Genomic DNA, 572,526 nt, shown 5'->3' on the forward strand with positions numbered 1-572,526 from the left:
CTTGTGCTTCAGTACAAAGAAGCATCATGTTTATTTTAATGTTTCATTAGAAGGCATTAGAAAGAGCCTTTTCCTTTTGTGTGCTAATTGTCTGCTACAGCATAACATTTTAACTATTGTGGTTTTTACTATTATGATTTTCACTATATTATTATTATTCCCTTACCAACCCAAATGTTTGGAAGGACAAAGTTAATCCTCTTCGTATGGGTTTGGAAGTTCACTTGGTCAGGGGGGTTATGGGATCAGAATATCCTGCCTGGATGTAACCTGGGGATACATGGAAGTCTCCAAAGGTTTTGCAGATCAGCAGCTGATGCTGTAACTGGATAATTGGTCAGGAGGTGTTCCAAGCCACATAAAAAGAAAGCTTGGGAAAACAGCCACAGGGGAACTCCTACAGACTTTGATTTGGCACTGAAAGCTTTTGGCCATCATGAGAGCGATCTTGGCATTGACATGTAAAAACTCTAGGCTGGGGTTGAGCTGTCCTGAGGGGTTTGGTTTCTGCAGCTCCAGGAGGAAGCAGGAGCTGCTGGAAGATGTTCACAGTCCCAGCACTCTTAACTTGCACCTGCAGTGAGATAAGGACAAGATGGAAATTCTCAAGCAGGTGAACAAATTGAGAATTATTGAAATAGTTGCAGCTGAGCCTTGTGCCCTTAACTAGATCTAAATATTGAAAACATGTCCTTTGGAGATACCTGAGCTGACCTGTGCCAGAGTTGAGTGGCTGTGCCAAGCTAGCAGAGGTGTTTCCCATTCAGGTGGTCTCAGGAAAGCAACGCCACATGGTGATTTCTGGTCCTGCTTCAGCCACCTGCTTCATCAGAAGGAAGAGGAAAAGGGTAATTTGTAGCCAGACATTTTTGTGGTCTTCTTTTGTACTCCCTTCTGTATTTTCTTTAGGTATTTCCTCAGGAAAGCCAAGAGGCTCTGTCCTTATATATGTTGATTTAATATATAGGTGAATATTTCCATATATTTTTCCCCCAGTTACTGACCAGTTGAAACACCTCTTTTTGAGGTAGATATCCAGGAGACAAAGTGATTCCCAGCAAAGTTGTTTCCCTGATGTGTTTTCTTGGGATCTGTTCCCTATTCTGAGGTGAGCTAGCTTTGATTTTGCTGCAGTTGGATTAGTTTTAGATAAATTTGTCTGTAATATCTTGATATTACAGACAAATATATACAGATATCCTCTTGATATCTTGGAGGATGGCTTGCATGACATCCAGATGTCACAGTAATAACAGTGAGTTTGATAAGTTTCATTTTATATCTACAAGTGAAACTAAAATAGGAGCTGCAACTTTACTTTGTGTTACTTCACGCAGCTTCACAGCTTCAAAATTACTTTGAAAATAAAATGTTACTTAGTTTTTTTCTGAAATTCGAAATCAAAATTATCCATAGTTAGTGTGAATATTCTAAAATGTTCAAAGGAATAAATAAAAGTTATATGTTACAAGTATATATTTCAGCAGAAACCCCTTTCTGGTTTCATAGATTTAATTTGCATCAGGAGCAAAGGGACCATAGAGAGCTAAAATCTTAGAGTCTTGTTCTATTAAGTGATTTCTATCAAGTTTCCTTTTCTTTCCCCATAGTTTTGAGATTTAATTCCACCCCTGCCCACATCAGCCGAGTGAGACCAAAAGTTTGGGTAAACATTTAATATAAAAACCACTTATTTTTATCTAGAGAAACTTCTTGTATGCTCTGTCTCTAATAAATTTTCCTTCTGAGTGAGGGAATTTGGTTTTAGCTAAACTGGCTGTGGGCTTTGTTGGTTTTTTTGTATGAAAAATAACTTTTGGGTTGTTTGTGGTTTTCCATTTGTTTGTTTCCTGATTCTAGGGCAACGCTTGCATCTTTATTGATTTTGGCCTTGGAGCACTTGAATTTAGGGAGCTTACAAGACCCTTTATACATTCAAATTTCTCTTCCATTTCTCATTTAACCAGAACTCCTGGATGGACCAGAGTTTAGCACAGCAAAAAGCAAGAGAAGTTTAGTAATCAGAGGAGGGGTATCTTTGGGTTATAAAATGTCACTCAGAAGTCTACAGAGGTTGTTGGCTTTTCTGTGAGATAGTCTATTTTTTTAATAATGAAATCTTGGATCATTTACTTCACTGTTAGAAACTGTCCTTTTCCAATTAAAAAAATCAGTATATCACTTTGACCAATACAAATTCTTATTTACTTTCTCAGGCTCTATGTACTGGGAAGAGTCTTTATGATATATGTTTTTAAAATGACAAATAGAGCTTTAGTTTTGGCAGATACCCATCACATTTTAAACTTCTGGCAATCATGATGATAAAGAAGTTTGCATCTCTGTTAACACTACTATTGTTGCTGTTGTATCCTGGTTGTTTGTTTCTTTTTTTAAGAAATATTTAGATTTTACATGGGCAGAACTAGACCTGAGAGTCAATTTTGTGTGTTACTGCTATTCCTCAGGCAAATACATTCTTCCTTTTCTACCTGTGTATTCATCTGAAGGCTGGGTGCAAGAAAACTGAATCTTACACAAATGTCTCTGAAGGCTTCTAATTGTTTTATGATTATATTAATACCCACTCAATTAGTTTTAGTGCATGAATGAAGGGCTGAGGAAGGTCTCTAAACTGTAACACCTTGCAGCTGACATGAGCTGTCAGTATTGATGCACTCCAAAAAGAAGTTTATTGAATGCCAAAATTTCATGCTTCACTGTTATTAGAAGAAAACTAGACTTCTAATTTTTCTAAAATTCTTGAAATTGAACTTTGCAGCTGTTTGCAAACTGGATCCCATTTATGAGGCTGTTAGGCCAGTTGTCTTTGTCACATCATTTTCTTCTTGCTCTTACTGACATGAATAAGTAGGTTTAAGTTGTGCTGAGTCAAAAATCAGTTTTAAATCAAGCCATCGAGGTTGAATAAATAACAATAAACTACAGAGGGGCGACCAAAGATGAGTCAGATACGATGTGATGAGTCATTGAGTGTAGAACACATTTGTTAGAATTGTACAGAAATGTCAGGGTTTTAAGCAGAACTTCATGTGCAAGAACATTGGGAGTTATCAGAATTAAGAGTTTGTTTGGCTATTTCTAAATTTTTAATAAGTGCATGTAAACACTGTGAACATTAAGAAGGATCACTGTGCCTTTCTTTGGAAATGGCTTTGAAAGAAAAGTCTTCCTCAAAGTATTTTCAGCTACATTTGCACTAAACCTGTTGCCATTTTTTGGTGTTGCTGTTTTGGCACCTCTGCACTAACACCAGCCTCTCCTGGAGCTGGGAGCATCCAGAACAGCAACTCCTAGGGTGTATTTGGATTTTTTTAAATAGGGAAGAGTGAAATTCTTTAGGAAGAATAGGGATTAAAGAATAGAATTCAATTTAGATTTAGATTGTTCTCTTTGGGGAAAGAATAAAATCCACTTTATATTCTAATTGTGCAATTAGTTTTCAAATAAGAAACAAAGAAATTCGGGCTGCTGGCAGTCAGACCAGGTGTCATACATGTCCCTTTTTCTTGAAAGTTCAGGGTTCATCACTGGCCAGACATGAATCTTACAAATCATCTACTTTTTAAAGTTATTGGCTGGAAAATGTGCTCATGTGAGAAGGTGTGATTAAATATAGCCCATGCCCTGGGGCAATCAAGAGTACTCCTGGATGAAGGGAAAATCAAACTAATGGTGAACAAGTCCCTAGCAATTTCCTGGTACGTTGCTTAAAAACAGACATGATTTTATTTCCTTTCTGAATGTCAGGATAATTGCACATTTCTGGAAGGTCTGATCCTAATAATGGAGAGTTAAATATGAGTTCAGATCAGAATTTGAAAGAAACCATAGTTCAGTGTAAGAGGCTGCAAGCTTTAATTTGGCATCTTATAGGAAAAGTATGGGAACACGAATCCAGCTATTCCTAAGATTCATTATTGTGTCCTTCAGGATTGGTATTAGACCAAGGGGCTCTTTCTGAGCTTGATTAAATTATGTCATCTATTAATTCTGTTAAGAGTAACCAAAAAAGTGTATTATTCCTTCTAGATTTTCAGAGGGATATGTAGTTTAAAATATCAAATACGTAAATATCATCACAATTAAAACCATTTCAATACAGGTAAATATAATTTTAAACCCTTGGTTTACAAATGCTTTTCCACTAAGAAATGGTGACCACAATAACCACACAATCTGAGTCTCCAGAACCTACATAAAACATAGAGGACACTTCATTTTAACTTGGAAGATGATTTTTAAAAGAAAAATCCTATAAAAGCTAAGTGTTTGGCAGAGGCAGAATGTTCTTTGTGACTCACCTGGTCTTTATCAGAACAACCTTGACACTGCCTGACCATGGCAGTGATATTTCTGTGAATTACCTGGCTGCCTTTTCTCTGTTCCCAGGAAAAAACATCTCAAAGGTAGTTTAAGAAACCAATATTATCCAACTTGTCATGTAAATTGAGTGGATTCTGAATATCTGGGAGTATTTTTGGTATGGAGGGCTAATCTATCACTGGTCTACTCAACTGAATTGTTGAGTAGATTACTCAACAACTGCTACTCACTTTTCAAGTAATTATATTTTCCATGGCGTTTTTTTGCTCTGTAGTGGTGGACAGTTTTCCCCTACTTTTCTGATGATCATAGAGACTAATTTGCATTTTTTCACTGTGTGTGAGTTAATATTTCCAAACTAAACATTGAAAATAAATATCCATTGCTTTTCCCTGGCAGAACAGCCTTCCACCCCTAAAAATATTTTTTCACATATATTGTATTTTCAGCCTCGTCAATCCTTGTTCTCAAAGATGTTTTATACTTTTGGAGGCTGCTGTTTGTCTCAAACTCTTTGAGTGCTTTGGTCATTCAACTTTTTCTTAACCATTGTCTTTTAGTAAACTGGTTCCATGCTTCATTCTCCTTGCTGTTAGAAAGTTTCAATTTTGTGTCAACACTCAATTGTCTTTCCTAGCATTTCTTGCCCTGTTACAAAAAGAAAAAATAGTGCTTTTTTTTCCTGGTTATTTTTAAAATATTTTTGGAGGCTGCAGTTTGTCTCAAAATATCTCATATTCAAGTGCTTTGGTCACTTAACCTTTCCGTAACCATTGTCTTTTAGTAAACTGATGTCACATTTCACACTCCTTACTGTTAGAAAATTTTAATATTGTGTCAACACTTACCTGTCCTTCCTGGCAATTTAAGTTCATTATTGTTTGCCCTGTTACAAAAAGGAAAAAATACTACCTTTGCTTTTTCTTGTTTGTTTTTTTCTTTAATGTTACATTTTTATATTTTTGGAGGCTGCAGTTCATCTCCAAATCTCTCGTCTTCGAGTGCTTTGGTCCCTTAACCTTTCCTAGGGTCCATCCCCAGGGTGGTGGCAGTGAAAGGCTCTTCCAGCACTGTTTCTCTGTGTCTCTCATGCTGCTGGCTCGCAGGTGCACAGAAACCCTGGCAGGAAAGATTCAAGGCTGAATGGATGTGACGTGCTGACGTCAATGAGCCAGGCTTCAAAACAGCTTTATAACCTGGAGAAAACACAGCAAGCCTATAAAAGCTGTGGGAGGAAAACCTCTCGGTGCTGCAATAATCCTTCCTCAAACACAGGCACCCCCAGCAGCCCTGCTCAGCCTCCAGCTATTCATCACACCTTCAGCCTTGGCTCTGCCCTCAAGGAAGCAGACAAAATAACTCAAAGCTCTTATTTCCTGGCTGGAAACCCTTTGGATGTGTTTTCTTGTGCTCCTCTGGGGCAGTGACAGGCTCATTCTCTCTGTCAGACAAATGAGCACACAGCCCAGTTTCTGCCTTCTTTTGGATGTCCTCTGGTGTCTTTATGTCCACCCCAATCTGGTGTGACTGAGAATTTGTCACCATCTTGCACGAGGCACCTAGCTGAGACCTGGAAACCAAAGCTGTTGAGGAAGGGTGTTGCAGACCTCTTATCTTACCTCTGTTTTTCCTTGGACTGTGCTGTTTTACACTCATTTTAAACCTGCATCCCTGGTGCCTGTCAATAAATGGTCTGGGTTTCCCCCACACCTGGCCACAAATCCTCCTTTGTGTGGGCTGTATTGTCTGTGAGGTGAACAAGATCATTGGACCAATCCATCTGAAATTGGGTATTCAGCAACAAAACCAACAGCAAATTTCTGTAGAACCTCTGCTTTGTGGTGTGTACCAGCACCATTGGAGGAATAAAGAATAAATTGGGGCTGGCAGCTGCTTAAGCAGAGCAGCTTAAGTCTAGGCTTAACTGAGATTACTGACCAGCCTTGGAGGAATCTGACCATTTCTTATCTCAGCCAGATCATTAAACCTCAGCTTTTAGGCTTCTCCCCCACCACTGTATGTGAACGGTGCTCTCAGTGCCACCATACCCCCATTTCATTAGCCAGGTTGTCACTTTGTGCTGCCCATCCCAGCACACCTGTATCACTGGTAGTGCTGTTCCAAATGTGTTTCTCCTCACACCTCTGTGTCCCTAAAACTTGGTTTTATGGGTTGTTTCTTCCTGGCTTGTCCATGTCTTTGGAGCTCATAACTGAGTCAGGTCTTCAACATGAGCTACACACGGTCAGGAGCAACAGAAACAGCAGCTTGAGAAGGGGACAATTCCACACCAGCCTGGGTGCCTTGCACAGGGTTTGAAGTTCAGGCACAGAGGTTCATGACCTGTTGAATTTGGGTGTAACTGAGGGACCCTTCACAGGAGATGAGACCAAGCCAGCAGCTGAGGTCACACGAATTTTCAGCACAGCACCCTGCTCTCAAGATGCTGGTTCCTTTTTTGCATCCTTATTTCTGCACCTGTGTGTTCTGGACCCTATGGGATGACCTTCCCTGGGCCAGGGAATTCTATGGATGTTCCTGTGCTCCCTATCTAACACAATTACTGTACAATAGCACATTACCTTTTTCATCCCTACTTTCCAAATTGTTACATTTCCCTAATCTCCTTCTGCTTGTACTGGTAACAAAACAGAACAGCTCTCAATTTTTCTTATCAAAGTCCTTTTCCCATAAAACCTTATGTTGAAATATTCAACAGCCTTAGGAAAACATGTGACTTCCCCTCCTCAATTACTGCCAAAATTTGGCTTCTCTATTTAAAATGAGACTTTTAGGCCATTTTGGGGTTTATCTATAATAAGCCCACAGATGAGGTTCCTCCTTGACCCTGCAGCTGATTGTGAAACTGTCACAAGGAGAGAGTTATGCACTTCAAGAAGGCATAAATCCTGGAGTTAATCATAATCAAAGTGCAGAAGTTAGACAGGAATCAGTTAAAGGCACAAAACCAATCTAACAGCCATTGCAGCTGCCCTTTGTGCAAATCCATCATTTGGAAAAAGATAAGCATCCAAGGAAAAACAAATGCCTCTTGCTCGAATGCACACAATTTCCAGTGGAGAGGTGGTTGCCTTGAAATCCCAGCTCTAATTTAATTTGCTTTATTCAAAACATTAATTAGAGGTGGGAGTAGAGGAGGGAAGGGTTGTTTAGAATTTTGACGGGGGTTCTGTTGGGCTTTTCTGGTATGTCTTTAGCTTGGACTTTCTTTGGGGGTATTTTGAGGTTTGTGATTTTTTTTTTGCTTACAAAGTTTTCTGTCTTGCCTGACCCAACAGAGATGATCACAAGAGAAGGTTTTCCGATCCTCTAAAAATTCAACTAGATATTGGACTGCATGATCACAGAACTGGGCTCAGAGGTGATGTGCAAAATTCAAACCTGAGTTATCATTTGTCAGCTGAAATTCTAACTGTTAAACCTTCTTGACTCAGATAATTGAGTCATTTATAGGAATTTCTGTCAGAAGATTTCCTGTGGATGTTACTTAAGAGCAAGTGTAGTATGGCTTTAGACAAACAAAACTGCAGGAAACAAGTCTTGGCACAAAAATTATTTGCTGCTTGATTGAAGTGGAGGCAGCTAAAGGGGTGGGAATCCAGTTTCACAGGGAGATAAAACCCATTACCTTTATGTATTTATTTTATGTTAGGGTTTAGTGGGTTTTGGTTGGTTAATTGGGATGGGGCTTTGGGAGGTTTGGGGGTTTTTTTCTGGTGAGGTTTATTTGGCTTGGTTTTCTAATTGTGGAGAGGGACAAAAAGAGTCTGGAAGAAGAACAAGAGATCAAGAATAAAGGCTTCAACCTGTCTGCCTTATCCAGGGTGAAATCAGCTGTACTTTTGTCTTCTCTGGCATATTTTTAAAAGGTATTTTTGAAGTAGTTCAATTTGATGTAGTGCAGTGTTGCCTGGAGAGGAGGGTTGGGATCCAGTGTCCAAGGAAAATGAGCATTCCATGGAAATTTGGGTGTGGGAGCATTTCCCAGCGGGGCCCTGTGGGTGTTAGCTGCTCACACAGGATGAAAGGTCTGCAGTAGGAGATAGAGAGCAGCCCCCAGTAAGACTGATGGTCACCTCATCCTCATGGTGCACTGCATCAAAGCAATTCCTGTGAATACATCGACTTTTGTCCAGGAAAAGGGGAAACTAAAACTTGTTCGTGTTATGGAAGTGCCTGAAGCACTGAATTTCTCTGCTATTATTTTTCTTCTCTGTGCCTCTCGTCCTGTCTCTGTGTTTTATTTAATTTGCTTTGACTGGAAGTTCCATATTTCTTGATGCAACTTTGTGCCTGGTACTGTTCCATGAAAAGTTTTGCTCTTCATACTTCAAGAGTTTGTGACAAAAGAAATAATTTTGTTAGAAACCCCCTGGCCAAACTGTAATTGGCACACTGCATCCCAGAGCTCTTCTGTACAAGACAAGAGAATGCATATTGCTGTGCTGTGCTCCTGATGGTCTTCAACTCTAATTAAAGATGCTTTGCCATCTGTGAAACAGCTCCAGCAAGAAATGTGAAAGCAACTCCAATTGTATTAAAATCACTTCTAGCCTAAATGGTTCCTTAATGCTGGCTCTTTTGTCTAATTTGGGAATAAAATCCTCTGTGCAAAGAGTTTTGGGCTGTGGCCCTTTCTGAAATGTCTGGATTAGGGTTCTGTGCTGTTCAGGAAGTCAGATTAGGTGACCACAGTGCTGCCTTCTGGCCATAGGTCCAGGTAAAGGTTTCTCATTTACCCTTTCCCTTTTCTCCTACCACATTCAAAGTGTGAAATCCAGGTATGACACTGTGCAAGGGCTCTGTCTGGAACGTATTTGTCATCCTCCTTTTTTTTTTAATATATTTTTCAGCTACCACTTCTCAGAAACTCTCTGGAATAACAAGATGTGTAGTGGAGGTTTACTCTCCAGGAGAGTACACTCACTGAGGTGCTACAGTTGTGTTTTATTTTGATTTGTGTTTGTTTATTTTTTTTATCTTAAACCCAAAATCCAACAAAACAAACAAGAAATCTCAAAACAGCTATGGTCCCCAAAACCTTGAATTTGCCTTGCCCAGGTTTGCCAGAAAGGTTTCCTTCCACCTTTGGCTCGCACTGACAATGATCTTATTTTCTGGCTGTACAATACATTGCAGGCAGAACTGAACAAGTAGATTAAAAAATTTGAAAGCACTTGTGACATCAAGGGATAGTTTAAATCACCAAGACAATTGAATAATATTTTCTGCAGAAGATAACATTGCAAAATGATTAAATCCATAGGCCGTTTTAACTGCCTTATGTCCTCTGCTTCAAAATATTGAGGTCAAAGTACCCAAGGCCTCTGCTGCTCAAAATTTCACTTTGAATTTGCTGTCTGGGGATATCAGGTCTCCCCTGGAAGCAGGACACAGAAAACCTTCAGTGTGAACCAAAGCTAAAACATGGAGTGCTTACAGACCTTTTTCTGTAGAGGCTGATCCAGAGCACTTGGTGCAAAGGGATGGGTGATAACCCCATGGTTATTTATGAGAAATGCTATTTTGTTTTATTTCAGAGATTGTTAGTCCTAATGGTTATTTAACTTGCTGGATTAGCAGATATCAGTTTCTCTGGATTGAAGGCACCTGAGACAGTAGTTCATGTTCAGACTCAGGTGTTTATTATTTCTTATCAGTAAAACAGTCTCACTGCTGTGAGTTCAGCAGCTTTTCATTAGAAGGCACAGAATGGCCAACAATCTCTTGGTACCAGGTCTTTTAAACTAAACTATCCAGTTAAGAACTGACACCTGGATTATTTTCCCTTTTAACCCAATAACTGATCCCAAAGAGCCTGCAATGAGGGCTTTTCTGCCCAATTACAAACTGCCACCTAAACCCATGAAGTAGAAGGAAGAAGGTAAAGAACAACTTGCCTCCACCCTAAACCTTCCTCTTGCTTCATATTTGTTTCCATATTCTAAGACCCCAAACTCTAAGTTTTCCACTGTGTGATATTACACACTTCTAACCAGCTACACACCCATAATCCCTGTGCTATCAACTAATTTTGGAAGCCTTCCCCACAGCTTCAGGTCAAATGCAGTGTTCTCTTGTGGGTCTGTGCCTTTCAGCACAGAAAGTTCAAGATTCTCACTATCCAGGATTCCAACAAGCAGATTTCTGAGCACCATTAATCCACTACCTCAAAAGTTCCCTCTTGTCCCTGAGAAAAACCAATCCAACACACATGAGAGCTGGGCAGGGGCAAGGTCAGAGCCAGAGAGACAGTGGAGAAGGCAAAAAGAGGTGGCTATTGCAGGTAGGACCAACCCATTTGGAAATATTTCAGCAGGGCTTGTGTCCCTGCTCTTTACTTGGCTGGAAATAAACCAAAAAAACCCAAAAAAGAGATGGTCACCAGAGTCACACCTAAGGCAAATCAGCACACATTGTGCTGATTTGAGCACTTGTAAATCTGGGTTTGGGTGGCATTTTGTAACTGGGCAGAAAAGTCTGCATTGCAGCTCTTTGGGATCAGTTATTGGGTTAAAAGGGAAAATAATCCTGTTAGCGTTCAAAAACACATAATCACAGAGCGATTATGTGCGGTGCTTTTTATTAAGAGCTCTGGGAATCGAGGTATATTCAACCCAAATCTGACTCCGACCATACATCCGAAATGATCATGTTTTATACTCTATCGTTACATAACTTTCATGTTAATTATTAAACTTATATTGTTCTATTGTATACATAAATTTAGCTCCTCTCTGAATTTCCACCATAGTTTCTCACTATTCTTCTTATGGTTATATAATAATTACATTTAATTACCAAACAATCATCACATCTAACAATTATATAATTTATCATGTTGCTTGCGCAGGTGCAGTTGATCTGGGAAAGCACAAAGCCTAACATTTTAGATTCTATCTTTAACTTTTTCCAGGGTTCCACTATCAATCCAGGTGTCAGTTCTTAACTGGATAGTTTAGTCTTAAAAGACCTTGTACCAAGAGATTGTTGGCCATTTTGTGCCTTCTAATGAAAAAAGAATTTGCTTTATGCAAATTTTTTCTGTGCCAACAAGCAAGCCATGCACCTCCCCTGTTTGTCACTTCCCTGTCCATAGCATGGAGATAAAACCCTCCCCAATATCTCTGCATGGACTTAAATTAGAGTGGCAGGTTCTGTTCTGAGACAATTTCTTTTTCCCCAAGTTTTCCTGCTGACATAATAGATACCAGATAGTCCTGGAGAGGGAGAAAAAGATTGTCTTTTAGAAAGTAAATGTAATTAGAAAAGTCTGTAGAGGAAATGATCTGATGGGTTTTTCCTTTCTTTGATTCCTCTTGATTCTCCGAAAATTATTTCTTTCTGAAGCAGTTGTTAACTGGCATAGTGTTATTGTCTTACAGAAGGCTCACCAGACTTTATTTGTTATTTATGTTGCTATGACTCTGGAGATAACATCACACCTTGCGTTACTTTGACTTGGAAAGAGATGCATTAGAGAGTTCCATTCTGTTCTTTGCAGAATAAAATAAAGTATCCTCACTGGAAAATCAAAACCTTTAGCACCTTCATACTAGGCTCAGCAAGCCAAAATATCAACACATACTGTGCAACAAAATTCCAGGAGGTGATTTTGGTTGGTTCCTGTAGGAATAAGTCCACAAAAACACCCTAAAGGGTGTCAGGGGCTGCATTTTCTTTGCCATTTAAGTGACTTTTCTAAAAACACTGAATATTCAGCATATTTAACCATATATACACCCAGCTGCTTGTCTGTGCAATGAAAAATTAGTGTTTTGATAAGTGATAGAAGAGCCATCTATATATTTCAAATCCAAATGACAAAACAATTTGGCATATTTTCCTAGCAGGATCACATGGTATTAGAAATGTTTTATGGAGGAAACATTTTAAGCTATAAAATATTCTGTTTGTTTTTTTCTGCTTACTGAGATAACAGCAGAATGTTTTGTCTGCATAACCAGTCCTTATTAGCTGCTGGAGATGTAATATTGATTCCAACTTCTTGGAACTTCAGCTCAAAAGAGAGATAATTTATCTTTGGATAGGAAGTTTCCAAGAAAGGAAAGGGGGTTTATTAGTTTTCTTCTTTTTAATTTTTTTGGGGTTGTTTGTGCTTAGAATGTACTTTAAATTAGTATAGTATACAATAGATAGTGTGTTACTTTGGATTTATTTCCATGCATATGTTTAAACCTCTTATTTAAGCTGTTGGTGCTATTAACCACCAATTAGTTGCATACAACTAATTGTCTTTATTATGGTAAGACCTCAATGCCATTTATGATTTTGTTTCACTAGATGCTATATAAACAGGCCAAGGCAATCCATGAAAACCACAGTTTCAGTATCCCACAGAACAATAAATTTTATTAAAGAAGCAGATCAACATTACATAGGGACAGCAGATTTTTTTTATTTGGTTCATTTAATTTGATTTGGTTTATTTAATTTGTTTAAATATTAAGTAAGTGGTGCTCAGTAAAAAATGGAAGGGGATTATTTGATTAGGAGAACAAACAACGGGAGAGATGAGAAGGGAAGCACTGGAGTGAATTCAGAAGGGATAAGAGAAAGGGAAATAAGGCAAGCAGGTACTCTGAGGGCTAAAGGGAAGTGTCAAAAAGAAAGTCGGGAGGAAATATATGGAATGAAAACTAGTAAAATTCCTGAACGCATCATAACACCAGATATTACCAGTAGGTATTGGACTGAGGGATTTTTTTATGCCATGTGAGGGATGAGACCAGCATAAAGTGACCTTGACATCAGAAATCCAGGAAGGAACTTAAATTCACTCCTCTTCCTCATGGCAGCTGAGGTCCTTGATACCTGCAGTTTTCCCTAGCAAGGGAAGCTGTGCTCATCTGAGAGCAGATCTGTTTTCTGTCACACCTCACACCTCAGTGGTCACTTTCCCTGCCTCTTTAATCAAAACACTGGCCATAGCTACATGAAAATTAGATGTGTCCTTTGGCGTTGACAGTGGTTCCACTATAGCTGGTGAATATTTGGAAAAATGAGTTGTTTCCCTGTCCTGCTTTTAGAGAGGAAATCTCACTCTGGAGTCTGCTCTTTCACATTGTTTCTAAATGGAGTTGAACCTGTGCCATCTGCCAGCCTTCCAGATTACTTGGGAACTTCCATGTTGCTATTTGCATAAATTGATGCATAATTTAGGTTTCATGCTCACCTTGAGGCATTTCTTCACTGATTCCAATGAGGACATAAGTTATCTCTTGCTGTAGTGGCTGCACCATCATTATTCTTTTAGAGCAAAAACCTAAATGAAAAACAGTTAATTATATTTCCTGTCATAAACCTGTAATCTGGAGCCAGCACCTTAAAATGCAAGAACACGCCATTAAAAACTGCCCACAAACATGAAAGAACTGTTTTAATTTGTTGCCAAAACCAGTTTATCAGATTAAGATGGCTGACTGGCTTTCCTAATGTTTGTGCTGCAAACTTTTTCTGGTCTGTGGTTTGCTGTGCAGGATGCCTTTGTGTCACTGGTTTAAGAGCCTGACCTTTAGTTTTAAGAAATAATTTTTTGTTGTTATTATTAAGACAGCCCAAGGAAAGCAGAGCTTTGTTTTTACTCCGCTACCTTTAATGTGAAAACTCCAGTTTTTTTAGAATTCCTGGAGCAGAATTATAGAGTCTGCCCTCAGCTCCAGGTGAGGGTGTGGAGCAATGCCAAGCACTGACACAGGATGGGGGGCCACGGATTGAGGCCAGCCCTTGGGGAGAGGAATTTGGGGTGTTGGCTGATGGGAAACCCAGCAGGAGGCAGCAATGTGCACTGGCAGCCCAGAAAGCCGACATGGCCTGGGCTGCAGCCAGAGCAGCCTGACCACAGGGTCCAGGGAGGGGATTCTGCCCCGCCTGCAGGGCTGCATCCAGCTCTGGGGTCCCTGCCCAGGGAGGGGATGGAGCTGCTGCAGCCAGCCCAGAGGATGAGGGATGGAGCAGGTCTGCTGTGAGGAAAGGCTGAGGGAATTGAGGTTGTTCAGCCTGGAGAATGGAGGACTTTGGGGAAACCCCAATGGGGCCTACAACAGAGATGGAGAGGGACTTTCTGTAAGGGCACAAGTGACAAGACAAGGGGGAATGGCTTCAAACCGACAGAGAAGGTTTAGATTGGATATGAGGGAAAAAATTATTTATTGTGAGGGTGATAATGCCCTGGCACAGGTTTCCCAGAGAAGCTGTGTCTTCCTTATCCCTGACAGTGGAATGCCAGGTTGGATGGGCCTTGGATCAACCTGGGATAGTGGAAGTAGTGGAAGGTGTCCCTGCCCATGGCAGGGGGTTGGAACTTTAATGTCCTTTGAAACCCAAACCATTCTGTGATTCTACGGCTTCTTCCCCAGAGATCTGGCATCTCCAGTGATTGTTTAGCTACTCCTACAATGTAGTAAAAATGAACTTTTGTTTGCAGAGGGCTCTGAGATGATGAGATAAAAGATTCTGAATAAGTACAATTATTAGCTAGTGTTTACCAAGGTTTTATGATTATTACATTGTCTGTGTAAACAATATTTACCTTAGAGTTGATACAGGGTGAGCTCTGGGCATCCCACGCTACCTTTTTGCACTTCCACTGAATCTCACCTAGCAACATTTGAAATCTTTGTCTTCAGTTTGCTGCAGCTCAGTCCAAAACTCTGAAATGAGGTGACTTTGTTGATAAAACATTGTTTACTTAAATCTTGGAAACAGTCAGGAAAGAACCACTTGATTTCAACAGCTTCTTTTACAAGCGTGTCTTGGCAAGAAGTAGTCATTTATTTAACCATCAACACAAAATTAACAAGTGAAGGTACTCTGAAAAATTCCTTTAGGTTCTCTAAAGAAACACGTATTTAAAAAGAAATATTTAAGTTTGATGTATCCATGTACTCTGTAATACACACTAAAGAAATCAATTTCTGCCTCAAATCAGCAATTCTAAGGTTTCTGAAGAGTTTTTACTGGTATTTATTTCCTCATTGCTGTTGTTATGTGACCCCAGGACAGTGGTCAGGTTATAATTACTTTGCTTGAGGATTTTTATTTGTACTTCTTAGTGTTCCAATTGTCATTGTGGATGCAACTCATGTACTTCATAGTTTAAAGGACTTATTTAAGGCAATAAATCTCAGCAGGTAACAGAGGTGCACTTTCAGTGACATGAATATTGTGATCACATGTGCACATTGACCTCTCTGTTCCAGCTCACACTCTAAGTTGTTGTTCACTGTATTTATTTAAGATTTATGTAGTAGTTTTGATGGCAATAAGAATTCAGAATACCTTTCTGGTCCTTGTCAGAATGGACGCTCAGAAATTTCTGCTTCAATGTCTGTAAGTTCATTTGAGCTTCTCTATAAACTACATAAGCTGGTTTTTTACCTCATTACTTTAAGGAGAAAAAAGAGTTCTGTTTTAACTCAGCTGCACAAAGGTGAGAGAGAAAAAAAATATAAAAAGGAAAATAAAAAGGGTGATTTAAAAGCTTATAGAGTCAAAGAGAATTTGTTAGCTTTCAATATTTCACGGTACTTACCATGAAGGTCAGCATTTGTCTTCCTCTTTGTTTGAAACCTGTCCAATTTCCATTCAGATGCAGCTGCTTCAAATGCCTTTTGTTCTTATACAGGTTTGAGCAACTCCAGAATATTGTAGAGGAGAAGGGAGGGGATGAGAGGAACATCCTGACAAACCTGAAGGCCTTGTCATAGCTTGTCACAAAGCAAAAGGTGTGATGCCTTGTCAAGGCTGACCTAGAACAGAGAATAGAGTTACAGAATAAAGCAGGGATTTATTCAAAGCATCTCCTCCATGGATGCACCTTGGGCAGCACCAGAGCCCAGCCAGGGCTGCACCCAAGATGAACCAAAATGGCCCCAAAATGCACGGCCGGGCACGGGGTCTGTCCCTGGGATCAGCTCTGCTCCATTTGCCCCTTGCAGTTCATTGTCCCATTCCAGCTTTAGCCCAGGCAGTCCCACCCTGCTTGTTTTTCTCTCTCCAGCCCACGGGGTTTGTGCTCCTGGGCTGAGATTTGGGTCATTTGTCCTTGGTGCCCAGCTGGAGCAGGAATTGTTTTGTCTCCCTGCTCTGTGCTCAGAGCTCACCATCCCCTCATGTGAAGCCCAGACCCACACACTAAAGCAGCACAGAATCTGAAAATACAAAAGCTAAACCTGAGGCATCAGGTGTATTCCTGTGAAGGCCATCCCAAGGATGGGCAGAGCAGCATTTTCACTGGCTAGCACTGCCCAGAAGAGCTGTAAATAGAAACATTTCTCTCCCTGGTGCCAGCCAGGTGCTGGATTTGTGACCATGGCATTTGCAGATCAGCTCTGCTCAAGCAGCCCCTGTGCCAAACCATAGGCAAAAAGAGCAAGCAAGCAAGATCTCAGCACAGGGGAAGGAGAAAATGGGATGATGAATTCAGCACAGGCACAGAGTATTTGTGGCTGAAGTAAATATTTCTCCTGGGTCAGATCACTTTCTATATTCTCTGATAAATGAACTGGCATCAATGGACATATTACAAAGGCTTTATGCTTTGGTTTTACTTTATCCAGACATACAGACCGAGGAAAGATGTGTATTTTTCACTCAACCCAAGATCTATTAATCACAGCTTTGTCTGTGTAAGCTCTGAGAATCCGGGTCTAAAACACTAATAATTCCAAAAAAAGGTGTTTTCCCTTTACCACTTAAAATCTGCAATTCAATGCTCTGTCCAGGAGAAGAAAACTTCAGCAGATAACACCCAGAGCAAAGAATGCACAGCACTGGACATAGGCAGCTGACTTTGCAGCCCATCTATCCTGTCTTTTATCCCACATGCTTTTACACTTCTGTCAGACACCTTCCCTAAGCTTCCCCATTTAGTGCCATCAGTGGCCACTCTGCCCATGCTCCTTCTGCTTTTCAGCTCTGACAGCCTTCCCACGTGACAGTGCACAGCCACCAAGTGGTGTTTGGGATTTGGGAAGGGACTAGGAAGCAGCTCTGCATCCTCTTGGAAGGAATTGCCCTGGGAAGGCTCTGCCTGCCAAGGCTTGAGTTCTGCACACGAGCTGCTCCTCGTTCTTGGCCCAGGGCACACACGACATTCTGCAGCTCTCTGAGTGGCCAAGGCCCAAATGCTGCTTTGTAAAGAGTGTGTTTACTTTATATGAACATAAGACATTTGAAAAAAGTTTATTTTAATCAATAAGTTCAAGGTTAGCTGGATATTTTAGGGGATACAAGAATGGCTTACTTTATCCTACCTTTAAATGTTAAGGTTAGTTAGTTAGTAAAGCAAGGGCAGTGCAGAAATTAATGGAGTGTATATATAAAATGGGAATGGTGTCAGAGCCAATTTTCTTAAGCATTGTGAGTACTGCTGACGTAAAACAAAATAATATTTTTCATTCTTATGAGTGCCTGTGAACTTGTTGGAAAGTCAGAGATGAAGTTTAGGGTATTTTTGGGGGGTATGTACAAAGAATAGGTGCAGATTGTAATTTTCATGTCCATAAATCACCACAATACTCTTGACCCGGTGAAGTTTATTGAATCTAGTGCTATCTTTCATGTAAAATACCATGCCTGTAGTCTACAGCTTTTAAGGATCTATTTTTTTCCTCCACTGTATATTGTAGAATTCTATCATTTCCTAATATGGTGTTTGAGAGATGTTTTAAAAATAAATCATATTGACATTTGGATTTAATTATAAATTTCAAAGATAGGAACACATAGTTTATACAATATTTCAGCACAATGTTCATCTGAGCAGTACACTATGAAAACTTTTTATTAAATTTACTTTATTCTAGGAGCCCAAACACTTAGGTTTTTGGGAATTTGTATATTGATATGGAGAGAGATCAAAACAGTTGTCAGCTGAAGTCAAGAGCTGGCTCTTCTGTGCAGAAATAAACCTGTGGGATCCTCATAAGTTACTTAAGCCATGGAGTGAATGCAAATTAGCTTTTTTCCACCATGTATTAGATTTTGTGAAAGGAGAACTACAGACAGTAGTTGTAACAATGCTGGACTTGAAGCCAAAAGCACAGAGGCTGGATTAGCAGTAATTAGCTATAGTTAATTAGTATATTGGCTGTGTTTCCTTCCCTGTATCTGGTATTCCAAAGCCAAGTCTGCAGGGCCAAATCCAGCCTGAGGCTCCCCAGCTCCAGCCTGGTGTGGACCCTCTGGAGGGAGCCCGGTAAGGGTTTGGATGGTTTGGATCTGAAGGTGCTGATGGAGCAGCTGAGAGCTGGATTCTCCTGACGGGATAATGAAGAGAAGAGGAATCCAGGCTCTTTTCAGGGCTATGTGATGGAAGGGTAGAAGTAGCGAGCCCAATAATGCGAGAACATTGAAAGCTCCAATTTGACATAAGAAGAAACTTTTTGGGGATGGTTAGACACTACGACAGGGACCTGTAGAGGTTACAAACTCTCCATTCCTGGCAATAGACATAACTTGACAGAACAAGGGCCTGAGGACTCTGCTGCAGGAATCTTGGAGCAGCAGGTTGGATTAGGTGGCCTCCAGGCATCCCTTTGCAGCTGCATGATTTTCCGCTTTCCAGCAAGCAATGAAAGAAAAATGAAAAGCAACAATTAACACTCAGATCATTAAGAGTTTACAAATACCAATTAGTGGGTGACATTCTATGACTTTTAACAGCCATGAATTTCTGGTTTTGCACTGAAGAGCGTGTCTCTCAAAAAGTGAGTGCTGTGGTGAGCTGGTGCTTGTCCAGGGTATCCTACAAATATTGTACAATTCCTGAAGCTCAAAACTCTTAATTCATGAAGTATATTTTTCTCACCAGCCATCAGTTAAAACATTTTGTAGCTATTTCTCCCACCTTCTCAAGCTCCTTTATACTTCAACTTTTTTCATCTCTTCACACACTGGCACTCCCTGTTTACAATGTTGCACACTCTGAGCACGCTTCTTTATGCAAAAGATTGCAATAGATTCAATAAAATTTTTCTTTAAGTCTACCAAAATGATCTATAAGACCCTTGTGTCAGATGTCCCAAAATACACTGATGTATGGGAATCCTCCAAAACTATGGTCTCCAGGGCAGCTTTAATGACTTCCTGGATGTAATCCAATGTCTTGCAGGACTCTGAAGGATATTTTGTCTTCCTAATGTTACTGCTTCAACTGTTCAGAACCTAAAATACAGATGAATAAAAATATCCAAAAGAGAGAAGAAATATGGGAATGGTGAAATAGCATACTCCATCACCATTTGCTTGGAAGAAGCTGATGAGACTGAGGAAGTCAGAGATTGCTTGAGGCATTGAGTCAGGCAGCTGGACGGGGGATGTGGGACAGCTGGAAGTGCAGGTCATAATCCAGCATATGTGGAGAAAATCCAATTTTTCTATTAGCTAGTGAAATTAATCAGGATAACTGGTTTCTTTTTAGGGCTGTTTATGTTTTCCTTTAATAACTTTTGTAATGATCACACTCCTTCAAAACACAAAAAAGTAGTAGAAACACCAGCCAAGGCACCAATAAAATTCTTTCTTTCTGTTCTTTATCTTGCAATCCTTTGAAAAATCTTAACCCAGTTGAAGCCTTCTTTAATACAAAATTTTCAGAAGAACAAACAATAGCTGGGTATGTGGTGTGATGGTTTCCATTCAGTGTGATCTTCATTTTTTTCTGTTTGCTGGAAAGACAGATCAGTACAGGACAAGAGTGAAAATGAAACAAAAGAGCTGAAACCACTGTTAATATGAATATAGAGGTTGAAGGGGCAGAGCAGACTGAGTGTGCTTTGGGGGCTCTTCCAGGAAGGATGACAAATGGATACTCCTCACCCTGGCCAGCTCTTCCAAAAATTCACTATAGAATTTGGATGGGAAAGCAGGGCAAAGTTTATTTTAACTTTGGGTAGAAAAAAGAGCATGAGTTCAGCTGCCAAAGCGGTGTTCTCAGGTCATACTTGGTGTGCAGGCATTTGCAAGGTTTAGCTGCCTCCTATCTCCCTGGTCCTTGGGCAGGAATACATTGCACTGCCAAGAGCCACTCGAAAATCCATTAAACATGAGTAAAGCTGTCAAGCCCATTTCTTCCGCCTCTGTCGGTTCCGTAAGAAGGAAGAAAAACACATTTGTTTTTAAAATACTCCCTTGCTTCCTTTGTTGCTAAGATGTTTTTGCTGTAGCTGAGCAGCTCTGCTGCTGTTACAGTCCTGTGTGTTTCAGTTCCTGGAGTGGAAAACCCTGAACAGAATAATCAGGACAAAAGCTTGTAAGCCAGGTTTCAGACCCCAAAGTATTGTTTAAAGGACTTTGCATCTGCTCCATCTGGAAAACTGCAATAACTGAAGCCTTCCTTCCACTCTCCTTTTCTTTTTCTTTTCTCCTTTTCTTTTTTTCTCCTTTTCTTTTTTTCTCCTTTTCTTTTTTTCTCCTTTTCTTTTTTTCTCCTTTTCTTTTTTTCTCCTTTTCTTTTTTTCTCCTTTTCTTTTTTTCTCCTTTTCTTTTTTTCTCCTTTTCTTTTTTTCTCCTTTTCTTTTTTTCTCCTTTTCTTTTTTTCTCCTTTTTTTTCTTCCTCCTTTTTTCTTCCTCCTCTTTCCTCCTTTCTTCTAAGTTTTTCTTCTCTCTTTTTTTTTTTTTTATTTTTTTGTTGCTGTTGTTGTTTTATTTTTTTTTCTTTTTTTTCCTTTTTTCTATTTTTACTGGTTTCCTACACCCACACTTCTTGATGTAATTCCCATGTTTAGGAATGCAAGATTCTGTTGAAGCTGCACCCTCTTCTCTCTCAAAGCACACCCACTCTTCTCCCTGATGCAGCACATACAAACTGATTTTGCACTGCTGGGATTTTGCAAGCACAAAAGAGGTGTGAGAGTAGCAGAGTTGGGACCAGGATCTTCTCCAGAGCTTCCCTAGGACAGATATTCAGTCATGGCTTCTAAAACTGTGAATTTCTGCAATTCATGGAGTGCTGAGTCAACTAACGTGGCTGGTAATAACCCCAGCAGGAGCAGATTTCAATTTCTGCAGGGTTTTTGCTCCTCCATATCAGAGCAGTTACATTTCTGTATTATAGGAAACTCTCTTTTCCTTAAGACACTACTTTTTCAGAAACAGGCAAGGAGTTTTTCCCCCTCATGAAGTTGTTTGCAGCTCTGCATTGCCAGGCCTTTGATTTGCATGGAATATCTGTTGCATGTAAATTACAGAGCAGCTGCTCGAATTCCCACTGGTTTGTTTCTCTTCACATCTCGTCAAGGACAGAGGAAACACAAAATTCATTGTTAATCTAATTAAATTAATTCAATTCTAAACAGTCTAATTAAATACTTATTAGTCAAATAACAATGCTGCTAATACTTCTGGTTGCAATTATATGCAGTTAATGTACAAACAAACTCTGGTATTTATCCTTTCCTTGCATGCTATCTTTACCCTTTCACTGCCCCTCTGGGTCCAAGGCTTAAAAGTTTCATTTTGGCAAAGGTGCAGGGCTTGGCAAGTGATGAGCATCCCAAGCCCTTCACCAGGAGGAAGTTGTTTTTTATTTTTTTCCAGTTTTCATATGTGGCCATTTTAATGTTTGGCAACGTTCTGTATAGCTTGTTTTTGACTTCATTGATCTGCAGGTTTCACATTGCATTCAAATTTACCATATCTGTTCTATATGGATTGAGTACTTGTTCTTTTTTTAACCCCTAAAATAACATTTGCCCAGTCCTTTGACTGTGGCAGAGTGGTTTATAGCCCTGGAATCACCCTGGTTCCTATTGCTGGTTCTTGTCACACTTTCTTGCTGTAACTGATTCAAGATCATTTTAGCCAAAGCCCAGAGCCTTTTTCTCTGTATTTCCACCTGGGAAGACTCATGCTCTGAGGGGAGACCCTTTCATTTTAGTATAATATTGTGTATTATACTAAATGTATATAATATTTAATATAATAATCATGGCCACGCATTTCAGTGTAATATTCTGTGTGTTTGGCATGCCTGCAGGGAGAGGTGAAGGTAAAGGAGATGCCCAGGTGGCATCTGTGAAGTGATACCTCATTCCTCTGAGTAATACCTCACTTCTCCCTTCTGCATGGAGATGTGAAAGTAAGGCATCCTTTATTTTTTATCTTTTTTCCCCACTTTTACTTTTTCTGTGATGCTGCTGTTCATAGAATCTGTGTTGCTCCAAAAGCTATGAAGTGCTGTCTGACAGGACAGTGGACTTCAAAGGGGATTCTTCTGGACTCCTCAGGGCTTGCAAAGGAAATATTTGGGACAGATTGTAAGTTTGGGATAGCCAGAGGAGCTACCAAAATTACCACTACATTTGGAAGTAAGCTTCTTCAGTAAAAACCTTTTTAACAAAGGCACCTGCTTATGTTTATATACCTTTCAATGTTACAGGTCCTTCACTAGGACACTACGTCCTTTCTGAAAAAATTTTTTATTGTGATTATTATGATTCATTTTTATTTATGAACACAGTCAAAAGGATATGTTGTATCATGAGAGAGGTGGAAATCACCCTTCTTTTACTTAGCTTGACTCTTATACCCTCCACATTCAGGCAGGATCCAATCCACAAACCTGGCAGTGATATTTAAGTGCTGTTATGTTGGGCCAGCCCAGCCCAAGCACTTGTGCCTTGCAATTAGAAAAGTGCATTTTTACCCTGTTTCTACCTGATTTCTTTTTAATGTTTTAAATTTAGGCTTCTAAGCTATATGCTGTCATAATGACTGCAGCCTGGAAAGTAGCAGCATTTCACCTGGTTTCTTCCAGGAGCTGGAAAACTCATGCAGCTTTCTTAGTCCACTGTGTTTTTGGAGAACTTTGAAATGAGAATTGTCTAAGAATTCCTCCAAAAATGATTCTTTTTATGAAATATATTTATCAGGGGCCTGGAAATGTCTTCTCTTGAGGAATAAGTCAAGCAGCTGAGAGGGAATTTTGTGAAGTGAAGAAGTGAAGAACAGATACCTGTCTGTAAATTTGGTGCCATGACTCAATAGAAAAAGATGGACCTGCTGAGGGATTTCAGGGTAAAAAAGTAATTTATAGGATTGAATTAATAACATATTTCATGTTTTGATACTAAGGCAGCTAGACAAAGGATGGAAAATTTGGAAAATGGTGTGCATGTTCAAATCAGTCCTACTTATCTTTTATTAGCAGTGTGAGACTGGCATGTGACAAGTTATGAGTTATTAGAGGGCACTGAAAGACCTTTAAAATGGTAACTTCAAACAGTCTCTTTTCTCTTTGGTTATCAGCTCATTTAGGTGTTTTATAAATAGCAAAGATAGATTGTCAGATACTTTCAATAGAAAAGAGCAGGGGCAGCACAGGGAAGTAATAAGTTATATGAGATACCAATCATATTTCCATCAACAGAAAATGAGTCATGATTCATAAAAGCCTCCTTTATACTAGAATACATTGTTTAGAATTTTGTTTAAAAATTAAACAGAATGTTAAGCATTTCAGCAGCTTTAACTTGCTGGCTTGATTTCTGATGAACATTTTATAAATAAAACATATATTTCAAAGCTTGAATTCTCCTCAGAAGGAGCCCATGGGCAGTTTTGCTGGGATATTGTTTTTCAGTGCAGTCATATTAATTTGCCACCTGAACAAGGCTTTTGCAAGCAAAGCAATGAGTAAGAAGTGTGCTTTGAGCTGGCAAGTCAGAATAAGGCACCTTGTGAAAACAAACATGCAAAAGACAAAGCTCTCTGTAAAATGCAAAGCTAAATTGATGCCAAGATTGCTGTTCTGAATAGCAGTGTAGAGCAGCACAGTGAGATTTCAGTCAATTCACCACCTGTGAGTAATCCTCTAAATAAAGGTGTAAATTTCACAGTAAATCCTTCTGCAGGCTTTCTAAGCCCTGAGCATTAACGGGAAAACAGACAGTGCACAATTCAGTGCGCTCTGTGGGGAAGAAGGAAGGTTAGAAGGTAATCCCTCTGCCACTTTCTTGTCACACAGGCTACTTGCACTTATCTGCATAGAAGAACCAGTTTCTTTTCTGCTGAATTTACCTCCAGAATCCTGAGTGCATCACAGGCACTGAGGGCAGGCCTTTGTCACTGTCACATTTTCTGAAAAATCCCCTTGCCCAGGATTCTTCTCCTGGGAAGCTGAAAAGCCACAATATTATCTCATTTACATCTCCTGTGTTTTTCTGCTTTGGAATGTGGTTGGAGATTGTTTATCCAACAGGTGAATTGTTTTTACTTATTGGTCAACTATGGCCCAGCTGTGTTGAGGCTCTGGAGAGAGTGGTGATTTTTTCATTTGTATCTTTTAGCCTTGTGTCTGTATCCTTTATCTCTTCTTTAGTATAGTTTAGTATAGCATTTTCTATATAATATAATATCATAAAATAATAAATTAGCCTTCTAAGAACATGGAGTCATATTCTCAATTCCCTGCTCCACCTAGGGAACCCCAAAAATACCACAGGCCTTAACCCAGACACTGGAGAAAAGCAAAGTCCTGTCTGGAAAAGCCTTCCATCCCTCTATTACTAAATTCTTCTGTCAGGGGTGGAGGCTCACAGTGCTTTAGGAGCAGCAGAGCCAGGCTGGAGCCAAGAGAGGCAGAAGGTGGGCACATCATGCAGGGATTGCTGACAGACTGCTTCAGTGCAGTGACAAAAGAGCACACCCCAGCGACATTTCTCTATTTGACACATGTATGGATATATGAGAATATTATTAGCAGGGTGCCCTGTGGCAGGAAGGAATGATGGATCTGACTCCATGTTCTCAGAAGGCTAATTTATTATTCTATGATATTATGTTATATTGAACAATGCTATACTAAACTATACTAAATAATACAGAAAGGATACTTACAGAAGTCTAAAAAGATAATAATGAAAACTTGTGACTCTTTCCAGAGTCCTGACACAGCTTGGCCTTGACTGGCCAGTAAGTCAAAATAATTCACATGAAACCAATGAAACACTCTCCAACCACATTCCAAAGGAGCAAACACAGGAGAAGCAAATCAGATCATTATTGTTTTCCTTTTTCTCTGAGGCTTCTTGACTTCCCAGGAGGAAAATTCTGGGTGAAGGAATTTTTCCAGAAAATATAACTGTGACATATGAGTGCTTCAACATTTGCTTTTTACAGTTTGATTTAGCCAGAACAAAGCATAAAGCCGATGTCTCCCAGCTTTAGTAATGGCTCTATGTGGCCACATTTCTCTTCAAAGAGAAAAGCAAGGCACAACTTTCCAAGGATATTTTCTGGGAATCGCAGCGAGGAACCTCAGAGAAATAAAAAACAACTCTTGTCTCAATTGCTGCTCCTCTTGTTGTGCACAAGTGGAATACATTGTAGAAGATTGTTTACCTGAAGAGAATTAGTAATTAGATTCTGGTGTGAGTGTTTTGATTCAGTGACCAATTGAATGCATGTGTGTGTGTCAGGACTGTCGGCTCACAGTCACGAGGTTCTGTTCAGTGGAGTGCTTGTGCAAATTCAGTGTAATGTAGTGTAATATAGTTACAAAAGTTATAGTTATAATTACAAAAAAGTAATTAATTAGCCTTTGGATATCAAGAGAGTCCTCCTTGTCACTCCTCCCCTCGTTTGGGGTCACTTGTTTCTGATATCTGTGCCCATAGCAGGCTCTCCCTGGCCAGGTGGCTCCTTCTGCTCACCTCAGCTCTCATCCCTGCTCACGTGCCAGTGCTCAGGCTCACCCAGACAAATGTCTGCATGCTGGTAATGAGCATGAGCTTCCCCCTGAAGGCAGGCCAAGCCCTGAGTGCCAGGGTAAGCCTTTGAGGGAGCCCCAACTGTGCCAGGGAACGTGCCAGGAGCAGGGAGGTGGGGATGACTGTGGCCCAGCTCTCAGCCTGTGGCCTGGCCTTATTCTGTTTACTGGAATAGACAGAGCACACAGCCAAGGAGGTCAGGAAGAGAGCACAGCACTGAATGTTTTCAGCACACTGGGGACATTTGCCCTGCTGGCCTTGGCAATGGTTTCTCATGCACCACTTCTGTGCATATGCTCCTTCCCTTCCCTGCCTTGCCTTCCCCTCCTTCCCCTGCCTGCTTCCACCTTTTCATGGGATGTCGGACGGTGCAGCAAAGAGCCTGCAATTATATTTCATCTTTATTGGGTCCTGTAATGATCCAAATAATTGCTTGAGTTTTAATCTGCTTTATGGAGGCTTAACACTTCTGGTCACACTTGGAGAGGAGGACTAAGGCTCTACCACCCTTAAAAAAAAAACAACACATATTCCCAGGAATGTCCAGGACTGCAAAAGGCTGCTTGCTGCCCTGCCAAGGAGCCTGCAATAGGGTCTGTACTGCTGTGAACTTCTGCAGAAATCACAGCATTAGATTTTGGGGTTGGTTTGGTTCCAAGGGAATACAGAGCTCTAACCCAGGCCACCCTGTGCTGCACACCACTGACTTTCCCACCCGTGCTCCCTCTGGGGTGCAAACACAAGTTGTGGGCAAAAGGAACCTTGTAAAGGGCAGTAAATATTATCCCAAATAATAATACTAGCAGTGAGTAGTTTCTCCAGTTAATGTGGCAGCAGTGTGAGTAGTTACATCATCAGAGAAAAGGCAGTGGTAGAAAGGATGAGTCCACTATATGGATGATTAAGGTGAATTCTCTCTGGTTTATATAGGTGAGTTAACAAAGTGAATAAAAAATGCTCCCTCAGTGATCTATGAGTTCATGCCCTGCTGCCTTCCAGCAAGGCAAGAGCTCCTCAGTGCCTGAAGGATTTTTTTTTTTAAATACAGTACAGGCTGTGTAATCACTGAAGTGTTTGAAAACTTCCCCAACACTAATTTTATCTGTTTGTAATGGTGGAAACCTGGTGGAGCAGTGAGAATTGCTTTCAGGGTTTCCTGAGAAAAACCTTAACAGCTGAGAATGCAGCTTGATTTGGGCCAGCAATCCTCTGGGCACAGAGTGGTTAAACCATGAGCATCAATTAGAGGAACTTCAATTAGTGAAGGGTGTGCATGTTTGAAGCTTATTTCACTTCTTTTCACAGCTTACAGAAAGATTAACTAAAAAAGGAGTGATCTTCTTAAGAGAATGTAATGCTGACTTGTCTATAAAAAAACTCCAGTAAAAACTCGAGGCCAGGGATCTGAAAAGGCAGAAAACATCCCCAAAACCATGGATATAAAACTGTGCAAGAGGGAGGAGGAGTGCAGCTCCAGACTCCAGCACAGGAGAGCTGACTCTGCTTTTACAGTGAGATCAAGGACAAATTGTCTACTGGCTTTGAATCAAACACTGGCTCAAAACTAAGATAATGGGAAAATTTCCTTTTTATTTGACTTTATTTTTTTAAAGTGGTTTTTATCTTGCTCATTTAAAAAGTCTGTGCCTCTGTTCTAAGAAGGGTTTTTTTCCAGGATCAGAGATATCTTGCATTCCTCAAGTGCAATTCACTCCCTATAAAACTCTCTGTGTTCCATATCAACCATAATGTTTCCAGATTGTAAACCTGACAGGTTTAACAGATTTATTCTTGTTTTCTATTAATGTGAGGCTAAGACTGTGAAGTTAACATTTAGCATGCTGTGGAGACTGAGCAGCTCTTTCTGTGTCCATGATTTTGTTCCTTGATGGAACTAAACTGGCAAAATAAACCAGGTAAAGCAATTCTTTCCTGAAGTGACTGAGGTCTAAACAGATGTGATTTTGACAATCAATGCAAGAAATAAAGATAGAAAATATAAAATATATTAATATTTATTAAATTTGGGGGTGTTGTGGTTTTTTTTTTTTTTTTTTTTTTTAAGTGGCATGTAACAAACTTTAGTGCTGACTGGGGACAAATTAAATCCTTTTCCTTTGCCTGATGAGAAGCTCTGGTTGTACCTATTTAGACATTAGCTAAACTTCCCTTGAACAACAAAGGGAGTATTTTGTTTGCATGTTTAATTTCTGCTTAGTAATCAAGCCTGTTTTAAGTATTTACAGGAAGCTGTGTTTTGATTCTCAGCAGATAAACAAGCTGGGCTTTTATATAAAGCTTATGTCCATAAAGCAAACAAAACATCTGATTCACTGTTCCAGTGTGGGAAAAATATAACTTACTATGAAAAAAATCACACTAAGGGATTGATTTATTTATTTATCTATTTTATTTAAATCGTAGACTCATATAATAAATTGGATTAGGAGGGACCTCAAAGATCAGCTGGTTCCAACACCCCTGTGGTAGGCAGGGAGACCAGGATGCTCAACAAACATGCAAATGAACCTATAATTAGAAATAAATTTTCTATAACACAAAAAAATGAACACTGAAAATCTCCCAAAAGTGATTCTTCGTCTCCTTCTTTTCCACCAGCTGGGAGAAAACAAAACAAAACAAAAAAAAAAAGAGAGGAGAATATTCAGGCAACTGCACCCTTGTATTAGGGCAGGTTCTGGTTTACCTGTATTGAACAGTTCATTGTCCTTTCAGTTTCTGCTGTGCTTTTCTCATTTACATAGATTTCAGTAGTTTTACTACTTTTGTAGCTAACTTATGGGTTATTCATCATAATTATTAGCTTTCATGGGGTCTCTGCCCTCAGTTTAATGCATATACTAAAATTGGTTTACTGCAATTTCTAAGCGTCCATGAGAATTAGACAATTTTTAAGTAGCAGCACCAGTGTTTTGTTGATTAATAAATGTCATTTTTGGTTTGAATGGCACCTGGAAGTAACTCTGCACTAAGAAACTGCTCTTGCTATCTGCATTTTGTATCAGCTGAAAAGCTGACACAAGATTCATCTCACTTCCAGGAGTTATTATAAACACATCCTTTGTGGAAGAGATTGAAATATTTTGAATTAACATGTGAAATATTAAGTGGAGAAATATTAACAAGTTAGTAGATGATTCTTTACTCTTACAGATGTATGAAATATGAAGTACATATGTGAAGATGCTAAAAAAAAAAAATTTTAGTTTTGTGTGCAACATTAGAGCAGAGCCACAGGGAAAGAACTTTATTTCATCTTTTTCTCTCATATAAACTGGCAGCACTTTTAAAACAGCTCTTTCACGTCAGCTCTGTACATAATTGTTCTGTTTTGGCTGGCAAGTATTATTTGCTGAAATACCACTTCTTATCTTCCATCTCTTTGCTGGCTCTTGTCCACTTTTCAGCTACTCCTCTGCATCTTCTGACTCGCTGGCTTCTTTGAGAGATGATTTATAGGGCTGCAGATTGTCTTGTATGCTGCCTGCTTTGGGGATTTTGTGTTTTGCTTGTTTGGGGTTTTTTTAAGTGGATGTCCCACTGTTGTTTTAGAAAGGAGCATTCAGACTTCTTGGGAGTAACTGTGAAGGTGGCTTGCAGTGTGTTATAACTATATGAAGGAATAACATTATTTAGTTCATAGACATAATTCTTAAGACATTAATAAAGATTTTCTTTTTATGTGACAGAAAACTTTCCATGCTTACGTTTCAAACTCAAGCCCTTGCTGTTTTCATTGCTGCCATTCTGTAATTGTTCAATGACTCTAAGAACAAGAAATATTTCCTACTTTCTTTTGCAGGAAATGATACAGAACACTGTCTCCATGAGGACAGTAAGGGATTGTAGTAATTTTTCTTCTTTATTTTAAAAAAGCTGGTTTTAATAACAACCTGGAATTACCCATGTATAGTCCATCAAGGCTTTTATGATCTTCAAAACAGGGAATGCTTTTTGTTCCAGTGACTTTTGTGAAGTCACATACCAGAGTGATGAGCATAAGAAACCCTAGAGAGACAGGAAGTCAGATGTCCTATAAGGCTAAATTCTTTTCTTCTCTGGGCTGACTTTTTCTGTAGCATACCACGATGTGGCATCAGCTCCAACTCTCACTTTTAAGAGGAAGCAGAAATTTGTAGCATTTACATTCTCTAGAAAAATCACTTTGTTTAAGATTTTTCTCTTAGGAAGCTGAGAAGTTTCAGAGTAAAGGAAAACAATTCTTATTTTATTTGCTTCTCTTCTGTTTTACTCATGTGAAATGTGTTTGGAGATTGTTTACCCACAAGTAATTGTCTGATTGGATTCTGGTGTGAGTTGTTTTAACTCTGGCCAATCAGGGCCAAGCTGTGTCAAGACTCTGGAAAGAGTCACAAGTTTTCATTATTATCTTTTTAGCATTCTGTAAGTATCCTTTCTGTATTCTTTAGTATAGTGAGTATAGTAGTCTTTAATATACTATAGTATCATAAAGTCAAATGCATCATTCCTACCTTCGCTGGGGCATTCCCTACAAATACAACAGAAATTATTATCATTTCAGGCTGTATAATTTTAGTCCCTTGTTCTAATTTCAGGTTTTACATGTGTTGTTAAGCTCAACAAGGCAATTTCTGTTGTGAGACCTAAGTACAACTTGATCAGGGAGCATTAGGAAACATGATGATGGTTATTTGGTTAGCCACCAATTTCCTTTCTCATGCTCTCAGTCTCAGATCACTGAGCTTTCATCTGGCATTCTCAGACATGCTCACTAATTGTCCTGCAGCAGACAAGTGAAGAGCACGTTTTACAAGTCATGTGTGGGACATACTAACTAATGTCAACTCATATGTTGCCAGGATACAGATCTTATTTGTGTTTAGGATTATTTAATTAACTTCTTAATTGTAAAGAACAGAGAATTGAAGCATGCAGTCTAAAGTCCAGTCAATGCAGAAACTCAATAGACTGCAATGAATTTTGGCTCACACACCCATTGCTCTGGTCATCAACTATATCGTGGTTGTAACATAAGAGATGAGAATTAAAAGGAGCTTGGATGCAGTTGGAGGAGGCTGAGTGGAGGGGGAGGATGTTGTTAGGAATACCAGAATAATGGAAATGCATTTGTAGAGAATTGTTCAACATGTGTCATGCAGATTAAAGCAATGTTGAACAGCTGCTCAAGTGAATGTTGTCAGTCTTCCCAAACGGGCTAAGCACGAAGGGTCTTTGGAAAAACTAAATGTGGTAATGGGATCTCCAAAACCTTTTTATGGATTTTTGGGATGCAAGTTGCAGGAAATATTAAATGTTTGATACGCTCAATGCTCAGTGATCTCTCAAGAGACAGAAGGAGGTACAGAAGTTGGAAAGGTAATGTCTGAAAGTGAGTCATGGCTCCCTCTCTGTAAACCTGTACAAACACATAGTGTGGAAGGGCAGCTGATGTTTGAGTTCATGGAGGAAGGTGGCTGGGGCTGAGGCCTCTGCAACCCAAAGATGTTGATCCAGAAAGAGCCCCTCTCTCATTTGCCGTCAACTTCCATCCAAGAGGAGAAATGGAAATGAAAAAATACAACAGAATTGTCAGATTTAAGGGAAAGTAACTGAAACCTGAGTGCATAATCAAGCTGCATTAGGCTGCTTGTGCAACATAAGATGGGGCTGTCAGTTGTTCTTCAAACTCATTTAGAGGTACAGAAAGTCCACAAAACCTTAAATGTGTTCTGTCTGCTCTAATGTCCTCTCATGCAACTTTAGACTAGCTGGAAATAACCATAATCGTGTATCCTTTACTCTAGCTGTGTTTGCCAGACCAGGTTTGTGGTGAAATGAGATGCTTTAATGCAAAAAAATCTAATTTTGGCATTGCCTTAAGTAAGAAGAAAGGATCAAAATACAAAAAGTCATTGAGTAAATGAACAGTGAACCGATGACCCAGTTCAAGTATGTGGTGGAAGACCATTTTAATAGAGGTGAAAGAATCTGAAAAAAGACTTTTCCCACACAGCAATGTGGAAATAGTGGTCCAAGCATCTATATACACATATTTGTAGGCTGAACACCACTCCAGAATTGTGATCTCACACTGAATCCCTTCTGAACTGTCATGAAAGGGAGGCTCAGGTGCTCTGCAGTGATGATGTGGTGGATTTGATTCACAGACTAACAGACCTAAGGTGCTTCGTGCACCAGAGCTCAGGCAAAAAATCCTCAGGATGTTTATTGAGTGTTATTTACCAGCCTTGGTTTATAACATTATTAAATCCATTTAATTCATGGGATTTTTTTGAGATTATGTGCTTTGGAAATAGGAAGGTATTTCAAGAAGATTTCTTTTACTTCAGTACAATCTGTCCCTAACTCAGCCTTTACAGATTTTTATGTGGTAGTTACCTTACAGCCCATTAGTTCTTCAGAAAAGCTGATCCAGGTTTTGTAATCTTCTTTTTTTTCCCCAGATGATTTTTAACAAGCCAGAAATTTCTCTAAAATCTCCTTCTTGACTCATTATTTCCTAGCAATTCTAAGATGATTCTTTGTTTTCTCTTCCAAGATTCTGGAATGCCATAATATTTCTCATTCAGTTTTTGAGGTAGAGTTGCCTGGTTGTCGTGTAAAAGTTTCAGTGTCCAGTTCCAAAAATTCATAATAACTTTATTTAATATTTTAGCACACCAGTGTTTCACCTAAAACAATCTATCCAGTGTTTTTGTAACAGTGATGGTATGGAGATTTTAGGGAAGTAAGGTGTGTGAGGATATATTGCCTCCCTTTCTACAATTGGCTTCTCTTAAAAGAAAAAGAAAAGAAAAGAATATTTCTTCATACAGTGCTGCCTTGTGCAGCTATCCCCCAGTAACTGGAAGAATATATTTTTAATAAAATGTTTTAGAAGAGCGCCAAGTCATTCCTGAAAGCCGGCTCCTGTCTGAAGCTCTCTTTTCACCTGTTTGTTGCCCTTCTGAACTCTTTGGGATATTGAATAACTTCTGTTTTGTTTAATTCTCTGTGAGTGGTGCCTAACATACTGTAAGTGTTAACATCGGGACACAGGAATGAACCTGAAGCACAGCATGTCCAAGACACACATTTTAATTTAATCACACGTCCCTAAAAACTTTTCTCTCACCCACTGCTTCAAGCAATTATGGCCATCTCTGGTCTGTAACACACATCTCACTGTAAATCCTTAAGTCTGCAGGCATTGGACTCAGTGTCTTAGATTAAATCAGGAAAACTGGCCTTGTTCACTATCAAATAAAACACAAAGTCCCGAATCCAAGATGTTTTACCATGTTATTTTGCCAGTAAAATAAAAGTGCAGTTTTTTCTCATGGATCAACACCAGGGGAGAGGTGTTAATCTTTGCTGTAAAGGTCATTTACAATATGGAAATGCTGCACACGAATAGGTTTCAGCTTCTTTTTCCCTGGGCTTTGGCTATGAAACTCCAAATTATAAGATATTGAAAAGAACTCTGCAACTTTAAAAAATCCTCAGAGAAATGCACTGTCTTAAAACCAAACCCAATACAAAATGTTCTGCCTCTCACAATCTCTTCTTTACAAAAAAAAAAAAAAAAAAAAAATCCTCTGGAAAAATCAAAAAGAAAATACTTTACCCATTTCAGGCTACAAACTCCACAACCCTCTTGCATTTTATTTTGGTTAGCAGCTTGGACTGCCTTACTGCGTAACTAACCTGAACAAATATTGTGCCTTAGATCATTTCAAGGGAGCAAATTCCAAAACAAGCAAAGAAACAATAGACAACAATTTTTTTTTTTCACAAGGAAAAGAAGTAGGTAATTAATTATCCACCTAAGGAGGAGAGCTAATCATTTATGCAAGTTTTTTTGTTTAACCATAGTACAATTTATATCAATTTTTAAGTCGGGAAGGATAAAATAAACCATACACAGTAGTTTTGAGCTACCTTTAGCCCTACTGTGCTGTGCACACAGTGTAATAATATCCTTACCAAAACAAGGAGTGGTTTATGCAGCCCCATGCTGCATGGGAACCCTGCAAATACAGGAATTTCACATAATGTACAAGTGTCACGCTTTCTAGAGGGTATTACATACTTTTTGCTACTTTTGCTACCAGGAACAAAGCTTTGTGGTCAGTGAAAATATTAATCTATAGCCCTGGTGCTGGTGTTGAGCAATATTGAATTTTAGAAGGCTGCTTGGAGTCCAGACCCTCTCCTATCTGTGCAAAGCCAGGAGGAGGGAGGGTGACGGCAGCACTTCCAGCCTGGGGATTCTCTCTGATTCCTCCTGAGGCTCCCCAGACATAACCACAGCAAATACCTCTGGGTTTCATACCTCCTTTGAGAGGGAAGGGAAATAAAAGGTCCTGTGGCAACCCAAAATCTGATTAACTTTGGCTGTGGTGGGCAGCTTCCCTGGTAGCTCTGAGGCACAGCTCCTCCTCTGAAGGGGAAGGGAAAGGTGTCTTCCCTGGATACGCTGTCTGCATCCACTGCAGCTTTTTCCCAGCCTGGGACTGGATATGCCTACGTGTTTCTTGTGTGTGGTGGCTGTTTTTAGGAGTTTTTTTGTCACTTTTTACATTTTTGAGAGCTTTTCTGGGAAGCTCGAGTGTTTTTTGAGGGGATAAAAGAACTCTGTGAGGATAAATCGGAAGGTTTGCTAATCAGACTTGGTGACTGGCAAAGAACACATTCAGGACTTGGTAACTCTCTTGGTGTCATTTTTGAGCATGTACTGTCTGTGGCTAAGAAATGAGAGCAGTGCTCTTTGTTAATCTGTCATATTGTCCCTTAAACATCTAACTAGAAACCAGAGGTTTACAAGGACAAGGTATGGTCATCTCTAAGGGAATATACCTAAGAAACCAATGGCCTGAGGAGCAGGATTGGATTCACTTTTTGGGGGGTTCAAGCTTCATGCACCCCAGCAATGCCTCAGGTTTAGCTTTTCTATTTTTCACATTCTGTGCTGCTTTAGTGTGCAGTTCTGAGCTTCATATTAGGGGATGGTGAGCTCTGTGCACAGAGCAGGGAGACAAAACAATTCCTGCTCTAGCAGGAGAGGGATTTAGAAATCCTCTTCATTCCATGAACAGCAGGGTGGCACAAATGTCTGAAAATCCTGTGACTTGTTCAGCTTTCTTGCAATGGATCTCAATGCCTCATTTTGGGCTTCCTATTCCTGCTGATGTTGCCTCCATTTCTCACCTGGATACCTTCATTATTTTTACTGAGCAGCTGTTTCTTTTTATCCTTCACTTGACTATTTTGACTGATAGTTAAATGAAAGCAGCTCTGCTGCTGCAGCTGAAGAACAGACCACTGCTGTTCCCAAGGGAATGTTCTCTTCCCATGAGTGCAACAAGATGCTTCTGAGTAAAACCTCCAGATAAGTGATGCCTTTTTAATTTGACACAACTTTACATCATGCTCTCCTAACACCTTGCATCATGCCACTCTTCTGTCTTCCTCTTCCTCACTCCAATGATCTGCCTCCTGTGAATTTTTGTCATTTACAGTATTCCTTATCCTGACAGTAGGAATGAGATCTCACGGAGCAGGAACATGGCAGACAGATCTTTGAGTGTCAAAGTGTTGTTTTTATTTTCTTTTTTTTTTCCTGGTGGTTTTTCCTTTAGATGTCTGTTTCTAGCACTACACAAGGACAAACTTGCTCCAAGGCACTCACTCAAACTCTGCTGTGTTTCCTAATGCTTCAGTCTTTGACTTTGCATCCTTAACATTTTGTAACGTCAATTCTAATAACTATTGATAACTAACTAACTAGTTCTAATAACTATTGGTAACTAATATCAATTTATGTATTCAAACAATAAGAAATAGAAGATGTTTTCAAAACGAAAGGTGGGTTTGGAGTAGTTTTTAAAGGTGGGTGAATAGTTTCCATGTGTGCACTTGCTGGAACACATGTTGTTCTTTTCTTCCTGTAAATTCACACAGATCTCAGCCTGATGATCTGTTATTCCATTTAATGCCTTTATCCCTTCCATATGCCAGAATGGTCTGATTACTGTAAATATGGACACCTGTTCCAAATTATTTCTAATGGCCTTAATTAGGCCTATTTCAAACTTTAATTATTATTTTGCAGCCTTTCTTTAGAATCAGATTCTGGATACACATTTTTCAGAAGTTGCAGGGATTGCAAACAAAGTTCCATGCACTCACAACTGCTGTGGCAGCTGTAAACAATATGCACTACTCCCATAACATTCTTCAAATTGCAATAAATTTGTTTCTCTGCCTGCCTTAGTGATTCAAGTGCTTGAAGTTAAAATTTTAAAGCAACCACCTCTTCTTAAATTATAGGTATAAATTGGTTTAATAACTACCTTCTTAAAGGTCAAAGAGTGCAGCCAAAACCAGCAAATCTGTTCACTAAAGGGAAGCATGTACACATCAATATAAACTGTTAAAACACATTATTAGCTATTCTCTTAAGTAGTTAGTTGGGGGTTTTTTAGTTCCTTTAAAAACACCAGGCAGAAAAATCATCCAGTCTACTTTTCACAGGTAGTCATGTTCAAGACAGGGGGAACATCTTCAAAAAGCTGTGAAATCCATAAATGCTGGCAGAAAAGAGGATTATTTTAGCATTGGTCATTCATTTAGTCAGCCTGACCTCGCTGTTGAGCACAGCTTCCTTCTCAGAGCTAAGAGCAAATTTGGAATGGAAATCATGGAGATGTTGCTCTGCTTATCCCTTCAGCTGAAAGGAAAGCTGTAAAGTATTGAATTATTGCCTCTCCTGTCATGGATCTGCTGCTCCCTGCCCAGCAATCGCTGCACAGACTGTGGAAACTCAACTTTCAACCCCTCAAATGCTGGAGAGCTGCTGTGCCAGGAAGGGACAGGACAACACCAGCAGGCCTTTATGGTCTTTCCATCCCTCTTTATGTTCTTCTGGTTCCCTGTGTCCATCCCTGCTGGTGAGGGAGAAAAGGAGGCTGGGATCACAGCACAGCCCTTACCTCAGGCATCAGGAATGTGCCTTTCCAAGTTCAGCCAAGTATGAGCTACCAAGACACGACACCCTTTTAAACTGACAACCTTAGGCCAGCAGCACCTTATTCCACAGCAGTGCTCAACAAATACAGACCTGCTCCTTCTTGAAAAAAATAATCAATACCTCAGAGCTACTGAGGCTTTGTCACAGTGATAGAGCCAACAGTATTTTCATCTGTACCCCTTGTTAAACCCCCATAATTGTATTAAATGTTTCTTCTTGTTTACACTAGTCCATAACCTTCTTCAGCTATGTGACAGAGCTCTTAAGCTCACTGACCAGGAGGAATTCTTGGGAGTGAAGATGACCATGGGGTCATCATGGGTGACCATGGCAACCTTCATGTGCTGAAGGTCCCTAATTTATTACTTCCTCTTGATCATCACTGTTTAGCACTCAAAAATAGGTTGCAGATATTTCCAATCCAAATGACTACTTGGTAAGCAAGTTATTCTACTGGACTTGAGTTCATTTCACTTGCCAAATTCTGAAAGTAACCTTGAAACCAAGAATTTTTTTTTTTTTTCTTTTTAGGATGTGGAATTGCAGTAACTTTTCAAAACATTGCAGAAAAGTTACTACTGAGAAATCTGCTTGAGAGTTAAAACACCCTGTGGTTATATACATTTGGTGTAAGACATGGCCAGCATCAGCTTGGGGGCAGCAGTAATCACTGGTGGAGTACTGAGTGTGGTTGTATTTTTGCTAGTTTTGCTTAGTCTTCTGGGTCTTAATACCTTCAAAATGAATACGTGGTGCTTTCCAATAAAGAGCAGTTTCCCTGTAGCATTTGCTACATTTTGCATATATTTAGTCTTATTTGAGACAAGGTGGACAAGTTAAAGAGCCTTTTGTTCAGAGCATATGGTGATTTAAGCCTCTGCATTCCAGGACTTGTGCATCTTCTTTACTATTCCTTACCTACCATACTATTCCTTCCTTACCTTCCTATTACTAAAGGCACAGTGTCCTTTAGTTTATAAATTAAGAGTACCTTTCCATTTTTATCTGATATCTGTCACTTTGGTTTTTTGAGCTTTAAAGAATATATGCTACACATAGGATTTTTATAACCATGGTATTTTTAACCTTAGATCACAGAGAATTCTTAAAAGCAAATATTTCCTCTGTGCCTTACAGCTAAAAAATGCCTAAAAATGCCAGTAAACTATTCCATCTTTAAGGTTTTACCCAATGCTGACAGCAATTACAGTGTTGCTGTCAGGTTTGTGCCAGGACTTGGAGCGCTCAGACAAATTTCAGCTCTGCTGTCACTGGAGATATCTAATTTCAGATTTTGCTGCTGTTGTTGTTTCACTGAGGGTGACACAGCTGACCAGGTTATGTTTTTCGTGGTAATTTGACTAAATAAAAACGAGATCAAAGCCTTTTGCTGCCTTCTGGAGATGCTGGTAAATCGGAGCAGGAGCAGGGAGTGGAACAGATGGGAGCTCTCACTCGCCTGGCAGGTGAGTGGTTCCTCCGCAGGTGGAATCCTGCCAGCTCAGCTCTGTGGCACTGCAGCACAATGGAGTGTAAAGGGCAGGGTGTGGATCCCTGCCAGCCTGCCTTCCTGGGAAAACAATGAGGAGGAATAACCTGCTTGTGCTCCAGAAAATAAAGTGATCTGCTACAGAGGGAAGGATGTCAGAAAAAAATATCTGAAGGTGTCAGAGCCACTGAGAAACAATGTGATGCACTGTTTCTACTAAGATTTTCACTGAGAGATATTTGACTATGCTGTGTCGAATTATTATCTTGCTAAATGGATATTTTTTTCCAGATAATAATGTTTCACAGAAAATCCATCCTGTTTGGTGAAGAAGTAAGGTTTCTTGTAAATACATTGGTTTTATGGAGAGTATTTTCATTTTAAGTTCTCTCTGGTTTTATTTTAAATTTTATGGAGTAACAACAAATCTCTGTGTGGGTTTGTTTCCCACAAGTCTTGTTACAAAAGTGATTAAACACAGGGGCACTGCAGTTCAGTTCCCACCTGTTAAAGTTTAATCTTTAGCCACTTAGTTGTTCTGTGACATGCTTTGGACTACTAATGCTGTAAAGCCACATGGCATCTCTTAAAATTAATTTGTAACAAGCTAATAGAATACATCTGAAACACCAGGTAGAAGCTGTTAATGTGACTAATTACTGCCTGGGGCTCAGCTCAGTTGAAGGCTTGGAGAGCTTGTGGTTAGACCTTGCTGGTTTGCAGGATGCTCCTGGGAACTGAGAATTTCAGATAAGACTGCTTTCTATGGCATTTCTTTTTAGAAAACCAAAATAAAAACTCAATAAATCTATTAACAACTTGTGATGCAAAAGATCAGTGGGGGTCCAAAATCCAAAGAAAGGAATTCCAGTTCAGAACCAAGCTGCTAGATCAGGATCCATTACAAAGGGCCCTGAATAGGTATTCAAAGTGAATTCCAGTGAACATTATGGTAGTAGTTATTGGATTCTGATAATCAGAATCTTAGAATAATTCATTTTAAAAAATCATGTAAACTATGATGGCACCTTTAGCAGCAGCAAAAATATTGTGTACAAGGTATTGGACAGTATTAACTGCAGTGAGCTGATGTGTGCTGAACTGAATGCTTAGAGATGCTATGAGATGTTTACCATTTAAAAATGTACGTCTTTTTCTTGTGCTGAAAATTCTATTTAATTTGGGGCTTGAGAAGATAATTTAGTGTTCTGTTTCTAAAGCCTGGAGTTACTGGGATGGGAGTTCTGCCTTCCAGAGTGCTCCAAATGAAAGCAAGTTAGTTTTTTTCCCTATCCTTCTCCTATTTAGAAGGATATAACATGGAAGCTTATTTCAATGGGACTGTATTGATATTTTCTCCCAGAGTATCAAGTCTGGGAACTGCATGACATGGTGGAGCTCCTGCATGGCACTGATGCCAACATGGATCAGATACCATGTCTAGGCAGCTGGAATGTTTGCTTTAGTTGCATTTCCAAAACTTGGTCCAGAATAACTACAAACGTACAGACAAATGTGCCAAATCTACAGGAGACTGGAAGAACAGCCTGGCAGCCTGACTGCTTTTGCAGCAGGGTTATTTTGTGGCTTTTTTTTTTTCTTTTTTGGTTGGTTGCTCTTTAATAAATTTTGTTCTGTGAACTTCTCCAGCAAGATAATCCTACTATCAAAATCACAGCATTTGAGTATTTTTGAATTTACCAAGAGCCTGGTACCCAAAGAGGCACCACTGGGAGTTGTTTGTTTGATGGTCCCTGCAGCAGGGTGAACAGATTCTTTTAAAGATGTGCCCAAATATTCAAACTCCCCTGGGAATGAAAGAGCACACATTGCTGGGGACAAATATAGAAGTTCTTATCAGAAGTCTGAATCACACTCTGGCCCCTAAGGAGTAGAGAAACACTGATGGTCTGACTCCAAGAGAGATTTTTTGGGTAAGGGCTGTGCTCAGATGGGTTCTCTGTAGCTGGAGGTTTCTTCTAGACAGAATTGAGAGGTGCTGCTGCCTAACACCAGGAAACTGGACAGGAAGGTTGTTCAGTGGGATGTATTTTGTTTGTTTTCTTTTGTTTGTTTTCTGCAGTAAAGCTTGATTACTCAACTGCACTCCATCTTGTGCAGTTATTAGACATAAACAGAGATGTGAAAACCAAGGCACAAGAGCACAATATGTGAAAGGACACAGTCTAAAATTCAGACAAAAAAGGAACAGTGATAAATGCACCCCAAGATGCCAGTGCAGAGCTGTACTTTCTGGAGAATACAGAACAAAAGAAAAGTTCTGCAGTGAGTCTTGTACAGCAGCCAGCCAGGACAGCTGTGCAGGCATTGCCAGTTATCATCCACAGGACAGAAAATTATTATTGCTGCTAAACAGCTTAAATAAACTGAAAGCAAGGTGACAACAGTGCCATGGAATAGCCCGTGCAGTAATTCTGATACACTGCACCACTTTGATGAGCCTGGTGCACACTGAGCAGCCCAAAGCAAACACAGATAATTATTGCACCGTAAAAGCATTCAGCACGAGGGATGGCTGCTGATTCCAGCTGAGCTGCACATTCAGGACACCCTCAGCATCCTGGTGGCACCAGGAGAACTGCTGATGTCTGAGCAGGACATTGCTGGATAAGAAACCACATCATATGTGACCTAGAAACAACAATGTTTTTCCACCCAGCCTTGGAAAACAGAAAAGCAGAACTCTAAAGGCAAAGGATAGCAGCCAGTGCTTCCAGGAGAATGAGGAATATTAAAATTGACTTTTTTATGCTTCGGCTCAGCTTGAGAAAGGATCTTGCTGTGCTCTTTTTGCTGTTTTATGGGGATTTTTGAGTTTTGGTTTGTGGTTGGGGTTTTTTTGAAGACACACCCCAAGACTGTTATTAGTGGAAATACAGGGCTCAGTTTCTAAGAGAAGCAGAGACCCTGCTAAACACTCAATAAACTGGAGTCTTGTGCTGTTGTCTGCTGCCACACTTTGCTATTTGCAGAGTCATGGCAAAATGTTGAGAAATACAAATTATATTACTGACAGATGGAATTGTTTCTGTTTAAGGACAGATGCTTTTTATACAGCTTTTATTTAAAACTATGGATTTTTTGAATGCTTGTTTATGGAAATTTAGAACAGCAAATTACCACTTTCCTCATTAACATGTGTTTTTCTCAGTAAAATCTATTTTTCAAGAACTTCATGCATTTATGCAACATTCCATGTAACTAAATTAATTACATAGCCAGCTTTTTTATGATATTCAAATACCATTTGGGGAAAAGAAACACTTCCTGAATTAACTCCAAAGATCCTTGGACATACTTTTCTTACAGATGCATGAGTCTCCCCATCCCTTCTAATAAAAAGGACATCACAGCAACATTCTTAATGAAAAATTTTTAATTTTTAATGCAAATTTTTAAATTTTTTGTAGTTTCTGTAATAGGACAGAAGCAAGGTGTGAAGGAAACTCACTCCACCATTGAGATATGAGCAGTGGGATGATAAATAAAATAACAGTATAGATTTACCATAGTTGTTGTCTGGGCTTCATCTCCCCAAACACTCTCTGTGCCAAGATGCAGGTGTCTGTGCCTTGGAGCTTGGTCTCCAGCACCTGAATGGAATTCTGGTGGCTGTCAGCTCTTAGTGCCACAGCAGAAGGCAGCCAAAAGCAAATGCCAGGTTTGAAGGTGCTGTGCTGCATCAGAAAAGAAAATTGAGCAAAGGAAAATTTTCAGATAAACTGAAAAAAAAAATTAAAGAAGTTTCCTTTTGGTTTTCCTGAAAATTTATTTTTACAAATTGCTTTCATTGCAGAGAAGTGTTCAGTTTTGGGCATACAACACTTTGTCTCTATGGGGCTACTCAGGAAAGCATTTCTGTCAGGCTCTTAAAATGCTATTTATCTCAAAAATGTAATTGTGTCTCTGGTGCATGACAAGTCCAGCAACACGGCTTAGGGAGCACAGTTATTTGTTACCATCCCTGCAGCAGAAGAAAGATGCTTTTAGGAATTTTAGTCTACATGAACTTTACACAGGAGAAGCCCAAGATCAGACTGAAAAACTGCTGGCAAATTTCATTAGAAGGGGAAGGTGGCTAGGTGTTTTCTTTCTTGATTTTGTATGATAAATGTGGGCTTCTGTTGCTGGCTTTAAAAAAAAAAGTTTTAGATATATAAGCCACAAGCTTTGCCTGGCTAAGCTGAATTTCAGTGAAATCAGCCACCTCTGCTTTCCAGGGAAAAAAAAACCCAACCCAATTCCACTCCCTAGATCTAACCCAATCAAGGGCTAATATTAAATTTAACTTCCCACCACGAGGCAAGCAAAAATCAACACAGCTGTGCCGTGAAAAACACCTCAGTTGTGAAGCCCAAATTCACCTCTGTGTGGACAGTAACTCATCTCCCTGTGACTGTCAAAGGTTCCAGCAGAACACGTGGCTGAAGCCCAGTTTTAAGATGCATCATCAGGGTAATTTGTATTATGTCTGTAATGTCTACCAGAACACAAATATATAAAATATAAAGCATGCATACAGAAGACAAAACCCACAGATAATTAGTTCAGCCTGAAAGCTAAACATTTGCAGAGATATATGGTAAGGCCAGCAATTTCAGACTACAGTAAATGAAAACTGGATTTATATGTTTAGAATTGCCATCTCTCATGCAAGGTGTAAGTGTAAGGAGCAGGTACAGGAGCTGATGCAGCCTCAGCAGTTAATTGGTAAAGATAAAAAGCCACAGGTGAGATGGAAGGGAATTATTGTAATTGCCAGAGGGAAAGGTGAGATAGGCGATAGTGATGATTTAATGTTTTCTGGGGGGGGAGTGGGTTTGCTTTCTCTTTCCCCCTTGCCCTTCCAACTCTCTACTGCCTCATTGTTTTTAGGAAGATGGAAGAAGACACTGAATTTTTAAAAATAAATGTTGACCAACAAGCTTAGTACAAGACAGAGGAAGGTGGCCTTATCTGCACAGTGGCCCTTTGGCCCTGATCCAGGCTCTGGCTCCACAGGTGAGCACCCTCTGCTAACAGCAGAAACATGGAAACCTGATCTTTCCATCAGCTGCCATTACTTTCTCCTTTCAGGAAAATAAGCTTTTCTCCTTGGGAACAGCTGCTGCTCATGAAGCTTTTGCAGGATGCAGACCGTGAAATCTGGGGCCATTTTGTGCCAGTATTTCCCTGTTGTTCCAGCTCAGGAGCAAGTTACAATTGAGTTCCTTGCACTGCTTGGACCAGGTAGTCTGTGAGCAGCCCAGGTGCCATACAGATGGTGAGTTTGATCTTTTAATGTGATCTTTTATAACCCTGATGGTATTTTTAGAGCTGTTGTCTTACCTCTGATCTCAAGAGGATGTTATTTTATCTCTTCTTTAAGAGATAAACTGCAAAGTCAGTGTGAAGTGCTTTCATTCTTGTGCCTTGTAAGAGAGATTGCAGAGAACAGTTTTCAAGAAGACTTTAGCTCTTATTCCTTGTGCATAATATACTCAGGCTCTTTATGGAGGATACATTTTATTTTATTTTATTTTGCATTTACGCATTGGGACAGCTCTAAGGCCATTAGAATGTTTTTAATTCCAGAGTGATTGATTGAGGTATTTTTCCATCTATGTTGAATACTGTGTCTTTTGTCTAAGAATCTGACTGATGTAGCCCTTTCTGCTTGGGAATATTAAATATACTTGGAAGCAGATAGGTTGTTATTAGCTGAAGTTTTTTCTCACCATTGCCATTATATTTGCTAACTCTGAGGTTTTCAGCAAAGCCTGTGATGTTGGTCTTGCTCTTAGATAATTTGATAATTGACTGATCTTTTCATACAAGTTTTATTTACAAATGCCAAAGTTGAAATATCTTAAATTTGAGAGGTCCTATGAGTATCTATGGACTTTGGAAAATTGCTTCTGGTCTCATGGACTTGTTTTCACTTGAGATATCATCAGCATATTTGAGGGGGATATTTTCTGCTGTCTGTCTAGAGGAATATCAAATGTGCTTAGAGCACAGAATAAATACTTGCAAGTCTTCTATTGAACATGAATAAAAGAAAGAAATAAGTGTAAATTAAAATGTGCAAAACAAATTATTCTCCTCAGTGCAACTGGGTGCATACTTAACATTGCTATGGAGCAATCTCTTCCTCATTATGGAGAATATTCAATATATACAACACAAAATCTAGAAGCAGTGAATTTAGTGATATAGGAGGAGAGATCTCATGAGTAGCCTTTTCTTTGCAAAGAACAGCCCTATGTCACTTTTGACAGTCTTTGTGTTATACAGAACAAATTGGAAAAATCTGTGTGGAAGAAAGTGTCTTTGAAGTACACAGCTCCAGTTTACTCTTTTATTTCTTTTTGTTTGCAAGCTCAAAAATAAAATTCTAAATCATGCCATAATTTCCTTTTCTGTTATATGGAAAAAAGAGGATTAAAGGTTATGAACTTTTTTGCTGTTAATTAAAGGAAGCAGACAGATATGGTCTGAGGCAGAATCCCCAGAAGTTCTGAGCTGACATATGTGTCTGTTTACGAGCTTGCAGTTGGTCTCCACCTAAGAAAGGGGATGGCAAAGAACCCTAAAATCAACCATCACCCCCAGGCTTTGTAGACGATGGATCAGGCTCTGACCTACACAGAACTGTGAATATAAAGCCTTGTAAATATAAAAGCCTGCAACTGGATCTAGGAAAAAAGTTGTATACAAAGTCAATTGTCAGCTTTGATCATGGGGTAGAGGCTAAATGCTTTTTCTTCATCTCTTACATAATTGCACTTTCAGAAAGCTCACTGTGTCTTGGATGTGAGCAGGGCCTATTTTACTCTGCAGCTGGAGTGGAATCATTTCAGGAGTCTCTCTGGTCTGGTTTTTGGTTTAGCTCAAAAGGACACAGACTCAACCCAGTGGCATTTCTCTGTGTGTCTGCAACACAGCAACTTCTGAACATCACACCCAAATGCTTCTGAAACTTTAGGGCAAGTGTTAGGTTTTGATAGCCAAGACGTCGGTTTCACAGAAAAGTAATAAAAGAAAATGGGAGACGAGGAGCTGCTTGTTTCTCTCAAATGCAGCCACAGTTGGAGTGGTTTTGGATCAGAGGCCTGGATATGGTTCCTGTAGAGCAGGGTAGAAATGACACTTTCTCCTCACAGCTGCTCAGGATGGTGTTATTCTGATGGACTGCCTCCTCCAAAAGTGTTGGTGTTAGGAAATGCAAGGGCAAATGAGAGATGTGAGAAAGGGTGGAGGAGTATTTTGTGTAGTGAGAATATCCTATAAAGAAAGACAGCAGCTCAAACATCAGCAGGGACAGGAGCAGCAAACAGGAGCCTCTGTTACTGGGGAAGGTGGGCTCCAAAAAATGACAATTTTTCTGGCCCCTGTGGACCAGAAAAAAGTGGAGATTGAGCTGCCAGGAAAGAAGGAACACTGGGACAAAAACCTACAGGATCCTGCTGTGCCAGAGACCAGGAGGTGCTGCTGGGGGGTGGGAGAGGCCAAGAGAATGGGGAGAAATTTTGCATGTTAATTGGGAGAGTGGAAGAGACAGAGATGTGGAACACAGAGCACCTCTGGGGAGGTTTATAATAAAAGTTGGTTTGGACAGATGGGGAGTGTGGAGGAGAGGTTTGGGAGGAAGGCAAGAAACCTCTCTGGCATGCTGCAAGCTCAGCCTACAGAAGCTGCAGAGTGTGTGACCCTCTTGTTAACTTCATTTCACAATGTTCCCTGCATGCTTTGTGCGGCTTCCAAGTAATGCATGACATCAGAAATCTTAATGAAAACCACCTGCTCGGTACATTTTATGTTCAACTCTGTTAAACTTTCCTAGTTCAAAATATCCAGTGCTATCTGGAGCAGGAGGACAATTACTTTTCTCTAAATTTGCTGAGCTTTGTTAAATGAGTTCTTTCCTTAAGGATTAAAAATGTGAATTTATATGCTTTTGGAAAATCACCTTTCAGCTGTTCAACTTTGTAGGCTGATAAAAACAGCTGTCAAAATTAATTTCTGACCCTCCTCTTGAACCTAGTCTGCTTCTATCCATGTTCATGGCCTGTGTTTCAGGAATGATGAGGAGCTGACTGCTGTGTACCAGGGAAGTGTGGGGTCTAAGTGGCTCTAGGTCTAGTGAGAGCTTTGCTCAACACACCCCAGGAAAGCTCTTTAAGCTTCAGGCTGCCTGGACTCTTTCAAGTCAGACAAGAAGCAATGTTTATACATCCCTCAGCACAAGGGAAGAGCTGGTGTGGGCCAGAGGTAATTAATATCAGCAGTTAAACTGGCTGTTCATTAAAAAAATAAAAGTATCATTAGAAATAATTGCTTAGCTTTCCACTTTTGTGATCCAAAAATTCTCAGGCTGCGGTGTTCCTGTCTGCTAAATATTAGATCACTATCTCGCAAGACAAAACAAAACAACCATTCTTCTCTGGGCTACTTTGCAAAGTTTATTCCAGACTTTGTTTAGCTGTGATAGAGGTTCCCAACAGTCTGAATAATAAAAAATAGGTGTAGTGGGCTGTCTCTTTTTGAGGAGTCTGAGCTTCCATCCCAGAGTCCCAGCCAGAACTCAGCTCCTTCCTGTGCCTGCCCTGCACTCCAGTTCATCCCTCATTGGTGGCACTGCAGAACACTTCCTTGGAGGTGCATTTCTTGTTGTCAGTGAACTTAGCCATTTGCAGGGGGTTTTGAACCTCTTTTTGCTTTATAAAAAAAAAAAAAAAAAAAAAAAAAAAAAAGCCAGGCACAAGGGCAGCTTCTGAAAACTTATTTTAGGACAAGGAAGGGGGTCATGACCCTGAGGCTCTGCTGTTTAAATCAGCAGAACTTCTCTGGAGTGTACGTAGGATTTAGGAAAGGGCACAGGCTGTGCTGCTTGTGTCACAAATTTTCCAGAGTGCTTTTTCTGAGCAAGCCAGAAAAAGATTTGCCTGAAGGGACACATGAATATGGGGCGCATGAATGACTTTTTAACACAAAAGTTCTGGGGTTTCTAGGGGACAAAAGGACCAACATGTGGGCACCATAAGGGGCTGGAGGACGGAAGGTGGCACAAGGTTGGCTTCTGTGCACCCTCAGTGGGATGTGCAGGGTTGGGGGGAAATTGGAAGATCTTCTGAGACCACTTGAGATCTGCTGCCAGAGCTCAGTCTCAGGCACTGAAATCCCTGTGCCAAGCTGGAAATGTGGGACTCAGCCTGGAAATAAGATGTGCATGAGGACAAGTCTCCCTCCTATGGTTTCTTTTGAATTGCCTGGAGACAGGAGTGGTCTTCTCTCCGATTAAGCATTTCTCATTCAAATATTTTGGAAAGAAATGGAGTCAATTCATCTTTAATTGCACTAAACAGTTCACAATCAATAATACTCTCCTTTGCTGCCTTTGTGCAAATGTTCAAGTCTTTGACTCTCTTGAGGATGGGCTGTGAGGGTATTGCTAGATCTAGTGAAAAAAAAAGATTGTAAATAAATCTCTACACATAAAAGCCCCAGGCCTCTCTGGGCACATACTTTTAAATCTATTTATTCACCTTTTCCCCTCTGTTTTCATATTTAGATAGGGATAGCTGTGGTGTAAAGCAGAGCTATATATTTTTGTCTGTTAGGACATGAGAAAGGGCACAGTGCTCTCTGTTTCAGCAGCTGTTCTGAGGCCAGTGTGCTAACTGTATTTATTTATTAGTGGGTTGTTTTGGTTAGACTATTTTTTCCCCTGGTGCATGTGCTGCTGCAATTGGTGCACATGCTTTCCTTTCCTTACATCATCAAAGAAACTGGCTCATTTCATGAATTGCTTGCTTTTGGCCTCTGAATTGTCCAGGTAAAGATCTTTCTCCTATGTGTTTCTTCCACATCATCTAGCTCTGAATGCATTCTCTTGGCATGTGAAATAGCAGGAATATATGTCATGTGTTTTCTGAGGACACCAGCCATAACCCTCAGAAATCATTTGTTCTTCTCTAAGCCACAAGCCATTGAAGAAATTAAATCTGGATGAATGATGAAAATATATTGCAGTTAGAGAACAACTGTCGATTCTTTTTGACAGCAACTGTGGTTTTTAATGCTTCCTTAATTTTCACTTCCACATATCTGAAGTTGTGATTAATCCAGCGAAATATTCAAAATTGCCCCACTAAATCTCACTTTGCTAAACAGGATTTATCTTAAAGCCTCATAAAGCACTCTGACAATCAGATCCAAAGTTTCCTTTGTGATGCAGATAAGCATCACATACGTAATCTTCACGTCTCCAGTTTCCAGGAGTTCTGGAGGAAGAATTTTCATCCACTGAAAAAGAGCATCTTTCTCTGCAGGGGCTTATTCATACCAAGAACAACTGTATTTTTTCCAAACAATAACAAAAATGTGTTTCTTCCTGTGGATTAAGAAAAATCTCGAGATGAAGACCAGCTTCCCTGCTCCCTTCCTGTTCAAATTGTGAAATTGGCCTGAAAAACTGGGTTTTTTCTTTCCTTTTTCTGAGCCGTTCTGATGCTCTGTGGTGTAACGGGCTTTCCTTAAAAAACAGAAGCTGTGAAATGCTGGTTCTCTGCATTCCAGCTGTTCAGGAATACAGATAAAACAAACGTCATGAATATCACAATAAATCCTGAAAGCTGCAAAAACAACGGGAGGGGGAAGAGCGATCAGAAGCTGTGCAGCAATGCACAGATGGAGAAAATACCCTGGGGGCTCCTGCAGCTTTTGGTGACTTTTCCTTCGGCGCTTTTGTCCTGTGACAGCTCCTGGCACTGGGTGGAGGGAGCAGGGAGAAGGAAATTCACCCTGCAACCACAGCGCATTCCCTGCCTCACCCTCCTTTTGGGTCCCCAGAGGTAAAACTGGGGAGAAAAGCACCAATTAGTGTATGTGAATATCTACCAGATTAAAATGATGAGATTATGCTAATTTTTCAAGAATGGGCATAACAGGTCCTAAAATTCCTCGTGAATCTTGTAGCCATGTCTTTGTTGTGGCTTTAAGTTTGGCACAGCAAGAGATCTTCCACTTGCCATGGGTTTTTAGGGACCTCAGTCACTGGGGCTCTGCTTCCCCTGTATTTGTTCATAACAGGTTTGTTGCATAAACACTTTTATTTTTAAAAAGCATGAGCATCCAAAGAAACATTTCAGGGACAATAGGATCTGAGGTTGTAAATACATTCTTGTGAACTTACTAAGATGAAGAGAATTTTAGTTTGAGAAGAGGAAAATCTTGTGATCAGGCAACTGCTGTCACAATAATAACAAAAGAAAACAGAAAATCACTGTCAGTTTGATTGTTTTGGGAGTCTTTGTCCTGCCCAATGGTGCCTCTTTATCACAACCTTTTTTCAGTACAGGGTGCAACCTAACTAAAATATAGAAGCATCATAACTGAGGAAAGATTGTGTAAATTGTTATTTACTGTACTATTTAAAGGACTACAAAAAAATTAATTTAGTAATTCAGCAATTGAACTAAGTGCAAGAACTTCCAGCTGTTATCAAAATGGCTGTTTCATGAGAGATCACAAATACCAGCATTGTTTGTGTAACTTAGTTCCTATCAACCTAAAAGATGCATTAAAATTGTGATGAGGTTTTAGTAACTCGAGGTTGTTGCTATTACTAATTAACCCTGCAAGCAGCACCAAAGATCACTGCACCCCTGCCATCCTTGGGCTGAATTTTGACTGAAATGGTTTTTTTGGCAAGTCATCACACCAGAGACAGGTTTTGGTATGCAGGGATTTCATCTTGCCCTCACCCTTGTCATTCTTTGGTGCGGGCAAGCACACCACACTGAAAAACAACATTGAAAGCTGGAAGTTATTTTAATTCAGTGAGAGACACTGATGGAGAGGAAGCAAATGGAAATAAGGCCCAGAGAACTATAGAGATCTATTCTTACTATTCATGTCCATGCCATTGAAGCTGATTTTCCTTAGATGCTGAATTACATCTTCAGGCAGAATATTTGAACTCTGTTTCGCTGACATCAGCCTTGTCCCACTGCCCTGACATAGGAAAGCTCAGGGTTTGGCTCACTGTTATATCCCAGCCCCCAGTTTAACAGAGGCTTTTCCTCTCCTAAAATTTCCTTTACCTAAAGTTTACAATTTACTTGTTGGTGTGAAGATGCTTTGGAAAGAAGGGCTTCTGACAGACCTGGGTCTGCTGCCCAATTCGTTCTCTTTTTAAGGGAGCTTTGCAAATTTTAATTAGAGTATTTCTACAAAATCCTTGAAGTATTGTTTCATGCATTTTCTTACTTTTCAAGAGGAAGGACTAGCTGTGGCTCAACCACAAAACCAAAGGTATTTGTTTAAAAAACATATTATAGGTTTTCTGCAATGCATATCCACGTTCAATGAGTATGCAATGTGTTTTCTAGGCTGTTTGCAAGGTTGGTGATGTGTGATGGAAGCTCAAGCTGTAAATGAAATTCATTGCTGAGAGAATAGGTGACAAGGCAGTGTAAGATTTAATTCCCATTGCATGAATCACTTCATTTGCACATGTCTCTTTGCACTTGATTGGACATACTGATATTTGAAATGCATTACAAATTTAATCAAAAGCATTAAGTAAGACACACAACATTGAAATTACATCCAGGAAAACATCTGGGACTAGGGAGGGGGAATTATTCTTGCATAAAAACTAAAGATTCTATACTTTCATAAACTAATTGAATAAACAAAGGCATATTCAAGCTCCTCAGGAGATTATGTAGAAGGTCAACTACTGGCATTTCCCAGACTGCAAATCCATGCATTGATCTGAATAGAGTTTTGTATTTAAATAACTCCTGGGGTGACTCCATTGGACTTTTTCCTCTGCAGTCTGTTAACAGTGCTGAAATGAGCTCAAGAGGACTCTTCCCATGTGCAAAGTCGTTCAGAGTTGAGTTATCAACTTTGGGGGGCTGAAGGTTCAGTCCTGCAAAGTTCATTCACACAGATAAATCCACTTTACCCTTTGAAGAACTCCAGCCCAGAAAGGAAAAAGGCCTTGAGGTGAGGTTGATAATGAAGTGATTGTTTTACTGTCCAGATAAAATCCCCTGAAGGTATCTGAAGCTATGTTCTTTAACTTCCTGCACAGCACACAGTCTTCCTCATGTTTATAAAATATATTCTCTCCTCTTGAAACCAAACACCAAAACACTTCTTCTTCCTCTCCAGATTTGCTCCATATGGAAAACATCACAAACTAGGACAAAAGCAACAAAGATGAGAAGATAGAAAAGATGAAAATTCTGTTTAGGTGACTAGATAATTTCAAATATTTCAGAAAGGGCCCTCACTGCCACCCACTCTATGTTACAGTTACTTCTCTACTGGTTGTTTTTCCCCACAATTTTAAATAGCGACTGAAGAGATTAAAATTAATCAGACAAGCAAAGTGAATATACATAACTTTCTTACTGTGTGTGGAATCTGCACAGTTAAATTTATGTGTTAGGATACCATTAGAACAAAAATTGTAAGGCGAAAACATCAAAAATCTCATCTTTGACATTGTTTAATGAAATCCCAGGTGTGCAGTTGAAAGAAATAATTTGACAAGTTTATATGAAAGAAAGGTGATGAGTTTACCTGCAGCAGACCTGATAAGAATTTTCATTCATTCCTTATGGAGCAGGTTATCACACTGTAAGAGAGTTATATAAAACTTAAATATTCCTGAGTAACTTCTTCAAATCTAAAATAAAAACCAAGATTTTTATTTAGTTGTCTAAATAAAGACAACTTTATTGTTGTCTTTATTTAGACAACTAAATAAAAAGATGTCTGCCAACCAATTTGTCTTAAATTCTTATGCTAGAGACCTTTTCTTGATCTTTCCCTCTCTTTTCTCAGCTGAGGTGTCACTATTGAAGTCTAAATAAGGAGGCAAATACCAGGTATTGAGCTGTTCTAGATCATTAGTTTCTTGTCCCATGGGCTCATACTGTCTGAAATCTAGGATGGAGAAAAATTGTAATTTACAGAATAGTAATTCTATGGGTTATTTTTTTCATTAATATAATTCACATAGCAGAAAGGCATTGGCTTTGTGGAAGACCTGCACAGCAATAGGAGAATAGTTCTATTTATCAATATTGTTTTGAGCACAAATACAAAATAGTCCCATATCAACTACTGTGAAGGAAATTAACACTCTCCCACTCAAAACAAAGATATGTTTTGAAACAGGTCAGTCCTTCATTTGCTTTGATGGAGCAATATTCAAATATTTTGCATTCAGCTCTGATGATACACAAAGTATAACTTTAAAAGTTGTTTATTATTTTAGCTTGATTTGTTTTCCACAGAAAAGCAAACAGAAAAAAAAAATCCCAGGCTGAATTTTCATCAGATGTGAAGTTTCCCATCTGTTTTGGTCTTTAATTTTTAAAATTTGAACATGAATGAGAGATTTCTATCAGTATCTGAATAAAATGCCTAAAATCTGAATAGGATTTGAAGAACTTACAGAAAATTTCTGTTGTTCTGATCTGATACGACTGAGGGATGACATTTTGCTTGTCTTCCTCTTACATTGAGATAAAAAACATTGAAAGCTCTATTGTCTATAAATAAAGCTGGAAGGAAATTGGCCTGAACGAATAAATTGAACAGATGCATCACCTTCCATTATGCAGACAAAACAAATAGCTGTGTTTTGTGAAAAAAAACTAGCCAATTACCAGCTACACGATGCAAAAATGTATCTTGGATAAATGGGCAAGTTCCTAGCACCTGTGGGAAGCTTGGTGGCTGCAAATCTGATTCTTTCTCTGGTTATGTGCTGACCTCCTGCTCTTTTGGTACTGAATAACTTGGGTTATAATTGTCTTCCAAATCCTGAGGTATTTATTTAAATTTACTCTCTAACAATCTTATTAAAATGGGAACTGTAAAAAAAGCTGCTGTTTTCATTGTGCAAACACAGTGAATATCATCAGTCCCATTGTCAGATTCAGTGATTCTAAAGGTTTGAAAACACTAAAATGACCTAAGAGTGTCACCTTTTTTTTTATTTAAACAGATGGGGGGTGGAGGGAGGCAAATAACAGCAAGAATTTCACTGACTTTGTGCTTAAGGATGACCAAATAATTTTGGCTGAAAATGTCCAAACACATTCAGCCTGAGGCATAGCTTGAGCCTGGAGAATTTGAGTCTTGGTGGTTTCAGTTTTTATGAGTTTCCTGGACTTCAAACAAGACCATATAAATTGGAGGTATTATGCAATCCTAATAATAGGTTATGTTACCAATTTGCTCACAACAAACCAGTCAGCATACCTGAAATTCCTAGGTGTGCTATGGTTATTAAAAATTAGTATTCTGTGACTTGCTGCTGGACTCCCAGCATGAATTTATTGGGAAGAAAAAAAAAAGGTAAATTTTGCTCTTTAAACTTGATTTTCTTCAATTTTTTTCCAAACCTTAATGGATCATATATTGCAAAAAGAGTTTTAGTTCTACTTAGCTTCTTATTCCATCCCTATGAGTGATTGCTTTATTTCAAGTGATGGTTTCTGTAAGCTTTAAATAAAATCATAGATTCTTGAAATTGCTTGGGATGGGAAGGCACCTTAAAGACCATCTCACTCCAGCTCTCCTGACATGGACAGGGACATTTTCTCTGTCCCAGGCTGCTCAGAGCCCCATCCAGCCTGGCCTTGAACACTCCCAAGGATTAGCAGAGATGAAACCAATGAACAGAGACTGTTTTTCACCCAGGTGAGATGACATTGTTCTGGCTGTATGAAAGCTGTGGGGAAACGGCCCAGGTACCTACCGTGAATAATTCAGGGCTCTAATCTATAGAATTTACTATCTACAGGCACCAGTCTCTAGTACCTGTTTTTATTCTGAGGATGCAGATGGAATTCCCCAAAAAATCAGCCACTGATGATGAAGTTTTTCTTCTGAAAAAAATATCTGAATTCGCCAAAAGAGGCCTCGGGCCCAGAGAACTGGAAAACTGAAATAGTGGCTGCCCCAGCAGTAGCAGGGCCTGGGTTTGGATGGATGCTCTTGCATGTAGCTCAGAATGGTCCTGAGTTGGTCTCATGGGCTGGCACTGAGGTGCCAAATGAGTGCTCACTGTTCTTTATATCAGGGGTGCGTTTGTCCTACAGCTCCATTAAGTATAGTTTACCTGGGTTAAAAGGGCAGTGAAAGAAGTTTATTGGATTTTTAGCTATTTGAGCAGATGAATTCAAGCTCAGATTCTCCCACAGGCTTGGGATTCTACTGAGAGCTCATTTTAAATGACAGATTTCACTGCTGTAAATATGGGTAACCAACCCAGGCTAAGCATCCACAAAGAAAGTTTTTCCTTCAGCAAAGACAGATATGAGACACATCCTTGTACAGTATGAAGTCTTGGAAAGCTTTTCTTCTGGAGAATTGATGAAGTAGCCATGACTCAGAGGCTACTCAGGAAAATATGGTTTTAGCCCTGAGCACTGTGTGCTCAGCTGCTGTACTTGGCTTTCTTGTTTTCCACTATTCCCATGGGCTATCACAATTTTTCTTTTTTCCTTCATCTTCTGTTCAGTAGGGATATTCTGGGTCTTTTCTTGAACTTAGCTGCTGTAAGAACAGTGTTCAAAGCAACTTTAGGAAATTTTTATATGACCCTTTTTCAATAAATCAATAATGTTAACATGCTACACTTTCTAAATTCATTTTCAGTACTCTTATTTTTCCAAAGAGTAAAATTCAGTGAGAAATCTCTAAATGTCAGGAGATGTGAAATAATTTCCAGGTTCTGCTGCTGCTCTGCTATGAGCCACTGAGGCAGGTGTCTGCTGTCACAGCTCTCACTGTGGATAACAGCTGTGCTCAAATACCTGGAAATCTAGATGAGAAGTATCACGGTCAGGATAAAATGTGGCATAACAAGAACGTGCTGCAGTATTTTATAAACAAATCTGAAATGTTCGAAAGGTAGTGCTTGTAGTACTGGGAATATGTTTTTGCTACATACTTACTCTGGATTTTTTTTTTTTTTTTTTTTAATAGACCTTATTTTGCTCTGAGTTTTGCTGACATCTTCCCCGTGTTTCAGGACAGTTGAGGCAGGTCTCACTTTTTATATTCACAGCCTGTTTATGAATCAAAATAAAGAAATGAATCTAGTGTCACAAAGCCCCAGCACTTATATCAGAGGTTGATGACACTCTCAACCAATATTCACTAACATTTTGTAAATCACTTCCCCCTAGCTGATGACACGTTTCAGGGATTAAAAGTTAATACAAGGTGTAGAATTCCATTTCCAGTCTTGCAATTCCTCCTATAGTAATAATAAACTGATTATTCTTTTAATTTTAAGCTTCTTGGCCTATTTCTGAGTGGTGCTGGATACCCACTGCTTCCAAGGAAATCAGAGTTGTGCATTCCCTCTCTGCACTAAATGTCTGGGGCACCAAGCTTTGTGTGCCAGCTGTGTATTAACTAAAAATTACAACAGCAAGTATGATGAGCTGGTTTACACATTTTATTTTATTCTGCAAATTTATTGCAAAACTTGATCTCCAAATTACCAACAAAAATGAGATTTTATAGTAATGCATAGCAAACTATTGTCATGCAAGACACTGGTTTACCAAGAGTGACTAGAATTTCACTTCCAAAGGCTTGACTTTATCCCTTCCAAAACTGGTGTTTGAATAGCAAAGTTTTTAACTTTGGAGTTGAACTTTCCCTTAGAAGGCAGCAGACCTGGCTTCCACATGTGTCATGCATACCCATTTTACTTTGTTTAAATCTGGTCTAAGTTTGGGGAATTTTTTAGAAGCAGATAAAGATCAATCAAGTTCTGCACAGATTTAGTTTTCATTGCTCAGGCAAATTCTCTACTGAGACTTACTGCTGTGGGAGTTGTAGAAAACCACAAGAACAGTCAACTGAATTCATTACTATATTTCTTTGTAGGTAGTACTGATGTATATGATAATTAAAACTTTAATAGCCACATTAGAAGGGAAAATATTTTTCAGTTTGTACATAGAAATCATCTTCCTTTCATGTGTAGTTTGAAAGTTTAGCTAAAATAATGAAAAATCAATTCTGTGAGGGGAAATAAGATTATCCATTCCAATAAGAGCTGGAGGAAAGGTTCTGCACTGAAGAGTCACGTGTTATTTGATGACAGAACATTTTTAAGGTTTTGGGTTTGGGTTTGGGTTTTTTTAGCAATCTTCAAAGATCCTTGATAATTTTCCTGTAATTTAATCAATTTCTGCACAGAGAGCGAGTGTCAGAGTCTGAAAGGCAGAACTGCTGGGAATTTGGGTAAGCAAGGCACAGGTGAGGGACTCTGGACCTGCTGAGTCTTTAAGCAGAAAAATATATACAAACTGGACTTGTAGAGAAACAGCAAAAAGATTAGTAAAATTATAACCTCTGGTGCCTTGTGCCATTTAGAATTAATCTTACTGAACAACCTGGTGCCCTTTCAGTTGAACTAGAGCCCTGGCCAAATTTCAAATCTGTGTCCTACCTTACAGGTTTGTTTAAGCCTATAACCAGAGACTAAAGCTGTGACTCACCTGTAACTTTTAGCACATCCCACTGTGGCTCCTTTGTGTTAACAGAGGGAGATCCTGGCCCTGCACCTTGGCTGTGTTCTTTTGTGGAGGTGCTCTGAAAATCTTGTTGAGTTGGAAAGGCCAGGAATTCTCACTTTTTTCCAAGTCTGGCCAAATTACTTTCCAGGGTGGAGAACAGAGTATATTTTATTGTAGCAAGGAGAGGTAGTATTGCCTGGATTAATACCTTTGCTTCCTGTATAGAGTAAATTCAGCAGAGCTGCAGTGCAGACTCCTGATGGTTCATATCCAGGAAGGAGCCTCCCTCTAGCTGAGTCCCTGGGAGCTGCACTGACCTTTGTCTGCTGAAGACAGCTATTTGCACATCTGACATGCCTTTAAAACGCCAATCAACACATTCTTTTGTAGCTTTTTAATGCTCTCAGAAGTCCATAGGGAATGAATGAACCTATTTGTAATTCTGGCTGGGCTTGATCTCATTCAGCTGAAGGAGCATAACCTGCAGTTCTCGTGGTTTCCATAAATTCACACCATCCGTTTTGCAGTCAAAACCAGATGATGCCCCTTGGAATGATGCTTGCTTGGAGTGTTGGTTGCACTGTGTCAGCTTGTGGGCTGCTCTTCCACTCTTCCATGCACTGCACTGGTGGGATCACAGCCCTGGCACCGTGATGCTGCATGCCTCTGTGCACGGAGGCTTTGCTCCTCTCACTGTGATGCTTTCATGGGTTCCACAGTTGTGGGAGAAGCCCAGGTTCAGTCTCCACAGCATCTGCTGGGCAGTGAGAGCCCAGATTAGGATGTGCAGGAGCTCAGGGGTGGCATTTGCACTCTGGTGTTTTGTCAGGGCACACATTTGCAGCAGAACAGGGAAATCTCCTGCCCTGGGCTCACACGCTGAATCAAGGCTGCCTATTGAACTTTCACTGAATATTAACTTGTACTGCACTTGGCAAACACACTTAGCAAAAGGTGATCATGGCAGCCCCAGCTATTGATTGTGAGATGGATGTGCTGCAGTTCCCAGTGCCAGTTCTGCCTGAGGGCTGTGCCAGCTGGGTGCCCTGATCCCTTCTCAGCGTCATGGTGATGAGGGCTTGTGGATTGTTCTTTGTCTGATGTCAGCTGGTTCCATTTGCCTTTGGAGATAAAGCCATCTTTTCCTGCTCTGGTGGTAATTGTTAGCAACTTGCTATTGAATCTGGTTTATGTTGTGCTTTTTTTTTCTTTTTTTGGTTTTGTTTGAACTATTCTACAATGCTGATTAGATTAAAGGTCAAGTTTGGCATTCTCTCTCCATAAACTCTAGAGTAAGCCTTTCTGATATCAAAGGGATTGTTTGGGTGTAGCTAGTGGGAGAATTGGCTCCTGTACTCTTGCTCAAGAGAAGTCAAAAGGTTGAAGTCCAGCTAAAGATTCATGTTATCATCAGAAATGCAAATAAAGGAGTCACGAGGCTGGATGAAGGATGATGGGTCAGCATCTTGGGCACTCCCAGATGATGGCATGTGGAAATCCCTAAGGGAGCCTTCAGGCACTGGATCTAGGGCTCTCAGAAATTCCTTAATTCAGGGCACTTTCTGCAGTGAATGGGACCACAGCAGAGTAAAATTTTATTGACATATTTCTTGTCCTTCAGGCTGGAGAGGGCAGGTGAGACATCCTGTGCTTGTACCCAAATTTTCCATGCAAATTGTGCACTCTTTTCCTCTGAAGTCATTCCTTTGACTGCAGTCCACTAATTTACATTTTAGCATCACTGAGCATCCAGTGTCCCATTTCATGGCATTGCTTTGTTGAAGAGTATTAACTCTGCAATATCAGAGATGCAATTAATTAATTAATTAGACCTTACCTACATAATGCAATAACAGTAGGCATCACATATTCCCTGACTATTCTTCTCCTCAAAGACTGCATTTTTTGAAGTTTGCAGAGGTTTATTTTTGAATGACAGGGCACTTCAGGGTTCTAATTTGCATTTCTCTGCTTTGCTGTGATCAGGACTTTGAGGAGCAGGGAAGCAACCTTTGAGAGCTGGTTCACTTGCACACCTGGCAATAAAAGGCTGTGTGTCAGAAAGCATTACGGACCTGATAAGAGCCTGTGACTTGAGCTGTATGAAAAAAGTGAAATGAACTCACGCTCCTGCTGATCATGATGTGCAAGGTCAGGACAAACTACTGAAATATTGGATTGCAAATACGCTCCTGGCAGTAAAAGTCCCGACTCAGTACAGCTTGGTCATTACAGGGAAGCACAGAGCTGCGCAGTAAAACCAGCACCGTGCTTGAAATTAGTTCCTGAGAAAGGGTTATAAATCTGAAGGAAGTTTAAAAGGGATTTTTTTCCTAATATTTTTCCTTAGTGTTCTGTAGTTCTCATTCCTGTGCCTTTTTGATTGTGCACTTCACCTCAGGAATGGTCAGGGCTGAGGAAGGGAGTCCAGCTGAAGCCCAAAAGATCAATGAAAGGGATGGAGAGGCAATTCCCTTTTCTTTTTTGTGTGTGTTGGTGTCTTTTTTCCATACGAGTGGTGAATGTGAAAGCAATAAAGAGGGAGGAGATAAAATCTGGGGTTTGAGAGAAAGAGCTACTTCCTATAAGACATTAAACCCATTAATGTGTTGTCAGTGAAACTGCTGGAAGCAAAGAATGGAGCAGAAGTAAGTTGGGGGTTTTTTTGGTGAAGCTGCAGGACAGTGGACTTAAAATTGGAAAAAGAAAATAAAAGCAAGCCAGGGGTTAGGTTATATCCTGTCCATAAATTTCATGTGTTCTTATAGCCATTTTTAAATGCTTTTAATTCCAGTAAAACAATGGTCCAAAGGACTGAAGACTTTTCCACATAAGTGGAAACTTCACTGAAGTTAGGAGAGCTTTGGTATGAATTCTTCCTGAATGACTAATCATATTTGATCATTTCATTAGACTCCAAGAGGAAGCAAAAATGGTGAGTCTGTTTGTTCTCTCATCTACAAAAGATGGTGCCCTTATCGTGTTTCAGTGGACAGCTTAAAACTGATTTATGCTCTCAGTTATCTGAATGAAAGGCACTGGCATTGCTGGTGTTCCTCTAGTTCCTGGATGCTTGCTGCTTTCCTACTGGCTGCCAAAAATGGAAAACTTGATTAGCAGTGACTGTGCAGATAGCTGAAGAAATTACAATTTAAAAAAAGAGAGTGACAGGTCTAGCCAGGCTTGGGACACAGAGCAGCAGAGCTCCCTTGACTTAGGACTCAAATGGCCCAGGAATTTGTTCATTATTTACCCCACAATGCTATGTGTCAAAAGAACATTTAAAAAGGAAATAAAGCAGAGAAAAATGAAATAAATTTAATTCCCAACCCTCTTTAGGCACCGCTGCAGCAGTCCTTGTGCACTAATGTTAATTAGCTGGAGGCACTTCACCTCTCCCATTTGCTCTTAAAGAATGAGAATTTGAGTTGGCTTTGCTGAAAGATGGACTCTCAGCTCCAGGAAGGAGGCCTGGTGTTCTCCCAGCCCAAAGGTTAAGGCTCTAATCCATCCCCTGGAGCTAAAAAGGTGCTGCTGAACCTTTCCCACTCCTTACAGAATATAATTGTTAGGATATTTTGAAATGAGTAAAGGTTACGGTTAAAGGCTTCCATTCACACATCTTCCCCATTGGCTTAGCTGCTGCCATTGTTCTGATTTTGAGATCACAAAGATTCTGTAAAATCATCTTATTTGTCATGACACTACTGCTATTCACAGCTTGGGGAAACACCATCCTCTTCCTCCTCCTCCTCCTCTTCGGCATGGTTATAGCAGTTACTGAACTTGAACTCTGTCAATCCTTCATCAAAATCCATCCAGGGTGCTAAAAGTGCCTCAGCTACCAGCAAAGGGCAAACATTGCATGAATATGTGTATACATATATATATGTTATTATATGTATTTATATTCTATTGCATGAATATATCTGTTGGGGTTTCCTCTCTGTTATATCACAGCAGAAAGGATACAAAGAAAGTTCTTGATTTGCTTAACTGAATCAAAATCAAGTGTGGGTTGGCCATGTTCATTTTAGGTCTCCATTATCATGATGTGCCTGGCCTTTTCATTTAGCTAAATTGCTCTGTGGTTTGAGTGGTGAGGAAAGAGCCCTGATGTGTTTGTACCATCCAGCTTTTCAACACCATCCTCTACATTTCTCATAAGAGCAGACTTGGAAAGAAAAACCCCTTGTTGCCACGTGCACAGATTTTAGGCAATTTTTTCCAAGAGCAGGAGCTGAAGTTTTTTGTCTTCTTGAAGAACTAATTGCAGCTTCAAAGTATAGTTTTATCAAATATTTAATGTAACCCTATAGTTGTCTATACAAGAAGCTAGAACTATGTATTTTAAGTCAAAATTGTGCTAAGCTGAGCCAAAATATGTCCACAACTTGCAGCTCTAAACCTTCTTGTCTCAAGGCTATCTTCAAGCAGAATCCATAAAGTTCAATCCTATAATTTTTACTGATTATGTAGCTCATGGATTTTCCAGCCTGATCATTACTGAATTCAGTGTGCCCATCAAGCTCCTATGGCTCATTTCTTACACAGGTAACATTGGCAGAATTTTAATTAGCTGGACTGAGCCATTAAGGACATGTTCTATCCTGTGGAGCAAAGCTCGTGAGCTGGCCCTGTGAGTCAGGCAGTCATTGGTGTGTGTGGGATTGCAAACCCATCTTTGAGCCCAAACCCCTGTGCCTGGGAAGGACAGTGAAATCCACAGTAAGGCTGCAAAGGAGCATCCAAGCTCCTGAGTCCTGACCTGCTCGTTGGCAAGGCAGCAGCAGGAGATAAAAATCTACCAGGCAGATCAATTTATAGCTCAGCTGTCCCCAAATTCCCCAGCTTTGTGCATCAAACCCAAAATCACACTCTGGCAAAAGACTCGCTCCTAACCAGCCAAAACTTTTGTTGCACTTCTTCCACGCACCCATCCTGCCTTTTGATGGATTTGTTAGAAGATGGAGTGTAATTCTAAACACAAAAAGAGGGCTAAAGTTTTGGAAAATAGGTTGGGTTCTACTCAACAATTCTGACAAATCAAAATCAGACCTTAATTTCTCTTGGATTTTAGTAGGGGGCTTTGCTAGTTAGGGAATACACTGACACAGAAACAGCCATGAGTCTCTGTATAAAATTGCCTTTTAGGCATAATTCACCACTGGCATTTTAAAGATGTGTTTTAAACACTCTGAGGTTTAGTCAAAATAATGGAAAACATGAATATATGAGTCCTTATTGGTCCAAGAACAAGAAATTTCAATCTAAGACAGTACAGATAACATGATATCTTTTATTGAAACAAGAATATTAATCTAATCTTTATATAGTAATACATCCAGAAGCAGAACTTCTGGGCCTCTGAGCTTGAACTTTATAAAATATTCTTGTTCCAATAAGAAGTATCATGTTATCTACCTTGTCTACTTAAATGCATGTTTTAAATGATGGATTAGTGGCTATTTTGGGTGCATTTTTACTCTGTTATTATCTTGAGTCTCACTTAACTTAGGCAACCCATTTCAAAGCTATAAACCTATACTCTTTATATGCCAAACTCAAATATGATCTCTTTTTTTATCTATGCTTCAGTCACACTTTGAAATAGTTTACACATTCCCAGAGTGCTGTATTGATGTACTCTTGATTCGGTTTTATTATATTTTATTTCATTTTTGTCAGCAAGAGAAAATAATTTCAAGAATAGAGGACAGCTTTTAGTGAATTTTATGCAGAAAGACAGGGAAAAATAACTCAGAGCTCCCATAAAATGATTATTTCTGGGAATGTGATATCTGTGGAGACACCACAATCATTTCAGTGTAGAGGAAAGATTGTGTTAGCAATCACTGCCTCTATCAAACACTGCATGATTGATGACATTTGTGGATCCTTTGATTGCAGTCTTTCGATTGTTTGATCAAATCTTTTGATTTTTGAGACTAGGAGTAAGTGTGGCAGAAGGGAATCCTTGGCAGGCCCCCTGATACTTTTACATGGTGTGTTCCCAGGGATCATTGAAGGGCTCTTAGATGCTTAGATGCAGTTCCTGACCTTTTATCCCCACTGAAATAGGAGTGTTGCCTACTGCATAGAAATGTATGAAAACAATCAGATTTCTCCCTGAAAATCTAGCTGAGAAATGTTAGATGTACAGGCCAACACTTAACTTTGCCATTTGACAGGGGAATGAAAAGTTAGAGAACTTTTCCACCTGCACCATTTTGGCTTCAGAGGGAGTTTGAAGAAAGGATGCAAACCCATCCCTGTTGCACTGACAAGGAAATCCTGAGCAGAGCCACCTCTGTAGCTTTTCCCAAGATTCCACCAGGGGAGGATTTGGGAACTGCCTCCCTCAGAGCTGGGGCTGTCCCAGAGATGTGCAGAGCAGAGCATCTCCCCTGCCAAGCCTGACCACTTTGTGGGCTGTGGCAGCTGGCTCTGGGCCTGCTGGGAAAATGAAGTTTGCAATGAGATTTCATCACTTCATGGCCACAAAAGGCATAAAAACCCTGCTGGGGGAACGGCAGAAGGATGCAGGATTTCACTGGGGCCTTTATAAGGTGCTTTGGTTTTTTCATCAGATGGTTTTTGGGTGCTTCAGAAATCTGACATCTCCTCTGGAAAATACTGATAGGGTTTAAGAGCTAGTTTCCTGATAAATAAATTAAAAATTGCAACATCTGGGTACATACTGTGTTGTCTAGGCTACTAGTCAACATATGGCTATATAGTCAACATAGGCTACTATGTGTGGTTGGACAAAGCCAATATGCAGATAGATTTCCTCCCTTTACCCACTTTTTTTCCAAATTTCAGTTAAAATAGTAGCCCACCCTCTGGAAGCACAACTTCTCCAAGAGCCTTGTATGTCTGGAGAGCTCAGCACAGTGCACCCCTTTGCTTTTTGAAAATGGATTCCTGAAGTATTTCTTTTTTTTTAAGGTTTAAAAGGTTTTAAAAATGCTTGAATAGCAAGAGATGTGTACATGTATAACAGTATTTTCTGAAGAAAAATTTCATCTTTAACACCTTCAGGAGATGCTTTGATTTGTGATATATCACAGAGTAAGCTCTGTAGGTTATCTGCACATATCCTGTGCAGGAGCCACTGCTAGCAAACAAAGAACAACTGAAACTGTCAGGAGTACAGGAAGCCAGCAGCAAGGATGAAACCATAGGAAAAAAATTAGGAACAATCCTAAAAAATTAGGAACAATCCCCATAGATGTGTTAAACACTGTGTGAGAGCTTGAGGTGGGGCTAGGAAAAACCCAAAATGAATCAGATGAAGGGATGTCAGTGATCAGCTACAGCATCCCATGTTCAAATGCTCCTGGTGGAGGAATGGGATTTTAGCAGCTGAGCAAGGAGCCAAGGCTGGGAGGTGTAAGGAAAAACAGCATCTGCCACAGAATTGCTGCTTTTGTGGTTTCCATCCATGCTGCTCACTTTGGGCTTCAGATGAGGAACCTTTTGGGGCCATCTGCAGCTGGACTTTTGTTTGGCAGCCTGTGTCACATCCTCTGTGGTACTGGGGAAGGGAGTCTGTAAAATAAGCCACTTCCACCTACATTTATCCTGGCTCCTTTCAGTTATCCGTTCCTAGATAAATTCTCCCAAACCTGGTGCCAAAACTGTAAGGTGCTGGTCGGTTTTTGTAAGGCTGCCTGAATGACTCACCTCATTTCTCAGATTACTGATAAAACAGGGGGGAAATTAAAAAAAATCTATTAGGATCAAAAGCTTTTGGCAAGCTGAACTGTCCTTTTGTAGGCACAATTACTTCTGGCCGAGGTGGGTCTGCGAAACATGAGGCTGAACTCATGCTGAGGTGTCTTGGGTTGGAGTAGAGGGATTCAGGTTGAAGAACAAAGTCCTGTCTGTAGAAATGAATGAAAAACCTGGCCTCAGGCTCTCCATTTCTGACTGCTTCAGATAGAGATGAGAAAAGACAAGGAATTTTCTTTCACACCACAACCAGGAAAGATCATTTAAATTCAGCAGGTTGCCTTTAAAATAATTTCAGGAAAAGCACTCTCTGGGCAAAAAATTTGTGTTAATTTTGCACACATGTCCTATCAGATTCAACAGAAAGGTTTTGCCTGCTCAGAAGGTGCAGCTCAGACATGATCTGCATCAGAACAGCAAGAGCTGAATGCTCTCCTGGGCAGGAGGGGAAGAAGAACCCAAGGGAGGACCATGAGGTGAGGTGGTGTCAAGGAGGAAAGTGGATGTGCTCAACTGGAAGGAATGGCAAAAGGCCTGTCTGGCCCAGCTGGAGGGTCATTTAGGGCCATTTTTCGGGGCCTTTTGAAAGAAAAGACCATGGCTGAGAGACGTTAAAATCTATTTGGAGGGTGTGTTTAAAAACAAGGTTGTTTTTGGAACCAAAGCTGAACTTTAGGAATCTAGAATTAAAGAAACAGAGGTGGAGTGTAGGGAGAAGTTGGAGAAATGTTCAGCCCTTGTCCTGCGGCCAGGCTGATTTTGTCAACACCTTGTTTTCAACACAACTACCAGTAATTTGAGTAATTTATGCAGTTTGCTCTTGATATGTGCATACTTTGGAAGAGAAAAGCATTTCTGGTGGTTCAACTATTTGGCCCTAACCATTTGGCTATTAATTTTTTTTTCTGTATTAGTTACAAATCTCTCCTTAAAATTTAAGTACAAAACCCAATAGAGATCATAGTAAGCATTGCACTGTGTCATCAGCTCTTATAGCACCAAAACCCCCAGTGAAACAGAGGCAGTAAAGAAAGGGAACAGCATAATAATTTTGATCTGTGCTTCTTGTTTTTATGACTGACCAGCAGGACCACAAGAAAATCCTTTAACTTTTTTTGCTGCAGTGACAAGACAATTTTAATACTTCTACTGAATTTCATTTGGCTTACTAAGTTTCCATAAAGTGCTTTGATCAGTTTGTTTAAATACAAGGCATGACTGAAGCAAGGCCTGCTTTTGATTCTGTATTTTCTGCTGCTGAGATGAATGCTGATAGAACAAAAAAAAGAGGGATACAGGAGAAACCTGGAAAAATATTTTGCACATTCTCTGTATGCTTTCTCTTCCTTATTTTTCCCCAAGGAAATGAAAGTGTAATGGCAAAAAGTAGGATATTTAGCCAGTTTTTTACAGAGGAGAAAAGCAAAATTGCTGACTGAAAAGTAGGACAATTCTACCAAAAGTAGGGCAGCTTACTGCACGTTAAGTACCTTTGGATTATGTGCATTGTATCACGCCTGCTTTGCACACACAATTAGTTCAAAGTGGGGCTCCCCACATGAGTTCACAGAGGAAGATTTATCTCAGCAGATAAAGCTGCAGCAGCACACATCAAACGGGGTCACAACACACCCGCCAAGAAAATAATCTGGAGAGCAGCTACAACTGCCTGAGCTCATGTGGAAAGGGAAAATGTCACTGGTGCTTAGGCTTGAGATCAAATCAGATGGGAAAAGTGATGCTGGAGCAGGTCACAGAGACTGAAATTCTAAAATTTGTGCTTGGAATGACTGCACAACCTGTGAAGTTTTGCTGCCTTTAAGGATGAGATCTTTTCAATGTCGGCAAAGGGTGCAAGAGTCAACACAATGGAGAGTTTTTTAAATGGATTTTTTTCATAAAGGGTTAATGGATAAATGACTTGTGGGGGTTCAGGTGGCACTTGGAGGGCAGTCCTTCCAGGCACCCTTGTCCAGAGCAATAGATCTGCAGTAAATCACATGTGGGCTGATATTTTACATTCCATAAGGCAGGGTGTGGCAGCCCTTGGGCTGTGTCCTCTCAAAGTACAGGTCCAGGTAAAACACTCCTGGCTAGACCTAGGAAGGAGCCCTGCTTCAGAGAACAACCTGGAGCTTTGAGTTTGGCTTCTCACAGTGCGCATGGAGGGCTAGCAGGGCACCCTGAGGCTTGAAGCAGAAGTAGAAACCCAGCATGATCTGAAGTCTGATTTCCTGACACAACTCCTCAAACATTTTATCCTGTTCCACTTGAAAATTGGCTTACACAGAAATATCTGTGATTTCATTCATCTGAAACACGATCTGACAGTGCAGAAGGTATGTGGGAGAGTGGAGGTGAGGGCATATTAGGATGCAGAAATGTAGTATAACTGCAGTGCACTACTCCTTTCTTTCAAAATAAATAGGTATATTTGCAAGCAGGGCCTGCTTGGCCTGTCTGTCTGAACCAGTGACCTTCCAGTTTTATTTGTGTACAGTCAAAATGATGCTTCTATTAGCAAGAAGGAGGGGCCAGTGCTCCTTTACAAGGTTATCTGCAGATGTAATTTTAAAAGTGAAATTTCCCTCCATCTATGTCAGAAAGAAATGTCAGCACCCAAGGCACAGAAAGCATTTTTTCCCTTTTTTCCCATAATTCCTTCTGCAAGTGAAAAATTATCACTATGCTATTTTTAAAATTACGTTGTTCTAACCCTTATCCTGTTACTTTAGAGTTGATTTCTATTCACAGTACCTCACTTGTGCTGTAAGTAACTTCCACTTCTTGTGATTTTGCAAACATGAATGCATTCATTATGTCTTGATTAGGTGCTGGAAGGTCCAGCCACAACTATTTAGCAAGGCAGAATAAACAATTCCATTTCTGTATCTGCGCAACTTCATCAGTGCTAAGTAGTTTTACAAATGCATTGAAATCATCTCTGATTTGAGTCAAGGTTACATAAATTAAAGCTTATTTAAGAATAAGAACTGTTCTTTCTGGCCAGCCCAAACCTCCCAATCCGCAATGATACAAACTGTCATACATACAATATTTCTTCTGCTGAGCAAGATATAAATTATTGCTGATCATATTCCCCTCTGAGTGATTCTTGCCCAACTAAATTTACTGCACTGAGCAGAGATTCAGTTTTAAGGGAGGTTAATGGTGTGAGGAAATTCAAGAGCCATGGACCACAGCCCTGGTGAAGATTTGGACTATAGTTATTAAAAACCATCACTTCAGCAATCCCAGTTTCTGTTTAGAGTCTTCTAACCAAACAGTTAAGCCATGTTTTCACTGATTGTGATTTCCATGGCTGGAGCTGTGTCCCCTAACTGAGAACTTACTGAGGCACTGAAGGGGCACAATCATTTCTCTGTAAGCTCTGGCAATCTTTTTTTTTTCAGAGGTGCTCCCCACTCTTTCACAGAATCACAGAAATTCTAGGTTGGAAGAGACCTTTAAGATCATTGAGTCCAACCCATGTTCTAACACCTCAACTAGATCATGGCACCAAGTGCCACATCCAGTCTTTTTTTAAACTCTTTGAGGGATGGTGACTCTACCACCTCCCTGGGTAGATGATTCCAGTATTTGACCACTCTTTCTGTAAAATGCTTCCTCCTTAATTCTAGCCTGTATCTCCCTTGGCGCAGCTTGAGACTGTGTCCTCTTGTTCTGTCTGTTGTCGCCCTGAGAAAGAGGCCGACCCCCAGCTCAGCACAGCCACCCTTCAGGAAGTTGTAGAGAGTGATAAGGTCACCCCTGAGTCTCCTTTTCTCCAGGCTGAACAACCCCAGCTCCCTCAGTCGCTCTTCATACGGCTTGTGTTCCAAGCCCCTCACCAGCCTCGTTGCCCTCCTCTGGACATGCTCAAGCAGCTCAATGTCCCTCCTAAAGTGAGGCGCCCAGAACTGGACGCAATACTCCAGGTGAGGCCTCACCAGTGCCGAGTACAGGGGAAGAATGACCTCTCTGCTCCTGCTGGCCACTCCATTTCTGATACTGGCCAGGATGCCATTGGCCCTCTTGGCTACCTGGGCACACTGCTGGCTCATGTTCAGCCGACTGTCAACCAGCACCCCCAGGTCCCTTTCCTCCTGAACACTGTCCAGCCACACCGTCCCCAGCTTATATCGGTGCAGGGGTTATTGTGGCCAAAGTGCAGGACTCGGCACTTGGACTTATTGAACTTCATCCCATTAGATTCATGAGTGTCCATTAACCTTGTACTGCTGTCCATCCATGTTTTTGGTCTTAAAGGGATTCATTTTCTCAGTTGATAGGAGAGGTTTGTATATTTACATATTTGGAGGTGTCCAAGGGCAGGCTGGATGGGGTTCTGGGCAACCTGGTCTGGTGGAAGGTGGCCCTGGCCATGGCAGGGGACCGGAACTCAATGAACCCTTTAACCCAGACCATCCTATGATTATGATCCTATTGGTAATGGTTCTTACTGATCTTACTGGTTATGGTTGATTATGGATCTTATTTCTAAGAAAAAAAACCACTGCCAAACATGAAAATTTCAAACAGGTGCAAGGATGCTTTGCTTTTTCTCAGCATAAGGCAGAGCTTCCTAGTGAGGAAAGATCATTATACAGAATAAAAGTGGGATCTGTTGACAGGAACTGTAGTTTGAGTGCTATCAAACATACCTTTATTCCCTTTTCCTCCCAGTCTCTTTGCTTTCACGTTACTGCTGTTCAGGATTTCACTTTCAAATAAATATTTGGCACTTGCAACCAAAAAGACAAACAAATACGCAGAGAAAAATTTGCCTGAGTAAGCGAGCACTCCTATTCAAAATTCTGTGGCTAGATGAACGGATAAGTGACAACAGTGATGAATAAATAGTGCCGGGGCCTGCCAAAACCCAGCATTAGAAAGTACAAACAAAGCAGCACAGAAAACAGATGGATTCATTTTAAGTTTTATCCTTTTTCAGTCAAGAGATGCTAATGAGGCCACTTCACTTTGCACCGTGACCCTGGCACGGCATGTGCCAGCACCAGTGAGGGGATGGACTGGAGCAGCTGCCTTCCCCAGTGCCAAGTCATTATTGCCAAAACTACAGAAAAACCCAGATCTTCCTGCTGAATAATGGTGAAGAGAGCAAGCACCATCCCAGCCACGTCACTCCAGGTATTTGTGAATGTCTGTGCTGGATTCATCACAGGAAGCAGAAAAGGGGGGATTTTCTTGCTGGGGCTGGTGGGGAGAGGAGGGAGGTTGGTGCTGAGATGAACTGAAATCTGGTGAGGTTTTTACGGGCATGGGCTGTGAAACCTCATGAGCTGCTCCATCAAATCAGCCTGGTTTGCTCTGAGGGTGGCCAGGGCTCGGTGGGTATCGGAGGCAGGTGCAGCCTGCTCGGCTACTGGCACCAGTGCCATATGGCAACTCCTTCCTGAGGAAATCAGCCTTTGCTCCTCCTGCAGCCCGAGGAACAAAGCCTGCTGTGAAAAATGGAACTTTCAGGGGTTTCAGTTTCAAATTGGTTAAAACAAATTTTGAATATAACGAAGTTATGCTTGAAATAAAACTCCGAATTTGAAAATTATGTCTGTTTGGCAAGCTCTGGTGCACATACCCAAAATATAATATGTCTGGACAAAAAGCCAAGAAAAAGCATGTCTTTGTCTGCACATGTGGATTTGGATACTGTTTCTAGAAGGAAATTATAAGAGAAATAACATCTCCCAATGACAATTGCCTATTCTTAAAGTTCTCAGGGGAAATTTCTAGCAGCAAGTCTCAATTTTCCTGTGGTTTCATCCCCCCCAGAGCCTGCTGCTCTTCTGCAGATTATCCTCCCTGTGCTGCACCTCCTTTTCTCTATCTCCTTCTTCCTTGTGCCTTTGACATTGTTGACATTTTCCTTTTAGGAGAGTTGTTCCCCTGTTTTTCCCCAGAGCTTTTTCCTTGCATCATTGGCAGTTCAAACATATTTATTTCTATTTAAAAAAACCATTACACAGAACTGATGTATCCAACCTGTGCTGCTAACAGATGAAATGGCTTTTGCTAGAACTACCTAAAGTCACTTTTCACACATATTTTCCTTCCAGGCATTGTGAAAAGTACTTCTGGTCTTTGGTCCTGTTCTGGCGAGCTCACATGGGACCCAGGTGTAATTACAGCTTCTCAGCCAGCACTGGTGTGGGATCTGTGCTGGGACACCTGCGAGCTGGAATGTGTCTCACAGGTTGGAAAAAGTGTTTTATAGCTACATGAAAGGTAAAGGGAATATAGAGCTGTAAGATTATTTTAAAGAGAAGCCAGGAAAAACTATGGCTGTGACTTCTCAGCAAGCAGGGAATTTAATTCATAAAACAAATGTGTTTGAAAACAAAAGCTGTGATGCTCCCTGCTTTCTCATTCATTTTTCAGGTCATATAACTCAGCTTTGCTACACTCAGTTATCCAAAAGGGCTTTCATAAAGTAAGGTGTTCATGTGTATACACACACTTTGAGGTATAATTTCCCTGCAGTAACTTTGTATTCCTGCATGAAGCTAAATGAAGAATTGACCCTATTTCTGACTGCACAAGAGCAGGAGGCCTAATGGCTCTGCTGTGCTTAGATATATTTGCTGAAAGGAGTTTAATAACATAATAATGTTGCTGCCTTCCGCTGTCATTTCTTAGGATATCTGTCATCTGGTTGATTGGAAAAAATTCCCAAAAGAGTTCTGGCATTCTAGTCCATTTCCTAATCCAATAGTTTCATTACTTATGCAATTTTCCTTGTCCTGTGGGGGAAGGACATGTATATTATTGTTCATTCCATGCAGATTTGGAAATCAAAATCACATCATAGTCCCATTTCCCATCCTCCCCTGTCCTTGGTTCCCTTTTATCTGGAAACTTGGAGGATGCCATCATGCTTGTGCTCTCTTACCAAGGAAATCGTGTTATCAGTATGGAGGGGTTTGATAGTTGGCTTGTAAGTAAAGCTGAGTTAATAGAAGAAATAACAATCGATGATTTTTCAGTGAATTTATAGCAAGGAAGAAAAGGCAGTTAGCATGGAAACAGATTAGAAAAGAGATATGAAAATTTTTGTAAGTTAGACTATGTGCATAAGTAGATACACTATACTTATAGATACTTTATTAAATTTTTGTAAAACTTTTGTCAATTATATTGGCATTAATTATTTTGTACTAATGAATATAATAAGTTATTGTGATGCAGCTAATGACTTAAGATCACCCTTTTTAAGAGTATAGAAACTGGAGAACATGCAGAATAAAAATTTTTTCTTCTTAGACCTTGATCACATGTCTGTCTCGTCCAACCTAACAGAGACATATCAAATAAATCAATTTTTTTTGATGAACAGTGGAGGCTTTAGGAGATGGCAGAAGAGCCATGCACCACGTTCACCACCCCAGCTGCTGAGTTTCCCTGATTGCTGTTATAATTTTTTTGCACTAATCAGCCACAAGATGATAATAGCCATGTAAGGCAAGCAATTACTAGGTTTCCTGGGATAGTCCAACCACAGGGACTATTCCTAATTTAAAGGAGCTGTAACTGCCAGTGTACATGTATGTATTTTTCTTAAACATTTCTAACTATAGTTATGAAGTGAAAGAGTAAATTGTATTCCCTCTTGTTCTCCTGCAGGGACTGTGCCTAAGCCTGGAATTACTGACATCTGTGTATCATTTCAGTGGTAAATTACAGCTGGGACATGCTAACCCCAAAGTGTGAGTAAGAGCTGCTCCTAAATGATTGGAAACTTCTTGGCAATTTGCTGTTGAGTTATAATAATTAGCTTAGTCTTCATTCTCTTTTGATAGCTGTGTAAAATTTGTGCTATTTCCTTAGCAGCAGAGTTGATTGTTTAATCAGCAAGAAGAATGGTTTTTCTGCTGAAGATTAGATCTCAACTAAGCCTCATTTTGTGTTAATTGTCTCATTGACAACTTCCTCTCCTTCTCCCCTTCCCCCATATAAGCAGAGGAGTGATGGAAACCTGGAATTAATATTTTCATGGAGATGATGTAATTTCCTGAGTTGCTCCAAAATAATCTGAATTTCAAAACTCTTTTACCTACTGATTTGAGGAAAAGTATAATAAATAATACAAACATATTAATGGCCAAAACATATTATCTCATTTTAGATAGCTTGTGCACAGTTCTCTAATAATGTATTTGTGCTTGTATAACAAGAGGCTAAGCACAAAAAATACAATGGTGAAACTCGAAATTTGTGCTATTTATCTCTGTTGCCAGTAAATAAGATTAGAGTAAGTGTTTACACATCTCTTTAAATCTACTGTCCTTGAAACCAATTAACATATTAATGAATAATGAGTTTTTCATTTGTGAGATTGTGGGCAAATGGTAAAGAGGTTAGAAATCAACTTTCTTTCTCAAAATTAATAAGTTGCAGCCCTTGTATCCATGTCATAACTATCGAAGGGAAAGTAAAATTAAAGCTTTTTTAGTCAAGGGCTGAAAATTTAAGTAGCATTCTAAGATTCACATGCTACTGGGAATTTGGCCTTTGACTGCCATATTTTGTATTGTTCGTGTAGCAGTAATTATGGGATAGCTCAGTTCACCATAGAAAACACATGTTTTAATAATTCTATGCTGCTTAATAGGAGCAAGATGAAATAAATGGGCCATGGGGCAGATGAATGAGACTTTTAATGCCTTTGTTAAGACTATCAATTGCTTAATTGAGAAACCATAATCAAATTCAGAAAAACTCTTCCAAATCATCATGCTCTTTGGAGATGCCTGAATTCTGGTAGTTTGGAAAGCTTCTGAAACTTCTCAACAAATGTTATTTTGTAAGTGTGAAGTAGAATTTGAGGTATACCAGAAGAAACAGAAATGAGAAGCTATTTTTAGGAGATGACTCTTGCTGTATATTGTATGTATAAAATATTTATAATTTTATATATGCAAGCACAGCGCTTAGGGACATGGTTGACTGGTGGATTTGGTGGTTTAAGGTTTGTGGTTGGACTTGATGATCTTAAGGGACTTTTGCAATCTAAAACATTCCGATTCTCTAAAATAAATGTTGCTGAAATTTAGATATATTTCCAAAATGCTGGGAATTTATACAGATTCCAGTGGTTTAAGATTATATTATATGCAGGTCAAAAACATTGTTTCTTCTTGTGCTACTTATTCCATTGAGTATTTATGTTCTACTTTACTCATCTTTAAGTGGTTTTCAATAAGTTATACTGCAAGTGTCAGCTTCAAATAGTCTTTGACTCCTAACTGACAAATCTCTACCCTTTTGAGAGTACAGAAGAAATAATGTTCTAAAAATGGCAAGTATCATTATTATTTCATTAGTTATGCAAATTTGTTTCACAGTTCTTCTTTGCCTTTGTTCAGTTTTTTTCTTGAATGGGTTTTTTTTCCCTTATGCTTCCAAATATTTGTTTGGAAGCTAATAATAATAATAATCTCATAATAATAACAACAATAACAACAATAATGATGTAACACTCTTCAGCATATGTGTCAGTTTAAGGACACTAATGTTGTTGACTCTGTCCAGAAAAATCAACTTTACATGTGCCTAATTCTCGTATTAATTAAGTATTTTCTTATTCCATAAATTTTCTTATTCTTGAAATGCTTTATTTTCATACTAATTATTTTCTTATTCTGTAAATTTTCTAATTCTGTAAATGCTTAATTCTCATATTAATTAAGTACTTTCTTATTCTGTACATGCCTGTCTGGAAGAGAGAAAATTTAAGTTAATTCAGTAGGTCTGAGAACACTGATGGAGTCTTAATTTTAGCATTGGTTTCTAGCTACATTATAATTGTAATTGTACAATTGTAGGTATTTTATCTTTTTAAAACACACCAGAAATAACTCTAATACATTTCTAGCACTAGTAATTATTCTGTGTTTACGTGCTTTTAATTTCAACATTTGCTCACTCTCTGGGAATAATCACGAGCACCAGAACTGTACAAGATTTCTACAATTAGGAGTTCCCTCCCTTCTACATCATGAATTTAAATATTAATGGAAACAGTTTCAAAATCAGTTCCTGGGTGTTTGTAGGAAGATCCCCAGTGACATATGGAGCTGGTATGAATGATGGGCAGAGGAAAAGAGTTTAGTTAAAGGTCTTTGAGGACTTCCCAGAAATTAAATTTTCATAGTGAGCATTGAACTTGGATTTCCCCTTATAGAAAACACTGAAATTAAAATGCATAGAAATTGAAATGGAGTTTGATAGATTAGCACAAGAGTTCTGTTCTAATTTAGAAGAAAACAAAAATCAAATGTCTTTGTCTTCTTGAAGCAGCAATAAAATTCTAAATTTATTATTTTCCTCAAATACTCAGAAACTGTGATGAAAGTTTCACTAATCATGAAGTCAAATGGCACCAGTTGTGAACAGAAGCCTAAATAATGTGAAAGATTTGGAATAACCAAACCTGATCACAAATCATACATTTATTAGCTCATTCATCCTAAAAAACCCTGGGTTTAAAATCAAAAATATGGATGATGCAAACCATCAATGTGATTTATTTTGTTTTGTGGAAGTCTTGTAGTCCTTGCTGCTCCATTTCCAATGAGGGAAATGGTTTACTCTTACTGAAATTGTGGCTGGAAAGAGTTTCCATCCATAATCTCTCAATGCAAATACATATACACACATTTCTACATGTCTGTGTTTATACACACATCTATCTATCCATCTACAGGTATGTAAATATTTTTATTTTAATCCCTCAAGCATGCAGTTCAGTCAGCCTGCCCATGCACTGAAACGCTGTATTTGCAAGGCAGGGAACTAAATATTGAGAGAATATGTTCAAAATTGAATGGCCTATATAAGTTTTGTTTTATGCTAAGCTGGATGTGAAAAAATATCTCTTTCATATAAAATACCAAGAGGCAAAAGAGCAACGGTGGCAATGTAACTGAACAGCTTGTTTTATTTCAAATACCCTGGAGCAATATCTTTTTTTCCCCACTTCTACCCATCTTTTCATTCTCCAAACTGATTCTAAAAATAAGTAGTGTTAGTGTTCAAAGTGTTGTTGTGGGCAAGATCATTTTTATTATTGCATTAACATGAATTTTTATGTGTGTATTTTTTGTCAGTTATCAAATGTGAAAAAAAATGTTATGATATTCTAGTTAAGTGGGAATATATTTCAATTTTTCATGATCAGTGAATGGGAACAGCTGATACTATAAACAGATCATGTATTATTTCCTTTTGTGTCAAACATTTTCAGAATCATAACTCTTATCTTAATTTGGGGGGGAAAAAAATTAGACACTGGATGCAAATTCCTTCACTTTTTAAAATAAATTAAGATTCATAAGTAGAGTGATTTAAAAGCCTGTTGGGCATGTATGCTCCAAATATTGTGCTTAGAAACCTTTTCTTCATGGAAAGTGCAGGACAATAGGTGGGTTTGATCAACCACAATTATCTAAAGAGAGATTTTACTTTATATCTTCAGATGATTTATCTTAGAATATTCCTTTGCAGTGACAGCCCAAGAGCAGAAATGCATATGCAAGCAGTAACTGTACCTGTGACCACAAATGTAGGATGCAGCAAAATCTCATTTTCCCTTTGTGCTCCTGCAGTCTGGCATAATAAGGAAACTCAGAAATATTTCATGGTGTTCTGTGATGTAAGAACTATTTTTGTATCCTGAATGGATTTTAATGGCTTTGGAAGAAAAGTGTTCCTTGTCTATCTCCTGTGTACACAAAAATTCTGAATGTTACCACACTGAGATAGGAATCCTGAATATTTAATGAGGATGTGCTACTGACAACTCAAAAATAAGCAAAAGAGGCTGCACAGGATTATTTTACACAGGACTATTTTACCATCTTTGTCCATCCTGTTCAGTATTTCAACCTTGCTCTCTAAACTTTTTAAAATGGCCTTTCATATTTTAAAGTGGGCTGGACATGACTCTAGTGATGTTGGCACTGAACTCATAGCTGGGTCTTTCATGGGATTTTTTATTATTTTGTTTTGGGTTTTTGTTTTTTTGGGGTATTTTTAATCTTGAAAGTCAAGTTTCACTCTGAAAGTAAATTCCATTCTGGTGCTTAATAAGGGTGAGTTCTTCCACCATTTAAGACAGAATTTGTTGGTGTTTTTTCAGTTTGGTTGATGGTTGTTGTTTTGGTTGGTTGGGTTTGTGTTTATTGGGGTTTTTTTGTTGTTTTTGGTGGGAAGGGGGTTTGGATGTTTAGGCTTTGTTGGTTTTTTTTCTTTTGATTTGGTAATGATACTTCCATATTTTCTGAAGTTAGTGCTGCTTTGTAGCCTGGATCTCTATCTGTTCATTTTTATTTTCACACAGTTTCCTTTATTTTTTTTTCTTCATTTTAAAGACAATAAAGATCCCAGATACCATCAAAGCTGTTACAGGTCTCCAGGAATATCTCCATTTCAGTCTCAGATGTGATATCTAAGCACTAACTGGGAACCTCTGTTCTCATCAGTATATACCATCAGGTGAATTTTTTTTTTTCTTTTGGGGGAAATTTGTTTTTTTCCCTTCCTTTTTTCACTTCCTGGGTCTTCAAAACAATTCCTGCTCCAGCTGGGCACCAAGGACAAATGACCCAAATCTCAGCCCAGGAGCACAAACCCCGTGGGCTGGAGAGAGAAAAACAAGCAGGGTGGGACTGCCTGGGCTAAAGCTGGAATGGGACAATGAACTGCAAGGTGCAAATGGAGCAGAACTGATCCCAGGGACAGAGCCCGTGCCCGGCCGTGCATTTTGGGGCCGTTTTGGTTCATCTTGGGTGCAGCCCTGGCTGGGCTCTGGTGCTGCCCAAGGTGCTGCCATGGAGGAGATCCTTTGAATAAATCCCTGCTTTGTTCTTAAATTCTGTCTATTCTCTGTTCTAGGTCAGCCTTCCCAAGGTATCCAAAGGGGCTGAGCTGGTCCCTACATTGCTGCCTGTCTGCTCTCCCCCAGCTGGTGGAGGATTGACTGGAGATCAGCTCAGGATCAAGGTACCCTTGGATTCTCTCCCTTGGCATGCCAGCAGCGGATGCATGCTGTCCTTCCATGCCACGGGCTGTTCCAAGCTGCAGGAGCACCCCTTGGTGCCCAGCCCTGCGTGGGACTGTGTGTGACAGCAGCTGGGCACAGGGACATGCTGTGTCTGTCTTTGGTGACTGTTCCAAATCTGGGTCCAACAATATTTGCTCGGGCACGGAGAAAGTCTGGGAATTTGATCTTGGCATGTGCCTGCAGCCAAAAATACAGTGCAGCAAGTGGGCATGGCTGAAATTCACCCCTGTTATCCCAAATGTCACTCTGAAGGTTCTCAGAGACTTTCAGGCTCCCAGTAGACTCAGTTGTGCCAGTGGTGTCTGAGTGTAATGAGCTGGACCTGTCAGGTGCAAGTCCCAGCCAGCACATCAATTCACTAGCTTTACAGATGTGATTCTTTAAAAGATCTTTGTAATATAGATTTTTGTGATTTAGACTTGGAGTTACCACCCTCTGCAGTACCTGTCTCACAGTTTGTGTCCCATTAAACATACCTGTGAGCATGCTTAGGAGTGAAATTAAATTGCTATTTAATGAAATAATTTATTTGTTACTGGAGGGACACTTTATTGTCACTCACGAAAACCTATTCACAAATAGGAAACAATCTCTGATTTCTCAGTGCTTTAGAAGTCCCCTCAGTTTTCCTGTAAGATAATGTAACAAAGGCATCCACAGTGTGGGTGTAAACTGACATTTTGTTTGTTCAAGGAACAAATTGCACCTAGGCTGGCCCTCAATCCACAGTTCTCTCCTCAAAGTTTTCCTTTGTACATTGAAATGACAGCAGATGCCAAATTCAGCTTTTTAAACCATACCTAGAGTGAATAGCTAATAGCTTCCTGACTCACCACTGCTGCATGCTTTGAGCTTTGCAGGTAACTTCATTTTTGAGATTGAAATGCCTATTTTTATTTTATTTATTTTTGAATCAATGGTGTTTAGATCAGTATCTGCTGCCTATGAAACTTGTTTGGGTTAAGATTTCATGACGAATTTGAAATGCCCCAGATTCATTTAAGAGGTTGTCTTAAAATACCTTTGATAGACTTGAGCCATTTATGATTTCAGAGCCAGCTGCTGACTACAGAGTAAAATCAAAACCACCTCACAATTCACAGTTTTGTTTGGCTTAAGGTTTAAACCCAGTTCACAGAAAGGAAGGGCTGAACTCTCCACCCCAAGATTTGTTCATCTCTTTTGCAGCTGTAAAATACTGGAGTGCAATTATTATTAGCAACCTAAATGAAAATGTTGCTTTTCTCCTATACAGGGCCCTGTTTTAACTAATAAGTCCTTCTGTAATTATTGTGGGGGTGCTGTATTGCTAAAATATTCAAATATGAATTACAAGGAGTTCTCTGGGAGGAATAAGGAATCATGCTACCGTCATAAAGAGATCACAGTTTAAAACAACTAAATGCAGATAGATGGAAAAAGGAGAACTAAAATGTTTGGGATTTGTTCCTTTGTCTGCCCAGATACTCTTTGTTTTATCAGTCTTTGTGGAGCAACTTCAGAGTTGCTTCACATTCCCAAAGAGCAACTTAAATCTCATTCAATGTACACTTGTGAAAAGCAGACTTCGTTTCAAAAAAATTTATTCTTTTACTCAAAATGCAGCCTCAGTTGTTGTTGACTTTTTTCTTATTAATTAAGAGAGAAACCATTATTTTTACATGATGTATAGATTTTCAGTCTCTAAAAAGGTACACTGCATGTAGGTTCACTTAGCCAGCAATGAACTGAAATGTGGCTGGAGCCCCTGCTCATGTCCTAAAACCAAGAAAAAATTATACAGGATTTGAAAAGGATTATTAAGAGAATAAAACCCCACAAACATTACTGTTAGGATGAGATATTGCTAATTAGAAGAGTTGCAAGTAAATTTTCAAAAATATTGTGGAAGAGTCAAAGGAAGTCAAACATTTTTGAAACAAGTCTAGCTCATGATCTCTTGATTCTGGGATCTTTTCACACAGCACTGAGTACATTTAGAAGCTTCCAAAATTAATGGGGATTTTTTAATAATGCAACAGACTAAATCCTAAACTGGGGCCTGTCATTTCTCATTTTTTTTTAGTTACACAATGAAATCTGTAGGCTGCAAAAGAAGATCATGCAGTGCCCTCGATGCAGACATCTCTCCTGCTGGCTGGGTAAGTATGGGGTAAATATGGGATGGCTGCTGCCTGCCTGCCTCTGTGGGTGTCACTTGTGTCCCTCCAGAAATATTGGGTGTCATTTGTGCCCCTCCAGAAAGACTGGATGTCATTTGTGCCCCTCCAGAAAGATGAGGTGTCACTTGTGCCCCTCTGAGATGCTACAGAGTCACAGGTACATCCCAACTCCCACATTTGGTCACCACATGAGAACAACTAATTTGCTGCACAGAGGCACCAGGGAGGAGATAAAACTTCTAATTAATTGCTCAGATGTTTTTTCAGAAATGGAGAGTCACCCAAATCCTGAGCTCTTAAGAACCAGCTACCAGTGAGGTAAAATGCCAGGCTCTGGTGTTTGCCACAGAAACAAAGGGCAAACTAAGCAGTGTCACTTATCTGTGTCCTATCAAGAACTTCACAGAGGTGATGAATTTAAAATAAAGAAAGATATCTAAATAATTTTCAGATTTTTAAGTAAGGCCAGACTGTCCCCTAAATTTATTTTAGAAATGATTATTCAGGCAGTGCCAGTTAACAAAGCCTGATCCTGAAAGGACTTCAATCCATAGTGGTTATTTGTTGTCCACTTACTTCACACAAACCTTCTCTTAATCAATCATTCAGGTTTTTCTGGTCCTTAATCCTTACTGGTCCTTAATGAAATGCTCTTCACTGGCTTTTGCCAACTTCCTGAAATTGAAGAAAACAACGGCAAAGGTCTCTCAAATAAACCTTAGTAGTTACTAACAACAGTGGTAGATACCCCCGTTATTAAATTGGCTGCAATAAGCCTATAAACAATGCAAATGGGGTGTTTAGGGGGTTATTTCTCTTTTTGAGCTCTCATCTGCCCTTCTGTGCATTGCAGCCTTGCTGAAGGATCTGCAGTTCAGCTGTTGGTGAGAGCAGCTGCCCTCAGTGAATTGTTCCTCCATTTCTCCTTCCTCCAAAAGAGTCCTCCAAAGTGGCTCATCAGCTTCCTCCTCAAGGAGTGAAAGGATCTGGGTAAAGGCACAAGGACATCAGCGTGTCAGGCCATCCACAAAACCTTCCTTCAAATGTCTGGGAGCAAAGGGATGCCTGGGCAGGGACGTGGTGCCATGGAGAGCCCAGACACAGCTGCAGCCCTGGGAATCCTCCAGTCCAAACTGAAGGGGCTCCCCAGTGGGACAGAAGGGATGGATGGTTCCATGCCACAGGACTTCCACTGCCATTGCCTGGGGACCAGCAGGGACCAGAAAATAAAGAGGCCCTCGTTTTCCACATCGGTGGAAAAGGAGTGAAAAGAAGTGAGCTCTGACAGGGCACAAACCAACCAGGCAGGAACAGTCCCTGTGCCTGTCACTGCTGTGTCAGTCAGGAACTTTGTTTAATTCTGAGGATTCATTATTTAAATCTTAAAATGCCTCCCTGAAACTCAGAAGAAATATTCCTGCTTTCAATAATACATTTGCAATAATGCTGTCCTCCCTCCTTCAGACCTCTTTGAAATCAAGCACTGCAGTCAGTGACATGTTGACAGTTTTGTATGAATTAATGAAAAAGAAGTTGGAAGTGGTTGACCAAGATTTATTCATTATTATTCTTAAACTGATCATATATCCATGTTGCTCTTCTGAAAAGAAAATTAAGAGAAGAAGGAACTGAAAAAATGATTTAGAATTTATTCTGTACCTCAATCTACAAGATACAATTTTAAGTATGAAGGCTTCTGGTTTGAGGTGGAAATTCTTGCTCTAAATAGTATTTGCTGGTATTAATTATTAATTTATTGGTATAAATTGCTTTCCAGGTATTGCTTAACATGCTGAGATGATGTGAAAATGGATATTTCCAATATTGGGAAAACCTAAGTCCAAAGATGGTCACTCAATAGATAAAGGCTAACTATTATTTAATCCCTTTTGTTTAAAAAGAAAATTATTAATCATCTTGGCAACAAAACCCTAAGACACAAAACATTAACATTCCTGCTGAATATTTTATTACATACCCTTTATGATAAAAATCTAAATGCAAAATCTTCGTGATCCAAGCACAGAAGTGACACATAATCTTCCTGAAGCACTCTGGAACGTGTTGAGTTGGAAATACGAGTCTTCTGAGCCTCATGCTCCATTAGCATGCCCTCCTGTTTCACAACCCTGCTTCCTTCAGCACCTCAGCCTTCCCCAGACATTCTGTGCAATTTGCCTCTGCCCGTCTGCGGCAACAGCCCCAGGCAAGGAGAGGGCGAGGAGCTGCCAGCACTGGCCAGCCAAGGGCTTGCATGGCCATGCCAGCTCAAACACAAGCACTTCCTCTTGCTGCTTTCCTGCTCCTGAGGCCAGCCAACCAGAGATGGAATTTCTGCATTCCTGGAACACCTGGTGTAGGCTCTCAATGCTCACAATTATCCTCCCAGCCCTCTGCAGGTGCAGGGCAGGTTCTCTGAGAACACAGCTCTACAGTGGATAGGTTCACCTATAAATCTCGGTGAAACACATGCCACAGGATTTAAAATTTGTTTTTATTTTTATAGTTTTTGCTGAGAAAGCAATAGCAGTTGGAATAATGTTACATTATAAGGTTGTGAAGCCTCGGGCAAAATCTCCAGCTCTTAGTAAATGCAGGGCTTTCTATTGCAATGAAAACCTTCATGTCAGCATCTTAAGCTGCTGGATCACTTATGCCTTTACAATCTACACCACCCAGTCAATTTTTACCCCTTCTCTCAACACAGGCTTTCACTTCTCAGGCATTTGTCTTCACCCACTATAGGACACAAAAGAAAATGATGCGGACACTAAACCTTCTAAGGTAACAAGAAGAAAGTTTAATTTCTGACTTCAATATTTAGATTTTCAAAAGTGACAGTGGATTGGAGGATGGCAGTGCCACCTCTCCAATGGCACTGGACAAACCAGCAGTCTATCAGAATTTTCCACCTCCAGAAAGGAATGCAAAACAGTATTTACATAAAACTGTGAGAAAGTTTGTTAAAGAATGTAAACATCAGAAGGCTTAGAAGAACAGGGTAATCAGACAGACTACCAGCCGACCCCTTGCTGTTCTCATGTGGCAGGGCAGCTCCAGGAGCCCCTTCCCCTGTGTGCCCTGGCTGCCAGCTGCTGCTGTGGGGCACGCTGGCTGTCAGACAGGCTCTGAGCTGTGGGAGCCATGGGCTGCTCCTCCTTTGGCTCTGCACGCCTTGCTGCACAGATGGTGAGCACGGCACGCGCCGCCCGCTTGTCTTTCTGCGCCTCTCTCCATATGGTTCTTGTGCTGGACCTGCAAACAAATTGCAGCTCTTAGTGGGCCTAGGAAATTAATTTCATTAAGCTCAGCGAAGCTGCTGTTAAAATTCCTCGTGTTCTTGCACTGGTGTGAATGGCTGTGTGAGTCAGGTCAGATTGAGATGGGGATTTGCAGCTCCCTTGATTTTACTGGAGTCAAACCCACCTGTGCTATGCCTAAAGCTTACTCTGCGGTGTGTCTGTAAGCCACTTTAGCATACAGGTGAGTTCCTCATTTCCCCAAGAAAATCATCTCATGACAGGTGTGAAATCATGCAGCATTAATATCTGTACATGCATATTTCATAATATCTGTAAATATTCACTGCATAATATCTGTTAATGTATATTCCATAATATCTGTACATGTACATTTCATAACATCTGTAAATGTTCACTGCATAATATCTTTACATGTACATTTCATAGTATCTGTACATGTATATTCCGTATCTGTACATGTATATTCCATAATATTCCATGTAGATTCCGTAACATGTACATTTCATAACATCTGTACATGTATATTCTATAATATCTGTACATGTTCACTGCATAATATCTGTAGAAGTTCTGATACTTCACAGATCACAAAGTCTTGGAAATGGACAATGGCACTTGCTGCTTTTGGTGGTGGGTAGGGGAGACAGTATTAAAGCAATCTGACATGAAAATGGATGAATGATTTATATTTTGATGATCGATTTGGTTGTATTCTCTTTGTGCTTAAAAGGAACTGATTAAAAAGTCAAGATTTCAGCGTCTAGGATGACATCTCAAAGGGAGCCTGTAAAGGTTCACCAGTCTAACTTTCATTGTAAGACTTAGCTCTCCCTGAGTCTCAGTGTCAAAGGCCAGAGTAATTTCACAGATTTTTTTGATATATTTGTTTCCCAGTTAGCCACTTGGGACCAAATCCCCAAGAAGGAGCTGCAACATGAGGGGATTTCTGTATTGTGGGGTGGAGCACGGCTGTCCAGGCCCTTGAAGATGCTATAACACTGATTTAGGGCCCAGCTGCATGGCTAAAATGCAGCCCAAGATGGAAATGAAATTTCCATCTTGGGCTGGTGAAATTCATCAAGAGCCACCAGCAGCCCCTGCTGAGAGCTTCTGCTGCCCAGCACATGGGGCAAGAATGTATATTGTGGCTCCTAGCCATGTGAAGGTCTGGGTGTACAGCTCATAGAGCTGTGGAATCTGGCAAATACAAAAAGTAGGGATATTCATGATGGAGACACCTGTCCCTGCTCCAGTGGTTACTTTATGTATTTTAAATATTTTTTTAAATCTTATTTTCAACATTTACACTATAAATCTTCTGTAAACCAGCCTCTGGAACAGGGGCTGAGATCCAGGTGTCTCTGCCCCTCACTGAATGTTCCTACCACAAGGCTGTGGTGCCACACTCACTGCTTCTCCCTTTCTACCACAGATATTTTTTATTTATTTATACAAAGTGAAACAGATTCACCATCAAGGCTGGCAAGATGAACAAAATATTCCATGGGCAGGAGTTTAAAGCCCAGTGGAAGAATGAGAGGAATTTGCTACCCAGCCCTCCACCCTTGGTGAGTGGTGATTTTGGGAAGCTGCCCCATGTGCTCACCACATGCCTCTGGGGTTTTTTTCTCGGGTGACACAGGTGGAGGAACTGTGCTTGAGAATCCTTCCAGGCATGACTTAGACACGGAAAATTCAGCTCTGCTGACACTGCAAGACTCCTGGACGAGCCCAGAAGTGAAACTCTAGCACCTGGTTTAACACAAGAAGCCAGAGCACTGTAGAGGTAGCTGAAGAATTTTTGGATGCAGGCACATTAAGGTAAACAATCTTTGAAAATCCCACTAAATACTTATTTGCATCTCTAGACACTTATCTAACTACAATAATTTGATTCCAGATCAATTAAGAACTTGTGTTTCTTGAATATTAAGACTTTGCATTACATTTTTTTCACTCTAAAAGAAACGTCCTAACATGGCTCAGAGGGGGATTTTCATTAATAAGTTATTAGTGAGCCTGTACTTTTGATTGAGTGCATTACATGTCAAGTGAGAATTGTTTCAATGAAATTAATTTTTTTTTTGGCTCATCAGTAGAACAGGTATTCATCCTTAGCCTCCCTTTACTCTGAGAGATTTGGTAATTTTCCTTGGAAGACACTAGTTAAAATTCATTTTCAGCCTGCATTTCTGTTTCTCAGCTGTTTAAGCAGAACTCATTTTTCTAGTCTTACTAGGAAAAGATGCTTTGAAAATATCTGTCCCATTTCTTAGGAAAAAAGTTGCACACTTTTATACATACTTATAAATCACAAAATCGGAAAGCATAAAACTGAGTGTGCTTACAGAACTACTCAAAAATGAGAGTAATTTGCAGACATTTTTTGATACTGTTAGCTCTGGAACACAAGATAAAATGGAACTGACACCAAAGACAGTATTCAGGTTAGTAAATATCTTGATTTTTGTGTTGTCTCCCAAAACTGTAACAAAACAGGTTATATGAAAGAGCATTGAAATTCCTGTTAGAGGAACTTGTGACTTCCTTGTATTTCTACAGAATATTTCTAAGAATTAGGAAAAAAAACCCCAAAAGAACAAAACCATCAGATAAAAAAAAGAGACTGAGAGAGTATTTGGTGTTTAGGGATCAATGAGCTCGATAGTCTAGTCAAATGGAAACTTAAGAGAAATAGGGGCCCATCGTACAAAAATTTATGTATTCACTCAAATTTGTTGAGTGAGAAGTTTTTTAAGTGAATATTAAAAAAAAAGGAATAGTGGAATAGTTAAACTTAACTCAGTGATCAGAAAACTAAACACCATTTGAAGCACAAAATAACCAGAGGCTCCTGTGCAGATTTGAACCAGCCAGTGTACTTGTAATTATTACTTTTAAAAGAAGGTGAATATTTGCTTTCAAAACCCGTACTTCAGGTGGCTTCAAAATATAACATACAGAATGTTTAAAAGTAATTTTTTTCCTGAACCTAAATTTATGAGATAAATTTATGGCATAATTATTTAATGGTAGCAAAAATAAACAAACCAAATTTTGGGATGGTCATTGAAGTATTATGAAAGTTGGCATCTTTAAAAAAAAATAGCAAACAGAGTGCTTGTAATCATGTTGCTATAGGACATTTCTTTCAAAATATCAGGTCACTGCTAAAAGTTTGTTTCACAACTCAAAGCACAGGTTTTTCCACTGATCAGGATTCACTATTGCAGCAAAAACCTCTGCATAATGTGAATTCTCAGTTGCAATAAAATGGAATCACTCTTTGAAAATGAGATTCCCTCATTGGGCATCATAAAAAAATTGTCCATTCACATGTATTTTACAAGAGCCTGGAGTGACAGAACAAGGAGAAATGGCTTCAAACTGACAGAGAGCAGGTTTAGATTGGACATTAGGAAAAAATTCTTTACTATGAGGGTGGTGAGGCCGTGGCACAGGATGCCCAGAGCAGCTGTGGCTGCCCCATCCATGGAAATTTTCCAGGCCAGGCTGGATGGGGCTCTGAACAACCTGGAGTAATGCAAGGTGTCCCTGCCTGTGGCAGGGGGTTGGAAGGAGACGACCTTTAGGATCCCTTCCAACCCAAACCATTCCACAATTTCATTATTCTACTGACAAAAGATACATAGGCAAAAAAAATATATCTAAAAGTTACAAAAGATAACCTTTAAAAGGCTCCCGTCACACTCTTTCCTCTCCAGAATCAGAATTTTACTCTTTAGCATGATCATTCATGTAAGCTAAAAGTAATCCACTGCATTCTCAGCAATCCTTACTTTGAAATATAAAGTTTGTACTTTCTTTAAGTGCCTCCAGTGGAAGTGTAACAAACTCAGAGAGACTGAAAACTCACTTCTGTGCTTGGAAAAAAATCTGAATCAGCCTATTCTTTACAGTGCATGAGGATTCTAAATTGTTTTCCTAATACAATAATTGGAATTCTTTCTATGCACACCACAATGAAAGGCAATGGAAATTTTCATAAATTAATAAATTTGATTTGTCATCAAGTGGATGTTCTCCACAATATAAGACTTAATTTTTTTCATTACATACCTCAGTAATGTATTTTACATTCCCCTTATGAAGAAAACCCTGAAATGGTGAATTAAATGAGACACATGCAGAGTGGGTGTTGTGAGTATGCCTGCACTCAACTCCAAAACAATATTATTTACTTCTCTGTTGAAAATGGTATAAAAACAATCTAATTCACATGGTAAACATGTTTTAATGCCACATTCTCTATTAAAATCATTGAATCAGCAAGATAATTCACACATTACTTTTTTTACTACATATTACTCTGGATGCTTAATTAATTAAATGAAAAATCTGTCATTTTCAAAACTTTCAATTGAATTTCATGTGATAGTCTGTGAAATGCTACTGAAGTCAGAAATGCTCATATTTGGAAATAAGCATATTTTTAAGTGCTCCAGTAAACAGATAAATCTGTCATGTAATGTACTGGTCATTACCTAAACTACTGAGGATTTTAATGACTTAGAAATGTTGTAAAATAATTTGATATCCTAACACAGAAAACTAGCATTAATGTCCAGAACATTACCACCATGTGTAGGTTTTAATCACAGTACATTTCACAAATTAGGAAAATTTAACTTTACTCAGTCAATTAATATTCAGTAGCATTATAAAAATTCATATAGACTTATTCACATGTAAAGTCATAAGAAGTTGAGGAAAGTTTAATGACAAGGAATGAGAGAAAAAAATTAACAAAAAATGTAAGAATAATTACCATAAGTGTAGACCAAGAGTGGCAAAGTTGATAATGTATGAACAGGACTGTGCCTATTTTTCCTTTCCCCACCCCATGGCATTCTTCAGTAGGACATGGTGCAGAATTTACTTCACTTTCACTATTGCTCCTTTACCCCCAGAACAGCATCTCACTTCAGCTCAATCCCAGCCCTTCTGCAGGATTTGGGACTTTTGTTGTGTTGCACCTCTATTTTTGGGGGCACAGAGTGTGTAACCGGTTATGGGAAGTGGCTATACATGTTTCTGGTGGTTTCCCAGAGCAGCTGAGGCCCTGTGACCACAAAGCAGCAGCAGCATGAGAAGAGACTGCAGGGGAGGTGTGGGGAAACCAAACAAAAAACAAGTGCTGGTTGTCTGATCTGATAGCTGTGCTAGATCTCACATTTCCACTTTGAGATCTCTCCTCCTCAGTGGTCAGGAAAATCATTGTTTCTCCCTATGGATGGAGAAATGTGTTTTGTGTGGATGCCTGAAGTCCCCTGAGAGGATTAGGTAAAGTACTGTTACTAATGACATGTCAAATTCACTTCATCTTCTTCACCAGTGACTAAAGATGAAGTGATTCTGAGATAGATGATTATGTCCAAAAATTCTTTACACCTCCTTCTCTTCACTATTCATTTCCTTCTCTTTGTTGTCCAGAGCAAACTGCTTTTTTTTTTTTTTTTTTCTTCAGTTAAAGTCAGTTCACCTTTATTTTCTAAGAGACCTTTCTGTGACATAACCCATGAAACTTCCTGGGTTTGTCTCCTTTGCAGTCTCCACGAAGTCTCCACCATCACTATGGAAGATTGTGCTGCAAATAGAAAGTAGAAAGGGTAATTTCTGGTTTTCACTGGAGTGTGAACTGCTGCAGTTTCTCTGGTGAATGACTGAGACAGTGACCTCATCCTATGGAATGGTTCCCATTTTCTTTGGGTTGTTATAGGCACCTTTTCATCAAAAGGAGGCTGAGTCTGCAAGAGCCAAAAAGATGCAGCACCAGGACTCCAGGAAAGTCTTGAGCTCTTGATTATTTGCAGGGGTAGAGAATAAGAGAAATCTCCAGAATTTCTCTTCTCTAGAGAAGGAAGACAGAATTTTTAGGTGACTACATGCTCAACATACTGTTTAAGGAGTAGCTGTCAGCTGTAGACAGCCTAATCCAGTGGAATCAATCATGAATGAAATAACCCAAATACATACACTCCTGCCTTTCCTCTTCTTTCTGTGTGTCCCTGCACAGGAAATCTCCTCAATGGTCATTATTTCTCATCTTCTGTGCAATTCATGTTCTCTTTGGCTCATCACCCACCATGCCTTCCCACCTGGCAGTGATTTTGATGGAGACTCTAAAATTAAATTGCTGCTGGTTTTTTATGAAAGATCTTCACAACTTAGGTGCCTGAAACACCCTTAGATAATAGATGAATAACTGATAATTACACTGTTTCATTCAGAAACATGCAGAATTAGTATTTTTATCAAATCCCACGTGGCAGAGGCCACAGCAAAGTTCATCTTCCCATGTACTGATCAATACATGAGAATTTGTGCCTTGACTTTCATCATGCTACCTAATGCAGGATGTGAGAATGGATATACCAGGAAAAAGGACTCTTAATTTGACTTTCTTGTGTCAGCTTCAGTGCAGAAAGTGGCAGATGCCTTGGGGAGGTCTGGTCTGTTTCATGTGAGACTGGAAAGAACCTAAAATGTGTCCAGCCAAAAAAAAAAAAAAAAAATCTGCTGCTTTTAATATAAACAGAATAATTAATGTTTTAGCTTAAGGAATTAAAAGAATATAGTCAATTATCTGCTTTGATCTATGTATTATAATTCTAAATGGGGTGGCAGTAAAAACATTAAGGTAGGGGGTGTTTATTCCTCTAGTCCTTCTTGTTTTCATTATTTTCTTTAAAGTGTCAGTATTTCTGGTATCAGGAGGTATAAGTGTAAAGTATTAGGTCAAAGGTCTGATCTATCTGATTTGCAATTGCTGTATGTGTGCTATCCAGTGTTGCAATATCCATTTATTTGCATTTTGATCTGATGAATCTAGACTTAGAAACACCTGGAAGATGCATATTTTTATTTTTAAAAAATAGTAGAAAAGAGTAATGTAATTACTGGGAGGTTGATGTTTAGGGTAGATGGAACCAGCTATGTTTTTCTAGATGTGCATGGCAACCTGCTGATTGCTGTCTCACCAGAATAAACTCCAAACCTTTCCAGCTGTTCTTAATCTGGCCCCTTAACCTTTAAAAAAACCAGAGGCTTTCCATTCCTCAGAGCCAAACTTTGCTAACAATATCTAGGTTGTTTTTAAACCAAGCTTCAAACATAAAAATGACTAATAAATCCATATTCCATAATAGTTAGGCTGGAAAACTATTATTTTAAGACAGACTCAGTTTTTATGACCCATTTCTAATAAAAATCCCAAGTATGCTTCACTAATGCTACCATTTCAGACACCCAGATCCCGGATGATAGGCATGCTACCCAGATAGATGCACCAATAAATAAGTAAAGGCTATAAATCTGTCTCAAATTAGTGATTTGTAGATGTGCAAGGGGGGAAGGAGGGCTGGGAAATTCTGTTTTCTAATGCGTTCGTTTCCTGACTCTTAATGCTCTGTCACTTCACAGCTGGTGATTGTATTTTTCTACGCTTTGTATTAAGTGCTAAATACATTACTCCAGGCACTTCGGGGTTTTGCACAGACTTTGTCCGCACCTGATTCCACTCGTGTGAAGGCTAGTTTTGGGCAGCCCAGGGGCAGGGCCAGATTGCCCTGAGAGCAGAGAGCGAGGCAGGTTTTGAGGAAGGAAACAGCGGCTTTTGGATGGAGCTACAGCTGGAAACCCAGAAAGCTTCGGAGCCCGCTGGCTTCGGGATTCCAGCTCGGGCTTCCTATTAAAACAACAACACAACCCGTAATAATCACTCGTAAACATCCATCTTCCTGACTCTTTTACGGCCTCGTAATTGCCCCGACCCTGACAGGCGGATTTATGCCCTGGCTGCCAGCGGCCGGTGCCGGGGAGCTCCGCCGGGGCAGGGCCGGGCTGCCCTTCCCCAGGAGCCGCTCCGGCGGCTTTGGGAGCGGCAAAGCCCCCGGTTTTCCCCTCAGCCTCCTTGGTTATCGCCTCCAGCAGCCCGCTCCGCTGCTGGGCTTTGAGAGGGTCCCGCTCGCTCGGCGCAGGTTCGCTCCGGGGCTCTGGGCAGCCTCCCTCCTCTCTCCCTCCTCCGGGGGCAGCGCTTTTCCCGTGTCAGGCTCAAGCACTATCCCCGCAGTGCTCAGGAGGAAAATCCTCTCCTTGTCGCTCGTCTTTTTCTCCTCCCTAGCAGGCTTACGTTCAAGTTTCTCCCGCAGGTCTCTTTCTCGCCCTCCCGGCAGGACTTCGCAACTTCTGCCGCGGTTCCGCTGGCCTTTTATTTGCTTTTTTTTTTAAGCCCTGGACTTTATTACTTTTTTTTTTCTCCCTGTCATTTCTCATACCCCGCAATCCACAACGACCTGGAGGCTCCTTCCCCTTTCCCGCGGGGCACGGGCCGGACCCTCGGGCGGGCAGCGCTGTTCCGCCCCCGCCGGGAGCGGCTGCAAGGCAAAGGATGGCCTAGAAATTAAGCAGCACTTCCGAGGTGGTACATCTGCCTCTCCCCCCAGACCATTTCCTTACACCGCTTACGATCTCTCCGTGTCTTTCCCAGTCCTGTACTTTCAAAAAGACATTTTAATTTACCGCCCCGAGCCCGCGGAGAGGCGCGGCGCCCCCCGGCCCCCCGTGCCTCGGAGAGGGCGGGCGGGGGGCGCTCCGCAGGAAATGCTGGCGCTGCCGCGGCGGGGAGCGCCCCCGGCCCGCCGCCCCCCGGCCACCGAGCGCTGACCGCGGGGTCCCTCCCGGACCCTGCCCGGCTGCGAACAACCGCGGGGTGCGCAGGGGAGCCCACCGAGCCCATGGAGGAGCGGAGCCCGGCGGCAGCGGCGGAGCGAGGGGCGCCCGCCCGGATCGTGCCGCCGCCGCGGCAGCCCCGGCGCCGCCGGAAACTTTGCTCGGCGCTGAGCGGCGGCTCCCTCTCGGCGCTGCCGGCCCCGGCGGTGAGGCTGGCGCGGGGGGAGCGGCGCTGGGGCCGGGTGCCGCCCGGCGCGGTGCCCCTGTGCCCGGCCGGCGCCTCCTCGGGCGCGGGGCGCTGCCCGGTGCGGGGCGGCGTGCGGCCGCGGGCGGCGGCGCTGCTGCAGCTGCTGCTGCTGCTGGCCGCCTGCTGCGGGGGGGAAGCGGTGGCGCAGACGGCGCTGGCGGCGGGGGAGGAGGAGGAGGAGGATCACTTGCTCTCCCTCGCCGCCACGGGGGTGGTGCTGAGCTGCCTGGCCGCCGTGACATGGCTGGTGCTGAAGCTGAGGCAGGGCGTCCTCATGCTCGCCGTGACTAGCGCGGCCAAGACCACGTCCCTCGTCGCCTTGGAGAGGGTTCCGGCGTCCTGGCGGCCCTACCTGGCCTACCTGCTGGGACTGCTGGGCATCCTTCTGGCCGGCTACGCCGACCGGCTCTGGCCCCCGCGGCGGGCCGCCCCGCTGGCCGAGCCTCCCGCCGCCCCCCCGGCCGCGGACGAAGCCCCGGTGCTCAGGCGGCGGCGGCGGTCCAGCTCCATGATCTCCCCCGAGATGTCGGGCGGCGGCGGCAACAAGACCCACCGGAGGACCTCGCTGCCCTGCATCCCCCGGGAGCAGGTAGGGCTGCGGGGAGACGGATTCCAAACTTTGCCGGGGGTCCCGGCGGCGGCAGAGGAGCCGCTCCTGGCCGGGGAGGCCGCGCACGGTGCCGGCTTTGCCCGGCTCGGCGCGGAGAGCCCCGGGACGCCTCGGGACGGGGCCGGGGCAAGCCGGGCTGAAGCCGGGCTCTCCGGACCAGGCAGAGGGCTCGGGGTGTGCTTTGCCCTTACAGCTGTGGCCGGCGCCGGCTTTTGCTAAAGCTGGCAGAGGGAGGGCTGGGGTGGACGGTGCCTGCTGGGCTCCCGGAGCCGGTGAGAACCTTCCCCGAACGCAGCCCTCGGGTTCCCCAGCATCACTTAGGAACCCCGCTGTTTCAAAGCTGTAGTTTCCTAGAAAAGTACCTCAGCCTTTTAAAACTTGCTTTAAGCTCGAAAGGGGTGTGTGCGTGTGTGAGCCGAGCAGCTCGGCTGTCCGCGGTGGGAGAAGTCCCTTATCGGGGCGGTAGCCCAGGCTCGTCTTTGCACTTTGCTTCCCCAGCGCTGTTCCCGTGCTGTAATCAATAGCTCCGGCTCTGCCCTGGCTGTGGGAACCGGTGCGAGGCACACGCGATTTATCTCAACTTTGTTTCCTCTGCGAGGCTGTGATTGGAATGGCTGAGTGAGAACTTTATTACCAGAGATGCGTTCGTTTCAATGCACACCTCAAAAAAGCTGGAGGAAGAAGCAATCAGGCACCGGTATCTTTACTGCACAGGTGTGTAGAGAGCCCTGACACGGACACAAAGTGGGCTTGGTTCTGCGCTTGAAGGGTTTTTCGGTTGTTTTGAGATTTAAGATTGCCCCACAAAAATATCACACTTGACACTTGGGTGTCTTGAAAGTCAGCGCAACTCCTGCTGAGCAGTGGAAAGGGAAACCTGGGGGGGAAATAAGTATCAAACTGTGTTAAGTTTTCTTTTTCAACTAGTGTTGAAAAGGATTCTGTGCGCTGTGATCAAGTGAAGCGTGTTGTCATACACCTAAGGTTTTCTTTCAGGTAGCTTGCTGGATAAGCAGCAAAGTATTTTCCAAGTAATGGCTATATCTAACTATATGGTGTGGGTGGCTGGTTTGTTTCTGGAAATCGTTTGATTACATCCCTTTGTGGTTGGTATTGACATTTCTTAGAAGAGGGCCTGACAACCTTACATACTTGAGACTTGTTTTACAACAAACGTACTTATTTATTTAACAGTTTTGTTTAGGTAAAGTAAATATTTACCACAGACAAATACAGTGTGAAAAAGTAGAAAACTGACCGAGTTCTGACTTTAGCAGGAACTGAGAGGCAATGGTGTAAGAGTAATTTGTAAGTACAATAAGGCACAAAATTAAAACTGTTTATGCTTACTTGGAGAAGTTAGGCATTTCTGGTGGTTTCTTCCATCATTTGTAAGGTCTTAAACATGTTTTCCACTTGCTTTCACACTTCCAATAAATGCAGCCTTTTAGTTAACATCTCTAAATGTAGTCATTTGGAGACAGGACTCAGTGACCTTGGTCCTTGTCTTCTCTCATGGAGGAGCTTCAAATCTCCTGCATGTACCGGAAGGTTGGACTGGTGATGGATATAACAAGGTAGACTCGTTTTCCCTCCCTGCTGGTGCATTGCCTGGGGACAGTGCCCCGAGCAATTCCCACCTCCAGGCTGTGGAGCTGGCCTGGAGTTATCTGCAACTGTTCCGTTCACCCGCTGCAGGATTTTGGCAAATTTCTCTTCCCTTTGTTCTCACTCACTGTTAATCAATAGTGAGATCTGGTATTGCTTGTGTCTCTGTGTGATTAGAAATGGATGAGAACTTTGGAGTTTGGGGAGACTTTCTGCGTTTATTTTTTTTTAAGCACCATGTGGCTGTGTGTATGTGAACTTCTCTCCCTAAAAACTGTTCTCTTAAATAAATGCTAGTGTGAGTGAAAAATGGAAAAGTTGAAACAAAGCTCTGTAAGGACCTTGAAGAAATGATGGGAGAGTGGGACTCTCTTATAGCAAACACAGTTTATGTTTATAGCAAAAATCAACTCCCTGTAGACTTAAAGAAATATAGGTAAATGTTTTGCTTTAGGACAGTTTTTAAATATAACATGTTAAAAATAGACATGAGGGCTTTGAAAGAAAACCAGGCCTTCTCTTGCCCCCCTGTTTTTAAAAAACATCCTCTGAATGTTTCTGGTCTTGTTTGTACATCTGCGAGCTGCCAATAGTTTTCATCAGGAAATAGATCCACTTTATTGCTTTGAAACACGTACTTGAATTTAGTGAGTAACATTAAGCAAAGTTTTAGGGATCTTTCCCATCAACTCCCGTGTAACCTTTCCTATTGCTGAGCACTTAATTTTGTTTTTCTAGAATTCAATTCCCTTCATATCCGACTCTTTCTGTTAATACGAGATTCTATGAAAGTTGGAATTTCTGATTTTTTCTTATTTAGTTACACATCTCAATTTTAAACTGAATTCTTCTTCCCTAGAATTTGAAGGTGAATCTATGTGGCATTGTAAAGGACAGTACCAGGAACTGCAAACTGACAACATGGATATTGTGTTAACACACCTTATGTTAGCATCTTATCACTTCCAAAAATAATTTGAAAAGAAAAACTTTCATTAAAAATGCCACCATCCAGAGTTCAAATGGTACCATGATGCAACCTTATCTTGTTGTTGCTAGAAGTGCTCTTTCCCATTTTCAGTTCTGTGCTTTTTGTGGTTGCTTTTTGTATATGATCTTTCTCTTTCCCAACTTTGGCCAAGTCTTTGGATTACAAGCTTCCAGCCTGGTGTGAGTGTGGCTCTCATTGAGGAGTGTGTGCCTGATCTTGCTCCCAGCTGAGTCTTGTCTGCCTGTGATTTCATCAAGGCTGCTCCTTGAGGGCTCACTCAGCCAGATTTGAAAGAGGATGCAGAGCAAAATTGTGAATGGATGGATAAGACAGGGAGTGAGTGAATGAAGAAATGCCTTTTTTTTTCTTTTTTTTTTTTCAGTAAATCCAAAAGCACCACCAAGAAGATGGCTTTTGGAGTTTTTTCCCCAGGTTTTTGCAAACATTTTTATCTCCTCCTGAAAGTGCAGAGAGGAGGTTTGTGGGGATAGTGAGGGGAGCAGAAATGTGTTCTGTGTGTTGTTTTTTCCCATTAAAATATTATAATGCCCATGTGCTCTGAGGCTTGTGCCTCTGATGATGTGTTAATCTCAACGTGCAGCAGTCCAAGGGGATGATTTTGCCTTGGTGGGTAGAATGCTGCACAGGAGATTGTAGCTGGGCAAATCTAAACCATGCTGAACACTCCTGATTTTGCTTTCAAGCTTTGCTTGTTTGTTTTGTTTAGGGAAGCTTTCGGCTACCTTGGATTTATTACAAGTATGTGTTATTTGCAGCTGCTGCAAATAGTTTGATTTGCTTTTGCGGGATTTATTTTTTTAACTTAGTCAGGAGACGGTAGGGGTACAGCACACAGTCTGAAGGATTTTCTGGTTCCCCAACTAGAGGGTGACACAGCCCTGTGTGAGAGATGGTGCTGAGTCCTGGTGGAGGAGCTTCTCCCATGTCCCCAGCTGCCAGGCCAGCTGCTCCATGTACAAACTCCTGCCCATGCGCTCTTCCTCCAAAGGCAGACAGGTTTTCTGCCCATTTTCCTTATGTATTTCTCTTTTGCTTTTATTTCTGTTTTCTTTATGTATTTCTATTCTGGGCAGCAGGAGAAGAAGAAAGCTGTTTGCGTTCCCGAGGGACATCTGAGGGTCTATCGTTTATTTTCTGTTGCTTTGAGACTTGTTTTATTCTGCTGCATCTTTCCCATCCCTTTTCTCATTATTTTTTCAGGCTGGTAACTTGGTGCCAGCCTCGTCTACCTTCCTTCAGCGGCAGCAGTAGGTTTTTTTCTCAATTGACTGTTTTTCATGGGGTTCTGGGTGGTAACCCTGCCTGTTCCCAGCCCTAGCCTGGGAAAGTTGTGTGCAGGACTGTCGTTATCACTGCCTGTCTGTGGAGTTGAGAAGACAATCCTGTAACAGTTCACATGGCCAAAGATATCTCTGCAGTGATAAGATCTAAGAAACAGTGGAGAAAAAGAAATACATTTGTCAGTTTTCCTTTTTTGTTTCCAAGGGAAAAATTAAAGCTTTATCTCTTCTCGTTGTTTGATAGTGACAGCTTTGGTAGTGCCAGGAATATGTTGCTTCTTCCCCTTTGCTGGTTCTTCCTCATTTTACCTTAAAAAGTAGAGAAATATTCCCTTAAATTAAAACCAATTTTTATTAATACAGATCCTGTGCTCTGGCTTGAAAATGGGAGCGATCGGGGTGCAACATAGAGAAATTTAAAAATTTAGAGGGGACTGGCAGATTGAATTTAGCTACTGAACTTTGTGTCTATTAGACATGTGAGGTTTTATATACCATGTACCTCCTCCTAATAGGGTTTATTGAGCTGTAATTAGTCCGATAAGATTTAATGGCATTGCCATTTAGGTCACTAAAAACTAAGGAATACTGAGGAATTATGTCATCTGGTGACTTGCTGAAACACAACCATGTAAAATATTAAAGAAAGGCTCCAGGAAAAATCACCCAGGGATTCCAGACGTAATGCTTTATTTTCTTTTGCATGGCTTCATTTACGCAAACCTGCTCCACTTGGTTTTTTTCATTTCTCTCTCAGCCTCACAAAAATGTTAAAACCGCTGCTGAAACTCTCAGCAAGGGCTTAGAATCTATTTTTGTCAATTGGTTAAATCAAGAAATGTATATTATGGTATATTGGCTAAAAAGTAAAGTACACTAGTGACTTTCTGCTCTTTCTGCCTGAAGTGTGAAAATGCAAGGCTGGGGAACTGAAAGAAATCCTGTGTACTCTGGGTTGTCATGTTAATTAAATAAACAGCCAGAACAGTGACCCTGTGTATGAAATGTGTTTTGAGAAGCTTGTTGGGGGTTGGAGGGGAAAAACAGTGACACATGATGTTTTGGACGTTAACTGTGACATTTGTATGAATTTCTCCTAATCTGCTGTTAGCGTTCTTGCATTCCTACACTTTTTTGTGGGAGACTGAGTGTTGCAAACAGAAGGAATAGTGCTTGGGCTATTTTCTTTAAAAAGTAATATAAAGAAATAACCTCAGCCTGGAAGTGAAAAGGTTTGCTGGGTTTGGTGGTGCAAACCACAGGGCTTGGAATGGGGTGAACTGACTGCCTCCTGAACTATTTGAGAATGAAAGGAACACTGCTGCAAGTAAAGCTTTGAGGCAGTTGCTGTGATTTACCCAGGCAATCTGATGGAAGATGTACAGCTTGTAGCATATCCCTTCGCAGATAAGGAAAGAAATGTACAGATTCAGATAACAAAGTGGAAGCTGTGTTTTATTTTGTGCAGGGATTTTACATTTTTTTTTCCTCTGGTTGCTTTTGAAGAAGTTTTTTATCAATTACCAAGCACTTTCCTGAAAGTCTCTTCTGTGTTAGTCAGGGTGTCACACCTCTCACTTGGACTATGTAGTTTTTCAGGTTTCAGGAGGAAGGTGGTGGGGTTGGTTTTCTTTTTTTATGTTTTTACCTTGGGTTTTTTTTTCAGTTGGTTGTCTGGTTTTTTTTGTTTGTGTGTGTGTTTGTGGGGTTTTGTTGCTTTTTGTTTGTTCATGGAGTTTTTTGTGTTCAAGTTGTCTCGCTCTAAGTCCTGCAGCAAGCTTTGCTTTGCTTTAAGCCCTGCTCCAAGTGGTAGCATCAATTCTTTATATTGTGAGTAATAAAAAAAATATCATGAAACGCAACATCTGTTTGGGTTTTAAGTTGTGAGTGGAATATCAGCTCTTTTCCTTCCGAGCTGCTTTTGGAGATTCGCTGGGGCTGGGGGGAGAGGATGTGCTCTACCCCTTTGTCAAGCTCTGGCTTCTTTAATTAATTAATTTATTTATTTATTTATAATGAAGGGTTTGAGCCGCTTTTCTTCTCCCTGCGTGTGTGCCTGTCACTGTCGCGAGTCCCTCGTGGCGCCGGTGATGATGGATGATGGTGGTGCTGATGGTGTGATGATGGTGGTGCTGGCGATGAAGGCGGCTCCGGTCGCTCCCGCGGCGGGCGGGCGGTGCCGGCGCTGGCGGGCGCGGCCCCCTAGAGGGCACGAGAGCCAAGCCGGGCACGGAGCATCATCCGCAAAATCTGTCCGTGGTCCTTAACTCAGGATCTACCCCGCCGCTGCCGCTCCAGCGGTGGCACAGCCCGGTGCAGACCGTCCTGACTCTGTGTAGCATTTATAAATGGAACTGGAAATGCCGCCTGAAAAGCAGGATGTCCCCCTGTCCTCTGCCCTGCCGAGGCCACAGCTGTCCCATTCTGGGCTCCTCAGAGCAAGAAGGACAAGGAACTGCTGGGGAAGGTTCAGCACATGGCTATGGGGATGATGAGGGGACTGCAGCATCTCTCCTGGGAGGAAAGGCTGGCAAAGCTGGGCCTGTTTAGCCTGGAGAAAAGATGATTGAGAGGGATCTTATCAGTGCATCCAGATGTCTGAAGGGTGAGTGACAAGAGCCCAGTGCCAGAGTAGGGGGCACAAACTGAAACACAGCCAGCTCCACCGGAACGTGAGCCAAAAGCACTGAGCACTGCAACAGGCTGCCCAGAGAGGCTGGGGAACCTCCTCTGGGGAGATTCAAACCTGCCTGGCCACCACCTGTGTCTCCTGCTCTGGGTGAGCCTGCCTGAGCCGAAGGGTTGGACTAGAAGATCTCCAGAGTGCCTTCCAAGCCCAGCCTGTCTGTGATTCTGTGTGATGTGCTGATGGGACAGATGGTCCTTCACTGCTGTTGAACATGGATGGATGGACAGATGGATGGATGTTTTCATAGTGCCACCTCAAGGGCTGCTGAGCAGAAGGGAAAATATGGGGCACAGGGAAGATACTGGTAGTTATAAGAGTTTGGTCAGTGAAATGGCATTGTTTGTTATTGAACCTGTCAAGAAAAGGATTTTGTGTCAGCTGGCCACTGGAAATGTGCTGGTCACTGAAAAGGTTTTGTGTGTGGGAGGTTTTAAAATGAAATTGGGTTAGTGAAGGCATGGTATGGACTGGTGTATCAAGTTTTGGTCAGACATACAGAACCATTAGGATCCACAGATAGCCCAAACTTCTGAGCCTCATGTAAGAAGGGACTGAAATTGTACATAAAACCAGATCTGACTGAGGGGTATTGATGGGGTTTGCCTAAAAATGAAAGAAATCTGGAAAACCAACCAAAACAAACCCATCTCCAGACCTCAAACTCCCCCCAAACCTCCAAACAAATTCCCCCCAAACCTTTTCTTTTTAAGCTGCTATGAAGAAGTCTGATTGTGTGAGATAGAAATAGACACTGATCATGAAAAACACGTGCATGCCACAAGGTATGAACAAAGCTCTTCCAGCTTAGACATTTGTATTTATTAGTTATTGAAATGTGTGAAGTGAAGTTTCTGATGCCAGACAGTTTGAGGATTAGAAAAACTGTTTTTTTTTAAATCTGATACTAGTTAGGAAGAAAGTTCCCATTTGCTCACTCTCTGCTTTAGTGACTGTACTGCTTTATCTGGACCTATCACTGCACAACTCTCTGTACTTTTACTGCAATTAACTACTGAAAAAAATTAGGGAGAAGATATTTATGAGCATCAATACAGTTAAAGGCTCTCCTCCTGCCCCTGCAGAAGGCTGGAAAATTACAAAACCTCCACATATCAGAAATAGCTCAGAGCATAGCTGAGGCCTCCTTGGCCAACACCCCCAATCCACCAGTAAAATATGTGGGGTTAAAGTGGTTTATATTACTTTTGTATTTTGTAGGTTGCTGGAGTTGGCTTTGTTTGGTACTAAGATTTATGCTTTGGTTTGAATTTTAAAGTAAAATAAAATTACATTCTGCGTCATTTTGTTGTTTTTTGTTTTTTTTTTAATGAGATTTTTTGTCTGCCTAACTCTGTAGGAGTGGTGCTTTTCAAATATTCTCATGATGCTCTTTCTGATGGCTGCTGAAGTCCTGAGGCACTCCCTGCTGACACTTTAAAAAAAGCAACTCTTCCTCTCAGACTGGTTGGTTCTCTTAGAAATATCTCAGCTTCATTAAAAGCTGTGGGAAATATAAATATGATGATGCCTGCTGGAAAACTATTGCTGTGTTTTGAGGATCAAGTCACTGAGGGTTGCTGGGTTTATTTTTTGTTTTAAAAAAGCTTCTTGTTCCTGGTTGTCTTTGAATAAATCATAATACTGTAGGGGATCAGTTATAACTGAACTTCAGAACTGAACATTACTTATTCTGAGCAGCATCCTTCTGACTGATTTCTCAGTAAATTTGTCCATAAGCACAGCTGTGAAATGAATTCCAGACAGGGAAAGAATGGAGTATTTGAGTGGTGAAGGTTAATTGTTTTTTGAACTATTGCACTCCCAGCAGGTTGATGATACCTTGCTGGCATCTCTGTGTGCTGGAGCTGCTGCCAGGCACCAACAATAACCTAAATTGCTCCTCACCCTGGACTACAGATATTTTGAGTCTCTTCCACTTTTACTGTATGGTTTTAAATAATTCCATGCATGTTTGTGTTCAGTGCCGTAAAGGAGAGGCAGACCATTCATCTGTTTTGTTACTGATGTTAGATGAATATACTGATTCTTGGCAAATACATACACCCCAAATTTACCTTGAAATGTGGCTGAGGGCTGTGCATGGGCTGAAAAGCCACATCCAAGCAAGTTTTACTCTACTTTGTGGGCAGAAATCTAGATATGCTCTCCCAAGCTTTTTGTTGCCTGCAGAGTAAAACTTGTGAAACCTTGTCTGTGCTGGAGTATTGACTCTCAGTTGAGATGACAGCTGTGGAAAGGTGCAGAGCTGTGTGTGAAAGTGGAGATTAAAAAGGGCTGCACAGCCTTATGTACTGTCTACCCTTGCCTCTGTGAATGCAGTTTCAAGTGCTTTTGAGAGAATTTTTTTCCCTTTTTTTTTCTTTCCTCTCTTTCCCTTCCTGGCTTCTCTTCCCCCCTTTTCTTTTTTTCTTATTGATGTGTGTTTGAGCTCACCAGCAGACAGATCTAACTGGGATTTCCATTTTGCTGCTTCATTTCCTCTACAAACCCACCCCCCAATGCAGCTACCACTATTTCTGTATTGGAAATGCTGAAGTCCTTCCCCCAAAACTCACCTTTGAAAGGCAAAACCTGTTGGATGCTGCACTGAATTCTCTGGTGCATCTCTTCAGCTGTACTGCTGGTGCTAACTATAGGTTCGTCTTGGCAAAGTCTGATCACTGTATTATGTGTTGATAAGGACCTTCAACGTGTTTGGGTGCATCTGTAATTGCAAGATAACTTGGAAAATATCTTTCATGTGGCTGGAGTTTTAGTTGGAATTTGTTACAGGAACGCTTGTGCTGAGCTGCAGCCTGCCTCTTACTCTTGTGAAGCAATGGATACCTTCACCTTCTCACTCAGTGATATTTTAAAATTCATGTTGAACAAACGAAGGTTTGTTAAAAACACTATTTTTCTAAAATTCTTTTTGTAAAGGTTAGTAATCACCTCCTCCTGTCTCTGCTGTTTTCAGCCCTTCCAGGGTAACCGGGTGATCCTTTCAGTTCAGTCCTTAGTGCAGAAGGAGCTGTGTTCACATCCTAAAATCCAATGAGAGCTTCTTAATTTATTTTTTTTAACAGCTAACGATTCCTTTTCTTATTTTAAAGAAAGAAATTCAAAGCTAACATTTGTTGTGCTGCTGAAAATGTCACCTGACACCTTGTAGCGTGTTTTTATAGATGTGTGCACACACATATAAACATCTATGTAAATGTTCATATATGTATGTATGTATATACACAAATTAGTATTGTGCAGTTGAGAGGGATGGAATTCTTTGCTTGACTCTGACAGCACAGTCAGCAAGCCTGAGTTACATATGACAGGGTTCTTTCTGGGTATTAAATCATATTTCCTGGTATTTCCACAGGCAGGCTTGTTTATTAATATGCAAGCTTTAGCAACTATTGTTTGACTTTTAACTCTATTCTTTAAATATTTCTTCTTCTTTCTTGAAGTGCAAACGTATGCCAAGTTGTGCAATTATTTGTAAACACTTGAGTAGTGATTTTAATCAACAGATTACCACTTATATCTTACAAATGATACATTCCAGCGTTAAATTTGGAGACTGGTGCCACAAGTCTGTTCTAGAGGTGAAAGCCATAAAGATGCTTTCCAGGTGTCCCTGGGCTGCCTTGCTGCTGGCTTCAGCTGTGATGTGGAGCACAGGGCTGGCTGGGCAGGAGGAGCTGGGCAGGTCCCAGTGCAGCCTGAACTGGAGCCACTCCTGGGGGCTCAAAGAAGGGGCTGTTTGTACAGAAATATTAAGAGAATGAGCAGCATTACAACATTACTTGTCTGAGGTCAGCAAGCAGAGGAGAGAGTTTGGATGTCCTGAATCACAACCTGCTTTCTGCACTAACTCCTAAAATTATTTGTGTAGCTATCCCAAGTTTGTGTATTTGTTCCCTTGTTTAAACTGAATTTCATAAGTGTTTATTAAAGATAAATTTTGTAGGTCTGGTGTGAAGCTAAAATGAGACTACAGCTTTCTTTAAGTGTAGGCACAGGGTCAGTGGTGATTGGGGTGGGGCTGTGCCCCATCATCCCCAGCTGGCCCCAGCTGTGCCCACAGGTGAGCAGCACTGACAGTAACAGCCATGCAGGGCACAGAGGGCACACAGGGGCAGGGCATCAAAGGCTGGGCTGGGGGACAGGGAGGGCAGATGCTGCAGCCTGCTGGAGTGAAAAGGTGCTGCTCTGTATGAGCAGATGCCTGAAGCCTTCTGAAGAGGTAAGGTGTTATTTTGTTTGGGTTCAAGCTTTCTGAAACTCTGTGCTGACACTCTGTGTATTATGGGTATTTCAGCTGTGACAATTGTTCAGTTTGGAGCTCTGGCTGGTGAGAAGTATGATAAGACCAGTTGGAAAAAATAGGTGACTTGCATTTTTACAGCTGAGCACAATGAGCTTTACCTGGTAAAACTCTTGTTAGGTGTAGTGGATATGTTGTTGCTGCTATGTAGCAGTTCTCTGGGAAGATGTGGACTAGTTTATATTTGTTGTTTATTAAAGCAGTTCCCTGAAAGTCACTGCATTTTTGTTGAGCTGAAATGTTTCAAGTTAATTCATATGCCATTACTGAGGGTTTGTTTTTTTTAAAACCAGCTTAATGTGTCTGTAAGTGCCATTCTTAAATGCAGCCCTAATTGTCTACTGATTACAAAAAACTGCAAATGAGTAAACATTTTCTATTAAAGGATTTAATGCTGTGCTTCATGCAAGGGGTGGAACTGTGAGGATGATTTGGAAGCTAAAAGAGGGTTAAGGGTAGAAAAGGAACCTGAACCTTTCCAGCAGGCTTCTGCTGAGAGTTGCAGAGCATTCATCTTTCCTGTGGCTCGTGGAGAAGCAAAGAACCTTTAGGAGCAGGCAGGTGTATCCATAGGTGTGTGCAATCTCATCATTCTAGGCAGATGGGCTCTGGTTGTGCCTCATTACAGAGACCACAGTAAGAAATCTGCTCAGTGACAAGAGAAATCTTGTCTGTGCTTTGTTGGGACTGCAAACTGACTCGTGGGCCATGGAGTCCAGGATGCTGACTCCTGCTGAGCCCGCTGTGTTTGTGTCGAGCAGGGTCATAGAGGAGCACGGGGTAACAGTGCAACAATTAGCTGGACTGGGGTGCCAGCACTCAGTCACATATTCCAGCTTCAGTTCCTCTCAGGGATCCAGGCCTTGGATCCATGGTCCTTTCCTCTTCGCCAGCTCAGAGGAAATCTGAGGAACCAGGGCTTAACTGAAATTGAAGACATCTAAACCTGGCTTTCTGGATGCATCTGCTGTGGTGAGGCAGAGAGATGGCAAACACAAATGTTTCTTGGAGAGCTCCTGAGCATTTTTAAGTGAAGCAGTAAAGACAGATTGTCTATCCCCTTCCTCACAAAGCTATCCAATCTTTATTTCAGCTTTCTCTTCTGCTGTGAATGGTGTATAAATCTAATCCTGAAATGTGTGATGTTCCTATTCAGGGCTGATGCATAATATGAATTTGTGATAATAGTGACTGAGGCAGAGTTTCAGTGTGTTAATTTCAACGTTTTAGCTTCCCTCATCCTTGGATCTAGAATGATCTTTTCCTTTTGTATTATGCATAGATGAAAAAGAAGATCCTTAAGATGAACTTTAAGACTTCCTGGCTGTCACTTGAGCAGACTTTTTGAAAACTCAAAATTTAAAATTCTGGGTATTTATCATATTGTCATGCCTAGACATGGTGTCATGTTTAGACCTTCAGGTTTTATTTTTCTTTTGGAAACTGCAACTTATCTGTGTTGAAAAAATGGTAAAATTCTTCCAGCTGCAATAATATGTGCTTATTTCATGTTCAGATCTGCTTTATATATTGTCTCTTCTCAAATGAAAGTGGTAATGTGATGCTGAGAAAAACATTGATTTTTAAGCTGAAGTCACTGTATTGCAAAATTGACTGATATGCACTGAAAGAAACCCGGCCCAAAAAATCCTCAGATGTGATGAAACAGCTTCCTTTGCTGTCATTCAGTGCACTCATGAGAACTTGGCCTGGGGGCTCTGGCTCTTTTGTTCAGTTAAGGTTTTTAGAACTGAGATGAAAGTAAAAATCAGGTTGTCTTAATCATTTATAATAGCAGGTTAAGGAGATGAGAACTTTAGGGAGAAACTTGATAGCCCAGGGAGTATCTTTCCTGTGATCTTAATGCATTGCTATCTAAACCAGTGAGTCAGTGCTTGTAAGCATAATTATGTCATACACTATCTTTTGGATGCTTGGATCTGCAGTCACAGATGGTTTTAATGAAATTTTAGCTATCTAGCTTCTTAGCTGTATGCAGGTTTGTTTTCTTTTTCCATGTGTTTATTTAATAAAAAGCAAACTTAAAGGTCATGCTCTTGATGGCTACATGATTTGAGTTAACAGCTTCCTCAGTACCACTCTTCTGAATGGTCAAAAAGTTTTTTTGATCTAGGAATACTTACATCAATGAACTGATTTTTCCTGCCTCATTCCCTATCTTCTAGTCCTGCAAATCTGGTCCCCCTTTCCTCTCTCATGAAAGACAGGCCAAACAACACAAGGGTGGGCTTTGGGCACTTGATTCTGCTTCTACATGTTAGGAAAAGTGAATTAGATTTGTTTGATGCTTGTCTGTGAGTGACCACCCAAGAATGACTGCAGTTTTGTCTGGTGAGATGATTTTTTTTTTCTTAGCTTATCTTTCTTCTTTCCCTTCAGCCATCATCTGGTGATGTTGTTGTTGTTTCTTTGCTTTTGCTTTTGATTGTTCTGGAGTAGGGGGAGATAGATGTGTGTGTTGAAGCAGAGATGCACCCATGGGTGTCAGTCTGTGAAGATGCTACCTCAGATTTTAAGGGATGATAGAGTTACCTGGCTCTAAATGCAAAAGCTTGAATGCAAAAACTCACCGATGCCTTGGAGGAAATTTCCATACATCAAAGGCAGGTTTGCTCTGGTCACAGTATGTGAGATGAGCAAGGGAAGGCAGTTTCAGATGGGCACAGGGCAAATTTCCCACTAGTGTGTGAAGTCTGCCCTAAGAATGTGTACCAACTGCAGGAAGATGCTCACTGCTTTTTCATTTGTTAATCAAGAAATGCATTGAGGTGATTACTGCTGTTGTCTCACCTCTCCCCTCTCAGTTCTAATGCTGGATCGATGAATTGTTTAATCCTTTGCCCCTCCATAGGCTTGTGGTGGCCTTTCACATTCTGGGCCATGGCTGGTGTGGCTCGGGTGACATCACAAACATTTGTGTTGGCAGTCCTTCCTCCTGGAGGGCTCTGGAGTCTGACAGTGGTGAGGATGACTAAGTAGAGACAGATTTATGTGGAAATCTTATTAATACCCATAAAAGAGAGAATGGAGGCATAAGAAATTTGGCTCCAAAAAAAACCCAAAAAATGCTCTGTTCTTAGAAACATTTGGCATAGCTCCATCATGCCTTTTGTGGGAACTGGTTCTTTGTCTGGCCTAATCTAGACTACTTTTTTTCTTTTTTTTTTTTTTTTTTCAGAAGATTGCTAAAGACTTCCACTTTTCCCAAACTTTCTCACAGTAGAAAAAAATTAATTTTCACTTTAGTAATGCAAAAATCAGTTAATTATTTCAAAGATAATGAAACACAGATGTGTCCTCTTGTTCCTCAGCAAAGATTTAATGGTAGCCTTGCTGTGAGATCTTTCACTGCTTCCAAATGTCCATAGATATTACATGGTGCTTATAATCAAAGTGGTTTACTAAGAAGGGGAAATAATTTTCTCTTAGTGTGTGAGGGCTGGAAAGGAGCTGTATCAGAGATGTGAAATCATAATTCAGTTTCTTTTATAACATGTTTGATACCAGCCTTGGGAGAGGAGTTTTTGATGCTCAGTGTGTGCTAAGGCTCAAGCTTTTCTCTGTGCAGCTGCAGTAAGATTTTCTGCCTAGAAAACCCATCTTCCTTTATGGCATAATCCATAGTACACAGAAATCTTTTATAAATAAAACTATCTTTATGTGCTTGGTGCATGTGGGTAGAGTTTTTTGTCCTGGAAATAATTTGCAATATATTGTTCCTGTTGAATCTGTAACTGAAAAAAGTTCTGGTTTGCTTTAGCTATTACTGTGATGACCTAGGCCTTTGGTTCATTTGGATATTGTGTTTTAGATCTTTAACTGATCCATGCACATGTCTTGTACTTTTTCCATGTGTATGTTATTTTTCCCAGCAAGCATGATATTCCAAGCTCACTCCTGATGTGACCACACACTGCTTTGAAATAGGAAGCAATAAATTAGCCTTTAGGGCTGCAAGATAAGAGCCAGACCTTATTTTTTATTTGTTTACCTCTGCTTCTTGGATGTGTGCAGTTTTTAGGCCTGCTGTTAGCACTGCTACTGAAATTGTTACCATTTCAGAAGATCAAAGCAGCAACAAAACAAAGAAGAAAATAGGAAAAAATTCTTATCTGGATGAGAAGATATAAATTATATCTCCTTATGTTTGCCAGGATAAAAATCTTCACCATGAGCTGTTGCTTAGAACCTGGAGAGACAGCTCACCTCTGCTTTTCTGAGGTTGTCCCTGATCTGGAGGCAGTGGAAAGCACTCTGCATAGAGGGCATTGATATCCTGCACGTGGCTCGTTGGCCAGGAAAGGAAATTGCTATCTTGCATTTGAATCCCATGGCTGTGCCCTTGTGATGATAGCAGTGTGCTCCTCAGGTTCCTGAGATGGAATAGTTCTTTTTGTTAAGTCTTGGTAAGATTTCAGAGCTTCCATCCTCACCAGTGCTCTACTTCTGCTCCCGTTTTTGTCATTTGTGGGAGCAGTAATGCTGCAAGAAAATGTTTCCTCAGGCCAGTAGGTTTATCATTAAGTGGTTTTGTCAGATGCTTCCACACACAGCTGCCAGCATTGAAGTCTTTTATTACTTTGGTGTTTGAATATTAAGTGGCAAATCAGTGTCCCCTCTGCTAATCTTGCTTAGCATTTGTATTGGTCTTCTTACTTTCAGGACACTGTGCAGACTACTGGCTTGGCCCTTCTGAGGTGTGTCATGTATTCAATTTGTGCTGAGCTGGATGGGCAGCAAGGGCATTTGGCATCTCCCAGGAATGAATATGCTGACAGATTAATCCTGTGTTGACTTTTATTTTAAATAGCATTGTGGGAGAGCCACAGAAATCACTGTTATTCCTTGCTTGGGTCAGAGATGTGTACTGAAATTGTTAGCCCTGACTTGCTGTCTTCGGAGTTAGGCTTGTCCTAGATCTCTGTGGGATTCTTGGAAGCTGAGAGGGAGGAAAGTGAGAGCTCTTTGTGTTGGGTGTAATAAATCTTGTTGGCCTTTCTTGAGGTAAATGAAATACTCAATCAGGAGAGGTGAATTAGCTCCATGTTCTTCTGTCCCATCTTCTTCCTCACTTCAGCTGTGTGATTTACCTGAGACCAGCTGGCTTGGGCTGGTGCAAAATCCATGGGCCAGTTCTGTTTGGATAAAATTCCTTTTGAATTCCTGAGTGTGGTTCTCAGTGTTCCCTTGTTTGCCATCACATCCAGTCTTGGCTGGATGAAGCCTGGAAGTCCAGAGTTCCCCTGGAATTCTTCTGGTACTTTACAGCTCCTCCCTGGTTTTTATATGCAAACAGCATTCTTTAAGAGGGCTAGAGGGCGGAAATGGCTATGAATAAATCTCATATATTTTCTGATATGTCAGAAGATACGAGAAAAGAATAGGGTGCTCCATGTCTGCTGGTAGCTGATTTCTTTTCATCCTGTTTATTTTGTAGAGGAAAAAAGCCTGGATATTGGGGAAAACTTCTGTGAATAGTAGTAGTGAAGTTCCGCAACAAGCTATGTGGGGGAATTTCATCTGTGTACATAGGAGGTTCTTTCAGAATAGCATTTTAGATATTTTTCTGAGTGGGTCTAGATACCTGCATTTTCTTAGAGGAGCTCATAGTTGTTGCTGCCAATTTTTCCTATTTATTTTGTCGAGGGGAAAAAAGTTTGGTTGGATATTGAGGAAAACTTTTCTCTGAATAGTAATGGTGAAGTTCTGCAACAAGCTATGTAGGGCAATTTAATCTCTGTACATGGAAGGTTGTTTCAGAATAGCGTTTTAGATATTTTTCCAAGTGGGTCTAGATGAATTTCTCTTCTTAGAGAAAACCATAGGTTTTCTGCCATCTTTTCCTATTTATTTTGTAGAGGAAAAAAGCTTGGCTAGGTGTTTTATGAATACTAGTTGTGAAGTTCTGCAACAAGCTATGTAGGGCAATTTCATCCCTGTACATGGAGGTGGAGGGTTCTTTCAGAATAGTGTTTTACGTATTTTTCCAAGTGGGTGTAGGTACTTTTTCTTAGAGAAAGCCATAGATGTTTCTGCCAATTTTTCCTGCATCTGCCTGTGGGTTGTGCCCCCAGCTGCTGGCCAGATTCATCTGCAGTGCCAATTGTTCTGTTTGGTGCAGACCCAGCCAGTAAGCCCCGTTTATGTTCCAGTCAGTGCCTAAAGTGGAGTGTTAATCCCACTCCAGAGCCCAGGTGCCTGCCCTTAGAGGGGATTACTCAAGATCAGATCACATTTCTTGTGTCTCTTGCACTGTTGCCCTTCTCTGATTCAGGAGGTGCTGTGTTATTTAGTTTGTATTACCAAGTCATGATTGGTGGCACACTCTTTTTTTTCCTCCCCTCTTTTCTTCCCTGTAAATGATAATGTTCAAGTTCCAGGTAGGCTCCTAATTGCTCTTCATTTTGGCCTGGCTCCAAAGCCGATTTATCAAGTCCACTTGTTAACTTAATGCTTTTATGGCTGCCAAGAGAGTGCTACATGGCCTAAGTGAGATGGAGTGGCTGGGATTTGTTAGACTTTGTGTGCAGGGAGGTTTCCTAGCAGCCAGATAAGGGACAGCTGTGTGAAGGGCACAGCAGCACCGTGTCACCCTTGCTCATGTGAGGGAGCAGCACTGGGCTTGTGAGAGAGCTCCTGTAGGAGGAAAAGCTTTGGGATGGGTGTGTGAAGGGTACAGCATGTTCTGTGCCTTATTGCCCTGTCAGAACCCAGGACATTGCTCTGGCTGCCCTGGGTGGTTTGAGACCCTGGCAGGGGGCTCAGAGACCTTGGCACGGGGTCACAGACACCTGTGCCTTTGATTTTAGCCCATGGAAACAATTACCAACTTTGTGTGAAGATTTACAAGCTACAAAAGTTTGAATAGAATGATAGTGAATTTGTCACAGGGTGAAAAAGTAGAATTTTGGGGATTTAGAATGGGGGTTCAAGAGGCAAGATGGAAGAATCTGGGCATGTCCTGTCCTACTTCTTGTTCTTCATCTTTTGCTGTGATGGTGGCACTTTTGGATTGGTTCAGAGCAGAGACAGACTGTCTGACATAGGTGATAGGTGTTGCAAATTATTGTAAATAAAGTACATGTAGTTCTTAGTATAAAAAGCCAACACCACCCCAAGAGCAGAGACTGTGCCACAACCCAACCTGCTGGACCAATCTCAGCAGGTCAGAAAGACAAATGTATTAAATAAGAGAAAATTAAAAAAAAAACAAAAACAAAACAAAACACAAAGAAAAAACCTTGAACACCAGAGCTGAGGAATCCCGACTTCTTCCAGCATGGGGCTAGGAAAAAAGACCTTTTAACACCTCAGGAGCCATTCCAACAACTCAGAACCTGAGCTATGCCCTGCTGCCCAGCTGAGTAGTTCTCATCTGCTTGGGTTTTAATGCTTCCTGTCACTCCATGTTGGTTTGTTGTTGGTTTATGTATTTATTTGTAATTGTCATTTCACTCTGAACTAACTGGATTGCTGTTAAAAATCTCAGCATGGCAGCTGTAAAGTTGCCTAATCAACTGCAAGGAGATAATCTTTCCCAGGGGAGACCTTTGAATGCCCTGACTGTCAGCAGGAATAGGTCAGGTGCCTCCAGGTAACTTTGTGGGAAGGAAGCCTTGTTTTCAAAACTGTATCTACCCTGCTTTGTTAAGGACTAAGGAACTGGTTAGTGGGACCTGTCATAAAAGTCCTCTTTTATGGTTGTGCTAAATCCTCTTAAAGAAAGCAAACAACTTTCTCATTAATGCTGCTCTGCTCAGCATAGAAATAAAGCAGCTGTTGTGACTGTCAGAGGCTTTAAGAAAGACTTGGAATTGGAAAGAATTCCCACTTGATCAGTTGATGAAACTCAGTGGGCAATGGCAGTGCATTCTTATCTCCATTTTCTCCTTGGAGTCTGAGAAATATATTGAATTTGTGCCTGAGAACTTGTTCAGAGTTACATTTTAAGGGGGTGACACCTGGGGGAGATAAGCTGCAACAAGAACTGAGATTTTCATAGTTTTCCTGTAAGTCAAATGATTAAAAATATGTGAGGTTTGGTGTATCAAACTTGAAGAATAAATCCCTTCCTTCCTATGCTGGATTCCAACATTCAGCAGTGGAAATATTGAAGAATGTTAGTTGGAACTGATGCTGACCATATTGGTGGCCTAAAATACTTGGTTAAAACTACTTCCAGAGCCTTTTATAGCTTTGAAGTTGCAGAACTGAATAGCTCTGAATTATACTAAAGCTTCTTCAGATGTCTTACCTTCCTTCTCTTGAACTGGGGAAGCAGAAAGTAAAAAAAAAAAGACCAGAATCAAACAAAAAATGCTTTTTTGTTCTGGCATTTTGACTCGTGAGCCTGCAGTGGGTGCACGGGCATTGCTTGAGTTTCCTCATCACCTCTGTGTTTCTGCAAGCATGGGGCTTTGTGTAGGACATCCCTGGGATCCTGGGCTCATTTCAGAAGCAGAACAATGTTACATAGGGAATTTGATTGCAAACCAGAAGTGTTTATGTATAGAATAAATATAAGTGCTTTTAATTGATGTGTGGGTAGATGCAGGCCTATTAATAGATGGAAATAAGGAGAGGGAAAAGAGGAAATAAAGCACCACAACTGTGATTTATCAAGATTGACGTGAAAGCAAATATTATTTTAGTACTCAGAGGAAATTCTTTGTAAAGCATGTACAAGAAAGGTATTTTAACCCACCTCAACGATTTCCTGCCCAGCTACATCCAAAGAAAATCAGACTTTTTCCTCTGCCTCCCACAAAGGGTCACTTTAAAATCATTGTTTCTCCCCTCCTTCATTTCTCTTGATGTTGGGCTTTCTGTTTGCTTCAGATTTTTGGGTTTTTTTCTCTTGTCAAATTCTTCTTTAAGGGATTTTTTTACCTGGCATGTAAAACTGTCTAAAAAGTGCAGCTGTGGGGTGGGGAAGGGATTTATTTTTGTGTTTAACTGGGAGGTGTGCTGAAGCTGAAGGGAATTGATGTTACCTCAATGTAAGGCTGGGAAAACTTGGTATTCCTGCCTGGTGTGCTCCATTTAGTGGAGGAGGAGGAGGTGCCCCTCCGTGTGGTTTGGTCACAGAATCACAGAATGGTTTGGATTGGAAGGGACCCTAAAGATCATCCAGTTCCCATCCCATTACCATGGGCAAGGACACCTTCCACTATCCCAGTTTGTTCAGAGCCCCATCCAAGCTGGCCTGGAACCCTTCCAGGGATGGGGAATCTGCAGCCTCTATAGGGAACCTGTTCAGTGCCTCACCAACAATTTTTGGGAGGAGTCACAGCTTTGTGCAGCTGCTCAAAGGAGGCAGAAGGAATTGCCTTGCCCTGTCTGCATCAGAACTGTTTCCAGCTCTCAAACCTCTGAAATCCTAACAATGTCTTGGCAGCAAAATGGTCAAGTACCATGAGTAACCAGAGGCTTGGAGATAAGTGGTTTGGGTGAAAGAACTTGGAAAATGCTTGGTGAACCCATGGCTTGAATTTGTCTCTTAAAATGTTGCAGGTTCATCTTGCCAAACTTCATCTGCCTGAGGGCAGCACTTCACTTAACACTGCAAGTCCTTAAACCTCTCTAGCATTCAATTCTTTTTGTCTTTGTTTTCAAAAAGGATTTTTTTGAATTCTGTTCAATACCATTCCTGCTTCAGTTGCCTGTCAAAAATGCAGCCAAAACCCTTTTTGAGGTGGAAATTAAAATAAGAGATAAAAAAAGGAAAATGCTACTTAATTGGATACTCTACTTTCTCCTACCCAGAGAAGTTTCCCATTTCTCATTGGCAAAAAGACTTTGAATGCTTTGTGCTCATAAGTCTTCCCTCTCGATGTGTATCTCAAACCACAAACACACCATTTATCTGCAGGGAATTATATTAATAATATGAAGAGTGACTAGAAATAAAAACAAATCTGGTTAACATCATCCATGACCTGACTTGATTAAAAATAATTTCCCCCTTGAAAAACTATTCCAAATGCTGTTTCTGAATGAAAGTTTAGGTAATAACAGTGGCTGATAATACAGGACAGAAAAGGATTTGCAAGAAGCATAACCTTGAGCTCCCTTCTAGCCTGTACTGAGCACATAGATTGGAAAAGAATGATAGATGAGGACTAAATAAAGGATTTCTGGCTGTGGCTTTTCTTGTGTGATCTTAATACTTAATGATGAGATTTATGTTTTCAAACATAGCTTTATCTTCTAAATATATTGTAGAAGGCTAAATTGTGGAGGGAAGGGGATAAAGTGTTTCTGCAGTGTTGAAATGCAGCTTCAGCATTTCAGGAGTCAGAGGTTTCTGCAGGAGCTTGTGCTCGAGGGGCATTTTCTGCTGTGTCACAGGTGATCTGATCTGCTGGGGAGCCCAAGGCATTTCTTTGAGTCCTTCCCAGGTAATTGAAAGCACATTTCAAAGGCAGGGTGCTGCTGGGCCCCTGGTTTGATATCCAGCTGTTTATGCAGTTACATGCCAAGTACTGCTGCATCACTTTGCACCCCACCATCCACCCTAGAAGATGCTGAGTACACTGCTTCAAGAAACAGCAGAGGGATTTCAGGGTGTATTTTTCCCTGAAAGATTGAACAAGTTGTCTTTGTCTGCTGTAGATATAAAGCCCTAAAATGCCCCCCTGCTTGTGTTTCTCTGCCTCTCTCAGTGTTATCCTGCTGCCACTCTGTCCCTTTGCTGCATGAAGGAAAGGCTTGTGGGGTTGCTCAAGGCAGAGGTGCTGCAGTTGTGCCTGGGGCTGTTACAGAACAGCCTAAATTGCCATTTCCAGAGCTGTGTGGCTCAGCTGGTGCCATTCCCAAAGGATTTAGCAGCTTGGTGTGTGGGTGCTCTGCTCCTCTGGTGTGGGTGGAAGCAGGAATCTCTGCACAAGCAGTGACTGTGACTGCAGAGGTAACACCTAGTTCAGTCACCTCAGTTAACTTCGAAGCACATGGTAAATAAACGTCAAGAAATTATTGGATTTTACTCAAAACATTGCATACAAAGAAGTGTTTTATATTCCAGATGTTTTTAATTGCCTCTATATTTATAAAAGTGACATTTAATCAAAGTATTTCTGAATTGATTTTTGACCAAAACTGAAATTTATTTGGAATGTTTGTACTGGGGAAAGCACTAGTACAACTTTATTCTGCTTGCTATAAATTATTTATTTCAAGAAATTTTTATAAGCATATTACTAGGCTTTTACAGAGTTGAAATGTAGGAAAAGGAAGAGGAATAAAGTAGCAATGGAAGGAGATCAACAAAAGAGTTGAAATTGATAAAGAAAGCTAGTTTGTATCCTGAATTCATCTATGTTGCTCAAAGAACAAGTGATTTGTAGTTCATGTTTATAGGAACTTTGACATTATTTATTTAATGCAGTTTCTTTGAGATGCAAAAATCAAGCAGCTTCTTTTTTTTTTCCCTGCTGGGAGATAGCAAGAGAATCATTAATTGCCATCAGAGATGGATTACTACTGGTCTTTCTGCCTTGTATTTTTTGAGCAGGAGTAGGGATTGTGTCTGCCAGAAAAACAAATCAGCATCATCATCTGTGTTCTTCTCAGGGTGGCAGGTTTCTGGGAACTCAGATACCCTGGGTGGTTTTATCACAAAGCTGTGATGGGCTCAGGCTCCTTGTTCTGTTTGTTTCATCTCTTTGTGCAGTTGAAGTAAGATGCTGGTACATGTATTGTTTCTTTGAACAAAGCCAACTCTTAACTTTTCTTCTTGATTTTGTAACTTGGATGTTCTGTGGTATGTATGTGTGCTTGGAAGCTCTTACTTAAAAATGAACACTTTGTTAAAGATCACCACATATGTGGATTCTGTTAGCAGGGAGTGTTGCTGTGTAGGACAGTGATGTGGATGGGTTTTACTGTGAAGGGTTTTACAATTTGGCCAAAATTCTGTGGGAATAAAGAAAATCCATCTCTTTGTCTCAAAACTTACTCTTGTAATGATTGTATATGTGATTTAAATCCTCCATAATTAAAGATTATTCCTGTGCTATTGCTGTTTGACAGTCCCAAATGGCAGAACCCATAAATCATTGTTTGTGCAGCCACTCCAAATGGCAGAACAGCTACAGGCATTCACTGCCCAGCTTTTGCAGGTCATTGATCCTGCAGCTTTGTGTTTTGCTGTACTTTGTTTCTCCTGGGTTGGAATACCTGTGTATAGGACACGTGTTGCTTCTTGACCTGCTCTGTGATAAGGAGCAGTAAATCTGTGTGAAGGCAGTAAATCTGTACATTGTCTTTGAGCACGTGGCTGTTGTTTTTTTGCTTGGTCTTGCCATGGCAACTTTTAATACTGCCTAAACTGGGAGGGGAAAGAGCTGTTTACACCTAACTTGTTGGTGTGGAGGCCTTGGCTGGTTTCTGCAGCACCGCTCTGCCTGACAGCTGTGCACTGCACTGTGCTTATTCTCTGTTTCTCTTGTGCAGACCAGCCCATGTGAGCACCTCCAAAAGCAGAGGATTTGCCCAAATTTGAATGGGTCCAGCAGTCTTGTTAAGCAAGGGGTTGTGTGTTGTTGTATTGGTAGAGAACTCCGGGTAAAGGGGATTAGACCTCATTCCCAGTTTGTTCCAGTGCTGTACAGCACTGCTTTTATATTCATCACCATGGGTTTGCCACTTTGCCCATCTCAGTTGCTGGCACTCCCCAATGGGGTTGGCAGAGCCATGTGGGTAGCCTGGCTCTTCTGGCATTCAGACCTCATGATGTGATAGTGTGCTGGGGTGCCTGGGTTAGGGTGGCACATCACTCACTGACTGCTTTCAGCTGAGTGTTTCATGTCATTAGTGTGACTTGTCGCACCAGTTTCTTATTTGTGGGTTTGCAGGACAAAAGAAAATGTGACTTGACTGTTTAATCTCTTTGTGCAGTTGAAATGGTCACAAGCCTAAGGATGCTCTGGCAGGGTTATATTGGATCCTTGGGTGGCAGATACAGCAGCCCCAGAGTTTTCACTTTTCGTTCTTTCCTTCTCCCTCCCGTTTGGAAGAAGTTTTTCAGTAGAAATACATAAAGCATGGGGTGTTTGTTTTGGGGTTTTTTTCTATGAAAACTGTGACTTTGCTTGGTTTGCCAGTGTTTGTCCCTTCCTTACCACTCGCCTTCATCACCCTCTCTCTCAAAGACAAATGCAGAAGTTTCTTTGAAACAGATGAAACTGAAAAACAGACCAAAAAAAAAAAACCTTTCAGCAAGGATTTTCTGTGAACTTGAACTAAGCAGTAACTCTCTTTTTGTGCCTTCCAGAAGGCTTGTTGTTGTGTTGTTTCATGCCTGGGATGGCTGAGCGTGAGGTCTGTGGAGCTGCTGTGAAAGGGCTGTGCGTGATAAGAGCGGGAGGCACAGTGTCATAATTAATGCTGTCAGAAAGTGTTTTTTTAAATGTGACTAGTGCTGTATTTCCAGCATATTGTATTCATTTTCCTTTTATTGTGGTCTGACAGTACACCCTGAGCTCAAACCAATTTCTTAATCCTGAAAAGGCTCTCAAGTCAAGTCTGGCTGTGGGAGTTTAGGCCTGAAGGGGTTTAGGGCTGCTTCACAGCTGGAAAAAGTTACTTTTTCCATTAAAACAGGAATTAACTGGCTTTAAGGGATGTATGATCTTTTTTATCTTAAGAAAACTCTTCAGTAATAAGAAGAGCTTAGATTGTGATGGTCTGCTAATCAAAATGAAGATGTTCTGGTTTATGGTGTTTCCATAGCATTTGGGTGTAATGAAATATTCTCAGTGTTAACAGAAACAGGATGAATTTTCCTTAATGAATGTCATGGAAAAAAGTTCAGAATTAACTGCATATGTGAAGACTTTTGAATCCTGTAGTGAGTTTTATTGATTAATTGCATGTTTTAAATTTGATTGCAATTGCAAATTGCTTGAAGGTATCATGAGCACAGGATTTCCTGTCTACAAATTTTTGGGAGGAATGTGTATGTTGGCAATCAAATAACCCTGTAACCTTTAGGGTTGTTTTTCCTTATAAAGTTTGTTGTGTGTAACTCCAGCAGCATCTTTCCAGCTGTAAACAAGTTCAGGTAACAAACACATCAAGCTGGAAACACTTCTGATTTTATAAATACCTATAAACGTGATGTGTGGACATGTATTTTATACTTTGCTAGTAATAATATGTAATTGTTTTGGTGTGCATCCAGACACAGGGCCCTTTCACACTGGTATGCTTTGATATTTGTGTTCTCTCTTTTCTTCTTGCTTGAGCTTCATTGCATGTTACATGATAAATGCAGCCTCCAGGGGAGCTGCAGGTTGGACATCAGGAGGAATTTCTTGATGGAAAGGGTTGGCAAGCATTGAAATGGGCTGTCCAGGGAAGTGATGGAGTCACCATCCCTGGAGGTGTTCAGGAAATGACAGTGTGACATTCAGGGCCACAGAGTGTTCAGTCGTAGGTTGGACTCCATAAGCTTGGAGGTCTGGTCCAGCCTAAATGATTCTGTGGTTCTGTGATTAATTGTATTGGGACAAGGACATTGATATGCAGAACAGACTGAGGTTGGAACCTTTGTACGAGCTGTTTTATCACGAGGGGGTGGATTTGTCTGGTGAGAAGCATGAAATGGTGACCACAGAGCATCTGCTTGGGCATCCCCAAGTTGAACCACTAGCCTGTTATCCCTGGGGGAATTTTCTTTGACTGTGAAGAACCCACAGGTGTTTGAAAGAAATGACCGGGAATCAAATTTTTCCATTTCTGTTACCTCCTCAAGGAAAGCTTTTAGAGCCTTACCCTAAAGTGTTCAGTAGCATGGCTTTTGAAGGAGGTTTTGATGGTTTGTCTGTTTTTCAAGCTGGCAGATTTTTATTCTGTAACCATAAGACACTAGTATGTACATGTGCTTGGATGGAAGGATTATTATTTTTTCATCTTTCTAGCCACCTATATATAAATGCAGACTTGAGTTTTTGGGTTTGTGAACATTTTGATATCCAAACTCTGTTTGTAGCTAAAGGAAAAATAGAATCTTTTTAGTACTTGAAAATTGAGATGCATACATGAATTTGAAAACACAAGTACTACATGTTCTTTTTTGTCATGTTCCTGCTGTTATTTTGATTAATGTGATAGAGGTTTTCAGTAGAATGCTGTAAATGTTTATTTCCAGTCCCAACATCATAGTGTGAGGCTCTCATTCTCTACACCTGCAAGACCGTTCTTGGGACAGATAGAAATGCTGTTGAAAATAGAAATTTCATTTCTTGGTGTGCTGAAAGGTAACTTGGTTGCAGCTGCTGGACTTGCATGTGTCGAACCATGCAAGTCCAGCACTTGGGAAGACAGCAGGATGTGAACACCAGTCACCCTTACCATGCCTCTAAGTTACCTTGCAGTAAGTTATGTTCAGGATTGCAGTTCAGCAGGACTCTGTGCTCACTGATGCTTTTTCAGGCAGCTTTAATGTACATTTTCGTGATGAAGGTATGAGTTTCTGAGGGTTAGTGTTGCCGTTGACACCCTGATGGTCTCTCCCAGATGGAAACTGTTGTGTGCTCCTTTTCTCCTTGAGGAGATGGGCAGGGGACGTTTTTATGTGCCACCAAGCGTGTCCCTGAGGCCCTAGGAGCTAAGGTCACTCCTGGAACTTTGACTTGGGTGTTGCAGTTGGTATTTCAGCTGAGAATGGAGCCTGTACCTATTGCTGTTGTGCTCCTGAGGCAGAGATTGAAAGCATGCAAGTGGAAGAACAAATTTCCAAGCAAATCTGGAAGTATTGGGTGGTTACAGGAACTCTGTGAGCCAGAGAGGGAAGAAAATGTACCCTAGCACTAGAGGAAAGTTCTGAAAGAACCCAGATTGTACGTCCAAACAGTGGTGGCTGTGGTGTTTCTGAGTTCTCAGACTGAGCCCCTGTGCTAGTTTTTGCTGCCATGTAGAGTTAATTCTCTTCTGAGTAGCTGGTGTGATTTGTGTTTGGGATTTGTGCTGGAAGCACTGTTGATAACACAGGGATGCTTTAGTTGTTGCTAAGCAGGATTTACACAAGGCCTTTTCTCCTCACCCCACCCCAGCAGCGAGGAGGATGAGGGTGCACAAGGAGCTGGGAGGGGACAGAGCCAGGACAGACCTGAGCCCAGCTGACCAAAGGGGTGTCCCAGACCATATGGATCATGCTTAGCTTGGAGGAAGGAGTGGGATGTTTGCAGTGATGGTGTTTGTCTTCCCAAGACACCATTGTGTGTGTTGGAGCCCTGCTCTCCTGGGAGTGTTGAACACCTGCCTGTCACTGCATGTGGGGAATGAACTCCTTGTTTTGTTTTGTGTTTGTATGTGTATTGTTTGCCTTGCCTCTTCAAATGTCATTGTCTCAACCCACGAGTTTTCTCACTTTTCTGATTCTCTTGCCCATCTCAGCAGGGGACAGTGAGTGAGTAGCTCTGTGGGGCTGACTAGGCTTAAACCAAATCAGTCCTTTTGAGCACCAAAACTATCCCAGCACAGCCCCTGAGCGGGTTTTCCCAAGGAAAGAGTGGCAAAAGCTCCTTGGAGCCAACCTGCATTGCTGACTTTCCTGGTGGGTGCTTCTCTCCCACACTTTTTTCTCCCTTCCGTGATCTGCTGTCACAATTTTCTTACATGTAGAACAGCTCTTGGTCAGAGTCAGGCCTGCTGTAGTGCTGCTCCTTTGGTGCCAGCAGTGTTGCAGGACTCTAAGATTGGTTCTGTATTTCCCCTGTTGCTCAGCACACTTCAGATACCCTCCATCGTGCTCACCCAAGTGAGTGAGCTATGAAAGGTCCTGCTCTCTCTAGCTGGTGAATGCACTTTGGTGCTTTGTCCAAATGGAAAGAATAGGGAAATAGAAATGAAACTCTTTATACATCTGTCATCATTTTCTTCTCTCCTTTGTAAAGGAAAGACAGAGATTGTGCTGTTTGGTTGTCTAAATTACTTGCTTGAGTTTTATGCTGCTGCCACTACCACTGTTTAGAATACCAGCACTCTTGGCTTTGTGTTAACCCCCTTCATGGAGTTTACACATATTTCTGTTCAGCAAATGTCCTGGCTGTGTGTTTTTGCTGCCTTTGCCAAATTACTGTTTTCAGAACAGTTTCCCACACACGTACAGTAGCTGACCAAATGTGAATAGCTATGTTAGGCATAAAATAGGGTTTGTAAAATGCAAAGTTGTAGGTAAATGTCTTTCTGTTTTCACTTTTCTTTTATTCTCTGACCTGTAAATTCTGACTTGTCATGTGCTCAAAAAGCAAGATGACACTGAGGTATTGAAATAGTAGTGGTAGATAAAATGTAATAGCAAAGAAAACGTGCAATTTTCCAGCTATGTTCCTGCTAATACAGGCTGCTTTATTTTTCACTGTATTATGTGTTTCACTACAAGACACTAATTTTATGTGTAGTACACTACAGTGGAAGATTTCATTAGCTGTCATAATTCTTCCTAGCTTAAAAGCATTCTGATCTCAGCTGTTAACAGAGAGAGATGGTGTGGATATTACTCAGAGTAGCTGATGTTCTTTGTGCTTGTGAGCTTGCACACAAGAATAATGCTGGATAAACACTGGCCCTTTCCTAAAACATGTTTCTCCATGCAGATTTGCTCAATGTTGTGTCTTCTAGGAAATATGAGCATTTATATTTTGTTACTTTCTGGGCTCAGAAAGGACATTCCTCTTTTGCTGACTACACTTTCAGCTCTTCATTATCCAGGATTCTCTAATGCTTGGTAATCTGTATTAATGAATTTCTGGGAAAGGGAATTATCAGATATCTTTGTGAACCTGTGGTTGCAGTGCTGGAGGTGCCAGCTCTGTAGCAGGCTGTGGTAGCGATAAAAAAAGAGTTGAAATATTTCAAGTTTGGTTAAAAAAAAGTTTACAGATGCAGGGATGTTGCTTTAACTCTTAAAAACTTGCAAATGCATTAAATAAGAAATTCAGGTAGAAATAGATCTCCTTAATACATGAGTATGGCCAGAGTCAGCCACAATGACATTAGTGCCAGCTGATCAAAGGAAGGGGTTTGGTATTTAGTAGGACAGGAGTGTGGGCATACTGACTCATAAAGAGTTTATTATTCTGGGTGTTGCTAAGCATTAAGTTCTAGAGAATGTATGTGTGACTAGCATTTGATTTGGGGAAGATTTGCTAAGTCAACCAGAAAGAAGTAAAGCAAATTTATAATCTCACATGTCTTTAAATAAGGCTTCAAGTGATGACAAAAATAGGATGGATGCTATTGCAAGGAGAATTGGTGACTGTCCTTTTAGATGCATAGTTTCCATAAAAGTTGGTGTTCTTATTGGCCAGACTTGTTCCAGGACCTGCCCTTGAAGAATTGAAATTTTAAATGAGCTTGCTTGCAGGAAGGAATCAATGAGTGCTCCTCCAGGAATGCTCCAGACTTGCAGTTTCTCTTCACACCTGCCTCTCCAAGCAGCAGTGCACACTGGCTGACTTCCAAGTCAGCTGTGCTTTTTTTTTTTTTCCTCCTTAGAGTAGCAGTTTCAGGTATCAAGGAATGCTATGGGACTGAAAAGAGAAAGCTCTGGCATTTCCCACACTTCTCCATCTGGTTTCCTTGCCAGTGGCTGTCGCGTGAGAGGTTGATACTGCTACACCCAGTCCTGCTCAGTTGTGCTGGTGCTGGATGTATTCCAGCTTGTTGAAGGAAATATTATTCTTTTTATCCCTTCCCTGAGGGCAAAAGTCCTTCCATGGTCCATTTAATTACTGCAGGTTATTGTGATTGAAATTTCCACTATAACAGCGTGTGCCAGGGACTGTGGTGTGGTTTGTTCTGAAGCCTGACCCTACACTTGCTGATTCTGCTGGCATGTTTGGTTGGTCAGGAAGTAATTTCCCCCTCATTTTCCCCCTTCCACTTTTACCAGCATAATTCTGTCAACAGAAGCCCAGGTGCAGCTATGCTTATTCCAAGCATGAAAGTCCTCTTGGTGCTGTTGCTAATCCTCCTGCAGAGTCTTGTGCCAAAGTAAGCTGTGTCTTGGCTAGGTGATGGCATTTACTGGTATGGCAAAAGGAAGCCATCAGATCCTGCCCAAGGCCCCAGAGCAGGCACCCAGCTCTTTCCCAGTGTGTGAATAAGATGACTGCAGAGCGTGCTCCTGTCGCCATATTTTCTGAAAAATCCCTTTGCCAGGATTTTTCTCCTGAGAAGCTGAGAAGCCTAAGAAGAAAAGAAAAACAATTATTATCTGCTGCTGTGGAAGGCAACAGGTGCATCTTTGATTGGTCTGTGTTGGTTGTTTTTAATTAATGGCCAGTCACAGTCCGGCTATCTTGTGACTGACTCTGGTCAGTCACAAGATTTTATTATCGTTCCATTACTTTCTTTGCTAGCTTTCTGATGAAATCCTTTCTTCTTTTAATACAGTTATATAATTTTCTTTTAATATAATATATATAATAAAATAATAAATCAGCCTTCTGAAACATGGAGTCAAGATTCTAATCTCTTCCCTAGTCCTGGGACCCCTGCAAACACCACCACGTGCTCCAGCCTGAGTTTGTTGCTGGAGCCATACCTTGATCAGCCATTCCCAGCTGGCCAAGGTGACCTGGGACAGCTACAGAACCCCCAGAGCTGATCTAGCCAAGGTTGTGGTGGGCACATCGCAGCTTCTAAAGCTCAGTGTGCATCTCCCTGTCCCTGAGCAGGTTGGGAGCAGGAGGCAGCTGCTGAGGAGGCTGTAGAGGAGAGGTTTGTCCCAGGGAGCTGTGCCTGCTGCAGGGTTGACAGGACGGGGTGGCTCTGCTGGGCTGGCACTGTCGTGGGCTCACGGCTGTTATCGGTTCCTGAGCGAGCGAGTCACGTCTAGACAGGGCTGGAACAATAGACCGTAAATCACGCTGGGAGCTTGCCAGCCTTGCTCAGGAAACCTGGGGCTCTGTGCAAGGCAAATGTCCCCCAGCTAAATCACAACAAAGCTGTGTTCCCCAGGGCCTTTCGGTGCCCACGGAATCACTGCTTGGAAGGAGGTTGAATGTTTTTATGTTTGCATCAAGTAAATGACTTCTTACTGAATGTTGGGAGTTTGCATTTTGCAAGCGTGGGTTTGTAAAGGAGAGGGATGCATTGAGGGCTCCAGCACCTTCATTTTGTATTGCAATACTGGCATCCCTCCATTCTTCAGTGCAGTGCCAATAATTTCCAGACAGAGGTCAGGTCTGTGGCAGGTAGCTGTGCATTACCATTCATTACTCTTACTCTCACATGCAATACAGGTCACAGGGCTCTTTCCCCCTCTCCTTAATCTAAAATCCAAACCCGAGCTGGTTATTATTGCCCAGCGTTTTGGAAAGAGAATTCACTTTTCTAGCGCTTGTGTATAACTTTCAGCCTTGTTAGTAATAAATAAGAAACAATCTGAAGTTGTGTAAACTGTAATTTATCTTTTTTCGTGTTGTTAGTTTGTTTTTAATTTAAAAACCTATTTAATTTCAAACCTCATTATTGCAGGCCTTAGAAGTATCTTGTGGGCTAAAGAGAAGAAAACTTTTACGTAGCTGTTTTTTTAGTTAATAAAGCAATCTGTGTTTGGGTGATATCCTAAATAATTTTATAATTAGCACAAAGCTCCAGTGTTTTTCTGTTGGAGTTGAAAATATGACTTATGTAGTTCACCTCTGCTGGAAAAATGACAAAGCTCTTCAGGCTCTTCTGTTCTGATTTATCCTTCTTTCACACATCCCTAAAAGGTTTTGAAATCTGATAAGGATTCGGGCCTTCTTTGTAGCAGTAAACAATTGCAAATAATAGAGCTGTGTGTACTTGTGTGGACTCTTTTTTTTACTCTTCTCAACTCTCTTTGATCTCATTGTGGCTTTTGGTAAGAGAAGCATCAGTGCTGTGTGCCCTGGACCCCACGCCATCCCCATGGATTTCTGGGGACCAGCACAGGAGAGGGGAGGAAGGCCATCCCAGCCATCTCTCTCCCAGCACAGCTCTTTGTTACCTCTTTGTGATGTATTTATTTTACCTGCTTTTTCTTGTTATCTCTTTGTGATGTATTTATTTTGTCTGCTTTTCTGCTGGTCTCTTTGTAAAAATCTATAGCTTTGAGGAGGATGAGTCTCTTCCAAAGTGTATAAGGTTTAGAGGAGGTGTAGGACCCTGCTGTCCCTTTGATGGGAATCTTAGCTGGAATTTTCAGATTTCTTGTAATTCTGTTATAAATCCTCCAAACAAGTCTCCTCTCCCTACAGACAATTTCTTTTCTTTCTGCTGTACCATTATTCAGTCCATTCAGCTGCTCCAATGCTGCCATAGGATTCCCTTATTCCCCCTTCCTTTTTGGGATCCCTGTGCCGCACATAATGTTCCTGTGGGAGTAACCTTACGAAAAAGATGATATCTCACCTTTAGTCTGCTGTGTGGCAAGTGTTGATTAAGACATCAAGCTCTAGTTACTTTTATATTTGTACATCTGCTTGCTAAAGTGCAGTTCTCTGTGTGTATTCAATTTTTTCCCAGTTTTTCTGGAAATAAATTATAAATGACATTCCAAGTAAAAATATCTACACTTTTGTAATTTTTCCCCTCATCTCTATGCCAAGTGTATCTTGGCTCTACCCAGAGACCTGATTAAAAATATTAAAACACACTTACCAGTGTGCAGTGGCTACATTTATAGCATCTGACTTGAATGTTTGTTTCATAGTCTGGGTTGTAACAATCTGATTCTCAGACTGCGATTGACGTCAATTTAATAGGAAAATTCAAATGAACCTCTATTAGATTTTCACTATTAAGTTAACAATAAAAACTTTCTACAGATGCCTTACGCAGACAAGGCTGCTAACAGAAATATTACATTAATAAAAATCAGACTTCCAGAAACAGAGAATAACTAAAAAAAACCAACAATTTTGTTTTTCATCTTCTAGCTCACAGAAATATTTGCTTTTTAATTGCACTAGCGGTTTAGATGTTAAGAATTGGGAGAAGACAGCTTTTGGCCATTCGTGGTCGTGTTGCAAATCTCTTGGCTTTTACAGAGCTGGAGAGCCCTTCCAAAAGTGTGTGTTCGACCAGTTTCATTGCTCTCAAATTCATCTTTCCCCCCTGAGGTTCTGTGGCACACCAGCTTTGCCGGCTCTTTCTAACCTGCTCAGTCCAGCTGCTCACAAGGTGCTGATAGAACCAGAAAAACTCTGGGGACACCAGAGTGGGTCCGGACCACATCTCCCAGGGTTTGCGACCTCTGCCGCGGCTTGCCCCACCCGGGGCTGTTGGTAGTTCCTGCCTTGAGGGCTGTGCAGTGCATGGCAGCTGATGATGGAGTGAGGAAATAATGCTGTTGTTCATCTACAGTGGACGTTCTCTGGCAGAGACCAGGCTGTGCTTAAATTTGCCTTGCTGATAATGAAGGGCATGGGGGACCTGTGGCACAACCAGGTGGCTGGACACTCCCAGACACAGCAGGAGCCAGGGACTCAACAGGAAGATCCCAGGCCTAACTGTGAGTGGATAAAAGCCCAGCAGTTCCTTTGTTAGGATTCCCTCTCCAAGACACCACCTTGAGCTGTTTCTCTGCTACTGAGCCATGAATAAACTGCTTTAAGGATCCAGAGGTCTGAGACTCTGCTATAGGAAACCTGTTCTGCCTGTGTGGAGGTGCAAAAGGGGCTTTCATCCCAGCTCAGGGGTGTGAGGGTGATTCCAGGGTGGCTCCTGGATTTCTGGTCAAGGAGTATTCCCTAACAACCGAGTAGTGCCATGCTGGCACCAGCTGTTTCCATGGTAGGCTTGTATCTTCTCCATCCTACAACCAAACATGAGCCCAGCCTGTCCTGCCTGTGGAACTGAGGCTCTGTGTGCACCAGTGTATTTCCTTTTTAGTTTCATCTTGTCTCTGCCAGCTGAAATAACAAGGCTTTTGAGACACAGCCCCATTGTGCTCCCATGGTTTAAGGTTTGTGTTACTTTAGCAGTGTTTAGTAGGTATGCTGCACAAATGGGCACAAAGAGTTGCATTATGGGTTTTGTCACGAGCTTTCAGTGTGTTCTATGGACAAATGAAGGGTGCTTTCTATTTGCCCTCCCTCTGTCCCCCTGTGATTTTGTGAGGTGTGTTTTGAATGAATGTAGACTTACTTAAACACAGGTTTTTTTTTTACTTGTCTGCCACTGAGATGACAGTGTTCCATTGAAATGTTTGACAGCCTGAAGTAGCTGACAATTATTTCACATGTGCAGTGTTTATCTCCTGGTGCTCGGTGTGACAGCTCAGAAGTGACACCGACATTGGGTGTGTGAATCTCTCTGTTCCTCCCATCAGCTGTCCTGGTGGCCTGCAACTTTTTAAAAACACTCTGTGGCTTTTCCATCCCAACAGGGGCCCTCTGTTCTAAGTCACGCCAGGTAACTCTGTGTTTCCTCACCCTTCTCCATCCCCTGGCAGGACGGTGTCCAAAAGTGCAGCAGGAAATGGGGACCAGGGAGTTATATATCAGTAAAAATTGAAACTACTGTTCTTAATTTCGGCCACTTCAGTCTGCTGGGGATCTTGTGAAAGGTCATACATATTTCTCAGAGTAGTTGAAAGGACCAACAGCATCTGTTAATGTGACTTGGGGTAAATACAGCACGGGGCTTTGAAGAGCCCTGCCAGAGTAGCTGTGTGCTCTTGTTTGTTTGCATTTTGTTTGCAGATTCCCATGAAGAGAATCCCAAGCCGTGAAGAGCAGTGTCCTAACCTAAAACACCTTGGGACTTGGAAGAGTTTTAAAGCTTTACAAATGTATAATCATCTGTGCCTAATCTTCTGATGATTTCTTTAGGTAGTCACATGGTCAAACTCTAATTTGTGCTCTGTTCATGTAGGAATGACTTAGAAAAACTAGCTTTTTTCTCAGGCAGGCAATATATGTGTTGCACGGAACCTCAAATATAAACTGGGCACACAATTACTGGGGAGGCTCTGGAATGCTTACTAGGAAAATGATAAATATTGTATTTGCTGTAAAAGACACAAATATCAAAAGACAGATAGTCAGTTTGATGGCAGGTGGGAAAAGCTGCTTTTTGTTTGTTATATTATGCTTTGAAAAAATCCCTAAGACTCAAAGCCTTTTCTCCTGTTTACTGCTTTCAGTGAAATGCAGACTGATCTGTTTCCAAGTGGGTTTGGCTTTCTGATTTCCATGGTTCAGCACAGTTTGCATTACAAACTCAAAGGCAGCTGTAATACATTCAGTATCTCTGTTTCCTCTTACAAAGTTAATTCTTTGAATTTTTGGCAAATTGACTGTTCATTTGTCAGTGTCACCTTAATCTGCAAAACAGATAGTGAGCAGCTCAGTCTACTTTTTCTCTTCTTTGTTTAAAGAAGTAGACAAAATAAAATAAAATTTGCTGAGATCTGATTTTCTAGAATACAGATGTTGTTTTCTTAGTCTATAAGGTTACATTTCTACAGTAAAAGGAATTTATGAAGTCTGTAGGCATTGCCATGGTGAGATTTTCCTTTATACTGATATTTAGGTAAAGTGCAAAATGCAGGGTCTCTTATTAGTGAGCCAGATGCCTATTTCAGATGTGGCTGTGGATTTAACTTACTGTGCTTGGCTTAACAGGCCTCTTCTAGATCTGAATTATTCCAACTAGAAAAAAAAATATTCTTAAGAAATCCTGCAGCTATTTGGTCTGAAAATTCCCTTCTGTCCTATTAGCAGCTGAGATTTATTTTTCTGTTTAACTAGCTGGATCTTTTGTTCATGAGAATTGGCATCCTGCAGTGGCATGGTGTGTGTCCAGCAGTGAATTGTGATGTCGGGGCAGAGACAGCAGTGCGATTTATTATCAGACTGGCCAACTGGTGAGCTTTGTGAAGCTCAGGCAGCCCACACAGGTTCAGGGATGGGTGACCTTGGGCTTCCCTCTCCTCCTGCAGAAGTGAAACTTGGGGTAGAGCCAGGCTGGGGAGGTCTGGCATGGTCCAAAGCATGTGTGGCCTCGTGGCTCTGTCTGGATCTGGCCACAGGCCTGCATGGGTGGCTCTGGTCAAGCCCAGATGATACCATAGGTGTTTTTTACCAGCAAATGATTTTAATAGTGGCATTTTTCTTCTGCAATATGGGGAATAATAGAGCTACGACTTCTTAATGTTATTTGCAGTGTCAACGCGGTATTTCTCTTCTCCTAATCCAGCCAGCTGACTGCAGTGCTGCTTCAGTTTGGGGCAAAAATCTGGGTTGTGGCTGTGAGAATTGGTTCATCCTCCCCACTGGGATGGCTGGTGCTGATGCCTGAGCCCCCTCGGAGCTGTGGGTAAGGCTGCTGCTGGCAGCGTGCCTGGGCAGAGGTGACCTGTGGCTCTGCAGAAATGGGTGCCCCTTTGCTCTCAACCCCCTGACAGTGCTGGGACTTGTTTTGCCTAAGCAGGGAGCCGGAGCGATGCCAGCTCTGTTGTCAAAACCAGCTGGGTGTGAGGTGATGCTACATGAAAGCTTCTGAAGAGCAAAATGCACTCAGACTATTTCAGGTAATCAGCAGCTCTGTTATCCTAGGTAATCACAGTAAAACAACACCTACCATCACAGAGGTTGTTCTGCTTTTTTTTAATTCCATGTTTTCCAGAACAGTAGCATGCCTGCAGTAATTCCTAGGTGGTCTCTGTGTGTGTGGTGATGTCAGCAGCTTGGGGAATTAGCTTTGCTGAAGTTTACATCTGCTGACTCATCTGTTTAAAGAAGTTGATTCGTAATTTTCAGAGGGTAATAATTTTTCTCCCCTCATGCAACAGCTGAGAAGAAAGAGATGGTTATGAGGTTTAGCAGGGGCTACCACAGTACAGGGTTTCCTTGCAGCCTTTTAACTCACTGCATATTTTAATGGCTGCAATATACAGAAAGCCTCAGTTTCATGGTTCTTCTTGGACCTTGTCCAGCTTCTGCTGTGAAAGTACAATTCAGCAGAAGCCCTTTTAGAATATGTACTTATTTTTAGTATCTCAGAGTTTGGCATGTGGTATCCTGGATCTTCAGAAGAGTCCTAGCAGTGGTGCCTTGGCACTAATGAATGTTTGATATCTCTGTTTAGGGTTTTTTCCACTGTTTGTTGTTTTTTTTTTTTTTTTTTTTTTTTTTTTTTCATTGGGTTAAAAGTTAAAGCCCCCTCTGCTTTCCTGCTCTTAAAATCCAGTTTTGCTGCTCTTCTCTCCCTCCCCTCAACACCCCTTTGGGAGCAAGAAGGAATGGTGTCTCTGGCAAGGAAACAGGTAAGGTTTGGTTGGTAAGTGGAACTGATTTAATTAAATCTCCTTTTCAGCCTCATAATGGAGTCATTCAAGAAGGCAGAGGAGTAGGAATGTGGCTTCTGAGTCTTTTTTTTCCTCTCCTTTCTCTTTCCTTTTTCCATCCCTGCAGTCAGTGAAAGAAAAACGGCTTTCTACACAAAATACTCCTTTTTCTGATAATTTAAAAAATAGGCTATGTTAAATCTAGTTTTTATTAGCACATCTTTGCATTCCTGAAAACACTAGAGCAGTTTTGATGAATGTATAGTATTTGCTGTAGACACATGCCAGTATAAGAGTGAGAATTCCAGATCTGTCTAACACCACCTGAAACCTCACAAACATTGAGCAATACAAACATAATGCCATAGAAGTCTGTTTTCCATCCTAATTAGCTCATGGTCTTGTATGATTAGTTTTACTCTGCCAGCTCACTTTGGTTTTCTTATCTTGACAATTGATGTCAATACTAGCATTGCTCAGAAAAATTGGACTTGGAATTTTGTCGAAATGTTTTTTTGTTTTTGGAGCCAAAGTATTTTGCAAGACTCATCAGTTTTGCTGGCTTTTTTCTGGGGAAAACGTTAGAGAGCTCTGAAGAAAGAGAGAGAGAGTGTGTGTGCACGTGAGTGTGCACATGCATGGTAGGCTGTTTAGGGACTGGCTTCAGATGTGCAAGACTTGGTTCAGCTTCCTGGTCTGCATGGTATAGAGCAATGCAGGATGGAAAACTACTCTCTGACCTTTGAATTGGGTGGAGTGAAAATTCAATCAGTGCTTTCTTACTGCTGGGAGATTGCTCTGACTAATGGTTTGCTTGCTTGAACTGGAAAGCAGGAATTTTTGATTTTCAGACTGGAGTTGTCACCCCAGGATCAGCTGGAAATGTTGGGCAGAGTCCTGGTCTTTCAACAGAAGGGATGATTTGTGTGAATAAATCTGAAGGAACCAACAGTGGAGCAGGATGGTTGTTTATGGTATTTCTGCAGTGCCAAAGAACATCTGTGTGCCCTGAGACATGGGTACGCTGAGCTGGCTTCCTTACTAGAAGCAACAGTTTTCTACAGCTGAGCAAAACAAACCCTGGCTGACTCCCTGGCTGTATTCTGGATATTTGAGCTAGCTCTGCGCTGCAGTGCTGTGAGTTGAGAAGAGCTTTCCCTGAGTCCTGTAAAATTGTGCATTTAGCTGCCTGGTGGTGTATGCCCACCTCCAGAGGAGGAAGATGAATCCAGGTGTCTCTTGCTGTCAGACTTGTTGGAAAACACACTTCCCTCTTAGTTTGCTGCTGTTGTGGGTATTTATTGTGGCCCTGAGAAGGCAGAGAACTGCACTGCCTGTGTGTGGGAAATGGATTTGTAGGGAGTTCTTAGGGTTTGATAGAAGGTTTATATAGTTATGTGTTTGCATGTAAATTCTGAGATAAGAGATGTCAATTTAGAAATGTTATGGAAGAGGACAGATATCGTTGAAAGAGAAGTGGAGTTAGGAAAAAAGTTTTAAAGGATGGTTTTGTAAATAAGATTAGGTACTTTGGAGAAATAGAATTATAAAAGATGTATTGTAATAAGATTTATGAGGGGTAGTTTTAAATTTTTGGTTTTAAGGTATTTATAATATAGTGTGGTAAAAAATTGGTAGGATAAGAAATGTTTATAGTATTTTGTAGTTAAGAAGCAGTTGGGTTTTGATTGCAGTAGTGTGAACTATAATATTTGTATTGAGTTTTTTTTATGAGATTGAAAATGGAATGCAATTTTTTTATGACTCCATTTCTCTTTCAACAATATCTATCCTATTCCATAACGTTTCTAAGTCAACATTTCTTATCTCAAAATTTACATACGAATACCTACTACATAAACCTTACGTCAAACCCTGAAAACTCTCTACAAATCCATTTCCCACCCCTATGGACTGCTCTGAGTTCCATGGGCTCTCTGAGTTAATGCACTTTAAACAGCCCTATGGATGTGCTGTGGCTCTGCTCCATCAGCCTGCTCTGCTTCATCCCTTTCCTACAGACCAACTTTGCTGAGAGTTTTAAACTTCCTGTGCTGCAAGGCAAAGACCCACAAGAAAATACTATATTTAACCTAAAACTGTAGGGAAAACCTCAAAAGTTAATCAATAATGCTAAACTTACGAATGTATAGTTTAAATAAAAATATGTAATATCACAAATTAAAAACGTAGAGTTGAAAGTTTTAAAAAATAATATATAAAACTAAAATAGTAGATTTAAAACAGTAACTAATCCTCTTTCTTCATAAGTTATTTTATTTCATAATTAAACAAAATTCCACATTGTGAACTTTAAATAATTAGTTATTAAGTTAAAAATAATTTAAGTGTCATTTCTTAATTAGATAGTTGAACCTTAACTTGATAAAGAAAAAAACTTGATAAAGAAAAATAGTTAACCATTTTATACCCTGTTAGTAAAATACTACAAAACGCTCTACTTATAAAACTGTAACATATATAAAAAAATAAATAGCTATATCCAAACACAAACTGTCATCCCAAGTACATTCAATCCCAACCTCAGTACAAAAGAAAAACCAAATGCCAACACAGGGCATCTCTTAATGCTATTATAATTGTTACTTAACTTCTTGCCTTCCCATCCCCGTGCAGGAATGGGCACAGACTCCACGCACGCGGATGAGGAGGGCAGAGCAGAACAGCTTGTTCTCTGTTCCTGAGCAAGGGCAATGATTTACTCAGTGTCTGCACCTCCTAATAGGCTGTTCCCTTATCCACAGAGTGCTTCAAAGAGGCAGAATTACTCGTGTTTAGGTGGGTGTCTAGCACAGTGTCAGAACCCAGGGCATTCCTCTGCTGCCCTGGAGGGCTCCAGACCCTGGCAGGGGCTCAGAGACCTTGGCACAGAGTCACAGACACCTGTGCCTCTGATTTTAGCCCATGGAAACAATTACCCACTTTGTGTGAGGAGTTACAAGCCACAAAAGTTTGAATAGAGTGATAGTTAATTTGCCACAGGGTGAAAAAGTAGAGTTTTGGGGGTTTTAGAATGGGTGTTCAAGAAGCCAAATGAAGGAATCTGGGTGTGTCCTGTCCTTCTTCTTGTCCTCCATCTTCTGCTGTGATGGTGGCACTTCTGGATTGGTTTAGAGTAGAGACAGCCTGTCTAATATAAGTGATAGCTATTGGAAAATTATTGTAAATAAAGTACACATAATTTTTAGTATAAAAAAATAACACCACCCTGAAGGCAGTCAGTATACCTCAACCTGACCTGCTGGACAGACCTCTGCAAGTCCAAAAAGAATGTATTAGATGAGAGAAAATAAACAACCTTGAAAACCAAAACGGAAGACTCTTGACTACTTCTTCAGTCATGAGGCTGAAAAACAAGACTCTTTAATACCTGGGGAGCCTTTTCAGCAACACAAAACCCAAAAGCACGGTAGGCTGAATGTTGGCTTTGTAAGAATTTTAATTCCAAGTGTAATCATCTCTGTGCAGGTCCTCTGGCAGCATCAGGTTGTTTGTTTGTTTGAAATTGTTGTAGATCAGTGATGTCTTCGAAATCTTTACTTCCTGAGCACTGTCAAGTCAGTGCATATTCCCTGAGTGTTCCTGTTCCCATACTGTGCAATCCAGGGCTTTTCTTTCCTTGGGGAAATGGCCCTGACTCTGTAACCAGTGCCTCTATAATTGCTGTAGAACAGCTGTGCTCAACACGGCAAGGACTTTGTTTGCTTCCACATTATTTATTCATGTATTCTTTTTCTTTTTCCAGCCCCTTGCCCCCAAGTAATGGTGCTTTCTTTTTGTTCTTTTAAATTTTTTCTTGAGACTCCTTTGATGGAGAATTCAGCCTTTCCTACAAAACACCACATTCAGGGGTTTTATGACTCATTTGTAGCTGGAATACCTACTGGGGCAGTACAACAGGCTTGGATGCAATAAAATGAATCACCATGACAAGTTCTACGTAAGAGCTGTTTGGTAAATGTACTGATACAAGAGAATGCCAAATGAAACAATTCCTTGCTTTCTTCCTTTGGCCCGAGCAGTTATTGCCCTGAAAATGAAAGAAATCGATTGTTAATTCCTTAGACATGTTAAAAAGATTGAGGCTGCATCAGGACTAGGTGCTGCTTGCGTTGTGCTGGGCTGTTGCAATCCATGTGGAAAAGGCTGAGCTTGATCAGTGGCTTTACCAAGGTCTACACTGACAATAAATTTTTTGGGAAGTGTTCTTGTGGGTGAAATGAACAGGATATTTTTAATAACTTCTCATTGGTGAATTTGTGCTGGTAGGACACAGGGCTTCATTTCGTTTTAGATGTCTTTTCCAGCTGTGGTCAGTAGCATTTGATACTGCAGAGGAGGGAGAGGAAACCTCGCAGCAGATTGGAAAATGGGTGGAATTTTACTTGAAGCAGCTCTGAGAACTGAGTAGCTCCTCCTGAGCCAGCCAGGCTTTCTGGGCTTGCAGCATAGCAGTGAAATGGCAGTGCACCTCTCTGCCCTCTCCTCCAATGCTTAACCCCTTTAGCTGCACAGTGGTCTGAGTGAATTTTGGTCAATGTCTCCATCACTATTACATAGCTGTAGTTTGCTTTACTCTGCGAGAATTATTTTCTAATTAACTCTATGTAATCTGTGTTTCAGTAGTGGGAGTTTAACTGAAAACTTAATTTGGCCAAGCAGTGCTTATGCATAGCTTAATACAATAATACATACACACACATGTGCTCTCTTCCTTGCACTTCATTCTGTCTCTCATCTTCATCACCAATGATCCTGTGTTGTTTACTGGGTTTCAGATCTGTAACTTGAGAGCCCTGAAGCTGGAAACTGCTTAGAAAAAAATATTTTTCTTTTTCTCCATGAAAACATAAAAGCATTAGAGCAGGACATCGTGTATCTCAACTTCTTTCATAACATCTATGAAGAAAATGAGTTCTGAGAACTACTTTACTCTTCTTGTGGAGGGGATACAGGTGGTCTGGTTCTGTTTGTGGTCATCTGGTGCTACCACCAAACACATTTGTGTCACAGAGCTGCTCCCCTGCTTCTGCAAAACCAAATAAACCATGTGAACCAGGTGATGAGACTGAAAGCATAGTCTGAAAATAGTTTGAAATCACCATTAAAAAGTAATGGAGCAATTTTTAAGGCACTGTTGGGTGTTTTTTCCCTTGACATTCATGGTGTTGGTATTGCAGATAAAGTATTCTAGTGAATTCCCCGAGAAATGCGCATGGAGAATCAAGTAAATTCTCTGCTTGTCCAGGCCTTCATTTATTGTTGGTATTGATTAGGTGATAGGTACAAACCTGATTGACAGACTGTGGCCTGGTTCCTTTGTTCTGAGGCTGCATAAATGTTTTGTTACCTTTTTATATTTTATCTAAGAAGTCTTGTATAAAACCTTTCTCTTCCCTCTCATCTCCTGCACTGTGGTCTAAACTAACCCTTGAAATAATTTTACATCTTATATGCATGGAAGAGGAATGACTTTGGACTCATGAAATATGATCACCTTCAGTAAAGCTACAGGAAGAATGGGTCCTCTAATCTGTCACTTTATTGAGGAGTAATTATATTCTGAAAAAAAGTTATTTGAGAGAAAGTGCTGCAGAATAAAAACTCAAAGGAGTAAGCAGTTAGGAAACTAAAAGATTCATAAGCTTTTTTTAAAAGATGGAAAGTATTTTTTTTCTCCTTTCCTGGTTTCTGAGCCTTTAATAAACCTGCAAGTCATGGTTTTAAGCTTTTTCTTTTTATTTATTTTTATTTCTCCACAAGCATGAGAACTTGAGTTATCTTTTAAAATAAACAAAACAAAAATCCTGCAACTGAGATATTTGGATTCTCACGGAGTCTTACAGTTCCAGCAGCTGGAGCTTTAGGAAAAAATATGAAGCTTGTAATAATAGTCACTCCACCCAAATGGGTTAAAGTTTGGACTTCCATGGGATTGCACATTTCAATTAAATGCAAGCTGCAGTAATGGGAGCGAGGTCCTGAGCTGAATTCCCATTGCACATGTTTATTTACATGGACAAAAATTCAGCTGAGGGAGTGCAAAGGAGGTGGGCAGAATTAGGATGTGTGATTTTGAGGAAATTCATTCTTTGGTTGCTCTTCCTTTCTTCTTAGTGGCTCTGCTTTTAGATCGGTGTTGTACCTCTGATTCATCCCGTTGCCTTTCCTTGCTTTTAGAAATAGAGAATTTCAGAAGTTCCTTAGCTGCTAAACCTCAAGGATCTTTTCTTTCTATGTGTGTTCTCCTTCTGCAAATCAAAGATGTTTCTTATGGTCTTCAGGGAGTGGCGTAGGACATGGTGCCCAAAGGGTCTGCAGAGGTGATGTGGTCAGGGTGCAGAAGGAAACAGGAGAATATTTTCTTGCTGCAGTGGTTCAGGTTCCCTTGTTTGTCTTCTGAGGCAGGTGTTTTGTGTGTCTCTCTGGGTTTTTGGTCTGTGTCAGGAACAGCTGGGGAGCTGGTTCCGAGATATCTTCTGATGAGCACACTTGTGAAAACAAAGCTCCCCTTCAGTCCGTAACTCACAGCTCCTCACTGTCCCACCTCAGTGTCACCAGGCACTTCAGAAGGTGGCTCATCTCTCTTGAACATATTTTGGAGTAGGAACAGCTATCAATGGCACAACACACTTTTCAGTGAGGAGATTAAGTTTTTAGGCCTGTGATAGCTTGAGCAACAATTTGGCTAACTGTAGAAAAGCAGGACAAAGCTGGTCCCAAGCACAGTGTAGCATCTCTGCCTCTTTTGCTGCAGTGAGGAAGTGCTGTGCTTCAAGCTCTCAGTTCTTCAGTCCTTAATGAGTGACAGGTGGAGCTACTTTCTGTCACAGAGGCACAGATCAATGTCTCAGAGAAACTCATGAAGGCTGACACAAACTCTGGGGTTGATGGAGATTGGATCTGTGGCACGAACTGAGTTGGAATTGTGTGATGGAGTTGGTACATTTAATGTGCTCTGACATGGAGGTGTTTGAGCAGATACCAGTAACTTTGCAGTCTTTTGTTTGCCTTCACTTGGAAATTCAGTAGAATTTGTGTACTTGAAGTGAGTTCCTTCCTTTTGCTGATATGTAGGTGTTCTTCCTAACGTTTGAAGAAGCATCATGCTTGCAATGAATACAACAGATATTAAAAAATCAGGCCCAGCCAAGAACAGCTTCATGTTTCCAATGTAGATGTCATTGCTGTGGGCAGATAGGGTCATTTGCAAGAGTCCTTCTATCCAAGCCCTCCTGGTAGTTTGGGAGTTTTATGACTTCCATTTTTTTCTTTGCCATCTACCTTTTTGCTGCTGCATGTGACAGATGCCTCATAAGTCTTTCCATTCCCTTGAGACAGACTATCTGCATAGTTAGTGAAAGATAATCTTGTGCATAAAGCTGCTTTTCCTTGTGGGAAAAGAATTTTCTATTTGGTTTGTTGTTTTGATTGCATTATTTTTGGTTTCTTGGGTTTTTTTTTCATAAGTGTTTCCTTAGCGTGGAAAATGACAAGTTTGTAGTGTTTTGTAGTTCAGAATTTGTCCATGTTAAACCTTTTAAAAGGGATGTCCCAGCTGATGATTTTTGTACTTTTTAATTAAAAGAATGAAAAAAGTCTATATGTTGATATCCATGAATATTACATGGCTGAACTTGCTGTGGATTTGCTACAAATCCCAGCAGGTGTCAGAGCTGTAGATTAATCCAAGGGGATGCTGATGAGCACAACTTGTTAACCCTCTTTGGTGCTCTGGATTTGTGACTTAAAATACTCAGAAATGCCGCAAATACCCCTTAGCTGTGCTCTTGAAGCTGGCTCTGCTGCTCTGCCTGTGCTCCTGGCCTTTCCACTTCCCCTCTTTCCACGATCTTCCAGGAATAGCACATTTTATATGATGCCAAATTTATAAATTCCTCAGACCACTTGGTCTGGGAGGAATGCATTAATGGTGTGGCTGAGTTTTAATCTGGGATGTTTTTAATTTTCAGACCACATTAATTTATTTTGATCTGAAAATTACAAGATTCACTTCAGTTCTTCATTTTATTGCTTCTTTTAATACTTCTTATTTGCTCTTTTTTTTTTTCTTAAACAATTAGGTCTTTCGAGTGTGCAGTCACACCTTCTTTTTCTGTCTTTGATAACTGATGAAGAAGCTGTGTGTTTGAGTAGACTCTGAATCCTCTTGAGATGGTAAGATCAGTGTGTGTATTCTGGTTGGTTTGTGTTGCATAAGACTTTTGTGCCAGCAGCTGTTTATTAAGCATCCAGCTAGGGCTAATCTCCAGATTGTTAGCAGCTATTCAGAAATGTTGTGTTCAGTTCTAGGGCTTTTACTGTTTTATGGCCCCCTACTCACTGGAAAATAAGGTAGACTCCAAGCTGAGGGAATGATGGAGCACCCTGAGGTATTTTTGTTTTTCTTTGACATAAAGTCTGGTTTTGGAAATTTGCCACAGACACTTGTTATCACTGCTGTATCAACTTCTAGTGTTGAGCAAGTGACTGAAATTGCTGTTTTCAGCCCTAGCTGCTTACCCAGCCTCAAACTGAATGGGAGATAACAATTGTCTGAGTGCCTCTCCCGAGTTCCCAGGAAAGAATTTCCATTTCTGGATAAGATTTTGGTCACACTGGAGTTCTTCTTCCTCCTCTTACGGAGTTGTCGTCTGCGTTAACTCATTTCATACAAATATATTTGGGATTTAATTATTTAATTATTGGGTTTTAATTATGGTTTCTTCCCAGTAGCTGTCTTTTCTTCCCACCTGCTGTAACAGGGAAATCTGTAACTCTGACAAAGCCTCTCTGGCAATGCCCTAGCCACTCATTACCTGGAATTAGGAGAGTCTTCTTAAAGTAGCTGTAAGTTAAGCAACTCTACAGAAAGGGCTGTGAATAAATATTTGCTTCCTGCTGGATTTTTGTGCTGCCATAGTTTTATCACATGTGTAGTTGAAGGGGTCTTTCCCCCCCTCCCTCTAACTCTTTCAATAGGCCGTTTTCCAGCTCTTGATATAGCCTCAACTCTGTTTAAATTATTTCTTAGAAAGAAGATCTCTTGCTGTGTTTAGCCCTCACAGACTCCTGTCTGGTTGTTGATGTAGAGGCTGCCTGCTGGGTGCCAGTCCAGGCTTTCCTTTGGCTGGTGGAGGGACACAAGCCCTGCTTTGTTCAGCCCTTTTCCAAACCTCCCCACCAATATGGTGGGCAGATGGCAGAAACACGAGCCCTGTGTAAGAGAAACCTCTGTGCTTGCTGGGAGGAGCTGCAGGGATGGAGAGCCTGTGGCCTGAGGACAAAACTCAGATTATTTTCCTCTCTAATCACATATCCTGTTTTTGTAATGGTTCTGGTGGCGAGGCCACTATAATAGGTGAGCAGAACAATGCTGCCCGTGCTTTTGTCGTGCAGAAATTGCCTGTTTACAATACATGGAAGATTTAGTGCAGCACACTGTGACCTTGCATGTTGGGCAATTATTTCAGTGCCTCCATGGCGCCTGGTAAATGCATTTCTGTGCCGCTTGAGTCCTGTGCATGGGCTCATTCCTTCAGTCTGCATCAGATGACAACACAAAGCGAGAAACACACCACTGGCAGTGGGGCAGGACAGCCAGTGCGTGTGGAAAAGCTCTTCAGCCTCATGCTCATCTCAGTTACAGTTGTCCATCTGCCAGTTTGTACCTTTGGGAGGTGGGGGCGGTTTCCATGTCATTTCTCTCCCTGGAGGAGTCTTAGATGCTTGTCATTGTATATTGATTTTGTATATGAATACATAAACATTGCAGCAGTGGTGGTAAGAAGGGAAATGCAAGTTACAGTCCTCTTTTTCAGAGATTTCAGGCCAATCCCTCACTTTAGGAGGCTGGGAGCATATGTGTCTCAAGAATTGGCTCTAGCAAAGACTGAATTCCTTGAGTGCTTGCTGGAGAACTCATGAAAATTAGCATCACTTAACTGACAGTGTTAAAGCAATACCAGTCTTAAAGTTTGCATGCTAGAAAAAAAAGCCAGTCAGGTTTTGTGTGGCAGGGCTGCATTATGACCTCTCTTGGGACAGGCTGCTGCCCTTCTAAACTGAGAAATGGCAGTAGAGGGGTTCCTTTCTCCTAAGACCTCAGAATTCTGTTGCCTGAGTCACAGTCTGCTATCCTAGGGCAAATTCCTTGCCATCGAGCAGTAGGATGATTTGGGTGACACTTTACTGATACGTGTTGTACAGTTGTTTGGACTGTGTGATTCTTTTCTCCTGACTCTTCCTTGTGTTTAGGCATCTAGATATGAAAGGTGAAACTGGATCAAGGCTACAGGACAAACAAATCCTAAGTCAATTACTGTCTCTGTTGTACCACCGTCTTTATTATTTTTTTCTCCTTAACTATGTTAAATAAGGGTGAAATCAAACAGGGAAAGATGCTGTTGTAATTTATTATCTTCCTTAAGCATGTAATAGTCTTATCTCACTCTTCTCATGCTCAGGAAAAAAGAAAACAGAGCAGAAAGGGTTGAGTCAAGTCAGCAAAATTATTTTACCTCTCGCATTGTGTGTGCTCCTTTGTGGAACTTCATGCTGTATTACAGCAATTTACACTGTGGCAGAAAGTGTTCAGAAGCTCTGTTTTGAGTAAATGTTTAACTTTTGATAAATGCTGTATTGTTCTGGCCAAACAGCAGTACAAACATGTCACCATTTGGTGCCTTTCCAGCGTGCACACCTCGTTCCTCTGTGATGCTTTCGTTAAACTTGAACGAAATCAGGGTACATTAGGTACTCATCTGAAGGGCACAGATTTCAGCCAGCACTCCTCAGAGCCAGGTCCATCCTTGGTGGAAGATTTCAGTGCCCATGGAGGAAAGAATTTGTCCTGTTACACATCTCTTCTTGTTGCTTGTACTGGAGAATGAGTCCATTTTTCCTGAGACCATCTCTTTGTGTGGGATGAGTAGAGATACCATCATATTGTTTTCTCTTCTGTCCAGAGGGGACCAGAAGCTGGATTATCTGGGTGATGCTGCTCACTGAAATACAGCTCTGGTAGGCAAAGGCTGAGGTGAGCTGTGTAGAATTGGGAGCATCCCTGAAGGTGTGGGTAAGAGCTGTGCTCGAGTAGATCAGCAGAACTGAGTTGCATTTGAGATGGGGTAAGCCATGATGCTTCAGAGACCATAAAACAGAGCTACTATTTCAGGAAAGAGAGAATGTTTGGTCTAGCCAGTGGTTGCCTCTAAAAATACTTCAAATATCATTTGAGTCAAAAACAGGGCAGACTATATGCATATTTACCCAAAGGAGAAAATTAACCACCAGGCATCTTGCCTTTCAGAACATTTCACTGTAGGTGAAAAACATTGTTATTCTCTATGTCTGTCAAAATATCCCATGACAGAACTTGATTGGAATAAGCAACTGTGAGCCCAAAAGTACATCCAGACCTGGAAGTAAATGTGTGAGGGTAGCTCTGATACAGAGGTTTCTACTGTCTTCTTTACCCTTTTGCTGTCAGGCTGTTGCTTCCTATTTTCTGGAAGGAGATTGAGGAACAAAGCATGTTCATGAGCAGAAGCCATAGTAACTGCCTAGAGCAAACAGCTTGATTCTGAGGCACCAAAATGAGTGTTCATGAAAAAGGACAGGTCTGTGCTTTAAGCCAGAGCTGTTTGGTATGATCAAGCAATGCCCTTGAATATGGAAAAAACTGTATTCCTGACTGAGCACCCTGCACTCATGGCAAAATTGAGCTCTCCTGAAAAGAGGGATGGGATGTGCTGAGAACATGACAGTAAAGATCAGAGTTTTCACCATATTCACCCAGTACAAGCAAGTAATGTAGGGAAAATAATTATGGAATTCCCAGCAAAAGCAAATCTTAGTGACTTAGAGATTTTTCTTGTTCTTCAAGCTGGTGAAACAGTGCTTCAAGGTGATTGGTTTTTTTCAAGGTAGTAAGTGTGGTTTTTGTGAAATGACAAATTTCATCAGGACCAAAATAGTTTTTAAACAAAACTGCAAAGTTGTCTAGACGAGTTTTACCTTTTGGTCAAGAAGTTAAAGCAAGCACAACCTTTACCAGCTTGTGTTTTCCTGGGAATTTGGTGGTGAATAGCCCACGTTAGTAATCCAAACCTTACACTTCTGCAGCAGTGTAAATACCACTAGAACAGGGCACTCTTTTAAGTTGGGACGTTTTTATTTTAGGCTTTTCTTCCTCATGAAAGCAGGGCTGTGTAAGCATCAGTAACATGCATATGATTACAGTAAAATGAGAAATTTCTCATGCTCCTTGCTGTTCTTGAATCAGCTGCTGCAGGTTGGATGGGGGAGTGGATTTATCCAGCTGTTGCATCACCAGCATGTGGCTACTGCAGGTGAAAGTTTTAGATGCACAGTCTGAAAGCATTCTGCATCTGAATTTGTGTAAGGATTTGCTAAGGTATTGAGGTACAGGAAGCTTTCTTTCTAATGTAATTAATCATTACATTGTTTAGGAATTCTAATTTATGGTTTTCTCTTTCTTAGTATGTTGTGTTCCTTCTACACTTCATATTTGCACCACCCACCTTGATATCCTTACTCCTTTTTCTGAAATATTAATGTATAAGCACATTATCCAATACAGAACTGCTCTTTTCTTTAGAAGCAAAAGATTGGCAGCAGATGATGATGCTTCTCAGTATAAAGTTGTCCTAATGCTCTACAGAGTAAACAAAATATATCTCAAAATAGTTTCTGGGACCATCTGGTAACTTGGACAGTATGAAAGGAGATGATCATCTTGATGAAAACTTCAGAACTAGAGGGATTATATACCTGCAAGAAAGTGTTTCAGTAGAAAAAAGGTATTATATGCTGAAGCTGCACATAATAAACTTGTGTATTTTCTAGTCTATATCAGTATAGGCCTGGCCATAGTCATTGTTTTCCTGGCCAGGGCTGGATCAGAGTGACCAGCTTCCACTGCTTGGGAATTCCCAGCAGGTCAAGCTGCTCATTTCCATGCTCAGTTAATGAAAGCCACTCCTTGTTTTGTTGTGGGAGTGTACCTATGGATGTGTAAAAAGGAAGTGTGTGCGTGTGAAAGAGTTAGGGCTCAAATCTGGGGAAAGACATCCTCAGGAACCTGGGATGTACTGCCACACCTGCTGGTCTGCCTCTCTCACTGCAAATGCCAGATGTGGCTCTTAGATCTTGTATTTATTAACAAAAAGCTACCTGCACCTAAAAAAACAACCCAGACACCAGACCCTCCCCTCTGCAGTAACCCACCTCAGCAAGGCAAATAAAGTGCCTGGGCCCATCTGTCCTCTCCAAGGAGAACTGGGACAAGCAGTGATGGATTCGCTTCCTTAACAGACTTACGGGAAACACTCAGGTGATGTACCTGGGGTAGGAGCCTATTCCTGATACTTACCTTTATTCTTCTTAAAAGTACTGATGTTTCTAATTTTTTACCCTATTTCACTGTCTGAAAGTTGCATACTGCTCTAGTATGCAAGCTGGGAAACGTGTTTTTGGGGAAGCGGGACTGGGCCTTTAATAATTTTTCTAGCTGAAAGAGCAACAGTGAAACTGCAGCTTGGCCTCACATACGTGGTTTCTGCAATTAAGGGCTGCAGCTGCTCTACTTTTTTTGTCTCTGTGACGCAAATCAAAGCGCAGCAATGGTATTGCCTGAGGGAAGAGAGAAAGCTACTTGCTCGCTTCCCCATGCTGATAACTAAGCAGTGATGACAAGAAACTGGGGCAAAGGAAAGTTCAAAAGCAGAATCTGAATATTATAAATGACTGGAGAAACACAGGTGCCTCTTCCTTAGCACAAAGGGGAAAGAGAACTGTGAGAATGTCAGAAGAAATTACCAGCTCCCCAAGGGAATAGATGTCGGGCTGTAAAATTTCTGTGGCTCAAAGGGATTCTGACATGTGAGGAAGCTGGGGTCTGTGTCCTATTAAACATGTTACAGTCAGGCCCATTTTAAATGGGATTAATTTTCACCTGGGGACTTCAACCTACAGGAACCTTTATTGTCTCACCTTCTCATATGAGTCTCCTCTCACATGTGTTTTGATGTCTACCTGAATGGTGAGATCTGATTCACTATCCTCCTTTCATCACAGGAAATTGCAAGGGAACAGAAATATTAAGAGAATGAGCAGCATTATTTGTCTGAGGTCATGCAGCAAGCAGAGGGAGAGAGTTTGGATGTCCTGATGTCTTGAGTCACAATCTGCTTTCTGCACTAACTTCTAACATTATTTGTGTAGCCATTCCAAGTTTGTGTATTTGTTCCCTTGTTGTGGTCTAAACTGAATTTCATAAGCGTTCATGAAAGATAATTTTTGCAGGTTTGGTGTGAAACTTAAATGAGACTACAGCTTCCTTTAGGTGTGGGCACAGAGTCAGTGGTGATTGCGGTGGGGCTGTACCCAATCATCCCCAGTTGGCTCCAGCTGTGCCCACAGGTGAGCAGCATTGAAGGGAAGGAGCCATGGAGTGCCCAGGGGCACTGCCCAGCCCCAGAGGGCACCGAGGGCACACAGGGGCAGGGCATCAGCAGCAGGGCACAAGAGGCTGGGCTGAGGGACGGGGAGGGCAGATGCTGCAGCCTGCTGAAGAGGTATGGTGTTACTCTGTTTAGGTTGAAGCTTTCTAATATTGTATGGTGACATTCTGTGTGCCATTGCCATCTCAACTGTGTCATGTGCTGTGACATTTAGGCATCAGCTAGACAGTGAATGCGGAGTTCTACCAGGTGAGCTGGAGAAGTCCTTTCTGCTGGGTGTTGCTGTCTTTGTGCCCCAGCCCTTGCAGGGCTTAAGGCATCCAAGGCTCTGCTTTCATTGTCTACAACTTGGCCATTTTGGGGGAGCTTGTGAGGAGGACACAGAATGGCCTCTGCAGTACTGTATCCCCTCCAAACTTTGAAATTCATTATTTGAAATAAGACACACAAAAAAGCAGACTTAATTTTCCACAGAGGTAGAACAATATTTTTCTCTATCATCTGCACAGTAAGCATTCAACCCATATCCATAATCTTAGGCACAAAATAAAGAATCAAATATTGCATCTGGAGCTTAAAATGAGCTATATTATGGAAACTATTGGCCATGTTAAACTGCTACTACAGCTTGGACTTGTTGCCTGTGAGTCAAGTCTGGAGTATTTTCTTCTGGTGGTACTTGCACCAGTAAACCTCACATGCTACCATGGAAAATAAATCCACATCTATTGCAAGGCTGGGATTTAAGACTTCTCTTTTTTTCCCCTTCTTTTCTTTTTTTTTTTTTTTACCTCCAGCTCTATTTTTTCAGCCAAGGCAGAAATAAATTTCAGGACTGAATAATTATCATCAAGCTAACTAGTTTACAGCACTTGACTTAAAATAAGGAAATAGTTTAGAAATATATTTATATGTTTGCTACTAGCAATTTTATTGGTAATAAAGAGGCTTGTTGACTTCTTTGCTGGAAAATGGATTTATTATCTTGGGTTTTTTGGCTGGAAGCTAAGGAAGTGCAAGTGCTTTACAATGATACCTTTTAAGCAGGACCCACAAAAGTACTCAGGAGCTTTTCAGTCACCTGGACATTATTGGGTAGCCCACAAATGACCTACCCACACTGGTAGTTATTCTGCAGTCCTAAAGCATTTTAAGTTTTTACCTGTAGGACCGCTTCTCTGTAAATGCAATTTCCTCAGGCTGATACTCTGGTGCAGTTCCTCATTTTGTTAGGTGTTGGCTTAATGTATAATATAATCCAATCATATTTTCTTGGGTGTTGTCTTTTAATGCAATTTTTATTTAAAATTACATTTTATCTAATGTCATTTTTGGGGTAATAAGGGAACATTCCTTTCCATTTGACGCAGTTGTGACCATAATGGCAAGTGAAGTTAAGATTGGAGTTCTGCCTTTTTTAGGACTCATTTGCTTCATGAGGAGAATGTAGAGCTTCAAAATCTGGTGTATACTGAATATTTATTAATGATGTTTGGTAATTTTTGTTTCCCATCATTCTGCTGTCTTCAGATTAGTAAGGAAATGAATGCTCACTTACTTTATTATGTCAAATCAATATTAATATTGATCTAATAGTAATAAACTAATAACTCCTGCTGTAAAATGCTTTAATATGAACTTCAAGAGGAATATTAAAATTTATTAGTCTTTCCTTAAAGCTGATTGATATGCTGGGGGGTTTCATAGAAATAAAAATTCTAGATGGGGATGCATGCAGTGCTAGCCTGATTTCAATAAATTTTAAACTTTTTTCCTGCTGTTTATAGTTATAATAATTGGGTGTTAAAGACTTTCAACAGAGTCTGATGCTGACTCTCTTTCTTTATTACTTCCTGCTTCTAATCACCCTTGAACTGCATTCATCTCTGCCACAGACATATTATTTAGCACAAAATTCCTTGTCACTATTTGTAGAATTTACCAAGGCTTTGGTGCCGCTTCGTCAGCAAACAAACTCTTCGTGGTTGTCTTTTTTTGTGCTTGGCCTTGTGAAGTGTGACTGGATGTGCGTTTCTGGAAGGACACATGTGCTTTCCATTGCTCCATGGAGAAAAGGTTGTCCCTGTGTCAGCTGCAGCTCCAGGGTGTGATGGCCACGTGCAGCTTTAGACTTCAGCTCTGTACAAATACTGGGCTGCTGTTGGAATGTACCACTTGTCTTGAGTGACATCTCTTTTATTTAAAAAAACCCTTTTTGAGGTGGTAACTCTACTTATTTTTCAAAGATAAGACCCTGTCTTCTAAGTAATTTGAAATTCTACTCCAGACAGTAGAATTTTTCTACTGAAAAATTTTCTGTTTTCTGATCCATGAATGAGGCCATGAACAGAGCAGGATTTGTCCACTGATTGTGAATATGCTTGAATTACCTGCAGACTGTAACACTGTAATCTGGTCCCCTGGGTCGCTCCCTGGACAAGGTGAGGTCAGATTTGTAGAAGAAATATTCCCATGCTTGCAGTTCAGACTTGCTTTCAACAAATATAAAGACATATGGGATTCTAAATAAATTCCAGTGGCCTATCAGAGGAAAACATTCCTTATCTTCTCTCTCCTCCTCTGAAAGAATGACACATGTCAATAGGAAGTACAATAAAATTGTTCCTGTAACTTCCAAGGAAAAGGAAGAGCCCTCTTCTGACTCTGAACATCACTGAAATCTGTCCTGATCAGACTGTTCTATACAGGGATGTGGGCAGGTATTGCTTTATGGTGTGGCAATCAGGCAGCGCTATTAAAAACTGCTGCTCCTAAGATGCCATCCTCTGGTAGAGAGGACACCAGCTGGAAGGGAAATTGTTGTAGAAGCTGTCACTGCAGCCTTAAACTTACCTGGGACATGTTTTCATCACAGAGCTGTGGCTGTGCTTGCTGCAGTGGGGATTTGGGACAGTCTTTAGGACTTGCAGCAAAAGCAATTGTTCTGGTTCTGGCTGTGATGTCCTCAGTTTGGATATTCAAGCAGTTGCAGTGGCCAGCACAAATGAATACTTGTGTTCTTGTATCTTAGGTAGGATTTTCCTGAATCGGGCATTTCAATACTCGCCAGCTCTTCAGGTTCAGTTTAAGAACAGCAGGGAGAATTTAAATGCTAAAATGCCCTATTTTCTAAATCTAAATCTGTTTCTGTATGTTTTCAAAATAACTTTTCTTTTTCTCTGTTCTTATGTAAACTTCAGCTAAACTTGTTTTTTAAATTACTTTCAATATTTGGCATTTAACTTCCAGATTTTTTTGTTTGTTTGCTTTTCCGTTTTGGATAAACTCATGGGCGAGAACTTAGAATTCCCCTCCATTCTTTTTACCTACTATTAAAATACTATTACAGAAGTAACTAGCATTATCTTTTAGTCCCATATTTGCTATTTTACACTTAAAACAGCATTCTTGGCCCTTCAGCCTCCCTAACAAAATGGCTTGGTGGACTGGTTATGGAATAATTTATGAATTTTTACCTGCCTGTGGGAGACTGGGGCTTGGGGTAGCTGGAAAGAAACAGGCAAGATTCCTAACTACTCCATTCTTTTTAAATTATTAATATATTGCATCTTGCATAAGCACTGAGCATGGGAGGAAAGATGTTTCAACTGGAATGTTTTTTGGTTTTTTTTTGTTCCTAGTGACAGCTCTTTATTGGCCTAAGGGGATTTAAAAAATCCTGTTATTCTATTCTATATTGGTATTAACCTAGTTCTGTTTTGTCCTTACAAACTAGTATCAAAAATACCCAGCTGTGTTCAGAAAGTAGATCTTGGGAACCCTTCTTTGGTTGCTTTGCACAGCCTTTAGAGGGCCAGGGCCATTGGCTCTGGAAATGCAGGCACACCTTGTCTTGGTAAGAGAGATTTTTTGGGTTTAGGGACAATGCTTAATGCATCTTTTAAGCAGTTTTTCAGCTGGACATGTGTCAGTCACACTAGTATTTGTACACAACTGAAAGGAAATGGGGCTTGTTAAGCTATAGATTAAGGTAAAGAAGAAATACAAGATTCTGGTTTCCTTCAGTACAGCAGCAAAAATATTAATCTCTGACTTACAGGTCTCTATTAAACACAAAAATAAGTGAAGTAGTAGATTTATTAAGCTCAAAATAAGAGTTAAAAGGAACAATAGTGATGCCATGTGTTTCTCCTCCCAGCCCCCCCAAATGTGTTGATTTTAAATGCATCCATAGAGCAATATAGCTTGTTTGCAGTTCCTCATAATTACCAAATGAGCTCTGCAGAGGAGCAGACAAGGTAATCAGACAGTCAATTATTTACTGGTTCTTCTGCCTGCATTTGCATCTATTTTCATTTCCATTATTACAAGGAGTTTGAGAGGATTTGCAAAGCACGGAGGCAAAATGAGAGGTAAGAATTTCATTTGGCTCGTGTTTTTCATTGCCTCCAAAGAAGTTGTTTTTGATGTTTGCTCCCAGATGTGCATTTGAGCGTGGGGACAGAGAGAGGCAGGCAGGATGAATTTCTTTTGCTGGTTTCCACCTAACTCAGCGCCCAGCGCGGAAAAAGCTTTGGAGTGCCCTGGCAGTTTTACTGACTGACTGTCCCTTTTGTAGTGACACGCCAGCCCCTGTGACATGAAGGCTACCAGGAGTGAGTGAGCACACATGGCTTTTGTGAGACGGTGATAAATTGGTGGACAGTTGGGCTGTGATGGCTTCAGAGGTTACGTGTTCCCCGTCAGCGCCCCGGGGCCGCTCATGTTCTGTGTCAGTGGGGTGCATCTGAATGCCATATGTCACAAAGACTAATGTCCTCACTCTTCCCCCTTCTAATGGGCAAGGCAGACACCACACACTTGGAAATTTCCGTGCCTGCCTCCCAGATAAACACTAACAGGGCCAGCTAATTGTGTATGTTGTTAAAACACCAGAGCTGCTCAATTGAAAGGTGGACCCTGGCAATTAATGACAGCCATTAAGGGACTGAACAGAACCAATTAAAAAAAAAAAGGCATTTTTTTCCTGACAGAAGGTTTGGTGGTAAAAAATTAAGTGGGCTCTTGTCCAGACCAATTGCTGCTTCACTGTTAGAGAGAAGTTAGGACCAGGTTGGAGTGTCAAAGTTTAAGAGTACCAGATGATAGTTTAGACACTTGTTTGCAGAGGGGACAGCAAGAACACACATGAGAGTATGAAATCTCCCTCTTAACTGGGACTGGGAAACTGAATTCTTAAAAATGTATCATCATAATAATGTATAAAATTAACTCCTGCGAAGAGGTCAGATTGCAGTGTATATACTTAAAAAATAAGGGATGTAAAATGTTAATGAATAAGCAAAGTGTTCTGGAACAAAGCTCTAGGGTGAGCACGTGTGGTTGTATGTGCAGGGTGGAGTTTGTTACAGGGGTACACTCCAGATTAGGTGAGTTTTGGAATTCATTAATCTCTAAACTGACAATAAATTTAAGTGCTTCTGCCTACATTTTTACAGTCTTTACTTCCATTCTTGTCTAGCACAATAGATTTAATGGAGTTTGAGGTAAACAGAGCTGTTCCATATGTTATTCCAAGTGCTGAATGTTCTGGGAATGTCTCTGGCTAATGGTTGGAGGAGCAGCAGTATAAATCACAAGAAAATGGCAGCCATGCAAAGAATGAAACATATGGATTATGGATGCAGAGTGAGGAAAAAACCATCCTGCAGGAACTGCTAAGGTCATGGCTCTGTTCTTTCATGTTCTTAGAAGCACCAAAATTGCACTGTGGCATAGACAAGATGGTCATCCAGTGATGCTCACCCTTCCATTCACATGTGTTGCTAAATAAAAAGGGGGTGTGAAGGTTTCTGGAGCAGAGAATGCCTGGGATTCATTCTTTAACCAGAGAGGCTGAAAGCTGGGCAGGCAGGGCATTCACCTGGGAAATGGAAAGAGCAGAAACCAGCTGAAGAAAGAAGTGATCATTTCCAAACTGGGTCAAATGTCCAAAAGCTCATAATACATTCTCTTATGTATTTGTTTGTCTATGCCAACCCATTTAGGCTTTTTAGGGCATATTTGACAGGTAGGAGAGGGGTTCCCATGTTCACTACCTGTGTCTGATGAATACTTAAGCAAAGGATCACAAAGAGGTAGTAGGAAGGGCCAAAAATGCCCATATATTAGAGAAACTGGACTTAAACCTCTAAAGAATCTGAAAGATTAGAACACTGTTATAAATGCACATTTTTTTGTAGAAATTTGCATTTTTGTAACAACGTTTTCCTTTGCGTGTGAACTTGCTGCTTAGTGAACTTCATCTTCAGAGCATCCCAAATATAATCAGATATCTGAGTTCACTTCTTTTGCTGCTTCTTAGAAATCTGACCTTCAGATTTTATCTTTGTTTTTTTCCTTAAAGAAAATATTGTGATTTATAGTAGCTGATTCATTTCAAAGCATCTTTGTTCAAAGAAATTTCTTCAGACTTCAGGTGATGTGGAGCTTCATCCTCCCACCACAGCTGGTTAAAACAAAGGGAGAGGTTAAATGGCTTGGTCAGGGTTCTGCAGTGAATCAGTTCTGCAGTGAATCAGCTGCAGTTTGGAATGGGACAGAGGGGAATTTTAATGGTTTTAACCATGAGGCCACTGGTGGTGAGTTGTGGAATGGGACACTGGTATCAAAAGTGTGTCCCTGATAGCTTTGTTTTGGTTTATTTTTATTTTTTCCTCTCTGCCAGTATCAATGAGGGCTTTTGCATCCCTAGACTGGTACTCCTTAGTCCCCAGATCAGTTTTAGGGACCTGAAGGAGTTTGTGGGGCACAGGCAGCTCTGAGCCCATGGCTTCCCCTGAGGAGAAGAGAGGCAGAGGACGGTGTGATGTGCCAAAGCTGATTGCAGAGCTGGAGAACAAACCCCTCATCCTCCATGGCTGGTGAGAAACCAAGTTTTTACATTGTGTAGTGAATTTGTGTGTTGATGAAGTCAGAGGCTGATACTGAAGGTGATATAAAGCGCACTCCTTGGCTCTTCTAGGGATTGTGTAGCTTACTTACAAACCTTCAGGCTTAAACTGGGAAAAAAAGGTGTAGAGAGCCCTGAATTCTACTCCTGCAGTTATTCTCAACACTTTGTACCAGAACACACTTCAGGTTGAAAATACTTTTGTCTGAAAGATACCTTGCCTGATTTTAATTAGGGTTTTTTGAGGGGGAGAGTTGGTTTTGTGTCCTTGATTCAGTCTAATCCTGCTTCCTGCAATAAATGGCTTTCCATGTAATGGGTGCACCGGGTACTGCAAGGCACACATCTGCTAAAGGATGCCTTTGAAAGTCAGGCTAATTTATTGGATAAGTGGCAGATTTCTGATTGCAATCTCTTTTCAATACAGGGGATCACTTAAGTAAGACAATAATCCTCTCTATTTTTTTTCCAAGCCTTAGGTTTGGGGTTTTTTTTCCGTCTGTGTTTTAATCATCTTACTTCTAATTTTTCCTTCTCTCTAGGCATGCTTTGGTTTCTCTTTCTTCATAAACAGTCACTGCAGATGATTACAGGGACTTTTGTTGTAGTAGAGCTTGTATATGACACTGACACTGCTGTGAACTCAGAAACTACACTACATGAAATTGCAGGATTATGTAGACTACTCTGGCTTCAAAACAAGTACCATCTCTGCTGGATTCTAAACTCCACATAAAAATGGCAGTTTTGGAAATAGCTGTCAGAGAATTGCTTAGCTGATATTTTCAGTACTTGCTACAGAGGTAAGAGAGGAGTCTCCTGCTCTCCCTGGGTGTTGTGCCTGCATTTCTGTGTTGAGTGTGTGCATAAGGGCACAGAGACCAAGTATGACACAGAGCCAGTATGACATTATTGTAGTCTCTAATAAATGTCAAATGTTAAACCCTCCCTCTTTTTTTTTTCTTGAATAAACAATATTCAAACTGCTTTAATAACTTTAAGGCTAAACCTGTGCCACATTTTTTCAGAATTTAGGATTGGAAATTGGATTTATTTTCTTCTTTAGTAATTTTATAATCCTCTGTGTGTTGTTGTTAAGCTAAAACATGCTTGTATTTAACAGGTGTGTATTTAGCCTGTTTCACTTCACAAACCAGTCATAAACTTTATCAAAATAATCTTTTTGGTGCCTGGGAGTTGTATTAGAAGGCTTGGCTGGTACAGCTGGAGTGTCAGATCCAGAAAAGTTCTTTCTTAACGTTTTTTCAAGCCTTATTTTCAAAGCAGGTAGGTATGAGGAGTTCAACTTTGGGGATAAGCAAACTGAGAGGGGAAATAAGTTCTATTTGAGTATATATAAATGTAGGTGCTCAAAATGGAAGCTGAGTCTTGTAATTCCCTACAGTGCTGTGACCACTGTGTCAAAGAGCCTTCATACATAAATTTTTCTATATTTTTCATATATGCATAAAGTAAGTAAAATGCTTCCTCTGAAAATTTCTTTAACCAGGCAAAACTATGGGTGTGTAGAAATAGGAGTAACAGTAAAGTGAACTGAAGACTTCCCACCTTTACTTTTGCAAATCTAGAGTAGCCTTTGGGATGTGCTTTTTGCCCTGATGCAGTGCGTGGTCTGCCAGTGATGCAGCAGAATTTCAGAAATGACTGGAGGAGACACCTCTGAGGATACCTCTTCACTCTTGCTGGTGCTCACCTAAATTACCTGAGGGAAATTATTTTTGTATGAGACATGAGTGTACAGTTGGGTTAAACCAATCTTTTTCTGGCTTACCGAAAGAGCTCAGGATGGAGAAAGTCTGGAGACTTTTTGTAAGCCTTTCTTTCTGTTGTCTCATGATCTGTTTTTAAAAGCAGAACTAATTAAAATAACTAGAATAATATTAGAATAAATAGTAGATCAGGTGTTTTCTCGTTCCAGGTCATTTTAAGAAGAACAAATTGAAAGCTCTGTAGCGTTCTTTGTACTTTCTTACGAGTTATTTTGAAGTTTTTTTCCATTGTACTTCTATTTTTTTTCCCTTTTTCCATAATAAACTTTGAACTTAGAAGTGTGTGTGAATTGGAAGTAGCAGAGTTAGCAATCCTCTTTTCTGGCTGTCTAAAATAGTGCAAGGCACTGAGTCACTTCTTGCCACTAATAAGTTGCGTCACTTTGCCAGGATCAGAATGTTCCAGTCTCCAAGCAAATAGTTTGAAAAGTGAAAAACCAGTTGTTGCCATATATGTGTGTGTGTGTTCATACACAGGCACACACTCCGTCTCTCTCCAGCATCTCTGCTTATCCTAAGGTGGTGATGGATCCTTCTGTGTGTGGGGCAGTGAATTAATAATCACCACTTCTTTCCACTTCATCACAGACTTCGGTTTCAGCAAGGGAGGAGATAAAAAATACTCTTATGCCCATAGCATTTTAAAGCTGAGGCTTATAAGGTTTATGAATGAGGGAAAACGTGGAGATTCCATGGGGGCAAAAAGAAAAAAAGGTGGAGAGAATGCTAATCTTGTCAGATGAACTTCTTGTAGTGGTTTTATTTTGCACGTCTGATTTGTTATATTCAGTTGTGAAGCGATTTCTGTCCTATATGTGAGCGCTGTTGCAATGCCCTAAGGTAAATTCCACAAAAAGCCAGGTGTGTTCCTGCTCCTGGTTGTCTGCAGATGTTTGCTATGCTGAGTGTTTGATGTGTTGATTTGAAAACTGTATCAAACAGGAATGAAAAGCACAATCTTTATGCTGATTATTTTGTGTCCATTTATCGTCATGGTTTGCTAGCAAACCCAGTCCAAACCCAATCCATCAGGATTTCATCAGGATAGGTCAATTTTAATGTCTTAACGCTTCATTGGTAGAAAATTATAGGCACAGAGTCAGTGGTGGTTGGGGTGGGGCTGTGCCCAATCATCCCCAGTTGGCTCCAGCTGTGCACACAGGTGAGCAGCATTGAAGGGAACGAGCCATGGAGTTCCCAGGGCACTGCCCAATTCCAGAGGGCACAGGGGGCACACATGGGCACTGCAGCAGCAGTGGGGCTGGGCTGAAGACACTTGAAGCCTTCTGAAGAGGTCTGGTGTTACTGTGTGTGAGTTGAAGCTTTCTGAAATTGTATGGGGATATTCTGTGTATTGTGGCTGTCTCAACTGTGACATGTGCTGGGACAGAAAATTCAGGTGAGAAAAACTGACTAAAGGAAAAACCACTGGAGATGTGTGTGTGCAGGGACCCTTGGCTGAAGGGGCTAGGCAAAGCCCTGGAGATTGCCTGGAGGTAGCTCTGGTTTATTCTGAATAATCATGCTAAACCCCTGGCAGGGGACTGTAGGTGCCAGCACCCTGAATCCCTTCAGAAAGGGATCCCAAGTTTTTTGGATGTCATTGCACTGAAGAGCCCAGCACTTCAGTGGCTGGCTGGGGTGCTGAGATAATTGCTCAAAGGAAATGGAGGACTTGCTGTACATTTGCTGTTTCAAATAATCTCACCAACTGATGGGTTATGATTATTAATGAATAGCAGGAGAGTCTCCAATACCTGTTATCATTATGATAATGCTGAGAGTCTGAATGCTGGGAAATCAAAGGAATGACAGGTTGCAGAGAATATTGATGCCTTTGGAGGAAGCTGAGAGCAGAGGCTGACATTGGTGAGGTGACTTAAAGCCATGTACTGTGGAGATCATTTTAGCCTTTGTGCTGACAAGTTTTGTGGCTGCTGTTAGTTTTGCCTTGTACTTATAGAAGCTCTTTTGAAAATATTTAAGCACAAAAAGGCATCTGACTTGTGTAACATCATCATTGAAGGGTGTCTGGTGACCTGCTCCTTTAAGAAAACAGTCTAAATACTGGATTTCAAGGGAAGGTGTTAATCAATACAGACATCTAGTATGAAGGGGAGAAGAATCTTTTTCCTTCCCCCATAACATCCCATAAGATAAAACCAGCAAACAATGAGTTTAAAACCCCTTCAGTTTAGATAGAGACTGACTGTATGGTGAAGTTCTATGGCCACAGAGGCAGCGGGAAAGAAGCGATTCTTTTATTTCCACATCCTTGCTCTCTTGCCATAGCCTCTATGGTGTTTGTCTAACACTCACATAAGCTGCACCAAGCTCATAAAGAACAATCCCCCCATTTTTTTTCCAGCCCAGCATGGACTACCAGCACCTATAAACTGTGCATGGAAAAGTAATTTAATGGTACATTTCTTCACTGTGATGTCTTGAACAGCTGAGCTGCCTGGATCAGCAACAATTTGCAGTGCTTTTGTGGATCAAGGTAAGAGCTCCAGAGGGAACGTGGCCTCTGAGGTGCAGGTCTAGCACAGCTATTTTGGGTCATTAGAGGTCACACATGCCTGGTATCTTCCAGCAGAGCCTCCTCCTGCCACCAGAGGAGCTTGAAAATGTTTGTTCTGTGCCAGCATGGCTTGTCTTTATTTACCATTGAAAGGTTTTACAAGACACTTACATAGAGCATCAATGCCAAAGGATTTGGAGGAGGACAAGTCAGTTTGTCATAGCTAAAGTTGTTGAAGCCCCAAAGACTTGACAGATGGGTTCAGGTTAGATATAATGTATATTTTGTGTGGTTGTTTGATCAGGCATGTTTGCCCACTGCCTTAACTGGAAAAAATTGTATGGAAAATTTTAAAACACAATAAGTTTTATACGTAAGAAATACAGCTCCACTCTTTCAGCCAAATATGTCATGAGTTATTGTGACAGCTGCCTGAATGAGCCATGTCATCCCCAAGTTAGAAAAGGAAAGAAAGAAATCTTTATGTAGAGTGTATATACCTGTTAATATAAAACTGTTTATACCTGTTAATATCAAACATTGTTTTCACTTGTCTTGTGAGTTTTTGTTTTGTTTGTGGTTTGGTTTGCTATGTTTTTTTCTTTTTCCCTGGTATGTTTCTCAAGCTTTTCCTAGACTATCCTCACTGAAAACTTTACTTTAAAATGCAGACAGATATTTGCCCATCGTTACCTTTCAGCAGGCATCAAAACTTGTAGGGGAAAATATGAAATACCAGAAGATTTGTGTTAGGTCACAGCTCATCATAATTTCAGTGGTTCCATGTGGAAATAAAGAACCCAAACCATGCTTTGCATTACCTAATAAAATAGAAATGTGTAGTAGTTATCTTTAGCTATTTAAATTATGTGAAAATAGATAAAACTATGCATAATTTGTGTGCATCATGGTGTCTTGCTTGTGATTTTTGGTCATGGGTGTCTTTATATGGCAGAAAGCATTCAATTTATGGTGGCAGATCACAAACTATTTTTTTTAGCTGAGTTTCTTCCGGTCACACAAATTCAATTTTTTGTTTTTGTTCCTTGTATAAATATGTGTTTTGCCTTGGCCACTTAAGACTTTGAGCCTGCTAGATACAAATTTTTCACAGGATACAGAAAGGTGAAAGGAACTGATTTCCTGATGCCAAAAAAAAAAGATGGATGGGTGAAGGAAAGAGAAAGGGACTCAGTTCCCTCAATTTCACAGCTGAAGGGAAGAGACTTAGATGACTTCATCCTGAATTTCACAGGGAAAAATCTGTATGGACTGGGCATGTAGGTGTACTGTGGTCATGGAGTCAGGCTTGGCTTTCCACTGGCACAAGGACAGCAGACAGGGCTCCCTGGGGAAGCCGTCTCCTAACACCAAGGAGAGCTGCTTGAGCAGGCTGAAATGTTGTGGTGAGGGGAAGGCAGGGCCTGCTTCTGCAGCAGAACAACCCTGGAAAAGGTGCAGTTGTGCAGAATCCCTTGTGGCTGCTGCTGAGCTCGCAGGAAGTACTCGCAGTGTTATCATTATCATGGATATACACTCTTGACCCAAAAAATATTTGTTTTCAGAGAGTACGCTTGCAGTGTCTTTGTGGCAAAGTGCAGGAAGTTTTTCATTGTACAGCTGGTTTAAATTGAAACTTTTGAGTGTAATGGGACAGATCTCCATCTCATCCCATCCCCCAATGAAAGTTTTTATGCGAGAGCACATTTTCCATGACTCCCTTATTGTTTGAACATCAGGATATTGCATAAGCCTCTCTGGGGGAAAATGGAGTATGCAGAAGCAGAGGATGACCTGTGCCCACCCACAAGGGCTGCTAAATGCAGCTTCACATGTAGTGTCAATAATGAAGAACATCAGAAGGAAAACAGCGTGTGGGCATTTGAATGTTTTAATTAGTCAGTGTTTGAATATTCACATCCAGGTTCTCACGCTGCTTCTGCAATCTGCAGGATGTGGGTGGATCTCCTAACCTCTGTGTTCCTCTCTCCCCTGATTTGGAATAGAGCTCTCCTTTTCCCTCATGGTAAAGTGAAATGGACAGGAGAGAAGAAGATAAGGAAGTGCAATGCAGGGTTTGGGGTTTTGTTGGTTTTGTTTGGTTTTTTAAAGTTTCTTTGCCGATAGAATTTTACATGCAGTCTTTTAAGAAAAATGTAAATGAACAGGCTAGCTTGTGCAAGTTACAGAGTTTACTCTGGAAAAGTAGCTTGGGTGCCAGTATTGTGTGACAGGCTTCATCTAGACAAGGAAAGATTAATGCCTGGTAAATTTATGTAACTGCTACTGAAGAGGAGCATTCCTGTCAAATAATCTGGAGTTTTGAGCATTGCACAAATTGAGGAAATCCACGTCAGTGTTGTGGTTGAAGTTAGTGGCCCAGCTCATTTCAGTGTCAAGTACCTTATGTCAAAGTACCTTAAAGTCAAGAACCAAGGGTTCTTCTGAATCCAGGATTCCATTTGTGAAGTCTTTTACAGACTGTGCTTTATTTCTCTTTGCTACCTGGAACACCACCTCCCTGGGCTGAATGAAACAGTGCTTGAAGAGCCTGTAGTGGTGCTGGAAGAGAGCGGGACAGGAGAGCAGGTTCTGGCTTCTGATCTCTGTATGGCCAGACCAGTGGAGAAGGTAAATAAAAATGCTCTTTGCCTGTAGATGTGCACTGAGTCCCTCAGAGTGGAAATGAGCAATTAGTGTCTGTTTGCAACATTATCTTATCAAATCTGTTGGAGACTGCCAATTGACAAATTGAGGGAAGATTGTCTCTTCCTCTTTTTGAAAGGTATCTCCTCTTAGGAGAATGTCTGACTGTGAGGCAGAAAGAGAAGTAGCCCTGATGGGTACTATAAATCATTTACTTGAGATAAAATTTTGATAAGCATTATAGAGAAATGACCTCAGTGCTTTATTTCAGTTAATGTGAGCTGTCACTCTGTGTTTATTGCCCCTCTAGTTAAAGTTTATGGAAGTTCCTCAAAGGGATGCCCTTGAATCTGGGACTTAATGACTTCTCCCTCTACTGGAATTAGAGCTTCTAATTGGAGCAGCTTGGATTAATGTCACTTTTTTGCATGAGTAATCATATACAGCCTTCATGTATCAGAACTCAAATCTACAGAACTACAGTGTTAAAAGCCAAGAAACTCTAGGCCAGTGACACATCTTAGAGCTGGGAGAGGAATTTGAAAATTGTGACAATAAATGTTCTGAAGTTATTAGGAGAAGGTTTTTCACCCAGAGGATGGTCAGGTACTAAACAGGCTCCCCAGGGAGGTGGTCACAGCCCCAAGCCTGACAGAGCTCCAGAAGCATTTGGGCAACTCTCTCAGACACATGGTGGGATTCTTGGGATGTCCTGGGCAGGAGCTGGACTGCAGAGATCCTTAGTGGTCCCTTCCGACTTAGAATGTTCTGTGATTTCATATAAATGAATGCACCTATTAAAAAAAAAAAAATTTTTAGGGTCTGTGGGTTTCAAGCTTTGTTCCTGCATGTCACTTACGGGTATAACTAATGGATTTGGTCTGATTTGCTTTAGTTTTTCCTCCAAGCGTAAGGGAAGATCGTGATGTAGTTCTCATATGGCCACTGATGGGTATTTTCAAGAGAGAACTTCAGCTATTGTAAAACTTATTTAGACTTGCAAGCACTGAAAGTTGAAATAATTAAGAAATGTTCAGCTTGATCTCAGATGGAATTTCAGGACCAAAAAGATTCAGACCTGAGTTTCATTGGTGGTTGTTCAAAGAAGGAGAACATATAAATGTGACTGGTTTGCATTCATTCCATACAGAATAGAAGGTGCCTCGTTTCAAATGGCAGCAGGTCAGGAAATGGAGGGTTTTAAATCAAATTGCATCCTGCTTTATTCAAACTGCAAGGTTCTTAAAACGTGAGGGAAACATAAAAAATCTGAAACAAATTATTTTACTTTATGAAAAAAATAATTTTACATTTATGAAGTAAATTATTTTACATTACAAAACCACCACCAAAGAAGTGTGAACACTGGCATTTCTGTCCTTGGGCACTGTTTGAATTTTTGAAGGTGTAGAGCCCATGGCAGTGTCTGTGAAGGTCATAGAGAAGTGCATGTGTGCTGTGTTTCTGGAGATCACAGTGTTCAGCTGGCACAGTTCCATTTCCAGTGCTCTAATGAGGCTGCTTGGAATACTGTAGTTCAGACCTTGCTTGCTTTTATTCTGAATTTTGTTAAAATTGGCAGTACAAAAAAAAATTGTAACAGGTTCTCCTTATGTTTCTGCAGAGATATTTAAGTTTTGTGTGAAAGAGGGGCTCAAAAAATTGCTAACTTAACTTTCCATATTTCCCTCATGTTGTTTTTTCTTTTCTTTTTTTTTTTTTTTTTTAATGTGGCTGCTTTGATGGCAAGCTTTATGGGGCACACCAAGTCTTTATCTCTGCCAAGCACATGGTGTACACCTTGTACACTAGTGAGAATCATTAACTTGCATATATTGTAAAACAGGTTATCTTCAACACAAACAGGTGAGCAGTCAGAGGGATGGAAACACTGCAGAAGAGTGTGTTAAGTAGGTGGTTGATAATGCTTTTTTATCAACATGGCTGAGTAAAACACTGGATACTTTGGCCTTAAACCAGATGAGCTCTTAAGAGCTCTTAACTGTGCTGAAGTGTTGAGCCCAGCAGTAAAAAGGGAAGGCCTGCAGTGATTCCAGTGAGGTTTGTTTGCTGGCGGGCATGTGAGCACCTGCCAGCATGGATTTGGGGAATGTGGCCCCTCCTGGGAAGAGCCCATGGAGGGGAAATTGCAAGCCCCACCTCAGCTCTTGGCTCCTTTTACCCTTCTGATGTTGGCCTGTTTTGCATATCCCAAAAGGACTTCTTGCTTTGTTTTCATGTTCTTTTCACTTGAATTAATCAGTCCTGGAAGTGGTAAAACAGTTTGGTTCTTGCAGACAGGGGACACATTTCTGGTTGTGCTCCTGTGGAATTCCACAAATGGTGAAGTGGAGCCAGATATTTTCTAGCATGTCCTTCTGGTAGGTCAGGGGATCTTCCTATGTGCTCAATTTGTGCCACAGTTACTCATTCCCAGATGCTTTCTTAAAAGCATTCCTGTAATTTGTGACCTCATGTGTGCCTGTATCAGCCATCTCAGATTAAAAACACGAGAGGTTGAGCATTCAGACTCTGCCACTTATGCTTCCTTGAAAAATAAATTATTTTGCCATAATGGGTTTAGTTGGCTTGTTGAAAAAAACCCAAACCAAACAACTTAGATTTTCACAGTGACTTGTCTGTTTGTTTGTTATGACAGCATATGATTTATAATACTGTGCATGTAAACTAAGAAAAGTCAAATATGGAGTTTCTTATTCTAGAAATTATTGGACTGAGAAGTATGCAGAGCATTGGAAATTTAATGGGAGACAAAGACACGAATACAGTAGGCTACAGCAAAAAACCTCCTTCCTGTTTTCATAATTTTATTATTTGTTCAGTAATGGAAACATGATGTGGGTAAGTTTCCCAGAAAATCTCCAATTTCCTCACAGACTTACTGTGAGGTAACTCAGAGACTTGTCAAAATCTGACCTATTTTCACGCTGCTGTTTACATGTAGTCCTAAGCTGCTTCTCACTAAAAGAAGTTGTTTGCCTTTGAGACCTGATGAATTGGAAAAAAAAATATATAAAATAGTAAAGTTGGACTTGCTAACTTTGTTGCTTGAGTAAAGTAAACCTGTCATGAACAGCACAATGCCTGGTTTGGTTTTGTGTGCATATAAACCAGATATAAGAAACAATTAAACTTTGTTACCCCTTTTTCAATAAAGGACTCTAGCCAACCCAAGAATGGAATGATGTAAAAGAAGGAAAAATTCCTTAGTGTGGGGTAGTTCTTCATGGCTTGGTGGCAGTAATTAGTAATATGGAAGGAAAGTACAAAGTGTCCTAACTCTAAAGCTGCAGTTTTGTAAGAGGAGACACTCAGTGAAAAGGGGGAGACAAGACCAAACCACTCAGTGAACAATTGGTGATTTATCCAGGCTTTCTCCTCAGTAACCATTTGGTATTTTTCCACAGCCACGAGCTGGCACTCTGAGGTCTGACTGTCCCAAACACTTTCCAGCAAGCTGAGCACAGCACATGGTTGGGTGCCGGGCTGGCAGCCCCCAGCTGAGGTTCTGCAGGCACACAATAGCTTCCACTGAAAAATACAGACAAATCAGAGGTGAGGAAATCGATGGAGAACAGATTCTGGTGCTCTTGGAAGCTTATGAGGTTGGGTGTTTAATCCTCTGTGTTCCTTCATTTGATTGTAAGGGTTGATATTGGTTATGTTAATGAGTACAGGATTAGAGTCAGCTGCTGTAAGATTGGTCTGGTGTTTGTTACAACTGAATACTGGGGAGTTGGACAAGATGTTCTCCTGAGTTCCCTTCCTGTGGTTCTGTGAGCTGTATCTGAAGCTGCAGAACCTTTGCAAGCATTCAGGCAGTCTGTTGATGGCTGCTAAAAAGGGTGAATAATGCTGTTTACTGGCATTTTCATTGTGGTGAGGCACTAGAAAGTCATGTCCCTTCTCTACTCTGTGAGTGTTACTCCTTTGTGACTGGCCATGTTTCAGCAGGTTACTGGTGGATCCTTCTTCCCAGAGCTTAGACCTGCTCACTGCTTATGTCAGCTTCATCCTGCCAAGAGAACCTGCTGAGAGGACGGGGGGATGTCTTGCAGGTGAAACTTCCTCCCAAAAACCATGGCAGCTTCTCATTTTGCAGATCAGAAATCCTCTAGGAAAGGCAGGCTGAGGGTGCATCTTCCAGAGCCTGCTGTGGGTCCCTGCGGAACACAGAGGAGGAAATGGAAGCAGACAAGGTTCTGCTTGTTTTGATGACAGCTGAAATGGCCATCAAAGGTTTTGTTTTTTCCATGACTAAAATACGGACAAGGGCTGTCAAATAAACATGTGATGTGAGGGAGTCTGTGAGCTACAGCTGTTGGATCCAGAGGTTCAAAAAGGCAGAATTGGTAATTGATTTTGTGTTTTATCTTTTTTTTTCTTTTTTTTTTTTTTTTCTTTATTTGTTCCTTTTTTTCTTTTTTTTTTCTTTTGTTTTTTCTTTTATTTCATTTTTTCCCCTTTATTTTTGCCTTTTTTTTTCTTTTTTAATATTTTTTTTCCTTTTTTCTTTCCTTTTTCTTCTGTTTTTGGGGAGATTTTCTTTTTTTCTCTCTTCCCCTCTTCCCTTCTTCCTTTCTTCCCTTCCTTTTTTTTTTCTTTTTCATTTTTTTCTTTATTTCCAAGACAGTGCTGAAATAGCTCCCTTAGCTCTCTGTATGTAGGTTAAATGTGTTTGAGTGGGTCCCTGAGCTCTCCTGTGCTTGCCAGTGATTTTTCTGACTATTAGGAAAATGGGAGAGGCAATTCACTCGGATTTTTACTTGTGTGAATTAAGGTTTGAATGAAGAGCAGGGATAAGAGAGAGATGCTGGTTATGGTGACAGTTACTTCTTACAAATGGACTCCTGTGATGCATTCTTGTAATAAATATCCTCTGCTCAGTGTTGATGCTGTTTGATGATCAGACAACACAAGGGGAATATAACGGGAAAAACACCTGAGAGGTTACAGCAGGATGTATGGACACTAAAACTGCCCTACATTGTGATTTCCTGGGAAGGATGGGTCATCCTTTCCTTCTTGCACTTTGTCTCATCTGAATTGAAATGAAATCACAGGTGTGGAATCTGCATTGTGTTCTGCAGACTTAATTCCATAAACTGCTGGGGTGGTGGTTTGGTCTGACACCTCTGTTTGGTCTGACTTTCCCCTGGCACTGTGCAGCCACAGGAAAGGAAAGAAAATAGGTGTTTCTTGAAGAAAAGCTGTAGAAAACCCACTGCATTTCTAAGTATCTTGTGAAATCGCTGGAAACAGTTGAGCACAATTTTAAAAGGGGTTTGTTAGCCTACTTATAAACCACAGATTTGAAATATTTTTGCTTCGTGTCAGACAACTGGAGATGTGGCAAACTAAATAAATACACAAGAGAGCAAATTGGCCAAGACTGAGATTTGATCATTATAAATCTGATTATTTTTTCTTTTTACCACAAGGATGTTAGTCTTTGTGTCTGGGTGCTGGATTTTTTTGGTCTTTTGTTTTTTTTTTTTTTTTAATCTGTTCACGTAAATAAAAATTCCTGCAGTACATGAAGTGTTTCATCTTTTTACTGGGCTCATTTTTCCTCTGCCTATAGATATAAATAGAATAATGACGTCTCACTCTCTGGGCTTGGTGCATCATTCATACAGCACATCTCCTTTCTAGGTCACAAAGCTTTCCCACATACACTTTTTTATTAAACGTTGTGGTTGTGCTCAAGAACACAGGATTTTTTTGCATCTGAAAGCAGTGCTTCATTGAAGGATGGCAGCGGAGTAGAAAATAATGAAAATATATCATTGATTCAGAATTGTAAGATATCCTGATTTCAGTAAAAATATGCTTACTCTTAGGAGTGAGTCACAGACCATGGTGAGTTTGAGGGGGCTGTTCAATTTTATTTGTCCTGTGGTTGTTCTTGGGAAGTTTTATGAAAGGGTGTGGTAGATATTACACAAGACCAATGAGTTTATGGTAAAGTAGTCTTCAAAGTGAATTTTCATGAGGAAATCATGATATTAGCTTTTATTTTATGCACTCAGAACACAAATATGCTCATATGACTGCAGTGTAGCTGATGGGAATTTTTGGTATCCCCCTGAGAAGGCTGATGGGTACCTTACAGTTGTGTCCTGGTGGTAGGTAAAGCAGAGATGCCTCTGAGTAGGGTGGGTGCGCTGTTTGTCTCTTAAGCCTTCAGTATAAAGCACAGTGATGCAAAAGTATATGATGCAAGAAAAAAAAAAGCTGGAAATTTTACTCGATCATGTCACCCACATCTTTAAGGAAGGCAAACAGGACCTGGTTTTACCCAGTTAGTCCAGGCAGTTCTGCTGAACACAGATTGAATGCTGCTGATACTTCAAAAGCCTCAGTTTTGCATGACAAGTGTTGTTTTGAGTAATGTGGTGCCACTTTAGTACATGATCTAGACAGTGTTTTCATCACAGAAGAGTTTCCTGTGCCACGGTATACTTGAAAAGTGATTTATAACTTGGTAAGGACTTGTAGCCTTGTAATCTCTTTAAAAAAATTGCCTCTCACTTTCCCAAAGACATTTTTAGCTATCAGCATTTTAGTAGTTGATTTTTTTTTTTTTTTGCCACCACCCCCATGCTAGCTGCAGAGTAAAGTAATTTAATTGTGGTTTCTAAACAGATGTACTTGGAAGAAAACCTGTCCAGAAATAACACATCAAAAGACAATTACCATTTTGTTATATATTTATTATGTAGCATCCTCTTTCTTTTCTTGCCCCTTGCTTGTCAGCTGAAAAGTTCTCCAGGGTTTTTTTTTTTTTTAGAGGTGTTCCATTTTGGGCAACAAGCAGAGACAGAAAAATTGTGTGTGTGTGTGTTGTTTCCTTTTTTAGCAGGAAATCAATGGGAATATACATTACCCTAACTAAGGTCCTGACACACAAACATGACAGTGATGTACAACACTGAAATGTACACACACTGAAATTTCCATGGGTTTTTTTACCCTCTTAGGATCTGGAGGGAAAAAAACCCCATCCTTTGTGTTACCATGGTCACTGTTTATAGTGACAGCATTTGCCAAAAGTTATCACACTGCATTTCCTTTAGCTTGGTGCTGCAAAGCCCTCTGCCTTTTAGCTTCTGCTAAGGGTTTTGCTCCAGAGGAGATCAGCTGCAAAGGATTTGGTTTGTATTTTTTTTTCTAATAGCTATGAAAATCAATAGCAGAGCTTCCCTGTCTCAGTGGTGCAGGATCCCAATCTGAGCACACACTTTATCCTTAAGAGGAAACCATTGTGGTAATTTGCTGGCAAATGCTTGAAGGCAATCAGCAAAGCACTCCTGTGATTTCTGCTAACCCAAAGGAAACCACAAGCCAGTCTGTCTTGGGTAGTTCCTGTGATTTTTCTCATACCAACAGCTGATGCCTTTTTTGTCCTTTTCCTGTGATGCTCCAGCTACTTCACTTGAACAGCCTCATGCCTGCAGACCAAGCATTCATGCTGGCTTATGTGAGAAACCAGTTCCTGCAGAGACATTTTGCTGTGTTGGAAACTTATCTGATCCTTGGCTTTCCATCTCCCTCACTAAACATGCAGGTCAAATTAGTTCCTTTTTTTTACTGTCCTTGACTTGAAGACTGGTGGCATTTCCAGAAATTCTGAAGCTGCAGTTTGAATATTTTTTTATCTTATCACTGTGGTTTTTAGTATTAGTTCTTTCAGCAATACATAAGCTATTTACTACCAGGTTTCTTAGGCTTTGCCTTACAGTGTTACGATGCTGCCCATCCAAATATATGACCAATGTAGATGTCTGGACCTTACTGCCTAATATAAAATATTTTCCAGATGGCTTTGAAGGACTGGGCAATTTTCACATTAAGGGGTGATCTGGATGCATTTTGGAGAGTTTGCATGTGCAGGCAATTCTGGCAGTGGTGAAAGATGAGCCATGCATTTTGTTGATGGGGCTGCACTGTGCCAGCTGGAGTTGGAGCACCTGGGAGATTCAGCCACTCCTGTGGAACTAAAAAAAAGCCCCTGCCTTGTAGAAATGATTGCTGATGTTTTCTTTTTCCTCTTGAGTGCCAGCACCAAGGGTACCCATGTTCAGCAGGGAGACTTATTTTAATTCTCAAGCTTTGCATGTGCCTCTCTGTGTCTGGAAAGACCCTTGTTGCCAGGAATGCACATGGGGCGTGGACCTCACTTTTTGTGCTTTTTGTGTACACTGGAAGCATGGATTATTTAACTGTTTTCATTCACCTGTGCTGATTTTGAAGGCAAGCAAAATGCCATCATCTTCCTCCTTTGGAAGTGCTATGGCTGTCCATTTTCTTTTCTCTCCCAGAAGAAGGATTTTTCTGCCTACAAACTGGATTTCACAGTCATAAAATCAATTTTCCAGACATTCCAGTATAGTCTTTGTTAATGTTTTGAGTGCACCAACAAAATAATGCAGTTTGGAGAGCATCTTAAACAGAGATGCACCTTAATTCATCTAGGTATTACTTTGTCCTTGTTGTAATACAAGCAAGCCAGTTTTTCTTGTAAACAGGAATTTATTCATTACTCAGTCAAGTTCAAATTCTTTTTTCCAGCTAGTGGAGAAGCTGCATGGCTTCTCTTTATTTTGGAGGGTGAAAATAAATTTGAAGGCTGCATGGATTAAAGTGCTGCAGTCAGGGGAAGTGGAATTGCCTTGGAAGCAGATACTGCATTTATGCAGAATTGTGGTACAACTGTGAAGGTTTTTTTGTAATGAGAGAGAGACAGGTATATTTCTTTCCTGAATGAAGGCAACTTGATTCCTTATTCCCATAGTTATTTGTGGTGGTCAGACAAAATACCCAGGAACCTGAGTTTCTGAAAATGCAATATTCAAGGTGCTTAGCTGGCTGTGGTTTCATGGTTACTTTATCTTGTTAAGTACAGGTGGCTGTTGACAGAGTAATAGTGCTTTCTAACCATTTTTATCCATTTTATACCAGCAGTGCTATGAAATCAGTTGCAGAGTAAGCTGTCAGGAGCTGACCCTGCTGAAAATGGGGGTTTGTGGTTTTTTTTTTTTATTTGGTTGGGGTTTTTGGTTATCCCTTGATTATTCTAGTTTTTGCCACGAGCCTGGAATTGGATTTATATACTCACACAACAGCAAGTGTGTTCCTGGGCCATGGTTTATCACTGCAGGATGCCATCAAAGCCTTTAGTGACCACTGACTTTCCCTGTGGCCCTTGTGTCTGAGGCTTGCCTCTTGCTCTTGCTGTAATGCCTAGAAGCTGAGGAGACCCTGAAATCCTTTCAAGGAGGAAAGGATGAATCCTTTCATCGAGGTCATCATAGATTCTTCGTGGCTCTACAAACCTCTAAATAGGAGGTTTAGCACCTGCAGGTTTCATGTTTGGACCTCAGGAGGTCCCATTTTTATTTCATCCCATTATTTTTGATTTTTCTTCCATTGGCTTAAGTCCCTTGTTTATAAACAAATGTAAAATCCTTTATCCCATAGGTATAATTGCCTTCCTGTTGTAGTAACATTACATAAAGGCTTAAGTTTAGAGTTTCATGCTTACTGCTTTTTCCCCATTATGCTCAGAGGGATTCTTTTAATTTTTCATGAACCAGAAATTTCAGGCTATTAAAGGTAAAAATACTGCTCCATGGAGTGTTTGAAATCAAAGTAGCAGCATGAGATCAGGACCATGAACAGCAAGGAAAGGCATGGTTAGAACCACTGGTCTAACTTGTTGATTAATCAAGTCGGGTATTTTAATTTTTTTTTCCCCATTTGCCTTGTATACACCCCTTGTAATCATGCTATTGATAAGGATTCACAAAAACTCCGTCTTGGGCTTCTAGAGATTATGGAAAGCCAAGAGAGCCCCTTACAAAGTGCATGGGGCAGTGTGAGTTAAACAGTGGGATCTGAGATGGGGTTTTGTCTCCCTGCTGACTGTCCCAAGTAGAGCAGTTGGGCACTGATGAATTCAAGGCTAATTTGCCCTGTCACGACTCAGTTGCTGCCCTGGAACTTGGCTGACTCCTCCTGGTTTCAGGCAGCCTTTGACAAAGGACTGGTTTTTATTTGTGGCTTTATGCTGATTCTGACTAGGGCACTCTGTATTGCTGTGCGGTTCTAGCAATCAAATTTCAATTTGTTCTGTTGGCAAATGCGTCAGGCACAAGAGAAATTTTATGTATGTGTGAGCAGAAATGTGTTGTTTTTCTTTATTTCTTAAACCCTTGGCATGATTTTTCTGTATCTCCAAAGCTGAGTGTTTCCCATATATGTATATGTTGATTGAGTTCATCTTTTTGGTTGCCATAAATTATATTTCTGTGTGTCCTGCACCACTTAGCAACGACAAACACTGTTTTCTTGTGGTTTAAGCTCCCTTTGTTCTTAAAAGAGAGGTTATAAAACCCATTTACAAACCCTGAGGTAGAGAAGGATGATTATGAAAGAAAACATGGAATTTTAGCGGTCAATGAGACGGTCTGTATGTCTGTTAGGAAAGGATTGCAGCATATAATATGTATTCTTCTCCTGTGATTTCCACATTCCTGCCAGAAAAAATGGCATCTTCTGTGATGTTGTTTGGTCTTAAGTAAAAAAATGTGTATCTTTACTGCCTTTTAATACATAAAGGAATGAATCCTGTTGGTCTTAATGGCTGGGACCCCTTGACATCCCAAATTTGTAAGGACTATTACACTCGTGTGCAACACATTGCTCTGCTAGGTCAGGAACTGTTTGCAGTAAGGAGGCATTGTAAAAACATTTGTGGAATGTGGATCTTTTATTTGAGGATCAATTAGGGTCAGTATTTTTACATCTGTTTTTGCAGATTTTTTCAAGCCATATTTTGCAGGATTGGAGGAAGATTGTGAAATGGCTTAGAGAAAATATGCTCAAAGTAAACATCACAACACACTTGGGTTACCCCCATTAATAGAAATATTTAACAGATTGAGGAGACCTCAGCATCATGTAGCAGCAATGATATGTTACATTCCAAGATCCCAAGGCATGTCACAGTCATTAATTAACTGGAAACAATAACTTCCTTTGATGACAAGTAGTGTTTCCTCCCGATGAGGCACAGAGGATTAGATGCCTATCTCAAAGCAAAAACATACTGCTCTTGAAAAACACTTTTATGAGTGCTTATTCTTTTCCATTTTCACTCACTTTCGTGTAAGGGTGTATATCACGTCACCTCATTGTGTGTTTAATTGCTTAATTGCATCCTACTCTTCCTCTGCTTTGATGCTAGTGGAGGGGTAAATCACTTTGCTCAGAGGGCAGACAAATCCTCTGCTGGTGTCAGTGAAAATTCAGTATAATGTTATTTTAACAAAAAGCAAAAGCAGGCACTCTTGTAAGGAGTGAATTTTCATGGAAAATGCAACTTTTCTCCTGGAAGATCAGTGACAAAGTTCTTTTTTAATATATATGTATATTCATTAGCCTGTAATAGCTTTTAGCCTAAAGGAAGGATGTGAGCTCAAGTGGAAGAAGATAATGAAGTAAAAAGTAAAATAAAAAGATAGTGAAATAAAAAACCCTAGCGGATGCAAGTTTTGTTGGGAAGAGAAAGATGATGCTCCTTTCTCCCAGCACACTGGGAGATGCTGTCTTTTGTCCCATGTGACCCCAGGTCTCGTTCTTCTTCCTTTACAACTGAAAGTTTAACTAAACAGAGGAAATGTTGTATATCAGATGTAGCTCTCAGCACAGCACAGGCTGGTCTCACAGGCAGGAAGGAGCCAGCTCTGAGCAGCAAGAGGGAAACCCACTGCAGCTCCCCATTCCCTCCTCTCTGCACAGCACAGATGGTTCTCGTGATTTGCTTGTTTTAATAGGCCTTCATGGGCTGCACAAGGAATGTTCCAGCTGAGGAAAGCCAGTGTAGTAACACCATGAATCAGTGTGCCAGACTGATCTGCTCGCTTCCCAGGAAAAAAAAATAAAATGCAAAAATGCGATCAGCGCGTCGCTCTGGTTCGGGCTGGATAAAACAACGGCTGCGCCAGGGGCTGATAGAGTTTGGAGGCCTCTTTAAATGGCCTGCTTGAACATTTGTTTTCTCAAATGATGTCCAAATACTCCCTGTGAGCTCCCAGTCCCACCCTTCTGTCCAGTGCTGAGCCCTGTGCTGTTATGCAATGCAGCCTTTGCAAACTGCACGCTGTACTGAGCAGACACCAACCTGGCTGTCACAGGGCCAGGGTGGGCTTGTTTTCCTCTCCTTGTAGTTGTTTGTAAACAAATCACTCTCTTTTGCATGTTAACCTCAGTTTACAGACTCAGAAAAAACCTGTGCAGTGTCCATGTGTGTTCTGTTTGTGGCTGAGGTCTGTTCCCCATCCTGAAATTTTATGCAGTCCTATAATTTAATGCAAGGAGTTTGGGTCCTTATTCTTGATTCCCAAATTTTAAACATAAACTTGGATTATCTTCATGGGTCACCAGTCTCTGTTATCCAGATAATTCTGTAAATTTTTGGGCTCCTTTTTATCCTCTTCTTTGGATGTACACAGACACCTGGTTCTACTGCATTTTGATGCTTTTGAAGTATTCACTGTGAAATTTGTGTAGAGCTGTGGGTTTTATATTGGTCTGTATATAGTGAACGTTTTCCTATACATTTTTGATTGATCAGTGAAGTATTTAGAATCTGTTTTGGAATAAAGCCTCAGTTATTTCTGTGCCTAATGATAAGGTAAAGACAGCTCTAAGGCATGAATTTCCTAAAGGATGTCTGCACTGGTTTCAAGTGCAATTGTTATGCTGATGTGGGAGAGCAGACATATATCTGAGAAACAAAGTGTTCCAGAATGGTTTTGTGATTTAATAGAGCAGTTTTGGAAAAGTGTATTTGCTGCTTTGAAAGGTGAAAGAATTATGCTATCAAATAATGAAAGGAAGAACCTGTCTATCCTATCCTGGTTTCTTGCTGAAATAAATTTCTGAAGTATGTTCTTAGTTTCTTCTACAGTGGAAAATTCTTCTTTATGAAGAACAGATCACTTAGAAGGTTATGTGAAAAAAATATTTTATGACTAGACTTGTGACATTTCCTTATTCAGTCATTTAAAAGCATTGCTCCACTTTTGCATGACTGCAATCTTGATGTAACCTCTTTTCACCTTCAGCTCTCTGCTCATGCTTCAGAATGCCTTTAATTTGGTTTTCCATAACATGGAGAAATATTTGGTTTAAGATGCACTCACCTACACTTGTATTTGGTAATGCCTTGCTGGTTGACTCAGTTTGACTTGAGACTACAGGTGTTGTGACCAAGGATGTGTTTTTCCTTTGGTGCTCTCTGGAGATAAATCTTTTCTCTTGAAACAAATCAATAGGAACAACATCAGCTGTAATAAAGCTGTTTGATGGCCCATCTGAGCCTTGCCTTTTGCACTGATGTGTAATTCTAGCACTGGATGGGGAGCAGTGACAGATGCTGAGCAAACAAACCAGTGTGACTGCTCTTGCTACAAAAGCCTGGTGGTGTGTGTTCAAAGGCGCTGGGAAATTTGTGGTTGTGCAGATCTGTGTCAGGGACACCCCTGCAGCTCAGTCTGGTCTCCAGCTTCCTGCCAAAAGCAGTGCACATTGATTGCTGTGCTCTTAACCCTTTCTTTTCAGCAGTTGTGGGTAATTCTGGATACATCTTTGAAATGCCTACTACTCAAGGCTTTGCTTCCTTAGCAGCAGATTTCAAAAAAAAAAAAAAAAACAACCCCAAACAAGTAAACAACAACCCCCAAAACTAAACAAAAACAAACCAAAAAACAAGCAAAACCACCAATTTTTACTAGTCATTTATCTATTCAGCTAAATGCTAGAAACATTGAATTATAGAGGAAGTAACAAAGTAGGTTAGAGAATCTCCATGCAACTTACTTTCCAGAATGTTTTTCCCCATGTATCCTAACTTAAAGGGGGAAAATGACTCGAAGGCTGGCTTGGCCTCAGGAGCAAAAGTGCATCTTGCACTGCTGACAGTTGCTCATAAATTGCTGTATACATGGTCATTTGATCTCTGTCTGCTTGGCTTAATTAAAACACTGGAATGTTTGCTCAGTAGATAAGAACATTTCTGAGAGTTATTTCAATTAGCAAGTACTCTGCTTACTGTCATTTCCCCTGCCCTCCTCCCCTCTCCTCACAGCATGTAGCAATAAGTGATATATGACTAAAGAATAAGAACAGTTAAGTCACAGGTGGTCGAACGTAAAGCCTTTAAGTGAATGCTAAACTTCTTTGCTGTTCATGTTAAAAGTGGTGTGGGGGTGTTTCTTTTGGGTTTCTCTTCGTTTTTTAAAAAGCTCCACTTCTCTGTCCTTTGTCTGAAACTTTGGGTCTTGACACGAGCGAGACATTTTTTGTAGAGGAAAATTAACGTGGAGTTGTAGATTGTCTAAAAAACATGTTTAAATGTAGTGTTAGCAATTGGAATAGGATGAATAACATTAAAATGTTCCATCTAGTATTTGGATTGTTGTTGCTACCATTTGCTTTCCAGAGTGTATTTTAATTTGATTTTTTTTTCCATTTCCTTTGTTTGAAATATTCAGCGAGTGTTTGTATTTTTCAATTTCTTAGATTTTACTGCTGCAACTGTGGAATTTATTTTGGCCTTTTAGATATGAATGACTTGATATTTTCCCTGTCCCTGTAAGGCATCCCATTGCTCAACCTTTGTGAAGCAAAACATCTTTTAATGTGTCCTGATCACCACCAAGGGTAATGGGAAAAGACTGCTATATCACTTTCTTTCATTTTGTGAGTTCTTTCAAAAATTTCATTTGAAAGAAAAAAAATACAGGTTGGAAAGGCTTCCTACGTGCAATAAGGGACCTTTTGTCTCAAGAGGTTAACAGGTTTATGGAAATGTCTGCTGCTTACAAAATGTGCAGAGCCCAGGCACCAAATATTTAAGGTTTCTGCCATATTTTCCATACCTGGTGGCTTGGAGTAAACCAAAGGCTACAGTTAATTCATTGATGCGAGTTTTGTAAATTCAAACCTAATTTGTAAAAATCTACTGCTCTTACCAAGGTTGCCTGTCTGAAGTATTTCATAATTAGACATTTTCTGGAAGGCAGGTTTTTATTAACCTGTAATGCTGTGTAGTGGAAAGCACATTGACAGCAGGGAAATACAGATCTTTTCCTGTAGCCAGAGGTGGGGGAAGGTTAATCAGAATTTTCCATTATTTTTCCGTTTGTTATGTTCAAGATCAGTACATGCACAGGGTCTGATATCTCATCTGGGCTCCTCAGTCTTTGCTGAGTTGTCTGTATGTCCCTCACCTTTACACCTTGTTCTGCCCCACTGTCAGATCACAAATGCATTGTTTCATGCATTTCAGTGCATTATTTCATGCTCTCCAGGGTTGTTATCTCCCCTTGGAGGGCTCGTTGCTCACCATTGCCCATGTGATGCTCAATAATTGATCTGCATTTAGTCAGGGAGCGGCAGATGTGGGTGGCAGAGGTATCAGGTGACAGTCCCATCATTTGGGAATGGGGATGAGGAGCAGGATGGTTTTGTAGCCAGGATGGCTGCTCAAGCAGCAAAAGTCACTTGCATTCAGTACACAGAAGAGTTTTCTGATATTTAAGTGGTGTGTTTATCCAGTGAAAGTTTCTGAGGGCCTTTTCTGGAAGAGAAAAGGGCCAAGCAGGATGACAAGCAGTGAGCAGTGCGGATTAGTGCAGTTAATTTGAGCTGGCTCATTGCTCAGCTTTTCCTCATCCTGAAAGTTGCATTTACTCCTGCTTTTATCCTGCTGTGTTTCCTGTTCCATCATCACGTATGTGGATGACACCACCTTGTTTCCAATGGCTCTATTTTCAAAGTTTTTCTCTTTTTTTTTGGTTTGAATTGTGTTTCAGCACTGCTGGGCTGTGTGATGCCATTCCTGCAGTGGAGAGGAGGAGGAGGGAGGAGGAAGGCTGTGCAGGTGTAGAAGCACAGGGAGGTGACTCCAGCCCCAAGAGCTGCAGAGGAGCTGGCTCAGGCAGCACTGAGGTTATGCAGAGGGCTGAGGAGGCAGCCAGCTTGAGAGGAGTGCAAGTCTGCAGTGGGGGAATAGAGAGAGAGCAGATCCACAAAGCATCTTGGATGAAGTCCACAGGGAGCTTTACAAACCAAGAGAGAGCTTCCTTATGCTGGGTCAGGTTTCTTTCCACGCAGATGTTGTGTTAGCTCTTGCATTGTCATTATGTTGGACCTCTTCAGTGTGACTAATGTTGCACAAATTTCAGATCTTTTTGTCTCCATGAATATTCAAATGCAAGGAATAAGCCTTGAAAAGTTTTCTCTATTGCTTGTCCTTCTCCTACCCTGAAGTGAAATAACTTTCCCTACTGGATTTTAAAAGATTAAGTGGGGAGTGAGTGTGCTTTCATGTGCAAATCAAAATTCACTGACGTGCTTTGCATTTCTAAGTCTAGAACTGTAAAAAAATCAAGGCTTTTGTTTTTTATATAATAATGAAAGTGGTTTCTGAACTTCGTTGCTGTTTTCTGTGATTTCTGCTTTAACTCTTCAATGAGTTAAAGGGCTGGGAAGAGACTGTGGACATGACTGTGTAAACTTTATGATAGTGCCTCATAACGCCAGCTGTGTGAAAAAACCCCAGTGTTTCTGCTGCCTGTGTTTCCCTGTCATTCCCTTTCTCCTAGCAACAGCCAATTTGGGCAGTGGCTTTTGATGCTCCACATTTGACAATGTGCATCCAGTGCCATGGCTCAGTGTAACTAGCCCGAGTTGCAGGAACATGCTGATTTCTGTGAGGAATTAAACCAAAGCCTGGAGGAGTGGGCCCAGCCCTTCCAGAGGAGCAAGGATCTGTCAGCAGAGCTGTAGCCCATGTGCAATTCCTACAAATCTGTGAGTGGGAAATGCCAGTGCTTATTAGGCCATGCATTAAATATCATTGAACAGATGTGCAGAGAGCCTTTCATTCATAGTGCTGCTAGCAATGAATGGAGTATTATGCTCCCATTCTACATTTTTAAGTCAAGTGTAAAGATATGTTTGAAAAGGAGAAAGAGTGTTAAGTGCACCCTGCTGCCATTCATGTTCAAAGACAGTGGTTTTTTTCCTCCAGCATCTAAAATTAATTACACTGGGAATAAGGATTTAACAATTCAGTCTCAAGTTGTACAGAATATGAAAATACACAGTGAGTATTGTTTGTTTGTTTTTGATAAAATATATCTTTGTCTCTCATCAGACAGAATTTTTCAGGAAGAGCAGTTCTTGAGCTGTAGCCTTAGCATTTCCCAAAGGTTGTGTTATCTTTGCTCTCAGGGGTCCTTCAATATATGTGTGTTTTAACAGTATTGCTTTTAAATGGCTTAGAAGACTGCAAGGAAAAGCAGGTGTTGTGCTATTTTCCTGAATCCCCTTCAGAAACCCTTCACTGCTCTCCTCCACTTCCTTTCCCTCTCAGTTCTCTCCTTGTTTTACACCAATGTGAATTACCTTCAGGGGTTTTCTGTCACTCTCTCTGATCACAGAAAAGTCTTGGCCGTCTGACTTAACCTTATCCTCGTGCTCAGTCAGCTCACCTTGAATGAAAGGATTGCACTTGAGATTCCTGTTAAAGGTCACACTGTTAAAGGAGGACTCTGATTTTCTCATGGGTGCGCTGACAAAAGGTTTGTGCATCTCAGATCTCAACCTGTTTGTACCTTTGTTGACATTATAACATTAAAATGTACAGGTAAATTTATCACGTTACATGTGAGCTTCTTGGCCCCTCTCAACGATAGTGGTCCAGGTTTTACAAGGAAAAAAGATGTTTAGGATTTGTTAGATTTTGAGGGGTTTTTTGTATTTTTTTTTTTTTTAAGAAAGAGAAAAAAGTGGTTGGAAAGGAATAAGATACAGCCTTCTTGAGAACTACATTCAAATTTTAGGGCTTAGGAAGAGACCTTCCAGAGACTGAGGAGATGTGGTAATATCTGCTTGTCTGGAGCTCCTGGAGCATCCCCTTAGACATCTGATAGCAGCTGGGCAAGGGACCCTGAAGTGAAACAGCAATGAACTGTTCAGGGACTTGCCCATGCCAGAAGTGTGGCTTCCAGAAAGTCCAACCATGGAGAAAATTAGCATTTAAAGACATTCCCTTTTTTGGTTTAATTTATCATTAATTTACAAAGATTGGTGTAAAGTGCTTGCATTTTGGACACCAGTGGAAAGGAAAAAATACATTAAGAGAAAAGAGTAAATTTGAGGTGCCTTCATTCATCTGCCACCATCTTATTCCTGTCTAGGTTTCATATTATGCCTCCTCCTCTTGGACTTAAGTGTGTTTTGTAAAGGAGAGTGATAAATCAACAGCAGGTAACCTAGAAAGCACTTATGGGGGCTTGCATTTTATTCCTTTTAATTTGGTTTAATTTGGTTGAATTGCACACTCTGTTTTCATCTAAGTCACAAAGATTTTTTATATCCCTTTCTAAATCATTGTGGTTGTGCTTATTCTTGTTGTCTCTTTGAAAAAAGCATAAGAAATATGAAGTTACGAAGTTGGCTGTGCTTTGGGTGGAGTTGGACCAGATAAACTCCCAAGGTCCCTTTCAACCACAGTTACTGTATGCTTATAAAATATTTTAATTAAAGATTCATGTGGGGTTTTTTTGAGCTTCCCTCTCTGCAGTTTGACTGTGCAGCACTTTTGATAGAAGTAATTTTGGAACTGAAGATAAACTGTCTTTTCATGTTCCCCTGAGTTTTGTCTGTTGACATCAGCAGCTGTGTGAGCATCATCTGGGAGTGAAGTCTTTAAGGCTTCAGTGGCATCTGAAGCTGACTTGTGCAAAGAAAAGTATGGTTAGTGGAGTGCCATGTTCCTTCTGTCACCCTATCACAAATATTTAAGGAAATGAAGAGGACTAACATGATTTGAATATTTTAAAGCAAAGAATTAAAGATAACAATAGGATGAACTCTAGAAATACCAAATGAGCTAGGTAAAGAATTTCTCAGACCTGATTTCAAAACAGAATTTGTCACTTTTGCTGAAATGTTAAATTATGTTTCACTTTTAAAAGATTCATAGAGATATATGCTAGCCAAAAATGACATAAAGCTTTATTTTGAGAAGAACCTGCTCTTGGGGTTACTTTGAAATGTTGCTGTTTCTTGGCCTGAGACAATTCCTGCTCTCCCCACTTCCCTTCTTCATTTTTACTGAACCACAAAGCCAGAGAATTTCATTACTCATTTAACTCAGCTTTCAAGCTCTCAGCATGCTTATGTTAACCATACAATTGGGCATTTCAGAATGCTGACCAGATTAATTGATCACTTCAAATATTATCCTGTTTCAGCTGCAATTTACATCAAACTTATCACTCTGAAATGATGTACTGTTTCCTGAGAGCATGTTTCGTTGGAGACTGAGAGAAAGTACACTTGATTGGGAAGGAAAGAGGGAGTCACAGGGGCAGGAGAATGGGCTAATGAAAAACCATCTGCATCATCCTGCCTTCAGGACCCAGTCATCTTAAAAATCCTAGGTCTGGAAAGGACATATGGTGTGATCTGTTCCAATTCTTCCCTGTCATGGTCAAGCGTGTTATGCATTCCTCTTCACAACCCAAACAAGTTTCTAATTCCTGACTTACTTAAAAAGCAGGGAGCTCTGCTAGCATTACAATGCTTTTAGTCTTTGTTTGGAACTGGATTACTCTTAGCTCAAATAAGAATTTGTATTATTTGTATGCTGCTCCTAATCTTTTCATCTGTCTCTGGTTGATCCTTTGGTGGGAGGTACTCATCAGGCTGTGTGTCAAATTCCACTAATTTGTCCTATGCCAACAGAAATTGCTATGGCTTTGTCTGTTTCTTATTATTTCAGAGTAATGGCTTTTTTTTTATTTTTTAAGGTCTGTTTTATGTTCATTCTGTTGCAAATTCAATGGAAAGAATGTCTCAGGGCAAAGGGAATGCATGTCAAGTAGCAGCAATAATGGAGAACAGGGTCTCACATAGTGACACTGGTGGTCTTAAACGTGACTAACAGCTTCTTGCTTGTATTTTAATAAACCCATTGCAGAGTCAGCCCTGCTGTAAAGTGGCACCAAAAAAGGCAGCTGGGGCTGGGATGGTGTCCTTGGGATGGATCAATGGGCTGGGGCAGGTTTGAGTCCATGTCTCTCCCCAGACAGGGACGGTGCTCAGCCACTTGCGCCAGCCTCCACCAAGTGCCCAGAGTGCCAAAGCCTTGAAGGCTCAATTTAAACAACAGTGAATGTAACAAAGAGAGCTTGAAAATCTTCCCTAAGAGTGTTCAAAGGGCTCATGGACTGGTCCAAATGTGCTATTGATTCAATGTTATTGGAACTGGGAATTTTAAACCACCAGGATGTTGCTACCCCTGCTTGTAAAGCGTGTGTTAGATAAAGTGGGAAGATAAGGGTCCACAGCCTTTTTACATTACTAGGGATGACTGATCCCAGTTCTACCTGTGCGGAGCTGGGGTGTAGAAAAGTTCTTTTTAAAATGTGGGGTTTCCTTAGATTACCTTGTCCTGGAGCTGTTAGAGAAGACAAAAAATTTCCTACATAGGCCAGTGACAGTAATGGTTTGTGTCTGTTCACTGATTCAGAGTAAGATGAAGTTGAATGCACGATACATTTTACTGTTTACTTCTTCACTGCTTTGTTTTGCCTGGGTGTAGGTTCTTCTTTTGAAGAATGAAGTCAGATAACCAGTTATTGCTGAATATACATGCTGCTCATCTCTCCTATCTCTGTTCTCAGCACTTCACTTGAGAATTGTGGGGTTTGCATTGGGGAAATGGAGTTAATTTAAATAGCCAAGATAGCAAATGAATTTGAAGTGGATCTGTGTGTGTTTCAAAGAGGCCGGAGGAGTAGCCATGACAATCTAAGGATGCCAAAGGACTTCTGTGGACTAGAGACAGCCCAGTTTGTATGGTTGCCTGGGGTTTTTATTCAACACTTGCACTGCCTCAGATCATCCTACCTAAAACATGTGGGTTCAGCTCCTTCCTCTGTACCTGGAGCACTGTGGACGTAGTTTGCTTCTCAAAGTGGAGAGTTATGTCTGTTGGAAAAGCAGTTTAGAAACCTCTCCTGGTACCTTCTGGTATGAAGATACTTTAAAATGTAACTAGTTCTTACATTTGCCTGTCTGAATTATTGCCTTAGGTTTTCAAAAAGAAGGGAAAGAAAAATTAAACCCATTTCTAAGGGCTGTGGTTTGAATGAGGGGAATATTTGAACAGAACTCAATAATGTGAGCCTTACCTTTGGAGCAACACCTTCTTCTGTCAGTTCAGAACAGGAAAATATTGAACCATTATTCTCTGTGCTGTCTGTGCAGTTCATATGTAGCTCAAACCAAGTTGCTCCTTTCAACCTTGAGTCCAGAAAGGGTATGACCTCAAGTCTGTGTGTGTATTCTGTATAAATATGGGTGAATCTTTTAAAGCTGGCTGCTGCTGCTCTGCTGTGGAAATGTCCATTTTATAAAGGAGTGATGTGTGCCTGCATACATGAGAGCAGAGCTGACCTCACAGCTGGCATTGAGCCCTGATTTTGGTCACCTGTGCTCCCCTCCCCTCTTTATCTTCTCCCTTCCAGGACTTCACTAAGTGGTGCTTTTAGGTTCCCCTGCTCTGGGACTACTTGATCACCTAATTTTTGCAGACTTACAGAGAATTTATTTCTGTGTGTTCCTGGGTGAGCACTGAGGCATTTTTTGTCCTAGCCTTTGTTGCTTAGAGGTGTTTGGGGCAGGATTGTTAAGAAAGAAGAAGATTGTTTTTACTAATATTCACTAGAACCATAATAATTTCTAGGCTTTCATTTGGGGCCAAATGTGAGCACATCTTGTATTTCTTTTTTTGGCTAGCAGAGCAAAGTGTGTGTTTAGAAAAGGCTTCAAGTTGCACAGAGGAAGCTGCTTGAACCACTGGCTTCAGCAGATGGAACTTCTTACCAGATACTCACCCCTGCTCTGTGATCCTCCTTAAAAGGTTTTTGTACATTAAAGGCCAGCATTTCCGCAGCAGTTTTTCAAATCTCTTGTGTAAAGTTGAGAAATAAAGCAGCAGATATGATAAGCTATGCTGCCTTCCTCCACCCTTGTGCAAGGATGTTGATTGTAAACCCAAAAATCCCTTCATTGATAAAATCTCCCCCGAGCAGGGGTCAGTTGTCCATTTCCTGACCCAAGCATGGATCTGTTGAGAACATTTTTCTCAGGAACACTCCTTCCTTTTTGCTGTGTCCTCTTTTCCATATGCTGTCCCTGGATTATTTCCAGGGAAGGAGAGAAGCCACCAAAAGGAGCAAACCAAACCCACCAAATCTCACCCCACCTCTGGTACTGCTGTAGCATCTGCTCTCAGACCCAGATGTAAGCATCTCTAGGGTGTGATTGTTGTATTGTTTCCATACACCAGCATGTTAAAAATCCAGTTTCCTCCTCTTGAAAAATGTCTTAGACCTCCAGTAGCTTTAGGGTCATCTTGCTTGATTAAGGACAGCAAAATTCAGTCTTGGCTTGTGCATCTGTAACTTTTTAATCTGGTAACACGTTTTAGTCATTTTAGCATGTAGTCCTTTAAACAAATACTTTCTTACTCCTATCACTTACAAGGTTTATTTGAACAAAATTCTATTGTACCAAATAAATATAAACAGTACTTCTGCATAATACTCCTATCCTGCATTCCAGAACATTTCACAAACCTCAAACTCTCAAGTTTTTATTTCTTAGAATCACCAAAGGCCAGGAAACAGCGGAGCATGGTTTGAAATCTTTACATAATTACATGCAAAGCTGGCACCCATGCTGCTCCTCTGTCAGCAGGAGACTCAGCCTGGAGTCTGGAGAGATAAGTCATGTTTAGGGGAATGGGAGGACTCTGAGAAACAGGATATGACACAGAGGCCATGGGAAAAAGTGAAACCTCCTTCTTTGCCACAAACCCAGATGGCTGCAGCAAAGCTGGGCCTTGGTGGGCATAGGAGCAGCTATAAAGAGCAGCTGGTATTGGGGGGCCTTATAAGAGCACCCTCACGTGGTGGGCAGCACTGAGGATTTGATAAATCTGAAGGCAAATAATTATTAATGCTTGGCAAAAGCAGCTGCTCGTAGAAGCCAGGACAGTCACAAAAAATGAGTAATTTTATGCTGAGAGAAGATTTGGGCCTGGAACAAAACACTGGGGATCTAAGGAGGAGCCCTTAGTGTTGCTAATAAATATCCACTTAGGCAGATTTGTCACTCATGTTTCTGGAAGTTTTGTGGCTGGATGAAAAGAATGTGCTTTTATTTCTTGAGCAGCTGTTCTTTTAAATGGGTGCAGCTGTACCACAGTGTCCATTGACACCGATTGCTTTGTGATTTAGGGTATTGGTTGCAGTCAACCAAGTAGAAAGATAATTTTTTTTTCTTTGTTAAATTGAGGAAAATCTTGTGAAATAGCTGGAGTTTGTCAGAGTGGAGCAGGCCCCACTGCAGTGTTTCTGTGAAAGGTTTTGAGGGCCATGGGAGAGGATTATCATCAGCTGAGCACAGCTTTGCTCCCATGACCTGCCACATGCAACGTGGAAATCTGAGAGCCTTCCTATGGCAAGGGCAGCCCTGCAGTTATGTAATGCAGTTTTACTGTTAGAAGTATGTGAAAACAGGAGCTGTGAACTTGCAGGCAATTCAGAGCTGAAGTTTTTCCATATTCTCACTCCAAAACGTTTTTTTGGAAAGTTTAATGGAATGCAGTTTGGCACTTTTTGATGGGAGTGAGTTTGCATGTCTCAAGGAGACCTTCTTGTTTCCTAAACTATCCCATTCTAAGAGTGAGTTTCCTAAATTCAGGAGAGGAATTCTATAAAGATACTTTAAAATGTAACTAGTTCTTACTAGTTCCTAAATTAGGAGAAGAAGAGTTTTAATCTTGGTTCTCTCAGTAGTCCTGGAGAAGGGCTTCTGTCTTTGTTGTAGATATAAATTATTAAATGTCTACAAAAAGATTTCAGGATATTTCAGTCTTTTACAGGTAATATAATACTGGAATTTTAAACCATCATCCTTAAGGACTTTTTGGCAAAAATAAAAATCAGGAAGACATTGCTTGCTGCTCAGCTTTTGTCAAATTGTGGTGAAATACCAGGAGGTGCAGTCTTTTGAGGGAAATTACTTTTTAAATCTAAATTACTACAATTTCTTCAAGATAAGCAACTCCTACAATTATGGGTGCCATTATTTTGTGTACTATTTTTAAATATCTAATTTTTGAGTAAATAATAGAGATAATGGCATTGCAAATACAACAATACCATTGCATTGTTTTCCTTGAAATTCTTAAATTTCTACCAGTTTGTTAAATCCAGGTGTTCAGTGAGAGGAGGGAAATCCACATTGAGTTTGGAGGCAGTGGTGAAGGAACACTGGGAGTGCTCTGCTCATCAGCCAGCAGAGAGTTTATTGTGGCCCTGAGGGAGCCTTCTGAGATGCCACTGGGATTTTTTGTGTTGTTCTCTTTTTTTTTTTGTGCCATGTTCCTTTGGTTTTTTGGTTGGTTGGGTTTGGGTTTTTTGGGGGGGGGGGGAGGTGGGCAGGCAGTGTTAATGTTTATTTTTGTGGCTTTTTAATTTATGCATTTGAAATTGCCTTTTTTTTTTTCCCCTTACACTGTGCTTTTGGGAAGTCGTGGGGGATTTTTGCTTGGCTTTGTCTGGTTTTGTTTAAACTTTTTCACTTTAATTTCTGGTTGAAGTAGCACCTATGAAATTTTTGTACTGCAATAGGCCTTGAAAAGCTGCTTACTGAGAGATTAATATAGATACATTGATTAAAAATTCAGTGTAAATTCAGTGTAAACCACTGAAGCCAACTGGAGTTACTTTAATTGGTTACAGGGCAGAGCCTGCCCTACTATGGTCCAGTGGGTAGAAAACACAGCAATTCTTTTTGGATTCTTTGGACAAGTCTCTTTTTCCCTCAGCAGTTTATGCTTAACTTATCTAAAATTCCCAGGAATTACTTTTGAGCTGATTTGAATTCTACTCATGGTTATAAAAGCTGAGAATTTTGAGGTCTTCTTGCTTTTTTGATTGGATTTACAATAAGGTGGGAGCTTTCCCTTACACAAATGTCCCTTTTCCCTGAAGAGAACACCCACCAAAGACAGTTAGAAGTGCCTATCAATGCTCTTTAGCAGTGACTCTATCTGAAGTCCATATTTTTTGGGAACAATCACGCATTTTTAATTTTTTCCCCCCTCTTTCTGTGTGTTGAGCAGCTGAACCAATAAATAGTTGGGATCCAGTGATTACTAGTGGATTTTAGCAACCCCCATTCAGCTGGACAGCAGCTTTTCCACATGTTTGGTTAAACAGGTAAAGCCAAGTAAAGGCAGGAAAAAAAATGAGTTCACTGTGCATCACAGGGCCTGGAAGTCAGATTTTGGAGGAGTTTCTGCTGCTTCCTTTGGGAATGGATGCACTTGTTTCAATGCAGTCTGCACAGGAGGGCATGTCTTTCCTTGTTGGACAAGGAAAACTCCAAGGTTTTGGGGTAGGGTGCCTTAAAACATCCTTGCACTCTAGTCTTCAGCCAGGAAAAAACAGTAAATGTCAAATATATTACATAGTAAAAGAATAAAATTGCTAAGAAAAGAAAACTACTTGTAATTAAAGTCCATAAACTGGTAATAATTCTAAGCATCCCAAATGTTTTAATTTGTTGTGACTCTAAATCATTTCATCCACAGCTTGAATCCTTGGAAACTACCTGAATTGTGGCCTAGTGAATATTTGTGACTCAGGGAGAGTATTTTCAGCCTGGTTCTCTTGGGAATATAGAATATTCTCTACTTTGTAGTTGTTGGAACACTGAGTAGACCTGTATCATAAACAACATATGCTGCTGTCATTGATGGTATTTTAGGCAGGAGGGTGTGTTGGAAACTTTTCCCTTCTGAGAGGGGACAGGAGTGGGAGCCTGGAGGAAACACTGCTGGGCCAGTTGTATGTGAGTTTAAAAATAAAACAATTCCAGCACCAGCACCCCCCAGCCCAGCCTCTTCCATAGGTTCTGTCACCAAGTATCTGTTTATTTCTAATGGCCCTTTTAAATGACAGCTTCATAAACTGAACTATCCAAAACAAAGGCCATGGAGTTTACTTTGGCCATCTCAAGTAAATTTTCCTAATCTAAACATCAGCAGTGCTTTTCATAAATCAGTGCAATGACGTCATCTTTTCAATTAGCCAGGCTGGTGTTTGTGTTCTGGCCTCAAAAGCTATTTGACCAGTTAATGTTTTCAGGTTTTGTAGTAGTCCAGACTTCTCACCAGTTCTCAGTAACGTGCTTGAAGTGGGAACACATTTATCAATAATTGCCACTTTTTAAGTGCAGATAGCAGACAGTGATTAATTGCAACCTTTTCTGTTGTCTACCAGAAATAACAAGCACAGTCTGTGGAGTTCAGAGCTGTTCAAAATATATCTCACAGTTCTTACTGGGGGACACAGACATCTGCAATTTAATAGGTAGTAGGAAGAGTAGGGAAATAAGAAAAATTATTGGGTGGGTTGTATTTCCAGGAAAGGTAAAATGAGGTAGTGCTAAGAGCTGGGAGTGAATCATCTGTCTGCCTGAGTGTGCTAGTTTGTTTCCCAATAAGTATTTGAAAAGGTTATTTCAAAGAGATTCAACTTCAGTCTCCTTTTCCTGCAGATTAGAGGGATCAAGCCCCTGCTGGCAGGGAGGCTGTGTGCAGTGTTGGGCTGGGGAACAGTTCAGTTGCAGCATATCTTTTCCTCTCCTTGAAATTGCTTCCACTACACGAAAGAGGTTTATTCTGATAAGGTTTTAGCAAAAGCCACCAACTGCCAAGAAACAGTCAAGCAAAGCAACAGTATTCTTCCTCTTAATCACACCTTCCTCTCCCTATGTGGAAATAACAATAAGGGCTGACATGAGCTGAAAAAAGCCAGGAAAACGCAGAGCCAAGCCTTAGCTCCTATCCTTAGCTCACCCCAGCAACACATTCATGCATTGCAACACAGATGCTATGTCAGGTCACCTCTACCATAGTGTCAGCTGGGACTGAATCCCCTGAAAGAGAAACCAAAACTTATCCTAAACACACAGACTGTTCCATATGTGTGTGTATGATGTATGGTTTTGTTTATGTTAATGATGAGACTTGCACCAGTTAAGTGGTTTTGTCCTTGGCTTGAAATGTGCAAATGCTGGAAGCTGTCTCTGTGAATCTCTTTCAGTGTCCTTTGAAACAACCTGAGCTTGGGTTCCCAGGATGCTATTTCTGTTCTTCAGCTTTCTACATGCAGCAGCCTTTCAGCAGAGCTCCTGCTGCTTGTCATTGCCGTGGCTTAGCTTGTTGATAGCAGGAGTGGGAGCTTTGTCAGCCAAACTGTCCTTTGGCCATTTCTGTTTCCCCATCACTTCTGAGGCAAGTTAGGAGCCCTGGTACTGGTGATGCCGTGAGAGGCTGCCCTAGAGCAGAGGCTGGGCAGAGTTACAGAATAAAGCAGGGATTTATTCAAAGCATCTCCTCCATGGATGCACCTTGGGCAGCACCAGAGCCCAGCCAGGGCTGCACCCAAGATGAACCAAAATGGCCCCAAAATGCACGGCCGGGCACGGGCTCTGTCCCTGGGATCAGTTCTGCTCCATTTGCCCCTTGCAGTTCATTGTCCCATTCCAGCTTTAGCCCAGGCAGTCCCACCCTGCTTGTTTTTCTCTCTCCAGCCCACGGGGTTTGTGCTCCTGGGCTGAGATTTGGGTCATTTGTCCTTGGTGCCCAGCTGGAGCAGGAATTGTTTTGTGTCCTTGCTCAGAGCTCAGCATCCCCTCATGTGAAGCTCAGTACTACACACTAAAGCAGCACAGAATGTGAGAAATATAAAAACAAAACCTGAGGCATCATTAGCAGTGCTGTTGGGCTGCAGCAGAGGCTGAAGGAGCAGCATCAGTAGACACTGAAGCCTTTGGGTCATTTTAAGGGAGGTAATATTCTAAGAGAGCTGGAACAAGTTCAGGAAAGGCAGGGAAATGCCATCACCTTTGCTGGTGAGATACTTGCAAGTCTCAGCCCATTTCAGTGGGATGGCTTTTGCTTCCTGTGGGGCCCTCATCACAGAGACTTAGCTGTGAATTGGCCACAGACTTGCTTGAGAATATGGAAACTTTCCCTTGATGCTCTGTAGGAAATGTTTTAAGGCCTAGGGCTCATGCTTAACAAATTGCTGAGCTGATAATCATGCCCTTTAGTCTGTCTTCAGGCAAGGGAGCCGAGTGTGGGAGTGAGCCTCACATCCATTACTGAAACTTATGAGTGTGGGTGCCTTTTCTTCAGAGCAAATTTCCTTGATCTTGGACAAGAAGGAGGAATGCATTAGAGCTGGAGATGTCTGTTAGTCTTGTTGAGGCACTTGTGCAGCATCTCTGCACTGAGCTTTTTGCCTTGGCTCTGATAGGGTGGTGCTTTAAGTCACAATTTAGCCCTGGCCTGATGAGTGTAATGGCTGTTCTTCTAGTTGAGGGGTTTTATTTATGATTTTTGCAGTTGACTGGGTGAGTTCCTTCTTGGGGGGTCAGAGGATATTTTTCCAATATCAACTCTAAAAAACCTTCCCTTGAAGCCATTCCTTCTTCTCTTATCCTTTGTTACCCAGGAGAAGAGGCCAACCTCCACCTCACTACAGCTTTGACATGGTTCCCTCTAAGCCTCCTTTTCTCCAGATTAGCAACCCTATATCCCATTGCTGTTACTCAAAAGATGTGTTCTCTTGACCCTTCTGTTGCCCTTCTCTGGACACACTCCCAACACCTCAATGTCCTTCTTGTCATGAGGGATCCAAGCAAACCATCTGAGGTGTGGCAGTGGTGATCTCAGTCAAGGGACACTGTTGTAGAAATACTAATTTGGGGGTTTTGGCCCTTGAGGAGGATCTTTATTCCTCGTATAACTTGTTCAAGGGCTGCAGAGATGGTAAAGTCATCTTGAGAGCAGGCCAGGGGTGGAGTTCTTGCTGATAAACTAATGGCAGCCAACCCTTGTCCAGAGCTTGGTGAGCACTCAGGAATCTGCAAAGAGGAGAATAAATGGTTTGTGGAGTGTGTAAAATCCAGTGAGCAGAGACTGTGTGTTGTTCTGAGAGGCTGAAAGCCAGGATTCATGCATTGTCTGGTAACTGGAGCTGGGTTATCAGTCACACTGCTGGGGATTCTGGCTGACCATGCCCTTATCTCCCAAGTGCTACCAGTTGCAGGGCAAGTGCCTCTTTTTTTTGCTGCTTTATGCAGCAGCTTCTCACATGTCTGAAGGGAAAGCTTTCTCCTTTCACTGCCATTACTTGGGCATGCCAAGGTCAGCACCTTGGTGGGGGGAGCTGAGGTTTGCTCTGTGCAGATAGAGGCAGAAAAGGGGAAGCTGTTTCTCTGCAGGCCAGCATTAAAAACATTCCAAGAGGGTTTTCTTTTCTCAAAGGCAAATAATTGCAAAGAACATAAAAGCAAGTTCAGCTCGAGAAGCTGATTTATTGGAATTTGGGGTTTGCTGTGTGGGTCTGGGATGAAAGCGGATGAATTGACCCACGTGCAGGTGAGGCAGGGCAGCCTGGAATGACTGCAGAACAACAGAAAAACAGAACAAGGATGGCTTTCCACTGTGGAAGTGCAAATCTAGTCGCAAATTCATGAGGGGTATGATTTCCTTTGGGCTCTTTCGTTGAGAGGAAAGGACTCACACAGCCAGCAGTGATTTCCCAGCCCTACTGTGAATGCTCAATACATCTGCACAGATCAATACATCTGCTTGTCCCATGTTCTGCTGGGACTATTTTAGTTACAAACTCCAGCTGGAGCTGGAAACCCTAAATGGAATAACCTGGGCCACCTCTAGCTGTTGTGTGTAGGAGGCGAAACCATGCAGAAAAGGGGTTTCCTGCAGTCTGAGACTGAGCCTAAAACCAGAACACAGCACAGGTTGTGTAAAAAGTGAAGGCAGGAGCAGTCTGGATGATTTTTATGTGTATGAGAATCTGCCTTTGTCCTGGAAAGAGTGAAGGAATTGACTTAGAGAGGTACAGAATGTTGTAACAGGTAGTGAATGTATTTTGGTAATTGAGCAACAGCCACAGACTGAGAAAGCTGAGTGAAGTGGAATGAAAGATGTGGGGGTAACTCCTGGGTAACAGTTGATAGCATGGGCTGTGTCTTCAGGGCAGAAATTTCCTTTATCATCAGTCTGATTTATACATTTCATTAGATATGGATTTTTTTCAAGAAAAGAATCTGAGCCACTCTTCCTTTTCAGTTTTTTGATAAAACTGGTTTATGAGTGGTGCTGTGGGGTGAATTTTATCAAAATAACCTATGAACTTTTTAAAAAATCCTTCAAGAGGCTGAAAGACATATAAATCTTATTTTCAATTGGATGCACAGCAGTTGGCCTTGGGCTACACATTATAGGTTCAACAGTTTCTAGGGCCTACAGTTCTGATGAATGGGAATAATTGCTTATTCTTAGGCTCAAGAATGCAAATTTTTAACAGTTACAGAATAAAATGCATTTCTGAGGCTTCCATGGTACAGAATCACAGAATATCCTGAGCTGAAAGGTGCACACAAGGATCTTTGCCTCTGCACGGGATGGCCCCAAAAATCAGTCCATGTGTCTGAGAGGGTTGTTGAAGCTCTCTAGAACTCTTGGTGCTGTGACCACGGCCCTGGGGAGCCTGTTTGAATGCACAGCCACCCTCTGGGTGAAGGTGCTGTGTTCTCCCCTTTCCACAGCAGTATCAGAAGGGTAAATCAGAATCAGAACTGTAGCAGCACCATGTGATTTCATGTGGAAAAATCTCCAGTAGGTCCAGTGGGGTTTAGTGTGTCATTAAGTGTAGCTTTTTGGGCAGTCTCTGAGCAGTGATAAATACAGCAGCTAGACTGGCTTCTAGTGGCAAAATGTCTCTATTAAATTTTATCATCTGGGGGGAAAGGTCTGAAAGCAGATGATTTTATTTAGATATATATTCCACTTGAAGCTTATTCTCCTTACATAAGCTAATGCAAGTGCTTTCTCCAGTAGAAGTGACAGTTCATGTCTATAGGAGATGAAAGACAAGAATTTCCTCTTCCCTCTGGATTTTTTAGCCTTTTTCTTGCTCAGGAGTCCTTTTAAGTTGCAGCTTGTCTGGTGTGTGCTGTCCAAAGCTGTTTTGCGCATACCTGGAGGATTTTTAAACACTTTCTAGAAGTACCCTGCTGTCTCAGTGCCTGGTGACAGACAGCTGGGAAATCCTGGCTGGTTTTCATTGGCATTGCAGTTGGCAGTGCCACTTTGAGAGCAGGGGATGGTCCCTGCTCTGCCCTTGGAAAGGATGAACTCTGGTGGTTGTGCCTTTTTGGACCCAAGATTTCCCAAGTGCATTTCCTTTGGCACACAGAATTGTCTTTGTGATCCAGAGGAAGGAGAAACTGGGTCTGAACAGGTGCAAGAGAGACGTGTGAAAAAGAAGTCGGAAAAGAAATATAAATATTTCTGTGCTCAAGCTCAGGAAATGTGGCATGCTGTGCCTTTCTGGTGAGGAGACAATTTTCCATTGAAGTTAGAGGTGAAAATGCAGCAGTATTGCCTTGGCCATGCTTCTGTCACACAGCCACAAAAGTGAAAGGAGAGGTGTTCAAGGCTTTTAGGACATTATTGATTTGAAACTCATTTTGCATCTTGTGGACATTTACTGTGTGAGTATAAAGCTTCTTACATCTCCAGGCTGAATTTTGAAATTATTTTCATCTTTTTATTAAATTTGGTGTGATCTTGTAACTGTGAACTGAAATAAGCCAGATTTTCTGCCGAAGTTGGAAATTTGCAGTTGATGTATTTCCTCTCAGCAATCCTCTAGGTGATGCCCTCCCATTTCTGCTTCTCAAACTAACATGAATTAAGACAGCCTGCCTCTCCCTCCCCTCCCCAGTCTCTCACTGTTCTGGGAGACAGGATTTAACACTGTAAGACTAGAGAGCAGCCACACACTGGTCACCAAAGAAAACCTTTATTTCTTGAAAGCAATAGTACTAAAGAACTTCAGGTGCAATCAGTGCAGTGTGATGGGTATTTATTATGGTTCCTGGCTATCAAGTTTTGGGGATAAAACCTAAAGATTCTTTGATATCCCTCCCATGATGATAAAGCTCTCTATTTTTAAAAGATGCTTATGCAAAATTGCCATTTTCTTGTCTGAAAATTTAAAAGATTAATGTAATCTCATACCATTTCTTGGAGGTTGTTTTGTAGCTGACCCCTTTCTGCTCAGAAAAGTTGGGTTTTTGTCTGGATAGCTATTGATTTATTTGGGCCAGAAGCTATATGGGGCTGTTAGCATTATTAAACACAAAAACTGAAATTGCTCTGATAAGGGACTCATATGCTCAGCTGGTCTTTGACTGGCTCTGTAGGAGACTTTTAAATACATAATCTAATTTTTTCAAGCATTCATAACAATCTATTTACACATAATTTAGAGGTCTGTCAGATCTCCAGAATTACCCTGTTAAATTATTGGAGCTAACTTTTAGTGCAGGTTGTAATTAGTTACATGTTCCAGCAGGGAATTAAAATCAAGCTGTTAGCCTGTACATCTTCACTGAAGAACAGAAAGCTGTGGCTAATTATTCTGATGGTGGGGGACTGCTGGCTGGCTTAGGAAGGGAATTATTTGAAATACAATCTCTTTGCAGCAAGGCTGTGTATTGCATCCATGTTGAGGACTTAACAGTGAACGATGATGGCTTTCTGGCTTGGAATTATCTGCTAATTGTTTTTTAGGTGATAGATATTGCATTGATTTCTGTGCAGCAATTTAAAATCAGGGGCAGAAAAGGGGAGGGGAGGAAAAGTGGAAAACCTGCTTTGCACGTGTAGTGAGAGGGATCCCAGAAAAGAAGCCATGGAGGAGTATGAGCAATATTACCTGGGACAGATAGTGATTTTAAGGAAATAATTTTAACAGAAGATAAATATTTAAGTGGTCAATTGGCGTAAGAAGAGCAAGCAAAGAATAGGGCTACACCCTCTTAATGTACTTGCTCTGAAATCCTTCGTATATGAGGAGGGCTTTTACCCAAAATCTTTATGTGACAGTTGAAAAAGAAAAGACTGGAATTTGTGATGATGAATGCCAGGTCTGGTTTACCATGGTGTGTGAGGGGACACACAAGCTGTTAAAGTGTCTGTTGTTTCAGAAAGTGAAGTGCACAAATAGAAAAGAAACTTTTCAAGTTTGACTCCAGCCAACAGGAAGCAACAGCTTAAGTATATGCAGGAGGGAAAGCAACATGAGTGATGAGGGATGGCAGCAAAGTAATAATATCAGCTTTTGTGTGTACATATGTGTGTGTATATATATATATATAGGCACATACCCAACCCATGGGAGCTGAGTCTAGGAGCTAAGGAAAAATGAGGATATGTACTAGAGGTACCCATGGAGAAAACCAGGAAAGGCTAAGCCAAAACCCAAGAGGTAACCTGCAAGATACACACAAAATCAAAGGGAGTTGTCATATGTAAGTACTCAGTGGAAGATTAAAGAGTCAATCCACTTCTTCATGCAGTGGGAGCCCAACATTTTTGAAATTTACTCATGGCTGTTGAGCAGCTGTCTTTATGGAAAAGATCAGTTGTGTGGAAGATGCCTGGTGCAATCACTGTGCCCACAGGTGACAGATTTATGTGGGGAAGGTTAGAGGACATTCACACATCTTTAGGGTGACCTCGACTCAATGAATTCCAGGTTAAGACATGTGAAGAGGTGTTGGCTAACATCTTGGAGCTGCCATATATGAGAGCACCTGTGAGACAGACATATGGATTAGTGTCCAAATTGATTTTTGAAGAGGGGGAGGTAGGTGAGAGAGGAAACTTCAAATGTTCTCAGAAAAACACTGAAGCAAAGTATCCAGAATGTGTTTAAGCACCTAGAAAAACAAAAGTAAAAAAACTACTGCTGATTTTGTGGTTTAGTAATTTCACTATCAAGCTGGTGTACCTCAGGGAATGTTCATTAAATACAGAAACCCTGAGGAGCTAAGAGAGACTGTCATTATCTTGCAGAACAGGTTCAAATTCCAAAATTTATCTGAGCAAGTTGCAGTTTCAGTGTGGGAAATGAGCTGCAGCTCAGTTTGATAAATGCAGATTAGTGTAGCTAGGCAATCCTAAGCAGGATGGGAAACAACCTGCTTCGAGCAGCTACTTAGAAAAAGAGGTGGGCTTTTTTTTTTGTGGATCACAGCCCACACTTGGAAAAATAACATTATATGTATGTGGAAAAAAGTTAGTGACATAATGAATACCTTAAACTATGCTATTGTATCAGCAAGACAAATGACATAACCTTTACTTTGCTCTGCAATTGCAAAGCTCTTTGGCTTCACAGTGGGCTCTTTCTAATTTTGTTCCCCACAGTCCAGGGAAGATATGAACCCAAGTCCAGAGGAGAGTTCTTAAAATGACTGGAGATAAAGAAAACGCGACCTCTGAAGAAAGATTGGCAGGATCTGAGCGGAGGAGGCAGAAATCTGGAGGAGTAACACGACTCTTTGAAAGGCCCTCCCAAGGAGGAAGTCATCATCTGTTGTGTAAATGAGCAGAGAGCAGGGTGCTGGCAGTGGCAGCAGTGCTGTCAGACAAGGGAGCTGGGTGTCTGTCAGGAATGTCACCACCCTGAGTGACCCAAGGCAGGGCTGTGACCTGGGGTAATTCACACATTGCTGCCCGTCAGGTTTCACTCAGCAGTGACCACACTCTGACCCCAGTATAACAGAACAGCTTCGGCAGTCTGAGCACTCAGTCTGATTCCAGATGAGAGTTTGGAGATTGTTTTTGTCTGTTCAGTTCATAAATGGTTCTTAAACTTTCCTAGGAAAACATATATGGTGCAGGGCAGAGTGGTTCAGAGTAGAAGGATGGCAGTCTTGTGCTTGAAATGAACCTGCTTCTTTCCACTTCTAGATTTGTTGGCAATTTGTAACTTATTTTAGTGTCTTTCAATAATTACACACATAGATGATGTTTTGATGACCAAAATCTGAAATTCTTTATACTGGGATTTCATTCTCCAGATCAAAGCTAATTTGAGGCATATACATTCATAGATACACATGCAACTCATCAAATTCCTAAATCTACTTTATTTTGTCTTTTTTTTTTTGATCACAGTGATGCAAATGATTTCTAGTCTTACGCTTTTGAAGTTTGCTTTAGGGTGAAGCTTGCAATAACAGTTGTGTTAAGAAGTGTAGAAATGAACCTTTTAATTTTAATTAGAACTTGATGGAAGAGGTAGGATCCACTCTCTGCAGAAATTGCCAAGAGGGATTAAATCATTGCAAAAAGCACCCCAAAACAATCAGGTCCACTTTTAGGAGCAGCTGTTTGACTGCAAGAAACAACGGGGGAAAAATACTGAAGAACACTGGGAGATGAGAATATAACTAGTATTTCTGATTTCAGTATTTCAGAAACACTCGTCCCTCCCAAGCTTCCACTGGATCCTTATTTCTTTCTCACTCTCTCTCTCTTTTTTTTCCTACACTTCATTTACGGCTTTATTTCTGTTACATTCACCACCGGCTGTACATGCATTTCCATTTAGCTGGAATTCTGAAACTGCAACTGCAAGGGTGAGTAATTTCTTTGAGACTAGAAGCCATAAGCATGTGTTTAAAATAATGGCTCCATCTTAGACAAAATGTCAAGGTGTGCTATGATTTGAAGTTCCCTGTAGAAAGCAATCTTTACTAGATGGCTACAAGATGTGTTGATTTTTAGGCTTTAATTTAGAAATTAACAGAAGATATCACAGTTTGACTTGTTATATTCCTCATTTGGAATGGTGTTGGGGCTTTTGTCTCCTTGATCCTTGTTATTAAGAAAAGTGCCACGGGACGCTGAAGCATAAGGTTGTCATCTGTTGCTTTCCTTCACAGCTCAGCAGAGCCAGCAGATGTCCTCCACCTTTCTGCAGTTTTTAGGGCTCACGAGTTGAAATGGTTGGTGCTGCATTCAGTGTCATATTTGCTGTACCAAGAGAGACTAGAAAAAAATTGCTCTTTGCCTTGAAATCCAGGATATTATAAATTGGTCAGAGCACAGGATGGCCAGGGCTCTGCTACCAGTTATGGACCACCAGTACAGAAACCAGTGTCCAGTTTCCTACCAGTTTAGCTTCTGACAAAGTTGTTTTTCTCACGTGACTGTCACAATGGGTGGGTTACTGAAAGTGCCTGAGGCACTCGCACAGTATCACCAACTGTCTTGTGTCCTTATCAGTGCAAAGTGGAACAATAACATTCCTTTAAATTTTCAGCATGAAAGTTAGAAGGTTTTTTGTAAGTGTTCCTTAGAGGTCTGCCCATCACGAGAGAGCAGCACAGAGCTGAGGAAGCAGCAGCAAGTTTGTACAGCTGTTTTTCCATCCCTTTGTCCTCAGCCCTTTGGGATGAGAGCATTTTTGGGAAGTTTTGTGTGTCCCAGCAGCTCAGCTCAGGGCTGCCGGTTCCTGCCAGCAGGAGCACGGTGGTGGCTCTCAGTGATAGGAGTGGTGTGGCCAGCAGGAGCAGGGAGGCCATTCTGTCCCTGTCCCTGCTGAGGGCACACCTGAGTGCTGTGTCCAGCTCTGGCCCCTCAGGTTGGGAAGGACATTGGGACACTGAGCACATCCAGAGGGGACAACGAGGCTGGAGAGGGGCTGGGAACACAAACCCTGTGGGGAGCCCCTGAGGGAGCTGGGGGTGCTCAGCCTGCAGAAAAGGAGACTCAGGGGTGACCTTATTATATGGCTTACACCTTTCAACTCCTGAGAGGTGCCTGTGCTCAGCTGGGGCAGGCAGCACTGACAGAACCAGAGCACACAGCCTCAAGCTGCACCAAGGGAAATACAGGTTGGATATCAGGAATAAGTTTTTTACATAAAGGGTGATAAAGTTGTGGAATGTTCTGCCCAGGGAGGTGCTGGAGTCCCCATGCCTGGGTGTGTGTAACAAAGCCTGGATGTGGCACTGGGTGCCAGGGTTTAGTTGAGGTGTTGGGGTTGGGTTGAACTTGATGATCTTGAAGGTCTCTTCCAACCTGGTCATTCTGTGATTCTGTGACACCTTTCTGTCCTGAGCAGTGCAGGGCTGGCAGGGAGTGCTGGCTCTGGTGTGTCTAGACAGGGAAGTGCCGTGCAGGAATCCAGCTGTGCTCTTGGAAACAGCTGGACTGTGCCCTGAGCAGCACTAATTATCCTGGACACGGCAGCTCACTGACGTGGCAGGGCAGCTCCCACACCTGAGCTGGCTCCCAGAGCCTGCAGGGATGCTGCTGGAATTAGTGCTGTGGACCTGCCTGACTTGTTCTTTGGGTTTTTTTCTGTTCTGCAGAAGCTGCCAAACATTTATCAGGCAGATAATGGTTTTGGCTGCTCTTGGCCGGGGTTAGATTCCACCTGATACATGGGAGCTGGCAATTCCATATCTCGATTACAGAGCTTTTGCATTCTTTTGTGTACAGTGTAATAGTTGTTATAGATTGATTTGATTACCAATGCAGCATCTGAGCCTTTTATTAAAAGTGACAAACCTTTTGAGACTTGTAGGATTTAATGTTCTTGACTGGCTCAGCCTTTCAGGGTAAGTCCTTCTTCTGCATTTGTAATAACTGGCAGATCTCCTTATTAAATTCAGTAAGAGCAAAAGCATATTTCCATTGAAATGAATACCTCGGGAATGAATTCTGTTTTAGTGGGAAACTTTCCAGTCTGTCTGTGCTTTTATTTTGCTCACCATGTGAGTCCTTTCATATATTTTACTGTATTTGCACTTATTTGCAGTGCCATATAACAGAGCCATATATAGGTATGAGTGCTTTTCTGTTCCTAAACCTCTGCTGGTCTGTGCTTGTCCATGAATGTGTATCATGGACAGAGCCCTCCCATCATCTGGGATCAGTGTCCACTGGGATCTGTAAAGTCCTGGTAGGGATTGAAACAATTCTTTATTTTCTGTTGAAATTCTTTATTTTCTATTGGTTCTGCTGAAAAAATTCTTTCTTTTCTTTTGATGTAATACAGTTTATTCATCCAACATATCTGTGGTACTCCAGTTTGTTTACAGCACAAGACAGTACTTAAATGTCACCCATTCAGATAAAAAAGTTACTAATTTTGTAACTTTTATTTTTTCCTTTGTAGACTACACTTCAAAAATTTTTATTTCATTTAGAAGATTTTCAGTACTTGTGGAAATGTCAGTACTGGAAGTCAATGAGTCCTTTTTGCTGCCTGTGTGTCGCTGAATATTAAATATCTACAACAGGTTCCTTAGGGGACAACTGTTTGCCTGTTGAATCTTTCTGCAAGAGAAATAATGTGGATCTGTTGGTATCTAGACTCACAGTAGAACAAAGTTCTCTATCAGTGGTGGTCTCTGTGCTTTGCTGAAAGTAGGAAGTATCCTATATTGCTCCTGTTGTTTTCACAGTGTTCAAAATAAAACAATCCCTGTGCCATTGTGATGCAGTTTATTTTCTTCATAAAGTGCGGTGGCATCACAAAAAAAGGCTTTAAAATGTTTTGAGGTCCTTCATATAGCCTCATGTGGGTTTCAATGAATGATTTCAGCAATACCAGTTTATATAACACCTTCAACTGTTCCTCATTTTTCCCTCCACTGAGACTCAAAAGTGTTGGTGATCTCCCATTTCATTATGGTATAAAGAAAACCAGATTAATTTAAGCCACTTTCTTAACATGGATTTGACATTAAGCTAGAAGGAACTGCATTTGTCTTTCCTTTGCCTTGAGGCATGAGAAAAATGGCTTGTATCTGCCTGCAGAAGATCATTTGAGCTTTTTATGGTCTCCTAGTTGATGACTGGCCAATGATTTTATTGGCTGCTAAATGGTCTGTATCTCAGTGAGGCTTGGAAAATAGTCCATACCAAGAAAGCCATGGATGGTCCCTTGGCTTGGAGTCTCTGAGGGAGAGCTCCAGACAGATAAGTTTTTCCTTTCTGCTGGTGGGTGGGGTTTGAAACATGTATTGCTCATAGCTGATATCAGGTAACGTGACAGTAAAAAACTGGATAAAATGGAGCTGGAATAGATTTTGTCAGTAGAAGATGCCTAGAAAAGTGACAAACGCAAAGGAGACTTCCCCTGTATTGTATCTTCATCAAATCTCTGTGTGTAACACTGTATGGAAAAAGACAGCAGTAATGGGCTGTGGCCTGAAGCCTTTGCCATAAAAACCTCCACAGCAACAACAAACCAACAGCTCTCTTTTTGTAAGTTGATCATTTTCTGTTGTCAGGCTGAGATATATTCTGTGTAATTATCAGGAGGGCAAAAGGAAAACCATCTCTAACCCCTTTCGATGATTTTCCCCCTTTACCACCTTTCTGAGGGAACACTTAGTAAATTATTCTTGGCAGAACCTCAAAAGATTTTTGGCATGCTGCGGGGAAAGACTTAAACAGCTAATGCTTAAGTTAAGACTTAAGTTTAAGGTAAGACTTAAACTAAGACAATGCCTGATGTACTTGCTGTAAGAGAGGCTTTTTGGGGGAGATGCAGAAGCCTTTGACCCGTTCTCTTGCCGGGGTGCCCCTGAAGCAGCGAGGCTCAGTTCTCAGAGGAAACACCTGGCAGCACAAATGCATCCCGGTTTGCTCTGGAAAGCTGGGAAGGTAGATGGAGCTCTGGTGCCAGCAGATTGAACACTTGCCTTCTTTCTTTAGTGTAATTACATTTGCTTTTCAAATTAAAGTATTTCCTCCTGATTCATGGTATGACAGGTCCAAAACTGTGATTGAGTGCAGGCTGGAGGGCTGCATGCTGGAAGCCAGGTGTTTGGTTTGACCAGTAGTTGTCTGGTTTTCTTGTTTTGTTGCATGCTGGGAATCAGGGAAAATGAGATTTATTTTGGAGTGCTGGTTCTCTTTTGCTTTGTAGCACTGTGAAACTCTTTGATCTCAGAGGATAGATTTTCATGGGGCTGTGGCCTTAGGCAAATACCCCTGAAGGAGCTGTCAGCCTTACAACTACATATTCTTCCGTGGAAAGTATTTTTTGTTGTGTAAGTGACATTGTTAAGGTACACACTGATGACTTATTTTGCTTTTTTCTAGAAAATTAATTCTTTGACAGTTGCCTCAAGTATGGCATCAATCAGTTCGGGAGCACTCAGTCAGAGCACTCTTAAAAGAATTCTATCAATCACAAAATATACCAGGGCAAAAACAGCAACCTGCCCTGTTGAGCAGTCCATTTGCACTCTTGAGTGATTAACTCCTCATTTCCAGGGAAATGAGTCAGCAAGGAGTCAGGCCAGAGCCTGAGTCATCCTTGTGCCCATGGGGGCTCCCCAGGAGCCCGCTGCCCTGGCAAGAGTGGAGCTGGCAGCTGGTGGAGGGCATCTTTGCTTCCCTCCAGGCACACCAGAACTTTCTGTGGCTGCTCTGTGTGATTTCCTCTCAGTGGGACTGAGACAAGAGGCTGAGGAGCAGGTTCTGATCTCTTTGCTCTCTCCAGTCTGCCTAAAAAGGGATCAGAGAGAAGGTGGAGCCAAGTTTTTCTCCAAGGTGCATTTTGTAACATCCAGGGGCAATCAGCAGGGCAAAAGAAAGTCAGATTAAGTAGAATAATTTTTCACAGCAAGGGTAGTTAAACAGCAGAACAGTGTGCAGTGTAAGGCTGGGGCACATCTGTCCTGGGGGTGGACAACTCACCTCAACCAATTGTCACTGTGATATTTTATGAAAAGTCCCTTCACCAGGATTTCTTCTCCTGGGAAGCTTCAGCTTCTCCGTGTTTTGCTACTTCGGAATGGGATTTGGAGAATTGTTTACCCAGCATGTGAATTGTTTTAATTTAATGACCAATCACAGCCAGCTTTGTCAGACACTCTGAGTCTGTCATGAGTTTTTATTATCATTCTTGTAAAGCCTTCTGATGTCTCCTTTCTCTTTCTTTAATATATATTTAATATAGCATTTCTTTTAATAGAATATAAAATCATCAAATAATAAATCAGCCTTCTAAGAATATGGAGTCAAATTCTCATTTTTCACCTTGTCCTGGAGACTGCACAGCACAACACCCAACACCCTGAATTAACCTGCCTTGAACAGGCACCTGAACTAGGTGACCTTGAGAGGTCATTTTCAACCTGAATTATTCATGATTCAAAAATCTGCATGTTTAACTGTGCTCTCAATCAGAGTTTTCTAACCTGACTTCAATCCAAATCTCAGGTTTTAATCCAAACTGAGGTTCACCCATAACATTTGAATTGTACTGGTTTCCTAAAGAACTTTGGGCATTCTAAACTTGATGGCTTATTTTTTAGCATTGCTCTTCAAGAGGGCTTTATTTTGCATTCATGGCAAATAAGAATTTTCAGGAGGTGAGATTGTAGAAGTAAGAATGGTGCAGGTTTGGGCTTTGATTGCAGTCTGTGACCAATTCCAGTGCTGTTTGTTCTTCTGGGAGTGTGTGTCCTCACTGTTGTGGCAGTGATGATGTGCCAGCTTCTCTTTGGCCTTCATCATTGTGCATGGTAGCCCCAAACTTGTACCTAGGTAGCCTAGGGGACCTTTGTGTCTGCACTTTTTTTTTCTGCAGTGGTGAAAAAGTACTCTCTGAAAGGCCAGCGTAGCAAAGGGGCAGCACTGTGTCTCCCCAGGAAGTTTATTGTTGCAGTAACACAGATAAAAAGGATTAGACAATGTGTGGAGTTTCTCAGGCTCTGTGAAACTAAAAATAAAAACTTTATATTTTTTCTAGTTACTTGTATCTCAGGTGCCAGTATGTACTCCCAGGCTTTTTCTCATGGATCCTTGATGCTGTTCCTTTTGAAAAAAAATATTTCAAACTGCATTTAATAATTTAAAAATATCATACTACTTTGACAGTTTTTTTTTTTGGTACTTGGTTCCCTAGCAAGTAATTTTTAAAAGCACTGCTTAAGTAACCTAGAAATTTGCAGATTTATTTGCTTGCTTGCAAGAAAGACAACACTGTCATTGGTTTGTCCTCTTTCAGGGTAAATTTTTTTGGTAGTTTTGCTGCTCCCAAGTTTCCCCTTCAGTTTTCTGTCAGGGACTTCATTCTTTTACGCCTGACACTTCTTGAAGTGAATATTGAGTTTTTGTTTTTCCTGTCATTAGGCTGGCCTACCTCAAGGAAAAGTTCAGACCCTTCCAGAGAGAGGATCAAAGAGGTCAATTATAAATGAAAGGTAGGGGAAGGAGGGATATTTTCCTGTCTTGCTTCATCATTTTCACTGATGGAGTCTGCAGAAGCAGAACAGTCTGGTGCTTGTAATATTTGGGGATGGCTCTGTGTTTTCTGAGCTCATGATGGAAAGGAGCCAGGAGAGAGCTGGAGCAGTGCACAGCCTGCCCACATGTTTGGAATGGGCTGGGAAGCTGCCTCAGGTTCTGATTTCCCAATCACTGCCTGCAAAAAGCAGGGATGGAGGAGAGGAGGAGGAGATTTCTCCTATTCATTTGTGGAGGTGGGGGAAAAAGAGAAAGGAATGGAGAATGGAAAATGAGAAATAGGAAGAATCTGTTGTCTTCCTGCTCCTTGGGGGACTGTTGCTAGACAGAGCATTTGATGAAGAAAACGCCATGTTTGGGTTTTCAAATACTTGAATTTCAACTGTGCCATTGGCCTCTGAAGCTTGCGAGTGAGTCCAAGAGAAACAGTCTTCCTCTCCAAAGAGGTTTAGCTTGCATCATGTAGGCTCCTTAGCCTGTACAGTCATTTGAAGTGATGTAATGAATAAAAAAGTGGAAGTGGCATCTTTCAAATCTTCCTTTCAACCAACCTCAGGCCTGGGCAGGAGAAATTAAGGGCTCCCCATAGTCTCTCTTTGTCACAGTGTAGAGGAAGGTAAAAAACATTCAGCTTTATCTTGGTTCTGTTTGTAAAGCCTTGATGAATTCCAAACCCCCCCCTCTCCCCAACCCCCCAAACCAGAGAGGGAAGGAAAATGTTGACTTTGGAAAGGATGAGCCCTGTGCACAGGAGAGGTACTGATGTGCGGTCGGCTGCTTTGGATTCTTTTCTGGGGTTTTTGTGGCTCTTCTTTTCCCCCCAGCAGTACAAGGCAGTTCATTGAGAAAACCTTAAAGCAGCCTCTAGGACATGACTGCAGTGGCAGCTCTGCAGCCCATCCTCTGGCTCAGCTCAGGAAAATAAAATGGTATGTCTTTTCAGCAGGGAGAGATTGTCCTGCCTTCCAGAATTTCCATGTTTCTGCAGCGAATTTGTAATTATCATGAGTCAAGACCTTTGCATTTTTTTACACGTTGCCCCACATAAGGAAATAATTCTGGGTGATCTCTCATAAGCAGTGAGCAGGTTTTTCACATTGTGGAATTGGCTGCAATTTACCCTAAAATCTGCAAGATTACTGAGGTGACCCAGAGGTGACTTCTGTACCATCACCCCACCCATGGCAGTAGTCAAAAATTACTGCTTAATTAATTTTTACTGCTTCAGTCTGTACAGAGCGGAGAGAAATCTGGAGGTTTAAATAGCATTGTAATGGAAGGTGAGCCATTCATTCAGCATTCCCACCCTCTGCTTCTTGGGTGGGAGCAGGAGAGGTAGGACAGGTTTCTGCCTGCTCTTCCACTGCCTCTTTTGTTCAAAACTTGAAAGCTTTGTCCTCTCCTGAGCTTTTGGTACTTGCCAGCATCAATAGACCTGAACGCAATGGTTCTGCCACCCTGAGATGTCACAGGGGAGCTGAGGGCTCAACCAACTCAGGAGAGAATTTACAATCCTGATTAAACTCTATGGGGTTTATTTTAGCTGTCTTGTTCTGGAGTGAGAAGAGGGAGTAGAAAATAACCAACAACAAAACAGCTTCATTTTTTGATAGAGTTTACATCCTTAGGCATAGGTAATTCTGTCCAGAAGAGCAAATGAAGCCAAAGATCTGTATGTTTTTGAAGAAGCCTAGTGGTTTTTTTGAAATATGCTCATAGTAAAGCATATGTTTTTAGCTAAATGTGCAGTGGTATATACAATTAGTCTTTGAAACCCAGTACAAAGTAACAGCTGCTTTGAACTCAACTCCAGAAGCTTTTTATGGCTAAAAAGTAAAAATAAAAAAATCTTATGTGAGATATAAAAATGTTAATGTTTCAATAAAATGTATTTTTCCATGTTGACCAGGTCACTAGAGCTACTGTAAGCAGTAGAGCTGTTGCAGGAAGGTTTTCTATTTCAATATAAAGATCCTCTTTGTAATTACTTATTTTGATATTTTGCAGCTTTTCTTCTTGGAACTCAGAATATGTAAATATTCAGCCTTAGAAACTTGTTTGCTAAAGGAAAAGGAAAAGAAAAAAAATTAACTCTGTGAATGAAGGGGCAAAAGTCACTTGTCTGAGGGCTTAAAAACAGATTGGTTTTGAGATCTGTCTTGTTTTTTACAGTCCCTACAAACCCAGCTGAATGCTACTAAACCAGCTGGACTTCAAATGGTCATTCCTTCTGTCCTTCCCCTGAGCACAGACACCAACATCCTACATTAAATTAGACATCTGATAAAGCAGAAGCCTCAAGTGCAAGTGCTCATCAGTGGGATGCTGGTTTTCAGGGTTATTTTTCTTCACTCCAAAACAAGGTAAATGACATAAAAGCACCGGTAACTCAATACCATTGCACGTCAAAAAAACCCATCTGGAAGAACACTAAAGAGGGTTACAAATTGTTGGGTTAAAGAATGGGTTCCCAGGAAAAATAAATTGTTAGCAAAGCAATATTGGTCTTCATTGAAGAAAATAGTTAGAAACTGTGAGACATGTTTAACCTCATTTTCTTCCTTCATTAATACATTATGTGGTTACCCAAACTTATGATTGAAGGGCTGCTTTGTTCCTTCTGTTAGAGACTAATGTTTTGACTGAATCAGGTAAATGGAACTTGTCTTACATAATTTAAAACAAAAAAAAATCTGAACCTAAAATGATTTTTGATTATACTTTAACAAGGCACAGTTTCTGAGCTTGTTCACACTGGATGATTTCACTTGCTGCATCGTTTAAATATTCATGAAACTTGAAACAGAAATGAAGGCAGGTCTCACTTCTCTGACTGTATAGCTCATAAAACTCCACTGACAAACATTGTAGAAGGATTTATGGAGCTTTCAGAAATAAGGAGAAGGCTAAAATTATGGTGGCCTGCATCCCATTATTCGCTTCATGTCCACCTCATGCCCTAAACCTTTAAAATTATATACATCTCCTACACATCTCTGCATATTTCTTTTTCCTATAGTTTCTTTGATCCACTCATTGCACACAAACTTGTGTTGGAAGTGAATCTGTGCTCTGCACTGAGGGCACCAGCATTTGCTCAGATCACATCTTTGAGGATGCCAGAATATGTTTAGAGAATGAGTCAGGAGACTGCAGAAGGAAAAATTTCAGGGTGAAGATAGGTGAGCGATGCTCTAGAGTGATGACTTTTTGTGCAGTTTGTTTAAAATCCAGGTTCTTATAAGTGAGTTCCAGTTTTTATGATGGCTTGACTCCTTATCTTATTTACTGAATTCTTCCAGAGATCAATGGGTACTCTTTTGAATATGGAAAGAATTATATAATAAGAAAAGTTCTCAGAAATAGACCTTGGACTTCTCATGCTCTATCTTTCAAATTAGTAGACAGATTTGACCTGACATTCTTTGTCTTAGCTCTCTCTTCCTTAAGGAAGTTTTATTCACATAAATATTTCTGAAGCTCTCAGATATGGTGGTGATGAATGTTAAAAGCTCCCAGAAAATAAGGGAACAGACAGGAGAATTTCCATAGCTTGGAGTTAAGTTTTAGTGCTTTATATTCTGGAGAAAATGCAGCTGCTCATTCAAACACTTTTGTAGGCAGCGCCTATTCTATTTGCCAAATCAGAATATTTCACCCTGCAGTGAAACACCTCATGGCCACTTCATTAAGCTCCATGCTGTGCTGTAGAGGAAAGAGTGACGTAAAACTGGATTTTTGAGTTAAAAAGTGGGGCTCCTTGTTTACTTGCAGCCATTTTATTTCTTTTCCATTCATTATTCAGGTGAATCAGTAATTCAGAGAGATCAGGTGTCTGCCTGCCTCTGGCCATGAGAGGGCCATGAGTTGCAGCCCAAGGTCTGAAAAGTTCCAGTGCTCTGTTGAGTGAATTTCTCCCAACTCTCACTGCTCTTGACTCCTCTGACAAGAGTTTTCCCTGGCTTTATCTTTGACCTGTGGTCATGGTGCCCAGCCTGTTCCCAGTGCTGAGGAGCTCTCTGGTGGGGTGTTGTGTTGGAGATCCCAGTCTGTGTGTCCTTGCCACAGTGACGCCCCGTCTCTTCTGCTCCACTGCTGTCCTCTGATCCTGGACAAGGGGGACTGGCTTCACAATGGGAGCAGGTTTAGATTAGATCCTAGGGAAAAATCCTGTCCTGTGATGGTGGTGACAGGCTGCTGAGAGCAGCTGTGGCTGCCCCTGGATCCCTGGGAATGTCCGAGGCCAGACTGGATGGGTTCTGAGCAGCGTGGGACAGTGGAAGATGTCCCTGCTCATTGAAGGAATGAAATGATGTTTAAGGTTCCTTCCAACCCAGGCCTTTCTCTTGTCCTGTGATTTTGGTTTTGCTGAGTCCCACTATGAATCCCTACTTGCCCAACGCCCCTTGCATTGTTACTGCAGTTTTCTTCCCAGGATTGTCCCACCTCTCCTCCAGCTCCTCACTACCCTGACCATTTGCAGTTCCTTGCTGTGATTCTGGAGCTGAGCCACTATGATTTTTTTCCTAGCAGTGACTCTCAGCTTTCACAGCAGTGGGACAATGGCACTTTTTACCGCTCTGTTTCCTTTTTCTACCTAGGAGATAAGGCTGTTCAGTCTCCTTCTCCAAAGTATTTAAAAATCTGGATAAGAAGCAGATCAGCTGTCTGCAAACACAGAGCACCACTGTTAATGAATGAAATGAGAGAAAAGTGGAGTTGGTGATGGTGCATTGAGACAAACACTCAGGCACTTTTCTGCCCAGCTGCAGGGAGCCCGCCCAGCCATGTCAGTGCCGGGCATCCCGGCAGAAACTCAGCTGTTCTTTCAAGTTTCAGCCCCTGAAAACAAACAGCAGAGGCACTGAGGCAGTCAGTCCACCTCAGTTTGGTGTCTCCCAACATTTGTTTTCCCCACTGGAAGATGCAGCACGGTGTGCTCTGAGCCCTGCAGAACCGGTGTGCTCTGCCATCTGCCTCTGCTGCCATCTGCTTCCCGAGCTGGCTGCAGCCACAGACAGCAAAGCCCTTTTGACAGCAACAGGGAGGTTATCTGTCCTAAGCCAGGGAAGCATTTCTCCAGAGGAGCAGGGGAAGGTGGAAGTTCGCTGGTTTAGCGTGCCTGTGTTCCTGTTTGGTACTCAGCGTTTAAGAGTGACCTTCCTGCAGTTTGGCTGCCTTGCAGCCCCGTGAGGCCTTTAGCAGAGACAGGAGGGGCTGCTGATGCCTTGAGAGGCTGACCTGGAGCAGAGCCTGGGCAGAGTTACAGAATAAAGCAGGGATTTATTCAAAGCATCTCCTCCATGGATCCACCTTGGGCAGCACCAGAGCCCAGCCAGGGCTGCACCCAAGATGAACCAAAACGGCCCCAAAATGCACGGCCGGGCACGGGCTCTGTCCCTGGGATCAGTTCTGCTCCATTTGCCCCTTGCAGTTCATTGTCCCATCCCAGCTTTAGCCCAGGCAGTCCCACCCTGCTTGTTTTTCTCTCTCCAGCCCACGGGGTTTGTGCTCCTGGGCTGAGATTTGGGTCATTTGTCCTTGGTGCCCAGCTGGAGCAGGAATTGTTTTGTCTCCCTGCTCTGTGCTCAGAGCTCACCATCCCCTCATGTGAAGCTCAGACCCACACACCTAAAACAGCACAGAATCTGAAAAACATAAAAGCTAAACCTGAGGCATCACTGCATAGGCAAGGTGATTCTTGTTTTTTCTTACTGGCATATATTTTATTTAGAATTTAACAGCTCTTTTTTCCCCACTGTGTTAGAGGGATTCTTTTATACCCAGCTGTGTAACCTTGCTTGATGATACTGCAGTGATTCTTCAAAAGAATGAGGATTTTGCTTCACTTTTTGATTTTTCTTTTTTTTGAACTTCATACTTGTTTGAGGTTGTGCCCACATTTTCTTCATGTCTTTGTTTTTATCTTAATAAATAATACAGAAATGAACTTGAGAGATAATACATAAATAGACAGCAGTGTGTATCCACAATTTCTTAGGGTTATCATTCCCTCATCATGTGTGCATCTACATATAAAATATATCCTTCATCCACACATTGGAAAACCCTTGAAGAATCTCTTTATAAACAGTGCTGGGCAGGGTTTTTTTGGTGTTTTTGTTTGTTTGTTTGTATGTTTTGTTATTTTGTTTTGGGTTTTTTTGGTGGTTTTTTGGGTTGTTTTTTTTTTTTTTTTTTTTTGGTGGTTTTTTTTGGGTTTTTTTTTGCCAGAGTTAAACATTTGAAGAGCAAAGTCCCATGTGTGGTTCTCATGGGCCTATTTTTAGTTTCTCGTATGGGAAGAATGGCAAAAAATAGACCAGGACTGAGTTTGGATTTAGTGCCCAGAATGTTTCTAGGTTAGCTGACAGGAGTCTGTGGCACAGGACTTCAGTACCACACTTCTGTACACTCATTAACAGGACTCCCAGCAGAGCTACTGTACTTTCAGCCTCCAAACACTAATTTTAACTTGCTATGAAGTGCACCATAGCTCTGAAGTGCTATTTTCAGCCTTGATTAGGGATTGCTGACCTGAAAGATCTATATTTCTCCACGGAGAGGCTTTCTTGCATTCATAAATCTCTGGTTTGGCTGTCCATCTCTCCCTCCCTTCAGAAGCTGTGGATCGATGTGATGCACAGAGATTTGCTGCGCTTTATGCTGGGGATGCATCTATAGCCTGCAAGTGCTGCATCTTTTAGATGTGCATCATTTTGATCCAGTTCAAATATTTAAAAGCATCAGGTTTTTTGCTTATTTGGTTATTGTTTTCACTTTCTTCTTCTGTCCTTGCTGATTTTTATGTGTTGTTCAGTGCTTTGGGCTCAGGGTGGAAGGCTGGTATTTCAAAAGTGCAAAGTGCAGTTCTCCTCTGGCTGTGTGACTCCAAGACAAGGAGCTCTTAGAGCAGACTGTATTTTAAAGCATATTTTCAAATCATGACTTGACAGGTAAGAGAAAAGAACATAGACATTTCATGTCCTTTACCTTAAAAAAAACCCTAAAACTAAGTCTAAAACTTAAAACTTTTAAAACTTCAAAACTTTTAAAACTTTTATAAACTTAAACTTTTTTAAAAAAACTTTAAACTTCTAAAATTTTTGCAAAATAACTTGTGGCTATGAAGCTTTCCATGGAAATACCTGCCTCATACTTTCCTAGTGACTTTCCATTGCAGCTGTTTCCTAACTAAATAAAATATCCTGCCTTATAAATGACCTGCTAGCATTTAAAAAAGAAAAAGGTGAGCATCTGACTGGGCAGGGCTTGGCTTGTTTGAAACCTTTAAAAGAAGGGGGTAATACTGAAGCAAAAAGCTTCCTATCCCCTGAGACAGACAGAAAGGAAAACAAAAGCCCCAAGCTCCCCAAAGTGGAGCAAGAATTGAAAATATTTCAAGAGTGTCCCCTCCGTGTTTTGTTTGACACTTACAGAATACCTGCACTTTCAAAAAACCCTTTAAATATTGACTTGACTGGAAATGAACAATGAAAAGCTCTGGCCTTTGTTGTTCATCACTTGTTGGGCAATTACGTGGCAGCTTTGTATGATTTTCTTGGCATGGCTCTGAATTTGGTGTGCAAGTCTGAATTGTTCAGCACTCAGTTCACTGACTATTAAATTATTCCAGTAGCAAAAAGGGCAAATTTTTACCTTGCCCTCATGTTTCCACCCATCTCTGTCATTCTCTGTTTATGTGAAAGGGAATGAGGAGGAAAGGCAAATATTTCCCTGCCTCCAGGACTGCAGACAGTTGGAAGAGAGGCTCTGGTCACTCCAGATTTGGTCCTTTGCTTTTTAGATGTGGCTGTAGTGGGAGTATATCTCTTCTTTATAACAACACACAGATTTGAAAAGCCATTTTCCTACAACTTATGGGATCCTGATAGAAAACCAAACCAAAACCTCTGTAGAGAGGCAGGTTAGGGTGATAAACTGTGAGGGTGGGGTAGCAGTTTTTCTTTTAAAAACTGACTTCATCAGACAGCTCCATTTTGGCTTGGATGAAGGGTGCATCACATGTGAGGCATTTCTTTCAATTTGCATTTTATAAATGCACAGGATACTCCAAGCCAGTTACAAAAACTGACGGCTGAGGTAGAACTGCAGAGTGATTGCAAATAACGAGGCATGGAACAAGAGCAGAGGGAATAAGGCCTTTCAGCAGCCTTCATTTAAGTATGTGTACTTATTTTCCCTGAGTGTGAAAGCAGCAGGAAGGTCCCAGAGCAGGAGAGCAAGTTGGGCAGCCAGGGTTTCGGTGAGGAGCTGCAATCACAGAGCTCCCAGTGTGATGCTTCCCCTCGCCCCCCTCCTCTCCCCTCCTGCATTTCTTGGCTCCCCTCGCTCCAGGCTGGTGGGGTGTGACGTGAATGACTCCCAGCCAGTGACCCCCGTGGCAAACCTGTAAAACATCATACAGCACGAATAAGAAGCCTCTTCTTAGGCCTGCAGCTGGCTGGATGCAGACATACGGCAGCAGGGATGTTTTGGAAGGAAGGCACGGCTTGACAGAGAACCCAGTCTCCTGATAAAGGTTTATACTGGCACTTTCCTGTGTTTATAATACCATCTGCCAGGGCCATGGCCTCTTTTTTCATCATATTGTTGTTTAAATTTTTTTTCCTAAATCCAATCAGCTCTTAGGTGTAGGAGTCTGAAAAGCAGAAATTTGATATCGATGTAAGTTTTTCCTTAGAGTTCTTTGACGGGAGTTGTAACTGCCTGAGCTCAAATCTGCTTCATGTATAAATTGTCAGGACCAATTGTTCCTGTTATGAAAAGAAAGTTTTATTTTTATAAATATTCTCAAAACAGATTCAATATTGCCCACTTTTTTTAGGTTGCTTGTTTTTTATTTTCCTCATGTAGATATTCAGTCTTGTTTGCTTGCTTGCTTTTTCAGTGTGTTAGTTTAGTATTACAGGATAGTATAAGCATGGTTGTTTTCAAGAAGGGTTGCTATTTGAGTGTGTTTTTAAAAGCTCTTTTCCCCCTCAGCCACACAATCTCAATAATAAGCTTTTCTCAGGCCTAGGCATCTGGTCTCTGGTTTAAGAGCTGCACAGTCATGCTGTTCCTCTATCAGTTATGTGATAACTGGTACTTTAAATAATCACCCTTGACCTTTTTGTAGCCTTCCAGGCTGATAGATTGGTTAAAACCATATTTACAGTGGTAGCCAGGGTGGTTCTTTGCTCAAGTGTAACTGCTGGTTTGGGTTTGTTATTTACAGTAGCCCTTAGGATTTCCCCTTGGGTATCTGGCCCCATTGTTCTAGAAGCAGCACAGAACCAGGACAGAGCCACACTTTCTTTACCCCAGAGAATTTTTGAGTTTTGGCTGGAGGGAAGTTCTGCCTTGAACTGATTCAATACCACCTGGCCCCCATGTGTTATGCCAATTGGGAAATTATTGTTTTAAAATGCAGCAAGTTGTTTTTCTGGCTTTTTTGCAGCTGCATTCAGTGACGAAGCAATTTTTTGGCTGCTGTAAGTTGAGGTGTTGGAGCTGTACTGACTGTGTCCTCTTAGGACCAAAAAAATTCTCAGGCAGTAGATAGTTAGTCACTTTCTAGCAGCCAGGAGATTGCTGGGCACTTTGTTAGTTAAAAACTGAAAAGAAATGGTTCTAGCATAGGAGAGATGCTAATGAACTTGAAAAACAAGAGCTAAAAAGAAATGTGGGCTCTTCTTTTTCACTTTTTTTCTTGACTGCTCCAGATACAAATTAACCTTGTGTCATACCTCTTCCATAACTTGCGTGTTTTCCTCTGGTTTGGTCAGAACCTGACAAAAATCATGCATTAACTCTACCCTGGTACAGCTAATCCCATGGGCCTTTTCTGTAAGTGAAGTTACTGCTTCCTGTTGTTCCCACAGGGACTTGGGAACAATTAGACGAGATTAGTCAAGAAGGTTGGAGCAGCTAAATTGGCCAATTCATCGCTTCCTTGTTTGCTAGATTTAGGGATGGATTTTGCATCCCTTTTTAGAAGGCAGCACTGACAGAACCAGAGGACACTGGTCAGGCTGTGTCAGGGAAAATACAGGTTGGATATTGGGAAAAAGCTTTTTGTGAAAAGGATGATAAAGTTGTGGAATGTTCTGCACAGGGAGGTGGTGCAGTCCCCATCCCTGGGTGTGTTTAACAAAGCCTGGATGTGGCACTGGGGGCCAGGGTTGAGTTGAGCTGTTGGGGCTGGCTTGGACTCGATGATCTTGAAGCTCTCTTCCAACCTGGTCATTCTGGGAATTCTGTGTGAGTTCTGTGGAAGTGTGTCCTTTAAAAAAAAACCCACAAAACAAAAATGAAAGAACCAGTGAACACTTGTCTGCCTGGTGAGCAGTTAGGTGTACCACCCAGACAAAACGCTGAGTTCTGTGTCCTGTCCTGCAAGAGTGAAATTCCTCCCAGGTGTGGAATCCTGGACAGCAAAACAAAACCAGCCATCTGCTTGCCACATTCCTGGCACATTTCTGGTCTGGGTTCTTTGTTTGGTTACCTGGTGGTTGTATGAGCTTGGAGGATATTCCTTCTTTTCCCTCTGCCCCCCCATTCAATAACAGGATTTATTAAATTGTTGGCCTTGGTGTGCCTCCTGGGTTGTGGATCAGGCTCTGGCCCCGTTCTGTCTCTGCTCTCTGGTGGCCACATGCTGTTAGATCTCCTTGGTCCTCACAGCCTGGCTCTGGGGAGGTGTTTCCTTGGTTTGGACAGTGTTTCCTTGCTGTGTGCCCCAGGGACACGCTGTGCTGGGCACCAGCAGTGCAGCTGGAGCAGCTCCTGTGCCGCTGGGACGTCTGCCCTGCGCTGGGGTGATGCACGCCTGGCAGCAGGGACCGCAGGCTGCAGCGCTGGTATTTTCCTGGAGCACAGCACTTGCAGGGCCGCCTGCAGCTGGGTCTCAGGCTGCTGTGAGCTGCTGCCAGCCCCTGCTCTCTGCCTCTCCTGCCTCTCCCAGGTGTGCAGCTCCTGCATCCTGGCCTTGGAAAGACCGAGCAGCCTGGAAGTCCTGAAAATCGGGCCGCTCCCTGTGGCTCAGGAGCTGCCCAACAAGCAGGTTCACAGCCCAGTGACCACACTTGCAGGAATCCTTTCAGGAGACAAAGCCTGAATATCTTGAGCAACTCTGTGAGCGAGGTTTGACAGCAGCAGAAAAGCTCATTTATATCAGTCAACCCTTTACAACCTGAAACAATTGTGCTGGGGTTTTCCCAGAGTTTTGGGGCTTTTTTCCTTTCAGATTTTAATATCAACATTCTGTAGTAAAACAAAACTGAAATGCTCTTCTCCTAGACATTGAAATATTGAAAAAGGATGTTCCGCTGTGTGATAAATATCATCTTTCTCCCTTGAAGTACACGTATCAAAACCAAAATCTTTAACTGATTCAATTTGCGAAGCAGTTGAGTTTTGAAGAAATCCAGGTTTAATTCTTGAGTCAAGTGGTTGTGTTATTTGCCTTTATGCAGGTGCTCTTTGCATTCTGGAGACAATTAATTAATCTGTATCTCTGCAAGATACTTCATATTAAAAAATGAATCAGTTCTTAAAATAAATAACCAGAAGGATATTCATTCAAGCAAAAAAGCCCCAAAGTCTTGTGTATTAGGATGTGAGGACATTAAATCTGTGGTATCCAAAGTGCATTTTTAACTCGTGCTCTTCAAATAAAGACTTGGCTTGTATTTGTGCTGTAAGACAGGAGGAGTTTTTGTGCCATTCTGTACTGTTGCAGTAACAGGTATTTAGGCAGTGGATAAGCTACTGGGTAAATTTTCACATGCTTTCTGACCTTCCTGATGCTGGCATTGCCTCGTCTTCTCAAGTAGAACTGAGATTATTTGGCCCTTGAGATAAAGAAGGAGAGATAAGGTTATTTTTAGCATTAGCTTGCTTTAGTTCTGGCATTTTGTTCTGTCCTGCCCATCCTCCTCAGTGGAAGGATGCAGCTTGTTTATTATATTTATAATAATTTACCATATCTGCTCTTCTGGCCTTGGATACCAGGCCGAGCACAGCTTTACCCCGCAGCAGGTTTCCCACCAGTGCTGGGGCAGCAGGCCACACATCAACCATGAAAACTCAGTTTGCAGTCCTTGCATTTATTTTTGTTCTCCTCTTTGCAGTCCTGGTAGTTAAAAAACCTTCTTTCTCTCTTAGAGAAAATGTAATTTGGTTCTTTCTCTGTCTCTTTCTCTCCCCTTCCTCCCTCCCTTAACAATGTTGAAGATTTTTTTTTTCTATGATTCAGACTCCAGGAAGTGCAATTTCTAAGCAAATGAAATGCTGTGATGTAACACTCTAAATGCTGTAATTTTTTACAGCAGCAGAAAATAACCCAGCTGTGTCTTCTGTAAGTTACAGTACAAGTATTTAGTGCTGTTGTCTTTAGAGATTCCACATGTTTTGAGCTTATCAGTAGTTATCAGTGTGGACACTGATAACTGTGTTATACAGTGATCACTGTGCCTGTATTTCTACACACTTCTTTCTTCATCCTCTGTATTTAATACTGTGGAAAGTGTTGGGAGCATTATGCATATGGAGGCTGGATGTCACTTTGTAGTCCTAGGGCCAACAAAAAGTGGCATTACAAAGAACTGGGAACCCTTTTCCCCTCTTTAATCATACCACACTCCAGCCTGGCACTGGGAATATTCACTTTGTGTGGCTCCTTGGTGAGACCTGGGCACATGAGCAGCTCCTTGATCCACCTTGGACTTCTGATTTTTTCTTGAAGCACTGCAGGTGTTTTACCATGAACTTTGCTTTCCCTAAAAGCAAATTAAACTGCTGGTTCCACTGTGTGTGGTGGGGGAAACAGGGTGGAAGTGTGGGAGGAAAAGTCTAAGGTTAGCAAAACTATTTCAGTTATATACATTTTTATTTATGTTCTATATTTAGGTATGAGAAGGGAAGTTATTTTTTCATCTTCTGTAATTCTCCCAAGCTCATAAAGCATCTGTTTCTCAGCCTCTGTCACCTTGGCCTGAACCAAAGTTGTTGGTGGCCCTGGTTCTCCTTCAAGGAGTCTTTGTCCTAATAAAGGGACCCATTGAGAAGGCCCAAGGCACACAGGCACTCAATATTCAGAATGCAACTTGTGGAATTTGGGTCTTTATACTGATAAAGTGGGCAAACTGCAATTATCCAGGGTTTCCCTTTCTGAAAAAAAAAAGAATTGCATGGGAAAACTGAAAGTGGAAGAGAAGAAAACGGAGCTCTTGTTGTGAACACTTTGATGTCAGAGGTGCTTCACACACCTCAGTGAATCAGAGCGGTTTGTGAGAATGCTTTATCTCCTGGCATTTTGGCTCTTTATCTCTTCCTGTCCCTTTTCATCTCTTTTCATCCACTGAAACCTCTCCTGTTAGGGTGGATGGAGGTGCCTGCCAGTTCCCCCTTGTTCAGCACAAGCCCAGTGTGCATCTTGCTGGCTTTTCCCTGTTTATACCCAGCATCTCTGGCCTCCAGATGGGGAAGCGCCCATGTGACAGCATGTGTGTGTGATTTGGAGCAGCAGATGGGTGAGAATGACAAACTGTTGCTGTGTAGGCACCTACCTAGAGATGACTCAGAGTCCTGCCTCTGTGTGTTGCTGTGCTGTCCCTGCTCTCCTTTATGGGCTCCTGCATCCTGACCCCGTAGGGATCCAGATTTCAGTGCTGATGTCTATTTGTGATGTCTAAGAAAGCACAGAGTGTGTTAAAATCATGTAGGGAGAAAAGCAAGGTGGGATTGACTTGATACTCCAGCTCTGTAGTAAAGGGAGATCTCGCTTCAGTGTGGGGCTGTCACCTGGCATTTAGCGCCCTGTTTAAGTTGCCTTGCCCTGTGCTGATCTTGCTCTGGATATGTTCTGCAGAAGGAGGGTGGTGGGAGGTGAAGTGCACTGACAGGAGAGGCTGGTGTTTCTGCCCTGGTCTACAGCTTTGGGTATTCCCACTGCTCAGGTGTGGTGGCATCAGCTGGCACAGGCTGTGCCTGGCAGCATGACCCCAAGGCAATCGGTACCAGTTCCAGCAGCAGGGAAATTCATGGCCCAAAGGTGTTTTTGCATGCATTTCAACTGGACTGTCACTTAATATTGTCTGGTGGGAGAACGTAAAATTGTGTGTATTTCCTTTAGGGTCAGCAGGGTCACGAATGCTGTGGCCATGCATGCACATGGACTTGCTAGGCTGGGAATGCACTTAGCACAAGGCTTGGTGTCTGATTCATGGCATTGATCTAAACCCCACAAATTCTGCACTTTCTCTGTGTGTTAGTCCTGACAGCACTGCTGCAAGGCCTGACTTGGGGTCTCAAAAGCAAAGCCCTGCTCTGAGCTCTGCTCATTCCATAGAGCCAGCAGAGCACCAAAGTTTTGGTGCCTGTGGTCCTATAAATCTGAGGTAGGTAATCAAATCCTGTTGCTGTCTGACTGAAACACATCTTCTGTGGCCAGGAATCTGCATGTAAATGTCAGTGGGAAATTCTCCTTGTGAATTTTCTGTGTGGCACTTGGCTTTTCTTCCCTTTATTTTAAATCACGCAGCTGCAAGGATGAGTAGAAAAGATCCCTGGTTGGCTGCTGGAGAGGGATCTGAGCCCCCTGTGAGCTCCCTGCCGAGGACAGCTGGAGGAGATGGGGATGGAGTGGGTGAAATGTGTCCTGCTGGAAGGAGATCACTGAGCTGATTTAATTAGTTCTGTTTCAGAGCATCCATTTCTGCTCGGGTCACTGCTACGTTCATCTATTTGCTTTTTTCCCCCCTCTTAGCAATAGCCAAATGCAGGGTGATAATTAATTTGGCAGGTTGATTGAGATTGGGTGGCAGAGAGGGGAGTTTTCCTGGATGAGTGATGAAGCATTGCTGGTTGAGCTAAAAGTGAATAGTCTGAAATAGAAAGTAGTTAGTAGAAAATCCCCCCAAGGGTGTGTTTAAACTGAATGTACTTTGAGTTTTGACATTGAGGTTTTTTAGTAAGCTACCAGACTCTACAGTGTAATTTTAGGACATTTGCTAGCTGGGATCTAGCTGTTGAAATATCAGTGCTGTTCTGCTTTGTGAAGCCTCAGAAGCAGGAAAATGGGGTGTTAATGAAAGAAGTGGCTCGTTTGTGTGGGTGTGAGGCTGGAACAAGCCTTGGCAGAGCAAAGCTTTTTCCTTTTCCAGGCCAACCCTGGAAGCTGAGGCTTCACCTGCCCAGACTCAGGGATGCTCTCAGAGAGGGAGAAGACTGTGTGGGTCAGGCTGCTTTGTGGGAGGCCAAATTCTCCTTATCTTAAAATGTTCATTACTTCATTGCAGCTATCCCTCAGTGCTACCATTACAGTTAATGTGTTTCAGTAAAACGAGCTGCTGGAGCTGTGTTGCCTGGCTGGCTTTCTGCCTCACTCTGTTTTGGCCTCACCAGGGACCAATTCCTGGAGTCACCATGTTTTGTGTTTCACACCAGGTGGACACTAAGTTGCCATATTACCATAAGCAAAGTCTGTTTTTTTTTATTTTCAGGAAGTGCTGATGCTATCACAAGAGATCTGGTTTGGTCAGGCTGCTGGATTTGTTGCTCACAGAATTCCCACTTTTGGGGCACAGTGGCACTGCCACCTTTGGTATCTCTGTTTTCCTCTCTCACTCTCTGCCCTCTTCCTATTTGGGAGTGACTCTGCTCTGCTGAGAGTTTGAGCTGGCAGCTGTGCCAAAATGCCATCCTGTGTGCACAGGGAAGTGCAGAGGTGACACCAATGAGTCACACGTGTCCCTGTCCCTGCTGCAGTGGCTCACTTCCCTTGCTGGATCTGGAACCACTTCCAAAGGTTAAATGTCTGGTGAAACCTCCAAGCTTACTCAGTCCTAAGGGCTTTTTTCTGCTGAGACTGCCAGTAAGGATGTCAATTTGTGATGGTTTGGGGTTTTCTTTGGGTTGTTTTCTTTTCCCTGTGAGGTAGGCACTTATCCCCTGGGAATCCAATTCGAAAATTCCCATTTTTATGCAAACTACCAGAGAATGGTCAGCCATTTGATGAATGCACTTGCTGAACTCATTGGACTTTCCATATGAGCTAAATTCATAAAACTTGCTCAACTCATTTGCCTTCCATATGAGCTGTTGTGATCTGTGTTCATATTGAGGGTGATCCACCTGAAATCAGAGCTTGACTGAGAAATCCCTGAAAAGCTTTACCTGCTTTTCCAGTGGGTTTTTAATTGCTGTGCAAAAAGACATTTCTGTGGAAGCAGAAACCCTGCTGTGCACTTTAACCAGCCTAAAAGGGCTCACCTCACCTTGGAGCTCTGTGTTAGCAACACCAAGTGCAGAGACGCCTATGTGACACCAGGATTCTGAAAAGATGGGAAGTGAGAGAAAAGCTATGCACAATAAAGAGAGAGTAGAATTGGAAACATAGATTTCAGAGCAGATTTTTTTGTAGAAATCTTTAGACTCTTTAACAAAAGAAAAAATTATGTTAGATGCCTCACCATGATTTCCGACTTTGCTAACTCTGCTGCAGTAGCTGTCTAATTATCAAGCTAGTGCCAGGCTTGGTATTGTGAATGGGATTCTTGGTGCACAGAGAATGATTCCCAATGGGGGAAAAAAAAATAAATGAGCTTTCTGACTTTTCTAGGAACTTAATTTCACCAGAATGGACTTGACTGGGTAGCTGTGAGTTCCAGGAAATTCATGTGTGTACTGTGAATAGCATGCAACATTTAAATAGTAATTCTTCTCCTTTTTATCAATATACTTTTGTTCTTTTGTTAACTTGCTGCTATGTTTAGCACTCTTGATGTTGCTGTGTTGACCTGGCATTCCCATAATGAGAAATCTTCTTCTCTAAGTGACTCTTGGTAAATAATCTCTGTAGCTAAGCTGGGAGGGTATCAGAGTAGCTGTGCCCACAGCTTTTATCTCACCACTGTAGATATTTTTCTCTAAGGCTTTGGCTTTCATGACTATACTCAGAATGAGAAAGTGGGAAAATTTTTCAAATGTGAAAAATATATGGAAAATTTGGTGAACACTTTTACTTGTGGATTACTAGTCAACCAGATCAATACGCCTATTATTTATCTACCAGATCAGTTCAAGGGAATAAGAAATCTATTTATGATAATTTTAATTGTTTTACTCATTTATTCTGAAATTAAATATCCAGATTAGATCATTAATTTAGGAAGCCTTTGTTAAAAAATCTGCAGTACATCTGCAAGTAACTCTTTGTGTGGAATCCGTCATTGAGGATCACTGAAGAATAAGAATTGCTTCCAAAAAAAACAAAATAAAAAACCACTGCCTCCTCCTCCCTTCCACCCCCCACTCCCCTTAAAATCAGGTCTTCTCTCTATTTTACTACAGCTCTGCCTCCCAAACCTGTTGTTTAAAATCCTCCTTGATCTGTGAAGGATTAATAGGGACCTGAGAAATTCAGTGGTGGGAGTGAAAATAATAGAAACACGCATGGATTTGTTTTACTACTGTCATCTGTTTAAGTAGTTGTGACAAAAATTTGTATAAAACCAGATACAGGGTGTGGAGGTGGATATTCCTGTGCCTTTTCTTTTTCCCACCTACGTTTGGATTTTTGGTGTTTTGTTGGTTTTTTTTTTTTTTTTTAACTTCCCAGCAGCTTCACATTCTGTGCAGTGAAAGCTGCTCATTTTCAGGGGTGCTGTGGAGCTGCCCTGAGCCCGCTGCTGTGTGACACTGCCGTGTCCCTTGTAAGGAAAGCAGCATCCCTGCATCCTCCTGCCCTGGAGGAGTCAGCTGCAGTTTATTGTGTGGAAATAAGAAGGATGTTTGCTGCCATGAGAGCCTCCCCCAGCATGCCGGCTCCTGCTGTGTCTGCAGTGCCAGGGATGAGCTCGTTCCCCCGGAGCTGCGGCCCTGCTGGAGCGCTCGGGGCGGTGTGCTGCTGTGCCTTGGGGACAGCCACTGCTGTCCCTGCTGCTGCCTTTGGGTGTCCCCTGTGCTGCTGTGCCCACGGGGCTCCCCTCAGCCTTGCTGCCTCTCCAAGGCCTTGGTTTCTCCACTCCCTGCTGCCACGGTGGCTCGGCACACTGAGCAGTGCTCTCTGCAGCCCTGGCAGTGCCCTGGCTCCTTGCCTCACCTCCCAGCCAGGGTCTCCTCCCAGCAGCTCCCTCCAGCACTTCCAGCTTCCCCAGGGTGGCAGCTTCAGAGGCCTTAACTCCATCCCCACGTGGGTCTGAGCCTGCAGAGAAGGCATTCACTGCAGCTCCCCCTCAAACCCATCACTGTACCTTGTTGGTACCAGGTACCAACGTTGGTGCCCTGCCTCCAGTTCAAAGCAGCACCAAGTTCCAACTTCCATTTCTGCCTCTGCTGTGGTTTAAAAAGCTAATCTCTGCTTCCAATTGTTGTCCAGCAGCCCAGAAACCATTCAAACAATTTGATTCGGAAGCAGCTAACTGGCTCTTAAATACTTACCCCCAATTTATTGCTTTGGTGTGTTTCTTGTGGTGAGTTTTTTTTTGGGGTTTTTGTTGTTTGTTTTTTTTTAAACCAGTCTTGGAACTGAGTCTGGCCCTGGTGATTTGCAGGGCTAGAAGATGTTGGGAGCATTTGGGTGGAGAGTTTCCTCTCCACAGTGGCTGTGATGACACGAGCTCACACATCTGGCTGAACAGCGCAGCTCTGACATCTTGTGCTTTGTGCTGACCCTGGGAGCTGGCCAGGGGCTGTGGAGAAGGGATTGTTTTTCCAAATGCTGGAGGCCTTTGCTGTCTGTGTGTCGTGGCCTGCACATGCCTGTGTGTGATCACTCTCAGCTCACAGTATCTCTGACACCTGGGATGCCCCAGGGCAAGGTGCAGTTCTGCCATTTGGTGGGGAAGGTGGTCAGAGCAGCCACTTGCTCCCCTGTTATGTTATCAGGATCTGGTAGTGGTCAATCTCAGCAGCTCCAGCCTGCTTAGCTGCTCCTGCTGATTATGTCCACACCAAAATTCCCTCCCTAAATCAAATGAGTCGGTAAATCATCTCTTTTATCTTGATTGCCATGAAAATGCAGGGAACAGTCTATGGGATAGAAGGAATCCTACTCAAAATAGCATGTGCAAAATCCCCCTGTTAGCTTCTGTGTGACCTGACTCCCGCATGTTTGTAAAAATAAATGTTTCCCCTAATATGTAATCAAGGAAATAATTTGTGCTTTTTTTTTGTTACCCAAAAAAGAACTTATCGAGAACATTTTGTGCCTACATGCTGGTAACAAACAGTTTCTTATTGCCAGTGGAAATGTGATCCTGACTGGAGCATGGCTAATACCCATATTCAGAGAATATGGATCATACTGTGCCCCATTCAGCACAGGCTGTAAGGAGGCAGTGTCAGAGAGCTCAACAGTGAGACACTGTTTCACATCCTCAACATGCCCATTCAACTAAATCTCTACCAAAGAGGGAAGATGTTATGCTCATGTTTAAATAGAAGCTCTGCTATTTTGGTGAAGGCTGAAACCAGGTGCCAACCTGATTGGGTACTCCTATCTTACTCTTCTGGATGCTGATTGCCAAATATAAACAACTCTTAAAGCTGCTGGCTACCACCCTGCCAAAACTTCTCGTCATCTCATTGGTAATTCATTTTTACCAGTACTAAATGTGCTAAGTCCTTGCAGGAGTGGCAGAAAGGCATTTTTGCAGGTTCTCAGCTGTTTGGGAGAGCTCAGGCTGCCTTGTTCATGTACCACAGCCAGTTCAGTGGGAAATGTTGGATGCAAGTGCTTGGCTCCTAATCCCAGATGGAGCAGAGGAGCAATTTCTCTCACATTCCTGTGCTTTGCCTTGTGTCCACTTTCCACTAGGGAGAGCAGGACTTTTTTATGTTCACTATAATGGAATGAGGTATCCAGCCACAGTGGAAATCTTTAAAATCCAAGAGAAGGAGGCAGTGAGCTGGGGCAAGGTTCTCACGTGCATTTGGACTGTGTGATCTTGTTTCAGCCTTGTTGAATCCCATTTATTGTCTTTGGTGTCTCCATTGGCTGATTTAGCTCACTTTTGTCCTCACCATCTGGTTGTTTTTAGAACAGTAAAAGTGTTATGTACGTGTAAATATGTGCCACAATCAAGTTCCAGAGTAATAGACTATAATCTGAATAGAATTAGAATGGACTTTGAATGGATTTAAAGGGTTTTATTGAACACTAAATGTAATTAATTCATTGGTCCTCTCTAATGCTTACAAGGAAAGGATCTGCTCATTCCCTCTAATGAAACTGTGCTGAGTTTAAACAATGCTTTAATAAATCCATCTGGTTTCAAAATGCTGCTGCATTCTGCTTCTGAAGATTCCCTCCCCTTTCAAAGAATATACATGGGACTGCTTGCATTTTAAATATTGGGGTTTTTCCCTGACTTGTGCCCAGTTGGGGAGGTCCTTGTAATAAGATTATGCCTTTTCTATTACTCTGACTCATTTTGGGTTGGTTTTTTTTCTGGTTGGCTTTGTTGGAGGTTTTTATCTCTTTTTTTTTTTTTTTTTTTTTTTCCCAGCTATTGCATAGTTAGCAGTACTGCTGTTTCAGGAGTGCCAAAATTAAAACCCTGGTCCAGAAAAGATTGTATAAGGGAAAAACAGGACTTACAAACAGCTGAAAAGGTTTAAATTGTCATACTTTACTTTCTGTCCTTTTTAGATTTACTTAGATCTTCTACAATCTGTGTGGGTCACATTTTCCTCCAGTTCTCTAATACTAAGGAGGCTAAGAATTATGGTTTATGAATTTTAATGAAAGTTGAAATCCTTATGTAATCATTTGCTGGGGCTCTAATTAACTAACCATATAGGAGAAGAACTGCATTTAGAGAGGCGAGGGTTGAAGATGCTAATTTTTAAATGGCTTTGTTCTACTTCAATATGGCTATCTCAAAAATCTGATGTAATGTACTTTATACCATTCCTTACTCCTTTGAAGATATTGCTGCATTAGTGAACAGAAGTTTTAAAGCCACAAGCTGAGAAAACTTCATGGTGTTTATAGCAAAACCCTGAAATTTAGAGCTCAGACTCACACCCTACATCTCCAAAAGGGGATGAGTCCTTTCACTTCTCCTCTCCTGTCTGTGCCTGGGATTTTGGAATTGGGGTCTTTCCTCAGCTGGAATGGGGGAGTGTTTTCCCTGGAGAGCTGTCGGTCAGTTCTTAGGGTAGCACCAAGCAGTGGCTTTAGCACAGGCCATGTTTGTGTGCATTCCTGAACATGCAAGGCTCGTTCTTGTTGCTAAAAGCTGCTTTCATCTGTGAGCATTGAAGCTGCCAGAGATGGGTTTCCAGGACAGTTTCAGATGAAATGTAAAGTAGCTCCTTTTATTCTAACAGAGACTGCATGCATGTAAGCTGTGTGGGAGTTTGATTTCAGTTTTATCCCTCCTTTCTGCTGCTGATACACATAGCCTTGGTTGGCTGGTCAGTAAGAATAATAAATTTGATGCTCTGAGGCTGTTCATCATCACTCTGGACCAAATTGATTCCAGAGAACTTTCAGAGGAGGTGGTGGGGTCTGGAGCAAACCCATCTGTAAGTGATAAACATAACTTCCCCCTACTTCCAAATGCATTTTTATGTCAGTATCTCTGTTTGCATGCATGCACCAATTAAGCAGTATATTATTATCTTTTTCCATGATTTCAGAAGGTTGAGTCACTCAAGTGGATTTATGCACACGCTGTGTTTTCTCTGAGTGTAGTTGATTTGTTGTTTGGTTTTTTAATTTTTTTTTTTTTTTTGTTTGGTTTTCAGCTTTGTTTTTGTTTTTAATTCTGCTTTCTTCATCTTTTGATTTCTATTCAGCCTGTAGAAATCATGATTTCTACCTAGCCCAATAATTCAGGCATACTTTCTTTCCTCCTTTTCTGGGTATCATGCTCCAGCACTGTTTGTCCATGAAAATAAAATCAGGTTCAGAAGGAACTGAGCGGAGTGCGGCTGGTTGAGCTAAAGGGTGTCACGCTGAGGCAATCATCCCTCTGCAGAATGATGGCCTGGCAGAGATTTTGTCATAACCTTCGGGGTTCTCTTCTTTCTGAGGCATTTTTGTGTGGTATCCATTTCATTTTTCATTCCTCTACTCCTGTGTTAGTAGGGACCACCACATGCCAGGAACATTCTAGCGTGGCATGAGCACAGATTTTTAGATAACAGGGGAGAAATGCATTTTAAAGCCAAGTAAGATTTTATGACAACAGTAGGAAAAGGTTGGTTTCATAGGTCATGGATTAGATATAATGCTTAAAAACAGCCTCACTGTTTTAGCTGGGGACAGCCATGTTGAGTTTGTGAAGGGTCCCCAGGATGAGGTGAGAGATGAGAATCTGACCCCAAGTTCTCAGAAGGCTGATTTATTATATTATGATATTATATTATAGTAAAAGAAATAATATACTAAAACTGTACTAAAGAAAGAGAAAGGAGATATCAGAAGGCTAGAACAAGAATGACAGTAAAAACCCCGACTGACCAGAGTCCCAACACAGCTGGACTGAGATTGGTCATTAATCAACACAATGCACATGGAACCAATCAAAGATGCACCTGGTGGTGAGGTATCTCCAGATCACACTCCAAGCAATCAGATAATTATTGTTTACATTTCTTTTCTGAGGCTTCTCAGGAGAAAAATCTTGGCAAGGGATTTTTCATAAAATATGACAGTGACATTGATCACTGGTAACCACCCTGACACACTTCAGTGCTTTCCTGGGACTGGCTGCACTGGGAGCATCCCTACATATCTGAATAGTGATTCCAGGCCTGGCTTGTGACTGCACCTCTCATTTTTGGTGGCAGTAATAAAGCAACCTTTCACTTTTCAGGAAGCTATTGTGAGAAATGATAGTTGCTTTGAAAAATTTTTAAAAGGTTTATTAAAACTTTATCAAAAATTGCAATAAAGACTGAATAGAGAAAATAAACCCAGCACTGGCAGCACAGGATTTTCTCTGCTATGTGCTCCTCTACACAATGGATGTTCTGCTTTCACTGTGAGACTTGCTTTTTGTGCTAATTCCACTGATAGGAACCTGGAGGTAAAGGTATCACCCTGAGAGCCACCAGTGGTCAGACTCGAGCTAAATTAATTTTCTTTTAGCCAAGTGAATCAGGAAAGTGGGAGTCACTTCCTCCCAAGGCACAGGGGCTAAGAATTAAAATTGAAGAGGGTTTCTGGTCCACAGAGAAAAGACAGGTAGGAGGGTTCTGGCAGAGTTTCTTTGAAGCACATAACCTTTGGTAGGAGCATCTCTTGGTAGTTTTTGCACATCAGTTATTCATTTAAAAAAACATCAAAGCTGTGCTTCATGCAGTAATGGAGAGCAAACAGGGAAATCCAGCAGAGATAGTGTTTCCACCAAGAGTACATGGAAAATAGGAAAAAATTGCAGTAAAATGAGGGTGGCAGTCACAAGGCTGTATCAGGTAAAAAAAACGATGTGACATTTCTGATTTTTGATGCCTGTCTGCATATGTGGTTTGTCTCCAGTTATGGAGATAGATAGTTGTGAGTAACAACTTAAAAATTAGGAGCCCTTGGGAAAGACAAGGATAAGGAGGAACAGTTCCTGGAGAAGATTAAAAAAAAAATCTCATCATAGGAGGTGCATGTGGCTTTCCTGATTTTGCAGAGTAGTTTTAACCTCTTGTCCTGGGATGAATGTTTTGAAAGCATGTTCTGCAATAAGTGTGGGTTGTGAATCTCCTTGCCTACCTCTGAACTGGGGGAAGGCATTTCCTTTGGGAAAGAATTTTGGGACAAATGAGCAAGAAAATGTTCATGGCTGTAAGTCAGTGCATGTCACATTAACCCTCCTATCTTTCATTCACATATTTTTTTATTTGAATTAAGCAATGCCTCTTTGTGGAGGAGCAAACAAAGCCCAGAAGAAATCCCTGAGTAGATGTACAAAAACCCCCATAACTCCATGGTGAAACAGATTTAAAGCTGTTGCTAATTATCATGGCCGATATAAAATGTACATTGCTGATTAATCAAATGTGCCCTGGTTTTGGTAGTCTCCTTGTTGATGTATCAGCTGTCCTTTTGCCAGATCAGTATTAAACATTTGGCTAAAGCTGAATCTGTGGCAGTGGGGATTTTATTGGCACCAGCGGAGTTGTGATGCCAGATGTGTTTGGGTTCTGAATGCAAAGGTACAATGTTACATGGCTTCATTATGAGTCTAAAAGCTCTGTGAGATAAATCATAAAAGCAAACCTGTTTATTTCCAAGAAAAATGTGTAATGGATATAAAAGCATGAGTGTTTCAATTAAAATAATGAGTGCAATTTATCACTTAGCTCTGCTTTCTTTGTTTTGCAGCTCATGGGGCATTCTGAATGGGATCACAAACGAGGACCCAGAGGCTCACAGGTCAGTTGCTCAGTATTTTGTGTTTGATTTTGGCTTTTTGTACATTCAAGGCATTCAAGCAAGTTTTCCGTCTGAGTTTGGCAAAGTTGTTAATTTTGTTAATATTTGCAGGGTTTGGAGCAATGGAAAAAGGCATAAAACCATGGCAGCTCTCATTAATATAATTTTTGAGCTGTAATTCAAACAGTTGATCCAGACAGAGCTGAGTCATCCAACAGAAAGGGTTTTTCAGTAGCAGGAGGATGGATTGGATGTATGGAGAAAGCATTTCTTACTCAGCTGTCTCCATCAGGACATCAAAGCCATGCAATTTCAAACAGCGTGGGTATAATCTGTTTGGTGGTTTGTTTTTTGGGTTTTTTTTTAACCTGACAAACTTGCTAAAACTTGGAGGGCTCTCTCTCCATAAATCCTTTCACTGGTGACCCAGGTGTTAGAACTGTGTGGGGAGGTGCAGAGAAGCCACTGGAAGGAAATTATGCCAGTAGTGTTAATGGTATCACAGTCCATTTCAAAATTATCTATAATAACTATCTCTTGTAATTATCTATTGCAATTGCTGCAAACAAGACATCACTACCAGTATTGATGTTCAGGAATTTTCCTGCTTGGCTAAAATATCCTTTCCCATCTAGTGTTGAAAGAACATAAATACATTATTAGAGCCCCAGCCTTTTGTACTGGGTTTTACTTCAGGTGAAGGATTTTTCACGTGGATATTTTGTACAAATGGCAGTCCAGAGGTGTCATAAAAGCGTTAAAGGATATATAATAAGGTGGGAAAAGAAAACTGGAGAATCATAGAACAGTTTGGGTTGGAAGCGACCTTAAAGATCACCCAGTTCCAACCAAGTGCCATGGCAGAGATGCCTTCCACTGTCCCAGGTGGCTCCAGGCCCCATCCAACCTGGCCTTGGGCAGAGGTTGGATTCAGAGGTTGAGATTCAGGGGCAGCCACAGCTGCTCTGGGCACCTGTGCCAGAGCCTCAGCATCCTTACAGAAAATAATTTCTGCCTAACATTTAATCTAAACCTACTCTCTGGCAGTTTGAAGGCATTCCCGCTTGTTCTCTCACTACAAGCTTTCTGATTACTGTGTGCTATCCTGCACCCAGACACAAAAACCAAGGAAGAAAAGTTTCATTAGAGAGAAGAAAATGTGCCTCACTTATTCCACTGTAGCTTTAGATTTTCTCTTTTACATTATTCTGAAAATCTTCTAGATAGGAACAGCGTTAAACCTAATTTAATTAAGTTCCTTGAAAGGTTAGGAGAAATTAGGGAGGTTCTGGTTTTTGCAGAATAGAAAAGACTTTTTTTATCCTTTTGTGATTCAGTTACATTGTTGCCAGCTTGTGTCCTTTAAAAAATGCACCTGTGTAAAAAAAAAACCCAAGATCTTGCTGAAAAATTAAGGTGAGTGATGTGTTAGCTATACTTAAATACCTTAAAACCTAGGAAGAAAAAAAGGGAAGTGGAATCACTGCTTTACCATAATGTAAACTAAAATCCACGCATGAACTCCTGAAGCTATTCCATCAAGACTCATTAAAAAATCTCTGATTCAGTGAAGGGGATTTTTTTTAGGAGCTAGTAGGTTTTCTGTGGCATGTGTTGAAACATAAGGGGAAGCTACTACAGGGCATGTCACACTCCTTAATGGCCCACTTGGAAAACATGTTCCTTTTCTGTTCCTGTTCTGCACGTAGGAGTGAAATGCAAAGTGCTGCAGCTCCAGGTAGAGATGGATCTCAAATGAAATGCACTGGGGCCCACGGGAATTTCTGTTTGCAGCAGTTTGTCTCGTGATAAGCATCTGCAATTCAATAGAATGTTAATGGCACAAGTAGAAAGCTGTCTTTACAATATTTAACTTGCTCAGGCTTCTAGGATGGCCATCACTGCACTCCCCTTTTGAGACTGCCCTCATGTATGTGTATGTATGTTGTAGGATTCCTTTTCTTTTAGAATAATTATACTATTAAGGCTGCTCTAATTAGATTGAATTATAGGTTGCCTTACAAAGAGCAGGGAGTTCCTGGCTACATACTTGTTCTTTTTTTTTTTCCTTTCTGTTTTCATCCCTGAAGTCAGCACTGCCTGCTCTAAGTGCTTCGTGCTGGGAATTTTCTCTATGGATTTGAAATTAAGCAGGAAGTGCAAAGTGAATTTCATTACATTTTGTGCTTAATTTTAAAGATTAATATGTGTTAGAATTAAGAATTTAGGCATGAAACTTCAAAACTGAGTTACAAATGAAAGAAATTCCAAAGTGTTTAGGAATATTCAATCCACCTAAGGAAAAGTCTCTCAAATATATATATGCAATCTGTAGAACCATATCATGAGAAGGGAAAATAGTCATACATGTTTGCAATGCTGGCACGTGCCACAGGAAAGTGTGACTAGCAGAATTCATCCTTGGAATATTATTGCTCTGCAGAAGAAAAATATGCAAATTGTTCTTTAATCATTCTGCTAGAACACAGTACACTAGTACACAGTACACTAGTACTTGGTACTGCCAGGATCTTGCAGGTGGGCCCCAGGGCACACTCTGTGCACACGTTTTTATGTTTTTACCAGGGCTCCTGGGTGTGTGGGAGTAATTTGTTGCTCTGTCATCAAGGCTTGTTTGGCTTGCTGGAGATGTAGGCGTAGCCCCAGAGTCAGTGCAATCGAGCAATCTAGCATTGTAGAAGCAGGATGATGGAGAGAGGAACACAGGTCCAGCCTTTTTAATTCTCTGTAACCACAAGAGCTCTCGCTTCTCCATCCGAGGTGCTGCGTTTTACCCCTCCAGTTCCTAAGCAACAGCTATTTCCAGAGTGAGTGCGTCTGGTGTTGTCTACCTACTCCAGGCTCCTTCCTGGGAGGTGGCTGGGAGCTGAGCTGCTCACTGCCTCAGCTGTGCCACTGCAAGGACACAGATGCTGTAGAGGAGCACCACAAGCTGGGCTCTGACCAGTCTCCACCTTGCAGCTCACCAAAACTTGTGTGCTTCGGGGAGCTCTGCAGCCTACCATGAAGAGCAGGAGTCAGAACTGAGGTTCTTGCCACTGGTTTGGGACAGAAGCCTTTTTTTTTGTCAAGTGTGGCAAAGCCTCTAGAGCAGATTGAGGAGGATGAGCCGGAAATCTCTGTCCTTGCTGAAGCGCAGGTGGGAGTCCATTCCCGCTGGGGACCAGGTACTGTGCTCTGGGAATCTGTCTGGGGTGTCTGCCTGCCCTCAGGGCCACTGTAAAGAGAATTGCAGTGACCTCATGGGGCTCTGGGGGCTCTCTGAACACAGGGAGAGACAGCTGCTCATTATTTGTCATTCCTAAGATGAATGCTGCCAAACTCTGGTAAAGCTGATTTTGCCAGGGCATGTGCTTGTGAAGGTGGAGATGCCATGGCAGCCCATTAATGCAGAGGTCTTTAACCAAAAAAGTCTCCCTGTCTCAAAAAGGAGACTTGCTTCGGCAGTATTTTAAACTGAGTATTAAAAACTATTTTAAACTGAGTGGCTAAGGGAAATAATAAGCTACCATTGATGGGTTGGTGCATGACTTTTTTGTGTTTCATATCTTACATGTGTGTGTATGAAGTCACTGAGGCATTGGCAGAATCTTGGTGTTTTCAGAGTCTGCCCTCAGTGTCACTGTAAAGAGAATGACAGTGACCTCATGGGGCTGTAGGGGCTCTCTGAACAGAGGGAGAGCCAGCTGCTGGTTATTTGTCCTTCCCAAGAAGAATGCTGCCAATCGCTGGTAAAGCTGATTTTACCAGGGTATGTGCTTGTGAAGGTGGAGATGCCATGGCAGCCCCACTAATGCAGGTGTATTTAACCAAAACAGTCTCCCTGTCTCAGAAAGGAGACTTTTCTAAAGGCTTCAGGAGTATTTTAAACTGAGTATTAAAAACTGTTTTAAACTGAGTGGCTAAGGGCAATAGTAGTCTACTGTTGATGGGTTGGTGCATGACTTTTCTGTGTTTCATATCTTACATACATGTGTGTGTGCGAAGTCACTGAGGCATTGGCAGAACCTTGGTGTTCTCAGGGTCCTCTTGGTTGTTGTGTCATTCCAAGTGTGCTAACCAAGAGGAGAGTAAAGCAGATGCAAACAGAACATATGTAAACATCTGCTGGGAAAAGCAAATACTGTCACCAGCAGCAGGACTGAGATGTGATGAATGGCAGTGTGATTAGTGTATTTTCTACTTCTTGCTCCAGGCACTCCAAGATTCTCTGATTTTTTTTTCAATACTTTGCTTGAGATGTACAGATAATAAAAGAAATAATTACAGAAAGAATATTGGTGAGCTAACAGCTCCACTCTCTTCTCAATCATAATTCCATCTCAGTTTTCCATTTATAAAACAGTTGACTGTGAATGGTAGTTTTTATCTGTAGAAAAGAGACAATTGTTTGACAGGAAGAAAGACAGAAATGCATCCCAGTTTTTGAGAAGCATCCTCCTGTGCATTTTTATTAAGAGGGAGAAGGAGAGGGAAGATTATATATCATATTTTATGTTTAAAGATAAATCATGCCACTTGGAACTTTTGGAGATCTCAGACATATTAGTTGTCAAAAAAAAGAAAACAAATCTCATGCTGTCACATAATTATTCACAATAAAATAATAAGGCATTGTTGATTAGTTCAATTTTATTGCACTGAAAGGGATTTAATTGATCCAGATCAGTCCAGCATTCCTAAATGTCCTAGGAAAAAAAAGATAAATAAGTGCTCTGGTAGGAAGTGAATCATTTGTGATGTTGTTTCTGTTAAGATGCAGAGACACTGATGTTATTTCAAAGGAAAACTGGTTTTCAGCCTTACTTTTCCAGCATTTCCTTTGAATCCCTCTAACCCTGATGTTGCATTGCATCATTGATCCTATTGTAGCACAGTATGTGGGAAAAATAAATATTCCTCACCTAGGAATATTTATATGAGGTGTGCTTGGCTGCACTGAGCTGGGCATCAGTTCCACCATCAGTCCCTCGAGCCCTCCAAGGGCTTTAAAAGAGGAAAGGGAATTTCCCTGACCCATCTGCCACTCTGGGACAGTGAGACCAGAAAGTGATGCACATAGAGTTTACTTGAGCATAGTGTGAGTCTGTGAGGGCTGACTGAAGGAAAATGCAGTTACTGTGCAAGATGACAACCCCAAAGAGGCGACTTCCTGAGTGCTTTAGGCTGATCCTGCTCACAAATTATTGTATAAAAATAATATCTCTGCCTGTTGGTGAAAATCCATTCTTTAGTCCTTGAAGGGATGCAGTCTCTTACTGTGTTCTTACAGCTGACCTTGACAAAATTACTTGATATTTTGACAGGTAAGCAGTGACATTGTAGGTTGCTTCTCTACTCAGAGTAGATAAAAGATATTTGTGTTAACAAATAACAAAACCTCTCCAAATGGCTTTTTGCCACCTAAAATAAAAATAAAAACCAAACAAAAAAAAATAAAGGAAGGAAATAAAATCAAACTGTAAAAATGGGATATTTGGCTTCATCTTGTTCCTACTGTAAAACAATGTGGCAGGTGTGACTTAAGAAAGTGGAAGCTGTAAGTCCACAGTGAAGTTTGATACTCTATTTGAACATACTTTTGGGGGGTTTTTAAGTCATAGTGTGATATTTTATTTCTTATCTTGCATCCTCTGCATGAAATCAAATGACACCCAGAACTGTTTAGTCAAGGCTGAGCAGCTTGAGTAGTAAGGGTGGTGAAAAACCAAGAGTGGTTATGATGTCTATAGACAATATAGTTGGAGGTTGTTGGTTTGGGGTGGTTTTTTTTGGAGCTAGGTTGTTATATAATTTTATTTTTGATCTTTTGAGCATTGTTTGTGCTCTCAGACACTACATCACAGAGGTCTCCATGGTTTCCAGGCTCTGGTATGACAAAGGAATTTTCCTCTCATTGTTTTGTGTTTTATGGATGTGAAAGAGTGAGGAAAGTAGGTTTAACTGGCAACCTTGAATTAGATCTCTTTGGATTTGGTTGATGAAAAATGTCTGATCTTCCTGTTCATTTCTATATGTGGAAGATACATCTTTATCCTGGGGGTGTTTTTCATGGGTAAATTTAAGCTAAATAGTGATAAACTAAATACCATCTATTGGCCTCTATTTAACAAACTGTAATATTTCTTAGTTCTTTAATCTTGAATGGCTTTGTCAATAATTTCAGAAGGAATTACCTTTATATAACTAAGGAAAGAATTTGTGAGTGTTTCTCTTTCTTGCCCATCCAGCTGTTCAGATTTGCTTGAAAGCTCTCCCTGAAGTTTCAGTACAGGGGTTTGGGGAGTCATTCTCTGTAGGTTTAATTTGTTGTATGTGCCTGATGATCTTGTTTTTAGGAATAAAAAATCCTAAATTTTTGTTCCTGAGGACTGCAACTGAGAATGCTTTCACTGAATGGATCTGGATTTAAAATGTTGTGGTAGCCAGATGAGCCAGAGGTGTTAAATATTTGCTGTGATGCTGTTGAGTATTTCCACCTACCTGAAATTCCATGAGCTGTAGCCTTTGAGCATAAGGTACTAAGACAGGAAAAATCTTGTCACATTATCCCGTGATGGAAACTTCTAATTGTTTCATTGGTGACTGTGAACTTAAAAACACAAACTAGATTTCCACAATGATGTAAGAACATGACCAGTAGTTGCTATAGGGATGTATATACTTTATATCTTTTAATGTATTTATAGATATTTTTATAGCTGTGGATAGTTGAAATGAATGCAACATGCAGTTCAATAAAAGCAGTAATTTTTTTTTTTTTTTAGGTAGGAATTCATGCTTACAGCAGTGTGGGCAGTGATAATGCTTTCTGTAGAATTAGATTGTGACGGGTTAGTGTAAAACCAATGAAGTGATGCTTCCCTCACCTGCCAGTGATTTACAGCAGAGCTGTGCCTAAGGCAGTTTGCATGCACACTGCAATATCCTGTTCCTGACCATTGATGTGGTGGATGGGACAAACTTCCACAGGGTTTTTGGAAGGGTGCTCAGCAGCAAATGAACTCATCCTGACTGAGTCATAACTGCAAAATTATAAACTAAGGGATTTTCTGGGTTTCCTATAGCATTACATCATGCAGCCCCCATATATTCACTGTGTGTTCAGTACAAAGCAGGGTCCTGCTGGAACGTGTCATTGCAGTGATCCTTGTGCCTAACCAAACCCCTTCTACTTTACCTGAAAACAGCTTACAATTAAAAAAAATAAGGTTTCCTGTTAAGAATGTTTTTGTGGGTCTCCACAGCTATTCATTGTTAATAAAACTTTACATTATCCTTTCATTCAGCAGACAAGCTTTCCAAGCTTTAGGGACAGAGCAGAGATTTGCAGGGTTTGGGATGTTATGAGAAAGAGGCCTCATGGCAGGGTTTTTGGTAGGTTTGGTTGGAATATGGAGCTGGGAATTGGGGGAGGAGAGCTCCTTCTGCACAGCAAGAAAGGTGCAGAAAGCTGAGCCTGGAATTAAGAAGTGACCTAGGAAATTCCTCCTTGCTTTCTAATGCAGCAAATGGGTGATGCAGAGCAGAAAGCAATCTCACAGGAGTAATCTGCCTGAGGTTTGTCCTCGCTTCTCTTGGAGTGAGGAGTTGAGGCACAGCACTCTCTGGGGCTGTGGGACCATTTCTTTGTGTCCTGCAGGATTTCTCCCTGCTGCTCTCAGGTGAGACAGGAGCTGTCACACTGGCAGCTGTGACCCAGATGATGTGGGCAAACCTCCTGCAGCCTTCCACATCCAGCACTCACCCCTAGGATGGAGAAGAACCTTTGAATTACTGTCAGCCACCCTGAGAATCCTCTCTGCTCTCAAATTCTCTGTCCCAAAATGACTGCCAGGGGGACAGGAGTGGATTGGAAGCTCAGCAATGACTTTCACTCTGTCATGTCACTGTTCTTCATACCTAAGCAGGAGCTCAACACAGATTTCCAGATATGTTTCCATTCTTCTTCAAAATCCTTCTCCACCTTTATTCCTCCCAAGTTTGCAGTGCAAGTCCTGGTGCTGGTCAGGCAGTCCAGCTGTGGCACAGAGAACCTTCTGACAATATTTAACTTGTATTTTCCTTTATTCAGTCAGCAAGTTCCAGTTCAGGAAGGCTGCAGTACGATCATAGCCATGCTGCAGATCAGTGCAGTTTGGAAATGGAATCAGCACTGAAATCAAGCAGGAGTAGGAAATACATGCTGGTGAAATGACTCCTTGGAGAAGCAGCATGGTAGGAGTGTAAGAAGTTTGGCACAGCGCCATTTGTCTTGGTATTTTGGAAAGCAGAGATAGTGGCAGAAGCTGATAATTGCCCTTTTTCCCCCGCTTTTTTTCTTTCTTCTTCCCCAAGCTTTTCTTCAGGCTGGGGGTGCATGCTCACTGGTGTGGTGCAGATGTGGATTGCCTTGGCAATTGCATTGAGAAGTGGGATTGTGAACTGTCATCATTCAGAGCAGAGGAAGGAGATTATTTTCCTTTTGGGGTGATCAGACTCCTGAAGCACCCCTTAATCTGCCTGCATTTTCTCTCTTTGCAGCAGTTTTCATAATTTGATTTTCAGCATGTTTCCTAATTTAGTTAACTCATTTGTTTTCAGAACCCTGGTTTTTATATGATTTTCTGACTAAAGCTTATATTTCTCTGTTGCCTTTTATAAATTTAGAGTCTTAAGGTCTTCAGGTTAAGAGATTTTTTTCATGTGCTTTTTTTGGAGGTTTGGGGGATTTTTTTGTTGTTTGGGTGGGGTTTGTTTGATTGCTTTGGTTTTTGTGGGTTTGTTTTCTAGCTGCAAACTTAGGAAAAATTTGTTTGTTGGATTTAAGGGGGTGGGAAATGTATTGGCATCTGATGGTTAAAGTTGCTGACTACCTTTAAGACCCAAAAACTTACAGACTTTCAGAGAGTTTAATCCCTGAAATTCAAGTCCTCTGCTTTAGCACGAGACTAAGACAGGGAATTCTCTGCAGGTTTTCAGGTTGCATATTTTCTGAATTGCCAAAATTCAGGCATCTGTATGCCAGTCTCTGAAACAAACTCTACACTGAGAATGTTCTGGGACCAGAGTAGGGCACCCCAAAAGAGGTGAGTAGTTAGAAATGAGTAAAAGTATCCCTTAGTCTCCTGGAAATGCCTGTGCTGGATAAAATCTTCCAACTACAGACTGACTGCAAGGGGAAATGTCAGTGTAAAAGTTCAGTTTTGAAAAAGTTTTAAGCAACTGCAAACAGGGTCTTAGGAAGGGAGGGATAGCCAAACTAATAATGACTGATACAGTCAGGTGCTTTGTAATGAAAAAAAATACCCCCCACATTAAAGTTAGGTGGCAGTGGGACTTTTGTGATGATAGAAGACTGCATTTTAGTTCCTGACAACTCTGCAAAGCTGGGAGTAGTGCCACAAGATGTTCTTTTAATTTCCAGTAACACCTTAAATTTCACTTACGGCATATGTGCATTCCAGGTATTTGTCACCTTCCCAAGCACATTTTTAACACAATTATTGCAAAATTTTAGCTTTCTCTATTCAGAGATGAGCCCAATTATGGAATGAATGTGATTAATGTATTTAATTTTTTACTGAGCAGGGTTTATTCCTAGTTTTCAGCCAGTGTGCTCCCATTGGCATGTTAATACTAGCATCTCTGGGGGATGTGGGCTGCCCTAACCTTCCTTACTGAGCTTCCACAATGCCATTGTTGTTGGAAGATCTCATATTAACAATGTTAATGAGGACAGAATGAACTGGCTGATTTCCCTCTACAAAGGAAACTTCATTTTAAAAGCATTTTTTTTACTACTGGTTTGTTTTGGATTTTTTTTTCCCCTCTGAATTTTGTGTCCATACTGAGGCACATATGTATGCTTTAACTGCTGCTCTCTGGGATAGTTTGAAAGAATAAGTAAGTGAAAGTATTTCCTATTGTTCCTTCCTTACAAGAAAACATGCTGAATTCTCTAGTAGCTCATTTTATGAGTTCCCCAGTGGAAAGGCTCACAGCTGATCAGCTCTGCTCTCAACAGCAGATGTTCTTTTTCTTGACTTCAGCAGTAAGCTATAATTTTGTTCTATGTCTGACGGATCAGCGTTCAAAATTTCAAAATGAGTTATTGGAGCAGCCTCCTGAGATTTTTGAATAAGCTAGAGCTGGAGTAAATCTTAAAGTCAAGTCATAAAAAAAAAAAAATTAATGTGGGGTTGGATTTTAGAGATCAAAGGTTCGTTGTGTAATGGCTCTGCTTTGCTCCATTTTCAATTCCTGAAGAACCTTGAATGTGACAAGAGCAGTAGGAATTCTTACAGTCCATAAAGGAAGGCTGGAGATTAAAAGGTGTTGAATCTGGAGTTCATAATTATTAAGTTGCTGATCTTATGAAGGGCTAGAAAAGCTACTGGTTATGGTGAATAGAGGAGAGATAGAGGCATCAGTTAGGGAATAGCAAAGTGAAAAAACCCCAACATTTAGCATGAGAAAGGTGTCTGTGTTAATACCCTGGGTGCTGGACAGACTGCACCCTTAGGAAATGTGCAGGTGATAGAGAACCAGGGCAGTGGCTGCTCCAGGGGATGGTGATGGTGCCATTCAGGGGTCAGCTGGAGAAGGGGGCCAGCAGGAACCGTACTAATTAACGGGGACACGAGAGGAGAAAGTCCTCCCACCCCTCAGGAGATACACAGGGGCTGGCTGGCTGGGGAACAGCCTGGCACAGAAGCACCTTGGGGTCCTGGTGGACACCAAACATGTCCTTATGGCAAAGAAAGCCTCCAGCTTCATGCTGGGCTGCACTGGGAGCTCCAGCAGGCTGAGGGAGGGGATCCTTTGGTGCAGCTCAGCACCAGGGACACACATCTGGAGTGCTGGGCACAGCTGTGTGCTCTGCAGAACATGACAGAAGTACTGCAGTGTGTCCAAAACAGGAGCACAGAAATGGTTAGGGGGCTGGATCATCTTCTGAGGAGAGGCTGAGAGAGCTGGGACTGCTCAGCCTTGAAAAGAGAAGGCTCAGGAGGGTCTTGTGAATGTGTGTGAATACCTGGTGTGAGAGTGAAGGAGATGGAGCCAGACTCTTTTCAGGGGTGCCACTGGATAAGAACCAATGGGTACAAGCTAAAATACAGGAATTCCTGTTCAAAAATAGGCAGGAACTTGTTTAATCTAAGGGTGACCAAGCTCTGGTTATGTGGAAAGGTTATGGAGCCTTCATCCTTCGATTTCTCTCTTTGTTTTCCCCTTGCACCTTCTCCCACAAACACACAAAATTCATGAGGAGGCAAAAAAAGCTGTAGATGGAAAAGTGAAGCCAGGAAAAAAATCTCTCCAAACAAAGCTGGGGCTATATTAAAAACCAGCTACCAAGGTAGTGATTTAAAACATGTAATCCCTTTTCAGACTACACGGATAGTGCTTTGGTAGAAATCCAGATAACCTTTCTGTTTCCAGTAACTTTGCTTCTGAAGCACAAGAGCTCACTTCTCCAAAAATGAGGAAAATGTTAATACTGTCTATTCTGGTATCTGAGAAAAAAGTTAGATCTTTCTGTCATGTACAGTTTTGAAAGTTGATATGCTGGTCTCATATACATGCCCTTGGCTTCAGAGCAGCCCCCACATATTCAGCATTTTTAGTTTTCCAGGATAGGGGGACCTGATTCTCCAAAGTTAGGTGATGGATATGAGCAGAAATGTGGAATGGCAATAAGCTTTTGTGTCATATTACCATGGACGAATTTTTATAGGTATCTAAAAATAATAATTCTGTGCATATTGAGATTGTGTTTTAGGACTCCTGGAGGGCTTCATGTGCTTGCTTCTTTTAAATTAACAGTTGGAGTTGAGTGAACAATCTGCAAATAATTATTTTAGATTAAATTCTTCATTAAAATGCAGAATAGGAGGGGGGCTTAGCTGACAAGAGAAGCTGCAGTACTGCTTTCTATTCCTTACAACTCTGTGGGATGTGAAAGTGATGAACAGCTGAAGCCAATGATTAGAATCTTCAAGGATCAACGTTGCCTTTGAGACAGCTCTGTCTCAGAATGTGATTTTGCTGGGATTATGATGTGGCTGCATTTACATCACAGAAACAGCCCTGGACAAAATCACCCTGTAGGTTTTGACTTGTGTCCATACAGATAGGAGTTGTTAAAACGCAGGATTGTACCTGTGGCTCCTGTGTGTAGCTGCCACCTCCTGTCTTACAAACAGACACCAGGTTTGGGTTTTGAGGTAGTGTAAGGTAGTAATTGATGATGGAGGTTGCTTGGGGATGGTGGGGAGCAGCAAAAGGCACAGGGTGTCCTTCAGCAAAGGACACTGCACAGTGTGACAGAAGATCAGCAGGTCACTGGTGATGAGATCCCCCCAGCACGTTTGGGCTCATGCTGAGCACTGCACGTTTTCTCCTGAGGATTAAGTGGAGCATGGAAAAGGAGGAAAAGTAGAAGCTGAAATAGAAGTGCCTTGAGTGGTGTGAACATGTAAGGCACACTGATTTATCCTGCACCACTCACAGAGTAAATCCCTTAATGCCTTGAATGGGATCTCTCCCATTGCCTTTGGAGCTCCACAGACAGCACCTTTCTTTCAAGATTCTGATGCCCTTTCTCCAACCCCCTTCACCCCCCAACACTGAGTCCTAAAGTTGGGAAGAAGAGAGTGGAAAAGTTATGCAACTGGGCACTGGATTCCTGAGATGCTCAAGGTTCTATTTTTGTTGCTACAGGCATTTGAAAAAATGTACTTCCAATATTTTGTTTTGGAATTATTGCTGGAGTTCTGAAGTCCAGGAATTTTTAGCAAGTCCTCACCATAGGAGCAGAAAGAAACAAATCCAAGATATTTTAATATGGCACACATAGTTCTGCTGTTGCCAAAGGGAAGTGCTCCACTTAAATGTCAAGACAATGTTAGCAACAACTGACCCAAGAGAAATGAGCTGGGGATCCCAGTCCAATTTCTAATGGTTGAGTGTCTTTCACTGAAAATTCAACCTCAGTTTTTCAGTGCTTAGGAGGTGTTTGTGGATGTGGAATCTGAACTTTGCTTGTTTCTTGAAGTCAGGCTTTTCAGAGTCCTTGTAGATGAACCTTTCTTGGTCAGCATGTCTTGTATGCTCTCAAGGAACTACTTGAGGTGGCAGCCACATAAAGGCACAGAACAATTTCTGGGTCAGCCTTTTCTCCTGGTGGTATTTCAAAGTGCACCTCCTATTTCTGTTTAATTAGAGATTGGTGTCTCTTGATATCAGCTGCCTTTACTAGAGAAATAATGAGACAGCACTATTTTAACTGATGTGATTCTTCCCATCATCTCATTTCATCTCCTCTGGCGGAAGGTTCTCCGTGTTTCTCTCACTTGCCTGATCACCCCTCCTACTATGAAGCCAATCTGTCCCATTCATACTCCCTGCCATGTTGCAGTAACATGTCAAAGGACTTTTTTGGCCATTGCCATGAAATTGGAATTTAACTTAGCCCTGCCTGTAAGTTTCTCATACTGCCATAAAATTTTCTATGTGTGTTGATTGTGGGTCTGATTTAGATGCAAATTTTCAGCTCATTCGTATGATTGTTATTTTTCCAGATAATTCTTTGGGGTCCCCAGCTTGACTCCTAACTTCATTTCCGTTGTAATTCCTGCCTAGTCCTTTATGGATATTGCTGGGTTCTCTACCCAGGCTGGCATTCCAGACATGTTTTCAGCTGGCCAGAGTGCATATCAGCATTTAGTAACTGATCTTCACCTCCACATTTGATGATATTTCTTCTGCATTAGGGCCTGTGTCCCCCTTTTTTTTTTTTTTTTTCCTTAAGAAAAGTTGAAATGCCTCTTTATTTTCCAGTAATTAAAAGCCTAGTTAGTATATGGGAGAATACTGACAGGTAAGGATTAAGGGCTGTACCAGGGCAGGAAGTTTTCACTTCCCACCTTTGCCCTGGACACCAGGGAGGCAGCACACTTCTCTAAGTGGGTCTGCTCTGCATTTTGGGCCTTCTGTTCCTTCTCCTATAACAGTAACATATCTTTTCTTCTTTGAAAAGAAGAATTTTGCTATTGAAGCAATTTTGGAAGCCTTGGATGAGCCATCACTCCTGTTGCACCTGCATCAATGCCTGCTCTGTGGTCATTCACTGATTGGTGAACCTGATCCTGACCAGGTGAAATGCAGAATTTGGGCTGGTTCTTGTTGCTAGTCTCCAGGAGTACAACCTTTAGCTTCTGAACTGAATTTTTTCTGTTTCCAAAGACCAACGTGGTCTTGGAGAAACTCAAAAACTGATCCCTGCACACTGATATATCCTCCTGGTGAATTCCCCAGAATTTGTGTCACTAATTTCCTCAGTGGCAGCAGCAGCCAGACTAACATCTGGTGCAGGTTAGAGAAACACCAAAAGTATAGAAAAGCAGCCTGTGGATGGCAGTGGGGAAGAGGACAAGGGGACTGACACTGAGTCTGTCTCTTCTGTCTGGAGAGCTGTAGGGACAGAAGTGCATCTCATTCAGCTGCACAGAGGTGACATTCTGGAGGGTCTAATGACAGAAGGGTGCAGTCTGGACTGGCAGATGAACCTGTGGTGTGTTTGATGAACAAACAGCAAGGCAGAGGTTGAGCAAAATATATTTAGTGAGAAATTTGCATCGTGTATGGATGGTGAAAAACTGTAGCATTCTTGGAAAGCTGCAAAGCAAGAATTCTTAAATTAGGCTCACAGTGCTCTCTATATATGTTCTATATAGAATATATATAATGATGATATGTACATATATAGATTCTAGCTAGCAAATAAAAATTGAGTATAAAAATGGCAAAACTGAAAAAGAGGCATTGTGCTTACTATATTTGTGCTTTCTGATTTAACTTAGGAGAAAAATGGAGGAGGAAGAATTCCAGTTTTAGAGAACAAGAGCTGAGTTTCCATAACCTTTTCCCCTCCTGAAGTTGTACTTAATTCAGCTATTTGGAAAAGTAGTTGAAGAAAAAGACAGGAGGAATATTCCATCTTGCACAAACACAGACAGAAAACAGAAGCCTCCTCCAGGCAAATAGTCTCAGGAGATGGAGTAAATTGCCAGTCATCCATCTCTCTTTCCTGGATTACCTGATGTATTGGAGCAGTTAGAGAGGAATCTACTGCTTAAGTGCAATCAATAATTTGCTTTTATTGCTTTATTTTTCTTATTACAACTTTGAGGTCATGGTTGTAGTCAGGAGCTTACCCTGGCACTTTGCAGAGATGTGCTTTCTTTTCAAAATCTAGTGTTTAAAGGGAGGGCAAGGAACACTTTTAAATGTCAGCTGAATGGCAGAAATGATGACTGAACTCCAATAATTGTAATGCCTTTTCACCCAAACAAGATTATGAACCTGCATTAAGAAGTGTTTCCCACCAAACTGTGTTTGCTGATGTGGGAGCTGGTGCTGGGCACACAGTCCTGCTTTTGGCATTTCTGGCAGAGGCTCAGCTCAGAGTGGCAGCATTTGAGGCTTCTGATGTGGAAAGACTTAACCTTGTGACAGCCTTAAGTATTAGCAAAGAGATGGGATCTCACATCCTTTCTCAGGTGCAAAGGTTATCACATACTGGGGGACAAATCTAGAGTTGCGTGCAGCTTTTTTTTTCTGTTCTTCTCTCAAGATGGAATTTCTTTAGATTTGCATTTTTTTCTGAGTAATGTTTTAATAATATATTTTTCATAGGTATATGGACAAGACTGTATGGGGAGGTAGGAGGGAGGTGGGTGTCTGCTGCATTTAAAAAGCTGTCTTATATAATGCAAAAAAAATTAAAGCATGAGGAAATGTATCATGTCTTTGTTACAAAAAATTTATCTGCTGTTACTTGGATCTGATGTATCAGGAAAATGTCCTCTGGAGAACAAATTAAGGGTTTTGTGCTTCTGCTGGGCTGTTTTGTTCCAAAACTGGCCTTGGAGAAAGCAGAAGCAGAATCATTGCAGGGCCTGAATTTTCAGCTTTGGAAATTACTTCCTGAGCATGAAACATGTCTGCACTGTTGGATTTTGAAACCAGTTCTTATTTTTTGCTGTCTCCCCAATAATCAGGGAGATTTCTCCCTAACAGTCTTGGGGAGAAGTGCATGCAGGTCTGCAGCTCCAGCTCTCCTGGCTCTTCAGCAATCTGCAGGACTTCTATCCAAGTTTGAGGAGTTTTCAGAGGAGTAATGATTTCTTGGACTTCTTACTTTAAGTGATTCATTTTCTTTGGATTGAATAATTTTATTATCTTTTAACAGGAAAGGCAGAAAGTTAAATCCTAGGAGAGATCAACTGCTCCCTTTTGGGGCACAAAGTAGGATGATGAAGGAGATCAGCTAGGCAGTGCTCCTCGTGTAAATGCCATCATTTAGGTTCCCATGGCTTGCAATTACAGTTTAAATGGGTTGCTCTACAGGCAAAAATCTAATTAAACCTAATTAGTCAGTAATTTATGCTTCACATCCTGTATACACCCCAGTTCCCTAATCCCTGTCACCACTGGAAATCCATGGAGTGCTGGACAGCAGAGGAGGTGACCACTGACCTCATATTGAAGCCATTCCCTCTCTGCTTCTGAGGCCATACCAAGCATCACCCCTCATGAAAACTGATGGTCATCTAAAGAAGTTTGGCCTCAGTTTAAACAGTTTTGGCTTTTATTTTGCTGTCAGCCTTGGCTGAGAGTGGCCAAGAAGCTTCAGCTGTTTTCAGAGGTATCTGAGGGGGTGATGGCAAGAGGGGTACCACATGATTGACTTTATTTTGCTAAAATGCTGCCAATACATAATCAGGGAAGATGATATGCCAGATATTTTGTATTTATTACTCTATTACAAGTAACTGGTATTTCCAGCCAAGAATACCTAGTTGACACATGAGCCCATTTGTGTAATTTTTTTAGCTGCTGTGATGGTAGTTTAACATATGTGGGAGCATACAGTACTTCCAAGGGTGCTCATTAATTGTGGATTAGCACATATTTGTAGTTATTGTCTTAATTAGTTCCTTGGTTGAATGTAAAATGAATAACGTACGTGGTAGCATTCATGTAAAATGCATGAATTAAAGAATAGGATCTTTGGGAAGAAGTTTGGCACTTCCCAGCAGGAGGACAACTAAAAGAATAAATTTCTTTTCTTTGATACAGACACGTCATTACTTGCTGCTACAGTAGGCACAAATTTCCTTTGACATTCCCACTGAAATTAGATCACCTTCCATCCCTCCATTTTCTGATAAAATTTGTAAAATTATATTACATTAAAAAAAACAAAAGGAACATGTGATCACAGCAAAGAGGCAAAACAGATTTTAAAGCAGATAATATCATTTGTGCTGCTTAAATGCTGCTGGACTCCATAGGAGCCCATTATTGGATACAGTCTAAGTATTCTTATCTAAATTATTTTATTAGAAAGAGGAGCAAAATATTTTTTAACTGCATTTAAAGACAAGTTGTGGTCTGATGGAGGTTCTGAATTCTTAGACATACCCTGTTGTTGTGGGGTGTGCTGGTTTTTGGGGGAGGTAGCAGGGGGCATTGGAAAGGTTTCCTGAATAGAATAGGTGCAGTATAGAAGAATCAATTTCTTTGCCTCAGTTTTAACCTCTTCCACTTCTGATTTGCTTAGCCTACAAATGACTGTGACTAGTCACTACTTGTGTTTTGGAGGTTATGGGGGTTTAGAGTTATTTTTTTATTAAAGAACTCCAATTAGTGTAAAATTTTACAGTGAATGCAACTAAAGAATGTAGGCAGAGGGTGCAAAACAAATGCTTTTGAACTGAGCTGGCACACTCTTAATTTTAAGATTAAAGGTTTCTTCTAGTGTGGCGCTGTTGTTTCCTTCCTGACTTACCAAACTCAACGTGTTTTGGGAGGTATTGATTTTGGCAGTACCCTTGTGCAGACACAAGTGAGTTGGCTTTGGTATTGGGAGCAGTTCAGCCTGAACTAGACATCCTCAGTAACATCTCCAGTTTCTCAGCTCACCTGGCTTGTCTGCTTCCAGCAATGAAGAGCTCTTCCCTGCTTAGCTTTGGTGTCTCTGTACTTCACTACATCACTCTATAAGCATCACTGTTAAGCCAGTCAGCATCTGGTTTATGTCAAGTATCAGTGGACTTGATGATCTCTATCTGCTCAGCTATTTACTTGCCTGTTGTGTTTTCATTTTTCCCCTTTTACATATGAAACACTTGGAAAAGGATTAGCAACACTCACGTGAGGAATACATGGATGGTGGATATAGTTCATAGAACATAGACCAAATTCTGTCTCAAAAGTAAACAAAGGACCCGTCCCAACACAGCTGTGAGGAAACTGCTCATCTCTAAACACCCTGTGCAGAAAGGGCAGGGGGCAGATTGCTTCCCTGCTCTGCTGTGGTGTCAGCTGCTGCCTGAGCACCCCCTAAACACCCAGCTCAGCTCACACACGGATTCTAACAAAAAGGAGTGATGCTTCCTTCCAAAGTGCTCCTGGCCCAGCTCTGCCTTCTCCTCTGCTCTCCCTTGCATGCATACAAAAAGCCTTCTGAAGGAGTGAGCCAGATTTAATCCTACCCATAAACTCTCCCCAGCACTGCCCCCGTAGCCAGCTGCAGGGTGTTCATCAGGGATGAAGCTGTGGGAGCAGAAAGAAAGCTGCCTTTCATTTACCAGGCTCAGATGATGTAGCAAGATGTCAGGAAAATCATTCAAAATCTGCTAACTGACCAGAGCTGCTGAGTTTTTAGTAAAGTAGGAATGGTATGATGTTGTTCTGGCACTGCTCCTTTTCCCCTGGTAGATGTGCTGTAACTCTTTTTGGAAAGTGTCTGTGTTTTGCATGTCAATGTGCTAATCAAGTTTTAGGTAAATGGAGACACAAAAGACTTAGTCACTGCTTCAGTACCTGTCTCCAAAAGCTCAGTTCCAGCTGCATGAACAAACACTTCGCTTGTACATAAATCCCCTTTCTGTACCAGAATTTCTGAAGCACAAAATAATTTTCCCTGGGATAGTTGTTTGGATTCTTTTTCCCCTGTATTATTTCCGAGGGGGAGAAGTGCCAAGAGTTTGTGTGCCTGGATGTGTATGAGTCAGTGCCTGAATGCATGTTTTATTCATCCCTTCATTCTCAGTCTGGGGATACTGTGGCACCCTCAGGCATGACCCAGGTGAATCTGTGCCACTGTCCAAGTGCTCTGGTGCTTCTTACCAAACCTTTTGTCCAGTCTGACTGCACTTCTTTTTGAAGCTGCTGCGTAGCTTGGTTTTTCAAACATTTAAGCTTTTTGCTGACCTTCCTAGAAACAAAAAAACTAAAAAAAAAAAAAAAACTAAAAAAAAAAAAAAAAAACAACACAAACAAAAACAAACCAAAAAACAACCAAATCCCTCTCCCATCTCTCCCACTGAATGAGAAAGGAACCAAGACTGAGAAGGAGCTAGTGCTGAGAGGGAGGGGATGCACTGCTTTGCAGAGGAAACTGTACAGAAAAGGAAGAGCAAAATTTGAAAAAAAAAGATGGCATCTCCCTGTCTCTTCTTTCTGCCAGTTCAGGATTGATCTGTGTGGGCTCTCCTGTGTCACTCTGCAGTCAGGCAGCAGTGGAAGTGAGCGCTGCTGCTGTCAGATGTCTTCCACCCCCTTCTTATTCTCTTACATTGAATTTAAATATTTTGAAAGTTAATACACTTAAATTCACACACACAGATTTTTAACAAGAAACCCAGGTTTGTGGGTTTCAGTGTAAACCATTAGAATGCCAAGTAACTGAGGTTAAATTTTAGAATGGTTGTTTATGCCAGCAATTTATAAGAGTGGAGGAAATAAACCTTTCTGAGCAGCTTTCCTAACAGAAAGTGTGACTTAAGCCAACAGAAATGTGCAAATACATAGCTTAGTGCCAAACCTGCCTGACATGAATTGAATTTATTATACACCAGGCAGAAAGAAATTCAAACACTCACTTCAGGCCGCATTCTGTGCTGCGATTTGAGTAGGGGGTGTTGTGTGCAATCTGTGTGAGATAAACTGCTTGGGAAATTAAACTTTGGAAGAACCCCCCCACTTGTGGCATTTTTTGCTGTCAGGCTCGTGTGATTGCCTGCCTTTGGGTGAACTTTGTGAACCCTGACATTGCAACTCTGCTCAGTGTCACAGCTACAGTACGTCAGGCTCATAACAAAATAAACCTCCCACCGGAAACAGCTTCTCTTTGAAGTTCACAAGCTTGCTCTAGTCTTGGTTTTAAAAGAGCAGTATCATATATCAAATGCACTGAAAAGTTATTTCAAGCTACTTTCCTATGATAGAACACTATGGTTTGGCCACTGCTGTAAGTGCAGATGTATTCATTCCATTCCAGGCTTTGCCAGCACTTTATTTTATTTATGGCTTGCTCCATTCTGCTTTATTTTTAATAAGTGTTGGTAAAATCTGTCACATTGTTCCATGCTAAAGACTTCAACACAGTGGTAAATTAAATTTAAAACTTTTCACAATTATATATGTGTTAGATTGGATGGCACAGGGTGAGGAATTTTAGAAAGAATTTGAGATGGGACTTCTAAATTTATTTTGATGATACAGTTTATTTTCCTTATCTTTTGCATAAGCAAGAAGGGTGAGTTTGGCTCACATTGTTAATAGTATAGTTTAAAAGGTTCTAAAACCCTTAGTTATAAGACTTTTTAAAGATTTATTAATTAATAAAACATTGCCAACAAGGATATTTATGTTTTTGACTTAATCTTTAAATATTTTGTCTTATTGACTTATACTACAGTGTAAGATTTCTTGATTAATCATGTTATGACACACAAACCTACAGTACTACATTCTAAACTCCTAGTTTACCTCTATAACTACTTTTATATCTTAAACTCTAAAACTCTAAACTTTCTCCTACTTAACTGCTTTGAACTATAAATCCACTTCTAGCACTTAAGTTTAGAAGCCTTTTCCAAAGTCTCAAATCAAATCCTGTGTTTAATTCTAAGCTTTAGCGTACAGGCCCAAAGTTCTGAGAATTCCTCACATTTCAGATTCCAGCAGCACAGCAGAGAACTCAGGGGTTAGCAAAAAGGCAGGTTCACAAATGTGAATTAGCTGCCATTTGTCAGAAATAATTTTCTCCTGATGAAATCCAAAAGTAAAAGCAGTAAATGGCAAAGCTCAGTGGCCAGTCCAGCATTTCTCTGCATCAGCTGGCGCTGGATGCACTGACAGGGCTCCACTTGCAAGGGCCCCATTTGCTAAGGTGCTTGACTGTAGGCACAGTTTGTAGTCTGCACGTGGCTTCTTGTGGTTCCCCATTTCCCTTAAAATCCTTTCTGTCTTCTTGTGGTGATAGTGAAAACATGGCTAAATTGCATTCTCTCAAAATAATTATAATTGTACACATCTCTGCTTAGGTTGTGGAGGCTGCTGTAAAGGTAGTAAAGGACCCTAGTATGGGAAACAAATTTGGTCACACCATTATTAAGTAACAGTACTGAAGTAAACACCTGCTTAACTTGCTTGATGGGAACCTATGTTTCTAATTTTTTCTTTTTTTTTTGAGAGGTAAGATCATGCTGTCTCGGAGATCCACAAGGATCTTTGCAAGGCTGTAATGTAATCAATGACTTGTAATTTCTCACCACTGATGATCCTAGTACAGAGATTTTATCTGGAATCTTTATAATTTCTGTTCTCCCCAGGACATTACCACTTTTGCACTTTCAGCCTAGTGGAAATATTTAATTCTGTTGTTCTATAATGGGCTATAAAAATGTGAGCATAGCACCTGCATTGTAAACCTTTGGTTGAGCTTCTGACTGTGATTTATGCTGCTGTGGTAAAATCTGTGGAAGTGCCCCCAGGTGAGGATACTCAGCCCTCAGAGGAGGGCAGTGAGGGCTCCACTGGACCCTTTCACACCCTTGGTGAGCAGTCTGCTCTCAGCTCCACCACTGGGATGAATAAAAGGGCACCTTGTAGGATCTGTACTCCTCAGTGCATGGAACTGTGTGGCATTCACATTCTCTGAAAAAATCCCTTTGCCCAGGATTTTTCTCCTGGGAAGCTGAGAAGCTTCAGAGAAAAAGAAAACAGTTCTTATCTCATTTGTTTCTCCTGTGTTGTGCTCATGTGGAATGTGTTTGGAGATTGTTTACCCACAGGTGATTGTTTCATTGGGTTCTGCTGTGAGTTGTTTTCACTCTTTGGCCAGTCAGGGCCAAGCTGTGTCAGGACTCTGGGGAGAGTCATGAGTTTTCATTATTATCTTTTTAGCATTTAATAATTATCCTCTTTAGTATAGTATTGTATTCTTTAATATAATACAGTATTATAAAGTAATAAATTAGCCTTCTAAGAACATGGAGTTAAATTCATCATTCATGCCTCTGTCAGGACATTTCCCTGCAAATACATTAGGGCTGGGATTTCCTTATTCTGCCTTCCCTGGCTGGCTCTGCAGTGGCTGCCAGGATTGTGTCAAGGGCACATTCTTTCCACTGCCAGAGGTGTTTACTGCACTATCAGCTGTGAGTGGGGAAACAGCCCTCAGCAAGGGGCTGGCACACAAACAGGGACAGGGGAATCATCTCCAGTGGCCTGACCACATACATGGCCCTGGGTTTATTTCTGTTTCTCGGGGTCTGGATTGAATAAACACCTGTGTTGAGACTCAGGTGTTTATTATTTCTTATCAGTAAAACAGTCTCACTACTGTGAGTTCTGCAGCTTTTCATTAGAAGGCACAGAATGGCCAACAATCTCTTGGTACAAGGTCTTTTACGACTAAACTACTCAATTAAGAGCTGACACCTGGATTATTTTCCCTTTTAACCCAATAACTGATCCCACAGAGCTGCAATGTGGACTTTTCTGCCCAATCACAAAATGCCACCCAAACCCATGGAGAAGGAGGAAGAAGCAGCATGAAGAGGAAACCCAGGATGACACCCTGTGCCCTCCATCTTGCTTCCATCCACAACATACTAAAAACCCCAAAACCTCAATTTCTCACCAAGTGACACACCTACCCTGCTCTCTCTATTTCACACTTTTGTGGGTTCCAGTCTATCTTGAAGTCCAGGAAACTTTCTCCATGAACGAGGGTCAGAGTCAGTGCTGCCCTGGGGGTCAGGGCGCCCCAGAGCAGACAGAGGAATTTTCCCAGTGCCCTGGGTTTCCACGGGTTTATATTAATTTCTTTGATTGACAACTCAATATTGAATTCAGGAGCCTGAAATGTTTTTACAAGCCTTTCAGCTCAGCTTGCCTTCAGTTTAGAGAAGTCCTTCAGTGCAGGCTGCTGTGCTGGTTTAGCTTTCTCAGCTCTAGTCTCCAAACTGAAATATGGAAGGATCTCCAAAAGAAAAGAGGGCAGTGAAGGGGAAAGGGGCTTCCCTGAGCGTTGACTTCAAGTGGGAACTCCACAAGTAGTTGGAACAGCAGAGGAATTGGCCCAAAGAAATTTTCAGAGGTACCTGGCAGGGAAAGAGACAGCACTGATTAGAGAGAGAGATGACTGGCTTGAAGAGCAGAACAAAGCAACTGGAAAACAGGAAATAGCATTAGGAAATGCTCCCCGTGCAAGAACAAACAAATATTTGTACAGGAGGATCTGCAAGTGGCACTGCTTTCCTCCCACACTGGGTACAGTTGCCAAAGTGATGGGCTCCCTCTGAGTAAGGCACATTTAATGTATGCACAGTGGATGGCAGTGTGTGAATAGCCCCCACAAACCTTGAAAATTAGATAAATTTGGCAATTCTGAATTTTTTGCTATCTGTCTGGACATAATGTGCACGAGAAGCTGAGAGTTCATTGGAGCGGAGCTGGTAAGACTTTCTGGGAATGTCTCTACAGCCATTTCTTTTCTTAGCTGAGGAGCTCCAGGCTCTGCATCAGCTTCAGGAAGTAAAACACACACTTGTCATACAGACACAGGCCGGACAACTTTCTTTGAGTGGGTGATTGAATGGATGAAGAGGCATCTTGCTGATTCTGGCAATAACACAGTCCTCAGGGGCTGTATTTGCCATGAGTTCATTGAAATATTACCCTGGGACCAGTGAAAGAAGGCCTGAAATTTTCTTATTTATTGCTGAACTTTATAAGCTTTACTGGAGAGTCTTCTAAACAGAGTCACTGGGTGGGACTCAGTTGTGAACTCTGAAAATTGTTTATAGTTGAAACAGACATGATGTGATGCAGACCTGAGAGATAGGAGGAGAATCCAGAAAATCTCTCTTGCCTGTCATGTGTGTAGCTTTAAGTTTACTCTCCTACATTTTCAAGTGGTGGCTTAATACCTATAAAATTATGGAAGGATGGTTTTGTTGTTTATGCATTTTATGGAGTCAATAAATAAACCTTAAGCAGAAGTGATTAAACCTGAAATGGCAGCAGGGAATTGCTGTATCTCTTCTCCATCCTCTGATTCATTCCTAAGTCAGGATTTACGACTAACTCAATTAAATACACACTTTCTGCATAATTGCCCATGTGCTAGCAGAAAGTAGTCACTTGTCAGGGATTTTGTTCATTTCTGGGTTGGCTGCCTGAGAACATAAGGAACTGGGAAGAAACTGTGGAATTACCCATAAATTTTCTTAATTGAATTGAGCATAAGCTTTCAAGCTTAAGATGAGAGCAAGGAAAAGTTTCCAGTTTCCAGGCAGAGCTGTCTCCTTGCAGTTATTTACACAGTGCTGCTTTGACTTGCTGTTAAAAATTACACTGGGGCAGAGATTAGGAATTCAAAGAGCAGTTTTGTAAGGAAAATGCCTCGATTTCATTCAGTAAGAGGAGATGTGTTAAAGAAGGGGGAGGAGGGGGGCAATGAGCAGGGCAGAGAAAAAGGGCTATTACTTCAGGCAGGTTTGAATATTCAGTCAGGGAAACCTTGAAGTAGAGCCTTTAGAATGTATTTTTTACAATATTTTGGTGAGACAAGTGAGAGCATGTGGCCCTAGAGGTCAGCCTCCTCCTTCTCTCCTCATCATCACCCATCCTGTGTGGTTCTCATTTTTTTGAGGAATAATGTTGAGGGGATTGTGTTTCTGTCACAAAGCTACTGTAAAATTTCTAATCCCTTGTTAAAAGCGACTCCTGAGCTCCTTTTTTTCAGGATTTAAATGTGCTTCATGGAGGACATGTCCATCCTTTTGAAGTTTGTGTTAAAGCAGTACTCTGCTGCCCTTTCCTGCATTTGGATGTGAGTTGTTAACTGAAATAACTGAAGAGATCTCTGATAACAGGAAAATGTACTTTAATACAAAAAGATACCTGATTTCTTTGCGTGCACGCGTGTTCCTAGTATTATAATAGCTCATCACAGATAAGGTAACTTATATTACTGACTTAAAATATTGGCATTTTTCATGAAAATGAAGCAAATTTTCTGTTCCAAATGGCATATAATACTTAGGGGTAATATTACACCTTCTATTAAATATAATTTAAAATTAGTACCTGCAGCTTATAATATTATCCCCCACAGGATCTGTACATCGGTCCTAGTGTGACTTTACAATGTTTAATTGTATTTTTATTTGTTGATTTAGTCTGAAAATAAGTTTTAAGACTAATTTTAAGTATAAAGAAAGGAAAAGAAGTGTAGAATTTGTTGCACATCTTTTTTTGTACATCTCTTGTCTTTTCTCTCTTGCCACCGTGAAATGTTGGTGTGAGGTTTTATTTAAACTAGCACAGAATTTCTTTCAGTGGGTTCCAGATCAGCGTGCAAGAAGTGTAGCCAAAGGAGCCAGATGAGTGGTGCATCTTCCCCAGCCTGCAGTGCTGGAAGTTTTGTGTGTTTCCCTGTAGTGTGTGCTGAGAAATCCATTCCTCACATTCAAACTTCAGCACCTGACAGTGGCCCGGCAGAGTGGGAGAGGAGGATGCGGTGCTGCTTGTGTGGTGCTTGGCAGCATCTCTGATCTGAGCCCTGCCTGCCAGGGCTGCTCAGCAGGGTAAAACAGGCAAGGGGTGAATTTTGCTGCAGTGCTGCTGCAGAATTCCTGGCTCTGGGCTGAGGTTTGCAGTAGCACCAGCCTGAAGCACACACACCGTGGAGCTCTGCATTCCTCCCCCTCCCGCCCAAGGCTTTTGCTTTTTTGGGGGAGGTGGTGGTTGTTTTTCTGTGCCTGCTGACGTCAACAAAATTGCCAGATGGCATTTCAATGCTTTGCAAAGAGACAGGAGCCTTTTATTACCGGGGTCACGTGGATCCCGTTCATTTGCATTCCCAGAAGTGGGCTAAAGCTTTTGCTCACTCTGTAGGCAAAGAGTGCTCTGCACCTTCCAGGACCCAGAGGGCCTTCTGTGGGATGTTGCTGCCTTGGGAATCCTTTAAGGGATGCAGAGATGAAGGCTTCACTTCATGTTCATTTGGCTGATGTGGAAATTCTGAAAGTCTCTAGGCAGTTGTGCTGTGCAGAGGTTTTGTGGGTTTCTTTTTGAATGACAAAGGAATACTTCTGTGAATTTAGGGTAATAAACAGACTGAGGGTTTAGCTCTAAGAGGGTTACTTAGTCTCTCAGGCCCAGGTGACTCAGTAGCTTGTGAAACAAACGTGCAAGTCTAACAATGTGATAAATATCAGCAGAGAAGAGGAGCTGTCAGGGTTTAGGTTTTGAAGTTTTCAGGCTCCATCACTAGAGCTGGGCTGTGACATGATGGATGCATTGAAATGGAAGAGAGTCCCTTTATACCCCTGAACAGATGACTGGGAGCTCACTACCAGATGCACAAGATTAAACCAATTTACTTTGCTGTGCTTGAGCCATCTCCACAGCAGCTGGGCAGGGGACATGGCAGAGTTGGAAGGCCAGAACAATCTCTCACTGATGCTGTGACTCCAGTACCAGCCCTTGTCTGGCAGCTGACCCAGGAGAGAGGGAGATTATGACGGGATTTTCAGTGGACCTTGGAGAAGTGAACCTGGAGGAACCTGCAAGGCTCACAGGGGAACATGGGAATGTTGGAGAAGGGAAAGCTACACTTGATTTTGGGTAGCATGAAGATTTCTGCTTCTTGCAGATCAGTTGATCTTTGCAGTAGTTTCTCAGGTTAAAAGGTGCTCCCATCTTTAATTTCTGAGAAGGAAAGATGGGAGCATCTTTTATTTTTCCTTGAAGCAAACACAAACTACCTTTGTTGGAGCACATGGACTCTGTGGTGATACAGAAAGGAGGCTAAATAATCTGGTTTTGCCATCTACCTCACAATTTCAAACTGAAACTCCCCTAAACCTGTCTGAGATTACCATAGGCTCCAGAATGAGCAATAATCTGAGCTCACAAACCAGGTTTTAATAAATTTCTCTTTTATTTTCTGAAAGTTTCAGCTTTCAGATGTGGCCCGGTTGTGCATCCCTGCTCAGAGTACACTGCAGTGACAAAGATGTGTGCAAGTTCCCCAGGGCCACATATCTGAAAAAAAAAAAAAAAAAAAAAAAAGGACAACATAACCCTATGATCTTTCCAAGTGTGAATATTTTATTCCTTAACAAAGTGCTGTTGAAAGGCACTTTGAAATGCAGCATCACCAACTCCCCTTTCCTGCTTGATAAGCCATGTGTGAATATTGCTTACCCTTGTCTTCCCAAATTCCCAGCTGTATGACATGCACTAAGGTCTGGTGATTTATCATGGTATTTGTGTATGTTAAGCATTGCTGTAATTCACATGCTGTTAAGTGGTCACAGAAGAACACACAAATAAATATAGTGAATTATTGGACTCTTCAAATTTGGTGCCATTATATTCTTGACTAGGAAGTGGAGAAATAATTTTAAACTGGCTCAGAGCAGACTGGGTGATGTTGCAGAGTCCGAAGAGTAATAACCAACTTGACCCTGCTTTCATAACTCCATTCTTCAACTGGGGGAAGAAAATGCAGAGTTTCTTTAGGGCTGGCATCTCAGGGAAAGTTATTGCTCATGCTGTGCTCCCATACCTAATTTAATTTCACCGGGGAGCAGCGAGCACGTCGTGATTCACAGATCATGGAGCAGGAAACAGCCTGTCAACTTCTAGGGAGCTGCAAGGGGGGAGAGCTGCTCAGAGAAAAACAAAAAATCTGTTTTGGGAGGGAATTCAGCTCATGAGCGCAGCAGGCAGACTTCAGTTCTGCTGTGACTCCTGGTGAAGTCAGAGGAGTCACTCTGCAAGATTAATTTGCCCCTCTGTTTTTCAATTTGTAAGGTCTTGAGTGCAGAGGAGTCCTGTGGTGGATTAAACACAAAGCAAACAAGCAAAAAAAAAAAATATCACTCTTCTCATCAAGAATCAGAGGCTTTTGAGACTTCAGTTTGAACGTGTCCCTTCCATCCCAAATGAGCTGTGTTCCACAGCCTGACATCAGCTTGTACCCAGCTGAGGACATGCAAATGTGAATACTTTGCATCTTTTTGCAATTCACATCAAAAAGAAAGCAAGCTGTTTACACTAAGATGCACGTGGAAATATTGCTTTTTGTGTGTATGTGTGTGGATGTTTCTTTATTAGCATTTTAATCTGCTTTCATTTTCTATCTTCCATTATTATTTCTATGTGGATAACTCTCAACAGCTCTTTTTGGAGGGGAAAAAAGTGCAGTAAACTTCTACCAAAATAGAAAAATTAGAATTTTTTCTAATTAGATTAGAAAATACTTTCATGCTGAAACACTTCACAGTTCCAGGTAGAGTTTAGCATCTGCAGCAGCTCTGATAACAGACAGAAACAGAACATGGGGAGAAGGGAGAGGCATGTATATGTTAACCTTATGTGTTGGACTTATTTCTCTGAAAGGAATTCTGCTTTCTTAATACAAGCACTGCATGTATTGCTGGGGAGTTTTGTGTTCCTAGAGAAACTTCTGCAATCCTTCTGCTATGGAATATTTTAGTATGAGAGTCAGTTCAAAATGCTATGAGGCTCCCTCCACCTCCCCCAGATGCAGCAATTTCTTTGTTGTTTGTACAAGATCTGCAAGATTGTTGGAAAGAATGTGAGCAGTGAGAGATTACTGAGCTAATATATAAAAAACCATGGATTAAGATCTTTTTCCTCCCAAATCGATGATGGCATTTCACAGGCACAGCAGAGCTACAGTCCTGATTTGAAGGAGGATTAGTGCCATCTGGTGATCCACGGGAAAGGCTTTTCTGCACCTGAAGAGGCAGGATCATAAAGGATGATCCCTGTGTAAAGAGTTCTGCTCAGCTGTAGCATGGCTTTTACCTCACACCTTCTCCTGAGGCACTGACTCACCTGGAGTGGTGACCTGGCACAAGGTGTGTGCTCATTTTTGGAAGTATTTGTGCTCCAGCCTGGCACAGCTGTTCAGACTAGGTCTGAATGTAATGTTCTTACTGCCATCCCCTTCTCCTGGTCTGATTTTCACAGTGCAGCTGGATGTGCCCACATCTGTGCTGCCTGACCCTGTCTCCTGCCCTTCCACCTTTCACCATGCTTCTGACCCTGTGAGAGCCTGGTGGGCAGGCAGAGACCCTCAGGGAGAGGAGGGACAGTTTGGGCTCCCTTGGTCCATCCCCTGGAGCTCCCAGTCTGCCTGGCTTGGCTCCTAGGCAAGGCTGAGGCTGGGTTCCAGCCCAGAGCTGCTCCCTGATCTCCTGCCTCATTTGTCCTGTCAGTAATGAGGGGCTGGCGTACAGATCACAGAATCACAGAACTATGAGGTTGGAGGAGACCTCTAAGATCATCGAGTCCAACCTATGCCCTAACACCTCAGCTAGACTGTAGCGCCAAGTGCCATGGCCAGTCTTTTTTTAAACACATCCAGAGATGGTGATTCTACACCTCCCTGGGAAGAGCATTCCAGTACTTTATTATTCTTTCCATGAAAAATTTTTTTCCTAATATCCAACCTATACCTTCCCTGACGTAGCTGGAAACTGTGTCCTCTGATTCTGTCAGAGACCAGCCCCACCTGTCTGCAGCCTCCCTTCAGGAAGGTGCAGAGAGCAATAAGGTCACCTCTGAGCCTCCTCTTCTCCAGGCTAAACAGCCCCAGCTCCTTCAAATGTTCCTCACAGGGTTTGTGTTCCCAATCCCTCATTGCATCTTCTGGATGCACTCGAGCATCTCAACATCCTTCCCAAACTGAGGGGCCAGAAATGGACGCAGCACTGAGGTGTGCCCTCACCAGTGCCAGGTGCAGGGGCAGAATGACCTCCCTGCTCCTGCTGGCCAGTCCATTCCTAATCCTCACCAGGGCTGCTGCTGCCTGGGGGGAAGCTGAGTTCAGCTGCTGCTCTGGAGCCATGTGGGCTTTTCCCTGACTGGCAGCTTGGTGCACGGGGAAAAGATTGTCTTCAGTCAAAGGTGGGTTCATTAATTGCTTATACAGAGCTAATGGACCTCCTTTTACAAGCAGAAATAGTTACTGTGTGTGCTTAGAAGCCTGCCCATGGACAGGTTCTTTTTTTAAAAAAATATTTTGTGCACGTGGTGGAATGTCCTTTGGATGGTTTCCATTTAGGCTGGTCACATCAGCAAGCCCTTAAAGCAGACCCTGTATTTTATGTAGGGTCAGAACATGGTTTTATCTTGTTTGACTGGTTTCAAAGTATACCCAAACCCACACAAAGCGAGTTTCAGAGTTGAGTGTGAAGTCCTATTTGTAACATGTCTGGTTGTTTGTAGCTGGCACGGGCCTACACAAAACATTAAACAGTCTTTAGGGACAGGTTTTGATCTGCATTTTTTTCTCAATTTAAAAAAAAAGACCAACTAAATGTTAATTCATTTTTTTCCAATCAATTCCCCTTCCCTTATTTAACTGAGGTATTAACATGTGTGTGAGGTACATTACTGTGGCTCATAGTTAGTAATTATTATAGGCATGTTTATATCATGCCAGAAAAGTGCCATCCTAATGGAAGGCATCTTTCCTAAAAGGCAGAAGAAGTGGGTACTAATCATGTTGCCTTCTTGTGCCACCTTGATTTTATTGATTGGAAACCATGAATGTTTCTTTGATCTGTCAATGCATAAAAGGGCAAGTGCATAAAAGGATTGTCCATAATTAATTTGGTTGGGTATTTCATTTTGCTGTAGCATCATACAGAATGCTTCAGCTTTACTCTCCACAGCAGTTGTAGCTTGCATTAAAAGAGAAAATGGATACAAATAAATTTTTACTTAGATTAAGGTTAGTCTTCAGATTCTTGGAAAAATGCCAACCTGTTGCACAGTGAGCATTATTGATATGCATTTTAGGCTCTGTGTTAGCTAGGAATGACAGTAATTAAAGAACAAATCATTTAAATTAAGTGATTCTTCTTTCTAGAGAAGCTTGTTTCCTAATGTTGTTGCCAAAATCTCTCAAATGCATTAGGAGAAGAAGGAGGGTGTACTGAGAGAATTGGTCAGCAATTTATGTCTTTGGTTCTTTTGCTTTAATGGGATAAATGGGATATCTGGGGCCACTGGTAAGACTCAGATGGAAGCAGTCAGGAAGATCCTGGAGCATTAGGAGGACACAATCCATATGCTTCATCAGCTGATCAGCCAGAGCACCGTATGGCAAACAGTCCAGCATGTGCTCTGCTCCAATTTGTTAACAAATATGTTACACAGAGCATTGTGATGGGAGCTGCACGTGACTGCTCACCAAGGTCAGGCCTGTCAAGTCAAGTGTTTTCTTGTGATTAAACTGGTCTTTTATCTGTGTTGCTCTGAGCTTAACCCCTCAAAGTTAAACTGATTTTTGGGAGGATCTTTTGCTTCAATACTCTGCCTTAGATCACCAGTGTTAACAAACCTGAATATTGAAATTATTTTGGAGTCTAATCCATTATGGATCCTACTTAATTCAACTGTGAGCCTCTGACAACAAAGGACACACTAAGCTTCTGCAGAAGTCTAATAAAGAAAACAATGCAAATATGGGCAGCAGGCTGTTCTTCACAAAGAGAAGCCATAACCTTTTAAAAAAAAAAAAACAACTAAGGAACTTCATTTCATCATTTTCAAACTAAAGATTTAAGTTTTGAGAAGTTGACGCAGTTTCTTGTTCCTATCTTTTAATAAAACTGTCCTAAAATTGCTGAAGCAAAGCCAAAATAAGCCCTTTCTGTCACCAGCAATTCCAAAACCAATAATTTTTCTGTCAGTACAAAATACTTTTTGTGTTTGCCTGAAGTTGTCAGTGCACTCAGAATCCTTGAGCTGCTGTTTCTCGTTGGTGAGGACACCACACTGTTCTCTGTATTAGAGAGCTCTGGGGCATGAATCTGTGATGATAAATCTCATCAGCAAATAGCCCAATACTGTGTGCACCAATTAACAGCATCAGTTCTGAGCTAAAATGTCAAGTCTCTGTGTTGATGTATCTTCCCAAGTCTTTGATTTTAGATGGTAAAACAGATTTGTGTGTTGACACTTCTTTTCTATACCTCCTTATATAAAAAGTCAATTAGGACTTTTAATTCCATTTTTTTTTCAAAAATTCAAACTCCTTACAAAAATTCAGTTGAGGCTTTTAACCTGTCTGCCAGGACCTATGTAGTGTACCTACTCAGTGGTAGTAAGTGCTTCTATTGCACTTACTGATGCATCATCACTGATTTATTACTGCAGTAGATTCAGATGAACTACTGAAGTTCAGCTTCACAAGGATATTTAACATTTAAAAAAGCCCCATGTGCAACCCACAGTTTATTTTTCTTTCCCTTAATGTCCACATCGAAGCAGAAAGCATAACTCACAGTGGAGACAGAAATCATTGTCAAGTGTGGTTGCCAGCATAAGCACCAGTGCTTCATGATCTGTGTCTGTTTTCTGGTCTCTATGGCTCTGTTGCCTTTTGTAAATGAGAAGCTGGTGCTGTTATATTTAGATGTGAGTTTGAATCTAAGCTTTCCAAAAACACAGAAGTGTTTGGCCCTCATAAAATAGTGCAGACCTTGAGCCAGAAAGTCAGAGTTCAGTATGGGGAGATATTAATGATGCAGAAGTACAGATTGGGTCTATCTCTAATTAGAACTGAGAAGCAGCCAGGGTGTCATAATTAGGAATATTACATGCATTTTACTTTTTTCTTTTTCTAAAGTGCAAGTTAAGCACTGCTCACAACCTAAAATACCCCAGTTGTAAGTAAGACTTTTCTTAGATTAAAACTGTGCACAAGACAAATCTGTCACCAGCTACATGGAAGAAATTAGAGATTGCTGAAATGACTTAGAAAATCTTAGAGCCTTTAGCATCCAGTGTGTAGATTAAAGGGCAGAACAGCAGTCCTGAAAATGGCCATCTGATGCAGGCATTGACCTGTGGTTATCAGATGTCTACCTTGTATCTCAGCAGGCAATATTTTTTTTTCTGTTTCATTTGTGACAGCAAAGGCAAAATAAGCCCACAGTATAAACTAACCTTGTGTGTCTTTAAGTTGGTCCTTGCAGGTCAAGGATGAAGTAGGTTGAAAGCAGTCCTCAGGGCTTGCTGCTCTGTCAGTTTATATCTGTGGTAAGTGAAAAAAAAATATTTTAATATCACAGAAGGCATGCAAAGGATAGTGTTTTGTATTTCTTGTACATGAATTACTGGTTCTCTCTGTTCTGATCTTCATTGAAGAGTCTGCCAGTAAATAATCCAGGAGAGGTGGGGAATTTTCACATCTAGTGCATGCTTAAATGTGACTTTTGCAGGTCATGGCTTTGGATGTTAGTAGCTTGTTCTTTAGAGAAATAATAGCTGTGCAGCAGCTATGATGAAGGATTTGGGGGCTGCCAGTCCCTAGGGCTACAGCTGGGTTTTTTTTGAATGAGTCATAATACAAGAATCCAAAGCCAAGTGTTACAGAAAAATGATTAATTCTTTTCACATAGGAGTTCATTAGTGACATAAAGTCATGAGAAAGAGGAGGAGGCATCTCTAGCACTCAGTGGCTATTAACTGGTATTAGTGTGAGTGCTTAAAGTCAGGAGAACTGAAATAATGCAAACCACGAGGTCTGATGGAGAAGAAAAAAATGCTGAAATTGGACCAATTTGTCTGCAGTGAGGCTCTCACTGGAGTCTGATGTGCAGAGGATTTATCCTTTTCAATGGGTGCAGAACATCACTGCACCTTTGGCTTCACAGAAAGCCTGTTCTTAAAAATGGACCAGTACATCTCAGTAGTGTTCATGGTCACTGGAGAATTTCATGGGAGCCTTCTGCTCTGCTGCTGCAGCATATGGGAAACATGGCCCAAGACATACATCTGGCTCCTGCTGTCATTTCCAAATCCCTGTTGGAATTCCAGTAAGAACAGACTGAAAATTAAAGGCTCTTTATCTACAGCTTCACTGATAATTGCTTCCTAGTTTCTAATTTTTACTTATTCTGGTTTTCAACACTCATTCTTAAAACCTTATGTGATTTGCTTTTTTTTAGTTTATTCTCCTATGACAACTCCTTTTTAGTAATTGAAAATATATTTGACACCCTGTGTAGCAAATCTTCATTCCACCCTGCCAATCTTTTGTCCTCATTTAGAGGCTGCATTTATTTGCATTAAAATTTTAATGATATTTGTTAATTCTCTTCTTCATACTGTTCAACAGTTCTTAGTGAAGGGCTGGGATGGATGTGAATCCATGGATAGATGAGATGGATGTGAATAGCTGGGTTTATTTTCATACTTATTTCTGCAGTTTGCTGCTAATTGTGAGGTTGCTTCTCAAGTTGCGTCCCAAAAGAGCCTGAAGTGCTTTGAAAGGGAGAAAATATGGCAGAATGTGGCTCCTTTGGCTTTGCTCTTGTGTAACTGAGACTGTCAAGTTGAGAATGTGGGAGGATTAGTTAGTACACAGAAGGCAGAGCAGTGATTATTGCTTTCAATGGATCTTTTTTTAACTCATGCTGTGAATTTGGCTGCTCTGTTTTAGTTCACCGTAGCATTAAAATAGCTCTCCATGCTGAGCAGGCGTGTTGGAGCTGTAAACTCAAACGAGTAGGATCACCAGGTATTAATAGATGGTTTATTCTTCCTGTATGTGCACCCAGCACCCCACTCCTGCTGAGTCCCACTTGTGTTGCTGCAGCTCAAGTTGAGGCTGAAGACAGTTGTCACTTGTTTTCTGCATTTGAACACAAACTATCAGCTTCAAGCTACCAATTTGTGACCATCTGATGTACAAATTGGAGAACAATAATGTAAGACAATTGAGGACAGCCTCTGAAACACAGAATTGTTCTCCTTGGTCTGCGTTACTCAAAGCAGATTTGAGTCCCATTTAGAATTTAATTTTTCCCATCTGCTGTGCTTTAATTAAAAGCAATAATTTTTAAAGTTCCTAGTTTGGTTGGAGTGGCGTCTACTTTGTAAGTAATCAACCCTGACTGTGACTGACTCTGTGATCTGCTCTACATCATCAAGTAGTTCTTTGGGCTGGAGAGTCGTGATGTTTTAATGTTTTTAGGCAGCCAAATAGCACGGAAAGTCCCTTGGAAGTGGGTGACTGTGTCCCCAGGGCTCTGCTGAGAACATCAAATACCAGCGTCAGAGTTTCCACGAGGTTCGCAAGCTGTGACCGGCGGCTCCCAGCCAGGGAGCTCAGCCTGTGCTTTCCCCTCCTTCCAGGAGCTGCTTTCCCTGGATCCTCCTCGTGGCATGCCTGATGCAGGAGGTCATCCCAACTGGCTGAGTGTCTTCACTTGGACTGGGATTTCCCGAGGAGCCCGGGGCAGAGCACATGTATGGCTGTGCCCCTTGCCACGCTGTGCCACCCAGCACGCCCTGTCCCTTTCCCTCTGCCTTCCAGGGTTTCCAGCTGTGCTCTACAGCTGTGGCAGGAGGAAATGTGGAAAATTAAGCACCACTTGATGTCAGTACCAGTGGAGTTAGTTCATGTGAGGTCCTTTCTGTCAGATATAAATGACAGGGATTTAATTACATTGCGTTGGGTTGTGTCCAGTATTTGCATCCACATGGGTTCAGACTTTCCTACTCTGTAGGTCTTGAAGCTGGACAAATCCAGTCCTCCCACTCCTTGAGATTATTTCTGCATCTATCTTTTTATTGTTGCTTGGTTGCTAGTGACCACGAGGATATTTTCCTTCTCTGTGTGTGTAACAAATCTGGAAAAGCCTGCTAGGTGACCTGAAAGCAAGAACCCATAGCCTCCCTCGAAAGTTACAGACGGCACCAAAACTGCAAAACAGCTCCAGTGTGTTCTCTGTTTCTTGAATGTGATCCTTTGCCCTTTGGAATATTGTACACAGTGCCGGAGGACACGTGTGCACTGTGTAGGGGTGAGCACTTCCAGGGTTTCTGACAACCCACAGAGGTCATGCAGGGCCAGCTTTGGTTTCATTTTTCCCAAGGACTTCACAACCAAATCTGGACATATCAGGGCAGGGAAAGCAAAAAAGGCCTTACTGCACCTCCAGTGCCTGCTGCAGATTAAGTGGTATCAGTTTACCAAGAGTTTTTTAGGATGGATAAAAGACTCCAACAGTCTCCTTGTAAATGTCTGAACAATTTTTCTCAAACGCTGAAATAATTCACCCCAGACAAATACCTGGCAGTGTGTGTTTCAGTCTGAGCTCTTTGGCTGACAAAGCTGTCACGAACTGAAAGATCCTGTAATGGAAGAAAGTTAGTCAGCTGTAACTGTGAGCCTGGTGAGTGGTGTCACCTGAGGTGTAGATGCAGGATGTGGGGATTGCAGCTGCCTCCCCAGACAAAGCCTGCTACAGACAGTGATACATTCCACAGGTTTTATAAGAAGGGGGAAAAAAGTATTTCCTTCTCAAATGAGTGTCTCTTTCTTAAAGAATGGTGGTGTTGTCATCCTGGTTTTCTAAAGAAAGTAGTCATGCTACTCTGTGGCAGTTTCAAAGAAATGTGGCAGATGGGTGGGAGCAAGTTTCAGAAATTATTTTCAGAAATTATTTTCTTCCTAGAAATTTTATGTTAGCCAGTGGTGGGATACAGGAGGAAGGTCCAGATCAGTGGCCTTGCTTGGTAGTAGTAGAAGAGTGGTATTTTAATATACTGAGGGATGACAGAGCCAGCCCTGCAAGAGGCTGCTCAATCCATGAACAGCCAGCCCCAGGCTGGGCTGCCTGCTGCTCACTCTGTGGCTCAGGGTTGCTTAGGAAAGGGCTCACTGCAATATAGGGAGGGGACGAAAAATTTAACTCTTTAATGAGACCCATTTCATCAGATCCTGCCTTTGCAGAACTACTTTGAAACACTTCCTCTGGCTGCTCTGTGATCCTTGGACTCTGGCACCTTCCTGGCATTACAGACACACTTGATGTGGCAGTCATGGCACTTTCTGCCCTGCAGATCAGAGTTCAGTGTAATTGCTGTCAGGTAGCTCTGCTTTGCTGTGCTGGTGCCATCCCCAGCATCTTGGAACCAGGATTAAAACTCAAATCATTGTCTCAGGCAAGATTTAGAGTTTCCTTCATTGTGGGCTCATTTCTGTGCCTCTGTGTCTGGTTTATGGTTATGTGGCCCTGGGTGCTTTAAGACTCATCAGCAAAGCCAGGGACTACATAGATGCCTTGGAAAGGATTTCTTTGATCAATGTGATGAGACAACAGGAAGATGCTATTTCCAGCCCTACCAAAGAGTGTGCCTTGCAGAGCCTGTGGCTGGTTGACCTCCAGAGAGCAGTGGGAATGCTGTGCTTCATTAAGCTGGAGAAAAGTCTCATAAACATCTTTTTTGCTCACCAAAGAAGAGAAAATCTGAGATCTTGTGCTGGTACAAAATAAGAGAGAAATAAAAATAAAAATACTCAGTTTCTAGAGCTTTAAATAGAGAAAAGTGAAATGTGAAAGAATTGCATGCACGCTTTTTCCCTTAGTCATTCAGTGGAAGGTGGAGTAGTTAAGTCTGTGGCGCCTTTAAAATGATTCATTATTTCCATAGAAGCCAATTGATGTTTATCCTTCAGATTGCTCTGTGGACATTAAAATAATGGAGAATTATATTTGCTTTTAATTTTGTTTCCAGACAGCTTGGCCTGAACATTTATGATGTGACTTGGAAACCATATCAAATAGTGATTTATAGCTGCTGGTAATTGTGTGAAGATTGAAGATAGGCTGGATGCTGCTTTCCTTTGCTTTTTTTTTTTCCTCTTTGCCTCCCCCATTCTTTTGCTTACAGAGTGCTCTTGAGTGCAACGTGGTGAAAGGCCAACATCTCTGCCTTCATTGCTTTTCCTCGTACCAGCCACAGCAAATGAAGATTTTATTTCTCCCTAACATGAGGCTGTGTGAAATGAATTGTGGTTTGTGTTTGATAATTGGTTTGGGGGTTTTTTTCCCCTTTGCATAAGTTTTGACTGGTTTTGTGTTGTCATGATAATCACCCCCTTTGTAGGATGGAGAGAGTGGTGGTTTTTAGTCAAGCTGGATGAGAATCATATGCAAAACATGAATGGGGAGGGGGAAGACTTTTCTTTGTGGTAAGGCGTTTGTTGAATGTATAGATGTCAAATGTGCTCCCCAGGTGAGCCAACACAAGTAGTTCATACCTAAATTTATCTATCTGGTCTTATGGCTCAAGGAACTTGTTATTCCTATTTTCCAAAATTCATTTTTCCTGCACAGTTTTATCTGCTTTTTCCTCCTACTGAGTAAAAAGCTATTCTTAGAGCTTTGTGCATAATATAATTTAACAGAAGAAAACAAAGGGAATTTTGTGGACTATCATAGAAAAGCCCAGTGAAGTTATGAAAATTTTGAGAACTTTTCTAGTCATGTTGCAGACTCCAAAACAAATAATTTAAAACTAAAAATTTTAAAGTATATTAAAATTTTCCAGGATACTGTTTTCATATTGAATATAAGAGTGTTCCTTAGAGTTGTTTCCTGCCCTGACAAAAATCATCTGTGTGATACTGGGGCATGCTACTTTTGTGGTTTGATTCTGCACATGCAGCAGTGTGTTTTAGGTTTGTTTATTTTTTTTTTTAATTTCTGTACATAAAAGGAAGCCTCAAAACATGCAGCAAGTGCATTTGGGCCTACTTAGGAATTCCAGATGGCAATGTGGCCTAAACCAGCTGTTTTTCAGCATTGTAAGGAGTTATTTTTTTCTTCTTATCTTAGTTAAAAATGAGCCTGTTTAGTTTTGCTTTTGTTCCCAGCCTGTTTGCTTTCTCATTCTCATGCCCCAGAGCATTTCAGTTTCAGTCACTGCATGACATTGCTGAAATCAGGGCTGGAATGAAGTCACAAAATGAACAGCAAGCCAGTCTTATCCAAAAGTCATGGAAGGGAACTGCATTCACAATTATTGGCATAGATGAGCAAATGAGCACTGACCATTGTGAAATTAAGTGCACCTTATCTTAGCTCCTCGTTGTTTTGTTTTGTTTTATCAAATTAGTTGTTTGTTATTGTTTGCAAACGTTGTTCATGCCACAATTCCCGAGTATCTGGCCTTGGAGCTTCAATGAGTAAAGTGCTTTGGAAAGAATCCAAATCCAAAGAATCCAAATCAGTTCATGCAGAGGCTATGCACTTAGTAAAAAACAACTTTAAAAGACTGAGCAAGGATTTTATCTGCACTTTTACCCTAAAAGAAGACTACCTGCATATCTATCTGTGTGCATGTGCATATATACAATACATATGCATGTAGGTGATTACATTAATCTCAAATTTTCAGCAGTTTCCTCTCTTGCTTTCACATCACCACAATGATTTACACTAAATTCCAAGTTTCCTTGTCCTATAGGGAAACACATTGTCATCTGTTTTCTGAGTAATGGTCTGCAAAGCATATGCAGCTCTCTACTGTTTTTTAACACAGACTCTGAAAAGTAAAATGTTTTAAAATGTTCTCATGCATTCAATTTGTAATATTTTTTAGAAAACAATAATTTAAATGGCTGTAATTTTACCTACTCAGACTAGTCTGATGGTGCTGTAAATTGACCCTGACTAGATGAACCATTCCTACTTTTTGACTGGGTCTTAGAATTAAGGCAGGGGTCACCAACGCACATGGCAGCACAGGGAGCTGGAGGCAGAAATCCATGGAGAAGGGCTCTCCCTCTCCCCCCTTGGTACTAATCATGGAAAACAATGCTGGCTGCTTTGCAAAATATCAGTACTGCTGCACAGAGCCTCTGCTTATATCCCACTGAGTCAGACTTGTTTACTTCATAGAAGTATTAATCTCTGCCTCTGATTGTCAACTACTCCAGGCTTAATAGAATTTCAAGCAGTGGATGACACAGTTTTGCTGAAAATATGAGGCTTCCATCGCATTTCGAGTGATGTATTCTGCCTCACTCCCCTTTGGTCCATTTGCCATGGCTGAGGTTTAGATAATTAATTACTCCCATCCCAAGCCTTGTTCTTTAATTTAAGGATTTTCTTTAGCATCTGCCAGAATCTTCTGCGTGCACTCCTGAGATGTTAAGCAATGAAAAAGCCATTAAGTTAAATTCAGGCATTAATTTATTTTTTTTTTCAGTAGGATGAAATGGCACTCCAGTAGATTAAGCAGTTTCTGGTTTATGTTATTTCATAGCATGGCAGAGAAATGTGGGAAGAGGCTGGCTGGTCCTCTGGCTGCAGGAGAGGATGGTGAGTGAGGAAGCCCATCTTCTGGTCCTGCAGCTTACCTCAGTCTTTGCAAGAAGCAGGACATGAGGAGGGATCCATGGAGTGAAACATCTTTTGCCAAGGGACTGATGTCCACGTTATGCAACTGGGAAGACAGAGGGAAGGGGTTTAGCTTTACTTAACTAATGCATCATTTTCCTCAAAAATGCTTTCTTATTGCCTGTAAAGGCTTTTCTGAGAACGAAGCAGTGTCAAGTTGTGTTACTCTGTTCTTTGTGTTTTGAGGTCCATGAATGCTGTCATGAGTCATTCCTGGCTGGGGCTTTAATCACTCTCCTTCTCAGTCTGACCAATTCTCCACGCTCTTTCCTTGCCACTCCAAGCAACTTGTACATTCTTTTCACAGACATAACTTCCCCATTAAGCAAACTATGTATTTTAGCTTTTTCTAAGAAATACATGAAAGCAAATTAGCACAAAATCTGCTGCAATGGTCTCTCTGGGAAACTGCACGTACACCTGCTACACCCCAAACAGGAGCAGCAGGACTGAGCTTATGTGTCAGAGACACAACAAAGGGAAAATGGTCACTCTTGGAGTGCCTTGAAACAGCAACTCCATGCAGAATTTATGGAGGGTTTTAGTGCACCAGCTAGTGGGGCTGAAATGTCACTTCTGCATTGAAATTCCATATGCCTTCTGCATTTTTAGGTGTTTTAATTCTCTGTGCATCCAAGTCTCACTGTTGTTTATTAGAGTTTAAAGATCCTCAGACCTTTGCAATTGTACTCTATAGCTGTCAATTCAAAGACTTGACAACCTTAAGGTTTAAACAAATCTACTTTTTTAGTCCATTTCAGTTTTGGTATAGCTGCCCAATATGCAATTGCTTGGAGAAGAATGTTGTTGCTACCATACCAGAATACTGTAATTTAGTTGCATGGAGATATTTTACAAATCCCAGTATATGCTTAGGATTAATTTCAATTTTCTGGGCCTAAGCACTGAACATTAGTTTTTCTAGATTAGTTGTTCTGTAGTTAGTACTCAGGCATCTCTCAGGAGAGTCTCGTCCCATTCCAAGCCATGTCTCCAAAAAACTGTTTGTGCAAATAGGCCCTGGCTATTGACCACGTCTCCACAGGAAGCCTGAACAATTTATTCAGATGGGCAGAGTCAGCTGCAGATGGTGGAAGCTGTGAAATCAGATATGATGGAATTCCAAAGTCTTTGTAGATTGATGATCGATCTATTCAGCATTGTTCTCTGTATTTAAAGAATTATTTCATGTTATTATTTTTCCACCTGCAGATGCTTTAGCAGAAGCTGTGAAGAGTTCACCAGAGCTCGAGGCAGTGCCCAGCAGGTTGTTCACTGCTGTTTTCTCACCTGTATTATTTCTCTCGTCTTTAGTCTTCTGGCACCAGCATCACGGTGGACATCGCTGTCATGGGAGAGGCCCATGGGCTCATCACAGATCTCCTGGCTGATCCTTCACTGCCCCCCAATGTCTGCACGTCCCTGAGGACAGTGAGCAACCTGCTCAACACACAGCTGACCTTCCAGGCCATCCACAAGCCCAGGGTGAATCCCTTGGTGTCCTTCAGCGAGAACTACACCTGCTCCGACTCGGAGGAGTGTCCGGAGAAGGGAGAGAAACTGGCAATTCCCAAGGTGAGTGCTGGAGCCTGCCTCTCCCTAAAGGGATGTCATTGGGCTGTCAGATGTCACTGGGATTTTTGTGTGAACTGCCATCTCTTCTTCCTTCCCTTAATTAGAAAGGTGAAACCTACAGAATCACAGAATGATGAGGTTGGAGGAGACCTCTAAGATCATCGAGTCCAACCTATGCCCTAACACCTCAGCTAGACTGTAGCACCAAGTGCCATGTCCAGTCCTTTTTTTTAAACACATCCAGAGATGGTGATTCTACACCTCCCTGGGAAGAGCATTCCAGTACTTTATTATTCTTTTGGTGAAAAATTTCTTCCTAATATCCAACCTATACCTTCCGTGACATAGCTGGAAACTGTGTCCTCTACAGAAGTCAATTAAAAAGTTTCTATTGATGACCTTCATGTGCTTTGGATCAAGTCTAAACTGTTGTGTACCCCACAAACTAACAAAAATATCACAATCATTAGTATGACAAATACTGTGAGCTCATGGAAGTTGTCTTGAGAAGAAAAAGATGACAACCATAAATATAAATGTAATACTGCCTTGAAAAATGGCTTTATGAATGCTCAGGGATCAGGCAGGAAATAACCAGTGTTAACCACCCACACTTAGCAAGTGAACAGCGAGAAAGAGCACATCAGATTTGAAGTAGTGTGAATTGTAGGTTTGTTGCTAATTAGCTGTCCTGCAAGGCTTACATTTCATTTCTGAAACTAAACCAAAATGCTTTTGTACTGCAGCCTCCCTTGTAAAATTAAATATAGGCAGAATACATTGCACAGTCAAATGCTTTTATGTTTTTACAGTTTAAATGGCACAGCCAGTCATTCATTCCAGCATTTCCAGGCATCTGAATTGCAACGCTCGTGATTCTTTTATTACAGCTTAGTGTGATGATAATTGCCACCCTATTTGCCTGTTTAGCAGCTGTATGTACAAAATGGCTGTTCACAGGTTTTTAAGCACATTTCCCAGTTTCTTTTAGTGACCATATCTATAATGGCTGTACCCCAGGCTCTGAGGGGAAGAGTTAAGTGGAAGAGCACTGCTATCACATGAGCACACACAGGGAACAGATACAAGTTTGCTGTTGCATAATACCCTATGAGGAGGAGAGAAATGAAGGATGAAGAAATGCGTTAATGCTACAGAGAACTAATTAGATTGAAGAATTCATTGACCTAAATATATCACGGTTCATAAAATAAATAGTTTGCATGTCTTTATTTAAAGTGTCTAAAAGCAGATATAGGACCTTCACCTTAACCATCTGACACTGAGCATTGTGTGTAAGGAGATAATGTGTTAACATATTTATCTGCAACTTTGAGCTCCAGAACCACAGATGTCTTCCATCTCATATTTCTTAACCCTCTGGCAAAGTCCAAGCTCTCCATTGCAGATATATTTATTTTAGTTCTTAGCTATAAACACTTCACTAGAACTTCACAAGAGAAACAGCTTACAAAATTATAGGATCTGCAACAGCAAATCTGGCTCCAAAAAAGATCCTTTATTATCTTTGCCTTCAAAAATTTGAAAAAAACATGTGAATCCTGTTATTTGGAGAAATGGAGGAGACAGGTGAAAGAAAAACGCAGGGGTGGTTAAGAAAAATCTGCTGTAAACAGTGATGCTTCCTCTAAGCTTTTTGAGACATCATATCCCAGAGCGTAAAAGTTTTATTTCAGTGGATTGAGTAGATATGGCAGGGAAAAAAAGTTGGAGCTCCCCTGCCTTATTTTTCTTACAGACTTTCTTGGCTTGAATCTCTGATTCTGAGGATCCATGACAGTGTAAATCAGAGTAGTTGAGGTTGAAAGTGCATCTGGAGATTGTCTAGTCCAGTCCTGTCCCTCAGCTCATTGAGGAGAAAGTTTCTCTAGGCTCAGCCTAGATCAGGTTGCTCAGGAGGATGTCCAGTTGGGTTTTGAGTATCTCCATTAATGTAGATTTCACAGCTTCTTCAGGCAGCTTCTCTGTGTTCAGTTATCCTCACAGTAAAAAAAAAAAAATTTCTAAATTTTAATTAAATTCTTTGTACTTCAGTTCTTGCTCCACTGCCTCTTGTCCTGTCACTGGGCATCCCTGCAAAGACCCTTCTCCTTTACACCCTCCCTTTAGGTATTTGTGTACACTGGTAAGATCTACCCTGATACATTTCTTTAGACTGAGCAATTCCAACTCCCTCAGCCTTTCCTTTCATGACAGATGCTTCAATCACTTTTATGGCCTTGCTAACTTGTTTAAGTACCTTTGGCCACATCAGGTGTTGAACATGTGTGGCTATGGGGCTGTGCATATATAGATATAGATATATATACCTGTTTTTAAACTTGAGATAGGGAGGATGGTCCAGACTGTCGAAGCATTTAAAGCATTGGCTGTGTTTGAAATGAATAATCCATGGGAGAACCCAGATTTAAAGGTGTTGTCAGGCAGAATGAAGCCAATGGAAGTGGTTTATTTGTGCATGTGCAGAGGTTCTGCAGCTGTACCAACTGAAGGGCCCTGGTTTCCCCACAGCGCTTACGGAGGAGTCTGCCTCCAGGACTGCTGAGACGAGTGTCCTCCACCTGGACCACCACCACATCAGCCACAGGACTGCCCACCCTGGAGCCAGCTCCAGTCAGGAGGGATCGCAGTGCCAGCATCAAACCTCACGAATCTTCTTCATCCAGGTTACACATTGCCTCCTCTCTCTTTTATCTTTCTCTTCGGGCAGATTTCTTTGGTTCTGTGTGCAAAATGCATTCAGAAATGCTGGCTGTGAACTTTGTTAGAGTTACTTCTTCATGTTTCTCTAAATGGATTTGACAAAGAAGCAGCATTCCCATTTTTTGTCAGGGTATGCCAAAATTATTCATATTATTGGGTAGAAAAATAAATTTTAAAAAAGAACTATTTATGTTAATGGAATGCAGAACTGCCCAATAAAATTGGAAGAAAGGCTAAGATATCTGGTTAAAGTTTTCTTGAGATGTAGGGGTTGCTTAGGTGGTTATTGCTCAGCCTAGAAAAACTGCAGCAATTACATCAGCAATTTCTAAGAACACACCTACTGATGTGGTCCTGTCATTAAACCAGTTCCTAAAGCACTTCTCCATCTCCCATTCTTCTCAGGATCTAATCCCTGAGCTGGAATTGTGAAGCACATGGTCCCCCTATAGAATGGAGAGAGAATTGCATCTGCTCAGCTGCTTATAGCCAGCAGCCAGCTTGTTTGGGGAACGTGCAGAGATTTTAATAAAAGTTGTACTACCTCCACACCATGTCATTACAACAGGATTTCCTCCCTTCTGGCTCTGTGACTACTTTCCTGTTCTGGTCAGAGAGGAGCAGAGCCATCAAAGGAAGGCGGAGAGCAGCCAGTTGTGGTACCACCCTGTGAGAACGAAGTTCAGGTCCCCTCCTTACCTCAGCAATGTCCATCACCTTGGGGCTGGTGGATGAAGAAGGAGTGTGGAAACACTGGGGAAAGGAAGATCAGAGTGAAAGCACTACGTTCAAGAAGAGAATTCAGAGCTGGGACATCAGAAGACTCATGTGCTTTTCTGAAATTCAAAATTTAGGGAAAGAGATAGGACCTTGGAAGGCCCAACATCACCAGTGTTGGCTGTTGGATAGATTGGGGGAATGCAGCTCCAGAGAGCAGCTTCCTTCTAAGGTTGGCCTTTCCTTGGATACCTAAATGTGTCCCGTGGATGAGACTGTCACACAGGGTGTGGAGGTGCTCAAGGCAGCCTGCAGAGTACCCTGAAAGCCTCATGCAAGAAAAACACGTGGTTTGCCAAAGTTCCCTTTGTGAGAAGTCCCATCTGCCTCAGTAAAAGTAAATATAAGGAAGCTGTAACCAAATGCAAATGTTCTTCACTCCCAGACCTGTGGTTCCTGGGGTGCATTTGATTTATGCTGTTGATCTCAGTCTCACGTAGTGTGGAAGTGTCCCAAGATGGGAATCAGAGGGACAGCAATTAAATGTTATTGTTGGTCCTTCCCTGTGGTTGTTATATAACTCTGCATGAGGAGCCAGCTAAGCAGGCTATCAATTCTTCCTATGTTTAATGTCATAGCCAGTGGTGTAATTATAGCTCTGTCAAGCCTCCCAGCCTACTGTTTGCACTCCTTCTTTCACAGTAGGAGAAACAATGTGTGTTCCAGAAAGGGGGAAAATGAATCCTATAAGTCTAGCTTTAAAAATTTTGGCTGACCAAGAGAGATCTGCTTTCAAGGAGAAGAATTTTGAGCTGAAGAGAAAAAAAAATATCTTGGTTATCTGCCACTTCCCTGTACCAAATTCAAGCACTCCACTGGTCACAGAGAAAGAAACATTTCATAAGTTGAACAGTAGGAGAGAGGCTGACACTGGAATTGCCCTGTGGCAGATTCTCTAGTTACAAAACATGCAGCTTGTTCCTCACAATGTGGGACATGACTTCTGGATTTCTGGAGTCACATATTTGCAAAAATCCCTCATAGCTGTCAGTTTGAGATTAGTAATTCTGTATTCTTCCAACCCCATGTCATTGAACCTGGGTAGACATTATACTGGAAAAATAATAGAGCTCCCACATTCTTTCCCTCACCCGCTTTTATATCAAGTGATTCTCCTGTAGGAACTCAAAGAATATGGGTCAGAGATTTTTGGTTTGGTTGGGTTCATTTGGGTTATTTTACTGTACAGTGGGCCAGTGTGTTATATTCTTCATGACAATGAAAAAAAAAAGCAAAACCTTTTTTTTTTAAATTTTATTTTTTAAACATCTGTATTCTTTCTTTGCCTCACTTCATCACAGATTTTAAGAATTCGGGCCCATGAAGACAGCCAGCAAGTGTTTTTCTATGTAGTATTTTCTATTCCAAAACAAGATGTTTGCAGAGGTAACACAGCACCACATGCTTTTTTCTTTCAGAATGATTTTTTTCCTTCAAGTTTATTTTTTTCAAGCTCAGCTGGAGCTGTGCTACTTTAAAAGTCTGTCTTCAGCATTGAGTGTCATCTCATCCCTTGGATGAGAGGCTGTGAGGAGAAATGTGGAGCCTGGCAGACCTGTCCAGAGAACTCACAGCTTGATAAGAGCCAGTGCTGCATCCCTGCAAGAAGCTGACATTTGATGGGTGTCATTCAGGAAACTCATTATAAATACAGTTTTCTTGCTGTGCAGAAGATTTTTGCCTCTTCTGGCATACAATTACCACCCAAAGGCTAAAATCATAGCCCATGCTGCTGCAGAGGACTAACACTGCTCCCCACACACAAGGAAACGTGCACTTAGATTCCTTCAGCACAAATTCCCTTGCACTGATGTCTCCAGGGTCGGAGAGGGGCATTTTTTGGGGAGTTCAGCAGGTATTTCACCTGGTGAGGGTATGAAGGGGCACACCACTAAGCACAGCCACACAGGATGCTTCCAGTCCTCCCCAGGCTCCGGAGTGCCCCAAGGGTGGTTGTGTGCCTGCTGTGGTGCCAGCAGCTGAGGACACTGGGTTTCCAGTTCTGCTGAGAACTTGTGTCACTTCTGGCTCTTTTAAGGAGATTTTAAAAGAGAACATAAATTTAACTTATTTCAAGCCAACTTTTGAACCTCTTTGTGCTGTCAGAACAATATAATGAAGGCATCTTTGTATAAATAAGGCAAATATGTCTCAGCACTGAGGGAAGTCCAGCTTTAGACTGGCTGCATTGTAACTATTCTTGCTGAAGGTGGCACCGAGTGCCTCACAAACACCACTTCAGCCAACTCATGGATGTCATTTCCCTCACCAGATTTTGAGCTATCTCTCTATCACCTACTCCTTGTTGCAGCTCCTCACTTGATAAGATCTGCCATTAAAGAGGCTTTTTCCTGTGTTAAATGTTGCTTGTTTGTGCTCTGGTTTGGCAGCTCTGACTCGTGGAACAGCTCCATTCTGATGACAATCACCAAGAGCAGGTCCTTCTCCACCTCCTACGCCGTGTCCTCCACCAACCACCTGAATGCCAAACGGCAGAGCCGCCAAGGTGAGTGGCACCCCCAGCTCTGCCAGCCTGGCCTGACCGTGCCAGCAAATCACATGGGCTCTGCTTTCTTCATGGTGGAAAAAGCCCACTCTTTATTCACTTTTTTGTACAGTTTTACTGACCTCATGTGTGACTCCAATTGGTCAGGAGCTTTCTTGCCAGTCACTTTATTGGCTATTAACAAGTTGTTATTCTGTATCGCTTGGTCACTCAAACCCCTGATGTGTACATGCAGGGAAAGTTGTGAGAGATAGTTTTCATTTTTCTATCTCATCATCACATTTTTAAATACTGCTATGTCTTCCTATTTTGGAAAAAACTCAAGTGTTTTCATATGTAGTTTTGCATCACGTTGAAGTCATTGGTTTGTATCTGTTTATATCTTCAACACTGCACATTTGAAGTAGTTCTGGAGGACCTAAGTGCATGGATGTACTTAAATAACACTCTTTGTATTTTTATGCTTTTCTTATCTTGATTGTGAAAAAATCCTTGCTGTAGCAAGACACATTTTCTCTCACTTTTGCCAGGAAATGGCTGAATGTTGGATTATTGAAAAAAAGTTTTGCTTTTTTCTGGTAATTTTATTTGTGTTTACCTTCCCTGGTAAATTACTTTCTTAAAAAAACCCCAAAAGTACACACAACAAAAAATATTTAAAGAGACCGGATCTCTGCCAGCAGGAGAAAGCTTGCTGTGATTAGAGACATTATTGTGAGATGTGCTGTTTAAATTCTCAGGACTTGGTTCAAATTGTTGAAAGACCATGTGTATTGCATCCTGTATGAGTTATGAATATTCCTTGGTAACGTATATCTCAAAGATGGACAACAATCCAGCTCAATCCCCTGTGCAACTAATAGACTGTGAAATGTTTTTAAAGACACATTTTTGGTGGATGGAAAGCTGATATCTCAATGAATTCATAAATGTGAAACAGAGGTTTCCTGTATTTTAAAGCCATTTCCCTGTGTCATGGCCATCTGATAACATTTTAATTGCTCTGAAGGCTGTAGTGTTCTGATCTCAAGATTGCCATTATATCCTACTTGCAACCATTGAATTAAGACACTAAATACATACCACATTTGCTAGAGAAATCCTCTTAATCAAAACAGAGATGCTGGATATCTCTAAACTACAGCACAGCAAATCAGATTTTTTACATTTTTTAAACTCTTGGATTGTCAACAGTAAATCAGATTTTAGCCTCCTATCACAGTAAGTTTCTATCAGGGAAAAAACACTGGAACTGTGCATGTATATCTTGCAAGGATAATATTTCATAAACTTAAATCAACATATTGCCTTTTTTTAAGATAATTTTTGTGTCTGGAATGCATTTAGATAGGGGGCAAAATTCAAACATAAAACCCCTTCAAGTTCCTAAGGCCTTGCTATCCTTTGGCTTTGAAGATGAATGTGGTAAATTAACTGGGGCTGAGTTCCTGCAAACTTCAGAACAGGAGCTAACTCAATTTCCATGCATTTCCTTTTGAGATAGATGAAGTTTGCACTTTGAGTCTCGTTTTGTCTGAGACTAGGAATTGTAAAGTGGATTCCAAGAGAAAGCAACACTTTGATTAAACACTGGATGCATTTCACCTTGGCAGTGGTGCTCAGGTGGAGTAAGGGACAGAGAGAACCACACCTTGCTGGTGTTGCACATGTGGATATTTGCAGTTCCTGTGCTCTAGCTCAGGTGTACAGTACCGTGTGCTGCTGAAATGGTTGCAGTTCTCCCTTAGTGAGCAACAGATATAGAAAAATCAACTCAAACTAAAGATCAAGCCCAAAATCTTTAAGAAATGGCCCCAGAAGTGCAGTATTTTATATATTGAAGGCTACTAAAAATTGCTCTTTTGCTTTTTTGCTTGTCTACAAACCTATAGAAATCCAAATTTTGTGGGAATGTGTGTGATCCTGCTTTAGAGATGGTGAGAGAGGAGCTGCAGATGGCTCTGGGAGCTGCCTGTTTGGGCTGTGTCTCTGTCACTAGCACATGTTGATACCAACAGTGGTGCCACAAACTCCTCTGTCATTTCATGCCTGTCCACTCAGTGCATCCTGCTCACCAGGGAAAATATGCTTGGTGTTTTGGGCCAGACCTTCAGCAGGTAAAAGTGGCTGATAGCAGTGGAAGTTCCTCACTCTGTGACAGCCCTGGGCTTGGCTCAGGGTGGAGAAGGGAATTCTCTTTATCTATTTTGGTTTTGGAGACTATGCTGGTGCATCTCAAGAAGAGTATTTCTGCATAGTGAACTAATACAAGCATCTGCCACTTCTGATAATTGATAACACAATTGATAACACTCCTCTTGTCCTTGGCCAGGTATCCCACCAAATATTTCACCTCTCACCTCCCCGTGCCATTCGCCGATTCAGGGGACGCCTGCCACGAGTCCTACTGGGAAAACATCTTCTGTGTCATTTCCAGAGCCCACAGACACTGACACCAAGCAGGGCCTAAAGCCACACAAGGTCTTAACTTCTACTCAGAGTGCACCTACCCTGTCAGACCCTGTTATCAGCCCCTCCATCATCTGCAGCAGGTAAGATGATCATTTGACATGCCTTGCAATCATTTCACGCTGTTCTCATGAACATGTTCTGTTGGCCCACATATAAGTTTTTTGTGATTTACTGCAGTGTTTATATAGATTTTTCAGGTTTATAGTACTTCAGTAAATGTGTAGGTCAATGCTACAAAATACTTTTAAAGTAGGAGACTGTTGGCTGTGTTTATTCCTATGTTTATTGCTTCTGTCAGGTGGACAGCCTGATTCCTAAAGAAATTCTTTGTCAAGGACCTGCAGATCCCAAAGTTGGATTTCATGTTTGCAGCTTGTGTTTCTGGAGCCATGCCCTTGGCATGAGCAGTCACCTTTAGGGCACAGGCCAAGGCTTGCACAGCAAGCACCTGATGTGCATAGAAAAATCTGACTGCTATGGCCAGAAGTGCCTGAAGACTCTGTGATTTTGAGCCTTCTCAAAATCACTCAGGAGCCCATTCTCTCTGGAGGAGTGGGTCCTGTCTTCCCTAGGCAGAGTCAGATTAGGTACTGTGGGGATATTTTTTTTTCCAGAAGTCAACTGCAGATGAGTTCTTTCTACTGCTAAGAGTTCCAGTAACACAGTTTAATTTCTTACTTTAAATTACCCCTTTATTAGGGAACACAGACCACACCTACTTTGCAAAATTAGCATTTTTGGAAAGAAAGTTGTTCTGCTTATCTTCTCAGAAAGGATTCAGTTGCTAAATCAAATACTGGAGTTTGCAGTATGTGTCCAGTTCAGAACAGTGGAAAGCACTGGTATTCCCAAGCCTGTTCCAGTGCAGTTTCAAGGTTGCTTTGCTCACCAGATGTTACTTTTGGCTATAGCACGAGTGGCCAGCCAGCAGAGAGCATGACTGTTATCAAGTTTGACTATCTTTGGAAATAGTTTTTAGTTTCTGCCTTCAGTCACATGATTTTGGATGTGTCTCAGTGTGCTGTGTGCAAGGCTAGGAAGTAGCTGTGAGAAAGTCAAAACTGAGACTCCAGCTTTGCTCAAGGGAGTCATCCTCACTGGAGTTTGGAGTCAGATCCAAACAGGCTTTTGAGATGGATTTAGATTAAATAGAAACTTAAGTGCTTTTAAATTTTCCAAAGGTATACCAAAATTGGGATTTGGAGAGGTTCATTTGAAATGAAAAGTATATTGCACAACAGAAATAAAGCATAAAGGTGCTGGAGTCTTACTAAGCTGTGCCTTTATCACTTCAGGAAAATACTGTCATTTCACAAGTGAAATTCATTTCTGGAAGCCTTCTACTAAAAGGAACTAAGAATTGCATTTAAAATATCAGAAAAGAATCAATGTAAGCTTGTTGTAGATAGTAATGAAATTAATAACTTTTTCATCTTGTTTATCAATCTGACTGATGCAAGATCTATTTGCTTGGCTATGCACTACAAGTATCATTGAATACAGATGAGCATTTTAATCTGGAAGTCTTTCAGGAACTCATGCTGTTTGCAGGGCATACTCAGCTCCAGGATATGTTTGGATGACCCAGCCAAAAGCTAGCTGGCCCAGGAGTTAAGCCATTTTTATATATTGAACTTAAAATGGTGCAAAGGTTCTAGTACAAAGTTTGACCAATCCAAATAATTCTGTAATAGTTGCTTTGTGAAGACTGTTGTATATAAGATATGCCACAAAATGCTGACTTAAACCAGAGAAAATGTCAGGTTGTAATTACGGTTTAAAGGGAGCTATACACAAAGAATAAAGCTTTTTAATGGAAGGGAAGAGCCAGTCATTTGAAAAGGTCATGATATTGTGGTCTGTCCCAAAATGTATTTATGTTCTGGAAATGATGAAGCAAACTCTGCCCTCTTGGTTCTTGTGTACTTGGTATGCTGTCACTGAAGTAATGATAAAATATAATTTTCCTCCTTAAGAGGAACATATTCAAATTTTAGGCAAGAAGAGTGCAGCCAGATCATGATTGTGTTCAAACTGAATTCTGCAAGACTGTATGAGACTCTGGCACAGTTTCATAATTTTAATTCATCTTTATAGGGCAGCTGTAGATATAGAACTAGAGGGTTTATTTTGTGCTGGTATACTTGCAAAATTAAAAAAAATATTTAAAGAAATCACGTGGTTCAGGTTTACTGCTGAAAACACCAATTCACAAATTTAATGGTGTTGGGCAGTTAATCCAAGGTCTTTCTGTATTTTTGTCTCAAGATCCAATAAAACTTTAGCAGTCTCCTGTGATTTTGTCTGGAGAACATATCCTGAACCATGACTTAGACTGTATGACATAATCTCACACTGCCAGTGGGAAATCCTTTTACACAGGACTGTCTAAGGCACGTGGTTCTTCATATTGTCTGCGTTTGTTGATGTATTTCAGCTGTGGCAGACCCTACAACCAAATAGAAGCTGGTGATGGGACACTAAATAGAAATGATGCTACTACACACACCCTGAACAGAACAGGTAATTCTTTGTCAAAAACACCTCGTTCCCTCAAATTAAGTAATTATCCACTAAAAGGGCAGATGAGCTTGTCAGTTATAAAAGGAGAACACACCCAGGTGAGTCCATACAAATTGTCTTTGACAATTTCATGTCTAAATGCACCTTCCCTTTTCCTATGTACAGCATGTACAAAATGCTTATGGAGTTAAGTTATGAAGATGATACTGTTCCCCTCAATTTACTTAAATAATGTTCCTCAGAATTTTTTCTCTCTTCATTCCCTGCTGCCATTTTTTACACTCTGCAGGGTAAATCTTTAATGCCCTTGGACAGATTGTCTGACTTCAGAGCCAGCCAAGCAGCACATATGTATTGTGAGTCAGAGCTCCTGTTGCTGCTACTCAGAAGGTCACAGGCTGGCTTCCATGAAACCCTTGCTGTTCGCAGCACAAGCTTTGTGATTTGTGTTTGCAGAGGATCCTGCCCAAGCCACCTCTGACTACGAGACCAACAACAGCGACAGCAGCGACATCGTGCAGAACGACGACGACACGGATTGCTCCAAGGAGCAGCCACGGAAGGGATCTGGCTGTAGGTCCTACACACCTGAGACCATCATCCTGCATCCCTTGACACCACCTGAGGTAGCTCCTCTAAGTTCCCCCAGCACAACAGAATGAGTGTATGCTGACACTGAGGGGGAAAAAAACCCAAAATTAAAACCAAACTAACCAAAAACCCAGATCCCCACAGAAAATGTGGTCTAAGGGTGCTGCAAGATATTATTGTCTTAAACAGCAAATGCTGCAGTGTGATGAACTAGTGATAATTGTCTTTCAGCATGCAGCTGTGAGCTTGGTTGTGATGCAAAGGGAAAGCTCTGTTTAGTTAAGTTTTCCACAGTCTGTTGTACTGCAGTTGGCAGGAGCTCTTGAAAAATTTATTGTAATCTGCTGGAGTTGGACATGCTGAGAGGAGGCATTTTGCTTGAAATGTTCTAACATTTCCTCATCTCCAGTTTCTAAGTAAAATGAAATTCCAGGGAGTATACAGGGGGAAATGTGAAAGGAGGGGCACAACCCAACTTTTATTTGCAGACCTTGAAAGACAGATAGGTTTCAGTTTAAGGACTACAAATCTTCACTTGGACTGAGCTCTGTTAGCCATGTCAGAGTGTAGTGAATGGGTCCTGATGCAGAAGCAGAAGCTGGGAGCTTCTCTGTCTGTGCCACAGTGAATTTCACAATGAAGGCAGCCTCCCTTGGAAATGAATGAATGATTCCCAGGAGTGAATGAACGAGTCTCAGTGCTAAGTGCAGGCACTGCTGTTTCATAAACAGAATTTCCTATCCATTCAAGTGAAACACGTTACAAAGGAGAGTGAGTAGCTGCAGGGCTGCAAGAAATGAGGACATCTATCTGAGCTGAGTGAAGTACTACAGACTTACACACGATGCTAATGTGACTTTAGCTTTTAAGAGCATCAGTTTTTGCTTGAGATGCTTCACTGAACTAACAATCCTTTTTATTCTGATTTCTGGCACAGGACAAGCCTGTACTGGCTCCTGAGCCTCTGGTTATGGACAACTTGGATCCCCTGATGGAGCAGCTAAATAGTTGGAACTTCCCAATCTTTGATTTGGTGGAAAAAATTGGGAAGAAATGCGGTCGGATTCTGAGTCAGGTGAGAGGTGCACCTTGTCTGCAGGGTCTAAATGTTGGCAGATTTAGACACAGACATGTTAAAGGCATTGTCCTTACAAGCTGATGAGCCCTGACACCTAATTCAAAGCTGACAACATGAACTCTGTCTCATTATATTCCTTATTTTTGAATGTCTTTATTTTTAAATTCAAAAATGTGAAAGACAAAAATCATGCACCTATTTTGCTTTCTGCTCTCTGCTTTTCTGAATATTCTCTTGAGATGCTTCCAGCCCTTACTGAGTTCTTTGAGAAAGGATTTCTCATGCTCATGGGATTTAGCATGGGAGGGCTAAACAGTAAATGTATTCAGTGGATGCAAGATATACAGAGTTTGGTCCTCTTTTATACTGAAGATTTCAGTGTAAGATGCCAGAAATAAAAGGTTTCAGATTTCAGGCTGGGAAAGAAAGCAAGGTTTGAGGAAGTGGGGGTAGAAAGAATCCTTACTATATTTCCTCATTTTTAAAGAATCAGAGCTTTGAGAGAAAATTAATATAATATTATGTAGGGAAGATTTGCTATGAGCTGGGAGAGCTTACTAGTCTTTCTTTCAGCTCTCAGGTTTTTATTCCTTCCTGGAGCTTTAATTCAGTTACTGACGCAGCCTGTGCCTACCCAGCTCGATTGGTGTCACCTCCATAATCACTTTCTTGGCTGAACTTACTACTCAGTTATGCCCCTTTTCCTGGCACACTGACAAATTAGTCATTTTTTCTTATAAAATTATTGAAGATTATTAAACAGGAAAAGCAAGTAATTATTTTTATTATTATTTAGGGATGAAAGGGAAAAAAAGCCCCAGAGAATCAGTCGGATCACTTTACAAGGCATTATTTAGTGATGAGTGCTGGAAAGAAGAGATAAAGTTAATTGGTACAATGTGGTACAATTATCAGCCCCCCAGAAACACAGAGGTCAGTGTGTCAGGCAGATTTCAGTGTAACAAGCTCCAGAGAATGCTGGATCAAACCACAGTCCCTTGGTGGTTACCTATTATTCAGCTACATTCAATTATCTGGTGGTCAACAAGGAGAACCGTGGCATGAATTCAGATTTATTCTCTGCTCTGCTTTTTTGTGTTCTGCAGCTTGGCAAGCAACATCTGAATTTGACCAGCCTGCCAAGTCTCTAGGTTCACTTTAGAGAAACAGGCAAGCTGTGGATATTGGATATATTTATTGGATAAACTCAGTGGTGCTCATTGAGGCACTTTTGCACTGGACAGTGAGTTTGGGATTGAAATGATATCCTAGATCATACTGGTCATCTTTCTAATAGCATGGAATGATAATGGAATGATGAATGAAACAAAAGGAGAACCAGAACTGTCTTTTAATGGCATAAAGAACAGTTTGGATGAGCCAGAATTTGTTCTGGTTTTACCTGGGTCTCTCTGTAGGCTTTAAGCACTTCTCCAAGCTGAATGGGCTTCTGTAGCTCTGGACACAAGTCCTCTGTGCTTCCCTCAAATTGCACTAAAGCTCATCACTCTACTTCCCAAAATGTGGTTTTTGCACAGGTTCTCAACATGTTCTCCACTTCACAGTTCCACAGAATGAGACTTGAGAAATAAAATAGAGAAGCTTTAATATTTGTGATGAAAATTCAACATTTTCTGTAACAGCAGTTTATAACTCCCTCTCCCTAAAAGCAGAATATAGCAAGTTCTACCTTGTTCACAAAACAGAGATGCTTATTACCCCCACCTACTCAGATGTTGCTAATGAAAATATTTTCAGAAATCAGGAAACTAAAATATTTTTTTTTTCTGTCAAAATCACTATTTTTTCCCCTGGTTTGGTTTTTAAATCCTGGGATATTATTAACAAAGGTAAACAAAAGCTCTAATGATTTATTCTCAGTATTTTGCTATCAAATGGACTAACCCATTCAAAAAAAAAAGTAAATTAAAAAGCTGAATTAACTATGTTTGCCATGCTAGGTTAAATTTATGAGATGGAACAAAGCAGAGTTGACACATGCCTCCAGGGAAGCATTCAGTTTAGAAGGCAAATGCTGGCTTAGCATCTTTGAAGCTGCTTGAGATATCTGTTCCTTCTTTGTGGAATGTTAAATTGATTCAGACATATGAAAGGACCCCAAACCAGTCAGGAGCCATGAAAGCATGTGTGCAAACTGGAGTCAATGTGGCAGTGACAAATGTGCATGAGAGGGTTCAGAGAGGAGCATGAATTCAGTATCATTTAGAAACAGAGCCAAGCTCTCAGAACCAAGCTGTTGCTTCATAAGAGGCCATAAAATTCAGTAATATCTTCAGTCACACTAAACACTTTTTATGTAATTCAACCTAAGGAGTTTTATGTCTAATTTGAAGAGTTTTTCTCATCTACTTAGCAACATAGATTTTTTTTGTTGTTGCTTTTTTTCTTTCAGGTATCATACAGGCTTTTTGATGACATGGGTCTGTTTGAAACCTTTAAAATACCAGTGAGGGAATTTATGAACTACTTTCATGCCTTGGAGTGTGGATACCGAGAGATACCTTGTAAGTAAAAATTCGTGGTACATAATGATGCTTCCCTCAAGTTTTGGGGATTTTGTATTGAAGCCTTTCTTCTTGCATTATAAAACTACTTTTTCTCTTCCAGTACATCATGACCAAGTGGATGGCTAGGCACAGGCTGGTGCTGAACCACAGCCTGTCATCTTTTTTACTTTGTATTTCGTATTTACATTGTTTCATAATTCATGGCAAAATCTGCCAGAAATCCAGAAATCATATAAAGCTATTATTAGTAAAGACTGTTTCCTTATAATGCAAGTGTACCCCAGTGCTCCAGTTGGAGCTTTTGAAACATTTAACTCTCTAAAGGCAACTTGGACTTTTACACAGTAGCAGTGCTATACTACCAAAGGAGATGAGCTTTATAAGCAGAAAAAATATACCCAAAAATGAGTGAACCCCGTTCTGTTACTACAGCTTAGCTGATACTTTTTCAATGGGAAACATCTATTCCCTGAAAAATCTGTTTTCAGTCATCCCCAAAGTATTTACCAATTCAAATGAAATTTATCCAAGTGCCTCAGCTGCAAAAGACTCCTGTTTTCCCAAGAGGAAAGAGTTATTACCCATTTTAGTGGCAGATAAACCCAACACTGAGGAACACAGAACACCCTGTTTTCTCTGCACTTGCAGAAAAATGTGGGAGAAATCATTATAAGTCATGTAGTCTCTCTGTCAAATATTAAATACCAGTTGAAGCAGTGGGAAGGATTTAAGGAAAGCTACCTCAAACAGTAGGAAGGATTTAAGGAAAACTACCTTAAAATGCCTTCAGCCAGGTGGTTTGGAGTCTTTTCTGGAAAAGTGAGTGCCCCAGTTCTGATCCTTTCCTTGTGTTTGATCTGGATCAGGGATCAAAAGCAGCAGATCACAGCCTGAGGAGGTCAGAGATGGAAGTCCCACAGCCTGTTCTGCTGAAGCCATTCCTTTCTGTTTGAAACATTTAACTATTCATAGAGTCTCTGGGATTTTTGTGAACCTAGCACTGTACTTCCTTGGTTTTTTCTTAAGTGATTTTTTGTTTTGTTTTGTTTTACTAAAGAAGAATATCTTTTTAATACAAGATCGAATTATCTTCCTTTTTTCATTTCTGTGAAAAGGGCAGAAACAGCTCTGCTGCTCGTGCTAATGTTGGTTTTGTCTGCTGGATTTTGGCACACGGTACCCCACTAGATGGTGCTGGCAGCCCTCTGTCAGCAGTGCCTGGTGTTTCACAGCTGCCTGGTTTTCTCCCCATCGCAGATCACAACCGAATCCATGCCACGGATGTGCTGCATGCCGTGTGGTACCTCACAACCCAGCCCGTCCCGGGACTCCCCACTGTCATCAATGACCACGGCTCGGCCAGTGATTCAGGTATCTTTAAATGTTGGCATCCTCAAGTTTCTCTTGTGAAATTTGCTGTCAGAAAGGCAACAACTGGGGATTGCATGCAGAATTTTTTGAAAATTGTAGCACAATCTTAAAGTTCAGTAGCACAATGAGTGTTCTAGGTGTTCAGGTGTGTTTGTGTAACTTTGAAGGGAATGGAATTGTTCCTCCGAAACTTAATACTTGACATTTAATGATGTGTGAATGCAAGCCTTTGTGTTCACCTGTAATGACAGATCTTTGTTACCGTTTGATCTTTGCAAAAGATTTTTGTTTTTGCAAAAGGTTTTTTCCTAGGAAAACTGTACTGTTAGTGCATTTCAGGGCTGTATCAGAGGCACTGTAGACTTAAATTCTTAAACCCTTCATTAAATCCTTAAACCCTTCATTGTTTTGCTATTCTACAATTTCTGGGGCATGCAGGCAGTGCTGTGCACTTGCCACTGCTTGGCTGTCATGAAATGTTCTTTGCTTTTCCTCACTGTCTCTAAATAAAAGACTTGTTGCCATCTGGAAATTGCTTTACAAGACCAATCTTCTTTTGTTTTATGAATGCTCACTACAGGAAGCTGTTCTTCTTGCATTTTTATATTAATTTCTCCATGTTCAATATGGTAACTAGAAGACCTGTCTGTGTTTCATGGGAGTTCTCAGAGGGTTGCTGAAAAAGCAGGAGTTTGTTCCATTTCTGCTTCTTTTTTTACTTTTTGGTTTGGTTTTGTTCTGTTCTGTTTTTGTTGAGTTTTTTGTTTGTTTTTGTTTTGTGTGGTGGTAAAGGGTTTTATTCCCAGAAAAAATTTATTAGCAAGGGATTTCAGTGGCTTTGTAGGTGAGGTGGAATGAAAGGGGTTGAGTTCTGGGGCTTTTTGATGTTTGTTATTTGAAAGACATTGTTCAGCTGCATGCAGGATCCATTCGAGGTCGTTGAGATTAAATGAGCAAAGCATCTCAGTATCTGTCTCTGACAGGTATGCTCAAGATCTTTCAAAAAGAGAATGATAAGACGATTATCAGTAAAGATTCAAAGTCTAGACATTTGTATTGAAAAACACCCACTGTAATTTAATTACTAAACTCTAGTCCATTGCTTTAAGGACTACAAGTGTCTCATGTACTTGTCTACATGATGAAAGAAATTACAGAAAGGCGCAGGAAGATCAAGTTTCCCAGAAAGTTCCAGTGTGGCTGTCAATCCATGTTTTACTGCTTGTGACTTACATAGTTGGAGAACAGGTTTTGGAAGGGCTGGAAGATCCCCGGGTGGGATCAGAATTTATTCCTATCCAATTGTTTGCCTTATTGTACTGGATCATAGGCACAGAAAGCACTGAGGTCAGGCTGCATTTATCCTTACTGCAAATTTGCTCCTTCTCTCCCTGCTTTATTGCTTCTCTCACTGAAAGAGTGGCCCTGGATTTTTCACTGTTTCCATTTCTTTCTTTCTGCTCAGATTCTGACAGTGGGATCACCCACGGCCACATGGGATACGTGTTTTCCAAGACATACACACCTACAGATGACAGCTACGGGTGCCTGGCTGGCAACATCCCTGCCCTGGAGCTGATGGCTCTTTATGTGGCTGCAGCCATGCATGACTATGATCACCCAGGAAGGACCAATGCCTTCTTGGTAGCAACCAGTGCTCCTCAGGTGAATAACCCTCAGGCAGTGTTGCTGTGCAGTTTGGAAGGGCTCCATGACAGCTTTTCCTTGCTGGTGGTTGCCTGTGGCTTCCATTAAGCACAAGGCTGCCAAATATTTTGAAACAGCTTGTCAAAGTGACAGAAATTATCATTTCACTTGGGGATTGCTGGTAAGAGTCTTACACACCCTCAGTTAGCAGAGCTGCTGAGAAAGGTACTGATAAACTGTGCCAGTGAAGAAAGTAAAGCTCTGCTGACTGAAAGAGAACCTGTAACTGTGGAAGAATGGAAGAATTGTTCTACCAAGTAATGCACAGAAAGATTAAATAAAATAAAACATCCCAGTTGTGTAGCTGACTGTGCTTTGTAAGTTAATTGTGCATGATCAGAACACATTTTCTGTTGCTTCTATAGAATATGAGCAGCTTCAGTCTTTTTATGAAAGTATTTGGAAGCAGGGAGTGGAAAATAATCTCAGTGTTATAAATGTAGAATTCAGGCTTGCTTAAGGTTACACAGAAGTTACTGCCAATCCTGAGAGTTGAATTCAGCAATTCTGAATCACTCTTTATTGGCTTAATTATGAGATCATCTTTCCTTGCTTTGCATAGCTGACCTGCCTGGCTTCAGCACACTGTGCTGAAAAATACTTCTATTGATGAGGAAATTTTAAAATATATATGTATATATTTTAATGGTTGTGGGTCAGGCAGGGATGCAGAAATTCTGGATTTACTCCCCAGCTTGCAACCAAAATTCCTCTGTCACCAAGAGCAAGTCACCTGAACTCACTCTGGTATCACTTTGTGTCTGTGAATTGATAGTAATGCTTCTCATCCTTGCAATGCATTTCTGTGATCAAAACGTTTGATACTTTGGCCAGGTAAATAGACTGGGAGAAGATACTTATTATCTTTAAATCTAATTGTAAGAAACAATTGCTATAGCTCTGTGCTTTTAAAAATCAGAAAAGGAAGTTAGATGATTAGCCTTTTTGTATTTACTCTAGTTTAAAATTAAATTAATAGGAAAAAATAGTTTTCTTGTTATTTTCTGAGTGGAATTACCATCCCTATGAGAGTTCAGCATCTTATTTTGATAAAGATTTGACCCATTTGAGATTTCAGCCCTGAGATATCTGTCAGGCTGAGTATGTGTTTTTTGCTTGCAAACTGGAATTTCACCTATTTCTGTCTTTGGAATCAGTCCTACATGGACACCATGCCTGGTACAATTGCCAACAAGCAGTAATGAATTAAATGAGCTTCATTCTGACAATCAGGGAAGCACACACCTATGTTATATTAGCCATCAACCTGTGGCCTGAAACAGGATGATCCATTGCTGTGGTTTTGCTGAGATAATTTTGTCAAGATAGTTTTGCCGAGATGGTTTTGCTAAGTTGGTTTTGCTAAGTTGGTTTTGCTAAGATGGTTTTTATGTAGATGGTTCTGCTGAGATGATTTTGCCAAGATGGTTTTGCCAAGATGGTTTTGTGTAGATGGTTTTGCCAAGATGATTTTGCTGAGATGTTCCTCAGCTGCCCCTTGTGCTGCTTCCACAGGCGGTGCTGTACAACGACCGCTCCGTGCTGGAGAACCACCACGCTGCTGCTGCCTGGAACCTCTTCATGTCCAGGCCAGAGTACAACTTCCTGGTCAACCTGGACCACGTGGAGTTCAAGCATTTCCGCTTCCTCGTCATCGAGGCCATCCTGGCTACTGACCTGAAGAAGCACTTTGATTTCGTGGCCAAGTTCAACGCCAAGGTGAGATCAGTTTGGGTTTCTGGGGCATGGTCAGAAAAGACTGTGGGCCTTGGGAGCATCCAGTAAGAAGGATTTCTGTTTCCTCTCTTTTGGCTGCTCTATTATAATATATTTATAAATGATAAATAATATATATATAATGATATATTATATTGCTTTTCACTTCTTTTTCCCTTTCCATATTGTTAATTCCAGCCTGGTCTTAGCTCACCTGCTTGTGCTAGTGATTTTGTTGAACAGCTAAATGTATTTTGCAATACCCCAGATCAGATTTTCCTCTTCTGCCTCACATCACCATCCTGTTTCCCTTTCCCTGTCTCCCAGGTGAACGATGATGTTGGCATTGACTGGACCAACGAGAACGACCGCCTGCTGGTGTGCCAGATGTGCATCAAGCTGGCTGACATCAACGGGCCTGCCAAGTGCAAGGACCTGCACCTGCAGTGGACAGAGGGCATCGTCAACGAGTTCTATGAGCAGGTAAAGGCATTCCAGAGCTGCCTGCCTGTGTTCTGGGGCATGGCAGTGCTGCTGGCCAGTGAAAAGTCACAGAGAGTAGGGGTGAAGATGTTGGCTGGAGTCACATTAATCCATTTTTTTGCCAGACAAGTGAAAGTCCATTTGTCACTGAAGTTTCTGATGTGTCCTCAGAGACCTCTGGTGATGGTGTCTCTACAGGCTGGACTGTTCAAGTCTGGCACTGTGGACAAGCACTGGCATGGTGAACAGGTGTTCTTTTCCTCTTTCTTTTTCCTGTTGTTTTTTTCCTGTTTTTCCTCTTTTCTTCCCTGTTCTTTTTCTCCTGCTTTTTCCTTTCCATCATGGCTGTCATTTCCCCCTTCTTTAGTGCAAACCATGTTTTCACCCTTCCTTCTGTGTTCTTTTAGCTGGTTCTCATGGCGCTCCTCTGCAGTCTCACCCTTTTATTGACATCTAGATTCTCAATGTCCTTGTTCTGATGGTCTAAACAGAGCAGTGGGATTGTTTCAGCTTCTCTGCAGGCCACACCTCTGTTCACACAACCAGAACCTTTATGTGCCGAGCAGGACTGCAGCACTGGCTTTCAGTTCATCACAGGCCAACCACAGCTGCTCCCAGAGCCATATTTCAGTTTCAAGACAGCCCTTGCAGCTCTCAGAGGTTGGTCAGTACAGCTGCGCTCATTATGCAGGGCATGCTGGTGGCACAAGGAAGGAGGACAGGCGCAGATTGATGTAGAAACCCTGGGAATACAGCCAGGCACTGATCCTCTCTTTCTAGGTGTAAAGGAGCCCTTAATTGAACCTAATTTTCTCATTGTAACCTATTTAGCCCTGCTGAGTGCAAGGGTCAGGGCTGTTCCCACACTGTTCCTCTGTTTCCTGAGTGGGAACATTTTGAATGTTCTGCTCAGATTAAACTCCACATCCTTTCTTTTCCAGACGAAGCAAACAGGCTAAATCACTGAACAGGACAACCCCCAGACTTTTCAGGGAGACTGTGCAGTAACTTGGAGTCACAGACTAATCCTTTTTAGAGCTTTTTCAGCTTTCCTTAAATTTACTGCACTTACAGTTTGGAAAAAAAAAAAATTCCAACCAGGATTTGCTGCTGCCCTCTGGAGAATGTAAAGAGACAGGGAAAGGGACATAATTCAGGCATTGACCTGAAGCTTCTTCCTTTCTTTCAAATCTCCCAAGAAAAAGAAAGTACAATGAACCTTACCTATAATAGGAATATAACTGGTTCCATTTTTGTTTTCATTTTTTTTCTTAAACAAAGAGAGAGTGTCCCAAAACAACCTTCATGCCCCAAATTTTCTTTCAGGAAATCCTTTTCTTCTTCATTACCGCTGTCCCAGCAATGTGCTTCACAGTTCTGGTGATGATCATAGCTTGTGTGGGTGACTAGTGCATGCAGACAGAAGCAGTTAATCAGATGTAGGATATGACTTTCCTTTTTTCCAATAAAAGCTGTATCAGAGTGAAGTGCCCCAATATATTAACATCAGCCAAACCTTGAATCAAACTTGTGAGGATACAGATGTGGGAAGATATTGTGTTACCTGTTTCACAGTATGAGCTTGTGTTATTTTCCATCATTTAGAAATGGGATCCAAAACAGAGAACATGCTCTTTCTTGGATTTGGTTTTGGCATTAAGGAGAATAAGCTAGATTCTCAGTTACTTTTATTAAAATCTATTTTTCTTTACTTTAATATGCTATAAGAGGTGTATCAAACCCTGTTCACATGATTTTGAGCATTAGATTTTTTTCTCTGCAACTGGAAAAGTCTTCATATTCTCATTTCTAAAAAGGAGAATTTTATGGGAAATTTGAATTTCCCTGGAGATATTATCAAAAAGCACACATGTGAATTCAACCTATGCTGTGAAAATAATGAAGTATCTTTTTTACAATAAACACCAATTCCTTTGAAGAATTTCACTCCCATATAAATAAAAACTGCTTATTAAAAATGTGTTGTATAAAAATATTCAAAATCCTGTGTCATATTGTTGCAGGATGTTTCCTTCTCTTCACAAGTCCAGTAGAATTATTTGAAGACAGACATATTAGAATTTAAAAAACCCACACTGCAAGATGTTTCTCATAATAAATCATGTTTTAACAGAAAAATAAAAAGAATTTGTAAACATTTCCACAGTCAGCATTTCTCCCAGTTCACAGCTAGGAAATCTCAGATGTGTATCTGTAAAGAAGAGCAAACTGTCACCTCTTCTTAATGTGCTTGCTATTTCAAGAATGGATGGCATGTTTCAGTGTTTTGTCAACACAAATATTTTGTTTTTAATGATAGCACATAACATTTCAGCTTTCGTTATTATAAAATAAAGCAAAGAAAACACAAGGAAATGAGATATTTGCTGTACATACTCCAAAATTTAGCTCTCATATTTTGGCCTTCACCAAATACAGATAGAGTGTTGGTCAGCTGTGAAGACCATTACTTTTGAAAAATTTACATTACAAGGAGGTAAATATAAGCGAACAAAATGGAAACTGAAAATGCATCTCTAAAATCTAACAGGTGTCCCATAATATAGAACTCTGTATTGTATTACAGAAATCAGTTATATATCAGGCTTGATTAGGGAGGTTAGATTTTTGGGGGGGTATTTTTGGGGGTTAGATTTTTTGGAGGTATTTTTGGCGGGGGGAGATGGCATCTGGTCTGGTCATGTCTGCTCAGCTGAGATCTCGCTGATATCACCAGAAGCTTTGCTGTGGTAGGGAGTTGAGTATATTAGATTTGACTCTGCAATGAAGCTTTACTTTATTTAACATCATGAGAAGAGAGAGAAAAAACCTCATGCCTCCCTCTCTCCCCCAAAAAAAGCTTTGTGGGGAAGATTTACTGGTTTTGAGCAAATGAATGCCATACATTGCTTTAATTGGAATCATTCTAATAGTCACAGGAAACAAATATTTATGACCCAAAGCCAAAAGGACATCTCCAGGTTACTTTTAATAAGGATGAAATCAATAACAAAGCTAGTCTGGTGAGATAGCCCTGTGTTGTAGAAGTTGTCTCATTCCCTGTAAACAAGGTTGCTGTAAACTAACAATCACACCGTCAGAAGGGATTTTTAAAAAAATAGTGTGAAGAAAGAAATGAAATAACAATTTTCAAGTTTTCACATTGTGTAAAGTTCAGGACTAGGGGCATCCTCCTGCAGAGTCATTGTTAAATTCATCCTTGTTAAATTCACATTATTGGTAGTGGGTTGGGATCAGCTCCTACAAGAAAAGAGCTGTGACCGTGCCCATTTGACATGATGGCACTGTCACGATGGAAGTGCCAGGCTGGTGTGGCATTCACATTTTCTGGAAAAATTCCCTTTGCCCAGGATTTTTCTCCTGGAAGCTGAGAAGCCTCAGAGAAAAAGAAAAACAATAATTATCTGATTTGCTTCTCCTGTCTTTTGCTCCTTAGGAATGTGGTTGGAGATTGTTTACCCACAGGTGATTGTTTCATTGGTTTCATGTGAATTGTTTTGACTCATTGGCCAGTCAGGGTCAAGTTGTGTCAGGGCTCTGGAAAGAGTCATGAACTTTCATTATTATCTTCATTATTTTATCTTTTTTTATTATCTTCTGTAAGTATCCTTTCTGTATTCTTTAGTATAGCTTAGTAAAGTATTCTTTAGTATAATATAGTATCATAAAATAATAAATTAGCCTTCTGAGAACATGGAGTCAGATTCATCATTCCTTCCTGCCACGGGGTGCCCCTCAAATACAACAGATGTTGTCCTTTCAGCATTTTTAATTGGCTGGATATGCTTTGCTCCTTTTTGTGGCATGGTTTTGTTTCATTTAGCTGTGAGGAATGACGGCTCTTTTTCATCTGCAGGGTGATGAAGAGGCCAGCCTGGGGCTGCCCATCAGCCCTTTCATGGACCGCTCTGCTCCCCAGCTGGCACACCTGCAGGAGTCCTTCATCACCCACATCGTGGGACCGCTCTGCAACTCCTATGACTCAGCAGGGCTGATGCCAGGAAAGTGGATAGAAGAGACTGATGAGTCAGGAGACACTGATGAGCAGGAGGAGGAGGAAACAGCAGAAATGGAAACTTGTGAAAACGCTGAATCCAGTAAGTGCTCGACTTCCATTTTCCAACACAACAAGTTCCATGGAGTGACCAAAGCACTAAGCAGAAGCTGTGAGCTGGCCAGGTTCAGCGTGGGCCTCCTCCAAATTGACAGTGAGTCCTTGATGTCCTTGGCTGTCCTTGGAGGAGCTGTAGCCACTTACATTGTGAATGGAGATGCTTCATGGTTTCAGCACCAATGTGGTTCAGATCCATCACTTAGTTCTACCTTAGCTGGGGTTTCTGGTGGTGGGTCATCTGTGCATGAGTGCTTTCTAGGCTCTTTCAGGTCTGGTATTGATAGATTGCAAGAATTTCAGTTGAAAAAAGGATGTTTGGGAGAAGATTTTTCAAGGAAAACACTCATCATTTCCATGAGTTAACATGACAAATGGGAATAATAGAATGAGGATCTGAAATGCTCATGGAGTAAAGGAGTTTTTGACAATGGAATCATTTTAATGCACATCTCTCAAGGTAACATGGAGAAGAGGGGGAAGAGAATTGGCACTGAGCATTGCTGTGTTGTGTGCTGGGAGCTGCATCACTTGGCTAACCAGTAACTAAAGTTCATGTTCTTCTCTAGAAAGGCAACACTGCCAATATTTGCTGTACTGAGATGAAAGTTTTTACCTTGAAAGGAGATTTCAGGCACTTGTGGGAAGTGATTTTTAAGAGAAATTACTGCAGCTGTAGACCTCTTCCTTAAATCAGTTTAATCCTGCTTTACCTTTTTCTTCCTTTCATGTTCTTTCTCCCACTGAATTTTCTACTGCTGTTCCTTTATTTCCCTCCTCTCAGTCATCTTTCTCTCTCTCCCCTGTATCCAGAAGTTTTAGAAAACAGCAGCCTAAAGTGCACTCATGAAATACCAATATTTTTTTCCCTCAACAGCCTCACTTTTTCTGCTCTTTCCCATACATGTTCTTTCATGCCCTGCCTGGGTATCATTCCTGTTTTCTGTTGGGAAAGCTGAGAAAGATTTAGTGAGTGCAGTAAGTCACATTTGGATGTGGAACCTAAAATCTGTGTCTCCTGATGTGCAGAATTAACCTTTTATCTCTAGTAAGATTCAGTGGTAAACAGTTTTTATTTAAGAAATCATGGTATTTTTCACACACACAAACACACACACACACCCTTGCACATATTTTAGGTTTAGCACTTCCACATGCACAAAAAAAATCTCTTAGAGAACAATACACATCAAGTAATGTCACCCCCATGGGTTAATTTACCACTTTATGATCTATCAATTCTGTAACAGGCAGAGCCACGTGTTTGTGGCAGATTGGCCTTTCTGGAAGTGCCTGCTAGGAGGAAATGCATGAAGCTGAATTAACACAGACCCCAAAGCCTGAAACTGATACAGCTGTACTAAAAAAAAAATATGAAGGATGTTCTCATATATCCATGATGTCTCTAACCTGACTTTGAAATCCTTGGTTTCCTTTCATTTTATGTCTCTATTCACTTATCTTCTGTATCACCATTAGTGGAGTCAAATAATGCTGTTTTCAGGTTAAAAGCACTGATCATTATTAACCCTTTTCACATTGCAAACAGACTGATTTTAATTATCTTCTGTTTTCTTCTTTACCTTGTTATAGCACCCTAATACTATAGCATTTTAGACTTTGGTTTTCAAAGCTTTAAAAATTAAAGTATCAGAAGTTTTGAAATATTCCACAAGTTCTTTCTATTTCCTTCAAACCAAATGGGGGGTGCTCCTCTTCTCCATCATACTAATGTGTGGCAAATTGTTGTCTTCAGGTCCCCTGAATTCCCTGTGGTTGTGTGGACCTTACGCAGGATTCTGTGACATCTTTTGTGTCAGTGTAGGGGCCTCATAGTTCCTTAAAAGTGTGTGCCTGTAACCAACCCAATTTTGGACTTTCTAAACTTTCTCAAATGAAACAGTAAAAGGTTGAGATGTCAGATGCACAGACTTTTAAGACTGGTATAGATGTTGGTAAAGATCTTTTGATGAAAATGCCTTTTAGGTAGATAGAAATATAATTGTGGCAGGAAACATTTCACCTAGGTCCTGATAATTCACTGAAGAAGTTGAGATCAATTTAAGAGTTATAACCTTGAAGTAGCCATAAGTAATTTTTTTACTATACAAGGGCATGTACTTGCCCTGAAGGTCTTATGCAAGTATAAGAATTAAACAGACTCAGTCTTTAAAGATTGAGACAAATTTTAACTCCACAGCAAGTGTCTGCAGAGAGCAGCAAGATGTGGGGTCACCTGGGAAACCCAGGAGAGAATGTCCTGCTGTAGCATTGGCAGCAGAGGGGCTTCTTATTAGTGCTAAACCTGAAGGTTTCCTACAGGGAACCAAGGGCTTTCTAATGAAGGATTGAATTGGATTTGGTCTGTGCTCAGTGAAAAGCTCTTTGTTTCCAGTTCAAAAGCTTCAAGGGCTAAACATTTTGGATCCTGACACAGACATACTTCAGGCAACCTGCAAGTACTAATCCACGCAAATTTATCTGGTACAAAACATTTCTCTACGTCACCTCCTTTAAAGAAAAAGCAGCAGTTGTCTTTGGAGGGGCTATTACTTCAGTTCTGTGATGGCCATTGTCACTGCTAATGACCAGGAAAATTTTTCAAACTTTGTACTGCTAAGGAGTTGAGAATCTGTGTTGGACAGACTATATTGACAGGAAAAAAAACCCTCTTCAGACTTTCAGTGTGTGTCAGGAGCCGTGAGAACCACCAGGGACAAAAACACTTCATAGGCTGAGAGCAGGGGCCTGGTGCTTCAAAAGCAAAAAGAAGCAAGCTCCTGTGGTAGTATTTGGCTGTATGGGTGCTTCTTTAGTACTCAGGCTGCTGCCAGAGCAACGTTGTGCTTAGGCTTTAAGGTCACCTCCACTGTGATGGGGGAGCAATGGATAAATTTGAAAATGGAATAAAGGAAAAAAAAAATCACGATTTTTTTCCCCTAGGACAATCAGCAGGGATCTGTTGGGGGTGAGGAGGGCATAGAATTGAATGTGTGTTTAATATATGTTAATCAGAGTCTTTAAGAACTTGATATAAAATGAGCAGAAACAGCTCAGCAATGTGTTTTATGCAATAATCATTCAAAGACGAGATACCTCTGTAAGCAGCTGAGTCAGGCACAACATGCAGCCTTGGCATAGGATGGAGTTGGGGAAAAAACTGTACAGGAAACTTTCCCCAAGATCTGGAGAGGCACACCTTTCTGAATTTTAATACTGTTCAAATGTTGGGGTTTAAAAATCTGTCATAGCACTCTGTCTGCTTCCTATGCCTTCAGTCGCTTTTCCTTCTCCAGTAGAAACCAGCACATTAATGTCACATGGTGTTTTACAGGAAAGAAGAAGTTCAAGAGGAGGAAAATCTACTGTCAGATCACTCAGCACCTGCTTCAGAACCACAAGATGTGGCAGAAGGTGATTGAGGATGAGGAGAGGTTAGCTGGGTCAGAGAAGCAAGGCACGGAGCAATCCCCACTGCACCAATCTTCAGAACAAATCCAGGCCATCAGGGAGGAGGAGGAGGAGAAAGGCAAGGCCAAGAAGGATGAAGAGGAGAACACAACTGTAGAACCAAACCAATGACAATATTTACAGCAGTATTTTATGACAGATTGACTCGTGCACAGACTCTTTCTCAAGCCAGCACAGCATTTAGACACAACACTGTAGAAGTATGGGATAATGCGCCTACAGCTGTTTCATTTGTTTCTCTTTCCTTTTTATGGTGAGGTACATTGTTTAAACTCCTATGCTCAAGGAAGCTTTCACAGTGCAACACCGGCTTTACAGACTTTCTTTGAAGAGATTTGGGGGTGGGTGGAATTATATAAATATATATATATATTTATATATATATATATAGCCAGGGTTATTGGCTGCACACTTCAGCAAATTACATTTAATGATATATTATGGTCACTGTGATATTTACAGAAGAAAGTTATCTGAGGAAATGCTGCTTCTGAAGCACATTTGCAGTTAACAGTAAGGTACCAGTTAAGTGGCTTTTTTGCTCTTAATGCTGAGGGATAAAAGTTTCAAAGCTTTACATGAATGCTGATGTATCCTGCCAACACATGTGTGAGTGAGGGGGTGTTTGCAAGTGTGAGTGGATGTGAGGAAATACAGCATGCTCTGAGTTCTTACCACACTAGCTGTAGCACATGTCCCAGCATACCACAACAAACAGAAGGCCAGAATTTTAGAGAATTCGTGCCTGCAAGGGAACAATTTTGAGGAGCTTTGCTTTCCCTCCAGTCCCAGTTTGCACTCCAGCTGCGGGCAGCCTCCGTTCAGCAGCAGCCCAGGCGCTGCTCTGGCCCTACCAGCTGTGCTGGCATCACCTCCTCATCCTCCTCCTCCTGGGCAGCTCCAGGACTGCCGGTGACAGGGATGTGCCAGGAGGGCTGTTTGCAGAGGGGCAGTGCCTGGCACGGCAGCCTGTGCCCTGCAGAAGGCTGGCCCTGCCCGTGCTCTGCAGGGTGAACGTGCTGCGGGGCCGCCCGCGGGTATGGGCGCGCTGTCCTGTCCTGCCCTCACCCTGCCTCTGGGCATCCACCACCAAATGTGGCATTGAGAACAAAGCTAAACTGCTGGGGGACAAAGGAAGGGGAGCGTGGGGGCCATGGGAAGAAGGTAAAGGTGCATGAGGAGCTGCTTGGGCACAGGTGCCAGTCCTGGTGGGCTGGCACGCGGTGTCCCAGGATCTGCTCCCATGGGCTTCACAGAACTCGGGGTTTCAGTGCCAGTTTGCTGCTGGCATTCTGCTTAGGAGCAGCATGTTTGATCCCACCAATATATTTTTCCTTTCTTCTTTCTTCTTTTTTTTTTTTTTTAAAGAAAGAAAAAGATCATGCCTGTAAGAACAGCAGATCTTTTTTTTTGTTGTTGTTGTTCTATTCATTTGTTTTCTCTGTTGTGTATGCTGTGAGCCAAATGTCTATTTAAAAGGTTGGATATTCACTTTCAATATTTTATTTCATGATATATTTGTCAATGATTAGCTATCTAGATGTAAATATGGAAAAATTTTTATGGGTTCCTGTAGATAATGATATCTTTAAGAAAAAAAAAGAAAAAGAAAAAAAGGGAAAAGTTGTTTTGTAAAGATAATTTTTAAAAAAATAAATACAAAAGCATTTTTATACAGTGTAGCTATTTCCAAACCCCACAAATAAAGTCTTGAATAATCTGTATAGACCCTTCTGGGAAACCAGCAGTCTACAGGATCAAGGCTTTAAAATATTAATGCTTTGGGGACTGGCAGCAGCAAGCAGTACCCCACAATTTAGAGATTTGTTCCCATAGAAAGAGTTATATATATAAACTTCAGTATCTCTCAGAACTCCTTTGACTATGTATGCTTTTTCTAGTTTGATTCTGCAGCCCATCACCAAGAAGAGGGTTGCTTGTGAGAGTAAGATTCCTTGTGAAAGGCAGAGTTTGTAGAAATCCTTTCTGTATTAAATTTCTGGCATTACACCCATCACTTTTTGCTATTGTTACACATTCACCAAATTTCATGATCCTGTTGGCAACTCCCTAAAATGTTGGAAAACATTCTCTATCAAAGGCAATCACAGGTGTGTTATCACTTCAGAGTTCCTTCTTGCTTTGTGTTTCTGTCTGCTCAAAAGAGGATTTGGGGGTTTTGCTGTTGCATTTTTCTGATATTGCCCTGTCCTACTCTTAGCAGTAGAAATGTTTGTCTTTCAGCAGAGTGACTGGGGCAGGTTCTGAATGCTCTTACCAGCAGGAATAGTCAGGAAGTGTTTTCCAGTGAAAGCAGGAAAGCAAAGATCCAAATTGCATTGCTGTTTTAAAGGGAAAGGACATAGCAGAATTCATTCAAAACAAAAAAGTTGTCTCCAAGTTCTCAGCAAGTCTCCACCAATTCCAGCTTGTGTTTTTTTCACATCTCTTCTGTCACTTTGATCATATTATTTGGGCTTTTCTTGTGCAAGTGAAATGCATACCTTATAGTATGAGAAGGTTTTATTATGCCTCATTCTGTCCTTTAAATTAAATTTACCGGGATGCTTTAAATTGTCCCAACTCCAAGCACTTCTTTCTCAATTTTCAGTGCATAATCACTGCAATTGGATTTTAATACTGAGGTTTATATTGCTTTTGCTGGAAGAGGAAAAAAAATCTATTGCTGCAAGTGTTAGTGGGTGCCCAGTTGGTAAAATTATGAAGAAGCATTCAAGAATGTGGCCAAATCCTGTAAGTAGGGTTTCACATATTCCTCTAAACTGGCATACACAGGGTTGGAAGAACTAAGAGTAACTAAGAAAAGTTATCTAAAAATGTGCTGAAATGAAACCATTATATTTTTCTAGTCATCATTTTTGGTTGTTTTTCTGCATTGCCAAGGCAGCTGTTAGAAACTGATACAGCATTGCTACCCCAGCCTGTTCATGGGAGCAGTCACTGAGCTGGACCTTTATGGTGAAGAAATTGCTGACAGACTTAAAATGAGAATGATTATTGTTTTTACCTAAACTAGAAAGAAATTCCACTGAAGAAGCTGAAGTGGCTGCGAGTGCTCAGCTTGGTAAGCGGTGACATTTTTTTCCCACTTCAAATAGTTAGTAATCCAATTTCTGCAGGTGGTCCCTCCTTATGAATCTGATTCTCAGTCTTTGAAGTGCATGTCTGGCAGGCAATGATCAGGAAATCTCCAGGTTGGCGTAGATATAACAGAAAATACCAGAGAGATTTTATGTCAAGAATGTGAAAAACTTCTTTTTCTTTTTGCTTTGGGGTTCATAGATAATGAAGCAGGCAATTTAGGGGGCTTTTTAATATTTTCTAGTCCAAAGGAGGCAAAAGATTTTTACCTGCAGTTAAGCAGCCTTTTGGAGGCAGGAGTTTTTTACTTTGTGTAGTCCTTTGGTGTTGCAAGCACCAAATAATCCACAGCCTAAGAAATATTTTAGGAAGAAAAACTAAATAAAAGAAAATTAATTGTATTCAATCAGAAAAATGCTCTTGTTTCAGGTGGTATGTTTATAATGTTGATATGAATTCCTGGTACATAAAATATGCAAAACATAAAGAAAGCAACCCCAATTTAAATGGTGTTTTGCAGGGGCAAACCCAAAGTATTTTAGTTTTCTGTTCTTTAAAAACAAGACGAGAAAGACTAGATTGTTTTTTTCCATTTGGATATTTTGTTTTTCCCACTTTAATGGCATTTGGTATTTGATCCTCTTCCCTTCTAGTCTAGAAATGCTCTTGCAGTGCTTGCAGCTCCCAGTGCAGTGACAAAAGGACTCTATGTCATGTAGCAATCACTATGTAGCAATCACATGTAAACACTTTTGTCCTTATATTGGCACTTTTGTTGATGGCCACGTGGCGTTTACCATGGAATAAAACTTGTCTCCTTACACTTGTGTTGCAGAGGGAACACATGGAAGTAGAGAGTGTGAAAGCCCCTAACTATTTAATTAACTTTTTGGGGAGGGAATATGAGACATTAGCTTTTAAGAAACCAAAAATGGTGTGTCTAAAAACAATAGTTTCCACCATGCTCAAAGGGCCGTAGTTTGCTCTATATTTATGCTCTAATTCTAAAATCTTGAGTTGTTTTTAGCTTATTTAATGTGCAGAGCATTTTGACACTTGTCTCTGAAAATCATCTACTCCCTCCAGTAGGAAGATGGTGTTTGATGAGATGTTGCAAGCTGTGCATCAGAAGTGAGTTGCAACAATCTAGGGAAAAGGGATTTTGCTGTGGTTTTGGCAGGATTTTGGATGGCCTTCATCTGTTAATGAAATCTTTTACACAGAGCTGTGTGTCACCGAATGTGACATCATTCAGGGTGCTGGTTCTCATGGCAAACATGGTCATGTTATGGCAGGAAATGCTTCCCAGGGAAGATGTGACTTGAGAATGCTTTTGGTAATAATTCCAGGATAGTTCTCATCAGTTTTTATTCTGACATCATGTGTGAACTTCTCTCTGCATCATTATCAGCCTAAAGATGGATTTAGGTCTTTACCATTAGTGTACCACTGTTAGAATTTCTTAAGATCCTGGTGGTCTGAATCTGGAAGAAAATTAGGGCTACAAAAGTTCAAATTGATGCCTTTAAAGGTACCATTTGGCATCTAAGCAAATTTCCCTCCCCAGTCCCATTCTATGGATTCCACTTGACATAAAATTCATTTGTTTTCTTTAAAAAACTCTAAATTTCTGTCTGCTTTTTTGATAGAATTTTTTCTTTCTGAAATTCTGGCCCAATCTTTCTTCAGAAATGCCCTGGGAAGTAGAATGCAGTGTGAAGAAGGCAAGGATCTTGCCAAATTGAGCATCAGAGCCTCTAAGGACTCTGTGTGGGCATCCACACAGATCTGAGAGCTGAGTGGGTGTGGGGGAGCTGTCAGCAACCTGGACTTGGAATCCTAGAGAATTTTGTCAGTTTTCAAAACAAACCCTAAGCATTTTGGAAAGCTTAGCCATGATTTTTATGCAGCAAAAGCTCTGTGCTGGTGCTGGTTGTTAATGAAGTTCTAGTGCAAAATCTGTGTAAGTCCTGCCTCCTGAGATGTTCCATCCTTCCATCATGGATGGAAGGAAAGGTTCAATTTAAGCAGGGGAAGTTTCTAGGCATTCCATGGCCTCGTGGGCAGAAGATTAGGGAGAAACACATTGCCAGAGTGAAGGATTCACCTCTCTGCTGGCCTTAGAACTTGGGAGTTCCTCCCTGGCAGCTCAGAGCTGGGGAAATCAGTCCTTGGGTGGATGGGGCTGTACACAGGCAGGAGGGAAGTGAAACCTGCATTCTGCGGGAAGGAGCAAATAAAATCATAGTCCATTATCAACCAGACTTCATAAAACAAAATTTATTTTCCTTTTCTTTCAAAAGCAAATGTAGTCCTGCTGAAATGGAGTAACATAGAGTTTCTGGGAGGTTAATAATCTGCTTGATGTTGCAGTATTAGTCAAAAGGATGGCGGTGTTAAAGAGAAGACAATTATTCCCATTAATTAGAGCAGGAGAGTCTTTTTTTCCCCTATTCTTCAGTGAATCAACAAGTAAGAACATCCAAGGATCTTGGAGAATAATACATGTTAAGTGATTTTGAGCAGATGAAAGAATCATAGAAATTAGGTGAGAACTGTCTTAAGAAACATTGGAAGAGCTTGCAAAATTATTGATTATTGGAGTCAAACTTTGATTTACAGCAAAATAGCACCAGTTCTTTCCAGAGCAATTTATTGTGATAGATTTTTCTTTGAATTTCATCACTTTGTTCTAGCAAAACAACATTCCTGTGCAGGTAAATCAAAGCAGGGTTTAGCCCCTGCTGTGGTAGATATTGAGTCCCAGCTTGGAGGGAGCAGTATGAGAATTATTCTCCATTTAAAACCTAATTATTATTTATTCAGAGGCCATTAGTGGGATTTTCCTGGCAGGCAGGTGTTCTTTTGATGAAAAATGCATCCCACCACCTCAGCAGGATGCAGATGTCACCTGAGTGAGCCCTGAGGACAAACTCCTCAGGAGCCTAGGGGGAAGAACAGTGCTGGTGTATTTCTGCAGAGTTCATTTTCACACTGACAAAAGGCACAAAAGGCAGGATCTTGAGCTAGTTAACAATAGTTCTTTGGTAAAAATGAAATGGTAAGCACTGTGCAGTCTGAAACTCTGCCAGTGTCACTGAGGTGTACAGACATTCCCCCCAGTGCTTGCTCCTGTAAAACTGCTGTGAGTTCAGGTAAAACCAGCTGGCCTTGGGTGTGTCTGTCAAGCTGAAGGGTGTAGTAAATCAAAAAGAATTTTTGACTGAAGTTGTTTAATTCTCCTTAATCTAGGAAAACTTTGCTTTGTGCAAGTGGAGGGGAAAAAGAAAGAATATTTCATTTGAGCTTTTGAGGTTGCCAGTCTGTGCCAGTGGTTTCTTGTTCCCAAAACTGTGTGTGCAGGATGTCTGAGATGTGGGAAGGGGGCAGCAGAGGAGAATTGTTCTGCCCTGGATGCCAGAGGGAGCCTCTGTGCTCTGGGGAGCACCACTGAAACCTGCAGGTGTGCAAAAAGCAGTGATTTAATTGGGGAAACCCAGATATTCCTGTTTTCTGTGTGGAAGCATAAGAGCAGGTACACAGGACTTTGCCACAAGCCATGTGTCCTTTTATGGCTGAATTCTCTTGTCCTGAGGCAAAACCATAGAAATGAGATCAAATAATAGCTCAGTTTTCAATGCTGTCTTCCTGTACTGCAGCAAATGCTTAGAAACAATTGATGTAAATTAGCAACTGCTCTTTGCTTTTAAGTATTTATTTAAAGGAAATGGGAGGTTTTGGTGGTGGTTTCCATTTTCCTCCTCTGACCCTAGTCATTTTCACTCAATGCTTTCCTAAAAAAGAATTAAAAATAAAAAAGCTCTGTGATCTGGTCAGAGAGAAAGCAGGGAGGGGTTGGCCATGTCTGTACATACTGCTTTAGGTAGAAAGGCTGCTAAAATCTGTTAAAGCTGACTTTCCTTCCCAAAATTCCTGCCTGATCCTGAAACACAACAAAAACCTGTATTTGAATGCAAAATGTTGATTTGTAAGTGTTTGTAAACCTTGATAGAGTACTGCAGGTGGTGTCCCAAAAGATCAAAGCCAACGTTAATAACTGCTCTGTGGTGTTGATGGTATCTTTAATATTTCAACCATGTCAGCGTACTTTTGATCATTACTTTTCTAAACTTAAGTCTTCTTCTCTTGAATAATCAATATCAGATGTTTGCATGATGGAAAGTAATTTAAGTTCACTTTTCAAAAAGCAGTGATTCATTCTGTGGGTTACGTTTGTTTAACAGATTCACATTCTCACTGATGGGTGGCAGTTTTTTTTTCTTTTTAGTGCTTTTGATAGAACAACATCCAGGATATTTTCCAACAAAAACACATTTTTCCACCTTTGCCTCCAGTTGTGGAAGAAATACCTTCCAAAACGGATCCTTTTCCAATGCAGTTTGGCCTGTCTGGGTAATGATATGCAAGTATGTATATCATGTAGAAGATGTGATTGAAAAAATTAAAAATTTTGGTAATCAAGAAATTAACCTAGCAAGATTACAGCCCTTTCTGAATTAAAATCTTGGGTGTGCCAATATAGTTGAAGCACTTGACCCCACCAGATTTGAAGGCCAAATTATATAATATTTTTATTTTAAATTTGACAACGGGCTAGACTTTTTTTTTTTTTTTTTTAATTTCAGGAAACACTGAGAAATTGGTGATCTTACATCCTGTCCTGTGAGGGTTGGCTCCTGGTCTGGGACCTTGGGGCAAAGTTTCTTTAATGATGCTTATTCAGACTCAGCTATAGTAGCAGGTTTCCACAAATCACTCGTGTACTACAAATTCAATCCCTCCTTGATTTTTTTTTTTCACTTCAAAAGGTGAGAAAAAGATGGGGGGAGTGTAATTTTATACGGCTCTATTTGACAAAGGGTTTTGTGTACCTTTATAGTTCTTTTGAAGCAATATTTTAAAAAATAACTGCCAGCCAAAGTGGCAATGCAGAGAAGTGCCATCTTGTTTAGGATTTGTACACGCCAGTTTTTAACACAGTGTTCTTTTCACTAAGTACTACATACGTTAATTTATATTTATATATTGTCAATATTGTTGTAACCAAGCTTCTCCTTTCTAAACACTTCAGGAACAAGGCCTTGTATTTTTAGGTGATTTTCATAAACAGAATAATTCTTTTCCTTTCACTAGTATCTTGCACTCGATACATGTAGCAATACTTAATATATTCTCTTCACAAGTATTTGTTAAGTGATTTAGTTAATGGCTGATAAATGTTTTGTACAAAATAGATTCTGTACAGGAAAAAAAAATCTTTTAGATAAACATTATTTATTTTTACTGTTTTGTAAGTTAGACACTATAATGAAGCTCCTTTTTGCCAGAATTACTGGAAGTGCCTCTTGGTAAAATGTATTATACAGTAAATATGTATTCAAAATTATTAGAAATACTTGTCACAAAATGAACAATGTGGATGTTGCAATGTGAAGACAAATGTACAACATAAATATAATTCTGTGGTATCCTGTGTTTCTTCTTCCTTTATTGAACAAAATTGCTTTCGGTGCCCAGCTTTAACTGTCAGACTACAAATGACTTGTACCCTCTTTAGACTCTGATACAAATCCAGTGAAAGCTTGTATATATTGAATTATCATTTTAGCTGCCAGCCCTGCTTGGTGTGTGTTAGTGACCCAAGCTCATGTTTATTGGTATCTGATTTCCTGAGACTTTTACCTGCAGAATTCTACACTTTGCTTCAGATTGCTAATAAATCCCATGTTAAATCCTTTGTGACTCAACCAATCTGTGGAAAGCCTCGTTATAACCATTCTTCTTTAATGCTAACCAGTATTTCAGCATCCATCATCAGTGTACTACTCAATCCAATTAATTTGGACTGGATGTGGTCAGTATTACAGGGCAGCATTCAGCAATGCACAGTGACTAATGCTTCCAGAGAAAATGAAATGTGTTACTTTAGCATTTTCCCTCATTAATTATAGAAGTAATCTGTTAAAGTGGGACATCAGTGAGTGAAATCCCTTTTCTTGCCATTATATTGATAAGTGTGCTGTCATTTTTCAGTGTAAAATTTTACTAGTCTTTTATGTGGGCTAGAATTGACATCTAGCTACCTTATTTGCTCACTGCTTATAATTTCAAAAAAAGTATCTCACAGCTGTCAAAAATTTTACCCATTTTTAAAGTTTTATTACCTACTTTCATCAAAGACTTGGAAGCTCGTCAGCTAATTGATTTGAAATGGTTGCATAAAAATTATCTAGATCAACCATGTCTTCAAAGTCTCTTTTCCTATAAGTGAAAAATTAACAGCTTCCAAAATCCTCAAGAATATCTACTACGTATCTAGCTGTCAGTTTTCAAATGCCCCCCAGTTTATTTGTCCTCTGGCTAAAATTCTGAATGGAAAAAAATTGGAAGGAAATTTGCACCAGGCAGTGATTAGGAAGATACAAATCAGAATCATTGCCAGGAGGAAAGTAAAATTTGTTTCTACCTATTCCAAGGGAACTGCTTCTAAGCCAGCAGCTGGTCTGTCCCAAACACTTCTTATCTCAAGAACATGTAATTAATGGATGTTAAATTCACAGAGAGGAATGCAACTGGAGTAGCAAAGAGAAGCTTTTGCCTCACCACTTGTCATCACAAAGAGCAGGGGCTACCAAGGGAAGGAACGCTCTTGTCTGAAAATCCCCAAACTCTCTCTGGAGCTCCTCAAACAGCGAGAGGTTCCCATGGGAAGAGCTGAGCAATAAAACAGGGCAGGAGCAGTGAATCTGCTAATGAGGCCACACATGAGCCTGCCTCTCCTGGGGCTCTGCTAAAGCATAAAGGAGACCGTGAGCACAGTCCCTCTCAGCTCAATTAAATGTTGCATTTTCCAGGTGTTCAAATTACCTTAATTGCCAGGCACATCTAGTTCCCTAAAAGCACTTGAAGTGTTTCACCGCAAACACAACTCTCAGAGAGCTACTGGGGCTTCGTTTGGCAGTGCTTCCTTTCAATGTGTGCTCAGTTATCTCACCAAAGTCCTGTGGAAACCAGCCTGATGCCCCCACGGGCTCCCCAGATATTGTCAGTGCTTATTGCAGGGGTGGAAAAGAAACAACTTGGACAGGAGGGTAACGTGCAGGGGCGACCCTGGCTGCTGGGTCTGTAGCTCTGGAGTTGCCACCTCTCACCATCCAAAGGGGAATTTTTACCCACTCCACACTGGATTCCCATAGACCTGGTGTGCTGCAGTGGAAGTTGTCAAAACTATTTCATTCAACATCTTCACTGCCAGAGGCGACAGGAACCTTGCATTAATTCACGAGGAAACATGCAAGTTCCAAGTTAAACTGAAAATTCTGATGGTTTGTGTCACACCCAATGTGGATGGCCAGCTGTCATCACTGCACAACCTGGGATACACACAGGCAGAATGGTTTGGAAGTCGGCTACAGATGAAAGGTTGCTGCAGCACCTGCTTGTCTTCAGCCAGGAAATACACAGCAGAAGGTTCCTGTTTGACCTGCACAATGGCTTCATTTAATGTGCCTTTTATTGCTACTAAATTACTTCCCTTCTCAGTCCCTTACAGGTGGTGATTGTTTGTTACTGTTCTTGATAAACACATCATATTCTATAAAATCAACACCTTCAGTGTTGAATCAGCTCTGCTGCTCAGTTCTTGGTACCTTCTCTCTACTTTTCTAGGCAAAATCTTTGGGTTTAAACCTACTTCAAATAACTTATCTTCATTAAGGAAAGTGCTATGGGACTATTTTTAAGATTAATGGTATTAATCTCTGGTAGCTGGACAAGTTCCAATTTCACTTATTACATCTTTATACACAGAAATTCTCCCCAAAGCTCCAGTGGGTGCAAATGCTTCCTGCACTGAAGAATGTCACATTACTGGATTTCTCATTCAGCCTGTTTGTTGCACTCCCTCAGAAACAGGTCTCCCAGGGCCCTCTGCAAAGTGCGGTGCTGTATAAAAAAACATCGTAATTCTGTTCAAATGTCTCCTTAAAACCCGGCTGACTCTGCCATTTGACTGCAGGGGCAGGGCAGGGGGAGTTGGTTGGGGTTTTTTCTTGGTTCTTTGCTTGTTTGTTTTTGGGGTTTTTTTTATTAACCATTCAGGAAGGAAAACCTCAGAGCCATTTTTATCTGATCAGTCACCTTCTGCAAGTGCTTGCAAGGTAATGTAAAGCTATTGACCACACTCACAGAAGTTGCCTCAGGTACCCAGAACAGAGGGCATGCACAGAGGAGGTGATGCTGTTCTGTGGTCAGGGTGCAGTAAAGAAAGGCCTTCACTGCCACTCCTATTTTTGAAAATTTTTCTTCCTTAAGTCTCATGCAAGGGGCTGAAAATGTAAATATCAAGAATGATTTGATGAACGCCTCAGAGTAGAGACTATTCAGAAGGATCTTTGCATATCCTAATAACAAGAAGTTAGACAAGTCCAAAATATAATTGGAACATTCTTCTATTCATTTGCTGTCCTTAGGTAAGAAAACTATTCTTTGAGGATAGATCTGGAAGTCTTGAGTTGGACAAGAAAGTCCCCAAGTCTGAAATTCCCCCAGAGTTTCTAAAAGCCAAATTTATTATTTAGGTATAATTTGTCTCTGGTTCTTTGTGTGGAATGGGTACCCAAGGTTTGTTCTGGCAGTGGGGTTCCTACTCATTTATATTCTTACCAAGCCTGTTCCTAGATCTGGCAACAAAAAGAAGAGGAAAATTAATGTTGAGAAATTAATAATCCATAGCAGTAGAGTAGCATAACTAAAGCAATTAAAATTTTACAGGCAGTGAAACTAGGATGCCTTATGATTAAACTGCAAATGTCTTCCCTCTTTCTACCTCTCATTGACTGCAAGCTGCACATTTACAGTATTTGTTGCTCAGGGTTTACATCAGCAAAATTAAAATATTAAAGGAGCATTTGGGCAAGTTTCAATGAGAGTAGTTGAAGACTCATTCCACCAAGGGTTTATAAGTAACTTTGCTTTGCTGCACAGTATTAAGGGTTGTAAATGTATTCTCTGTTGGACTGTAGGAATCACTTGAATTCAGATTTAAGGTGATATTTATATGGTTTTGTTTGTGTTTTTAAACAGTCTTTTCCTTCTGTTGGAATTCTATTGGAATTCTGTTGGAATAGGTTTTTTTTGTTAAATGTCTTTTAGGAAGGAAAACATTTCATGCTTCCAAAGGCTGGCCCTAAAGCCGCTGTGCTGTCAGTGTAATGCTGGGCCTGTGTATGAAGATTTGCTTGTCACAGCCATTCACTCTGGCTAGACAAGGCTTTTTAAGTATAATTAATTTAACCTGTGCTTTAGAAATGAAGGTGGTCTGGCTTCTAATTTCCTGCTGCTAATACAAAGTAGGAATGCAAAGAAAACAGACCTCAAGGAGCAAGCTTCAGTCTGCTTCTTTGTCCTCTAGCTGCTTTAAAGGTTTTGTTCCAATTACAGAATAGATATAATAAGCAGGCAATTTCTTTTAGGACTATAGGAAAGCAAAACCTTGCTTGTCTGTTTCATTGTCTAGCAAGCTTCCAGTGGGTTTTGTGTCATTGTGCTGTGGGAGGCACTGAAAAGTGACAAGCAAGGGGTGTCATGTCCAGTGTTATAATTGGCAGTGATTTGTTTCTCATGTCTCAGTCCCTGGTGGTGAATTGTGCTGGGTGATGTACAGCATTGCCTTTCCATGGGACATCCATGGCCTGCAAGGCCTGGAAAACCAAGAAATTCCTACCTGGATGAGACTTTCTGTCAGATTAATTTACTGAATTTTAGGGAGGATCTGGTGTTCATTTACTCTGAGCATCTTGAAACGCATTGCAGAGGACATAAGTAATCTCTGAGGAACTGCTATAATTAGTTCATAAAGGAAGGGTGACATTCTTCTGGAGGTGTAAGAAAATTTTCATAATGGGAAATACCTGCCCCAAGTGGTTTTGGGGAGTTCCAGTTAAGATACCACCACCTATAAAGAAGTCAGAGACAATTCTGTAACAAAATTTCAGTAAAAAACCAGCTGTGATAAAAACCTGATACTGAGGTTTTACGATGAACTAAAAATCCAGAAAATATTAGACAATTGTACTAAATCTTGTGGGCCTTTCAAAGCACTGCTGCTTTCTAAAGGACATTAAACCAGTCTGTAAGTATTTTTCTGGGAGTATGGAGGACAAGGCTGTGGTGCTTATCAATACCATTTGTAGCATAATTTAGGAGGATTTTTATCACAAATTTAGGAATCTGATAGTGAAACTTCACTTATTTTAAAGGACAGGATGGTGAAGGTTACCAGTGGCAGAATATCTGGAATCTGTGTCAGAAATCTTTGAAAGCAGCAAGGTCAGCAATGAAAGGTTACCAATGAAGATTAAAGGTCATGCCAAACTAGCACAGGTCCTGTATTGTGCAAACTCAGTTTTCCTAATGATGGAAGGAAATGGCCTGGAAGCTGATCTCCTCAAAAGGCTGAAAGAGCTCATAATCACTAAGTCTCCTAATCACTAATTACTGTGGACTACTAGGCACCCTGATATCTCTTAGAAAAGGGGAAAATAGATTTCCAAGTTTCAAAACCAAAGAAGGATACGAGATACTTTAAAGTACAAAATGTGAATTAGGTGTAGTGTAATTAAATTCCAGACACATTAAGAGCCCAAAATGGAGAAATAATGAAGGGAAGGATAATAATTTGTATTAAATCTAGGAAAGCAAAAGCCTACTCTGTGTTTGGCTGTGTAAGTGAGGTTTTAGCTGCCATGGGAACCTGCTGTACTGCCGAGGGTGGGAGGGAATAAGAGGGGAAAAGGAAGAAGAATTTTTAACTTTAATACCTTTTCTGTTTGTATAATCAAAGCCTACAGGGCAGCAGAAGACAGGATTTACAGCCTCTCTCAGCTCAACAAACTACAGAGGGAGCTAGTCACATTCCTCACCTTTACCTAAACTTTAAAATTAATATTTCAGCAGCCATGACCTTGTGGCAGGAAAAACTCTGGGTGGGAATGAAGTCTTCAAAACTTTCTTTTCCTTTCCTTCTGGTAAAGGACTTCACTGACTCTGCCATACATTCTGTCCTCCCCCTTAATGGGTTTTTTCCCTCTGTTGTTTTTGTTGGGTTTTTTTCATGTTGACAGGGACATTGCCGTGTGGATTTTGGGCATCAGGGCAGAACAGGAAGGACCAGGGACTGGATAAGTTTTTGTGAATCTCTTGTCCACCCTCAAGCCTATCTTCTCTCACACACTCCCCATTTTCTTTTTTTTTTTCCCCAAGCCCATTCCGCCTTGAATTCTTCTGTTTCCTGGAATTAAGCAATTAATAAGATCAGAGTTTTGGTTTTTTTGTTTTTTTTCTCTCCACAAAGCTTTGTCACGTGCCTCCTCAAACTTACAGCAACTTGTAAAGAAAACTACCCCTGGGAGCTGTTTAGGTGCTCCTCATGCTTCCCACCAGGGCCCCTTTGCTGTGCTGGAACTGATAGGAGGGGACAGAGGGAGAAAAACCTGAGCAGGTGGGGGAGGAGGATGGGGGGCAAACAAAGAGCAAATGCTCAGGCAAAACAAGAGACAAAACGAGTTCCCCCACCTGCATGCTCTTCCTCTCTCTACCTCCAGAATAAGATGCACACCCACAGAAAGGGTCATTTCTGAGAGGAGGTTCTCCCCTCCAGTTTTTCCCCTTTCTGTGCATGCAAGTGTGGGTTTGCATGAGCAGCAGAGGAAGCTTACCTATGAAAACTGGTGGGCACCATCTCTGGGGATTCCTGCTGCCAGGTAAGATTTGGCTTTTCTTCTTCTCTTTGCTGCTCGACTTTTCACAGAGGATGCCTGTCAGCTCATGGGTGAGCTGTCTGTGTGTCCAGCCAGTGCAGCAAGGGCAGCTCCTGTGCCTAAGGCTAAGGAGGCTTACTGCAGGGTGGAGGAGTTCCCAGAGGGGGAAGGATGTTCTCTCTCTCACTCCTGCACTCTGCATGAGGGAAGGGGCACTCCTGGAGGTGTCCCAGCCTGTGCTCAGGGACAGGGCTGTCCCTGGAGCTGACCCTCGGCACAGGTGCCCATGCCAGCCCTCGGGACGTGAGTGCCACCAGGCTGTGCCACAGGTGAGCCCCTGGGAGGGCTTCTGGGGGGATGGAGAGCAGGGGGGCTCCCACAGCCCCACAGCTGGAGGCAGGCGTGGAAGGAGGGCTCTGAGCCCCAGCTGTGGGCCCAGAAGAGTCAGGGACAAGGTGTGAGCGTGGCCAGCAGCTGTCCTGCAGGCAGTGTCACCCACCAGGCAGTGTCTCTCAGCTGTTCGCACAGCTGAGGTGAAGCACAGCTGGAGTGCTGCAGTGTGTCACCCTGACTTTTTAAGATTTTTTAAGATTTTCTAAGCCTTCTGATGTTTACATTCTTGTAACGAACTTTCTCACACACTTTCTGTAAATAACTCATTGAATTGCATTCTTTTATAGAAGAAGAGAAATTTGATGGACTGCTGGTTTGTCATTGGAGAGGTGGGTGGATGGGTCACTCAGGGACAGGGTTTAGTGGTGGACTCTCAGTGCTGGATCTACAGATGGACCCAATGATCTCAGGGGTCTTTTCCAGCCTAAACAATTCTATGATTCTCTGGTTACCTTTTTCTGGCATTCCTGCCATGTTTGGAAAGGAAGTGTTTAGACATTCTCTGTCCTCATTTTCTATGTCACCAAAGAATTATGGTATGGTGACAACCTGAGACCATCCTTGGACAGAACCAGAGATGTCCCTCACTTCCCACTGAAATTGAGTCTATTAGGAATAGTCCCACTGTAACACCAACGGTGCCAAAAGAATTTGAGTGGCAAATCTGTGATTACAGTGAATCAGTCCTGTGTGTTCTGGTTGCACCAAAGAGATGAAAACCAACAGTGCAGCTGGCTGGGGTTCAGCTGGGCACATTTCTCTGTGCTCTGCCTTGTGTTAAATCTTCCATCAGAGGCATTGTCAGGGCAACCAGTCTGATGCTCTGAGATACATGGCTGCAGGTGGCTCTGGAAACTGCCAAGGTCCTTAAAGCCATGCCTCAAGAGCAGCTGGGGATATATTAAACCTCTAGATATTTATATAGATATACCTGGGGATATATTAAACCTGTAGATATCTATATATATACCTGGGCATATATTAAAACCTGCATGGATATCAGGCCTTCCTTGCATTCTTCAATTTGACAGTCAGACAAATTTAACAATTTTTCTGCTGTAATAATGTGAGCATAAGTGTTGCTTCAGCTCTGCTATCCATTTGAGATTTGTTTCAGCTCAGTGGAACACCAGCTTGCATGCTGCTGTCAAACATCACTTTATCATATTCCACCACAGCAATTTTTTGGTGTTCTGACCAATCCTGGATGTGTGATGCAATGGAGGAGCCCTCTACACCTTTGCCATCTTCTCTAGCTGGAAGATGCTTTGCTCATAAATAAGGACATTTCATTGAGCTGTGGTTCATATGTTTTCCTTTTCCAGGTTTTGGGGTTTTTTTCATTCCAAATTTGCTGTAAATATGCAGAGCATTTCAAACCTTACAGTAGAGGCTATTTGATGTGCTTCCATGGCAGCACACTTCATGTGATTGTCATAAAAGGATTTATGCTGTGAGGTACATGCTGGTTTTCCCCATTGTACAGGGTCAAAAGTGGGGTTCAGGTTCAAGAGTGGGACTTTTCCCAATACATCAAGAAAATCAGAAGCAGACCAGGAATAGGTGCAATAAGTGTTCAGCAAGCACAAAAAATTTATTTTTCTATTGCAAAAAAACCTCTATACTCCTTAGTGTTGATAAGGAAAGACATTAGAGTTCCTGTCAGGACAGTGTGAAATGCAAACATTTCTCTTATATGTAGTCACAGCTCTTATGTCAAATGATGGAGAGATCTTGGTAAAAATTGTGGTGTCATAAGCAAAGTCCTTTTGTCTTGTTGATATAAGAACAGAGCCTATGAGCAAATATTAGCCTCTAAAGATATACTTCTGTTATTTTCACCTGTATTTCTGGTAAAACAGGTGCCTGTTTGGGAAGCCATGAAAACACATGCATCCAGAGGTATAGACATAAAACCATACATATTTTAACTTATGTGAGATGTTTCTTCAGGCAAACATGAGAGAACAGGAACTTTTCCTATTCATATTTTCAGGCAGCAGTTCTGTAAAACACAGGACTGCCTAAAAGTGAACACAGAAGCTGATTTCATAAATATTTTCAGATCTGATTTAGAGATTGAAATTAAGAACAAAGTAGTGCAGTATGTAACTAGAGATTTAAGAATTGCTGATACCTTTTGTTTTCAAATTGCAGTATTTAGTTTTTCTTTACTTCTTTGTATTTACCTGCAAAGAAGCAAATTCACATTTTCCCTGAAACAATTGACCACTGAGCCCTAAGACTCTATGTAAAATGGTAAAGGGAACTAAACCTCTTTATTCTTGTGTAACTCATTAGCTGAAATCAGACGATTAGAGCTAATGTTTCCATCTAAAACAATTCAAGTGCCTCATTAAGGGGGATAGATTTCCTTTGATCTAATTACTTCATGTCCCAGATATATGGGAAATTCAGAGATCAGTGCTGAGAAATCTCTGCAGACCTGGTCACATCCAGAAACATGAATTTACATGTAGCCTTCAGAAATGTAATTTAAAATGTTAATGAGCCTTGTTCAGTCTGCTGGCAATGCTTGGCCAAATGCTTAATGAAATCACATTGATGATGGCCAGAGAGCGAAGATGATGGCTGTTTGCTGAGTATGATTTAATCTCCATTATTATAGGCAAGTGGATTGCAAATTTCCATAATTAAACATCCAGTGCACTGGTCAGATTCTGTTGTAAAGTTTGGTAATTGCTGTTGTTGGGAAAACAGTCCAGCGGGGTGTTGCTGTCACATGATGAGCTTTTGAGGCTGAGCTAATGGGATGCCCTTTTAAAGTGTTCTCCATGTTTTCTGCTTTAGAGGCAGAGGATACCATCATGGAGGTTTCATCCAAGGAAAATACTCACTTTTTCTCAAACAACACAGTCTTGCCCGTGGACCGATCTTCATTCAAATCCGAATCTTCTGCATCCAAGGAAAAGCAGGCGTGTTGTGGAGGTCTAAAGGTAGAGTAAGAGCTTTTGAATATTCCAGTAGGGAGTTACAAACTCTCTCTAATTTTTCTTTTTTTAATGAATGATCCCTTTTTAAGTTCTGATTATGTCATGCTGAGTCAGAATGAAATTATTAGATACGTTTCTAAGTCACAGAAAATCTTCTTCAGATCTGTAGTTGCCTAAGGTTTGGCAGTCATCAAGTATTATTTGTTCGCTGAGGCTTGCATATTGTGAGATCTTCCAAGACCCATCCTAAAAAGTCCCTCTATCTTCCTTATTGCTCCACCTGAAGTTGAGAAAAGGGCAGACAGGCACAGGCAGCTGTCAGTGCAGATTGCTTTTTTTAAGATAGTAGCTTTTTTAAGATAGTTGCTTTTTTAAGACAGCAGCCATGGTATTCTGCTGGGCTCTCTAATATTGTGTTATGGTCTGTGTGCTTTGAGTGCTGTATTATTAAAGCATGATTGTAATGCTCCTCATTCAAGAGAACTCTGCATGAGGTGACTGCAATGAAACTGCAGAAATATTATTTCTTTTTTACCACTTTTTCCACACCTCTCTCACCCCCAGGAAGTTTTTCCTGGGGCAGGGAGGTCCCTGCTCCGAGCCTCGGGATGTGGCTGTGCCTGCCTGGAGGGAGCTGCATCTCCCTGCTCGGGACAGGGGGCACAGCAGCCAGCACAGGGCTCTGCCTGCTGCCTCTGCCCCTCCTCCTGACACTCTCCTGGGTGAGGGCTCAACATCACCGTGCAATGCTGAGATGATCTGAGTTACACAAAAAATGAGCTTTTGGCGTTGCTTCGTTCTTTTCATGGTGCACAGTCTTTATTTCTGTTGTTTTGTCCCCTCACTTAAACACGCATCTTTCAGCTATTAATCCAACTCCAGTCAGTGAAATGAGCAATAGTTGCCCTGAAGTCTATAAATTTTAAATGGTTTTGTTTTGAAATGAAAGATGAGTTGTTATTAAATAAATTTTGTACCATAATATAATTCTATCACAGCTTCTCCATTTGCTACAATGATAATCCAATCCCTTCAATGAATAAGACTTCAGTCACACATTAGCCAGTCAGGAATCAGTTTATTAGCTCCAGAAATAGAAAAGCAATATCATTTCAGCTCAGTTTCTTTCTCTTTAAAGTTGTGTCTTCTAGGAACCCAAACTGATATTACTAATGTATTTTTGTAGGAACTTGGAAGCCCTCTCTCTTTTTTTGGTGAACTAACCCTTTTTGAGTTCTGATAAGGTCTTGCTGAGTCAGAACAAAATTATTAAAGATATCTCCAAGTCATAAAAAAGTCTGCTTGAGGTTTTGCCTAATGTGTTAAGAAAACAATATACAGATACAACAGGTTGTTTTTACCAATTATCAACCTTCCTATGTCTTAAAATTGCCTTCATTAACCAGAAAGATGTAGTGAAATATCTGCTTACAAGCACTGACAAAACAGAGAAGAATGTGAAATCATGTGTACCTTTCTGTCCCACCCCTAGCTCAGGAGGGCCTTTCCACCACTGCACACCTGGCACAGAAGCAAACCCAGTAAAAAAATTTGTTCCAAAGACATTCAGAAGCATTTCAAGATGTAGTTTACCTATACAATTTTCCTGTAAAAAAACCCAAAACTATGTGCTGTCACATTGCTATTTAAAATCCAAGGGCATAAAAATACAGAAAATTATAATGATTGTACTGGAGAGTCCTTTGAGAGATGCTGCTGTAGGAAAAAAAGACCCAGAGAGGGTTTGTAAATATTTATTTACCCACAACTGTTTCTGAAGGAGGGATAACCAGCCCTGGATAAAGTGACACAGAGATATATTTGAATATACTTGAATTTGCATCCAGCAGTGCTGTTATTGCCACTGTGCCTTGTCAAATGAGGCGTTGTGAGGTTTGCACTGGAGGTGAGCACATTGCTCAGAGCAGGTGGTTACTGGGAGTGTGATTGTCAGAGAGGATTAAGGAGCTGCACATGGTTATAGACTTCTAAGTAAAACCTTAATGTGTCTCTTAACTTCTGGGACTGGGTTTTATACAAAGCATCCATATTTGTATTCATTTTGGGTCCACACCGCCTGTACCTGAAGGTAGAAAGCAAAGTTGTGGTTTCCATGACCTATTCCACTGTGTGTGATTATCTGTGGAGCAAATAAACTGAACCGGGCTGCATTCAGTGAGGGCTGATTTAGGCAATAGATCTGCAGGAACAGAGTTCACTCTGAGGACCCTGCACTCCCACCACAGGCACTGCAGACCAGCCCTCCTCTTTCGGGTTAATTCTGTGGGAAAGGGGCTCAGTCTGTACCTCTGAAGTACAAACCAAAGCACTGGGAAGGGAGATGGAGTTTAATTTCCAAAACCCACTCCTGATTCAGAAGGACATGCTAAAACAGATGCAGTGATAGCTGAGAGAAAACTGTCTCTGCAAAATAAAGGGAGGGGAGAAGGTGCAAAATGCAGGGTGCACTCTGAGGAAAATGCATGTATTAGTAGAAGAGAGTTGCCTGGCAGGTTCATCTCACAGAACATGTAACATATTTAGAAATGTTCGAAAACTCACCTCCCCACCAAGCCACACTTAGCACTTATCCATATGGTTACTGTACAAGAGAAAATCACAGGTTTCTGTCTTTCAACAGAACAGTAACTTTGGCCTCTACCTGAAATTAGCAATGCTTGAGAGTCAATTCAGTTTTCATCAATATTGCTCATAAGACATGAACAAATCAGCAATCTAGCATTTAATAAGAAGTAGGAGGAATATTGGTTTGGCTATTTGGCAAAAGAAGAGGTAGGAATGCAGAACATGTTTAAAAATAATTCATATATCTTCTGTACTGTCCGATTTTAATCACTGTCTCTTTTTTTTCCCCAGATATTTCTTGGTGCATTGTCTTTTGTTTATTTTGCTAAAGCACTGTCAGGAAGTTATCTAAAAAGTACTATCACACAAATAGAAAGAAGATTTGACATCCCTTCCTCTTTGGTTGGTGTTATTGATGGAAGCTTTGAAATTGGTACGTGCTGTAGAAACACGTTTTTATTTTCAGAAAAATAAAAGAGTGATGCAGTTTGTTCTGAGGAATGATTGCATGAATCTCCCTGAAAACTTAAAACTGAGCAAGATTCACCTGGTAAAAATAAGTGGGGTTATCATGATGATTGTTTTCAATAGGATAAGGTTGCTAATACAAGCAATTCAGCATAGACATAAAAAAATATAATTTGATAAGCTAAGCATGTGGCTAATTGTAATTTGGTAAGTTAAGCATGAGACTAATAAACTTTTGATGTTGAATTAGAATTTTCCTTCACGGATTTCTGCAGGCAGAAATCCACCTCACCCACAGGTGTTTGTCCTTTGTGATCTCCATTATTATAGGAACAGATTATCAAGCATTATTAAGCTTTATTATTATTAAGCATTATGCCCATTATTAAGCAGCAGGAGAACAAACCTCTAATTATAATCTACATTTCTTGTCCAGTCCCTCTCCTTCCCTCTCACACTAAGGTTGCCAGCATGTCATTATCTGTTACAATTTCAGGTTACTGAAGTTATCTCATGGGTGTTCTGTGGGCTGTGGTACTCACTGGTATGAAATCTTGGCCTAAGTGTGTGAAACTCAGCTTGATTCCTCCTTTTCCTGCCTTTCTGGTTATTTGCTCTCTTCAGCTGGCACAGGCTTTCTCCTCTTTTCCAGCTGTTTATCCAAAGCTTTATGGTTTTCCTAGCACAGGAGTCACTGGGCTCCTGCGAATGCCTGGAAAAGGGAGAAAGGCCATTCCCACCAAATCAGTGCCTGTACTACGAACTGGGAATTGTTATTTTAGGGGATCTCCTGTCAACAAGCAGTAAAACTCAGTTTTCCTTTTGTACTCTCAAAGGGAACCTCCTAATCATAATTCTAGTGAGCTACTTTGGAGCAAAGCTTCACAGGCCAAGAATAATTGGAGCAGGCTGCTTAATTATGTCAGCTGGAACATTCCTAATTGCAATGCCCCAGTTCTTCATGGGAAGGTAAGTGCAGAGTGATCCCTGTTTTCCAGCTGGGCTGTGCACACTGAATGGCACTCACTAAAACATTTAGGCATTGGTTGTGAGGATAGAAATAGGCATATGGGAATGTGGTTACTTAATTTAAATTTTTTTTTGTGAAAAGATTTATTGCTGTAGAGCAAATAATTATTTATTTTAAAATTATTTTAAGTATTGTTTATTATTAAAAATAATTATTTATTTTATAATTTATTACTGTAGAGCAAATAATTTAACATGTATATTCTTTTAAGCTGTAATCAGCTTTTTCAAATTAGTCTCTGATTTTGACTGGCCACATTTTGGTGTGGTTTAGGAATTGTTAAATGACAGTAAAGAAGTGATGACTAAACTCAGAAAGACAAGCCAGAGGATACACCAGTGTCTGATAATCTCAGTCCAAATTCATGTATCATAGTAGAGCAAAGTGCCTGTTAAACTGAAATTAATCACTGTTGCAAAAAGAACCAACGGGACAATTTTCACGTACAGATGCAGCACAAACAGAGCTCTGTTTATGCCCTGAAAACCACCACAGGCAATGGATCCAGATGGATTCTTATGGATGCAGATGAAATTTGCACTTTAGTCCTTTAGGCCTGTCTGGTAGTCACAGATCTGCTTGCTTTTTCTCATCAGTACTTATGGATAAATACAAGTTTGTTTTCCAAACAGATACAGGTATGAAATATTCTCTTCCACCATCAATTCCACTGTCAGCCTCTCTCCATGTCTGCAGGACAAAAGCCAAACTCCACTCTCAGCCCTGGAGAAATCTCAAGCAAAAGTAAATGCAGGTGAGAATTGTCTCTGTTAAATCCTGGGGCTGGTAGTGCTTTGCTGTCATTGATGTTCCCCAAATCCTTCTGTCAGGAGATCCCAGTTTTCATTAAAGGCAGTGAAAGAGTTTTCTAAAAAGGAGTGGGGCGGCAAATGTATAAAACCAGCAAAATTGTACTATCTTTGAGGCAACTCATGCTAAAAATTTTTCTACCCTAGGCCATTTCACAGTTTTCCTAGTGTTTCTCCCACAACAGAAGTATTTTAGGAGCCCTGAGCTTTGAGTGTCAAAGTGCTACTACAAACACATGGTTGCTGTCTCTTGCTGTGCCCCCAGGGTGTGAGAAGGAAGCAGGCTCCTCCATGTGGATCTATGTTTTGCTTGGAAACCTCCTGCGTGGAATAGGTGAAACCCCCATCCAGCCCCTGGGAATTGCATACATTGATGATTATGCTGTCGAAGAGAATGCTGCCTTATATATTGGTAAAATAAATGTAATTGCTTTTTCCTCATGCACTTCTCCCCAGAGGAGAGAACTGAGTCGTTCTGAATAATGGAATGAATTGTATTGAATTAACTTGCCCTGATTGTTTTGTTTGCATCATTTCCAATATTAAAGTTTATTTAACAGTCATGTACACCCAAGGGACCAAGTTCCCATTTAATTATACCAGCACAGTTCCATTATCTTAATTTGGTGAAAGAATTTGACCTTGGGTTCCTGCTGTTACCCTAATCTTCCTAATTCTTCTGGATGTGGACTGCTGAGCCTCTGTGCACATTCAGTTCTCTGGAAAGTGATAAAAACAGGCTCTCTTTTAAGCACTTAAAATAGAATTGCAATGGGCACTCAAAACATTCCCTCCAGATTCATGGAGGATTGTAAACAATAGTACTGAAGCTTTAGGAAGTTGGGATCAATTTTCTTGTTCATTGTCTGATGGCTGTACCTGAAATATTACCAAAAAGTCCTATCTCCTCAGCATCTGCTCTTAACAAGTTTCCAATCAGGCAAAAGGCAAAAAATCAGATTCTCTCTGTAAAAGATTCAGTCTTCCCAGATTTCCAGGTGAATTTTTTCAAATTCAAAGTATTCAGAAAGTTTGGCTGAGGATGTATTGAAACATATTAACAGTGGAAACCAAAGCAAAGGGATTTCTCAGCCTGTTCAGGGCCTACCTCAACTGAAAGCAATCAGTTAACTTTAAAAAAAATGACATTTGCTCCCCAGTTACTGTGATCCTGTCAGCTAAGCCATTTCTAGCAATTGTGGATTTGTGCTGCTGTTGAGTTCAGGCCATTCAGTTTGCTGACATTTTTTCCTTTAGGCTGAATGTAAATCTTTAATTGGATAACAATAAAATGTGTCATCATAGTGGGGAAGATTTTATTGATGACTTTTTTTCTTCTTGTAAATATTTCAATTTGTGTAACTGTGTCTTTCAATATTTCAATGTGTTTCAATACAATATTTCAATGTGTGTCTCTTGCTGCCCATCACATGCCATAATCTGCTGTCAGATGCAGAAGAACCAGTGCCCTTTTTTAGCTCAGGAGTGTAACAGTGCCCTGTTTTCCCTTCCAGGCTGTGTGCAGACAGTGGCAATTATAGGGCCAATATTTGGCTTTCTCCTGGGATCCCTGTGTGCCAAACTTTACGTTGACATTGGCTTTGTGGACCTGGGTAAGTTCAGAACACTCAGGCTTAAAAAACCCAGTCAGGGTTTTTAAATAAAGGCTCCAAAATTCCTATTTTTGGCCAAGAAGTCTGGTTATCTGCTAGGCATGAGGGGCTAGCAGGGGTAGAGTGGGCACTCTGTGAAATGAAAAGGATACAGCAGTGTAGGGCTCCATGCAGAATAGGCTGGCAAGGAGGATGGGGGTAGAGGAAGAAGGAGCTCTGACTCTTCCTCAGTCCCAGCAGATCTGCAGCAGGAGCCTCCAAGAGATGCTTGCTAAGGAGGCTCTGGGGAGACCATGGGAGCCAGGAGGAAACAGGACTGAGGCTCAGGATCCTGCATGTGCCTTTTTAATATTTGTTGCCTAGAAAAGTGGTTTGACAGGGGGCACCAAATCTCCTGATTGCTCTTCTTCTGAGAAAACAATAATTTTAAACAAATCAGGAGGAAAACAGGTTTTTGTCTGGGATTTTGTGCAGAACAGCCTGGCTGGGAGCAGGTGAGTGGCCACCTGGACTGCCCCAAGTGCTGCTGCTTGCAGCATCTCTGGGGACGTGCAAGTGGCACAGCAGTGTCAGGGCCAGCAATCAGTGAGTCCTCAGCATGTCCCCACAGCTGCTCCTGTAAAGCACCCAGTGACACAGAGCACAGCCAAACCTGGATGGAAAAACCACCCTGCAAACCCTCCTTCCTTAGCAGCAGCACATATCCTCCAGATGTGTTTATTTGATATAGGGTTCTCCTCGAGCCATGTCTCATAAGCTCTTGGAGATCTGTATCACACCTGAGGTAGCTCAGCCACCTCAGATGGCATAAAATCAGCAGGATGGCTTCTGTGGCAGTGTTGGAAACAGAAAAGTTTTAATAAGAGGCAAAATAACAAAGCTTTTTACAGAGAAAAACCAAGCCAGGACAAGAGGCTCTTGCCCCCTGTAAAACACCTTACAAAAGCCATTAGCTCCTTTGTTCTCTTATTTTTCTAGTAAATTGCTTAGGCAGAACTTTTTGGCTCCTGTCCAACTGGCTATCCTTAATTTTGAGGTGACTGCCAGGTCCTATGAGATGTCTTGTTACCTAATGGAGGAGAGAAACTTCTGGGCTTTTTTTCCTTTTTTAGGAGACAAAGGACAGTTTTGTCACTCCATAAACAGGATGCACATCCCTGCATTTATTTGTTTCTCCTTTTCCCCTTTCTGCAGACACTGTCACCATCAGCCCCAAGGACGCGCAGTGGGTGGGGGCGTGGTGGCTGGGCTACCTGATAGCTGGGCTGATCAGCATCCTGGCTGGCATCCCCTTCTGGTTCCTGCCCAGGCACCTCCCCAGGCCCCAGGGCAGGAAGGACTCCAGCACCTCCTCTGAGCACTCCAGGTTCATCACTGAGGACAGCAAGGACCAAGGCACATCCTCCTGGCAGCAGGCGAAGCTTGCAGAGATGGCAAAAGGCAAATCACTTGAGTTTTCTTCCTGATTGTTCAGATTTTCTCTCAGGGGCTTTTAGACTTAAAATTTTAGACTTACTGAGTCCCCATTTTAATGGTCTCAGAATTCTGGTTTTCCCCTTTCACTGTCCAACTCCATAGTACACACAAAAAGATCACTTCAGTGTTCCCTGGACTTGCTATTGCATGCGAAATGGCTGAGATTTGTAAAATTATAACAGTGGCCCAGCACATATAAAGTTCTGCAAAAATGTTTTATTCACATGTAGTGACTGTTGCAGAAGTGGTGCTCAAAAAAAACCCCAACCCTTGATTTTTGCTAATTATTTTTTTCCTGCATTAGGAAAACATTTTCAATATCTGATCAGAATATAGATGGGCACAGAGCAGCTACAGTATTAGAGGAGGCTGTCTGGATTTAGACAGAAGCTGGTTTGCACAATTGCATTTCCTTGGCCTTGCTTTGCCAAAAGCATTTTCCCTCAGAACTGGAATCTGCAGCTCAGTATTTCTGTGTTTACTGTCAGCTGTGCTGAGCGCTCATTGCCCCAAATTAAGCTAAACAGTGCTGTGGCTGTTGAGGACACATAGAAACTAAATCCTTCCTGGTTTATGGTGGAAAGAAGGTATTTAAAACAAGATCTCTTTTCTGGGGAATTGATGCTTAGTGTTTTGCTCCACTGTTCCTCCCTCCAGAAATGAGGGAACTGTTAAGAGCAACAGGGAACTTCACAGATTCCCTCTGAAATGTTTTCCAGTTTTGGGTTTTTTGGAAGGGGCACACATGTTACAAAGCATTATTCCAGCAGTAATTCTCTCTCTGGCCTGATTGTTATTTCTGCTGTTTTGTCTTGCAGACTTCTTGCCATCCCTGAAGAACCTCTTTGGGAATCCAGTTTACATTCTGTATTTGTGTGCAAGTATTATTCAGTTCAATTCTTTGATTGGCATGGTGACATATAAGCCAAAGTATATTGAACAACAGTATGGGCAGACATCTTCCAAAACTAACTTTGTCATAGGTAATGCTATAGCTGCTTCTTGATATCTTTAATATGGACATTTTAAGAGCAGCATATACATATAGGAAAAATTGTGGTTTTCTAAGGTTTGTTAATTTCTTCTCCTTCCTTGTCTTACTTTAAGTAATAGCTCATAGAAGGTAAGTTATTTCATTTCTGCTTCAGCACCAATTAACTCTGACTTTATCTATGCAAGACTTACTGTAAAAGTTTACATGATTTGGTATCTTAATTCCCACCGGAAATCTGAAAAGTCCTTCCCCTTCCTTTCCCTTCCCCTTTCCATCTACATCATTTGTACATACCTAATGTATGTACAATACAAGAAAATAACTGAGAAATAATTTTAAAACAGTTCACATAAATTTATCATCAGACAGATCTGCTGCCTTGGTGGCTTCCCATTTCTTTCAACAAAACAAAGATCAGTTCAATGAGTGCTGTGGGTGACTCTCTGCAGAGATTGTAGTTAAATAAAAGGGAAAAAAGTCATATCCCAAGCTGCCCCTTACAGCACAAGAGACAGAAGCTGCTTCAGCCTTTGGGTACAGAAATCAACATTTTTATAGCTGACTTCATGAGGGTGGACTGGACTGCCCAGCTGCTGAAGCTGCATGTGGGGTTCAGCTCCAGAGGTCCAGGGCTTCAATAGCATTAGCAGCAAAGAGGTTTACATCTCCCCAGCCCAGAGGGAGCTGCCTTGTTCCAGAGCAGCATTAGTTGCGCAGCAACAGAGGTCTATATGTGCAGAAAAGCTGATATGATCCATTGTGCTATGTTAATTCCATTCAAGATAGAAGCTGGAATTTCCTGGCACCAAACTCCTCAAAGCAAGGAGAAATCTTCAAGTACAGTTGATGGCCAAAGAAAGTCCAGAAAACAATCCCTACATTCAGTGCAGTACTTCTCATTGTATTTAAAGATTTTCTGGAGCTAAGCTTTCAGGTATGTGCAAAGTGAGTGCGGATTAGGAACCATTTGATTTCTCTGAGCACTGGGACTATATCCAGCAGGGAGTGTGTGATGGCTTGGTTAGGGGAGGATCCTGCTCAGTGGCTGTCCCTGCAATAAGGTGATTTTTCTTCCTCCTTTTCTTTTCTCTCCAAATCCACCCTTCCTAAGGAGCCTGAGGGCTGACTCAGACTCACAGTGCTTATTTCTTTTTCAAACATCTTTTACTCTTTCTTCTTCTTTTTTTTTTTTTAAACAACAGTTGCTATCAAACTCTCTGATAGATACCAAAATTTTCAGAGCAATTTGAAGCACTAAAAAAAAAATATTTAAAGGCAGGTCTTGCTCTGGCTTTCATAATATTAGAAAGAACTAAATTTGTCCTCTAGGAATCAGCAGATTACTCCAGAGACAGACTAATTGTGAAAAAAAACCACCTAGCTTAAGGAATTGGAAGAGCATTACCTAAACTTTATCCATAATCTCTCTGTCAAAGAACCAGCAAAGAAGCATGTCCTTGGGAGGAAATTTCTCAAAGCTGTCCCCAGCACCTTTGTAAGACTCCAAGGATCAGTCTAAGTCTGGACAAAATAAAATGTCCTGACTGAAGATCTTTTATAAGATCCTTCATCCTATTGCTGCAGTTGTTTTTGTGCTGACAAGGTTAGCCCATCGAGCTGGGGTTTTCGTTAATACAGAATTTTCTGTTTGATTTCAGGTCTTATTAACATTCCTGCTGTGGCCTTTGGCATATTCTCTGGAGGACTGATCATGAAGAGATTTGGAGTCGGTGTTGTGGGGGCTGCAAAGCTTTCCCTGGGATCATCTTTCTTTGGTTACCTTTTGCTGCTCTCCTTGTTTGCCATGGGCTGTGGGAACTCAGAGGTGGCTGGACTGACTGTGTCCTACCATGGGTATGCTGGCAGGGCAGAAAGGGCCACTGCAAACCCAATTCCTTCCTCACTTTGTTTCACAAAGTAGATCTTGTTGAAAAGAGAGTGACTGACCTGAATGTGCTTCCCAGAAATTTGATTCAAATCAATGGAAACCACTCCATACCAGTGGGTGTTGTGTCATGACCCTCTCATGATTGTGGCATAAACCAGTGGGGTTTATGTCACAAGTGCAGATTATTTTTCTGATTACTTTTTAATTATTATTGCCATGGGACCCATCCTATTAGCCCAGTGATTCCTGGCAATGTGAGTAGCTCAGTAGGGGGGAAGAGATTCAATTAATTGTTTCTTGCCTTTGTGTGCCACTGAACAATGAATGGCATTTGATAGCCTTTGAACTCAAAACTGAAGGATTCATGGATTAACCATGAGGCACACCTGAGGCTAACATTTTACCCATGCTATTACTCTGTAAAACTAACGTTTTGGGAGGAGTTTCCAGCACTGGCTCACAGCAGCTCCACTGGTGTCTGATGACTGAATTTGACAGAGAGCTGTCGTGCAACGTATCAGACACTCAGTTTGGATGAATCCCATTCTGATCAGTTTCTTTCTAACTTCTACAGAGACCATTTCCCATGAGTAGCTCACTCCCTTCTGTGCCACTTGCCCAGTTGTGTTAAAGCTGCACAACCAAAACCTTAGAAAATCTGCGAAAATGCACAAATATAAATTGGTAGCTGTCCCTCTTAATAAAGTACATACTGTCTCACAGCAGGTGGTGAGATGGTGTGAAAACCTTTGGATAACAGAGAAATGAGGATTTACACTGCTGTGTGGTGTGAAGAGACAACATTTAATGGCCTACAGAGGGAAGGGGTGGCCAGGTGCTCCTGGCAGAGAGCATCACCCCACAGGTGATCGTGGTTTGCTCTGCTGGGCAGCTCCTCTGCAGCTCCTCTTTTATTCCACAGAGCTGAAGCAGTGAGTGACCACGAGCAAGCCCTGTTTTCAGAGTGCAACTCAGGCTGCTCCTGTTCCAGGAGCGACTGGGACCCCATCTGTGGGGAGAATGGGGTCACCTACGTGTCCCCCTGCCTGGCTGGCTGCCGCGCGTCCAACGGCACCGGGAAAAACACCGTAAGGAAACCCTGCATTGCTGTGTGAGATGGGACAGTGATATCTGATAAAAGGTGGGAGATAATCCTTCATTTCCATGTGAGGCAGGGTCATTCTTTCTGATACAAGGTGTGAGAAAATCCTTCATTTCTGTGTGAGATGGGGTCTTTATATCTCATACAGGGTGTGAGGCAACCCTTCATTTCCATGTGAAGCAGGATCTTTATTTCTGATACAGGGTGTAAGACAATCCATAATTTCTGTGTGAGGTGACCTTTCTTTCTGATACAAGGCACTGGGAAAAATGCCATAAAATTCTTTATTTCCATGTGAGGTGGGATCATTCTTTCTGGTACAACCAGGTCTGTCAAAGTGGATTTAAACTGAGCACGGCACATCCTCTTCAGCCCTGAACCCCTCAGGGTTTTTAGCAATTTGGCACCCACATTTAAAATTTTTTTCACTTTGCTGTTTCCAGCAGAAATCACAAGCAGAAAATGTAGCAGGCTTTTTCTTTTTTTTGAGCTTTTGGCTACCAAGACTGTTGGGAAAAACCCTAAAAACTAGATTCATCAACAGTAGATACTTTATAATTTTCTCCATCATTATATAAGCCTTTTCCTTTCATAAAATATTTCCCACTTTGGACTTAACATTTCAGCCATCCAGAATGTGCAATTCCTAAACATCCAATTCCCCATCATTTAGGTTTTCATAGACTTTTGCCTGCTCTCTTCCAGGTATTTTTTAACTGCAGCTGCGTGGGAACCTTTGAATCTTCACAGAGCTCCTCAGCTGTGGTGGGACCGTGTCAAAAAGGAAACGAGTGCCCCAAAATGTTCCTGTATTTCCTAGTAATATCAGTTATCACTTCATACACTTTGTCAGTAGGTGGCACACCTGGATACATACTGCTCCTAAGGTAAGGAATAATTCCTGCTGGCATTGCCAAATGTTTTCAAAGTGTTTTGACACATGACTGGTACTCCCTCCCCTCCTGGCATTCCTGGTATCAGGAAATGTTTTGCAGCTATGCAAGATAGCATATTCCATATAATTGTGCCTCCTAGATTTTTCTCCTTGTTTTAACAATTGTTTTAGCACAAGATTTTATTTTCCTATTTCCTAATCACAGATTTATTGAATGCTTGTCCCAGTGCATATTTAAGTGCTGGAACTATTTGTCCATCACTGTAAGCTTTGAGGCTAATTTTAGCAAGTGCAGAAAGCAGTTAATACTACAAGTGCTTAATCTGGATTTTTGTCAGCTACTTGCAATGTTTGGATTCCCAGTCCTGCTCTGCTCTGTTTTGGAAACCTTTCTTTCTCAGTTCCTTTTTCCAAATTATTTCCAGATGGGCACATTCTACTTCTCAAACAAAACAAGAGTAAATCCAGTCTAACTAATCTTTGGTATTATAGCTGTGTTTTCATGCTCCCAATTTCTCCTTGGTTTTGAATTCAATTTTCTGGACCAGGCCCTGTCTCATTGCTGGTATCTTTATAGTCCATGGACAATGCCAGTGTTAGAGCTGGCTGAATGTAGGCTGTATGGAAAAACCTAAAAAAAGAAATGTGATTTCAGCTAGGGTTCCATCACAGTCCTTAAACCAGAATAAATATTCACACAGAGACTTTCAGAAATGGCTGATGTGAGGATCCTTCTCCACTGCCCTGCACAAATCCTGCCAGTGAGGTGTGCACAAGCTGCACAGCTCTCCTCACACATCTTTTCTTTCAGGGTTACCCCTGAGTGCTGCAAAACCTCACAGCATCTCTCTCTCCTCGAGGGCTCTCTCCAAGAACAATCACACTGTAATCCATTTTAGACCATTTTTACTGAAGCTCCTGCACAACTGAGCTGTCCCCGTGCCAGGATGAGGATGATTCATTGTGGTGGTGTTCACAGGGGTTCCAGGACAAGGGAAGAGATGAGAATCTTGACTCCATGTTTCAGAAGGCTGATTTATTATTTTATTATATATATTATATTAAAAGAGAATGATATATTAAAACTACACTAAAGAAAGTTTTAAAAGACATCAGAAGGCTAGCAAAGAAAAGAACGGAATGATAATAAAATCTTGTGACTGACCAGAGTCCCAACACAGCTGGACCTGTGATTGGTCATCAGGTAGAAACAACTCACATGGACCAAATAAAATGCACCTGTTGCATTCCACAGCAGCAGATAATTGTTTTTCTTTTCCTCTGAGGCCTCTCAGCTTCTCAGGAGAAAAAATCCTAGCAAAGGATTTTTCAGAAAATATGTCTGTGACAATTCATGAGTGTAGGGCTTGCAGCAAAGCCTTCAGGGTTTGTGCCAGATTGGTCTCTGTGGTTGCTTCTGACACACTGGATAAATGTGGGCATAGAGCTATGCAGGGGTGCAGTTCCCCTTTCCCTCTACATCAAATCTTCCTTCTATCCATAAGGTATCTGGTGGAAAATGTGCAGATCTGGAACCACACAGGGCCTCAAAACTGTGGTAGCCATGCTCAACCTCCTGCTTTCTTCTTGTCCCCACTGCATAAAAAATGGAGTGTTTGGGAGATGTTCATAACCAAGCACATGCAAGCTCAAATCACACAGAGCTGCTGCCCTTCTCAGCCCTAAGAACCTGCTCTTGGCGATCTTACTGCTTAATCAATTCAGTCAGAAAAGCTTAGAAAGGTTTTCAGTTACAATACTAAACCACATTGTTATATGAAATCAGAAAAACAGTTTTATTGGTTCTGCTCCAATGCTTTTATTGCTGTTGAAAATCATTTTACTTTGAGAGACATTTAAGAGAAACTGAGAAGTTATGTGTTTTCCTGCTGGATTGGAGGGATCCACCTTTGATATGCAGCTAAATAAAACATGTTTCAGTAAGTTCAATCCTTTTTTTATTTTTTTTTTCCTGCACTGCAAATGGCCTTTGGGCACAACTCCACTTTAAGCTCATGCTTACTTTTGTCTTTTTTGAAATCCATCACTGACTGACTTTCTCCAAAAATCTGGCTGAATTTAAAGTGTGCTTCTGTTACCAGAAGGAAAATAAATTTTCCTTGACACAAATAGTCCCAAGGTCAAGTTATAGGCTTCATTATGTATTTTTTTCCAATGATCACTTTTAGAAATTATTCAGCATTCAGTCATATCTGTTAAGATTCCAGCACTTAAGCAAGCTGATGTTTTCAGATGAGCAGCTATCACTGCACCTGCCATGGAGGACAAATACAGCCAAATCCCTAAAAGCTGTAAGATTTAGTGACATTTACTTTGATGGTTTGCACACTAAAGTCATTGAAATGTGCTTACAGCTGGTGACCAAGTCATTTCTGAAATGTCATTTTGGTGGTATTAGTGTGATTACAGCAGCCAGGGAACTTGGGTAAGTCCTGAGGTTTTTGGGAAAAAAGCCCTGCAGTTCAGATCGCTGTTGTTCAAGCACCAGCTATTAATAGCAAGGGATTAGGCAGTGAAAAGGAAGTCTCAGATCTCCCTAAGAGGTCTGGCTATCACTCAGCATCACAAAGAGCTCCTGCTTCCTTGCAAAGACAATACAAAAGAAAACCAATTTTTTTTCATCTGAAAGAGAATATTTTTTGCAGGATATAAATCCTGTGAAACACATATCAAATATCTAGTTATTGCTTTTATTTTCCACTTTTTGCGTTCTATGCCCTCATATTTGTTCAGGAGGACTCTGGGCTGAGGAGGGTCTGTGTAGCAGGTGTCTAGCAGGGGAGCAAGACACTGTTCTTCCAGCTCAAAATCATTTCACAGCCATGCCCTCACAGATGGCACTTCTTGTATAAGCCACAATCAAGAGATAGTGTGATGATAATGCATGGAAAAACCTAAATAAAGGGCAGGGCATTAGAGAAGAAAGTGTTGAAAACTACCACTGGTGAGGAACAATAGAGTTCATTCTGAAATGCCTTTATTATTTTTTAAAAAATATTCCAAATTACATTATTTTTTGAAGGAGCAGAGGCCACCCTGGTTCAGAGACTGTACCTCCAGAGTGCTATGTTCATCCACGGTGACAAATTGAATTTCAGCCCAGATAATTTTTTATTATTTGAATATTTATTTAAAGATATTTATTATTGAAGAGAATGACTGTGACAGAAGTTCTATTAATCACCATATTGATATATGTGTTACCTCACATACCAAAAATGTCCTTGTTTGACCATGTGACTGGCACTACCCACTTGCCAAAATCAAACACATGCCCAGATTTGTGCTGGATTAGGCACGGTAATAGTCAGTGTGGTAGGTGATGGAGGAGCAGCAGGTTTGAGCAGCAGAGGTGATTCCTGCAAATCTGAGAGGCTCCACACACACCCTGCTGACAGCAGGCTGGGAAAGGCAGCTGATCCCTGCCCAGCCTCAGGGAGCCAGGATGAGGATCCAGGGCTGGAGCCGGGCTCATCTGGAGCCAGGAGAGCTGGATGTGTGTGTGGGACTCACCCTGCAATCCCAGCAGGGTCCAAATGCAAATGGTCTGCTCTGACAGAGAATGGCCTGGAGGATTTGCCTTTACAGGAGGTGTGATCCTGATCTAGGTAGGGTGCAAGGAAAAGTGAGTGCCTGAATACCTTGTACTAGCCTGGGACTTGATCCTGAATTTCAGGGAGTGTCAACTGAATAAAACCATCCAATGGATGGGTGATTTACATTAGCAATTTTCTTGTCCTGTGTTAGTAACACCCCTAAGTGCTGATATCATCTGAAAATCCACAACCATCTTAAAATGTGTTGTTGAATACAGATGTTCAGAATTCCTAGGTGCTGTTCTGCTTTTATCACCCTTTTTACATATTTCTCCAGTTTGCTCAAAGTCCATGATATTAAGGAGAAAAAGGTCACATTTCTTTCCTTTCCTTTCTTTCTATTTGTGTTCTAATTATATACACCTGATGCTTTATTTCTAGGTAAAACCTCTTTTATTATTATTATTTTCAGATGCATTAAACCCCACTTGAAATCATTTGCACTTGGCATCTATACCCTGGCAATAAGAGTACTTGGTAAGTCCATTTGTACTCCTGAGTTGGTTTTAATTCACTCTTCATTAATAATTTCTCTTAGAATTGAGCTTTGATTGTTGTAAAGAACAATGTCTATCTGCAAATAGATGTCATATGATTTTTAAAAAAAACTTGGAAAAAGGAAATTGCTTTGTACTTCATAAATCACATAATTATATCCTAGGCATAATTTAAATACACAAGGCCAATATTTATAGAGATGTGATCCTGTAGGCTATGAAGCTAACATCAAAATTTCGTCTTGTCCCTTACTCAGCAACAAGTGTAAAAGAACAGCTGTGGCTGAGAATTTGTGATTGCTTTTCAGGCATGTAGTCACTAGTTTCTAAGGGAATTAATGTGACTGACTACAGCTGTGCCTGGGGTTCACTGCAGTCTTGTGGCAGAGCCACCTGAAATCAAGAGTAACATGAGATTCCAACAGACTGGCAAATCTAAAATCCTCTAGGTCTTCATGAAAAAAGAATCAGCAAGAAGCAAGCACCCAATTTACATGAGCAGAGTTAGATGAACTGAAAATTATATCAAAGCAAGCTGTTGGCTTCTTTCTTACACCTTTGCAGGCCAGGATTTTCTCTGCAGGCTTACATTCTCCTCCAGCACCCCAGGTGACACAGTGCAGGATGTCCCCATCAGCACATGTAAAAAGGCTTTTCCTTTCCATCAGCCCCAAGAACTGCAGTAGGTTTGCCCCTGCCACAGTGGGATCTCAAGATGCTTGGGGGATCCCTGCAGCCCCACTGCAGGCTCCAAACCCGCTGTCTCTGTCCCTTCTCATCCCCACCCTACACCCAGGCTGAACAGGCTCCGTTGCTCTCAAGAAAGGAGAATTATCTCCTACTTTTTTCCCCCAGAGATGTCCTGCAGGGTGAGGAAACCAAGCTGTGGCCAGTACTCCTTCCAGGGACTTCCAGAGGCTTTTTGATGTTTTGTCATGTTTTCCTGGCTTCCCGCAGGGAGGAAAGGGGTGGTGTGTGCCTGGGCAGCACAAGGCACGTCTTCCCCAGGCAGCGTGCAAGTGTCCTTGCTGCTGGAATGCATTATTGAATGTTGTGTGTGAACCTGCCTCTAGATCGAAACTGATCACCCTGGACAGTAAATTTCTCACCTCTGTTTGTTTGCTCAATACACCCAGCGGGGATTCCAGCCCCAGTGTATTTTGGAGTAGCCATAGACACCGCTTGCCTGAAATGGGGCAGCAAAAGATGTGGGGGAAGAGGAGCGTGCAGACTCTATGACTCCAGTGCACTCAGGTAATGCTCTTCTCCATTCCTTCCTTATCTTTGGTTCTTAAAGTACATCTACACCTGGCACTGGTAGCAGAATTTCTGTTGGAAAATTTGAGTGAAAGATTTGAAACTAAATGGAAAACTCTGACTAACAATATTAACAATAATGCTCATATTTCACTCTTGATTCAATCTCTTTTTGGATGGGAGGGGTGGACCCATCTTGTTTCAGTATCAGCTGTAAATAATTGTCTTTTAATAATTCACAAAAAAAAAAAAAGTTGTGTTGAAACCTCAATTTTATGCTAAAGCTTCCCTCAGCTTTCAATATATCTGCTGTCATACTGTGTGTGTGTGTAAATAAGATACTAAACCTAATTTTTCTCCATGTTGGAGCTGGATCAAAAAATGGAAGGCAAAGGTGCCACAAAATATGCTTGGTTTATCTAGAGGCTTAAGTACAGAGTTGTCTTTATTAATTTATTGCTAGAGGACAGTAATTGTCTGAACTGCATTTGTGAAAGGCTTCTCCAGAAATGAAGAATGGAATAACAGTGGTAAGAGGAAAATGGGAGAACAGTTTGTCCCTTCTCCCACCACAAGGAAAATAAACATGAGAGAAGGGTACATCTTGTCTTGAAAACTTGAAGGAAAGAGCAAAATCTCAGCTGGGACTCTTTTTGCTAATAAAACATTATGATGTTATTGTTGCTGCTGTTGTTGCTGTCATTATGCCTGCAAAGCAAAAATGCCATCAAATGGTCTTGTCACCACTGGTACTGTTTATATATTAAAAAATAGAGTAACTGCCCTAAAAATATTAGTGCTATTCTTACTGAGGCGCATTGGGGTGGAGGTCAGGCAATGCCTGAGATGCTTTTTTGAGCCCAGAGCACTCTGTACCTGACCTGGGTGAGCTGACAAACTCCCCTCCCCAGGGCCATCCCCTTGACTGCAGTGTCCTTACTCAGCCTTACCTGATGAAAAGATGAATGTGTCCTTGCTGCCTTCTGGTCCTGTGTTGGCTCTGATCAATCATTTCTCTCTCAGGTATGTGTACCTGGGGCTGACTTTGGTCTTGGGCATGGTGTCCATTTTCTTCAGTGTTGCTGTCCTTTGCGTTCTCCGAAAAAAGTCATCTCCACAAGATGAGACCCTCTCAGCCAACGGGGAGAGAGGCGCCTGTGGGACAAAGAGCAGAAAAGACAGTTTTGTCAATAGTGACCAGTTAATTCAGTCAACTTACTGGCCAGAAAAGGAGACCAGGCTTTAGGAAAACTGAGATCTCCACCGTGCTTTTACCCAGTGAGTGGTGTTCCAGGCAAAAATCCATCATCAGTGAAGCAGTATCTTAGTAGCCGCCCTGAAAATGTTCACCCTCTTCCAATTTTCACTGTGAACCCCAAAAGCAAAGACCACCAATATTTGTTAGCACGTGAACAGTTCTGAAAACACTGCTCACCCTTTTTTTCAGCTGAGTGAGGGGATTTCCTATGGCTGGGGAGGTGCATTGTGCCCTCTCCCAGACCCCGTTTCTGTGGCTGCCCCTCAGCTCCCTCCCTCCTCAGGAGGCTGCCAGAGCTGCTGCTGCCCCTCGGTGTCCCTGGGTGTGAGGGGCAGTGGGGAGGCTGCCCTGCAGCTCCTCTGCCATGGCTCCAGCCAAGGGCGGCGCAAAACCTGACTTGGCCACCTGGAAGGTGCAGGGATCCTGGGTACGGAGCCCATCCTGGCCAGCAGCAAGGCACGGGGCAGCAGGAAGGTTTGCTGGGAGGAAAAATCAGCCACAGGCTCTGGGCACCTCCTGGGTTCCATCCATAACACCTGGGATGTCAGTGTTGTGGGTAGGAATCTGTTTTCCAGTAGCTTTTGTTGCAGCGCAACCATCAGCAATAGAAGTTGTCCTTACAAAGAGGCCACAAGAGTACCATCCAAAGGAAACTGGGATGAAAATAGAGCTTTTTTTAGATCTCCAGCAGTTTCTTGCTACTTGCTAGTACTCAGTGTACTAAATAATTCCATGCACTTTATGATGTAATAACAAAATTATGCAAGATACGTATGATTTATACTTTAAAAAGCTATGACAAGACAGCTTGGGAAAAATAAAATTAAATTTAATTCAAAGACCAGGTGACTTGGGGCTTTTCCTTTTAATTTGTCATGTTTTCTAGCTGAAACTAAGACATTTTTGTGCTTTGTCAATATTTGATATTAATTATATTTGGGGTGGGGAGTGCAAAGGATAGCTGTTTAATGTGAAAAAAATCTCAGGAAAGCTTGAACTGGAAGAGGTGATGGTGGGTCCATAGGGATATCCTTTAAAGCAACCAGAATTTTTGAGCACATGGTGAAAGGTAGGCTTCATCCTTCACAATATTGGCAAAACAAACTCATATCCCATCATTTTTGTCCCAGCAGTGACTGTAGGTACCCTGCTGCCTCTCCAGTGGGGTGCATGAGGAGGGGCACTGCATAAGAGTGGGATTCACTGGGATTTATCAATGACCAGTGATCAGTGATCAATGTCTGTCCTGTGCCAGCAGGGGCCTACCTAATCCACTCAATAGCAGGACCAAGAAGGATGGTGCTTAAGCACCAAAAATCTGCAGAAGGTTAGGTTTTAAACCCATTTCTGGGGAAAATGCATTTGTCAGAGGAAGAGCCAATGCCACCCAGATTGGCCACATGGGTCAGTGTTTGACAGTGGCCTGGAATTTGGAGAGCCAGACTCCTGTCCCAGATCTGGGACTCACCTGTCCCAGGTGAGTGTCAGAGGCTGTGGGCACTGAGGTCCTGCACATCTGTGCCTGTTCACACTGGGCTCAATACCACTGGATATTGAACTAAACAAACATAATTAAAATAGGCTGAAGGTTTATCAATATGGGACTAGGCAAGAGTTGTGGTCGGGATGAACCACAAAGATTGGTGTTCCTATCTCAGGTGTCATTCATATTACATCATCATAAAAACAGCAAAAAATGTCAAACTGCATCAGCACCCAGGAGTAAAACCAATGCTGGGAGCCTCCCACAGCCTCCCAAGGAGGGCACTTCCCATAGAAATGAGCTGTCACATCCCATGAGAGAAAGGAGGAACCCAGCTTAGTGCACACTGGGATAAAAAAGGAGACATATCTGCATTTTGATATGTTGTATGATGTTTGATGTTGTATGAGTGTCAAAGCAATGGGGACAATTCCTGCTTTGTGGATCAGTCCTGGTGAGGACACTGCCACCCACCAACTATGAAGCTTTCACAGGGCCAGGAAAATTCACTGATTTCACCTGGGAGAGAGAAAATCTTCTTCTCAGGAGCTGGGAGAGTGCTGTGTTGTGGATTCAGTAGGAGAATGACGTTGATAACACACTGATGTTTTGGTTGTGGAATTGTGTTTACCCCAAGTCAAGGACTTTCCAGCTTCCCATTCTCTGCCAGTGAGAAAGAAGCTGCACAAGACCTGGGAGGGAGCATGGCCAGGGCAGCTGGCCCAGACTAGCCAAAGGGAAATTCCCTTCCCTGGAATGCCATTTCCAGGATATCAACTGGAGGGAATTGGCCAGGAGGAACCAGTGGTTGTTAAGGAACAGACTGGATATCAGTCACCAACCATATCAGGCATCAAAATTTGTCTTTCTCAGGCTTTGTTTCTCTTTCTTTTTTTTTTCTCCCTTTTCATTGCAATTATTATTATTATTCTATTTTATTTTATTCTAATTATTAATTTTTTCTTGACCCATGGGGTTTACCTTTCTCTTTTTTCAATTTTTTTCAATTTTTTTCAATTCTCCTCCTCTGTGGGAGCAGGGTAAGCAAGCAGCTGCATGGTATTTAATTTTGTTGGCTGGAGCTAAATCACATCAGGCAAATAAAGAAATTAAGATAAATAAACTTATCCTACTCTAGTTCAGAAAGAAACAAGGACAGAAAAAATCATCTTCATGGGTTATCTCCTATGGCTATATATTAAGCCTGTAGTTGGTGAATAATTCTTTAAAATACAGGCTTTCCTTCCATAACCCATTTTCTTTCCACATAAGAATACCAGAAAATAGCTTGTTTCAGTAACTCTTATTTGCACTATATTTTGAAAATGTTCATTTTTCTCCTCCCTTTCTTCAGCTATGATAATCCTGTAAATTAGCGAGCTGATAGAAACCATTCCCACTTTGAACTATTTTCAAGCCTGCTGCTTTATTTTAGTGCTTCAAGTAGTAACATGAATGCCTAGATGAGTGTCTGACCATAGATGCACATTCTGGACTTGTTATAATACTTGAAAAAAATATCTCAGCACTATTTGGATCTGTGACCATCTTCCTACCAGAATTCTTCATCTTAAACTGTGTCTGCAACTTGGTGCTGTCTCACCAAGGTCAACAAACCTGGATATTTTCTTTTTAGAGTTAGAGACACCAAATCACAGCCAAGAGACTGCAAGGAAGCAAACATCTTTCAGAGGTGAGACTGTTAAAAGAGTTAGCTGAGGGCATTTCCCAATCTTTGCTATCAGCCTCAGAGGCCAGAGTGGGGCTCACCCCCTTGGTAAGAAGCTCTGTGCGCCATGTAAAGGTGGGATATTATAGAAAAGTCCCCATTGTTCACATGCAGAATGAGGCTGGGCTAAGCAGGCCATGCCACATAATAAAACCCATGAGCCAAAGGCACATTTCTTCTGCTACCTCCAGCAAAAAATACAACTCTCAAATGAAATTACATGTCTTAGTTATAGGCACATCATTTTTAACCGTGTCAGGAGGGAATCTTCAAGAACTTCTAACAGATAAAAAGGCAAAAAGGTGAGATCAGAAGACTGGGGGAACAATGCATCTTATATGGATATATATATAAAATATATGAAATATAGCTAATATAGCTATATTAAGTATAGATAATATATAAAATATAGCTATGAAACTCATGCCATGCCTGCATCAGAGGGAATTACCAAAAACCAGAGAGCAAGGGGTGTGGATATCTCAAAAACAGTAAACAGGCTGAATAATTATAGATTGCCTCCTTGAAATGCTTAAAATAATGAGGAAGATTGATACATGAAAGCAGTATTGCAATATTTTGAATTACCAGCACAATTGGTATAATCTGAGAGAAAACACTGGCAGCACCACTTTGGCTGATGATGACACAACATGCAGCTTAATTCTGAAAAATATTAAAAGTTACTAAAAATTCTAGAAGCTCTGAAGTGTATAGACTGGCAAGCAGCTAGGTTGCAGGAGTATTTTAAAATCATTTTCACATAGATAAGCACTATTAATAATTATTAATAATCTACCCCAAAGGCTGTTGCCTAGAGGGATCATAGATCTGGTTGTCTTTTTTTGTGCCCTGGAGCATCACTAAGCAGGTGCTGCATGAGGCAGCTCCTCATCCAGTGCTAATCAACCTCCAGAAGGCAAAAAGTCCATAATTGCTGTAAAAAACATGAGGGGCAATTTAAATGCGGGGCCCTTTAATGGTGATGTGAAGTGCTCATTAAAAGGACCTTATTTAAGCAACATGTGGCTAATATCAGCAGGTTAGTTAACCAACAGCTCATCCCAGATTATTGCAGTTCATTGAATTTTGAAGAGAGTAAATAAGGAAAGGATTTAGTGGGCAGCACATGGAGCACATTCTCACAGCTGGATGGTGACCAGGCAGGAAGCTTTCTCTCCTTTCTCTCATGGCTGTTGAGCATGGTAAGTTTGAAAGGCTGTTGTGCACAACCAGAGCCCTCTTGTTGATCCTGTGATGTTGGCACTTCTAAAATAAGATGTGGGAAAACACAAACTTGTTTAAGTAAAAACCAACCCTTGATAAGATTATACAGTCAGCAACAATCTGTTTATTTAACTGTGCAGACAGACTGTTTTTCAGTGTCTGGAAATCAAGCAGGATAGAACTGTAATAGAATTTTTTTTTTTTTTTTTTTTTTACTAGAACAGTCTATGGGATGTTTCTGACATCGGATAGATTTTTCTGGAAAAAAAATCAAGACTCACCCATTCTTGTAAAAGATCTGCTCTAGTGTAAGGAGACAGATGAGCAGTTTATGGGAGTGGTTTTGTATATAATATCAGGTATTTAATTAATTATGTGAGCCATATTAATTTTTTCAGTCCTGTTAGCTCAGTTAATGTCCCAGACCTTGTGAAGGCATTGGGGGGCTTTCCCTGGGGTTTCACCTGAAGTCAGATGAGTTTTGTTTCTGCTGTTCTGTGATGCTGCTCACATTTGGATGGGTTACTAAAAAGGTCTAAGCACTCTCACCTGTCAGTGATTTACACTTAATTAATTCTATGTCTGTAGTAACAACTCCAGTCCAAGCTGCAGGTTAAGGCTGAATGCACAGAGAAGCTGTACAACCAGCATTAATATCTACCCTTTGTATTTTAAATTTAAAAAAAAAGAGAAAAAAAAATCATTAAAACAGCACATCATGGTCTACTTTTCCCCAGACAGATGCATGAGGTAAATCAATGAGAAAATGATTGAGTCCTTTTGAACAGCAAATGCTCCACTGAGCAGTGGAAGGATAAATTCCCAGACGCTGCCTAAGATGGAGACCACAGATCAGCTGTTTTTCTCACTTGTTAGCTCAACAGAACCACACAGAAACTAGACACTGGGACAGGAGCGCCAAAGAACCTTTTTCTGTTGTGGAAAAGTCTATTTTCACCCTCTGAGGATTCCTGTAGTAGCTTAACTACAGGAGTATTTGCTTACACTTGCTGTACACCGTCCCTTTTATTTAGTTTGTTAACAAAGAGTTAAATTTTAAAATACATCGATTTTCTGTATCTGGGGATTAGCACCCTGAGAATAAGAAGGGCTCTGATCAAAGCTGCCTGCTCCAGCTGGCCCCTGCCTGGGAGCAGCTCCCGCTGCTGCCCCTGCCAAGGGTGCCCTGGCAGCTGCTCCTGGTGGGATCTGCTGCCACCCTCTGCCTGGAGGAGTCTGCAGCCCGATAAAGGTGACTAAAGGTGGCTTAAAGGTGCTAAAAGTGACTCACTGTGGCTTTTGTAAGGACTGCTTTTAACCCTCAGCAGGAATCAGAAATTACTGATAGCTCAGTGTTCTTATTAAGGGGATTTTTTACTGTCATAATCCTTTTTATTTATATTGTTCCTGCAAGTGTGAGTAATATAGTGGGGGGTCTGGGATGGAAAAAGGGATACATCTCCTTTTTTGGGTGTAAGACCATAGTCTGATTTTACTTTGGTAGTTTCCCATTCTGGCAGTTTGAGTCAACAATTCTTGGTTCAAGAGGTCAGCTTTGATTTCTGCTTCCACACACAGTTTGGACAGCAGCAGTTTGAAGATAGAAAAATTCTTCTCAGCCATACTGAAAGCAAAGTATAAAAGATATTTTAATGCTGGAAAGATGTAAATTAATGGTGTATACAGGGCTAGGAAAAATAGGGAGAAACTGATTTGTACTCACTTGTCAGAATGATGAAAACAAGGAAATGTTCTTTATCATATAAAGGAAACAAACAATATTGAAAAAGAAAGTAGCATCTTTTTCTACAGGTTCTACTGCTCCAAAGTAAGAGAGTAATTTTTGCTCCATCCCTTTCCAGATGTTTAGGATTAAAAGGCCAAAAACCCACGTGGGTAGGTCTGCTAATACATCTGAAGACAACCTGAAAATGCAACCTTGGGAATGCAAAGCTTCACCAAAAAACTTTGTAAAACAGGGAATACATGCTTGTCTTGGGACTAGAAGTGGGTAATTGGTGTTTTATGCCACAGCAGGACATGAAGGATCACTAACTCTAAAAAAAAGATGTCCATGAATTTCCATCTCTTGCGTGTATTTAATGCTCAATAACGCTCTGACTGTGAGGACAACTCTTTTGGAAAAATTACAGTGATGGCAATGTTGGTTGTGTTGGGTTTTTATACATTCAGACTTAAATATAATGGATACAATCATAACCTACACCATGGATTTTCTCTGCACTGTTGAATGAAATGTTCACGTTATTGATCACTTAGTCATGGAAAACTATAAATTGTTCTGCACAAAAAGTTACAGCCAAAATGAATCAATAAAATAGCAGCAGAGGTTTATGGAAGATTATAGAGCAAGTTAACCTTGAAGCCACTATAGGACACAATGGACTGGTGATTTGGAGCAGTCAGCATGGATTTATCAAGGGTACATCGAGGTCTGACTGAGCTGGTTGATTCCTGTGAGGAAATCACACTGGGGATGTGGTGAGAGTGCTGGCAGGGAAGGGGCAGGAGCTACCAGAAATTGAATATTTTGGTGTAACCTCCAGGCAGACACCTGCCTCAAGAGTAACTTACCTTTTAAGTACAATTACTCTCAGGAATCAGGCAGAAGGCACAGCAGGGGCACAACCAAATAAACCTGTCTGGGTTTCCTTGGACTACGGCTGTAAGTGATAAAGGGCTGCTCCAAAGTACACAGAACCCTAATAAATGTTCATATTTCACCTGCCTTTGCTGCTAATAGCAATAAACAATAAATATGAACGGTCTTCTAAGCATGAGTGATTATTGAACATCGTATTTATTCCATATATCCAAGGCATTACATTTTCTCTTCCTGCAAGTTCTTAGTTGGCTCTAGCAGATCTGAACTGAATGGATTTTAGCCATAGACAGTGAAAATAAACCTTCGTAACAAAATGCATTAGAAGTAGGAATATTTCTAAAGTTGGGACATCATATTTTTAAACCCCAGGAAGGTGTGAACCATTATTATATAGACAATTTCAGGGAAGAAAAAAATAAAAGATGCTTCACAAGAGTTTACAAATGGAACACCCTTGCACATCTTCATCCTAATTAACTTTTGACCTCTGTGGACAAACATGGATTTTGGGACCTTTAACAGAGGGCAGAACTGGGAGGAGACAAGATTAAAACATTGGTTTGAGTTGGAAGTTAATGATTCTTCTGCCATGTACCAGCAGAGCTTTGCTTAAGGAGAGAATTCTCAGACTTTTGAGCATTTGTGTGGTAGCATAACTGCTGTTGTTGTGGATGCAGAACCTAGGTAGGAACCTCTTCAATATTCTTTCTGTTACGGAACCTCTTCGATACTCTTTCTGTCTGTCTTTAAAATGTTCTTGTTAGTGTTTGCAGCTATCAAACAGGACCTGTGTGGTTTCCAGTAGCATTTGCTGTAATTGGCAGCAGCAGAACCACTCCTGGTGGAAGTTTCAGTGCTTTATTGGTGGCATCCTGCACTGTGTGTGTCTGAGCTGTCAGCATGGTGTGTCTTGAGCAATGAGCATTGGGGTCTGCACTCATATCAGTCTGATACTCATTTTTCATGTTAGCTGAACTTCAAATGTCTTGCTATGGGTGTATTTAAAGATCAGACAGTTGGATTAGCACTGCAGTTAGTGTAAATCATTGCAATTCCATAAATTACTGGAGGAAATGTGGCTCTTGATTTGTGATTTGCTCTTGTGATGGGTGATGTCACAGTCCCTGGAAGTGCAACTGTGGTAACAATCAGCCCAAAGACTTAGAGTGCCTTTGATGCCTTCTAAAAAGTCCTCAAATATCACTATATTTCACTTTTGTAAGACTCTACAAAACCTGCAGCAAACCATTGTCTTGACCTTTGTAAACTTATTACCTGTTATTCATGTGGAGGTTTTTTTTAGTTTATGTTCTTATTCAATTACAATTTTAGTTTATGTTCTTATTCTTATTACAATTTGATTGCAATGAGGGGGTATAAAACAAGGCTGATTTTCTTTTCTTTTAAATCAAATAAGGAACAGAACTACTAGAGTTAGGCTGTGGCTCCTATCAGATCATGTCCCCTGGAGAACTGAAAAGATCTGTCCTTTGCAGGGCTGCCTGCACTCCCTCTGCAGTTGAGCTGCAATTGCTGCATGATTTCCCATGGTGTCCTGGAAGCTGCCAGCTCCCAGCAGCACAAACAATGCACACTGGTTGTTAGCTGGGAGCCTTGCTTTCCTCCCACCCAAAGTGGTTCTCAGAAGAGGCTGTACTGAGCATAAAATCAAGTGAATTTGTCAGATGTTCCAAAAAGTGAACTGAGTGTTAAATTTCATCTGTTTGTACTGCTTGGAACTTTTTAGTGGATTTTTAATTTTTTCCCTTGGTTTTTGGGAAGAGGTTTGTTTTCTTCCCCTAGGGAGAAAGATGGGTTAATTTATGTTTAGGCTGATTGACTACCTAAACAATACCAATTATTTACCTGCCTAATCCTATCTTTCTGCAAATGCAACTCTCTCATATCACCATTACAAAAGAGTAGCCTGTGCAGGCCAAGAATGGTAGTTTTAGAGAACTCATATTAGTGAAAAGGCACATTTGGTGCAGAAAGCTTCCTACTTTTGCTTTCATACTTCATATTTTTAACCAGACCTTTGATTTATTAAACATGGGAAAAAATGCTAATGAAAAAAATCTAAAATAACAACTTTATTAATACTTAAAATTATCAGGCTCAGTAGCTACTGTATGCTGTCGTCGATTGTCAATTGACCTTTTATCTTTTTTTTTTACTAATGTTCTTGTGGCCTGGAATTTCCCCAGTCTTCAACTCCTCCATCTTCAGCTGATATCTGTGTAGGTCAGGGTCATCTGAGGGTGGGAGAACATACTGTCACCAGATTCTAAGTTACATTGTACCTTTAAACTCTAAAAAAAAATCCTGCAATGATTTTATCCCCAGCATATTATTGTGGTCATCAATGTATCATAATTTCAAGGAGAAGTTTGTATCTTCAGGCTACACAAAGACAGGTGAATTTCAGAGGAGCAGCTGCTCAGAAGTATTTGTGTACAAGCTTTTCCTAAGCACCAGGAATTTTATTTCGTAACATTTTTGTTCATAGCAGTGCAGTCTTGGAGAAATACTTTCTCTACTTCTTGTTCCTCTCTGTCTGAGTAGCCAAGAGGAAGGAGAAGCCAATTTTTTTGTCCTGGTACATGTGCTGACCCAGCCTCATAGCACAGCCACAAAAGAGTTTGGGAAGTAGATATTAGCAGTGGGAAAGCAGATGGAAGTTTTCCAGCATTGGAAAAGTTCATCCAACTTTTTTCAGCTGCATTCAAGCATATAAAACCTCTCTTTGTGTGATTTGTTTCCCCTCTCTCTCTCTTTTTTGCTGTTTTCTCAAATGAGGAGAGTATTGTGAAAGGTGAAACAAATCAGATCATGCGAGCCGTGATTTCTGGGTTTGATTTGAGGGCATTAATTGCAATACTCTTATCTGCAGATCTGAACATGGCATGTTTCGAGTGACCCATTTTTTTTCTGAGGGTTTTTCTGAGGCTCTGCGGTGGCTTCTGGATCGTCCTTGAGAAATCTGTTCTGATTGTAGTGGGAGTTGCACAAACAGGCAAGTGTTTTCATTCTTTAAATAAACTTTGCAAACAGATATATAGGCTTCCTTTACAGCTTTTCTCTCAAGTTTCCTTTTGTAGTTGTTCATCTCTCAGATACAGAGTTTTAAAAAGCTGAGGAAAAAAATAGATTAAGTATGGAACTATCCATTGCAATAAACCAAAATAAAACTTAATAACCAAACAAGGCTTTCAGCACTAAAACATTATGATGTGTCAAAGGATATACCATTGTCTATGGCTACAGGAAGCTCCTGGGGGAACTGGAGCAGTTCTGCTGATCATTTCAAGCATTTGGTCATATAGACAGCACTCTGCAAACAGAAAGAGATCAGGGATACCCTGCATATTATTGCAAGAAAAAAAAAAATAAGTGATATCCTAACAGAAGGTCAGCTAGGTGAAATAATAAACTCTTTTGTCACTAAGAATTGTTTCCAACAAGCCAGTGTAAAGGAATAAATTGAATGGCACAGTGTTACTACAGATTTTACCAAATCAAAGCGTGAGTTGTAAGCCACATGGCCTGCAAATTTAGAGCTTCCTGGGACTCCCTGTGCTTCAGCACTACTGCTTTGTTAACTCTTCTAGTTTATTTTTGAACAGAGATTTGTCTCTTACTCCTCTGTCCAAACAGCCTTTTTAGCATTAAAGAACAGGACAAGGTAGAAAGACGGGTGCTCATTTCTTTTAAAAAAACAAAAGATGTCAAAACTAGATGTTTCAGAATTTAAACAAATATACACTTTGAATCATGCAAGTCCTTGAGCCACATTGTTTTAAGTAGAAAGGTTCAGTTTCAACATCTCAGCACTTTCCTGTAATTAGTTTCACCAGATTCATCAGAGAGGTCCTTGAGCAACTCTACGTTGGCAAATGTGCTTTGGTGTTTATTGCTGTTTTCTCTTGAGCTCAGATCATTCAGTAAAGAAATCAGCCATGACTGTGGAAACCAAACCCAGCAACACCAGTGACTCAAACCAGGAGGCAGAGCCTGACCAGCTTTTGGATGATGAAGGAAACAAAACCCCACCCATCAAAAAGACTTCCTCTCGCACTGGATTGAAGGTTTGGTGCCTTAGCAATACCACCATTAATTACCATTGTTTTTTTTGTTAAGAAATGTTGTTCAGATGTGACATTTGTGACATGCTAAATTCCTTCATCCCTATCCCTATCCTTGGAGGAACTGGATATGTACTACAGGTCTAGGGGACAGTCAGATATTATATTTTCCCCAAAGAAAATAAAAATTCACGATAGACCATATTTATTCACAAGTTACTTGTAGGTGGATCCCCTTGTTGGTCATTAAAAAGAGGCAGCAGCGTCAAGTGGAAAACTTGAACCAGCCTCAGTTGGGTGCCTGCAATGCATTGTCTCGGGGTTGTTGTCTCATAGGGTCAGAACAAGGTGAGGTGAACCAAATTTCATCAAATGCTTAGTGGCTCACCTGAGGATTGCATTTTAAACCCCAAATGACCCCAGTGATTTTTGTTGGTGTTTTCATGCTTATCAGCAGTTTAAGATTTCAGCCAAACCCTCTGAGAATACTTCTGGCATAAGGCACAAAGGGTGATTCTCAGAAATTTTGCCAGTCAAGCTCAGGAAATATAGAACATATCCGGACAAACCCCACACTTGGAAGATTTTTCTCTTCCTTCCTGACAAAAAGAGAGTAAATATACCAATTTTCAAGCTTTTGATTCCCGGATTGGCTTCATTTCTTATAGTAGATAGCATTGCAATGTCTAAACCTATATTTACTTTGTTTATTTACCCAGGTTTCTGTTGTATTAGAACTCTTGCCCAGTGAGCAAAAAATCTATTTGCTATTTAGACTATGTGGAAATCACTGGATAATATTTAAACAAACTTAAATATTTTTCTAAATCTATCTTTATTTGCAAAAGCCACCAGGTGTGTTGGTGGAAGCAACAGTCAAACTACAAAAGAGTATTAAGCTTTTCCTTGTGAGATATATGGTATACAAGACACATTTCAGAATATATCATATGCCACAGAGATGAACTTGGTCAGTTAGTACCACATTCCTCATACTGACGTATCATAAAAACTTGCTTAAAGCATCAAAATGGTGCCATGTGATTGAATTAGAAGCAATTATGAATTGGCCTAAAATAAGGGACATGTGACCCAAGGAAGAGGTAATTAGGGATCAGATTAGCTTTGCCACTCCAATTTGAGTAACAAATGTGTCATGATGATGATGGCTCTGCACCATTCTAAACAGGTTTGATCCCTCTGTGACCAGTTTCTTTACCTCTCCCTCCCCATTTCCTGTCTGAATCTTTTCCCAGGTGTTTCTGGCTGCTCTGTCCTTCAGCTACTTCAGTAAAGCCCTGTGTGGGACCATAATGAAGAGCTCCATCACCCAGATTGAGAGGAGGTTTGGCCTGACCTCCTCTGTCGCAGGGTTCGTCGACGGGAGCTTTGAGATGGGTAATGGATGTTCCCTGACACACACACAGCTGCTCAGAGACAGATTCTGGCACTCATTCTGGTTCTTTACCTTGCAGGCAACCTGCTGGTGATTGCATTTGTAAGCTATTTTGGAGCTAAGCTGCACAGGCCCAAAATAATAGCTGTGGGATCCTTTACTATGGCTTTGGGATGCTTTTTGTCAGCCATGCCTCATTTTTTCATGGGATAGTAAGTACTGCTTGTGGTTAATTTGGGTGACTCACACTGGAGTTGCATTGTGCTGTCTGGTTTTTAAATGCAGCTTGCTGTATATTTAGCCTTAGATTTCCGAAGGCCTGTGGGACCTCATTTCCAAATGCAATGAACCCCAGGTGACACACACATCACTGCTGTGATGGGGAAATGTTCATTTTAAAAATACAGCTCTTCTCAAGTGGAAGTTCAACTCCTCAAAAAAATGAGAACATCACAGGGCTTTAGTTTCCACTCAGGCTTATTCAGAAAGGAGCCAAAGAATGCAATGGTGCTGGAGCCTGTAGATGGATGAGTGCTGGTGGAACTCATACCAGGATTTTCCTGTTCCAAATGCACATGCCTGGTTGAACTGACTTTCTGTGCCTGGTTAATTTTTACTCGCCTTCTCCAGGCTCAGGGAATTACTGCATTGTGCTTATATGTGATAATGTTTCTAGCCGTAGCTTGAGCACAGGGATGACCAATAGAGTAAGACATATTTCTGTTGATTGCTTAAATATATTAGAATAATTTTAGGTATACTACTGTAAAAAGAAAACTGAAGAATGCTTTTTATCATGTCAGTGGATCTCGCACTAGAACCAGACTCATTATCAGTTTTTCACTCTTTAAGACAGGCCATGGATCATCCTCCTCTGGCAAACTCATGAACCTGAGCCTGAGCATTTCTAGGGGAGCTGCTCTGCACTGATGAGTGCTCTTTGTTCCAACCTGGAAAATAAGCCTGCCTGGTCTGACAGAGCCAGGGCAATTCTTTGAAGCAGAATGTGTGCTTTGCCATGTTGTTCTGCTAAAGCTAATTGTACTTTGCCCCTCAGCAGCATTTGTTTCTGGGAGAGGGATCATGTTGGAGCAGCTGAACAGTCCAAACACATATCAAAGATGGAAAGGGGACCTTTGCTCAAACTTAAGACATTCATCTTTTTCTCCTTGGCTGTGGGGCCAACACACAGAGCTCACTTAGACCTGACTCTCAATTTAGACGCCAAAAATTCAATCCTATCCGAAATACTTTCACAAGCCCTATTGAATTTTCCAGCTTAAAACATTATGCCTTCCAGATAGAGAATTCTAAGTTTTATTTTTTCTTAATTTCAATATTTTGGTTTTCTAAAATGTTCTTTGATCATCTTATTTGCACCTTTGAATTTATATTTAACCAAAGATACCTTTCTCTTTAGGGAAACAGCAACCAAGGTGGTTCCAGCCCCGCCACACTGGTGTTTCCCTAGTGAGCACTGCTCCTAAACCTCCTGTTGTGTGTTTGCAGCTACAAGTATGAGACAACATCGCACACAGATGCTTCAGCCAGCTTAAATTCCAGCATAAATCCCTGCTCCCTGCATCAGGATGTGAATGACACTGTCCTAGAAGTCTCACAAGCAGGTATGGAATGTATGTAAATGAAAGTATAAATACAGGAGCTTGTTTTGTCCTTGGTTGCAAGGACTCAGTTACCTGGACCTGGAGATGGGGACAGGACAAGAAACTGCATGCAGTTTAACAGAAATAAATGGATATTGCTATAATCCTCCTTGCAATATGGAACACAACTGTTTTATGTGTTGCTTGTATGGGACACAGGTAGAGAATGAGCCAAGCTCTGCACCAGGAACCATCTCAAACTTGTCACATTAAAGATACATGATATATGCCAGGTAATATATTTATGAAAATATCAATAAGTTATTTTTTTAAATGAGCATTTTTTCTGATGGGTAATACTGACCTGTGCTTTTAGAAATGAAATGCAATGGGGGTGGAAGAATGTGTTATTAAAAGATCAAGAAAATTTATAATGGGATTTACAGCCTTTCATTTAACTTCTAAAAGGAAATGTTCTCAATAACCTTGATTTCTAATCTATAATCGTTTCATGTGCTACATTTCCTGGGTTTATCCTCAGTTTCCCATTCAAATATTTTATTTTAAAAAAAGATCTATTGTTAGTTAGTTAGTTAGTTTGTTTGTTTATAATATTATATCCTCTGCAGGCTGTGAGAAGGAGCCATCATCATATATGTGGATATATATTTTACTGGGAAACGTGTTACGTGGGATTGGTGAGACACCAATAACACCCCTGGGCATCTCTTACCTCGATGATTTTGCTAAAGAAGAGAATGTTCCTATGTATGTAGGTAATCTCAACATGAATAAACTCAGAGATTCCCAGTGTGAGAGGTGGAGCACCCTCTGCAGAAGACAGCATTCAGCCATCAGAGGGTACTAGCACCTGCCTCATTGTATTTTCAGGCTGTTTGCACACCATAGCCATGTTGGGCCCCATGGTTGGCTTCCTGCTGGGATCTCTGTGTGCAAAGCTGTACGTGGATATTGGATTTGTGGATCCAGGTAAGCAAAACAGAGGAAAAGTGAAAGTGAGCTAATGCTTGTTCTCAAGAATTGCCTATAAATGGTTTCATACGTATGCATTATATTAATTATATTATATATATTATGTTTGAATTATATTTATTTGTTTTAATTGTAGAATTGATTGACATTTTATTATTTTTATTGAATTATAAATTTATATATTAGATATATAACATACATAATATATATTATTTATTGTATATATAATACATAATTTATATTATATATAATGTATACTATAACATATATATTATATATATGTTATATATATTATGTATATATAACATATATATATGCTATATATATACATATATACATATAATATATATATTATATGTATTATATATATTATGTATATATAATACATAATTTATATTATATATAATGTATACTATAACATATATGTATACTATAATATATATATGCTATATATGTTGCATTTTGTATATAATGTATATAATATTATATATTATTATAATTTATTATGATAATAAATTATTTCAATTATAATAATAAATTATTATTGAAATAATTTATTAATTTTTATTTACTGAAATACTGAAAGCTTTTAGAGTAAAAGCAGAGCTAGAGTGGGAGCATATTTTAGAACTGTGCTTTAATATTAAAGGGTTGTACTTAAGCCTAAGAATTAGTACCAAGGACTCTCACAGAACCAAGATTTTTTTCTAAACTGGAATTTTAACAAAAAAGATTCTGCTATTACAGCAGGTTTACAGTCTGGGGGAATGACCCACCCTTTCCACTGAGTAATTTACATTATTTACATTTCACATCCTTTTGCAGCACAAAATACACATTTTCTCAACCCTTGCTTATTCAGATGAAATGAAAACACATATATGTGCTCACATCGGCACAATGCCAGAGGGGACACAGCAATGCCTGTAAGTGGTGGCTGTTCCTTGTTGTTCTAGCAGGACAGAGAAGTTTTCAGATCTTCAGAATCCTGTAGCTAGATAGGTGATCTATTTTGTGTTTGCCCTTTGTTAAGCCAATGTTTGATTTTATTTAGGAGTAAAGACAGTGAGCCAATTCTGGTCATACCAAGTCTTAAAATCTTAGTTGCCCACTAAACATGCCAGAATTAAACCCCATAAAAATAGAACTAGCTACTCTCACCTCCCTTGCAGTATATTTAAAGCCATAGGTAATTTCACTGACACTACAGAGAATGTCCAACTGCTTAATAGCAACCTACACAATGTAGGAAAGCAGAGCAAGGTCTCAGGAGCCAAAAAGCACACCACACTTGAGTCCTGTGTGGTTTCCCATGTGCTGGGGAAGGACCTTGCTGTTGCTGTGTCTGCCACAAAACATCAGCCAGTGAAAGGTGTAGAATGGCAGATAAAATAACACTGGACAAATGGTAATGACTTCAGAGCAAAAGAGAGTAAGGTTGGATTAGATGTTCGGAAGAAATTCTTCCCTGCAAGGATGGTAGGGCACGGGAACCAGTTGTCCAGAGAAGTTGTGGACGCCCCATCCATGGAAGTGTCCAAGGCCAGGCTGGAGGGCCTCAGACCATCCTGGTCACCCCTGAGGTGGGTGTCCCACAGGACACCTTCCAATCCAAACCGATCCATGATTCTGTAACACCATCCAGGGTATGATTACTGATGCCTCCACTGCATGGATGGCCCCTCACTAGATGTTTATTGCTGGAAGTCAGGCACTATAAAATGTAGCAGAAAAAGGCTGGGAAGGTTCAGCTTCTCCACTGGGGTAACTTGTGCCTGTTTCTCTCATTTCCAGGGAGCATCACCATCACCCCACAGGATTCCCGCTGGGTGGGTGCATGGTGGCTTGGCTTTTTGATAGGTGGAGTACTCAGTTTCCTATCTGCTATTCCATTTTGCTTCCTGCCAAAGAGCCTGAAAAAGCCAGAGGGAGCCAAGAAAGACAAAGCTTCACATGGGCTCTTGGAAAACATGGGTGCCATGGGGAATAAACTTTCTCCTGAAAAATCCAAGCCAAGGAAGTTGTCAGTGCTGCTGAAAGGCAAGTGTTTCTCGTATGTTATAAATGTGAAAAGCAATAGGCACAGCACACATAGGAAATGTAACAGTTCGGCAAAATATTTTGCCTCCCTGCACTTCCATCTAAACCAGGCAGCTATCCCCAGGAGAGGAAAGGTGCACCAAAAATTATTAGAAGTGTTCAGGACTCTGAGGTTCTGCATTCATCATCTGAAATAAATCATCACCTGAGTGGCACCTACCTCTAAAATTTTGCACTGGAAGAAATTTGAACAGTGGAAAAGTGTTCCTGTATCTGAACATAAAGAAACTATTCAAAGGCTCCTTTTGCCACATGGAAAGACAAATTATTTATTTGAGAGAGTTCATGGAGACTCTGAAGTATGTTGGTGCCTGATGAAAATACTTCAGTCTTGAATAGTTCTGGTTGTGCAGTCCTTAGGCCAAAGAAAGTGGTGTAAAGGTGATGGAAAAAAGTGGCTTTGCTTAATTTGTCAAATTTTTAGTTCAGATCCCAGAGGAAGACACTGAGATAACCCCAGTGAGGCAGCTCTCACTTAGCCTTGAACCTGTGATAATATTCATGCAAGCTGAACCAAGTCTGGGATGTGTGGAGCCCCTTAGTCTTCATGTGCATATTATAATAGAGCAGCCAGATCTTAACCCATACTTCTGTCTCCTTTTAGGATTCTCTTCCTGTGTCTCAACCTCTGGTGTTTTTCAAGAACCTGTATTTGCTTTCAGATAACCTCATGCAAATGAAGATCAGTACAGCTTGCCCTTGGACAGCTGAGAGCAGGACCTTGCCCTAAGTTTTGCAGGTTACTCACCAGTAATTATGCCATGCATCTTTCAGTGACAACTCATATGTCCCTTTCTTTCAGATTTCTATAACTCCCTGAAAAAGGTATTGGGTAATCGAATGTACTTTACATTTTTGTGTTGCTCACTGTTACAGTTCAGTAGTTTTATTGGTTTCGTGACTTACAAATCAAAGTACATGGAACAGCAGTATGGACAATCTACATCCAAATCCAACTTCCTAATAGGTGAGAAGAGCTGCTTGTGCTGCCAGCAGGGCATGGTGGGCTTTATCTGGGGCTCAATTCCATGCAGAGCAGGTGGAGGTACATGGTGGCCTGACCTGAACCTGAATTATTAAAAATACATGTTTTGTGCCTGTGGGACCATAAGAAATTTTAAAGTTATATTACATTACATTAAATTTCCATTATATTTATAGCTAGGGCACCCCAAATATGCAATGAATGTGGTGTGGAAGTTTTAGTTGCTGAATCACCCTTGCAATGGGAGTGGGTTTGGAGGGGTAGGCACTTCACAAGCAGCAACTCCCAGGGGCTGGAGTGAACACAAACCTTCCTAAAGTCATAACAGACCATAAAGGAACAAAAAACTAAGGACAGACTGGCTCTTAAGACTACAATGATTCTTGAATTCTAACATTCCCCTTCTATAATCTCTTTCAGGAGTTACAAGCTTACCTCCTGTAAGTCTTGGGATTTTCCTAGGAGGACTTATAATGAAAAAGTATAAAATGGGCATCATTGCAGCGACAAAGTTTTCAATTACCATGTCATTTTTGTCCTATGTCATGGGCTTGTTACACTTTTTTGTTGGCTGTGATAACCACATGGTGGCAGGAATGACAGTGTCCTATGAAGGGTGAGTATCAAACAGACAAAAAGATTGTGCTTTTCTCCATAGTTCTCAAAAAAATGTACTGTGGCATCAAGGCTAAAGGAGAAACATGCTTTTGCAATGCTTGAGAGAAAGTGAGCACTGCCACATGTCACTGGGGTAGTTTTGTTGGTCAGCCTGACAGAGGCCAAGGCTGGTTAAAGATTAATTAGGAATTGCTTCAATAGCAATGCAGGTTGTTTTGCTGGGGGTGGGTGGGAGTATTGCTGTGCAAGGTTTTCAACAGGAATGTAAATGGTGGACCAAGGAGTATGCTTAGGGAGCACTGGGATGAAAAAATGGCAAGCACATCAGTTTCATTTTCCTAGGAAGGAGAAGATGAGTGAAGACACCTTGTTGCTCAATACACAAGGCATGTCTGAAAGCAAAAGAAAATACTGCATTCTTCATATCCTCAGTGAAAAGTCAGGCTAGTGAAAAGTTAGGCTAGGCTTTAACAGAGGAGTATTTTTTAACTACAGAGACCAGGAGATTTGGTTTCTGCCACTGGTGCATTTTTACCAACTGATATATTGATAAGACTGTGATAATTCTTGCCAGCTCTAAATTCAGTTAGAGGTGAGCCCAAATTACCTCTCCCTCCTCTCTCTTTTCTGTCTACATCTGTAAAATCAGTAGCAATGTTTAATTTGTTTTAGATTTCTCTATAATCTATCAATGGCTTTAATATCAGTGCAAGTAGGATGGAATCTCAAACAGACCAGTACAGATATAGAAACTGAGCTTTCAAAACATGGCCTGGGCACGTGAGGTGGGGTTTAGAACAGCAACACTGTCACACAGAAGGGTCTTCACTGACTCCAGCACTGAATTAAAAATGTCTTACACTTGTCTGAACTTAATTTCCAAGCAACCCCATTCCGTACCACAACAATTCCCTGTTTTCGGAATGCAACTCTCACTGCAAGTGTTCCTCCAACGTGTGGGATCCTGTGTGTGGAGCCAATGGCATCACCTACGTCTCTGCATGTCTGGCTGGCTGTGACACCTCTGTGGGACATGGAAAGAACGCAGTAAGAGACCCTGCTTTGGTTCCCTACCAGCCTATTTTCCATGAGACATCAGGGATTTAGTAGGATAAAGCATTTCAGGAAAGCCAAAGTTACTGGGGACAGGTCAGTAAGGGAGTTTTGATTTCTGGCTGTGCAAACAGTGCAGAAAAGCGAGATTTCTCTGAGTTATTGCACTTTAAGCAGAAGGCCCTAGCTCCTTGTTCTGCATATTAACTTTCGTCTTCTATAGGTTGAGCACAAGAGGAGAAAATGCGAAAATCAAATTGGTTTCATGTTGCCTGAAGGTTTTCCACAGGCTTTGCCTTTCACAAATGTCATTTTGGCTGCCCTGAGGCTTTACCTAACAATTGAAGTACACTAAGAGTAGTATCTTCCCTGCTACTGATGATTAAAGTGTAAAAATAGGGTTAAGGCAAGGCAGCTTGTTTCCTCCATGTGAGACTTTGGGATGTCAGAAACTGCTTGTTTTTCTGGGTGACTGATTTTTGCTTGGCATGGAGAAAATGCCAAGAGTTCCAGAGACAAAGCTCCAGTCCATGGATGTAAACTTTCATTGGGCTGTGCCATTTGAATGTTTCCTGATCACTCCAGAATATAAATGGTCTGGAGCCATCTCTTTACTGTGTTTTCTCTCCAGCAGAATCCCCATTTCATGAGCAGTGTCCTACCAAACCTGTTTTGTGTCTTCCAGGTCTTCCATAACTGCAGATGTCTTGAAATCAGCAGTTCATGGACAGGAAACAATTCTGCCACCATGGGGCAATGTCCAAAAAGTGATGATTGCTCAAGGAATTTCATTTATTACACCGTAATACAAGTCATAGGTGGATTTTTCTATGCCCTGGGAGCCACTCCTTCATTTATACTGACATTCAGGTGAGTACACCTGGCTGTTGACCAAAGGCTTTCAAAGTCATGTTTGGTTCCTTATCTTAGGGAACAAAGGAGTTTATTGCTGATCAGGAGCTGCAGTGGTAGGACAAGGAGTAATGGGTTCAGACTGAAAAAGGGGAAGTTTGGGTTAGAGGAAAGTCCTCCCTGTGAGGGTGCTGAGACCCTGGCCCAGAGATGCTGTGGCTGCCCCTGGATCCCTGGAAATGTCCAAGGCCAGGCTGGATGGGGCTAGGAGGAACCTGGGACAGAGAAAGTTGTCCCTGCCCATGGTTTTGGAACAAGGCAATTCTTTAACATCCCTTCCAAACCAAACCATTTTGTGATTCTCTGGTTCTGTAATCAGGTTTTCCAGAACATGTCCTTTTTTCTGCTTGGATTTTGAAAGTGCCATGCATTTGCCAGGATTTCTGGATGTGCAAGGAGAGGACAGAGGCTGGAGATAGGATGAATTCAAGACCAGTGCCCATTTCTGATGCCTGCAGTGCAATTCCCCATGAAACAAATGAGCCAGGAGGCTTTGTGCAGCCCAAGATGTGTCCTTGCACAGAGGAATTCTGTTCAAGCACAGAAAGATGCTGCACTGACCCTGCTACCTGCAACTCTTTTGTCTTAGAGCAGTAAGATATTTCCCATGAAATATTCCATCAAGTGAGGGAAATGTATGCCCAAGAGTGAAGGCAGTTGGAGAGCTCATTTCCAAAAGGTCAGGATAGACTGATTATGGCTTTAAAATTTCAATTCCTTAATCATGCACAGGGAATGGACTTGCCAGGAGCTATTTGATGAAAATCAGTGGATTAATTCACCTTTTTCATACTGAAACACTGAACACACTTCAGCAGATGAGGGAAGCACTCTTTTTCCAAAACCTCCAAAGTGCTTCTTCCATCAACAAGGATATTAAGTTCAGGTTATTTAACAGCATTTAATAGGCATGTCTAAGCACTAAATAAGCCAGCACTTCTTACTTATCCCTCTTTTTTTTGCAGATGTGTCCAGCCAGAGCTCAAAGCTCTCGCAGTTGGTCTCTTCACACTGACTATGAGAATGCTGGGTAAGAGGAACATTGCAGGGTCCAACCCCCCTTGTGCTGCTCTGGGAGCCTGTAACCACTCTAAGGAAATATAAATCTGATTTCTAAGAGCATGTCCTTTCCTGTGAAGCCCTGTCCCATTTTCTGCTGTCTCCTTGCAGCTGGGATCCCAGCACCAGTTTATTTTGGTGCAGCCATCGACAGGACCTGCCTGAAGTGGGGCAGCACCAGCTGTGGGAAGAGAGGGGCCTGCAGGCTCTACGACTCCAATGCAAACAGGTAAAGAAAATTAGGGCAAAAAACACCTCCCTGTGGAAATGTGGTGGTGTTTGTGGGTCCCAAGGACTGATGACAATCTTATTGTCTGATGACAATCTGATTGAAATTAAACTACTGATGAATTTGTGACAATATGAGGTATTCTGAATCCAGGCTTAAACTCTCACATGGCCATGAGAAAGCAAAATAACAGCTGAAGAATTTTGGAGGGAACTAAGAAGTGGAAATTTATTTACTGAAAATTAAATCCTGACTAACATTGTTTATTTGCTTTATGTGGTGAAATGCTGCTGATGTGCTAAATACTAGAAAGAGAGGGAGGACAAAGCAGATGCATGAACAGCAATGGACACAAAAGGAGGCACAGAAGAGATGAGAATCTTGACTCCATGTTTCAGAAGGCTGATTTATTATTTTTTGATATTATATTAAAATAAAATTATATTCTAAAACTACACAAAAGAATAGAAGAAAGGAGACATCAGAAGGCTTGAAAAGAATGATAATAAAAAACCCATGACAGACTCAGAGCCTCGACACAGCTTGGACCATGGTTGGTCATCAAGTGAAAACAATCCACCTGAGACCAATCAAAGATGCACCTGTTGGTAAATCATCTCCAGACCACATTCCACAAGAAAATATTGTTTACATTTCTTTTCTGAGGCTTCTCAGGAGAAAAATCCTAGCAAAAGGATTTCTATAAAATATGTCAGTGACATGGAAAGACATGCTCTGTTGTCTTACACTGAAGGGTGTGATCCAAAATCATGGTCAGATATTAACTCTGGACTCAGCTTAAAGTTGGTCCAGAATTCCTGAAATTGAAAAATCTCGAGATCAAATGTTAAGCTCCCAATTTTTAGTCAGTTTTTCTGTTGGAATTTAATATCCATGACAGAGATTTCTGGAATGAATTGTGTATTTTTAATATACTTATATTAAAATTATAAAATGTATATTTTATTTTATTTTTAAAATTTATTTATTATTCTATTTTATATATATATATATAAATTTTCATTGACGATTTTAATATATCATATTATTTATTGTATAATAATATTAAATAATTGTATAAAATAAATAAAATAATATTATATTTATTATATTAAAAATACCTATTCATATAATACTTATTTTAAAAGTATATATTATATAATTTTATATAGTACTATATTATATACTTTTATATGTAATACTTTATTATATACTTTATATATATACTTTTAATATAGTATGTTTTTTAATATACTTATATTAAAAATACCTGAGACCTTAGGACTTTAAAGAGGGAACTACCTGATTTGCAGGTAGTTTGTTCACACTGGCAATAAAGTTAACTCTGTGCATTGGCCACTTTTGAGGAAAAAGTCCATGGAGAATATTCTACTGAGTATTTGTGGGTATTGGGAAAACCCAATCACTATCAGTCTCCTGGGAGAATGCTCCATAGATTTTTCTCTGTTTCACTCAAGCCTTGGCTACTTCTGATGTGTTTTTTATTTTTAATTCCAATAGACCACTCTGGTGGTGACCTTTATATATTTCTAGCCCTAAAGAGTCTAAAGCCTGAAAATGATAAAAAAATCTTGAAAAAAAAAAAAGGGAAGAAGATGGAAGTTTCACTTTGAAATTATCTTCATAAGCAAAAAGAATATTACCAGTTCTTTAAGAGAAGTTTTTGCACGTAAAATATCCCTTTTTTGGTATCATTCACAAACAATGAATTTTAATGTCTTCCCCTAAGCTTTTTTTTTTTTTTAATGAGAGATTTAAAAACCATTAAAGTGATTTTCTTTAGTGTTTTTGAAAAATTCAACACCTGGCCTAATTTTCTGTGCTCTGTCCCGCAGATATGTCTACCTTGGTTTAGGAGCACTTTTAAGAGGTCCTTCCTTTTTGGTTGCAATAATTTTTTATGCATTGATAAAGAAACACTTTCAAAATAAGAACTCCGGGCCTGTAGAGAATGGACAAGAAGATGCTGCTATGAATAAAGAAGACAATTGCAAGATCAAAGAACGTTTGCCAGGTTCTCCTGATGCAGAGAATGAATCCTCTATTTAGAAAGAAATTTGACAGGTGAATCAGGTCAGCTTCTTTTAGAAACACCATTCAAAATGCTGTGAGTAACTAAATAATAAATATGTACAGAGAGCATAACTAATAAATAATAAATATGTACAGAGAGCATAACTAATAGCAAAACTGCAAACTACAGCAATAAACACTAACAAACAAGAATGAAAGTGCCTGATGTCTACCTGATTGCCAGTAATAACAGAATGAGTTACACAGCCTGACAAAGTAAAACCTCCTTGGCAGTTCTGACAGAGCCAGTCTGGGGTTTTTTTGTGGGATCGAAGAACTGCCAGAACATCCATGTGCCAAAGGCTCACAAAAAGTGATCCTGACCCCTCCATGCAGGGGAATGACACAGGAGAGATGAGCTCAAGGCTTGGAAGAGCTTTCTGACTCCATCAAATTCAACCAAAATTCACGGTAAGCCAAAGCATTTAGGCTGAACACCTCACCGAATTGTGTCATTGCACCTGTTTTTAATCTCAAAATTGGCAAAAAACAAGTATTTTTCCAAGAAGCATTTGGTCTTACCTCAGCTGAAAATGTTGCACCTGTTTAAAAATACACCCACGTATTCATGAAGACAATGTTTTTGGTTTTTTTTTTTAAGTCCTCGGGTCATGGAATTTCATTCCAAAATACTTTTTTTTTTTTTTTTTAATTTATTTTTTAAGAGATTCTGGAGCACCAGCGATGCTCGTGGCTGGGTTGCGATGCCCGCAGTGTCCGGCAGAGGGAGCCCAAACGCCAGGGTTGCTCCCCATTGCCTTCGCAGTTATCGATGTTTTATCGTCAGCTCTGGTTTTCCCGGGAAAAGTTCATCACCAGCCAGGAAAAACACCCATCCGTGTTCCCACACACCCTCTAAAATTCCCTCGGCTTATCCACCTGAGCTCATGTACTTCAAGCTGCCTTTGTGTATTTGGTGGTTTGCCTTTGCTGTGCTCGCCTCACTCGGAGCTTGACAACATGTTATGACTTTAAAAAGAGCACTTGAGAGCCATTTCACAACAGGAAGGTTGACACTTTAAAATAGATGCTCAAGGCTCAGTGGGATATGTTTCATAGACATATTAGATATGAAAAATATATCTATATGTTGAGCAAAATGCTGAATTGTTCTGAAATGTGTTGTCTGTCATGACAGCAATCACTTAGCAGTGATTGCAGCAGCTGAAGGGAGAAAAATGGGACTTTTTGTCCAAATAAAGTGATGTTTACTGAAGGTAGAGATTCTCCATCCATCAAAACTAGAGAAGCTCTTTATTCTTCTTTAGCCTGGGGAAAATGAGGCTCAGGGGAACCTGTGGCCCTCTGCAACTCTCGGCCAGGACCCGGGGATGTCAGGCTGTTCTCCCGGGTAACCAGAAAGAGGAGAGGGGAAATGGCCTCGAGCTGGGCCAGGGGAGGCTCAGCTTGGCTTCAGGGATATTTTCTTGACAGAAATGCTTGGAACAGAGTGCCCAGAGAAGTGGTGGAGTCACCACTCCAGCGGAAACACACCAAAGGTGTGCTGTAAACTGGAAAATGAATTTGCATTGTTCAGTGCTTGCACAATGGGCAAGAGAAAAACACAGGAAAAGAAGAAAAGTCTTTTCCCATCTTGCTACTTTCTGTGCCTAAAGCAGGCAAGGGAATTATTTTTGTCTTTTTTATTAGTACTCAGAAAAATAACTGTGCAGAATCTTTCCCACTTTTTAAGTACCTGATGTCCAAAATCAATACAGAAATACTTTTTAGCAAAGTATGCAAATAAAATAAATAAGTGTTTTTCCAAGTCTGTGTGCAGAGCTTTATGTCTGAACCAATGCAAGACATGAGAAAGGCTCATTTTTTTTTAAATGTGGTGCATACCACCCCATGGATGCTGCCATATGTTTATTCTGGAGTAGAGTCTACAGGCAATAAAATACATCCCAGACATATGACATAAAGACAAAACAATCTGTCAGTTTTGTTTTGGTGACAAGGGCCTCTACTGATGCAAATCCTTCAGGTGTGAATAATTTCCCTTTATTCAAACTGGGAGGTGTCATCTAAAGCAGCGTTAAATGTTATCACTATTCTTTTTTTTGAGTGAGTTTTTTGGCAAAATGCTCATTGGACAAGCATTATATCTATCTATATATCTATCTATATCATGTCTATATCTATATCTAATTTACATATATCTATATCTATATCTATATCTATATCTATATCTATAATATGTCTTTATATCTATAAATCCATATATCTATGTCTAGATATTTAGATCTAGATTTATATATATATATATATATAAGATATAGATAGATTAGATATAGATGATATAGATATCTCCAGTGCAGCAGAACAACAGAATTGACTTTAGTTAAAAACAAACGTATGCATTTTCCTTTCTAATAAAGCTCTTGGGATTTGAAAGGAAGCATAAATTTAACGCATCAGTGTGAAATATGACAATATAAGGGACAGCCTGGAGTTGTGTGCAGGCCCACCCTGAGTGGGATTAGGGTCACAACCTGACCAGGGATGGATGCTGTGCTCAACTCACTTCAAGGATAAATGTCCTACATGCAGTCAGATCTCTCAAGTCTTTCAAAATATCAAATTGTTTGCTGCATTCACCTGAAATCCTGGCAGTTATAAATTATTTTTAAAAGATACCTGCAGTAAGAGCACTGATTTGTTTCCTTGGTGCTCCTTCTTGTGCATGCTTTCTGGAATTCCTTACTTACACTAAGTAGCTGCAAGTATTTACTTGCAAAAGCTCCTTAGTTTCCAATTATTCATACTATTCTTTTTTCCCCCCTGTTCTTGAAAACAGATTTTTGAAGGAGAATTCAATAGCTGACTCACTTCTGAATCATCATTAATTTCAGCCCACCAGTCTTTTTTAAATCCTCATTTTAATACACAGGATTTAAAGTTGTTTGTTGTTTTGCTTGACTTCAGGAATGCATTGAAGTTGGTTAAAAAGAAGCATTATGGAGAGCAAGAAATGCATTTGCCATCCAGGTCTCGCAAATGCCCTCATTCCGGCCCTGTTTGACAAATCCTCCGGGGATATAGAAAATTCAAACAGCTACTTCTTAAGGTCACCCAAGGATTAGTAGGGCTGGAAAACCTGGTTTTGGGTCAGTTTTTTATTTCTATATTAACAACACTGTTGGGATGCACTTAGCAGTCAATTTGAACTTGAAAAAATGTCAATATTGGCATGGAAAGAAACAGCAGGCAATTTATTGAACAAATATGCTGCTATTGATCCTTAAAAGATTTGGGAGGGCTGAATATTTCAACAAATGTGGAACTGCAGAAAACTGATGTGGCAGCACGTACTTAAGGAGGTATGGATGGGCCAAAAACCAAAATAAAAATGTGTCACATCAATGTATTACCTAAATTATTCTAAAAACAGATGAAATGGTGAAAACAGTTATCAAAACAGTGCAGAGAGCACATGTGGGCAGTCTCTGCAAGACATCAGCTCTCAGGTGTTATTTTGAAAGCCAAATTAAGAGCAAGGAAAAAGGACTGGAAATCCAAGGAATAGAACTGATTACAGTAACGAGACTAAATTGGCCCAAAATTTGGTATTAATAATGAAAATCTGCAAATTATCCAGCCCAGCTGATTCGAAAAAAGGGAACCCCCGTGGGTAGGGACTGCAGGGTTGTTTGTGTTGGTGCTGGAGTGAGTTCCTGCACGGTGCAGCTTGAAGGGAAAATCCTGTTAAGGAATTACTGCTCTGCTTGTGATCATTTCTTTCTAAATTGCTGCCACTTACCCTCTGCAGTGATCAGCATCGCCTATTTGTGCTCCTTTCTGCTTCTCAGTTTTTATCTCAGAGGATGTCTTCTGGGGTCTATAGGGAAAAAAAAAAAAAAAAAAAAAAAAAAAAAAAAAAAAAAAAAGTGGAAATCATGGTATTTCCACCAAACTTTCCATTTGTATCTTCAGCTCTTAGGTCTCCATCAACACTATGGAGTCAGAGAAGAGAGAAAAACGGAGCTGGAAATATCAATTATATATTACATAAGCTTCTATATAGTACATAAACAATTATATGTATGTATAAGAATTATAAAACATATAATAATTTTAACAATATATAAATATAAACACACATATATAATTTATAATATATAATATTTTAATCAAGTATTTATACACATAATTTATAATATACTATATCATAACAATATATAAATTTATAATAATATAACAACACATCAATTTATAACAATTAAATATTACATAAACATTTATATTTCACATAAGCAATTATATCTATATATATAATTTATAACATAAAACAGTAAAACAAAGTATTTATTTATACATAATAATTTATAATACACAATATTATAACAATATATAAAATATATGACAATTGTATATTACAATAACATTTATATTTTACATAAGCAATTATAACTTTAAATTATAAAACATATAACAATTACAATATAAAAACATACCTATAATTTATAATATATAATATTACAACAATGTATAAATATACAGAACATAACAATACAGAACATAACAATAAGTAAAATATATAACAATTCTATATTATATAAGCATTTGATATAATATCTAGTATATTTATTATAATACACAGGCTATATATAATATATATTATATGTATTATTTTATCTGTATTATATAATAGCATATATAGATCTGGTATAACATTCTATTTGGCCATTATAATCTTGTGATTCATACCTTGTGACGAATAAAATCTTATTTAGAAATCTATTTCTGTGTTATGTTTAGGAGATGGTTTGTGACTCATGTACCTGTTGCTTTAAGAAAAATGTTGAAGCAATCAATACAGAAAACCTGGCAGGGCCTCTGAGGTATTTCAGATCATAATATTGTCATCATTATTATTATTATTATTATTATAATTACTATAACCTGTTATTAGTACAGGGGTAATAACTCGGGTTTCTTTGATCTTATCAGCTAAGGTAGGACTCAGCACAAAATCTGTGATGATGTGACCCAGTGTAATACTAATTTTAGAGGTAATAATATGGAACATCAGTGTTCCAGTGATAAGATGATATTAAAATAAATATGCATTCCAGTGAGATTCAGTAATTTATGGGTTTTGCAGATAACAAGAGCACTCATTCATTTGGCAGCAATATTTCCTACTGAGAAACGTGAAACTCTTCTGATTATTTCCTGCCTGCTGACTTCAGAGAAGGAAATGCTGCATTTTATAGAAATGTCTTATTGTGAGACACAGCTGAGGAGAGGAATTATTTCGGTTTGGCAGTCACTGCCTCAGAATATCTCTGGTTTAAGATGCAGATCTGTTATGAGAATTTCAGTAATATTTCCCAGGGTTTCTCCTGCAAAATGCAATTTGTTTCTCTTAGAAAATCTCAAGGATTCCAACAGAATATTTTGTAAAGACCTGTATTTCTCCTGTAAAAATATCTTATTAAAGTTCAATTACTCTTTATAAAGTTCAATTATACATATATACAATATATACAATTCAAATTCAATTATATATATATACAATTACTCATTAAAGTTTATTAAACTGATCTGCAGAAATCTGATGACCTGTTGCTTTCTGATATTCTCAATCACTCAAGAATTGCTTAGTTTTTCACTAAAAGTGGTAATCACATTACAGCATGTTTAGCACACCTAAGTAAAAAAAAAAAACAAACCAGCACTTAGTCCCTTTGCAAAACAACCCTCAGCTTGAACTCTGATTTAGTTATGTTTATGTACTTCAGAATAAATACATTCATTAAATAGAAAGTAACACTGGAAAAATAAGCATATTTTTCAGATCTTTATTAATAGTTTCAGCTGGAAAAACTTTCAGCTTATTTCAGACTTGAAGGCAAAATGACAATATACTCCACAGTGAAAACTGGGAGACGAAATCTGATGTTACCTATGTTATAAAAACATTTTGGATGCTTTAAATTTAAGTTGACAGCCTGAGGTATTTTCTGATTATTCTGCAACAACTAGTACTTTATTCCCAATTTATTTTAGTGCCAGGATAGACAGGAGTTGTTGATAATGGGGACACAAAAGCCATAAGAAGGCTTGGTTTTTAGAGGGTACATGATCCTAATGCATACAGAAAACTGTGGGTTTAGGGATGCTGGGTTTTTTTCTATTTTTTTATAAACAGCTAGAAAACATCATAAAACCAGGTAGTCATAGGTCATCATGTCTGCTCAATTGTGTATTTAAAAGCGAAGAAATGCCAGATAACTGAGCTGTCTCCTGTTTTGTGTAGTTATTCTGGCAGAAGGACTTTGAAAATGCCATTAAAGAGCTTTTTGATATCCTCAAGGGAGAGTTGGGTAAACAGAAGGCTCATGCCCTTAAATCTCCCACAGTCTGATGAAAACTCACTGCCTTTTTTATTTGTTTATTTTGATTTTGCTGGACTTACCATGATTTATATGTAATGATCCCCAAACTGTATGTTTGTAGTCAGTATTTGGAAGCACACCTGCCTTGGTAGAGTTGCAAATTTGCCTCCAAAATGGCTTTCTTGGTTAGCAGTTTCTCTTATGAACTTGGAAAACAACAGGTTCTTCTTTATTCCTGGAGGATCTTCCCAGTGATGGAGCTCAGGCACAGGACAAAGATGCCAGTTTTGATCCCAGGGTCAGTAATGTGATTTTGCAATGAAACCAGAGCCTCAGGGCCCCCTCTGCCTCTCACTGGCCTTTGGAGCAGGAGGAATTAGAAGGGAGAGTATCTTTACTTCTTCTCTGGTGTGAGAAGCAAGGAGATAAAAAACTTTTGGAAAAATCCCACTTGTTTCATCACCTATTTAATTTTTTTCATGTTCTGTACTAGCTGGTTGTTGAAATACAAGCTGTTCCCTTGAAGAAACTTCTACCTTCTGTTCACAGGAGAGTGCTGGATTTGCACTCAAAAAACAGAATATGTTGGAAAAACAGCATTGGATTTGTCAGAATACTGAGTGAGAGGCTCATTTAAACTTCCTACCTGTGCAGGGTTTGTGCTACTATGAATTCAGGACTGTTATGAAGAATGATCTTAATTCTTATTTGTTTGAAAAACCTCATTTTACTGGTAAATATCTGGGCATGAATCGTCAGATCTGACCAGAATCTCATTTCCAGTCTGACATCAATTATCAAAGCACCTTTGCTGAAACATTACCTCCTGGAGAAATCAAGATGCTCCCATCAAAAAACACCCTATAATATTAAAAAAAAAAAAAAAAAAAAAAAAAAAAAAAAAAAAAAAAAAAGAAAAAGAAAAAAAAAAAACAACCAAAACTCAGAGTACTCAGAGTACAGAAGTAAATACCCAAACAACAGAAGTAAAGGGAAATGATGTTAATATGAGTCACCTGACTGACTCTGTGTCTGGCGTAGATCAGGAGTGTTTCTAGAACTGCCAGGGCATTTATTCAATGTTAAAATTCTCCTTACAGAGGGAGAATGACACACCATTATTTTCTCTGTGTACAGTTCCTGAGGTTTCTGGAACTTGGATTTTTCTTTAATAATTTCCAGACCTAGATGCACTACTGGTATCTTCTGCATTAGAGAATTTTATAATCAGAGTTTATAATCAGTTTATAATCAGAGCTGTGAATGGAAAAAACAATGTCTACATGTGCTGCTCATTGTCTTTAAGCAATAAAATGTAATCAAATCAATCCCCAAAGGCCAGGATGTCAGGAGCTTCCTTTCAGTGAGTATCCAACCCTTTTCCCATCCCATCTGGGGCAGATGGTAGAAGAAAGGTCAGAAAATAGTTTAATAGAGAGAATCCCTCTCTTTAGTCCACTGATCTGCCTCTTTCTGAGATAAAGTGTGGTAGATTTTCTTTATGTTCATTATCTCTATTCCATATCCTAAGGAAGTTTAAAATTAGGAAAGAAATTTTGTTCCCCAGTTTTAGGTTTCTGTACAGCACTGTAGGAAGACAAGATACCCTCCAGAAAATAAAGCAAAAACCTGTGGTGATGGAGAGAAAATCTACAGTGATCTTCCTAAGTAGGTTTGATCCTATTGCAAAGGTACTTCCTGAAAGCTGCCAACAAAAAAATCACACTAATAATATTTTTAGAGATTTCTTTCCTCTTTTAGTAACTGTTGTGATCTTCCTTTAATAAAGCTTTTATCTGGACAAGACTGCCTGTGGAAAACTGTGAATTTTCAAGTATTCAGTACTGCATTTCAAGGTTTATTGAAGACTCCTTAAACAAGGAAGGAAATTTGTCTTTATGTGGTACAAATACAGTGGTCCTTTGGCTTAAAATGCCCTCCCTCCCCTCCACACAAACACAAAAAAAAAAAAAAAAGAAACTTAAACACCTATCACTTTATTGCATCAGTTCAGAGTAATTTTTCTCAAACCATTACTGAGATGTGCTGCAAAAATTAATACACCACTTTCTTCATTTGGTTTCCACTCTGACTGTTGAACACACTTTGCTTCAAAACTTCATTGGCAAACTTCGTTTCTCTCCACTCTGACTGTTTTTCAAGCCAAACCCCAGAGCTGTGGTGCAGTTTGAGTTCTGAGGGTGCTCAGTGACAGCCCTGGGGTCTCACCTGGCCACGGCTCAGGGGACCAAGCCTGGAACAAGGAGCTCAGCTCATGAAAGGCCATCAGAGAAGCCCAAGTGAAACTTGATTGTCCATGTAGAGCTGTAGGACTAAATACAGAGCAAGAGGACTTGAAATAAAGTCAGTGAAAAATGTCAAAGCAGCTTATTGTGGATTTCTTCTTCTTAATTTTTCAAGCATAATCAAATTTATGACAAAATTGCAAAAGTTTGGCTTGTCCTACTGTTGGTCTAGAGAGGGACTGAGAGCAAGAGGATGGGAGAGTTCTCCAAAATTTTGAACACCTTTTCCCCTTATTTTTGTCTCAGATGAGGAAAGGAAGAAGATAGGGTAAAGCAAATAAAAAGCCAATGTTCAAAGATACTTTTTTGACTCCCAAAATGTAAACTAGTTGTTGAAGTCTGTATTTAGACCCCTTTTGTGCTCAGAAAAACTGGAGCACAGGCAAAGTTACAAAAGACCTTGGGTTTTGGGGTTTTTTTTACATATAAGTTTCCTCACTCTCCTCTGAGGTTCTTGAACCAGGAAGAATTTCTCTCTTGTTGGCAGTTTCTGGTTCTTTGCTGGTTGAGCTTTCTGCATTTTTAATATCTGTCATCTCTTTGCCATCTGGTTTGAAGCGTTTGATAATTAAAACAGAGAGCACTATGTACAAGAGACAGCATCCTGCCCGTAGTCCTGCAACAAGCCCAAGATACACATTCCTAGGGGGGAAAAAAGGGACAAAATGCAATTATATTAATAAAACTTTCCAATTCCATATGGAACCAAATAGGTTATAAAGAGCAGCTTGACAAAACCATCTATTCTCAGCTAGGTATTGCTTCACATTTGAAAATAAGAAATAACAGGCAGAAAGCAAATGACCTCGTGATATTTAGCCCTAGATAGGCTCTAATCAGGTCTCAGACTCCCAGCAGAAATGTCTGGAGTGTGCTGCCATCCGGCAGACTCTGTTTTAGGGCTGACAAAAAGGAGCTGCACCTGCTGGGCCTTTTTGCCTGCTGTCCCTGTCCTACCCCAGCTCCTCCTGGCCACTCATGTCCTCCCCACAAGGGGATTTTTTGAGATTTCTTATACAATAGGAAGGAAATAAATGAAGGATGAGGGAGAGAATCTGCAGATCTACACATACTCCACAGTTTTTCAGCACCCCACAAAGCCAAAGTGTCACAGAGTTACTCAGTGCATTTATTTCGTTATTCAGTGCAGACTACAATCAAAGAACTAATTCTCATTACTTCAGGCAGTACCCTGCAATTTTAGATGTCAGACTGAATAAAAATGATTTGGTTTATTTACCTATCATGGTGTAGTAAGGAAGAGTGGTTCTGTCAGACCCTAATCTGACAGCTGGCAAGAGGAAAGTCCACCCTGGTCCCTGCTCCCAGATCCCCAAACCCCAAAAAGGATTACCTGAACTCTTTTGTGTCATACACTCTGCAGGACCCTGATCCCCCACAGCTTTTTGTCCCCCATTTCAAGCAGGTCTCATCTATCAAGGCACCAAAATAAATAGGGGCTGGGAGTCCTCCTGCAAAGAAAATTCTCATTACATGATCTCAGACATGGGCATCCCATCATTTAACCTCATGTAAAGAAATTAGGAAGTCAGTCTCCAGGTTTTTTAATTATGCCTGCATAGAATGGGACTAAACATCCAGTCCCAGCTTTGAGATTACAAGATTTACTTAAGTAAAAGTACTTAAAGGGAGTTGAAACAATGGACTTAAAACAATAGCTTAATAATATCCAGCAAGGGAAATGTTAGCAATTCCCTTTAATGGTATTTTTATTAGAAGTTTAACTTCCTTTGTTTAAAGAAATAATATAACCAACTTTTGCAATCCCTGGTGTGGAATTACATGCCATGACATATGAATATTTATGTATATTGATTTATATATTCAAGTCTTGCCATTAAAAGGGGATTAGTGCAGTGCAAAGGGATGATATTAAGCACTTGCTCCACAGAAACTGGGTAATAAGTCTACTATTTAAGTAGTAATGGAAGAATTTCTTTTAGACAGACAATAATTTTTTAATATCATCAGTATGAGGGAGATTGTGCAATTTTCTGAAGTTAACTGTCCTACAAAAGCAGAAGATTGATTCTCTGCAAAATATGGACATTGAAAAAGAGATCCAAATAAATGACTGCTTGGGATTTTCTGAAAGGCAGAGATTTCAAAATCAGCAAACAAGGGAAGATGAGGCAAGGTTCATTTGATGCAGGGCAGATCATGTATCTGAATAATTAAATTATTGTTTATTGCAGATAAACTCAAGAAACAAAATAACAGGCAAAGTACATGGGAACTTTAAGGGAATAATGGTCAGCAAAAGGGAGGATGGTGTTAGGGATATGCAGAATGATCAAGCTCAGGTAATTGTGTACACAATTTTTAAAAAAAGCAGCTCAATAGTAAAAAGAAATTTCCTTCCTTTGCCTCATTTATTTTAAGTGTAGAGAAAAAATCTGAAGAGATAATAATGATATGTAAATACACAATAATAATATGTAAATACTAGGTAATCATCATATGTAAATAGCAAGAAATATGTAGTAAGCTCCTCTAAACATTTTGAAATGCATAGTCTGCTTACAAAGAAAAATTTTGGAAAATTTCTTTTGTTTTTCTCTGGAGCAAGGGCAGTGCAATGGCTGCCTCTGGTCTACCTCTTTGGCTTCTTTGTCAACCCACTTGAAAACCACAAAGAAATTCAATCTTACCTAGTACTCTACCACCCAAAGCTTCTATCCCAACAGCAAAGGATTTCAGGTCTGGCGAGACAGATCTGGAAAGGAAACAAAAAGAGTGTTGAGGAGCAGAGAAATGGATCTGCAGCCATGCTGAGAATACCTGCCCATGCCTCAGTGCAGGAGTGCTGTAGCTTACCCAGCACAGCCCCTGGAACCCCGACTGAAAACATCCACCAAGTTAAAATTCACATGTAGAGTCTCCTTCCACAGAGCAACACCCACTGAAATAAATGCAAGAATCTACAGGAACGCATCTTGAACCAAAGGAAAACAGGTTGTGAATACTTCTGGGAGGTGGTGCACAGGGATATGAAAGCCCACCAAAAGAAGGCAGTTCAGGCCCATAACTTAAGCTCAAGCCTGGCTTTATGAGGGGCTGCACTGTGCAGTGATGACCAGAAGGAACAAGGGTGTGCAGTCCTTGCTGATTTAACCACCTCAGCCTCGAGCATTTTACAGAGAGACAGCAAATGTGAGTGACCTGGCTATAAAACACCTCGTTCCTACCAGTGGAAAGCAGCCTGTGTCCATCAGGCGAGCTGGAGAATTGACAAAACCCAGAGGGGAGCACTGAGCTGGCACAGGGGAAGGAGGGAGCCTGGCTGTGCCCAGCCTGCACTGAAGTTTATACACCACTATATTGTCTTGTCAGCATCACCACCAAAGGCTTCTCACCACACAAATTAAAATAAAAATCATTGCTCTGAAAACTGGCCAATGATTTTGATGCACACCTGTCCATAACCCAGGTATGCCCTGCACTCAGCACTGCAGGAAATCAGCACTGCAGGAAATCAGCAGCTCAGCCAAGTTATGTAGTCATGTACAGTGACCATTGTGATTCACCCATGAGCAGGAGGATAAAGACAATTCCATGTGACAGGCACAAAATATTGTCTTTTCTTCTGGATGTAAAGTGCTTTCCAACTGAAGGAATGAAAATTTAAAAAAATATTCCTGCTATAATTCTGCTTCTGTCAGCTGAGCAAAAAAACGTGAGAATCAGACTTCTCCCAACACAGAAGATATTGTGAGGCCACAAGGCTTAACAAAGGTACCTGTTTTTCTCTGAATAATGTGAACAGCACTGGCTATGGCTTAGCAATGCATCTCATTTCAAGTCCAATGCTCTGGTAAAAACATCCCTATCACTGGAATTGAAACCCAGCATTCAGGATCAGCATAATGCCCCCCCTTTCATAACCAAAGTATCTACTCTGCATCAAATTAGAATTAAATTTCTGGACAGATATTTTGCTCTGCCTCTGAAAAGAGTTGGATTTCAGAGCACAGGTAAATAAATCCTCAGGGGCACAATTTGATCCACATGCCATTCCTCACAGCAGGAATGAAATATTTCATAGCATTTTCTGTTTCTCTTTTCCCAAGCTTTATGGTCAAGGTAAGATAAATTATTTCACCTAAACATAATCATGTATGTAGGAGTGCCTCCTAAGGCTAAAACAAATGCACATGCAGTCTGCAATGCTAAAAAATAGGGAAAGGCTTTGGCACAGCTTTCTCTTTGGCATTGTCCCAAAACTGCAGAGGAATTGCCACTGAGCCCTTGTCCTTCCACACAGCTGCAGTTGTGAAACACCTGAAAGGAGAAGATGAGAAGAATTTATTTATTCAGAATTCAGCATCAATAAACAACCATTTCATCAGCTAGATTTTTTTACTCTCCACACCAGCCAGACTGATGCTGAAAAACCCTCTGTAATCATCTCTGCAGACTGATAGCCAGGTCACTGATATGCTCCAGCCTCTCTGAGCTGCTCCAGAGACACAAAGCAGGAGTTCTAATTTCAGCCAATGCTAGAACACAAGGTGCTCTGTGTGCATTTCAAGTGGGTCAAAGCTAAAAAAGTCAAATGTGAACTGCCATCCAGCCATCCTACTCAGGTATCCCATGAAGAAGATGTGTAATAGCAGCAACAAGAAAAAATAGAGGTGTGGACTAAATATGCATCATGCACATAGGTCATTGTGTTCTTAAACAGCATTGGATTGATAATGGGCTTTGAAGTCAGCACGACACATGGGTTTGAAGGCCAATTTTCCTGAAATGAAGCCAGACAATATTGATGGGATGTTTAAATACAAGCCTGATAATGCTTCTTGTCTTTTTCAGTATTTTCAGTGAAGACAATTCTGCTTTTGCCAGAAGATATAAGCATTTGCACACTCTTCTGCAAACATGGTGTTTTTAACAGTCTTGCTCAGGCAGGATTATTTGAAGTCCTGGAAATGGCTTTGCTGCTGATAAAAATATCTTCCCTATATGTAGTCTAAAGCTGCCCTCTTTGAACTTAAAACCATTGTTCCTTGTCCTACTACGGAGTCACCTATCCCCTGGTATTTACCATATTTTTTCCTGTCCCAGATGAGGATTTGCACCCTGCAAAGCAGGCTGTCATGTATGTGATGCCATTGTCCCCACAGACAGGGTCCCACTGGTCCAGCTTGCAGCTGCACTCAGCATTGCAGCTGGCCACGTAGATGTGCTTGCTGGAGGAAAGGTGCTTCATTCTGGAGGACAACAGGAGGAAATAAAGGAATTATTTAGTGGAATTTTATATTTTAAAAAATTATATATATTAAGGAGTATGCAGGAAAAACATGGAGAAAGTGAAGTGATCAAAATGGACAGATACCTGCACTGTGAAGTTGTCATATGGACACTAAGCTGATTTCAGCTAAAATAAAGTTCTCTTGGGATTTTTCATCAAGCAATAACATTTCTATGAATTGAAAAGGCATGGAAATGAAAAGGCTGGGTGGGAATATTACTTTTGCATTTGAAATCTCACCCCAAGAAAAAGAAAATCGTACCTAGAATAGAGATTCTACATGGTCCAAGGAAAAACCATAATTTCCTCAGCAGTAGGATATCCTACCATATCCAGGTGATAGAGATAGGGTATAAAAGTAAAAAAAAAATGCATAAAACCAAAACAGCAATTGACATTTTTCCACTGGACCCAGGTCACTGTATTAGAACACTCTGAGCACATGTTAGCAGTGCTCAATTTCCTGAAAGTGTTAGGAGCCCACAAGCTACAAATCATCCTTGCTGTGAAGTCAAATGTAAGGTAAAAATGTTCAAAATTTACCTTTTCTCCCTCCTTCTCCCTCAGCCAAAAGCACACATCATGTGGGCTACATTTCCTCTAAGTCTTTTAGAAGGGAAGATAAGAGAGGGAATTAGCCCTCATTAGGCTGTTGCTTCTCTTCAAAATATAAATTGTTAAATAGGTAAAAAACTAAATGGGTCACTTAACCAGAAACAACCCTGGCATGTGTCAAATTCTCCAGACTCAGTTCTCCTGGAGAAACTCCAAATGCTCTTTATATATATTCTCTAATGCTATTGATGTTTATTTTTAATTCACTCTGTGGCATCAGATGTTGCACTCAACCAGTTTATAAAATCTATAAAAATATATAGATTAGATGGCATATTTATTTATTTTCATATATAACGTAAACAATAAACAACTTCTACTTAATCATATGAGTCAATTATACAAGAGTCCTACATTTCCCACAATACCTTAAATTGAAACTTTGAAATAGAAGAAAGAAATTTAATTTGACCTAAATAACAAAAAAAAATATAAACCACCTGTACTGTAACCAATCACAAACGCTAAGAAATGGAAACAAAAAAAGCAAAAAAACAAAAAAAAATCCAATCAAAAAGTATATACTTATTAGTTTATAAAATCTATTAAAATATAGAATGTAAAGAATAAACAAAAAATATTTAAAAGTATGTACTTAATAGCTTATAAAATCTATAAAAATATATATAATGTAAACAATAAACAACTTCTACTTAATCATATGAGTCAATTATACAAGAGTCCTACATTTCCCACAACACCTTAAATTAAAGCTTTGAAATAGAATATAGAAATTCAATTTGCCTGTAATAAATGTCATCTTTTTAAGCAATTTGCCAGAATATATAGGTATGTTGTCAGAAATAGAAAATTTAAGAAAAAGAAAATTTAGGAAAAAAGAAATGTCCTGTTTAAAAAAATATGGAAAATAAAATTGGTGTATTTTCCCCATCCCCAGCTTTAGGCACGACTTCAGGCTGACAATTCCGTCCCAAAACCTGGGATTATTTTCTGTGCACCCCCCGAGAGCAGCAGCTGTGCCAAGTGAGCCCGGCAGCCTGAGGTGAAGGGTACAAACCCAGAGTAGGGCGCTGTCAGCCCGGCCACCTGCAGCACCTCACAGCTGCACGTGAAGTACAGCAGGTTCACCAAATAGGCCACAATAAAGGTAATGCAAGCAAACTTGGCCATTTCAGTTATGTGGAGCTTGAATTTCTTGATCAGGAAGCCTCCTAGAAACATGCCCAGGATCGTGACAGGTAGAAGTATCACACCTGCAAAGAGACAGTAAAAAAATATGAACTGCTCTCTCTTGCATTGACTCTTTTAGAATACATTTCTAAAATAAATAGGTGTATTCTATTTCTAGAATAAATAGGTATCAGACACCTATATTTAGGCTGATTCTTTGAGGTTCTAAGATTTATATTACCTTCTAGTAATTTCACATCCCCATTTTCTTTTGCAAATCATATTATGACTTTAGAAAGCTCAAAATTCATTTTTACCATATTGTTGTTTGTATGTAGATATAACAAAACCTGTACAGGTTCCTGGTAGAAAATGGAGTAAATGTCTTAGTTCATACACACTTCATATAAAATAAAACAAAACTTCATGAAAGCTACAAAAGAGTCTCCAAAATGGAACATAAAAGGAAGATGCATCTGGTTCTGCACTGGATTCAATTTTGACCTGAGACTGGATAATGAGAATATTTGCATTTAGATTTAATCTGTTCAGTATTTCACAAACACCAGCCCTCACTTGCTAAACAGAGAGGTTTGACAAGGTGTTACTGGCAGGGGTTTGCCTTTCTCTGCTTTTACTGTTGATTGGTTTTCTTGGTAGTTTCTGTAAAATTTTCTCAGCATTCAGGAAAAAAAAAAGAATGGAAAAACAGAGTTCTCCCCACATTTGTAGCTGACTAAGACATTGTGTCTTCAGATTAAAGTAATTCAATATCAGTTCTGCAATGACCTCACATAGCCTGGTTTTCCTTTCAGATTATGAGACCATATCAATCACTGTAAGATTAATATAATTTCAGCATTCTTTCTTTGTAGAACACTATTAAGTACTTATTTCTGAAGGAACTGGCAAATAGAAAAACAGCTTTGAAATTAATGAAGTGACTCAAACTTTTATAATTTGGTTTCTTATTGCCTATAAAATTTGGATTTGTAATCAAAAGAAAAGAAGATTTATACCAATATGTTACTCTGAAAAGAAAAAAAAATCACACATTTCATTAAACATTTTAAAATTTCTTTTCTATTAGTTTTTATTCACAGCTGATGTTTGATGTGTGGTTTTTATCTCACTATGAAAAAACTTCCACCCAGTTTTAATAATCCTCTAGCTCAGTGAATTAGGAGCACTAGGAAAATTAACACTAAAATTAACATCCATTTTCAAAATACAGTAATAAAATTAGGAAACCACTACATGCTTTCTTTTTAGCCAAAAAAAGTTCACATAAGCTCCTTCTAAAACAGAAGGCAAGATAATAAATAAAAGCTTCCTTTTTGACACAGGAATTCGAAAAGAAGTCAGGTACCTACCAATTAGGAAGATGGCTTTTGCCACTGACACATTAAATTGCTGCTCCATAAACTTTGCCTCATAGGTTATTATCCCAACAAGGGAGTTGTACTGCAGAATGGTGAGGAGGATGAACACTGCAAAAATTGGATTTCCAAACAGCTTCCTGAGTGCTGGCAAGAAATCTGCAATGGAGAGGAAATACTGTACACCCTGCTAAACACAGAGAGGAGTTGTTTTGGCATCCTTTAGATAGTGAAATTAACTTGGATTTAATTGCTGGCTGCGTTTGCAGGTTATAATTCTGTGCTTATCACAGCACCTGATTGCTCAGGTGAGAGTTCTCATTGCCAACACATGCCTGGTGTGAAAGGAGGAGCAGCACAGAGGATGCTCAGCTGGGAATCAGGATCCTGGATTATTTTGTGAGTGGCACAGGGCTCCTCAGGCTCACAGCACACCTCCTCAATGCCTGCACAGAGCATCAACATCCTCCACCAAGAGTAAAATGTGGTTCCCAAAGCAGGAGCCCTCACCAACCACACAAGGACCGCACAGGAGAGTGAAGTTTAGAAAACAGAAGCACCTGGCCCCCCAAAAAAGGCTGGAATAATTTCTGGGACCCTTGGTTAGAATATTAAAATCCATTAAAATAAAGTGAACATAAACATCTACATTTAGACTGTAGTCTGGCTCTTGGCACAGCTGCCTAAAACACATCTGCTGTAGGTGTGCACATATATACAAACAGAACCTCGGGTCTAATAATAAAAATATAAAAATAAAAGCAACAGATGGTTGGATCTGGTGGTTCCTATATGAGAGGAATTCAGCTTCCCTGAGCTCAAACACAGGAGCTACAAATCCAGGGACTCTCCAATATGCAATGTAGTCATAATGAGCTCCATGTTTCCTTCCCAAACATCTGCCTCAGTTTCCTTGCCAAACACTTGCCAACCCTAGCCTGCCCACTATGGATTGCTCATCAATGAGGGATGGGATGTTTTCCTCACTCTCTCTTCCTAACCATGGCATTGTAGCTGTAATCACCTCACAACTACCAACTGAGCATCTCTGGTGCTCAGAGAAACAGCACAAGTTTTTCCCAGCTGTCTGACATCAGGAGAGGACTGAAACTTGCCTTTAGCATGTAATTATAATAGCACAAATTAAAGATATTTTTGTCGATAGTTTGCACTACAGAAACCTGCATTTGCTGAAGGTTGTGTGAGTCCATGCTCAGCTCACAATGAATCCATGAGACAGAATTCATATGCAAATATTTGGGTAATAATATTTCAATATTTCACCTTTTACTGCCTCTGAGAACTGTAATTGTGGTTGAGCTGGGGGTTCTGTTTTACAGGGATCTCCTTGAACAGACAAGTGACTAATCTTCAAGTTTTCATTCTCTCCTTCTTTTGGTAAGGAATAGGGCAAAAACCAGAAAGGCAATGAAGCAATGAAGTTGACAGCTCCACAGATAAGCAATCCAAGCCACCAGGCACCAACCCAACGGCTGTCCTTAGGATTTATGCTGATGGCATCTATAAAATACAGAAAGACAGGAAAATAGGGTAAATATTATGCAGAGCAGTTATTATAGATTATTATACATTACTGTATATCCTCATATATATAATTATAAAGGCAGAACAGAGGTTACCTATGTTCCCTATGAAGAATTCAAATGCAGCTTCAAATCATAAATTCATAAAAGCATAATAAATAGAATAATAAAATCATTCAAATCATAGAATCATAAAATAGTTTATGTTGGCAGGAACTTTTAAGATCATCTTCTCTCACCCCCTATCTTGGGCAGGGCCATCTTCCACTATCCCAGGTTGCTCAGAGCCCCATCCAGCCTGGCCTTGGACACTTCCAGGGGTGGGGCAGCCACAGCTTCTCTGGATAAGTTGTGAATGACCCACCTCTGGAAGGGAATCAGTCCCATGCAGTCAAAAATAAATGTGTCCATTCAGGCCCATGGTGGCATTTCCTTGCCACAATCCTCCAGTACTCTCTGGGAGAGTGAGCAAAAGGATCTTTACCACAAAAAAACACCCTTCCCTTTCTCAATTTCCCAGAGTGCCCTCCATCCCCATCCCCAAACTCTATAGGTTTTCCTCAGATTTCCTCAATTTTTCCCTGGGATTAGAGACTTTTAAGTGATTTGAACAACAAGAAGTTTGAGATGAAACTTTGCTGCATGCTTTTTAGAGAACATACTTTTTGCTAGGTGTTGAAAATATCCATGAGCCGTTCACCGTTCCCTCAAGAGGGGGATGGCCTTTTATTCAATTAATCATTTGTTCTCAGCTGCACAGCAAGGGTGTAACGAGTGTGTGTGCAAACATAAAAAAAACAGTGGGGGTTTTCCAAGGGCTATTCCAGGCATGCTAAAACAGCTGAATTTAAAACCTCCATTTTTGAACAGGAAAAACTCTCCAGAGAAGCCTTGCTTTTGGGGCAGTGAGCTGGGAAGGTGCTTCTTGGCATGGGGGTTCCTACACCCAGACACCTTCTGGCTTGATGTGCCACCCCACGCTGGTGGCCATGGTCCCTCACCGATGTCCACGACGCCGACGTCAACCCAGAGGCTGGCACAGAAGGAGCCCAGCAGGAAGCCCAGCGTTGGCCCAAACATGCCTGAGGATCTCACCAGGCCTGCAGGACAAGGGAGACAGCAAAAAAACTGCATGGGCAAGGCAAGCCTTCCCCTCTGAGGGCAGGGAAATGAGAGAGGAAGGAGCAGGGCATTGCAGAATGTCCTGAGGTGCGAGCTGCCCTGAGCGCAGCTGGGGTGGAGATAGCCCTAGGAGCAAATGAAGGCTGCCAGAAACCCACACTGCATTTTGCTGACCTGATGTGTAAATAAAGCACAATTTGATTTTGGTTACCGCTAGTGGCAATCAACAAAAAATAAAATAAAATAAAATATTATCTAAATAATTCAATGATAGGTTCTCACGCTCCCTCACCACTTTGTGTTGCTCTGTTGAAATTTTGTTGTGAGCAGGTAATAGGATCAAACTACAAACTACTCAGTAATTTGGATTCCTGAATTCCAGTGCAGAGCTGACAACTTGAAGTTGCAGAAGGATTCATTCCATAGGAAAAGAAGGAATTCTTTACCAAATGTCTGTAAGTTCTTGCCCACATCTAGCACTATGCTCTGTAAATCCTTTTGTGTTCTACTGCAGAGAGTTTCCTCCTGAGAGAGTTGGTTTTGCAAACTCGCTTCTGAATGTAGTGATTGCTCAGTTTATCACTCAGAACTTCTGTAATAACTTGTTACATCTTAATAAATATGCTAAATTTTCTGTTTCTTCCCATGGCAACTCTAGTGTTATTGCTGTCACCACAACTCTACCAAAATTATTTTAGTTCATTCCATTAAGAAAATGCTGTCTCTGCCTCCAAATAATTTATGTTCTTACTCAACAAAACATAAAGGACAAAGGAAAAAGGAGAGACAAAGCTGAAACTTCTTGTTCAGGGTAAAACAGTGAGATTAATGCTCAAAATCCATCAGCAAGGTTTGACTGACCTTTTTATTATAGGACTTTATTTTTTATGTTTGTGCTTTAAAAGAACACTGATTATTAATTGATTCAGCCAGATGATGAAAAATAAGATTCAGAAAAGAATTGAAGTTAGCCAAGAAAAGGAAGTCCTGTTCCACAGAAAGACTGTTTTAACTTCCACATTTTTTACAAAGTGGTTCAGTCCACCAAAATGAAATAAGTGACTGAAAACTGCTATTCTGAATGTAAAAATGAAATATTTTATAAACTGCAAACTACATATTTTATTTCTCTGATGTAAATGAATTTCCATTTTGGCTGAATCCATGTTTACTTTATCTTTTTGATCCCACTTGCCCAGTAGTCCCCAACCTGTCTCAATCTCTCCCACATTAAATTCTGACAAGAACAAAATTCAGCTAAACTTTTTAAAATACCTTCAATCAGAAGCTCAGAGGAGATTACAAATATTTTGGATAACTGCTGAGTGGAATGCTTGCTTTTGACACATTTCTTGCATTTTCTTCACCCTGCAGATTTCCTCATTCCCAAATGAAGACATTGGCCATGGCCTTACCCTGTAGCATCACATGCTGTGCTCTTCCTGAAACTGTGTCTTAATGTCTTTCTGACCAGTTCAGTTTCACCAACTTGACTTCAGGCCACACAAACATCCCATGCTAATAAATTGGTTTGCCAATAAATTGGTTTGCCAACAAATTAATTAGCCTGGGTGTAAGTCTCTCTGTCTTGGGCAATAGGTGCTGTCAAAACAAGATCAAAACCCCAATTAGAAAGGATTTGTTACAACACCCTGACAAGGTGTTGTTTATCCTTCACCAGAGAGTGACTTTAAAAAGCTTTCAACTGGAAGTGAAATGTGAAATTCAAAAAGCCAGGTAAGAGCTCCTGAAACACATTCACATTGCTGTGGTTAATTGTGACTTCATTAGAGATCCTCACGTTCAGGATCATTCCCTTATCTGTGAAATAGTGATCAGAAGGAATTCGGTTCTCTGAAGATGTGGTACTGAAGTTGATGTGCCAGATAAGACAGATATGACTTTATACTTCGGGGAAATGAGTATTTGATTGTGCTTCTCTTCATCACAGAAGCTCCTCTGGGAAAGCAAAAAGGCCATCCTGGAGTTATCCCTAGGGAATAAATATGAGACCTCCTTTACACTGCTTGGTGTTTTTTGCACTGCTCAAAGTTATCCAGATAATTTCTTTTGTTGAGTTTCTTTTGTTGCTTGACTATAGAAATGTTAAAGAACAGAATATCTAGCATAAAAATGGTTCATTTGTACATTACCTATGTAAAATGCTGAATTTTCTTCTTTAGAAAAATCATCAATATATGAAACTCCCAGAGGCATAATTGGTGCTTCCCCAATTCCACGTAGGAGGTTCCCCACCAACACAAAAAGCCACAGATAGGAATTTGTTGTTTTCTCACATCCTGCAGACCATAAACATTTATGTTTCTGTGAACATAATTCTGTCAATGCTTTACAGCAGCAGTAAAATAAGATAAAATATGGGGATTAACAATCATTATAGGGTGGGTTTATATACATCATGGTTTCTAGCAGGGGTTTTACTGCTTTCCAGTAAAAAAGGGTTCACAACAGGGACAAGCTGAAGAGAATTCAGCATCAGAGCTTTATCTTACCAGCATTTATCACTGTGCTGAGTGTTTCTGGAGCATCTGTGGCTGGAGGGCCCCCAGACCCTGGGGAGCAAGCTGACACACTCGCGGAGGAGTTGTCCACACTAACAGTTATCCTTTCATAATTGTAACTGGAAAACAACTGTGTGAAATACAACTGACACATGAAGGACTTTGCTCTGCAGGAAGCGTGTCTGAGCCCTGTTCACATGTGTTCATTCCTGTCTCACACACACAAAGTAAAGGAGACCCCATTCCCAGTGCTTTGCTTAAAAAAAAAAATGGGTATCTCCATACCATTTTCAAATGCTCTGATGATTCTAACCCTAATATTTTCCTGAGATAAAGAGCAACAAATCTGCCCCCACAGATCATTTTTCAGAGTGCAGGACAGAGGCAGAGTTCATCAACATCTGTGTTTTTCCATAATGGCACCTCTTTCTTACCTTTGTAGCAGATGCAAGGATGCCAAAGGATTGGAAGGGTAGGACCTGCATCTGACAATTATGTGTTATATCTTAAATGGGGATGGGGTATTTAGACATTTAATTCTCCCCAAGTTTAGATTAAAACCTTCAGCATTTTAAAGGGGTTATCATGAGTAGCCACCATGGAGAAAGAAACCTTTACCACCAAGATCTAATTACAGTTTGCTTAAATATAAAAAAGGAAACACAGTTTAAAAAATTCTATTTCTATTTCTATCCATCCCAGGTGGAAAATTCAACCCACTTTATCCTTAGTTATGTATAAGTTCTGTAGAAATTTGAGGTTTCTCTCCTGCTTACCTGTAGCAAGAGGTAAGCTTTCAGAGAGGAAATCAGAATGCCAATATTTTAAAATCCACCCATTTTCCTGTTGGAATAGCTGGAACAAACTACTACTGCCAGGCTTTTAACTCAGATGCATGCTTTAAAAACTACTTTGTGTGATCAAGTTCCATTAGTGCACAACATGAAAGGTCTCCATATTTACCGTCCCATTAGGAACTGAGGCATCACTGACAAAAAAGCTCCTACAGACATGATGAGACACCCAACAGCAATTATTTTTGGCCTATGAACTCTTGGTCCAAGGTAGCTCACCAACACCATCACCATCAAGTTACCTGCATCAAAAGGAGAGAGAGCAAGCACAAAAAATATAGGTTTTTGGGGGGTGAAAGAGTACTGAGAAGCACTGATCCACTTTTGAAGTACATATACCTATCTCAAAGCTGCCATCAATAATGCCAACAATTGATGATGAGATTTCAAATCTCCTTTCAATTTGACTGGACATGCTCTTCATGTAGCTTCCAGACAATCCTTTGGCAAAAAAGGTAAAAGCTAGAGCTCCAAGAAATATCTGAAGAGAGAAAATAATTGAGTTTACAAAGTAACAGTTTTTGCTTTACAGCTGGATGCCTGAGCAACCCAGTCAAGAAGCACAAAAATCATATGCTTTGCTTTCTAATTCTCTATGAGGAGAATCTTCCTATTGTTATAATTAAAACAGATTTTACTTTCTCTTTTTAGGGTGGCCTCCAAAACCTCTGCTTCTTCAAAGAAAAGGAAAATTGACATTGATGGTATGCACCTTCTAACTTTCTAGTACTTATTGGTCCAGCTGTTTCCTTCCCTAGGAAAAACTTGAAGTTTTCCATAGGAAAAACTTCTTCCTTAGGAAAAACTTGTTGCTTATTTCTGGTACTTATATCACATACTCATATCTGGTACTTATATCTTATTACCTCTCCTTCTCCTGTTCTAAAAAACATGAGTAAAAATATATATCTGCAATTACTACTGTGACTATAGCACACCTCTAAATGAATTGTTCGCAAAATATGGCCTCATTTTTCAACTTCTGAGCATATTTAACTTCTGTATGCTTGGAATCACAACCACAGAATAAGAATGGGTTGGGTTGGAAGGGATCTTAAAGATCATCTTTAGATCTTCTTTAGACCTTTAGATCATATTAAAGATCACCACCTGCCATGGGCAGAGACACCTTCTACCAGACCAGGGTGCTCAGAGCCCCATCCAGCCTGGTCTTGGATCTTCCTGGGATGGGGCAGCCACAGATTCTGCGGGCAGCCTGTGCCAGGGCCTCATCACCCTCACAGTGAAGAATTTCTCCCTAATATCCCATTTAAACCCACTCTCTGTCAGTTTGAAGCCATTCCCCCTTGTCAATATTCTCTTTTCATCTTCCTTGTTAGCTCCTTCAGGTACTGGAGGGCCACAAGGAGGTGAGCCCTGAGCCTTCTCCTCTCCAGCCCCAATTCTGCAGCCTTTCCCTCTGTGTCCCTCCTCTAGGCTGGCTCCAGCAGCTCCCTGTCCTTCCTGGTGGGACCCCAGAGCTGGAGGCAGCTCTGCAGGTGGAGTTTCAGCAGGGCAGGGCAGAATCTCTCCCTCCCTGCTGCCCAAATCCCTTCCAACCGCCTGTGGGTGCAGCCCAGAGCATTTTCCCTACCACATATAGCACCAAACAGTGCCATACATAACTGACTGAGTTTTGATAGGACTTCAAATGAAAATTCAGTGTTCCAGAGAAATTATGTGGTGGAGGTTCTTCCATACCTTTAGCTTTGAACAGTTATGGCACAGAGTCTTGGCAGGAGCTGCACTGCCATCGCTGTCCTGGAACAGGGATTTTTCTTTAAGCTGGCCAGCAGTGATTGGTCTGTCCATGGTTTTCCTTCCCCAGGTCTGAAATGTCTCCTGTTTGAAAAATACTGCTATGTTTAACTATTATTGGCATAAGAACTGCATTTCCAATGTTTTTCAGACATACTCAGTGGTGAGACACTGCTTGAGATATCTGCTCATTGAATCTTTTCTCATCTTTGAACAATCATTAAAGAGTGCTCATAGTAACTACTGCAACTAATTAAGGACTGGTGCACCTGATTTGTGACATCTGCTTTTTAAAGGCTCCAGAACTTTCTTGGACAGATGGAAAAGTTATGGATAAATCACTGAAGGTTTTTAGAAACCTCTGTGGAAAAGGAAAGTCCCCAGGCAGCTGGAGGCTGGGACAGTTTGTCAGAAAAAGACCTTCACCACACTTGAGCCAGTCCTTTCTGAGATATCCATTTTTGATCACTGTTCCAGAATAAATGGACCTTTGGTGTGATCCAGTAAGCTTCTGCTATTATATTTCTGAGGATTTTCTTAGTGAACACTACCATTCTGTCAGCATTTGAATGAATAACATTATTTATTGGATAAATATTTGTAGACTCAGACCAGAAATGATGACAGAGGAGAAAACAGGGTGAGCAGTATGGTAGATAAAGATGTATTAAGGGGAAAGAGAGCACTGATTAAAAGAAACAAATAATGACTATCTGTAAGCTCACAAGCCTTCACAAGTTTCTGCAGGACAGATGATAAATGTACATATTTTAATAATACTGATAAAGTTTAAAGTTTAAAAGCTGACTCTGATTCAAGGAGTCAGCTATGTTAGTTGGTGTAGATTAAGCTGATCAGGGGAAAGCAGCTAATATTGAGATATCTGGAATGATAATAAGTTTTTAAAAAAACTTCCAAGTTTGTCAGTTGCAAAACTGGTGCAACAGTACCAAAATCAACCAGTTAGCTCCTACATACACATATGCACATATATTAAAGGAGTATAGAATATATCAAGAAATTGGCCAGTAACATTTTCCCCACAAGACGCTGGAATCTCAAACATGCCACGCTGTTTCAGCCACATGGGAACTTTCCAGGTTTCCCTCCTCAGGCCCTGAGGCCAGCTGACCCATGAGCGGAGCCCACTCAGGTGCTGTGGGGGATTTTTGGCACCGAGGTTGTGGGGATGTGGCAGGGTCACTGGACACTCCAAAAACATCACCAGGTTCCTCTGAGGAGTTCCTCTCTCCCCAGCAAGATGCCCAGGGCTGCCTGGGTTCCCTGGGAAATGCCCACCTATGCCAGAAAGGACAGCAAGCTTAGAAACCCAACAACCCCCTAGAAGTTCCTCCTAACCACTGAAAATAGGCACTAATGTCTCATAAAAAGATATAAAGCTTCGTAAGGACTCTAACTTGATTTTTGTAAATTTTAGTTCCAAATCCTACTCCAGTAGGAGGGGATTGTAAAAAGCAAGCATGTATATTTCAGACTAAGCCCCATATGAAATTTCTAAAGGGACCTAACCTTCCTTAGACCACCTTCAGCAGCTTCTAAATTTAAAAAAAACTGTTTCAAAAGTAAGCTATAGATAATTCAAGTATGGTGAAGTCAGACTTATCCCAGTCTTTAAAGATAGGAACTGAAAGACAGAGTTCTCTAAAGCAAATACATTCTATATTGATTTGTATTTTGCTGATGATTAACATTGTGAAACATCTGACTCTGGTAAAGGCTCTACAGGATGTCAATCAGTGACGTGGTTTTCTTTTCAATATATCAATTTTTTTTTTTTTTAATTTATTTATGGTTCCAGACTAACAGTCTACCTGAAACTCATAGAAAATGTTAAATGGTAGAAACACTTCTCTTATGCCTAATGGAGCAATCACATTTTCCATAACCACTCTACAAGAATCTGAACTTTGGCAAATCAGTGAATCATTGACGCCAGTGGTATTTAAAATTAAGCAAGAAAAATGAGAAAAGATTTAATTAATGAATTAGGGGTAATGAATAGTTTTTCTACAGAGGGATAAAATACGCTGCTCCCAATGGGAGCGACAGCAATTATCCTTTAAAAAAAAAATTGAATTTTCAAAATTGTACCTTAAAGCCTTTCAAGTTTAGTGACAACGAGATGTGCAGAAAGGCTGCACTGGGAGCTCACAACTGAACAAACAACCAGGGTAACCAGCAAATGGAAGGGAGCAGGGAGGAGGGACAGAGCAGTCACTTACTGTGTGTCAGAGCGGTGTCAGGCTGGTTCTCTCCCGTGCCCCGGGCTCCAGGCTCGGAGCCAGCGCAGCGTCACAGCCAAAGCTGTGACACAGCCTGCTCCCACAAGTGAAACACCTCACGACATGGCTTAAACCTTGGATTTCCTTCTTACGGTGATTGCAAAACTTGCCCCCCGTCAGCGGTGCGGGAGCTGTGCAGGAGGCAGGTCTGGTGCTGCCCCTGCTCTGGCAGCCTACCTGCACCAGTGCCAGCCTCTCCCGGCTGCTGGAACAACTTGTTTTCTTCACTCTTCCTTTCTTTTTTTTTTTTTTTTTTTTTTTTTTTCTGATCTCTAAACATTGGAGCTGCATCAACCACCTCTCAAAGGGAGCTCCCTGCCATCCACCCAACGAGCATGGAGTGGTTCAGCTCAGGCACGAGAGCCCTGGGAGTGCAGGCTCAGCTTCTCCAAGGACCTGAAGCCTCCCAGATCTCACTCCTTGGTGCCTTGGAGGAGGGTCACAGAGACACCAAGGGGTGGCTGAGCTCCTGGGAGGGCATGAACAGCTCATGGACATCTGCCAGTTTTGGGGATGAGCCCTCTGTGCCACAACTCCAACGCAGTGACATGCAGTTCACCCCAATCCAGTGGTTTGCACACAGAGCCTTGATTATCGTCTTCTGTACAAAAATACGCTAAGGGATTTGCTAAAGGCTTAATGAACTCGATTATTTATGAGTTATGGAATCATAACCTTTAGTCAGAACTAAAAAACCATTATTAAAGCTAAAAGAAGTTATAAACTTGCTAAGTACATAAATATGCAAGCTCTCTCTCATTGCCCCCTGAAGCTTGCAGGTTAACTGCAGACAGTCATTTTATCTGCCATGTTTGCACTTGTTAATGGATTTGGCTTGATAGAATTTTACACATATTAATGTGATCATGATATGTGCATTGATTTATTATGGGTCTTAATTTAAAGTTTCAATTTCTCTGTTTTACCAGCACAACTATATGCTCTCTATATTTGCCCTCACTGAGCAAATGAAAACACAACTTATTTCTACCATTTCATGAGAATATTTGCAAGAGGACAAAGTGTTATTTTCTATGATCATTTTAATGTAGTGTTCCTGCATTACTGTTTAATGCTGATTTCTTGTTTAATTAACTTAGCTTTAATACAAGAGAACAATGTCCATGTTGAAACTCACTTTCTCTTAAAAGAGTTCAGAATATGGGAAATCCATCAAACTCATTCTTCAGATAAATTGATTCTCATTTGCATACTTTTACTCAGGTGAAGAACATTTATCTTTGCCTACTTCTTAATGCCTTAATTATTTTAATTTTTTTTAATCTTTAAAAAGCTTAGATTCATTTACCAGAATACCATTAGAATGAAGCAGATTTTGCATCATTTGACAACGTCAAATTTATACATACTGCAACATGTATTTGGACTGCTTTTAACTATTACAATATTGCAAAGCTAGCAGGAAAAAAATGTATGAACATCAGCAATGGGTTCCCTATTTATTCTTGTCAGTCTGCAGCCAGGTGGAAAAAGTGTTGGAAAGGTGCCTGCAAGGCCATTGTCTGTCAGGAGAGCAGGCTCTGAAACACAGCTCTCAAGATGAGATACCCACAAGAAATGTGTTTTAAAGCTGAATACACAGAAGTTTGTCTCTAGAGGATGTGATTCCTGTGATCCTGGAACACAGATGGCAACATCCACTCACAAGGCAGCCCCACATGGATTCAGTGCAGACACATCCAGATGAGCCACTCAGCCAGGCTCACCTTACAGTCAGAGGAGGGAAAAGAAGCATTTCCAAAGGGATGGGTCCTTTGATCTATTCTAGATACTTACTTTAGGCAGGAGATGGGATGAGCTCCAGATATGGCTGGGAAAGGGCAAGATCAGCTTTTGGCAACAGAAAGTCAGGAGAGATGAATCCCACTGTAAAAGACTTCATAGAAACAGTCTTCTGCAGCCTTTGCAAGCTGAGCTGCAGTGCCTGTGGCAGCGTTTGCCATCATGCCTTGTCCACATCCGTTGTGATGCAGCAGCTGCTGGCAGGTGAGGAACTTCCTTCCTTGCTATGGAAGGGCAGTCCTGGAGGGGCAAGGTACATCTGCAGATGCTGGCCAGCCCAGGAGGAGCACAGCACCAGCAGCACACACCAGAGCCAACAATTAAATAAAAAAAAAAAAGAATGGGATAAACAAAAGGATATCTGAACATGCCACACCGTGGGCTGTTGTGTCAGCCACCAGCCTGACAAGTGGCTGTACTGGGAACCTGTTCTGCAAGGCCCATGGCAGCACAGAAACTCAAAATCAGGAGAGCAATTCAGCAATGAGGAAGTGTTTGCTGCTGCTGCTGCTGCTTCCAGCATCCCCAGGGCTGGCTGTGACAGGCAGTGTGCCCAGGGCAGGCTGCAAAACCCCCTGCAAACAGCCCCAGGAGCTGCCCCCTGCCAGCCAGGCTGTGCAGCACCACCCTCCACCTTCCCAAAGCAGGAGGGGCTGTCCCTGCTGGGATCTGCCTGGCTGGCTGCAGGCAGCACCCGTGTGCTGTGAACCGCATCTAAAGAGCGCAGGATGCTCTGCAGCCAGGGACGCGTCAGGACACCAAGGGAGAGAGTGCTCAGGCATCTCCTTCCTCCAAGAGGTTATTTTGTGTGGCAGACACCTCAGAAACTGCAGAATTTTTAGCTCTGGCCCGCTGCCATGCTAAGGTGAAGCAGATGGCAGATTCCACTCTTGTTCATCGCCGGATGAAGCCCTGCACGAGGGGACCCACTTGTCACTGCTTTAGCTGTGCTTGGCTGCACTGATGGAGCTTTCCAGCCAAACACAGCCCCAGCCTGCAGCAGCACAAGCCCAAGTGCCAGGCTGGCAGCCAGAACACCCTGTGTGCTGTGGGGCTGCAAGGGCAAGGCTCAGGGAGCTCGGTCTGCAAGGCACGCCATGAGCTCTCAGTCACACAGGGAGGGGGAACATGAATTGTGACAGACTGTACCCTACTCCTGCTGAAACACTGAAGGACAACACGTGCAAAAAGAGGGGATACAAACAGTGAATCCTGTGCCTCAATACAAAAAGAGCTCTTAGAGGTATGATTTGTACATGAGTTGTTCTGACTTTTTCTTGACACCAATTTTTCACCTCTGGAAAAGTGCACAGAGGATTTGGGGTTGCTAAGCCAAGCAATCATTTGATCTTATTTTATTAATTCCAGTCTCTCTAGGTGTACAAGAAAACTCACAAAAGACAAAGATACAAGGGGCAAAAATAATTTCAAAGTGCTCTTCTATGAGAATTTTCTCTTGTAAAACGTAATTTGACAACTCTTTACAGGCATTCTGAAAAATTGACATCATCTAACTGCAATAAGGGAATTTTCTCCCCAAAGACTGAGTACCCTACTGAGTACTCTTGTGTAAAAACCTCCAACAGTTATAGTAGTAAATGAGAAGTGTTATGATCTCTTCAAACTGTAAGACAGGTATTACATGCATGGTTATATGGGAAACAGTACTATTAACCTTGGAGAAAGAGACATTAAAAATTATTCCAACCCATACCATTTCTTAGCAAGTTGCATTTTGCATTTAGATGTAATTTGTTCTTGAATTAATTAGGCTTCTGAAAAAGAAAAGGATGTCTGAAAAAATCAAGTTTTTTTCAGAATTGATATAAGACTTCCAATCTGAATCTCCAGCACATGCTGGAACAATGCCTTAACCTGAATAATGGAATTATTGTTTAGATGTGCCTTAGTCTTACAAATAAAAAGCAGCCCAAAGAGGGGATGCTTTCAAAGCTGAAAAGAAGAAATTAAACTGCCACTGACAACCTTTGGAAAAGGGATGCCCACTTCAATGCATGCCTTTGGAAATCACCTTTTTTTACAAGTGTCTTAAGTGCAAGCTGAATTAAAAATGAACCTAATTAGCTCTGGAGAAATTTAGCTTCCAAAAATCGCAGCTCTTTTTTGCCACAGAAAGTTTGTATCAAAAGAAAATAAACAAGCAAGTCATTAGTGGAGCGCAACCCAAAGGAAATAATCTTCAGTCTATTATTACTGATAGTAACAAGATCTCTGCAAGCTCCAGCCCAGAGTGGGAGCTGCCCACTGCCTGTGCCAGCCCTGTGGGAATGGAAATTGTGCCTGAGCCGGGGGAAAGGAGCAGGGAGCTGATCACAGAGTGGGGCAGTGCCCTCCTGAGCTGAGCAGCAGGGAGAGCTGTGAACAGCTGGCTCTGTGCACATCTGTGCCAGGAGGGCACTTCCAATCTCATCTCCCTCTGGATGGTAACCCAAGGGCACAGAAGGAATCTCCTGCTGCTGGAGGAGTGCAGACCCCCTGGATTCCAGGAAATTTGGCCAAAGCCTCAGGAAGAACCCTTGTGAGCATTAGGATGGGCCCGCACAGCTGTGGTTTATCAAGGTGGTGAATGGTTAAGTGCTGGTCAGCTCTTGTATTAAAAAGTACAATCATTCAATAATTCCCAAAAAGTTTTCATCATGTCCTTGGTGGGAAACATAGAAGGAACATCTCAATACCAATTTGTTTGTATTTCTGGATGTTATAGACTTATCTTTGCTTTTTTTTAAATATCAAGAAATCCTAAAGTACTTTTACATGCAAGACTATTATTACTTATGCAACCTAGACCTGTTTTTCTACTAAATGGTGTTTCAAAAGTCCTTAAAGAAAACTTAAAACTTTGTGCTTTCACTTAAAAAGAGATGGATGTGGGAAGCTTCAAGGAAAACATTTTCTTAATTATTCTCAGATCAGTTCTTCCCTTTGCAGTTCCAAAGAAGGTTATTTTTCTTACAGTCACTTTTTGAAAAAAAAATAAATTACTTAGAGTTTTGTTTTTCAATAAAACTATGCATTAGGAATTTTTTAAGCATTAGGTTCAGTAATTGGTTTTGAGCAAGCTGGGTTTTTACATGAGAAAAATCTGAAACAAACATATTGGGAGCTATCATTAACATTGTTGAGCAGCACAAACTTAGGCAAACATCCCATGAGAATTTCTTTCTGAGGAATGCAAACAGATCACCCTCTATGATCTGGAAGAAAAGTCAGAGGTATCACTGATACATCTGGAGCTGTTCCACTCCAGGAAGCAGCACGGCTCTTTTTCACTCATGTTTCTCTGCTACAGAAGTTCTGTAAAGCAAAAAAAGTCCCCGAGACAAGTTTCTGACACTCAGCTACACAGGAGCAGTGACAACCCAATTTACTAAAAATACTTCTTTGCTTTTTGTTGTGTTAATGTCCCAAATTCTTGAAAAATAATCAAAATAATCAATGAAAATAATCTCAAAGGTAAAAAATTCACACAGTATGAACTTAAAGCAATATACACTATATACAGACATCTTTCAAGGAAGCAAAATAAAATGCTACCAAGCAGCAGTTTTCAGGGCAATAGGATGCTGATTATGACACAAATTTTGTGCATTCTTGAGACAAATCACAATGCCCCTAGTACACATAGGGAAGGTAAAGCCTTATTTTAGGGAGACTGACACTAGCAAAAATCTGAAGAATGTAAAAATATCAAAGAGAAAAAAATAATGTTAAATTGGATGAAAAACTTCGTATTAAAGTTAAAAAAATGAACACAACAGGGTGCCTGTGACACACTGGGAAAGGTTCCAAGAGAGCAAAATTAACAGGGTACAAAACAATCTCCAGAGAAGTAATAGAAGTCATGCCACCTATATTTTTAAATTTGACTTGGCAAACATCAATACATATGTGCCAAGAAATAATCTTTTACTGATGGTAAGGAATGGGATTTATTTACTGTACTCAATTTATAAAGTCAAAAGTGTTAAACCAACTCAGTCAGGACTAGAATTACAGGCCTGGGGCATTGAATTGTTCCCATCTGCTCATTACCATCCCTACCTGCATTCTCCAGCAGGAGCAAAATATAAAGGGACTTTATAAAGGGATTTTTGAATCCCCTTTGGCAGTCCCTGAGCTCCCATTTGCAGCTCTCAGTGCAATTGTTGTACCAAGGCAGAGGCACCAGATGTTTTTCTGCTGCTGTGGTGTCAGTGCCAGGGGTGTCAGCCACAGCACCCTCTGCTAATTGTGCTCCTTTCCCAGTGACCACAGGCACCATCTTTTATCCCAGAGAATATTGACTCCATATTCTTAGAAGTCCTATTTATTATTTTATGATACTATATTAAAAGAAAATTATATACTAAAACTTTAAGAAACTATAGAGAAGGGAGACATCAGAAGGCTTTACAAGAATGATAATAAAAACCTGTGACAGACTCAGAGAGCCCAACACAGCCGGCTGTGATTGGACATTAAATTAAAACAATTCACATGCTGGATAAACAATTCTCCAAATCACATTCCAAAGCAGCAAAACAGGGAGAAGCTGAAGCTTCCCATCTTCCCAGGGGAAGAAATCCTGGTGAAGGGATTTTCCATAAAATATCACAGTGACACCACCCCAAAACTCTGAGGGAACAGTTTTTCCTCCCTGTGCATCAGGGACTTATCCAGATCCCTTTCCATGCAAACACAACCCAATGGATGCTCTTGGTACCTCTTCTCCTACCTGATTACTTGTTTTTTGCACTAAAGGCATATTCAGACTAACCTCAATCTTGGTCTCTCCCTTCCTATCTCTTTATTTAAATCTGTTATTGTGATTTTGTTATAAAATCATGCAAATGAGCACTGAGAGCTCAGCTCAGCTGTCATTTAGGGCACTCAGGCCTTTGAATTTCACAAAGAGATTCCCTGGAAGACTGAACTGCAGCCCTGTCTTGGCTCCTGTGAAAAATTCACATATCAGAAAAGGGGCGAGGGAAGGTACCAATTTCACTACCCACACTGAATGATTGCAATGGCTCACCCCAGAACCAGAAAGGTTTCTGTGTGGAATGGATTTCTTTGGGATTTATCAGCCTGCAGTACTGAAGGAAAGCAGCTTTCCCACCCCCACCACTCTTTATGTCTCCAGGTGTTTACTGAAGTCATAATTCTTTTTTTAACAATACCATTGGCTGACTCTGGGTGTGTATAATATATCAAGTTCATGGTGTTCATACAGAAATAAGATTTGGAGAAATACCAGCTCTTCTCTTCTCTACATAGACTTGTCTAATTAACACAGGAAAATCCAATAGAGGCCCTTAAGGTCTCTAAGAACAGTGAATAAGTGAATCCAGCCCCTGCTGCTCAGGCCTTCCTCACCCGCAAACATAACAGGATAAATGAACAGAGGAACTTGAAAACAGTTTCGTATTTCCTATATTTGAAATTAGAAATAACTTCTTCAGCACCCAGGATGGGATTTCAGATGACAGGTTTCTACAGAAAAGGGATCCAAATGGAAAGTCCTTTAGTAGACTCCATCTGATAAATTGGAATGCTGGAAAATTGACAGAGAGCATAAAAAAGTTGTCTGTGTGTGAAACAAGTTGTCTGTGTGCACATACATATATAAATATATGTATTGAGATATATATATATAAATAAATATATATAATATACAATATATAATATATATAATAACTTGCAGGAATATTCCTTTCAGATATCTATGTGTGTATAAATATATACGATTATATATAAAATAGATAGATATATAAAATATTTATGTTTATATATTTATATAAATATATATGCATATATGTATATATCTATTTATATATATAAATATATATATATTTATACACTCATAGATATCTGAAAGGAATATTCCTGCAAGATTCTGGCCATGGAAGTAGAACTTACAAAGCACCAGCAGCAGCAGCAACATTGCAAATGCTGCTGTCCTCTTATGCAAACTCCCCAGGGAGAACATTCAGAGTTACCACAGGAGGTAAAAAACTACATCACCACCACCACCAAAAGTAAAGTAAAACAAACCACAAATCAAACAAAACAAAAGGCATAACAAAAAAACCCCGCAAGTCTTGTGCTCTCTAGGGAATTTTTTTAAACTCTGAACATTTCTGCAGCACTGAAGCTGGCTTTCCCCATGATTATGTGTTTATATTAGGAAGTTTCCTGGAGCAGAAGGAGCAGCCATGGTGTGCCAGCAGCCTGCAGCTGTGCCATGCAGAGAGCTGCCCTGGAACAATGGAACAGCACAGGTACAGCATGAACTGCCCCCTCTGTGTCTCATTAACCTCACCTGAGGAGTTTGTGTTCTCAAAGCTGATTTTGGAACCATTATCCTCACAAAGCCAGGCAGCCTTTCCTCCAACACAGGGGGGCAAGGCCTTTTAAAATCAAAACCTCTGGAATGAACTCCTTGTTTAAAACCCCCATTTCCCACCTGTAATGGGGATTTCTGCCCCTTGCTCTTGCTCTGCCATGTAAGGATCCAGCAAGGATCTGCCACCCAAGTTCACAACCCTGAGCAAAAGCCCTGAGCACCTCTCCTGGAAATTAACAGGCACAAATGTGGTGGTTTTGGTTTGCTAATTTGAGATTATTTTGGTTAATGTATTAATGAGTGTAGTGGGGTTAGTGTTGGCTAATTACTAGTGCACTTATTGGAATGTATTTACTTCTTTTTGTTGTTGTTGTTGTGATATAGGATTAGGAGAAAAGTTTAAAACTTTAAAAGGGTATAAAGAAAAAAATTATTAACATTAAATAAGAGAGTAAAAAAATTTAGAATAAAATTTTTAGGATAGTTCTCTTTTTCTTATCATATTTTCTTTCTTAATGATAATGTAAAGAAACAAAGCTTGAAATTTTAATTCGTTTACTACTTTTAGAATAGTCACACTTCTGGCCTGGAGTTACAGCATGGTCTCTTCCAAAAGTGAAGTCAGGCATTGCAATACCTTAAATTTCACTTCCCAAAGGGATCATGTGTGTTTTATCCTGTGATTTTAGCCCGCTGTGATTTAAGAAATGTATGCCCTTGATTCCCTGGACAAAGCAAGAGAGGGGCAATTACCAGGTAATTTTCTACATTCTCAGAGAAAGTCCTAAACAAAGAAAGTTCAAAATCCCAAGCATCATAACTGGGAACACTTCATGCCTTGTTAAGAAAGGAAAAGACTAACAACAATTCTGCGTGGAAAAAAAAAAAAAGAAAAAGCAGCAGTATCCAGCCAAGAAGTTGTTGCTGGATATATCCAGTTTGTGTCACATGGCCAGACTTACATAAACTAAAAAGTGATTTGGCTTCTTTGCATGCCAGATCCCACCCCAGGTATTCCCAGGGTGTTCCTCCCACAGCCACCGCTGAATCAGCTTCTGGTACCATGGTTTGCTGGGATGAGAAAACCCTGCAGGGAAGAGTCAGCTGCTAAAACTCCACTTGAGACAGAAAGGTTACAAGGCCTGTAAAACACTGCTCACCACTGATGAAATTACCCAAAATTGTTAGTGTTAATTTAAGAGGTTTGTATCCCAAACACAAAGCCAGCATCATATCACAATCAGACATGACCTCAACCAAATTACAGTGTAAGGATGCAGCTTCGGTCATCACACCTCCCTTCTGTCCACTAATTAAAATCAGCTTGTCAGGTAACATATTTGCCTCCCAAATGAGTAATTTTCTCTCAAGAAAAAAATAAAAAAAAACCAACCCCCCCCCCAAAAAAAAAAAAAAAAAAAAAAACCAAAAAAAAAAACCACCCAAAAAAACTATGAAACTATGATCATAGCTTGGGCAATGTGCATAATCAGAAGTGTTTATCATGTGCATCAAGAATAGGTTTCAATTCTTTAAAGCTGGAAGCAGCAGGGCAACAATGAAGTTTATACCAGCCACAGGATTTTTTAAGATACAGATAAGACTGTAAAATAATGAGAGACTTAGCAATTAAGTAGCTGATGAAATTAAAATACAGATAAAATAGTGAAAACAAACAAAAAAACCACATAGTCTTCTCATGCACAAAGATGTGCATTTTACAAAGCAGTGACATTTTTCAGTGGGACTGAGGATTTGTTATTTCTTTGAAAATGATGGCTCAACAGCTGGTCCCAGTCAAAAAAACCCCAATGGAACATCAAAGATCATTACAAAAGACCTTGAGTACAAAATGCTAGATAAATACATGTTAGAAATTCTAGATAAACACTTGTGCGCACAGTTTGTGTATCATTGCCTTTAAAATACCTCCAAGTTCATCAAATTGCCTGAAAAGCTTCAAGTGTTTGCTTCTCAGTGTTTTTCTCAGTGTTTGACAGCTCCCATATCCAGGCACCACCACCCTGCCTGCCCGGACACACAGCCTGGGGCTTTTTCACTGCTACATTGTCAGGCAGGTGAAGCAGAACAATTAAACACAGCGTTAATATATCCACTGAAATGCTAAATTTAAGACTTTCCTGCAGAAATTCTAATTTTAGAACTTGGAAACATTCCTATCTGCTTCCTCTCACTTCAACACACAGGGAGTTATCCAAGTCTGACCCTTTGGCAATGCTCCACATAAGTGGCACAGATTTGCCTACTTGACAAAGCCCTATTGTTTCTCACAGCTGTGAAATTCTGCTGCTCTGTAACTTTTCCTGTTTCCCAGGTTACCCTGGCACCAAGCTGTGACTAAATGTCTGCAAAGGGTTTTTAACTCCAGCTTTGGAGGAATATGACCACAAGGAAGAATGATGGCTCCCAGTGAGTGTCCCTCGCTAGCAAGAACAATGCTCAAAATCAGCTTCAAATGTCCACAAAGCCTCTGGGATATCTCTGTGTTGCTTTGATTTTTTTAAAGTTTTTTGATGTTTTCATTTTTGTAACAAACTTTCTCACATACTTTGTATAAATAACTTATTGGTTTGCATTTTTTATGGAAGAAGAGAAATGTAATAGACTGTTAGATTGTCCAGTGTCATTGCAGAGGTAGCACTGTCACCCTCCAATCAACTGTCACATTTGGAAATCTATAAATGTCAGAGTCAGAATTAAATTTCTCTCTTTTTTACCTTAAAAAATCCAATGTCCACATATTTCTGTTTCATGTCCTACAGTGACAATCTGTGATTTAATAGGGAGCTGAATTCTCTGCTCTGCTCCTGGCTGCATCATATTCGTAATTCTTCCATTCCCCTTCCTCATGTTCAGCTCCATCATCCAATACAAAGGGAGACAGGGAAAAGGACAGATCTTTTCAAAAGAATCAGCTTTAAGAATCACTTGGATTTGAAGAAACTTTAGATTTTGGAGCTAATTTCCTGCTCTGGGAGAGGAAATGGATCTTTTCTCCCTGACCCCACAAGGACAGGAAGCAATTCCAAGCACACACATATAGATGTCAATAAGACACCTTAAAGTAATCAGATTGTAACTGAATTAATAAACTCTTTTGGCAAAATATCCTTCCCACTTCCTGGTGGCTGCAGAAGGTCCCAGGTGGTTTAAATGGGAGCAGGTCTGTGCTATATAGAAAAAACTAGTAGGAAATACTTGCAGGTACTGGAGCACCTGTAGGAAATTTGTAGGAAATATTTGCAGGTCTGTGGTAGTTCCACAAACTCCCTGCATGCCATATGCAGTAGGATAACCAGAACCTGTAATTAAATAAATAAAATAAAAGAACCAGGACCTGTAACAAAACGCCTCAAGAAGTTATTGCATGGGCACTGGCAGACAGACCTAAGGGTGCTCTGCCCTGGGGCCAAACATGAGGCACTGCCAAATTAGATGTTAAACATGCATGCATCAAACTACAGAGGCACCTTGTATAACTCAGATCAGCAGGGTTTTCTTTCATTTTTGTTACCTGAGACATTTAGGGTTTTATTTCCCTAGATATTTCAGACATGCCAGGGCAACAGGTAACTGAAGTAATGATTCCTGATTACCTTTCCTTGCCAATGCTCAATTCAAATCTTAAAACATCACCATAACACAGCATTTTTAAAAATGTATTTTTAAAAATTTATTGTTATTACCACAACACCCAGACCATATCATAAACCAATATATTGACCACCTATACTATGCAGAATAACAAATAATCCCTGCCTGAAAGGACTGATAATATCATTAAATAAGTTTGTGGAAAACTGGGGCCCAAAGAAGCCACAAATGCTGTCTACAATCAGTGACACTCTGACAGAAACCATGTAAGAATTCCTAGATGAAATCTGGCATCACTTGGAGTCAAATGCAAAATTCTCTCTATTTTCAGTGAAACAGCACTGAACAGATATGTTCCTGCTCCAGGGCCCTTTGCTCAGACAACTCAAACCTGGCACTTCATAAGTTTTCTTTTTTCTACCCCTTGCTCTTTTGCACCAAACATATTTTTCCCATGCCTTGTGTTTATAAATTGATATTTTTATAATGTAAGTAGGATAGAACTATGTGTAATTCTAGTAATCTCTGTCCAAGTGTTCCTTACTGAAAGTACAAAATTTTTCACAAGGATATACCCAATATTTACACTGCAATGTTTTTTTTCCGAACATGTCCTTCTATGAAATGCTATTTCACTGCTTCTTGTCCTTTATCCTGCATTTCTATTGGTTCATTTAATAAGACTGGCTTTTCAGATTTCAGTTGCTTCTTTAAAATGAGCAGAACAAGTGTGCTTGGGATGTAGGACACTCCACGTAACACTGCTGGTAGGCCAAGATAGAGCCACCTGAAATAAATAATGAATGTCATTAAAGATATGCATTTGTAAAAAAAGGACAAAACTATTCAGCAAAAACATTGCTGTGTGAAGGTTACAAAGCCACTCTAAAGATTGTGCCCTGATGCTTTTGGGTCTCACAGAAGATGAGAATGTGAGAATAGAGAATATGAAAAGGTAAAATGGCCTTTTACCTCTCCCAGTTTCAGGCAAATGATTTAGCAAGTTAGGCACCTGGTACTCCTATGGCTTTATCCATAGGGAAAAGAGAGAGTCCTGAAAGGGCTCAGACTACCTGATTAAAGTTTCTAAGTATTCATAAGAATATTCTTCCAAACCAACTTCAACACAGTATTACAAGGAATTAGTATGAGGCCACAAGTTTGACAAGACTTTTCTTTAAAAATTGCACATCAGTCCTTGAAGGACTACAAAAACATGAAGTGCAGTATTCTGGGCCAATTTCCAAGTTGAGTAGCTGTATCTTCTCCATAAAATTCTTCTTTTTGAAATTCAAGTACTGTTTCAACCATTTCCTGTTCAAAGATATTGCAGTCACCCACTGAACCTTTTACCCACATGTGCTAAGTGCTTTTCAGTATTTTTATCATAACTCAGTGTTTTCAGAGCTTGTTCTCATGAGAGGTTATTAGTGAATATTATGGCACCAGAACATTTCTGTTCAAAGGTTTTTCCAATGTCTGTGTCAAAGGTTGCACTTTGCAAATAATGCCAATGTCAAGTAAAGTTGTATTGTATCTCTAACACAGGAGCAGTTTGTCTGCTAGGGAGAAAAAGTGCATAAAATTACATCTCTACTCATGCAATAATAGAGTAAGAAGGAGAAATTTAAATGAAGCAGAAAACATACCTGTATGTGACAACATCATACATCCTACACGCTCCTTCTCCACCACAAGTCATGGTACCCCACTTCAAGCAAGTGGTGTCTATCAAAGCTCCAAAATAAATGGGAGATGGAATTCCAGCTGAAAAGAACATGAGTAAAATTTCTGTGATTTCCTTCTGGTTATCAGATCCACCAGAGAGCCTATGCTGTTTGTCACCCACTCCATCTGTCCTGTCCTCTTGCAGCATGAGCCTCATTCTCTATTTATCTTCTGCCCCCTCTTTTTCCTGCCCTCAGCCAAAGATTTTCTTCCCTGCTGCCTGTGAAACAACATCCACATGCAGCAGCATGGACAGTGTTTCCTATTCAGAACTCAAGGTTCTCTCTCATCAGTGAGAGTCAATGCTGCCTTCAATAAACATAAACAATAAGAGTGAAGGAATGCCAAATGGCTTTCCAGTGAGCAGCAGATGTAGTCCTGTGTCCTGCTTTCTGCAATATACAGTTAATACAGTTGATTTTCTTCTTAGCAGCTGGTACAGTGCTATGGTTTGGATTTAATATCAGAATAATGTTGATAACACAGTAATGTTTTAGCTGCTGCTAAGGAGGGCTGACATCAAGGAGCTCTCTGTGTCTCATGCTCTGTTTGTGAGGAGCTGCACAGGAAACCAGGGGGGAGCATGGCCCAAACTGGCCAAAGGGAAATTCCACAACCTTCAGTGTCATGTTGAGTACACAGAGTGGAGAGAAGTGGCAGGGAGGGACTGATTGAGGACTGTTTGGGAGTGGGATGGGTATTGGTCAACAGCTCACAAACAATTTTATTCTGCATCACTTTTTGTTCTTTTGTTTTATTCCTCTCTCTATTTTTCCTATTATTATTATTATATTTTACTTTCTTTCCATGCTAAACTATTCTTTATTTAACCTGCATGCTCTACCTTTTTTTCCAGCTCTCTCCCCTATTCCATGTGGGAGGAGAATAAGTGGATGCATGGTACTTAGATCCTGACTGGGGTTAAACCAAGATACCAGCCTATTATCCATTAAAAAAAATCGCAAACTGCAAGCAGTTCTACTTTGCCATGCTCTGAGAGCTGTGAAAAAGAATTCCTAAATGGCTCCTGATCAAAGGCACTCCACAGAAGCAATGACTCCTGTGCCATGCCCACAGCCCTGATGGGATCCTTCTCTAGCTCTAGGTCAGACCTAACTGCTCTTCTGAAGTGTGTGAGATATTTTCTTACCAAACACTCTTGAAGCCAGCCCATGGATACCCACTCCAAATGACTTCTCTTCAGGCTTTAGAGACCTGTATCATAATGTAATAACTGTGATGATAATTGCATTGTACAATTATTCATAGAGGTGACATTAATAAGAGATGTTTAACCTTTTTTTTAATCAAATTCTTCATCACATTAGGCCCAAACCATTCTAATAATGATCTCATTATGCTCATTAGGTGATGTTTGCTGAAAAGTTCCTTATCTAGGACTGCCAAATCACAAAAGGAAAAGCTTCTATCAGGGTATGGTATCAGGGCCAACACAAAGTGCAGCGCAGTTGTGCCTTAACTCAACATCATAAGTTATCATTTGATTAAAATTATTGATAAACTCCCAGGTATCACACACCACTCAATATCCCACTGCCCTGACTCAAGGCTCCTGCATTCATTCAGGATAAAGCTGACAGCCAGAAGCTGCATCAGATTACAAAGGTGACATGACACTGAACCTTAACAACACAGAAATGACATCAGATTTCTCTGCTCTTCCTCCTTCCACATGGAAACTAAACACCTTTTAATTCCCTGGAGAATTAAAACCTCAGAATAAAAAGTCTGGTAGATTTCATAAGACAAGGAAATTTTACTGTACCTCATTAAGACCATGTATCCAGGCATGGCTGCTAAGGAAAAAATGAAGCTGCAGACTAATGTCAGGATTAAAAAATAATGGAGCATCTTGTCACAGCTTTCATGTCCATCACAGTGGCCCAGAGTTGCAGAGATGTTTTGAGATGAAAACCCTGAGGCTGCAACACAGGTGCAGTTTTCAAATACCTATCAAAAGAGTATTTTAATCGCACAGATTGTCCAAACTCACACTCTGATGGCAAAGCCACACTGTTGGCACCCATCTCACTGCCTCCTGCTCTCAAACCTGTTACTCATGAGCAGCACTGCACTGAGCCTCCCTCCCAGTTGGCCAGCCACAGGTCCAGCCATCCCTGTATTTAGGGATAAAAGTTCCATAATGCCTGGTTACCTGACATTTTACCTTTAAATCTACAGGGTCAAAGAGATTATAATAATCTCTTTAATAGTTCATGCTATAGAATTTCATTTTGGTTAAAATGTTCTTGGGCACTCAGATTTCCAGTTGGCAGCACCTTCAGGATAATTTCTCACTCCTTGTTAAGCATTTAATATTCCTTTAGTTCTTAAGAGAGAAGAATTGCCCTTCATTATATTTTTTATTTTCCTATGCAGTTTGAAATTTCTGGTGCTACTCAATGAATTTGTTCAAATTTTTTACCTTATATATTCAATGTACATGAATATATAAGGTATAAGGTAAAAACATATTAATATATATTATATGTGCATTAATTATGTATATGATTCCCCATCCTATATTGGTATAAATATTTGCCACCTACTTGATTTCACAGTTACAGTACAATAAAATGTATGCTTTACCAAACTCCTTCCAGTTCCTCTTGAAGATTTACATCCAGCAAGACAAGGTGACACATAAGTGATCCCATTGCTCCCACAAACTGGGTCCCAGATTTTAAGTGGGCAATCACAATCCATGTTGCAGCCAGCCAGGAGAGTATTTTCTGCATATGAAACTTGTTCTATTCTGAAACACATTCAGAAGATGAATTAATATTTCAGTAATGAGATACCCACAGTAACCCCATGCAATGCTTAAGATTCTATTCTAGCTCGAGTGTTGAATCAGGACCCAACCCTACATGCTCCTGCCCTGAAGTCATGCCTTTTTATCTCTCTATAGGACACTAAATTGTATTGTATCACATTAATATAGTAAATAAGGTATGAATACTCCACAGCTTTTTTCTTATCTATGGCCTGTATATTTTCAATTGTCCATAAGGGTTGTATCTATCAGCACCTCCATGTCCATTTTACAGACACAAAGCACAACCTGGCCTAGTGGAAGTGTCCCTGCCATGGGGCAGGGAGTTTGGAGATAGAGACTCTTTAAGATCCCTTCCAACCCAAACCATTCGAAGATTCCCAATGATCAATGGTGGATTTCAAATCAAGAAACTTCAGATAAAATACCCTCTGATAACTTGATAGTAATCAAATTTGAGTAAACCAGTGTAAGAACAAGAAGGGGATTTGTTCCTCTCTTATTCTGAAATTGCACTCATGTATGCCTGATTTCACCAACAATTTTTATTTTCACCTGCAGTTACAGACTTTACTATCTGTATTAGTAAAAGAATTAATATGGACATACAACTGCATGGATATCTTTTTTAATACACTTTTGTTGTTTGAAAAAGGCATCACAGACCTAATGTCTAATGCAAGCAGAAAGCCTTGAGAATTTAGAAAAGGGAATTGCAATGGAGCTTCTGGCTGATTCTTGACAAGAAAAATCATCCTGGTGTTTTAAGACTGAAGTCCTCCTGAGTCCCAAAACACATACCCTTGATAGGAAACTGTTAGACCAGCAACTGGTGAGGTATCACAGACAGTCCAATAGGCAGCAAAGTAGAGAAGGTATTCCAGTAAAGATACCCAAAATGCTATGCTCGCAGCCTGATAGATATTTATCTTGAATTTCTTCATGAACAAGCCTCCAGAAAAATACCCAACGCATAGAACTGGCAAGTTGTAAACACCTAGTTAAACAAGTGAAACTTCCATGTTAAAATAAAGGAGACCATCAAAGCTACTCTACTACAGGGCAGCTAGAGAGGGAGCTATAGAGCTGCTGTGAGGGAAGGTTTGTTTGGCAAAGACTCAAAGGGTGCCTGGGGCTGAATAATTTAACTACAATCAGAAATGGTCTCTGCTAATTTCCTTTCACAGCCAAAACCTCTGCCAAAGTCAACAGTAGGTGAGAACTGCTTGGGGAGGGATCTACAGGGTAGGGCTAAAATTATTCATTGGAAAACGGCAATCTAGAGTTGCACTCTAGGTCCCACTCAAAAACAACAACAAAAACAAAACAAACAAACAAAAAATAATAATAAGAAAAAAATTATATTGTTTCAATCCAGCCTCTGACTGGGAAACTCAACAAAAAGATCTGTGCACATCTTAATTAAGTGCACATCTTAATTAAGTGCACATCTTAATGCACTCTAAGCATGACAGAAAGGAGGAACAGGCTTTCAGTTTTGAGATGAGATTACTGAATGTGCTCTCACATCATTCTTTGATGATTGATGCTTAAAAGAAGCAAATTCTGACTGAAAGACTCGTTGGAAATGGTTTCACACAAGCATCACATGGCTTAGTTTCATATCAGCTGAATTTTTGGACCCAATTCAAAAGATGGGAATTAGATTATAAAATTGTGCACAAAAAATTAGATGTTTAGCAGAAAATGCATTGGCATTTAGAAATGTTTTGTAATGTGATATCCCTCACCTGTAGAAGCATTTAACCTTAGTATGTATATATAAATACACATGAACATAAGTATATATGTGAAAATATAGATAATTTAAATAGAGACATCACTAATTGATAGAACATAACAAAATGCAAACATACCAATCAAAAAGATGGCATCTGATGCAGATTTCCCAAACTGCTGTTCCAGATACTTGGGCATGAAGGATATCATGCCATCAAAGGCACTGAACTGTAGCACAGTTATGCATATAAATAACATATACACAGGGTTGTGGAACAGAGCCTTGAGGAAGGGGATGAAATCTGCAAGGAAATAATGCCTTGAGTTAGTGTGATGCTTTATGAAAACAATGTGGCTGTGAGGGAAAGGGGGGAACAGAAATGGTCCTGAGCTGGACCAGGATAAACCTTGTGCTTTGCCAGACACCACAGGCCAAAGATCCCTTGCTTAGTCCAGGGTGTCCTCTACCCAGAGATACCCTCACACTCACACATGCACACCAGTGCAGCTCTTCCGTATAAAAAAATAATAAATAAATCACAGCAGCAGCAGCTACTGCTCCATCTTCCCTCCCTTTTCTCTCATCTAATGCCCCCAGAGCACTCAGCAAAAGCCCTGTCCTGCAGCTGGCATCCAGAGGGGTGAAATGCGCTCCAGAGCTGTGACAAGCTGCCCCAGAGGGCTGAATTCTGATTTTGGGGTTTGCTGCTGGGGCAGAAGAGGCCTGAAGAGAGCTGTGAGCACAGTTATTCACACCATCCTCTCATAATCTGCATCAGCCAGTCTTCAGCCAAGTAAGCATCTGAGAAACTGATTCACACAGGTCTTTCCTCTGAATAATGCCCATTGCCAGGATTTGAACCATAAAAAAAGCCCCACAATTCCCCTTTGTCTAATGTTCTCTCTTAATCAATGTGCTGAGCTATTGTCAAGAAACTCTGCAGATAAATTAAGGCATCTACAAAACAATGACTGGGCCTCACTGAAAGTGGGCACCACTTAGGATGGGTGTATATCTTCCAGAGCTAAACAAGGACCTTATTAGAAGTAGCTCTGTATGCAAATCTTTCAAAAATTAGTCAAATCTTAGAAACACTAGAAATAAGCTGCATTATTTACAGATGCAGTGACATTTTTAATCATAGCTTCTTAAGGAAATTTTATTGTTGTTAAATTAGTTTTATTTTAGGTTATTTTTTTACTATAAAAACATTCCTATAACCCTGGAGCACTAAGGAGCCACACCTGAGCTTGGAGAGCAGTATTTTATTCATGGATTCATTTAAGGCTAGGTGGCAGCAGAAAGAGATGCTCTGGTTATCAAGATGAAGCTGCAATATCAGCCAGGACCTAAGGACTCACTCTGGGTGTGATGGATCTGCAGGACCCAGTTGGAAAAGCACAGAGAGGGAGCTGCCACTTGGAATTTACTCGCTGAAAATTTCTGAGGTCCTGTCAGAGGGCCCTGAGCAGGACAGGCTGCTCTGAAGATCATAGCCTTTGATATAGTTTATTCACTTGCATTTCCAACCAGGAAATGTAGGAAGGATTTTTCCTTTAAATAAGGAAGGGAAAAAAATATGCTCCTACTCTTGTAGGAGCTCCTACTCCATGTTCTTACATAGATTTGAAAGATCAGAGATGTGAAAGCTGCCAGGTGAATAAATGTGAGTGGAATACATCTTTGTTCAGCAATAATTAAATGTTTATGAGGGTTAATTTTCTGTCAATTCCCTTTTAGGGCTTTCAGCTGTACTCAAGAAATGCATAAGATTTATGTTGGGTTTCTGCTTTTCTACCCAGTGAATGTGGGACACAAACAACTAATATCTGCACCTCATGCCCAGCTCACTGAGCTGTAATATTTCTACTCAGATTTCAGAGCTTCAGCCCTTTCCTGGGAAGAAGAGATCTGCGTACACCTGAATTGCAAGAGGGGAAAAGGAAGGATCCAGATCCCATATCTATGAAATCAGCTTTTTTCCTCTGCAAGGAGCCATTCTAAATTCCTGTACAAATCCCTTGAACTGCAGACACATCAAAACAGAGCGGGCACTGCACATCTTGGACCCACCTTTAATTACAAAGTACACAGAGTTCACACCTTAGGACTAAAGCTAGAAAGGAATAAAATGCAACACAACTTGCCTTTAGCAATTTCATACATGGTCTGCTTGGCTTCATTCTTATCATTTTCTTGCAATGGTGTTGCAGTTTTTTCACGTGTCTCCTCAGGTTCATTGGTTTCACCTTCCTTCACCAAGGACTTGGGCAAGAACCAGAATGGAATTGCCACCAGCAGATTGAGCAGCGCACAGATCAAAATGCCTAGCCACCAGGCCCCAACCCAGCGGGCATCTGTGGCTGCTATAGTTATCTCATCTGGAATAAAACACAAAAACAGACTTCTTGATCACTTCAGAAACATTCTTTGCTGTCATTTTGGGCTTTCCCAGTCACCTCTGACATAAAAGCATTTTAATGATTCTTAAAATGAGGCTTATGAAAGAGCATATTCTCCAGTTTTCTTTTCTAATGTTGCTAATTTTCTGGCAAATTTCAGTGGCTTGTATTAAGTTAATTCTAGTCCTTTCCTCTGTTAAGCCAGAAGACACAATTTTTCAACAGATAATTTACAAGCAGATTGATTTGTTTACCTATGAACTGAAAATTATAAACCAATCTTCTATTCTAAAAAAACGCCAACAAACTCATGGTGTTATTAACTCCTGGTGGGATTAATTCATATTAGCAAGGAAACGTCTTTTAGCTCTGAAAAATACACCAACTACAGACTTAAAAATAAGGTTTTATATGTTCACCCATTACCTGCACCTACTGATCCAATGTCAACAAACAGCTCTGCACAGAATGAAGCCAACAACAAACCAAGGAAGGGGCCAATTACAGTTGCTGTATGTAGACATGCTAGAGTGGGAAAAAGAGAAAACATTCTAAATTAGAACCCAGTCACAATTATCCTCTTGGAATTGCTCCATATGGTTAGGACAGCTCTACTGAAAAAGCATTTGCACCTAAAAATGGCCTCATTCCAACAAGTTTCTCTCTGGTTAAATTACAAGTCCTAAAATATTGTTGTTTTGATAAGGCAATTATTAATGTTTTCTGCATTACTTTATTGGGCTGAAGGGCATCACAATAATCCTTTCTTTTGCTTTTGTTTGCCTGTGTGTTCGGAGAAGGGGAATTACCGCAACAGGGCAGATTTACCCAGGTAGAAAGGTGAATTCTCTGCTTTGGCAAAATCCTCCAAATAGGAAATTCCCAAAGGCATGATGGGAGTTTCCCCCATCCCTCTCACGATGTTTCCAACCATCACAAAAATCCACAGCAGGGACCCAGGCTCTTGTTCACATTCTGTGGATAAAACAAAAAAATAAGAATTAATGTTTTAGTCCCAACTATTAATGAAAATCTGGAGACAAAGAATTGACCAATAGCTTAAGCTTTGGTGGGTAAGCCTGTCTTATAAAAGAAAATATTAATAACTAGTCACAATACTATTTACTTCCTTTCTCTCCTTGAACTGGGATTTCTTCATCCCATAATCTGCTTCAGGATTTCACTGCTCTCTCCCCCTTTGTCATGCTCAGATTTCTCAGTGCAAATTCATTAACCAATAAAAAACAACTTTGCCAGCAGCAGCTGCTGCCTTTCTGGGTGTCTGACCAAAGATGAAATCCAGATCTCCTGTTTTAATGTTAAATTGCTGCCACCAAACACAGGTGAAGCAATCCACATTCAGATGGGGTCACATTCAGTCCAGTTTTCACTTCACACAGGAAATGGACTCAGATATATGAATATCACAGTCCTTGCTTGTTCATAAACCAATAAACAATCACCTTACCCAAGTAGATTCACAGGCATGAGGGTCTATGGGATCTATGTGCCTGTACGTCATTTAGATGAAAATAATTTAATCAACAATCCCCATTATTTAATAAACAAGCGATTGCTAATAAAAAAAAAATCCATTCATTTAGACACTAGAGACATAGAAAAAAACATCAACAGACATAGGAAAAGTCCTACCTGTTGATGGTTCCTCTGTAGGCAAAGAGGACAAGTTGTGATTAACAAGGCACAGAGGCATCACTGAAACATTTTCCCGTTGTGAAATGCTGCTTTCAATGTGATACCTGTTGGAAACAAAGGAAAGAAAGCATGTACAGGTCGAGAAGGTATTCATGAGAACCATTCTCATTTGTCCGTGCTGGAGTCATGGAGTTGCCTATAAGAGTAGGTAGCCAGAGTCATTCCACGCTGGACACCACAGGATTGAAGGATCAAAAACCACCTTGCTGATTAAAGCCTACACAAGCTTATATTATTCTTTTTTTTTTAAGCCAAGCAAAAAATCATTTCAAAGGAGTTGAAGGATCATTATGGTCAGTACTAAATTTGCTTCTAGCTATTCTGTTAGTCAGAACAGGCAGACAACATCTCTGCACTGTGGATATAAGAAATCAGTTTGGCAGTGAAAATAGCTTGAGAAACACCTATTCCTTATCCTCTGGGAGGTCTCTTTCTCTGAATAAATTCCTAGCAGTGCAGAGAAAACAGAGTTCCAATTTTCATTCTGCATTGTTCAGGCTAAAAAAGATTTACATAACACTGTCATTTCATTGTGCCAGTTTGTGATGATTGATAATACCCAATTTCATTCCTGCCAACACAGTGACCAGGTATGATCTCTCATCCAGGTTCCAGACCAAGAGATCTTTAAAAATTACAATTTCTATTGTCCATCCAAGCAGATGAGAGCTAAAAGTGACAGCATCATAGCTGTTAGTTGGGAGAGCCCGTGCAAAGGGGAGCAAAAGGATGAAGGCAAAGGCAAGGGCAGGTGCCCAGCAGAGGGGTAACTCTCCTCAGGAGGTGATGATTGACTTTTGGAGCCATCTCAGGAGCAAACCCAAAGAATCTGCAGTGATCAGACTGAATCCATGCTCAGCAATGTCTCTCCCCATAAGCAGCACCCTCAGTGAGAGGATGAAAGGGTTAATGCCAGCAAGGGTCACAGAAGCTGCTGTGAGCTAAGCACAACACTCACCTCCCAAACAGAAAATGAGGAAGTGATATCAAAAGACATCCAAAGGACAGAACTGTGCAGCCCAAAGCAATTATTCTGGGTCTGTGAAGCTTTGCTCCAAAGTAACTCACAAATGCTATCAGCAGCAAGTTACCTGCAAAGAGAACCTGGGTCACCATCTGCAAAGCAAGGCACCCCATAATAGTTACAAACCTGAGCGTGTCTTGTGAGCTCCTGTTTCTTTTTTTGTCTTTAAAAAGTGTCACTAGACAGGGAACTGCCTACATGGTGCAGTAATTCCCTGCTTTATATGATCTTTTTTTGGAAAAGTTACATCACATGAGAAGAACACGAGAATAAAAGGCAGGGTGGAAAAGAGATCACAGTGAGAGAGACTTTTAAGTGCGCCTTTATAGAGGAAAAATTTCCCACTACTTGGCATAGAGAACAGGCCCAGGACTGCAGAATAATATAGGAATGTTATTAGGAATATTCCCCAAGGATACTTTATTTGGTAATGTGTAGGAAAATACAGAAGCGTATATCATAGTGTTTTTGTACGGAAAATAATAAACACAAGATAACCATCATACAAAAAAAAAAAAAAGGAATAATAATTTAATATTAATTTTATTAATAGCTTAATAATAAAAAAGTCACAGGTTTTTATACCTAGTACCATTTAATAATAAAAATGTACTAAAAATCTTCATTTTCCTCACCTCCACTTTCACTTAGAAGCAGTTGATTTTCTCCACTTATTGCTATGCAACTAAGAAAAGAATCAAGCTTCATGTTATGAATCAGGCCCTATAAAAATAGCAATTTAATAATTTTACACCTACTAATTCTATGATCTTTTTGTCAGAAGAACAAAACCATGTCTCTGAGTGACAAGCGTCATGCTCTGAAAGAAAATAATGGCTTTTTTATGTATCATTTCTAAACAGGCTGTGCTGAATCAGTGGCTCGAATGACACTTAAAGATAAACATATAAGTTTGTCACTGCACAATAAAATCTACTGACAGGCAAGGTAAAGAGCACTAAAAGTAGAACTGGAAATTTTCTTTGCAAGGACAGTTGTACAGGTACAAAACCTTAAAGTATTATTGAGTTTAGATAAGGATTCACAGTCCACTCCAACCAAGTTTAATTAAAGGAACTACAAAATTCTAAATATGAGCTTAAATTCAAACAAAGTTTACATAGTTGGTTTTTTTGTGTATTGAATATATCTGAAGAAAACATCTCATAAGCTAGTTCTGTTTTGTTAGTTGCTCTGTCATATTTTATCATAGTGCAGAAATTATCTGGACCAGTTTTTAAACCTAAATTTGCCCATTCAAGAGGTCCTATTAATTTCCAAGACATGAAATGGTTACAAATCAGCTCAAAAGAATGACAGAGTTGGCCACTATTGCACACAGAGTAAATGAGAGCAGATGAGAGTCACTAAGACATGCTCAGACCACAGATTACATTTTCAAAGAATCAGAAATATCAAAATGAGAGATTACCAATTTCAAAGCTTCCATTAATGATGCCCACTAAAGAAGCCGGGATATTAAATTGTTTCTCTATCTGTGTGTACATGCTGTTCATGTAAGCACCAGACATGGTTTTCCCAAGGAAGGCAAGTGACAGTGCCAGCAGAAATACCTAGGAAGGGAAGAATGTGTAAAAAATTATACATTTATGCATATTCCTTGGTTATTTCCCCCAGTAAAGGTGTGCTTCCAGTTAAAAAAGTGAGCAGTTCTCTTCCGCTGATGTGTGTGTAAATCCCATCACCTATTCCTTTCTAGAGTTATAGCTTTGCCAAAAAAACAAACAACAAAAAAACCCAAACCAAAACACAAAAAAACCCCCAAAAAACAAACAAAAAAAAAACCCTACCAAAAAAAAACCAAACACACTTTGTTCTTCTTCTTCTCTAATTGACCAAGACTGCCTTCAGCAGCCCCAGGTCCCATTTAGCCAGCCAAGGCAGCAGTGCCTGCTGCAAGGTTGCCACCTGCAGGACCTTCCCACCCCCTGTTCACCCAAATGACAAATTGCTTGCAGAGCTGACACCCTTTCCTTTGGAGGAATTACTCCATCCAGGATCTGCTCTCCCATCTCAGCAGAGGTCATGAGGCCACAACAAGTAATTTCAACCAAAAGGAGTCAATAACACGTCCTTTTTACAAGACAATTAGCAGCAACTGACAGCTAAAAAGTTAAAATGAGAGCAGCAGTATTCAAACCCTTTTAACTTCAGGCTTCTTTATAAACAGCATTTTTGAAATGAAATCAATATTATTTTTAAATAAATCTACTGCAAAAGCTAAAAAGCAAAAGAAACGCATTTGGATTTTTAATTACTATTTTTAAAAAGTTATTTTATAAGATTTTCTAGCATTTTTTTGACTACTTGAATTACCATTCAAGATCAACAGGCAGTTTTTACTGCCACATCCCAGTCAGTAAAACTCATTTCACAGCTTTAAGAAGGAAGGGTAAATGTGTTAGCCTAGGGGGATTACACAAAGTCAGTGGTGAAGTTTCAAAGCATCAATCAATCAGTACCTCCAACATCTCACAGAGTGGAAAGTTCAGGGAGAGAAAAAACCAGCACAGCTGTTTACAAACTTTTGTAAGGGCATTAAGGGTAAAAGACAACAGCTAATCCATTCATTTAATCTAGGCTGTAACTTCTACCAAAATTCTGTAAATGCAGTAATTACAGTTGTGTGTTCTTGCAAAATCACTAAAATATGGCTGTACCTTCAGCTTGGAAATGCAGCAGAATTTGTCCTCTGCACGTGGCTTCTCAGGCTCCTTCATGTTGCCTTTTTTAATTGACACTGGTGTCTGTTTCTGAGTCTGCTGGCCATCCCATTACAGTGTTGGAAAAAGATGAGAGAAAAGAACAAAAGTTTTTGTCCCATGCTTACAAAAATATGATATTCCTTTTAAGAGATTTGACATTTCAGCATTTTCCTTCAATAATTGCAAACTGGATTGCAACAAAGCCTACCAGACTATGGATTTTATTCTAAATTAAATAACTTGGTTAGAGTAGAGACATTATCTCTTGGCATTAAAACAGAGGAAAACAAAATCAAACCAAAACCACCAGACCAGCTTGAGCTCTAAATGGACAGAAAACAGACTCCATTCTCCTTCCCCTCCCAAGATTGTCAAAAATATTCCTCTTTATTCATCTGCCTACTTTTGCTTATCTCCATTTCAACTTGATGATTAGAGTGTCTCACAATGCTAAGCTGCCTGCTCTGTTGAAATTTTACATATATTCCAAAAGTGTTCAAAGAAGGAGCAATATATTCCAGGGATTGGATATACTGACCTGTAAAAGCCCCAACACATCTGAGGGTTTGCACAATGAATCAAAATTTTATTCTATTCATTCCAAGGGCTCCTACAGAGACTCCATTAAATAAAGCTATGAAATACAGTTCCCTGGGGCCTGATGGAGTAAGGTGAAAAAACCAGGGCAAGGCAGAGCCCTACCTGATAGACAGGATGGATACAGGTGAATTTCCTCTTTTTGGTCTGGGGAACACTTCCCAAGGGATCCTGCAGCACCTGCTCTGCTCTGTGCTCTCCCCCTCATGGGTCCAGGGATGGGGAGAAGCTTGACCAGCCCACCAAGAGGACTCAGCTGCCTTCCAAATTCTTCACCTCAGCACCCTCCTGGCCAATCTCTCCAAACATTCATTTCTACAACAATGTTAATCCTCTCAAATGTGTTTCCTAACTAACTTGATTCCTAGCAAGTCCACAGGCATTAACTCCTTCTGTAGCTGCTTTCTCACTTTCAGCTTTGAAAAGCACAATGCATTATTACAGCATTCCTGGAAATACCTTACAATTAACAGTAGGTGCTCAGCACTCAGACAATTATCTGCGATAGATACAGAGATTTTATCTCTGCTTTGCTCACAGATACTTCTACAAATTGTGTTCAATCACAGGACTAAACTGTACTCACACAGCTGCTTTTTTTTTTTTTTTTTTTTTTTTTCTTTTAATTTTTTTCTTTTTTTCCCCTTTGAAACAAAATTTATATCCCAGGGACTCATTAATGCTTTATCTAAATACTGCTTTTCTCTGAAGCCCACCAGCAATACCAAAACATGACAGCAATACCCTATATTTGTCCTCTTCTAGCAGTTGGCAAAGGGATTCTTTCCCTTTCTGTACCAGTTTCACTGTATTTCCTTGCATTTCACTGTCACACCCAGGGAACATCATCTGGCTAACTGCAGGTTTTCCTTCCTGGTGCTACAAGCTACCAGACAGCATCCTGTTACCTGACTTGGGGGATCAGACACATCGCACTGCTCCTCATGCAATTACAGCAGTCAAAACAGCATTGTTTGCCTTTAATTATTCATACCTTCCCTCACAGCAGAAATTAGGATCCAGGAAAAAAGGCATTTCAACCAATTTTTTACTGGGAAGATTATTAAGATTATTAATTGAATAACCAAGTAGACAGAATCATTATTTCCAGCTCTGATTCTGAAATTGCTTTCCCCAGCTCTATAATATTTTGTGGTCACACTTCATCAAATGTTACTGATGCCAACATAGACTAACAGCCTGAATTATCAGAAAGACACAGGTGCATAACTCATTCAGCTCAGGTGCACTCACACCACACTTTAAGTCCAGGTTAGAATTTAAATTACCATTTCTGTGTCTATGAACACACATTTCTTGGTCCCATGAACCAAGTGTGCTCTCACTCCCTTGTCCACCTACCTGCTCTCCACTGTACATTCCTCTTGGGTACATTGGTTACACTCTTAGGCTCTTCAGACTCACCTGCAAACCTCTATATCTCATTGAACAGGCCAAAATATAGCTCTATTAAAATACATTTATTTTAAAATGGGTATGCAAAAGTTTGCCCTTGGGTTCTTAGTGACCTACGAGCACCTGAGTCCACTCATGTGAGCACCTGCGCCTGAATCCCACTCACAAGCCTGCAATGCTCACTGAAATTTCAGGGAACAGGGCAGTTCCACCTCCCTCCACCTCTGCACTGAGCCGGTGACACATTTATGGCAGGCTAGGAAGTTGGCAATGCCCAGAACTGCCTCTTCCATCCTCTCCACTGTCTGAGTGAACCTGCAGGGGCAGCCAGAAGGACACACAGGTGATCAGAAAACACCCACCCTGCACATGCACAGAGATTTCTCTCTGTGGGGGCGGCTCAGAGCAGCTGGAGGACACAGAGCACCCAGGGTGACCTGGGCTGAACAAGGCTGGCTTAAAACCAAAGCTGAGCCTTCCAGTGAGGACCGAAAGAGGCTGGATTGGTGCAGCTGCCAGCAGCAGGCAAGCACTGAGACATCACTTTGGAGCCACTTGTCCCACACAAACCATCACATTAAATCACATTTCACTGATGCCTCAGGTTTAGCTTTTATGTTTTCAGATTTTGTGCTGCTTTAGTGTGTGGGTCTGAGCTTCACATGAGGGGATGGTGAGCTCTGTGCACAGAGCAGGGAGACAAAACAATTCCTGCTCCAGCTGGGCACCAAGGACAAATGACCCAAATCTCAGCCCAGGAGCACAAACACCGTGGGCTGGAGAGAGAAAAACAAGCAGGGTGGGACTGCAGGGGCTAAAGCTGGGATGGGACAATGAACTGCAAGGGGCAAATGGAGCAGAACTGATCCCAGGGACAGAGCCCGTGCCCGGCCGTGCATTTTGGGGCCGTTTTGGTTCATCTTGGGTGCAGCCCTGGCTGGGCTCTGGTGCTGCCCAAGGTGCTGCCATGGAGGAGATGCTTTGAATAAATCCCTGCTTTGTTCTGTAACTCTGCCCAGCCTCTGCTCTAGGGTAGCCTTCACAAGGCATCATCACTCTAACAAACTAATAAAAAGGAAAAAAAGCACCCAAATATCTGAATTTAAAGTTGATGATGCAATGTTTTGCAAGTTGCCTTGCCTAAGTCCCAAGAGGATTTGCTACTTTCAAAGTACAATTCATCTTCCATTTAGCTTAGCTTAGTCATACAGATAGATAAACTGCCACATCTTAATTTTGTTTACAGGGTTAAAAATCACAGAACATAACGATTCAGAAAGCAATTATGGTGGCAGGATTTTTAACTAATTTATTTTTCTGGTTGCAAAAAGCTTTTTGAAATCTTGTTTTACCAGGTACAGTTCAAACTCTTACTCAAAAGCAATTACACTAATGTTAGACTGAGACAACGGAAAATCTCCTCATGGCAAAACAATGAGGTACTTACAGTCTGGAAAGGTTTCTGCAAGAAATCACTGATATGGCACACTTGAACTTTGACTTTAAATCTACATTGTTGAAAATTAACCAAGTATGGGGCAACTTGTGTTTTTGCCAAATTTCAGTTGTGCCTTTTGGAGTGCTCAGATGTGACAGACACGCACTGAGTTCTCAGAAGGAAAATTAAGCCCATCTGTTTCTTTTCCCTCCAGAAATAAAGGCCAGGGGCTACATCTGTTTCAGACCTCTGAGCATGAAGTGCTGACACTCCTGTGCACTGAAGACATCCAGAGAGCAGCCACAAGCCAGAGAGGAACTTTGGGAGTGCACCTAAGTGTGTAAATTTACAGGTTGGGTGGACTTTAGGAAAGGGTGGCACAGGGTCAGAAGGGAAGAGGGGAATGAGATTACTCATTACTGATTTACATTGCAAAATCAGAGAATAATTTGACCAAGCACAAATAGTCCTGGCTAACACAACAAGAAGAGATCATTTGACTTCAATTAAGTCCACCAGACATCTCATCTAGCAATCAGTAGATACACCTTCAAGTCCTAAGTGAAAAAAGCAGAGTACAATCCATTATTGGTCCTAGTCTCAATGTTATGTGGCATGATGATTTACCTACCAGGAAGGACATTTCTGCCCTCACTCTAAACACAACAGCTTATTTTGAAACCACTAAGGTCCAATAGCTCTTTCCCAGCACTGCAGCTGTAAGCAGCCACTTCTAATCCATGAAAAGGTGGGAATGTGAGCTGCATCTGCACAGAACCACAGCACCCATGGGCTGAGGATGTCATGACACAGAGCAGGTTCACCATCATTTCCCTCATCAGCTCAGATCCAGGGCAAGGTTTAAAACCATTTTATTTCTCCGAAGTGTCTGCTGGGAGCTGCTTCTCTGGCAGTCCATGCACCTCCCAGTCAAATAGAGGGTAACAGGGAGAGTTTCTTACAAGGACAACACAGGATTTGCTTCTCAGGGTTATGTCCTGATCTGGGTCCATGCTCCAAAACTTCACTGCAAACTTCAGCCTTTGAACAGACCAGCAGAACTGAGCATAGGAACCTCACAACAAAGACCCTGTTACAGCATTTTCACTCCTTTCACCCACTCATAGGGGTCCCAGCATTTGCATAAACGAAAAAAAAAACCCTGCTCAAGATATTTTGGGAGCCTACTCTCAAAAGAAATCGAAGAAGGATTCAAAATAAGGAAATATATAATAATTTAACTGATTCTCCATCAATCAAAAATGCATTTACATAGGCAGTGTTTATACCAAACTAAACAAGAGGAGCCACAAGGTCTCATTGTAGTGACTAGTGAAGAGACTCAGGTAAAACCTTGATCTACTCAAACCAGGTAGAAAAGCATCCATCTGCATTTAATAAAAATGTAGGTTGATGTTTGCCTCTGTATATGTAGAAACACACACAGGCACAAAACTTTCTGCCCAGTTTGAGCCTGAATTCAGACTTACTTTGACCATCCAGTAATATTTCTTTCCCTTTCACATCAGTGGAACTCATGTCAGCTGCAGGCTAAACAAAAATTCAGATCTGTTTTCTGTCCTGAACTCTGCCATCCACTCTACTCATCCCTTTCAAGTCATGATTGCCTCAATTTTTTGCCATGCAACATAATAAAAAAAATAAAAATAATAAAAACAAAATAAATAAAAACAATAAGCAGACTTTTCTAAAAATCATTCAGACCCTTCCTTGGAGATAGTACTGCATAGGTGCAAAGCATTATTGCTGTCTGGCTTCATAACTAGCTATTTATTTAAACCAGTGATATTGCCATAATAATTTCTGCCTTGCGAAAGCAGTTTAGCCCATTGATTTGCACTTGTATGGATTTGGGGGCTTTGCTTTTGCTTTGGCAAAGCATATTCATGCCTTCTAGCCTTGCAGCAAAATTTATGAGTACATAAAATTCCTTATTCTTCATAAAGTTTGCTGCAAGTCTGGAAGATATTCTGTTGTACAAACCTCTGGTTTTAAATGTTAGGAAACATAAATGCTTTAATTGTCAAAACAGCTTTTCAGAACGTTGAAAACCTAATTATATACTTTTGGGCAGTGCTTCCTAGTTGAAGTACAAAGGGATTTGTTGTGTGATCAGCTCAGAGGCAAATTGTCTCAGGAACATACTCTGAGAAAAGCTGATGGAACAAACTGCAGGTTGACTGGCAGCTCAAAGCTTCAAAGTCTCCCTGGAGCCTTTTCCTCTGGAAAAAATGACATTACCTGTGATTCATCCATCAGTGGTTTATGTAACCTGATAGCATTTCACTTCACTATCCATCACTCCAGGAGGATTTGGGGTGTGCCAATGTGCTCTGTGTGCAGAGATGGTTAAAGGTGACACTGTTGGTCTTTGTGGGCACTCTGGACTCAGCTCAGTCCTAAAGGGTGTGAAACATCCCAGGGGAAGATCCAGGACCTTTTGGGAATCAGGCACCTGTGAGCATGGCTTTTCTACAGACATTTCATTTTTAAACATCGGAAATTTTCCTAGAATCTCCTGAAATAGATACTCTTCCTCAGAAAGGCTAAAGTTGCATGAAATATACATCCTCTTTTGGCAACAAAAATTAAAGTGCTGGTTTCAAATAACAGTGTAGCTTTAAGAGTCTCGGGTAAAAAATACCTCACCTCTATGGTGATAATCTCTACAGCTCTTTCAACAGTGGCTTTTTTAACTTCTACAAATTGTTATGAGTATGATAAAAGGCAGCAGGATGATGTATGACTTAAAGCAGTGGGCTGTAGTGATCCACAGCTCCATGAAGATTATGCCTGCTTATGACAACATCCTAAAAAATAGTTTAAGAATGTGTTAACCCCTCATTTACATGAAGTATGAAATGTTCTGTTGACATGAAATTATACATGGCATTGTCAACATTGCTCATTTTTAAACACAATATCCTAAGCATGAATACAATTCAACAAGTATGTGGGGATGTGAGAGCTCCCTAAAATGAAAAGAGCCATTTGCAGCCCATGGGAACTCTAACAAAATGAAAGTTAGTTAGTTAAAACTAACAAAATCTAGTTAGAAAAACTCCCAAAAACTTTCACTTTTGTTAGTGAAAACTAACAAAATCAAGTCTACAGTCACTAGAATCATGGTCACTAGCCAGAGTGGAAATGTGTAGGAATCCTGCAGATCAAGACAAATAGTAATAATAAAAAAGATTACCTATGCAGACAGTAATTTATGTAGCAGAAAATACTCTGAAATCAAAAGCAGAATTCAAGATACCCACTCTAAATGTACAGTAGGTATCCAACACCTGTGGATTTTAAAGACATTTCTCCTGAGGTCTGTGCCTCTCTGCTGCTCTGCACAAGGTTCTTTTCTCAATTAAATGCTTTCCTAAGGTGACTTTTCAACTTTTTCCTATTAAAATGTTATCATTCATAGGCACAGTATGTGTCAATATGAAATTATTTCAGGATGTTAATGACTGAAGGGCCCCGGAGCCTCATTTTTCCCCCCTTCACAATAATGCATGTTTTCAATTTTCCACTGAGTGTTTGGCTCAATAACCATTTATTGCAAGAAACCACCACCTTTTGGCCTAGACACGTCACTTGAAGCTCCTAAATGATTTGTGAAAGCTCACATTTAAGTATTGACTTTTTCACACCATTCCTGAATTCTGTTATCAAGGACGAGCTCCGCCAAAAGTGGATTTGCTGCTAAATGGAAGGAAACAGCAATATTTGGAGTAAAAGAAATTCCCAAAAACAGACCAAAAATCCACTACATGTTTTCAGATGCATATGTTAAACTTCTAATGAATGTTTAGTGACTTCTTACAGTAGAAAGACATTTCCAGGTACCTCTTCATGTTCCTTGTGCTTATCAAAGGCTTTTCTCATCTCCAAGCAGAAAGAAAAGGTCAGGTCACAATGATTCAGGCATGCTGTAAATCCAGCCCTACTGCACTTCCTCTTGAAGAAGGGCTATGTTATTTTTCAGCTAGGTGTGCTGACGTGCCATAAATAAATTAATTAATGTTTCATGGTATTGGCAACGTAAATTCTCCTACGTCAGCTCACAGACTGCATCTACTCTTGGTGAAAAATTATTATGAACATGACTGATCCTCAGTTCAGCACAAGCCTCCTTTTTAAACAGCAGGGAAAATGCCACTATTAATAGCAGAGCTGTCAAGACAGCATCATCTGAAAGACTCAGAATGTTTCAAGACAAAGCCAGATTGTCATTCTCTTGCAGCAGTTTGCAGAGAAGAAAAAAAAATTCCGTTTTTTTAAAAGTGGGATAGTTTAAAAGAAAACTTGGTAAAAACTTAGACACTGCCTCAGGTGTGGAGGGCTGGCATGAACCTGTGTGGAATTCTTTTGGAAACCAGCAGTTTCTCTAAAAGGTGAGTGATTTCCTTTGCTTTGCATTTCCCAGTGATTCACCTGCAGTGGAATAAGTCTGGGGAGCACAGAGGGTGGCTCCTGGTCTCACTGCACCTTCTGCAGATGTCTGTGCTCTCTATCACAGCTGCTGGGCTGGGGAGGAAGGGGTGGAGAGTTCTCACAGTTACTAAATCAGAAGCAGCACTTCCACACATGCCTAATTCCTCTCTTTTTTCCCCTAACAGGAGCATTTAGGGAGACTTCATTGTCATTTAATAGCTATAGGGTGGCCAAATTGAGGCCTTCCAGGACCTGGAGGGAGCCCACAAGAAAGATGGAGAGAGACTATTGACAAAAGTATGGAATGACAGGACATGGGGCTTCACACTGACAGAGAGTGGGTTTAGGTGGGATACTGGGGAGAAATTCTTCCCTGCGAGGGTGGTGATGCCCTGGTACAGGGTGCCCAGAGAAGTTATGGATGCTCCTGGAAGTGTCCAAGGCCAGGTTGGATGGGGCTCTGAGCACCCTGAGAGAGTGGAAGGTGTTCCTGCCCATGGCAGGGGGTTGGAATTGGATGAATTTTAATGTCTCTTCCAACCCAGGCCATTCTATGGTTCAATAATTCAATATATTCACCCTGTCATTCCTTTCAGCAAGGCTTTTTGCTCTGCTTTGAAATACACCTAAATCCAACACATTAGAGAACTCCCTGCTCTATGGCAGAAGTGGTAGGTTATAGTAGTATAGTAGGAGCCCCTGTAAAATCTATGTACTGGATAAGTGGCCTTGCCCCAGTCCTAGTTATTCTAAATGAGCCACAGCTGTGAAGTCCTTAGTTGGGCAGCAGCTGTGGCTCGTGAAGGTTACTAGGATAAAAGGGGCTGGGTTGAGAGCCCTGGAGGGGCCCTGACAGAGCCACAGGGAACAGCACTGCTGAGAAGAGCTGCATGTGAGAAAACCAGCTAGAAGGTATGGACTTTAGGAATATAATAACAACAGTATGGTTACAACAGCAGGTGTACATTCCAGCAAGATCCTGGAAACCTGAACAACTTTTTCTACATTAATTGCTATAGAAAGAGACTGAGGATAATTAGTACAGCAGGAAGCAATGGATGACTTGGTTTACCAGAAAGGAAGAACAGTAATTCTATTCCATATTCACATTTACCATCAGCACGGTTTACAGCTCTTGAGAGTGGCATTGATAACCAAAAGGGAGTCCTGCCTTTGCTTTTAATTCCTGGAAACAGGTTGCAGGAGAGACAGGGGAAATGAAAGTCAAAAAGTTAAACCTTCTGTTGTATTCAAAGGTAAATTGTTGGATGCAATTAAAACTCTATAAACTGTAAGTAAGAATAGCACTAGGAACTAAAGCTCCCCAACCACTGGGCTGTCAGTTCTGCCTTTTCTGATCTAAAATGGAGTTTATTTCTCCTGTTTGAGGGATTCCCAGCTACAGGCACTGATTCAGCCCAGGCTGCTGAGCTCATTCTCACTGCAATCATTACCAAGAGTCCTTGCAGGCTACGTCACTGCCCTGTCAATGGCGTGAGCTGAGTAACAAAATACATCATAAAAGTTGGTTTAAAATACTCCTGACTACCCAAATTACTCCTTTTCATTTGCTCATCAATCCTATGGATGGACACTGTTTATTTCTGAATCATCTTTTTTTCCTCTGGGGGAGAAATGAGTAACTTTCCACCTCTTACCTGTCAGTTGCTTCTTACATATTTCTTCCTCAGGTTTAACATCACTTTTGGGATCAACAGGAACAGCTCTTTGTGTTTTTATCAGCACTGGAATGGCCCACATGCAGCAGGGGTAACAAAGAAAGTTGTACTAGCAAAAGCATATTTAATAAAACACTATTTGAACAAAGCAGTTGCATACAGCTTAAGTGCTAACAGTAGAAAAATCACAACTTCACACACACCAGACAGTGCAAACATTGTGGTTTGCAGACAAGAAATACTGAGAAGAGAGTATTATAGCCAAAATTTTCAGACTTTGCCATCCCAAAAATCTTGGGAACAATCAAGGTTCCTATCATTATCACTTGTCTAGAGTGATTTTACACTCCCTCTGATGCTTCACATAGGTTTTAGTTCACAGAATCCACATAATGACTAGGTTGAAGGAGGCTAACTAGTTACAACAGTGCTGAATGGTGTCCTGATAACCAGGGCAATCCTGGATATTTTAGGACATAAAAAATGACAACAGAAAACCTGATTTACTCTTCTAATTTAATGTTTGGCATACTTTGACTTTTTCAGAGGTGCTGACACTATCAATGAAACCTCCTTTTTATGCTTTACTTTTGGAATTTTTTTTGCTTTAGTTTTGCAGGTTAATTTAAAAAGATTGAAAGGCTACTAAAATTGCTATAAAGAATTGCATTTGCCATTGTGCTCAGCTCACGTACGAGCTAAGGCTATGACATAGGCACAGCTCTGTGTCATTACTGGGAATGTTTACACTGATGGATGGTAATGCTGCTGCTGCTCTGATTGCTGGTTTATTCCAAAAACTGAAATAAGTATTGAAATAGTTGAAATTTAGATTGTAAGTTAATGACTAAACCTTTCCGTTCTCCCTTTTGGTACAACAGGGCAACTAATCCAGCAGTTATTCCCACACTTCCAGCTCCTGGTAACTGAGCAACAGAATAATTTACTGGAGACCCCTGCCTCACGCACCTGTGCAGCAGCTGGGGAAGTGCCTGCACCAGGGAATGTGGCTCTGACACTCCCAAATGGGGGAGACATACCCATTAGCAAGAGTCTTAACCTGTCTTATTAATGTTATTAAGCAAATGTAGAACTTGGACACTGAAAGTGGGAACCAGCTGCCCAGCAGGTGCCAAGAACAGCCTAAGAAAAAGATAAATGGGAGAAAGAAGGAGACAGCCTTCAATCTCTCTCAATATGAGAGTTGAAGCACTTCTGGTGGAATTAATTCAATTTGCATTTCAGCACCCAGTGTATACATCTGCACCTGAGGAGTCACCCAAGGCTGCTTTTGTAGGCAAGGAGGAGAAACAGGCACAGACACCTAGGCTGGCTTAGACTCCTGCATGGGAATGGCACTGGGATGGTCTCTGCTCACCTGGCATTGAGGGACACAGGTCCCACATGTCCTGGGGGGACAGGAGAGCAGCAGACCCTTGGGATAAGGCTGTTCCCTGTTCCTCTGCTGCCAGTGCACAGCATGGACAGCATTTTGCAGCTCCAGACACTGTGTGGGCAGCTCCCAGAAGGGATCGGGGAACTGGGAAAACATGTCTGCTGGGTTGTTTCTGAACCTCAGTTCTGGTGTCACCTAACCTTCTTATAGGCACAATTCTTCAGACAAATCTCTGCATAAACACTTAAACATTTTAGTATAAATATCTAAAATTACCATTACTCCTCAGAATAGAAGTGATCACAGATTTCTTTAATAAGAGCACTTGATTTTCTTTGATTTTCTTTTTCCTCAGGCTGATACAACACATGTCAGAGAACTCTATGTTGTCAACAGCTAAAAGTTGTCATGCAGAGGAGTACAGGGCTTTTTCTAAGATCAAGGTAAAGGAACTTTGTCAGTGGTAAAAATAACTTTCCAGCCACTCATTGAATGGTACAAACAGTAAAGTATTTCATGCCAGCATCTTGAAATTCGAGTTATGAACTGTTCTGCTGTCAAAGAGATTCCACAATTCAATATTCCATTCCTGTTTGTGCAGGAAAACACTACTGCTGCTTAAGAGAACTTGCAGCAGGAGCTGCAAAACTTTACTTTTGTTAACTTTACATGTGACTAATTGCTGGAGAGACTTCTTGCTGACCCTGCCAAGATGCTGTGCAGCCCAGGAGGCTGGCAAAGCTCCTGGGACATCATGAGCCCACTTTCATTTCCACAGTGCACTCAAGAAGCAGCCTTTCTGTTCTTCTCTCAAAGCATTAGTGCCTCCCCCCCCCCCCAATCTGCTTTGCAGGACAGCTGCAAATGGAATTTGGGATCAATATTTATTTGAAAATTGGTATTTCATTTTATTTCTCTTGAGCCATAGCTTGATTTAATTTTGATACAGAAACCATTTACTTAAATGCCTTAAACAGAAGAGATTCTGAAGATTGAATGAAGTTTTTTAAAATCTTAAACACAAACTTATCTATCTATTGTTTTTCAGGATTTGAAACAGCATCTCTCACACAGGCTGAGCATAAAGACCTCTGCTGAGTGTCAGTGGCACACAGATCTCTTTCCACCCAGAAAAAAGCACAATAAGGCATTGTCAAGTTCAACATCCAAGCAGGGAAGATTGGCTGATGTCAATCCCCAGGCAGAGTACCTGTATAATTGTTTTTCAGCACAATACACTCTCTGTAAAAGGGGTTTAATCATGCCTTCATTTCAGAGGAGCAAAATTGCCAGAGTGAAATTAACACCAGAATGTTATTTCATCATAGTCAAATTCTACAGTGAGTCTTTGGAGAGATAAACTTGTTTCAGATGTGTCACAGAACTTACTGTCTTGGTGAAGATAAAATACTGCACTTACTTCTCTTACACTGGGACTGTCCATCCAGAGAGGGAATATCAGGAACCTGGTGAAAAGAAGTAAATGACCATATAAAAACAGAGAAAAAATATCCAGCAGTGGCACTCCTTAAAAAAAAAAAAAAACCAAACACAACACACAAAAAAACCTACCCCAAAACAACATCTACCACAATCAACAAAATATTTTGTCACTTTCTAGAGCCTCATTTGCAGGCTGTTGTAATCAAGTTGAGAAGTTACTATCCCAGCTAAATATTCCTTCTGTATTCACCTCGAGTAGCCTGAAGTGAGCCAGCACTGGAACTTGAGCCATTGCAAGGAAAAGCTGCTACTACAGACTAAACCAACAAAGAAGGGGGTTTGCAGCTCAGGCAATGCTCTTGGCACTGAAGCACTTCTGAACTCTGAATTTGTGTTCTTGGGGGTAGAAAAGATGCACATGGTAACTTCTCATCACACAGAACTTTTGCTCAGCTATTGTGCCAAAACCTTGTCCTTTATAAATAATTAAAAGACTGTTTTCCAAAGGCATTGGGGTACCTAGAAAAAGCTTAGGAAACAGAGGGAGAAAAAATTGATTTGCCTAATTTCCACGGAAATCAGAGGTAAATGGTTCTAATCTGTATCCTTAGAAAACTGCAATTAGGCAATCCATCGACACTGGATTTAGTCTATTAAAAGCTGTACATTTTTCCCTGAACCATACTCAATGCACACTAGAGAAATAAATTTCCACAGGTAGTTTTATTCTGACATTTCCTCGCTTTTCAATCCTAGTCTTTGCCTCCTGAAAATTATTAATTCACTCAATTTTCACTCATGATGAAGAACCCACCTGTGTTAGTAAAACATGAGATTTTACTTTCAAAGTGACAGAATTTTCATTCACATTTAGACCTGACTGTAAAATGTACATGATTTCTACCATGTTACCCTGAATGAGAACTCTAGCTGTCAATTTAAACAACTTTCACTCTTTCCTTATTCGTCATACAGCTTCTCTTCCTTCAGACACCTTTTCCTCCTGATCTATATTCTGCAGCAAACCTCCACAATTTTAACTCTTCCATCTTTTCCTGAGATATGTTTTCCTGCATTTCAATTACCAGTGGCCTGGAGTTTCATTTGCTCTGTAACTTTTGTTACCTTATTTAGCCCTCAAAAACACCCACAGGGAATATTACCTCAGCAGCTCATCAGAGCTGAAAACTGAGGCTGCATTTGTGATGTGCAGGATGCCACTGCAGCACCTTCAGCAGGACACTCTGCACAGCCCAGGTGAATATTTCCTGATGCTCTAGTGCAATAATGACCCACCGGCCTCTGCTCCTCTCTGGGGCACTCTCTGTCTACAGGCACTGGAACTAACGACAGTCTCTCTGTGCTGCCTGATGTCAGAGCTGAGAAAGGTGTCAAGGATATATAAGAGGCAGAAAGGAAGAGGGAAAAGGATTCTCCAGAGCTAGGTGCAAGCGTGGAATTGTTGCATGCACACTTCTTGCTAAGCCAGAGAGCTCGCTGGCTTCTCCAGTTAGATCTGTGGCCACAAAAAGGTAAATAATTTCCATTTTCTCTTACTTTACCTGCTGTGCAACAGATGTGCTTTTAAAAGCACAATATTATTAATCAAGAGCATTTTTCAGGAAAAGGCAACTAAGACAACTTTAAAGTAAACTGCACTGGGAACCAGAATTTGAGACTGGGATGTGTCAGGAAATGCAAACCAGAGGTAAGGGATAGGATTGAAACTGCGGGATGGAAAATGAGCATTTATTCCTGAGAGCTGTATTTCTGAGACTGAGTTGTGTCACTAAACTTGAGAGGATCATTTTTCTCACTCCAGCCTGTGAAAAAGACTAGCTGCTCTTGATTTAGGACAGAATGGGCATCAATAACAGGACATGCTGAGGAGTATTTGGGTCAGCTTTCCGTTTTCAATCATTGTTCTTTGCAGAAAGTTTGGCAGGAAAGATGTGCAACCTAAAGCTGTCAGTTTTCTTCATTGCACTTTCTGTCACTCTGAGCTGTTTGGAAGCTACACCTATTGAGAGGTGAGTTACAAATAATCATGTTTATTTCCCTTTAGGGAAAAGGGGGTTCACAGTATTGCATGAGTTGCTTTTGCTTTCATGTCTCAAATATTATAAAAATAGAGTTATGCAAGCTCACTGTTTTATTGTTGTTTAAAGATTACTGTCTGTGGCTGATGATCTATCTGATGGTACTTCCAAGAGACAAGGATGGATGTTGCCTGTAATGTCACAGAATACACTCCCAGGACTCAGTGAGGAGATGCCAGAACAACCAGCAGCAAAGACAAAAAGGTATTGATTTTCCCTTGTTTCTTCCAGCCATATCAGATTGGAGCAGACTTTGTCCCAGTGATATTCTGCTACTTGAGAGACTTCAGCTGTTTTTCTCAAAAAAATATTTTCATTATGAATTATATTATTATTATATAATTTAATTGTTTTTATTATTATTTTATTATTAAGATATTAAATATTTCAAACTAAATAGAGTTTACTAATACTAAAATACTTCTGCTAAATAGAGTTTGCCTGTAAGCATAAAGATCAGCTTTTCTGTAACATAAAGATCAAAGCATTTAGGGTAGAAAGTGAAATCCAAGGACAAAGTTACAAATCATTTATGCAATTTGCAATTATAACACTTTCATAAATTACAAAGGCTGCAAATAGTACATTACCTTGAGGAGAAAGGTGTATTTTGCAAGTGCCTTCCTTTTTAAAAAATTTGTCAGATTTCCAAGCTTGAAGAGGGGAAAAAAAAAAAAAAAACCATACTTTTCTTAATAATATTACTGCTCAGCTAGAATGGAATTGTTTTATGGTATAAATGCTTTCAGTAATTAAGCAATTTTTTAAATCACAGAATTAAATATTAATTTAATCATGGGAAGAAGGGAAAGAAGAAATTCTATCATTGGTTATGATAGAATTTTACTTGTCTGAAACACATTCTCATTTATAAATTCACAAATTCAATTTCAGGCAACTTTTTAATGAGTAAAAACAATTTCAAGATTTATTAGCAATTTATACTAAAATATAAGCAGCACTGAACTATTCTACTTTTCACAGAATCATCAAAGTGGGAAGGGAGCTTCAAGTTCATATAGTTTTGTCAGGCTTTTGAGTGAATTTATTTCAATGACTATTCTGTTACAGATTAATTCAGTAAATACATATATATATGTTACCTGTTCTTCTCTCTTTGAATATATGTTTTTAAAATATTATTATATGAAAAATTTTATATCTTCAAAAGTATTTTTATAACAGAGATGAAGTTCTCACATTTTTACAGCTATCACTTTAAAAATAAATACAAACCCCCCAAAATAACTGTAATATTCAAACAAAAGGCATCACCCTGAGGAGTGTGGTGTGCCTTATCTGCTTTTCTCGGTCTGGAACCATCTCTCACTGGGTGAAATGTCTCCTGGCAGCAAATATTCATTTAAAGGTAAATGGGTGGTGAGTTCAGCCAGGCTGGACCTGAGATAGAAACCCAGAAGCTCCAAGAAGGGCTGGAGTTCGCAACTTGATTTTGTAGCTTTAGTGGAAAAGAGAATTCTGGCTCTACAAACAAAGCGGGATCTCTGGGAGAACCAGCTGCTGTTTGAATCTTGTATGTTAAAGGCTTGATAAAACCAGTAGAAATACCCATGAAAGTCAATGCGAGGTTATATAAAGGCCTGTCCAACAATTTTCTTTTAATGTAATTGCACATTTAAAATATTAATTGCTTAAAAATTGCTGCAAATCTACTAATGAATAACCAGTATAATACAAATGTTCCTTTCACAGCTGCTATTCCACTTGGATTCTCAGATCAACACAAATAACTTCAAAGGTTATATGATACTTTAGATTATAGATTTAATAATCAGTAAGCAAAGGAATATATTAGTAACTGCTCAGAGCTTGAAACTGGGATATTGTTGCTCTTCACAGTAAATTTGAGTCACAAACTGGTGTCCAACTCATGCCATAGCAGCATGAAGGAACCCAAGAAAATAAGCAATAACTCAGTAAGCAATCTCAGCAAACCAGTATATCTGTCTGAAGGAACAACACAGCAGTCCAAGGAACAAATTTGAAAACCCAAGCTCTCTCAAGCTAACACTTTTATCACAATTTAAAGAAAAACCCTCATGCTACATAAATTTCACATGGAGTTCTGTAAATGGTCTGTTGGTTCAGATCATAGAATGTTATTTTTAGATACAGATTCCTCCTTGGACACTCTTTTAAAGTACCATTCAGCGAAATATTCTCTCTCACTACAAAAGAACTTCCAAGCTGCTTTTTTGTTCCGAAAAAGATGTGGCAGTTTAGTCAGAGCTAAGTGCTAGAGACAGAGCTGAAAACCATCCTAAGTGGTACTGCTGCCTGTCACCATGATATTTTCTGAAAAATCCCTTCACTAGGATTTTTTTTCCTGGGAAGCTCCAGCTTCTCCCTGTTTTACTGCTTTGGAATGTGATTTGGAGATTGTTTATCCAGCATGTGAATTGTTTTAATGACCAATTAGTCCAGCTGTATTGAGGCTCTGAGGAGTCACAGGTTCTTGTTATTCATTCTTGTGAAGCCTTCTGATGTATCCTTTCTCTTTCTTTAGTATAGTTTTAGTATAGCATTCATATAGCATATGATATGATATAATAAAATAATAAATCAGCCTTCTGAGAACTTGGAGCCAGATTATCATCTCTCACCTTGTCCTGGGGACCCTCACAAGCACCACAGCTACCTCTGATGAGATGTGGTGGTGATGGGAGAAAGCCTTGGGGTTTAGCCCACTTGGTGTGGACTGGAATATTACCAGTCCCTTCAAGGAGAGCAGGATATGATTCTGTGGAAACACGAGAACTAAATGAATGTTAGTGATCACCATTATGTTAGTAATCCTCATGATATCAGCAAGAGCTCTAAATAGATTTAGAAGTTCAGCTGCAAGTTAAACGTTTAGTCATTGCTTTCACTTAGTGTCTTACCTATACTATCATTACAGGTTTTCTGGCTGTCATAAACTGCTGTGCAGGATATCAATAAAAACGACATATGACTGTTCAGGTCTCTGCATTTGAATAACCCCCATCATTAAAACTGATAATAGCACCCAGCACAAGGATTTTTTTCAGGCACAAAGTAGGTGGTGGGAAGATTCTAATGTTCCTGTATTTGTGCACACATTAAAAGAACTCCCACATTAGCAGAGCTGAAGTGGCTGTGAGAAGCAGCACACTTGATTATCACATTCATATCTTCGTAAAAAAACCCTTTACCCAGGATTTTCCTCCTGGGAAGCTGAGAAGCCTCAGAGAAAAAAGAAAACAATAATTATCTGATTTGCTTCTCCTGTGTTTTGCTGCTTTGGAATGTGTTTGGAGATTGTTTATCCAACTGGTCATTGTTTCATTGGTTTCATGTGAATTATTTTGACTCAATGGCCAATCAGGGCCAAGCTGTGTCAGGGTTCTGGAAAGAATCACGAGTTTTTATTATTATCTTTTTAGCCTTCAGTAAGTATCCTTTCTGTGTTCTTTAATATGGTTTAGTTTAGTATTCTTTAATATAGTGTCTTAAAATAATAAATTAGCCTTCTGAGAACATAGTCATGTGGGAATCCATAAAATCAGAGGGTTTTGGGAAAGGTGCAAAAGGCAGGCCTCAGAGACAGCAGAACTGTGATTAGAGCTAAGCAGTAGCCATGAGATTTGTCAGCAGAAAAACTATGTAAGAAGTAGAAAAGGACAAATAGAACAATGGTCTGTGTATTAACACTTGTCTAGAATAACTCCTTAAGCTACAGAAAAGTTTATCCAGCAAGATATTAGGAAGTTTTAAGCTTAATAATGGAGCTCTGTGCATTGTATCTTAAGGCTTACAAGCAGGTATTGTATTTGAAATAAGCAAGCATTGTTTTAACTAAAGGGATGTGTGCTTATTGTGGTTGGATAGAACTACTGTCAATGTGCTTCTGCTTTGTGTGAGTGGTAAAAAAACTTTTAAAGTAAGTTGTAACATGAAGTTCTTGGTCTGCTGCTTGGGATGTGAGCTGCTGGCACCTTCCCATTCTCATAACCATGGAATGAGACTGATGCTGGAAAATAAAACAGCTCAAAACATGTTCCTAGCAGTAGCAGTCCCATCCCATTGGTGATTTGTACATATACCACCGGCCGGCGATAGAGTCAGATTCATCATTCCTCCCTTCATCTGGGGGGAACACAAATCCACCACTCCATGGCTCTTCCCTTGGCTAACCCTGGCTCTCTGTGCCCACCTGGCAGCCACCAGCTGGAGAAGAGGAGGTGCAACACGGCCACGTGTGTGACCCAGCGCCTGGCGGATTTCCTGGTGCGCTCCAGCGGCAGCGCGGGCGCCCTGTACCCCCCCACCAACGTGGGCTCCAACACCTACGGCAAGAGGGACGCGCCAGGGCTGCCAGGCACACAGCCCCACAGCCATGCACTGCTCTAGGGGCTGCTGGAATGTTCACTTTTAATGTGTCGACAACCTCTTGGTGGTTTGTTACTTGTACAGTCTTAGCAGTGCCTTGTTTTCTTTGTGAGTGTGTGGTTTATGTTCACCATTCTGCTGTGCAGGTGCCATGACATGCATAGGCTGCTCTTTCAACTCCATTAGAGCTCCAGAAATCTGCTTGGGAAACCCCTTTGTAAAAATCCACCATGATAATAAATGGTAAAGTAATTGCAAGTAGGTTTTTTTAATCATTATTATTATTATTAAAAGGATGAAAAAATAAACCATGATGTGTATGTCTTTGTAAAGTTCCTAATTAAAGAACAACAAATGCTCTTAATTAAAACAAGAACAAAATAATCAACAAGAACAAATATGTTCTTAATAAAAAACAACAAGTATCAGAACGCTGGCAAAAGTGATGTCCTAATGAAAGTAAACCAGAGGAACCTTCTGGTTCTGAACCATCTACAGCACCTTGTTTTGTACAGCTGCAGGAACAGCTAGATGAGAAAAGATGGTGCATTGTGCACCATGGTCATGCAATTATGCAGTTTCCTGACTGCTCTGTATTCACTATAACATGCAGTAAGCAAAGAAACTGGTCTTGCAGCACAGACTTCTGTGCCTGTTTTAAGGATTTGCAGTTCTTATGTAAAGATGGTATCAGTAAAATGTAAGCATAATGAGTATGAGCTTTTTAATATGGCTAAGATAAAGCTCTGATAACAATCTAGCAGAAACTCCAGTCCCTGGGTATTCCTTTCCTTGAACCAGAGTTACAAAGCGAAGAGAAAAAAGCAATGAGTAAAACCAAAATGCTTCATAGAAACTCAGTAATTTTTTCCAATGGCATACTTACGTTGCTACCAAAATCCAGGGAAAGTATTTCACAGATGGGCAGACCTTAATCAGAATCTGACAGTGTTAATTTCTCCTGTCTCAGCCCAGGATTGGTGCAGGGTTAAAAGCCTTTAGAATCCTTTAAATTGTTAAGCAAATTTTGATAGAGGTGACATCCTGTATCACAGAAATGCCTGGTTTGCCCACACTTTCTTAGGGAAGGGTTCACTGTCATCTGAAAAAACATCATTGTCCAATTATGGAAAACATTCAGCAAAACCTTAGTACTGGAAAGGCAAATGAAAGTCTACTTACTGCCTTCAGCTGGCTTGTTTCTCTTTTAAAGTATACCTCCAAATAGAAACATTTTTGCTGAATTTAATGATAAATGGCATATTCACTTCATTTCACAAAAAAAACCCATGGAAATAAAAATTACTGCACAGGATTCCTACTCTAAAACTGTTACTAATTACTCTCTTTATGGAGGAAAGTTTCAACCTTCATTAACGTTCTAATTAGTGATATCAATTCTGAATTTTACTACGAAAACTATTTATATGGTATTAAAGTTGTCTAATGTTTCTGCCAGCTTGAAATGCTTTCCATCCCAGTTACTGTCATGTTGCACACACACTGTGTGCTTGATTTGTGTTTCAGTTAGAATATTCATGTTTCAGAACAGAAACAAGGTGAGAGGAGGGCTCTGAAGTGTCACTGTGACACTGTTTGTGCAGAGGAGCCACCAAGTGGGTACTTGGGGGTGGGTACTAATCCCAGCCTGGAATTTGGGCAAAGGTTTTGTATTTTCAGCCACGACTTGACAAACCGAGCAAAGCTCAGGCTGCCCATGCACAGGGCCAGTGCAACTGGGGACATCCATTTCTGCCTTCTGCTGGACTGGATACCAGCATCTGTTTCACATGCCCAAACTCTTCCAGAAACACTGAAAAAGAGAACTCCTATCCCAAATTCAGTGAAAGCACAGAGAGAGAGAAGAGGGGACCATCTCACCTGTCCCCAGTTCCTGTGTCTAACCAGCTGTCAGGGCTCTTCTGCTATTTGGTGGAGGAAGAAGCTTCTTCCAATTCATCCCAGCTTAGATATCTATTTTAGGATGGGATTAATCACTCCTGAAGTGCCTCTATTTCTTCCTTGGTGATAGAGAGTGTCTAGACAATTAGCTGAAAATGAGCACTTAACTTTCAGATAGCTGGAGTTAGGTGACAGGAATCTCATCTGCATTTGGCATCAACTGCTCAAACTCAAATCAAAGGGAAAAAATGTGGTAAAAAAAAAACAACCCACACCACCAACACCTCAGACTCCAAACCACCTTTTACTCTGATCTATGTTAGCTAATTCATCAGTCAGAGCAGCTTGAGAAACTCCCCCAGATTCCCTAGAGAACACAGCTCTGCTCCCCTTCCTCTGAGAAGAAGGATCTAGCCATAACAAGCCTGGATACAAGCACAATCCTGAGCAAATGAGGCAGGAAAAGAATGGATTGAAAACTATAAATTAATAATTAATTTATAAAATAAAAAAAATCATAATTATTTTTCAAATAATAAAAACCAAATTATTAAAAATAACTTAATAATTAATTAATAGTAAGCATTTAAGCATTGCTTCATCAGCTCTGCCAACAGCATAACCAGAATTTTCAGAATATTTAAGAAAAAAAAAAAGTGTCTCTATGCATTTTTTAAAATCCCAGTATGTATTTCTCAGCTTCTTCAGGGATGTAAATATTACTTGAGAATCCAGCCTTACATAGCTTGGGTTCTTTTTCAATTCATTTGGATTCCCTATATCTTCCAGAGAATATGCAATCAAATGAAAAATACAAAAAGAGGAAAACTAAGAATACAGACAATGAGATAAACGTGGCTATATTCCCTTTAAAAAACTAAAAATACTAAACCTCTGCTTTTTAGTATGCTCTATGAAGTTGTGTTTAAAAAAAACAGAATAAGGACATAACATTGAATTTCATTAAATGAGAAGGGGAAGAGTAAAAGTCATCAAACAAGCAAAAGGATTGTTAAAAAAAAAAAGATTGTAGGAACATGAAGAATGTTTTAAATGGAGTAGTGGGCCCTAGGGTCTAATATTTCTTAGGAACTATGACAGCTTCATAAAAGACAGGATTTATATTTTCTCATGATGAATAGAGTTGAGGAAAGGAATTGATTTCACTTGTAAAAGCTTAGGCTAAAACCAAGAAAGCACACAATATTCATGAAACATCACATGTATTTTCCTGAACAGCAAATTTGGAATTAATAGTTTCAATTGCTATTAAAGAAATTGGCTATTTTTCAAGTAAATAAGTCTCTTGATGAGAGTTTCAAACACCAGGCTGACAAAGCTCCCATTTACTGGGAAGCTTTAATTTAATGGAATTAGTCTGGATTTTACTGAATGGCTTTCACTATTTGAAAGGTATTGATACCCTGAATAAAATCCTTTTCCTGTACTGAGTATCTTCAGCAGCTGCCATCTTCAGCTTCCAGATTTATGCTGGCTTTGAGCCAAGGAGCTCAAAGCTCCTTTACAAATAAAGTTTGGAAGGTGTGGTGGACTCCTTGCTCCCAGTTACAAGGTTTTTTTTACAATTTTTACAATTTTACAATTTTAAAATTTTACAATTTTGTAGCCTGAGCTGGTTATCCCATAGAACAGGGATAGCTCTGCATCCTCCTGCAGTGCAAAGAGCAGAAAGCTGGGTTTAGGAATGGCACATCTCCCTGCCCTACACAGAATAAGCACTGAAGTCACACAAAACTGAATCTCTCCATGGGATGTGACAACTTCTGTCCCAATCATCCTGCTCTGTTTTTCTGTTATCTCTGTTTTTCCACACTCAGAAAAAATCCCACACTGAAAACCAAAATATTTTCGTGGAGCTGTGTAAGGCTCCAGAGCCAGACTCAAAGTCAGAGCTGAATTCACCATTTAAACTCAGCTTCAGTTTAGGAACACAAATCTGGATGCTCTAGTTTTCCTGAAAACTTTAGACAAATTGCTTTCCAGCTGCAATTGCGATGAAAACTACTTATCCTTTATTAGATTCAGTTAAGAATTCTTTCTCTAACTAAAAAAACTACCTTAAAATCAAAATGTTAACAAAAAAAGTCTCAAACTAGGAATTATACATGCCATGAATGTTAAAAGTCATGTCATCAAGAGCTCACTAAAGAGCAAGACAGTGATGATAAAACAATAGTTAAAATTGCTGTTCATTGTGCAAAAAATTATCTCCTTGAATGCTAAAACATCTGAATAAAAATAAAAAAACTCAATGCATTTCAATCCTAACAATAGGACTGACTTGAGTAACAGTCATGCCATAAAGTTACTATTTCCTAGAAATGCTTTTAAAAATACAAAATAGGTTTAATTACTCAAATTAAGACTCTTACATCTGCCCCTCCTATAATAACATTTTTCCTCTCCACCTTAAAAGACTCTTTTTGATCCTGCATTAGAGACAATTACACTGTTTCTTATAGGACTCTTTTACAATATCTTTATTGTAAATAATTATAGCACAGGTAACCTGAGATCTGCTGCAGAACAGCTAGTGACATTTATTATTTTGCTTTTCAAAAGGGATTAATATACTGGAATGCATCAAAATAATTGGAGTTGTAATAAATAAGTCATTACCCAAGTGAATTTAAATAGCTGGAATTAATTTTAAATGAAGCGCTCCTCAATAGGATTACGATAGCATTAAACCCAGAATGTGCTTATTATTATTTACACTCCCAACAGAGGCAGACCAGGTTTTTTCAAACAGAACCAGTCATTATTCATTGAGCAGCCCCTTTGGAAGGACTCAAAGTGGGACTTGCTTCCACTGGGGAAATTGTGCTAAAATTTCAGCAGCCTGTGGATGATTATCAGTCCAGCACTGAGGAGCTGGACTGCTCTCAGAATATAGGGCATTTTTAAATATCATTCATTTTCAATATCATTCTGTGTTGCATGTCAAACTAGCCATATAACAGAGAAAAGGATTTTTTGTAATTTGTCTATTTGCTTGTTTGACAGATGGAAGAAAGAAAGGGGTCATAAAAAGGAGGAGGGGATAAATAATGTTAAGGTTGCAAAATACATAAATTCTTTGTCCATGATCAGTAAGCAACTGGCACTCATTGTTTTATTTCCAAATTGCCTGCTGTGCTATGGTACAGGAAGGAGAGAGGTAAAACCAAGATTGTGGGACAGAGTATTCTTTGTCTCAGCAAAAATACAAATCTGAAGCAGCCTCATAAAGGAGGGGATGGTCAAGAGGACCTTCAGAGGAAAGATTTTTTTCTTTTTTTCCTATCCCTTCTTGTTTTGAGAAAGTTTGAAGGGAGGAGAGAATCAGTGAACTAAACATTGCTGTGAAAAGAGCAGAGCACAGACAGGAAGAGATAACAGAATGTTTTCCAAATCTGCACACAGAGACTCAGTCACAAAAACAGCCTGACCTGAATGTACAACTCAAACAACATGCACAAACAACATGCATCCATCTAGTGAGCACATAAGGCAAAATGGCACAATTTTTTTTTCCAACACTGAGGCCAAAACCAAAATTTTGAAGAAGAGGATGCACACTATTTTGTTGGTTAAAAAAAAATTTGTGGCCAAAAGTCACAGAGACTTTCAGGCTTGTATCAGAGTTTTCAGCTTTAATGAATCTTTACTCTCCTTCAAAAGCTTTCTACCACATGTTCAGGCAGGTATTTCATAATTCCTTTAACAAACTGGAGGGCACATATTTCTGGTGTGATTTCTCAGAAAATAATAATTTTGTTAAGATCACTATCAAGCCATGCAGCACAAATCAGAATCATGGGTTATGCTGAGCTGGAAGGGACCCACAAGAATCACTTGAGTCCAACTACTGGACCTGCACAGGGCAGCTCCAAGGATCCCAGAGCATTTTCCAAATGCTTCTTTCTACAAAACCTGGCTAGAATAAAACATTTGTAAACCAGGAAAGAACTTGAGTCAATTTAGAACCCCGAAGCAGAGTTATTTCAGATCATTTGCATCACTAATAAAAGCAAACCTGCCATTTGTGGGAGTTCTGCAGCCAAAAGCCCTTGGCACTCAGGACATTTCAGCACACCCTGTGTACATCTCTGTGCATGCACAGGGTTAAACACAGCACAGCACAAAATCCTGCAGCCTAGGTAAATAGGAATTCCTTCTTTGCATTTAATGTATGGAAAACACACTGAAGTTCCCAGGTTCTGCTGGGCCTCAGCTGACTAACCCAACATTTTATTATTTATAGAAGCCCTGCCAGAACTAATATTATTTTTTATTATTTTATTTTATTTTAATTTCTTTTCTTTTTATCTTTTTGACAAATTTTTTTTGTCAAAATTCTCTATGATGAGTGCCAAAAAAATAAGAATAGCAAAAGAGTTTTAAAGCAGGACACATTATTGCCTGCTTTGGGAGGTGGGGAAGAGTGAAATAAGAATAATTTATTAATTTATTGTGATCACTGCCCTTGAAGGTAAAATAGGAAAAAATGGAGGATAACACGATTCAACTCAGGAGGCACCTAATCAGCAGCCTGGAAAATATGCCAGAGATGTAAGTGAAAACAGAGAACACCTAAGGTAAAGGGATGTCTATGGGGGGTAGAGCTAACTTTGGTATTTTTGAGACCAAAATGCATCTCAGGGACTTGCCAGGCCAAGCAATAACACTTGGGGCTGACTCTCAGGACTCAAAGAAGAGCATAAGCTTTGGACAGGATTTCTACACAGGAACTAGCTTAATTCATGGGGTAAAGATCTCATTTTCTTCATTTAATCATCATATTAGGTAACAGGTTTGAGTAAAGGCTGCAGGATTTAGCTTGCTGCTGCTAAACATTTACAGAAAGAATCAAGACTGTGCATGGCTTAAGAAATTGTTTTCTTTACCCTCAATTCAGCATGGCAAGAAAGAGACACGAATGACATCAGCCAATGGCCATAAATGTCACTGCTTGTATATTAGACCATATTTATTGATATATCCTGGAAGGGACTGGAGATTGGGTGGGTGACTAATGCTTAGGGTATAAATTGCTGAGAGGAGAAAACTGAACATAACTGTGAACTTCCTCCTCACAGAAACACATCTGTCACATTCTGATAATACAAACTGCAGTTCTAATCAAAACTGAGATAAACAACGGTTTTTAATCCAGATATCTGCATCCAGTGCATGTTCACTCACCAAGGAAGACTCCTGAGTTTGTTGGCTTGTACTTCCACAGAATTAAAGAATTACAGAACTGACATTAATCTCTGTGGCATCAGCTTTTCTTGTGCCTGCCATATCCCATAAAATCTCTTTTTCCCCCCTCAAAGTTTACATAATATCACTGGAAATCAAAATATCTATCAAATGAGTTGCCACAGACTGTGAACTTACATGCTGGGTGCCACTCTGTGCCTCACAATCTCTCTCTGAAATACCTGTTTGAAAATTGCCTGTTGTTTCAAACTGGAGAAGATAAGCTGGAGAAAAGGCCTAAAGAAACTGTGAACCTGCCCCATTGTTTTCCATGGGTCTTTCACTCTCAAACCTAATAAACACTGCTAAATAAATACTGTTAATAAAGAAACACTGTTAATAAATAAACACTGTGGCTGTAAGCAGGCAAGAATAAAGACATAAAAGTTACAATGGTGGTGGGAATATGCTTATAAAGCCATTTTCTTTGGGTAACATGTTTTGCTGTAGCTTGGATTTTAGAGTGGAATTCTTCTCTGCAAAATAGCAACTTTGATAGTGAAATCTGCATAAGTCTTCAGACTTTTCAAAGCAAAGCTGAGTACCAAAGTCACACACACCACATATCAGGCAAAGTTTGAAAACAAAGCCAGTCCCAACAAAGCCTGAGCGCACAAGCAAAAGATAAAGCAGGAATGTTTTCTCTAAGGATATATCACTCAATATCACCCATTATCATTCTGTTTAACCCTTTATTGCATCTGCTTGTGTCAGTCACTTAGACACTCTATAAACCTCTGTTGCACCCCCCACTTTCTTCTATAATATATAAATATATAAGTATAATGCTTTTACTTTTCAATGAATTATTTTTGCATTGTTATTATTATGCACTTTTCACTTTTCAATGCTATTGCTGCAGCCACAGAACACTCCCATTGCACTTATCTATGCTGTGCCAAATATGCAATAAATAGATGTAAGAGAGCTTTTCCTGCTGGAATTTTCCCTGTTCTCCTGGCCTGATGGGTTTCTATTTGAGCTAGGTCTTATGAGCTCTGAGAACTTCTCACACCCCAGATAGCTCAGCTACTCTGAATGCCACAAAATTAGTACGGTGGCTTTTGAGGTAGTGTTGGAAACAGAAAAAGATTTAATAAAAGATAGAATAATAAAGTTCTTATAGAGAAAAACTGAGTTAGGAGCAAGAGGTTTTTGCTCCCGCTAAAACATACCACACCAAATTAATTTTTTTTGTTGTTGTTATTTTCTTTTTCTAGTGAATTACCTAGGCAGGACTTCTTGGCCTCTGTCTAATTGGACAGCCTCAAGATTGAAGTGAAGTCTAAAAGATCCTATGAGGTGTTTTTGTACTGAATTAGGAGAGAAACTTTTGGGCTTTCTGCCTTTTTAAGCAGACGAATAATTTAGCTACAGAGAGCACATTCCTACACTGGCCCTGCAGCCTCTTCTAAAGAGCCATGGCCACTGTCCTGCTTTGCTGCAACTCAGCACAACCCTGTCACCTGAAATCCATAAATCACTTGAAATCCATAAATCAGGACCTCCTGGAACAGCATCCTGCAGCTGCTGCTGCCCAGGGAATCACAGAAAACAGAGCTGGCCAGCCTGGCTGCACACCTGAATACAACCACACAGCTGGATTCACACACAACTGAAATACAACCCAAAGGAAAGGGAAATAGCATTTTTCTAGTGAAGCCCAGAGCAGCATCGATTTCCACAAATGAGGCCTGAGCTGCCCAGGGAATGATTGCCCTGAGCTGTGCTGTGACAGGAACATGAAAAGTCACTTCTGCTGGGAACCCAGTGCCCTTCTCACCTCCCCACTACCAGAACTGACCCCTTCCCCCTTTCTACCTCCACAGCAGCAGCTCCTCAGTGCAAGGCACGGTCACCCACACTCACCCCTGCTCCAGCTGGCTCAGAACTGGCTGAGGAAGAGCTGCAGCCCCTCACTGCCCCGAGTTCCTCCCTCCCTCCCTCCACACCCAGGTCCCCTCTCTCCAGCAGAGCAGCTCGGTGCTCCAGCTGCTCATCTCTCTTTCAAAGAAAACTTAGGAATAAAAGCAGCTGGGAGGCAGGAAGACAGCCAAGTTTGTTTGCCCTTGAAAGGAGGTGGTCACACACAGAGAGAAAGGCAAAATGCACAGAGAACTCCTGAGGAAATAAATCCACCCTGCTATCCCCTCTGCATCAGTCACAAGCTGCACAAGTTGGGCAGTGAGAGACCATGGTGACAATCCTCAGGTACATTTCTTTAGTGCTTTTTCAACACGTGCAAAGGAAGCCCCAGCCTAAGGGCACACACATTGCCAGGAGGAAACACCTCAACCATGGCCCAGGGTTCCCTCTCACTGTGTGTAAAAGTAAAACTGAGAGTTTCACTTAGTGCCAGAAACTTCCTCAGAATATAATGGCAACTTCTATAAGCAACAGGGTCAGCAAAGAAGGCTTAAAATAAGTTTCTGAGACAAAATGTGACCATGCATACATGTGTAGATTTGCAATAGCACCCACAGGCGACTCCTGCAAGCCAGCAGGAGTGTATTTCTACAGAATGAAGCTTTTGGGAAACAGAAGACAAGGGCTAAATACTTGGAGAGCAGGAAAAATGTTTTCTTCCTGAGGTCACCCCTAAAGTGTGAAAACCAGAGTCAGAGAAGCCTGGTTACCCAGCACTTTCCCTTGAAAATCTCAGATGCTGGCAGTGCTGGGGGCTGTGAAGTGAAAGGCAGGGACACCTCCACAATGTGAACCCTCTGGATGAGGGGAAAAAACCTCCAGGTGCAGGACAAAGAAGAGGGGGGAGCACACTCTAATTCTCAGCTTGCCTGTGCTTCATCCAGCAGGGCTCTGAGATACTCTTCCATTTTTGTGTAAGCAAATTGAATCATAAAGTTCCCTTACTGAACTAAGAATCCACTAATAACAGATTTGCTACAGGTTAAGGGACTGATTCCCTGAATGAAATACCAGCAAGGTATTACCAGAGAAAGGAGAAATCATTATAGAGGAGAAAAAAAGAAAAAGGAAAACAAGCTGAAATTAAGAACAGTAATCTAATTCTTCAGTACATGATCTGGAGAACAAAAAGATACCCCAGAGGCTGTTTTTGTACCCTGAATACCCACAGTAAGGGCAAGAAATTTATACTGGACAAGACATTCAATGGATAAAGAAAGTGCTAATCAGAAAACTCAAGAGCAATTAACTAAAGCAAAAAAAAAAAAAATCTATTCACACTGAGCTCTGGAAACAAACAAAACAAATGGTGTAAGTAGCACTGCAGTGAGTCAGGGTTTGGAAATAAATAGAAATATTTCTGCCATAGCCCAGCATACACATTCCTCAGCCTTTCCTCACAGGAGCAGTGTCCATCCTCTGACTCCCTTGGTGCCTCCTCTGGACTTGTTCCTGCTTTAGCAGGTGCTGCTTCCTCTTTCTATCCCAAAAACCATGAAAAATCTACATTGTGCATCAGCACTCCTGCAACCCAACACTCTGACAGTCTGCAGTCACTTGCTGCAAATAATAACTAAATAAACTCTTTCCTGCCTGAGATTTGGAGCAGGATTTAGGCACCAAATGAGCTGCTGGACAGTAAAGAAATTTTCATCACAAAATGTATTATTATAATGATAATGTCACTTATTATTTATTATGATGTTTGACCTTCAGTTACCTTTGAGTAACCATTTTTCACCAGAGATACACCTGGCATTGTAAGCCTCCAATCCATACAGTCAACAATTAACAATCATTAGATTTAAATTGTTTTTTTAATACTTTTCAAATGTTCAGAAATAGTCTCAGCATATTTTATTTTTCAGCAGTACTCTCTGGCTTTACACCTTATTAATATACAATATGCTATATACTTATTTTCTAACACAAACTACTTCAAAAATACTCCCATGAATATATGCTATGGTAAATCACATTTCTTAATTGACCTGTACTTAAACTGTGATGAAACTTTTATAAAATGTGAATACTTCTTCCCCTGAAAAATGTGATTATTAAGCAAGGGCCTTAGGGTGCCCAACAAAGTCAACAAGTGTTTTGCTTTTGCTTTAAGCCACACAATTCTCTTATTATTCTCTGCACTGAAAAGAACACTGTTTGCTGTGTCAACATAGCAAATGTCCAACAGTAAATACTGGAGCATATGAAATAGCAGATTTATTTGTCAAAACACTTTTGAGGAGAAAGGCTTATTTGTGGATGTGAAAAGACCAAGGGACACTTTCCAGTTTCTCACTTTTGGTGGTAATTTTAAAGAATAATACCTAAATAAGGTGAGCACTCTCAGAATCAGGTTGGAAAAGTTGTGCTACTTAACACCCTTTTTTAAAAAAAATAATATATTGAAAAGAAAGGAAAATTACAGAACATTTAAAAGCAGAAATCTGTTCCTTGACTGTGTAAACGAAGGTGGCTTGCAGCCAGAAGAACTGTGATGCTTACATTCCTGACTCACTCCTTTATTTTGCCACCAGTAAATCCACAGGCATTCTGTGTTTACTGGAGACTCTTTTCCAAAAATGATAAAAAACAAATGCAAAAGTTGTCTGTAACTTGAAAGAGGCTTTCTAAATGTGGATTTTGCAAAGTTAATGCCCATATTATTCATACTTACATAAGCCCCCATGTTCAGATCCCAACAAGGTGATTGTTAAGGTCAGGCTTTTTCTGTCAAACAAGATTTTGATTTTAAAACTAGATGAACATATTTATAATTTCATGAAATCTTCCCAGAAGATAGGGTCATGCTGACCTTTTCAGAGAAATTATATGACAAATGGGAAAGTGATCCTGATAGCATCGTGCTACTAGGAAAAAAAAACATGTTCCAAAAACTTCATCAATTTAAACCTCTGATGCACCAGCAGAGAGTTAAATGATAGGAAAATGAATCATCAAAAGGGACTGACGGAAAAAATATTGCAGAAGAGTTTCTCCCTCTGCAAATGGTAGAGAGAGAGAAAGAAGGAGAGAAAGTGAGGGAGAGAAAGTTATGCAGTCAGAAAGCAAGAGGCCAGAAGACAAGAAATGTGCTTTTCCATATGTGCAGCATTTTGATGGGTAGATGTATACTGGCCACACTTGCTCAGAAAAGGAAAATTTGTTTATTTTGTTGGTTACTGCAAAGCTTTATGATAAATACATTTAACTTGCAACATTCTTTCTTGCACTTCAATACTATTTGCAGATTAGCTTAAGCAGAACTCATCTAAATGCCACACCTCAAAATGTGTTTCCTACAAACACTCTGCAAATTAATTTCCTACAAACACCAGAGAAACATTTGACATTTTCCGGTACATCAGACTAGTCAGAGGCTCAAGGCAGGCAATACTCAGCCCTCATTGTGTCAGAATTACAATTCCTGTCCCTCTGCTGTTATTCACATGGGAATTGGTAAGGCACTCCTGCAGGAGTAGGTTTAGATTAGATAAAAGGAGGAAATTCTTCTCTGTGAGGGGGTGATGCCCAGGCACAGGGTGCCCAGAGCAGCTGTGGCTGCCCCTGCATCCCTGGCAGTGCCCAAGGCCAGGTGGGATGGGGCTCTGAGATGTGGTCTAGCAAAAAGGTGACCCTGACCATGGCAAGGGGGTTGGAACAAGATTAATTTAAAGGTTCCTTCTAACCCAAGTTATTCTACAATTCTAAATATTTTTATGAAGCAATTTTCCTTCCAGCCTGTCCTGTGCTGTTGGAATTATGATTCGTCAGACATTTTTTTTTTTTTTAAATAAGAGCCTTAAAATGTTGTAGGGTTTTCTGGTCTGTTTCATTCTTGTGTGGGAGTACACAATTTTTCTAATGGGATGTCTATGCTAAAGACAAAGATGCCATATGTGATTTACAGACCATCCATGTAAATAAGCTACCAGGTTTTTCCAATAACTGATAGTTAAACCACTAGATTTTCTAAGCCCATTGCTCTGACAAGTCATGGTGATACCTGAATTTATCTCCAGCTGCAAAGCTCTCTTGATCAGTATGTCTCCTGAGCAAACTCTGGGCCTGCATGTGTTAAAAACATCAATAATTATACTTTTTACTCAATTTTTTTCAACAAGGGATTCCTTCTGGGGGTATTCTATCCTGCAAGAATGAGATCTGAGTTGCACATGACACTTGCAGAAGTCTCATATCCATATTTCTTCATTATGCAGTATTTAAACTGTCACTGCTGTAAGAAATCAAGGTCAGGGGAGAAGGAACAAATCCCAGGTAGGAAGAACAAATAATTGAAATTTTGGATTTTAGAATATATTTCTATGTATCTCCTTAGCAGTGGAGCAGCACTTTCCCCTTGCTAGCAACCTTTGTTGAGTTTGGTCTGAATTCCACATCAGCCAGTGCTGCTTTTTCAGGTGCAAGCATTGTATTTATCCAGAGACACATGTTGGCAAACAGAGATGTTTGGTGGGAAAACATGCAGAGCCATCAAACCATGCAAAACTTGGTAACATTCCAGGAAAAATTTTCTTTTGTGGAGTGCAAGAGGTGACCCCACAAAGGAAAGAATAAAGTTGTCAAAAATGAGTTTGTCAAAAAGAAATAAGAATGTGGCCTACAACGATTCTGCAGGAAAATTACAGTTACTACAGAATATCCTCATGATCTCTGCAAACAGTAGAATTTTTAATCACTTCAGTAATTCCTTAGCTGGAGTAACCTGAGATAGGCTTACCACTTCTATACAGTCAAATTAAAGTCGCACAGAAAAATAGAGGATTATCTTGGTTCCATTCCTTACTCAGAATGATCAAGCTTCATTTCCAGAACTACAAATCACAGCATGACTTTTTGCCATCATTTGCTTATCTGTGAAACATGGAAAGCATTTGGAGATCCTGATATGAAAGGGGTCTTAGCACACCATAAAAGTGAATGACACAGAACAAAAAAAACAAAAAAAAAAAAAACAAAAACACCAAGAAAACAAAAGCAAACAAAAAACCCACAGAAAAATAAAGTGTTTAAGCAAGTATGTGTAAAGTAAATCTAGTTTATAGTCACAATGCTACTAAATACCCTAGTTTGGAATGCAACTTCTTGCTTATGGAAAAACAACATTTTAGAGTTTTAAAACACTACATAGAAATCATGTACTGAATGAAATTCGCAATGGCAAGGCACCTGTGGCAGAAAAGCAAGAAATAACTTAATGTATAATAAGCACTACAGTTGTTCATCATAAGCCCCTGAAGAAATGACAGAAAAATAAGTTAGTTGACAGAAGAAGTCTCTGTCTCAGTTCAGAGAGTTTTATTTATCAACAAACAAGTTTTGCTCTGTGACAAGACTACATTAAGGGAACTATTAAGCTAAATGTGCCCAAATGTTGTTTGTTTTACCTATCAAAAGTTATTAGTGTCAGAACCACTGCCAACATACAGGCTTGGAAAGAGAGACACAAAAGCTGGTTGTTTTAGGCTGTTCTTTTAAATCACAGTTAAGACTCTGCATGGATACAAGATTTTTCCCCAAAAGCTAACACAGCAAGTCAGGAGACAGCATAAAACCTCGAAAAATAAAGATTGAATCTTTATCTTAGATGAAAATCATCCTGGGGAGAATTGCATGTTTATAACTAAATAACCAGTGAACTTTACATATCCATATATATATGTATATATGTATATATGTATATATGTATAGATGTATAGACGTATAGATGCATGTATGTATATGTACCTGTATATGTAATATGTGGATACCCTGGGCTGCCTGGCCACATCAACCCAGGGACATTGCTGGACCCAGCTGGCCAGAATGGATACCCAAAAATGTTCTGCAGACACAAAGTGTTTGAAGCACCTGCTCTAGAATTAATCACAATATTAACTTACATGCTCTTTTCCCCAGAGGTAGATGATTCAAACCTTGGCCCACAGGCAGAGGAACAGGGGGCATCTCTGACCACATCTAAACTACCAGCTCCTTCCTGCATTGATGGTGTGTTGAAACAAACCATTTGAAGGGTGGCTCCTAACAACTTTTGGCAGCAGCTCCTGAATCAAAATACACCCAGCATTGCACAGGAATTTTTTGCCCAAATCCAGGAGGCAGCACAGGTGCAATCTTCCAGACAATGAGCATGAGCAGAGCACCAGAAGATGGATGAGAGGTGCAAAGAACTGGAGATGTACAAAACCTGCAGATAAAGACATTTCTGGCAGACACTCACAGGGTGGAATTCCCTGGTGGTCCCTCCCTCACCTGGGAGCTCCAATGCTGGGAGCCTGGGAGCCCTGGAAGCTCTGGCTGTGCCTGTCCCTGTCCCTGGTGGGTCTGTGCCCTTTCCTGGAGCCTCCTGGTGAGATTCCCTGGATGCACCTGGCTCACCACATGCAACACCTGGGGCTGCTCACCAGCCCCCTAGCCAGGACCCACAGGACAGGCACAAATTGCAGGGGTGTCACCCCAGTTCCAGGCTTGTTCCCCCCTGAGGGCAGCTCTGCTTCCATGGCCCCCTCAAGCAAGACTGCTCTCCTCACATGCTCCTGCTCTGCCAAACAAGTGCTGCCATCCTCTTAGAAAATCTAGACCCTTTTACTAACAGTGCAGAGGAGGCATTTTTCTGGGAACAGCATCTGGGAACAGTGACACTGCAGGATGCTAGAGGGGAAAGGAGGGGAGGGAAAACACACAAATATAAAGCTATATGGGGAAAAACAAATTTTCTATCCTATCCAGAAAGCTAATCACTTCCCAAAGCTGAATTACCAGCCAGATGCTGAGGTGGCTCTGTGCTTGACCTAGCTGGATCCAGGCTTCTCTTCACTGTGCCCATCTGTCCAGAGGAAGTGCAGGTGACAAGGGAAGAGGGTGCCTGCAAAGGGAGCAGTGCTCTGACCCCTAATACTGTAAATTTCCCTGGCAGAACTAATCCAGGCTACCACAGGCGGTGGCAATTAATGGGAAGTGACACAACTGTGTGGTCTGAAAATGAGGTAACAGAATAGAAGTGTCACTGTGCTTCCCAGGGCAGTGATAAATGATGTCACCTCTGTTTCAGGATGTTCCAGTTGAGAAGCAAGCTTTAACCACACAAATTAGAGAAGGACAATGAAAAGGCATAACACCCAAGAATAAAAAAATTAGGTTACTGTTATATTGCTTGCATTCTTGCTATGCACCACCTTGCTGTGCACACTGAGAACCTCTGTGCTTTTCTCCCTGAGCAAAGAGGCCTTCCTCCATCCACTCCAACTATTATTTTGTTCTCCACATGGCTGACCAACAATGGGTGGGCTACAGAGTGGCTCCAAGGCTCAGGTAATCCTTAAATGTTATTCACAGGATTCCCCATTTCTGGGGAAACTGTACTGGCTTCCCTCAGCAGTCAGTTGGTCCAATTATACTTTTCATATGTCTTTTACTCTCTTTCTAAATTCTGAGCTTGTTTAGGTTTTTGTTTTTTTTTTTTTTTTTTGTCCAGACAATCTTAAAGAAATGGGGAGTGTTCCAGATTTCATTTTCAAAAGCTAGCATTTACACAAGCCACACAAAGGGTGTTACACTAATATTTTATTTGGCAAATCCACCAATCCCAGAACAAATCATACTATTCATAAAGTAAAATATTCTCCACATAGATTAGCAGTCCCTTCACACCAGGAGGTTAAAAAATAAGTACATTGTCTGCTTCCAAGAAAAAAGGCCTGCAAAACGGTATGAGAATTTAAAAATGCAGAATTTGCATTTTCTCCCAGAATTTGCATTTTACTCACAAACAGGTTCCTTACAAAAAACAATCAGAAGGGCTTCGTATGGCATGCTTAGGTGTATACAGGACAATAACTGATTTCTCCCTTTTTAAGTGAAGCACTTTATGTCTGTGAATTAACTAAAGAGACCATCAGAATCACAGGCCATCTCAGACATGTGAAATCTCATGAAAAGTGTTCATGAATGAGGTGCCCTTTAGAGGGTCACATCTTTTCTGCTTTCCCCTAACAAAGGCAAGCTTAAAGATTAATGTTCCACTAAGAGCCAAAGCAAAATAAACTTCTCACAGATCCATGGTAATAATGTTTACTCGCACTCACAGAAATGAAAGCAGAACCCAGTCAACATATTTTCACTGGCAAACTCCTGAATGTTTTTGCTAACTGCTGTAGTTTCAACTAACAAAAATATTATGACAGCACAAAACATTCATTTAGCTGGTATTTCACTAGGCATTAATTTATTTTTCAAGTCCAATGTGTCAAAATTACAATGCTTGGCACACAAATGTTTGTAGAGGGAAAATCCTAGTGGTGATCTGTTGTAGCGGGTTATGTTAGTTTGTCAGTTGCTCCCCCATTCTGTATTGTGGTTCTGTCCTCCATTATTTTTCCCGCCTAAGTAATGTCTGTCATTCAGTTGCTATGGTTACTCCCGCCTTAAGTTCTGTCAATCCCCTTGTTATATGAGGTAACTCTCAGTTCTCCTCCCCTTGTTTCCCTATATGGGAGCATACTCCTCCCTCCGTGGGCCCAGTCAGTCACTCCCTGCTCCTTTCTTTCCAGAATGTTCTTCACTTTGGGAGCTATGATTGGCTGTGGGACTGGGGCCCTCCCTAACTATGTATCCATTGGCTTTCTCGTAATGTCTGCTATCCTCAGTTCACTCCCATGCCTTCTTGGGTCGGTTCCGTTGGAAACCCCTCCTCCGGATTCCTCCCCCTTTATAGCTGCCTGACACCCGTGCGTCAGGGTCACTCCCTGGTTGACTTCTGTTGGGCAGTAAATGTGACTGTCACCAGCGAGTGTCCAGCTCTCGGTCTCGTCATTTCTCGCAGCCTGCCGATCAACTCAGCGTGATCTCGTCCACACGGACGCAGCCCGAAGCCTTCTGCCGGTGAGGGGCGTCCGTAGGAGCGATCCTGGGGCCCTGCCACCAGGATTAGCTCCCCACCTATGCAGTAGCCAGCTGGCCGCCCTGCTAGCTGGGCAGACATTATTCTAAGGCCGCTGACCGCTGCAGTGATCATTGCAGAAATAAAGGAAACATACTAATCTCTCGATATCTGGTTGAAGAATACACCAAAAGCAGTTAAACTCTGCTTTTGAATGCACTGAAATGACAATAGAATGCATGAGCATGTTGTAGGGGCATTTCCAAGCAGCCTGGTGAACATGTAGGCATCAGCATTGCACAGTGCAGCTGTCCTGGCTCGGCAGGTTCAGGTATGTGCTGCAGCGTGGGTATAGCTTGGTCTTCTCCATCCTGCACACATCCCTCAGCCTCGGGATGAATTGTAGCTCGAAAATGCAGAAAATGTGGTGAGGAGTCTGTGGTCAGCTCCCACTCAGCACAAAAGATTACACCACCTGCACGGCCTTGCCTTTATCTAACACTGCAGCGAGTTCTCATGAGAACATCTTTTTGTTTGACAGTAGAAGTGATTAATAGAGATGTTTTTCAGCCAGGAGAACCCTATAAGAGCCCCGAAGACCGCGGCGCCGGGTACCCCTTCCACCGGGCACACCAGGACAGCACGCTGCGCCCCGGCTCCACGGCACCGGAATCCCGCACCGCCCGGCATCCCAGCTCCCGCAGAGACGTAAGATCATCCCCACTTCTCCCCTCCTAGCTCTGTCCATGGGGGTTTGTTCGACACTGCAGCTCCTGGGGGTGGGGGCATAGCTCCAGGCATCCCTCCCGGCTCGCTGCAGGCTGGGTTCCCTGGGAACAGCGCTCGGGGCGGGCACAGGGAGGGATCCCCCGGAATCGCCGGGAATCGCCGCTCCGGAGCGGAGGCATCCCCGTGGAAAAAGCGCTCCGGAGCGGGACAGGGAGGGACCCCCTGGAAAAAGCGCTCCGGAGTGGGATAGGGCACAGGAATCCCCTGGAAACAGCGCTCTGGAGCGGGACAGGGAGGGATCCCCCTGGAAACAGTGCTCCGGAGCGGGCACAGGGAGGGACCCCCTGGAAAAAGCGTTCCGGAGTGGGATAGGGCACAGGAATCCCCTGGAAACAGCGCTCTGGAGTGGGACAGGGAGGGATCCCCCTGGAAAAAGCGTTCCGGAGCGGGCACAGGGTACAGGGATCCTCCTGCAGTCGCCGCTCCGGAGCGGGACAGGGTGGGATCACCTGGGAACAGCGCCCGGGGCGGGCACAGGGAAGGATCCCTCTGGAAAGAGCGCTCCATAGTGGGTACGGGGAGGGATCCCCTGGAAACAGCGATACGGAGTGGGTACAGGGATCCCCCTGGGAACAGCGCTCCGAAGCGGGACAGGGAACAGGAGGGATTTCCTGGAAGCAGCTCAGGAGTGGGCACAGGGAGGGATCCCCTGGAATCGCCGCTCCGGGCGGGCCGGGACTTTGGTGCGGGGGCTGTCCCTGGCTGTCCCCGTGGCTGGGGACAGTGACACTGCAGCCCCGGCTCAGGGCAGCCCTGGCGGCCGGGTAGAGCGGCGCTGACCCGAGCTCGTCCCGGTTTCATCCCCCGCTCCCCGTGGCTTGGGAAGCTCCGGCCCGGGGTGCCCCCTCCATGGGGCTGCCAGGGGGGAGCGGTGCGGGACGCGCCCATCGCCCCGGGCCGCTCTCGGAGGCGCTGCTGCTGGGACGGGGGGATGCGCCAGCGGGAAGGACACGGCGGTCCTTCGGGAAAGGGATGGGGAAAGGGGGTGGGTTTGGGTGTGGGGAGGTGCCTCTTTAGCCGCCCAGCCTCTCCCGGCCGCGCCGCAGTGGGAAGGGATGAGCGGTCCCGTCCCGGGATGGGCGATGCTGGAATATTGGCAGTGGGCTGTGCCTCTCCTGCAGCTCATCCCTCGAGGGTATCTGAAATAAACGGGGCCAGGAGACTTCTCCTTTTAAATGCCTTTATTATAAGTGATGAGCTCAGGATTGAGCAGCTCGACTGGTCTGCAGCTTCCCGTCGTCTCTCCCAGGGCGACGAGGAGGAGGAAGATTTGCGCAGCTTTGTCCACTAGGGGCAAAGCTGGGGGTCTGGTCCTGGTGGGAGCCTTTAGGGCGTTGTGACCCTCCGGTGTTGCTGCTGCCGGCTCTCTTAGCCGGCTCTCGGCGCCGGGGACGACTCCTGGTCAGTGTGAGAGGGACTATGATGCGGAACATCCGCATCTCTGCAGGCCCAGCACTCAGCTCCTCATGTCCAGACATCACTCCAATCTCTCAACTCTTAGGTTGCTCGTTGTTTTTGGGGTTTTCTCAGTACATTTGGAGCAGGGGTCCCACACAGCATGCTGGTCCTTGGAGAGATTTTGCATATCCCTCCCCTCCAAAGTCTCTTCTCCTCACTGTTCGGGAGGTACCCCACCCTTGACTGTCTCAGAGAAGGGCCATTAACTCGCCCCAGCCGGGGCTTTTACTGATACAGAAACAACCATTAACAACAACGACCCGTAATTACCATAGCACAAGCAGCAGCCCAGCAGCAACAGTGGTAACCTTTTTCTCACAGAAAAAGTTGGCAGAATTTTTGTTCATAACAGTATCCCGACCCTGAGGGGTGGAAATAGTGGCTATTGCACCAAGAATGAAGGGATTAATATTAACCTGCGGGTGGCGGGGTAGGGAAAGCAGAAAAATTGGATTAAGAAGTTTCTCGCAGCCTAAAGGCTGCCCAGTTTATCGTGGGTGATGATCGGCACTGGTGAGAAATGCCTGATTTAGTGCTTAATAATATTAAATTAGGTCTAGGGAAAATAGTCCTTCAGGGTGTCAGGAAAAATCAGGAAAATCCACAAAATCCAGAGATTTATGTCCAAAAAGGAGACAGAGGAGTCCTGCAACTTTATTTGAATAAAGGGAGAGTATCCAGTGCTGGGGTGCTTGGGTGCTGCCAAAAGCACACTGTTAGCCTAAAACAATTTTCTGATATACTTTTAATTACATTGGTTAAATGCATATGAATGAGGTTATAGGTATTCAAACATTCCTGCGGTTTTACATATTCTGGGAATTCTGTTGTTTGGTTGTAACTTTGACTTGTCTGCAGGCAATCCTGTGGATTAAATAGATGTATTTTATTTCTTCTTGAGGTTCCATTCTGTTGTTCTGACAGTTCCTGAAAACTGGAGAGTCAGTAGTAGATCTTTCTCTTGGTGTCCTGATTCTTGTCACTATCTCATCATTCAGATAAGATAGTCCACAAATACATCGAATCAACATAGCTATTTCACAACTTTGAGTTAGTTAAAATAAAAGTATTTAACAGTACACAGTTTCTATTTTAATATTATGCAAAGGTCTAAGCTATATTTATTACAGTACTATTTATAAACTACACATGGCCAGAGCATTGGCTGCAAAAGCTGACAGAAAAAACTGTCAAAAACTGCTTTTTATACTATGTTAAAGCAGTTAAAATGGGTTACAAATAGTACTATATTAAAATAGTTTTGATCAATAATAACTTGCAAAAGCAAATACATAAATGTGAAAGCCAATACTTAAATTGGCATTTATAACAATAATCACTATTATTGCAACCTGATGAGGTCTTCTGGGTGAGAGATGGACGAGAATCTTGTTTCATGATCAGAAGGCTAAATTTATTGATATATGATATACAATACATTATAACTATACTAAAAAGAATAAGGAGAGAAGTTGCAGAGGCTGCTAAGCTAAGAATAGCATAGAAAAGAATAATAACAAAGTTCTGTGTCCAGCAGAAAGCAAGGACAAACTCTCCTGTGAGTGGTCAGCAAATCCAAACACTCACAGAAGCCCAATCACCACAGCACCTGTTGCATTCCACACCAGCCGATAACAATTGTTTACATTCTTCTTCTGGGGCCTCAGCTTCCCAGAAGATGAACAAATCCCAAAGAAAGGATTTCTATGAAAAAATAGAAATAGACTTGTCTGCGACAAGTCACTTCCAGGGTTCAGACTATTTGTTAGACGGTGAAGGCACACCTAGGAAAAGAAAGAAACAAAAATCCAGAGTCAATCAATCCAAACCAAAATAAACTGAAAACTATTTACATGGAGGTAGGGGGTGTAGGAGGGGGGTGACAAAGGATAAAGGGGTAAGGATAAAAAGGAGTATGAACTAAAGGTTCAATTGCACTTTACAACATTTAAACTTAACAACACATTAAACTTAACAGCATTTAGCTTAACTTACAACTTAAATGTAACAATTTAGCAAAGGACTCATTTAGGATTTACTGTAGTACAGGGCATTGTGTCTGCCTGAAAAAAGTCAGGAAGAAGGTTTTGAGAACTCAGATCTTCTCTGATGCATGATTAGCACCTCAGGCAAGTTTGGAAACATCTTCATACTGGATATCTTCAACTCTGCGCCCTTTTAAAGGTCCTGAGTTGATGGTTATTGTCACTGAAAACCTCTTCTCATTGATGGACTCCAAAATGGCTTCATTTCCCCTGTACCCACCATTTAACACCAACACTTTCTTGCCTGGTGCTGGTATTACAGTTTCTAGATGTGTCTGATCAAGTTTCAGTTTGTCCCCAGAGTCAATCACCTTCACAATTGCTGCATATTTATCAATCACTTCCTTAACAACTGCCTTCTTCTTGTGGTATTTCCCTTCCAGCTTTTTTGTAACAATTTTTACAATGATGTCACGCTGTAACCAGTAGTCTGTTCGAGATGTTCTTTTCTTCTCCTCCTCAAGCTCCATGATCTCATCAAGTGCAGATTTCTTCATTTTCTTCTTGGGCTGACCAGAGCAATGAGCTGCTCCTGTTCTTTTAACTGCATCCTCCACCATCTTCAGTGCAAGGACACTTGTTTGAGAAGACGCTGCAACTGAAGTACTTGCTCCTTTCTTTAATTTAAATGTAACTTTTTCATCTTTGTTTTCTCTGCTCAATTCAGTATAGACTGGCATTTCGAGTTCTTTCCCCCCCAAACCTCTTCTAACTTGTTGCTCAACTAATTTAGCAGTTTTTTCTTCATCATCGAGGTCCTGCTTCTTCTTCCCCTTTTGTTCCTGCTGCCTGCGAATGGTCTCTGGGTCCCTGTCGATGTACTGGATGTACCAGCCCTTAGGGGTCTCATCAACCCTGCAGAGCCCTTCTCTCCCCAGCCACTTGGTGAAGTCAGTCAGGGTCTCCCACTGGGTGGCATTCATGTGGATGTGCTCCCGATGGCTGATGTACTCGTTGTACACAACGTTGTTGTGCACTCTCCTTGTTCCAAACCGCCTCCTGAGCAACTCCAGGAAATCCCTTCGGAATTCCTCGGAGAAGTAGCCCATGAACTGCTGGGGGTTCTCAGCAGCCAGCAGCAGCTGTCTCTGGTGGGACTGGGACATGCAGTGACACTTGAAGCCGTTCTCGTCACGGCACTGCTTCTGGCACATCTGGCAGTACCAGCGCAGCTTCTGCAGCCCCTTGCTCTTAATACGGTTGGAGATGGCTTTGGGGCTAAGGAAATCTGATTTCCCCATGACACCAACCCTGTTCCAATCCTGCTCCCAACCCTGTGCCTGTGCAGTTCCCGCCCCCTCTGGAAATGGCAGCGGCCAATTACTAAATAGTGATTTACTTACACCCCTGTCTTACTTTAAAAAATTAAAGTGCTTAAGAATTTTGGAACCACAACTATGGGAAAAACAAAAACCCTCTCTGCTGGTTTGAAAGCAAACCAGTGGGAGATCCCAGGTCACAACTACAATTTAAAATAAAATGAAGCAGTACAAAAACACTGCCAGAGTCAGAATAGACCTGACCACCTGTGGGTCAGGGTGGTGGCACAGTCCCATTTAATGGTGGCTCAGCCCTCCTGCAGTGACAGATGTTGTTCTGTTGGAGCAAGGATCCTGTAGAAAGGTGTTTTACTCTGCAGGTCCTGCTGCTGTAGATGGGCCTGGTCTCCCTCTGGGAATGCAGTGGAGAAGAAAGCTGCTCCTCTGGGAATCCAGTGGAAAAGGCTGCCTGTGGTGTCCCAAACTTCACATTATATCCAGTTTGGAATGCCTGGCTCCTCCCCCTGGGCGGAGCATCTGACAATGGGATGATGGAATTTTATCAGCCATGCAGGGACACTTAATGGCCCATTAACAGAAGATAACCCCCCCAGAGGGAGGATGGGTCTTGGAAGAGATAAGGAACCCTGCCCCACCTGGTTTTAACAGATAAAGCATACATGCATTTGGTTTCATCTTGCATTGCAACCTAGGGCACCCTCCAACATTTTTTAAGTTAGAAAGTCAAGGCATTATTTTATTATCTCGCCAGGATGTTGTTCTGGCCAGGATGTACCATAGAAAGCATCTCATCCACACACATAGCCCAGGTATGCAGACAGAATCAATCCATCACACACCACTTTTACAAGATTTTTCAGATGTTTTATACAGTCAAAACTCATAGAAATTAATTCAGTCAGCATTCATGGGTCCCAGGTTGCAAAGTTCTTATATTTGGTGCCCTATTGGATCTGGATTTCTTTGCTTCTGATGTTAATTAGATTTTCATTCCTTGATTTTCTTATCAGGGTTTTCAGGAGGTTTCTCCAGCTGTTCCAGAGGCAGAGTCTGGGATAGATGTTCCTAAATGGGTGCTGATGTTCTGTTGATGGCCTTTATCTCTTTGGTGCTACTCCCAGTCTGTTGATATGCTGAGTTCATCAGGCCTCACACAGATAAACAGTGCCCTGGAAAGAAGCTTCAGTTCTCTTCCCCCAGGACAAAGGTGAACAACCCTGGCTAAAGTTATATAAACCAATTTTAAATTGATATATTTTCCAGCAGGAGAACCTATCATTGCCTCACCTGGGGACTGGTTTACAAATCAGGCTAGCCAAATATGGCCAAATTTACCTGTGCAGCTTCAGAGCAGCTGTAGCTGTGACGAACATTTCTCCCACATTTACTATAGCATAGGCACACTTGCATGCACACAGACATAAAGAGTCTGTACAAGGTACCTGCTAAAAACTCCCCTCAAAGGCAGTGAAATACTCACTTCAGATGCCTTTGCATCTTCTCCACAAGCCAAGGGTCGAGCCTTGAGCAGTGAGGGTCTCAGCCAAGGATTCATCAGGGATTCTCTGAGAGCAGTAAACTTGAGAGTTCACTCACTGAGAGGCCCCACTCAGAGGGAGGTTGCTGGTCACAGCCTCTGCAGTCCAGAAGGGCTCAGAAGGTCCCATTTTGTACCACTGTTTACAGGGCAACAAGACAGAGGGCATATATGTGTGTATATGTCACAGTTGAGACAGCCATGACACACGGAGTGTCACCATCAGAAAGCTTCAACCCATACAGAGGAACATCATTCCACTTCAGAAGGCTTCAACCCATACAGAGGAACATCATTCCACTTCAGAAGGCTTCACGCATCTGCCCTTCTTGTTCTTTAGCCCAACCCTTTATCCCCCTCATGTTTGTGCATTGCACCTGTGTGCCCTCTGTTCCCTGCTGTGGTTGGTCAGTGCACCTGGGCACAACTTTATATTGTACAAGTATTTTATTTATGCCCGGATACACTTTATATTTAATTTTATTTTTTATAGTATCCTGGAATGATTAGGGTTGGAAGGGACTTTAAAGGTCATCTAGTTCCAGCCTGCTGTTGTAAAACTTCTGCTTAAGGTCATTTACCCTAGTCCTGTCAGTACATGCCCTGACAAAAAATCCCTCTCCAGGCTTCTTGTTGGTTCTCTTAAAGCACTGGAAGGCTTCTGCAAGGTCTCTCCAGAGTACTCCAACGCTCTCAGCCTGTCTGTGGAGCTGCTGTGTATGGGGACAGGGCGCAACCTCAGCAATGCAAGGTCTGACCCATCCCCTACACACATTCCAAGCTCCCAAGATGTCTCTGAGGAGATCTTTCCCAGTCTGACACAGGTAACTCCAGCGTGAAATCTCTCTCAATGTGATTGAGTGGGGCTTATTCTCCCACCAGTTTACTCAGAAACCAGCATATCTTTTGGCACCCAGTGTGGGGCAAAAGAGAGAAGTTGGAATTAGAATTTTTTTCTAAAGCATTTGTGTATTGGGTACAGAAAGTCCCTGATCATCATGATGCCTGATGTATTCACATGGATGTTGCACTTTGCCCTGAATCTATTTCCACACATGGGGAACTATTTGTTCATCATGATGGCCTTTTGAAGGCCACAGAGAGGAATCAAAATTGCTTTGTTAATATGCTGTGTTTATTGCATGGTAACATCAGAGGGAATTAATTACATTTGGATTATATATTTGGTGTTGTTTGCCTGTGATAACCAGATCTCACCTCTGCTAGGCCTGGAATGAGCACCTTTCTGTCACAAATTTCTCTCTTCTGAGCTTATCTGATGAACTGTTGTGCATCTTATGGCAAGTTCCTTCCACTGTGATCTTGACAGTTTTTGGGACAGCCAACTGTGCCCTTTAAGTCCTCACAGATCTCTGGAGGTCCCTTCCAACCTCAGCCATTCTGTGACTCTGGGAATATCCCTTTGGTCAGTTAGGGTCAGCTGTCCTGGATGTGTTTCCTACCAACCTCTTGCCCATCCCCTGTTCATTCTGGCCTTTGGGGGGGGGGAAATTATTCACATTGAACCTGCTCCTCTTGGCTTGGAACCAAGCCACCTCTCTGGTATGCTTATTTGAGCAGAAATGACCCCTTGTGCTCCTTCCCCTGCCTATGGTGGGAGAGAATAACCTCTGGGTCCTGGCACCATGGCAATCATGCTACTGCAAAAATTACCTGTCCTGGCTGGAAGCAGGACAGATTGACCATGTACAGCCTCTCTGGGTAACCTGTTCTAGGGTTTCACCGCCCTCAATCTAAAAAAAATTTCTTCCTCGTATCTAAGTCTGTGTGTCCACACCACAGAGGCCCAACAGGCCTTAGAGCAGGCGTCCACAGAAACAGGAACATATTTAAGGGGACCAAATTTTGAGTAATGTCAGATTGCCATAGCTGAAGAGCTTGTAGCCCTCTGGGGTTTGTTCCATCCTGGGTCCTGGTGACATGCTGCTGAAAATCAGAGCACAAGGCAATGACATCACATGCTGGTGCAGATGTAAGATGGAATTGATGTTGTAGGGCATGAGCCCCTTGATGGAAAAACTGATGTGACTGAATTGCCTGGTGTAATGTGTCTGGTACCAGGGCAGCCCACACCAGGGCTGTTACCTTATCTGCATAGTCATTTCCTTCTACAATGAACCCAGGCAAGTTGGTGTGACTATAAACATGAAGAATATAAAATGGTGCAGTTTGTTGGCATAAAGTATGCCATAATGTTCTCAGCAAATGAAACTATTCCTTTTTATTTACCTCTTTCAGAACAGCACAGTCTAAACTACAAACTCAATTGCATACATACTGAGAGCCAGATACAACATTTCAATTCTCATAAGGCCATCAGCCTGGACATCAATCTTTCCAGTCTCTGACAACCACTTGTTTTTCACCCTAGGAATAGATTGTTGTGTTAACAAATGCTCATTCTCAACGTGTTTTCACATGGGAACTTGCAAACTACTTAGCTCCACTTAGAAGTGACAGGCCATCTAATTTAGCAAAGCAAGGCCTGATTTTATGAGGCCTTTCTTTTATAATTTCTCTATTGCTCTGTCACAGAGAGATAGAGAAATTGTAATTTCTAATTATAATAATAATATAATAATTATAATTGCTCTATCCCTCTTTTGTTCTGGTGTTCAAACAGCTTGCATCTTATTAAGACTGTTACTGGCTATCTGTTAGATACGGGATAAGACACAAAAAAGACCAGTGACAATCCACAAAATTTATTTAATCCAATCATGTCACTGATACAGGGTCTCATGGCATGGGAAGACAAAAGATAATGTTCAATGTCTCTTAGAGAAATAGAAATAATTGACCATTGTTCTAAAGCCCAAATAGCTGAGACTCAGGAATCATGTTGTTTAGGTAGGATCAAGTTCATTCGCTGGAAATGTTGACCTTGACATCACTGAATGTCTTTTCTGGGAGCTTTTGTTCTTGCTCTGAGCATGAAGGCTTAGCTGCATGGCGTGCCAGGGCTGGGCCTTGCTCAACCTCCAGCCCCTGAGAGCAGCTCCTGCCACAAGGTGCTCAGTCATCTTGCCCAGGGGCTGTCAAATCCAATTGGCAAACCAAAATCACTACACCCCCTTCCCTCTGAATTGTCATAATTTTGAAATTAAGGGGCTTTCAGGCAAAGATATGAGAAAAGGAATAGCACATCTTTACTAGTGTGTGTATGTATGTAATGACCAAGGAATGGACTCAGACCCATAGTGATAATCAGACATTTATTGAGAGAGACAAGACATTTTTATACACTTCTTCAAGACATAGTATTTCCTTACATGGTGTTTTACTCTAAGGGGCCTATCACACATTGCCACATCAGCAGCATCCTTTCTTAATGCCCCTATATGGGGTGATCACACATTGTTCAGGTGTCTGGCAGCTTCCAGCAGGACCCTCTCCATCAAGGGAGAGGATCCTCCTCATTTCACAGTGAGGACCTGGAGAACCTTTCCCAGGAAGGGTTTCCAATTTTACCTCAAAAGGGGGTCCAGCTTTTAAAAGACGAAATAAGCAAGTCAAAGTGACTTGATTACATTTTTAGTACAATCCCCTGGGTCTGATGGCATAATTCCCAACAGGCCAGGGCCAGGACCTGGCCAAGGCCTAAGCCTTGACTGGGAGGCTTTTCCTAAATATCTACTAGCAAACCTTTATTAATATCAGTGAGGAACATGACTTCACAAGAGCTTATCTTCCCAATAACAGGGGACAGATTAAAACACACAGTAACTGGTAACAACACACATCTTCCTATGAATGGAGACAGTGATTTAACAGACAACCTTAGGAAACAAAATTACAAGAGAAAGTTTCTGCCTACAGACTGAGACTCGGTCACTGCACCACTGCATCTCTGTTCCTTTTTTTTTTTTTTTTTTTTTTTTTTTTTGTAAAAAAGTCAAATTTATTATTTTAGTTCCCCTCTGCTTTTCCCTTCATCTGTACTTGTCTTTTTGTCTACTGTAAGTGTAATCTCTCTCCTTATAACGGCTGCGGCTTGAATGCCTGTGTCTGTTCTCACCCTTGCTCTTCTCCCTGCAGTGTTCTTCATGCTTTTGGTCAGACTCCTTAGATTTTTTGGCCCTCTTGTTATCTTCTTTACAGTGGTGGTGCTTCTTCTGCTTCTGTTTTTTAGCCAGGTGTGACTGACTTGTGTGAGACTCCTCTATATCCTCATCCAACACGAGGTCATACTTGGCATCTCGCTTTGGTTTTACTTTTTCTTTCAGAGCAAATTTAAAAGGTTTGTCACATTCCTTCTCATAGTCCTTGAAATCTTCCTTGGTATACTGCCCAGCTTTTCCTTTCCATTTAACCTTTGCAACAGACTGGCTAAAATCCACATGTATCCGTCTGTCATCAATCAGCACGTTGTCCATTTTGAAGTAGGCTTTCTCACAGTCTTCCTCCTTTTCAAACTCAATGAAAGCATAACAAACAGATTCACCAGTCTTCCAGTCTCGGATCACTTCACAACTTTTAATGGGACCAAATCGTGAAAATATTATCTCCAGGTCTTCACCTGTGGTCACAGGATTCAGTTTACAAACAAACAGCACATTTTCTGGTGGCTTGATGTCTGCATCTGGTAAGTCTCCCACCATTTCCAGAAGAATAGCACGACTTTTTGCTTCTTTTTCAGCCCGAACTTCTTCTATTTCATCTGCAGGCCGTCCTTTCATGTCATCAATTTCTTCATCTGCTCCTATTCTGCCACTGTCGAGCTGTTCCTTTGTAGGTTCTGGTGAGCGATCAGGAACACACAAGCCAGGTGGATCATCAAAGGGATCTTCTAAAATTACTGTATGGTTTATCCTGATATCCTGATATGGCATAAAATCCTTATCTACAAAGGTTTCATTAATTGTCTTCAATACATCCATGCCTTCTGTCACTTCTCCAAACACTGTATGTACACCATCAAGGTAATCCAGGTTTTCCCCTGTGGTAATGAGGAACTGTGATCCATGCTGATCACTTCCATTGTTCACCATTGACACTGTTCCCTTCTTCTTGTGCCTGATTCTGGGCACCTTTTCTGCCTCAAAAAATCTGGCTTGATCACCATACAGTTGACAAAATATGGATTCCCCTCCACGGCCGGTTCCCGTGGGGTCACCAGTTTGTATAATAAAATCCCGCTGGACATTATAAATAAGACAAAAGTTGTAGTACTTGACCTTGCAGAGCTTCAGGAAATTCAGACATGCTCGGGGCCGCTCCTCCGTGTACAGGTCGATGACCAGGTCACCCACTGTGGTCTCCAGCAGCACTGCCATGCTCTCAGGAACAGATTTGAGAATAGGAATAACAGCTGTTTACTAGGAAAATTAAAATAAAATGCAGCAGTACAAGAAGCACTGACAGAGTCAGAATACAACCTGGTACCCTGTGGGTCAGGGTGGTGGCAGCAGTCCCATTAAATGGTGGTTCAGCCCTCTGAATCCCACAAGGCCAGCTGTGGTTCTGGAGGAGCGGGGATCCTCCAGAAGGATGAAGTTTTACTCTGGAGGTCCAGTGGTGCTGTAGATGGGCCTTCCTCTGGGAATGCAGTGGAGAAAAAAGCTGCTTCTCTGGGAATCCAGTAGGTGAAGCTGCCTGTGGTGTTCCACAGCTCTAATTATATCCAGTTTGGAATACTTGGTTCCTCCCTCTGGGCGGAGCATCTCACAATGGGATGATGGAATTTTATCAGCCATGCAGGGACACTTAATGGGCCATTAGCAGAAGATAACTCCCAGAGGGAGGATGGGTCCTGGAAGAGATAAAGAACCCTGCCCCATCTGGTTTTAACAGATGGAAACAGCATACATGCATTTGGTTACATCTTGCATTGCAGCCTGAGACTAACAATTTTTCAACAGAAGTTCTTTTATGTAACAGGCGTTCCTCTTCCAATTTTTATATATTGGTGAGACTAAACACACACAACCTATTCCTATTCACATGCAGACATATATGCTCCTAAGAAACAAACTCACAGTATAACCTGCAGAACTCAATCATACAGTTCCTTTTTTTTTCTCTTATACCTACAGTTGAAACTTAAACAGCACAGAGGGGACTGAATCCCAGAAGGCAAGAGTTGCAGAATTGGCTTCAGGACTCAGACCTGCCAATTCTAACAGGTCCATACAAACCACGCAAAAAGGCACAAGGGGTGACTTCAACCCCACAAAACCACAGCTGCAAAATTCACAATTCACCCAGGCAATTATAAGATTTGGTGCAGCCCTTATAACAAATTAAATTTTGAAGGAAGCCTAATCCCCACACCAAAACCCTTGTTTTAGCTTTTGCAACTGAAACCAAACCGTTTTGTGCACCACATACTTTAGAATTCACCGTACAATTGCATTTTATGTGGTGTGACAGCCTGGTCAGAGAGCGAGAAAACTAGATAAGTTTTCCTGCTGGTGATGCCCGTCTTTCTTTGTCAGTGAGCAGGGGGACAGCGTAGCACCACCCCAAAAGCCACTTGGCCCTGCCAAGCCTCACCTTCACCTGCCCTGCACACCAGGGTCCGACCCTCTCACGGCCAGCAGGAGCTGCAGTTCCTGACTCAAGATCAACCACCAACATCACGGGTGAGGATGGAGCCATCCCCGCCATCAGCCGTTGTCACAACCACACCGGTCACTCCATCAGCTCCTGTATCGAGAGCCAGGGAGCCTGCAGAGATGTCCCAGCCACGCCCACCATCAGCACCTGCCCTCAGGTGTTTGGTCCAGCCAACGTCACACCCCCCGCCAGCTTCCCCCTCCGGTTCCTCTAAAGCTGTCTCAAATTCAGTACGCGCTGCCAGGCATAAGGTGATTGACTGGGAGGTGGCCCGAGATTTGCTACATGATGTTGAAGAATATGGCCTTGGCTCTGCACAAGTTTTGCAGACTCTCAGAGTGCTAAACTCAGGCCTGCTTTTTCCATCTGATATTAGAAAAATAGCTCAGGTACTGTTCGACCCTGTACTGTTTGGTATTTTTTTGAAGTACTGGAGGGAGTCTGCTGAAAAGGCTGCAGCAGGCAACAGGTATTTGCCTCAGCAAGATCCTAGGTTTCAGGTGGGGGTGGACGTTCTCCTCGGAGAACAGGTCTTTTCCAGTCCTAATTTTGAGGCTACCTGGGACTCTGCTGTTCTTGAGCAGAGTCAAAGGGCAGGATTTCGTGCATTGTTAAGAACTATTGAATTGGCCTCCCCTGGGCCAGCATTTGCAGCAATAACTCAGGGAGAAGATGAACGTTTTCTGCCATTTGTCCAGAAGCTTGCTGATGCCCTTGAGAAGCAGATTGAGGATGATGCCCTAAGGGAGACGTTATGCAAGCAGTTAGCCCAGTGCAATGCAAACAGTCAGTGCAAGAGGATCATAGCTACTCTTCCAGGCATCCCATCACTAGTAGACATGGTCAATGCATGTGCCTGGGTAGGGTCTGTAGGCCGCACAGTGCCTGCTCTGATGGCTCCCTTACAGCCAGGCCAGATACCCTTAGGGGGTGGACAACAGAAGAGGAAAAATAAGGGCAAGGGAGGACAAGGAACATGCAATCCATCATGGCCAGGTGCCTCCTTCTTGTGCGCTAGATGCCTAAGGCCAGGCCATTTTGCTGAGCAATGCAAGGCTAAATTTCATGCCAATGGCCAGCCTTTGGCAGACCCAGGAACAGGACAATGAGCACAGGGGAATTGTGCCCTGACACAAGTGATTCCTCAGGGCATGGTGCTGGCTCAGACCTGCCCAGCCAGCTCGGAGGCATCACCCAGGGCTCCACCGGTGTGGATGCACATACCACCAACACAGTTTTCTTAGAATCCTGTAGTGAATATAATTTTTCTTTGGATGTGTTCAGACCTTTGGGACAAGGACTGGGTGCACTGCTTGTGAGAAGATCTAGTGTCACCCACTAAGGAATCTTTTTGCACCCAGGAGTCATTGACTCTGACTTTTCAGGCCAAATTTGTGCTACGGTTTTCATGTACACCCCCCATCACTATTCCAGCAGGGACTCAGATTGCTCAACTTGTGCCTTTTTAGTCATGCATCCCCAGGATTGGCCAGCAGTCTCATGGGAATGGTGGCTTTGAATCCATGGGCTGCCACAAGTCTTCTGCTCTGCAGATGTTTCTGCTCAGCCACCACAGATGACATGTACCCTGATTCTGCTGGGTGCCTGGCTGCCTTAGATCCATCTCCAAGGTTTGCTCAACACCGGGGCGGATGTGACAGTCGTCTCCCTCTTTGTATGGCCTCTTATGTGGCCTTTGGCTCCCATAGGTTTGGCCATTGGAGGGCTGGGGTTGTGGCACATACCTTGGTGAGCCAACACTCTGTGCTGATCAGTAATGTGAATGGGCAGACAGCCACAGTTCAGCCCTATGTCACTGCAGCTCCAATCAGTCTTTGGGAGCAGTATGTACTAGCAGCCAGAAGTGGGATGGATTTTTAACTGGGGACACTGCATTGAAGGGCAGAAGATACCCTACACTGCCTTTACAGTGGCTGGTGGACAAACCCATTTGGGTTCATCAGTGGCACCAGACAAAAGAAAAATAGTTGCCCTTTGTGAACTGGTTCAGGAGCAACTGCAACAAGGACACATTGAGCCTTCTATTAGTCACTGGAATACTCCTGTCTTTGTGATAAAGAAAAAATCTGGGAAATGGAAGCTAGGACAGGACCTCTGAAAAATTAATGCAGTGACAGAAAGCATGGGGGCAGTGCAGCCTGGTATGCCCACACCCACCATGCTCCCTGCTGGATGGGACATCTTGATCATTGATTTGAAGAAATTTTTTTTCACAATTCCTTTGCATCCTGATGACAAACCAAAGTTTGCCTTCACAGTGTCTTCAGTCAGTAATGCTGAACCTGTGCAGAGATATGTGTTTTGCAGAGATAGCCAAAAACTCCACAACTCTGTGAAAGTTGTAAAGCCAGTATGTTTATTATTACAGCGCCGGACGCATGTGGAGATTACTCTCCTTAAAAGGCATGCGTACCTCTGGGAACTTCAGGTCTCTTTTTATCCCCCTGTCAAATACATATGCATACAGTTTCGCAATAGGTTCACACATATTCATTTTTATGAATTTCGCATGATATTTGCCACCAGTTCTTCTTTATCAGAAAGGATTCCTTTCTGATAAAGGAATGACCTGCTTTCACAGCAGTCTCTGTCTCTCTTTATCATCCTCTGTCTCCCCCTACTTATCTCTGTCCTTCACTGAATCCCTGAGCCTAGGCCTTGCAGTCAGGCTACAGACTACAGGCTTCAAACTACAGACTGAACTCAAAGATGTACATTTCACCTAAATCAAAATGGATTTCTACTCTAGAGAATTTCCACTCTGTCTCAAATGGAAGGTTTTGCCACAGGTTTTGCTGTCACAATAGCCTGACTATCTATCAGTGGTATGTTGCTCAGGCCTTGTCTGGAGTCCACAAGCAGTTTCCTCACGTATTTGTTATCATTCCATGGACAGCATCCTGGTGGCAGCATCCCCCAGGATGAGTTGCTGAGGGTACAGCCTCAGCTGTTCACTGCTGTGCATTCTTGTGGGCTGCAGGTGGCCCCGGAGAAGGTTCAGCAGCACCCTCCTTTGAAATATCTGGGAGTCAAAATTCTTGACAGAACTATTCAGCATCAGGAGGTGCAATTCTCGGATTCTGTTAAGATCTTGAATGATGCCCATAAATTGATGGGTGTCGTCAGCTGATTGTGTCCTTACTTGGGACTAACTGACAAAGAACTGTCCCCATTGTATGACACCTGGGGCCATGGCTAAGCAAGTGTTTCCACAGATACTGGAGTTTGATAGGTACCTGTGAGGCATGTCTACCCTGATTTGTGACACCAAAGACAGAATGTGGCCAACAGGCAACCTCAGAGTGATGATAAAGATGTCAACCATCAATCAGATGGCCCCTCCATGAATGGGGAGTGAACATTCCATCCTTTCTTTGTTTCCGAAAAGGACTGTTGACAGGCTAAGACTGTCAGTTCTTTCAACAAATTAATGATTAGTTGTTACTATATTATTAGACTTAGTATTGATATTGTATTAGAATAAGTAGCTGATTTTAGGATTAATAGTTTATTTCTTGTAAGAGGGAATCACAAGATCCAATCTCTCTGACCATTTTAAATCGGTGTCCAGTTGAGGTTCTGATTGATAACTAGCAACTGCTACAGGAACCTCTGCAGCTCTGTTTGTTCTCCTTTCTGCAAAGGACCCTGCAGAGAATTTAAACAAAAAGGGGGACCTGTGGATGTCACAGGCTGGTCAGAGAGCGAGAAAACTAGATAAGTTTTCCCAGAATTGGCTTGTGAGACTTTGGGGTGTAGAAGATAAATAATGATAGCTTATCATAACCTGCAGGTGGTGTTTTTTGACTCTCTGTTTTCTTGTTTTTCTCAAAGATTGTTTATTAGAAAAGTGTCTCATAAATTATCCAATCAGGTGCAATGTACTGTTTAATTGACCAGACAGGTCTGTCTGTATTGGAACAATGTATAAAACAGGATCTGAAGTAAAGACACATCCTTCATGCAAACCAACCCTCTGGTGAGTCTGTGTCATTTCTTATTCAGTGACGACAATTTTATACTTTTAACCTGGCTCAAAGACTCAAATCCACTTTTGATATTCACTTATATAACTTCAGACATATATTTAATAGACGGTAGCAAATTAGCCATCACTTGTAATTTTTTTCATTATACAATTTTGTTATTGATGCCAAAAGATTTTTGCTTTTTATATGTTTTTCATATATTTGTAGCTCTGTAGACTATTACTGTATAGTTATATAGTTTCTTCAGCTAATTCCAGTATTTTGTTAGATAAACACATTCCTGGAATCCTGTTCTAATCTTGCTATTTCAGTGAACAATAGCCATTTTACTTTCCCATGTATTTAGATATAAACAATGTGGAGCTAGAAGCAAATGGGAGGCTTCAGTAGGGGCCCAAACCAAGAGGGGGAATTACTTCAGTAACTGTACTTCTAACGGGATTCTTGTCAATTATGCCAATTTGCTAAACTTACAAATAATATCAATAAATTCTCAATAATTCTTTTATAGAGGGTTCAAAATTCCTGTGCTTACACATCTGATAGGCCAACGTCTTAACACCATCCAGCTCACTGGCCTCACTGCAGACTTAGCAGTCTGTATTGAGGCTCAAATGAGATTGGTTGGGGTCCCTGTTTGAGTTCAAATCCAGCCTATGATTGTCTTATCCTGGAGACTCATTTACTTCTACTCTATAACAGCTAGGCTGGACAAGTTAAGGTCTGCTATGGCCAGTTTATCTGTACAGCCCACAGGCCAGCTGTAGCTGTGACAGTTCCCCCTTTCTCTCTTTAAAAAAGGGCAAAGTATTCTTTGCCATCCTCTGCAGGGCCCTTTGCAGACAGTGTTATGGTGGGTCATTCATCAGAGACACACAAACGACACAACTCTCAAAGGTTCTTGTGAAAAACAGCCTCAAGTTTATTCTCACAGCTCCTTTATAGGAGCTGCAAATTGACCAAACTTACACATGTGATTCATTGAAGTCTTAGCACCATCCAGTTCTCCAGCTAATGACACATCTGCATTTAGGGCTGAATGACATTGGCTGAGGGTCCCTGTGTAGATTTGAATCCAGCCCTTTCCTTGTTCACCCAGGGAGTTGTTTTCTTCTAGGATGGTTGGGTTTCAGATCAGCTGCAATGTGACAAACAGGATGACAAAGCCAGCATGATGTCACTGATGATAAGCCCAGGTCAAATAAGGCTTTCCACCCAAGTGGACAAGCCCAGCCCACCTAGGCAGGGATGCATCCCATGTATCATCCAGGAGCTGTCAAATCTCCAGCAATACAATCTTTCAGGATAGCATGCTGCAGGAATTACAAATTAAAACTTAACATTACAAACAAGAAAAAATTCAACTTTAGAACTGTCAGAAAAAACAACATAATAAACAGTTTGTCTTAGTTTGGGTTTGTGACCCATGTCCTTAAATAGATAAAATCCTTAAAGTCCCTCATATCCTAAATATATCTACAAATTACAACTCAACACTACAAACAAGAAACTATTCAACTCAAAACTATCTCAATTAAAAAACAAACATCCTTCTCCTATTGGTGTTTCTCAAATGTTTGAGTCTTGGGGTTCAAGTAGGGTGATGAGTAGATTGTCCTGCCTTTGTTGACAACATTCTGCATCTGACAAACTGTCAGCATGCTAGTGTTTTGCAGAGAAAAGAAGAAACCCCACAATTTTGTAAAAGTTGTAAAGCTTGGTATGTTTATTACAGCGCTGGACGCATGCGGAGATTGCTCTCCTCAAAAAGGCATGTGTGCCTCTGAGAACTTCAGATCTCCTTTTATCTCCCCTTCCAAATACATATGCATACAGTTTCACAATAGGTTCATACATATTCATTCCGTGTGACATTTATCACCAGTTCCTCTTTATCAAAAGAACTCCTAGGCCAGGGCAGATTGGCCTTGTAACCGTTTCTGGTTTTCTTTTTCTGTCTCCTCACTATCCCTGTCCTGCAGTGTTCCCTTCAGCTTTGGCCTTATAGACTTTTCACCTCTCCTAGACACTTTACCTGATTCAAAATGGATTTTTACTCGGGGGGATTTTCACTCTGTCTCACTAGGTCATGTTGAAGGCAATGGAAAAACATGAGAACACCCAAAACTTAGATGGGGGGTATACACCCATGAAGCATTCTGTTTTTTGGGTTTCTTTCCTCCTACAAAAGCTTTATTCAGTTATGTACAGAACATGTTCTGCTACTCTGGATCCTCTTCATGGTCTGACTGCTGCTCCTCTTCCTGCCCTTTGTGTTTTTCCAATTTTGCCATGAGCTCTCTTGCAGGGTTGAAGACGCCGCTGGTTTGCTTCCCGCAGATGTAGCAGCGCTGGGATTTGCGGTAGTGCTGCAGGGCACAGCTCTCACAGAAGTAGTGCCCACACCTGGTGACCACGGGGTTCTTGAAGGAACCTCTGCAGATGAAGCACTTGAAGGGCATGTCCTCCTCACCACTGCTCAGCTCGTAGTTCTCATCGTCGCTGGTGCCGTAGCGGCGCTCGTCCAGCTCCCGTTCCAGCTGCCAGCCGTGCTTGTAGTCCGAGCGGTCGTGCAGGAACTTGCAGCTGTCCCCAAAGCCACAGAACCCGGTCTCTTTGTAGTCCTTGCAGATGTCAGGCTGGTAGTCCCAGCGCACCGTGGCCCGCAGGTGCTCCGGAGCACAGATGGGGCCTTTCCTGACCATTCCTGAGGAGGCATTTCCCATCGATGTGTCCTTGGGCTTCATGTACTTCTGGTAATTGTTAATACCACGGTAAATTTTATCGTCTTCCTTTCCTCTCAGCTCCTCCTGGATTCTTTGGCTGCGCTCAAAGATGGCCTGGGCATCCTTGTCCTTCTCTGTGTCCAGTTCATACCCTGCTGTGGCCCCCATGTCTTCTGGGCCAGCAGGTTTTGCTGACCTGGTCGATTTGTAGGTGACCCTGATCTCCTTGGCAGGATCCTCATCCTCGCTGCTGCTCTGTGCATACTCCGGCCTCTCCCTCATGCAGCGCCTGGTCCTCTGGATCATGGGGTTGGGGGTGTCCCTGGGCAGCTTCTTCCTCACCACGGTGCTGCCCTCCTCCCCACTGCTGTCCTGCTCACTGTTGGGACGTTTTCGCCGGCCACCTCCCGCAGCTCGGACCCGCTTCTTGAACACAAAGCTGCACACACTGCTCTCCTCTGCCATCAGGTGCTGCTGGTTAGAAAATAAAGGCAGAAAAGGCTTGAACTGAGTCAGGGTATAACCTGGCACCCTGTGGGTCAGAGTGGTGGCAGCAATCCAATTAAATGGTGGCTGCAGTCCTCCTGCAGTGACAGGTGTGGTTCTGGTGGAGCAGGGATCCTGGTGAAGGGTCTGGTCTTCCTCTGAAGGTCCAGGGGTGGCTTTGTGGTTCTTCTCCTCTGGGAGTCCAGTAGGTGAAGCTGCCTGTGGTGTTCCACAGCTCAGATTATATCCAGTTTGGAATGCTGGGCTCCTCCCCCTGGGTGGAGCATCTCACAATGGGATGATGGAATTTTATCAGCCATGCAGGGACACTTAATGGCCCATTAGCAGAAGATAACCCCCCCAGAGGGAGTTATCAGGGATGAGTCCTGGAAGAGATAAAAAACACTGCCCCACCTGCTTTTAACAGCTAATAAAGAAGGTGATATAATACATTCTTTTGATTACATCTTACATTGTAACCTGAGACACTCAGTATAGCACCTCTTTTTTGGTGAGGTTCAGCATTCTGAAATGTTAGACAGTTTTACAAAACTATTTTTTCATACTTGTTGGACTCATAAGGTTTATGAGTTCAACTAAGGCTGCCTTGCTTTTCAGAGCCGTACCCTTACAGATCCAGGTACCACCACAACCCAACTAAATTTACATATCCCAGATTTTCACCCTTATCCCTCCCACCAACCAGGTTTCAGGGAGATCCCCATAAGCTATATCCACGGAAAGAGGAAAAGGTCAGTGGGGAGCAACTTCCAGTAAAATTTTCCAGCAACAAACTCATAGCAGTCTGTAAAAAGAATCTTATAAGACATCAAAAACACAGCAATCACTAATGAAACTGAAGTTACCTAGTACCCAACTACTAACAGTGGTGATCAGCGCCATGTAGGCAGCAAGCTGGAGTAGCCAGCTATCCTTTTGAGAACTTTTCTGGAACTGCAGTCCGATTATTCCCCAAATACAGGTGTGTATTCCTTTCCATTTACAGGGTTAAGCTTTTCTAGCTTGATTTCTGCTAAGGCAGTGGTATCCCATAGTGTCTGGAATAGGCCACCAATGCATGTTTAAAATGCCTATTCCTCTTACATCCAAATACAAGCAACACTTGCAAAAATCCCATATTGTTATTCCTACTCAAGTAACTTCATTTTTTTATGCTTGTGCTGGTTTGAAAGTAACCAGCATCTTGGGTGATTTAATGATTATAATTTATTCCCTGATCATCTGTTTTATACCCAAAATGGTTGCTGTACCTTTAAGGCTCTGGTGGGGGGTGGGAGATTGAGCCCCTCTTCCTTGGGTTTTTTCAAAGCATCACTCCCCAGGCATCTGTGATGCTGTGCAGACTGCATTCTTTTTTTCTTTTTTGCTTGGTTTCTGTTAGCTCAGGCAAGAAGTTTTTTCCCTTTCCCTGTCCTTGGAGAGGCTGTGGCAGTGGTCACTTGGTAGCTTTCCTCAAAGTGAATTGTACAGTTTGGTTTTGGTCTGAGATCAGAGAGAATGACCAGTGGGAGAAGAACTGGCCAGAGAAGGCTGCTCCATCTCAGCCCCTGACCTCAGAACATCTGAGCCAGCAGGAGAAAGGACACCAAATCCACTTGCTTCAGCTGCTGTGAAGAGGAGACCAACACCAGGGACTCACCAGGTTCCCATCTGATTTTGGTCAAGCTTCTGCATGAACCCCTTGTTTTTTAGGGTTTTTTTCCTTGAGACAGGAAAACACCCCTAAAAACCTTGTCCTACCATGTTGCCAGCTGTTGTGGGTTTTTTTCTTTCTATAGAATTTTGGGTGTTTTGTTCTATTGGGGGGGGGGGGGACAGTTAAATATCTAGCATTTATTCACCCCTTTTTCTGTTCCATGTGGGCACTCCCTCCATTTGTCAACAGCGGGATTTGAGTCCCCAGGAGTGAATCAATGTGCAGATTGTAGATGGCTTGGGCATTGGTAACAGGAATGTCCCCAGGGGCAGATGGGGACAGAGGGAACCGACCTACCCCTGCTCCAGGGATGAAGGGAACCAGGGACAGAATCCACAACTGAATCCCTGGTTACAATAAAGCTGAGGAAGTGGAAAATTGGCTTTTTAATAGACACTCTGCCCACTTACTTGGTATTAAATACAAACCAGGGAAAAAGAAGCCAAGAAACTGCAAATGGTTTTGGTGCAACAGGAGAAGTGGAAAAATGAACATTCTTTAACCCCATTAAATTCAGAAAACAGTGGATAATACACTGATTTTTATATATGCCTGAGTGTCTGGTTCCTCTTTTAGGATGAAACCTGTTAAGTAAATTGGAGGCTCAGATTGTATGTAAAGATGGAAAAATCAGTTATTGGTACCTGAGACTAAAGCCATCAAAGGAAGGACTTTTATGTCGCAGGGAACACCAGAACCAGACAATTCTGGAGGAATACCCAGAAGCAGGAGAAAATGCAGTAACATCCCTGGTTTGAGCCAGTGGAGCTCCAGACTATTCCCAACAAGCTCAGCCTGTAAGTTTTTAGGATTTTTTAGGATCCATCCTAAAAAATGGATCAAGACTGGTAAGGCAGAAATTGCATCATTTAAAATCAGGGAAATCAAGAGCCCAATAGAAAATTTCATGGAAAAATCACTGGTGGTTTAAAGTGATAGATTTGAAGGATGCCTTCTTTTGCATACCTCTTGATAAGCAAAGTCAGGGCATTTTTGCCTTTGAATGGGAAAACCCCCAAACTGGTCAGAAGACTCAGTTTACCTGGACTGTGTTACTGCAAGGATATAAAACAGTGCAATGATTTTGGGGAACCAGCTGGCAAAATAATTACAGGTCTGGAAAAAAGAGAACCCAGAATGGTTGGTCCTGCAGTATGCTGATGATCTCTTACTAGCAACTGAACCTCATGAAACATATATGGAATTGACTGTGAGTGCTCTAAATTTCCTAGGCCAAGAAGGTTACCAAGTGTCTCAGGAAAAAACTTAAATCATGAGGCAGCAAGTTACCTGCCTAGGATTTGAATCAGTACCAGAACAGTGGACATTGGGAATGGACAGAGAAGAAGCCATGTGCCATGTACTCCAGCCTGGGACTGCCCAAGATTTATCAGCATCCTCAGGTGTGGCTGCATGATGCAGATTGTGGGTCTCAAATTGCAGAATTTTGGTAAAACCATCATATGAGCTCTTAAAGGAGGCCTTGGAAGGACCTCTGATTAGGACTCCTGATGGTGAACGTGCATTCTGTAACCTAAAGCTGGCTCTGATGTCTGCACCTGCCTTAGGACTTCCAGACTTAACAAACCCTTTGAATTTTTTGTGCATGAAGAGCAGCCCCTCACCCTTGGAGCTCTGGCTCAGAAGGTAGGAGACTTCAAGAGGCCCGTGGGGCATGTTTGGAAACAAGTAGAAAAAGTCAGCCATGGTTGGCCCTGGTGCCTGTTAGCCAGAGCTGAGACTATTCTCATCCAAGAGGCCAGGAATTTGGGACTGAAGACATTAGTGCACAGTTTGAATGCTGCATCAGGACAAAAGGGGGGCATTGGCTTTCCCTGAGTCAAATGCTGAAGCATCAAACTGTTCTACTGGAGCAAGAGGATGTGGAAATTAAAGGAACCACAGCAGTAAGCCCAGTCCAATTCCTGAACACCCCAATGCAAGGAGAAGAGCCACTGACCCATGACTGCTTACAGAAAATTGAGAAGGTTTGTGCTGGTTGGCCAGACCTACAAAATGCACAAAATGGAGATCCAGCAGAGTTCTTCTCAGACAGAAGCAGCCTTGTGCAAGAAGGTGAAAAGCCAGCTATGCAGAAAATGCATCAACCTAAATAATAGAAGCTGCACTGCTGCCCATGGACAGCTCAGCACAAAGGGCAGAACCCACAGCACTGCAGAGAGCCTTGGGAGTGGCAGCAGGAAAAAGAGCAAACATATGGACCAGTTTGAAATTTGCATTTAGCACTGGCCATGCCCATGGGGGTATATGGAGGGAAAGAGACCTATTAACAGCACATGGCTCTCCAATTAAATAAAAACAAGAAATACTGTTCCTCCTTGATGCTATCCAACTGCCCAAAGTGGCCATGCTACACTGCAGGGCACACCAGTGTGGGGATTCCCAAATTTGTGTGGGAAATAAATAGACTTGCAGGTAAAGCTGCTTGAGAGGTTGCACAACGAGGCATCCTAGCATTAATACCTGAGACATTAATACCTGAGAAAACCATTTCACTTCCAGAAGGTAGCCCTGGGTATAGTCAGGCAGATTTAAAATTAGCTGCTTACCTAAAAGCCCTGAATAAAGAGGATGTGTGACTGGTTACACCCAATAACCAGGTCATAATTCCATCACAACTGATGTTACAAATTGTAAAGGACAAACACCAGCAGACCCAGTAAGGAATTGATGCTATGGTGACCAGTCTGCAGACCCAGATACTGAGTGCTCATATGACAAAAATTGTCAGGTCTATTACAGAAAAATGCCCACTATGTCAAAATAATTGTTTGAATTCAAAAGGACCTCCTCCAGGGATCACTAAAAGAGGAAACAATCCAGAGGATTACAAACTGATTTTTCTGAGCTGCCACACCAACAAGGAGACAGGTATCTCCTAGTGTTGGTAGATAGCTTCCGGCCATCCAATAAAAATTTCTACTGCTGCACCAACAAGGCCAGGGAAGTCACCAAGGTGCTCCACAAAGAGGTCATACCCAGTTTGGAGTGCCTACAGGGATGTCACCTGATAGGGAACCCCACTTTGTATCTGAAGTACTTCAGCAGCTTAGTAGGACTTGGGTATAAACTGGGATGTACACACTCCATGGTGACTGCAGTCCAGTGGAAGAGCTGAGCACATGAATCAAACCCTAAAAAGACAAATCAGCAAAATATGTCAGGAAACTTTCTTGAGATGGCCACGGGTGTTATCACTAGCCTTGTAACAAGTTAGAGTACAGCCCCAAACTAACCTGAAGGTGAGCCCATATGAGTTGATATTTGGGGGTCTGTATTCTGTTGCAACCTTCCCTGGGTCCAAGACAGAGACTAGAAGTCAGGAAATGGATCAATAATTAATTTCATTAGGGAAATCCTTGAACAGGCTAAAAAAGTTTATCATTCCCTCAGAACCTGTTGCCCTAGACACCCCAGTTCATTCATTCCAGCCTGGGGATGACATACACATCAAGACCCAGAAATTGGAGCCACTTCAGGAGCATGGAAAGGACCTTACCTGGTTCTGTGGACTACAAGAACAGCTGTGAAAGTGAAAGGAATTAACTCCTTGTATATATTATACCTGAATTAAGAGGGCTCCTGACTCAGAGTGGCCAGTGGAAAACACCAGACCCCTGCAGCTGAAAATCCTGAAGACATCTGTAAATGAGCAGTGCAATGTGCAGTGACATCTAAAACTTATGGGAATCACATTATCTTTAGGTGGGGGTGTTGAAGAAAATTGAATATTGACTTTAACCCAGGGGTTTGGTAAAATGTGCAATCTGTCCAGCATTGGAGCCTGCCTCCCTCTGCCCCATTCAGCAGGGGAACACATTCCTTGGGGAATTACCTTTATGTATCTGTCAATGGTGATTCAATATAACAATCTGACTAAGGTGATAGCAAAGGCAAATGTCACCCACTAGCTGGATGAGAAGCAGAGATGCAGGTGACAAAGAGATTGTATTCTTAAAGATCTCATAGCATGGATGAAAATAAGGCAAAGGGGTAAGGAGTGTCCAACAGGGTCCCACAGTCTCATCCAACATGTTTTAGGATTTGCTGTAGCAGCCTCTGGAGGCCAAGCAGCCAGGCTGATAGATTTATGTTAAATTATGAAACATCCCAAAATGTCTCAGACTTGCCAGAGTGTCAAGCTCTCTGAAGCAATCCTCACACCTGGACAAAGCCCTTAAAAGGACAATGGGAGCACTTAGGGGAGGCAGTATGGTGCCTAGATTGGGAAATCACACCTATGAATCACCCCAGTAAAGGTCAATAGAAGTATGGAGAAGAACAAAACAATGAAAGTCAGTCCAGCAGCACAGGCTAGATGGCCAAATTAGTTCTAAACTTTAGTATCCAACCCTTAAATTGTGTCAGGTCCCTGGAATTTCCTTCCCCAGGTTACACTGTTCGGGTACCCCAGAGGATATTGATCCACCGGACCACTTTTTGGCCCCACACCTAACAAGTTACCTTAGGATTACTGACCTTATGCCCAGCGTGGGAAAGAAGCCCCATAAAAGCCCAGTATTGGGGTAGAGTAAAGCAGGACCCATGAATGGACAGGATCTTCAGCTTCCACAATGTTTGAATGGGCCCTGCTGAGTTTTCTCTTACAAGGAACCATGGCTCTGAAAAACAGAACTCAGTTTCTTTACTTGCCAAGTTAGATTATCTAACAATCTCAAGCTACTGAAAGGGGACTTCAAATTATAAATAAGCAAACATTGAACAAGCATGGGTCTTAGATTTATTGCTAGCCAAAGAACAAGGGCTTTGTGGATATTTAAAACTGGACAGAGAACACTGTTGTGTACACATCCCAAACATAAAAGATCTCCAAAAACAACTTAACAAAATGTGGCAAGTTGCTGAAGACAGCAATGCTATCCACAAGGACTCGGAAACTAATGGGTTCAGTAAAATTCCCCAAGGAATAGGGGGATGGCTGGCTAAAATACTGGAAACCCTTGTAATTCTAGTTGTAATTCTAGTTGTAATTCTAGTTGTAATTGTAGTAATTATTGGTCTTGTTATTGATCATGTTTACAAAACACTCATTTGTGGTCTTGCAAGAATATGTACGATTGTAGATAGAAATTGAATTGAAACTTACCAAATCATCTTGCCAAAGTAGAGGAGGTTCAAAGGGGGGAGTTGATGCCATGAGGCTTCACTCAATTTCTCCTGTGCCTGTGAACATTCAGCTGAGAAATAAAGCATGCAAAATCTGCTCTGCTAGAAAGGACAACTGGAAGAGAAGGGGAAGACATCTGGCTCAGGAATGCAGCAATAGCCAAAGCAAGGACTGAGTTTGGGAACCTGGGGAGGTTTTATGGTAATGGCCAAATGGTAACATGCATGTAACACATCCAAATTGTAATGTGCAAGCAACACAGCTGTAAAATCGTGTGTGCACACAAAATTAGCAGTTATCACCCCTGTAACCTGAATAAATGATGCCCTTCTTAGCTCTAAACTGGTCTTAAGGAGTATTACTCAACTAGTTTGCAGTGGATCTGGTGACAGCTCAAGCTGAGGTTTCCCTCAGCAGAGTCTCAGCTGCCTCTCATTCCATTAGGCCATTTTTTCACAGCACAGTAATGCAGAAACAGCTGAAGCTCTCTGAAGCAATCCTCACACCTGGCCAGAGCTATTAAAGGACAAAGGGGCTCTCAGGGAGGCAGGAGGGTGCCTGTATTAGGGGATTATGCCTTCCTCTGAGGAGGGACACCAAACAAAGGTCTGTGGGCTTTTGTCCTCTCACAAGCACCATGCAAGTCTTCCTCTTGACTCTCCTGCTCTGTCTCCTGGCACCACACCTTTTCTTGCCTCTCTGGTTTCTGGGGTTGAAATGGCTGAGGTATTAAAAGTCTTTTTTTTTTCCTCCCAGTCCAGTGACAGAAGAAGAAGTAGAGATTGCTTGGTTCTGCTTTTCGGGGTTGTTTATTTTCTCTTATCTATTCCATTCTTTCTCTGTCCTGCTGAGGTTGGGTTGTGGCACAGTCCCTGCCCTTGGGGTGGTGTTGGCTTTTTGTACTAAAATCTGTGTGTACTTTATTTACTATAATTTCCAATACCTATCCCCTATGTTAGAGAGTCTGTCTCTACTCTAAACCAATCCAAAATTGCCTCCATCGCAGCAGAAGATGGAGGACAAGAAGAAGAAGGAGAGAGACTGGACACGCCCAGATTTCTCCATCTTGCCTCCTGAACCCCCGTTCTAAATCCCCAAAATTCTACTTTTTCACCCTGGGATAAATTCACTGTCATTCTACTCAAGCCCTTGTGGCTTGTAACTCTTCACACAAAGTTGGTAATTGTTTCCATGGGCTAAAATCAAAGGCACAGGTGTCTGTGACTCTGTGCCAAGGTCTCTGAGCCCCTGCCAGGGTCTGGAGTCCTCCAGGGCAGCCAGAGCAATGTCCTGGGTTCTGGTGATGAAAATGGGGAGTTTGCCCTCAATTCAAGCCTATAAAATGGCATCACAAAGGTTTTCCCCTTCCCTTTAAACTAGAAAATAACAATCCCCCATCAGCTGATACCCCTAAATCAGGAAAAAGGTTTTCCTTCCCCTGACCCTCTTAATCCTCACTGACCACACCTGGGGCTGCCTTGAACACTGATTTTTGCAGGAATTTCACTCAATCCCACTCTACTTCTTAATAAACTGAGCACACCTTGCTGCTGTTTATATTACATGTGAAGCTGGCTGATATGGAAAAATGTGGGGATGAGAAAAAGTGGAATTGATAGGGATTGATATGGAATTGATATAGAGGTTTATGTGGAATTGATACGGGTTTACATGGAATTTGTAGGGGTTGCCGGTACAGAGTGCTGGGATCGGACCTGGGGTATGGTGTGAGGGAAAACTCGGACTGGATCGCCTGGAGTAGGGAATGGGGAAAAACCTGGACTGGATTTCGCCAGAATATGGAACGGGGGGAAAACCCGGTCCGGACTTCACCGGAACACGGAATGGGTGGTGGGGGGAAACCTGGAATGGATTACGGTTCGATCCCGGCATGGGTGCCCAAGACGGGGTCTGATCCCCGTACACAGACAGCACCCACACGGTACAGAGATACCGAACGGGCGGGGAGAAGCCGCTGCGGGGCGCCTGCACACGGGACCGCCCGTGCCCGCGGAGCAGAGGAAGGTGTGGCGCTCCCGCGCTCCGTAGGCCGGGGGCGGTGCAGCGGGGCCGGGCCATGCCGGGCGGGGCGATGGCGGGGCCGGGCGGCGCGGTGCGGGGCCGCTTCGCCGTGGTGGGCGGCGGCATCGCGGGGGTCACCTGCGCCGAGAAGGTAACGGGGCCGGACTCTCCCTCCCCTTCCCGCTCCCCGCCAGCCGGGAATTGTCCGCAGGGGTGCGGGGAGCTGCCTCAGCCCGGGGAGCCCCGGTGTGCCCGGCCCGCGGCGGCCCGGAGCTGCCGCCTGCCCGGTGAGAGCGGCTGGCGCTGACTTAGAGAGATAAACCCCGCGGGCCACGGCCACCAAAACATCTGCGCTGTAACTGCACAAGTTCTCATGTGTTTCAGTAGTTCCGTACTCTGTCCTACACACCCCTAATCCTCATATCTAAAAATAACGTGAATAATTTTTTGTGTGTCCCTGGAGAAAACACCAGCCAAGCGCAGCCCCAGAGCATCAGCCCTGTAATATAAGGATGTTTATCTGTGTACAGATACCTCTCCAGAGGTTCAGAGCTGATAAGGTTATTTTGAAGCAGTTTATGAAACGCTTTGTAAAGAGAGTGAGTTATTATCACTGCAGAGAGCTGGCTCTCTGTGCCCTGGCCCAGAGCTCAGGGATTCGGGATCCCTGCAGGAATTACTCTAAGGGACTGTGCTGCAGCCCAGCTGGAGGCTGCTGGGATGTGCTCCTTTTAATTAACACTGCTCAGTTTTTATAGGCTCCATGTTTTAGGGCTGTGTACCTCATCCAGCTCTCTGTGAGCCCGAGCTCTAAAAATAAATTAATCTGTCACTTGGTCTCAAGGATTTTGATGGTTTTAAAGTAATAGTAACTGGAGGTAATTTTGCACCTGTAGAAGGAAATTATGTGGGTATTAGATGGATGAGGAATATTTTATCTCGTAGGGCTGCAGAGCAGCATACAGACTGTGTTTTGGAGGCAGTGTTCTCAGGGTCCCTCTGCTTGGCATCTTCCCCCCAACAGCACCACTTGTCTTGGTCTGTGTCACCTTGCTGAGCAAGGCACATTTAAAATGGGAGTTCTTCCCTTTGGCTTGGGGCTTTATAAGTCTTGCATTGCTTAGTAGCCCCCTGAAAATGATCAGTTTATAAACAGGGTGCAAAATATGCAGGAGAAATCAGCATTTCCTCTGTGCAAATGAAACCTGTAAGCAATTAGTCACTGCTGAGCAGTAAAAAAGGTGTATCCACCAAGTGGGTGTGTCCAGAGATCCCATGATCACAGTGTGAGCCATCAGATGGCCTTTGGAATATTGTGACAGTAGTTCCTTACACTGTGGCTGCAGTTCTTGAAGATATATTTATGTGTGATTGAAATAAATGTTGTCTCCAAATCCTCTTCAGCCCTTATCCCTCTGTTATCCTCAAGTAGTGTTTTTTCAATGATTCTACAAAACCAAAGTAATGTATTAACATATGATTTTTTCACCAGTAGTTTTATTGTGTTTAAGTCTGATGATGACTCTTATTGTGGTTTCTGTTTCTTTACAAGCTGGCTGCAGAATTCCCATCAGAAGACATTTTTTTAGTGACAGCTTCCCCAGTTATCAAAGCTGTAACTAATTTCAAGCAGGTAAGAGAGACTTCATTTTTCTTATAGTGAGAAATCTTCCAAGTTTGTTTGATAATTTAGAACCCAGTGGTAAAGATGCTCATGACTTAGAGCCTGTTTTCATCTTTGTGCGATTGCAGTGGTGTCAGTAAGACTGACAGGCTATTTTACAATGATCAGTAATTGTGAATATATTCACACCATTCAGGCAAAGGTTAAACCAGGTACTTACAGGACTGAAGTGTGTTCAGAGTTACTGAAACTTTATTTTATTTTATTTATTTATTTTTTTAGTGAGTGACCTCTTAGAAGCACTAGAATGGTATCATAGTCTTGCTCATGTTTGAATTTGGGGCAGAAACTGCGAAAAAAGGGATAACCTTCTGGGGAATTGATTTGGGCTTTGTCTATTTCAGCAGCTGCTTATTCAGTGACATCTTTCCTGCTGGTTTGAAAAAGAAAATCAAATGCATGCATGAATTCAGATTTATGGCTAGTAGGGCATGAAGCTGAGTCTGAGAGCTCTCTCTGAAACTAACACCGAAGTACAGAATGCTTTCTGAAAGTGCTGAGTGTCCAGCAAAGACATCTGCACAGTGCAGAGATGTAAAGTCTGTAATTCACATCACTGGAAATTTACATAGCTGAAGAATAAGGGAATAGCTAAGCACTATTAGAAGGCAGCAGAATCTGAGATTTGGACACGAGCATCTTAATTTCTCTCTGAATTGCAAGCATGGTGTGGCTTCTGGTTCCTAGCTGTGTTCCAAACTTGAATACTCAATAAAGTAGCAGGCCTGGAGGTTTCCATGCAGCTATTCTCTTTTGGAAAAAGCCACAAAATTGTCATCACTTATTTGAATGTTTTTCAAGTTTTGGCTTGCCTCTTTGGGGTTTTTATTTTCTTTGTATTTGTTTTGTATTTGATGTTGTCCATTTCCCCCGAGGTCTCTAAAATATCAGGTAGTGGCTCTGGATGAGTTATTTTAGCAAAGTTACAAAAAGAAAAACCAGGATTTTTACACTACATCACATAAATGAAAAAGCAGTGTTAACAACTTCTTTATGGAATAAAACATTGTAGCAGTTAGAGCAACTGCCAGGGTTTTCTTTTCCATTTTTGCTTAATCTCTGTCTTTAGGATTAACGTGTAGTACTTGGACTCTTCAACCAGGAGCAGGCATGAAAAGATTCTGTATGGAAAAAGAAACTTTTAGCAGTTACATGGTAACCCATTTTCAGACAATATGGGCTTTATGTTGACACTTTTTTACCATAAATAGACACAGCACCTTCTCTCAAAAGCTTTAGAAGAAGAGTTGGGTAAATGATCCATATTTTTAAATACTTCTCTTTCTCCTGCAGGTCTCCAAAACACTTGAGGAATTTGATGTTGAAGAGCAGCCAAGTTCCCTATTAGAAAAACGATATCCCAATATTAGAGTTATACAGTCTGGAGTGAAACAGTTGAAAAGTGATGAACATGTAAGCTAAGGTTTTATTTTTTATTTGTTTTTTTTTTCAAATTATGTATATTAAATATAATTTAAGAAGTAGCTGAATGTTTTGGGTGAGAAATTTTGTTCAAGAACATTTTGGTTACTGAATTGATAAGTTACCAAAATTACAAGAAAATATTTCCTAATTCTGATTTCACTTACTGCTTAAATTGTTTTTCAAGTAGAAATAGATACAGAGGACAAAATAAATCTTGAAAGAGCCAACATTTCCACCTTTTCTTCTATTTAGCAGGAAATACATTGCAAATATGAACAATGTGCAGCATGTGCACAGCCTTGTTAGCTCTGTGCCAACATGTTATTTTCACTCCAGCATGTATGAGAAACTCACATTCACATCCCAAACTCGTTTTGCTCACTTCTAAAATTTGGAGATGTAATTCCAGGTGGATTTTGTTAACATCCTGAATACATTGGTTTTCTTATATCATTGCTAGGATAGTGTTTTAATATTGGTCTTGGTGGACATAAATAATTAATCTATGTGGATTTGGAGGCTCTTTTGCCCAAAATAACTTTAAGCTATGCAGCTTATAGTTTGTAGAACAACAAATAATGTCATAAAATGTTAAAATTTAAGGTCTTCTTTCTCAGAATGACATAGCTTGTTGAGTGCCTCCACTTTTTCTCCAGCAAAGAACAGATTTGCAGTATTTCTGAACTGTGTCCTATCCTGTGCCTGGTTAACTCAGAGCTACTGCTGTTGAAATGTTTGAATGAGATTCTCGATTGCTGATGTCCAGCAGTGCATGGTTCTGTTCCTGGGGCCTGAGGGACATTTGTCATATGGAAAACACAGAACTCTTTTGGCACAGCCAGTGAGTGCCAAGTGCCACCAAGTGGCATCTTGCTTCGAGTGCACTGTGTGCACTTCCCACTTTATTGGTCACTTATTTGTGGTGAGTGTGATGGCAGTAAATGACACACAGTGAGGAAGAGTATGAAGCCTAGTTCCTTCAGAAGCCCCTTACAGCTTTTCATATCTGCAAATTACTGTGATGTTAAGGAAAGATGTCTCTTAGATGTCTTCATTTTTGATTTTTCTTTTCTCTTCATTGTTAACAGAAAATCTACACTGAAGATGGGAAAGAATACATATATGAAAAGCTTTGTCTGTGTGCTGGAGCCAAACCAAAATTAATTGTTGAAGGGAACCCGTATGTGTTAGGAATCCGGGACACTGACAGTGCACAGGTAAATGTGTTTGGGACTTCAAAATGTGCAATGTATTCCTGCATCTGGTGCAAAATACCAGAATTCTTGTAGAGTGAAATGGAGAAACACAAAATAATGTTTGCTATTATATATTCTTAATTAGGAGTATTTTCACTAGCAGCAAAACAGCCTTATAATGCCACTGAATTAATTAGCCACCGATTTGTTAAGTTTATAGATAGCTCATACACATTATTTCTAACATGATAAAACGGAATAAACAATATTTTTTTCACCCTCCAGGAAGAATCCAATTGGAAAATATAAAGAAATTTCCTTGGGAAGAGGTGTGTGGTTCCTGGTACAAAGGGCTGCTTCATGCAGTGGGAAGCTACTGAAGGAATGACTTCTTATTCTCTTGCAGTTCTACTGTAGCTTCTCCTCTTTGTACAGAAAAGAGTTAGAAATAGTCAAAGATGTGGAAAAGTTTTCACCTGAGAAATGACTTAATAAACTAAAAATTAAGCTTGGAAGGCAAAGTTGAAGTGTCCCTGCTACAGGTCTTCAGAAATAGAGGAGCATTGCTGCTCCATAAAATGGAACTGCCATTCATCAAATGAAGCTGGACCTTGAGGATAAAAAAAGGAGTTACATTTTCAAAGAATCTGAAGTGAAACTGGAATTGCTGATTGCTACAACAGCAGCTTCTGTTTCAGGTCTCAGCCTAGCTGGATGTGTATCAATAATCTGAGAAAATCAAGACTAAGAGCAAGAAAATACTGAGAAGGATATAGTTGATCAGTGTGAGGGAACATGCTCTAATTGACATTTTTCCTTTCTTAATGCAGGCTTTTCAGAAGAATTTGGCTCAAGCTGAGAGAATAGTGGTGGTAGGAAATGGTGGGATTGCCCTTGAATTAGTGTAAGTGAACCAAAAACACCTAATCAAATAAAATCTTTACAATGCAATGCTAAATCTAGTGTAAATGAGTTTGGGAGAAGGTTGACTTTTAAAATTTTATCTCTTAGAGCATTTAGTAGCAAAACTGATCACAGAGGCTTTTTTTTTGCAACATAGTGGTTTTTACTGATACATAAAATCAGAAAAGCTCCAGAAGAAGCTTTGACACAGATATCAAGAATATTCAGTTCATGTTCCACATACTGCAAGCAATATCCAAATGCTTGTTTTTAACAGTGGCAATCTGGCAGAAATGCACTTGTTTTTCATTATGGGGAGCAGGAAATACTAATTATTAGTATTATAAATTGGATCTGCCCCCTCCCCCAGTTCAGTCAGGGTTGTGTTAGTGAGGAAGTATGACTTGTCAGCTTGAAGAGATATTTTTAATGGGTTCCTTATGTAAATGTTTAGAAGTGGATTTGATAGGTTGGAAAATCTTGGATCCCCTGGTTCTGGCTTCTGGAAGGAAACTTGACACACTTCTGCTTGTGTTGCTAAAAGATCCTTTTCAGGCAGTCTGTCACTTTATCCCTTGTTGAAATGCTCACAGGTATGAAATTCAAGGCTGTGAAGTAATCTGGGCTATCAAAGACAAAGCCATTGGGAACACTTTCTTTGATGCAGGAGCAGCTGAATTCCTCCTTCCCAAGCTCACTGCTGAAAGCCAAGAGAATCCCATCGAGTGTAAAAGAACCAAGTACACAGTGGAAGGTATGGGGTTCAGCTTCCTGACACTGCAGCAGCAGCATTTCATATTAAAGATAGTCTTAAAATCAGTCAGTTTAGCAGCTTGGAGTAAGCCTTACTGTTATCATTCATGACATTTCCTTCTTCAAAAACTGAGAGTGAAAATGCAACATAGAAACCCATCCCACATTTATGTAGACAGAATGTAATACAGCTTCTTGTGAGCTGTAAAAAAGGGCTTACTTTGTGCCAATTTTACATTAATTCCCTGTATTCCTTTTGCTGAAGAACTTGTTCTATTTTCTGTAATGTTTTGATGTGAACTCACCATTCTATAGGGAGGAGCTGTCACATAATGAGATATTGGAGGAGCAGGTGAAACTACACAGCACATTATTACAGGTGGAGGGAAAGTGCAGTCTCAGAAACAATAATTAGCACTGCATGAAGAAACATCACACAAACATAGGTAGGGCCAAAGTCAGGACAAAAAGAAGAGCATGGTTCTAGACATCAGGCAGGAAGAATAAGGATATTACCCCAGATGGTATTTTTCTGTTAATTGAGAATCCTGAATTCTGAGGACAAGGAAAGTTGCACACTAAATCTGATATACTCCATGTCTTTGCTTCAGGAAGTGAGGAGAAAGGAAGGCCTCCAGGAGCATCTGACAAGCTGGGCAGTGCCTTGGGCCCTGACTGGCACGAGGGCTTACACCTTAAAGGCACTAAGGAGGTAGGGGCATAACCTTGCTGCCAGATTTATTTGGATGTTGTGGACATGAGCACAGGGAAGAGTTCCATGTTTGCAATAAAGCAAAAATCCTCACATTTAATTTTTTTTTTCATTTATGAATTCCTGAGCTGTTAGGTGTTTGCATCTTTTCTGCATTTGTAAAATGACCTCTTGATTTATAAAATTGAGAGTGATCAGTCAAAGACCAGCTAAAGGATGTTTAGGATATTTAGCAGCTTAATCAGTGGTGGTTTGGCTGTTGAAGGCTGTGGAACTGTATTTGTGTAGTGGAGAATAAAAAAAGGCCCAAATTCACCAAACAATTTAGAGAAACAGGTAACTTCCCAACTTCTGGCTTGAGCTCAGAATATGGTTGAAATGTGGGTTGATGGTACAGAGTATTTTTTCTTTTTACTGTGTTTAGAACATAAACTTATTATTGTTACCAAAATTTAATGAATTATAGAAAAATAAAGGGTTTGCAATCCTGAAAGACAGAAAAATGAGTTTACTTTATTCTGTTCTGATAATGTTTGAACTCTCTTCCTGCAAGCTTAGGGGAACCTGAATATGTTTTCTGGCATGCCAGAAAAATCTAATTGTTGTGAACTTTAAAGGAACATGAGCTACCTGCTGAAAAAGCAGCTAAATTGCCACTGGCTATGGTTAGAGCTGTGCCAAAAGGAGGAAAGTGGGTAGTGGGCTGGGATATATGGTGGGTGGCTTTCCACTTCAGTAATATCAATTTAGGTGAAGATGTCCTTGCTATTATCAATCTTGTGATCACTAATCATTATGTTTATAATTCTGTTTCTTTTTTTTTTTTTTTTAGTTTTCTCACAAAGTACATATTGAAATACTGTGTGAAGTAAAGAAAATTCTCTTACAGCAAGAATTTATCCAACTGCAGCAGACTTCCCTGACTTTTCCTAAAGGAGAGAAAAATGTAGAGGCAGATGAGGGTGAGTGCCAGTGCTGGTAAGACCTTGAAGGTAAATCTGTGCTGGAGCGTGTTTGCTGTTTGAAAAAGAAATCTTTTTTTCTCTATAATTTGAGGTCTAGCAGTTTACAGTAATCAAATTTATGTGCTGCAATTAAATTCTAAAATATTGCGGGTCAGACGCTTTTTTCCACAAAGTAACCAAAATCATGTGTGCAGAATATTCCATCCTAACACAATCCATTAAATATTTTAATAGTTAAGTTAAAACATGAGGAAAAAAACCACGAACTTTTTGTATCAAACTGAAGTAAACCTTCTAAGTAGAGGAAAATATCCCTTTTTAAAAAATGAATAATTATGCCTATAATTTCAACCTAATTAAAATGAATATTTTTAATACTATTTTAGTAATCAGTTACTTTCAGCACAAGTCAAGTCTGTGCTGTTCTTTTTGCTTTTGAGGCACTTCTGTGCATCTGTAAATTTCTACATAAAAGAATATTTGGCAATTGCATACTTGAGAGAATATCTCACAGGCCTCAGAGGGTTTTAATTTACGAAAATTCTGAAGGAAGTTATTGGTAGGAGTTGGAGCTGAGATCCAAAATAGTTTTTTTCTCTAGTTCTGAGCAATGGTAAGAAAAGTTACAGGTAATCTCTGATAGTTTTCTCCTTTTTATTTTCAATTTTAACCTTTCTTTACCTATTCAGTTACCTCAAAGGTTTTATGGTTTTATTTTCATTCATATCTTATCATAAGACATAATTAATAAAGTAACTTCTGTTGGTTACATTCTCAGGGCAAAATTTTCTCGTTTTTCAGTGCTGTGGCCTGTATATGTGGAATTAACTAATGGAAAAATTTATGGATGCAATTTCATTGTCAGTGCAACTGGAGTTGTGCCAAATGTTGAACCATTTCTTGATGGCAATAATGTAAGTATACTGATTTCAAGTAAGGTTAAAGAAACCTTTTCAGCTGGTTTATGCTTCTGTTCTGACATGGATTGCTAAAGATTTAAATACTGTGTACCATCTCAAAATAAGGCAGGGTATGTTGATACTGAGATATCCAACATGATACAAGTGTATTTGATTTGTGGACTTGGTTTATTATGTTGCTCCTCAGGTGTTTATATATAGTACATATGCAGTGTTAAGCCCAACCAAAGAGAGAAAATCATCTGTATAATTGGCTAATGTGGCAAAAATTTAGAATAATTTCCATATTAGTTCTGTACCATAGTCTTACCTTATTAATCTTGACATTTGCTCCTGGAAAGGAAGCAACTACTTCCAGTACTTTCCATCTGGGACACTGAGCTGTCACAGTGCTCATGTTCATTGATGGAAGTCAGCACCCAAATGTGGCTGGTGATTCTGGAGTTCATAACTGCCATGTGCATTTCCACACCTCAGGATCATTTTGCTTCTGTGTTCAGTGCCTGCTCATCAACAACGAAAACATCCCTGGGTTATTAACACTGATCACAAATCCAACAAATAGCCCCATACAAGCTACTACTAAAAATGATCCCAAACAAAAACAGGATGTTGTGGTATTTGGGTTAAGTGGTGCCATCTGATTATGAGGTAAAAGGCTGTGCTCTGGTTAAAGAAGGAAATGCTGAAAACATAGATCTGATGTTGAGCCGTGACGTATTTCCATGCCTATGCTATAAGCTTAGATCAGGAGTTAAGTTTTTGCAATGATATTTTCTTGCCTTGGCAAAAATACAAAGTGATCTCTTAAGACTGGGTGTCCCTGTAACAAACACACAGTGTGATTTGGAATTTGGCAAGCTCTGGGACTTCCCTGCCTAAGTATCAGTAATAGTCCTTTAGAAACCTTTGCTGTGCTCTAGAAATAATAACAGTAATGCTTTGTACTTTCCATGGAGCTCTTGCCACTCAGTCTCATGGTAAATAATAAAGGAACAGCTGATTGTTAAGGGGGAGCGAGTTGGGTGCCTGGTTCCATTGCTGATGTGTGAACCCCTTCAGTTTGCTGTGGGAGAGGATGGAGGACTGAAGGTGGACAAGCACATGCACACGTCACTGCCAGATGTGTTTGCAGCTGGAGATATCTGCACAGCAGCCTGGGAGCCCAGCCCTGTGTGGCACCAGGTATGTCCTGGCACAGGAGTTACACACCAGTGCTCACACCAAGGAGGGGCAGGTTAACAGTGGATTGTCACTGACCGATTTTCTGAAAAACTCCTTCACTAGGATTTTTCTCCTGAGAAGCCTCAGAAAAAAAATATAAACAATAACTATCTGAGGGCTGTGGAATGTGGTCTGGAGATGCTTTACCAACAGGTGCATCTTTGATTGTTTGCATGTGAATTGTTTTTAATTAATGTCCAATGGCAGCCATCTGTGTCAGACACCAAGTCTGTCACGAGATTTTATTATTCATTCCTTTCTAGCTTTCTGATGTCTCCTTTCTTCTATTCTGTAGTATAGTTTTAGTATATAATTTTCTTTTAATACAATATATATCATAAAATAGTAAATCAGCCTTCTGAAACATGGAGTCAAGATTCTCATGTCTTCCTTCATCCTGGGGACCCTCAAACACGGCCACATTTGCTGACCCTGAGTGAGTGGCACCCCACAGTGGATAATCCTGGGGGTTTGGTGGCTGAGTTCTGTGGAGGTGGCTGGAAATGAGCTGGCCAGCCCCTCTGAGTATGAACAGCAGTGAGTGTGCTCTGAGTACTCACTGCAGTGAGTGTGCTCATGGCACAGGGATGGCGTCATGACTTCAATCTTCCCAATTGTCTCTTGCAGATGAGGCTGTGGACCCAGGCTCGGCAGATGGGATGGTATGCAGCAAAGTGCATGGCAGCAGAAGCTTTAGGGGAGTCTATTGATATGGATTTCAGCTTTGAACTATTTGCTCACATTACAAAATTTTTCAATTACAAGGTCAGTACAGTCTGATAGTTGTAAACCACCGAGTAACACATACTGCTTGCTTATATTCACTTGCTGACAGTGAGCAGGTGCATTAATATTGAGGAAGCAGGTTTCTTTCTATAGTAATTAATCCTAGCTTAGATTTTCTCATTTTGTGCTAATGTATATGGTATTTCATGGGGAAGATTTTTCAGTCCATTGTGTGTATTTGTGCTAATGTGTGTGATATTTCAAGGGGAAGATTTTTGAGTCCATTGTGTGTTTGCAAGCCAGTGATGGGGGAGGGACCCCAGGGATGCTTATTTCCCTGTTTGCATCCCTTTTGAGGCCGAGAACTGTTAGCAGCAGAAATGCTAAAAGCCACTGCAGTGTTGTTATGAGAGCTTTTCCCTTCTCCTTCTGCTAGGTGGTGGTTTTGGGGAAGTACAACGCTCAGGGCCTGGGCTCAGAGCACGAGCTGATGCTGAGGTGTACCAAGGGCCACGAGTACATCAAAGTGGTGATGCAGAACGGCCGAATGATGGGAGCTGTGCTCATCGGTGAAACAGACTTGGAAGAAACCTTTGAAAACTTAATTTTAAATCAAATGGATCTTTCAGCCTATGGTGAAGATCTCCTAAATCCAGATATTGACATAGAAGATTATTTTGATTGAACAATACCCAATTCCCATTTTGTATGAAGCTTTGAGAGCAAGTGATAGATCTTAGAAAACCGTTTTCTCAGGACTGGGGATAAACGCAATCCTCAATTAAGATTTTGGGTTGATCTTGCTAAAATACTGACTGGTTACTGCCACAGGTACCAGCTAATGGTGCAATCTCTGTCATGCTGGCTCATATGAACAGAGAACAGTTTCAGGGCACAGGGTGCTCAGAGCTTTTGCTACCTGGAATGCAGGTTGCAAATACATGGCCTTACTCCATTTTTTTTCCTTTTCCCCTATAAGTTTGAATCTGAAATAAATGTATTTTCTACTCAGTTAAGTACAGAACACAGGCTTTGCACAATGAAAGCCAGGATGAGATGTCAGTTGAGAGCAGCCTTTGAACTGGTTGTCCCTTCAGCTGTCCAGGTGTTGGGGTGGAGCTGCACTGTACTGGATAGTGCCAGCCCTGGACAGCAGTTGTTTCATCCTGGCTTTTGATTTTGTTCTACAGTTGCTGCCTGAGAGTTCCTATTTATTTTGGATCAAATTTGGGACAATTTATTGTACTCAATACAAAGCTGGCAGTACATATTGAGACTTGTCCCAGACAAATAATTTAATTTTTTTTTAGAAGAATGACTCTTTTTAACTAAATTTTCAGGTTTTGGTGAAGTTCTCAGCTAAAGGATGGGTGAAGGAGTATAGGCTTTATTCAGTGTCACAATTTTACCAGAAAAATAAAGACGAAGAGCATGTTCTTAATGATATTATTTTTATATTTGTTATAAGTGTAAGGGAGAAGAACTAAAATGCAACCACCCAGAACTTGCACTTATTCATGAAACTGAACATGCCTTTCTGATCTTTTAACATCTTAGCAGTCAAAGTAAGAAAACAAAATTGAATCTAGCAGTCAGCATATGTGCCTGTGAATGCTTGCAGTAGCTGTTGAGTGTTTCCTAGGCTGGCAGGTTGTCTTGTTTGTAAACTTCAATTGAGGTACCTTCTGCCAAGCACAGAAGTCATAAATTTCTATTTGAATAACAACCTAGAGAAGTCCAATTTGAAGAGCAACAGACATATTTCAAAGGGATAAATACACATAAATACATACAGTATGTCACTCCCACGTGCCACAGTGGGTGTAGGGACACATGTCCTACTCAGAACTGCAGAGGTGGCAGTGCCCACGTGGGCTGGAACAGCCAGCCCTGGCACAGCAGCAGCTCTGAGCCAGCCAGGGCTCCAGAGGAAGGATGCTGGAGCATCCCTGTCTCCAGCTGTCTGGTGTCACTCCCTGGGGCTGGTGACAGCAGTGCCCTGGCTGCAGTGGGGTCACTGGTGAGGAGGAGAGTCACCTGCACAACAGGCAGAAGAACAGGAGGTGACAGGGTCTTCATGCTGAGCTAAGACCACCAAGTCCTGTGCTGCAAAGGAGAGAAACCTGAAGAGGACTCTCAGGAGAGCAGTGGGTGGAGACTCCCAGAGGAAGGAAGCCTGGAAATCTCTGCACCTCTATCAGTCCTTTCCAGACTGCATGAACTTGCCACAGTGTTACTATATACTACACTTGCAAAAGAGTTTAAAAGGCAACATGGTCATTATAGAGATTTTGTAATCGTTGCTGTATCCTAAGATATGCACCAATTATTTTGATAAGAAACATGCTTTCCTCTTCTATTAGCCTTCTAGATTTGACACTTTTTAAAGATATTTGTTCCTTGTTCAGCGTTCATTAAATAAAAATAAAAATACCAATACTAAAGCCCAAACTGAACTTACACACTGCACTGTCCATGGAGCAGCAACCATGATTAGATCCTAAATGTAGTCTGTGACACTCAGTCAATAACTACTGGTTGGTCATGTGCACCTGCCTGAAGCTGAGGCTTCTTTGCTTTTAAGTTAGGACCACAGCTGGGCCCTTTATGTTCCTGTGATTGATTCACCCCTGAATCTTGGACAGTCTTTGATCCAGCCTGGGCATTTTCTCTGCTTCCTTTTGAAGACTGAGATGGTTTGACCTGTAAGATTAAAGAGTTCAGTGAAAATTCTAACATTGCTTTTCTTTTCTTTTCCATGTTCCCACACAAGAGAGAAGATATTTATGAGGTTATGATATTTATGATGTACATGCATACACATATACACACATACACATATATATGCATATATACATGTGCTCCATCACATTCCAAACACTTCTGGATGTTGAATCTTGAAATTCTATGGTACGAGACTGGCAAATGCCTACAATTAGAATATTATTGATGTTCTCACATTTCACTGACCATAAAAGCTAATATCAATATTTTCAATACCTTTAAAACTGAAATAATAATGTCAAAATATTGCCAGAAACTTATCAAAATGAAAAGGGTGTGTTAGGTTAAGCGTAGAGACTAGACTGGGTTTTTTCTGCATTTTTGCTTCTGACATTGTTTGGAAACTGTGTTGTTTGCACTAGTAACTGAAATGCAATTTGATGAGGATAGAATTACTACAAAACATGTTTTGAGCAGATGCCAAATGATTAAATTAGCTCTAATGGAGAAGATACCTATATGGCAAATCAGAACAGATGTAAATACCTTGGAAACACTTTTGCTGCTGGTTATCCCCTCTATGGTGATGACATGTCCCTCGTTTTTCAGCAGCCAGGCTTTGGGTCCCACCTTCAGGTAGGATATTGTAGCAACGGCTGTGAAGCTGAAATCCTCCCTGCATCAATGAAATCACTGTTACAGGGGAAGGTTGGAGATGGAGGCTGGAATATGCAGGGGAAAAAAATCATAGAATCATTAAGGTTAGAAAAGACCTCCAAGACATCAAGCCCAACCATCAACCCAGCACTGCCACTAAACTATGTCCTCAGGTGCCACATCTGCATGTTGTATGAACAGACCCTGGAATGGTGACTCCACCACTTCCCTTCTCAACAACTCTTTCCATAAGGACAGGGACGCATTAACCCTTCTGATAGGTGTTGCAGAGAGCAGCTTCATTCTGCTTCATTTTTCAAGTAGACAGGTGACTTAGAGCTGCTCTGATCAATGCTTAACACAATTCAGTTCATGGACCTTGACACACACAAAAACAGATGCACACTTGTCACTTGAAACACATGAAGGAAAATGAGGAAAAAAAGATGTAATAAGTCATCTGCTAACCCTCTTAGTAATATTAAAAAAGCTGTATGGAGAGATACAAAGAAAAATGAAGTCAAAATAAAGGGACTGGATATTTGTAGGTATTCTTGAACTTAACAATTATAGGAGAAGACAAAACACATAGCACATGGACAGCTTACAGAGGCAGCACTGGTGTTAGTTCCACTATGCTTTCTTAAAATTTCTGAGTCCCACCTTCCACATTAGCCAGTGTTTCCTGACTTAGACATCGTGTGCACAACCTCATTTGCTTTCCTTATCCATGGAATGTGAATGAGAGCTGTATGAACTTCAGACTTCTCCAAAATGAATCCTGCTGCAGATTTAAACATTCTACCTGAATACAGAAGACCCCAGGTTTTTTTAATTGCACGGGATGCAGCATTTCAACTATTCCTCCAACTTTTGAAAAGGAAATATAGCAATACTTGAAGGGTTTTTAGGAATACAGTATATGTATCTGAAATGAAGACTACAGAATGTAACCATTAATTTTATACCAAAGTAACAAGAGAGCAAGGTAAAATGACTACTAAATATTAAAAAACCAAAACAAAGAAAACAAAATAGTTATCTTACATACTTCAGATACTGCTGCAGCAGTAAATGAGATTAACAAGACCAAAAAAACCTAAAACACTGCAAAATGTTTTTGGGGGTGCAGTTTGGCCATAACAGGTATTTAATGCTGCTAAACATTGATCAATCCTTAAAATTCCCTGCTCCAGACTCCCCATCCTACTTATATTTCTGAAATTCATACAGTGATTAAACATCATCTAGAGACAATCTGAGCAAATCACACATCCCAGGTGCCCTACAAAATAAAAATATAAAATTGTATATCAAATCTGTATCATGTTATTCTGGTAAGCCACATATTTGATAAAAAATATCAAGTATTTTAAAAAATGCACCAGTGGAGGTCTAGATAGGCAGTTATTCTTTGTTACATGCAGTAGAGGCTTGGTCATGAATGCCCAGGTGGCTACTAATCTGTTCTAATCTGTTGCACTATCTTGGAAATGAACTGCGTTCCTCTCTCTGAGGATATTGTGGCTGAAACTCCGAATTGTGGCATTATTTCTTGTAATAATACTCTCGAGCTTTGACAGTTCTGGTGGGGAATGCTTCTGGCCAGCTTGAAAATGCATTTGTCAATACCAATAAATACAGATACCCCCCCTTTCCTTGGGAGCTATGAAAAGTCAATTTGCCACTGCTGTCCAGGCCCATGGTCTCTCCCAATCTGACTGAGTTTCAGCCTCGGGGGTGTTTTTGGGGTTAGTCTGGAGGCAAGGATCACACTGTTGGTTTACCTGAGTAATAGTGGCATATAAATTCCTAGCAACGATTTTTTCAATTAGATATGTGTTCTAGAAAGCCTGTGGAAACTACTACTTAAAAGTCAACACTTCATTTTGATGCACTCTCTAACAGTGGCAGCCTTGGTCATTCTGGCAAAGGAGCCACACTTTATAAAAGCTTTTAAGGAGTTAGACTCCAGTGTGTTTTCTAGTGCTGTTCCTTCACTAGTGACCAAAAATGGGAAGGGATTACCAACTCCCTCTCAATGGTAGCCCACCCCTTGTGGTTGCATGTCTCTTTTGATTAGTATTATTATATTCTGGCTCACTTTCGAGGGAAATCTGTCCATAATTACCTCACCTTTTGCTGCTTTCCTTGCCTCTCCATCCGTCAGCTCATTTAATGCAAACATTTTCTGGCTGGCTTGGTGGATGGGGAGGCAGAAGAAGGCATCTTTCAGGTTTAAAACAGTAAACTAGGTTAGCTCAGGTGTTAAACAAGTTAATAAAGTATATGGATTTGCTGCCACAGGGTATAAATTCTTTGTTATCTTATTGACAGCCCTCAATCCAGTACTATCAATTATTGGGCTGATTTCTTTCCTATCTTCTTTTGAGGGGGTACTGCTTAATTCTCACTGGTCATGTTGGTTCCTTAAGCTTGATTACCAAAGGGGGACATTTTTCACCCTCCCTTGTACAGCAGAGGCCCATACCCCCAAAAATACTTATTTACTTATTCTAACATCTCTTTACGAATGTCCTTCTTAATTTCAATGGCTGTTAATGTTAAGCCTGACATTTTTATATCATTTGCCTCCAGTAGTTTTGAAAAATATTTAGCCTGGAAGATACAATAGACACATGATTTCCTATCTCAGGAAGTGTCACCCTTCAGGCTTACACATCCCAGGATCATAAACATGTCAATGTATATAAGAATATTTCAGTTCAGACATCAAAACTGAGAAGATCGGCGCCATGCCCATGTACTTTTAATTATCTCCCCTTTATCTAGAGCAAAGTCTTACATTTTTTTTTTCATTTTCTCCTGAGCAAAGAAATCATATATTAGATTGATCTAAAGGAGTAATAGTGATGTTTTTATAGACAGGTTCCTACTGACTATTACTTGTTTCCTGAAACCACTGACCTGTGCAGGTGAAAATACAAAGTGTACAAATGATGCAAGTTGATGGGGTGAGAGAGGCACTGACCATTGCCACCTGTGATTCCATAACTCTCAGAACCTCTGGAGAGCCTGAAGCAGTGCGTAAGTGACAGACCCAGATCCTCCTGGTAGAGAGGCCCAGAATTGCTCTGTTCTTCTTCCCCATATAATTCTCCTGTAATTTTTTATGGGAAATCTTCTCATAGAGTTCTGTGTTATATCCTTGAGCAAAGAATGCTCTGTAACTTCCTGCAGGGGGATACAGTGTGGGTAAATGAAGGTAGTATAGAATGTAATCTTATCCCCTAAAGAGTTGCAGCTGAACCAATTACTAAAGATTAGGAGCAGGCCTGATGTTAACAGGCCACACCTGTAGCCAATAACAACAAATGGTATAAAAGAGTGGGTTGGTGTCAGGAGTCAGATGGCTGCTGCAAGGACCAAGAAGAGTCAGAGCTTAGAGGAGTTGCCTGTGGGAGACATCAAGGAGGTATAAGGCTCTGGCAATATGGAATCCTTGCTCTATAATGATAAGAGAACTCTGGATATATAAGACAACAATTTCCTTCTTTACAATTGGAGCACCTTCCATCCATCTTGCTCTGAGTTGCAGCATTTGGCATTATTTAAAATGATACCAGTCTGTTTTTGTGATCTTTGGCAGGGCCAGCTGTTCTTTATCACACAGAGAGGAGTAGCAGTTCAAATGGTTATTCTATTACTGATCCGTAGCTTAGTTTTAGAGGTGCCCCATTCACCTCATCAGTTCACTTGCTCCTAATTAATTTGGTAGATCATCAACAAATTACATCCCTTATTAATAATCTCATAAGTGAGATTTATGGCCAGCATTGCTATCGCAGCCATGGAGATAAAAGTGAAATCTGTCACCTATCTATGGATATTTATCTTGCCTCATGCATTTTACCGGCAGCTTTTATTTTTTTCCTCACATTTTATAGAATTAACTCAGTATTGACAATGAAAATCATATTGCAGTAATCAGTAGAGTCTACACAATTAAAAATTAAATACTACATTAAAATACATACAAATAATAAATTGAAATAGGAAAGGAAAAGAGGCTTGAAACAGCCAGAAAGAGGCTAGATTTGAAATAATGTATTCTTATATCAGCCTCAGGAGATCTGCCCAACATGAAGGCCCTGCACTTTAAATGCCACATTTGTTTTATGCACTGTAACCAAGTATTTTGAAAACTGAAGTGAAATAAGAGTTTCAATCACAGATCAGAATTCATAAAGTCACAGTCTTGTGTTTTGTCTCTTTCCCACTGGCGTCTCTTGGCCTGTGTGGATTTAAATGAGGTGGTGGAAAATTGGAGCTTGCCTGGGAAACCATACCTGCCTCAGCCATGATTTAATAATGTTAATATTTTTTCAAGTGGTATTTTTCAACATTGAATTGTGCTTTAGAGAAGATATTGGGTAATAATTTCTTTTAGAACAATGTCTAAAGAATCATTGCAAGGGAGAAAGGCTGTTAGGTTAATGGATGATGATGGCATTGTAGTTTCCTCTGCAAATATGAGGTGAGTGGCAACTATTGAAAACAGAAAGTTTGTTAATGGCAATAAAAACACAAAAAACACAGGAGAAATTGAAGTCATAAATTTCCTGCAATTTCCAGACTTATTAGACAGCTGATCTACTTGTGTGTAGTGATCATTGGTTTTCATCACTCACATTGGAGAGAGTAAAGGAAAGCATTGAGTATTTATTCTAATTTATAGTAGTTGATGTGCATACACAACAACAAGGCAACAATCTACTACTGGGTTTTACTGGATGAAAGAATTGGCAAAGAGTTCACTCTTTTTCAGTTTCCAGAAAAATCTTTAACAGCTATGGGCCCATGAGTTTTCTTAGAGGAGATAGATGCAAAGCCCAAAGCTGGGTAAGAAAACAAAGCTCTATATTCAGAGGGCTGCAGAGCAGCTCTGTTTATTCAGAGCTGGGAGTGAGGTGGATCTCTCTGACAAACTTCACTCAATGTTGTTTTGCCTTTAATTTCATTCTAATTGTAAATTCCGAGTTACAAAGTATCAATAGCATATTCATATTGGTCTAAAGCTGTGTCATATTTCTGTGAGAGTTTGTTGATTTTAATCCCACCTCAGTTTCTACTGTGTAATCCTCAGTCTACTGGTGGTCATTGATGGAGACTTCTGTAGTGTTCCTTCTGTTTAAAGTTCCTCCCTCTGTCTTCAGGACATTTCTAGTGTATCTTGGGGTTTTTTAGTCTGTTATGTTTTTAGCTGAAATTTGGGGTTGCAGGATGTATTACAATTTGCTGTTTAGGTGTGGATAGTGCTTGCTAGGTCACTGGCTGTGCTGTCTTGCTTGGCAAAGTATTACTTGTTTCCATTACTTGATTCAACATAACGTGTAGCCTCTTGTTACCTACAGTTTAGGATTCAGACCGTGCTTGTGTTTGTCTGAGGTAGAATATGAGAGTCCTTTGAGGGGAGGCAGGTGCCTCAGGTGTGGCTGAGCACCATGAGGGTGGCATGCAGTGTAGCCTGCAGGTAACTGAGGTGGTGGCAGATGCCGATCGTGCCCCTGAGGGGCTGCGAGGGTGTCTGGGGACAGGGGGATGAGGGCTGTGTTGTTGAGGGGCACTGCAGCGCGCGGTTCCCGCCCATGGGGGTGCGTGAGCCCCTCAGCTCCCCTCAGAGCTAAGGGCGGTTACTCGAAGCCGCCGGGGGCGCGCTCAGCTCCCCTCACGATGAGGGCGGTTACTCGAAGCCCCTGTGGCTGTCACTCCCGGCGTAGCGTCGGGCGGGTGACGCGCCCGGGCCGGGTGGCTCCCTCGGGCAGCCCCTGGCGTGAGGCAGAGGAGGAATGGAGGTCCCTCACGCGTCTGCACGGTGTTTCGGTTTGCGGGAGGAAGCCATGAGGTAAGTCAGAGGGGAGAAAAAAAACTTCATGGGTGGGAATGCGGGAATTCCCTGGCATCACCTGGAGAGCATGGAATGAAATATTTTGGTGTCAAGTTGAGGAATGTGGGAACAAAAGCCGCAGTAATCTGTGGCAATACTGTAGCGGGCATCTTTTGAAAGAAAAACCCTTCTCAAAGGAAGAAAATTGGTTTTGGGGAGAAATCTGAGGTAATTTGGGGAGGGTGGACAGAGAAAATTCTGTGATAACACCTGAGATCATTTTTAATGGCCAAAAAGACCATTTTGGGGGGTAAAATGTAATTTAATATGCTATGGAATGAAGGAATAATTTGGAAAGAAATCATGAGGTAAAGTGTGAGGACCAGAGTGAGCAATGAGGGAGAGGTGGCTCTCCAGGTGATGCTGAGGGGATCTGAGGGTCACTGAGGGAATATGAGTGTAAACCCCGTGTGCTGCTGAGGGGCCATGAGTGTTCCTGAGGGGAGGTAGATGTAAAGCCGAAATCTGGGTAAGAAAACAAAGCTCTCTATTCAGCGGGCTGCAGAGCAGGTGTTTGTGTATTCTGAGTTGGGTGTGAGGTGAATCTCTCTGACAAACCTCACTCAATGTTATTTTGCCTTTAGTTTCATTCTAATTTGTAAATTCCAAATTACAAAGTATCAATAGCATATTCATATTGGTCTAAAGCTGTGTCATATTTCTGTGAGAGTTTGTTGATTTTAATCCCACCTCAGTTTCTACTGTGTAATCCTCAGTCTACTGGTGGTCATTGATGGAGACTTCTGTAGTGTTCCTTCTGTTTAAAGTTTTTACCTCTGTCTTCAGGACATTTTTCGTGTATCTTGGGTATTTTTAGTCTGTTATGTTTTTAGCTGAAATTTGGGTTTGCCGGATGTATTACAATGGGCTGTTTTGGTGTGGATGGTGCTTGCTATGTCACTGGCTTTGCTGTCTTGCTTGTTTCACCTGCATCTCTTGGTCCAATATTACTTGTTACCATTACTTGATTCAATATAATGTGTAGCCTTTTGTTACCTACGGTTTAGGATTCAGACGTTGCTTGTGTTCCTCTGAGGGGGAATATGTGAGTGCTTTGAGGGGAGGCAGGTGCCCCGTGTTCCTCTGAGGGGACCTGAGGGTCACGGAAGGGATGGTAAATGCCCTGTGTGTTGCTGAGAGGGCGTGGGTGTTACTGAAGGAATGGTGTGTGCCCTGCATGTTGCTGAGGGCACACAAAGGTGATTTGGGGGGAGGCAGGTGCCTCAGGTGTGGCTGAGCACCATGAGGGTGGCATGCGGTGTAGCCTGCATGTAACTGAGGCGGTGGCAGATGCCGATCATGCCCCAAGGGGCTGTGAGGGTGTCTGAGGACAAGGGGATGAGGGCTGTGTTGCTGAGGGGCACCGCAGGGCGCGGTTCCCGCCAATGGGCGTGCGTGAGCCCCTCAGCTCCCCTCAGAGCTAAGGGCGGTTACTCGACGCCGCCGGGGGCCACCTCAGCTCCCCTCAACTCCCCTCACGCTGAGGGCGGTTACTCGAAGTCGCTGTGGCCGCCTGGGGGCGCCCTCTCCCTCAGCGCCCCTCACGCTGAGCGCGGTTATTTGGAGCCCCTGTGGCTGTCACTCCCGGCGTAGCGTCGGGTGGGTGACGCCCCCGGGCCGGGAGGCTCCCTCGGGCAGCCCCGGCGTGAGGCAGAGGAGGAATGGAGGTCCCTCACGCGTCTGCACGGTGTTTCGGTTCGCGGGAGGAAGCCATGAGGTAAGTCAGAGGGGAGAAAAAAAACTTCATGGGTGGGAATGCGGGAATTCCCTGGCATCACCTGGAGAGCATGGAATGAAATATTTTGGTGTTGAGGAGTGTGGGAACAAAAGCTGCAGTAATCTGTGGCGATACCGTAGCGGACATTTTTTGGAAGAAAAGCCCTTCTCTAAGGGAGAAAATTGGTTTGGGGAGGAAGTCTGTGGTATTTTGGGGAGGTTGGTCAGAAAAAATTCTGTGATAACACCTGTGGTTATTTTTAATGCCCAAAAACACCATTGTGGGGGAAAAAATGTAATTTAAAGCACAGTAAAGGACTGAAAAAATACTTGGAAAGAAATCCTGAGGTAAAGTGTGAGGACCAGAGTGAGCAATGAGGGAGAGTTGGCTCTCCAGGTGATGCTGAGGGGATCTGAGGGAATATGAGTGTAAGACCCATGTGCTGCTGAGGGGCCATGAGTGTTCCTGAGGGGAAGTACATGTAAAGCCCAAAGCTGGTTAAGAAAATAAAGCTCTATATTCATAGGGCTACAGAGCAGGTGTTTGTGTATTCTGGGCTGGGAGTGAGGTGAATCTCTCTGACAAACCTCACTCAATGTTGTTTTGCCTTGAATTTCATTCTGAATTGTAAATTCCGAATTACAAGGTATCAATAGCATACTCATATTTGTCTAAAGCTGTGTCATATTTCTGTGAGAGTTTGTTGATTTTAATCCCACCTCAGTTTCTACTGTGTAATCCTCAGTCTACTGGTGGTCATTGATGGAGACTTCTGTAGTGCTCCTTCTGTTTAAAGTTTTTACCTCTGTCTTCAGGACATTTTTAGTGTATCTTGGGTATTTTTAGTCTGTTATGTTTTTAGCTGAAATTTGGGTTTGCCGGATGTATTACAATGGGCTGTTTTGGTGTGGATGGTGCTTGCTATGTCACTGGCTTTGCTGTCTTGCTTGTTTCACCTGCATCTCTTGGTCCAATATTACTTGTTACCATTACTCGATTCAATATAATGTGTAGCCTCTTGTTACCTCCGGTTTAGGATTCAGACGTTGCTTGTGTTCCTCTGAGGGGGAATATGTGAGTGCTTTGAGGGGAGGCAGGTGCCCCGTGTTCCTCTGAGGGGACCTGAGGGTCATGGAAGGGATGGCAAATGCCCTGTGTGTTGCTGAGAGGGCGTGGGTGTTACTGAAGGAGTGGTGTGTGCCCTGCATGTTGCTAAGGGGACACAAAGGTGATTTGAGGGGGAGGCAGGTGCCTCAGGTGTGGCTGAGCACCATGAGGGTGGCATGCGGTGTAGCCTGCATGTAACTGAGGCGGTGGCAGATGCCGATCATGCCCCGAGGGGCTGTGAGGATGTCTGGGGACAGGGGGATGAGGGCTGTGTTGCTGAGGGGCACCGCAGGGCGCGGTTCCCGCCCATGGGGGTGCGTGAGCCCCTCAGCTCCCCTCAGAGCTGAGGGCGGTTACTCCCTCACCAGGGGGCCACCTCAGCTCCCCTCACGCTGAGGGGGAGACCTCGAAACCTCCAGGGACCGCCCTCAGCTCCCCTCACGCTGAGGGTGGGGGGAAACTTGAAACCACTGTAGCCGCCAGGTGTGCCTCGCCCTCAGCTCCCCTCAGAGCTAAGGGCGGTTACTCGAAGCCGCCGGGGGCGCGCTCAGCTCCCCTCACGATGAGGGCGGTTACTCGAAGCCCCTGTGGCTGTCACTCCCGGCGCGGCGTCGGGCGGGTGACGCGCCCGGGCCGGGTGGCTCCCTCGGGCAGCCCCTGGCGTGAGGCAGAGGAGGAATGGAGGTCCCTCACGCGTCTGCACGGTGTTTCGGTTCGCGGGAGGAAGCCATGAGGTAATTCAGAGGGGAGAAAAAAAACTTCAGGGGTGGGAATGCTGGAATTCCCTGGCATCACCTGGAGAGCATGGAATGAAATATTTTGGTGTCAAGTTGAGGAATGTGGGAACAAAAGCCGCAGTAATCTGTGGCAATACTGTAGCGGGCATCTTTTGAAAGAAAAACCCTTCTCAAAGGAAGAAAATTGGTTTTGGGGAGAAATCTGAGGTAATTTGGGGAGGGTGGGCAGAGAAAATTCTGTGATAACACCTGAGATCATTTTTAATGGCCAAAAAGACCATTTTGGGGGGGTAAAATGTAATTTAATATGCTATGGAATGAAGGAATAATTTGGAAAGAAATCGTGAGGTAAAGTGTGAGGACCAGAGTGAACAATGAGGGAGAGGTGGCTCTCCAGGTGATGCTGAGGGGATCTGAGGGTCACTGAGGGAATATGAGTGTAAACCCCGTGTGCTGCTGAGGGGCCATGAGTGTTCCTGAGGGGAAGTACATGTAAAGCCCAAAGCTGGTTAAGAAAATAAAGCTCTCTATTCAGAGGGCTGCAGAGCAGGTGTTTGTGTATTCTGGGCTGGGAGTGAGGTGAATCTCTCTGACAAACCTCACTCAATGTTGTTTTGCCTTGAATTTCATTCTGAATTGTAAATTCCGAATTACAAGGTATCAATAGCATACTCATATTTGTCTAAAGCTGTGTCATATTTCTGTGAGAGTTTGTTGATTTTAATCCCACCTCAGTTTCTACTGTGTAATCCTCAGTCTACTGGTGGTCATTGATGGAGACTTCTGTAGTGTTCCTTCTGTTTAAAGTTTTTACCTCTGTCTTCAGGACATTTTTAGTGTATCTTGGGTATTTTTAGTCTGTTATGTTTTTAGCTGAAATTTGGGTTTGCAGGATGTATTACAATGGGCTGTTTTGGTGTGGATGGTGCTTGCTATGTCACTGGCTTTGCTGTCTTGCTTGTTTCACCTGCATCTCTTGGTCCAATATTACTTGTTACCTTTACTTGATTCAATATAATGTGTAGCCTTTTGTTACCTACGGTTTAGCATTCACATGGTGCTTGTGTTCCTCTGAGGGGGAATATGTGAGTGCTTTGAGGGGAGGCAGGTGCCCCGTGTTCCTCTGAGGGGACCTGAGGGTCATGGAAGGGATGGCAAATGCCCTGTGTGTTGCTGAGAGGGCGTGGGTGTTACTGAAGGAGTGGTGTGTGCCCTGCATGTTGCTGAGGGGACACAAAGGTGATTTGGGGGGAGGCAGGTGCCTCAGGTGTGGCTGAGCACCATGAGGGTGGCATGCGGTGTAGCCTGCATGTAACTGAGGCGGTGGCAGACGTGAAGGTCTCTGAGGGCGGGGGGGTGCGTGTTTGCCGGGTGTTGCTGCGGGCGCGGGACAGTCTCCGATGGGGATCCGGTTGCGCCGTAAGGAAGGTCCCTCCCTGAGGCTCGGGGGGGTGGGGTGGGGTGGGGGTGGGCGTGTTCCCGTCGCGCGGCCGCCGCCTTCCAATCGGCACCGCGGGGCGCGGTTCCTGCGCATGCGCAGTGGCCCTGCCCCGCCGTTTCCGGCCGCCGCAGAGGCGGGAAATCGAACGCGGTGTCTCCGTCCGCAGCGGTGCCCTCGCAGCCCGGGCCCCTCAGCCCCGAGGGCGGGAAGTCGAAGCCGCTGGGTCCGCCGCTCTCGGCGCGTGGCCGGGCGGGGAGGCGCGGGCCGGGAGGCTCCCTCGAGCCGCCCTCGGGTGGGGTAGAGGAGGAATGGAGGGCCGGCGTGCACTGTGTTGCAGTTTGTCAGGGATAGAGCTGAGGTAACTCATAGGGGCAGCAAGAGCTGCAGAGGGGACCAATGCTGGAATTTCCTGGCTTCACCTGAGTGTGGGGGAAGGAGTGAATATTTTGGGTAAGATTGAGTCGTGTGGGAACAAAAGCTGCGGTAATCTATGGAGGTTGTACAGCAGGCATTTTTTTGGCTAGAAGATTACAGGGGCTCTCTAGCGAAGCGTATGGTTTTTGGGGAAAAGTCTGAAATACTTTGGGGAGGTGGGGCAGAGAAAATTTTGTGATAAAACCTACGGTAATTTAAAGGGCTGGAAGGAACATTTTTGTATTGAAATCTCAGTTTTTCTGTAATGGAATGAAGCAAAGTAAAAAAGGAATTTCTATGGTATAGAACTTTTGAGGAGCAAAATCTGTTAATCTGTAGACAATATTTTGGAGGGAAAATCTAGAGAAGTGTATGGGGCAGAGAACAAACGTTCTTGGGATAAAATCTGAGGTGACATAGAGGACATGGCTAGGGGATGATCTGGAGGGAAAATCAGAGACCCTCTTTTAGGGGCCTGAAAGTGACTTTCTTGTCAGAAAACCTGAGGAAACCTAGGTAAAAGAGCTAGCTAAAAAATTAGTGCCTTCCAGATGGGTGAATTTGGGGTAATTTAGAGAGGAAAAATGAGCATATTTGAGGGAAAGTCTATGGTAAACAGAGGATTGGGAGGCAGCATCTCTCACAGACAATCTGAGATATTTTAAAGGGGCAAGAGGTGACATTTTCAGCTGAAAGCCCTGGAGTCTTTAGAAGGGCATTCTTCTGGGCATAGTGTGAGCTGCAGACAAAATCTCTTAGAAAAGCATTCCTAATGAGTCCTGAGGTGCAAAAAAAGGCCCCATTGCTTTCTAAACTGCTCAGAGAGGGACCTGAGTGAGGGTAATAAAATCTTCCCATCTGATACTATCACGGGATTATGCCTAAAAGATGTTATAGATGTAAGTGAAGCTTTTTAAATATTCTTCATCAGAATACAGAACTGCAAAAAACAGGTATTCCCATTTGCATTTATATATGTAAACCCATATTATTTTATAAGACAAAAACTATTCAAAAGCATCTTAATCAGAAATATTTATTACATAACAAATACACAAAAAAGCCAGTACAGTATAATACCCAATCTGCCAGGAACACTGATTATATTAAAGCTACAGAAAAAGCCTTTTCAATGAAGCTTAATGTAACATACCCAGGCCAAAAAGCCAGGAAAATCTCATGTACTAATATATGAGAGGGAACTGATAGGTGTATAAAAATCAAGAAAGGATCATTAGACACAGCATTCAGAAAATTACCTTGAAAAACACACTGTCGGTAATTTTGGCTAACATGTTTAAAGTTGCATGGTGGGTATTGGGTGGCGGTTCCCTGCAGGCACGGGGTCTGGAGTTTCTCGGGCCTGAGCGAGTCGTCGTCCGTTGGCAGAAGCCGTGGGACGACGAGGCAAGAGCGGCAGCGCCTTCGAGATCAAGAGCGGAACGGCGAGGCACAGGAGCCGAAGAGGGACGCGAGGGGCCCTCTGGGCAAAGGGCTTTTTCCAGGCCAGGGCGCCTTCAGGGTGCCGCGGCCGGCTTTGTGCTGGGCGACCTCCCTGCGTGCAGGGCTGGTCCTTGCTGTGCTTGGCCTTTTGCCTTGTGCTCCTTTGGCTGCCCGGAGAGAGGGGCGACCCTGTAAAGGAGGGTGTGAGAGCCCCTGTCTCCGCACCGCAGGGGGGAAACGGAGCTCTCCCGGCCCCCAGCCCGGCTACCCTGTAAGCAGGGCAGGGCTTTTCCCCAACCCCGGCAGCTTTCTGCCTGCTGCTGGCCCCTGGCCAGCGTGATCCCCTGTACTCGGGGCGTGTCACAGCCTGCGTCCCTGGTGCCGGTCCTGAAGCGCTTCAGCGCTCGTCGAGGCCCCTGTGGCCTCCTCTCAGTGCAGGGGCAGGGCTGAGGCTTTCCTCTTCCGCTCAGCATTGGCAATGGCTCCCTAGAGTAGGTTGGCTGCACAGAGCTTGCTCCCTCTTCTGGGACTGCCTCCCCCTCCCCTGCCTCCCCCTCCCCTGTCTTCCCCCTAGTTGGTGCGAGTGAGGAAGTGTGGTTGTGCTTTAGCAACAGAGCCAGTGTAGCTTAGATTTCCCAGGAGGGAAAGAGGAGCTCTGTGCAGCCGCAGGCGGGTGCCCAAAATGCACGGGTGGAGAAAGCCTCCGGCCTTGCCCCTGCTTTCTGAGGGCGGCGCGAAGCCGCTTAGCGGCAGCGTGGGCAGCGTGACCCGCCTGTAGCCAGGGCCAGGGCGTGCGGCCACGCTGCCAGTGGTGCTGGTGAGCTGCCAGTGTGCGGGCCCTGTACTCGGGGCCCGTGTCAGGACATTGGCGGCACCCTTTGTCCCCAGGAGCGGCCCCACCCGGGTCCCTGTAAGCAGGGCTGGGGAGGCTCCTTTAGCCAGGCGACAGGAACGAGCGCTCCCGGGCCCTCGCCAGGGGGCAGCTCGCAGAAGTGCCGTGCCGCAGGGCACGCTCCTGCCTTTGGCAGTGCTTCGGGCTGGCGCCACGTGGCTGGCGGCCTCGTACAGGAGGCTCCCGGGGCTCTGCAGGCGGCCGTGTTGCCGCGCTGCGCTGCGGCCGGGCTCTGGCCTGTCCCCAAGCGGGGCGCAGGCCGGAGCCCGTGCTCCGTAGTGCTTGTTGGGGGGTGCCGGGCAGCGGGGGGCGGCCCCGTAAGTGGGGTTCTGTGCGTCCCCTGGCCTCGGCGGGCGGTTGGAGGGACCCCCTGTAATCAGGCGGGTGTGCCTGGCCCCGGTCTTTCAGAGGCGTGGGGCCAGGAGTCACGGGGCCGGGCGTGTGCCCTCCCTGTCCTCAGGGCTGGGCTGGCGGCCCCTCGGCTTTAGGCCGCGAGCTGGACTGCCTGACGGTAGAGTCAGGTTCCTGTCGCCTTGGGGGAAGGCCGAGCTCTGTGGCTCCCCGGGTGTGGACCGGCCTGTAAGCAGGCTGCGGGTCTGGGAGCCTTTGTGCTCCCTTTCAGCTGGCAGCCTGTGTGGGGCGCCCGCCCCGTTAGTGGGGAGCGCCCCGCAGCTGGTGGAGAGAAGGAGCCTCCATAGGCCTTGGGGACCAGAGCCGCCCTGTAAGTGGGGGCCTGTAAGTGCTCTGGAGCCCCGGGCACTTTTTAGTCCAGGCAGCGGCCTGAGCCCCCTGTAAGCAGGGGTGTGCAGCCTCTTGGCCGCTGCCTTGCGTGCCCAGCTTCCTTTGCCCAGAGGGCCCGGCTCCCAGCACGGCGTGGGACTGCGCCGGACGTCGGGACGGTGAGTCAAGCTGTAGTTGGAGGCTTTTGGGCAGCTGGGGGGCCGCGGCGTTGCTGGCATGAGGCTGTGGGGCTGTTGGGTGGCCCTTCCCTATGGCAGCTGGGGCTCCTCGGGCCTGATTGCGTCCTCGTCGACGTTTGCAGAAGCCGTGGGACAGCGAGGAAAGAGCGAGCCGCAGGAGCGGCCTCTTCGAGCTCAAGAGTGGATCGGCGAGGCAAGAGCCAGCCTTCAGCATTGGCGGCCTCGAGCCCAGAAGCGCAGCCGCAAGGTAAGAGCAGCAGCTTGGAGCTGAAGCGTGGGGCTTTTGGGCAGCCGGTTGGGGATGTCCCTGTGGGGCTGTTGGGTGGCGGTTCCCTGCAGGCACGGGGTCTGGAGTTTCTCAGGCCTGAGCGTGTCGTCGTCCGTTGGCAGAAGCCGTGGGACGACGAGGCAAGAGCGGCAGCGCCTTCGAGATCAAGAGCGGAACGGCGAGGCACAGGAGCCGAAGAGGGACGCGAGGGGCCCTCTGGGCAAAGGGCTTTTTCCAGGCCAGAGCGCCTTCAGGGTGCCGCGGCCGGCTTTGCGCTGGGCGACCTCCCTGCGTGCAGGGCTGGTCCTTGCTGTGCTTGGCCTTTTGCCTTGTGCTCCTTTGGCTGCCCGGAGAGAGGGGCGACCCTGTAAAGGAGGGTGTGAGAGCCCCTGTCTCCGCACCGCAGGGGGGAAACGGAGCTCTCCCGGCCCCCAGCCCGGCTACCCTGTAAGCAGGGCAGGGCTTTTCCCCAACCCCGGCAGCTTTCTGCCTGCTGCTGGCCCCTGGCCAGCGTGACCCCCTGTACTCGGGGCGTGTCACAGCCTGCGTCTCTGGTGCCGGTCCTGAAGCGCTTCAGCGCTCGTCGAGGCCCCTGTGGCCTCCTCTCAGTGCAGGGGCAGGGCTGAGGCTTTCCTCTCCCGCTCAGCATTGGCAATGGCTCCCTAGAGTAGGTTGGCTGCACAGAGCTTGCTCCCTCTTCTGGGACTGTCTCCCCCTCCCCTGCCTCCCCCTCCCCTGCCTTCCCCCTAGTTGGTGCGAGTGAGGAAGTGTGGTTGTGCTTTAGCAACAGAGCCAGTGTAGCTTAGACTTCCCAGGAGGGAAAGAGGAGCTCTGTGCAGCCGCAGGCGGGTGCCCAAAATGCACGGGTGGAGAAAGCCTCCGGCCTTGCCCCTGCTTTCTGAGGGCGGCGCGAAGCCGCTTAGCGGCAGCGTGGGCAGCGTGACCCGCCTGTAGCCAGGGCCAGGGCGTGCGGCCACGCTGCCGGTGGTGCTGGTGAGCTGCCAGCGTGCGGGCCCTGTACTCGGGGCCCGTGTCAGGACCTTGGCGGCACCCTTTGTCCCCAGGAGCGGCCCCACCCGGGTCCCTGTAAGCAGGGCTGGGGAGGCTCCTTTAGCCAGGCGACAGGAACGAGCGCTCCCGGGCCCTCGCCAGGGGGCAGCTCGCAGAAGTGCCGTGCCGCAGGGCACGCTCCTGCCTTTGGCAGTGCTTCGGGCTGGCGCCACGTGGCTGGCGGCCTCGTACAGGAGGCTCCCGGGGCTCTGCAGGCGGCCGTGTTGCCGCGCTGCGCTGCGGCCGGGCTCTGGCCTGTCCCCAAGCGGGGCGCAGGCCGGAGCCCGTGCTCCGTAGTGCTTGTTGGGGGGTGCCGGGCAGCGGGGGGCGGCCCCGTAAGTGGGGTTCTGTGCGTCCCCTGGCCTCGGCGGGCGGTTGGAGGGACCCCCTGTAATCAGGCGGGTGTGCCTGGCCCCGGTCTTTCAGAGGCGTGGGGCCAGGAGTCACGGGGCCGGGCGTGTGCCCTCCCTGTCCTCAGGGCTGGGCTGGCGGCCCCTCGGCTTTAGGCCGCGAGCTGGACTGCCTGACGGTAGAGTCAGGTTCCTGTCGCCTTGGGGGAAGGCCGAGCTCTGTGGCTCCCCGGGTGTGGACCGGCCTGTAAGCAGGCTGCGGGTCTGGGAGCCTTTGTGCTCCCTTTCAGCTGGCAGCCTGTGTGGGGCGCCCGCCCCGTTAGTGGGGAGCGCCCCGCAGCTGGTGGAGAGAAGGAGCCTCCATAGGCCTTGGGGACCAGAGCCGCCCTGTAAGTGGGGGCCTGTAAGTGCTCTGGAGCCCCGGGCACTTTTTAGTCCAGGCAGCGGCCTGAGCCCCCTGTAAGCAGGGGTGTGCAGCCTCTTGGCCGCTGCCTTGCGTGCCCAGCTTCCTTTGCCCAGAGGGCCCGGCTCCCAGCACGGCGTGGGACTGCGCCGGACGTCGGGACGGTGAGTCAAGCTGTAGTTGGAGGCTTTTGGGCAGCTGGGGGGCCGCGGCGTTGCTGGCATGAGGCTGTGGGGCTGTTGGGTGGCCCTTCCCTATGGCAGCTGGGGCTCCTCGGGCCTGATTGCGTCCTCGTCGACGTTTGCAGAAGCCGTGGGACAGCGAGGAAAGAGCGAGCCGCAGGAGCGGCCTCTTCGAGCTCAAGAGTGGATCGGCGAGGCAAGAGCCAGCCTTCAGCATTGGCGGCCTCGAGCCCAGAAGCGCAGCCGCAAGGTAAGAGCAGCAGCTTGGAGCTGAAGCGTGGGGCTTTTGGGCAGCCGGTTGGGGATGTCCCTGTGGGGCTGTTGGGTGGCGGTTCCCTGCAGGCACGGGGTCTGGAGTTTCTCAGGCCTGAGCGTGTCGTCGTCCGTTGGCAGAAGCCGTGGGACGACGAGGCAAGAGCGGCAGCGCCTTCGAGATCAAGAGCGGAACGGCGAGGCACAGGAGCCGAAGAGGGACGCTAGGGGCCCTCTGGGCAAAGGGCTTTTTCCAGGCCAGGGCGCCTTCAGGGTGCCGCGGCCGGCTTTGTGCTGGGCGACCTCCCTGCGTGCAGGGCTGGTCCTTGCTGTGCTTGGCCTTTTGCCTTGTGCTCCTTTGGCTGCCCGGAGAGAGGGGCGACCCTGTAAAGGAGGGTGTGAGAGCCCCTGTCTCCGCACCGCAGGGGGGAAACGGAGCTCTCCCGGCCCCCAGCCCGGCTACCCTGTAAGCAGGGCAGGGCTTTTCCCCAACCCCGGCAGCTTTCTGCCTGCTGCTGGCCCCTGGCCAGCGTGACCCCCTGTACTCGGGGCGTGTCACAGCCTGCGTCCCTGGTGCCGGTCCTGAAGCGCTTCAGCGCTCGTCGAGGCCCCTGTGGCCTCCTCTCAGTGCAGGGGCAGGGCTGAGGCTTTCCTCTCCCGCTCAGCATTGGCAATGGCTCCCTAGAGTAGGTTGGCTGCACAGAGCTTGCTCCCTCTTCTGGGACTGTCTCCCCCTCCCCTGCCTCCCCCTCCCCTGTCTTCCCCCTAGTTGGTGCGAGTGAGGAAGTGTGGTTGTGCTTTAGCAACAGAGCCAGTGTAGCTTAGACTTCCCAGGAGGGAAAGAGGAGCTCTGTGCAGCCGCAGGCGGGTGCCCAAAATGCACGGGTGGAGAAAGCCTCCGGCCTTGCCCCTGCTTTCTGAGGGCGGCGCGAAGCCGCTTAGCGGCAGCGTGGGCAGCGTGACCCGCCTGTAGCCAGGGCCAGGGCGTGCGGCCACGCTGCCGGTGGTGCTGGTGAGCTGCCAGCGTGCGGGCCCTGTACTCGGGGCCCGTGTCAGGACCTTGGCGGCACCCTTTGTCCCCAGGAGCAGCCCCACCCGGGTCCCTGTAAGCAGGGCTGGGGAGGCTCCTTTAGCCAGGCGACAGGAACGAGCGCTCCCGGGCCCTCGCCAGGGGGCAGCTTGCAGAAGTGCCGTGCCGCAGGGCACGCTCCTGCCTTTGGCAGTGCTTCGGGCTGGCGCCACGTGGCTGGCGGCCTCGTACAGGAGGCTCCCGGGGCTCTGCAGGCGGCCGTGTTGCCGCGCTGCGCTGCGGCCGGGCTCTGGCCTGTCCCCAAGCGGGGCGCAGGCCGGAGCCCGTGCTCCGTAGTGCTTGTTGGGGGGTGCCGGGCAGCGGGGGGCGGCCCCGTAAGTGGGGTTCTGTGCGTCCCCTGGCCTCGGCGGGCGGTTGGAGGGACCCCCTGTAATCAGGCGGGTGTGCCTGGCCCCGGTCTTTCAGAGGCGTGGGGCCAGGAGTCACGGGGCCGGGCGTGTGCCCTCCCTGTCCTCAGGGCTGGGCTGGCGGCCCCTCGGCTTTAGGCCGCGAGCTGGACTGCCTGACGGTAGAGTCAGGTTCCTGTCGCCTTGGGGGAAGGCCGAGCTCTGTGGCTCCCCGGGTGTGGACCGGCCTGTAAGCAGGCTGCGGGTCTGGGAGCCTTTGTGCTCCCTTTCAGCTGGCAGCCTGTGTGGGGCGCCCGCCCCGTTAGTGGGGAGCGCCCCGCAGCTGGTGGAGAGAAGGAGCCTCCATAGGCCTTGGGGACCAGAGCCGCCCTGTAAGTGGGGGCCTGTAAGTGCTCTGGAGCCCCGGGCACTTTTTAGTCCAGGCAGCGGCCTGAGCCCCCTGTAAGCAGGGGTGTGCAGCCTCTTGGCCGCTGCCTTGCGTGCCCAGCTTCCTTTGCCCAGAGGGCCCGGCTCCCAGCACGGCGTGGGACTGCGCCGGACGTCGGGACGGTGAGTCAAGCTGTAGTTGGAGGCTTTTGGGCAGCTGGGGGGCCGCGGCGTTGCTGGCATGAGGCTGTGGGGCTGTTGGGTGGCCCTTCCCTATGGCAGCTGGGGCTCCTCGGGCCTGATTGCGTCCTCGTCGACGTTTGCAGAAGCCGTGGGACAGCGAGGAAAGAGCGAGCCGCAGGAGCGGCCTCTTCGAGCTCAAGAGTGGATCGGCGAGGCAAGAGCCAGCCTTCAGCATTGGCGGCCTCGAGCCCAGAAGCGCAGCCGCAAGGTAAGAGCAGCAGCTTGGAGCTGAAGCGTGGGGCTTTTGGGCAGCCGGTTGGGGATGTCCCTGTGGGGCTGTTGGGTGGCGGTTCCCTGCAGGCACGGGGTCTGGAGTTTCTCAGGCCTGAGCGTGTCGTCGTCCGTTGGCAGAAGCCGTGGGACGACGAGGCAAGAGCGGCAGCGCCTTCGAGATCAAGAGCGGAACGGCGAGGCACAGGAGCCGAAGAGGGACGCGAGGGGCCCTCTGGGCAAAGGGCTTTTTCCAGGCCAGGGCGCCTTCAGGGTGCCGCGGCCGGCTTTGCGCTGGGCGACCTCCCTGCGTGCAGGGCTGGTCCTTGCTGTGCTTGGCCTTTTGCCTTGTGCTCCTTTGGCTGCCCGGAGAGAGGGGCGACCCTGTAAAGGAGGGTGTGAGAGCCCCTGTCTCCGTACCGCAGGGGGGAAACGGAGCTCTCCCGGCCCCCAGCCCGGCTACCCTGTAAGCAGGGCAGGGCTTTTCCCCAACCCCGGCAGCTTTCTGCCTGCTGCTGGCCCCTGGCCAGCGTGACCCCCTGTACTCGGGGCGTGTCACAGCCTGCGTCCCTGGTGCCGGTCCTGAAGCGCTTCAGCGCTCGTCGAGGCCCCTGTGGCCTCCTCTCAGTGCAGGGGCAGGGCTGAGGCTTTCCTCTCCCGCTCAGCATTGGCAATGGCTCCCTAGAGTAGGTTGGCTGCACAGAGCTTGCTCCCTCTTCTGGGACTGTCTCCCCCTCCCCTGCCTCCCCCTCCCCTGCCTTCCCCCTAGTTGGTGCGAGTGAGGAAGTGTGGTTGTGCTTTAGCAACAGAGCCAGTGTAGCTTAGACTTCCCAGGAGGGAAAGAGGAGCTCTGTGCAGCCGCAGGCGGGTGCCCAAAATGCACGGGTGGAGAAAGCCTCCGGCCTTGCCCCTGCTTTCTGAGGGCGGCGCGAAGCCGCTTAGCGGCAGCGTGGGCAGCGTGACCCGCCTGTAGCCAGGGCCAGGGCGTGCGGCCACGCTGCCGGTGGTGCTGGTGAGCTGCCAGCGTGCGGGCCCTGTACTCGGGGCCCGTGTCAGGACCTTGGCGGCACCCTTTGTCCCCAGGAGCAGCCCCACCCGGGTCCCTGTAAGCAGGGCTGGGGAGGCTCCTTTAGCCAGGCGACAGGAACGAGCGCTCCCGGGCCCTCGCCAGGGGGCAGCTCGCAGAAGTGCCGTGCCGCAGGGCACGCTCCTGCCTTTGGCAGTGCTTCGGGCTGGCGCCACGTGGCTGGCGGCCTCGTACAGGAGGCTCCCGGGGCTCTGCAGGCGGCCGTGTTGCCGCGCTGCGCTGCGGCCGGGCTCTGGCCTGTCCCCAAGCGGGGCGCAGGCCGGAGCCCGTGCTCCGTAGTGCTTGTTGGGGGGTGCCGGGCAGCGGGGGGCGGCCCCGTAAGTGGGGTTCTGTGCGTCCCCTGGCCTCGGCGGGCGGTTGGAGGGACCCCCTGTAATCAGGCGGGTGTCCCTGGCCCCGGTCTTTCAGAGGCGTGGGGCCAGGAGTCACGGGGCCGGGCGTGTGCCCTCCCTGTCCTCAGGGCTGGGCTGGCGGCCCCTCGGCTTTAGGCCGCGAGCTGGACTGCCTGACGGTAGAGTCAGGTTCCTGTCGCCTTGGGGGAAGGCCGAGCTCTGTGGCTCCCCGGGTGTGGACCGGCCTGTAAGCAGGCTGCGGGTCTGGGAGCCTTTGTGCTCCCTTTCAGCTGGCAGCCTGTGTGGGGCGCCCGCCCCGTTAGTGGGGAGCGCCCCGCAGCTGGTGGAGAGAAGGAGCCTCCATAGGCCTTGGGGACCAGAGCCGCCCTGTAAGTGGGGGCCTGTAAGTGCTCTGGAGCCCCGGGCACTTTTTAGTCCAGGCAGCGGCCTGAGCCCCCTGTAAGCAGGGGTGTGCAGCCTCTTGGCCGCTGCCTTGCGTGCCCAGCTTCCTTTGCCCAGAGGGCCCGGCTCCCAGCACGGCGTGGGACTGCGCCGGACGTCGGGACGGTGAGTCAAGCTGTAGTTGGAGGCTTTTGGGCAGCTGGGGGGCCGCGGCGTTGCTGGCATGAGGCTGTGGGGCTGTTGGGTGGCCCTTCCCTATGGCAGCTGGGGCTCCTCGGGCCTGATTGCGTCCTCGTCGACGTTTGCAGAAGCCGTGGGACAGCGAGGAAAGAGCGAGCCGCAGGAGCGGCCTCTTCGAGCTCAAGAGTGGATCGGCGAGGCAAGAGCCAGCCTTCAGCATTGGCGGCCTCGAGCCCAGAAGCGCAGCCGCAAGGTAAGAGCAGCAGCTTGGAGCTGAAGCGTGGGGCTTTTGGGCAGCCGGTTGGGGATGTCCCTGTGGGGCTGTTGGGTGGCGGTTCCCTGCAGGCACGGGGTCTGGAGTTTCTCAGGCCTGAGCGTGTCGTCGTCCGTTGGCAGAAGCCGTGGGACGACGAGGCAAGAGCGGCAGCGCCTTCGAGATCAAGAGCGGAACGGCGAGGCACAGGAGCCGAAGAGGGACGCGAGGGGCCCTCTGGGCAAAGGGCTTTTTCCAGGCCAGGGCGCCTTCAGGGTGCCGCGGCCGGCTTTGCGCTGGGCGACCTCCCTGCGTGCAGGGCTGGTCCTTGCTGTGCTTGGCCTTTTGCCTTGTGCTCCTTTGGCTGCCCGGAGAGAGGGGCGACCCTGTAAAGGAGGGTGTGAGAGCCCCTGTCTCCGCACCGCAGGGGGGAAACGGAGCTCTCCCGGCCCCCAGCCCGGCTACCCTGTAAGCAGGGCAGGGCTTTTCCCCAACCCCGGCAGCTTTCTGCCTGCTGCTGGCCCCTGGCCAGCGTGATCCCCTGTACTCGGGGCGTGTCACAGCCTGCGTCCCTGGTGCCGGTCCTGAAGCGCTTCAGCGCTCGTCGAGGCCCCTGTGGCCTCCTCTCAGTGCAGGGGCAGGGCTGAGGCTTTCCTCTTCCGCTCAGCATTGGCAATGGCTCCCTAGAGTAGGTTGGCTGCACAGAGCTTGCTCCCTCTTCTGGGACTGCCTCCCCCTCCCCTGCCTCCCCCTCCCCTGTCTTCCCCCTAGTTGGTGCGAGTGAGGAAGTGTGGTTGTGCTTTAGCAACAGAGCCAGTGTAGCTTAGATTTCCCAGGAGGGAAAGAGGAGCTCTGTGCAGCCGCAGGCGGGTGCCCAAAATGCACGGGTGGAGAAAGCCTCCGGCCTTGCCCCTGCTTTCTGAGGGCGGCGCGAAGCCGCTTAGCGGCAGCGTGGGCAGCGTGACCCGCCTGTAGCCAGGGCCAGGGCGTGCGGCCACGCTGCCGGTGGTGCTGGTGAGCTGCCAGCGTGCGGGCCCTGTACTCGGGGCCCGTGTCAGGACCTTGGCGGCACCCTTTGTCCCCAGGAGCAGCCCCACCCGGGTCCCTGTAAGCAGGGCTGGGGAGGCTCCTTTAGCCAGGCGACAGGAACGAGCGCTCCCGGGCCCTCGCCAGGGGGCAGCTTGCAGAAGTGCCGTGCCGCAGGGCACGCTCCTGCCTTTGGCAGTGCTTCGGGCTGGCGCCACGTGGCTGGCGGCCTCGTACAGGAGGCTCCCGGGGCTCTGCAGGCGGCCGTGTTGCCGCGCTGCGCTGCGGCCGGGCTCTGGCCTGTCCCCAAGCGGGGCGCAGGCCGGAGCCCGTGCTCCGTAGTGCTTGTTGGGGGGTGCCGGGCAGCGGGGGGCGGCCCCGTAAGTGGGGTTCTGTGCGTCCCCTGGCCTCGGCGGGCGGTTGGAGGGACCCCCTGTAATCAGGCGGGTGTGCCTGGCCCCGGTCTTTCAGAGGCGTGGGGCCAGGAGTCACGGGGCCGGGCGTGTGCCCTCCCTGTCCTCAGGGCTGGGCTGGCGGCCCCTCGGCTTTAGGCCGCGAGCTGGACTGCCTGACGGTAGAGTCAGGTTCCTGTCGCCTTGGGGGAAGGCCGAGCTCTGTGGCTCCCCGGGTGTGGACCGGCCTGTAAGCAGGCTGCGGGTCTGGGAGCCTTTGTGCTCCCTTTCAGCTGGCAGCCTGTGTGGGGCGCCCGCCCCGTTAGTGGGGAGCGCCCCGCAGCTGGTGGAGAGAAGGAGCCTCCATAGGCCTTGGGGACCAGAGCCGCCCTGTAAGTGGGGGCCTGTAAGTGCTCTGGAGCCCCGGGCACTTTTTAGTCCAGGCAGCGGCCTGAGCCCCCTGTAAGCAGGGGTGTGCAGCCTCTTGGCCGCTGCCTTGCGTGCCCAGCTTCCTTTGCCCAGAGGGCCCGGCTCCCAGCACGGCGTGGGACTGCGCCGGACGTCGGGACGGTGAGTCAAGCTGTAGTTGGAGGCTTTTGGGCAGCTGGGGGGCCGCGGCGTTGCTGGCATGAGGCTGTGGGGCTGTTGGGTGGCCCTTCCCTATGGCAGCTGGGGCTCCTCGGGCCTGATTGCGTCCTCGTCGACGTTTGCAGAAGCCGTGGGACAGCGAGGAAAGAGCGAGCCGCAGGAGCGGCCTCTTCGAGCTCAAGAGTGGATCGGCGAGGCAAGAGCCAGCCTTCAGCATTGGCGGCCTCGAGCCCAGAAGCGCAGCCGCAAGGTAAGAGCAGCAGCTTGGAGCTGAAGCGTGGGGCTTTTGGGCAGCCGGTTGGGGATGTCCCTGTGGGGCTGTTGGGTGGCGGTTCCCTGCAGGCACGGGGTCTGGAGTTTCTCAGGCCTGAGCGTGTCGTCGTCCGTTGGCAGAAGCCGTGGGACGACGAGGCAAGAGCGGCAGCGCCTTCGAGATCAAGAGCGGAACGGCGAGGCACAGGAGCCGAAGAGGGACGCGAGGGGCCCTCTGGGCAAAGGGCTTTTTCCAGGCCAGGGCGCCTTCAGGGTGCCGCGGCCGGCTTTGCGCTGGGCGACCTCCCTGCGTGCAGGGCTGGTCCTTGCTGTGCTTGGCCTTTTGCCTTGTGCTCCTTTGGCTGCCCGGAGAGAGGGGCGACCCTGTAAAGGAGGGTGTGAGAGCCCCTGTCTCCGCACCGCAGGGGGGAAACGGAGCTCTCCCGGCCCCCAGCCCGGCTACCCTGTAAGCAGGGCAGGGCTTTTCCCCAACCCCGGCAGCTTTCTGCCTGCTGCTGGCCCCTGGCCAGCGTGACCCCCTGTACTCGGGGCGTGTCACAGCCTGCGTCCCTGGTGCCGGTCCTGAAGCGCTTCAGCGCTCGTCGAGGCCCCTGTGGCCTCCTCTCAGTGCAGGGGCAGGGCTGAGGCTTTCCTCTCCCGCTCAGCATTGGCAATGGCTGCCTAGAGTAGGTTGGCTGCACAGAGCTTGCTCCCTCTTCTGGGACTGTCTCCCCCTCCCCTGCCTCCCCCTCCCCTGCCTTCCCCCTAGTTGGTGCGAGTGAGGAAGTGTGGTTGTGCTTTAGCAACAGAGCCAGTGTAGCTTAGACTTCCCAGGAGGGAAAGAGGAGCTCTGTGCAGCCGCAGGCGGGTGCCCAAAATGCACGGGTGGAGAAAGCCTCCGGCCTTGCCCCTGCTTTCTGAGGGCGGCGCGAAGCCGCTTAGCGGCAGCGTGGGCAGCGTGACCCGCCTGTAGCCAGGGCCAGGGCGTGCGGCCACGCTGCCGGTGGTGCTGGTGAGCTGCCAGTGTGCGGGCCCTGTACTCGGGGCCCGTGTCAGGACCTTGGCGGCACCCTTTGTCCCCAGGAGCGGCCCCACCCGGGTCCCTGTAAGCAGGGCTGGGGAGGCTCCTTTAGCCAGGCGACAGGAACGAGCGCTCCCGGGCCCTCGCCAGGGGGCAGCTTGCAGTAGTGCCGTGCCGCAGGGCACGCTCCTGCCTTTGGCAGTGCTTCGGGCTGGCGCCACGTGGCTGGCGGCCTCGTACAGGAGGCTCCCGGGGCTCTGCAGGCGGCCGTGTTGCCGCGCTGCGCTGCGGCCGGGCTCTGGCCTGTCCCCAAGCGGGGCGCGGGCCGGAGCCCGTGCTCCGTAGTGCTTGTTGGGGGGTGCCGGGCAGCGGGGGGCGGCCCCGTAAGTGGGGTTCTGTGCGTCCCCTGGCCTCGGCGGGCGGTTGGAGGGACCCCCTGTAATCAGGCGGGTGTCCCTGGCCCCGGTCTTTCAGAGGCGTGGGGCCAGGAGTCACGGGGCCGGGCGTGTGCCCTCCCTGTCCTCAGGGCTGGGCTGGCGGCCCCTCGGCTTTAGGCCGCGAGCTGGACTGCCTGACGGTAGAGTCAGGTTCCTGTCGCCTTGGGGGAAGGCCGAGCTCTGTGGCTCCCCGGGTGTGGACCGGCCTGTAAGCAGGCTGCGGGTCTGGGAGCCTTTGTGCTCCCTTTCAGCTGGCAGCCTGTGTGGGGCGCCCGCCCCGTTAGTGGGGAGCGCCCCGCAGCTGGTGGAGAGAAGGAGCCTCCATAGGCCTTGGGGACCAGAGCCGCCCTGTAAGTGGGGGCCTGTAAGTGCTCTGGAGCCCCGGGCACTTTTTAGTCCAGGCAGCGGCCTGAGCCCCCTGTAAGCAGGGGTGTGCAGCCTCTTGGCCGCTGCCTTGCGTGCCCAGCTTCCTTTGCCCAGAGGGCCCGGCTCCCAGCACGGCGTGGGACTGCGCCGGACGTCGGGACGGTGAGTCAAGCTGTAGTTGGAGGCTTTTGGGCAGCTGGGGGGCCGCGGCGTTGCTGGCATGAGGCTGTGGGGCTGTTGGGTGGCCCTTCCCTATGGCAGCTGGGGCTCCTCGGGCCTGATTGCGTCCTCGTCGACGTTTGCAGAAGCCGTGGGACAGCGAGGAAAGAGCGAGCCGCAGGAGCGGCCTCTTCGAGCTCAAGAGTGGATCGGCGAGGCAAGAGCCAGCCTTCAGCATTGGCGGCCTCGAGCCCAGAAGCGCAGCCGCAAGGTAAGAGCAGCAGCTTGGAGCTGAAGCGTGGGGCTTTTGGGCAGCCGGTTGGGGATGTCCCTGTGGGGCTGTTGGGTGGCGGTTCCCTGCAGGCACGGGGTCTGGAGTTTCTCAGGCCTGAGCGTGTCGTCGTCCGTTGGCAGAAGCCGTGGGACGACGAGGCAAGAGCGGCAGCGCCTTCGAGATCAAGAGCGGAACGGCGAGGCACAGGAGCCGAAGAGGGACGCGAGGGGCCCTCTGGGCAAAGGGCTTTTTCCAGGCCAGGGCGCCTTCAGGGTGCCGCGGCCGGCTTTGCGCTGGGCGACCTCCCTGCGTGCAGGGCTGGTCCTTGCTGTGCTTGGCCTTTTGCCTTGTGCTCCTTTGGCTGCCCGGAGAGAGGGGCGACCCTGTAAAGGAGGGTGTGAGAGCCCCTGTCTCCGTACCGCAGGGGGGAAACGGAGCTCTCCCGGCCCCCAGCCCGGCTACCCTGTAAGCAGGGCAGGGCTTTTCCCCAACCCCGGCAGCTTTCTGCCTGCTGCTGGCCCCTGGCCAGCGTGACCCCCTGTACTCGGGGCGTGTCACAGCCTGCGTCCCTGGTGCCGGTCCTGAAGCGCTTCAGCGCTCGTCGAGGCCCCTGTGGCCTCCTCTCAGTGCAGGGGCAGGGCTGAGGCTTTCCTCTCCCGCTCAGCATTGGCAATGGCTCCCTAGAGTAGGTTGGCTGCACAGAGCTTGCTCCCTCTTCTGGGACTGTCTCCCCCTCCCCTGCCTCCCCCTCCCCTGCCTTCCCCCTAGTTGGTGCGAGTGAGGAAGTGTGGTTGTGCTTTAGCAACAGAGCCAGTGTAGCTTAGACTTCCCAGGAGGGAAAGAGGAGCTCTGTGCAGCCGCAGGCGGGTGCCCAAAATGCACGGGTGGAGAAAGCCTCCGGCCTTGCCCCTGCTTTCTGAGGGCGGCGCGAAGCCGCTTAGCGGCAGCGTGGGCAGCGTGACCCGCCTGTAGCCAGGGCCAGGGCGTGCGGCCACGCTGCCGGTGGTGCTGGTGAGCTGCCAGCGTGCGGGCCCTGTACTCGGGGCCCGTGTCAGGACCTTGGCGGCACCCTTTGTCCCCAGGAGCAGCCCCACCCGGGTCCCTGTAAGCAGGGCTGGGGAGGCTCCTTTAGCCAGGCGACAGGAACGAGCGCTCCCGGGCCCTCGCCAGGGGGCAGCTTGCAGAAGTGCCGTGCCGCAGGGCACGCTCCTGCCTTTGGCAGTGCTTCGGGCTGGCGCCACGTGGCTGGCGGCCTCGTACAGGAGGCTCCCGGGGCTCTGCAGGCGGCCGTGTTGCCGCGCTGCGCTGCGGCCGGGCTCTGGCCTGTCCCCAAGCGGGGCGCAGGCCGGAGCCCGTGCTCCGTAGTGCTTGTTGGGGGGTGCCGGGCAGCGGGGGGCGGCCCCGTAAGTGGGGTTCTGTGCGTCCCCTGGCCTCGGCGGGCGGTTGGAGGGACCCCCTGTAATCAGGCGGGTGTCCCTGGCCCCGGTCTTTCAGAGGCGTGGGGCCAGGAGTCACGGGGCCGGGCGTGTGCCCTCCCTGTCCTCAGGGCTGGGCTGGCGGCCCCTCGGCTTTAGGCCGCGAGCTGGACTGCCTGACGGTAGAGTCAGGTTCCTGTCGCCTTGGGGGAAGGCCGAGCTCTGTGGCTCCCCGGGTGTGGACCGGCCTGTAAGCAGGCTGCGGGTCTGGGAGCCTTTGTGCTCCCTTTCAGCTGGCAGCCTGTGTGGGGCGCCCGCCCCGTTAGTGGGGAGCGCCCCGCAGCTGGTGGAGAGAAGGAGCCTCCATAGGCCTTGGGGACCAGAGCCGCCCTGTAAGTGGGGGCCTGTAAGTGCTCTGGAGCCCCGGGCACTTTTTAGTCCAGGCAGCGGCCTGAGCCCCCTGTAAGCAGGGGTGTGCAGCCTCTTGGCCGCTGCCTTGCGTGCCCAGCTTCCTTTGCCCAGAGGGCCCGGCTCCCAGCACGGCGTGGGACTGCGCCGGACGTCGGGACGGTGAGTCAAGCTGTAGTTGGAGGCTTTTGGGCAGCTGGGGGGCCGCGGCGTTGCTGGCATGAGGCTGTGGGGCTGTTGGGTGGCCCTTCCCTATGGCAGCTGGGGCTCCTCGGGCCTGATTGCGTCCTCGTCGACGTTTGCAGAAGCCGTGGGACAGCGAGGAAAGAGCGAGCCGCAGGAGCGGCCTCTTCGAGCTCAAGAGTGGATCGGCGAGGCAAGAGCCAGCCTTCAGCATTGGCGGCCTCGAGCCCAGAAGCGCAGCCGCAAGGTAAGAGCAGCAGCTTGGAGCTGAAGCGTGGGGCTTTTGGGCAGCCGGTTGGGGATGTCCCTGTGGGGCTGTTGGGTGGCGGTTCCCTGCAGGCACGGGGTCTGGAGTTTCTCAGGCCTGAGCGTGTCGTCGTCCGTTGGCAGAAGCCGTGGGACGACGAGGCAAGAGCGGCAGCGCCTTCGAGATCAAGAGCGGAACGGCGAGGCACAGGAGCCGAAGAGGGACGCGAGGGGCCCTCTGGGCAAAGGGCTTTTTCCAGGCCAGGGCGCCTTCAGGGTGCCGCGGCCGGCTTTGCGCTGGGCGACCTCCCTGCGTGCAGGGCTGGTCCTTGCTGTGCTTGGCCTTTTGCCTTGTGCTCCTTTGGCTGCCCGGAGAGAGGGGCGACCCTGTAAAGGAGGGTGTGAGAGCCCCTGTCTCCGCACCGCAGGGGGGAAACGGAGCTCTCCCGGCCCCCAGCCCGGCTACCCTGTAAGCAGGGCAGGGCTTTTCCCCAACCCCGGCAGCTTTCTGCCTGCTGCTGGCCCCTGGCCAGCGTGACCCCCTGTACTCGGGGCGTGTCACAGCCTGCGTCCCTGGTGCCGGTCCTGAAGCGCTTCAGCGCTCGTCGAGGCCCCTGTGGCCTCCTCTCAGTGCAGGGGCAGGGCTGAGGCTTTCCTCTCCCGCTCAGCATTGGCAATGGCTCCCTAGAGTAGGTTGGCTGCACAGAGCTTGCTCCCTCTTCTGGGACTGTCTCCCCCTCCCCTGCCTCCCCCTCCCCTGCCTTCCCCCTAGTTGGTGCGAGTGAGGAAGTGTGGTTGTGCTTTAGCAACAGAGCCAGTGTAGCTTAGACTTCCCAGGAGGGAAAGAGGAGCTCTGTGCAGCCGCAGGCGGGTGCCCAAAATGCACGGGTGGAGAAAGCCTCCGGCCTTGCCCCTGCTTTCTGAGGGCGGCGCGAAGCCGCTTAGCGGCAGCGTGGGCAGCGTGACCCGCCTGTAGCCAGGGCCAGGGCGTGCGGCCACGCTGCCGGTGGTGCTGGTGAGCTGCCAGCGTGCGGGCCCTGTACTCGGGGCCCGTGTCAGGACCTTGGCGGCACCCTTTGTCCCCAGGAGCGGCCCCACCCGGGTCCCTGTAAGCAGGGCTGGGGAGGCTCCTTTAGCCAGGCGACAGGAACGAGCGCTCCCGGGCCCTCGCCAGGGGGCAGCTTGCAGAAGTGCCGTGCCGCAGGGCACGCTCCTGCCTTTGGCAGTGCTTCGGGCTGGCGCCACGTGGCTGGCGGCCTCGTACAGGAGGCTCCCGGGGCTCTGCAGGCGGCCGTGTTGCCGCGCTGCGCTGCGGCCGGGCTCTGGCCTGTCCCCAAGCGGGGCGCAGGCCGGAGCCCGTGCTCCGTAGTGCTTGTTGGGGGGTGCCGGGCAGCGGGGGGCGGCCCCGTAAGTGGGGTTCTGTGCGTCCCCTGGCCTCGGCGGGCGGTTGGAGGGACCCCCTGTAATCAGGCGGGTGTCCCTGGCCCCGGTCTTTCAGAGGCGTGGGGCCAGGAGTCACGGGGCCGGGCGTGTGCCCTCCCTGTCCTCAGGGCTGGGCTGGCGGCCCCTCGGCTTTAGGCCGCGAGCTGGACTGCCTGACGGTAGAGTCAGGTTCCTGTCGCCTTGGGGGAAGGCCGAGCTCTGTGGCTCCCCGGGTGTGGACCGGCCTGTAAGCAGGCTGCGGGTCTGGGAGCCTTTGTGCTCCCTTTCAGCTGGCAGCCTGTGTGGGGCGCCCGCCCCGTTAGTGGGGAGCGCCCCGCAGCTGGTGGAGAGAAGGAGCCTCCATAGGCCTTGGGGACCAGAGCCGCCCTGTAAGTGGGGGCCTGTAAGTGCTCTGGAGCCCCGGGCACTTTTTAGTCCAGGCAGCGGCCTGAGCCCCCTGTAAGCAGGGGTGTGCAGCCTCTTGGCCGCTGCCTTGCGTGCCCAGCTTCCTTTGCCCAGAGGGCCCGGCTCCCAGCACGGCGTGGGACTGCGCCGGACGTCGGGACGGTGAGTCAAGCTGTAGTCGGAGGCTTTTGGGCAGCTGGGGGGCCGCGGCGTTGCTGGCATGAGGCTGTGGGGCTGTTGGGTGGCCCTTCCCTATGGCAGCTGGGGCTCCTCGGGCCTGATTGCGTCCTCGTCGACGTTTGCAGAAGCCGTGGGACAGCGAGGAAAGAGCGAGCCGCAGGAGCGGCCTCTTCGAGCTCAAGAGCGGATCGGCGAGGCAAGAGCCAGCCTTCAGCATTGGCGGCCTCGAGCCCAGAAGCGCAGCCGCAAGGTAAGAGCAGCAGCTTGGAGCTGAAGCGTGGGGCTTTTGGGCAGCCGGTTGGGGATGTCCCTGTGGGGCTGTTGGGTGGCGGTTCCCTGCAGGCACGGGGTCTGGAGTTTCTCAGGCCTGAGCGTGTCGTCGTCCGTTGGCAGAAGCCGTGGGACGACGAGGCAAGAGCGGCAGCGCCTTCGAGATCAAGAGCGGAACGGCGAGGCACAGGAGCCGAAGAGGGACGCGAGGGGCCCTCTGGGCAAAGGGCTTTTTCCAGGCCAGGGCGCCTTCAGGGTGCCGCGGCCGGCTTTGCGCTGGGCGACCTCCCTGCGTGCAGGGCTGGTCCTTGCTGTGCTTGGCCTTTTGCGTTGTGCTCCTTTGGCTGCCCGGAGAGAGGGGCGACCCTGTAAAGGAGGGTGTGAGAGCCCCTGTCTCCGCACCGCAGGGGGGAAACGGAGCTCTCCCGGCCCCCAGCCCGGCTACCCTGTAAGCAGGGCAGGGCTTTTCCCCAACCCCGGCAGCTTTCTGCCTGCTGCTGGCCCCTGGCCAGCGTGACCCCCTGTACTCGGGGCGTGTCACAGCCTGCGTCCCTGGTGCCGGTCCTGAAGCGCTTCAGCGCTCGTCGAGGCCCCTGTGGCCTCCTCTCAGTGCAGGGGTAGGGCTGAGGCTTTCCTCTCCCGCTCAGCATTGGCAATGGCTCCCTAGAGTAGGTTGGCTGCACAGAGCTTGCTCCCTCTTCTGGGACTGTCTCCCCCTCCCCTGCCTCCCCCTCCCCTGCCTTCCCCCTAGTTGGTGCGAGTGAGGAAGTGTGGTTGTGCTTTAGCAACAGAGCCAGTGTAGCTTAGACTTCCCAGGAGGGAAAGAGGAGCTCTGTGCAGCCGCAGGCGGGTGCCCAAAATGCACGGGTGGAGAAAGCCTCCGGCCTTGCCCCTGCTTTCTGAGGGCGGCGCGAAGCCGCTTAGCGGCAGCGTGGGCAGCGTGACCCGCCTGTAGCCAGGGCCAGGGCGTGCGGCCACGCTGCCGGTGGTGCTGGTGAGCTGCCAGCGTGCGGGCCCTGTACTCGGGGCCCGTGTCAGGACCTTGGCGGCACCCTTTGTCCCCAGGAGCGGCCCCACCCGGGTCCCTGTAAGCAGGGCTGGGGAGGCTCCTTTAGCCAGGCGACAGGAACGAGCGCTCCCGGGCCCTCGCCAGGGGGCAGCTTGCAGAAGTGCCGTGCCGCAGGGCACGCTCCTGCCTTTGGCAGTGCTTCGGGCTGGCGCCACGTGGCTGGCGGCCTCGTACAGGAGGCTCCCGGGGCTCTGCAGGCGGCCGTGTTGCCGCGCTGCGCTGCGGCCGGGCTCTGGCCTGTCCCCAAGCGGGGCGCAGGCCGGAGCCCGTGCTCCGTAGTGCTTGTTGGGGGGTGCCGGGCAGCGGGGGGCGGCCCCGTAAGTGGGGTTCTGTGCGTCCCCTGGCCTCGGCGGGCGGTTGGAGGGACCCCCTGTAATCAGGCGGGTGTGCCTGGCCCCGGTCTTTCAGAGGCGTGGGGCCAGGAGTCACGGGGCCGGGCGTGTGCCCTCCCTGTCCTCAGGGCTGGGCTGGCGGCCCCTCGGCTTTAGGCCGCGAGCTGGACTGCCTGACGGTAGAGTCAGGTTCCTGTCGCCTTGGGGGAAGGCCGAGCTCTGTGGCTCCCCGGGTGTGGACCGGCCTGTAAGCAGGCTGCGGGTCTGGGAGCCTTTGTGCTCCCTTTCAGCTGGCAGCCTGTGTGGGGCGCCCGCCCCGTTAGTGGGGAGCGCCCCGCAGCTGGTGGAGAGAAGGAGCCTCCATAGGCCTTGGGGACCAGAGCCGCCCTGTAAGTGGGGGCCTGTAAGTGCTCTGGAGCCCCGGGCACTTTTTAGTCCAGGCAGCGGCCTGAGCCCCCTGTAAGCAGGGGTGTGCAGCCTCTTGGCCGCTGCCTTGCGTGCCCAGCTTCCTTTGCCCAGAGGGCCCGGCTCCCAGCACGGCGTGGGACTGCGCCGGACGTCGGGACGGTGAGTCAAGCTGTAGTTGGAGGCTTTTGGGCAGCTGGGGGGCCGCGGCGTTGCTGGCATGAGGCTGTGGGGCTGTTGGGTGGCCCTTCCCTATGGCAGCTGGGGCTCCTCGGGCCTGATTGCGTCCTCGTCGACGTTTGCAGAAGCCGTGGGACAGCGAGGAAAGAGCGAGCCGCAGGAGCGGCCTCTTCGAGCTCAAGAGTGGATCGGCGAGGCAAGAGCCAGCCTTCAGCATTGGCGGCCTCGAGCCCAGAAGCGCAGCCGCAAGGTAAGAGCAGCAGCTTGGAGCTGAAGCGTGGGGCTTTTGGGCAGCCGGTTGGGGATGTCCCTGTGGGGCTGTTGGGTGGCGGTTCCCTGCAGGCACGGGGTCTGGAGTTTCTCAGGCCTGAGCGTGTCGTCGTCCGTTGGCAGAAGCCGTGGGACGACGAGGCAAGAGCGGCAGCGCCTTCGAGATCAAGAGCGGAACGGCGAGGCACAGGAGCCGAAGAGGGACGCGAGGGGCCCTCTGGGCAAAGGGCTTTTTCCAGGCCAGGGCGCCTTCAGGGTGCCGCGGCCGGCTTTGCGCTGGGCGACCTCCCTGCGTGCAGGGCTGGTCCTTGCTGTGCTTGGCCTTTTGCCTTGTGCTCCTTTGGCTGCCCGGAGAGAGGGGCGACCCTGTAAAGGAGGGTGTGAGAGCCCCTGTCTCCGCACCGCAGGGGGGAAACGGAGCTCTCCCGGCCCCCAGCCCGGCTACCCTGTAAGCAGGGCAGGGCTTTTCCCCAACCCCGGCAGCTTTCTGCCTGCTGCTGGCCCCTGGCCAGCGTGACCCCCTGTACTCGGGGCGTGTCACAGCCTGCGTCCCTGGTGCCGGTCCTGAAGCGCTTCAGCGCTCGTCGAGGCCCCTGTGGCCTCCTCTCAGTGCAGGGGCAGGGCTGAGGCTTTCCTCTCCCGCTCAGCATTGGCAATGGCTCCCTAGAGTAGGTTGGCTGCACAGAGCTTGCTCCCTCTTCTGGGACTGTCTCCCCCTCCCCTGCCTCCCCCTCCCCTGTCTTCCCCCTAGTTGGTGCGAGTGAGGAAGTGTGGTTGTGCTTTAGCAACAGAGCCAGTGTAGCTTAGACTTCCCAGGAGGGAAAGAGGAGCTCTGTGCAGCCGCAGGCGGGTGCCCAAAATGCACGGGTGGAGAAAGCCTCCGGCCTTGCCCCTGCTTTCTGAGGGCGGCGCGAAGCCGCTTAGCGGCAGCGTGGGCAGCGTGACCCGCCTGTAGCCAGGGCCAGGGCGTGCGGCCACGCTGCCGGTGGTGCTGGTGAGCTGCCAGCGTGCGGGCCCTGTACTCGGGGCCCGTGTCAGGACCTTGGCGGCACCCTTTGTCCCCAGGAGCAGCCCCACCCGGGTCCCTGTAAGCAGGGCTGGGGAGGCTCCTTTAGCCAGGCGACAGGAACGAGCGCTCCCGGGCCCTCGCCAGGGGGCAGCTTGCAGAAGTGCCGTGCCGCAGGGCACGCTCCTGCCTTTGGCAGTGCTTCGGGCTGGCGCCACGTGGCTGGCGGCCTCGTACAGGAGGCTCCCGGGGCTCTGCGGGCGGCCGTGTTGCCGCGCTGCGCTGCGGCCGGGCTCTGGCCTGTCCCCAAGCGGGGCGCAGGCCGGAGCCCGTGCTCCGTAGTGCTTGTTGGGGGGTGCCGGGGAGCGGGGGGCGGCCCCGTAAGTGGGGTTCTGTGCGTCCCCTGGCCTCGGCGGGCGGTTGGAGGGACCCCCTGTAATCAGGCGGGTGTCCCTGGCCCCGGTCTTTCAGAGGCGTGGGGCCAGGAGTCACGGGGCCAGGCGTGTGCCCTCCCTGTCCTCAGGGCTGGGCTGGCGGCCCCTCGGCTTTAGGCCGCGAGCTGGACTGCCTGACGGTAGAGTCAGGTTCCTGTCGCCTTGGGGGAAGGCCGAGCTCTGTGGCTCCCCGGGTGTGGACCGGCCTGTAAGCAGGCTGCGGGTCTGGGAGCCTTTGTGCTCCCTTTCAGCTGGCAGCCTGTGTGGGGCGCCCGCCCCGTTAGTGGGGAGCGCCCCGCAGCTGGTGGAGAGAAGGAGCCTCCATAGGCCCTGGGGACCAGAGCCGCCCTGTAAGTGGGGGCCTGTAAGTGCTCTGGAGCCCCGGGCACTTTTTAGTCCAGGCAGCGGCCTGAGCCCCCTGTAAGCAGGGGTGTGCAGCCTCTTGGCCGCTGCCTTGCGTGCCCAGCTTCCTTTGCCCAGAGGGCCCGGCTCCCAGCACGGCGTGGGACTGCGCCGGACGTCGGGACGGTGAGTCAAGCTGTAGTTGGAGGCTTTTGGGCAGCTGGGGGGCCGCGGCGTTGCTGGCATGAGGCTGTGGGGCTGTTGGGTGGCCCTTCCCTATGGCAGCTGGGGCTCCTCGGGCCTGATTGCGTCCTCGTCGACGTTTGCAGAAGCCGTGGGACAGCGAGGAAAGAGCGAGCCGCAGGAGCGGCCTCTTCGAGCTCAAGAGTGGATCGGCGAGGCAAGAGCCAGCCTTCAGCATTGGCGGCCTCGAGCCCAGAAGCGCAGCCGCAAGGTAAGAGCAGCAGCTTGGAGCTGAAGTGTGGGGCTTTTGGGCAGCCGGTTGGGGATGTCCCTGTGGGGCTGTTGGGTGGCGGGTCCCTGCAGGCACGGGGTCTGGAGTTTCTCAGGCCTGAGCGTGTCGTCGTCCGTTGGCAGAAGCCGTGGGACGACGAGGCAAGAGCGGCAGCGCCTTCGAGATCAAGAGCGGAACGGCGAGGCACAGGAGCCGAAGAGGGACGCGAGGGGCCCTCTGGGCAAAGGGCTTTTTCCAGGCCAGGGCGCCTTCAGGGTGCCGCGGCCGGCTTTGCGCTGGGCGACCTCCCTGCGTGCAGGGCTGGTCCTTGCTGTGCTTGGCCTTTTGCCTTGTGCTCCTTTGGCTGCCCGGAGAGAGGGGCGACCCTGTAAAGGAGGGTGTGAGAGCCCCTGTCTCCGCACCGCAGGGGGGAAACGGAGCTCTCCCGGCCCCCAGCCCGGCTGCCCTGTAAGCAGGGCAGGGCTTTTCCCCAACCCCGGCAGCTTTCTGCCTGCTGCTGGCCCCTGGCCAGCGTGACCCCCTGTACTCGGGGCGTGTCACAGCCTGCGTCCCTGGTGCCGGTCCTGAAGCGCTTCAGCGCTCGTCGAGGCCCCTGTGGCCTCCTCTCAGTGCAGGGGCAGGGCTGAGGCTTTCCTCTCCCGCTCAGCATTGGCAATGGCTCCCTAGAGTAGGTTGGCTGCACAGAGCTTGCTCCCTCTTCTGGGACTGTCTCCCCCTCCCCTGCCTCCCCCTCCCCTGTCTTCCCCTAGTTGGTGCGAGTGAGGAAGTGTGGTTGTGCTTTAGCAACAGAGCCAGTGTAGCTTAGACTTCCCAGGAGGGAAAGAGGAGCTCTGTGCAGCCGCAGGCGGGTGCCCAAAATGCACGGGTGGAGAAAGCCTCCGGCCTTGCCCCTGCTTTCTGAGGGCGGCGCGAAGCCGCTTAGCGGCAGCGTGGGCAGCGTGACCCGCCTGTAGCCAGGGCCAGGGCGTGCGGCCACGCTGCCGGTGGTGCTGGTGAGCTGCCAGCGTGCGGGCCCTGTACTCGGGGCCCGTGTCAGGACCTTGGCGGCACCCTTTGTCCCCAGGAGCAGCCCCACCCGGGTCCCTGTAAGCAGGGCTGGGGAGGCTCCTTTAGCCAGGCGACAGGAACGAGCGCTCCCGGGCCCTCGCCAGGGGGCAGCTTGCAGAAGTGCCGTGCCACAGGGCACGCTCCTGCCTTTGGCAGTGCTTCGGGCTGGCGCCACGTGGCTGGCGGCCTCGTACAGGAGGCTCCCGGGGCTCTGCAGGCGGCCGTGTTGCCGCGCTGCGCTGCGGCCGGGCTCTGGCCTGTCCCCAAGCGGGGCGCAGGCCGGAGCCCGTGCTCCGTAGTGCTTGTTGGGGGGTGCCGGGCAGCGGGGGGCGGCCCCGTAAGTGGGGTTCTGTGCGTCCCCTGGCCTCGGCGGGCGGTTGGAGGGACCCCCTGTAATCAGGTGGGTGTCCCTGGCCCCGGTCTTTCAGAGGCGTGGGGCCAGGAGTCACGGGGCCGGCCGTGTGCCCTCCCTGTCCTCAGGGCTGGGCTGGCGGCCCCTCGGCTTTAGGCCGCGAGCTGGACTGCCTGACGGTAGAGTCAGGTTCCTGTCGCCTTGGGGGAAGGCCGAGCTCTGTGGCTCCCCGGGTGTGGACCGGCCTGTAAGCAGGCTGCGGGTCTGGGAGCCTTTGTGCTCCCTTTCAGCTGGCAGCCTGTGTGGGGCGCCCGCCCCGTTAGTGGGGAGCGCCCCGCAGCTGGTGGAGAGAAGGAGCCTCCATAGGCCTTGGGGACCAGAGCCGCCCTGTAAGTGGGGGCCTGTAAGTGCTCTGGAGCCCCGGGCACTTTTTAGTCCAGGCAGCGGCCTGAGCCCCCTGTAAGCAGGGGTGTGCAGCCTCTTGGCCGCTGCCTTGCGTGCCCAGCTTCCTTTGCCCAGAGGGCCCGGCTCCCAGCACGGCGTGGGACTGCGCCGGACGTCGGGACGGTGAGTCAAGCTGTAGTTGGAGGCTTTTGGGCAGCTGGGGGGCCGCGGCGTTGCTGGCATGAGGCTGTGGGGCTGTTGGGTGGCCCTTCCCTATGGCAGCTGGGGCTCCTCGGGCCTGATTGCGTCCTCGTCGACGTTTGCAGAAGCCGTGGGACAGCGAGGAAAGAGCGAGCCGCAGGAGCGGCCTCTTCGAGCTCAAGAGTGGATCGGCGAGGCAAGAGCCAGCCTTCAGCATTGGCGGCCTCGAGCCCAGAAGCGCAGCCGCAAGGTAAGAGCAGCAGCTTGGAGCTGAAGCGTGGGGCTTTTGGGCAGCCGGTTGGGGATGTCCCTGTGGGGCTGTTGGGTGGCGGTTCCCTGCAGGCACGGGGTCTGGAGTTTCTCAGGCCTGAGCGTGTCGTCGTCCGTTGGCAGAAGCCGTGGGACGACGAGGCAAGAGCGGCAGCGCCTTCGAGATCAAGAGCGGAACGGCGAGGCACAGGAGCCGAAGAGGGACGCGAGGGGCCCTCTGGGCAAAGGGCTTTTTCCAGGCCAGGGCGCCTTCAGGGTGCCGCGGCCGGCTTTGCGCTGGGCGACCTCCCTGCGTGCAGGGCTGGTCCTTGCTGTGCTTGGCCTTTTGCCTTGTGCTCCTTTGGCTGCCCGGAGAGAGGGGCGACCCTGTAAAGGAGGGTGTGAGAGCCCCTGTCTCCGCACCGCAGGGGGGAAACGGAGCTCTCCCGGCCCCCAGCCCGGCTACCCTGTAAGCAGGGCAGGGCTTTTCCCCAACCCCGGCAGCTTTCTGCCTGCTGCTGGCCCCTGGCCAGCGTGACCCCCTGTACTCGGGGCGTGTCACAGCCTGCGTCCCTGGTGCCGGTCCTGAAGCGCTTCAGCGCTCGTCGAGGCCCCTGTGGCCTCCTCTCAGTGCAGGGGCAGGGCTGAGGCTTTCCTCTCCCGCTCAGCATTGGCAATGGCTCCCTAGAGTAGGTTGGCTGCACAGAGCTTGCTCCCTCTTCTGGGACTGTCTCCCCCTCCCCTGCCTCCCCCTCCCCTGTCTTCCCCCTAGTTGGTGCGAGTGAGGAAGTGTGGTTGTGCTTTAGCAACAGAGCTAGTGTAGCTTAGACTTCCCAGGAGGGAAAGAGGAGCTCTGTGCAGCCGCAGGCGGGTGCCCAAAATGCACGGGTGGAGAAAGCCTCCGGCCTTGCCCCTGCTTTCTGAGGGCGGCGCGAAGCCGCTTAGCGGCAGCGTGGGCAGCGTGACCCGCCTGTAGCCAGGGCCAGGGCGTGCGGCCACGCTGCCAGTGGTGCTGGTGAGCTGCCAGCGTGCGGGCCCTGTACTCGGGGCCCGTGTCAGGACCTTGGCGGCACCCTTTGTCCCCAGGAGCAGCCCCACCCGGGTCCCTGTAAGCAGGGCTGGGGAGGCTCCTTTAGCCAGGCGACAGGAACGAGCGCTCCCGGGCCCTCGCCAGGGGGCAGCTTGCAGAAGTGCCGTGCCGCAGGGCACGCTCCTGCCTTTGGCAGTGCTTCGGGCTGGCGCCACGTGGCTGGCGGCCTCGTACAGGAGGCTCCCGGGGCTCTGCGGGCGGCCGTGTTGCCGCGCTGCGCTGCGGCCGGGCTCTGGCCTGTCCCCAAGCGGGGCGCAGGCCGGAGCCCGTGCTCCGTAGTGCTTGTTGGGGGGTGCCGGGCAGCGGGGGGCGGCCCCGTAAGTGGGGTTCTGTGCGTCCCCTGGCCTCGGCGGGCGGTTGGAGGGACCCCCTGTAATCAGGCGGGTGTCCCTGGCCCCGGTCTTTCAGAGGCGTGGGGCCAGGAGTCACGGGGCCGGCCGTGTGCCCTCCCTGTCCTCAGGGCTGGGCTGGCGGCCCCTCGGCTTTAGGCCGCGAGCTGGACTGCCTGACGGTAGAGTCAGGTTCCTGTCGCCTTGGGGGAAGGCCGAGCTCTGTGGCTCCCCGGGTGTGGACCGGCCTGTAAGCAGGCTGCGGGTCTGGGAGCCTTTGTGCTCCCTTTCAGCTGGCAGCCTGTGTGGGGCGCCCGCCCCGTTAGTGGGGAGCGCCCCGCAGCTGGTGGAGAGAAGGAGCCTCCATAGGCCCTGGGGACCAGAGCCGCCCTGTAAGTGGGGGCCTGTAAGTGCTCTGGAGCCCCGGGCACTTTTTAGTCCAGGCAGCGGCCTGAGCCCCCTGTAAGCAGGGGTGTGCAGCCTCTTGGCCGCTGCCTTGCGTGCCCAGCTTCCTTTGCCCAGAGGGCCCGGCTCCCAGCACGGCGTGGGACTGCGCCGGACATCGGGACGGTGAGTCAAGCTGTAGTTGGAGGCTTTTGGGCAGCTGGGGGGCCGCGGCGTTGCTGGCATGAGGCTGTGGGGCTGTTGGGTGGCCCTTCCCTATGGCAGCTGGGGCTCCTCGGGCCTGATTGCGTCCTCGTCGACGTTTGCAGAAGCCGTGGGACAGCGAGGAAAGAGCGAGCCGCAGGAGCGGCCTCTTCGAGCTCAAGAGTGGATCGGCGAGGCAAGAGCCAGCCTTCAGCATTGGCGGCCTCGAGCCCAGAAGCGCAGCCGCAAGGTAAGAGCAGCAGCTTGGAGCTGAAGTGTGGGGCTTTTGGGCAGCCGGTTGGGGATGTCCCTGTGGGGCTGTTGGGTGGCGGTTCCCTGCAGGCACGGGGTCTGGAGTTTCTCAGGCCTGAGCGTGTCGTCGTCCGTTGGCAGAAGCCGTGGGACGACGAGGCAAGAGCGGCAGCGCCTTCGAGATCAAGAGCGGAACGGCGAGGCACAGGAGCCGAAGAGGGACGCGAGGGGCCCTCTGGGCAAAGGGCTTTTTCCAGGCCAGGGCGCCTTCAGGGTGCCGCGGCCGGCTTTGCGCTGGGCGACCTCCCTGCGTGCAGGGCTGGTCCTTGCTGTGCTTGGCCTTTTGCCTTGTGCTCCTTTGGCTGCCCGGAGAGAGGGGCGACCCTGTAAAGGAGGGTGTGAGAGCCCCTGTCTCCGCACCGCAGGGGGGAAACGGAGCTCTCCCGGCCCCCAGCCCGGCTGCCCTGTAAGCAGGGCAGGGCTTTTCCCCAACCCCGGCAGCTTTCTGCCTGCTGCTGGCCCCTGGCCAGCGTGACCCCGTGTACTCGGGGCGTGTCACAGCCTGCGTCCCTGGTGCCGGTCCTGAAGCGCTTCAGCGCTCGTCGAGGCCCCTGTGGCCTCCTCTCAGTGCAGGGGCAGGGCTGAGGCTTTCCTCTCCCGCTCAGCATTGGCAATGGCTCCCTAGAGTAGGTTGGCTGCACAGAGCTTGCTCCCTCTTCTGGGACTGTCTCCCCCTCCCCTGCCTCCCCCTCCCCTGTCTTCCCCCTAGTTGGTGCGAGTGAGGAAGTGTGGTTGTGCTTTAGCAACAGAGCCAGTGTAGCTTAGACTTCCCAGGAGGGAAAGAGGAGCTCTGTGCAGCCGCAGGCGGGTGCCCAAAATGCACGGGTGGAGAAAGCCTCCGGCCTTGCCCCTGCTTTCTGAGGGCGGCGCGAAGCCGCTTAGCGGCAGCGTGGGCAGCGTGACCCGCCTGTAGCCAGGGCCAGGGCGTGCGGCCACGCTGCCGGTGGTGCTGGTGAGCTGCCAGCGTGCGGGCCCTGTACTCGGGGCCCGTGTCAGGACCTTGGCGGCACCCTTTGTCCCCAGGAGCAGCCCCACCCGGGTCCCTGTAAGCAGGGCTGGGGAGGCTCCTTTAGCCAGGCGACAGGAACGAGCGCTCCCGGGCCCTCGCCAGGGGGCAGCTTGCAGAAGTGCCGTGCCGCAGGGCACGCTCCTGCCTTTGGCAGTGCTTCGGGCTGGCGCCACGTGGCTGGCGGCCTCGTACAGGAGGCTCCCGGGGCTCTGCGGGCGGCCGTGTTGCCGCGCTGCGCTGCGGCCGGGCTCTGGCCTGTCCCCAAGCGGGGCGCAGGCCGGAGCCCGTGCTCCGTAGTGCTTGTTGGGGGGTGCCGGGGAGCGGGGGGCGGCCCCGTACGTGGGGTTCTGTGCGTCCCCTGGCCTCGGCGGGCGGTTGGAGGGACCCCCTGTAATCAGGCGGGTGTCCCTGGCCCCGGTCTTTCAGAGGCGTGGGGCCAGGAGTCACGGGGCCGGCCGTGTGCCCTCCCTGTCCTCAGGGCTGGGCTGGCGGCCCCTCGGCTTTAGGCCGCGAGCTGGACTGCCTGACGGTAGAGTCAGGTTCCTGTCGCCTTGGGGGAAGGCCGAGCTCTGTGGCTCCCCGGGTGTGGACCGGCCTGTAAGCAGGCTGCGGGTCTGGGAGCCTTTGTGCTCCCTTTCAGCTGGCAGCCTGTGTGGGGCGCCCGCCCCGTTAGTGGGGAGCGCCCCGCAGCTGGTGGAGAGAAGGAGCCTCCATAGGCCCTGGGGACCAGAGCCACCCTGTAAGTGGGGGCCTGTAAGTGCTCTGGAGCCCCGGGCACTTTTTAGTCCAGGCAGCGGCCTGAGCCCCCTGTAAGCAGGGGTGTGCAGCCTCTTGGCCGCTGCCTTGCGTGCCCAGCTTCCTTTGCCCAGAGGGCCCGGCTCCCAGCACGGCGTGGGACTGCGCCGGACGTCGGGACGGTGAGTCAAGCTGTAGTTGGAGGCTTTTGGGCAGCTGGGGGGCCGCGGCGTTGCTGGCATGAGGCTGTGGGGCTGTTGGGTGGCCCTTCCCTATGGCAGCTGGGGCTCCTCGGGCCTGATTGCGTCCTCGTCGACGTTTGCAGAAGCCGTGGGACAGCGAGGAAAGAGCGAGCCGCAGGAGCGGCCTCTTCGAGCTCAAGAGTGGATCGGCGAGGCAAGAGCCAGCCTTCAGCATTGGCGGCCTCGAGCCCAGAAGCGCAGCCGCAAGGTAAGAGCAGCAGCTTGGAGCTGAAGTGTGGGGCTTTTGGGCAGCCGGTTGGGGATGTCCCTGTGGGGCTGTTGGGTGGCGGGTCCCTGCAGGCACGGGGTCTGGAGTTTCTCAGGCCTGAGCGTGTCGTCGTCCGTTGGCAGAAGCCGTGGGACGACGAGGCAAGAGCGGCAGCGCCTTCGAGATCAAGAGCGGAACGGCGAGGCACAGGAGCCGAAGAGGGACGCGAGGGGCCCTCTGGGCAAAGGGCTTTTTCCAGGCCAGGGCGCCTTCAGGGTGCCGCGGCCGGCTTTGCGCTGGGCGACCTCCCTGCGTGCAGGGCTGGTCCTTGCTGTGCTTGGCCTTTTGCCTTGTGCTCCTTTGGCTGCCCGGAGAGAGGGGCGACCCTGTAAAGGAGGGTGTGAGAGCCCCTGTCTCCGCACCGCAGGGGGGAAACGGAGCTCTCCCGGCCCCCAGCCCGGCTGCCCTGTAAGCAGGGCCGGGCTTTTCCCCAACCCCGGCAGCTTTCTGCCTGCTGCTGGCCCCTGGCCAGCGTGACCCCCTGTACTCGGGGCGTGTCACAGCCTGCGTCCCTGGTGCCGGTCCTGAAGCGCTTCAGCGCTCGTCGAGGCCCCTGTGGCCTCCTCTCAGTGCAGGGGCAGGGCTGAGGCTTTCCTCTCCCGCTCAGCATTGGCAATGGCTCCCTAGAGTAGGTTGGCTGCACAGAGCTTGCTCCCTCTTCTGGGACTGTCTCCCCCTCCCCTGCCTCCCCCTCCCCTGTCTTCCCCCTAGTTGGTGCGAGTGAGGAAGTGTGGTTGTGCTTTAGCAACAGAGCCAGTGTAGCTTAGACTTCCCAGGAGGGAAAGAGGAGCTCTGTGCAGCCGCAGGCGGGTGTCCAAAATGCACGGGTGGAGAAAGCCTCCGGCCTTGCCCCTGCTTTCTGAGGGCGGCGCGAAGCCGCTTAGCGGCAGCGTGGGCAGCGTGACCCGCCTGTAGCCAGGGCCAGGGCGTGCGGCCACGCTGCCGGTGGTGCTGGTGAGCTGCCAGCGTGCGGGCCCTGTACTCGGGGCCCGTGTCAGGACCTTGGCGGCACCCTTTGTCCCCAGGAGCAGCCCCACCCGGGTCCCTGTAAGCAGGGCTGGGGAGGCTCCTTTAGCCAGGCGACAGGAACGAGCGCTCCCGGGCCCTCGCCAGGGGGCAGCTTGCAGAAGTGCCGTGCCGCAGGGCACGCTCCTGCCTTTGGCAGTGCTTCGGGCTGGCGCCACGTGGCTGGCGGCCTCGTACAGGAGGCTCCCGGGGCTCTGCGGGCGGCCGTGTTGCCGCGCTGCGCTGCGGCCGGGCTCTGGCCTGTCCCCAAGCGGGGCGCAGGCCGGAGCCCGTGCTCCGTAGTGCTTGTTGGGGGGTGCCGGGCAGCGGGGGGCGGCCCCGTAAGTGGGGTTCTGTGCGTCCCCTGGCCTCGGCGGGCGGTTGGAGGGACCCCCTGTAATCAGGCGGGTGTCCCTGGCCCCGGTCTTTCAGAGGCGTGGGGCCAGGAGTCACGGGGCCGGCCGTGTGCCCTCCCTGTCCTCAGGGCTGGGCTGGCGGCCCCTCGGCTTTAGGCCGCGAGCTGGACTGCCTGACGGTAGAGTCAGGTTCCTGTCGCCTTGGGGGAAGGCCGAGCTCTGTGGCTCCCCGGGTGTGGACCGGCCTGTAAGCAGGCTGCGGGTCTGGGAGCCTTTGTGCTCCCTTTCAGCTGGCAGCCTGTGTGGGGCGCCCGCCCCGTTAGTGGGGAGCGCCCCGCAGCTGGTGGAGAGAAGGAGCCTCCATAGGCCCTGGGGACCAGAGCCGCCCTGTAAGTGGGGGCCTGTAAGTGCTCTGGAGCCCCGGGCACTTTTTAGTCCAGGCAGCGGCCTGAGCCCCCTGTAAGCAGGGGTGTGCAGCCTCTTGGCCGCTGCCTTGCGTGCCCAGCTTCCTTTGCCCAGAGGGCCCGGCTCCCAGCACGGCGTGGGACTGCGCCGGACATCGGGACGGTGAGTCAAGCTGTAGTTGGAGGCTTTTGGGCAGCTGGGGGGCCGCGGCGTTGCTGGCATGAGGCTGTGGGGCTGTTGGGTGGCCCTTCCCTATGGCAGCTGGGGCTCCTCGGGCCTGATTGCGTCCTCGTCGACGTTTGCAGAAGCCGTGGGACAGCGAGGAAAGAGCGAGCCGCAGGAGCGGCCTCTTCGAGCTCAAGAGTGGATCGGCGAGGCAAGAGCCAGCCTTCAGCATTGGCGGCCTCGAGCCCAGAAGCGCAGCCGCAAGGTAAGAGCAGCAGCTTGGAGCTGAAGTGTGGGGCTTTTGGGCAGCCGGTTGGGGATGTCCCTGTGGGGCTGTTGGGTGGCGGTTCCCTGCAGGCACGGGGTCTGGAGTTTCTCAGGCCTGAGCGTGTCGTCGTCCGTTGGCAGAAGCCGTGGGACGACGAGGCAAGAGCGGCAGCGCCTTCGAGATCAAGAGCGGAACGGCGAGGCACAGGAGCCGAAGAGGGACGCGAGGGGCCCTCTGGGCAAAGGGCTTTTTCCAGGCCAGGGCGCCTTCAGGGTGCCGCGGCCGGCTTTGCGCTGGGCGACCTCCCTGCGTGCAGGGCTGGTCCTTGCTGTGCTTGGCCTTTTGCCTTGTGCTCCTTTGGCTGCCCGGAGAGAGGGGCGACCCTGTAAAGGAGGGTGTGAGAGCCCCTGTCTCCGCACCGCAGGGGGGAAACGGAGCTCTCCCGGCCCCCAGCCCGGCTGCCCTGTAAGCAGGGCAGGGCTTTTCCCCAACCCCGGCAGCTTTCTGCCTGCTGCTGGCCCCTGGCCAGCGTGACCCCCTGTACTCGGGGCGTGTCACAGCCTGCGTCCCTGGTGCCGGTCCTGAAGCGCTTCAGCGCTCGTCGAGGCCCCTGTGGCCTCCTCTCAGTGCAGGGGCAGGGCTGAGGCTTTCCTCTCCCGCTCAGCATTGGCAATGGCTCCCTAGAGTAGGTTGGCTGCACAGAGCTTGCTCCCTCTTCTGGGACTGTCTCCCCCTCCCCTGCCTCCCCCTAGTTGGTGCGAGTGAGGAAGTGTGGTTGTGCTTTAGCAACAGAGCCAGTGTAGCTTAGACTTCCCAGGAGGGAAAGAGGAGCTCTGTGCAGCCGCAGGCGGGTGCCCAAAATGCACGGGTGGAGAAAGCCTCCGGCCTTGCCCCTGCTTTCTGAGGGCGGCGCGAAGCCGCTTAGCGGCAGCGTGGGCAGCGTGACCCGCCTGTAGCCAGGGCCAGGGCGTGCGGCCACGCTGCCGGTGGTGCTGGTGAGCTGCCAGCGTGCGGGCCCTGTACTCGGGGCCCGTGTCAGGACCTTGGCGGCACCCTTTGTCCCCAGGAGCAGCCCCACCCGGGTCCCTGTAAGCAGGGCTGGGGAGGCTCCTTTAGCCAGGCGACAGGAACGAGCGCTCCCGGGCCCTCGCCAGGGGGCAGCTTGCAGAAGTGCCGTGCCGCAGGGCACGCTCCTGCCTTTGGCAGTGCTTCGGGCTGGCGCCACGTGGCTGGCGGCCTCGTACAGGAGGCTCCCGGGGCTCTGCGGGCGGCCGTGTTGCCGCGCTGCGCTGCGGCCGGGCTCTGGCCTGTCCCCAAGCGGGGCGCAGGCCGGAGCCCGTGCTCCGTAGTGCTTGTTGGGGGGTGCCGGGGAGCGGGGGGCGGCCCCGTACGTGGGGTTCTGTGCGTCCCCTGGCCTCGGCGGGCGGTTGGAGGGACCCCCTGTAATCAGGCGGGTGTCCCTGGCCCCGGTCTTTCAGAGGCGTGGGGCCAGGAGTCACGGGGCCGGCCGTGTGCCCTCCCTGTCCTCAGGGCTGGGCTGGCGGCCCCTCGGCTTTAGGCCGCGAGCTGGACTGCCTGACGGTAGAGTCAGGTTCCTGTCGCCTTGGGGGAAGGCCGAGCTCTGTGGCTCCCCGGGTGTGGACCGGCCTGTAAGCAGGCTGCGGGTCTGGGAGCCTTTGTGCTCCCTTTCAGCTGGCAGCCTGTGTGGGGCGCCCGCCCCGTTAGTGGGGAGCGCCCCGCAGCTGGTGGAGAGAAGGAGCCTCCATAGGCCCTGGGGACCAGAGCCACCCTGTAAGTGGGGGCCTGTAAGTGCTCTGGAGCCCCGGGCACTTTTTAGTCCAGGCAGCGGCCTGAGCCCCCTGTAAGCAGGGGTGTGCAGCCTCTTGGCCGCTGCCTTGCGTGCCCAGCTTCCTTTGCCCAGAGGGCCCGGCTCCCAGCACGGCGTGGGACTGCGCCGGACGTCGGGACGGTGAGTCAAGCTGTAGTTGGAGGCTTTTGGGCAGCTGGGGGGCCGCGGCGTTGCTGGCATGAGGCTGTGGGGCTGTTGGGTGGCCCTTCCCTATGGCAGCTGGGGCTCCTCGGGCCTGATTGCGTCCTCGTCGACGTTTGCAGAAGCCGTGGGACAGCGAGGAAAGAGCGAGCCGCAGGAGCGGCCTCTTCGAGCTCAAGAGTGGATCGGCGAGGCAAGAGCCAGCCTTCAGCATTGGCGGCCTCGAGCCCAGAAGCGCAGCCGCAAGGTAAGAGCAGCAGCTTGGAGCTGAAGTGTGGGGCTTTTGGGCAGCCGGTTGGGGATGTCCCTGTGGGGCTGTTGGGTGGCGGGTCCCTGCAGGCACGGGGTCTGGAGTTTCTCAGGCCTGAGCGTGTCGTCGTCCGTTGGCAGAAGCCGTGGGACGACGAGGCAAGAGCGGCAGCGCCTTCGAGATCAAGAGCGGAACGGCGAGGCACAGGAGCCGAAGAGGGACGCGAGGGGCCCTCTGGGCAAAGGGCTTTTTCCAGGCCAGGGCGCCTTCAGGGTGCCGCGGCCGGCTTTGCGCTGGGCGACCTCCCTGCGTGCAGGGCTGGTCCTTGCTGTGCTTGGCCTTTTGCCTTGTGCTCCTTTGGCTGCCCGGAGAGAGGGGCGACCCTGTAAAGGAGGGTGTGAGAGCCCCTGTCTCCGCACCGCAGGGGGGAAACGGAGCTCTCCCGGCCCCCAGCCCGGCTGCCCTGTAAGCAGGGCAGGGCTTTTCCCCAACCCCGGCAGCTTTCTGCCTGCTGCTGGCCCCTGGCCAGCGTGACCCCCTGTACTCGGGGCGTGTCACAGCCTGCGTCCCTGGTGCCGGTCCTGAAGCGCTTCAGCGCTCGTCGAGGCCCCTGTGGCCTCCTCTCAGTGCAGGGGCAGGGCTGAGGCTTTCCTCTCCCGCTCAGCATTGGCAATGGCTCCCTAGAGTAGGTTGGCTGCACAGAGCTTGCTCCCTCTTCTGGGACTGTCTCCCCCTCCCCTGCCTCCCCCTCCCCTGTCTTCCCCCTAGTTGGTGCGAGTGAGGAAGTGTGGTTGTGCTTTAGCAACAGAGCCAGTGTAGCTTAGACTTCCCAGGAGGGAAAGAGGAGCTCTGTGCAGCCGCAGGCGGGTGTCCAAAATGCACGGGTGGAGAAAGCCTCCGGCCTTGCCCCTGCTTTCTGAGGGCGGCGCGAAGCCGCTTAGCGGCAGCGTGGGCAGCGTGACCCGCCTGTAGCCAGGGCCAGGGCGTGCGGCCACGCTGCCGGTGGTGCTGGTGAGCTGCCAGCGTGCGGGCCCTGTACTCGGGGCCCGTGTCAGGACCTTGGCGGCACCCTTTGTCCCCAGGAGCAGCCCCACCCGGGTCCCTGTAAGCAGGGCTGGGGAGGCTCCTTTAGCCAGGCGACAGGAACGAGCGCTCCCGGGCCCTCGCCAGGGGGCAGCTTGCAGAAGTGCCGTGCCGCAGGGCACGCTCCTGCCTTTGGCAGTGCTTCGGGCTGGCGCCACGTGGCTGGCGGCCTCGTACAGGAGGCTCCCGGGGCTCTGCGGGCGGCCGTGTTGCCGCGCTGCGCTGCGGCCGGGCTCTGGCCTGTCCCCAAGCGGGGCGCAGGCCGGAGCCCGTGCTCCGTAGTGCTTGTTGGGGGGTGCCGGGCAGCGGGGGGCGGCCCCGTAAGTGGGGTTCTGTGCGTCCCCTGGCCTCGGCGGGCGGTTGGAGGGACCCCCTGTAATCAGGCGGGTGTCCCTGGCCCCGGTCTTTCAGAGGCGTGGGGCCAGGAGTCACGGGGCCGGCCGTGTGCCCTCCCTGTCCTCAGGGCTGGGCTGGCGGCCCCTCGGCTTTAGGCCGCGAGCTGGACTGCCTGACGGTAGAGTCAGGTTCCTGTCGCCTTGGGGGAAGGCCGAGCTCTGTGGCTCCCCGGGTGTGGACCGGCCTGTAAGCAGGCTGCGGGTCTGGGAGCCTTTGTGCTCCCTTTCAGCTGGCAGCCTGTGTGGGGCGCCCGCCCCGTTAGTGGGGAGCGCCCCGCAGCTGGTGGAGAGAAGGAGCCTCCATAGGCCCTGGGGACCAGAGCCGCCCTGTAAGTGGGGGCCTGTAAGTGCTCTGGAGCCCCGGGCACTTTTTAGTCCAGGCAGCGGCCTGAGCCCCCTGTAAGCAGGGGTGTGCAGCCTCTTGGCCGCTGCCTTGCGTGCCCAGCTTCCTTTGCCCAGAGGGCCCGGCTCCCAGCACGGCGTGGGACTGCGCCGGACATCGGGACGGTGAGTCAAGCTGTAGTTGGAGGCTTTTGGGCAGCTGGGGGGCCGCGGCGTTGCTGGCATGAGGCTGTGGGGCTGTTGGGTGGCCCTTCCCTATGGCAGCTGGGGCTCCTCGGGCCTGATTGCGTCCTCGTCGACGTTTGCAGAAGCCGTGGGACAGCGAGGAAAGAGCGAGCCGCAGGAGCAGCCTCTTCGAGCTCAAGAGTGGATCGGCGAGGCAAGAGCCAGCCTTCAGCATTGGCGGCCTCGAGCCCAGAAGCGCAGCCGCAAGGTAAGAGCAGCAGCTTGGAGCTGAAGTGTGGGGCTTTTGGGCAGCCGGTTGGGGATGTCCCTGTGGGGCTGTTGGGTGGCGGTTCCCTGCAGGCACGGGGTCTGGAGTTTCTCAGGCCTGAGCGTGTCGTCGTCCGTTGGCAGAAGCCGTGGGACGACGAGGCAAGAGCGGCAGCGCCTTCGAGATCAAGAGCGGAACGGCGAGGCACAGGAGCCGAAGAGGGACGCGAGGGGCCCTCTGGGCAAAGGGCTTTTTCCAGGCCAGGGCGCCTTCAGGGTGCCGCGGCCGGCTTTGCGCTGGGCGACCTCCCTGCGTGCAGGGCTGGTCCTTGCTGTGCTTGGCCTTTTGCCTTGTGCTCCTTTGGCTGCCCGGAGAGAGGGGCGACCCTGTAAAGGAGGGTGTGAGAGCCCCTGTCTCCGCACCGCAGGGGGGAAACGGAGCTCTCCCGGCCCCCAGCCCGGCTGCCCTGTAAGCAGGGCAGGGCTTTTCCCCAACCCCGGCAGCTTTCTGCCTGCTGCTGGCCCCTGGCCAGCGTGACCCCGTGTACTCGGGGCGTGTCACAGCCTGCGTCCCTGGTGCCGGTCCTGAAGCGCTTCAGCGCTCGTCGAGGCCCCTGTGGCCTCCTCTCAGTGCAGGGGCAGGGCTGAGGCTTTCCTCTCCCGCTCAGCATTGGCAATGGCTCCCTAGAGTAGGTTGGCTGCACAGAGCTTGCTCCCTCTTCTGGGACTGTCTCCCCCTCCCCTGCCTCCCCCTCCCCTGTCTTCCCCCTAGTTGGTGCGAGTGAGGAAGTGTGGTTGTGCTTTAGCAACAGAGCCAGTGTAGCTTAGACTTCCCAGGAGGGAAAGAGGAGCTCTGTGCAGCCGCAGGCGGGTGCCCAAAATGCACGGGTGGAGAAAGCCTCCGGCCTTGCCCCTGCTTTCTGAGGGCGGCGCGAAGCCGCTTAGCGGCAGCGTGGGCAGCGTGACCCGCCTGTAGCCAGGGCCAGGGCGTGCGGCCACGCTGCCGGTGGTGCTGGTGAGCTGCCAGCGTGCGGGCCCTGTACTCGGGGCCCGTGTCAGGACCTTGGCGGCACCCTTTGTCCCCAGGAGCAGCCCCACCCGGGTCCCTGTAAGCAGGGCTGGGGAGGCTCCTTTAGCCAGGCGACAGGAACGAGCGCTCCCGGGCCCTCGCCAGGGGGCAGCTTGCAGAAGTGCCGTGCCGCAGGGCACGCTCCTGCCTTTGGCAGTGCTTCGGGCTGGCGCCACGTGGCTGGCGGCCTCGTACAGGAGGCTCCCGGGGCTCTGCGGGCGGCCGTGTTGCCGCGCTGCGCTGCGGCCGGGCTCTGGCCTGTCCCCAAGCGGGGCGCAGGCCGGAGCCCGTGCTCCGTAGTGCTTGTTGGGGGGTGCCGGGGAGCGGGGGGCGGCCCCGTACGTGGGGTTCTGTGCGTCCCCTGGCCTCGGCGGGCGGTTGGAGGGACCCCCTGTAATCAGGCGGGTGTCCCTGGCCCCGGTCTTTCAGAGGCGTGGGGCCAGGAGTCACGGGGCCGGCCGTGTGCCCTCCCTGTCCTCAGGGCTGGGCTGGCGGCCCCTGGGCTTTAGGCCGCGAGCTGGACTGCCTGACGGTAGAGTCAGGTTCCTGTCGCCTTGGGGGAAGGCCGAGCTCTGTGGCTCCCCGGGTGTGGACCGGCCTGTAAGCAGGCTGCGGGTCTGGGAGCCTTTGTGCTCCCTTTCAGCTGGCAGCCTGTGTGGGGCGCCCGCCCCGTTAGTGGGGAGCGCCCCGCAGCTGGTGGAGAGAAGGAGCCTCCATAGGCCCTGGGGACCAGAGCCACCCTGTAAGTGGGGGCCTGTAAGTGCTCTGGAGCCCCGGGCACTTTTTAGTCCAGGCAGCGGCCTGAGCCTACTGTAAGCAGGGGTGTGCAGCCTCTTGGCCGCTGCCTTGCGTGCCCAGCTTCCTTTGCCCAGAGGGCCCGGCTCCCAGCACGGCGTGGGACTGCGCCGGACGTCGGGACGGTGAGTCAAGCTGTAGTTGGAGGCTTTTGGGCAGCTGGGGGGCCGCGGCGTTGCTGGCATGAGGCTGTGGGGCTGTTGGGTGGCCCTTCCCTATGGCAGCTGGGGCTCCTCGGGCCTGATTGCGTCCTCGTCGACGTTTGCAGAAGCCGTGGGACAGCGAGGAAAGAGCGAGCCGCAGGAGCGGCCTCTTCGAGCTCAAGAGTGGATCGGCGAGGCAAGAGCCAGCCTTCAGCATTGGCGGCCTCGAGCCCAGAAGCGCAGCCGCAAGGTAAGAGCAGCAGCTTGGAGCTGAAGTGTGGGGCTTTTGGGCAGCCGGTTGGGGATGTCCCTGTGGGGCTGTTGGGTGGCGGGTCCCTGCAGGCACGGGGTCTGGAGTTTCTCAGGCCTGAGCGTGTCGTCGTCCGTTGGCAGAAGCCGTGGGACGACGAGGCAAGAGCGGCAGCGCCTTCGAGATCAAGAGCGGAACGGCGAGGCACAGGAGCCGAAGAGGGACGCGAGGGGCCCTCTGGGCAAAGGGCTTTTTCCAGGCCAGGGCGCCTTCAGGGTGCCGCGGCCGGCTTTGCGCTGGGCGACCTCCCTGCGTGCAGGGCTGGTCCTTGCTGTGCTTGGCCTTTTGCCTTGTGCTCCTTTGGCTGCCCGGAGAGAGGGGCGACCCTGTAAAGGAGGGTGTGAGAGCCCCTGTCTCCGCACCGCAGGGGGGAAACGGAGCTCTCCCGGCCCCCAGCCCGGCTGCCCTGTAAGCAGGGCCGGGCTTTTCCCCAACCCCGGCAGCTTTCTGCCTGCTGCTGGCCCCTGGCCAGCGTGACCCCCTGTACTCGGGGCGTGTCACAGCCTGCGTCCCTGGTGCCGGTCCTGAAGCGCTTCAGCGCTCGTCGAGGCCCCTGTGGCCTCCTCTCAGTGCAGGGGCAGGGCTGAGGCTTTCCTCTCCCGCTCAGCATTGGCAATGGCTCCCTAGAGTAGGTTGGCTGCACAGAGCTTGCTCCCTCTTCTGGGACTGTCTCCCCCTCCCCTGCCTCCCCCTCCCCTGTCTTCCCCTAGTTGGTGCGAGTGAGGAAGTGTGGTTGTGCTTTAGCAACAGAGCCAGTGTAGCTTAGACTTCCCAGGAGGGAAAGAGGAGCTCTGTGCAGCCGCAGGCGGGTGCCCAAAATGCACGGGTGGAGAAAGCCTCCGGCCTTGCCCCTGCTTTCTGAGGGCGGCGCGAAGCCGCTTAGCGGCAGCGTGGGCAGCGTGACCCGCCTGTAGCCAGGGCCAGGGCGTGCGGCCACGCTGCCGGTGGTGCTGGTGAGCTGCCAGCGTGCGGGCCCTGTACTCGGGGCCCGTGTCAGGACCTTGGCGGCACCCTTTGTCCCCAGGAGCAGCCCCACCCGGGTCCCTGTAAGCAGGGCTGGGGAGGCTCCTTTAGCCAGGCGACAGGAACGAGCGCTCCCGGGCCCTCGCCAGGGGGCAGCTTGCAGAAGTGCCGTGCCGCAGGGCACGCTCCTGCCTTTGGCAGTGCTTCGGGCTGGCGCCACGTGGCTGGCGGCCTCGTACAGGAGGCTCCCGGGGCTCTGCAGGCGGCCGTGTTGCCGCGCTGCGCTGCGGCCGGGCTCTGGCCTGTCCCCAAGCGGGGCGCAGGCTGGAGCCCGTGCTCCGTAGTGCTTGTTGGGGGGTGCCGGGCAGCGGGGGGCGGCCCCGTAAGTGGGGTTCTGTGCGTCCCCTGGCCTCGGCGGGCGGTTGGAGGGACCCCCTGTAATCAGGCGGGTGTCCCTGGCCCCGGTCTTTCAGAGGCGTGGGGCCAGGAGTCACGGGGCCGGCCGTGTGCCCTCCCTGTCCTCAGGGCTGGGCTGGCGGCCCCTCGGCTTTAGGCCGCGAGCTGGACTGCCTGACGGTAGAGTCAGGTTCCTGTCGCCTTGGGGGAAGGCCTTGCTCTGTGGCTCCCCGGGTGTGGACCGGCCTGTAAGCAGGCTGCGGGTCTGGGAGCCTTTGTGCTCCCTTTCAGCTGGCAGCCTGTGTGGGGCGCCCGCCCCGTTAGTGGGGAGCGCCCCGCAGCTGGTGGAGAGAAGGAGCCTCCATAGGCCTTGGGGACCAGAGCCGCCCTGTAAGTGGGGGCCTGTAAGTGCTCTGGAGCCCCGGGCACTTTTTAGTCCAGGCAGCGGCCTGAGCCCCCTGTAAGCAGGGGTGTGCAGCCTCTTGGCCGCTGCCTTGCGTGCCCAGCTTCCTTTGCCCAGAGGGCCCGGCTCCCAGCACGGCGTGGGACTGCGCCGGACGTCGGGACGGTGAGTCAAGCTGTAGTTGGAGGCTTTTGGGCAGCTGGGGGGCCGCGGCGTTGCTGGCATGAGGCTGTGGGGCTGTTGGGTGGCCCTTCCCTATGGCAGCTGGGGCTCCTCGGGCCTGATTGCGTCCTCGTCGACGTTTGCAGAAGCCGTGGGACAGCGAGGAAAGAGCGAGCCGCAGGAGCGGCCTCTTCGAGCTCAAGAGTGGATCGGCGAGGCAAGAGCCAGCCTTCAGCATTGGCGGCCTCGAGCCCAGAAGCGCAGCCGCAAGGTAAGAGCAGCAGCTTGGAGCTGAAGTGTGGGGCTTTTGGGCAGCCGGTTGGGGATGTCCCTGTGGGGCTGTTGGGTGGCGGTTCCCTGCAGGCACGGGGTCTGGAGTTTCTCAGGCCTGAGCGTGTCGTCGTCCGTTGGCAGAAGCCGTGGGACGACGAGGCAAGAGTGGCAGCGCCTTCGAGATCAAGAGCGGAACGGCGAGGCACAGGAGCCGAAGAGGGACGCGAGGGGCCCTCTGGGCAAAGGGCTTTTTCCAGGCCAGGGCGCCTTCAGGGTGCCGCGGCCGGCTTTGCACTGGGCGACCTCCCTGCGTGCAGGGCTGGTCCTTGCTGTGCTTGGCCTTTTGCCTTGTGCTCCTTTGGCTGCCCGGAGAGAGGGGCGACCCTGTAAAGGAGGGTGTGAGAGCCCCTGTCTCCGCACCGCAGGGGGGAAACGGAGCTCTCCCGGCCCCCAGCCCGGCTACCCTGTAAGCAGGGCAGGGCTTTTCCCCAACCCCGGCAGCTTTCTGCCTGCTGCTGGCCCCTGGCCAGCGTGACCCCCTGTACTCAGGGCGTGTCACAGCCTGCGTCCCTGGTGCCGGTCCTGAAGCGCTTCAGCGCTCGTGGAGGCCCCTGTGGCCTCCTCTCAGTGCAGGGGCAGGGCTGAGGCTTTCCTCTCCCGCTCAGCATTGGCAATGGCTCCCTAGAGTAGGTTGGCTGCACAGAGCTTGCTCCCTCTTCTGGGACTGTCTCCCCCTCCCCTGCCTCCCCCTCCCCTGTCTTCCCCCTAGTTGGTGCGAGTGAGGAAGTGTGGTTGTGCTTTAGCAACAGAGCCAGTGTAGCTTAGACTTCCCAGGAGGGAAAGAGGAGCTCTGTGCAGCCGCAGGCGGGTGCCCAAAATGCACGGGTGGAGAAAGCCTCCGGCCTTGCCCCTGCTTTCTGAGGGCGGCGCGAAGCCGCTTAGCGGCAGCGTGGGCAGCGTGACCCGCCTGTAGCCAGGGCCAGGGCGTGCGGCCACGCTGCCGGTGGTGCTGGTGAGCTGCCAGCGTGCGGGCCCTGTACTCGGGGCCCGTGTCAGGACCTTGGCGGCACCCTTTGTCCCCAGGAGCAGCCCCACCCGGGTCCCTGTAAGCAGGGCTGGGGAGGCTCCTTTAGCCAGGCGACAGGAACGAGCGCTCCCGGGCCCTCGCCAGGGGGCAGCTTGCAGAAGTGCCGTGCCGCAGGGCACGCTCCTGCCTTTGGCAGTGCTTCGGGCTGGCGCCACGTGGCTGGCGGCCTCGTACAGGAGGCTCCCGGGGCTCTGCAGGCGGCCGTGTTGCCGCGCTGCGCTGCGGCCGGGCTCTGGCCTGTCCCCAAGCGGGGCGCAGGCCGGAGCCCGTGCTCCGTAGTGCTTGTTGGGGGGTGCCGGGCAGCGGGGGGCGGCCCCGTAAGTGGGGTTCTGTGCGTCCCCTGGCCTCGGCGGGCGGTTGGAGGGACCCCCTGTAATCAGGCGGGTGTCCCTGGCCCCGGTCTTTCAGAGGCGTGGGGCCAGGAGTCACGGGGCCGGCCGTGTGCCCTCCCTGTCCTCAGGGCTGGGCTGGCGGCCCCTCGGCTTTAGGCCGTGAGCTGCACTGCCTGACGGTAGAGTCAGGTTCCTGTCGCCTTGGGGGAAGGCCGAGCTCTGTGGCTCCCCAGGTGTGGACCGGCCTGTAAGCAGGCTGCGGGTCTGGGAGCCTTTGTGCTCCCTTTCAGCTGGCAGCCTGTGTGGGGCGCCCGCCCCGTTAGTGGGGAGCGCCCCGCAGCTGGTGGAGAGAAGGAGCCTCCATAGGCCCTGGGGACCAGAGCCGCCCTGTAAGTGGGGGCCTGTAAGTGCTCTGGAGCCCCGGGTACTTTTTAGTCCAGGCAGCGGCCTGAGCCCCCTGTAAGCAGGGGTGTGCAGCCTCTTGGCCGCTGCCTTGCGTGCCCAGCTTCCTTTGCCCAGAGGGCCCGGCTCCCAGCACGGCGTGGGACTGCGCCGGACGTCGGGACGGTGAGTCAAGCTGTAGTTGGAGGCTTTTGGGCAGCTGGGGGGCCGCGGCGTTGCTGGCATGAGGCTGTGGGGCTGTTGGGTGGCCCTTCCCTATGGCAGCTGGGGCTCCTCGGGCCTGATTGCGTCCTCGTCGACGTTTGCAGAAGCCGTGGGACAGCGAGGAAAGAGCGAGCCGCAGGAGCGGCCTCTTCGAGCTCAAGAGTGGATCGGCGAGGCAAGAGCCAGCCTTCAGCATTGGCGGCCTCGAGCCCAGAAGCGCAGCCGCAAGGTAAGAGCAGCAGCTTGGAGCTGAAGTGTGGGGCTTTTGGGCAGCCGGTTGGGGATGTCCCTGTGGGGCTGTTGGGTGGCGGTTCCCTGCAGGCACGGGGTCTGGAGTTTCTCAGGCCTGAGCGTGTCGTCGTCCGTTGGCAGAAGCCGTGGGACGACGAGGCAAGAGCGGCAGCGCCTTCGAGATCAAGAGCGGAACGGCGAGGCACAGGAGCCGAAGAGGGACGCGAGGGGCCCTCTGGGCAAAGGGCTTTTTCCAGGCCAGGGCGCCTTCAGGGTGCCGCGGCCGGCTTTGCGCTGGGCGACCTCCCTGCGTGCAGGGCTGGTCCTTGCTGTGCTTGGCCTTTTGCCTTGTGCTCCTTTGGCTGCCCGGAGAGAGGGGCGACCCTGTAAAGGAGGGTGTGAGAGCCCCTGTCTCCGCACCGCAGGGGGGAAACGGAGCTCTCCCGGCCCCCAGCCCGGCTGCCCTGTAAGCAGGGCAGGGCTTTTCCCCAACCCCGGCAGCTTTCTGCCTGCTGCTGGCCCCTGGCCAGCGTGACCCCCTGTACTCGGGGCGTGTCACAGCCTGCGTCCCTGGTGCCGGTCCTGAAGCGCTTCAGCGCTCGTCGAGGCCCCTGTGGCCTCCTCTCAGTGCAGGGGCAGGGCTGAGGCTTTCCTCTCCCGCTCAGCATTGGCAATGGCTCCCTAGAGTAGGTTGGCTGCACAGAGCTTGCTCCCTCTTCTGGGACTGTCTCCCCCTCCCCTGCCTCCCCCTCCCCTGTCTTCCCCCTAGTTGGTGCGAGTGAGGAAGTGTGGTTGTGCTTTAGCAACAGAGCCAGTGTAGCTTAGACTTCCCAGGAGGGAAAGAGGAGCTCTGTGCAGCCGCAGGCGGGTGCCCAAAATGCACGGGTGGAGAAAGCCTCCGGCCTTGCCCCTGCTTTCTGAGGGCGGCGCGAAGCCGCTTAGCGGCAGCGTGGGCAGCGTGACCCGCCTGTAGCCAGGGCCAGGGCGTGCGGCCACGCTGCCGGTGGTGCTGGTGAGCTGCCAGCGTGCGGGCCCTGTACTCGGGGCCCGTGTCAGGACCTTGGCGGCACCCTTTGTCCCCAGGAGCAGCCCCACCCGGGTCCCTGTAAGCAGGGCTGGGGAGGCTCCTTTAGCCAGGCGACAGGAACGAGCGCTCCCGGGCCCTCGCCAGGGGGCAGCTTGCAGAAGTGCCGTGCCGCAGGGCACGCTCCTGCCTTTGGCAGTGCTTCGGGCTGGCGCCACGTGGCTGGCGGCCTCGTACAGGAGGCTCCCGGGGCTCTGCGGGCGGCCGTGTTGCCGCGCTGCGCTGCGGCCGGGCTCTGGCCTGTCCCCAAGCGGGGCGCAGGCCGGAGCCCGTGCTCCGTAGTGCTTGTTGGGGGGTGCCGGGGAGCGGGGGGCGGCCCCGTTAGTGGGGTTCTGTGCGTCCCCTGGCCTCGGCGGGCGGTTGGAGGGACCCCCTGTAATCAGGCGGGTGTCCCTGGCCCCGGTCCTTCAGAGGCGTGGGGCCAGGAGTCACGGGGCCAGGCGTGTGCCCTCCCTGTCCTCAGGGCTGGGCTGGCGGCCCCTCGGCTTTAGGCCGCGAGCTGGACTGCCTGACGGTAGAGTCAGGTTCCTGTCGCCTTGGGGGAAGGCCGAGCTCTGTGGCAACCCCGGGTGTGGACCGGCCTGTAAGCAGGCTGCGAGTCTGGGAGCCTTTGTGCTCCCTTTCAGCTGGCAGCCTGTGTGGGGCGCCCGCCCCGTTAGTGGGGAGCGCCCCGCAGCTGGTGGAGAGAAGGAGCCTCCATAGGCCCTGGGGACCAGAGCCGCCCTGTAAGTGGGGGCCTGTAAGTGCTCTGGAGCCCCGGGCACTTTTTAGTCCAGGCAGCGGCCTGAGCCCCCTGTAAGCAGGGGTGTGCAGCCTCTTGGCCGCTGCCTTGCGTGCCCAGCTTCCTTTGCCCAGAGGACCCGGCTCCCAGCACGGCGTGGGACTGCGCCGGACGTCGGGACGGTGAGTCAAGCTGTAGTTGGAGGCTTTTGGGCAGCTGGGGGGCCGCGGCGTTGCTGGCATGAGGCTGTGGGGCTGTTGGGTGGCCCCTCCCTATGGCAGCTGGGGCTCCTCGGGCCTGATTGCGTCCTCGTCGACGTTTGCAGAAGCCGTGGGACAGCGAGGAAAGAGCGAGCCGCAGGAGCAGCCTCTTCGAGCTCAAGAGTGGATCGGCGAGGCAAGAGCCAGCCTTCAGCATTGGCGGCCTCGAGCCCAGAAGCGCAGCCGCAAGGTAAGAGCAGCAGCTTGGAGCTGAAGCGTGGGGCTTTTGGGCAGCCGGTTGGGGATGTCCCTGTGGGGCTGTTGGGTGGCGGTTCCCTGCAGGCACGGGGTCTGGAGTTTCTCAGGCCTGAGCGTGTCGTCGTCCGTTGGCAGAAGCCGTGGGACGACGAGGCAAGAGCGGCAGCGCCTTCGAGATCAAGAGCGGAACGGCGAGGCACAGGAGCCGAAGAGGGACGCGAGGGGCCCTCTGGGCAAAGGGCTTTTTCCAGGCCAGGGCGCCTTCAGGGTGCCGCGGCCGGCTTTGCGCTGGGCGACCTCCCTGCGTGCAGGGCTGGTCCTTGCTGTGCTTGGCCTTTTGCCTTGTGCTCCTTTGGCTGCCCGGAGAGAGGGGCGACCCTGTAAAGGAGGGTGTGAGAGCCCCTGTCTCCGCACCGCAGGGGGGAAACGGAGCTCTCCCGGCCCCCAGCCCGGCTGCCCTGTAAGCAGGGCAGGGCTTTTCCCCAACCCCGGCAGCTTTCTGCCTGCTGCTGGCCCCTGGCCAGCGTGACCCCCTGTACTCGGGGCGTGTCACAGCCTGCGTCCCTGGTGCCGGTCCTGAAGCGCTTCAGCGCTCGTCGAGGCCCCTGTGGCCTCCTCTCAGTGCAGGGGCAGGGCTGAGGCTTTCCTCTCCCGCTCAGCATTGGCAATGGCTCCCTAGAGTAGGTTGGCTGCACAGAGCTTGCTCCCTCTTCTGGGACTGTCTCCCCCTCCCCTGCCTCCCCCTCCCCTGTCTTCCCCCTAGTTGGTGCGAGTGAGGAAGTGTGGTTGTGCTTTAGCAACAGAGCCAGTGTAGCTTAGACTTCCCAGGAGGGAAAGAGGAGCTCTGTGCAGCCGCAGGCGGGTGCCCAAAATGCACGGGTGGAGAAAGCCTCCGGCCTTGCCCCTGCTTTCTGAGGGCGGCGCGAAGCCGCTTAGCGGCAGCGTGGGCAGCGTGACCCGCCTGTAGCCAGGGCCAGGGCGTGCGGCCACGCTGCCGGTGGTGCTGGTGAGCTGCCAGCGTGCGGGCCCTGTACTCGGGGCCCGTGTCAGGACCTTGGCGGCACCCTTTGTCCCCAGGAGCAGCCCCACCCGGGTCCCTGTAAGTAGGGCTGGGGAGGCTCCTTTAGCCAGGCGACAGGAACGAGCGCTCCCGGGCCCTTGCCAGGGGGCAGCTTGCAGAAGTGCCGTGCCGCAGGGCACGCTCCTGCCTTTGGCAGTGCTTCGGGCTGGCGCCACGTGGCTGGCGGCCTCGTACAGGAGGCTCCCGGGGCTCTGCAGGCGGCCGTGTTGCCGCGCTGCGCTGCGGCCGGGCTCTGGCCTGTCCCCAAGCGGGGCGCAGGCCGGAGCCCGTGCTCCGTAGTGCTTGTTGGGGGGTGCCGGGCAGCGGGTGGCGGCCCCGTAAGTGGGGTTCTGTGCGTCCCCTGGCCTCGGCGGGCGGTTGGAGGGACCCCCTGTAATCAGGCGGGTGTCCCTGGCCCCGGTCTTTCAGAGGCGTGGGGCCAGGAGTCACGGGGCCAGGCGTGTGCCCTCCCTGTCCTCAGGGCTGGGCTGGCGGCCCCTCGGCTTTAGGCCGCGAGCTGGACTGCCTGACGGTAGAGTCAGGTTCCTGTCGCCTTGGGGGAAGGCCGAGCTCTGTGGCAACCCCGGGTGTGGACCGGCCTGTAAGCAGGCTGCGGGTCTGGGAGCCTTTGTGCTCCCTTTCAGCTGGCAGCCTGTGTGGGGCGCCCGCCCCGTTAGTGGGGAGCGCCCCGCAGCTGGTGGAGAGAAGGAGCCTCCATAGGCCTTGGGGACCAGAGCCGCCCTGTAAGTGGGGGCCTGTAAGTGCTCTGGAGCCCCGGGCACTTTTTAGTCCAGGCAGCGGCCTGAGCCCCCTGTAAGCAGGGGTGTGCAGCCTCTTGGCCGCTGCCTTGCGTGCCCAGCTTCCTTTGCCCAGAGGGCCCGGCTCCCAGCACGGCGTGGGACTGCGCCGGACGTCGGGACGGTGAGTCAAGCTGTAGTTGGAGGCTTTTGGGCAGCTGGGGGGCCGCGGCGTTGCTGGCATGAGGCTGTGGGGCTGTTGGGTGGCCCTTCCCTATGGCAGCTGGGGCTCCTCGGGCCTGATTGCGTCCTCGTCGACGTTTGCAGAAGCCGTGGGACAGCGAGGAAAGAGCGAGCCGCAGGAGCGGCCTCTTCGAGCTCAAGAGTGGATCGGCGAGGCAAGAGCCAGCCTTCAGCATTGGCGGCCTCGAGCCCAGAAGCGCAGCCGCAAGGTAAGAGCAGCAGCTTGGAGCTGAAGTGTGGGGCTTTTGGGCAGCCGGTTGGGGATGTCCCTGTGGGGCTGTTGGGTGGCGGTTCCCTGCAGGCACGGGGTCTGGAGTTTCTCAGGCCTGAGCGTGTCGTCGTCCGTTGGCAGAAGCCGTGGGACGACGAGGCAAGAGCGGCAGCGCCTTCGAGATCAAGAGCGGAACGGCGAGGCACAGGAGCCGAAGAGGGACGCGAGGGGCCCTCTGGGCAAAGGGCTTTTTCCAGGCCAGGGCGCCTTCAGGGTGCCGCGGCCGGCTTTGCGCTGGGCGACCTCCCTGCGTGCAGGGCTGGTCCTTGCTGTGCTTGGCCTTTTGCCTTGTGCTCCTTTGGCTGCCCGGAGAGAGGGGCGACCCTGTAAAGGAGGGTGTGAGAGCCCCTGTCTCCGCACCGCAGGGGGGAAACGGAGCTCTCCCGGCCCCCAGCCCGGCTACCCTGTAAGCAGGGCAGGGCTTTTCCCCAACCCCGGCAGCTTTCTGCCTGCTGCTGGCCCCTGGCCAGCGTGACCCCCTGTACTCGGGGCGTGTCACAGCCTGCGTCCCTGGTGCCGGTCCTGAAGCGCTTCAGCGCTCGTCGAGGCCCCTGTGGCCTCCTCTCAGTGCAGGGGCAGGGCTGAGGCTTTCCTCTCCCGCTCAGCATTGGCAATGGCTCCCTAGAGTAGGTTGGCTGCACAGAGCTTGCTCCCTCTTCTGGGACTGTCTCCCCCTCCCCTGCCTCCCCCTCCCCTGTCTTCCCCCTAGTTGGTGCGAGTGAGGAAGTGTGGTTGTGCTTTAGCAACAGAGCCAGTGTAGCTTAGACTTCCCAGGAGGGAAAGAGGAGCTCTGTGCAGCCGCAGGCGGGTGCCCAAAATGCACGGGTGGAGAAAGCCTCCGGCCTTGCCCCTGCTTTCTGAGGGCGGCGCGAAGCCGCTTAGCGGCAGCGTGGGCAGCGTGACCCGCCTGTAGCCAGGGCCAGGGCGTGCGGCCACGCTGCCGGTGGTGCTGGTGAGCTGCCAGCGTGCGGGCCCTGTACTCGGGGCCCGTGTCAGGACCTTGGCGGCACCCTTTGTCCCCAGGAGCAGCCCCACCCGGGTCCCTGTAAGCAGGGCTGGGGAGGCTCCTTTAGCCAGGCGACAGGAACGAGCGCTCCCGGGCCCTCGCCAGGGGGCAGCTTGCAGAAGTGCCGTGCCGCAGGGCACGCTCCTGCCTTTGGCAGTGCTTCGGGCTGGCGCCACGTGGCTGGCGGCCTCGTACAGGAGGCTCCCGGGGCTCTGCAGGCGGCCGTGTTGCCGCGCTGCGCTGCGGCCGGGCTCTGGCCTGTCCCCAAGCGGGGCGCGGGCCGGAGCCCGTGCTCCGTAGTGCTTGTTGGGGGGTGCCGGGCAGCGGGGGGCGGCCCCGTAAGTGGGGTTCTGTGCGTCCCCTGGCCTCGGCGGGCGGTTGGAGGGACCCCCTGTAATCAGGCGGGTGTCCCTGGCCCTGGTCTTTCAGAGGCGTGGGGCCAGGAGTCACGGGGCCGGCCGTGTGCCCTCCCTGTCCTCAGGGCTGGGCTGGCGGCCCCTCGGCTTTAGGCCGCGAGCTGGACTGCCTGACGGTAGAGTCAGGTTCCTGTCGCCTTGGGGGAAGGCCGAGCTCTGTGGCTCCCCGGGTGTGGACCGGCCTGTAAGCAGGCTGCGGGTCTGGGAGCCTTGTGCTCCCTTTCAGCTGGCAGCCTGTGTGGGGCGCCCGCCCCGTTAGTGGGGAGCGCCCCGCAGCTGGTGGAGAGAAGGAGCCTCCATAGGCCTTGGGGACCAGAGCCGCCCTGTAAGTGGGGGCCTGTAAGTGCTCTGGAGCCCCGGGCACTTTTTAGTCCAGGCAGCGGCCTGAGCCCCCTGTAAGCAGGGGTGTGCAGCCTCTTGGCCGCTGCCTTGCGTGCCCAGCTTCCTTTGCCCAGAGGGCCCGGCTCCCAGCACGGCGTGGGACTGCGCCGGACGTCGGGACGGTGAGTCAAGCTGTAGTTGGAGGCTTTTGGGCAGCTGGGGGGCCGCGGCGTTGCTGGCATGAGGCTGTGGGGCTGTTGGGTGGCCCTTCCCTATGGCAGCTGGGGCTCCTCGGGCCTGATTGCGTCCTCGTCGACGTTTGCAGAAGCCGTGGGACAGCGAGGAAAGAGCGAGCCGCAGGAGCAGCCTCTTCGAGCTCAAGAGTGGATCGGCGAGGCAAGAGCCAGCCTTCAGCATTGGCGGCCTCGAGCCCAGAAGCGCAGCCGCAAGGTAAGAGCAGCAGCTTGGAGCTGAAGTGTGGGGCTTTTGGGCAGCCGGTTGGGGATGTCCCTGTGGGGCTGTTGGGTGGCGGTTCCCTGCAGGCACGGGGTCTGGAGTTTCTCAGGCCTGAGCGTGTCGTCGTCCGTTGGCAGAAGCCGTGGGACGACGAGGCAAGAGCGGCAGCGCCTTCGAGATCAAGAGCGGAACGGCGAGGCACAGGAGCCGAAGAGGGACGCGAGGGGCCCTCTGGGCAAAGGGCTTTTTCCAGGCCAGGGCGCCTTCAGGGTGCCGCGGCCGGCTTTGCGCTGGGCGACCTCCCTGCGTGCAGGGCTGGTCCTTGCTGTGCTTGGCCTTTTGCCTTGTGCTCCTTTGGCTGCCCGGAGAGAGGGGCGACCCTGTAAAGGAGGGTGTGAGAGCCCCTGTCTCCGCACCGCAGGGGGGAAACGGAGCTCTCCCGGCCCCCAGCCCGGCTGCCCTGTAAGCAGGGCAGGGCTTTTCCCCAACCCCGGCAGCTTTCTGCCTGCTGCTGGCCCCTGGCCAGCGTGACCCCCTGTACTCGGGGCGTGTCACAGCCTGCGTCCCTGGTGCCGGTCCTGAAGCGCTTCAGCGCTCGTCGAGGCCCCTGTGGCCTCCTCTCAGTGCAGGGGCAGGGCTGAGGCTTTCCTCTCCCGCTCAGCATTGGCAATGGCTCCCTAGAGTAGGTTGGCTGCACAGAGCTTGCTCCCTCTTCTGGGACTGTCTCCCCCTCCCCTGCCTCCCCCTCCCCTGTCTTCCCCCTAGTTGGTGCGAGTGAGGAAGTGTGGTTGTGCTTTAGCAACAGAGCCAGTGTAGCTTAGACTTCCCAGGAGGGAAAGAGGAGCTCTGTGCAGCCGCAGGCGGGTGCCCAAAATGCACGGGTGGAGAAAGCCTCCGGCCTTGCCCCTGCTTTCTGAGGGCGGCGCGAAGCCGCTTAGCGGCAGCGTGGGCAGCGTGACCCGCCTGTAGCCAGGGCCAGGGCGTGCGGCCACGCTGCCGGTGGTGCTGGTGAGCTGCCAGCGTGCGGGCCCTGTACTCGGGGCCCGTGTCAGGACCTTGGCGGCACCCTTTGTCCCCAGGAGCAGCCCCACCCGGGTCCCTGTAAGCAGGGCTGGGGAGGCTCCTTTAGCCAGGCGACAGGAACGAGGGCTCCCGGGCCCTCGCCAGGGGGCAGCTTGCAGAAGTGCCGTGCCGCAGGGCACGCTCCTGCCTTTGGCAGTGCTTCGGGCTGGCGCCACGTGGCTGGCGGCCTCGTACAGGAGGCTCCCGGGGCTCTGCAGGCGGCCGTGTTGCCGCGCTGCGCTGCGGCCGGGCTCTGGCCTGTCCCCAAGCGGGGCGCAGGCCGGAGCCCGTGCTCCGTAGTGCTTGTTGGGGGGTGCCGGGCAGCGGGGGGCGGCCCCGTAAGTGGGGTTCTGTGCGTCCCCTGGCCTCGGCGGGCGGTTGGAGGGACCCCCTGTAATCAGGCGGGTGTCCCTGGCCCCGGTCTTTCAGAGGCGTGGGGCCAGGAGTCACGGGGCCGGCCGTGTGCCCTCCCTGTCCTCAGGGCTGGGCTGGCGGCCCCTCGGCTTTAGGCCGCGAGCTGGACTGCCTGACGGTAGAGTCAGGTTCCTGTCGCCTTGGGGGAAGGCCGAGCTCTGTGGCTCCCCGGGTGTGGACCGGCCTGTAAGCAGGCTGCGGGTCTGGGAGCCTTTGTGCTCCCTTTCAGCTGGCAGCCTGTGTGGGGCGCCCGCCCCGTTAGTTGGGAGCGCCCCGCAGCTGGTGGAGAGAAGGAGCCTCCATAGGCCTTGGGGACCAGAGCCGCCCTGTAAGTGGGGGCCTGTAAGTGCTCTGGAGCCCCGGGCACTTTTTAGTCCAGGCAGCGGCCTGAGCCCCCTGTAAGCAGGGGTGTGCAGCCTCTTGGCCGCTGCCTTGCGTGCCCAGCTTCCTTTGCCCAGAGGGCCCGGCTCCCAGCACGGCGTGGGACTGCGCCGGACGTCGGGACGGTGAGTCAAGCTGTAGTTGGAGGCTTTTGGGCAGCTGGGGGGCCGCGGCGTTGCTGGCATGAGGCTGTGGGGCTGTTGGGTGGCCCTTCCCTATGGCAGCTGGGGCTCCTCGGGCCTGATTGCGTCCTCGTCGACGTTTGCAGAAGCCGTGGGACAGCGAGGAAAGAGCGAGCCGCAGGAGCGGCCTCTTCGAGCTCAAGAGTGGATCGGCGAGGCAAGAGCCAGCCTTCAGCATTGGCGGCCTCGAGCCCAGAAGCGCAGCCGCAAGGTAAGAGCAGCAGCTTGGAGCTGAAGTGTGGGGCTTTTGGGCAGCCGGTTGGGGATGTCCCTGTGGGGCTGTTGGGTGGCGGTTCCCTGCAGGCACGGGGTCTGGAGTTTCTCAGGCCTGAGCGTGTCGTCGTCCGTTGGCAGAAGCCGTGGGACGACGAGGCAAGAGCGGCAGCGCCTTCGAGATCAAGAGCGGAACGGCGAGGCACAGGAGCCGAAGAGGGACGCGAGGGGCCCTCTGGGCAAAGGGCTTTTTCCAGGCCAGGGCGCCTTCAGGGTGCCGCGGCCGGCTTTGCGCTGGGCGACCTCCCTGTGTGCAGGGCTGGTCCTTGCTGTGCTTGGCCTTTTGCCTTGCGCTCCTTTGGCTGCCCGGAGAGAGGGGCGACCCTGTAAAGGAGGGTGTGAGAGCCCCTGTCTCCGCACCGCAGGGGGGAAATGGAGCTCTCCCGGCCCCCAGCCCGGCTGCCCTGTAAGCAGGGCAGGGCTTTTCCCCAACCCCGGCAGCTTTCTGCCTGCTGCTGGCCCCTGGCCAGCGTGACCCCCTGTACTCGGGGCGTGTCACAGCCTGCGTCCCTGGTGCCGGTCCTGAAGCGCTTCAGCGCTCGTCGAGGCCCCTGTGGCCTCCTCTCAGTGCAGGGGCAGGGCTGAGGCTTTCCTCTCCCGCTCAGCATTGGCAATGGCTCCCTAGAGTAGGTTGGCTGCACAGAGCTTGCTCCCTCTTCTGGGACTGTCTCCCCCTCCCCTGCCTCCCCCTCCCCTGTCTTCTCCCTAGTTGGTGCGAGTGAGGAAGTGTGGTTGTGCTTTAGCAACAGAGCCAGTGTAGCTTAGACTTCCCAGGAGGGAAAGAGGAGCTCTGTGCAGCCGCAGGCGGGTGTCCAAAATGCACGGGTGGAGAAAGCCTCCGGCCTTGCCCCTGCTTTCTGAGGGCGGCGCGAAGCCGCTTAGCGGCAGCGTGGGCAGCGTGACCCGCCTGTAGCCAGGGCCAGGGCGTGCGGCCACGCTGCCAGTGGTGCTGGTGAGCTGCCAGCGTGCGGGCCCTGTACTCGGGGCCCGTGTCAGGACCTTGGCGGCACCCTTTGTCCCCAGGAGCAGCCCCACCCGGGTCCCTGTAAGCAGGGCTGGGGAGGCTCCTTTAGCCAGGCGACAGGAACGAGCGCTCCCGGGCCCTCGCCAGGGGGCAGCTTGCAGAAGTGCCGTGCCGCAGGGCACGCTCCTGCCTTTGGCAGTGCTTCGGGCTGGCGCCACGTGGCTGGCGGCCTCGTACAGGAGGCTCCCGGGGCTCTGCAGGCGGCCGTGTTGCCGCGCTGCGCTGCGGCCGGGCTCTGGCCTGTCCCCAAGCGGGGCGCAGGCCGGAGCCCGTGCTCCGTAGTGCTTGTTGGGGGGTGCCGGGCAGCGGGGGGCGGCCCCGTAAGTGGGGTTCTGTGCGTCCCCTGGCCTCGGCGGGCGGTTGGAGGGACCCCCTGTAATCAGGCGGGTGTCCCTGGCCCCGGTCTTTCAGAGGCGTGGGGCCAGGAGTCACGGGGCCGGGCGTGTGCCCTCCCTGTCCTCAGGGCTGGGCTGGCGGCCCCTCGGCTTTAGGCCGCGAGCTGGACTGCCTGACGGTAGAGTCAGGTTCCTGTCGCCTTGGGGGAAGGCCGAGCTCTGTGGCTCCCCGGGTGTGGACCGGCCTGTAAGCAGGCTGCGGGTCTGGGAGCCTTTGTGCTCCCTTTCAGCTGGCAGCCTGTGTGGGGCGCCCGCCCCGTTAGTGGGGAGCGCCCCGCAGCTGGTGGAGAGAAGGAGTCTCCATAGGCCTTGGGGACCAGAGCCGCCCTGTAAGTGGGGGCCTGTAAGTGCTCTGGAGCCCCGGGCACTTTTTAGTCCAGGCAGCGGCCTGAGCCCCCTGTAAGCAGGGGTGTGCAGCCTCTTGGCCGCTGCCTTGCGTGCCCAGCTTCCTTTGCCCAGAGGGCCCGGCTCCCAGCACGGCGTGGGACTGCGCCGGACGTCGGGACGGTGAGTCAAGCTGTAGTTGGAGGCTTTTGGGCAGCTGGGGGGCCGCGGCGTTGCTGGCATGAGGCTGTGGGGCTGTTGGGTGGCCCTTCCCTATGGCAGCTGGGGCTCCTCGGGCCTGATTGCGTCCTCGTCGACGTTTGCAGAAGCCGTGGGACAGCGAGGAAAGAGCGAGCCACAGGAGCGGCCTCTTCGAGCTCAAGAGTGGATCGGCGAGGCAAGAGCCAGCCTTCAGCATTTGTTGTCAAGCAAACAAAAACCCAACTTAACGAACACATTTCATAAGCAAAGTAAAATTCAAGAAGACGGAGTAATTTATATATTGAATAACTGAATCTTAGTGACGTATGATTTTCAATCTGGGAAAGGTCACGTATTCATAACAGCACAGAAAACGCCCTGCTCACGCTGAGTCCGGATACTCCATAGTCTGGTTTGGACCTTGGAAAACTCAAATTATACACACAATTCACCTTTAGGCCAAATCTGTCATTGCAAATGGATGTGGACTAATGTGAAACATTCAAAACAGGTGAATTTCAGATTGCTAATGAGCATGTTAACTCATTAGTCCAAAATAAGTAGGAGTGAGAATGGCACCATGAAAACAAATAAAACCAGACACTGAGCCCTACAGTAGTTACTCAAATGTTTCCTTCATACAAATGCAGCAATTACAAATTGTATAAAGGAGGGATACAAGTTTTTCATATATTCCATCAACAATAAGAATGTATTTAATATATAAAGTGAGGGAAAAGTTGTTTCATCTTCCTGAAAGTCACCACGCCAACATTCTTATAATAGGTTTTTCTTTTCTTTAAGAAGGACCTAAATACTGCATTTTTAAATGATCTAACTCTTTAAAAACTTAAATTATGCTTCCTAATGCATCTGATTTAGTACTATAAAATTTAAAATGTAGCAAAAGTCTGGGAGGTCCAGGTTACACCATGTGCAAGGCAAGAATTAATTTTGGGACTTGAGGTGTAATTGCTGAGAAATTTACAAAGAGCACAGTTAAAATCCAAGGCTCTGTGAAGCCAAGAGAAGTTTCTCACTGGCCTCCATGAGCTTGAAACTGGGAACAAATTTAGCTGGTGCTCTTCTTCAATACACGCACAGCATCTGATTGCGAAGACATTCATTTGGAAAGCACAGGAGGTTAGAATCAGGCATGGAACTACACAAAGCAAATTATTTATTCAATAGCATTATTTGCAATGATAAACTATCAGCATTCTTACATATGCGTAATACTCCTCAGATACAGATAAATATGGATTCAACTTCATGATTCATTTCATTTGAAAAAAAATGACAGAAAAAACTTTATATATATGATAATTATAGGCATTTACAAATTGAAAAAAAAGTAAAAAGGAGAAAGAAAAATCTGAATCAAATGTGGGAAGGCATAACATGGCCAAGAAGCTATAGCCATTCAGGACTTCAGGTAATATCTAACGTGAAACACAGCAGCCCCCCCCACCACGAGGCACTTGCCACTTGCACTAATTCTAAAATAAAAATGTATTCTAGGTTATTTTTGGCAGTTAGCACCTATCTAATCTGCGTTAATTTGGTAAAACAGTGAGTCTATATAACTCATCACAAACAATATCAATGTCCGACCCACTCAAGGAAGAGGAAAGACCAAACCAGCAAAAACCAACTCTAAGTCCAAATTTGTCATTATCAAATCCTGAGAAATTCCAAAGCAATTTGTTTTAAAACACAAACAAGGATAAGTATTGCTATGTAAGCATTTAGTATACAATAAAAATTTGTATATAATGTAATAAAAATTTAGTCTGGCATTCTAAGAGAAAAACAGATCAAATTGTGACTTTGCAGAAAGCAAAGGATTTAAGCATTTATAATAGGACATTCTGACAGAACAGATAATTCTGCCCAGAACAACTCAAGATTAATGTTTAGGAATGTCCAGTGAGACAAGTACAAACATTACCCCATTACCCTGGCATGTCAGCCAGCTGATTAAAATTAAATGTGACAATATCATTATCCAAACAAAACTCTGTATATGTGCATTTTACCCTACTGGATTAGTTCACCTTTATGTTAAAAGATTAGACTTTGATTCTGCAAACCTTTTTTTCATTCCTCAGCTGAGGTTTCAGTGTCTTTACTTCCACCTGCCTCCAAGTCTCCTGAGGAATGTTTTATCAGATTCTTTACTCTCATCTTCTTTTGAAGGAGCTCCTGCTGCTTATCCACAAGCTCCTGCACTGCTTGCAGCTCATTCTCAATGGACACCACACCTCCTCTAGCATTGCAGGGAGAGGCAAGGAGAAGGCACAATAGAGACCACAGCCATGAGCTGATGCCACTTTTAACTGTGTTAATTGTACTCAAGCCAAGGATCAAGCTGTGGATAGAAAGCCTTTATTTACATGTGAGAAGCAACATTAACCCCAGTAAGTTTAACTCCTTTGGAGTTGTAACCAGGGCCATTGGCAACAAGCTGTGTTCATGTACCAAGAACTCCCTCCTCCACATAATAAAAGGATATGCTGAGCAACAGGGTTTGGATGTAGAGGGAAAATGTTTTATCCGTCCTTCACACGTGAAAGAAGTGAAGCAAATGCTCCCCAAAAGCTTGGGTCACACAAGTGACTCTTTGGCAGGAATGGCCTCTTTCCATCCCAATATGATGTGTGTGAATTGTAGATTGTGTTCTAGAATCCAGTCCCTGGAGTCTAAAAGAATAATTAACACATACAGCTGCATGCCAAGCATGTACTCCAGAGCCAGGTCAGAAAAACATCAGAAGCAATTACTTCCTCCCCCACACCCACAAAACCCCAGAGATTTTGGCCCATCCAGAGCAGATATGGTAATATGGTTATGGAAACGAAAATGTGTGATCAAGATATTTTTCCCCTATTTCAAATAGCACAAAATGGTGATAAGTGTCTTCCTACATGCCCACTGCTGCTCAGCAGAAAACAGTAAAGAGTATCTTAAAATTTGAAGCACATTTTAAAAATATTGAAAACCAAGTAATTTCCTTGACAATCTTGATTTTCATCCTACAATAGCTTGGGTTGGAAGGGACCTTAAAGCTTATCTCATTCCAACTCCCCTGCCACTGGAGCAGTTTGCTCAGAGCCCCATCCAACCATGCCTTTAACACTTCCAGGGATGGGGCATTTTGGTTTAGTTTCACCTAAGAAATAAAAAGCTATCCAGTAAAAGATTTTTTTTTCTTCAAATCTTAAGTATAATAGCAGAGATCCCACAAAATGTTTTATGTATACATTATTGCAAATAACAATCAGTAACATGATGTGTTTGTGTCTTGTTACCTAAATGAACATATGGAATATAAATTATGGATCACCTGCAACAGCTCTCATCTTTGGAGAGTAAAGAATGTTATCTTTAGGATATCTTATTTAGCCAAACAGCTGTCACTAAAAAGAAAATATAAAATGAAATATATTTTAACATGTATTTAAGTAAACCTTCTCAACTTTAGAACAAATTTACTGCAGGAGATTCTTCATTACCAGAGCTGTGGGTGTAACAGTTTAAGCACTGGTTAATTTAATTTGCTCACATAAAGAAGCTCCACTAGGTGACAATTGCTTTTTCCCTTCTGCAAAATAGATAAATACAAACTCCCAACCAATTCCCAAGGCCACAGCTCACCAGGCCACTAAATGAACCCAAGTTGAAGTTTAACCAAGTCATACATTTCCTGCAAGAGGAATGCTCTAAGGTAGACCAGTCGCTTACCAGGTGCCCATTGCCAATTTTGATCTCTTCAAAGCTTATTTTACAGAAAAGCCTGGACACATTATATTGTGCCCCTTAGAAAGGCAGCCACCATAACACCCAGAGGATCTGTTAGGAGGAAGTGAAATGCTGTTAGGTTTAGAGGAGGGGTTCAACTTTGAATAATCATCAGTGAAATTAACGTGGAATTGAGTTCATTGGGTCATTATTTGAACAACGGTTTTTGTCACATTGTACCTTAATAACACCAAACTAAAGAGATTGATATTTTCTGTTACTGCATCATGAACTATTTATTACATAGATGGAAACAAAGTCTAATGGAAGGTGAAAGGGATTAAATTCAGCATTACAATAAATACTGGGGGAAAAATTCCTCACTACCAGCTGATTCCACCATAACAAGCATCTTCCCCGCTCCTATAAATAGAGGACGAAATACATAATAAAATTGATGTGTGAATAAAACACTTCCGCATCACCCAGGGCCAGACCCAGACGCCTCTTAACCACCTCCAGGGGCGGCGACTCCCCCACCTCCTGGGTACGCTGCTCCAGCGTGGGACTATTCACAGTGTGGGACTGTGACAGTGTGAATGGCATCCAGATTTCCACAGTGAGCGTCTACAGTGCGGTATTCCCTGCATCCCGCGCCCACACGCCAGCCGCGGGCACGGCGCTTGCCGGGCTGGAAGCCCCTGCTCGGCGGGGCTGCGGACGGGGCTGGATGGATCCATGGATGGACGGACGGAGGAAGGGACCGAGGCCGCCAGGGCGAGTAGGAGCAGCGCCTCGCAGCCGTGTCCTCCCGTGCGTTGGGCTCAGCCGTGGCTCGGCCGACAGCTCGCACAGCTGCCCCGAGGGCTGGTGCCGCATCCTTTAGCTTTCATCCCTTATCTCTTATCCCTTATCTCTTATCCCTCATCCCTGATCCCTCGCGGCTCCCGCCCCGCGGCCCCGCTCCCACCTGCGCTGCGCGCCGGCCACGCCCCTTCCGCCGCGCGCCCTTAGCCACTGGCGCACGGGGCCCGGCGCGAGCTCCGCCTCTCCGCCAATCAGCGCCGGTCGCGGGCCGTGGGCGGGGCGGTACGCCCGCGCGGCCGTACAAGGCGGCTACTGATTGGCGGCCGGTGCGACCAATGGGCGGGCGGCTCTCATGCGGCGGGGTGCGTGTTTCCGGAAGACGTGGCCGCCGCCGCCGGTGCCGCTCCCGCCCGTGCCGCTCCCGCCCGTGCCGCCGTCACCATGATCTCCCTGTCCGACACGCAGAGTAAGCGCTGCCGCCGCTCCCGCCGGGGAAGCGCGGAGGGGCCGCCCGCTGCGGGGCTGGGGGCGCCGGGGGCCGGGGGTTCCCAGGGCGGCCGGGCCGCAGCCATTGTCCGCGGCGGGGCCTCCCGGGAGCGGCCGGGCACGGTCCGGCCGGGCCGCTGGACACCGGCGGGGGAGCTCTCACGGCCGCATCCCCGCAGTGAAAGGCGCGGCGGCGGCCCCGGTGCGGCGGGAGCGGCGGCTGGCGGGGAGAACGGGTGGGAAGGGGGTGGAGAGCGGCGGGGCAGCGCTCGGCGGGACCCCGGCCTTGGGAGAGCTCTGCCAGCACGGCCGGCCTGCGTCCGGGGCTGCGAGTGCTCGGTGTGCCGTGCTGCCGTGCGGAGGGGCTGGAAGGGACCCTAAAGATCGTCTCAGCCATGGCAGGGACACCTTGCACTACTCAGGGCCCGTCCAGCCTGACCGGGAGCGTCCCAAGGATCCAGGGGCAGCCACAGCTGCTCTGGGCACCCAGTGCCAGGGTAGCGTTACAGGAGAACATTTCTTCTTGTTACCTAGCCTGGGTTTGTTAGGGTTTGTCGGCTTGTGCCCGTGGCACCTCGGCTGAGCACTGTGAGAGAATGAATGAATGAAAGCTGAACGATAAACAAAGTAACACTCAGCTACGCTCTTCTCGCGTGCCTCCCTCTGGACGTCGGTGGTCTGGAACCACTTAATTACCTAGACAGTAAAGAGCTTTGCTGTGCTGTTCTTGGTGGTACCACTCAAAAGTCTGCAGGTGATGCTGAGGGGGCTTCAAAGTGAGGCCGAGACACTGAAGTGGAAAAAAGCAAAAATATTTGTATGTGGCCATAGTTTTGTTTCTACCAAAGTGCTTGGAAATAGAGACCGAAGAAATGAAAGTAAAGCACTTCCTAAGTGTGTCCTTAGCCAGGAGCACCAGTGGTGTTGAGGGTGCTCTGGACTGTGTCCAGGAGCTCAGGGGCCATCCTGCTCCTCTGAACTACCCCAGCCAGGGCACACCTGCAGGGCTGGGTGCACTGCTGGACTCCCGGTACAGCAGGGACAGGGAGCTGCTGGAAGGGGTCACGGGAATGATGAGGGCTCTGGAGCATCCCTAAAGAGAAAGGACTAGGAGCTGGGCCTGTTTATTTTGGAATAGACTGAGAGGGGATCCCATTTCTGCATGTAAATCTCCCAGATGGGTGACAAGAGAGTGGGGCCAGGTGTTTTCAGTGGTGCCAGTGGCAGAACAAGGAGCAATGGCCATGAAGTGAATGAAGTACAAGGAGTTTAATCTCTGTGTGAGCCATCACTTCCTTGCACTGAAGGTGGCAGAGCCGTGGAACAGTTGCCCAGGGAGGGGCTGGGTCTCCCTCTCTGCAGCCACTTGGACACATTCCTTTGTCACCTGTTGCAGGGGGGTTGGGCTGGGCGATCTCCAGAGGATCCTTCCACCCTAACCATTGTGATTCCCTGATAACAGCTTAAGCTGCGGGGTAAAGGACAATGACAGGCCTGTGATTTAAATGACCATCTCATCTATGGTGCATTTCTGGTATGACTGCCACAGAAGGAAATGAGCCTGCCTGTAAAGCACCACAGCATCAGTTATGAAGGAGGGTGTGAAAAATCTAGAAAAATGAAGTTAAAATAACTTTATAGCAAGATACTGGAAATGAAGGTACTGGAGAGCCAGTTAAGGCCAATGATGAAGACAGGGAGCAGAGTTTAGCAGCATTCAGCTGCTAAATATCTCAATATCTGAGATACTCAGATATTGTGCTGTTACTGGGATGAGTACCAAGCCTTGGGGTTAACTTTTAGCTTTCTGATTGATTAAACCCTTGTGGGCTTTGCTTTTGCTCTTAACTTCCAGTCTGGAGTATTCATTGGACAAAAAGATAAAAATCTCTTCAGAAGGAGACTCACTGTTTTTATTTTGCTTGGTTCCTCATGTGGGACCTTCAGCTATTTCCAGTGCTAAGACTGTTGGTTGTAACTGTCAGAGACAGGAGTACTAAATAAAACACTCTGACATTTAGTGGTTTTCAGGGTGGTTTTTTTTCCCGTTTTTCTGAAATTCTGAAGATAGTTCATTGGATATTTTAAAATTCACTGCTGTCTGGAAAAATATAGAGTTAGCCATAGAGTCACTGGTGGAATAGTTTGAAAAATACCTGGAGTGAACCACTGCTGATGTTTGGAAAGTTAATTCTGCATCTGCAGTCTAGAAGGTAATTTTAAGTGGTGCATTGAATGGTGTTATAAACCACCAGTAATTGCAAGAGAATTCACTTAGGTTTTCCCAAATTTAATTTTCAATACTAAAAAATACTGCTAGCAAAATAATAGTTATGCATTGAATATAAGCTATATTAGGTTTTGTCTTCTAAAAGCCTATAGCACACAATTACATTTCATTTTGCACTATATTATGCTCTATAAAAGACTTGAGATGTGTATTGTCTGCCCTAATCTTTCACAAGCAATGTATCTTAAGTTTGAATCTTAAAATCTGCTGAGCTGTTTGTACACCGTGCTGCAGTAGTCTTGCACAGCTTATGGAATTTCTGGAGAAACTGATGATGATTTGCTCCCTTGTCTCAGGAAATCATAATTATCCAGGATAAATACAACCTGACCAGTGTGTGTTGCTGCATTTCTAGGCGTTGATATGTTGTATTTGACTAACGTGGGAAAGCTCTTCTGGCACAGGAGAAACCATTTTAAAATAGTTTGCTCCCTCTATAAATATTCATCGTTAGTTGTTGAAAGGATTTTCTACAAAATGCCAGCACTTTTTCTTTTCCTTCCTCTGAGAAGTGTAGTTAAATATATTTACAAATCCTGCTCCAAATCAAGGCAGTAACTGAGATGTCAGCACTGGAGGATAATAGTCCTGGACCATTCATCTTCTTCCAGCAGTTATTTTGGGATAATGAGAATAATATTCCTTTCTCTTTTTCCCTTTTCCTCCACTAAGCAGAGCACACGGGTGACTTGTGCAGTGAATCAGAGCCCGTTGTGGCAGAAGTGCTTCCAAACCGGTTTGGGGTGGTTGCAGAGGTGTCAGAGAGGGAATTGCCGCAGCTGCTGGGAGGTGGCTCTGCCTCCTGCCCACATCCACACCTTGAGCTGTGCCTGGGGAGGAGCAAATACTCACCTCCAGGACTGCTTATTTATCTTGCTGGCAGCTGGTAATTCCTCTGGAGTCCTGCCTCCAAGTGTTTTCCTTCCAGAATGCAGATTGTTTCTGCTCTTCTGAAGTAAAGAGTACTGGAGAAAAGGGCACTTGCAATTGTTACACTGCCTTCAGTCAGCAGATCCATTGAAAATACAATTTGCAATTCTGTTTTTCGTTGTAAACCAGTACGGAGAGTGCCTGTAGTAAATTGATTGGATCGAGTTACTTAGTGCTTTTAATTGTGGGGTGTTAAAATGCTCACAGTGAAAGTTTAAAGTGGCAGCCTATGCCACACAACTACAGCCCTAACAGCCTTGCTAAAGGCAAGGCCTCAGAGAAGTCTGGGGAATGGAATGTTGCTGTAACCAATCTGAGCTGTGTTGAAATTTATTTCCAATAACTACTTAGAAGTCCTAAAACAGGCATAATTATCCTCCTTTACTCCCAAGTTCATCAAGCAACAGCAAATGACCAACTGCATCAACAGAGTGCAGTGTAAATCCATAGAGGCAGATCTGGCCCACAGCAGCAGTGAGGGATGTGATTGTGGATTTTGTGGTTTTTGTTTGTTTCAGGACAGGCTATGCAAAACTACTTGGAACTTCAAAATACACGGGCATATATACAGGCATAGTATTAGGTTGGCTTTTGCTAAGCTGTTTTTGTTTTGCAATTTACAAACCTGTCAGTTACTGTGTCTGGTCACAGTGAAAACAATAATAAATGCATGTGTTTGCAGCCCTGTTGCTGCTGTTCCTGGTTTTTCTCTGCCATTCATCTGTGTGAGAGTCAAAGGAAGGCTTTAGAGATTTAAAATTAAAAGCAGGATGTATTTCTAATAGCAGTCTTCAAGATACTATTGTGAAATGGTAGTTTTAATCCTTACTTGACGTTTGTTTCTCCTACAAACCTTCCATCCTACTCTTGGCTTCCCAGTTTTTCTTGAGCATCCTTTGCAGAACTCAAAGTTTATAGAACTGTTTATACTGGAAAAAAGCCTTTAAGAGCATTGAGTCCAGCTGTTAACCCAGCACTGGCCAGTCCATAATTTAAGCAAATAAATTAAGTACAAAAGGTATTTTTAGAAAAATCTGCAAGTTAAGATAATAAAATGAAAAATTTCATAAAATGGAACTGCTATACAGCACTAGCAGTCTAGTGATATTGTACCTATGTGTAATGTAAATCTACCATTTAATTAATAAAAATTAAATATGAAGCATGGAAATTATAATTGAACATTAATCCCTCAATATTTAGTATCTACCAGTTTTGTGAAAACTGGCAATTGTCTGGAGCCCCAGGCTAGTGTTTGATAGCTGTCAGCACATGTGCTACTCGGAAAAATCCTGCAGGATTCATCCAAGTTCTGTTCCATCTAGAAAATGCTGTGCAAGTCATGGGAGATGGAACATGACGTTTCAGGAGCATGGAGAGGACCAGGGTACTTACATTACTATGGGAAAGATAATGGGATAAGATCTGCAGATCCCAGAGTATTCTGAATTAAAAGAGAAGAATCACAAGGATTCACCCCTTCAGTGAATGACCAACATGGGAATCAAACCCCGACCCTGGAGTTATTTGTACCATGTTCTGACCAACTGATCTAATCTGGAAAACAAAGTTTCATTATCAAACAATCCTTTAATTTACAAATAATCCTGTTCTCCAAGATAGCAATTAATCAAAACGGATATATGTCTTTCCTATATGTATGTATGCATGTATGTATGTATATGGTTGCATTCAATTCCAGTTCCAAACATGGCCTTTGTTGATAAACAGCTTCCAAAGATCTGTCTGTTGAAGTAACTGGGGTCTACAAGATTTATAATATTTGTACAGTCAAGGAAGTTCCTAAATTTAAAATGTCTTTAGAGTGGATGTTCTAATTTTTTCCCCAGTTTTTATCCCTGACCTTTTCTTGGTACCATGTTTTGTTACATGCCTAAATTTGTTTCTTTTTCAGAGATTGGAATGGGACTAACAGGCTTTGGAGTGTTTTTCCTCTTCTTTGGAATGATACTCTTCTTTGACAAAGCTCTTTTGGCTATTGGAAATGTAAGTGACTTTTCTGCAGTGCTTAGAATCAAGTATGTGATCTATTAAAGATAAACTCAAAATAGAACATCATGTTATCAGTTTGAAGCTGAATGACAAAGATTACTGTGGTGATCTGGTATAAAAGAGGAGTGCTCAGTGATAGGAGTGAATAATTTTTGCTGCTTGAGGTTAGAACAGCTCACACTGATGTGAATATCACCGTGGGTCAGGCCTGTGGGATGTTGGTAGACAAGAAGCAGCTTGTTCCACAGTTATGCTGCTGCAAATGTGATATTTTGTGGTCCTCTGAGATCACTGTCAATTTGACTATCTATTTGGATAAAAATCTTTTAAGTACATGCTAGCAAATGTAGTTTTGCAGTGCTGTAGGAGGAAAGAAAGAAATATGAATTGCTGGCACTTCTGGCATTAGAAGAGCCAGACCTCCTTCATAAAAGAGAGATTCAGTATCTGCAGCTTTTACCAAATCAAAGTTGTCACTTAAAGCAGCACAGAAAATAAGTCCTAGTTCTGGTACAGGAAATTTCCAATCCAAATATCAAATGCCAGGGTGTTTCCTGCATGTGCCAGTCTCTGTGCCTCTGCTGTTCTCACCTGCGCCAGCCAAAGCACAGCCTGGCTGGGAGAGGTTCAGCCCTTCTTTTGCTGATGCCTAAAAGTCTGCAACCAAACTGATCAGTTTCCTTCTCAAACACTGAGATTCCCTGAAGGGAAATGTAAAACAGTGTATCTGAATTTGTTGAAGCATTTTTATGAACCATCAGATCAAGTGTGCAGTGGGAGAGTGGAAAATGAAATAATGCTTATTTTCTTTTTCTAATGTAAGGTGGAAATATGAGATCCTGTTTAGGGAAAATGAAAACGTAGGTAGGAAGAGACAATGACAGGCTATGTGGTAACCAAAGATAATGCAAGAAAAGGTACTGTATCCTTGCAGAGAATTGTTTTTATCAAGAAAAAAAAAAGTTATATCAGAAAGGGCAGGAAGTTCTAAGAAATTGATTTGTTAAATGGCATCCAAAACTTAAACGTGAGTAAAACAATCTTGAGTAAAACCTGAGATACTATTGCTTTCTGAGCAAAAATGTTGTTACAATAATTCCAAGTCCTTTTGCTACAGGACACCAGAAGTAGTTCTAACTACTTGAGACTGGTGTTCTGGTGTTCAGTCTATACTGGAACAAATAAATAAACAATAAAAAGACTCTGCACAGTAAAAAACAACTGTTCAGCTTTTTCCTTCTCTGGCTTGGCACTGTGAGTAGATCAGCAGAAGCGGTTGAAGATGTCAGTGGCACAGAGCAGAGGTGCTGTTATGTGTGGTTAGGAACCTTTAGGTCAAGGTTCCTAACCCTGTTAGGAACCTTTGCTGTCAGGAGGACTGAGCTTCAGCACCACCTGTGGGTAAAGCTTTGACAGGGCAGATCCTCTGTCTTGGGTATGTTAAAAGGATAGACCCTTTACTTTCAAGCAGCTGAGAGATACAAGTGCTTTAAGATGGACCTTATAAAAGAAAATCAGTAATAAATTCATTCTCACCAACTGTCTCGTGGTATTAACAGAAGTTGTGCAAGAAAGGCAGTGTAATTTTATAAAATATGTATGTGTGTGTTTACATACTCTACTTGGGAACATAATTAGTTGTTTTCTTTCTTTGGTTTGGTTTTGTCTTTTCTAGGTTTTATTTGTGGCTGGCTTGTCTTTTGTTATCGGTTTAGAAAGAACATTCAGATTCTTCTTTCAAAAACACAAAATGAAAGCAACAGGCTTCTTCCTGGGTGGTGTGCTCATAGTTCTCATTGGCTGGCCTTTAGTAGGAATGATCCTGGAAATTTATGGGTTCTTCCTATTGTTCAGGTAAGTCTTGTTTGAAAACAACTTTGTGTTAGTTTATCTAGGAATAAATGTATTGTGTAGTGTTTGTGTTAGAGTTGACAAAGCAGCATCCTTTAAATGTTCCTTTTGGACAGATTTTAAATGAAATTGTTTTTTTACAGGTTGGTAAGTATTTTTCCAGGACTCAAAGCTGATAATGTTGCTGAGGCATTTACCAAAGTGACTTTCATAATGCTGATGTCTAACCAAAGAACTGTAAAGCTTCAAAATGTGTGGGAGCCCAAATTGTTAGCAGTATGAAGTTTCAATATCTCCTCATGGAAAAGGGATACTTGGTCCTCATTTCAGTAGGGAATTTGTTATTTTCTTTGACAAATGGGGCAAAATATTTAGATACAACCATCCTAGGTTTGTAACCTTACCGTTTCATCACTTTGGCAGCCCAGGGAAAAGCTGTTTTCTGCCGTATTTCATTACAATTGTGCCTTGGATTCAGAACTGCTTGTTTGGGTTAGCAGTATCTAGACTGAGTTAAGGAAAAATGGAAATTCTATTTTTTTAACAGCAATCTTGAAACATGTTATAACTTTCACAATGTGTCAATTAAGTTCTTCATAACTGTAACTGTAATAGTGAAAGAATTTTACCTGTTACAACCTTCATAGATATCTATATTTTTATCTTTATTTCCATGGTTGAAGTTCTATGCTTCCCTACAGAACAAAGCAAAAAATATGCAAAAAAAGTAGAAAGAGAGGCTTCTGGTTGTTCTTGGACCTCTCTCCAGATGCAGATTGTTCCACTAATGGTTATTGATCAAGTTTCAGACCCTGAAGTGTTCTGTGAATGGCTCAATAACACCGGTCCTGTTAATCACAGTGAAACCATTGTTCTCATGGAGTTCTTTTTGTACCCAGTAAAATTGTATGTTAATCTGATATTTAGTTCAGATAAAATGTTTATTTTAAAAGTCAGTCTGAACTTGGCTCTTACTGGAGACAGTGAAATTTCAGAAAATTAAATTAGTGGCTTTAATGTATTTCTTATTGTTCTGCTCTGTGTTACTCTGAATCCTGTCACTGTAAGTGCTGTGATAATCTCAGTATTCCACTGAATACACTGTCACTTCTTGCTTGGTTTAATCAGCCTGTACACAGCAAGTAGAATGTGTTTCCAACAGAACACCCTCCTTTAAAAGATCTCAAAAGAATTATAAGTGAGTCTGTCTAGGCAGGTGTGGTTATGGATTATCTAGTGGTGCTTGCAAGGTAAAACACTGTTGAGAGGTTTATAAAAGATCAATAATTATCCCCAGGACTGTCCCTTAGCCTGAAGGGAATCAACAAGGGATGGATAATTCCAGATATTAATGTTTAGCTGATCTGTTTTAATTTAAAGCATCTGGAGACCAGTGGTTTGGCGTGAATGATCTTAAATGGCTTTTCCAACCTTGATTCCATGATTCTGTGACCATCTTTTCCAGGACTCATTAGTTGATAGAATCTAAATCCCTTGCTACAAGGCTGACTAGTGACTACTTCAAGCAAAGCTTTTTGTTTTGCTTCAGCCTTGTTCCGTTCAACCATCCTCCTCTTGTCAGCAACTTGCTCCCTTCTGAAAATCTTACAAATGAGGTCTTTCCTCAAGCACCATTTTCTACTGTTCCTCAGGGTCCTGCTGCTTGGTTGCATAGCAGAAAACTGCCCTGCTATTATGGGACAGCTGTTGTAATCTAAGGTGCTTTTGGAGCCTTGTTCAGATGACAGCCCTGCAGAGTTATGTCTGACCCTGCTGCACTGACTGTTCCTTATTCTTGGACACAGCAGTTGTTTTAATCTGTTACAAGTGATTTGTGTGCCCTGCCTCACAATTTACTGGGCTGCTGAAATGAAGTGAACTGGTCTTAAAAAAAAACCAAAAAAAAAAAAAAACCCAAAAAAAACAACAAAACAAACAAACAAACAAACCACCAAAACTCCAAACCCCCCCTTATTGGTGGATATTACCCAGTTAATAGTTCTTAGCAGGGTGGTGAAGAGGATGATGACTTGTGAAATTTCACAGTTTCACTGTGACTGAGGCCTCATTGCACATTAATCCTTATTCCATGCAGGGAATGCTGAGCACAGGATTGCTGGGAATGCCAGCAGCTGCCTGCAGACAGCTGAGATGCTGCCACAGAAAATTTGGTTATCTGCTGCAGAGGTTAGGTGGAGAGTGCAGGGGCTGCACCAGAGCATCTGCCAGGGAAGATCCACAGGGCCACCATTCAAACCACTGACTTCAGTTTGGGAAATAAATGAATGCACAACTCTGTCATGCTTCATTTTCTTTAGTTAATGTAAGAGTATCATCCATGGCTTTAATTACTCAGAACTAACTTCACTTGTTTCTACATTGGGTCTTGAATGTATTTTCTATAACATAAAGAGGAATTATCTCAAAATATGTATGCTAATTTTGAGAAATCCATTTTGCAGACTAAATTAGGTATTCTCACTTGAGTTATTTTTTGATGAGTTGACTGAGAGTTGCCAGCTATGAAGAAAACTAAATCCATTTAAAAATACACCATTTCATTCCTGGTTTTCTCTTTACTCTGATGAATGTATACTGATATATTTGGTAAACAAGTGTGCTGCTAACAAGCTGCAAGGTTTTATGTAATCTTGGTTTAAAAATTTTTTAAATTAAATTTTTTTTTCATGTTACAGCAATATGAGGAAAGCTTAATTACAAAAACTAATACAATCTTCTGATGTTTTACCTAAAGGGGGTTCTTTCCTGTGGTGGTTGGCTTTATTAGAAGAGTTCCAGTTCTTGGGTATCTCTTGAATTTACCTGGTATA

General features: G+C 43.7%; 11 protein-coding genes and 1 long non-coding RNA gene across 30 annotated transcripts in view; 7 read left to right on the forward strand and 5 right to left on the reverse strand.

Moving 5' to 3' along the window:
- Window positions 1-43,735: 43,735 nt before the first annotated feature.
- Window positions 43,736-82,200, forward strand: LOC134418117 (uncharacterized). Its single transcript, XR_010027706.1, has 7 exons — window positions 43,736-43,910; window positions 69,893-70,089; window positions 71,016-71,152; window positions 72,580-72,662; window positions 77,328-77,451; window positions 80,085-80,160; window positions 81,035-82,200. It is a non-coding gene; the product is annotated as an uncharacterized LOC134418117 (long non-coding RNA).
- Window positions 82,201-92,840: 10,640 nt separating this feature from the next.
- On the forward strand, window positions 92,841-304,461 carry PDE3A (phosphodiesterase 3A). Of its 4 annotated transcripts, XM_063155679.1 has the most exons (17): window positions 92,878-92,971; window positions 138,301-138,394; window positions 225,268-225,318; window positions 267,252-267,512; window positions 270,045-270,199; window positions 273,404-273,519; window positions 275,852-276,071; window positions 278,429-278,514; window positions 278,971-279,140; window positions 280,043-280,180; window positions 282,597-282,708; window positions 283,969-284,082; window positions 285,548-285,747; window positions 287,305-287,508; window positions 287,833-287,988; window positions 291,866-292,106; window positions 295,455-304,461. In XM_063155679.1, the coding sequence occupies exons 2-17, from the start codon at window positions 138,392-138,394 to the stop codon at window positions 295,700-295,702; spliced, it is 2,475 nt and encodes an 824-aa protein (XP_063011749.1). In that variant the 5' UTR covers window positions 92,878-92,971; window positions 138,301-138,391; the 3' UTR covers window positions 295,703-304,461. The 4 variants fall into 4 exon arrangements, with proteins under 4 accessions (XP_063011747.1, XP_063011749.1, XP_063011750.1 ...); XM_063155677.1 differs by lacking the exon at window positions 138,301-138,394 and having other exon boundaries at window positions 92,841-92,971; XM_063155680.1 differs by lacking the exons at window positions 92,878-92,971; window positions 138,301-138,394 and adding an exon at window positions 155,773-155,905.
- Window positions 304,462-313,677: 9,216 nt separating this feature from the next.
- Window positions 313,678-343,391, forward strand: SLCO1C1 (solute carrier organic anion transporter family member 1C1). Of its 3 annotated transcripts, none has more exons than XM_063155684.1 (14): window positions 313,678-313,823; window positions 316,698-316,839; window positions 317,711-317,843; window positions 318,537-318,658; window positions 318,979-319,125; window positions 320,228-320,326; window positions 321,521-321,766; window positions 322,621-322,785; window positions 324,455-324,650; window positions 325,607-325,772; window positions 326,492-326,673; window positions 330,711-330,775; window positions 331,932-332,049; window positions 333,076-334,117. In XM_063155684.1, exons 1-14 carry the CDS (start codon window positions 313,695-313,697, stop codon window positions 333,296-333,298), a joined length of 2,133 nt encoding a protein of 710 aa, XP_063011754.1. In that variant the 5' UTR covers window positions 313,678-313,694; the 3' UTR covers window positions 333,299-334,117. The 3 variants fall into 3 exon arrangements, with proteins under 3 accessions (XP_063011754.1, XP_063011753.1, XP_063011752.1); XM_063155683.1 differs by lacking the exon at window positions 333,076-334,117 and adding an exon at window positions 343,269-343,391 and having other exon boundaries at window positions 313,689-313,823; XM_063155682.1 differs by having other exon boundaries at window positions 313,689-313,823; window positions 318,979-319,047.
- Window positions 343,392-344,330: 939 nt separating this feature from the next.
- LOC134417874 (solute carrier organic anion transporter family member 1C1-like) lies at window positions 344,331-357,661 on the forward strand. Its single transcript, XM_063155681.1, has 14 exons — window positions 344,331-344,463; window positions 345,717-345,858; window positions 345,936-346,068; window positions 347,366-347,481; window positions 348,090-348,236; window positions 348,352-348,450; window positions 350,248-350,493; window positions 351,356-351,520; window positions 351,959-352,154; window positions 353,041-353,203; window positions 353,895-354,079; window positions 355,087-355,151; window positions 355,292-355,409; window positions 357,266-357,661. Exons 1-14 carry the CDS (start codon window positions 344,335-344,337, stop codon window positions 357,477-357,479), a joined length of 2,118 nt encoding a protein of 705 aa, XP_063011751.1. The 5' UTR covers window positions 344,331-344,334; the 3' UTR covers window positions 357,480-357,661.
- An 8,164-nt stretch (window positions 357,662-365,825) lies between these two features.
- LOC134417877 (solute carrier organic anion transporter family member 1C1-like) lies at window positions 365,826-386,568 on the reverse strand. 2 transcript variants are annotated; one of them, XM_063155686.1, is made up of 15 exons: window positions 386,454-386,568; window positions 382,297-382,437; window positions 380,935-381,076; window positions 380,705-380,837; window positions 379,733-379,860; window positions 379,373-379,519; window positions 377,099-377,197; window positions 375,838-376,074; window positions 374,548-374,712; window positions 373,062-373,257; window positions 371,222-371,387; window positions 370,277-370,455; window positions 368,826-368,890; window positions 367,508-367,625; window positions 365,826-366,795 (listed from the first exon to the last, which is right to left on the reverse strand). In XM_063155686.1, the coding sequence occupies exons 2-15, from the start codon at window positions 382,405-382,407 to the stop codon at window positions 366,573-366,575; spliced, it is 2,109 nt and encodes a 702-aa protein (XP_063011756.1). In that variant the 5' UTR covers window positions 382,408-382,437; window positions 386,454-386,568; the 3' UTR covers window positions 365,826-366,572. The 2 variants fall into 2 exon arrangements, with proteins under 2 accessions (XP_063011756.1, XP_063011755.1); XM_063155685.1 differs by lacking the exon at window positions 386,454-386,568 and adding an exon at window positions 384,597-384,842.
- Window positions 386,569-396,474: 9,906 nt separating this feature from the next.
- On the reverse strand, window positions 396,475-438,541 carry LOC134417878 (solute carrier organic anion transporter family member 1A2-like). Of its 11 annotated transcripts, none has more exons than XM_063155687.1 (19): window positions 438,488-438,503; window positions 431,330-431,499; window positions 427,702-427,838; window positions 425,668-425,730; window positions 422,956-423,001; window positions 410,510-410,611; window positions 409,261-409,402; window positions 407,763-407,895; window positions 406,742-406,848; window positions 405,917-406,063; window positions 405,515-405,613; window positions 404,834-405,067; window positions 402,823-402,987; window positions 401,747-401,942; window positions 400,759-400,924; window positions 399,935-400,119; window positions 399,299-399,363; window positions 398,070-398,187; window positions 396,475-397,207 (listed from the first exon to the last, which is right to left on the reverse strand). In XM_063155687.1, exons 5-19 carry the CDS (start codon window positions 422,977-422,979, stop codon window positions 397,048-397,050), a joined length of 2,043 nt encoding a protein of 680 aa, XP_063011757.1. In that variant the 5' UTR covers window positions 422,980-423,001; window positions 425,668-425,730; window positions 427,702-427,838; window positions 431,330-431,499; window positions 438,488-438,503; the 3' UTR covers window positions 396,475-397,047. The 11 variants fall into 11 exon arrangements, with proteins under 11 accessions (XP_063011757.1, XP_063011763.1, XP_063011759.1 ...); XM_063155693.1 differs by having other exon boundaries at window positions 410,510-410,608; window positions 438,488-438,502; XM_063155689.1 differs by lacking the exon at window positions 431,330-431,499 and having other exon boundaries at window positions 438,488-438,541.
- On the forward strand, window positions 424,254-429,701 carry IAPP (islet amyloid polypeptide). 2 transcript variants are annotated; one of them, XM_063155700.1, is made up of 5 exons: window positions 424,254-424,510; window positions 424,601-424,686; window positions 424,912-425,008; window positions 425,147-425,281; window positions 429,280-429,701. In XM_063155700.1, the coding sequence occupies exons 2-5, from the start codon at window positions 424,662-424,664 to the stop codon at window positions 429,467-429,469; spliced, it is 447 nt and encodes a 148-aa protein (XP_063011770.1). In that variant the 5' UTR covers window positions 424,254-424,510; window positions 424,601-424,661; the 3' UTR covers window positions 429,470-429,701. The 2 variants fall into 2 exon arrangements, with proteins under 2 accessions (XP_063011770.1, XP_063011771.1); XM_063155701.1 differs by lacking the exon at window positions 424,601-424,686.
- Window positions 438,542-451,813: 13,272 nt separating the features above from the next.
- Window positions 451,814-452,976, reverse strand: LOC134418118 (DNA/RNA-binding protein KIN17-like). Its single transcript, XM_063155938.1, has one exon. It carries the CDS (start codon window positions 452,974-452,976, stop codon window positions 451,816-451,818), a length of 1,161 nt encoding a protein of 386 aa, XP_063012008.1. The 3' UTR covers window positions 451,814-451,815.
- A 5,529-nt stretch (window positions 452,977-458,505) lies between these two features.
- Window positions 458,506-459,849, reverse strand: LOC134418119 (peptidyl-prolyl cis-trans isomerase-like 4). Its single transcript, XM_063155939.1, has one exon. It carries the CDS (start codon window positions 459,847-459,849, stop codon window positions 458,506-458,508), a length of 1,344 nt encoding a protein of 447 aa, XP_063012009.1.
- A 7,514-nt stretch (window positions 459,850-467,363) lies between these two features.
- LOC134418120 (E3 ubiquitin-protein ligase RNF113A-like) lies at window positions 467,364-468,332 on the reverse strand. Its single transcript, XM_063155940.1, has one exon. The coding sequence runs from the start codon at window positions 468,330-468,332 to the stop codon at window positions 467,364-467,366; it is 969 nt and encodes a 322-aa protein (XP_063012010.1).
- Window positions 468,333-477,311: 8,979 nt separating this feature from the next.
- On the forward strand, window positions 477,312-490,485 carry PYROXD1 (pyridine nucleotide-disulphide oxidoreductase domain 1). The gene is made up of 12 exons (XM_063155702.1): window positions 477,312-477,392; window positions 478,794-478,874; window positions 480,219-480,338; window positions 481,439-481,567; window positions 482,377-482,450; window positions 483,043-483,203; window positions 483,814-483,914; window positions 484,747-484,876; window positions 485,681-485,793; window positions 486,862-486,984; window positions 487,651-487,788; window positions 488,186-490,485. Exons 1-12 carry the CDS (start codon window positions 477,312-477,314, stop codon window positions 488,432-488,434), a joined length of 1,500 nt encoding a protein of 499 aa, XP_063011772.1. The 3' UTR covers window positions 488,435-490,485.
- A 72,014-nt stretch (window positions 490,486-562,499) lies between these two features.
- GOLT1B (golgi transport 1B) overlaps window positions 562,500-572,526 on the forward strand; it is a 13,973-nt gene continuing 3,946 nt past the window's right edge. For both annotated transcript variants that reach the window (XM_063155703.1, XM_063155704.1), the window contains exons 1-4: window positions 562,500-562,591; window positions 567,747-567,838; window positions 569,520-569,698; window positions 572,451-572,526. The exon at window positions 572,451-572,526 is cut by the window's right edge and continues 6 nt beyond it. In XM_063155703.1, the coding sequence (XP_063011773.1) occupies window positions 562,567-562,591; window positions 567,747-567,838; window positions 569,520-569,698; window positions 572,451-572,526 (372 nt within the window). In that variant the 5' untranslated portion in view covers window positions 562,500-562,566. The remainder of the gene's footprint in view (window positions 562,592-567,746; window positions 567,839-569,519; window positions 569,699-572,450) is intronic.

Source organism: Melospiza melodia, chromosome 4, assembly GCF_035770615.1.
Source record: "Melospiza melodia melodia isolate bMelMel2 chromosome 4, bMelMel2.pri, whole genome shotgun sequence".
Lineage (NCBI taxonomy): Eukaryota > Metazoa > Chordata > Aves > Passeriformes > Passerellidae > Melospiza > Melospiza melodia.

What these genes read in the sequence shown, in the direction of transcription:
- LOC134418118 (XM_063155938.1), bottom strand. Translation starts at nt 452,976, where the DNA reads ATGGGGAAATCAGATTTCCTTAGCCCCAAAGCCATCTCCAACCGTATT.
- PYROXD1 (XM_063155702.1), top strand. Translation starts at nt 477,312, where the DNA reads ATGGCGGGGCCGGGCGGCGCGGTGCGGGGCCGCTTCGCCGTGGTGGGC. An exon ending in AGTTGAAAAGTGATGAACAT is followed by an intron (nt 480,339 to 481,438) that starts GTAAGCTAAGGT and finishes CATTGTTAACAG; the next exon opens with AAAATCTACACTGAAGATGG. An exon ending in CATTTCTTGATGGCAATAAT is followed by an intron (nt 485,794 to 486,861) that starts GTAAGTATACTG and finishes GAACCCCTTCAG; the next exon opens with TTTGCTGTGGGAGAGGATGG.
- LOC134417874 (XM_063155681.1), top strand. Translation starts at nt 344,335, where the DNA reads ATGACTGTGGAAACCAAACCCAGCAACACCAGTGACTCAAACCAGGAG. An exon ending in ACTGACTATGAGAATGCTGG is followed by an intron (nt 355,152 to 355,291) that starts GTAAGAGGAACA and finishes GTCTCCTTGCAG; the next exon opens with CTGGGATCCCAGCACCAGTT. An exon ending in TACGACTCCAATGCAAACAG is followed by an intron (nt 355,410 to 357,265) that starts GTAAAGAAAATT and finishes TCTGTCCCGCAG; the next exon opens with ATATGTCTACCTTGGTTTAG.
- SLCO1C1 (XM_063155684.1), top strand. Translation starts at nt 313,695, where the DNA reads ATGGAGGTTTCATCCAAGGAAAATACTCACTTTTTCTCAAACAACACA. An exon ending in CATTGGCTTTGTGGACCTGG is followed by an intron (nt 320,327 to 321,520) that starts GTAAGTTCAGAA and finishes CCCTTTCTGCAG; the next exon opens with ACACTGTCACCATCAGCCCC. An exon ending in CTGACTGTGTCCTACCATGG is followed by an intron (nt 324,651 to 325,606) that starts GTATGCTGGCAG and finishes TTTATTCCACAG; the next exon opens with AGCTGAAGCAGTGAGTGACC.
- LOC134418119 (XM_063155939.1), bottom strand. Translation starts at nt 459,849, where the DNA reads ATGGCAGTGCTGCTGGAGACCACAGTGGGTGACCTGGTCATCGACCTG.
- IAPP (XM_063155700.1), top strand. Translation starts at nt 424,662, where the DNA reads ATGTGTCAGGAAATGCAAACCAGAG. An exon ending in TCAGGAAATGCAAACCAGAG is followed by an intron (nt 424,687 to 424,911) that starts GTAAGGGATAGG and finishes TGTTCTTTGCAG; the next exon opens with AAAGTTTGGCAGGAAAGATG. An exon ending in GAAGCTACACCTATTGAGAG is followed by an intron (nt 425,009 to 425,146) that starts GTGAGTTACAAA and finishes TGTTGTTTAAAG; the next exon opens with ATTACTGTCTGTGGCTGATG.
- LOC134418120 (XM_063155940.1), bottom strand. Translation starts at nt 468,332, where the DNA reads ATGGCAGAGGAGAGCAGTGTGTGCAGCTTTGTGTTCAAGAAGCGGGTC.
- LOC134417878 (XM_063155698.1), bottom strand. Translation starts at nt 422,979, where the DNA reads ATGGACAGTCCCAGTGTAAGAGAA. An exon ending in ACAGTCCCAGTGTAAGAGAA is followed by an intron (nt 410,612 to 422,955) that starts GTAAGTGCAGTA and finishes TGGGATGGCCAG; the next exon opens with CAGACTCAGAAACAGACACC. An exon ending in GAATTCACCTTTCTACCTGG is followed by an intron (nt 405,614 to 405,916) that starts GTAAATCTGCCC and finishes TTCCCACTCTAG; the next exon opens with CATGTCTACATACAGCAACT.
- PDE3A (XM_063155677.1), top strand. Translation starts at nt 92,891, where the DNA reads ATGATCTCCCCCGAGATGTCGGGCGGCGGCGGCAACAAGACCCACCGG. An exon ending in ACACACCCTGAACAGAACAG is followed by an intron (nt 278,515 to 278,970) that starts GTAATTCTTTGT and finishes TTGTGTTTGCAG; the next exon opens with AGGATCCTGCCCAAGCCACC. An exon ending in CGGCTCGGCCAGTGATTCAG is followed by an intron (nt 284,083 to 285,547) that starts GTATCTTTAAAT and finishes CTTTCTGCTCAG; the next exon opens with ATTCTGACAGTGGGATCACC.
- LOC134417877 (XM_063155686.1), bottom strand. Translation starts at nt 382,407, where the DNA reads ATGGACAGACCAATCACTGCTGGCCAGCTTAAAGAAAAATCCCTGTTC. An exon ending in TGATGGCAGCTTTGAGATAG is followed by an intron (nt 380,838 to 380,934) that starts GTATATGTACTT and finishes CTTTTGATGCAG; the next exon opens with GTAACTTGATGGTGATGGTG. An exon ending in CTGGGACAGGAAAAAATATG is followed by an intron (nt 370,456 to 371,221) that starts GTAAATACCAGG and finishes TTCTCCTTTCAG; the next exon opens with GTGTTTCACAACTGCAGCTG.